General features: G+C 47.8%; 12 protein-coding genes and 1 pseudogene across 28 annotated transcripts; 5 read left to right on the top strand and 8 right to left on the bottom strand.

The window, feature by feature from the left end:
- Positions 1-98,055: 98,055 nt before the first annotated feature.
- Positions 98,056-104,910, bottom strand: LOC134410869 (immunoglobulin lambda-1 light chain-like; annotated as a pseudogene).
- Positions 104,911-122,469: 17,559 nt separating this feature from the next.
- Positions 122,470-176,380, top strand: LIMK2 (LIM domain kinase 2). 2 transcript variants are annotated; one of them, XM_063144135.1, is made up of 16 exons: positions 122,470-122,553; positions 130,566-130,665; positions 151,291-151,426; positions 155,829-155,938; positions 156,391-156,579; positions 157,203-157,308; positions 157,962-158,158; positions 159,932-160,118; positions 168,034-168,120; positions 169,156-169,287; positions 170,036-170,092; positions 171,066-171,131; positions 172,685-172,859; positions 173,580-173,635; positions 174,558-174,715; positions 176,188-176,380. In XM_063144135.1, exons 1-16 carry the CDS (start codon positions 122,514-122,516, stop codon positions 176,342-176,344), a joined length of 1,953 nt encoding a protein of 650 aa, XP_063000205.1. In that variant the 5' UTR covers positions 122,470-122,513; the 3' UTR covers positions 176,345-176,380. The 2 variants fall into 2 exon arrangements, with proteins under 2 accessions (XP_063000205.1, XP_063000206.1); XM_063144136.1 differs by lacking the exons at positions 122,470-122,553; positions 130,566-130,665 and adding an exon at positions 143,879-144,235.
- A 2,445-nt stretch (positions 176,381-178,825) lies between these two features.
- PIK3IP1 (phosphoinositide-3-kinase interacting protein 1) lies at positions 178,826-184,878 on the bottom strand. The gene is made up of 4 exons (XM_063144137.1): positions 184,635-184,878; positions 183,148-183,333; positions 182,461-182,539; positions 178,826-180,341 (listed from the first exon to the last, which is right to left on the bottom strand). Exons 1-4 carry the CDS (start codon positions 184,699-184,701, stop codon positions 180,134-180,136), a joined length of 540 nt encoding a protein of 179 aa, XP_063000207.1. The 5' UTR covers positions 184,702-184,878; the 3' UTR covers positions 178,826-180,133.
- Positions 184,879-194,988: 10,110 nt separating this feature from the next.
- On the bottom strand, positions 194,989-228,519 carry PATZ1 (POZ/BTB and AT hook containing zinc finger 1). 4 transcript variants are annotated; one of them, XM_063144131.1, is made up of 6 exons: positions 227,101-228,511; positions 220,907-220,970; positions 212,408-212,479; positions 207,513-207,684; positions 200,413-200,550; positions 194,989-196,695 (listed from the first exon to the last, which is right to left on the bottom strand). In XM_063144131.1, the coding sequence occupies exons 1-6, from the start codon at positions 228,438-228,440 to the stop codon at positions 196,277-196,279; spliced, it is 2,205 nt and encodes a 734-aa protein (XP_063000201.1). In that variant the 5' UTR covers positions 228,441-228,511; the 3' UTR covers positions 194,989-196,276. The 4 variants fall into 4 exon arrangements, with proteins under 4 accessions (XP_063000201.1, XP_063000202.1, XP_063000203.1 ...); XM_063144132.1 differs by having other exon boundaries at positions 212,408-212,476; XM_063144133.1 differs by lacking the exon at positions 212,408-212,479 and having other exon boundaries at positions 227,101-228,509.
- Positions 228,517-229,851, bottom strand: LOC134410868 (uncharacterized). Its single transcript, XM_063144378.1, has 2 exons — positions 229,664-229,851; positions 228,517-228,907 (listed from the first exon to the last, which is right to left on the bottom strand). Exons 1-2 carry the CDS (start codon positions 229,849-229,851, stop codon positions 228,517-228,519), a joined length of 579 nt encoding a protein of 192 aa, XP_063000448.1.
- Positions 229,852-237,870: 8,019 nt separating this feature from the next.
- On the top strand, positions 237,871-246,096 carry DRG1 (developmentally regulated GTP binding protein 1). Its single transcript, XM_063143774.1, has 9 exons — positions 237,871-237,982; positions 239,371-239,494; positions 241,649-241,824; positions 242,618-242,687; positions 242,990-243,159; positions 243,938-244,068; positions 244,564-244,731; positions 245,060-245,182; positions 245,831-246,096. The coding sequence occupies exons 1-9, from the start codon at positions 237,941-237,943 to the stop codon at positions 245,928-245,930; spliced, it is 1,104 nt and encodes a 367-aa protein (XP_062999844.1). The 5' UTR covers positions 237,871-237,940; the 3' UTR covers positions 245,931-246,096.
- Positions 246,097-248,146: 2,050 nt separating this feature from the next.
- EIF4ENIF1 (eukaryotic translation initiation factor 4E nuclear import factor 1) lies at positions 248,147-287,235 on the bottom strand. 5 transcript variants are annotated; one of them, XM_063144003.1, is made up of 19 exons: positions 287,148-287,235; positions 285,598-285,713; positions 284,181-284,254; positions 280,020-280,147; positions 279,336-279,631; positions 278,343-278,544; positions 276,433-276,605; positions 270,500-270,635; positions 270,065-270,244; positions 267,455-267,681; positions 263,785-263,856; positions 259,995-260,184; positions 259,383-259,462; positions 254,078-254,217; positions 253,755-253,845; positions 253,235-253,364; positions 252,014-252,358; positions 250,431-250,595; positions 248,147-249,649 (listed from the first exon to the last, which is right to left on the bottom strand). In XM_063144003.1, exons 2-19 carry the CDS (start codon positions 285,694-285,696, stop codon positions 249,423-249,425), a joined length of 2,955 nt encoding a protein of 984 aa, XP_063000073.1. In that variant the 5' UTR covers positions 285,697-285,713; positions 287,148-287,235; the 3' UTR covers positions 248,147-249,422. The 5 variants fall into 5 exon arrangements, with proteins under 5 accessions (XP_063000073.1, XP_063000074.1, XP_063000071.1 ...); XM_063144004.1 differs by lacking the exon at positions 287,148-287,235 and adding an exon at positions 286,866-286,948; XM_063144001.1 differs by lacking the exon at positions 287,148-287,235 and having other exon boundaries at positions 285,598-285,773.
- Positions 286,924-366,776, top strand: SFI1 (SFI1 centrin binding protein). Of its 2 annotated transcripts, XM_063143996.1 has the most exons (33): positions 286,924-287,011; positions 300,940-301,045; positions 304,330-304,509; positions 307,025-307,096; positions 315,832-315,942; positions 317,123-317,217; positions 317,797-317,914; positions 318,882-318,984; positions 323,830-323,986; positions 326,299-326,460; positions 330,942-331,012; positions 331,474-331,566; positions 332,093-332,190; positions 338,054-338,120; positions 339,022-339,152; positions 339,570-339,651; positions 340,968-341,146; positions 341,405-341,480; positions 342,752-342,847; positions 343,325-343,401; positions 343,599-343,701; positions 344,027-344,123; positions 346,272-346,432; positions 346,735-346,809; positions 347,124-347,198; positions 347,979-348,155; positions 360,288-360,547; positions 361,805-361,900; positions 362,235-362,493; positions 362,922-363,078; positions 364,001-364,130; positions 365,022-365,124; positions 366,243-366,776. In XM_063143996.1, exons 2-33 carry the CDS (start codon positions 301,023-301,025, stop codon positions 366,348-366,350), a joined length of 3,792 nt encoding a protein of 1,263 aa, XP_063000066.1. In that variant the 5' UTR covers positions 286,924-287,011; positions 300,940-301,022; the 3' UTR covers positions 366,351-366,776. The 2 variants fall into 2 exon arrangements, with proteins under 2 accessions (XP_063000066.1, XP_063000067.1); XM_063143997.1 differs by lacking the exon at positions 331,474-331,566.
- A 1,157-nt stretch (positions 366,777-367,933) lies between these two features.
- On the bottom strand, positions 367,934-432,502 carry PISD (phosphatidylserine decarboxylase). 7 transcript variants are annotated; one of them, XM_063144012.1, is made up of 8 exons: positions 432,398-432,502; positions 423,933-424,030; positions 413,371-413,546; positions 381,017-381,253; positions 380,089-380,227; positions 379,140-379,286; positions 369,403-369,563; positions 367,934-369,084 (listed from the first exon to the last, which is right to left on the bottom strand). In XM_063144012.1, exons 1-8 carry the CDS (start codon positions 432,466-432,468, stop codon positions 368,860-368,862), a joined length of 1,254 nt encoding a protein of 417 aa, XP_063000082.1. In that variant the 5' UTR covers positions 432,469-432,502; the 3' UTR covers positions 367,934-368,859. The 7 variants fall into 7 exon arrangements, with proteins under 7 accessions (XP_063000082.1, XP_063000083.1, XP_063000088.1 ...); XM_063144013.1 differs by lacking the exons at positions 423,933-424,030; positions 432,398-432,502 and adding exons at positions 391,790-391,955; positions 394,059-395,237 and having other exon boundaries at positions 413,371-413,443; XM_063144018.1 differs by lacking the exons at positions 423,933-424,030; positions 432,398-432,502 and adding exons at positions 391,790-391,955; positions 394,059-394,314 and having other exon boundaries at positions 413,371-413,423.
- Positions 432,503-436,666: 4,164 nt separating this feature from the next.
- On the top strand, positions 436,667-475,796 carry LOC134410667 (serotransferrin-1-like). Its single transcript, XM_063144063.1, has 17 exons — positions 436,667-436,771; positions 437,467-437,630; positions 439,019-439,118; positions 442,859-443,035; positions 443,797-443,959; positions 444,047-444,111; positions 444,301-444,458; positions 446,445-446,628; positions 446,751-446,899; positions 458,009-458,099; positions 458,998-459,057; positions 459,699-459,884; positions 460,802-460,958; positions 463,452-463,534; positions 471,456-471,640; positions 473,474-473,651; positions 475,506-475,796. The coding sequence occupies exons 1-17, from the start codon at positions 436,714-436,716 to the stop codon at positions 475,556-475,558; spliced, it is 2,211 nt and encodes a 736-aa protein (XP_063000133.1). The 5' UTR covers positions 436,667-436,713; the 3' UTR covers positions 475,559-475,796.
- A 38-nt stretch (positions 475,797-475,834) lies between these two features.
- LOC134410668 (protein PRR14L-like) lies at positions 475,835-488,948 on the bottom strand. The gene is made up of 6 exons (XM_063144064.1): positions 487,361-488,948; positions 484,935-485,003; positions 483,876-484,041; positions 483,208-483,314; positions 480,004-480,075; positions 475,835-479,215 (listed from the first exon to the last, which is right to left on the bottom strand). The coding sequence occupies exons 1-6, from the start codon at positions 488,512-488,514 to the stop codon at positions 478,939-478,941; spliced, it is 1,845 nt and encodes a 614-aa protein (XP_063000134.1). The 5' UTR covers positions 488,515-488,948; the 3' UTR covers positions 475,835-478,938.
- On the bottom strand, positions 488,586-501,699 carry LOC134410867 (uncharacterized). The gene is made up of 5 exons (XM_063144377.1): positions 501,655-501,699; positions 499,216-499,734; positions 496,976-497,057; positions 488,734-492,905; positions 488,586-488,642 (listed from the first exon to the last, which is right to left on the bottom strand). The coding sequence occupies exons 2-5, from the start codon at positions 499,711-499,713 to the stop codon at positions 488,586-488,588; spliced, it is 4,809 nt and encodes a 1,602-aa protein (XP_063000447.1). The 5' UTR covers positions 499,714-499,734; positions 501,655-501,699.
- A 73-nt stretch (positions 501,700-501,772) lies between these two features.
- On the top strand, positions 501,773-560,699 carry DEPDC5 (DEP domain containing 5, GATOR1 subcomplex subunit). 2 transcript variants are annotated; one of them, XM_063144062.1, is made up of 42 exons: positions 501,773-501,829; positions 504,643-504,767; positions 507,268-507,355; positions 508,267-508,313; positions 509,187-509,272; positions 509,803-509,886; positions 510,431-510,480; positions 512,690-512,759; positions 513,693-513,771; positions 515,396-515,457; positions 516,967-517,036; positions 517,675-517,747; positions 518,434-518,537; positions 519,645-519,719; positions 521,295-521,429; positions 522,508-522,569; positions 523,296-523,369; positions 524,250-524,319; positions 524,704-524,737; positions 526,616-526,736; positions 527,842-528,062; positions 529,503-529,709; positions 531,760-531,895; positions 533,293-533,390; positions 534,081-534,146; positions 539,062-539,218; positions 540,008-540,168; positions 540,851-540,968; positions 541,301-541,468; positions 543,772-543,991; positions 544,788-544,924; positions 547,500-547,608; positions 552,785-552,936; positions 553,362-553,439; positions 553,729-553,861; positions 554,468-554,576; positions 555,224-555,445; positions 556,588-556,757; positions 557,023-557,194; positions 558,394-558,454; positions 558,821-558,903; positions 560,038-560,699. In XM_063144062.1, the coding sequence occupies exons 2-42, from the start codon at positions 504,710-504,712 to the stop codon at positions 560,328-560,330; spliced, it is 4,713 nt and encodes a 1,570-aa protein (XP_063000132.1). In that variant the 5' UTR covers positions 501,773-501,829; positions 504,643-504,709; the 3' UTR covers positions 560,331-560,699. The 2 variants fall into 2 exon arrangements, with proteins under 2 accessions (XP_063000132.1, XP_063000131.1); XM_063144061.1 differs by having other exon boundaries at positions 501,806-501,849; positions 527,839-528,062; positions 539,035-539,218.
- The last annotated feature ends 10,978 nt before the right edge of the window (positions 560,700-571,677 follow it).

The following is a 571,677-nucleotide window of genomic DNA, read 5'->3' as shown; positions in this document are numbered from 1 at the left end:
GTAGCAGGGAGAGTCAATACCATTGGTTCAAAGGTATCTTCACATTTTGTCTCTTAGGGGGCACGCTTAGAAACATAGAAGCATGAATGCGAAACAAAGGTGTTTGAGAAACATGCATATGCAGAAACACTTAAGTGTAGAGCGGTACTTAGCGGAACTTGGGAGGGACCGTAGCTCAGAGGTAGAGGTAGAGCCTGTGCTTTGCATGCAGAAGGTCGCAGGTTCAATCCCCGCATCTCCAGGTAGGGCAAGGAAAGAATCCTGCCTGAAACTTTGGATAGCAGCTGCTGCCAGTCAGTGTCTACAATACTGGCCTAGATGGATCTAGTGTCTGAAGCAATACAAGGCAGCTCCGTGTATTCTTGTTTTTCCAGGCACAGACTATCATTCTCAAAAGTGTGAATTCGCCGTTATCCACTGTATTGACTGGGATTAGAGGTCAACTTGTGAAACTAACAAGAGTTTTGTCTAGGGTGACGATACAGAAAGGAGGACAGGCCACCGGTATCTTTAACAGTTTTATAGACAAGGGAATTTCAGCAGCTGTCATTTGTATGCATGCAGCACCTGGTGAAATTCCCTCTTCATCACCACAGTGAAAGCTGCAGGAGCTATACTAGAGTGACCAGATACAAAAGAGGGCAGGGCTCCTGCAGCTCTAACTGTGGTGATGAAGAGGGAATTTCACCAGGTGCTGCATGTCTACAAATGACACCTGCTGAAATTCCCTTTTCAATACAACTGTTAAAGATCCAGGAGCCCGGTCCTCCTTTCCATATGGTCACCTACTTTTGTCAATGGCCAGGGAGAGAAAACTGTGCAAGACATCCCTCCATGCCTGGTAATAGCGACCAAGAAGTCCCTTCTGTCAAGGGAGGAAAGGTTAAAATAGGGGCAGGAGGAGCCCATCTGCTACCAGACCAGGTTTTATTTATTTATTATTTTATTTTATTTATTACATTTTTATACTGCCCAATAGCTGAAGCTCTCTGGGCAGTTTTGGTACTAGTCTATATAGCCTTGAGCAACTTTGGATCAAGTAACTCGAGGATATGCCTTCTCCCTTTTCATCCTGCCTGGTCATTGAAGTTTTCTGAAGAGATACTCCTGGTGGTCTCACTTGGATCAGAGATTCATTTGGAAACCATGAGTAGAGGATTTAGTGTATTGGCTCTGCCCTATGGAATGCCCTTCGAACTGAGATCCATCGTGCACTATGCTACATTTTTTCGCAATTGACGTAGACTTTTCTTTTCAGGCAAGCGTTTCCTGACTAATGACTAAATTCCAGCCACTGTTTGATTCATGGTTCTGCTTCTGTTGTAAAACCTTTGTACTGTATATTTTAATTTGTTGTACACCACTCTGATTGATTGATTGATTGATTGAGAGCCTCGTGTGGCGCAGAGCGGTAAAGCAGCAGTTTCTGCAGCCGAAACACTCCCCACAGCCTGTTCAATCCCAGCAGAAGCTGGTTTCAGGCAGCTGGCTCGGGTCGACTCAGCTTTCCATCCTCCTGAGGTTGGTAAAATGAGTACCCAGTTAGCTGGGGGGAAAGGTAATAACAGCCAGGGAAGGCAACGGCAAACCACCCCGCTATAAGGCCTGCCAAGAAAACGTCAGCGAAAGCTGGCGTCCCTCCAAGAGTCAGTAATGACTCAGTGCTGGCACGAGAAGTTCCCTATTTATTTATTACATTTTTATACCGCCCAATAGCCAAAGCTCTCTGGGTGGTTCACAAAAATTAAAACTATAATAAAACAACCAACAGTCTGAAAACACAAATACAAAATACAGTATAAAAAGCACAACCAGGATAAAAACATGCAGCAAAAATTGATATAAGATTAAAATACAGAGTTAGAACAGTAAAATTTAAATTTAAGTTAAAATTAAGTGTTAAAATACTGAGAGAATCAAAAGGTCTTCAGCTAGTGACGAAAGGAGTACAGTGTAGGCGCCAGGCGGACCTCTCTGGGGAGCTCATTCCACAGCCGGGGTGCCACAGCGTAGAAGGCCCTCCTCCTATACGCTGCCTTTCAGGGTACAAATTCTACCTTTTTTAAAAAAAAAAAAAAAACCCTCATGCAACTAGCAATTGTGTGAATGGCATTGTATCCACGGTATCCCTGAGTGACGCAAATTCAGTGCGCACTACGGAAATAGATATTCGACACCAAATGTCTTGAGGATCTTAATTTTCGTTTTGAAAACCCCCAAGTTTCTAGCCTTTAAAACTAGAAGGAAGTTGAGGGCATCATAGTGAGTGAAAACCTTAAGGGGTTAAGGTATTCTATTTACAGGGGGGGAAATCCTATCACTTTCTATGCACAATGTCTCATTTTAATTTCAGCAAACTCCGGCTAGGTATCATTTCTCACTGTGCAAGCACCATCTCATTACAGACATCCTTAAGTGCAAATTCTCTGCTGGCTCCGTGGTGCTCACAGTGTGCTAAAGACATTTATTCCTGGGCACTTACCAGGGATGCAAAGCAAGCATCTGAAAAAAAAAATGAAACTAACAAGAAGACTCATCCAGTCTCTAACAGCCGGCTGGAATCTTATCAGCTTTCCTGAAAGAAACATGCTAGCCGAAAGCATAAAGTATGTGTTTAGGAGATGTTGGGCAGTGCAGGGCTAGCTTGACTGTCAAAATGGCTATTACCCGTTCCCAACTCTCATTAGCAATGGGAAGATGTCCATTCCATTTGGTTTCTGTTGGTTCCAAAATGAATAGCATGAATAATGATTGGATTTCAAATAGGTTTGTTAGTCGTATTCGTACCCATATATCACTCATGGGGGCAGGAGAACACCGAATCATAGAACGTTTGTGCTGGAAGGTATCTTAGAGGTCATCTAGTCCAACCCCCTGTTTAGTGTAGAAATCTGGCAACTTCAGCATCCCTGACAGTTCAGGCTCTGCTTCGAGGATGATAATGATGATGATGATTTTAAAAAATATTTCTTACCGGCCTCTCCATTTTGATCCAGGCAGGAAACAACAATAAACGATAAAATACATAATGCTCAATTGAAACATAATATACATTGTTAAAAACATCCTAAAAACATTTTAAAAGCATCTTAAAATTCCACTGGATAAGCCTGCTGGAAGAGATCAATCTTTATAGCTTTCTTGAATGCTAGTAGACTGTTAAGTTGATGAGTCTCCTCCGGCAGGCCATTCCACAGTCTGGGAGCAGCAGAAGATAATGTCCTCTGGATAGCAGTTGTTCATCTAGTTTTTGTTAACTGAAGTAGATTTTTCCCAGAGGACCTGAGTGTGTGGGGCGGATTGTACGGGAGAAGGCCATCCCACAGGTAGCCTGGACCCAAACCATGTAGGGCTTTTAAGGTGATAACCAACATTTTATACTTTGCCCGGAAACTAATTGGCAACCAGTGAAGAGATTTTAAGACTGGTGTAATGTGGTCACCCCTAGGTGTACCGGTGACCAACCTGGCTGCCATATTTTGAACTAGTTGAAGTTTCCAGACTAGGCACACAGGTAGCCCTATGTAGAGCGCATTGCAGAAGTTGAGCCTTGAAGTTACCAGCACGTGCACTACCGTCTTTAGGTCTTCTAACTCTAGGAAGGGGCGCAGCAGGCAAAGCAGGGTCCACCCCCCCCCCCAAGGTAGTTTATTCCACGTAGCATCTGTTCCTGGTGGCCACTATTTTATTGACCAAGAATGCCATTGGTGCTGATGTTTTTTTCTTCTACACTTTGGGAAGCAGACGAAAACCTTTCTTAATTTTGGGGTGGCAGCCACTCTTGACTGCCACCGAAAAAGTGACCCAGAACAACACAATGCAACGTTCTGGGAAAATCAGATGGTGGCCAGCAATAACAGCCACCAACATTTCAGGTAAATTCCCCACCTATCCCTAGGAGTTACAAAATGAGAAGGAGGGAAATTGATCATACATCTCGATTACCAACCTTCACAAATGCCGTGGTCTTATCATCAAAAGGTTCTCAGAATCGCTACTGGAGATTGAACGTGAGGTCTTCTGTGAGCAAAGCACATGTTCTAGCACTGAGCTGTGTCCCAGCCTGGATCCTTGCAAAAACGAATGCGGTGCGCTTTTCTTATGCCAATCCAGGAAACCTGTTTTAAAGGCAGCTTGTAAGTCCCTTAGGTAAATCAAATACATAAATATCTCACGGGCAGATTTATGGCGGTCACTTTAGCATCGCTCAAAAATAGGAACTGCATCGCACCTCCCCCCAAAAAGGGAACATAGATTTGCATCACATTTGCATGTGCCCACTCATAACTCGAGATGGGAGATTTAGGAATAATGACTAGAATCGAAATAGAAATGCAAAACAGATCTCACCGTTGTACAGAAGACTGGGACCAGGTGTGCCTGCTCCATCTGCAGTCCAGGTTCTCCTAACCTGTTGATAGACCACATCAAGGCCCAACTCTCCTTTCGTATGGTTCTTTATCATTAAACCATACTTGGTCAAATAAAGGATGCCTTCAAATAGCAGACATTTTCCAGACAGTCCTTCAGATACAGGGCTGTCCTCTATAAAGTAGGACACATCCCCTTCCATTCCTGACGTTGCCCCAGGGCTAAATCTGGATTAATTCCCTGGATGGCTGGGTACCTAATTCTTAAAATCCATGCTGGAAATGAATCTGGGAGTAAGTGGAACCTGTCCATCCCAGAATGGACAGGTTAAGCAAAACAAAACAAAAAAGGGGAAGAAAATACAAGCCTTGCTTGTTACGGAACACTGTAGTGTGTCAAACAATGCTATTTATTTATGTATTTATTTTCTTTGATGGTTTTATCGCTTGTTTCATCACTGCTGCTTTGATGCTGGCTTTATGGCTCTGTTTTTGATGAATTGAGTTCTCTTTCTGGGAAGCTGCTTTGAGCTTTGTGTACTGTGATGGGCACTGCAGGACCAAGGGACCAGGGATCACAGACCGATTCACTGCTTCCCACTCTGGAGGCACGGGCTATTTAACCATTGTCAATCGTTAAGGGTGAAGAAGATGACGCTGCTTATGAAAATTAGTGAAATTCTCCCAACACTCAAAGAACGCAGACTGCAACCCGCAGGTCAGATTCATCGAGTCCATTGAGGATTTCTTCAACATCCCTACATGGTACAAAGGAAGGAGCTACTCAAAGTGAAATATGAGACAAAGATGACTTTAAGTAGTGTGTATGTGTGTGATCCTTTTTGAGAAATACAAAGTTTGCTGTTCCCAATTCTAAATTGAGCACATGGGTTTTAGCCCATCGCTAGAAAAAGAAACCTTCATTGTTGACTTTCAAGAGGCCATTAGGTGGGTGGTGGGTGGAGGAGGCTATTAAGAGGCTGGAATTAGTGGATGAAACTGTATATTGGCCGCCCTGAGGCCCAGCATTGGGCAAAAGGCGGGATAATGATAATAATAATAATAATAATAATAATAATAATAATAAGAGCGAAGAGCTCTGATGCCATGTTTCTCGCCTACCCAAGGGTCTCTGCTTCCCTTGCTCGGCTTCGTCCATTTTCTTCGGCTGCCCCTTACGCCTGGAACGCTCTTCCAGAACATTTGAGAACTACAAGTTCAATCGCAGCTTTTAAAGCTCAGCTAAAAACTTTTCTTTTTCCTAAAGCTTTTAAAACTTGATTTTGTTCTGACTTTTATACTGCCTGTTTGGTGCATTCTCTTCCCCTCCTTATTGTTTTATTATGATTTCATTAGAATGTAAGCCTTTGCGGCAGGGTCTTGGTATTTATTGTTTTACTCTGTACAGCACCATGTACATTGATGGTGCTATATAAATAATAATAATAATAATAATAATAATAATAATAATAATAATAATAATAATAGAGACAAACAGGAGTGTATGAATTGAAGAATTTAATGCTGAAATGGTCGCTCAGGTTCATTTCAAAGAACACCTGCTATGGACTACTATGAATCAGACCTACAAATTCCTAAGCAATCCAGCTATTTTTTCTTTGTTTTTCTGAAGATGCACAGATTCTGTTTATTTGAGGACCATATCCCTACTAGAGACTGGATGCTCTCTAGGACATTTTATGCAAAATTAAATGCTTTCAGATTATGAAATTAAGCCTTCAAATTATGATAGGTACAACTTCAAATCTAATCTAGAAATTAAGGGGAAGAACCTATGCGACACCTTTGTAACACCATGAATTTGAACTAGCATTTCAAATAAAGAATCTGAATTCTTTAGAGTGTTTAAAAATGAAAGCCTGGAATTTAGCGGCAGCTTAAATCTGGTTCTTCTTTGGATGCTTGCTTGCTGTTCTGGGTTTATCCTTTAGGGGGAAATGTTGGCCCATTTTTTTCCATCATTGGCTGATAGATAAACTCAGCATTTACTGCACCTGGGTGAAGTGAAGCTGAAGAATGTTCCGCATCCATGGGGACTTCCTCTGGGTCTTCCTCTTTGCTAATACCTACAGATCTTGTCTGGCTTTGCAGACAACCCCCCATGTCTCTCACTAGACTTTCAGGGCCTTCATCTTCTTTGCACATCTATGTGTTATGCAAGTGCAAACCCTTTAAGGCAAAAAGTCTGAGTTCATCTATATGCAACTTGATACTTGACGAATCCTGTGGCATGACGCAGTGGCTTCCAGATGTCCTCAGGAGCTGATTTAGACTTTCCAACATCATCCTCTGTTCTGCAGGATGAAGAAGGACAGAGTTGACATTTTTCACTGCAATTGCACTTAAGCTATGTTCTGGATTACTTCCTATTGTCATTTGGGTAAAGTTCTTGCATGTTTGGAACATAACTTTGATATATATACCAACTCTGGTTGGTGGCCCAGCTACGCCTCTATCTGGACAGGGATAACCTAGCTTCAGTTGTCCATATTCTGGTAGCCTCCAAATTAGATTACTGCAATGCCCTCTACGTGGGGCAGCCTTTGAAGATGCTTGTGCAATTTTTATTTATTTATTTATTTGTTTGTTACATTTATATACCGCCCCCATAGCCTAAGCTGGGCAGTTTACAAAAGTTCTCTGGGCAGTTTACAAAAGTGCAGGGGCCTGATTGATAACTGGAACAATGAGGTTTGAACATATAACACTGATTCTGGCCCGCTTGCATGGGCTGCCTACACACACGGCGACACGCTGCACCTCACCCTGGAACAACCAGGGCTGTAAGGAAAAGTTCATGGGTTGAGGTCTTGGGTGAGAACCAGAGGAAAAAAGGGCTCATTCCCCAACCCACCTATTTTCTCCTGCATGTTCATTTAGACCTAGGTGACCATTGTCCAGCTGTTCTCCATCAAGACTATTGTTACAAAGAGAAAATGGTCTCAATCTGTTGTGCCTGCTGCAATTTTCCCCGTCATGGACAAAGCAGGTATGGTTTTCACCTGGCTCTTTTTAATCCTCTTCATGCAAAAGTCATTTCTGGCCATTGGTTTGACTAGAACATCACATCTCATCAGGGGAGGTGGTCAATCTCCAGACAAGCCAATAAGCATGAACACATTTGCATGACTGATCAACCTTCAGTTCCAGATGAATTTAAGAATGGCAGATGATCCAGGCTAGATGTTCGTTTGCTTGAGAGAGTCAAACTCCTTCCAAGAGCTCACCATGGCCAGGACTCTGCTTTTTCTCACACTTCTCAGTTACTGTTCAGGTAAGCATACAAAGGACCGTCTTTACACACACACACCCCCAACAAGGACAGTGCTCAATCTCATGCTCCTGTTATACAAAAATAACTATGTTGTGATATTTGGAAGCACAGGAAATGCATCTTGTTTATTGTTGGTGCTTATTTGTTTTTTTAAAAGGTGTCAGTTCACAGCCAACATTGATTCAGCCGGCCACTGTGTCTGTGTCCCCGGGACAAACAGCTACAATATCCTGCGCCATCAGCAGTAACCCAACCTACACAGGCTGGTATCAACAGAAACCTGGCCAGGGTCCTCGCTATCTGCATGCTGATGGTGGATACGGCAGGGGAGAAGGGATCCCGGATCGGTTCACTGCTTCCCGCTCTGGGAACACGGCCTCTTTAACCATCACCGGCACTCAGGCTGAAGATGAAGCGAATTATTACTGTGCAATGAGTTACAGCAGCTCGTTCCACAGTGATAAATTCTAATGGGGAACTGAGACAAAAACCTTCACCCTTCCTAACATGTGAATTTCTTCTCTGAACTGAACGCTATGATATTTCATACCAAATCAAATATTTTCATGTTACGACATGAAGCCCCAAATGATCAGAGGTCAAATTGCACAGGCAAACTAAAATTTTGCAAAGGGAATATGCAATGCCATGAATCCAAATTAGTGTTACAAATAATAATAAAAAATACTTTAAGTTGATGAATATAAAACTCATTTAGCTTTAGTAAAAAGCTTAATTATGTACCTGCCCAGACCTTAAGATCATCTACAGGGGCCCTTCTCCGTGAGCCCCTGCCATAGGAAGTGAGGCAGGTGGCTACTAGGAGGAGGGCCTTCTCCGCTGTGGCACCCCGGTTGTGGAATGAGCTCCCCAGAGAGGTCCGCCTGGCGCCTACACTGTACTCCTTTCGTCGCCAGTTGAAGACCTTTTTATTTTCTCAGTATTTTAACACTTAATTTTAACTTAAATTTAAATTTTACTGTTTTAACTCTGTATTTTAATTTTATATCAATTTTGCTGTGTGGTTTTTATTCTGGTTGTGCTTTTTATATTTTATTTTGTATTTGTGCTTTTAACCTTTTGGTTGTCTTACTATGGTTTTAATTTTTGGGAACCGCCCAGAGAGCTTCGGCTATTGGGCGGTATAGAAATGTAATAAATAAATAAATAAATAAATAAAAATACCCTCTAGGTGAAGATGTTGCTTCATTTATCCTCTGTATTTAGTAAAATTAGAGCTGCGATTTGAAATGCAGCAGGGAAACGTTTAGACTTGTGAAGCTATTCAGAGGTTTTGGCAAATAGTATTTAAAGAGATAAATGATATAATGGGATGGAAGGTAAAGATAGGGCCAAGGACAGCATTGTTATCAATATAGGAAGGGGTTAAATATACACAAAATAGTAAAGAATTAATAAACATTTCATTAACTGCAGCTAGATTAATAATTGCCAGGAATGGGAAGGAACAAAGGGATTATCAAATAGAAGAATGGTATAAAGAAGTCTGGGATATAGCTATTAACGACAGACTCATCAGTAGTATTAAAGTTAAGAGAGGGTTATTGAAACGAAATGACTTTGATAAGGTCTGGAGTCCATTCGTTAAATTTGTACTAGAAAAAGGGAAAGGGAGTAAACTGTCGCAGGATACATTACAATTTTGGAAAGGAGAATAAGGGTCCCGGGGGTGGGGTGCATGAGACAGTATTATGTTATTTCAATTCGTTTTAATTTCATTATTGTGGTATATTAAGTTGATGCAACGTGATTATTGTATGTGTTCTAAAATTCAAATAAAAATTATAAAAACATTAAAAAACAAACAAACAAGGTTGTTTCCTCTGGGATGTCCTGTTCACTCATGCTCAGAGATCAAGCCTTTGTTCACAGGCCATCCTCCTATTCCTTACTAGGTCTTAAGGTCTGTATTCTCCTTTAAACAGCTATGTGTTATGTTTCAAAGTGCACATGCACATTCAAAGGAGGAATCAATGAAGGGCAGCATGTGATGTCATGACTGAGCCTGTGTTCCCAATTTTTTAAAAAATAATAATAATTGAACCACAGTTCCTTTCAGTTACAGCCTCGTTGAACGTAGTCGAGTTTACAAAGGCATCAAATAGACACTGATTCAGGCAGGCAGGACTAGGCCAGTCCAATCCTCAGCATCTGCAGGTAGGAAGGGGAAAAACCATGCCTGAAACCATGAAGAGCTGCTGCCAGTCAGTGTCAACAATACTAGGTGGACCAATGGTCTGACTCTCAGTATGAGGCTAGTGCATGTGTCCCTAACCTACCCCTCCCACAACGTCACTACTGGTGGCATCTGTTCCTCCTCCTCCATCTCTCTGCTGTTGCCTGCAGATGATGACATCAAGATGTGTTTTATCATATTTTATCCTGAAACAATCATTATGTGTTCTTTCAGGTTTATTTGAAAGAAAATGTACAGCCCTGAAGGGTAAAACACCCCTCTTCACTGTTGTACTTTCTAAAAAGTACACTTTTTACACTTCAAAATCCAATATAAACTTCTCCTGTTGACCTACAAAGCTTTTCACTGTCTAACTCCTTCCTATCTTTCCTCTCTCATCTCACACTATTGCCCCGCTCGTGCTCTTCGCTCCTCTGATGCCATGTTTCTCGCCTGCCCAAGGGTCTCTCCTTCCCTTGCTCGGCTTCGTCCATTTTCTTCGGCTGCCCCTTATGCCTGGAACGCTCTTCCAGAACATTTGAGAACTACAAGTTCAATCGCAGCTTTTAAAGCTCAGCTAAAAACTTTTCTTTTTCCTAAAGCTTTTAAAACTCGATCTTGTTCTGACTTTTATACTGCTAGTTTTACTCTACCCTGTGCCTGTTTGCATTCTCTTCCCCTCCTTATTTTTTTATTATGATTTTATTAGAATGTAAGCCTATGCGACAGAGTCTTGCTATTTACTGTTTTACTCTGTACAGCACCATGTACATTGATGGTGCTATATAAATAAATAATAATATTATTAATAATAATAATAATGTAAGTTAAAATATAGAATTAAAACAGCAAAGTATAAATTTAAGTTAAATGAGGTGTTAAAATACTGAGAAAGTAAAATGGTCTTCAGCTGGTGATGGAGGGAGTACAGTGAATCTCTCTGGGGAGCTCGTTCCATAGCCAGGGTGCCACAGCCGAGAAGGCCCTCCTCCAAGTAGCCACCTGCCTCACTTCTTTTGGCAGGGGCTCACGGAGTTTTTGCTGTTGTCAATTCCAAGGAAGGAAGTGGTGGTGCAACACGTCCTCCCAGTGGGGACACGTTCCTGTGAGAAGCTGTTGGAGGAATTCTCTTCCCCTTCACTATACTTCATCTGAGAGGCAGTTTGAGAGGCAATTTGTGTCCACCACCTCTAGTTTTGAGATAGAGATGTTTTTGCTCAATCACAGCTAATTTTCTATTGATTTCTATGGGCAGCATCAGGCTAGGCCCGGAATTCGATTTGAAGTTAACGTGGGAGTCCCTTGTCCAGAAGGTGTGTCACTCCTCAGTTTTCCTATCTTCATGGCCGAAATGTCCATCATAGCTGTTTCTTCATTCCTTGGCGAAAACCATGGGAGCGGGATCTTTTCTCCCAAAATGAAAATGGGCACTGGATGACAAGGCTAGAATCTGAGTAAGCCTCTCCATGTGGAAACCCAACTCTTTCTCTGAGAAACGTTATCTGAGAAATGGAACCTCTTAGTGGGCTGCCATTTTGCACAAAAATGGTGGCTCAGAGCTTTCCCGGAAAGCAATCTTACATAAATGGTGGCTGTAAAGGGTCCGTTTGTGCAACAAAACAACCCTGTAAACCTGCTAAGCCACCATTTTTTATGAAAAATGGTGGAACTCTAGGAGGATAGGCATTTTGGGGTGGGTCCATGAAAACCTTGTGGCAGGGTCCAGGGGTCCGAGTGCAGGGGGTGGCGATTGGACTCCACCCCTCCCCACAAGGACTCCTTTGACGTCCCTATAAAAGCTGGAATGCCTGTCCAAAACACCTGGAAGGCTCAAGGTTGAGGAAGGCTGTCCAAGGAAATGAGGCTAGAGGGTTTGCAGTCCTTCCCAACAGCTGGCATTGAGGCTGTGAATAAGCTTGCCTAAGAGGAAGGAAACACAGGGAAGAAGAGCTCCATAGGGACATTTTCAGGGATGGAATGTTTTCAGCATTGCCTATCCTGTGTCCTGATTTGCCAACACAGAAGGCAGCTGCGTGCCAAGGTACCACCCAGTTCCCCACTGAGTTCACGCTCAGCTACTACTACTTCATCAGAGACAAACCCTCAAGTCTTCCCCCTTCCTTTTAAATTGTCCCCTTCAGGCACATGTCTTCTTCAGTCTTTGGCCTGACATGGAGATCAGCTCTTCTTGGAGGAGGAGCTCTGCTTCTGGCAAAGCCAATGGGAGTGCAGACATTTACATGAGACCTCCTCCTCCTGCTCCTGGGACATTTAAGAGAGAAGTAGGGAGGTTTCCGCCAGTTGCCTCCTTGCTTTCCAGAGTCCAACTCCTTGAAGGAGCTCACCATGGCCTGGGCTGTATATTTCATGGTACTTCTCAGTTACTGCTCAGGTATGGAGACAACTTGCTTTACGCAGCCTTATAACAGGGACACTCTTCAAATGTGTATTTATCTGAGTGGCAGCCTGATATCTGTGAGCACATTTAATTAAGGAAGCTCTCTTTTCCCCTTCTCCTTCTCTTGTTTCTCTTTATGTTCTTGTGAAGGTGTCATCTCACAGCCAACGTTGACTCAACCTGCCTCCCAGTCCGTACCCCAGGGACAAACCCTCAAAATCTCTTGCACTGCCAGCAGTAGCGTGAGCTATGTTTACTGGTACCAACAGAAACCTGGACAGAGCCCTCGCTTTGTGCACTGTGATGCTTGCAGCAGCAGGGGATCTGGCATCCCAGATCGGTTCACTGCATCCCGCTCTGGGACCACAGGATATTTAACCATCACCGGCACTGAAACTGAAGACGCCGCCGATTACTACTGCGGTGCCTGGTTTGGCAACTTGCACAGTGGTAAACTCTTATGGGGAACTGAGACAAAAACCTGCATTCTTCCTCCCTCAGAGCAGAGCGTTGAGATTTCCTCGAGAGAGTAAGTTGTTCTGTGCCTGAGGTAATTTGAGTCATAGAGCTAGAAGGGCCTGAAAAGACAGCTGATGCCAATCTCTTACCTAGGACCAAATCACCCACCCCACACCTATGCACAGGTCAACACACACTGCAAGTTGCTGAAAGCAGAATGCAAGTTCTTTAAAGGGGCAGAAGTTCCTGGTGAAATGGCTGCTCCCGTATGTACCTCCCTATCTATTCCTTAAGTTCATCTACACATGCACCCTCCATGTCTACCTCCAATCCAATGTTTGGAGGGTGTCCATCAGGTAGAGCGCTAACTCAATGATGTTTCTCCAAAGGAAGTATCCACTATATTGTGCTTTTGACACCATTCTCCTTCTTACAGGCTTTTAGATAATCTGTGATCAAAATCCAGTCTTCTAAAGATGTCACTTCATAGGTCTCTTGGGCTCAGCCTGCCCCCATCTCTGTGTCCCTGGGAGGAACCACTCAGATCTCCTGTAGTTTCAGATCAAATCTGGATACCTTTTCATGGCTTCAGCAGAAACCTGGACTGACCCCTCGTGTTCTGGTGCATAGCAACATAGAATCATAGAACAGCAGAGTTGGAAGGGCCTACAAGGCCATCGAGTCCAACCCCCTGCTCAATGCAGGAATCCACATTAAAGCATCCCTGACAGATGGTTGTCCAGCTGCTTCTTGAAGGCCTCTAGTGTGGGAGAGCCCACCACCTCCCTAGGTAACTGGTTCCATTGTCATACTGCTCTAACGGTCAGGAAGTTTTTCCTGATATCCAGACGGAATCTGGCCTCCTGTAACTTGAGCCCATTATTCCTTGTCCTGCACTCTGGGAGGATCGAGAAGCGATCCTGGCCCTCCTCTGTGGAAACCAGGGATCCCAGATCGGTTCACTGCATCTCCCTCTGGAAACATTGGCTATTTAACCATCACTAGCATCCATGTTGAAGATGAGGCAGATTATTTTTGTTCAGTGTGGCAGAGCATTGGTAAACTGTTTCACTGTAGTGCGTTCTCATGGGGAACTGCGACAAAAACCCACCCCAGAGAAGGAATCCAGAACTGTTTGAGAGTTTACCTTAATATTTTCCTGATTCTCCTCACTCATTGCTCGGTTGGGTGGAGATGGGTTTAACTGCTTTGTACAGATGGTTCCTGCCTTCAGGGTGCAATCATGTAGCTTGTTCCGGCATCACCACCATGGCTTTCTGGGAACTGATGTGGGGGCTGGTAATGTTGAACTTCTATTAGCAGTGTGCTCAGACAGCCATCAACCCCCCTTTTCATGTAACCCACTCAAACCTTTTGACCAGCTGTCAGAAGTACAAGTTGCACGAACCCAAGAGAAGGTTCAATTTGGCAAATTTTCAGTACCATGGACAGTTCAGTGAGATGGAAGTCATTTGACTAGGGGTATCCTTCCTTTGCAAATCCAGCCCTTTTGGCATTGGGGCTGGGGGGGGGTGGTAAATCTGGTTCTTCTGTTCTTTTTCAAAAATACAAAGTTGTACAAATTGCAGGTGCAATTTGCCTAATTTGTGAAAAATCCAGCCAGAATCTGTGCAAATTATGCAAAGCACCTTTTCTCAAATGTACACATGCTGTCAAACACGTTCTGGGGCTGGTCTGTGAATCATATTGCAGGTTCTGAGCTGTAGGGACTTTTGACTCTAATAATAAACTAAAAGGTGTGAACCAGGCCAATCCTGATCAAAAACCAATTGAAACAAATCTCTCATAGATTCTGGATCCTATACCATATTCACTAGGGATGTGCTCCGCTTCTCCTCGAACCGGAGAAGCAGGAGCGGAGCGGGGGGCTTCGCCTGCCCTTAAGGCGCACGGGCGGCGACGGCGGCAGGGCCCGGTAACCCCACCCCCACCCTCCTCTCCCGGCCTTACCTGGCACCACTCCCCTCCACTGCGGAGCTCCGATTCGGAGCCGTAGCTCCGCGGTGAAGAGGAGCGGAGTATAGGCGGAGCGGCGCGGAGCGGCGCGGAGCGGCGCGGAGCGGCGCGGAGCGGGGGGTCCGTGCACACCCCTAATATTCACAGGCAAAAAAATCACCAAGGATTCTGAGAGGTTACAATATTTCTAGCAGTGGCAAAGAAGTTTTCTTTTGCTGTTGTTATTTTAATAGAAGACTCTGAGATAAACTCTGAGTTAAAATCTTCTTGTACGGTGCTGATGTGATGCTTGCTATCTTGCCTTTAGAGGGAGAGATTGGTCTAATTTCGCTAGGGCTGTGCTCCGCTTCGCTTCGGAGCATAGAAGCGATAGCGAGGCAGCCTGATTCGCCTCCGGAAAAGGTGGAGAAGTGAGTTGGGGGGCTGAGGATTGAGGCGAAGAGGATCGCCTCGATCCGGAGCTCCGAACACAGGTAAGTGGGGGGGAGGGAGACTCATCTGGTGCTGGCGCTGCCACAGTCCCTGCAGTGACAGTGATGGAGCCTGGTAAGGAGGCAGGGAGGAGGGAGGCTTACCTGCGTCCGTCACGGTCCATCATGGGCTTCAATTGAGGCCCCGGTTGAAGCCGAGGCCTCTTCAATGCACGGGTCCCAGCTCCTCGCGAAGAACCACAAGGAACTGGGACAAACCGCAACACCCAGCCATACATTCCACGGTCTCAGGCTCAGCCTGGGACCACAGAAAAACTGGGCTCAAAGGGTCATATGAACGCACAGGGAAGATCACTGGGATTACCCCAGGATATTGTCCCATCTAGCTAAGCCCTCAGAAATGAACTGCCAATATACATTTCCCCCCTTTGTGCTAGGGCTCTGGGCTGGTGTACACTAGTGCACATTGAACTCTGTGTCTTGCTGAAGAGTGCGATCCTGACTCCTACCTTGCAAAGGAAAATGGACTAATATTTCTTCAACTTCGGCTAGCACAGAGCTTTGGCTATTGGGCTGTATAAAAATGTAATAAATAAATAAAAATAAATAAACTCCCCTGATTCTTATTTATTTTAATATTCCACATGCAAATTTCTTCTCTAGCAATTCGCCTGGCTAGGACATCCCATCCCATCAGGAAATGCACACCAGTTCTAGCAGAGCCAATGGGCATGAGTATATTTGCATGATGGATCACTCTCCTGTTCCACTGGGATTTAAGAGAGGAGGCAGGAGGTCCCAGGTAGATAGTAGTTTGCTTTAGAAAGCCAAACACCTTTCTAGAGCTCACCATGGCCTAGTCTCTGTTTGTCCTTACATTTCTCAGTTACTGCTCAGGTAAGTGCATGGATCACTTCCTTTACAACAATAGCAACAATAGCAACACAGAACAATATGCATCTATCACAGAAACATAACACATTTTTGATATTTGGGAGCACTGTGAATCAAATCATTGTTGCTTCTTCTTCTGTTTCTCTTTGTAAAGGTGTCGGTTCACAGCCAACATTGACTCAGTCTGCCTCCAAGTCTGTGTCCCCGGGAGAGATGGCTAAACTCTCCTGCAATGCCAACAGTAACCCCAGCAATGTTTACTGGTATCAACAGAAGTCTGGACAGGCCCCTCGCTTTGTGCACTGTGATGGGCACTGCAGGACCAAGGGACCAGGAATCGCAGACCGATTCACTACTTCCTGCTCTGGAAGGCTATTTAACCATTGTCAATGTCCAGGGTGAAGATGACGCTGCTTATGAAAATTAGTGAAATTCTCCCAACACTCAAAGAACGCAGACTGCAACCCACAGGTCAGATTCATCGAGTCCATTGAGGATTTCTTCAACCTCCCTACATGGTACAAAGGAAGGAGCTACTCAAAGTGAAATATGAGACAAAGATGACTTTAAGTAGTGTGTATGTGTGTGATCCTTTTTGAGAAATACAAAGTTTGCTGTTCCCAATTCTAAATTGAGCACATGGGTTTTAGCCCATCGCTAGAAAAAGAAACCTTCATTGTTGACTTCCAAGAGGCCATTAGGTGGGTGGTGGGTGGAGGAGGCTATTAAGGGCTGGAATTAGTGGATGAAACTGTATATTGCCCAGCAATTTCCAAAGCAATCTCTCTCCTGTGGGGGACATCAGCTGGTGAGAAACATTCTAGAGATGGACAAGGAACCCATGGGAAGAATGCTTTGCCTGCATATCAATTCGCTCTCAGAAATTCTGTTCTCAGATTACATTTCCCCCCAGTAAGCATGTTTTTGCTGAGGTATCATGTGCTTCCACCCTTTATTTATTGTCTCCCTTTGCAAACCATCCTGCAGATGTGTCCTGTTCGTTCATCTCCTCCTTGCAAATTCCTTCTCCGTTCATTGGCCTGGCTCAAACAGGAAGTCATTTCAAGCAAAGGAAATGGGCATGAATTACGGTGACTAAACGTCCGGACACGCCCGGGAAACGGGGGGGGGGGAATCTGCGTCCGGCTGGAAATACCTTCCCCCCCCTTTTGTCCGGCCCCAACGGAAGCCAGGGGAGCCTTAACAAACCCTAACTTACCAGGCCTAAATTTCCCTATTGAGTGGTGGCGGCCATCTTGAATCTCGCCTGAAATCACGCGAGATCTCGGCAGCTGGCTGGGAACTCAGCGAGACCCAGCCAGCAGCCGAGATCTCACGTGAGTTTGGGCGAGATTCAAGATGGCCGCCGCGTGGGGTGGGTAGTGAGTGCTTGGGGGCTGCGTGCAGGAACTTCCAGCAACGCAGCCTCCACCCCCACCCCACCCCAGTGCAGAAGCAGCAGCAAGCAGGAGCAGCAACAGGAGGAGGTAAGAGACTGAAGTTTGTGTGTTTGTGTGAGAGTGCATGGGGTCTTTGAGTGAATGCATGTATGCATGTTTTTTGAGTGAGTGATGCCGAGTGTGTGTGTGCATGCACGCACGTGTGCTGGCAGTGTGAGTGTATTGATGTCTGAATGGGATGCCTGGTTGTTTGACTGAATGAATGCATGTGCATATTTGCAGTGGGGGTGGCTGTAGTTTTCTGTGAGTTGGGGGGATGATTTGGAGGTGAAGTTCCTATGAAATAATGCATTTTAGACCCATAGACCTTCCTTTCCAATTTGTTTACTATAATTGGCATGACGTATATTTTGTAACAGTGGCTGACAATTGTTCATCCTTCTTAAAGAAACTTTTAAAAAATTAACAGGGTTGCTATTATCATCATCACCACCACCACCATCCATCATCATCATCATCATCTATCTATCTCTCTTTTCTTGCTTGTGGTGGTTTTTCTAGATGAACATGATGGGCTTTGCCAAGTCATGTTGTCTTTTGCTGATTCAGAATAGGTATTGCAATTTCAATGTAGGTGTGTTTTTCTTGGTTGTTTTTGACTGTTATGTCTGGTTGAAGTTGAAACAAGCTAAGACCAGCTTTAATCCAATTTGTTCCATAGCTAACATTTGCAGGCTGTTACGTGATGCGTTCTCATTAGACCCGTGTACAAAAAAGTCCGTCCTGCTCACAGGAGCTGCCTTGTAACCACTCCCCCCATTGATGACAAACCAATCTTATTGGTGGCATCTTCACAACAATTATACAGGTTGGAACTGGAGACTTATTTCACTGGCCTAGAATCATAGTCACTACTCTTTCTAATTAGACTTTATAGCCAATTAGAATTTATCCTTAAAACAGGATACAGTATTGCAAAAACATGTTCATGCTGAAAACACAAAAGTGATAATCTGGCAATACACAATACTACTGACAGTATAAAAACTGTGGCACTTAAACATATTCTTTCTGAGGTGGGGGAACACATTTTACCTCAAACCTGAATTAAATTTAAAAATTAACCTACTTTTCTCTGTAATCTATTAAGAGAGGCCTTCAAGAGGCCGCTGGACAACCATCTGTCAGGGATGCTTTAGGGTGGATTCCTGCATTGAGCAGGGGGTTGGACTAGATGGCCTTGTAGGCCCCTTCCAACTCTGCTATTCTATGATTCTAAATAATCTCAAAATGCAGCCACCAGAGAGTAGACAAAAATTACATGCATTGGGTAGTCCCTTGTAAGGCACAAGGAGAGCCCCTCCAAGAACCAAGGCCTTGCAAAACAATTCTAGCAATTCTAACTTTTGCAGTTCTAAAAAGCAGTTTCTAAAATCACAGTTCTAGCAAACATTTAGGCTAAGCAAAACATTTTGCATGCAATATTACTTCAAACACATTGGTGTTACCCAGCACTGGAAACAGAATACAAGAAAGAATTCATACAGTGAACCTCTATGCTAACGTGTGTATGAACAGACACGTGTCTGCCCACATTCTCCACCAGATCTGTTACGTGATGTGCTCTCATTAGACCCGTGTACAAACTTGCACACGTTCTAATGAGACTTACACCCACTTCTAAGGAATCTTTTGACATTGGCAATAGAGCGTCTGTGGCGAAGTAAGGCGATTCTAACTCAAGAAACTTACAGCACTGAAGGGGATAACGCCACAATGGCACATTTGTTGAGGTTGAAACAAATACAAAGGCTCAAGCTAGTTTTGGGGAAAGGCTTAGAAGCAGTTTCAAGATTGAAAAATAGACCTTTTGAGACTTAAGAGCATACACACAGAGACAGCAGGGGAAAGAGTAGAGGGAATCTAATAATAATAATAATAATAATAATATACCTCTCCTTGGGCTGCAGCCCTTTCTTGTAGAGCAGAACTGTGGAGCATTGCAACTCTTGGACTTCGGTGAAGAGGAAAGGAATTAGCGAGGGAAAGCATGGCAGCTCGCTCTCCCAAGCTGAAATCTGTAGTAAACTCAAAAAGAAGAAACTAGCCTCTCTTCCCCTCCCCCTTTAGGGGGTCTTGGTATGATCTTGTTTAAAGATCTACTTGCTATGGGAACAAAAGAGGGTGATTTGGGATGATGGCTGCATCCTTCTTGAATTGTGAAGCCCAGAACTGGACGCAATACTCTAGATGAGGCCTAACCAGGGCCGAATAGAGAGGAACCAGTACCTCACGTGATTTGGAAGCTATACTTCTATTAATGCAGCCCAAAATAGCATTTGCCTTTCTTGCAGCCATATCACACTGTTGGCTCATATTCAGCTTGTGATCTACAACAATTCCAAGATCCTTCTCGTTTGTAGTATTGCTGAGCCAAGTGTCCCCCATCTTGTAACTGTGCATTTGGTTTCTATTCCCTAAATGTAGAACTTGGCATTTATCCCTATTAAATTTCATTCTGTTGTTTTCAGCCCAGTACTCCAGCCTATCAAGAATGTTTGGTTGTTGTATACTTGTCAACTGCTTCATTTGTTCAGTGGTAGCAGTATGCAGTAAGGTGATGGGGAAACAGTGTTCAATGTTAGGAAAGGTTAGACTATGGTCATCCAGTGAAGGATTTGCAGTCAGAAAAGATATTTGAGGGAAGGGGAGACTGTATCACACAGAGGGCTCATCTACACCAAGCAGGATATTTCACTCTGCAAGCGGTATAGAAAATCCAGGCGCCACACTACTGCTTTATAGCAGTATTGAAGTGTACTGACAACTGTTGGGGCCCATGACACATACCATATACCACTTTCATAACACTTTCATAGTGTTATATCCTGCTTGGTGTAGATGTGTCATGGGCCCCAACAGTTGTCAGTGCTCTTCAGCACCACTATAAAGCAGTAGTGTAGCTCGTGCAGTGCAGTTGAATACCTCTATAAAGTAATAGTGTGGCTCCTGACTTTTATATACCGCTTTCATAGTGGAATACCCTTCTTGGTGTAGCTGAGCACACAGTATAGCAAAAGCTTCAACGTACAGCAAAAGCTACAGAAGTAGGAATGAGTGAACTTAATTTCAGATACATTGAATGTCTCACTTATACTTTATTCCAGTGATTTATTCCAGGCACAGTTACAAAATGGGGGATACTTGGCTCAGCAATACTACAAACGAGAAGGATCTTGAAATTGTTGTAGATCACAAGCTGAATATGAGCCAACAGTGCGATATGGCTGCAAGAAAGGCAAATACTATTTTGGGCTGCATTAATAGAAGTCTAGCTTCCAAATCACGTGAGGTACTGGTTCCTCTCCATTCAGCCCTGGTTAGGCCTCATCTAAAGTATTGTGTCCAGTTCTGGGCTCCACAATTCAAGAAGGATGCAGACAAGCTGGAGCGTGTTCAGAGGAGGGCAACTAGGATGATCAGGGGTCTGGAAACAAAGCCCTATGAAGAGAGACTGAAAGAACTGGGCATGTTTAACCTGGAGAAGAGAAGATTGAGGGGAGACATGATAGCACCCTTCAAATACTTAAAAGGTTGTCACACAGTGGAGGGCCAGGATCTCTTCTCGATCCTCCCAGAGTGCAGGACACAGAATAATGGGCTCAAGTTAAAGGAAGCTAGATTCCATCTGAACATCAGGAAAAACTTTCTGACTGTTAGAGCAGTACGACAATGGAATCAGTTGCCTGGTGAGGTTGTGGGCTCTCTCACACTAGAGGCCTTCAAGAGGCAGCTGGACAACCAGCTGTTGCTTCCTGATAAGCAACCTGTTCATACCAGAAAAACTTCAAAAATAGAGCCTCCAACGGCAAGAAGAGTCTACCTCAAACCTGAATTAAATTTAAAAATTAACCTAGTTTTCTCTGTAATCTATTAAGAGAGGCATTCAAGAGGCAGCTGGACAACCATCTGTCAGGGATGCTTTAGGGTGGATTCCTGCATTGAGCAGGGGGTTGGACTAGATGGCCTTGTGGGCCCCTTCCAACTCTGCTATTCTATGATTCCAAATAGTCTCAAAGTGCAGCCACCAGAGAGTAGACAAAAATTACACGCATTGGGTAGTCCCTTGTAAGGCACAAAGATAGCCCCTTCAAGACACCAAGGCCTTGCAAAACAATTCTAGCAATTCTAATTTTTGCAGTTCTAAAAAGCAGTTTTTAAAATCACAGTTCTAGCAAAAATTTAGGCTAAGCAAAACATTTTGCATGCAATCTTACTTCAAACACATTGGTGTTACCCAGCACAGGAAACAGGAAACAAAGCATTCATACAGTGAACCTCTATGCTAACGTGTGTATGAACAGACACGTGTCTGCCCACATTCTCCACCAGATCTGTTACGTGATGTGCTCTCATTAGACCCGTGTAGAAACTTGCACACGTTCTAATGAGACTTACACCCACTTCTAAGGAATCTTTTGACATTGGCAATAGAGCGTCTGTGGCGAAGTAAGGCGATTCTAACTCAAGAAACTTACAGCACTGAAGGGGATAACGCCACAATGGCACATTTATTGAGGTTGAAACAAATACAAAGGCACAAGCTAGTTTTGGGGAAATTAGCTGAGCATGTAAAGGCTTAGAAGCAGTTTCAAGATTGAAAAATAGACCTTTTGAGACTTAAGAGCATACACAGAGACAGCAGGGGAAAGAGTAGAGGGAATCTAATAATAATAATATACCTCTCCTTGGGCTGCAGCCCTTTCTTGTAGAGCAGAATTGTGGAGCATTGCAACTCTTGGTCTTAGGTGAAGAGGAAAGAAAAGCATGGCAGCTTGTTCTCACAAGCTGGAATCTGTAGTAAACTCAAAAAGAAGCTAGCCTCTGTTTCCCCTCCCCCTTTAGGGGATCTTGGTATGATCTTGTTTAAAGGTCTGCTTGCTATGGGAACAAAAGAGGGTGATTTGCGGATGATGGCTGTACTTGATGCAGCTTGGAGTTCAGCAACAGGGCTACATTAGCATGTGTATGACCAGGTAAAACTCTTGCCATCCAGCAGTCATATTCTGCTTGGTTTCCCCCCAGCTTTGTCTCTGGGGAAGGCATTTGAAGACGTCTATCAGGAAATGGTTACTGCTCGCAGTCTATAGGTGGGGTTTTGGGTCACTTCAAAATGGAGTCAGTACTGCTCACAGAAGCTACCTTGTAACAAGGCTAATTGTAGTTTATTTATTTATTTATTTATTTATTTTATTTATTATTACATTTTTATACCGCCCAATAGCCGAAGCTCTCTGGGCGGTTCACAAAAATTAAAACCACAGTAAAACACCCAACAGTTTAAAACACAATTACGAAATACAGTATAAAAAGCGCAACCAGGATAAAACCACACAGCAAAGTTGATATAGGATTAAAATACAGAGTTAAAACAGTAAAATTTAAATTTAAGTTAAAATTAAGTGTTAAAATACTGTGCAGGACACAGAATAATGGGCTCAAGTTAAAGGAAGCTAGATTCCATCTGGACATCAGGAAAAACTTTCTGACTGTTAGAGCAGTATGACAATGGAATCAGTTGCCTGGTGAGGTTGTGGGCTCTCTCACACTAGAGGCCTTCAAGAGGCAGCTGCACAACCATCTGTTAGACAAGTTCTTAGCCCTCGAGGACGAGATCCAATTCAGCCCTCAAGAACGACACCACACTTACAGCGACAGAGGGTCCAAAGCGCTTTATTGATTATAATCAAGATCTGATAGTTTTGAAAGCAACAGTCAGACAAAGAATTGGGAATTCAGCAGGGCTTTTCAAGCCTGAAAGGGGCAGTGCCCCACAGCAATATTAACCAATTAGAATGTAACACCAGAGAGAGCCCCCTTATCTTTTGCAAAACATTTCTTCTGTAACTGAGCCCCCTTATCTCCTTGTAACAGTACATTCCGCCCGGGGACATGAAGCTATTGTTTTAAGATAGATAGGATAGTTACATGAGAAACATCCTTGAAGACATTCTTAGTACGTGACTCCTCGCTTGGTGTATAATGGATACTATATAGCTTCCTTTAGAAAATGGAGGTGGTTGTGCTAACATTTCCCTCCTTTAAAGCAATTTAAAAGCCAAGCTTGCTAACTTCTAGGTCATCCATGGCTAGAGCTTCATAATGCAAATACATTTGCTGGTGGATTACGGATTTTGCAAGGTTTCTCAAAAGAGACAGAATACAGGGGAGACAAAAAGCAAGGATTAGCAAAATCATTAAAATGAGACAAAATGTAAGAAACCCTTCTTTCAACCACCCCAGGTTGGGTAACCAACCAGTAAGCCATCCAAATAGATCATAAGTGGGTGGTTGTCCTGTTCTATGGAAAACTTGTACTGCTTCTTTGATCTTCTTCACATCAGTCTCAATTTTACTTTGTTCATTTACATAAAAACAACATGATTGGTTAAGCACAGCGCATACACCATTTTGCTGAGCTAATAACAAATCCAAAGCCATTCTATTTTGCACAACAACGTTGCTGAGAGAAGTAACTTCAGTTTGTAAGCTTTCTATTGCATCCAGTGTACTATTAAAAGCTTTTTCTAACTCCAGTGAGATGTTTTTGACAGTTTTCTCTATCTCAGATACTCCTAACCAAGGAAATAGCCATCGTATGGTAGCATGAAATCCAGTGTTTCTTCTAGCTAAAGGGTTATCAGATCTTTGTACAATTCTGTGTGCAAAACTACCAAAATTAGTCATCTGATCAGAAGTAAGGTTCTTAACAATTTGTAAATGTGGCACAGCAAATGACACAGTGCATCTTCCTCTCCATTTAGGAGGGAGGGTTTTATATAGATTTTCTCCACACAAGAAGTACATCCCTTGCTCAACAAGAGTGAGAGAAAGGATATTACCTTTTGCAGTAGTTATTTTGCTGTCTTTTCTAAACTTTATTACCATAGTTACACCATCAATGTAGTGGTATGTGCATCTGTCATAGTGGTTAGTACTCTTGTGCCATTGTTTAATTCGTTCTTCCCATCCTGTGGTATGTTTAAATCCACAAAAGATGGAGGTAGCCAGGACCTCTAAAAGGCTGACTGGAACAACATCAGGTGAAGCTCCATCTGCTTTTGGATTGGAGCTATTGAGTAAAGCTTTGACAACTGCTCCGTTTTCACTGAAAAAGAATACAGAGTTATTTAATAGGGCTTTTGATTCATTTTTCCAAACGACATCTGTGAAATTCAAGCTATGGAGTGTAGGATTGGTAAGACTATAATTGGGCATGTCAGTGAAATTGTAAACACCACTGCAAGTAGACTCTTCTTTGTTAACTTTCATTTCATCATTCACATAGGGTTCTAAAAGTCCTTGAATAGAATCGAACCATAATATATGTGCACAATTTTGACTCTTTAACCATCCTACATCTTGACCAGTTGAGTTCTCTGATTCTATACATATTGAATGTTTTATCTCATTTGGTGTTACTTGGTAGGCTATGAGTCCTCTGGAGCGTGAATTTCGCACCCATAAGCCTTTGGCAGAATGTGTGTAATTTAAGATCCAGTCCGCTAACCACCCAGTTTTTATCTTTGAGGTCCAATAGGTCAGGGGTATAGGGACTGGAAGTAATTTATTACCTGCATCTTTCTTCCCTAGTTGCTCACAAACCCAACAGTTCTTAGCTTGTGTGGTGGTCACAAGTTTTTGTAGGGCAGGAAGATGAGGGTGATTATGAGGGTTTGCCAGGAACGTTTCACAATTGCAGTATAAAGTTAGGTAACTTATAAGTAGTGTAAGGCACAGATATAAGCAAAAGACTTTTGCCATGACGCTCAGGATAGAACCTGGAACCACCAAAGTAAGAAACCTGTGAGCAAGACAAGAATTATCAGAATTAAAGCTACACAATCTTCACATGAATGTAAACTCATGGGCTCCGCTTGTAAAGTCTAACTCTTGTGCCCCCTAAGTGTTGAGCTGAGTACTCTGGCTGCTCCTCGCTGGTCTCTTCGCCTGTGTTGCTGGTGGCTTCCGGTGCACCAGAAGGCAGATGATCGTTGCCTGTGTCCTCTGAGCTCCGGCTGCTCAGGGGAGGCAGAGGTTGATGAAAGTGTTTTATTCTAGAACAATGTGTCCATTTATGTGTCCCCAACAGCTTCACAGCTGAATGACTTACAAGTACAACACAGTAAGGTCCTTCCCACTTTTCTCCCAATTTTTCAGGATTCCACCTTTTCAGCAGGACTTTATCACCAGGCTGGAACGGATGGATAGGTCCTTCAAGTGGCAATCTCTGGAAAGGTACAGCGTAGCGGTGTAGCTGTAAAAGAGCAGACTTGAGGGCAGTTACGTATTCCCTAAGAAAGTCATTCCCCAGTTCCCAGTTAATCTCTTCCCGCTCCCCCACCAAAACCCGAGGAGGAAAACCAAACATTAGTTCAAAAGGAGACAATTTAAGACCCTTTCTGGGGGTCTTTCTGACTTTTGACAATGCAATTGGAAGTGCATCCACCCATTTCAAGGAAGTTTCTAATTGAATTTTCGCTAGGGTTTCTTTCAGAGTTCTGTTCATTCTCTCTACCTGTCCACTAGATTGGGGCCTCCATGGGGTATGAAGGTGCCAATCTATTTGTAGGGCTTTTGCCAAGTTCTGCACTACCTGAGAAGTAAAGTGGCCTCCTTGATCAGATTCTATAGTCTCGGGCAGAGAGAAACGAGGCACCACTTCCTGTAAGAGCTTTTGCACTACAGTTTTAGCTTGACAGTTACGACAGGGAAAAGCCTCCACCCAACCAGTCAATTGATCGACAAGAACAAGCAAGTATTTAAAGCCTTTGTATAGGGGCATTTCAGCAAAGTCAATCTGGATTCTTTGAAAAGGATAACAAGCCCATGGTCTCCCTCCCATGGCTGCTGGTGCTTTTCTTGATGCATTCACTTTCTGGCAGATGAGGCAAGTAGAGGCAATTCGTTGAGCATCCATCCATATTCCTTGACTGATCATAGTTCTTAAAAGTCCTTCAACCATTGAAGAGGCTGATGAGTGTCCATCTTGGGAGTGTAGATCTTTGAGAAGAGTAGTCATGATGGTTCTTGGCACAACAAATCGACCATCAGGGGTGATAAACCATCCTTCTGAGTTCTTTGAGGCTTTAAGTTCTTGAGCCAACTTCAAATCTTCTTTTTCATAATGTGGGTTTAGATGCTGAGAGATGGGTTGCACTAGGTAGATTCGGCTGGCTCCACTCATGGCAGCCTGTTTAGCCAATTTGTCTACGTAGGCGTTCCCTTGCCGAAGGCGAAGGTCTGATTCTCCTCCATGCGCTCTGACATGGACAACTGCAACTTCTTTTGGCAACATCAAGGCTTCCAGCAAATCAATTATTAATTTCCCATGGGCCACTGGTTGCCCACTGGCAGTCACAAATCCTCTTTCTTTCCAAATCTGTCCATGCGCATGAATTACAGAATATGCATATTTTGAATCGGTAAACAAATTTAGTCTTTTGCCTGAGGCCAATTTCAGAGCCTCTGTGCATGCTACAAGTTCGGCTGCTTGTGCAGAAAAGCTGTTAGGGAGCTTCAGTTGTAGTTGGACTCCATTTTCATGTCCATCAGTTACTGCCATTCCTGTGTATCTTTTTCCATTTTGCACATAGCTGGATCCATCTGTAAACAACTCTAAGTCCACATCTGTCAGGGCTTCATCATACAGGTCTGGTCGTGGTTTGGTGTCAAATTGCAGGGCTTCAAGGCAATCATGCTCTGGAGCTTCTTCACTTCCTTGAGGTTCAGGCAGCAAAGTGGCAGGGTTCAATGAAGCTATGGCTTTGAAGGTGAGTCTTGGGTCCATGAGGAGACTGATCTCATATCTGGACTGGCGGGCGGGGTTCAGGTGTCGGTTTCCTCCGCCACTTCCCAATATCTGTGGGACTCCATGAGGCACCAGTACTTCCATGTCACCTCCCATCACCAATTTGTCTGTATCAGTAACTAAGAGTGCCGTAGCTGCCACAGCGCGTAGACAAGCTGGCCAGCCTTTGGCAACAGAGTCCAGGACTTTTGAGTAGTACCCCACTGGCCTCCATGTGGGGCCTGACTTTTGGCACAGCACACCTGAGGCTATTCCTTTTCTCTCATGGACGTACAGTCTGTAAGGTTTTCTTCCATCAGGTAAAGCCAAAGCAGGTGGTGAGGTGAGGGCAAGCTTGAGGTTTTCAAATGCTTTATCCATTTCACGAGTCCACCTCCATTTTTGGAGTCCTTCACTGGTCAAGGAGTTATACAAGGGTTGAGCTTTTCCTCCATAATCAGGTATCCAAAGTCTGCAAAAGCCAGTTAGGCCTAGGAAAGCTCGTAGGGCCCTTGGGCAAGACGGGGTAGGAAAAGTCTGAATGGCAGTCACCCTCTCATTGCCCAGGCATCTTTTCCCTTGTGACAGGTGGTATCCGAGGAAGGTTACATCTTGCTTGACAATCTGGGCCTTCTTTCTTGATACTTTGTATCCACAGGCTCCTAAGTGGTGCAGGAGCGAGACAGTTGCTTCACGACAGGCCTCTGCTGAAGATGCTGAAAGAATCAGGTCATCACAATACTGCAGAACCTTAACATCAGGGTTTTTCTCTTTCCAAGGCAGCAAATCTTGTTGCAATTGCGCCTGGAAGACACAGGGGGCGCAATTCAGTCCTTGAGGCATTACAACCCAGGTGTACTGGCAGACCTCTTCTGTATGTGGGTTAGTCCAGGTAAAAGCAAACAGTGGCTGAGTGTCCTCATGTAAAGGAATGGAGAAAAAGGCATCCTTCAGGTCTAATACAGAGAACCACCCATGTGACCCTTCAAGCTGTGTCAGAAGGGTATGGGGGTTAGGGACCACCGGATGTGGGGGTATTATTTGACTGTTCACCATTCTTAAGTCCTGAACAGCTCTCTATTGGGGTACCTGGCCAGGTGGGGTAGGCTTAGGCACCGCTATCAGGGGTGTGTTGTAGGGAGAAAAGTAGTCTTCTTTATTGTGTAGCTTTAATTCTGATAATTCTTGTCTTGCTCACACATCTGTCAGGGATGCTTTAGGGTGGATTCCTGCATTGAGCAGGGGGTTGGATTCGATGGCCTTGTAGGCCCCTTCCAACTCTGCTATTCTATGATTTTAACATTAAGATGTAATGTAGAACAGGTCTGTCTTAATTGTGTGCTGTGAAATTAGACCTGTGACCAAGGCCATGTTTGGGTGGGCACGCCCCCTTGGGGGCTGGGCATGTTTGGGTGGGCACGCCCCCTTGGGGGCTGGACATGTTGGTGGGCACACCCCCATGGGGCGGCCATGTTGTCCTCCTTTTTGGTTTCCAAAATATGGTCACCCTATTCAACATTATTTGCCACTTCTTTAACTCTGTATCCGATATTCTAATTGGCAACATTCTAAATAAAAAATTAATTTTAGGTAATATCTTCATTTTAATATCTTCCCCCGTATGATTATAAATCTTCCCTTTTCATCTTTTTTTATCTCTATATCATGAAGACCACATTTCTTTGATATTATAACAGCTACCCCTCTAGACTTTGACGTTCCATATGCTTTCTCATAAATATTCGCCTACCTTAACTTAAGCTCATTAATCCCTTCTTTAATTTGAAGTGTTTCTTGCAGGAATACAATATCAGCCTTGTCTCTATTCAGTAGTGTTTCTATTCTTTTCCGTTTAATTGTTGTCCCTAGCCCTTTAACATTCAGTGATGTAACTTCCTGACCCCCCTCCCCCACCTCCCCCCCACACCATCCATACTCCTCTCCCCCTCTCTCCTCCCCGAGGTGGTTAGCCTCGTTCATAGATCAATCAGATCCACAGGGGGGGGGAGAAGCTTCTCCGAATTCCCCAGCAGCAGCCATCTTCTTCTCCCGGTCAATATGTCTCTCATCCCCTAAAGTTATTGTCTTTAATATGTGTCTTCTACTCCTTATTTCCTCTATCTGCTCCCTGTGTTTCTTCCTCCGGTTCCAGTAATCCCAGCTTCCGTAGTAGTTGTATTCCTTGTTCCAGCGACGTAATTCTGTGTTGTTGTCTTTTCCATTGAAATGTTAGAAAAACTGGGTATCCCCAAGTATATTTCACTCCATTTTCCATCAAAACCACCACACATGGTTTCACACTTTTCCTCCAGTTAATTGTCTCAGGACACAAATCATTATATATTTGTACTGGGTTGGATTGGTACATCAGTTGACCCGAACTTTGTCTAGCTGCCTTCATCAAGAGTTCTTTTTTATAATAATTTGCAAATTTAATAATAATGTCTCTGGGCATCTCTCCCCTTTTAGGGCCACTCCTATGCAGTAACACTTCAAATTAAAGAAGGGATTAATGAGCTTAAGTTAAGGTGGGCGAATATTTATGAGAAAGCATATGGAACGTCAAAGTCTAGAGGGGTAGCTGTTATAATATCAAAGAAATGTGGTCTTCATGATATAGAGATAAAAAAAGATGAAAAGGGAAGATTTATAATCATACAGGGGAAGATAGCAGATGAATATTATACACTGGTGAATGTTTACGCCCCAAATGAAAACCAAGCAACCTTTTATTGTAGAGTGTTTAAAGAAATGGAAAATATACAAAAGGGTCATATAATAATGGCGGGGGATTTCAACATGGTAATGGATAAAAATAAGGATAAATCGAACCCCACCATAGAAGAAAGGGGTAAAAATATAACAAGTTTGAATAAATGGATGAAAAGGAAAGAAATGGTAGATGTTTGGAGAGAGATTAAGGGGGAGGAGAGAAGATACACATTTTACTCATCGGTACATAAGACCTACTCTAGGATAGACTACCTTTTTATATCAAAGAGCTTATTATCAAAAGTAATAGATACAGTGATAGGGGTCATTAAAGTGACGGACCATGCACTGATTAATATGGATATAAAAATTAAAAAAGAGTATAAAGTAGTTAAAAGATGGAGATTAGACACTAGGATTTTTAAATCTCAGCAAACAATAGGGAAAATTGAGAAAGAAATGCAAGATATATGGGAAATTAATATTAAAGGGCAATCGACCCATGCAATAGTTTGGGACACTATGAAGGCGGTGATGAGAGGGATCGGTATCAGGGAGTCATCTAAATTAAAAAGACAACAGGAAGAGGCTAGGAAAAATTTAGAGGCGAATATTATAGAGTTAGAAGGAAAATATATAAAAAAGAAGGATAAATACATTGGAGCACAGTTACAGGCAAAAAAGAAGGAATTGGAGAGTTTAGAAATAGGGAAAGTGCAGATGAATCTGATTTATTTAAAAAGAGAATATTTTGAATGCAGTAATAAAAATTCTAAAATGTTGGCCAGATCCACACAATCAAAAAAAATTAAGAACCAAATTGGGGCAATAAAAGACAACACAGGTAAAATGCATAATTTAATGAGAGAGAAATTACAAGTCTTCCAAAAATTTTACCAAAAGTTATATACATCAAATAAGAGGCCTTTAAAGGAGATCAAAGATTATATTGAGAAAAATTGGAAAATAAAGATACAGGATACAGATAGAGAGGTTATGGAACAGCCGGTTACAGAAAACGAAATAGAGGGAATAATTGATGATTTAAAAGTAGGGAAATCACCTGGAACGGATGGATTGGGTCCAGAATATTATAAAATATTTTAAAAAATGTTGATACCAAAATTGAAGATGTTCTATAATCAAATAATAAACGGAGAAAAGGCCCCACCATCATGGGAACAGTCTATAATCATTTTAATTCCAAAACCGGATAAAGATTTAACAGACCCGGGATCTTATAGACCTATATCCTTATTAAATCCAGATGCTAAAATATTGAGAGCAATAATGGCAAGAAGGTTGAATAAATTTATGTTTAAATATATTAAAAAGGATCAATGTGGATTTGTATCAGGAAGACAGATGTCAGATTTAAGTGGTAGAGTATTGAATACAATAAATAACATAAAGAAAAATAATTTGCAGGCGGGTATAATAGCCTTGGATATTTTTAAGGCCTTTGATTGCGTGGAATGGCCAGCACTAAAAATGTTAATAGATACTATAGGATTTGGAGAGAAATTTAAGGGATTAAGGGATTATGTTAAGAATGATTATGTTGTAGTATGATAATGTATAGGTAATACTTATTCAACATATATGTACTCAACATTTATTCAATATGTATGTAGCAGTTGTTTGATATTTCTTTTTTTATTATTATTATTATTGTAATGTTGTATGTTTATATAGTGTAGAAAACAAATAAAAATTATTAAAAAAAAAAGAAATTTAAGGGATTGATAAATCAGTTATATTCGCAAAATATAGCAGAAGTAATAGTGAATGATGGTATTACAGAACAAATTTCCTTAGCCCGAGGCACTAGACAGGGGTGTCCCCTTTCCCCAATATTATTCGCAATGGTTATAGAAGTACTAGCAAATGCAATAAGAGAGGATGAAAGTATAAAAGGGATAGGGATAAGAGAAGAAATTAAGATCAGTTTGTTTGCAGACGATACCTTATTAACGATTCAAAAGCCGCTGGAGAAAATGGAGAAAGTACAAAAGCATTTGAAGGAGTTTGGGGAACTGACAGGGTTACAAATAAATTGGTCCAAATCAGAGCTGATGTTGTTTAATTATAAAGAGGAGGGAGAACAGGAATTAGTTAGGAAGAAATGGAATATGAAAGTTAAAAATAAAATAAAATACCTAGGGATATATATAACAGGGGATGCAGGAAAGTTAGAAGAAGAAAACTATAATAGATTAAGGCAGGATATTAAAATAAAATTAGAGGAGTATCAGAAAATAAGACCGTCATGGTTTGGTAGGATAGCATTAATTAAAATGAAGATATTACCTAAAATTAATTTTTTATTTAGAATGTTGCCAATTAGAATATCGGATACAGAGTTAAAGAAGTGGCAAATAATGTTGAATAGGGTGACCATATTTTGGAAACCAAAAAGGAGGACAACATGGCCGCCCCATGGGGGTGTGCCCACCAACATGTCCAGCCCCCAAGGGGGCGTGCCCACCAACATGTCCAGCCCCCAGGGGGGCGTGCCCACCAACATGCCCAGCCCCCAAGGGGGCGTGCCCACCCAAACATGGCCTTGGTCACAGGTCTAATTTCACAGCACACAATTAAGACAGACCTGTTCTACATTACATCTTAATGTTAAAATCATAGAATAGCAGAGTTGGAAGGGGCCTACAAGGCCATCGAATCCAACCCCCTGCTCAATGCAGGAATCCACCCTAAAGCATCCCTGACAGATGGTTGTCCAGCGGCCTCTTGAAGGCCTCTCTTAATAGATTACAGAGAAAGCTAGGTTAATTTTTAAATTTAATTCAGGTTTGAGGTAGACTCTTCTTGCCGTTGGAGGCTCTATTTTTGAAGTTTTTCTGGTATGAACAGGATGCTTATCAGGAAGCAACAGCTGGTTTGCAAACACAATGTGAGGTGCCGGACGACTGGAGGAGGGCTAACGTTGTCCCTATCTTCAAAAAGGGCAAAAAGGAGGAACCTGGGAACTACAGACCAGTCAGTCTGACATCCATCCCTGGGAAAATTCTGGAGCAGATTATAAAGAAGTCAATCTGTAAACACCTTGAAATCAATGCAGTGATTACTAGAAGCCAACATGGATTTGTCAGGAACAAATCCTGTCAGACTAATTTGATCTCATTTTTTGATAGGATAACCTCCCTTGTGGACTGTGGGAATGCTGTGGATGTCATATATCTTGACTTCAGCAAAGCTTTTGACAAAGTACCACATGACATTCTGATTAACAAACTAGCTAAAAGTGGGCTATTAGGTGGATCCACAGTTGGCTACAGAATCGGACTCAAAGAGTACTTATCAATGGAACCTTCTCAAACTGGGGAGAGGCAACGAGTGGAGTGCCGCAGGGCTCAGTCCTGGGCCCAGTGCTCTTCAACATTTTTATTAATGATTTGGACGAGGAGGTGCAGGGAACGCTGATCAAATTTGCAGATGACACAAAATTGGGTGGGATAGCTAATACCCTGGAAGACAGAAACAAACTTCAAAGTGATCTTGATAGGCTGGAGTGCTGGGCTGAAAACAACAGAATGAAATTTAATAGGGATAAATGCCAAGTTCTACATTTAGGGAATAGAAACCAAATGCACAATTACAAGATGGGGGACACTTGGCTCAGCAATACTACAAACGAGAAAGATCTTGGAATTGTTGTAGATCACAAGCTGAATATGAGCCAACAGTGCGATATGGCTGCAAGAAAGGCAAATGCTATTTTGGGCTGCATTAATAGAAGTATAGCTTCCAAATCACGTGAGGTACTGGTTCCTCTCTATTCGGCCCTGGTTAGGCCTCATCTAGAGTATTGCGTCCAGTTCTGGGCTCCACAATTCAAGAAGGACGCAGACAAGCTGGAGCGTGTTCAGAAGAGGGCAACCAGGATGATCAGAGGTCTAGAAACAAAGCCCTATGAAGAGAGACTGAAAGAACTGGGCATGTTTAGCCTGGAGAAGAGAAGATGGAGGGGAGACATGATAGCACTCTTCAAATACTTAAAAGGTTGTCACACAGAGGAGGGCCAGGATCTCTTCTCGATCCTCCCAGAGTGCAGGACACGGAATAACGGGCTCAAGTTAAAGGAAGCCAGATTGCGGCTGGACTTAGGAAAAACTTCCTGACTGTTAGAGCAGTGCGACGGTGGAATCAGCTACCTAGGGAGGTTGTGGGCTCTCCCACACTAGAGGCATTCAAGAGGCAGCTGGACAACCGTCTGTCAGGGATGCTTTAGGGTGGATTCCTGCATTGAGCAGGGGGTTGGACTCGATGGCCTTGTAGGCCCCTTCCAACTCTGCTATTCTATGATTCTATGATTCTATGTTTTCTTTATTAGACTTTGCTACTATTTATTTACTGTGTACTCTGTACAGCATCATGTACAGTGATGGTGCTATATAAATAATAATAATAATAATAATAATAATAATAATAATAATAATAATAATAGTTCCGATTTATGTTGTTTTATGTAGCATTCTTTAACATGCTTTATATTTTTAATTTCTATTTCTGAGCATGCCATAGAAGTTTCTTTACAACTTGGCATGGCAGAAACATTAAATTGGGTTTTCTCTTGAACTGGAGCAGGCAGGCACCATCACAGCCTACTTCTTCCCTCCCCATACACTTTTCCTTGTGTGTCATGTCTTTTTTTTAGAATGTAAGCCTGAGGGTAGGGACTGTCTTTATTGATACATTGTAAGCCGCTCCGAGAGCCTTTTGGCTGAAGGGCGGGATAAAAATACTCTAAATAAATAAATAAATAAAATAAATGCAGACTCTCCCTAAAACCTTAGCTACAGAGAGAAGCAATACTGTAACTGCCCCCAAAAACTCTCCTAAGCAATCTCTTGCTGTGTCTAGTGCACTGCTAGAGAAACTGAAGCTTCACTTAAAGAGCCAAGTAAGCCCATAGAACAACCAGTTTTAAAAGCTCCCCCAATTCAATCTCAAGTTCAAGAGAAAACCCAATTTAATGTTTCTGCCATGCCAAGTTGTAAAGAAACTCCTATGGCATGCTCAGAAATAGAAATTAAAAATATAAAGCATGTTAAAGAATGCTACATAAAACAACATAAATCTGAACTATTATTATTATTATTACTATTATTTATATAGCACCATCACTGTACATGGTGCTGTACAGAGTACACAGTAAATAACTAGTAGCAAAGTGTAATAAAGAAAACATTGTGTTTACAAACCAGCTGTTGCTTCCTGATAAGCAACCTGTTCATACCAGAAAAACTTCAAAAATAGAGCCTCCAACATCAAGAAGAGTCTACCTCAAACCTGAATTAAATTTAAAAATTAACCTAGTTTTCTCTCTAATCTATTAAATAGTCTCAAAGTGCAGCCACCTGAGAGTAGACAAAAATTACACGCATTGGGTAGTCCCTTGTAAGGCACAAGGAGAGCCCCTCCAAGAACCAAGGCCTTGCAAAACAATTCTAGCAATTCTTGGAGGGGCTCTCCTTGTGCCTTACAAGGGACTACCCAATGCGTGTAATTTTTGTCTACTCTCTGGTGGCTGCACTTTGAGACTATTTAGAATCATAGAATAGCAGAGTTGGAAGGGGCCTACAAGGCCATCTAGTCCAACCCCCTGCTCAATGCAGGAATCCACCCTAAAGCATCCCTGACAGATGGTTGTCCAGTGGCCTCTTGAAGGCCTCTCTTAATAGATTACAGAGAAAACTAGGTTAATTTTTAAATTTAATTCAGGTTTGAGGTAGACTCTTCTTGACGTTGGAGGCTCTATTTTTGAAGTTTTTCTGGTATGAACAGGATGCTTATCAGAGTAATTGCTTTAGTTTTCTTTATTCTAGCCAGCCATGCAAGTATGTTTAAAGAATAAGAAATGCTGCCACCCCCAAAGCCCTCTGATTGAAAGTTTCACTCAGCTTTAACTAGCCCTTGGCAGCCTAGCCGGACTTTATACAGTTAGTTTTACCCTACCTTGTGCCTGTTTGCATTCTCTTCCCCTCCTTATTGTTTTACTATGATTTTATTAAAACATAAGCCTATGCGGCAGGGTCTTGCTATTTACTGTTTTACTCTGTACAGCACCATGTACATTGATGGTGCTTTATAAATTGATGATGATAATAATAATAATAATAATAATAATAATAATAATAATAGCCAAGAACATGTGCAGAGTAAAAATTTAGCCTCTAAATCTTAAGGAGAAAAAAAAAGATGCAGATTCATATACATAGTTATTGTTTTGTTTTTGCTCTTCATCCAGCGATCCACGCCTCTTTGTAGTTAATATCCTATGCAGGTTTTTGCAAACACCATCATAACCCTAAAGAGATGCAAGAAGTCTTCTCAGAAAAGTAATAATGAAAGATGGAATCCTGATGAACTGCAGTACAGAAGACCAGAGTCCAGATGACACCAGTTGCAAGAAAACTTGCTTTTGAAGAAGCTCTAGAAATTTCAGTCCCATCAAGAACTGATATCTCAGCTGAATAAAAATAGAACTTTGAGTGAAATTGTTTTACTCCTGTATAAAGAAAGATGTGCTCTCTTCCAATTGTTGTTTTCCCAAAACATTTATAGTGTTAATATTGTGAAGTTTACCCCATGCTTCCCTCCTTAATAGCAAGTTTCTTTGTCTATCCTAGTACATTCAACTCTTCTTCCATTCCCTCCACCAGCTAATCACCATACATAGGCAGTCACACATAAGCAATAAGCAAGAATGAAAGAATCATATAAAATGTGTTCCCCCACCTCAGAAAGAATATGTTTAAGTGCCACAGTTTTTATACTGTCAGTAGTATTGTGTATTGCCAGATTATCACTTTTGTGTTTTCAGCATGAACATGTTTTTGCAATACTGTATCCTGTTTTAAGGATAAATTCTAATTGGCTATAAAGTCTAATTAGAAAGAGTAGTGACTATGATTCTAGGCCAGTGAAATAAGTCTCCAGTTCCAACCTGTATAATTGTTGTGAAGATGCCACCAATAAGATTGGTTTGTCATCAATGGGGGGAGTGGTTACAAGGCAGCTCCTGTGAGCAGGACGGACTTTTTTGTACACGGGTCTAATGAGAACGCATCACGTAACAGCCTGCAAATGTTAGCTATGGAACAAATTGGATTAAAGCTGGTCTTAGCTTGTTTCAACTTCAACCAGACATAACAGTCAAAAACAACCAAGAAAAACACACCTACATTGAAATTGCAATACCTCTTCTGAATCAGCAAAAGACAACATGACTTGGCAAAGCCCATCATGTTCATCTAGAAAAACCACCACAAGCAAGAAAAGAGAGATAGATAGATGATGATGATGATGATGGATGGTGGTGGTGGTGGTGATGATGATAATAGCAACCCTGTTAATTTTTTAAAAGTTTCTTTAAGAAGGATGAACAATTGTCAGCCACTGTTACAAAATATACGTCATGCCAATTATAGTAAACAAATTGGAAAGGAAGGTCTATGGGTCTAAAATGCATTATTTCATAGGAACTTCACCTCCAAATCATCCCCCCAACTCACAGAAAACTACAGCCACCCCCACTGCAAATATGCACATGCATTCATTCAGTCAAACAACCAGGCATCCCATTCAGACATCAATACACTCACACTGCCAGCACACGTGCGTGCATGCACACACACACTCGGCATCACTCACTCAAAAAACATGCATACATGCATTCACTCAAAGACCCCATGCACTCTCACACAAACACACAAACTTCAGTCTCTTACCTCCTCCTGTTGCTGCTCCTGCTTGCTGCTGCTTCTGCACCGGGGTGGGGTGGGGGTGGAGGCTGCGTTGCTGGAAGTTCCTGCACGCAGCCCCCAAGCACTCACTACCCACCCCACGCGGCGGCCATCTTGAATCTCGCCCAAACTCACGTGAGATCTCGGCTGCTGGCTGGGTCTCGCTGAGTTCCCAGCCAGCTGCCGAGATCTCGCGTGATTTCAGGCGAGATTCAAGATGGCCGCCACCACTCAATAGGGAAATTTAGGCCTGGTAAGTTAGGGTTTGTTAAGGCTCCCCTGGCTTCCGTTGGGGCCGGACAAAAGGGGGGGGAAGGTATTTCCAGCCGGACGCAGATTCCCCCCCCCCGTTTCCCGGGCGTGTCCGGACGTTTAGTCACCGTAATTCATGCCCATTTCCTTTGCTTGAAATGACTTCCTGTTTGAGCCAGGCCAATGAACTGAGAAGGAATTTGCAAGGAGGAGATGAACGAACAGGACACATCTGCAGGATGGTTTGCAAAGGGAGACAATAAATAAAGGGTGGAAGCACATGATACCTCAGCAAAAACATGCTTACTGGGGGGAAATGTAATCTGAGAACAGAATTTCTGAGAGCGAATTGATATGCAGGCAAAGCATTCTTCCCATGGGTTCCTTGTCCATCTCTAGAATGTTTCTCACCAGCTGATGTCCCCCACAGGAGAGAGATTGCTTTGGAAATTGCTGGGCAATATACAGTTTCATCCACTAATTCCAGCCCTTAATAGCCTCCTCCACCCACCACCCACCTAATGGCCTCTTGGAAGTCAACAATGAAGGTTTCTTTTTCTAGCGATGGGCTAAAACCCATGTGCTCAATTTAGAATTGGGAACAGCAAACTTTGTATTTCTCAAAAAGGATCACACACATACACACTACTTAAAGTCATCTTTGTCTCATATTTCACTTTGAGTAGCTCCTTCCTTTGTACCATGTAGGGAGGTTGAAGAAATCCTCAATGGACTCGATGAATCTGACCTGTGGGTTGCAGTCTGCGTTCTTTGAGTGTTGGGAGAATTTCACTAATTTTCATAAGCAGCGTCATCTTCACCCTGGACATTGACAATGGTTAAATAGCCTTCCAGAGCAGGAAGTAGTGAATCGGTCTGCGATTCCTGGTCCCTTGGTCCTGCAGTGCCCATCACAGTGCACAAAGCGAGGGGCCTGTCCAGACTTCTGTTGATACCAGTAAACATTGCTGGGGTTACTGTTTTGTTACTGCATTGCAGGAGAGTTTAGCCATCTCTCCTGGGGACACAGACTTGGAGGCAGACTGAGTCAATGTTGGCTGTGAACCGACACCTTTACAAAGAGAAACAGAAGAAGCAACAATGATTTGATTCACAGTGCTCCCAAATATCAAAAATGTGTTATGTTTCTGTGATAGATGCATATTGTTCTGTGTTGCTATTGTTGCTATTGTTGTAAAGGAAGTGATCCATGCACTTACCTGAGCAGTAACTGAGAAATGTAAGGACAAACAGAGACTAGGCCATGGTGAGCTCTAGAAAGGTGTTTGGCTTTCTAAAACAAACTACTATCTACCTGGTACCTCCTGCAAAGTTGAACAAATTGCAGGTGCAATTTGCCTAATTTGTGAAAATTCCAGCCAGAATCTGTGCAAATTATGCAAAGCACCTTTTCTCAAATGTACACATGCTGTCAAACACGTTCTGGGGCTGGTCTGTGAATCATATTGCATGTTCTGAGCTGTAGGGACTTTTGACTCTAATAATCAACTTTGTATTTTTGAAAAAGAACAGAAGAACCAGATTTACCACCACCCTCCCACCCCCACTGCCAAAAGGGCTGGATTTGCAAAGGAAGGATACCCCTAGTCAAATGACTTCCATCTCACTGAACTGTCCATGGTACTGAAAATTTGCCAAATTGAACCTTCTCTTGGGTTCGTGCAACTTGTACTTCTGACAGCTGGTCAAAAGGTTTGAGTGGGTTACATGAAAAGGGGGGTTGATGGCTGTCTGAGCACACTGCTAATAGAAGTTCAACATTACCAGCCCCCACATCAGTTCCCAGAAAGCCATGGTGATGATGCCGGAACAAGCTACATGATTGCACCCTGAAGGCAGGAACCATCTGTACAAAGCAGTTAAACCCATCTCCACCCAACCGAGCAATGAGTGAGGAGAATCAGGAAAATATTAAGGTAAACTCTCAAACAGTTCAGGATTCCTTCTCTGGGGTGCGTTTTTGTCGCAGTTCCCCATGAGAACGCACTACAGTGAAACAGTTTACCAATGCTCTGCCACACTGAACAATAATACTCTGCCTCATCTTCAACATGGATGTTAGTGATGGTTAAATAGCCAATGTTTCCAGAGGGAGATGCAGTGAACCGATCTGGGATCCCTGGTTTCCACAGAGGAGGGCCAGGATCTCTTCTCGATCCTCCCAGAGTGCAGGACACGGAATAAGGGGCTCAAGTTACAGGAGGCCAGATTCCGGCAGGACATCAGGAAAAACTTCCTGACCGTTAGAGCAGTATGACAGTGGAACCAGTTACCTAGGGAGGTGGTGGGCTCTCCCACACTAGAGGCATTCAAGAGGCAGCTGGACAACCATCTGTCAGGGATGCTTTAAGGTGGATTCCTGCATTGAGCAGGGGGTTGGACTCGATGGCCTTGTAGGCCCTTCCAACTCTGCTGTTCTATGATTCTATGATTCTATGTTGCTATGCACCAGAACACGAGGGGTCAGTCCAGGTTTCTGCTGAAGCCATGAAAAGGTATCCAGATTTGATCTGAAACTACAGGAGATCTGAGTGGTTCCTCCCAGGGACACAGAGATGGGGGCAGGCTGAGCCCAAGAGACCTATGAAGTGACATCTTTAGAAGACTGGATTTTGATCACAGATTATCTAAAAGGCTGTAAGAAGGAGAATGGTGTCAAAAGCACAATATAGTGGATACTTCCTTTGGAGAAACATCATTGAGTTAGCGCTCTACCTGATGGACACCCTCCAAACATTGGATTGGAGGTAGACATGGAGGGTGCATGTGTAGATGAACTTAAGGAATAGATAGGGAGGTACATACGGGAGCAGCCATTTCACCAGGAACTTCTGCCCCTTTAAAGAACTTGCATTCTGCTTTCAGCAACTTGCAGTGTGTGTTGACCTGTACATAGGTGTGGGGTGGGTGATTTGGTCCTAGGTAAGAGATTGGCATCAGCTGTCTTTTCAGGCCCTTCTAGCTCTATGACTCAAATTACCTCAGGCACAGAACAACTTACTCTCTCGAGGAAATCTCAACGCTCTGCTCTGAGGGAGGAAGAATGCAGGTTTTTGTCTCAGTTCCCCATAAGAGTTTATCACTGTGCAAGTTGCCAAACCAGGCACCGCAGTAGTAATCGGCGGCGTCTTCAGTTTCAGTGCCGGTGATGGTTAAATATCCTGTGGTCCCAGAGCGGGTTGCAGTGAACCGATCTGGGATGCCAGATCCCCTGCTGCAAGCATCACAGTGCACAAAGCGAGGGCTCTGTCCAGGTTTCTGTTGCTACCAGTAAACAGTGCCCACGCTACTGCTGGCAGTGCAGGAGATTTTGAGGGTTTGTCCCTGGGGTACTGACAGGGAGGCAGGTTGAGTCAACGTTGACTGTGAGATGACACCTTCACAAAGACATAAAGAGAAAAAAGAGAAGGAGAAGGGGAAAAGAGAGCTTCCTTAATTAAATGTGCTCACAGATATCAGGCTGCCACTCAGATAGATTCACATTTGAAGAGTGTCCTTGTTATAAGGCTGCGTAAAGCAAGTTGTCTCCATACCTGAACAGTAACTGAGAAGTACCATGAAATATACAGCCCAGGCCATGGTGAGCTCCTTCAAGGAGTTGGACTCTGGAAAGCAAGGAGGCAACTGGCGGAAACCTCCCTACTTCTCTCTTAAATGTCCCAGGAGCAGGAGGAGGAGGTCTCATGTAAATGTCTGCACTCCCATTGGCTTTGCCAGAAGCGGAGCTCCTCCTCCAAGAAGAGCTGATCTCCATGTCAGGCCAAAGACTGAAGAAGACATGTGCCTGAAGGGGACAATTTAAAAGGAAGGGGGAAGACTTGAGGGTTTGTCTCTGATGAAGTAGTAGTAGCTGAGCGTGAACTCAGTGGGGAACTGGGTGGTACCTTGGCACGCAGCTGCCTTCTGTGTTGGCAAATCAGGACACAGGATAGGCAATGCTGAAAACATTCCATCCCTGAAAATGTCCCTATGGAGCTCTTCTGCCCTGTGTTTCCTTCCTCTTAGGCAAGCTTATTCACAGCCTCAATGCCAGCTGTTGGGAAGGACGGTAAACCCTCTAGCCTCATTTCCTTGGACAGCCTTCCTCAACCTTGAGCCTTCCAGGTGTTTTGGACAGGCATTCCAGCTTTTATAGGGACGTCAAAGGAGTCCTTGTGGGGAGGGGTGGAGTCCAATTGCCACCCCCTGCACTCGGACCCCTGGACCCGGCCACAAGGTTTTCATGGACCCACCCCAAAATGCCTATCCTCCTAGAATTCCACCATTTTTCATAAAAAATGGTGGCTTAGCAGGTTTACAGGGTTGTTTTGTTGCACAAACGGACCCTTTACAGCCACCATTTATGTAAGATTGCTTTCCGGGAAAGCTCCGAGCCACCATTTTTGTGCAAAATGGCAGCCCACTAAGAGGTTCCATTTCTCAGATAACGCTTCTCAGAGAAAGAGTTGGGTTTCCACATGGAGAGGCTTACTCAGATTCTAGCCTTGTCATCCAGTGCCCATTTTCATTTTGGGAGAAAAGATCCCGCTCCCATGGTTTTAGCCAAGGAATGAAGAAACAGCTATGATGGACATTTCGGCCATGAAGATAGGAAAACTGAGGAGTGACACACCTTCTGGACAAGGGACTCCCACGTTAACTTCAAATCGAATTCCGGGCCTAGCCTGATGCTGCCCATAGAAATCAATAGAAAATTAGCTGTGATTGAGCAAAAACATCTCTATCTCAAAACTAGAGGTGGTGGACACAAATTGCCTCTCAAACTGCCTCTCAGATGAAGTATAGTGAAGGGGAGGAGAATTCCTCCAACAGCTTCTCACAGGAACGTGTCACCACTGGGAGGACGTGTTGCACCACCACTTCCTTCCTTGGAATTGACAACAGCAAAAACTCCGTGAGCCCCTGCCAAAAGAAGTGAGGCAGGTGGCTACTTGGAGGAGGGCCTTCTCGGCTGTGGCACCCTGGCTATGGAACGAGCTCCCCAGAGAGATTCACTGTACTCCCTCCATCACCAGCTGAAGACCATTTTACTTTCTCAGTATTTTAACACCTCATTTAACTTAAATTTATACTTTGCTGTTTTAATTCTATATTTTAACTTACATTATTATTATTATTATTATTATTATTATTATTATTATTACTTATTTATTTATTTATTTATATAGCACCATCAATGTACATGGTGCTGTACAGAGTAAAACAGTAAATAGCAAGACTCTGCCGCATGGGCTTACATTCTAATAAAATCATAATAAAAAAATAAGGAGGGAAGAGAATGCAAACAGGCACAGGGTAGAGTAAAACTAGCAGTATAAAAGTCAGAACAAGATCGAGTTTTAAAAGCTTTAGGAAAAAGAAAAGTTTTTAGCTGAGCTTTAAAAGCTGCGATTGAACTTGTAGTTCTCAAATGTTCTGGAAGAGCGTTCCAGGCGTAAGGGGCAGCCGAAGAAAATGGACGAAGCCGAGCAAGGGAAGGAGAGACCCTTGGGCAGGCGAGAAACATGGCATCAGAGGAGCGAAGAGCACGAGCGGGGCAATAGTGTGAGATGAGAGAGGAAAGATAGGAAGGAGTTAGACAGTGAAAAGCTTTGTAGGTCAACAGGAGAAGTTTATATTGGATTCTGAAGTGTAAAAAGTGTACTTTTTAGAAAGTACAACAGTGAAGAGGGGTGTTTTACCCTTCAGGGCTGTACATTTTCTTTCAAATAAACCTGAAAGAACACATAATGATTGTTTCAGGATAAAATATGATAAAACACATCTTGATGTCACCATCTGCAGGCAACAGCAGAGAGATGGAGGAGGAGGAACAGATGCCACCAGTAGTGATGTTGTGGGAGGGGTAGGTTAGGGACACATGCACTAGCCTCATACTGAGAGTCAGACCATTGGTCCAACTAGTATTGTTGACACTGACTGGCAGCAGCTCTTCATGGTTTCAGGCATGGTTTTTCCCCTTCCTACCTGCAGATGCTGAGGATTGGACTGGCCTAGTCCTGCCTGCCTGAATCAGTGTCTATTTGATGCCTTTGTAAACTCGACTACGTTCAACGAGGCTGTAACTGAAAGGAACTGTGGTTCAATTATTATTATTTTTAAAAAAATTGGGAACACAGGCTCAGTCATGACATCACATGCTGCCCTTCATTGATTCCTCCTTTGAATGTGCATGTGCACTTTGAAACATAACACATAGCTGTTTAAAGGAGAATACAGACCTTAAGGCCTAGTAAGGAATAGGAGGATGGCCTGTGAACAAAGGCTTGATCTCTGAGCATGAGTGAACAGGACATTCCAGAGGAAACAACCTTGTTTGTTTGTTTTTTAATGTTTTTATAATTTTTATTTGAATTTTAGAACACATACAATAATCACGTTGCATCAACTTAATATACCACAATAATGAAATTAAAACGAATTGAAATAACATAATACTGTCTCATGCACCCCACCCCCGGGACCCTTATTCTCCTTTCCAAAATTGTAATGTATCCTGCGACAGTTTACTCCCTTTCCCTTTTTCTAGTACAAATTTAACGAATGGACTCCAGACCTTATCAAAGTCATTTCGTTTCAATAACCCTCTCTTAACTTTAATACTACTGATGAGTCTGTCGTTAATAGCTATATCCCAGACTTCTTTATACCATTCTTCTATTTGATAATCCCTTTGTTCCTTCCCATTCCTGGCAATTATTAATCTAGCTGCAGTTAATGAAATGTTTATTAATTCTTTACTATTTTGTGTATATTTAACCCCTTCCTATATTGATAACAATGCTGTCCTTGGCCCTATCTTTACCTTCCATCCCATTATATCATTTATCTCTTTAAATACTATTTGCCAAAACCTCTGAATAGCTTCACAAGTCTAAACGTTTCCCTGCTGCATTTCAAATCGCAGCTCTAATTTTACTAAATACAGAGGATAAATGAAGCAACATCTTCACCTAGAGGGTATTTTTATTTATTTATTTATTTATTTATTTATTTATTTATTACATTTCTATACCGCCCAATAGCCGAAGCTCTCTGGGCGGTTCACAAAAATTAAAACCATAGTAAGACAACCAAAAGGTTAAAAGCACAAATACAAAATAAAATATAAAAAGCACAACCAGAATAAAAACCACGCAGCAAAATTGATATAAAATTAAAATACAGAATTAAAACAGTAAAATTTAAATTTAAGTTAAAATTAAGTGTTAAAATACTGAGAAAATAAAAAGGTCTTCAACTGGCGACGAAAGAAGTACAGTGTAGGCGCCAGGCGGACCTCTCTTGGGAGCTCATTCCACAACCGGGGTGCCACAGTGGAGAAGGCCCTCCTCCTAGTAGCCACCTGCCTCACTTCCTATGGCAGGGGCTCACGGAGAAGGGCCCCTGTGGATGATCTTAAGGTCTGGGCAGGTACATAATTAAGCTTTTTACTAAAGCTAAATGAGTTTTATATTCATCAACTTAAAGTATTTTTTATTATTATTTGTAACACTAATTTGGATTCATGGCATTGCATATTCCCTTTGCAAAATTTTAGTTTGCCTGTGCAATTTGACCTCTGATCATTTTGGGCTTCATGTCGTAACATGAAAATATTTGATTTGGTATGAAATATCATAGCGTTCAGTTCAGAGAAGAAATTTACATGTTAGGAAGGGTGAAGGTTTTTGTCTCAGTTCCCCATTAGAATTTATCACTGTGGAACGAGCTGCTGTAACTCATTGCACAGTAATAATTCGCTTCATCTTCAGCCTGAGTGCCGGTGATGGTTAAAGAGGCCGTGTTCCCAGAGCGGGAAGCAGTGAATCGATCCGGGATCCCTTCTCCCCTGCCGTATCCACCATCAGCATGCACATAGCGAGGACCCTGGCCAGGTTTCTGTTGATACCAGCCTGTGGTATATGGGTTACTGCTGATGGCGCAGGATATTGTAGCTGTTTGTCCCGGGGACACAGACACAGTGGCCGGCTGAGTCAATGTTGGCTGTGAACTGACACCTTTAAGAAAATGAATAAGCACCAACAATAAAGAGATGCATTTCCTGTGCTTCCAAATATCACAACATAGTTATTTTTATATAACAGGAGCATGAGATTGAGCACTGTCCTTGTTGGGTGTGTGTGTAAAGACGGTCCTTTGTATGCTTACCTGAACAGTAACTGAGAAGTGTGAGAAAAAGCAGAGTCCTGGCCATGGTGAGCTCTTGGAAGGAGTTTGACTCTCTCAAGCAAACAAACATCTAGCCTGGATCGTCTGCCGGTCTTAAATTCATCTGGAACTGAGGGTTGATCAGTCATGCAAATGTGTTCTTGCTTATTGGCTTGTCTGGAGATTGTCCACCTCCCCTGATGAGATGTGACGTTCTAGTCAAACCACTGGCCAGAAATGACTTTTGCATGAAGAGGATTAAAAAGAGCCAGGTGAAAACCATCCCTGCTTTGTCCATGACGGGGGAAATTGCGGAGGCACAACAGATTGAGACCATTTTCTCTTTATAACAATATCCTTTGTTGGAGAACAGCTGGACAATGGTCACCTAGGTCTAAATGAACATGCAGGAGAAAATAGGTGGGATGGGGAATGAGCCCTTCTTTCCTCTGGTTCTCACCCAAGACCTCAACCCATGGACATTTCCTTACAGCCCTGGTTGTTCCAGGGTGAGGTGCAGAGTGTAGCCGTGTGTGTAGGCAGCCCATGCAAGCGGGCCAGAATCAGTGTTATATGTTCAAACCTCATTGTTCCAGTTATCAATCAGGCCGCTGCACTTTTGTAAACTGCCCAGAGAACTTTTGTAAACTGCCCAGCTCAGGCTATGGGGCGGTATATAAATGTAACAAACAAATAAATAAATAAATAAAAATTGCACAAGCATCTTCAAAGGCTGCCCCACTTGTTGCTTGCTTTATGAACTGATCCCTGCATGGAAATATTGTACGGACTTTCTTTCCATTCAAACTTTTTCATGCAAGCCCCATCAGGCACAGATAAGCTTAAGCTCCTCACTGATTCTCTGTCCTTCCTCTGCGGGGAGGAAGAGTGAAGGTTTTTGTCTCAGTTCCCCATTAGAATTTATCACTGTGAAACATGCTACCTCTTCTATACCACATTGCACAGTAATAATCAGCTTCATCTTCAGCCTGGATGTTGGTGATGGTTAAATAGCCCATGTTCCCAGAGCGGGAACCAGTGAATCGGTCTGGGATTCCTGGTCCTCTGCTGCTGCAACCATCACAGTGTAGAAAGCGAGGCGCTCGTCCAGATTTCTGCTGATACCAGTGAATGAAGTTTTGGTCACTGCTGATGGTGACGGGGAGATTTGCTGTTTGTCCCAGGGACACAAACTGGGAGCCAGGCTGGGCCAAAGTTGGTTGCGAATGGACACCTTTAAGAAAATGAAAACAGCACCAGGAATACATGGATTAACCTTTTGTGCTCCAAAATATTTCCATAACATGACCAAATTATAGAGGCACAATATTGTGCATTCCGTGGTTGTGGCTTGTAAAAAGTTCTCTACATGCTTACCTGAGAAGTAACTGAGAAATGTCAGGAGAAACAGAAGCCGGGCCATGGTGAGCGCTTGAAAGATGTTTGACTTTCCAAAGCAAAAGAAAACCTACCCGGTGTCTTCTGGCTTCTTTCTTAAATCCACCAGGAATTGTGAGTCCTCAGATATGCAAATTCTTTCACAGCCATTGGTTATGCTAGAAATTGCTCCCAAACCGGGGAAAGCTCTCTTTCGCTTAGGGCTTGGTGGTCTGCCTTAAAATTTTGGATGGAAGTTAGTCTTTTTGGGAGGGGCTCAGGTCTGCTTTCATGTTTGGCTCAGGACAACTATGTTAGGGTGACCCTATGAAAAGGAGGACAGGGCTCCTGTATCTTTAACTGCAATGTAGCAAAGGGAATTTCAGCAGGTGTCAATTGAAGAGGGTGAAATTCTCTCTTCATCAACACAGTTAAAGCTGCAGAAGCCCTGCCCTCTTTTGTATCTGGCCACTCTACTATAGCTACTGTAGCTTTAACTGTTGTGATGAAGAGGGAATTTCACCCACTTCAATTGACACCTGTTGCAATTCTCTTTTCTACGTTACTGTTAAAGATACAGGAGTCCTGTCCTCCTTTTCATATGGTCACCCTAAACTATGTGAATAGCTGGTCCAAGCTTCTTGCCAGGAAGGCAGCTTCAATCGGTCTCTCCTCATCCCTCCTCCTTAATCTGGGCTTGAATTTTGCTTTTAAATCTGTCAAACAAAGATTGTGGGATATAGCCTTCTGTGACTTACGTACTCGCTCTTATGTTTCTTGCTCTCCCAGTGCATTGCATGTTCATTACGTTGGGCCTCTTCAGCTGGCTGACTATCTAAAGAACCTGTCAGTGGCTAAATAATATCGTATTGTTTTCTCCAAGGCCAGATGCAATGTTTATTCTATTGAATTACTTCAGGGCAGATATGCTGGTGTCCCTTATCAGGAACGACGGTGCCCCTGTAGGGATATGGAAGTGGAGACGATGGAGCCTATCCTTCTGTCCTGTAGCTTTTATAATCAGGCCCGCCATCTTATGATCACCCCATTGTTGAGTAAACTGTCCAGAAGTCCAGACAAATTTTATGTTAAGTTTCTGTTGGAAGACAAGTCCTCAAGAGTAACTTTGGCTGTTGCTAAATTTCTTACAGTGACGGCCAGGATTAGAAGCTCTCTGTGTATTAGATGAAAGTTGATAATAGCTCTAACTGTATGATTTCATGTTTGATTCTTGTTTTCTCATGGATCTATAGATCGCAATAAAGTAGTATGGTATGGAAATTGCTCCCCTCCCCTTGATGAGACATATTATTCTAAGCAGGCTGAAGGCCAGAGAAGACATTTGCATGAAGAGGATTAAAAAGGGCAGAGGGAAACATCTATGGGGGATGGGGGGAAAGGTGCAGAAGACACTTCAATCTCATCAGAGACACCTTTTGGAGACACATCTTGGCTTCATAGTCTGTTTTTTCAGTCTTATAACACAGGGTGTTTTCAAGGCACTGACCACGTTTCCTTGGCTTTACACAGCATTGGGATCAGGAAGTTCATCTGTTTCTCCACAAACACACACAACCTGCCCAACGTGTTTCACAATATGATCCTTTGCTTGTCTGTGCAGAAAGAAATCCCATTGGATTCGATGGGATTTTCTCCCAGAAGCAGTGTCTAGCATTGTACCTTTGCAGCCATAAATGATTGCACAGTGGATCAATTTACTCCAAAACATTTTCAGATTACAACCTAATCAGGATATACCCTTTGCTGGATCATGTCCTCTATGAATATATATTATATATACATATTACATTTATATACCACCCCATAGCCAAAGTTCTCTGGGCAGTTTACAAAAGTTAAAAACAGTGAACATTAAAAAGTATACAAAATTTAAAACCATCAAAACAACAGTATAAAAACAACAGTATCCATTTAAAAACAACAGTTCTGGGGGTCCATTAAAAAACAAACTGAGTGTTGATAAATGGTGTTAAATGCCTGGGAGAAGAGAAAAGTCTTGACTTGGCGCCCGAAAGATAACAGTGTTGGTGCCAGGCGAGCCTCATCGGGGAGATCATTCCACAATCCGGGGGCCACCACCGAAAAGGCCCTCTCCCTTGTTGCCATCCTCCGAGCTTCCCTCGGAGTAGGCATTCAGAGGAGGACCTTAGATGTTGAGCGCAGTGTATGGGTAGGTTCATGTCAGGAGAGGCGTTCCATCAGGTATTGCGGTCTCAAGCCATGTAGGCATTTATAGGTTAAAACCAGCGCCTTGAATTGGTCTCGGAAACATATAGGCAGCCAATGCAAGTGGCCCAGAATCAGTGTTATATGTACAAGCCTCATTGTTCCAGTTATCAATCAGGCCGCTGCACTTTTGTAAACTGCCCAAAGAACTTTTGTAAACTGCCCAGCTCAGGCTATGGGGCGGTATATAAATGTAACAAACAAATAAATAAATAAATAAAAATTGCACAAGCATCTTCAAAGGCTGCCCCACGTAGAGGGCATTGGAGTAATCTAATTTGGGGGCTACCAGAATATGGACAACTGAAGCTAGGTTATCCCTGTCCAGATAGAGGCGTAGCTGGGCCAACAACCAGAGTTGGTATATATATATCAAAGTTATGTTCCAAACATGCAAGAACTTTACCCAAATGACAATAGGAAGTAATCCAGAACATAGCTTAAGAGCAATTGCAGTGAAAAATGTCAACTCTGTCCTTTTTCATCTTGCAGAACAGAGGATGATGTTGGAAAGTCTAAATCAGCTCCTGAGGACATATGGAAGCCACTGCGTCATGCCACAGGATTCGTCAAGTAGCAAGTTGCATATAGAGGAACGCAGACTTTTTGCCTTAAAGGGTTTGCACTTGCATAACACATAGATGTGCAAAGAAGATGAAGGCCCTGAAAGTCTAGTGAGAGACATGGGGGGTTGTCTGCAAAGCCAGACAAGATCTGTAGGTATGAGCAAAGAGGAAGACCCAGAGGAAGTCCCCATGGATGCGGAACATTCTTCAGCTTCACTTCACCCAGGTGCAGTAAATGCTGAGTTCATCTATCAGCCAATGATGGAAAAAAATGGGCCAACATTTCCCCCTAAAGGATAAACCCAGAACAGCAAGCAAGCATCCAAAGAAGAACCAGATTTAAGCTGCCGCTAAATTCCAGGCTTTCATTTTTAAACACTCTAAAGAATTCAGATTCTTTATTTGAAATGCTAGTTCAAATTCATGGTGTTACAAAAGTGTCACATAGGTTCTTCCCCTTAATTTCTAGATTAGATTTGAAGTTGTACCTATCATAATTTGAAGGCTTAATTTCATAATCTGAAAGCATTTAATTTTGCATAAAATGTCCTAGAGAGCATCCAGTCTCAAGTAGGGATATGGTCCTCAAATAAACAGAATCTGTGCATCTTCAGAAAAACAAAGAAAAAATAGCTGGATTGCTTAGGAATTTGTAGGTCTGATTCATAGCAGTCCATAGCAGGTGTTCTTTGAAATGAACCTGAGCGACCATTTCAGCACTGAATTCTTCATTTCATACACTCCTGTTTGTCTCTTTTAGAAAGTACAGCAGTGAAGAAGGGTGTTTTACCAATGAACCTGAAAGAACACATGATGGTCGTGTAAGGATATAATATGTGCATGATGCTGCCCTGCAGACGGACTTCTGGACACATTTACAAAGCCCTTTTTAAGACCTTTGAGCTCAATGTGCCAAGATATATCATCATCATCATCGTCGTCGTCATCGTCATCAGATAGAAACCAGATGATCCAAGTTAAAGGAAGCCGGATTCCAGCTGGACATCAGGAAAAACTTCCTGACTGTTAGAGCAGTACGACAATGGAATCAGTTACCTAGGGAGGTTGTGGGCTCTCCCACCCTAGAGGCATTCAAGAGGCAGCTGGACAAGCATCTGTCAGGGATGCTTTAGGGTGGATTCCTACATTGAGCAGGGGGTTGGACTCGATGGCCTTGTAGGCCCCTTCCAACTCTGCTATTCTATGATTCTATGATCCATGCATTGGGGAGGGGGGCAGAATTAATTGCATATTTCATTGCGTATAATGAATTACTCTTACTACTAATGGACCATTTTGTCCCTTTATTGGCAGGGGCATGTAACCTGGTGCCCTCCAGATGTTTTGGATTTCAACTCCCACAACCCCCTGCAATAGTCAGGGTCAAAGTTGGTTGCAAATGGACACCTTTAAGAAAATGAAAACAGCACCAGGAATACATGGATTAACCTTTTGTGCTCCAAAATATTTCAATAACATGACCAAATTATAGAGGCACAATATTGTGCATTTCGTGGTTGTGGCTTGTAAAAAGTTCTCTACATGCTTACCTGAGAAGTAACTGAGAAATGTCAGGAGAAACAGAAGCCGGGCCATGGTGAGCGCTTGAAAGATGTTTGATTTTCCAAAGCAAAAGAAAACCTACCCGGTGTCTTCTGGCTTCTTTCTTAAATCCACCAGGAATTGTGAGTCCTAAGATATGCAAATTCTTTCACAGCCATTGGTTATGCTAGAAATTGCTCCCCTTCCCTTGATGAGACATATTATTCTAAGCAGGCTGAAGGCCAGAGAAGACATTTGCATGAAGAGGATTAAAAAGGGCAGAGGGAAACATCTATGGGGGATGGGGGGAAAGGTGCAGAAGACACTTCAATCTCATCAGAGACACCTTTTGGAGACACATCTTGGCTTCATAGTCTGTTTTTTCAGTCTTATAACACAGGGTGTTTTCAAGGCACTGACCACGTTTCCTTGGCTTTACACAGCATTGGGATCAGGAAGTTCATCTGTTTCTCCACAAACACACACAACCTGCCCAACGTGTTTCACAATATGATCCTTTGCTTGTCTGTGCAGAAAGAAATCCCCTTGGATTCGATGGGATTTTCTCCCAGAAGCAGTGTCTAGCCTTGTACCCTTGCAGCCATAAATGATTGCACAGTGGATCAATTTACTCCAAAACATTTTCAGATTACAACCTAATCAGGATATACCCTTTGCTGGATCATGTCCTCTATGAATATATATTATATATACATATTACATTTATATACCACCCCATAGCCAAAGCTCTCTGGGCAGTTTACAAAAGTTAAAAACAGTGAACATTAAAAAGTATACAAAATTTAAAACCATCAAAACAACAGTATAAAAACAACAGTATCCATTTAAAAACAACAGTTCTGGGGGTCCATTAAAAAACAAACTGAATGTTGTTAAATGGTGTTAAATGCCTAGGAGAAGAGAAAAGTCTTGACTTGGCGCCCGAAAGATAACAGTGTTGGTGCCAGGCGAGCCTCATCGGGGAGATCATTCCACAATCCGGGGGCCACCACCGAAAAGGCCCTCTCCCTTGTTGCCATCCTCCGAGCTTCCCTCCGAGTAGGAATTCAGAGGAGGACCTAAGATGTTGAGCGCAGTGTATGGGTAGGTTCATGTCAGGAGAGGCGTTCCATCAGGTATTGCGGTCTCAAGCCATGTAGGCATTTATAGGTTAAAACCAGCGCCTTGAATTGGTCTCGGAAACATATAGGCAGCCAATGCAAGTGGCCCAGAATCGGTGTTATATGTACAAACCTCATTGTTCCAGTTATTAATCTGGCCGCTGCACTTTTGTAAACTGCCCAGAGAACTTTTGTAAACCGCCCAGAGAGCTTAGGCTATGGGGCAGAATTTAGATGTAATAAATAAATAAATAAATAAATAAATTTGCACAAGCTGCAGCTTCTGAACCATCCTCAAAGGCTGCCCCACGTAGAGGGCATTGCAGTAATCTAATTTGGAGGCTACCAGGATATGGACAACCAAAGCTAGGTTATCCCTGTCCAGATAGGGGCGTAGCTGGGCCACCAACCAGAGTTGGTATATGTATCAAAGTTATGTTCAAAACATGCAAGAACTTTACCCAAACGACGATAGGGACATAGCTTAAGTGCAATTGCAGTGAAAAATGTCAACTCTGTCCTTCTTCATCCTGCGGAACAGAGGATGATGTTGGAGAGTCTAAATCAGCTCCTGAGGACATATGGAAGCCACTGCGTCATGCCACAGGATTCGTCAAGTAGCAAGTTGCATATAGAGGAACTCAGACTTTTTGCCTTAAAGTGTTGCACTTGCATAACACATAGATGTGCAAAGAAGATGAAGGCCCTGAAAGTCTAGTGAGAGACATGGGGGGTTGTCTGCAAAGCCAGACAAGATCTGTAGGTATGAGCAAAGAGGAAGACCCAGAGGAAGTCCCCATGGATGCGGAACATTCTTCAGCTTCACTTCACCCAGGTGCAGTAAGCTCTGAGTTCATCTATCAGCCAATGATGGAAAAAAATGGGCCAACATTTCCCCCTAAAGGATAAACCCAGAACAGCAAGCAAGCATCCAAAGAAGAACCAGATTTAAGCTGCCGCTAAATTCCAGGCTTTCATTTTTAAACACTCTAAAGAATTCAGATTCTTTATTTGAAATGCTAGTTCAAATTCATGGTGTTACAAAGGTGTCGCATAGGTTCTTCTCCTTAATTTCTAGATTAGATTTGAAGTTGTACCTATCATAATTTGAAGGCTTAATTTCATAATCTGAAAGCATTTAATTTTGCATAAAATGTCCTAGAGAGCATCCAGTCTCTAGTAGGGATATGGTCCTCAAATAAACAGAATCTGTGCATCTTCAGAAAAACAAAGAAAAAATAGCTGGATTGCTTAGGAATTTGTAGGTCTGATTCATAGCAGTCCATAGCAGGTGTTCTTTGAAATGAACCTGAGCGACCATTTCAGCATTGAATTCTTCCGTTCATACACTCCTGTTTGTCTCTATTATTATTATTATTATTATTATTATTATTATTATTATTATTATTATTATTATTTATATAGCACCATCAATGTACATGGTGCTGTACAGAGTAAAACAATAAATGCCAAGACCCTGCCCCAAAGGCTTACATTCTAATGAAATCATAATAAAACAATAAGGAGGGGAAGAGAATGCACCAAACAGGCAGTATAAAAGTCAGAACAAAATCAAGTTTTAAAAGCTTTAGGAAAAAGAAAAGTTTTTAGCTGAGCTTTAAAAGCTGCGATTGAACTTGTAGTTCTCAAATGTTCTGGAAGAGCGTTCCAGGCGTAAGGGGCAGCCGAAGAAAATGGACGAAGCCGAGCAAGGGAAGCAGAGACCCTTGGGCAGGCGAGAAACATGGCATCAGAGCTCTTCGCTCTTATTATTATTTATTATTATTATTATTATTATTATTATTATTATTATTATTATTATTATCATTATCCCGCCTTTTGCCCAATGCTGGGCCTCAGGGCGGCCAATATACAGTTTCATCCACTAATTCCAGCCTCTTAATAGCCTCCTCCACCCACCACCCACCTAATGGCCTCTTGAAAGTCAACAATGAAGGTTTCTTTTTCTAGCGATGGGCTAAAACCCATGTGCTCAATTTAGAATTGGGAACAGCAAACTTTGTATTTCTCAAAAAGGATCACACACATACACACTACTTAAAGTCATCTTTGTCTCATATTTCACTTTGAGTAGCTCCTTCCTTTGTACCATGTAGGGATGTTGAAGAAATCCTCAATGGACTCGATGAATCTGACCTGCGGGTTGCAGTCTGCGTTCTTTGAGTGTTGGGAGAATTTCACTAATTTTCATAAGCAGCGTCATCTTCTTCACCCTTAACGATTGACAATGGTTAAATAGCCCGTGCCTCCAGAGTGGGAAGCAGTGAATCGGTCTGTGATCCCTGGTCCCTTGGTCCTGCAGTGCCCATCACAGTACACAAAGCTCAAAGCAGCTTCCCAGAAAGAGAACTCAATTCATCAAAAACAGAGCCATAAAGCCAGCATCAAAGCAGCAGTGATGAAACAAGCGATAAAACCATCAAAGAAAATAAATACATAAATAAATAGCATTGTTTGACACACTACAGTGTTCCGTAACAAGCAAGGCTTGTATTTTCTTCCCCTTTTTTGTTTTGTTTTGCTTAACCTGTCCATTCTGGGATGGACAGGTTCCACTTACTCCCAGATTCATTTCCAGCATGGATTTTAAGAATTAGGTACCCAGCCATCCAGGGAATTAATCCAGATTTAGCCCTGGGGCAACGTCAGGAATGGAAGGGGATGTGTCCTACTTTATAGAGGACAGCCCTGTATCTGAAGGACTGTCTGGAAAATGTCTGCTATTTGAAGGCATCCTTTATTTGACCAAGTATGGTTTAATGATAAAGAACCATACGAAAGGAGAGTTGGGCCTTGATGTGGTCTATCAACAGGTTAGGAGAACCTGGACTGCAGATGGAGCAGGCACACCTGGTCCCAGTCTTCTGTACAACGGTGAGATCTGTTTTGCATTTCTATTTCGATTCTAGTCATTATTCCTAAATCTCCCATCTCGAGTTATGAGTGGGCACATGCAAATGTGATGCAAATCTATGTTCCCTTTTTGGGGGGAGGTGCGATGCAGTTCCTATTTTTGAGCGATGCTAAAGTGACCGCCATAAATCTGCCCGTGAGATATTTATGTATTTTATTTACCTAAGGGACTTACAAGCTGCCTTTAAAACAGGTTTCCTGGATTGGCATAAGAAAAGCGCACCGCATTCGTTTTTGCAAGGATCCAGGCTGGGACACAGCTCAGTGCTAGAACATGTGCTTTGCTCACAGAAGACCTCACGTTCAATCTCCAGTAGCGATTCTGAGAACCTTTTGATGATAAGACCACGGCATTTGTGAAGGTTGGTAATCGAGATGTATGATCAATTTCCCTCCTTCTCATTTTGTAACTCCTAGGGATAGGTGGGGAATTTACCTGAAATGTTGGTGGCTGTTATTGCTGGCCACCATCTGATTTTCCCAGAACGTTGCATTGTGTTGTTCTGGGTCACTTTTTCGGTGGCAGTCAAGAGTGGCTGCCACCCCAAAATTAAGAAAGGTTTTCGTCTGCTTCCCAAAGTGTAGAAGAAAAAAACATCAGCACCAATGGCATTCTTGGTCAATAAAATAGTGGCCACCAGGAACAGATGCTACGTGGAATAAACTACCTTGGGGGGGGTGGACCCTGCTTTGCCTGCTGCGCCCCTTCCTAGAGTTAGAAGACCTAAAGACGGTAGTGCACGTGCTGGTAACTTCAACTAGTTCAAAATATGGCAGCCAGGTTGGTCACCGGTACACCTAGGGGTGACCACATTACACCAGTCTTAAAATCTCTTCACTGGTTGCCAATTAGTTTCCGGGCAAAGTAAAAAATTGAGCATTATGTATTTTATCGTTTATTGTTGTTTCCTGCCTGGATCAAAATGGAGAGGCCGGTAAGAAATATTTTTTAAAATCATCATCATCATTATCATCCTCGAAGCAGAGCCTGAACTGTCAGGGATGCTGAAGTTGCCAGATTTCTACACTAAACAGGGGGTTGGACTAGATGACCTCTAAGATACCTTCCAGCACAAACGTTCTATGATTCGGTGTTCTCCTGCCCCCATGAGTGATATATGGGTACGAATACGACTAACAAACCTATTTGAAATCCAATCATTATTCATGCTATTCATTTTGGAACCAACAGAAACCAAATGGAATGGACATCTTCCCATTGCTAATGAGAGTTGGGAACGGGTAATAGCCATTTTGACAGTCAAGCTAGCCCTGCACTGCCCAACATCTCCTAAACACATACTTTATGCTTTCGGCTAGCATGTTTCTTTCAGGAAAGCTGATAAGATTCCAGCCGGCTGTTAGAGACTGGATGAGTCTTCTTGTTAGTTTCATTTTTTTTTTTCAGATGCTTGCTTTGCATCCCTGGTAAGTGCCCAGGAATAAATGTCTTTAGCACACTGTGAGCACCACGGAGCCAGCAGAGAATTTGCACTTAAGGATGTCTGTAATGAGATGGTGCTTGAACAGTGAGAAATGATACCTAGCCGGAGTTTGCTGAAATTAAAATGAGACATTGTGCATAGAAAGTGATAGGATTTCCCCCCCTGTAAATAGAATACCTTAACCCCTTAAGGTTTTCACTCACTATGATGCCCTCAACTTCCTTCTAGTTTTAAGGGCTAGAAACTTGGGGGTTTTCAAAACGAAAATTAAGATCCTCAAGACATTTGGTGTCGAATATCTATTTCCGTAGTGCGCACTGAATTTGTGTCACTCAGGGATACCGTGGATACAATGCCATTCACACAATTGCTAGTTGCATGAGGGGTTTTTTTTTTTAAAAAAAGGTAGAATTTGTACCCTGAAAGGCAGCGTATAGGAGGAGGGCCTTCTACGCTGTGGCACCCCGGCTGTGGAATGAGCTCCCCAGAGAGGTCCGCCTGGCGCCTACACTGTACTCCTTTCGTCACTAGCTGAAGACCTTTTGATTCTCTCAGTATTTTAACACTTAATTTTAACTTAAATTTAAATTTTACTGTTCTAACTCTGTATTTTAATCTTATATCAATTTTTGCTGCGTGTTTTTATCCTGGTTGTGCTTTTTATACTGTATTTTGTGTTTGTGTTTTCAGACTGTTGGTTGTTTTATTATAGTTTTAATTTTTGTGAACCGCCCAGAGAGCTTTGGCTATTGGGCGGTATAAAAATGTAATAAATAAATAGGGAACTTCTCGTGCCAGCACTGAGTCATTACTGACTCTTGGAGGGACGCCAGCTTTCGCTGACGTTTTCTTGGCAGGCCTTATAGCGGGGTGGTTTGCCGTTGCCTTCCCTGGCTGTTATTACCTTTCCCCCCAGCTAACTGGGTACTCATTTTACCAACCTCAGGAGGATGGAAAGCTGAGTCGACCCGAGCCAGCTGCCTGAAACCAGCTTCTGCTGGGATTGAACAGGCTGTGGGGAGTGTTTCGGCTGCAGAAACTGCTGCTTTACCGCTCTGCGCCACACGAGGCTCTCAATCAATCAATCAATCAATCAGAGTGGTGTACAACAAATTAAAATATACAGTACAAAGGTTTTACAACAGAAGCAGAACCATGAATCAAACAGTGGCTGGAATTTAGTCATTAGTCAGGAAACGCTTGCCTGAAAAGAAAAGTCTACGTCAATTGCGAAAAAATGTAGCATAGTGCACGATGGATCTCAGTTCGAAGGGCATTCCATAGGGCAGAGCCAATACACTAAATCCTCTACTCATGGTTTCCAAATGAATCTCTGATCCAAGTGAGACCACCAGGAGTATCTCTTCAGAAAACTTCAATGACCAGGCAGGATGAAAAGGGAGAAGGCATATCCTCGAGTTACTTGATCCAAAGTTGCTCAAGGCTATATAGACTAGTACCAAAACTGCCCAGAGAGCTTCAGCTATTGGGCAGTATAAAAATGTAATAAATAAAATAAAATAATAAATAAATAAAACCTGGTCTGGTAGCAGATGGGCTCCTCCTGCCCCTATTTTAACCTTTCCTCCCTTGACAGAAGGGACTTCTTGGTCGCTATTACCAGGCATGGAGGGATGTCTTGCACAGTTTTCTCTCCCTGGCCATTGACAAAAGTAGGTGACCATATGGAAAGGAGGACCGGGCTCCTGGATCTTTAACAGTTGTATTGAAAAGGGAATTTCAGCAGGTGTCATTTGTAGACATGCAGCACCTGGTGAAATTCCCTCTTCATCACCACAGTTAGAGCTGCAGGAGCCTTGCCCTCTTTTGTATCTGGTCACTCTAGTATAGCTCCTGCAGCTTTCACTGTGGTGATGAAGAGGGAATTTCACCAGGTGCTGCATGCATACAAATGACAGCTGCTGAAATTCCCTTGTCTATAAAACTGTTAAAGATACCGGTGGCCTGTCCTCCTTTCTGTATCGTCACCCTAGACAAAACTCTTGTTAGTTTCACAAGTTGACCTCTAATCCCAGTCAATACAGTGGATAACGGCGAATTCACACTTTTGAGAATGATAGTCTGTGCCTGGAAAAACAAGAATACACGGGGCTGCCTTGTATTGCTTCAGACACTAGATCCATCTAGGCCAGTATTGTAGACACTGACTGGCAGCAGCTGCTATCCAAAGTTTCAGGCAGGATTCTTTCCTTGCCCTACCTGGAGATGCGGGGATTGAACCTGCGACCTTCTGCATGCAAAGCACAGGCTCTACCTCTACCTCTGAGCTACGGTCCCTCCCAAGTTCCGCTAAGTACCGCTCTACACTTAAGTGTTTCTGCATATGCATGTTTCTCAAACACCTTTGTTTCGCATTCATGCTTCTATGTTTCTAAGCGTGCCCCCTAAGAGACAAAATGTGAAGATACCTTTGAACCAATGGTATTGACTCTCCCTGCTACCTCTAACAACCTGCCACTCTTTCAGAATTCCCGGGGAATGCTGGGGGCTTCGTTTTAATTTTTAAATAAGCCACCCTCTTCTGCAGATTAGATGCTGGTTAGTTCCCTCTTCATGCTAATTTCTGCTTATTGGGAAATCGCGTCAGATCAAGTCAATTACACTCAGTTTCTCCCACCCCGCGCCGCCTTACTGACGAAATGCCAGAGAAAGCCACCAGTACACGGGTCCAGATAGAATTAGGGTCAACTGTTACATTAATTGCATAGTGTGCAGCTGAGAATAGTTTTTTGGATTTTTTTTTACTCTAGAGTAAATATGTGCAGCTTCAGTTTGGATTGCACCACGGGTGTGTCCCCTTTGCAGGGTAAAAAAAAGGAAAAGAGAAGAGATTATTCTCAGCTACATGCTATGCAATAAACATAACATGTGGTTTCCTTCTTATGAAAAGAAACACAGGCACCTTTAATCTTTTTTAGCTGTCGTCATCTTTTTTTTTACTCCCCCCTAAGCTAGTTAAACAGAATCTAAAACAACTAGATGTTCTTTCCATTTTTTAAAAAAAAAAATGCCCAGAAACATGACGTTTAATTCCATGTAGAGTCAGACCATATTTATCTTCAGCATAACCCTGTATAATAGGACCACCAATATTTCCATTTTAAAGATGGGTAACTGAGGTTTTATATAGGAACCTGCCTTATCCTATGTCAGACTCTGGGCTCATCTACACCAAGCAGGATATTCCACTCTGAAAGCAGTATGAAAATGGTATATAAAAGGCAGGAGCCACACTACTGCTTTACAGTGGTAATGAAGTGCACTGACAACTGTTGGGGCCCATTTACACATCTACACCAAGCAGGATATAATACTATGAAAGTGGTATGAAATCAGTATATGGTATGTGTCATGGGTCCCAACAGTTGTCAGTGCACTTCAATACTGCTATCAAGCAGTCGTGTGGCTCCTGCCTTTTTCATACCACTTTCATACCACTTTCATAGTGGAATATCTGCTTGGTGTAGGTGAGCCCTTTGTGTTCCAACTAGCCCAGTATTGTCTGTTCTTACAACAGTCAGGTCTCAGATAGAAGGTTTTTTCCACCCCATCAACAGCTACTTTACCCACTAAACATGTGGGTAATTACATCCTAATTACCCACATGTTTAGTTTTTAATCGGTTTTTAATGCTTTATGTGTGTATGTTCTGTGTTTTAGAGTTTTAAATTTTGTATACTTGTTTTTACCTCAATTTTAGAATTTCTGTAAACCGCCCAGAGAGCCCTGGCTATGGGAGCGGTATATAAGTGTAATTAATTAATTAATTAATTAATTTTTAATAAGAGAAGCTAGGTGTCAGGCCTGACAGCAGTCTGATGTGAGCCAGGAACTGGGAACCATGGGATAGTATCCAACGGCACTCCTACATGGAGTAGACCCATTAAAGTGAACAGGCCTAGTCTACATAGGACCCCCATTTTATACTGCCCCAGGAGCTATGGTTTCTGGTCAAAGCCAAGTAGCAAAGTAGGACCAAATGACAAACCAAAAGGCTGGATCATGGAGCAATCAAGAGTACAAGAACACGATAGAAATCAGTGAGACCTTGTTTCTCAAGCAAAGCTCAACGCGGACAATAAGGCCTCTTATGCCGTTTCCCATGCAGAAGGACCCAATGGCCAACTTGTGTGGGTGGAGGGGCCTTCACCAAGAAGGCTGCCATCTGCAGGTCAGCAGCTCTCCACAGGGGGCAGCAGTCCAGAGATCTGTGTGCTTTCTAACACCCACGATGCTTCCAGAGACGAAGGGCTCCTAGTCCTAACGACGAGCAGGCGTGACACAGATATCCCATCTATCTTTCCTTAACCGAGTACTTTTTTTCATGGTAAGAAAAAAGATGAAAGAAGCAGTGGGTGAACATAGGAGGGTTACAAATAGAAGATGACGAAATCCCCCTTTCTCCTGTTAAAATTCCATGAATGAGATGGGGACAATTTCACAACAAAAGCTTCATCTGTAAGCACCCCAAGGGCTGAACAAAGGTCCTACTGCATAGTCATGTTTTCCCCCCTATTCTAGATTTCTTAAAGGTCTCATAGACTAAGTGGCCGATCCAATGCATGTTTAGACAGAAAAAAAGGCCTACAACTCCCAGCATCCCCCATCCAGATGCAGAATCCTGGGAGTTGTAGGACCTTTCCCCCACGGTCTTAACATGCATAGGATTGCACCTTTCCTCTCTCTAGGCCAGGGGTGCAGAACGGCAGGCCGGGGGGGGGTCAACTTTAGCCCTCCAGGGTTGCTCAACTGACCCCTCTGCCTAGCCCCTCCCCCTTGATTCCCTGATTGTTTGGTGGCTTCCTGTTTACGTGTCCTACAACCACCACCATTCAAAAAGGTTGACATGCATCTCATAAACCTTAGATATTCATAGTAAGAGCTCTAAGCTAAAATATACTGGTATTTTTAGTGTTTTGGGGGCCCACTCCATTTGCTTCTTGTCTTCACCCCACTGACGTGTTTCTCAGAAAACTCCTGCTTTCGATGGTAGGCAAATGACGAGGCTTGCTAAGTAATCCACAAAGCTTTTATTAAGCAACAAAGTCTCTTCTACCTGAAGAGAGTCTAATCTCTTGGAAACTTTCCCCTACTCAAAACTTTGCAAACTAAGCAAGAAAATTGTCTGCTCAAGAAGAATAGGAAGCTACTTCCCAAAGGCCCATTACTTCAGAAAGCCTGGTGCAGGTTCTGGTGCAATCCTAGTCGGACCGACTTTCTCACGCCTTCCTTCCGCTCCATGCGTTTGAGCTTCCGGCAGACCCTAGCATCAGCTAGCTTGTTGGGATGCTCACCTCAGGAAGAAAGCTCACTTCCCACTGAGTGTGTAGGATTTGGCCTTGAGGAGATAAGCTCTGGAGAGGGCTGACTCCCAGCTGGGGAATCGCCCATGAAAGCTTCTTTTCCCATAGGTACAGCCTGGCTGGTGTCTGGCGCCACCGCCTCTATTTCTGAATCTGATTCTGATTGATTTCCTGAAATACCTTCTCCCAAAACAGGGGCAGTAGGGTTAGACATGACACCCCCAAGAGATTCTGAAATGGATTTCAGACCTCGGGTTGAAAGAGGTTGTACACCCCTGCTGGTACAAATTCAGACAAATTAAAATATAATCAAATCTGCAAGCAATTTTTTTAAAACAGCAGCAACAACAACTACCCAACAGCACCATAATACACACCATAGATTCCAAAAAAAAACCACCCTCTTCCAAAATCAGACAGAATTCAAACCACTGGGACTAAAATGAAGACCTTAAAAAGCCAGGCAGCACTATTGCTATGGTTGGTAGCCATCAGTATTACTAGGGTGACCCTATGAAAAGGAGGACAGGGCTCCTGTATCTTTAACAGTTGCACAGAAAAGGGAATTTCAGCAGGTGTCATTTGTATATATGGAGAACTTGGTGAAATTCCCTCTTCATCACAGCAGTTAAAGCTGCAGGAGCTATCCTAGAGTGCAGGGCCCGTGCAGCTTTAACTGTGGTGATGAAGAGGAAATTTCACCAGGTTCTCCATATATACAAACAACACCTACAGAAATTCCCTTGTCAATACAACTGTTAAAGGTACAGGAGCCCTGTCCTCCTTTTCATAGGGTCACCCTAATCAGTATGTTCCACACCCTCCTCAGTCACAGTATTTGAACTCTCATCTCCCAATACCCAACCCCTCGATGACAACAGGCATAAACTCTGAATGTATTTAAACGTGTGAATTCGTTTTAAAAAAGAAGATCTAACTGGTATCCATTCTAGGCAGATTGTAATATCCAAGGCCAAAACACTCAAAAACCCATCAGACAAAGAGAACTGATTACGCCATTGCAAAATGACTGGGTTGATCCAATAAGCCACTGAAAAGAGAGAAGGTCTATAGGCATTTCCTACAAACCTCTGGGGAAGCCTGGGAAATGTAGGCTTTGGAACATGCATTTGCTGAGCGCTCAGGGAGCTCTCTCTAGGAAGCACATTATTATTAATCAGCAGCAGCATCTCATTCACTACATTTCTATGCCACCCAATAGCCGAAGCTCTCTGGGCTTTTTGCAAACAATCCATAAGAGAGTAAAATACAGCCGTGGGGCCACCACCAAAAAAGCTGCAGCGATGTGCCCAATCTTACCTACCCTGACAGGGCAGAGGAGATCCAAACTTCATCTGAAAAAGAGCGGGAGGGCCTTGGGCACCGCCCGAAATATGCAAGACAAAGCGGAGCAACCATTTTTAGATAGCACTCCCTGTTCTTCACTTCACAGGCAAATTCTGCCACCGCCTAGTCCCTGGATATCTGAAACGCAACAATTTCATTTCACAGCAGCCAACAACAACCATCCTCACACCAGCCGCTCACTGCCCGACGTCAACAGCTTCCGACACTGGCTGTGTGTGGCCATGCCTGTCAATCGACTGGGAGGCTGCATCCCTTGCCTCCCAGGAAGAACAGCACGGTAAGAACATAAGAACATAAGAAGAGCCCTGTTGGATCAGACCAAGGGTCCATCTAGTCCTGCACTCTGTTCACACAGTGGCCAAGCAGCCATCAGCCAGGGATGAACACGCAGGACACGGTGCAACAGCACCCTCCCACCCATGTTCCCCAGAAACAGGAAGACCAACCCAGCCCCATTCATCAGGCAGAGAAGGAGGAGATGCAGGGAGCTGGCTTCACCCTTCCCAGCCAGAAAGACCATTTCGATACATCTGCCTGTTGCCTGGGTCTACAGAGCACACTCTGGCCTCTGCCATCGGCCAGGGGACGGAAGGCTTCCATGTTTTCCAGGAAGAACATCACAGCCTGGCCCACTCCCATCAGCCAAAGAAGATGCACTCCAGGAAGCTGGCTACACCCCACCCCCCAGTGCCTTCCAGAGAGAAACCTTAGAACATCTTTGCAACTGAGAACAAGTGCCTGAATAAGGATGTGGGAGGACTACCAGGGAAAGAAGGAATTTTATTTTATGGTTTGGTGGTTTTGGTGGTGGTGAAGAATTCTAAGCAGTGACATCAAAAGGAAATTAAATGAAGAAAGTACTGAGATAGGCGATCACATTACTGACAGTGGTCATTCACAGTGCTGTTGTTGCTGCTACTGCAAATACCCTGGCGCTAGGTAAGCCAATTAACACATGCAGTATGATAAAAATCCTTTATCCTGATTCAAGCCTCTGGTGCTAGAATTAAACCTGTTGATGCATTCCAACTCAGCAGTCCTTCGCTCTAATCTCCCTTTGAAGTTCTTTGCTCCGCGATGGCCACTTTAAGGTCAGTGACAAAGTGTCTTGGGAGGCTCAAGCGTTCTCCTACTGGTTTTTGAACGCTGCCATTTCTGATGTCGGATCTGTGTCCGTTCAGTCTTTGAATGCATTCTGCATTCTTGGGGGAAGCTTTGTTAATCTGAATGAATGAATGAAATTGATTTGTCCATACGAAATATAGCAATACAAAAAATAATAATAAAAGATGTAGCAATACAGAATACCAATAAAAGCAACCAGACAGTATCACATCTTTGCAAAAGGTCTATAACAATTATCTCCTTTACAATCCACTGCAGACATCTTTTAAAAATTGTGACATGTTTTCTAAGAACATAAGAAGAGCAATGGTGGATCAGACCAAGGATCCATCTAGTCCAGCACTCTGTTCACACAGACCCTGTCCAGATGACATGCTAAGCCACAGTGGTTAAGCATTTTGAGGGAAACGCTATGGCTCAGCGTGTTGTGTGAACCATTCCTAACTATGGTGGCCACATAACCACGGTTCAAATACGCTCATCTGAACAGGCCACAGTGGCCAACCAGCTGCCAACCAGGAACCCACAACCAGGATCCGGTGCAACACCACCCTCCCACCCATGTCCCCCTGCAACTGGTGCATATAGGTTTCATAGAATCATAGAATAGCAGAGTTGGAAGGGGCCTACAAGGCCATCGAGTCCAACCCCCTGCTCAATGCAGGAATCCACCCTAAAGCATCCCTGACAGATGGTTGTCCAGCTGCCTCTTGAATGACTCTAGTGTGGGAGAGCCCACAACCTCCCTAGGTAACTGGTTCCATTGTCGTACTGCTCTAACAGTCAGGAAGTTTTTCCTGATGTCCAGCTGGAATCTGGCTTCCGGCACCTCACCCGTCTTCCATGATTTTGCAAAGATAATAGACAAAGGTTCTGAGAGTTCTTCCGCTAGCTCCTTCACTACTCTAGGATGCAGTTCATCGGGCCCTGGAGATTTGAACTCATTCAAGGAAATTAGGGTGTTCTTTGACCATTTATTTACCAATCTCAAACTGCGATCCTGCCCCCTCAACTTCTGCTTCACTTTTTCCAGGGGGGTCATAGACCCGCTTTTGGGAGAAGACAGAGGCAAAGTAGGAATTTCCTGCCTCTGAAGCTGGATTCTGTGTTGCTACTATTGGTTCATCATTACAAATTTCCCTCCTTAGCTCTCTGCCCGTCAAGCAAGCCAGCGGTGGCAATGATGAGAAAGGGAATGCGGAGCAATTGCAGGTGGTGACAATGGAAGCGAAAAGGTAGGTTTACTGAGGAAAGAGGCTCAGCGAGGGCACCCTGCCCAAGGTCCCTCAAAACCCTGCAGCCGGCACTGGGTGTTGGGAGAATATTGGGAAGAGGCGGATGTATGTCTGGGTGTTTGTTGATGCTTTTTTCAATTAAAATGTAATTGACAAGGTTAGTGAAAAATTACGACTATGGCCACTGGGTTTCTGCTGGGAGACGGGGAAGATGTCAGGCAGTACATTTTAATTGGGTATCCTTGAATTAAGAGTTGTTTTTAAATTCACATTCACCCATACCCTCCCCTCTCCGTTGCCTCCGTGTCATTACAATCGATTCTACTCCCACGGTAAGTTCCATTGTCCCTACTTGGCTTCTTTGTCAGAAAACTGTACTCGCTCCCAATGTAAAAATCACAGCTGTTTGTTTCTGCCTGCTTAAGAGGCACACTCCCTCCTTAACATCCCCCCTCCCCCTACACACTTTTAGGGAGTTAAAATCCCCCTCGCAAAAGCGGACTCCGAAGTCCCTGGGGTTCTATAGAAATGGAGCTTCAATACACAACGCTCCCCTGCCGGCTGAGCCAACCTGAGCCTTTTCAGCACCGGAGGGGGGGAAAGCTAAGTCAACCCCCCTCTCCACCCACAATCCCAGACTGGCCACATCAGCAGCCACCTTAGAATCATAGAATCACAGAATAGTAGAGTTGGAAGGGGCCTATAAGGCCATCGAGTCCAACCCCCTGCTCAATGCAGGAATCCACCCTAAAGCATCCCTGACAGATGCTTGTCCAGCTGCCTCTTGAAGGCCTCTAGTGTGGGAGAGACCACAAACTCCCTAGGGAACTGGTTCCATTGTCATACTGCTCTAACAGTCAGAAAGTTTTTCCTAAGTCCAGCTGCAATCTGGCTTCCTGTAACTTCAGCCCGTTATTCCGTGTCCTGCACTCTGGGAGGATCGAGAAGAGATCCTGGACCTCCTCTGTGTAACAACCTTTTAAGGATTTGAAGAGAGCTATCATGTCTCCCCTCAGCCTTCTCTTCCCCAGTCTAAACATGCCCAGTTGTTTCAGTCTCTCTTCATAGGGCTTTGTTTCCAGACCCCTGATCATCCTGGTTGCCCTCCTCTGAACACACTCCAGCTTGTCTGCGTCTTTCTTGAATTGTGGAGCCCAGAATTGGAAGCAATACTCTAGATGAGGCCTAACCAGGGCTGAATGGAGAGGAACCAGTACCTCACGTGATTTGGAAGCTATACTTCTATTAATGCAGCCCAAAACGGCATTTGCCTTTCTTGCAGCCATATCGCACTGTTGGCTCATATTCAGCACTAGTAGGAAACACCAGAAGGCTGAAGTCTCCCTAGCATCCTAGAAGTGATGGACACATGACCCTTACTCCATCTGTTGCAGAGGCGGAGAGCCAGTGTGGTCTGTAGCAGTTAGTCTTGGACTGGGACTCAGGAGATCAGGGTTCTAGTCCCCACTGGGCCATGACATTCACTGCTTCAAAACCAGAGGATTACCAATCACAGAAACATAGAGTTAGACGGGTCCACTGAGTCTATTGAGTCCAATCCCCTGCCCAGTGCAGGAATCTAGTTTGAACATCCCTGACAGATGGCTGCTCAGTCTTTGCTGGAATACCTGTAGCAATGGAAAGCCCACCACCTCCCAAGGCAGTTGGTTACATTGTCTGACTGCTCTGAGCGTTACGGTGTTTTCCTGATGTTCAACCAAAATCTGCATTCCTGTAACTTAAGCCCGTTATTTCATGTCTTACTCAATGACAGAGATCAGGTTACAGCCCTCTTCTGAGAACCACCCACCCTGTACTTGAAAAACACTATCATATCCCCTCTCAGTCTTCTCAAAGCTCCTTCAATCTTCCCTAAAAGGACTTAGTTTCTAGTCACCTGATCATCTTTGTTGTCCTTTTCTGAACTCGCTCCAATTAATTTTAAAGTGTGGTGTCCAGAACTGGACAAAGTCTTTGAAGTGACATTTGACCAGTTCAGAGTGGAGTGGAGCTGTTACTTCTTGCGTATATCTATTGAAAAATATATCAGTATCTTTTCTAATCAAAAGGCATTGTGCAGTTATTCTGCCTTTTCCTCTTATGGTAGGGGGAAAAAGATGGAAAAAGCAGTGGAAGAACATGGGAGGGTTATAACTGGAAGAGAATGACCCTGTTCAGACAACACACTAAGCCAGGGTGGTTAAGCATTTTGAGGTAAACATCACGGTTTAGCGTGTTGTGTGAACCATGAATTAGCATGTTGTGTGAACCATTCCTAACCATGGTGGCTGCATAATCATGTTTTAAATATGCTCACTAATCCTTTGCTGCAAAAGGATTAGCAGCCTAGCCATGGCTTCGCGTGTTGTCTGAACAGGCCTAATGTCTCCCCCACCGCCAACCAATTCTAGAGGCATCCTAAGGTATTTTCCACATCATGGGACAATCCAGCATTCAGTCCTGAATTAGATCTCAAACGGGGATCCATTCTAGCAACAGTCTAGATCTAGTGCTGTCTAGATCTGAAGACATGAGTTCAAATCCTTCATCACTTGTGGAGGCATATGATGTCAGCATGTCCCAGGGTGGCATCATTTTGCTTGGAAGTTATTGCTGGTATAAATTACGCTCTTGAAAAATCTGTGAAAATAGTGGATGTACACACGCTTTTGAATGACATCCCTCTGATGTGGGGATTTAGAGATGGAGAGCAAACATGGACACTGAGAGTCCTTGCAGCTGCAAAGAGACTTATACTCCAAGCTTGGGACGGGAACACACCCACCACCAGTCACTCCAAGGACTGCTTTTGCTAGATTTGAGTGTATCTGCTACAACCATCAATATCGTATGGATGCTTATTTAGATATATGGACCACTTATATTAATATATATATTTGCAATGGAAGCGTTAAATCTCCTCTCCCCCCCACTTTATGTTTCTCTCTCTCTCTCCCCGCCCCCGTCCCCCATATGAAGGGAGATGTTAATGATTACTGTATATTGATACATTTTATGACATCATTTCTCCATTCCTTCCCCCCCCCTTTTTTTTTTTTTTTTGCTTTTTTGTTGCTGAAGTTCTTGTTGTTGTTGTTATTGTTCCGTTGCAAATAAAATGATTATTTAAAAAAAAACAGTTCCACAACAGCCATGGGTGCAAGTGAATGGGACACGCAAAGAGGAGCCCTGTCAAGTTCAGAACACCTGAACATATACGGTAAAGAACATATACAGTAGCCTGTCTGGCAGCTCACCTTCCACTACCTTCCACTAGGGAATGTCAGAGAAATCTGGGGTGGGGTTTTTTTGCGGGGGGTTTGAGTTTTATTAGACATGCCCCCCTGGATGTCATTTGGGTTCCTGCTGCATTTTGTGGATTTTCCAGGAATTCTACGTATTTGAGGGTGGGGAACTCTGGAAATTTGTGCAAATTTCTGAGCAGTTTGCACAAATTATGCCCCAATTTGCACAAACAGTGGCCAAATTTGTGCAAGTTGCTCAGAAATTTGCACAACTCCAAGGAAACCCCCTCTAAATGTATATGAAAAAATAGTTTCTAGAGTTTGGGGAACTGCCCCCAGCTCGGCTCACAGATGCAAAGTGAGTCGTACACACCACGGAACTCAGTCGAGCCAAAACAGAACCGGATTTTCCAGCGACGGACATCTCTACCCTTCACCAAGAGAGGGCCGCCTCCCACCATCCTTTAATGTACCCCTACCTAGGGTGACCCTGTCTCTTTATTTATTTATTTAAAACATTTATATCCCGCCCTGTATCATTACGACCTCAGGGCGGGGTACAGAGTTGTATAGGAAAGGGAATTTCAGCAGCTGTCATTGTTATGCAATGCAGCACCTGGTGACATTCCCGCTTCATCACAACAGTTAAAGCTGCAAGAGCCCTGCCCTCTTTTTGTATCTGGTCACTCTAGTATAGCGCCTGCAACTTTAACTGTTATGATGAAAGGGGGAATTTCACCAGGTGCTGCATGCAAAGGAACTGACACCTGCTGAAATCCCCTTTTCTATGCAACTGTTAAAGATACAGGAGCCCTGTCCTCCTTTCCATAGGGTCACCCTGCTATCACATTATGCCTTATTTGACTCTCACACCCATCACGCCTGCCAGGAAGTTAGACTGCAATCCTATGCTCCTTCCATCCCAGGGGGAAACTCTCAGCTGCAGCCAGTGTCCTTTCTGGCTGGGAGAGAGGGAGGGAGGAGAAACGAGCCCGTTTCAAGTGCTCCTTCTCTGGCTGATGGATGGGCCATGTTGGCCTCCCCCTTGGCACTGCTGCCTGCTGAGAGCCTGAGAGCTCACTCAGGAGGTGTTGTTCCCCTTCTGGTTGTTGAAAAGGACTTTGAACAGCAATAAAATGGGCTCTAGGGCCCAGTCGTCACATTTTCCAACCAGAAGAGGAAAAACAAGGAAGAGAGAAAAAGCCACTCTGTGGTCTGTGCTCTTGGGCTTTGATCTCTGGATGCTACCTGTGGACCATGGACTATAACACATGATACGGAGCTCAGAGAACCATGGTGAGATGTCACTTTGTTGGCTTTGAGAATTTATGAAGCTATTATTTACTGAGTTAGAATTCAAAATGTACGTTGAAGCCAGCCTCATGCTCACTGACATCCTCCAAATTCCACAATAAGGCAACAAAAAGAGCAAAAAGAACCAACAAAAGAAACAGCAATAATAATAATAATAATAATAATAATAATAATAATAATAATAATAATAATCAGCAGACACAATCATCATATCGGGCGAAGGCTAGAGCAAAAGCATCCGTTTCCAAAGACTTCTGAAAAGCCTGTGATGATGGAACATGGAGCACTGCAGATGGCAACTCATTCCAGAGATGTGGGGCCACTGCAGAGATGGCCCTCTCACATGTGGTCACCCAACTAAGTCCTCTTCCAGGTGGGCAAAGGAGAAGGCCTCTCTTGCTGATCAAAACATGTGAGCAGCTTGATAAGAATGAAGGCAGTGTTTTAAGTAATCTCATAAGCATGACATGGGCACCAGCCCTAGAGACAACAGGAACGATAAAGCAAGTGAATTCACTCAAGAAAGATTATGTACGGAACGGAATAGTGATATTTATTTTCGGCTTGATGCTTGATGATAGTTTGGAAGGACTGAAAGAAACTAGGAGGCAGGAGTACAAAGACAGAGTCTTGTTGCAGCCAATAATATTATTAAGAGGTCCTAAATGTAAAACCTCTAAGGAAGCAGTTATACATTTAATCCCATAATAGTCAGGTTAGTGCCATCAGCCACATGGCCATCTCCCCTGCAAGGAAGGCACCCAGGCTGCTCCTTGGCTGGTTGGACGGTTTCACTTGGTGAAGCTCCCTCAGAGCCCATGCATTCAGCAGTCTGCAGGGCAACCCATCTTCTTGGAAGAGAGGGACAGGACTTGGGTGGCCAAAAAACAGACCTGGCTAAGGAGGCTGACCAAATACGGGGCACCCTTGTGAAATCATAGGCCATACCCTCAAAAAACCCAGTACTGAGAGGACCAATGCCCATGGCTGAGCAAGGTTGCTAAGTAACCATGGCATGTCTTCCATTGTGACACGGCCCCCAGCTGGAAGGCCTTCAGGAGGCCTCTGGGGGAAGCGGTCTTTGTGGGTTGTGAGGAGATAGAGAGAGAGAGGGAGTTAGTGAGTTAGAGGGAGTTGGAGAATTGGAGAGAGCTAGTGGAGAGTTTTGTTATTATTTTCATTATTTATTTATTTATATTTATTTATATTTATTCATATTTATTTATTTATTTATATTTATTTATATTATTTATATATTTATTGTTTATTATATATTTATTTATATTATTACATTTAATATTATATTTTTTCATATTTATTTATTTATATTATTTATTTATTATTTATTTATATTATTTATATATTTATTGTTTATTATATATTTATTTATATTATTACATTTAATATTATATTTCTTCATATTTATTTATTTATTTATTTATTATTTATTTATATTATTAGAGTTAGTTAGTGGGAGGGACAGTGAGGGTGTCCAAAGAAACATTGAATCCATAAAGATGTGAGTAACATTTTTTATATTCTGCTTCTCGTACTAAATGTGATGGTTCAGAAACCTAGGGGGACTCTCACTTTTCTTTCATTGCCAGGTTAAGATTATAGAGATAGATAGATAGATAGATAGATAGATAGATAGATAGATAGATAGAGGGGCTTTCCTTGGCTCTGTTTCAGGACTCCTGCGGCTGATGCAGGATGGTGCTGGGATTCTATTTATGACTAACCAGTACGATGTAATGATTGGAGTGTTGGACTGGGTTCAAGTCCCCACTCAGATATGAAACACATTGGGTGACTTTGGCCAGTCACTGACTCAAAACCAATCATGTTAAAGAAATCTTTATTTCCAGGAAGCAATAGAGATTGCTTCTTACATGGTCATAGAATCATAGAGTAGTAGAGTTGGAAGGGGCCTATAAGGCTATCGAGTCCAACCCCCTGCTCAATGCAGGAATCTTCCCTAAAGCATCCCTGAGAGATAGCTGTCCCGCTGCCTCTTGAAAGCCTCTAGGGTGGGAGAGGCCACGACCTCCCTAGGGAACTGGATGCATTGTCGTACTGCTCTAACGGTCAGGACGTTTTTCCTGATGACCAGCCGGAATCCGGCTTCCTGTAAATTGAGCCCATTCGTCTGTGTCCTGCACTCTGGGGTGATTGAGAAGAGATCCTAGCTTTCAGGTATTCGAAGAGTGCTCCTAACCCCCCTAAAAAGCCCAGGCAAGGAGCTTGGAAGAGGCAGAAACTAGCTGCAAAGCTCAGGGGGCATGCCCTCAAGGGACCTCTGCCCCCTCCATACTGTAGACTGAAACCAAAAAGCTATTTGAAAAGGTTTTCAAGTAAGAGGTGCCCAGATGTCAGAAACCTCCTTCCCCAAACACACACAGCTGTTTGCTCAGGTTTTAGCACGCTACTTGCCCGCTGTTTAAGCTTGCAGTCAACACTGGCCCAAAGTCACCCAGTGCATTTCTTGGCTGAGTGGAGACTCGAACCCAGATCTCCTGAGTCCCAGTCCAACACTCTAACCATTACATCACACTGATTTGTCATAACTAGTCAAATTGATTTCAATGGGTATACACTAAGTATGACAGAGTCTGGCTCCAGCCAATAATGAACCTCAAATAAAACTTTTTTGAAAAAAGTCTTAGAAACCTCATGAAAGAGAGAAAATATAATGGAAAATTCTTTCTGAAGTAGTTATACATGTTGAGCTCCCCTCCCGTATTCATGGCCCTCGGTGGGCTAACTTGGCTGTGGTGGTAGCAGTGGGCGGCTGAGACTATCCACCCTTTCAACGTCCCACAATTCCTCCGAGGAACATGAGCTCGCAAAGGATTGGGATTAGGGATTTGAGGCAGGGGTAGGAAAAAAGAACTCCAGATATTTGGGACTTCAACTCTAAGCATTCTTGACCATTAGCTGTGCTGGCAGGGGCTTCTGGGAGTTAAAGTTCAAAATACCTGGACTTCTGCCATCTGTCTGGGCCACTTGTCTTACAGTGAAGCTGCTTGGGGAATACGGTCTGCAGGAGAGGCCCTTTCGGAGGGTGGCATTAACCACAGAGGCCCGTGTGCCGGCCACACGTGGAAATGTTTTCTCCAGCACTGTGGCCTCAGCTGACTGCATTGTATGGAGCGAGAAGGAACTGCATGCCCCCTTCCTCACTTTCCCCCTTCTCTCTTTTAGGCTGCGGAAGCTGCGAGCTGCCTTCTGGCCTGCCAAGGTCCAGCCAGCCAAGGCAGAGGGGAGCAGGTCCGCCAGGGGGTGTGCATCACCTGCAGCACCCCCAAGGCCCTGCTGGTGGCGCTGCTGCCGGAAGTCCAGTGTCCATCCGCTGGGGCTGAAACCTCTGGAGCAGAGGAAGGCCCTGGACCTGAGCTCCCTGCTCCGGAGGCTGGAGGCCCTGGCGGTGGACCAGAAGGCCGCATCAGAGGGTTCAGGTGAGGTGACGCCCACAGCTCAGGGGAAGGGCTGGTGGAAGGAGGAGGCAGGTCTGTGCTCCAAAGGCCTGAGCGGGAGGCAGCAGCCTGCCTTTTGAAGAGGGAAGGACTCACTCATTCCTCCTGCCATCTGCCCTGACTTCTCCCTCTATTATATCCACAGTCGCAATGGATTCAACCACCTGTTTGCCTGCTGCCGTAACAGACGAAGAACTGGCCAAACGGCATGATATCGTAAAACGTTTCGTAGAAGATGTTCAGGCTGGAGAAAAGGTACAGCTACCCCCTTCCTCGCCACCCTTAACACAAAACCCTGGGTTTCCAGATCCTTCTGCACAGGTGCCGCCCACCTTGAGCCTAGGACCAGGCCCACTACTCTTTGCTGCAGGGGGAATCCAGAAAGGCAGTTCCTGGGTTCTCGGAGAGCTTCTCCTACACATGGCAGCATGGAGGAGCTGCTTTTCCCCAAGGTCCAAGAAAGGGCTCTTTGTTGCAGGGATCTGGGCGGTTTCTGTAAACCGCCCAGAGAGCCCTGGCTATGGGAGCGGTAGATAAGTGTAATAAATAAATAAATAAATAATAAATCTACGCTCAACAGCTTTCGGAGCTAATTGGGGGATTTCCGACTCTCCTTCTGTTTCTCTATAAACCGATTTCAGCACAACTGAGCAAATACCTATCACCAAAACCTGAATTGGGGCTTTTGTTTTCTGCCCTGACATGAAGGCCCAGAATTGTCTTTCCATAATTAACAGCCTGATTCTTCCAATTTTCTAGAAGTTTGATAGCCTGGAGAAGGTGACCTTTCTCCAGGCCTTCATCGCCACTTCATTGGCCACCTGGAGGAGCAGGGGCTGGGAGCTGGAGCTGCCCTGCTCCAAAGACGACTTAACAAAGGCAATAGCGGTGAGTGAGATGCAGCCCCTGCAATCCAGTGTGAAGGGTGGGTGAGGAGCCCTGAATCTCCAACCTGGGGCTTGAGAAGGCTTTGACTGTAATCTTTTCCCCTTTTCCCTTTTCTCTGTTGCCCTCTCCCAGGTGGCCATGGAGACCCAGCCTGGGGCAACTCTCCCATCCAACATCCTTGTTAGCGCCCTGAAGGCGATCTACTGTCTGAGGTATTACAGTGGCTTACAGGATCTGTTCTGGCTGGGGAATGGTGGGAGGTTTAGGCCTTTTCTCTTCCCCACCTTCCCTATTCTCTTTCGAGGTTGCTCTTGCTTACAAACTGGAGCCAAGGCAGAGATTTCCAGGTTGGATCGCTGGGAAAGTCCCGTGATCCAATCTCCTCCTTCCAGAGGAGGAAATCCACATTGCATGGTGACCAGATATGGCCCTGAACACCTGCCCTTCCCTCCCTCACTAGAACTGATTACTTTCCCTTTTCTCCTACCAGCCAAACTGGACCTGCGTTTGCCAGGGACCTGGAGTCCGAGATCTTACGGTTGGCTCTCCACGAGCTCTTCAGCAACTCCAGGAGTGGAGCAGCCCCTCAGCATCAGGTAAATCCTAGCCAGATGCATTGGTCTTGGAGCAAAGACCATGTTCTGGGCCTGTGGTGCGTGATCCCTTCTCGCACTGCCGTTGCAGAGATCAGCTTTGTGATCTGGGGGGGGGGGGCAGATGTCTGTGCCTCAGGGAAGGAGGGAAAGGGCTGAGTCTTTCCTCCCTTGCCCCTTCTTTGACCTAAATAAAGAGGGGGAGAGGGGTGGATGGCCAAAACATGGTTGGGCTGGAGGGAGGCGACCTTCTTGCTCCAGGGATCTTTTATGTGGGCACCTGTGCATCCATGGGTGCACATTGCTGACTCCTGCCAGAGCCTAATTTGCTACCTTGGCAGGGGAGAGCCTACAGTGACTACACCCTGGTCTAATGCTCTCTTTCTCTCTTTCCTTTCAGCACCTCTGCTTGCGATATTGCTACGAGACCGCAGAATTTATGCTGAGGGGTTTGCTCAGTGGAGAGCCAACCATGGGCCATGTAATATTTTTATTGGAGGTGAGTGGGGATGCAGGAGAATTTTAGTTTTGCTCACATGTGAGGACACCCAATCGGGAGCCCCAAGTGTGAGTGGGAAGATCCTGCATGGATTCTGAGCTGCTGCTTCCCTCCACAGAACATGCACTACTGGATAAGGTCCAGGGACGTTTTGGAGAGGTGGAGGGCCCTCATTGCAGTGACGGACCTCCTCGGGTTTGCCCTCCACCTCCGTGAATTGGCCGTGAGTATCCCCACCTGCTGAAATGGCAGCAGCCCTGAACTGGGACTGTAGAAGATTCCACAGAAGTGGACCCAAGCTGCTCTTGGAGGGAAAGGGAGCTCTTTTCTCCATATAATGAGCAGGGGTGGGGAAGAACCTGAATCAGGGCCACCGTCAGGGGGGCAAATTGTTACAGCCCTTCCCTCCCAATGCCAGGGTCCCATGGGAGTCCCCCTGAGGGCCTGTCGTACATGCAGTTTTCCAGGATGGAGGCCCATTGAGGGATGAGAGAGAGATCTATCTTGTTTTCTTTCCCTCTAGATGCCTGGAGAGCACCCAGTCCTTCTCCGGCTTGTGGAGGAAGTGAAGGAGCTCCTCCTTGATGGCAGGGAGGAGCTCCGGAAGCAAGCTGAAGAGGCCCTTCCCCTGTATGAGGAGCTGCTCCGTCTCCAGAGGGGTAAGTTGGCTGGAAAGAGTGAAGATGGGGAAGAATGCAGAGGAAGCACAGCCTTCCCTGCCCCAAGAGAATTCAGGAATGTCTGCCCCAGCACCCTGAATCCTTCAGTTTTGGGGTCAGATATTCCCCAATAAGACCAAACGACCTCTTTCACTAATCCCACTAGTACATCATTACTAAAAACACCCCCAATTAGTGCAGCTTTTAAATGTGACCTCTACAGTGGCCCCTGCCTTCATGTTTTAAAGCTACTCTCACTTTTCTGCTTTTCCATCCAGATGCCGTTATAATTGAGGACCTGGATTAAGATCTCTTTCCAGGTCCTCAATTACACTGATACCACGAAGAAAGCCAACACTACGGCCAGGCAAGACAGAAAGGAGAAGGGGGAATGCACTTCCGGGTGAACGCGTAGCAGCGGAATCTGTAAGCTCCGGTCTCAAATAAACTTTGGAAAGCTATTAATCTCACCCAAAGCAAGATAAAGTGAGTATAAAGAGGGATTCTTGTATTGAAAAGCCTACAGCAGCTGAAAGTGGAGAAAAAACTGACTGTTGATAAACAATTTAGCTATAATAAGCTACTTTCACTTTCCGAGCTTCGGGAGTTGTTGGGTAAATAAGGGCGGAAAACAACAACAAACTCTCCCTGCATGGATAAGAGGCAAACCACAAGATAAACCCTCGGATTGTATAACAGCCAGACTTGGCAGGATTGACTTGGAGTTGGAAAGTGGAAACGCTAAAAATAATAATAATACCGAGGACTCACAAACAGCTGGGAAGGGGAAAGAAGGTGGGGCCAGCCTGCTTGGAACAGCAAATAGATCTAAAAAGCAAGAGGAGGAAATGCAGATGGAGCAGATGCTGGTGAGCATCAAAGAAATGATGCAAGATAATAATGAGATTCTCAAAAAACAAATTGTGTCTGAGATATCGATTGAAATGAAAAGAACCATCTCTGAATTTCAAAAACAGTTGAAAGAAGTGAGTGGTAAAGTGGGAGAGATGGAGAAAAGTATATCAGCAAATGAAAAATCTATACAGGAACAAAATCTTAAGTTCCAGCAATAGGAACTAAAGCTGATGGATTTGGAAAACCAAGGTAGACGATCAAATCTACGACTTCGTGCCTTTGCAGAAACTTCCGGCGAGAATCCCAAAATATTGAGAGACCAAATTATGCAATGGATTGTAGTTATAGCACCAGATGTCACATGGGAGGATTCGGATATAGAAAGACTGCATAGGAGTGGCCCTAAAAGGGGAGAGATGCCCAGAGACATTATTATTAAATTTGCAAATTATTATAAAAAAGACCTCTTGATGAAGGCAGCTAGACAAAGTTCGGGTCAACTGATGTACCAATCCAACCCAGTACAAATATATAATGATTTGTGTCCTGAGACAATTAACTGGAGGAAAAGTGTGAAACCATGTGTGGTGGTTTTGATGGAAAATGGAGTGAAATATACTTGGGGATACCCAGTTTTTCTAAAATTTCAATGGAAAAGACAACAACACAGAATTACGTCGCTGGAACAAGGAATACAACTACTACGGAAGCTGGGATTACTGGAACCGGAGGAAGAAACACAGGGAGCAGATAGAGGAAATAAGGAGTAGAAGACACATATTAAAGACAATAACTTTAGGGGATGAGAGACATATTGACCGGGAGAAGAAGATGGCTGCTGCTGGGGAATTCGGAGAAGCTTCTCCCCCCCCCCTGTGGATCTGATTGATCTATGAACGAGGCTAACCACCTCGGGGAGGAGAGAGGGGGAGAGGAGTATGGATGGTGTGGGGGGGAGGTGGGGGAGGGGGGTCAGGAAGTTACATCACTGAATGTTAAAGGGCTAGGGACAACAATTAAACGGAAAAGAATAGAAACACTACTGAATAGAGACAAGGCTGATATTGTATTCCTGCAAGAAACACTTCAAAAAGAAGGGATTAATGAGCTTAAGTTAAGGTGGGCGAATATTTATGAGAAAGCATATGGAACGTCAAAGTCTAGAGGGGTAGCTGTTATAATATCAAAGAAATGTGGTCTTCATGATATAGAGATAAAAAAGGATGAAAAGGGAAGATTTATAATCATACGGGGGAAGATAGCAGATGAATATTATACACTGGTGAATGTTTACGCCCCAAATGAAAACCAAGCAACCTTTTATTGTAGAGTGTTTAAAGAAATGGAAAATATACAAAAGGGTCATATAATAATGGCGGGGGATTTCAACATGGTAATGGATAAAAATAAGGATAAATCGAACCCCACCATAGAAGAAAGGGGTAAAAATATAACAAGTTTGAATAAATGGATGACAAGGAAAGAAATGGTAGATGTTTGGAGAGAGATTAAGGGGGAGGAGAGAAGATACACATTTTACTCATCGGTACATAAGACCTACTCTAGGATAGACTACCTTTTTATATCAAAGAGCTTATTATCAAAAGTAATAGATACAGTGATAGGGGTCATTAAAGTGACGGACCATGCACTGATTAATATGGATATAAAAATTAAAAAAGAGTATAAAGTAGTTAAAAGATGGAGATTAGACACTAGGATTTTTAAATCTCAGCAAACAATAGGGAAAATTGAGAAAAATGCAAGATATATGGGAAATTAATATTAAAGGGCAATCGACCCATGCAATAGTTTGGGACACTATGAAGGCGGTGATGAGAGGGATCGGTATCAGGGAGTCATCTAAATTAAAAAGACAACAGGAAGAGGCTAGGAAAAATTTAGAGGCGAATATTATAGAGTTAGAAGGAAAATATATAAAAAAGAAGGATAAATACATTGGAGCACAGTTACAGGCAAAAAAGAAGGAATTGGAGAGTTTAGAAATAGGGAAAGTGCAGAGGAATCTGATTTATTTAAAAAGAGAATATTTTGAATGCAGTACTAAAAATTCTAAAATGTTGGCCAGATCCACACAATCAAAAAAAATTAAGAACCAAATTGGGGCAATAAAAGACAATACAGGTAAAATGCATAATTTAATGAGAGAGAAATTACAAGTCTTCCAAAATTTTTACCAAAAGTTATATACATCAAATAAGAGGCCTTTAAAGGAGATCAAAGATTATATTGAGAAAAATTGGAAAATAAAGATACAGGATACAGATAGAGAGGTTATGGAACAGCCGGTTACAGAAAACGAAATAGAGGGAATAATTGATGATTTAAAAGTAGGGAAATCACCTGGAACGGATGGATTGGGTCCAGAATATTATAAAATATTTTAAAAAATGTTGATACCAAAATTGAAGATGTTCTATAATCAAATAATAAACGGAGAAAAGGCCCCACCATCATGGGAACAGTCTATAATCATTTTAATTCCAAAACCGGATAAAGATTTAACAGACCCGGGATCTTATAGACCTATATCCTTATTAAATCCAGATGCTAAAATATTGAGAGCAATAATGGCAAGAAGGTTGAATAAATTTATGTTTAAATATATTAAAAAGGATCAATGTGGATTTGTATCAGGAAGACAGATGTCAGATTTAAGTGGTAGAGTATTGAATACAATAAATAACATAAAGAAAAATAATTTGCAGGCGGGTATAATAGCCTTGGATATTTTTAAGGCCTTTGATTGCGTGGAATGGCCAGCACTAAAAATGTTAATAGATACTATAGGATTTGGAGAGAAATTTAAGGGATTAAGGGATTATGTTAAGAATGATTATGTTGTAGTATGATAATGTATAGGTAATACTTATTCAACATATATGTACTCAACATTTATTCAATATGTATGTAGCAGTTGTTTGATGTTTCTTTTTTATTATTATTATTATTATTGTAATGTTGTATGTTTATATAGTGTAGAAAACAAATAAAAATTATTAAAAAAAAAGAAATTTAAGGGATTGTTAAATCAGTTATATTCGCAAAATATAGCAGAAGTAATAGTGAATGATGGTATTACAGAACAAATTTCCTTAGCCCGAGGCACTAGACAGGGGTGTCCCCTTTCCCCAATATTATTCGCAATGGTTATAGAAGTACTAGCAAATGCAATAAGAGAGGATGAAAGTATAAAAGGGATAGGGATAAGAGAAGAAATTAAGATCAGTTTGTTTGCAGACGATACCTTATTAACGATTCAAAAGCCGCTGGAGAAAATGGAGAAAGTACAAAAGCATTTGAAGGAGTTTGGGGAACTGACAGGGTTACAAATAAATTGGTCCAAATCAGAGCTGATGTTGTTTAATTATAAAGAGGAGGGAGAACAGGAATTAGTTAGGAAGAAATGGAATATGAAAGTTAAAAATAAAATAAAATACCTAGGGATATATATAACAGGGGATGCAGGAAAGTTAGAAGAAGAAAACTATAATAGATTAAGGCAGGATATTAAAATAAAATTAGAGGAGTATCGGAAAATAAGACCGTCATGGTTTGGTAGGATAGCATTAATTAAAATGAAGATATTACCTAAAATTAATTTTTTATTTAGAATGTTGCCAATTAGAATATCGGATACAGAGTTAAAGAAGTGGCAAATAATGTTGAATAGGGTGACCATATTTTGGAAACCAAAAAGGAGGACAACATGGCCGCCCCATGGGGGTGTGCCCACCAACATGTCCAGCCCCCAAGGGGGCGTGCCCACCAACATGTCCAGCCCCCAAGGGGGCGTGCCCACCCAAACATGGCCTTGGTCACAGGTCTAATTTCACAGCACACAATTAAGACAGACCTGTTCTACATTACATCTTAATGTTAAAATCATAGAATAGCAGAGTTGGAAGGGGCCTACAAGGCCATCGAATCCAACCCCCTGCTCAATGCAGGAATCCACCCTAAAGCATCCCTGACAGATGGTTGTGCAGCTGCCTCTTGAAGGCCTCTAGTGTGAGAGAGCCCACAACCTCACCAGGCAACTGATTCCATTGTCGTACTGCTCTAACAGTCAGAAAGTTTTTCCTGATGTCCAGATGGAATCTAGCTTCCTTTAACTTGAGCCCATTATTCTGTGTCCTGCACTCTGGGAGGATCGAGAAGAGATCCTGGCCCTCCACTGTGTGACAACCTTTTAAGTATTTGAAGGGTGCTATCATGTCTCCCCTCAATCTTCTCTTCTCCAGGTTAAACATGCCCAGTTCTTTCAGTCTCTCTTCATAGGGCTTTGTTTCCAGACCCCTGATCATCCTAGTTGCCCTCCTCTGAACACGCTCCAGCTTGTCTGCATCCTTCTTGAATTGTGGAGCCCAGAACTGGACACAATACTCTAGATGAGGCCTAACCAGGGCTGAACGGAGAGGAACCAGTACCTCACGTGATTTGGAAGCTAGACTTCTATTAATGCAGCCCAAAATAGTATTTGCCTTTCTTGCAGCCATATCGCACTGTTGGCTCATATTCAGCTTGTGATCTACAACAATTTCAAGATCCTTCTCGTTTGTAGTATTGCTGAGCCAAGTATCCCCCATTTTGTAACTGTGCCTGGAATATATCACTGGAATAAAGTATAAGTGAGACATTCAATGTATCTGAAATTAAGTTCACTCATTCCTACTTCTGTAGCTTTTGCTGTACGTTGAAGCTTTTGCTATACTGTGTGCTCAGCTACACCAAGAAGGGTATTCCACTATGAAAGCGGTATATAAAAGTCAGGAGCCACACTGTTACTTTATAGAGGTATTCAACTGCACTGCACGAGCTACACTACTGCTTTATAGTGGTGCTGAAGAGCACTGACAACTGTTGGGGCCCATGACACATCTACACCAAGCAGGATATAACACTATGAAAGTGTTATGAAAGTGGTATATGGTATGTGTCATGGGCCCCAACAGTTGTCAGTACACTTCAATACTGCTATAAAGCAGTAGTGTGGCGCCTGGATTTTCTATACCGCTTTCAGAGTGGAATATCCTGCTTGGTGTAGATGAGCCCTCTGTGTGATACAGTCTCCCCTTCCCTCAAATATCTTTTCTGACTGCAAATCCTTCACTGGATGACCATAGTCTAACCTTTCCTAACATTGAACACTGTTCCCCCATCACCTTACTGCATACTGCTACCACTGAACAAATGAAGCAGTTGACAAGTATACAACAACCAAACATTCTTGATAGGCTGGAGTGCTGGGCTGAAAACAACAGAATGAAATTTAATAGGGATAAATGCCAAGTTCTACATTTAGGGAATAGAAACCAAATGCACAGTTACAAGATGGGGGACACTTGGCTCAGCAATACTACAAACGAGAAGGATCTTGGAATTGTTGTAGATCACAAGCTGAATATGAGCCAACAGTGCGATATGGCTGCAAGAAAGGCAAATGCTATTTTGGGCTGCATTAATAGAAGTATAGCTTCCAAATCACGTGAGGTACTGGTTCCTCTCTATTCGGCCCTGGTTAGGCCTCATCTAGAGTATTGCGTCCAGTTCTGGGCTTCACAATTCAAGAAGGACGCAGACAAGCTGGAGCGTGTTCAGAAGAGGGCAACCAGGATGATCAGAGGTCTAGAAACAAAGCCCTATGAAGAGAGACTGAAAGAACTGGGCATGTTTAGCCTGGAGAAGAGAAGATGGAGGGGAGACATGATAGCACTCTTCAAATCCTTAAAAGGTTGTCACACAGAGGAGGGCTAGGATCTCTTCTCGATCCTCCCAGAGTGCAGGACACGGAATAACGGGCTCAAGTTAAAGGAAGCCACATTCCGGCTGGACTGCAGGAAAAACTTCCTGACAGTTAGACCAGTGTGACGGTGGAATCCGCTACCTAGGGAGGTTGTGGGCTCTCCCACACTAGAGGCATTCAAGAGGCAGCTGGACAACCATCTGTCAGGGATGCTTTAGGGTGGATTCCTGCATTGAGCAGGGGGTTGGACTCGATGGCCTTGTAGGCCCCTTCCAACTCTGCTATTCTATGATTCAATGATTCAGAAAGAGCATAAACTACAATTAGCCTTGTTACAAGGTAGCTTCTGTGAGCAGTACTGACTCCATTTTGAAGTGACCCAAAACCCCACCTATAGACTGCGAGCAGTAACCATTTCCTGATAGACATCTTCAAATGCCTTCCCCAGAGACATAGCTGGGGGGAAACCAAGCAGAATATGACTGCTGGATGGCAAGAGTTTTACCTGGTCATACACATGCTAATGTAGCCCTGTTGCTGAACTCTAGGCTGCATCAAGTATAGCCATCATCCCAAATCACCCTCTTTTGCTCCCATAGCAAGTAGATCTTTAAACAAGATAATACCAAGACCCCCTAAAGGGGGAGGGGAAACAGAGGCTAGTTTCTTCTTTTTGAGTTTACTACAGATTTCAGCTTGGGAGAGCGAGCTGCCATGCTTTCCCTCGCTAATTCCTTTCCTCTTCACCGAAGTCCAAGAGTTGCAATGCTCCACAGTTCTGCTCTACAAGAAAGGGCTGCAGCCCAAGGAGAGGTATATTATTATTATTATTAGATTCCCTCTACTCTTTCCCCTGCTGTCTCTGTGTGTATGCTCTTAAGTCTCAAAAGGTCTATTTTTCAATCTTGAAACTGCTTCTAAGCCTTTCCCCAAAACTAGCTTGTGCCTTTGTATTTGTTTCAACCTCAATAAATGTGCCATTGTGGCGTTATCCCCTTCAGTGCTGTAAGTTTCTTGAGTTAGAATCGCCTTACTTCGCCACAGACGCTCTATTGCCAATGTCAAAAGATTCCTTAGAAGTGGGTGTAAGTCTCATTAGAACGTGTGCAAGTTTGTACACGGGTCTAATGAGAGCACATCACGTAACAGATCTGGTGGAGAATGTGGGCAGACACGTGTCTGTTCATACACACGTTAGCATAAAGGTTCACTGTATGAATTCTTTCTTGTATTCTGTTTCCAGTGCTGGTTAACACCAATGTGTTTGAAGTAATATTGCATGCAAAATGTTTTGCTTAGCCTAAATGTTTGCTAGAACTGTGATTTCAGAAACTGCTTTTTAGAACTGCAAAAGTTAGAATTGCTAGAATTGTTTTGCAAGGCCTTGGTTCTTGGAGGGGCTCTCCTTGTGCCTTACAAGGGACTACCCAATGCGTGTAATTTTTGTCTACTCTCTGATGGTTGCACTTTGAGACTATTTAGAATCATAGACTTGCAGAGTTGGAAGGGGCCTACAAGGCCATCTAGTCCAACCCCCTGCTCAATGCAGGAATCCACCCTAAAGCATCCCTGACAGATGGTTGTCCAGCGGCCTCTTGAAGGCCTCTCTTAATAGATTACAGAGAAAACTAGGTTAATTTCTAAATTTAATTCAGGTTTGAGGTAGACTCTTCTTGCCGTTGGAGGCTCTATTTTTGAAGTTTTTCTGGTATGAACAGGATGCTTATGAGGAAGCAACAGCTGGTTTGCAAACACAATGTGAGGTGCCGGACGACTGGAGGAGGGCTAACGTTGTCCCTATATTCAAAAAGGGCAAAAAGGAGGAACCTGGGAACTACAGACCAGTCAGTCTGACATCCATCCCTGGGAAAATTCTGGAGCAGATTATAAAGAAGTCAATCTGTAAACACCTTGAAATCAATGCAGTGATTACTAGAAGCCAAATCCTGTCAGACTAATTTGATCTCATTTTTTGATAGGATAACCTCCCTTGTGGACTGTGGGAATGCTGTGGATGTCATATATCTTGACTTCAGCAAAGCAGAAGATGCAGATTCATATACATAGTTATTGTTTTGTTTTTGCTCTTCATCCAGCGATCCACGCCTCTTTGTAGTTAATATCCTATGCAGGTTTTTGCAAACACCATCATAACCCTAAAGAGATGCAAGAAGTCTTCTCAGAAAAGTAATAATGAAAGATGGAATCCTGATGAACTGCAGTACAGAAGACCAGAGTCCAGATGACACCAGTTGCAAGAAAACTTGCTTTTGAAGAAGCTCTAGAAATTTCAGTCCCATCAAGAACTGATATCTCAGCTGAATAAAAATAGAACTTTGAGTGAAATTGTTTTACTCCTGTATAAAGAAAGATGTGCTCTCTTCCAATTGTTGTTTTCCCAAAACATTTATAGTGTTAATATTGTGAAGTTTACCCCATGCTTCCCTCCTTAATAGCAAGTTTCTTTGTCTATCCTAGTACATTCAACTCTTCTTCCATTCCCTCCACCAGCTAATCACCATACATAGGCAGTCACACATAAGCAATAAGCAAGAATGAAAGAATCATATAAAATGTGTTCCCCCACCTCAGAAAGAATATGTTTAAGTGCCACAGTTTTTATACTGTCAGTAGTATTGTGTATTGCCAGATTATCACTTTTGTGTTTTCAGCATGAACATGTTTTTGCAATACTGTATCCTGTTTTAAGGATAAATTCTAATTGGCTATAAAGTCTAATTAGAAAGAGTAGTGACTATGATTCTAGGCCAGTGAAATAAGTCTCCAGTTCCAACCTGTATAATTGTTGTGAAGATGCCACCAATAAGATTGGTTTGTCATCAATGGGGGGAGTGGTTACAAGGCAGCTCCTGTGAGCAGGACGGACTTTTTTGTACACGGGTCTAATGAGAACGCATCACGTAACAGCCTGCAAATGTTAGCTATGGAACAAATTGGATTAAAGCTGGTCTTAGCTTGTTTCAACTTCAACCAGACATAACAGTCAAAAACAACCAAGAAAAACACACCTACATTGAAATTGCAATACCTCTTCTGAATCAGCAAAAGACAACATGACTTGGCAAAGCCCATCATGTTCATCTAGAAAAACCACCACAAGCAAGAAAAGAGAGATAGATAGATGATGATGATGATGATGGATGGTGGTGGTGGTGGTGATGATGATAATAGCAACCCTGTTAATTTTTTAAAAGTTTCTTTAAGAAGGATGAACAATTGTCAGCCACTGTTACAAAATATACGTCATGCCAATTATAGTAAACAAATTGGAAAGGAAGGTCTATGGGTCTAAAATGCATTATTTCATAGGAACTTCACCTCCAAATCATCCCCCCAACTCACAGAATCCCATTCAGACATCAATACACTCACACTGCCAGCACACGTGCGTGCATGCACACACACACTCGGCATCACTCACTCAAAAAACATGCATACATGCATTCACTCAAAGACCCCATGCACTCTCACACAAACACACAAACTTCAGTCTCTTACCTCCTCCTGTTGCTGCTCCTGCTTGCTGCTGCTTCTGCACCGGGGTGGGGTGGAGGCTGCGTTGCTGGAAGTTCCTGCACGCAGCCCCCAAGCACTCACTACCCACCCCACGCGGCGGCCATCTTGAATCTCGCCCAAACTCACGTGAGATCTCGGCTGCTGGCTGGGTCTCGCTGAGTTCCCAGCCAGCTGCCGAGATCTCGCGTGATTTCAGGCGAGATTCAAGATGGCCGCCACCACTCAATAGGGAAATTTAGGCCTGGTAAGTTAGGGTTTGTTAAGGCTCCCCTGGCTTCCGTTGGGGCCGGACAAAAGGGGGGGGAAGGTATTTCCAGCCGGACGCAGATTCCCCACCACCACCGTTTCCCGGGCGTGTCCGGACGTTTAGTCACCGTAATTCATGCCCATTTCCTTTGCTTGAAATGACTTCCTGTTTGAGCCAGGCCAATGAACGGAGAAGGAATTTGCAAGGAGGAGATGAACGAACAGGACACATCTGCAGGATGGTTTGCAAAGGGAGACAATAAATAAAGGGTGGAAGCACATGATACCTCAGCAAAAACATGCTTACTGGGGGGAAATGTAATCTGAGAACAGAATTTCTGAGAGCGAATTGATATGCAGGCAAAGCATTCTTCCCATGGGTTCCTTGTCCATCTCTAGAATGTTTCTCACCAGCTGATGTCCCCCACAGGAGAGAGATTGCTTTGGAAATTGCTGGGCAATATACAGTTTCATCCACTAATTCCAGCCCTTAATAGCCTCCTCCACCCACCACCCACCTAATGGCCTCTTGGAAGTCAACAATGAAGGTTTCTTTTTCTAGCGATGGGCTAAAACCCATGTGCTCAATTTAGAATTGGGAACAGCAAACTTTGTATTTCTCAAAAAGGATCACACACATACACACTACTTAAAGTCATCTTTGTCTCATATTTCACTTTGAGTAGCTCCTTCCTTTGTACCATGTAGGGAGGTTGAAGAAATCCTCAATGGACTCGATGAATCTGACCTGTGGGTTGCAGTCTGCGTTCTTTGAGTGTTGGGAGAATTTCACTAATTTTCATAAGCAGCGTCATCTTCACCCTGGACATTGACAATGGTTAAATAGCCTTCCAGAGCAGGAAGTAGTGAATCGGTCTGCGATTCCTGGTCCCTTGGTCCTGCAGTGCCCATCACAGTGCACAAAGCGAGGGGCCTGTCCAGACTTCTGTTAATACCAGTAAACATTGCTGGGGTTACTGTTGGCATTGCAGGAGAGTTTAGCCATCTCTCCCGGGGACACAGACTTGGAGGCAGACTGAGTCAATGTTGGCTGTGAACCGACACCTTTACAAAGAGAAACAGAAGAAGAAGCAACAATGATTTGATTCACAGTGCTCCCAAATATCAAAAATGTGTTATGTTTCTGTGATAGATGCATATTGTTCTGTGTTGCTATTGTTGCTATTGTTGTAAAGGAAGTGATCCATGCACTTACCTGAGCAGTAACTGAGAAATGTAAGGACAAACAGAGACTAGGCCATGGTGAGCTCTAGAAAGGTGTTTGGCTTTCTAAAGCAAACTACTATCTACCTGGGACCTCCTGCCTCCTCTCTTAAATCCCAGTGGAACAGGAGAGTGATCCATCATGCAAATATACTCATGCCCATTGGCTCTGCTAGAACTGGTGTGCATTTCCTGATGGGATGGGATGTCCTAGCCAGGCGAATTGCTAGAGAAGAAATTTGCATGTGGAATATTAAAATAAATAAGAATCAGGGGAGTTTATTTATTTTTATTTATTTATTACATTTTTATACAGCCCAATAGCCAAAGCTCTGTGCTAGCCGAAGTTGAAGAAATATTAGTCCATTTTCCTTTGCAAGGTAGGAGTCAGGATCGCACTCTTCAGCAAGACACAGAGTTCAATGTGCACTAGTGTACACCAGCCCAGAGCCCTAGCACAAAGGGGGGAAATGTATATTGGCAGTTCATTTCTGAGGGCTTAGCTAGATGGGACAAAATCCTGGGGTAATCCCAGTGATCTTCCCTGTGCGTTCATATGACCCTTTGAGCCCAGTTTTTCTGTGGTCCCAGGCTGAGCCTGAGACCGTGGAATGTATGGCTGGGTGTTGCGGTTTGTCCCAGTTCCTTGTGGTTCTTCGCGAGGAGCTGGGACCCGTGAATTGAAGAGGCCTCGGCTTCAACCGGGGCCTCAATTGAAGCCCATGATGGACCGTGACGGACGCAGGTAAGCCTCCCTCCTCCCTGCCTCCTTACCAGGCTCCATCACTGTCACTGCAGGGACTGTGGCAGCGCCAGCACCAGATGAGTCTCCCTCCCCCCCACTTACCTGTGTTCGGAGCTCCGGATCGAGGCGATCCTCTTCGCCTCAATCCTCAGCCCCCCAACTCACTTCTCCACCTTTTCCGGAGGCGAATCAGGCTGCCTCGCTATCGCTTCTATGCTCCGAAGCGAAGCGGAGCACAGCCCTAGCGAAATTAGAACAATTCCTCCCTCTAAAGGCAAGACAGCAAGCATCACATCAGCACCGTACAAGAAGATTTTAACTCAGAGTTTATCTCAGAGTCTTCTATTAAAATAACAACAGCAAAAGAAAACTTCTTTGCCACTGCTAGAAATATTGTAACCTCTCAGAATCCTTGGTGATTTTTTTGCCTGTGAATATTAGGGGTGTGCACGGACCCCCCGCTCCGCGCCGCTCCGCCTATACTCCGCTCCTCTTCACCGCGGAGCTACGGCTCCGAATCGGAGCTCCGCAGTGGAGGGGAGTGGTGCCAGGTAAGGCCGGGAGAGGAGGGTGGGGGTGGGGTTACCGGGCCCTGCCGCCGTCACCGCCCGTGCGCCTTAAGGGCAGGCGAAGCCCCCCGCTCCGCTCCTGCTTCTCCGGTTCGAGGAGAAGCGGAGCACATCCCTAGTGAATATGGTATAGGATCCAGAATCTATGAGAGATTTGTTTCAATTGGTTTTTGATCAGGATTGGCCTGGTTCACACCTTTTAGTTTATTATTAGAGTCAAAAGTCCCTACAGCTCAGAACCTGCAATATGATTCACAGACCAGCCCCAGAACGTGTTTGACAGCATGTGTACATTTGAGAAAAGGTGCTTTGCATGATTTGCACAGATTCTGGCTGGAATTTTCACAAATTAGGCAAATTGCACCTGCAATTTGTACAACTTTGTATTTTTGAAAAAGAACAGAAGAACCAGATTTACCACCACCCTCCCACCCCCACTGCCAAAAGGGCTGGATTTGCAAAGGAAGGATACCCCTAGTCAAATGACTTCCATCTCACTGAACTGTCCATGGTACTGAAAATTTGCCAAATTGAACCTTCTCTTGGGTTCGTGCAACTTGTACTTCTGACAGCTGGTCAAAAGCTTTGAGTGGGTTACCTGAAAAGGGGGGTTGATGGCTGTCTGAGCACACTGCTAATAGAAGTTCAACATTACCAGCCCCCACATCAGTTCCCAGAAAGCCATGGTGGTGATGCCGGAACAAGCTACATGATTGCACCCTGAAGGCGGGAACCATCTGTACAAAGCAGTTAAACCCATCTCCACCCAACCGAGCAATGAGTGAGGAGAATCAGGAAAATATTAAGGTAAACTCTCAAACAGTTCTGGATTCCTTCTCTGGGGTGGGTTTTTGTCGCAGTTCCCCATGAGAACGCACTACAGTGAAACAGTTTACCAATGCTCTGCCACACTGAACAATAATAATCTGCCTCATCTTCAACATGGATGCTAGTGATGGTTAAATAGCCAATGTTTCCAGAGGGAGATGCAGTGAACCGATCTGGGATCCCTGGTTTCCACAGAGGAGGGCCAGGATCTCTTCTCGATCCTCCCAGAGTGCAGGACACGGAATAACGGGCTCAAGTTACAGGAGGCCAGATTCCGGCAGGACATCAGGAAAAACTTCCTGACCGTTAGAGCAGTACGACAGTGGAACCAGTTACCTAGGGAGGTGGTGGGCTCTCCCACACTAGAGGCCTTCAAGAGGCAGCTGGACAACCATCTGTCAGGGATGCTTTAATGTGGATTCCTGCATTGAGCAGGGGGTTGGACTCGATGGCCTTGTAGGCCCTTCCAACTCTGCTGTTCTATGATTCTATGTTGCTATGCACCAGAACACGAGGGGTCAGTCCAGGTTTCAGCTGAAGCCATGAAAAGGTATCCAGATTTGATCCAAAACTACAGGAGATCTGAGTGGTTCCTTCCAGGGACACAGAGATGGGGGCAGGCTGAGCCCAAGAGACCTGTGAAGTGACATCTTCAGAAGAATGGATTTTGATCACAGATTATCTAAAAGCCTGTAAGAAGGAGAATGGTGTCAAAAGCACAATATAGTGGATACTTCCTTTGGAGAAACATCATTGAGTTAGCCCTCTACCTGGTGGACACCCTCCAAACACTGGATTGGAGGTAGACATGGAGGGTGCATGTGTAAATGAATTTAAGGAATAGATAGGGAGGTACATACGGGAGGAGCCATTTCACCAGGAACTTCTGCCCCTTTAAAGAACTTGCATTCTGCTTTCAGCAACTTGCAGTGTGTGTTGACCTGTGCATAGGTGTGGGGTGGGTGATTTGGTCCTAGGTAAGAGATTGGCATCAGCTGTCTTTTCAGGCCCTTCTAGCTCTATGACTCAAATTACCTCAGGCACAGAACAACTTACTCTCTCGAGGAAATCTCAACGCTCTGCTCTGAGGGAGGAAGAATGCAGGTTTTTGTCTCAGTTCCCCATAAGAGTTTACCACTGTGCAAGTTGCCAAACCAGGCACCGCAGTAGTAATCGGCGGCGTCTTCAGTTTCAGTGCCGGTGATGGTTAAATATCCTGTGGTCCCAGAGCGGGTTGCAGTGAACCGATCTGGGATGCCAGATCCCCTGCTGCTGCAAGCATCACAGTGCACAAAGCGAGGGCTCTGTCCAGGTTTCTGTTGCTACCAGTAAACAGTGCCCACGCTACTGCTGGCAGTGCAGGAGATTTTGAGGGTTTGTCCCTGGGGTACTGACAGGGAGGCAGGTTGAGTCAACGTTGACTGTGAGATGACACCTTCACAAGAACATAAAGAGAAACAAGAGAAGGAGAAGGGGAAAAGAGAGCTTCCTTAATTAAATGTGCTCACAGATATCAGGCTGCCACTCAGATAAATTCACATTTGAAGAGTGTCCTTGCTATAAGGCTGCGTAAAGCAAGTTGTCTCCATACCTGAGCAGTAACTGAGAAGTACCATGAAATATACAGCCCAGGCCATGGTGAGCTCCTTCAAGGAGTTGGACTCTGGAAAGCAAGGAGGCAACTGGCGGAAACCTCCCTACTTCTCTCTTAAATGACCCAGGAGCAGGAGGAGGAGGTCACATGTAAATGTCTGCACTCCCATTGGCTTTGCCAGAAGCGGAGCTCCTCCTCCAAGAAGAGCTGATCTCCATGTCAGGCCAAAGACTGAAGAAGACATGTGCCTGAAGGGGACAATTTAAAAGGAAGGGGGAAGACTTGAGGGTTTGTCTCTGATGAAGTAGTAGTAGCTGAGCGTGAACTCAGTGGGGAACTGGGTGGTACCTTGGCACGCAGCTGCCTTCTGTATTGGCAAATCAGGACACAGGATAGGCAATGCTGAAAACATTCCATCCCTGAAAATGTCCCTATGGAGCTCTTCTGCCCTGTGTTTCCTTCCTCTTAGGCAAGCTTATTCACAGCCTCAATGCCAGCTGTTGGGAAGGACGGTAAACCCTCTAGCCTCATTTCCTTGGACAGCCTTCCTCAACCTTGAGCCTTCCAGGTGTTTTGGACAGGCATTCCAGCTTTTATAGGGACGTCAAAGGAGTCCTTGTGGGGAGGGCTGGAGTCCAATCGCCACCCCCTGCACTCAGACCCCTGGACCCTGCCACAAGGTTTTCATGGACCCACCCCAAAATGCCTATCCTCCTAGAATTCCACCATTTTTCATAAAAAATGGTGGCTTAGCAGGTTTACAGGGTTGTTTTGTTGCACAAACGGACCCTTTACAGCCACCATTTATGTAAGATTGCTTTCCGGGAAAGCTCTGAGCCACCATTTTTGTGCAAAATGGCAGCCCACTAGGAGGTTCCATTTCTCAGATAACGTTTCTCAGAGAAAGAGTTGGGTTTCCACATGGAGAGGCTTACTCAGATTGTAGCCTTGTCATCCAGTGCCCATTTTCATTTTGGGAGAAAAGATCCCGCTCCCATGGTTTTAGCCAAGGAATGAAGAAACAGCTATGATGGACATTTCGGACATGACTGCCAGCCATGAAGATAGGAAAACTGAGGAGTGACACACCTTCTGGACAAGGGACTCCCACGTTAACTTCAAATCGAATTCCGGGCCTAGCCTGATGCTGCCCATAGAAATCAATAGAAAATTAGCTGTGATTGAGCAAAAACATCTCTATCTCAAAACTAGAGGTGGTGGACACAAATTGCCTCTCAAACTGCCTCTCAGATGAAGTATAGTGAAGGGGAGGAGAATTCCTCCAACAGCTTCTCACAGGAACGTGTCACCACTGGGAGGACGTGTTGCACCACCACTTCCTTCCTTGGAATTGACAACAGCAAAAACTCCGTGAGCCCCTGCCAAAAGAAGTGAGGCAGGTGGCTACTTGGAGGAGGGCCTTCTCGGCTGTGGCACCCTGGCTATGGAACGAGCTCCCCAGAGAGATTCACTGTACTCCCTCCATCACCAGCTGAAGACCATTTTACTTTCTCAGTATTTTAACACCTCATTTAACTTAAATTTATACTTTGCTGTTTTAATTCTATATTTTAACTTACATTATTAATATTATTAATAATAATATTATTATTTATTTATATAGCACCATCAATGTACATGGTGCTGTACAGAGTAAAACAGTAAATAGCAAGACTCTGCCGCATAGGCTTACATTCTAATAAAATCATAATAAAAAAATAAGGAGGGGAAGAGAATGCAAACAGGCACAGGGTAGAGTAAAACTAGCAGTATAAAAGTCAGAACAAGATCGAGTTTTAAAAGCTTTAGGAAAAAGAAAAGTTTTTAGCTGAGCTTTAAAAGCTGCGATTGAACTTGTAGTTCTCAAATGTAGGTATGAGCAAAGCGGAAGACCCAGAGGAAGTCCCCATGGATGCGGAACATTCTTCAGCTTCACTTCACCCAGGTGCAGTAAATGCTGAGTTCATCTATCAGCCAACGATGGAAAAAATGGGCCAACATTTTCCCCTAAAGGATAAACCCAGAACAGCAAGCAAGCATCCAAAGAAGAACTAGATTTAAGCTGCCGCTAAATTCCAGGCTTTCATTTTTAAACACTCTAAAGAATTCAGATTTTTTATTTGAAATGCTAGTTCAAATTCATGGTGTTACAAAGGTGTCGCATAGGTTCTTCCCCTTAATTTCTAGATTAGATTTGAAGTTGTACCTATCATAATTTGAAGGCTTAATTTCATAATCTGAAAGCATTTAATTTTGCATAAAATGTCCTAGAGAGCATCCAGTCTCAAGGAGGGATATGGTCCTCAAATAAACAGAATCTGTGCATCTTCAAAAAAACAAAGAAAAAAAAGCTGGATTGCTTAGGAATTTGTAGGTCTGATTCATAGCAGTCCATAGCAGGTGTTCTTTGAAATGAACCTGAGCGACCATTTCAGCATTGAATTCTTCAATTCATACACTCCTGTTTGTCTCTATTATTATTATTATTATTATTATTATTATTATTATTATTATTATTATTATTATTATTTATATAGCACCATCAATGTACATGGTGCTGTACAGAGTAAAACAATAAATACCAAGACCCTGCCGCAAAGGCTTACATTCTAATGAAATCATAATAAAACAATAAGGAGGGGAAGAGAATGCACCAAACAGGCAGTATAAAAGTCAGAACAAAATCAAGTTTTAAAAGCTTTAGGAAAAAGAAAAGTTTTTAGCTGAGCTTTAAAAGCTGCGATTGAACTTGTAGTTCTCAAATGTTCTGGAAGAGCGTTCCAGGCGTAAGGGGCAGCCGAAGAAAATGGACGAAGCCGAGCAAGGGAAGGAGAGACCCTTGGGCAGGCGAGAAACATGGCATCAGAGGAGCGAAGAGCACGAGCGGGGCAATAGTGTGAGATGAGAGAGGAAAGATAGGAAGGAGCTAGACAGTGAAAAGCTTTGTAGGTCTACAGGAGAAGTTTATATTGGATTCTGAAGTGTAAAAAGTGTACTTTTTAGAAAGTACAACAGTGAAGAGGGGTGTTTTACCCTTCTGGGCTGTACATTTTCTTTCAAATAAACCTGAAAGAACACATAATGGTTGTGTAAGGATATAATATGTACGTACATGATGCTGCCCTGTAGATGGACTTCTGGACACATTTACAAAGGCCTTTTTTTAGACCTTTGAGTTCTATGTGCCAAGGTATATCATCATCATATAAATATCATGAGCTATAAATAAAGCCTCTGCATCTCGATCGGTCTGGAGTCGTTCCTTCCCTACTGGGTTTGGGAAATTTCCCTAACAGCTCAAGGACAGGCGAAGGTCAACACGCCTCTCCAAAGAGTGTCAACATCAGTGTGAACATGAAGTCATGAAGCTGACTATAATAATCAGATTCATGCATAAAAACATTAGAATGAATTGCAGTGCTATTTGACATTTGTCCCTTTGTGGCAGGGGTAAGTAAATTGGTGCCATACAAATATTTCTGACTATAACTTCTGAAAATGCAAGCCACCATGGACAACGGGCAGGGATTCATAGAATCATAGAACAGCAGAGTTGGAAGGGGCCTACAAGGCCATCGAGTCCAACCCCCTGCTCAATGCAGGAATCAATGTACATGGGGTTCCCAGGTAGTCACCCTTCCAGAAACTGACCAGGCCTAGACCCGGTTAGCTTCATCAAGATCGCAGCATCCCATGCCATCACACATTGTCAGCCCCAACCTGGAGGAATTCAGAGGGTGAATGCGCATGTGCAGACTGCCTGTCTTTGAGAAAGGAATAACAACTGCTAAACACACATGCCTAGAAATGGGGGCACGTTCTTCCAGGCACTGGATGACTTGCTCCGAGCAGATCTGAGCCCCAAGGATGCTCTCGGAAGAGAAGGAATTGGGGGCTCACAAATCCCTCCCTCCCTCTGACCATCTTCACCTCCACTGCTCTGAACTAACAAGGGAATTCTCTTGCTCTGTTTCCCAGCCCTGTCCCAACACAGCCTGCCCCACAGCAATTCCACAGGTTCCCCCTTTGCTAGGAAAAGGTTCAAGCTGTGCTGGGGCTGCAGGCACAGGTGTGCTCTGGCCTCCAGGTGCAAAGAGCATTCTCCGAGGCCATGAACTTCTGCCCCAAGGAGACTTAGGCCATAGCTAGACCTAAGGTTTATCTCTGGATCGTCCAGGGGTCAAACCTGTTCATCTAGGTGACACACAGGGGATCCTGTGCTCAGGCAGGGGCGAACCTTGGACGATCCCAGGATAAACCTTAGGTCTAGCTGTGGCCTTAGACTCTGCAGCATTTTAAATCATGCAAAGTCAATGTGCATACATCTGTTTGTGCTGTGAATTTCCTTTTCCAATGTGAAATCCGGTGGATTCATCCACCTCTTTCAGACCCGGAGACTCTCCTCCTTATCCCAGGAGACCCTCCCTGCTCGAGTCCTGAAGGCCAGTTCACAGATGCTGGCCTTCGAGGTCCCACTTCGCCATCTCAGTTGGGCCTGGTCCATGGCACTGTCACAATGGCCGCCTTCTAGCTTCCATGATGACGGAGAGTTCCAAAAGACGCTTCAGGAGACCGTTGGCCTGGCGCGGAATCTCCACGTTCATAGCAAGCAAGGATGTCCAGGCAGCAGCAGTACTGGCCGGTAAGGAGGGGCCCATGCCCAGTGAGGGTGGAGGGAGGAGGCCAGAGCGAGGAGAGGGGGGAGATCAGGGACTGGAGGGGTGGTCCCTGGGTTTGGAGGGCTGAGGGGAATGGGAGGAACGTAGGACGCCCCCTTGCTAAGAGTGCCCCTTGCTGAGGCCCTCCAGGCCAAAGTCTGCCCCCCTCCCTAAGGCAGGCAGGAGGGTGGGGTGCAGGGGACGGCTGGGGCCCTCCAATTAATGGCACACCTTTCTCTTTCTCATCCTAGGAGCCAATGGACACCTCTCCCCCACCCTCCCTCCGTCCTTCCCTCATCCTACCCGCCACCTTCTTCCCTCCCTGGTCTTCCCCCCCTCAGGTAAGGAAATGTTGACCCTGCCTCCACTCTCCCTGGACAGGCAGGGCCTTAAGGGGTGCGGGATTGAGGGCTGCAGAGGTCACCTGCTGCCCTCCCATTAATTGCTCATTTTTTTCTTTTTCGTCCTAGGTCCCCATGGATACCTCCCCTGCACCCTCCCTCCGACCTTCCCGGATCCGACCCGCCACCTTTCTTTTTTCGTCTTCCCCCCTTCAAGTAAGGAAGAATTCAACCTGGCTCAGCTCTGCCTCAACAGGCAGGGCTGCAGCTCCGTAGGGCATGTGGGGCTGTGGGGGGTACAGGGATCGTCTGGGTCCCTGCCATTAACTGTACGTTTCTCTCCTTGTCATCTTAGGAACCAATGGACACATCGCCAGCCCCCTCCTTTCCTCTCCCTGCCTATCCTTCCCCCATCGTCCCGGTAAGTAAAGGTTTGGGCTCTCTCAGCCCTCCCCCCTTCACAGGCAGGGCTGCACCCCTCCTTGAGGCAGGTGGGACGGTGGGGCACAGAGAACTTCCGGTGCTCTGCCACTGACGCCCCCTTTTCTCTGCTTTTCCCCCTAGGAGCCCATGGTCTTCTGAGGAAGAAAAGGTAAGGAGAAGGTAAGGAGCACCTCTCCATTGACGGGGGCCACGCTGCGGATACCAGCGGCATCCAGGCGTCCACCCTGCAGCCGTGGCAGCCGCTTGGCCAGTAGAGCTTGGGTGGGGGGTGAAGAGGTGGGAAGAACAGCGCAGCCTTCCGAATCCTGGGGCTCGTCGACATGGGCGCTTTTGCTGCTCTTGCAGCTGGGCCATCTCCTTCGTCTCATTGTCGTTTATGGAGATAGCGCCATCATTGCACACGGTGCTGTACATAGTAAAACAATAAAACAGCAATTCCCTGCCACCTCGGCTTACATGCTGATAAAATCACAAGAAAACAACAAGAAAGGGAAAGGAATGCACCAAACCTGCACAGGGGACACGAAAGGCAACAAGACCTTAGATGTTGAGCGCAGTGTATGGGTAGGTTCATGTCGGGAGAGGCGTTCCATCCGGTATTGCGGTCCCAAGCCATGTAGGGATTTATAGGTTAAAACCAGCGCCTTGAATTGGTCTCGGAAACGTATGGGCAGCCAATGCAAGCGGACCAGAATCAGTGTTATATGTTGTAAGCCTATGCGGCAGGGTCTTGCTATTTACTGTGTAATCTGTACAGCACCATGTACATTGATGGTGCTATATAAATAAATAAATAAATAATAATAATAATAATAATAATAATAATAATAATAATAATAATAATACAAACCTCATTGTTCCAGTTATCAATCTGGCTGCTGCACTTTTGTAAACCGCCCAGAGAACTTTTGTAAACCGCCCAGAGAGCTTAGGCTATGGGGCGGTATATAAATGTAATAAATAAATAAATAATTTTTTTGTTTTTTGCACAAGCTGCAGCTTCTGAACCATCCTCAAAGGCTGCCCCACGTAGAGGGCATTGCAGTAATCTAATTTGGAGGCTACCAGAATATGGACAACCAAAGCTAGGTTATCCCTGTCCAGATAGAGGCATAACTGGGCCAACAACCAGAGTTGGTATATGTATCAAAGTTATGTTCAAAACATGCAAGAACTTTACCCAAACGACGATAGGGAGTAATCCAGAACATAGCTTAAGTGCAATTGCAGTGAAAAATGTCAACTCTGTCCTTCTTCATCCTGCAGAACAGAAGATGATGTTGGAGAGTCTAAATCAGCTCCTGAGGACATCTGGAAGCCACTGGGTCATGCCACAGGATTCGTCAAGTAGCAAGTTGCATATAGAGGAGCTCAGACTTTTTGCCTTAAAGGGTTGCACTTGCATAACACATAGATGTGCAAAGAAGATGAAGGGCCTGAAAGTCTAGTGAGAGACATGGGGGGTTGTCTGCAAAGCCAGACAAGATCTGTAGGTATGAGCAAAGAGGAAGACCCAGAGGAAGTCCCCATGGATGCGGAACATTCTTCAGCTTCACTTCACCCAGGTGCAGTAAGTGCTGAGTTCATCTATGAGCCAACGATGGAAAAAATGGGCCAACATTTTCCCCTAAAGGATAAACCCAGAACAGCAAGCAAAGAAGAACCAGATTTAAGCTGCTGCTAAATTCCAGGCTTTCATTTTTAAACACTCTAAAGAATTCAGATTCTTTATTTGAAATGCTAGTTCAAATTCATGGTGTTACAAAGGTGTCACATAGGTTCCTCCCCTTAATTTCTAGATTAGATTGAAAGTTGTACCTATCATAATTTGAAGGGTTAATTTCATAAGTTAAGCATTTAATTTTGCATAAAATGTCCTAGAGAGAATCCAGTCTCAAGTAGGGGTATGGTCCTCAAATAAACAGAATCTGTGCATCTTCAAAAAAACAAAGAAAAAAAGCTGGATTGCTAGGAGTTTTTAGGTCTGATTCATAGCAGTCCATAGCAGGTGTTCTTTGAAATGAACCTGAGCGACCATTTCAGCATTGAATTCTTCAATTCATACACACCTGTTTGTCTCTTTTAGAAAGTACAGCAGTGAAGAAGGGTGTTTTACCCTTCAGGGCTGTACATTTTCTTTCAAATAAACCTGAAAGAACACATAATGATCGTTTAAGGATAAAATATGTCCATGATGCTGCCTTGCAGGTGGACTTCTGGACACACTTACAAAGCCCTTTTTTTAGACCTTTGAGCTCTATGTGCCAAGGTATATCATCATCATATAAATATCATGAGCTATAAATAAAGCCTCTGCATCTCGATCGGTCTGGAGTCGTTCCTTCCCTACTGGGTTTGGGAAATTTCCCTAACAGCTCAAGGACAGGCGAAGGTCAACACGCCTCTCCAAAGAGTGTCAACATCAGTGTGAACATGAAGTCATGAAGCTGACTATAATAATCAGATTCATGCATAAAAACATTAGAATGAATTGCAGTGCTATTTGACATTTGTCCCTTTGTGGCAGGGGTAAGTAAATTGGTGCCATACAAATATTTTTGACTATAACTTCTGAAAATGCAAGCCACCATGGACAATGGGCAGGGATTATGGGAGTTGTAGTCCACACCATGTGGAGATCAGCAGGATAACAAATCCTGCAAGTACAGCTAATCTTCCTCGGCTTTGGGTTTCCTGCATTGTGGATTGATCCACTCATCCACTCAATGCTCGGAATAACTGTCCATATTGAGTTTGACTGGTGCAGATGAGTGGGGATGTATTTCAAGCGAATCTTTGATAGCAATATTCAAACATACAAAATGTTCCCGATAGCCAGGTGAGAAACAACTTATGAGAGGAGGAGGAGGAGGAGGAGGAGGAGGAGGAGGAGGAGGAGGAGGAGGAGGAGGAGGAGGAGGAGGAGGAGGAGGAGAAGAAGAAGAAGAAGAAGAAGAAGAAGAAGAAGAAGAAGAAGAAGAAGAAGAAGAAGAAGAAGAGTAACTGATAGATGGCCATGGCTGCCTGCATTATGGAATGATCCTGGGGTTGGAAAGATTGCATAGTCTTTCTGTCCACGGCAGTTTTTAATTCCAACTCTTGCAAACACCAACAGGCACAGATCAGCTTAAACTCTTGAATATTAACTTCTGAGCCCCTATTCTGGGGAGGAAGGGTGAAAGGTTTTGTCTCCGTTCCCCATTAGAATTTACCACTGTGAAACATGCTAGCACTGGTGGACCACATAGCACAGTAATAATGTGCCTCATCTTCAGCTCGAATGCAGGTGATGGCTAAAGAGGCCATGTTTCCAGAGCGGGAAGCAGTGAATCGGTCTGGGATCCCTTCTCCCCTATTGTTTCCATCACCATGCACATAGTGGGGGCCTTGTCCAGGTTTCTGCTGAAGCCAGCCTGTGTAGTATGAATTACTGCTGATGGTGCAGGAGAGTTTAGCTGTTTCTCCCGGGGACACAGACAGCGTGGCCGGCTGAGTCAACGTTGGCTGTGAAATGACACCTTTAAGGAAATGAATAAGCACCAACAGTAAATAGAAAGAAAGAAAGAGAGAAAGAAAGAAAGAAAGAAAGAAAGAAAGAAAGAAAGAAAGAAAGAAAGATGCATTCCCCATGCTTGCAAATGTCACAAAACTATACAAGAGGAGCATGAGATTTGACACTGTTGTTCTTTGGTTTGAAAGACAGTCCTTCAAATGCTTACCTGAGCAGTAACTGAGAATGATAAGGAAAACCAGAGCCCTGGCCATAGTGAGGACTTGGAAGGAGTTTGACCCTCTCAAGCAAAGGAACCTCTAGGCAGGATTGTCTGCCATCTTTCTTAAATTCATCTGGAACTGTAGAATGATCAGTCATGCAAATGTGTTCATGTGTTGGCTTTGTTGATAAAATATGACAATCGAAGCAGGCCAATGGCCACAAATTAGATTTGCATGACGAGGTTTAAAAAGAACACTATGCAATCTATTCCCCCCCCGCCGCCCTTTTTTTGGATCATTGCAGGAGGCAATGACCTTGCAGTGTTAAAAAGCGACAGGGAACTGGGTGCATTTTTGTTTGTTTGACCCAATGTCCTTGGTGGATGAGAGTAACCACGTTGTAAAGCGAACATGTAGGAGAAACTTGGTGGGTCTATGAGCATGTTTTGCCTTCCACTGGTTCTTGCCAAAAAAACCAACCCAGGGACTTTCCTGCAAAGGAATGTCTAGAGTGCAGGGTTGCTGTTGTTGTTTTTAGCTACCTCCCATCCACTGATTCTCCCCTGCTCCACTTAAAGGCCATGGAAATTAAGATTTCCATATCACAAAACTTGTTGGGTACATGAGCAGGCCTTCGGTTCTACAGGTTCTCACCCAAAACCTCAACCCAAGGACTTTTCCTTACATCTCAGGAGGTTGCAGAGGAATGTGTAGAGTGAAGGGGTGTTTCCCCCCCAGCAACCTCCCATCCACTGATTCTCCCCTGCAAACAGTTCCTGCCCCTAAATTAATATTAAAGGCAAAGACACATTTGGGAAACACATCTTGATGTCACCATCTGCAGGCAACAGCAGAGAGATGGAGGAGGAGGAACAGATGCCACCAGTAGTGACGTTGTGGGAGGGGTAGGTTAGGGACACATGCACTAGCCTCATACTGAGAGTCAGACCATTGGTCCACCTAGTATTGTTGACACTGACTGGCAGCAGCTCTTCATGGTTTCAGGCATGGTTTTTCCCCTTCCTACCTGCAGATGCTGAGGATTGGACTGGCCTAGTCCTGCCTGCCTGAATCAGTGTCTATTTGATGCCTTTGTAAACTCGACTACGTTCAACGAGGCTGTAACTGAAAGGAACTGTGGTTCAATTATTATTATTATTTAAAAAATTGGGAACACAGGCTCAGTCATGACATCACATGCTGCCCTTCATTGATTCCTTCTTTGAATGTGCATGTGCACTTTGAAACATAACACCTAGCTGTTTAAAGGAGAATACAGACCTTAAGACCTAGTAAGGAATAGGAGGATGGCCTGTGAACAAAGGCTTGATCTCTGAGCATGAGTGAACAGGACATCCCAGAGGAAACAACCTTGTTTGTTTGTTTTTTAATTTTTTAATATTTTTTATTTGAATTTTATAACACATACAATAATCACGTTGCATCAACTTAATATACCACAATAATGAAATTAAAATGAATTGAAATAACATAATACTGTCTCATGCACCCCACCCCCGGGACCCTTATTCTCCTTTCCAAAATTGTAATGTATCCTGCGACAGTTTACTCCCTTTCCCTTTTTCTAGTACAAATTTAACAAATGGACTCCAGACCTCATCAAAGTCATTTCGTTTCAATAACCCTCTCTTAACTGTAATACTACTGATGAGTCTATCGTTAATAGCTATATCCCAGACTTCTTTATACCATTCTTCTATTTGATAATCCCTTTGTTCCTTCCAATTCCTGGCAATTATTAATCTAGCTGCAGTTAATGAAATGTTTATTAATTCTTTACTATTTTGTGTATATTTAACCCCTTCCTATATTGATAACAATGCTGTCCTTGGCCCTATCTTTACCTTCCATCCCATTATATCATTTATCTCTTTAAATACTATTTGCCAAAACCTCTGAATAGCTTCACAAGTCTAAACGTTTCCCTGCTGCATTTCAAATCGCAGCTCTAATTTTACTAAATACAGAGGATAAATGACGCAACATCTTCACCTAGAGGGTTTGTTTATTTATTTATTTATTTATTTATTACATTTCTATACCGCCCAATAGCCGAAGCTCTCTGGGCAGCTCACAAAAATTAAAACCATAGTAAGACAACCAACAGGTTAAAAGCACAATTGCAAAATACAGTATAAAAAGCACAACCAGAATAAAAACCACGCAGCAAAATTGATATAAGATTAAAATACAGAGTTAGAACAGTAAAATTTAAATTTAAGTTAAAATTAAGTTTTAAAATACCGAGAGAATAAAAAGGTCTTCAGCTGGCGACGAAAGGAGTACAGTGTAGGCGCCAGGCGGACCTCTCTGGGGAGCTCATTCCACAGCCGGGGTGCCACAGTGGAGAAAGCCCTCCTCCTAGTAGCCACCTGCCTCACTTCTTTTGGCAGGGGCTCACGGAGAAGGGCCCCTGTGGATGATCTTAAGGTCCGGGCAGGTACATAATTAAGATTTTAACTAAAGCTAAATGAGTTTTATATTCATCACCTTAAAGTATTTTTTATTATTATTTGTAACACCAATTTGGATTCATGGCATTGCATATTCCCTTTGTAAAATTTTAGTTTAGATGTGCAATTTGACCTCTGATCATTTTGGGCTTCATGTCGTAACATGAAAATATTTGATTTGGTATGAAATATCATAGCGTTCAGTTCAGAGAAGAAATTCACATGTTAGGAAGGGTGAAGGTTTTTGTCTCAGTTCCCCATTAGAATTTATCACTGTGGAACGAGCTGCTGTAATTCATTGCACAGTAATAATTCGCTTCATCTTCAGCCTGAGTGCCAGAGATGGTTAAAGAGGCCATGTTCCCAGAGCGGGAAGCAGTGAATCGATCCGGGATCCCTTCTCCCCTGCCGTATCCACCATCAGCATGCACATAGCGAGGACCCTGGCCAGGTTTCTGTTGATACCAGCCTGTGGTATATGGGTTACTGCTGATGGTGCAGGATATTGTAGCTGTTTGTCCCGGGGACACAGACAGAGTGGCCGGCTGAGTCAATGTTGGCTGTGAACTGACACCTTTAAGAAAATGAATAAGCACCAACAATAAAAAGATGCATTTCCTGTGCTTCCAAATATCACAACATAGTTATTTTGAGATTGAGTACTGTTGTTGTTGGGTGTGTGTGTGTGTGAAGATGGTCCTTTGTACACTTACCTGAACAGTAACTGAGAAGTGTGAGGAAAAGCAGAGTCCTGGCCATGGTGAGCTCTTGGAAGGAGTTTGACTCTCTCTCAAGCAAATGAACATCTAGCCTGGATCATCTGCCATTCTTAAATTCATCTGGAACTGAAGGTTGATCAGTCATGCAAATGTGTTCATGCTTATTGGCTTGTCTGGAGATTGTCCACCTCCCCTGATGAGATGTGACGTTCTAGTCAAACCAATGGCCAGAAATGACTTTTGCATGAAGAGGATTAAAAAGAGCCAGGTGAAAACCATCCCTGCTTTGTCCATGACGGGGGAAATTGCAGCAGGCACAACAGATTGAGACCATTTTCTCTTTATAACAATAGTCTTGATGGAGAACAGCTGGACAATGGTCACCTAGGTCTAAATGAACATGCAGGAGAAAATAGGTGGGTTGGGGAATGAGCCCTTTTTTCCTCTGGTTCTCACCCAAAACCTCAACCCATGGAATTTTCCTTACAGCACTGGTTGTTCCAGGGTGAGGTGCAGCGTGTCGCCGTGTGTGTAGGCAGCCAATGCAAGCGGGCCAGAATCAGTGTTATATGTTCAAACCTCATTGTTCCAGTTATCAATCAGGCCCCTGCACTTTTGTAAACTGCCCAGAGAACTTTTGTAAACTGCCCAGCTTAGGCTATGGGGCGGTATATAAATGTAACAAACAAATAAATAAATAAATAAAAATTGCACAAGCATCTTCAAAGGCTGCCCCACGTAGAGGGCATTGCAGTAATCTAATTTGGAGGCTACCAGAATATGGACAACTGAAGCTAGGTTATCCCTGTCCAGATAGAGGCGTAGCTGGGCCACCAACCAGAGTTGGTATATATATCAAAGTTATGTTCAAAACTTGCAAGAACTTTACCCAAATGACAATAGGAAGTAATCCAGAACATAGCTTAAGTGCAATTGCAGTGAAAAATGTCAACTCTGTCCTTCTTCATCCTGCAGAACAGAGGATGATGTTGGAAAGTCTAAATCAGCTCCTGAGGACATATGGAAGCCACTGCGTCATGCCACAGGATTCGTCAAGTAGCAAGTTGCATATAGAGGAACGCAGACTTTTTGCCTTAAAGGGTTTGCACTTGCATAACACATAGATGTGCAAAGAAGATGAAGGGCCTGAAAGTCTAGTGAGAGACATGGGGGGTTGTCTGCAAAGCCAGACAAGATCTGTAGGTATTAGCAAAGAGGAACACCCAGAGGAAGTCCCCATGGATGCGGAACATTCTTCAGCTTCACTTCACCCAGGTGCAGTAAATGCTGAGTTCATCTATCAGCCAATGATGGAAAAAAATGGGCCAACATTTCCCCCTAAAGGATAAACCCAGAACAGCAAGCAAGCATCCAAAGAAGAACTAGATTTAAGCTGCCGCTAAATTCCAGGCTTTCATTTTTAAACACTCTAAAGAATTCAGATTTTTTATTTGAAATGCTAGTTCAAATTCATGGTGTTACAAAGGTGTCGCATAGGTTCTTCCCCTTAATTTCTAGATTAGATTTGAAGTTGTACCTATCTTAATTTGAAGGCTTAATTTCATAATCTGAAAGCATTTAATTTTGCATAAAATGTCCTAGAGAGCATCCAGTCTCAAGGAGGGATATGGTCCTCAAATAAACAGAATCTGTGCATCTTCAAAAAAACAAAGAAAAAAAAGCTGGATTGCTTAGGAATTTGTAGGTCTGATTCATAGCAGTCCATAGCAGGTGTTCTTTGAAATGAACCTGAGCGACCATTTCAGCATTGAATTCTTCAATTCATACACTCCTGTTTGTCTCTATTATTATTATTATTATTATTATTATTATTTATATAGCACCATCAATGTACATGGTGCTGTACAGAGTAAAACAATAAATACCAAGACCCTGCCGCAAAGGCTTACATTCTAATGAAATCATAATAAAACAATAAGGAGGGGAAGAGAATGCACCAAACAGGCAGTATAAAAGTCAGAACAAAATCAAGTTTTAAAAGCTTTAGGAAAAAGAAAAGTTTTTAGCTGAGCTTTAAAAGCTGCGATTGAACTTGTAGTTCTCAAATGTTCTGGAAGAGCGTTCCAGGCGTAAGGGGCGGCCGAAGAAAATGGACGAAGCCGAGCAAGGGAAGCAGAGACCCTTGGGCAGGCGAGAAACATGGCATCAGAGCTCTTCGCTCTTATTATTATTCGTTATTATTATTATTATTATTATTATTATTATTATTATTATTATTATCCCGCCTTTTGCCCAATGCTGGGCCTCAGGGCGGCCAATATACAGTTTCATCCACTAATTCCAGCCTCTTAATAGCCTCCTCCACCCACCACCCACCTAATGGCCTCTTGAAAGTCAACAATGAAGGTTTCTTTTTCTAGCGATGGGCTAAAACCCATGTGCTCAATTTAGAATTGGGAACAGCAAACTTTGTATTTCTCAAAAAGGATCACACCCATACACACTACTTAAAGTCATCTTTGTCTCATATTTCACTTTGAGTAGCTCCTTCCTTTGTACCATGTAGGGAGGTTGAAGAAATCCTCAATGGACTCGATGAATCTGACCTGTTGGTTGCAGTCTGCGTTCTTTGAGTGTTGGGAGAATTTCACTAATTTTCATAAGCAGCGTCATCTTCTTCACCCTTAACGATTGACAATGGTTAAATAGCCCGTGCCTCCAGAGTGGGAAGCAGTGAATCGGTCTGTGATCCCTGGTCCCTTGGTCCTGCAGTGCCCATCACAGTACACAAAGCTCAAAGCAGCTTCCCAGAAAGAGAACTCAATTCATCAAAAACAGAGCCATAAAGCCAGCATCAAAGCAGCAGTGATGAAACAAGCGATAAAACCATCAAAGAAAATAAATACATAAATAAATAGCATTGTTTGACACACTACAGTGTTCCGTAACAAGCAAGGCTTGTATTTTCTTCCCCTTTTTTGTTTTGTTTTGCTTAACCTGTCCATTCTGGGATGGACAGGTTCCACTTACTCCCAGATTCATTTCCAGCATGGATTTTAAGAATTAGGTACCCAGCCATCCAGGGAATTAATCCAGATTTAGCCCTGGGGCAACGTCAGGAATGGAAGGGGATGTGTCCTACTTTATAGAGGACAGCCCTGTATCTGAAGGACTGTCTAGAAAATGTCTGCTATTTGAAGGCATCCTTTATTTGACCAAGTATGGTTTAATGATAAAGAACCATACGAAAGGAGAGTTGGGCCTTGATGTGGTCTATCAACAGGTTAGGAGAACCTGGACTGCAGATGGAGCAGGCACACCTGGTCCCAGTCTTCTGTACAACGGTTAGATCTGTTTTGCATTTCTATTTCGATTCTAGTCATTATTTCTAAATCTCCCATCTCGAGTTATGAGTGGGCACATGCAAATGTGATGCAAATCTATGTTCCCTTTTTGGGGGGAGGTGCGATGCAGTTCCTATTTTTGAGCGATGCTAAAGTGACCGCCATAAATCTGCCCGTGAGATATTTATGTATTTTATTTACCTAAGGGACTTACAAGCTGCCTTTAAAACAGGTTTCCTGGATTGGCATAAGAAAAGCGCACCGCATTCGTTTTTGCAAGGATCCAGGCTGGGACACAGCTCAGTGCTAGAACATGTGCTTTGCTCACAGAAGACCTCACGTTCAATCTCCAGTAGCGATTCTGAGAACGTTTTGATGATAAGACCACGGCATTTGTGAAGGTTGGTAATCGAGATGTATGATCAATTTCCCTCCTTCTCATTTTGTAACTCCTAGGGATAGGTGGGGAATTTACCTGAAATGTTGGTGGCTGTTATTGCTGGCCACCATCTGATTTTCCCAGAACGTTGCATTGTGTTGTTCTGGGTCACTTTTTCGGTGGCAGTCAAGAGTGGCTGCCACCCCAAAATTAAGAAAGGTTTTTGTCTGCTTCCCAGAGTGTAGAAGAAAAAAACATCAGCACCAATGGCATTCTTGGTCAATAAAATAGTGGCCACCAGGAACAGATGCTACGTGGAATAAACTACCTTGGGGGGGGGTGGACCCTGCTTTGCCTGCTGCGCCCCTTGCTAGAGTTAGAAGACCTAAAGACGGTAGTGCACGTGCTGGTAACTTCAAGGCTCAACTTCTGCAATGCGCTCTACATAGGGCTACCTGTGTGCCTAGTCTGGAAACTTCAACTAGTTCAAAATATGGCAGCCAGGTTGGTCACCGGTACACCTAGGGGTGACCACATTACACCAGTCTTAAAATCTCTTCACTGGTTGCCAATTAGTTTCCGGGCAAAGTATAAAATGTTGGTTATCACCTTAAAAGCCCTACATGGTTTGGGTCCAGGCTACCTGTGGGATGGCCTTCTCCCGTACAATCCGCCCCACACACTCAGGTCCTCTGGGAAAAATCTACTTCAGTTAACAAAAACTAGATGAACAACTGCTATCCAGAGGACATTATCTTCTGCTGCTCCCAGACTGTGGAATGGCCTGCCGGAGGAGACTCATCAACTTAACAGTCTACTAGCATTCAAGAAAGCTATAAAGATTGATCTCTTCCAGCAGGCTTATCCAGTGGAATTTTAAGATGCTTTTAAAATGTTTTTAGGATGTTTTTAACAATGTATGTTTCAATTGAGCATTATGTATTTTATCGTTTATTGTTGTTTCCTGCCTGGATCAAAATGGAGAGGCCGGTAAGAAATATTTTTTAAAATCATCATCATCATTATCATCCTCGAAGCAGAGCCTGAACTGTCAGGGATGCTGAAGTTGCCAGATTTCTACACTAAACAGGGGGTTGGACTAGATGACCTCTAAGATACCTTCCAGCACAAACGTTCTATGATTCGGTGTTCTCCTGCCCCCATGAGTGATATATGGGTACGAATACGACTAACAAACCTATTTGAAATCCAATCATTATTCATGCTATTCATTTTGGAACCAACAGAAACCAAATGGAATGGACATCTTCCCATTGCTAATGAGAGTTGGGAACGGGTAATAGCCATTTTGACAGTCAAGCTAGCCCTGCACTGCCCAACATCTCCTAAACACATACTTTATGCTTTCGGCTAGCATGTTTCTTTCAGGAAAGCTGATAAGATTCCAGCCGGCTGTTAGAGACTGGATGAGTCTTCTTGTTAGTTTCATTTTTTTTTTCAGATGCTTGCTTTGCATCCCTGGTAAGTGCCCAGGAATAAATGTCTTTAGCACACTGTGAGCACCACGGAGCCAGCAGAGAATTTGCACTTAAGGATGTCTGTAATGAGATGGTGCTTGCACAGTGAGAAATGATACCTAGCCGGAGTTTGCTGAAATTAAAATGAGACATTGTGCATAGAAAGTGATAGGATTTCCCCCCCTGTAAATAGAATACCTTAACCCCTTAAGGTTTTCACTCACTATGATGCCCTCAACTTCCTTCTAGTTTTAAGGGCTAGAAACTTGGGGGTTTTCAAAACGAAAATTAAGATCCTCAAGACATTTGGTGTCGAATATCTATTTCCGTAGTGCGCACTGAATTTGCGTCACTCAGGGATACCGTGGATACAATGCCATTCACACAATTGCTAGTTGCATGAGGTGTTGTTGTTTTTTTTAAAAAAAGGTAGAATTTGTACCCTGAAAGGCAGCGTATAGGAGGAGGGCCTTCTACGCTGTGGCACCCCAGCTGTGGAATGAGCTCCCCAGAGAGGTCCGCCTGGCGCCTACACTGTACTCCTTTCGTCACTAGCTGAAGACCTTTTGATTCTCTCAGTATTTTAACACTTAATTTTAACTTAAATTTAAATTTTACTGTTCTAACTCTGTATTTTAATCTTATATCAATTTTTGCTGCGTGTTTTTATCCTGGTTGTGCTTTTTATACTGTATTTTGTATTTGTGTTTTCAGACTGTTGGTTGTTTTATTATAGTTTTAATTTTTGTGAACCGCCCAGAGAGCTTTGGCTATTGGGCGGTATAAAAATGTAATAAATAAATAGGGAACTTCTCGTGCCAGCACTGAGTCATTACTGACTCTTGGAGGGACGCCAGCTTTCGCTGACGTTTTCTTGGCAGGCCTTATAGCGGGGTGGTTTGCCGTTGCCTTCCCTGGCTGTTATTACCTTTCCCCCCAGCTAACTGGGTACTCATTTTACCAACCTCAGGAGGATGGAAAGCTGAGTCGACCCGAGCCAGCTGCCTGAAACCAGCTTCTGCTGGGATTGAACAGGCTGTGGGGAGTGTTTCGGCTGCAGAAACTGCTGCTTTACCGCTCTGCGCCACACGAGGCTCTCAATCAATCAATCAATCAATCTAAATAATTGCAATAAGTAAATAAATAGCAGGCATGCCATCTCCTTCTCAAGGCCATCTCCAGCAGTACTCTTGGATCCATTAACTTCTTCTGTCCATCCCCTTTGCTCTAAAGGTTCTGGAGACTCTGAATATTGATGCTCACCAGTTGAACCCCAAATGTGACATCTGGTGCTATAACTACAATCCATTGCATAATTTGGTCTCTCAATATTTTGGGATTCTCGCCGGAAGTTTCTGCAAAGGCACGAAGTCGTAGATTTGATCGTCTACCTCGGTTTTCCAAATCCATCAGCTTTAGTTCCCATTGCTGGAACTTAAGATTTTGTTCCTGTATAGATTTTTCATTTGCTGATATACTTTTCTCCATCTCTCCCACTTTACCACTCACTTCTTTCAACTGTTTTTGAAATTCAGAGATGGTTCTTTTCATTTCAATCGATATCTCAGACACAATTTGTTTTTTGAGAATCTCATTATTATCTTGCATCATTTCTTTGATGCTCACCAGCATCTGCTCCATCTGCATTTCCTCCTCTTGCTTTTTAGATCTATTTGCTGTTCCAAGCAGGCTGGCCCCACCTTCTTTCCCCTTCCCAGCTGTTTGTGAGTCCTCGGTATTATTATTATTTTTAGCGTTTCCACTTTCCAACTCCAAGTCAATCCTGCCAAGTCTGGCTGTTATACAATCCGAGGGTTTATCTTGTGGTTTGCCTCTTATCCATGCAGGGAGAGTTTGTTGTTGTTTTCCGCCCTTATTTACCCAACAACTCCCGAAGCTCGGAAAGTGAAAGTAGCTTATTATAGCTAAATTGTTTATCAACAGTCAGTTTTTTCTCCACTTTCAGCTGCTGTAGGCTTTCCAATACAAGAATCCCTCTTTATACTCACTTTATCTTGCTTTGGGTGAGATTAATAGCTTTCCAAAGTTTATTTGAGACCGGAGCTTACAGATTCCGCTGCTACGCGTTCACCCGGAAGTGCATTCCCCCTTCTCCTTTCTGTCTTGCCTGGCCGTAGTGTTGGCTTTCTTCGTGGTATCAGTGTAATTGAGGACCTGGAAAGAGATCTTAATCCAGGTCCTCAATTATAACGGCATCTGGATGGAAAAGCAGAAAAGTGAGAGTAGCTTTAAAACATGAAGGCAGGGGCCACTGTAGAGGTCACATTTAAAAGCTGCACTAATTGGGGGTGTTTTTAGTAATGATGTACTAGTGGGATTAGTGAAAGAGGTCGTTTGGTCTTATTGGGGAATATCTGACCCCAAAACTGAAGGATTCAGGGTGCTGGGGCAGACATTCCTGAATTCTCTTGGGGCAGGGAAGGCTGTGCTTCCTCTGCATTCTTCCCCATCTTCACTCTTTCCAGCCAACTTACCCCTCTGGAGACGGAGCAGCTCCTCATACAGGGGAAGGGCCTCTTCAGCTTGCTTCCGGAGCTCCTCCCTGCCATCAAGGAGGAGCTCCTTCACTTCCTCCACAAGCCGGAGAAGGACTGGGTGCTCTCCAGGCATCTAGAGGGAAAGAAAACAAGATAGATCTCTCTCTCATCCCTCAATGGGCCTCCATCCTGGAAAACTGCATGTACGACAGGCCCTCAGGGGGACTCCCATGGGACCCTGGCATTGGGAGGGAAGGGCTGTAACCCTTTGCCCCCCTGACGGTGGCCCTGATTCAGGTTCTTCCCCACCCCTGCTCATTATATGGAGAAAAGAGCTCCCTTTCCCTCCAAGAGCAGCTTGGGTCCACTTCTGTGGAATCTTCTACAGTCCCAGTTCAGGGCTGCTGCCATTTCAGCAGGTGGGGATACTCACGGCCAATTCACGGAGGTGGAGGGCAAACCCGAGGAGGTCCGTCACTGCAATGAGGGCCCTCCACCTCTCCAAAACGTCCCTGGACCTTATCCAGTAGTGCATGTTCTGTGGAGGGAAGCAGCAGCTCAGAATCCATGCAGGATCTTCCCACTCACACTTGGGGCTCCCGATTGGGTGTCCTCACATGTGAGCAAAACTAAAATTCTCCTGCATCCCCACTCACCTCCAATAAAAATATTACATGGCCCATGGTTGGCTCTCCACTGAGCAAACCCCTCAGCATAAATTCTGCGGTCTCGTAGCAATATCGCAAGCAGAGGTGCTGAAAGGAAAGAGAGAAAGAGAGCATTAGACCAGGGTGTAGTCACTGTAGGCTCTCCCCTGCCAAGGTAGCAAATTAGGCTCTGGCAGGAGTCAGCAATGTGCACCCATGGATGCACAGGTGCCCACATAAAAGATCCCTGGAGCAAGAAGGTCGCCTCCCTCCAGCCCAACCATGTTTTTTGGCCATCCACCCCTCTCCCCCTCTTTATTTAGGTCAAAGAAGGGGCAAGGGAGGAAAGACTCAGCCCTTTCCCTCCTTCCCTGAGGCACAGACATCTGCCCCCCCCCCCCAGATCACAAAGCTGATCTCTGCAACGGCAGTGCGAGAAGGGATCACGCACCACAGGCCCAGAACATGGTCTTTGCTCCAAGACCAATGCATCTGGCCAGGATTTACCTGATGCTGAGGGGCTGCTCCACTCCTGGAGTTGCTGAAGAGCTCGTGGAGAGCCAACCGTAAGATCTCAGACTCCAGGTCCCTGGCAAACGCAGGTCCAGTTTGGCTGGTAGGAGAAAAGGGAAAGTAATCAGTTCTAGTGAGGGAGGGAAGGGCAGGTGTTCAGGGCCATATCTGGTCACCATGCAATGTGGATTTCCTCCTCTGGAAGGAGGAGATTGGATCACGGGACTTTCCCAGCGATCCAACCTGGAAATCTCTGCCTTGGCTCCAGTTTGTAAGCAAGAGCAACCTCGAAAGAGAATAGGGAAGGTGGGGAAGAGAAAAGGCCTAAACCTCCCACCATTCCCCAGCCAGAACAGATCCTGTAAGCCACTGTAATACCTCAGACAGTAGATCGCCTTCAGGGCGCTAACAAGGATGTTGGATGGGAGAGTTGCCCCAGGCTGGGTCTCCATGGCCACCTGGGAGAGGGCAACAGAGAAAAGGGAAAAGGGAAAAGATTACAGTCAAAGCCTTCTCAAGCCCCAGGTTGGAGATTCAGGGCTCCTCACCCACCCTTCACACTGGATTGCAGGGGCTGCATCTCACTCACCGCTATTGCCTTTGTTAAGTCGTCTTTGGAGCAGGGCAGCTCCAGCTCCCAGCCCCTGCTCCTCCAGGTGGCCAATGAAGTGGCGATGAAGGCCTGGAGAAAGGTCACCTTCTCCAGGCTATCAAACTTCTAGAAAATTGGAAGAATCAGGCTGTTAATTATGGAAAGACAATTCTGGGCCTTCATGTCAGGGCAGAAAACAAAAGCCCCAATTCAGGTTTTGGTGATAGGTATTTGCTCAGTTGTGCTGAAATCGGTTTATAGAGAAACAGAAGGAGAGTCGGAAATCCCCCAATTAGCTCCGAAAGCTGTTGAGCGGAGATTTATTATTTATTTATTTATTTATTACACTTATCTACCGCTCCCATAGCCAGGGCTCTCTGGGCGGTTTACAGAAACCGCCCAGATCCCTGCAACAAAGAGCCCTTTCTTGGACCTTGGGGAAAAGCAGCTCCTCCATGCTGCCATGTGTAGGAGAAGCTCTCCGAGAACCCAGGAACTGCCTTTCTGGATTCCCCCTGCAGCAAAGAGTAGTGGGCCTGGTCCTAGGCTCAAGGTGGGCGGCACCTGTGCAGAAGGATCTGGAAACCCAGGGTTTTGTGTTAAGGGTGGCGAGGAAGGGGGTAGCTGTACCTTTTCTCCAGCCTGAACATCTTCTACGAAACGTTTTACGATATCATGCCGTTTGGCCAGTTCTTCGTCTGTTACGGCAGCAGGCAAACAGGTGGTTGAATCCATTGCGACTGTGGATATAATAGAGGGAGAAGTCAGGGCAGATGGCAGGAGGAATGAGTGAGTCCTTCCCTCTTCAAAAGGCAGGCTGCTGCCTCCCGCTCAGGCCTTTGGAGCACAGACCTGCCTCCTCCTTCCACCAGCCCTTCCCCTGAGCTGTGGGCGTCACCTCACCTGAACCCTCTGATGCGGCCTTCTGGTCCACCGCCAGGGCCTCCAGCCTCCGGAGCAGGGAGCTCAGGTCCAGGGCCTTCCTCTGCTCCAGAGGTTTCAGCCCCAGCGGATGGACGCTGGACTTCCGGCAGCAGCGCCACCAGCAGGGCCTTGGGGGTGCTGCAGGTGATGCACACCCCCTGGCGGACCTGCTCCCCTCTGCCTTGGCTGGCTGGACCTTGGCAGGCCAGAAGGCAGCTCGCAGCTTCCGCAGCCTAAAAGAGAGAAGGGGGAAAGTGAGGAAGGGGGCATGCAGTTCCTTCTCGCTCCATACAATGCAGTCAGCTGAGGCCACTGAAAATCTCCGTAACTGACCTGTATTTGGTGGCACAAGCATCTTGGGGAGAGAGGTTTTGACCGTTTAGAATGATGGCCGTTTTGCATCTAGGGCTCCCTCTCTCCCAGGGGAAGTTCTTCCTCCCACCCAGCTTGACTCACAAAACACTAAACCAGAGCCGTATCTACACTACAGCTTTACAACAGTTTATAATGGTTTTGACAGCTGTTCGGGCCCAGGACACACTACATATCCTGTTTTCAAAACGTTTTCAAATTGTTATATCCTGCTTGGTGTAGGTTTCTAGTCCCATAACTAAACGTTGATTCTTCCCTGCAAGTAATGCTGCTCATTCTCTTTCATGTGTTGGGTGTCTTTTGTTCATCTTTTGTCCTGTTTCCAAGCTGTTGATTCTTAGAAGTATGCCAGTATTTTTGCCCTTACCAAGGCCCAGGGAGCAGGGGCCAATAGAGTTCTTGAGAGAACCCATTCCTTGAGGCGGGAACAGTGCAGGAGAAAACATTTCCACATGTGGCCGGCACACGGGCCTCTGTGGTTAATGCCACCCTCCGAAAGGGCCTCTCCTGCAGACCGTATTCCCCAAGCAGCTTCACTGTAAGACAAGTGGCCCAGACAGATGGCAGAAGTCCAGGTATTTTGAACTTTAACTCCCAGAAGCCCCTGCCAGCACAGCTAATGGTCAAGAATGCTTAGAGTTGAAGTCCCAAATATCTGGAGTTCTTTTTTCCTACCCCTGCCTCAAATCCCTAATCCCAATCCTTTGCGAGCTCATGTTCCTCGGAGGAATTGTGGGACGTTGAAAGGGTGGATAGTCTCAGCCGCCCACTGCTACCACCACAGCCAAGTTAGCCCACCAAGGGCCATGAATACGGGAGGGGAGCTCAACATGTATAACTACTTCAGAAAGAATTTTCCATTATATTTTCTCTCTTTCATGAGGTTTCTAAGACTTTTTTCAAAAAAGTTTTATTTGAGGTTCATTATTGGCTGGAGCCAGACTCTGTCATACTTAGTGTATACCCATTGAAATCAATTTGACTAGTTATGACAAATCAGTGTGATGTAATGGTTAGTGTGTTGGACTGGGACTCAGGAGATCTGGGTTCGAGTCTCCACTCAGCCAAGAAATGCACTGGGTGACTTTGGGCCAGTGTTGACTGCAAGCTTAAACAGCGGGCAAGTAGCGTGCTAAAACCTGAGCAAACAGCTGTGTGTGTTTGGGGAAGGAGGTTTCTGACATCTGGGCACCTCTTACTTGAAAACCTTTTCAAATAGCTTTTTGGTTTCAGTCTACAGTATGGAGGGGGCAGAGGTCCCTTGAGGGCATGCCCCCTGAGCTTTGCAGCTAGTTTCTGCCTCTTCCAAGCTCCTTGCCTGGGCTTTTTAGGGGGGTTAGGAGCACTCTTCGAATACCTGAAAGCTAGGATCTCTTCTCAATCACCCCAGAGTGCAGGACACAGACGAATGGGCTCAATTTACAGGAAGCCGGATTCCGGCTGGTCATCAGGAAAAACGTCCTGACCGTTAGAGCAGTACGACAATGCATCCAGTTCCCTAGGGAGGTCGTGGCCTCTCCCACCCTAGAGGCTTTCAAGAGGCAGCGGGACAGCTATCTCTCAGGGATGCTTTAGGGAAGATTCCTGCATTGAGCAGGGGGTTGGACTCGATAGCCTTATAGGCCCCTTCCAACTCTACTACTCTATGATTCTATGACCATGTAAGAAGCAATCTCTATTGCTGCCTGGAAATAAAGATTTCTTTAACATGATTGGTTTTGAGTCAGTGACTGGCCAAAGTCACCCAATGTGTTTCATATCTGAGTGGGGACTTGAACCCAGTCCAACACTCCAATCATTACATCGTACTGGTTAGTCATAAATAGAATCCCAGCACCATCCTGCATCAGCCGCAGGAGTCCTGAAACAGAGCCAAGGAAAGCCCCTCTATCTATCTATCTATCTATCTATCTATCTCTATAATCTTAACCTGGCAATGAAAGAAAAGTGAGAGTCCCCCTAGGTTTCTGAACCATCACATTTAGTACGAGAAGCAGAATATAAAAAATGTTACTCACATCTTTATGGATTCAATATTTCTTTAGACACCCTCACTGTCCCTCCCACTAACTAACTCTAATAATATAAATAAATAATAAATAAATAATATAAATAAATAAATATGAATAAATAAATAAATAAATATGAAGAAATATAATATTAAATGTAATAATATAAATAAATATATAATAAACAATAAATATATAAATAATATAAATAAATAATAAATAAATAATATAAATAAATAAATATGAATAAATAAATAAATAAATATGAAAAAATATAATATTAAATGTAATAATATAAATAAATATATAATAAACAATAAATATATAAATAATATAAATAAATAATAAATAAATAATATAAATAAATAAATATGAATAAATAAATAAATAAATAAATATGAATAAATATAATATTAAATGTAATAATATAAATAAATATATAATAAACAATAAATATATAAATAATATAAATAAATATAAATAAATAAATATGAATAAATATAAATAAATATAAATAAATAAATAATGAAAATAATAACAAAACTCTCCACTAGCTCTCTCCAATTCTCCAACTCCCTCTAACTCACTAACTCCCTCTCTCTCTCTATCTCCTCACAACCCACAAAGACCGCTTCCCCCAGAGGCCTCCTGAAGGCCTTCCAGCTGGGGGCCGTGTCACAATGGAAGACATGCCATGGTTACTTAGCAACCTTGCTCAGCCATGGGCATTGGTCCTCTCAGTACTGGGTTTTTTGAGGGTATGGCCTATGATTTCACAAGGGTGCCCCGTATTTGGTCAGCCTCCTTAGCCAGGTCTGTTTTTTGGCCACCCAAGTCCTGTCCCTCTCTTCCAAGAAGATGGGTTGCCCTGCAGACTGCTGAATGCATGGGCTCTGAGGGAGCTTCACCAAGTGAAACCGTCCAACCAGCCAAGGAGCAGCCTGGGTGCCTTCCTTGCAGGGGAGATGGCCATGTGGCTGATGGCACTAACCTGACTATTATGGGATTAAATGTATAACTGCTTCCTTAGAGGTTTTACATTTAGGACCTCTTAATAATATTATTGGCTGCAACAAGACTCTGTCTTTGTACTCCTGCCTCCTAGTTTCTTTCAGTCCTTCCAAACTATCATCAAGCATCAAGCCGAAAATAAATATCACTATTCCGTTCCGTACATAATCTTTCTTGAGTGAATTCACTTGCTTTATCGTTCCTGTTGTCTCTAGGGCTGGTGCCCATGTCATGCTTATGAGATTACTTAAAACACTGCCTTCATTCTTATCAAGCTGCTCACATGTTTTGATCAGCAAGAGAGGCCTTCTCCTTTGCCCACCTGGAAGAGGACTTAGTTGGGTGACCACATGTGAGAGGGCCATCTCTGCAGTGGCCCCACATCTCTGGAATGAGTTGCCATCTGCAGTGCTCCATGTTCCATCATCACAGGCTTTTAAGAAGTCTTTGGAAACGGATGCTTTTGCTCTAGCCTTCGCCTGATATGATGATCGTGTCTGCTGTTTTTATTATTATTAATAATAATTAATAATATGAATTATGCTTGACTCTGCAGAGACCTGCCCAGACAATTGCTCCTGGGCAATTGCTTGTGCCCTTGGCTATTATATGCAACAAGATCCTGAAAAGGGGAAGAGCAGGTGCACTGACTGATCACATATCAAATATCAGAGGACTTCTTAATCTTTCTTCCTCCAAGGTGGCACAGACCCACTATCTTGCTGGGAAACACAAGTGGGGGTGTTGGCAAGGGTTTGAGTGAGCAGCAGTGTCTGAAATTGACAAGGGCCGGCCCTACCACGAAGCAGCCTGATGCAGGCGCATCAGGTGGCGGAATATGGGAAGAGCGGCGAATGCACCCGCTCTCCACCTCCAAAGAGCCCACTGCTTCTTGGTCCTGCCAGCTGGACCAGGACACAGCTGCTCGTTCACTTACTTGCCTCCCACCAGCTTGCGGTTAGAGTGTTGGACTGTGAGTCGGGCTCTAGTCCCCACTTGGCCATGGAAACCCACTGGGTGACTCTGGGCCAGTCACAGACTCTCAGCCCAACCTACCTCACAGGGCTGTTGTGAGGATAAAATGGAGACTATGTAAGCTACCTTGGGTTCCTTGGAGGAAAAAAGGCGGGATATAAATGTAATGAATGAATGAATGAATGAATAAATAAATAAATAAATAAATAATCAGCTTAGTCCTAGATGAAGAAAAAAATGTGGAGATAAGCAGTGATGGTGGCAATTTTAGAAGCTGCCTTATATAAAATCAGACCATGGGCCCATCTAGCTCAGTGTTGTCGTTATGTGGTCTGGCTGCAGCTCTCAGGGTTTCAGACAGGACTCTTCCCTGGGACTGAACCTGGGGCCCTCTGCATGCAAAAGCAGACGGGACTCTGCCCCAGAGCTGCAGTTCTTCTCTTAAAGCTGGAGCTACATCTTTTGCACACCTTTGTCTGCTTGCCCTTCCTTTAAAGCAGGCATCCCTAACCTGACACCCTCCAGATGTGCTGGCCTACAATTCCCGTCATCCCCAGGCAGCACAACTGTGGTTCCTCTACATTCTAGGTAGGCCCCACAGTCTGACCCCAGGAGGTTTTCCCCAGGCAACTTCTTCCACCGAGGAAGCCATCATGCGCCTTTTGTGGCTCCCAGTTGTGGGAATGGAGATTGGACGCTCCTCATTACAGGTTCCTGTCGCCTTGCAAAACGCAAGTGTACGGCCAGGGATTGGATGGAGGGCTGCACCATCCTGGCTTCCCCCTGCTTCAGAGGGAGGCCCTGCTCTGTCCCACCCACCCCCTTCAGACACAGCACAGGTGAGTATGCAGGGCAGTCTTCTTGGGTAGGGCACCTCACCTGGAGCATGGAACTCCGTGCTCCGTGGCCTGGAGAACATCAGACGATTATGAGACCAAGACCCACCCCACTGAGTCTAGGATCCTGTTTCTTGCAAGGACTGACCTAAGGCCAAGGGGAATGCCCAAGTGAAGCAGGGAGGCAGCAGCAGTGTCCTCTCCCTTGTCCGGCCCTTTTCTGAAGGACCTGCTTCCTGCCTCCCCCTGCTTTCACCTGCAACTAGTTTTGTTGCTGATCAGTTCCGGCCTGATTCTCTTCGTTATTGCTTTAATACAGGGTTGGGCAACTTGTAGGCCAAAACCCGTACCCGATCCTCTACATCTAAGGCCCTCCTCTAGGTGCTTCTGCTGAGGGAAGCTCAGAGGGCAGCAACCACCACTGAGAAGCAACAAGGGGCTTCTCAGTGGTGGCCCCCCACTTGGGGAATGATCTCTGTGACGAGGCCCGCCTTCGCCAACATAATAATAATAATAATAATAATAATAATAATAATAATAATAATATTTATTTCTAACCTGCCTCTCCCTTTGGATCGAGGCGGGGAACAACATTAGAACAGGAATCAATACATCTTAAAAATTCATGATTTAACATTGATCTGGATAGGCCTGCCGGAAAAGGCTAGTCTTTAAAGCTGCCTTAAAATCACACAGAGAGTTACGAATCTCCTCCGGCAGGCCATTCCACAATCTGGGAATTGTGACAGAAGAAAAGGTCCTCTGGGAAACTGATGTCAGCCTAGTTTTAGCTGACTGAAGTAAGTTCACCCCAGAGGACCTGAGTGTGCGGGGTGGACTGTATGGGAGAAGGCGATCCCGCAGGTAGCCTGGACCCAAACCATGTAGGGCTTTTAATGACCAACACTTTGTACTTTGCCCGGAAACTAATTGGCAGCCAGTGGAGTGATTTTAATGTTGGGGTAATATGCTCACCCCTAGATGTACCGGTGACCAACCTGGCTGCCATATTTTGAACTACCGTAGTTGAAGTTTCTGAACTAGGTACAATGGTAGCCCTATGTAGAGCGCATTGCAGAAGTCAAGCCTTGAGGTTACCAGCGCGTGCAGGACCGTCTTTAGGTCTTCTGACTCTTATCTTTTTGGTGCTAAGTTAAAACTGCCTCTTCTCTCGTTGGCAGTTTAAATTAGTTCTTGATCATCTTCTTGGCTGATGGTTTATCAAATTGTTTTTAGATATATGTTATCTGTAGTTTTATGTAAATGACCTTTTTGTATTTTGTATAATGCATTTTAAATGGTTTTTAATTTTTGTAAACTGCTCAGAGAGCTTCAGCTACGGGGCAGTATAAAAATGCAATAACTGGGATGAAAAGCTGGAGATCCACGACTCCCCTCAGCCCTGGCCAGTGAATCCAATGGCGATGCCAAAACACCCCGAGGGCCACAAGTTGCCCACCCCTATTTTAATGTTTCACCTATATAAGTTGCTTTTTTATAGCCGCCTTATCCAATCTGGCGCCTTCTACCTATGTTAGATTACAACTCCCACCATACTCAGCCATAAGGAGAGATGGGAGTTGTAGTCCAACACCACTGGAGGGCGCCAGGTTGGGGAGGATGGAGAACCATAACAATAGCTACTGAAAACATAGCCCCGCCCCTTGCCTCCCCGCCGCGCAGCCCAGAGGTGAGGTCATCGCGCGGATTCTCTTCCACGTGCAGCGGCTGAATGAGCAGGAGCGGAAAGCTCTGATTGGTTCCCCGGCGGAGAGAGGGAGGGCGAGAACGTTCGGAAGGAACATAGCAGTGAGAACGAGAGTCAGTCAAAGCGAAGGAGGCGGGGGAATAGTGGCCGAACCTGCTGCTCTATTGGTTGGAAATGACGGTCGGGGGCGGGGCAGCGTGCTGAGCAGGCAGCGGAGCGGTGATTGGTCGCTGGCAGGAGGAGAGGCGGGGCTAGTTTCGCCGAGGAGGGCGGGGTGCAGGTGCGGCGACGTCGTCGTCGTCGGTGTGCTCCGTGCTGCAGAGGGGGAGATGTGTCCCACCCTGCGTTCCGTAGAGGCCGGGTGACGTCGCGCGCGAGGGGCTTCGCTGAGCAGAAAGTTGGCGGCGTCCGGCAGGCGCGATGGACGGCGGAGTCGCCGCGGTTTCGGCCCCGCCGGCTGGTAAGACGGGCTCGCGGCCGAGATTTCCTTTCCGTGCCGGTTCTTTCCGCCACCTGCCACGGGAGCCGGGCCGGGCAGGCGTCGCCAGGCAACCGGGGAGGGGAGGACAGCCCGGCTGCCCCGCCCCCCGCCGCCCAGTATCCTGTTTCCAGCCCCGGACGGTCTTGCCTGATGCTTCTGGAAAGCTCTCGGGCAGGGCAGGGGCAGGGCAGTGATGGCCGCCCCTTCCCTCCAGCCTGGCGTTCACGCTGCCGGCTTCCCTCCCTCGATGACTTGGCCCTCCTGAGGAAGAGCCAGCCGGCTTGATCGCGCTGCTTGCGGCTCAGACCTTTGGGGTTAATGAGTCTCGAAACGGAGACTAAATAACGCGGTTTAGTTCATCCTTCCCTGGATTACAAGGCCCATCGTCCACAGCCAGCATGGTGCTGGGGAGGGTGGAGCGTGTACTCCAAGCCTCCCGCCCATCTAGAAGGGGCAGGTGAAGGCAGGCAGGTTTAAATGGGCGGCTGTGCTTGTTCCGCTTGGCCGTTTTTATAACTTCCTTTTGGCCGTGAGGATCTCCAGGGCAGAGGTGCCGTTAACCCTGAGGGGTAGCCAGCCAGATGTTCCTGGCTACTCGCAAGCAGGGCGCGGAGGTCCCCAGCATCTTGTACAAGGGCACTGACTGGCCTGGGAAGTTCTTGCTTAGCCGCTGCCTGCCTCACTCAGACATGTGGGTACTTTAAAGAGTTTTCAGCCAATGGAGGGGGGAGCGCTCTGCACATGCTCAGAGGTGCTCCATTCTGAATTGCCTTTCTGTGCCAGGCCTCAGCCCACGTGGCTTGTGAGATGAGAAGGAGCTCTAAAGAACTTCCCCTAAAGCTGGCGCTGAACTTAACCTCCTCAGAGGCGGCAGGCAGGTTTTGGCTCCAGCATTTTGCCATCTCCACAAGAGGCCCCTAATCCCCTCCCAGCAGTGAAGGTGCTTACAGGGTGTCTTTCTCATTCCGTCAGCTTGGGGGCATAACAGGGCTGGGTGGCTAGTGGTGGCCCTCTCTTGGCCATTCTCAAGCCGCAGGTGGCTTCTGATTTAGTTAGTGGGGGTGGGAGAGCACCCATGCGTGGCATATTACGCTGGGCTCAGCATGGGTGCTGTCATCTAAGCAGTCTTGCTCACTTGTGCCTGACTTGCATCTGTGTAAATCTGCTGGACTACTGGTGTTTGAGTGGCTACTCTACTAAAATCAAAGGCAGAGACCCCATTGATTTTAATAGGCGTTGGCTGGGCACTGTCTTGCTCCAATTCAACTGGCTTAGGCCAAGCGGGCTCGCTTATTGTGACTTTAAGGCCCGGAAATGCAGACTCTTTCCAGGGCTGGCCCTGCAGGGTGAGGCGTCCGCATCAGGTGGAGGCGTGGATGGAGCAGGTGCTCTGGGAAACCCCGCTGGCGGCTCTCCTACCATGGTGTTTGCTGCAGGGAGAGAGCAGCCGGCGAGGCTCTCCAGAGAATTGCCTGCCCTCTTCTTGCCCCTGTTGTTCCAGCCATGCGGCTCCCTGCGTGGCAATGCAAATAGGAGGCAGGCGACGGTGGCAACGATTAGGGTGGGTGGGTGGGTGCAGGGTGTGAATGGTGGGATGACAGTGGGGGTGGTGTGGCGTGATGCGGCTACACCTGCTCTCTCCCACCTGGGGCGGGGGTGGGGGAGTTTGCCCCGGGGCTCCATCTCTCTCCCTGTCTGTGGCTGGGGGTGGCTGGAGCTCAGGTTTTGTGTCTTTGGATCCATGCCTGCTGCAACTCTTCTCTCTTACTTATTTATTTGTTATTTATTTATTAAGATGTTTGTATCCCGCCCTATATCACAAGGATCTCAGGGCGCTGTCCTTCCACACACACCCCCTCCTGTCACCCTGACCCAGTTATCTTACAGGGCTGCATTTGTTGACATGACTGAAATTGAGTTTTTGAAGGAAGCTGGTAAACTTTTTGTATTGTTCTGGCAGTGAGCGTGTGAGAGCTGTGTGTGTGCTTATCTCCGGAATGTAGGTTATCTGCAGCCCTGGGTGGTGCTACTTATGTTAGGTGAATTTATCAGATGTGGTATCGGTGCCAGCAGTCATGATGAAGCTGTTGCTTATGGCATTGAAAAGTCTTTTTTTGCCTTAGCCCAGAGACTTGCAAGCTATGAGCCTGGGCATCCGGAGAGGCTTATCAACGGTTCCTCAGTAAGGTCCTTGGTCGTGGTGAATAGGGTCCCCGAAAGACACCCTCTGTCATTGCTATTCCCATGTAGAGGCTGTGTTAGCAAAGGGTTGTTAACGCTTTCTAGGGCAGAGGTGGGGAACCTCTGGCCCTCCAGATGTTGCTGGATTACAGCTGCCATCATCCCTGACCATTGGCCATGCTGGCTGTACTAATGGGGGTTCTAGTCCAAGAACATGGTTTCACACCCCTATTATGGAGTCTGCATTTGGGTTGCACAGGGTGACAGGTCCCATAGATCTCCCTGGTAGTGCTCCAGGAGGGCTAAAGTACTTCACATCCCAGAATCCTTGGTAAAGGGCAGACACATTGCTGTGAAATGGGTTCTCCCACCATTATTTTGTGAGAGACATCTGGAATGGAATGAATTCAATGAATTCTTGTGAAGATGGGCTTATTTTGGGAGAGCCCAGTTGTGGCCACATATTGACTGACGCTAGGTGCGTCTGCAAAGTCAAATTTGAAACTAAGGACTTTCCTGCTGTGCTACATAGATCTGAAGACTCTCTTAATGCCTAGTTGACCTGTGGTGACTTCTGCTGGGTGACATCCCTGTGTAGCAGGAATGGGCATCATCCCAACTTTGACGTTGGAGTCAATGTCATTGCCTGGATTTCTTTTTCTTCTCTGTGTTCTGCGACTTCACAGCTGTAACAAGAGTTGCTGTAGAAAGTGGGAGGACCAGGACAAACCTTCAACCCTATATGAAACCAATGTGGAAGGAGGAGGAAGTGATCCTTAAAAACTGGAACTGGGAGAGGGACAGCCAGGAATTCAAGGCCACTGCATTCCGAGCACTGACCCTTGCTGTGTTTCCCGCAACGGAGGCTGTGTTAGCACTTAAATCTCGAGCTCCTTCAGGGTATATTTAGAGAGACCCACCTGCGTGGGAGTCTCACTATCTAGTGTTAGACTTGTTGTTCCATAGATGGTTTTGTTAAACAAGTAGCACGCTTGAATAACTGCTGTCTGGAGGCTTTGTTCCTGTTCAAGAGTGTGAGATAAGGTATTTTGTAATATGGAAATCTCAGCAGGGTGATGGCAGATTCCTGCATTTAAAACACTTTGCCTCTATGAAAAGGGATTCTCTTCCCAGAGGGAGCTCTTTCCCATGTCTGAGCCATAGGTGGGGTTACCAAGGCTGTAAGGACTCTTAGTGTTCTCTAGGAGAATCCGCTTTCCTCATTTAGGCGATCAGTAATGGCAACCCACCTCCCCTGAAAAACAGCTGTCCTGCTGCTGCTGCCCCTAGTCTTTCCCTCCAGTGTGCTGCTGCAGGAGGATCTTGGTGCATTCTGAGGCGAATTCTAAGTTCATGCAGGGCAGAGATGAAACCCAACAGCCAGGACAGATAAAAGGAAGGACTTTGACATTCAGCAAATAGTGAAATTATGGAATTTACTACCACAAGATGTAGTGACGGCCACCAGCTTGAATGGTTTTAAAAGGGGATTAGACAGATCTGTAGAAGATAAGGCTTCCGGCTGGGTCCCCCCCATTGTCAGTACTTGGCACTGTGCCTGAGCCCATATGGGGTTCTTCCAACCCTGCTCAGTTGCATGGCTGTGCTTCCCAGGACATGCACATCCCATCCCTGGTTGGGGTGGGGCACCGCGATCGTTGCAAGGATTGATGTTACATTTTAAGATGTCCTGATCGTTATTTTAATATTGTATCGGCTTTATATGCTCCTTTAATCAGTATTATGCATTTGATTTATTGTATTGTTGTAGTTAATGTTGTTCCTGCCTTGATCCAAAGGGAGAGGTGGGTAAGAAGTAAAATAATAATAATAACAATTATTATATCGGGGCGGGGGGGAAAGGATTTCTCCCGTGGCTGGACAGGTGACGCCAAGCTGTGGGAGAAATCCTTCCACCTCCCTGCGCCAATATCCACAAATGGGCTTCGGAACAGAAGCTCATTTGTGGATATTGGGGCGGGGAGGTGGAAGGATTTCTCCTGTGGCTTGGTGTTGCATGTCCAGCCACGGGAGAAATCCTTCCACTGCCCCCACCTATGGCTGGCAGGTGCACGTCCCAGGAAGCATGTGGGGAGCCACCGATTGAGGTGCCCCACCCCGGGATGGGCTCATCCCGGGAAGCTGACAGATGTCTGTGGACACAATAATCAACATTTGTGCAAATACTCAACTCTGTACACCATTGGTTATTTGCGTTGGTTATTTTGGGGAACTAACCAACCGTGATGTGGCAAAGGCTTGTCAGATGACACCAATAGTCAACAATTGACTTTTTAAGCAACAGTTCGCTACTTAATCAACCATTGACAATCGTGTCATCCAAACCCAGTCACAGACTGTTCTGTAACATGCAGGCTCTTGGGCTTGTGACTTGATTAAGAGCATTTGAAAACCATTGTGAGGTCCTGGTTCCTCTCTACTCAGCCCTGGTTAGGCCTCATCTAGAGTATTGCATCCAGTTCTGGGCTCCACAATTCAAGAAGGACGCAGACAAGCTGGAGCGTGTTCAGAGGAGGGCAACCAGGATGATCAGGGGTCTGGAAACAAAGCCCTATGAAGAGAGACTGGAAGAACTGGGCATGTTTAGCCTGGAGAAGAGAAGATTGAGGGGAGACATGATAGCACTCTTCAAATACTTAAAAGGTTGTTGTGGCGTTACACCTCACAAGTCAATTCCAAATGTATGTCTGCAGTTTGTAAGTCTGTGGTTTGTAGAATGTTGGCCTGAGTGGGCGGAGTTAGAATGTCTTGGGAGGGGGGAGGAGTCATATATAAGGGAAGGACGGGGGGGGGGGGATTGAGAGTTCTTGTTCTTGTTCTTTTCAGGAAAACTTTTCAGGGAGACTTGTTAGGTACTCTTAGAGTCTGTAGTGCTCTCAGTATTTATGGTACTTAAGTTCTGGGAAATTTGAGAGTCAGTGTAGTGAGTGGTGTCTTTAGAGTGTGGTGTGCACGTAGTGGAAGTATATTAATCAATACTGATAATAAAGAAAGTTCAAGAGTGATTGGGTGAGAAAAAGGAAAGCGCGAATGTGAGAGTGACAGGATTGTATGGAAGGTTTCAAAAAGGTTTTTAAATGTTGTTATTTGAAACAAAGCTTATGAACTTTTAAAAATAAATTTTGATTGTTTGTTTTAAAACTACCATAAAAATCCCACGTGTCTGTTTGGCGTTTATCATCTTAAGTTTACACATTCAGCACCCACTCTGACAATCATTCACCTAAGCAGATATAACTCACAGCACATTATTATATATATTAAAATCCATTCTCCATTTTAAACCCCTTTCTCCACATAGTTTGGAGGAAGGTGGGCTTTATCCCTTGCCTCAGACGTACCAAGTGGTGGTGCTTGGCTTGAGCAGGGAGTAGCCTCGGCCGGGTCTGGTGTTCAGAGCCTGTGTCGTGGCAGTTGTCACGCAGAGGAGGGCCAGGATCTCTCCTCGATCCTCCCAGAGTGCAGGACACGGAATAACGGGCTCAAGTTAAAGGAAGCCAGATTCCGGCTGGACATCAGGAAAAACTTCCTGACTGTTAGAGCAGTATGACAATGGAACCAGTTACCTAGGGAGGTTGTGGGCTCTCCCACACTAGAGGCCTTCAAGAGGCAGCTGGACAACCATCTGTCGGGGATGCTTTAGGGTGGATTCCTGCATTGAGCAGGGGGTTGGACTCAATGGCCTTGTAGGCCCCTTCCAACTCTGCTATTCTATGATTCTATGAAAAGACACCGTGGCCTCTTTGCTAGATGCAAAGAAAGGGATGGTGATTATATTTTTTAAACTACCACCTAGCTTTAGTCTAAGGCTCGTATGGCTACGCAAAAGTCTTTGGAAGGTAGTCCAGTGTTGACTGCAGTTTCTGCTTTCCCCGTAGGACATTTCCATGCCCAGTAAACTCCACCCCGCCCTATCCTGACTTGTACAGCAGAGTCAGCACAACGGTCTGACCCTGAGCAGATGCAGCCTCCCCTTTCCATGAGCGTTTGGCCAGATCCTGCCTTAGGCCCCTTCCTGAGGGTTCCCAGGCCGGAAATCAAATTAGTGGTGTGAATCCTTCATGTTTGTGTCCCCCCTTCTGTCTTGGTACATGAAGCCTCCATGGTTGGTGGACAAATAGGTTTTTGTGAGAAATAATACTGCATTGCATCTATATCACAGCTGAGAGTATGAATAATCCCGTATTATTTTCCTCATCTTGCATATTGGGAGAGCTCAGAGATCATGGCTTGCCTATGTCCATGTAATGCAACCATCCCTGACCTGGTGCCCACCAGATCTGTGGGACTGCAACTCCCAGCACCCCCAGCCAGCATTGGCCAGGAATGATAAGAGCTGTAGTCCAACGTTTCCAGGGGGCACCAGGTTGATCTAATAAGTTCATTGCAGAGACAAGTTTTAGATTGGGGTTTCCAGCCTTTGAAGCTCTGCCTCTTTTGTCATTGCACTAAAGTGTGCAAGTACCCAATCCTTTGGACAGGGTGGGCAGTGGCTGCTGGAGGCATTGATGGTTGAAAGACTTCTCTAAGTAGCGCTCTGCTGCAGAATCACCATGAGCTCACTGGGCTTGTGTGCTTGGAGTTCATGAGGGAGGGAGCACACCTTGAGCTGGTGTTATGCGATGGCAAGAGAGAAATCCGGGCTCAAAGCATAGCTTAGGCAAAGTGGTCAAGCCAAGTCCTCCTCTGCAGGATTGTTGGGCTCAAATGCTATACTGAACTGCTGCTTCCCTTTAAAGCCTGTGTAACACTGAGAACACTTTTCCCCACCTGTAAAGTGCTCAACATTTCCCACCTACCCAGGAGATCCCCAGGATTTAAGCAGTTGTCCCCATCCTTGGGGATGCTCTCCTCACAATTCACCTCTTCCCGATTGGGCAGCAACTCTTTTTCATAGAAAAGTGTGTGCCAACCCCTTTTGCGCTCCCATGCACAGTGACTGCATCTAGCTTGACAACTGTCAAACTAGATGCAGTTACTGCGATTGAGAGTGAAAAGGGGTGTGTGTGAGGTGTTTTTTTTTATGAAAACAGTTGCTGGGGACTTGGGCAAGTGGGGATTCTTAGCAGGTGACCCCAAGGTTCAAGGCAACACTCTGAACCCTGGGGATAACTTTGCTAAGGGGCGATCGATACCCTGTTCGATACCCTAAGGGGCGATCGATACACTTGTCAACTGACAAAGGCTGGCAAACCAGCCTATATGCCGTCTAGTCTTGCCTGCTACCTTGTATGTTTCACAACTCAAATGCACACCGCTCCAGACAAGGCTAGCCTGAGTCATGCATTTTAATGCCTTGTGCACACTTGCTTGGGGCTGGAAAATGTGGGAAAATATTACTTTCCTGTTCTGCACAAATAAAAGAAAAGAACATTTTTTAAAAGGCTCCGACCTTGACTGGGACGGTGCTTGGAGTGGGGGCAGGGGGCTTAGGGGGAGCTTGTGACAGCCCCTCCAAAGTGTGTTTGGGGCACAGCAGTGGGCGCTGCTGCGCCTGGCAAGGTTGTGGGCTTCCCGGAGGAAGCAGAAGCTGGCCTCGATGGGCCTTTGGGGCGTTTCTTCTCACATTCTAGCCAACAATTCCATCACAGTGGGACTTGGTTGCAGGTTCAGACACTTGTACTGCTTTGCATCCTGTGACTGGTGAAAGGCCACATTGAGGGATTCCAGCTGCTGCTGCTGCTGCAGCAGCAGCACCTGTTTTTACTTGACCTATTGAGGAGTGAAGGGAATGCTCTTCCTGTTCCAGGGCAGCTGCTGAAGTGACAAATCCTTGTGCTTGTGTACAGGTGAAGAAGAATGGAAGTGCTTGGGCTGTGGGGACAGCATTGCCGCTAATCAGCGCCTCTACAGAACGGTGAATGAAGCTTGGCACATCTCCTGCTTCCGGTAGGTGGATCTAATCCTGTGGCCTTGTCCTTCTTGGTTACCGAAGCCGACCCTCTCAGCATGGGGGACTCCAGAAATGCAGAGCAGGCGGCCAGCTAGGCCTGCTCATGGAAGGGCCTGGGCGGCCCACCCTCTGATTTTCACCATCAGTGTGACTTTTTTCTTTGGAAGCTTGCTTTTAATATGTCATCTCTGGTGTTATGTAGATTGAATCTGCTCGCAATAAGGTGATGGCTTGTTCTCCACTCCTGTCCTTATGGTTCTGTAGCACCTCTAGCAACCTTCTGCAATTCTATTTGCTGTTGCAAGTGTCCTGTGATGGAGATGAGAGGAGCTACAGCTTCTGCTTCAGCTTGTAGCTGTGAAGTGGGGAGGTAATGGGAAATTAACTTCAGTTCATTTTTGTCCAGAAATTGCACAATTTGCTGCTCGCAGAACACAAACACAATCTGTGGCCCAGCTCCATATATTTCTGAGCCTGCGATGCAATTCATGGAGCAAAAAATATGTTTAAAAATTGCATACACTTGAAAAATGCATATTAAAAATGAACACTTTTGAAAAATGAGCACAAACATGCTTTAATTTATGGGAGAAAATAGTGTACATTTCCAAAATGTGCACAGTTGATCTGTGCCTTTGGGAAAATACGCATGAATTTTCATGCGCAAAGAAGGAACCCAAGCTCTCCATCTGACGCGGACACAAGTCTAGCACGATAGGCTTCTGTCACCGCTTCTGTCCAGCTCAGCCTGAGCCAGGGGCCTCTCGGACCAAACAGGACATCCCAAAGGCTCATGAAACAAGGGCCCAAGCCGACCCCCTCTGTTTCAAGGCCTGAAACTTTAAACAGGAGCAATAACTGAAAGGAAAACTGTTGACTTCGTACCAAGGCCAATTGAAATAAAGCACATAAGGCAGGCAAATATGATAGGTTTAAGTTTATGTATAAAAAGGGGGGAAGGGAACAGCATGGAAAAGAGCCAGACCAATCAATGTTGGGAAACAACACTTACAAGGCAAAACAACAAAACTGGCTAAACCTGTCTAGATGTACCAGCTGCGCGGGTCTTCAGCTGAAGCACAAAAAGTGTGCCGATGCAATTCGAAGGACAGCCCACTGAATTTACTCCCAGGTAAGTGTATATAGCAAGGCCAGCAACCCAGCCTGCCACTGTTGCCACCAGCTGCCTCCCCCTGCCTCAGCGCCGATTTCTCCTCCACTGCCTTAATGAGGAAGGAAGAAGCAGATGGAGGTGAGAACGGGGGTGAGAGGAAGGTGGAGGTGGGGGAGGAAATCCAGCAGCAGGGCAGAATTCAACCATAGGGGTGGGGGAAGAGAAACCCGAAAATAAATGCTTGTGGGCTCAAGTGATTATGAGCCAAAAAGATAACAAATGTGCTTGCAGGGCCAAAAAGGTTGCTGGCCCCTGGCCTATCTGGTTGCATGCTGTTACCTGGGAGTAACTCTCACTGAACACATTGTGACCTGTTTTGAAGACTGAATTAAGCAGAGCTCTTCTGGGTGGTAAGAGGCCTACTATGAGGGGTTTGCTAGACACTTTGCAGACAAAGTCGCTACTGATGCAGGGTCTGTGGGTCCATCTTCAGCATCTGTTTGACTGCTGCGGCAGCCACTTCCCCAGGGTTGCCCATCTCTGTTTTAGATCATCTCATTAGCCTGACAAGAAGATTCAGATTTTGGAAGCTCCTACAGGACCACCAGCATTCCAGATAATTTCCACAATCTCTTGCTATGAGGACTTCTGGAAATTTACCTCCTGGGTGCTGGTGATGCATTGTGTTTATTTCCAGCCCTGACAACTGTGTGGTGGTTGCTAGGATCACCTTTCCTCCTGCCTCCTGCCCTTTAGAACAGCCTTTCCCAACTTGGTGCCCTTCGGAGGTGTTCCCAGCATCCCCCTTCCAACACATCTGGCGGTGCCCCAGTTTGGCGAAGGCAGCCTAGGAACTAAGCCAGTGGGCTTAACTTCCTCCTCCTTGGGCCAGCGGTTGAAATGAGCCTTTTCTGTAGTCGTATTTATTCATTCTGAAGCACCTTGAAAACCAGCTGCTGTAAGATGGCTGTATTGAAAAGGAAATCCCTGCCCACAAAGCTGATGCTAGCAACTCGACTGGCCATATAGCAGGGCAATGTTTTTCTGGTAGTCAACTTGGGCTCCGCACGTTCAAAATGGCCTCTTTCTGTCCAACTCTCTGAGCCACTGTGATGTGCATGCCACTTCCAGGTGAGTTGCAGGCGCTGCAGCAGCTGGCTGTGAACAGGGTGTACTCCTTGGTCACTTGAGTGGAAGTGACTCAATTCTTCCCCTCGTTGGCTTAACTGTAAGGTGCTAGCATCAACGTCTGTGTGTGTTGATGCGGTCTGCAAACGGCCAGATTTGGATGTGTCGGCAAAAACTAAACGGCCAGCACTTGTGCCCTGTACTTAGACGCATATGAGGGAGGCATTCTGTGCCTCCCTGATTGTTCTGTGTCCAGGATTCAGGTCAACATGTTGTTTGTATTAGAAGCTGCAATAGAGGAAACGATCCCTTCCTCCAGCAAGCCCCCTTTTCCTTGTTCCAGGATGGCTGCGTGTTTCCAAACCACTTGGTCTTGCGTTCCCTTCTCTGCTGCTGGCCTGCATGCTTGTTTCTTGCCTTAATTCTCCCGTGCCAAAGTTTTAAGAGGCTGCCGGTGGCGGAAAGCCTTTGGCAGCTTGCAGCGGTGAGTTCCGGCGACTCCTGTGAAGGCTGTTGACAGGCTTCCTGTGGATTAGCTGACTTCTTGGCCTGGTGCGTAATCATTCTAATGTGTTGTTGGCCCTGCTTCTAGGCTGGTTTAACTCTGTTCAGAGCCAGCCCAGCACATCACGCAGGGCAATACCGGCCGCATGCGAGTCTCTCTGAAGATCCAACCTTTTCTGCCTTTTTTGCTCCCAGCAGTCCTGGGGCAGCTCCAGGAGAAACCGGACACCTTCACTTCACCTGCCAGGGCCTTGTTTGAATGTCTGCAGAGACCCGTCCTCCCTCATTCCATCTCAAGATTGCGGTCATGCAGGCACCACAACTTTAACATCAAGGCAGCCTATTACCCTCTCTCTCTCCTTCCCCCAATCTGCTTTTTGTAACATCTTGCCTGATGAAGAGAGTGGAGATCTCAAAAGCTGGTTGACCTACTAAAATTATTACACTAATAGGGATTTTGGGATTTTTGTTATGGGCTCAAGTGGCAGGCAGCCAGATTCCAGCTGGACATCAGGAAAAACGTCTTGATGGTTAGAGCAGTACGGCAATGGAACCCATGACCTAGGGAGGTGGTGGGCTCTCCCACACTGGAGGCCTTCAAGGGGCAGCTGCGCAGCCCTCTGTCAGGTGTGTTTTAGGGTGCATTCACTCTACTATTCTATGATACTGCGGCCTCCTTGTGGGCCTTGTGTTTCTTCCCTGCCAGCCCTGCGGGTCTTCGGTGCCGTGTAGCCAGCTGGTGAGGTTGCACAGAGCCTTCCCCACTTGCAGTAGTGCTGCTCCTTTCCCATCAAGCTGGCTGGCAAAGTGGGCAGAGTGAGGCTGAATCTGCCCGTGCTGCTCCGACTCCCCACTGCTCTTCTGGGAGGGCAGCAGTGAAGCCCACCAGGGCATGTCGCTTGGGAGCTGGCTGGGGGCAGTGGGTTGGGGAAGAGTTAATTTGGCAAAGCGTCGGGCTGAACATAACAGAATCATGGTTAGATAGCCCAGGAGAGGAGCAGCTTCTGCTTTTTTATTTTCATTTTCCTGCCATTCCTTTAAGGAATTCAGAAGGATGTTTTAGTCCAGCCTTCTGCAACCCGGTGCCCTCCAGATCTGTTGGACTGCAGCACCCATAGTTCCCAGCCAGCATGGCTGTGCAGGCTGAGATGGATGGCCACTGCAACCCTAATGAGCTGGAGGCTGTCAGGTTATTTGTTTCTTTCACACCCCTGTGAGGTCAGTTTGGCTGTATGAGAGTAGTTCACTCCAGGCCACCATGAGGGCTGCTTTAGCTGGAACCTGGTTTCCTAGCTAGGGCTGATGGGAGTTGCAATCCAACAAAATCTGGAGGGCCATAAGTTGCCCACCCCTGTCGTCTGGCCACAGAGGCTGGCCCGGCAATCTGGCTGTGCTGTGGGACTCATGAACAGCCTGTGACTGGGCTGAGCCTTGGAGTGAGTCCAAGGTAGCTGAAGAAAACCTTGCTTCTCCTATCTTTCCTCCTGCTGCTTCTGGGAGTTACGTGCTGTGCCTCAGGGGAACATCGGAACTTCTACCTCTTGATCTGTTGGGGTGTACCTCCTAGGAATGGTTGCCAAGTGGTAGCGCCTCTGTGTCCCCATGAGCCATGAACAACGAGACGTTTGCAGGTGGAGGTGTGCTTTGCGGAACAGTTCAGAGCCAAGCTGCATGTAATCTGGGCGGGCCCAGGTGTCAAGATCAGAGGGCCGCTGCATCTCTCCTGCAGCCTTCCCCAACCTGGAGCCCTTCAGATGCAACTCCCATCAGCTGGAAATTATGGGACGTGAAATCCAACACATACTCTAGAGTATGGGGGGGGGGGAATCGTAGAGTGCAGTGGGGGGTGGGTGAGAGTGAGAGTTGAACTTTGCCCCTGCTTCCGCTGCTATGCTTGGCAGCAGTTTTTCTTCTGATGGGGCTCCATGACCAGAACTCAGTTCTGTTGGGAGACCAGTGGCTTTAGCAAAAGCAGGATGGAGGGGGGAACACAAGTGGGAGAAGGATCCCCCACCACCACCACAGCACCATCACACATACTCCACATTTTAAAACCTTTCTGGATTGGTTCAGCACCACCCAGGTTAGAATCATAGAAGAGTAGAGTTGGAAGGGGGCTGTAAGGCCATCGAGTCCAACCCCCTGCTCAATGCAGGAATCCACCCTAAAGCATCCCTGACAGATGGTTGTCCAGCTGCCTCTTGAAGGCCTCTACTGTGGGAGAGCCCACAACCTCCCTAGGTAACTGGCTCCATTGTCGTACTGCTCTAACAGTCAGGAAGTTTTTCCTGATGTCCAACTGGAATCTGGCTGCCTGTCACTTGAGCCCATTCTTCCGTGTCCTGCACTCTGGGATGATTGAGAACAGATCCTGGCCCTCCTCTGTGTGACAACCTTTCAAGTATTTGAAGAGTGCTCTCATGTCTCCCCTCAATCTTCTCTTCTCCAGGCTAAACAGGCCCAGTTCTTTCATTCTCTCCTCATAGGGCTTTGTTTCCAGACCCCTGATCATCCTGGTTGCCCTCCTCTGAACATGCTCCAGCTTGTCTGAGTCCTTCTTGAAGTGTGGCGCCCAGAACTGGATGCAATAAGGTTGAGGCCTAACCAGTGCTGAATAGAGGGGAACAAGTACCTTGCATTATTTGGAAGCTATACTTCTATTAAAGCAGCCCAAAATAGCATTTGCCTTTTTTGCAGCCACGTCACACTGTTTGGTCATATTCAGCTTGTGATCTACAACAATTCCAAGATCCTTCTCGCTTGCAGTATTGCTGAGCCAAGTATCCCCCATCTTGTAGTTGTGCATTTGGTTTCTTTCTCCTAGGTGTAGAACTTGGCATTTATCACTATTAAATTTCATTTTCGTTGTTTTCAGCCCGGTGCTCCAGCCTGTCAAGATCACTTTGAAGTTTGTTTCTGTCTTGCAGGGTATTAGCTATCCCACCCAATTTTGTGTCATCTGCAAATATGATAAGCATTCCCTGCACCTCCTCGTACAAATCATTAATAAAAATGTTTTATTTATTTATTTATTTATTTATTTATTACATTTCTATACCGCTCAATAGCCGGAGCTCTCTGGGCAGTTCACAAAAATTAAAAACATTCAGTGTATAAAACAACAGTATAAAACCATAATATAAAATACAATATAAAAGCTCAACCAGATAAAAACAGCAGCAATGCAAAATTACACATTTAAAACACCAAGTTAAAATTATAGATTGTTAAAATGCTGGGAGAATAAAAAGGTCTTCACCTGGCGTCTAAAAGCATATAATGTAGGTGCCAAGCGAACCTTCTTAGGGAGCTCATTCCAAAATGTTGAAGAGCACTGGGCCCGGGACTGAGCCCTGCAGTACCCCACACATTACCTCCTCCCAATTTAAGAACATACCATTGATAAGCACTCTTGAGTCCTCCTCTGTAGTCAACTGTGAATCCACCAAATAGTTGTTCCATCTAGCCCACTTTTAGCTAGTTTGTTAATCAGAATGTCATGTGGTACTTTGTCAAAAGCTTTGCTGAAGACAAGATATATGACGTCCACAGCGTTCCCACGGTCCACAAGGGAGGTTGTGCTGTGTGACGTCTATGTTCTAGCCATGGTTTTCTGGGCTGGGGGCTGTGTCGTTTGGCTGTCATTTTCAGGTTAGACCTGGGTGTTGCATCTGAGATGCTTCCAGTTCTTCCCCTGGGGAAGGGCTGTCATGTTGAGATGTTTTCATAATCGTGGTAATTGACCATAATCACTTACTTCAGAAGCGAAACTTCTTGGCACATAAATCCTTTTCTTTCATCGTGTAACATGCGGGCTGGTTATCCTGTGGTGGCTGGGCCCTTGCTGTGCTTTCTCCTGTATTTGGGCTTCCCCTCATAGCTGACAGGCCGAGCGCTGGGCCTGCTCCCATCCTGGGTGCATCAGGAACGGCACAACTGCCAGGCAGGTCTTCCTCCTTGGGCAATGGACGGAGCTATCGTGGGGGGGGGGCAGTCTGCTGGTTTCCCTCCGCTATTCCGTACCGTCACTCTTGCCACATCAGAGTTCCATTTTTTCCCTTTTTGCCAAGCTTACTGCAGTAGAGGGGCTCATACTGGAAAAGATCTCTGCCTAGGAAATCTGAACCAGTGCCCCTTTTGTCTCTCACAGCCCTCCGCTTGAATTAAGTGGGACACACATCCACATTGGGTAGGAACTTAATTCCATGCTGTTTCCCTGGACATTGTTGCGGTTTCCTTTTATAGGTTTGGACAGGAAAGCATCTGTAGCTTGAATAGTAGGAGGTGGCCTTTTACTAAGCAATGATTAATGCATTTTACTTTAACATTAAATTTGGGTGTGTGTGGGTGTGTCCAGGAAAAATGAAAGCATTAGACTCTGCAGGAGAGATTTTTCTAAATGAGTAGAAGCCAGTTTGGCTTCAAAGGGACTTATTTTGAGCCAGGTCTTGTTGCCATCTTACATGAAAGGTTTGGACTTGCTGATGCTTCATTTGGAGTCAAGCTAGACCTGGCGCTGGCCCTTGCGTGTCTGTGTAATGGCTGCAGTGCGCTGGTGAAGAGAGCTGAGCCCTCCCCACACTTCATTGGTTTAGGATTTTATTTTCCTGCAAACTTGCTCTGTTATTTTAAATGACCTGGGCTGGACAGAGAAGTGGGGGTGGTTCATCAGTTTCCCCTCTTACTCTGTGTACCTTCAATAGAGAAGTTCCCCCACTTCACTGGGTGTGAAAGGGGCAGAACATATAAATAAAAAGCAACTGTGGGTGTTCCCTCATTCATAACAGATGACAAAGAAAAGACTGAAGTGCTCAATTCCTACTTTGGCTCAGTCTTCTCCCAAAAGCGGGTCTGTGACACACACACACACCCCCGGGAAAAAGTGGAGCAGAAGTTGAGGGGGCAGGATTGCAGTTTGATAAACAAATGGTCAAAGAACACCTAATTTCCTTGAATGAGTTCAAATCCCCAGGGCCCGATGAACTGCATCCTAGAGTAATGAAGGAGCTAGCGGAAGAACTCTCAGACTCTTTGTCTATTATCTTTGCAAAATCATGGAAGACGGGTGAGGTGCCGGACGACTGGAGGAGGGCTAACGTTGTCCCTATCTGCAAAAAGGAGGAACCTGGGAACTACAGACCAGTCAATCTGACATCCATCCCTGGGAAAATGCTGGAGCAGATTATAAAGAAGTCAATCTGTAAACACCTTGAAATCAATGCGGTGATCCCTAGAAGCCAACATGGATTTGTCAGGAACAGATCCTGTCAGACTAATTTGATCTCATTTTTTGATCAGGTAACCTCCCTTGTGGACTGTGGGAATGCTGTGGACGTCATATATCTTATTATTATTATTATTATTATTTATTTATATAGCACCATCAGTGTACATGGTGCTGTACAGAGTAAAACAGTAAATAGCAAGACCCTGCCGCATAGGCTTACAATCTTGACTTCAGCAAAGCTTTTGACAAAGTGCCCCATGATATTCTGATTAACAAACTAGCTAAAAGTGGGCTAGATGGAACAACTATTTGGTGGATTCACAGTTGGCTACAGAATCGGACTCAAAGAGTACTTATCAATGGAACCTTCTCAAACTGGGGGAAGGTAACGAGTGGGGTGCCGCAGGGCTCAGTCCTGGGCCCAGTGCTCTTCAACATTTCTATTAATGATTTGGACAAGGAGGTGCAGGGAACGCTTATCAAATTTGCAGATGACACAAAATTGGGTGGGATAGCTAATACCCTGGAAGACAGAAACAAACTTCAAAGTGATCTTGATAGGCTGGAGTGCTGGGCTGAAAACAACAGGATGAAATTTAATAGGGATAAATGCCAAATTCTACATTTAGGGAATAGAAACCAAATGCATAGTTACAAGATGGGGGATACTTGGCTCAGCAATACTACAAACGAGAAGGATCTTGGAATTGTTGTAGATCGCAAGCTGAATATGAGCCAACAGTGCGATATGGCTGCAAGAAAGGCAAATGCTATTTTGGGCTGCATTAATAGAAGTATAGCTTCCAAATCATGTGAGGTACTGGTTCCTCTCTATTCGGCCCTGGTTAGGCCTCATCTAGAGTACTGTGTCCAGTTCTGGGCTCCACACTTCAAGAAGGATGAGCAGTACGACAATGGAACCAGTTACCTAGGGAGGCTGTGGGCTCTCCCACACTGGAGGCATCCAAGAGGCAGCTGGACAACCATCAACCATCTGTCAAGTATGCTGTAGGATGGATTCCTGCATTGAGCAGGGCGTTGGACTCGGCCTTTTAGGCCCCTTCCAACTCTACTATTCTATGATTCTATGATTAATAAGAAAATGAATGTTTGGGGTACGTACTCCTGCCTGGAGTTGGGCAGTAGGAGAGTGTCAAGCCTGAAATATTCTCAGGTGTGGCATGATAGAGAGGCCCACGCAGCACTCGTGTAGCCGTTCCTGACCCCAGCAGTTGCAAGAGCAGTGTTTGCATTTCCTAGGGGAAGGGTTGTGTCACTGTCGGAGTGCTGAGGTGGCGCATATATTCCAGCAACAGAAGCAGGGGGATGATTGCGCAGAATCAAGGTACGCTGGCTGTATTCCAAACCAGCCATGAGGAAAGCAAAAATATAGGGTCTTGTGCAAATAAGAAGTGTATTCTGCAGGTCCACAGTCCACAGAAGGTGTGCCTTCTGTGGACTGGAGATGCTCTTCCCTTATGAATTGGTGGGTGAACTTTTGCTGGTTGGTGTGCGGATTTACATGTTCTTGAGTTGCACATGGTCTCAGACAAAGCTGAATGGAAGCGTTCTGTTCCTCGAAAAGGAGCCATGTGGAACTTTTTTACGCTTTCTGGCAAAGGTAGAGATGACCCTTCACATTCTTGACTTCCAGGACTGACAATGTATTCAGAATGATTCTAGGTGTCTTGTCCTTGCGGACACATATAAAAGTGAGTTTACTCATCTAAATGCTAATTTTAGTGTGGAAGTGTTCTGGAAGTGGCTCAGACTTGGAAGTTCTGCCCTAAACCAATCCATGTCTCTTCCAGGGTAAGTTTTAATAACAGCTGCAGTGTTTATTTTTGACTGATGTAGTTTTATTTTCCTGAATTGCCTGCTGTGCATACAATTCATGTGGGAAGGATGATTTTTCACTGTTTGCTTTCCAGGACTTGCTACAGAAGTAGAGTTAGACTTGATAAGATATTTTCTGTTCAGAGAAGCTTCTGGATTTGTGGCCCTTGGCTTGAAGAGAGAGCTCCAAACGGAACCCTTTAGTAGGAGTTTAGCTGTCTGGGAGGCTTACATTCTTCAAGCTAAAGGATTGCTGACAGCTTCATCGCATCAGAGGATGGCAACAAATCTCATTCTTGAGAATTAGCTGTGTGGGGGTTGTTTTAGATAAATTGGGGGCAGTTTTGCCACGTGTGACATCAATGCGCAATTGCATGTTGTGGATGACAATGCAACGCAGAAAGCATTTGTCAGCTCTTTTGTTCATATTAATGCCAAACGGGCTGGGGTGGGGGGTGGCGGCGGCGTGGAAGAACGGAGTGCATTCCTAGACACGCACTCAGCAGATGGCTGCGTCTGCTGCTCCGGCTGCTTCCAGTGCAGCTGTGTAAATGGTCAGGAGGAATGAATCCCCCTTCCTGAAACAGAGGGGCTGCAACAGGATTTATTACAGGGTCTGGCTTGGATTTGCACTTTACAGCAGGCTTAAAAGCCCAGCTAAGTGTAAAGTCCTGGTAATTTGAGACGGCTCTTCTTCTTCCCTCAATAGGACTAGCTGTTTGGGCATGTGTCAGTGGCGGCAGGGGGAGACATGAGATATAACTACAAGTTTTGGGGAGACTTTAGCCCAGCCTTCTCCAGCTTGGTGGCCTCTGCAGGTGTTGCACCAAAACTCGCATCATTCCCAGTCAGCAAGGCCATTGACTGGGAATCATGGGAGTTGCTGTCCAGCACATCTGGAGGGCACCGGACTAGGTAAGGCTACTCTAGCCACAGGTGTCAGCCCTATGCGGGGAGTGCTTCTGCTTTCCACTGCCAAGGTGCTCTTATCCTCAAAGGAAACGGACACATCTGTGATAATAGGTTTTACATTCACAATCTGGATCCGTCTCAACCAGCTTAGCATCAGTTTTTGGGTACCAGAATGGGGCAGAGAGATGTAAGCCTTGGGGCACCGTGTGCTTTAAAGGTCTTCTGTGCCAGCTCCATTGAAACGAATGAAGGGTTCGAGGCGCAATAGTGCTCTTGTCCAACTCCCATTTTAGTGGGACGTGTGCAGGTGAACGTCCTCCTGTGATGAGGAGAGGGCTGTTTGCTTTTTCCTTCTTGGGCACCAAAGTGTTGCCTTCTTGCAGGGGTGGGGAACCTCCAGGCGGGATTCAGCCCACCTGGCCTAACTATTCTGGCCTGCCGTGTCTGCCCCTCAGTCTCCACCCACCCCACCGCACCCAACGCACACAGCAATTCGGCTTTTTTAAAAGCTTCCATTAGCACACATGGAGGCTTTTTGAAAAAAAGAAGGAAGGAAACTGAATTGCTGCAGACTTGGGATTTGCAGCTGGGAAGGGAAGGTTTCCCCACATGCGTTGCCCCTGAAATCCTCCCCTCGATGTGTCAATTAGGCCTTTAAATGAGTGGAGGGAGGAGAGGGGGAGGGTGTCTGTGTGTGTCTGTGTGGGGGATGGGTGGCTCTGGCATTCGTGGCATGCGCACCCCCCACGCCCATTTCCCTGGGGACAATGCAGCCCTCGGGTAGGGGGCGGCTCCCGCTCCTGCCTTTACTGAATGCAAAGGACGGCAGGATAAAAGCAGGTCTTGAGTCAGGGCAGCAGCCTGTAATCCCCAGCTGGTCAATGCATTGTTTAGAGCTCTGCCTTTGCCCTGTCCCAAGGGCTGGAGGGATGTTGCAGCACATCCCTTTTGTCCTTGCATTGCACCTGAGGCCAGGGGTGAGGCTGAGAGCGGCTGAGTGACCCAGGAGCTCCATGGCAGAGTTTGAAACAGGGGCGCCACCTGTGCCTCCAGTGACAAAGATGGACTGTGAGCATTCCCCAGGTGACAGGCCCGATCTTTAGAGCACAGAGGAGGAATGTGTGGCCCGCAATGGATGCTGGGCTGCAACTCCTACCGTCCCTGACCATTGGTCATTGGCTGATGGCAGTTGCAGACCAACCACATCTGGGAGGCTGTGCATTGCCCACTCCTGATTCCAGGGGGTTACAACCCCTTCTGGAACACCTTGGATACCACTTACCTGATCAGGCAAACTATTAAACCTGTCTTGTCTGGCTTGAGCTTCAGTTTATTGGCCCATATCTGACCATTTACCAACTCCAGGCACAGATTTAGCATTCAAACCTGCATTAGATAAAAAGGTATCCACATACTGATGACATCTTACTCCAAATCTCCAGATGACCTCAGCAGTTTCACATAGATATTGTAAAGCCTAGGCGACAAAAGAGAACCCAGTGGGACCTCAAAGCATAAATTGATGGAGTTGAGAGGAAGCCTTCAGCAGCACCATCTGGGGTTGGCTATCCAGATAGAAATGGAATAGCTAAAAAATAATTCCCCCAACCCCTGGCACATACAACCTGTCCAGAAGGATACAGTGGTTGATGGTATCAAAAGCCACTGAAGAGTCGAAGAGAATCAACAAGGCCACATTCCACCCATCTGTTTCCTGGCAAAGATCATCCTACAGGGCAACCAAGGCAGTGTCTGTGTCAAAACCAGACATGACCCCCAACTGGAATGGCTCTAGAAAAAAACCCAGTTTCATTGAAGAATCCTGGCAGGCACCTGCTCAGGGTGGCAAATCTTGCCTAGGAAGGGAATGCTAGCCACCAGCTGACAGTTGATCACATCTTCTGGAACTGTGGTGGGCCTCTTCAGTAGCTGCAGTACCACAGTAGTTGGAACTTCCCCTTTCCCAAAAGTGCATTTACCCCCTTGACAGCCAGACCCTCCATCCCTGCTAGATGTAATAAAGGCCTGGCTGGACGTGGCCAAGCATCTTGCCCACATCCTCAGGCCTTAAGAACTGAAATTCACCCAACAGAACTGTACCAGATGATGCCCTGAACACTTCCCTTGCCTAACCTGCATGAACTGTGGTATCCGGATGGTGAGGTCCACCAGAAGCTTTTATCGTCCCAGGGCCTGACAAGCCTGTGCTGCCATTGCGCTACCGAGGGCTGCTTCATGCCTCCTGCTGGGAGCAAAATCTCTGCTTTGCCGCCATCGCTGCCACAGCGGATGAGGCACAACCTGAGCCTGGTTCTGCATCTTTTGACTCCCACACGGGCTCCCTTTTTTGAAAGAGGTTTGTGCCTTCCAGGCTTCTGTGGCTGTGGACGCCGCCCTTTGTAAATCAGCGATTCTGCTCCTGCTAATCATCTTAATCATCCACCTCCCTTCTGAACAGAGCTCCTCCTCTTTCTCCACCCTTGGGGTAGAACCTGCAAAGGAAGGAGGAAGAAACCTGACAACTGCTCAGCCAGTCTCAAAGCTTTGGGGAGCATGACAGTCCTGCCCCATAGTTCATAGTTCCATGGGTTGCTGAGAAGCAGCTCCTTGCGACAATGAGAACGAAGAAACGTCAACCGAGGAGCAGTTGGTCTTGGGTCTGGCGCTCCTGCGCGAGCAGCAAGGCTCCCGAATCAGCAGGAGGTGAAGCCAGGCCCTGCCATGGCCATGTCGGCTGAGTAGAAGCAGTCAGACAGGTTTGCAGCTGAGCTGGTTTAGCCGGTGCTCCAGAGATGGGAAACTACTTGCCTGCCCCAACGTACCCCGTCCGGAAGGGGCCCTTTCGGTAAGTCCCTCCCCACTCCATGTGTTTGCATCCAAAAGCCACGAGGGAGGGCGGTAGCAGGCTTTGCATGCCAGACCGGCTGGACCCTTCGTGCTAGAGTACTGACAGAGCACCTTGAATTCTGCCTTTGCCACATGTAAAGAGGAGGAGAGGCATGGCAGCTGCAGGCTGCCTTTGCTGGTTCATCCTGGGGTTCACTTTTCATCCTGCAGCAGTTTTGGTGAAGTTAATCCCATAATGCTGATGTTGTGTCTTTTCCCAATGAAATGATGGGCATGTAAAATGGAGACCTCTTGGCATGGAGCTTGTTGGGTGTCTTCAGGCCAGTTTCCCTGGAGGGAGAGGAAGAAATGGGGTAATCCTGTATATATTCTCATATACAAATGTAATAGATCAGCTTTGTCCAGCCTGTGGTCTTGAACTGCAACTTCCAGCATCCCCCAGCCAGCATAGCTGGGAGCTGTAGTCCGACACATCTGGAGGGTATTTATCTATCTAACATTGTTTCTAGGTGCCTAGATTGGAATAGATAATAGCTTAGGAGCACACATGAGAAGTGGAAAGTGAGACTAATGAGATCTTGTTAAAGAGGGGGAGGTTATGATGTAATATGAGATTGGGAAGTCACAATGATTTCAGAATGTGTTGCTTTTGTACTGATGGCATATACCACTTCATAAGCAGCTGTTGAAGCTAAAGGCAGCAGAAAATGCCGCTGTTTTCTTTGGCATAGGCATCCCTCTTAAGATGGTACCTAAACATTGGAATCTGGGACTAAAGCTTATACCTGATCCCTTGTCAGCACTGTGTAGATTTCAGGGACTTGCCATTGCCTGAGTTTTCTTTAGCAAGAGTGCCTTATTTGAAAATGAAAAATAAATAATGGGCCTTTAAGTGTAATGAGAAAGAAATAGTGTGGTGCACCATCAAGAGGGGGCCTGGATGTGGTACATGCACCATCTCTTCTCAAGGGCCAACTCTGGAAGCTGCAGGCTGAACTCCTAGAGTAAACTGAGCCATGTGGATCTACAGGGTGTATGAGCTCATCTACTACAGGTGGTCTTACTATTAATCATTGGGAGGTGCCCTGGGAACTTTCTGTGGTTGAAGAGTGAGGTGAAAATGCAATCAATCAATCAATAACTGAAAAGGTCTGTCTCTGTTCCACATAAACATGATGTTTTGTCCTTAGAACAAAGCATCTTTTGGAGGGTTTACACATGGGGGGACCTGGGTTCCAAACTCTGTTCAATCATGAAGCTTAGTTGGTAGGTGGACACACACACACACAGACACTTGGGAATTTGTATCATTGAGCCCATTGTGTAAAATGCTTTTATAATTGATTTATTATTGACATTCATATAACATCTGGTCTGCTAAAAAGCCATCAAAGTGGTATAAAACAATTTAAACAGTAAACCCCTGCAATAATTATAACAGGAACATTAAAAACTACACATTTTTAAAGGCTAAATTGAAAATCAGTTTGTGTCTTCACAATAAACCTGTAAAATAGGATTCTCCTGCGGCCGAGACAGACTTGCCAAAGGTCACCTGCTGAGCACAGTTTGGTCCCTGGTCCACATCTGTTACCAACAGGGCCAGCTGTCCTCTTCATGAATGCAGAGCTTTTCAGAATAACACATTCTGCAATAGACATCCGATCCCACACTTGAGTCATTCCTCAGTTGCAGTGTGAACAAGTTGTGCATTGCTTTTTGTTCATGTGTCCGTCAGCATACCTGATGGATGAAGACCTCACTCTGCTGTCAAGCACGTCTCCCGTTCCAGATCTGTTTCTCTCCTCGATGTGCTTGGTTTTTGGAGAGGAGGCAGCCACTAGCTAAGATGCTTGCTCCTCTGGAGTGCTTTGTCCCTGCTAGGAAGTGAATGAAAGTTGCTGCTAAAATGGCATTGTGGTGCGTTGATGGTCTTCAAACCTTCTCGGTGTTCAGGGGACAGAGGTTTGTGCCCCAAATTGTTAAGAAATACTGCAGCAAGGTAGCTTTTGTGACTTGTCTCCATTTGTTGCTCTGTGTGTGTGTGTGTGTGTGTGTGTGTGTGTGTGTGTGTGTGTGATACTTTCTCATACATGTCCTTGCCACAAGAGTTCTCCAGTGTCTTTTAGAAATCTCCACTCTTCTGCATGCCTGTTCTCTTCACCTCCATGAAATTGCAGCTGCTTCAGGAATGTGCTGTTAAAACAGAACAGGCTCAAAGCTTTTCCCATTACAGCCACGTTTTCCCAAATACATGTCTTGGTTCAGGGGTAAGCATCATCATTGTTTTAATGGAGTCCTTCACTTTGTATATTGCATGGAGGAAACTGCTTGCTCTCCTGCTCACACTCTTTCTAATTGTTACTGCATTGTTGCATTCTAAGCTGAAGAGATAAGTAAATCTCTTGTAGAAAATACCTTGCAGGTCTCACATTAAAGTCAAGCAACATTAAAAGGTGAGATTAGCAGCACATGTTAACATCTTAAAGTAGCCTCATAGTGGGAGGTTGGGAGGTGAATGTACCTTGCTGTGCATGAGACTTGGCTCTGTGATGGACATGGCGGCCTTACCTCTTTGCTCTAGGACTGGGAATTGGATTCCTTCTGCAGTCCGCAGCCACCTTCAAGGATGGAGGAAAGAAGGGAGGATAACAAATTTGGGAGGCCTCGAATGTCTGCAGAAAGAGTTCTAACACTTGGGAAGGTGTTGGGCAATTAATCATCTTCTACTAAACAGGGCAGCCCGTTTACTAACAGGGACTGGCCAGCGAGACCACATCGCGCCAGTCCTTTTACAACTTCATTGGCTGCCAGTCCAGGTCCGGGCCCGATTCAAAGTGCTGGTACTAACATTCAAAGCTGTAAACAGCTTGGGGCCAGGCTATCTGAAGGAACGTCTCCTCCCATATGTACCTGCCTGGACCCTAAGGTCATCCTCAGGGGTCCTTCTCCGTGAGCCCCTGCCAAAGGAAGTGAGGCAGGTGGCTACCAGGAGGAGGGCCTTCTCCGTTGTGGCACCCCGGCTGTGGAATGAGCTCCCCAGAGAGATTTGCCTGGCGCCTACAGTGTACTCCTTCCATCACCAGCTGAAGACCTTTTTATTTTCTCAGTATTTTAACACCTAATTTAAATTTAAACTTTGCTGTTTTAATTCCGTATTTTAATCTATATCGATTTTTGCTGTCTGGTTTTATTCTGGTTGTGCTTTCTATATTGTATTTTGTATTTGTGTTTTTAGACTGTTGGTCGTTTTATTATGCTTTTCATGGTTTTAATTTTTGTGAACCGCCCAGAGAGCTTTGGCTATTGGGCGGTATAAAAATGTAATAAATAAATCTTCTGGGCACATTTTGGGGGGGGGGGGTGCCTCCCTTCTTGTACTTTAAGAAACTATTCAAATGTATCAGTCTATCTTCTGTGGTGTTTTCCCATTAATGGATAAAAATGAGGGCACAAATTACCTTCACTTAGAAAACTAGTTTCTTGCCTGTCACTTGAATGAACTACTCTGGCCTCAGCTCAGAAAGAGATGGGTTGCTGGGTGGTGGTGGTGGTGATGGTCATGGGTGCTGAGAACATCTCACTCTTCTGACTTCTGAAACCAAGTTGGTTTATAATTTCCCAAGTCTCACTGTGAAGCCAGGTGGTGAATTTGAATTCCATTGAAGTAGGAGGCAGGCAGGCCTGGCCTGGCCTATGGAGAGAAACTCGCGATGGGCATTCTCCTGTGTGACCCCAACAGGAGGGGCTTCCTTCCTACAGCAAGTAATTGTTCCACTTACTCTGCCTGGATCGTATAGTCAGTTGTGCTCTGCATGATAAATTGACACACCTCTTGCCTTTTCTTGGCCTACAGGCCCTCCTGGGCAAAGTGCTTGTTTTCTCTCTGTATTGGGCCTACGGCATGCTTACCAATTTAGGAAAGCGCTTCACGCATCTGGCAAAGTGGGCTCTGCGCCATAAAAGCTTATGCCACAATACATTTTTGGGTCTTCGAGGTGCCACGGGACTTGCTGTGGAGTGTAGACTGCCTTCCCTCTGGCAGGGCCTGCTGGGGGCTGTCATGCAGCGTACACATTTTAGAAATAAATACATGCATGCAGGCTGCAAGCTGGCAGAGCCTTGATTTAAAACTACTCCTTTGGGGGGGGTTGGGGTTGGGCAAGGGCAAGCCAGCCATTACCTTTAAGCCCCTTCCCCTCCCTGTCTGTAATATAGCCGGTCTTGGCATGGTGGCTGCAGCAATCATGAAACTCCTGCAATGTGCTCCAAACACTAACAGCATCTGCTGCATGCAGTGCATGAGTGTGTGCGAACATGGAGTGCGTGTTAATTCTGTGTAGGCATCTCTGTCACGTTTTGGAGCAGCCGAGGGAATGTGAGCAGCTTTCCTACAAGTTTGGGCGGGACCCCGTTGCTGAGCCCGTCCTGCCTGGATTTGTTTAATGATGTCGCAAAGGACGGTTGGCTCACCCAGTTCAGCCCCTCACCTTTTCTCCAGGACGTGTCCCAACAGCCGTCTTTCGGCTCATCAACTGGCTAGAATTTATAAGGTGTGACTCCAATAGAGTTCAAGAATTCCACTGGGGAAGCAGCTCTGGAAATTCTCAATTCTTTCGCCAGTGCCTGGAATTACCTTGCTGCTCTTCAGCTAAGGCCAAGTCAAGTTTATTGTATTTAGCAACCAGCCATTATACAGTTTCATATAGATGTGTTACATTCATTCATTCATTCATTCCCTTGGCCTTTGTGCGCAAGAGCAGGACCAGCACAAGAAATTTAGCTGTTCTAAAAGTTACATATTGATTAAAATCGAGATTTGGCACTTCCAGGCACATGCATGCATGCTGTTGAGGTGAACTAGAGGAGCTTCCGTACCGTTGCAGCTCGGCCTTCTTCGTAAAAGCTGAGCAGGGCCTGCTGGCATGTGCACCAAAAGACATTGTAACAGATAAGTTTAGGGGAGGCTGCGTTGGCGTGTGGTTGGCGCTAGAAGAGTCCAGCCATCATTTAGGGTCCTCTCTGGAACACGGCTCTAAGAAGCCAGCTCCATTAGGCTTTCTTTCTCCTCCAAATGTCACCTGGCAGCAGCCGTTCCATCAAGCTGCAGTGAGGGAGAGAAGGGAAGCAGGGTCGCTTCATCAGCACTGCTGAGAGACCTAAGCTCTACTGCCTGGGTTTGCGTTTTTCCTCCTCCCTCCCCATTCCTTTTCCTTTTATGTTGTATCCTTTAAGTCCTAAATCATAAGTAGGCACTGTGATTATTGATAATTGTAATCCACTCTGGGAGCCTTTTCCACTTGAAGAGGAAGGTAAAAATGCTTCAAATAAATATTGGAACACATGGATGGGAGCTCAAGGAAATGCTGAATAGCCTTGTCCCACAACAGATGACAATGAACGTGGTCATCAGAAGGCCTTGCCAGGCGGCCCCTGAGAAGGAGTATGTCCTCAAGAGAGCAGTGGAACCTCCTCAGGGCACAGCCACTTTCAGGCCGTTCATCCAAAATAAGTAACTCTCTTGTCTTGCTTCTGTATGAAGCAGAACAAAAAAACTGTCTCCCCACTCCTGCTTCACAGAAGCAGCATGTGTTGGATGCCGTTGAAGGCAAGGGCGACAGTGTCCCTAGTAGTCTGACTGTCTAAATAGGCCTCCCCAACCCAGTGCCCTCCAGATGTTTTGGAGCAGCTGCCCTCCCAGAGTGGATTACAATTATCAGTGGCATCTGTGTGGCAGTGCCCTGAGGGTATTGATAGTCACATGCTCCTGGGCCCCCTGGAGCCCACGCTTGCCCCATCCTGGCTGCTGAATTTCCTTAGGCCACTGTGTGTGAGAGTATCCAAAGGAAGCATGGCATTCAGGCGGGAGCACGTGGCATCTCTGGAGCAGGTGACTTGGCTTCGGCTTTCCTGCTTCAGAGCAATGATACATCCCAGAGCCCTCAAAGCCCTAATCTTTCTAGACTGATGCTCATAAATCACTTCTGCGTCCGGTGGTTGGCAAAGCCATACTGCAGGGATGGTCCAGCCCTGGATTTTCTGGCTGGAATGTCTGATACCCGGGTAGAGGCTCAGCCTGTCTCCATGGCCATGGTTTGTGATGCCAGACTGCAGGGGAGTGGCTGGCATTGAAACAAGCGGTGGTACTGCTGCCCGAGTGTTCTTCATCAGTGGGACGTGGTGGAAGGTAGAGCCTGGTGATGTGGCCCTCGCCAGGGCATCTGGCTTACCAAAATCTTTGCGGATCGCTGGACAGATCATTGTCCTCTCACCTGGACTGAAATCCTTCCCCCGTGGGCTTGCTAGGTGGGCTTGGTTCTGTGTCAGACTTGCCAAAGTAGCTGTTGTGGGAGGGACCGGAGCCTGACCGCCTTCTCAGTGGGGCTTCCTCCTTTGACCTTTGCTTCCTTGCAGGCCTCCAAAGGCACTGTCCCTTCTACTTACCCACCCATCCTCAGGGTGTTTTTTTTTAAAAAAAAAAAATCAATGGCCACTATAGCAGGTTGTAGGATAGAAGAGGTGGGTATTTATTTTATACAATAGAATATATCATTCAAAGTCAGGAATTAGTCCATCATCCCTTTTTGTCTGCCTTCCCATTGACCAATTCTCATGAAACACACTTCATTGGAAAGCTCTTGACACGCAGATTCCACAAATAACAGTTTTCATTATAATTCAAAGTTAGGAGTTTATTTATGTCCATAAAGGGTTTTTTTTTTAATTCCATCTTCTATAATAATATACTAAAAGTTTTATTTTTAATATCAAAAAATGTCAAGGATAAATAAACAAACAAAATTAATTGCAAATTGGATCCAAATGAAATATGAACACACAAAAAAGTCTCTATACCCAGGTATATACCCAGGTGCAGGCCAAAGTACAATGATATGCCAGTAACATATGGCCTGTTAACAAACCATGAAGGGATTAAGAGACACCTACAGTTAAAAGTAACCCAGTCAAAGTTTAGGTAAACCTGTCATTAGCATTGATTTTTCTCTGTGAACTGTGCTCGTGGGTAATCAACGGATTTATTTTATTTCCTAGCTGCTCTGAATGCCAGGACGTCCTCACAAACTGGTACTATGAAAAGGATGGGAAGCTCTACTGCCATAAAGACTACTGGAGGAAGTTTGGAGAATTATGCCATGGCTGCTCTCTGCTGATGACAGGGCCTGTGATGGTAAGGCGGTGCCATTTGTCCTTCCTGCTCACTTGGGTGTCCCAGGGCCGAGGGGAAGTTCCAGGCTTCTTGCACTGCTGCGTGTCTCAATTTCCAGAAGGTTGTTTGGGGGGTTTAAGTCTGCTTCTGCCAACCTGGTACCCTCCAAATGTGTTGGACTGTAGCTATGCTGCCTGGGGGATGCCGGGAGTTGTAGTCCAACATATCTGGAGGGCACCAGGCTGGGGAGGCTGGTTTAAGCAATTTAGCAAGATTACAGTTCGGAGCCTTCCTGATGACATCAGATTTTGTTTTCCCTGAAAGTTTGCCTGACTAACGTGCCTTCTGGAAAGTGGGTGGCCATGCCAGGGAGCGGCAGCTTTGTTCTGCAACGGTTGGGAAGGAGTTTCAAGCAAAAACATTTCCAGTTGGGCCTCCAAACTGCTCCTGCCTGCCTGCTTCAGTGCCTGGGACTTTTCTGCTTCCGTACAGCCCCACGTTTCCTTTCCTCTCTGGCCTGCCAGCACTCAGGTTGCATTCACCTCAGCCAAGAATGGCCTGCCTTTGGGGTCTTGTCTTCACACGCAGTGGAGAACAGAGCAGCCCTCAGGGGTACAGAAGCTGGCGATCCCTGCGCTAGAGGCAGCGAGATGCTGGCAGGAACGTTTGGGCTTCTGACACTTTGGCATTGCTCACACCAGTCTAGGACAGCTGTGGACAGGTCCAGTCCATCTTAGCACTGCTCTGTTCTCCAGAGCGTGGTGTCAGGGCCAAGAAATGTGTGTGTGGCCTCACGAACCGATTCCCTCACGAGTGCTCAGTTTGTGCATTGACAGGGGTGCACTCTGCCAAGATACACTCCCCAGGTGAGCCCTTCATCCACCTGGCCCGGCCATCTGCTCTGGCTGGCAGAAGCTCCCCAGGGTCCTCCCAGCCCCTGCTGGCCAAGAGACTTTTTTCAAAAGTGGACATGTTGCCAGGGGTGATGTTTGGGGCCTTCTGCTTGTGCTGGGCCACTGAGCCCCGGGCCCCTGCCAGTCATGGAGCACGTGTGCCCAACACAGGGTCGCTTGGAAAATCAGTGCACTTGAGTGTTGCATCTCTCTCTGATTCTCTTTCTAACACTTAAAGAGTGAAACCCTTTAGGCAAATGCATTTTACTGCTGATGAATAGAACTATGGGCAAAGGTCTCTCCATACCCGGATTTAAACCTTGGGAGCTCATTGGGCTAGAGAAAACGTTTTCCAGGTCTGACCGGCCTTCCCCAACTCGGTGCCTTCCAGAAGTGTTGGAGTGCAATTCCCATGCTGGGAGTTGTAGTTCAATGCATCTAGAGGGCACCAGGTTGGGGTGGCTGGTCGGATCCATGGCTGCCTGCTTTAGGGAAGCTGCAGGTCAGCATAACTTCTGGCAAAATAGGGGCCTGGAACTAGACTCCCTTCCAGCAATTGCCCGGTCTTGTTCATGGGATTTTGGGGGTGGGGGTGGGGATCGCCTTCCATTTGTAACCCTCCCATGTCATCCACCCCTTCTTCCACCTTTATTCCCTTACAGAAAATCGGGGGGGGGGCAAGACGGGACAGCGGCAAAAGCACAGTCTCTTTGGACTGGTTGTTCTTGGGTCTGTCTGCCTGTAAACATTGCTACGATCACAGGCATTGCTTTCTGAGACTCCTAGTGGTCTCTAGAAGAAGCTCAGTCCCAACAAACTTTCCAGAGGGAAAACCATGCTAGTCTGTTTCACCAAAACCAGCAAAGAGCCTTGTGGCACCTTAAAGACTAATGAATTGCTAAAAACTGCTAAGATGTGACCTCGGTGACCCCCTCCGACCGTCCTGGGGCAGCAGTGAGCCTTCCCCTTCCACAGGCCTTGGCTAGACGGCCTGTCCTTGCTTACAGAAAGCGGCCCGGCACCAACCTTCCCCAACCTGGTGCCCCCTAGTTGCATTGGATTGCAACTCCCATCATTCCCAGCAGCACATCTGAAGGGGGAGCTGCTGTAAGCCTTTGCAGACCACAGTCCACTTCATCAGCTATATCAAGAGTTCCCCTCAACCGGCAGGTGTACCGGTGCCTGATGGGAGGTGGGGGTGGGGGTTATTGTATTGATGGGAGGTGGGGGTGGGGGTTATTGGAACTGAAGTGCAGGTAATGACCTTATGAACACCAGCATTCACACGGCAGTCGTTGGACAGAAATGCAGCCGTACTTGCAGTGGAGAGTGGATTATGAGCTCCGTCGTTAGGTCCATGTAATGGTTTTGCCAGAGTAGACACAGCCTGGGCCTGCTGCTGGGGGGTGGGGGCCTGGGGCCTGGGCCTCTGCCGTGTGGCCAGTTGTTGCTGCCAGGCCGCTTTCTGTAAGCAAGGACGGGCTGACCAGCTGAGGCCTGTGGAAGGGAAGGCTCACTGCTGCCCCAGGACAGTCGGAGGGGGTCACCGAGGTCACATCTTAGCAGTTTTTAGTAGGGAACTGTTGGGGACTGTTCTCGTGTTTTCTCTTCTGGGTCTGTCCTGCAGTAGATTATTCCTGGGCACTAGTCTGGCCCTGTTAATACGTTTTCTTTGTCACTTTGTTTGGTGGGTATCACAGACTTAGAAAAGCCTGATTTAGATCCTTAAATCGTGAGTCACTATCTGATGGGTCTGAACAGATGTGGTTGTATTGTAGAGCTTAGCCAGAGATAATGAATTTTGGGGGCGGGGGTGTTCTCGATGGGAGGTTAGGGTCATGTAAACATGTGGAGCAGTCAGGCTGCTCCTGATATATATCCATTGTGTAGTTGCACAATCATGTCCAGAAGGTGAACCTCTTGCACGGACTGGTCTAAGCTCATGTTGATAGTGGGGGGAAAGGTTTTGAAGTCCTGCTGGAATTGCGCCTGGGCTTCTTATCTGTGATTCTGGATAACAGAAGATGCGTCTTGGGTAGGGAAAGTGGCTTTCGGGGACAGGAGTTGGGAAAGCAGCATGCTAAAACAGCCACAAAAATGTTGGCATCCTGTGGGGCCAGGCGAGTCCTCCCTGCAGCAGTGCCATGGGTCGGAAGACATGCGTCCTGCCCCAAGCTGGAGTAACTGTGTGGGACACTGCGCCAAAGGAGCCTTCCCCAAGCTGGTGCCCTCCAGATGTGTTGAACTCCTCCTCCTCTACGTCTTCACCATTATGGCCTCAATGGAGTTGCAGTCTGGAGGGCACCAGGTTGGGGAAGGCCTCAAGACCCATGGTACCTAGGGTAGTGATTTCTGTGAAAGTGTCAATGGATTGTAGTTTCCTCAGGAAGCCAGTGTTTCTTTGTAAATGATGAATTGTGTTCACTTCCTTACACGCACACACTCACATGCCTCATACATGCTCTCTGCCGGCATTCTCAGGTCTTTCATTTGATTCAGCCCTTTACATGCCATGGCTGCTTCAAGAGCCGCTTCAATACCAAACTACGGCTGGCATTCAGGCACCAGCTTTGTTCATGAGCACTCCTATTAGGCCTCAGTAGGATCGGGCTCTTGGCCAGCAGGTTTTGACTCCAGGGGAGCTGTTCGCCTGTCCAAGTGGTGCAGAAGCTTGTGTATGATCCAGAGCAGCAAACAAGGACCAGGCCAAGCATGCTGTCAAACACAGAGGCTAGGGAAAGGGAGCTGGAGTTACATAGGGTCCCCATGCTAGGAAAAGGTGGCTGAGATTGAGCAGCCGGTTCGGAAGCCCAGGATTGATAGATCCTTGAGGGTCACCTGGCTGGAGGTTCAGGCAGGCTGGTGTTGCAGCCTAGGGAGCACTCCTGAAGGGGAGGAGAGGAGGGCCAGGATCTCCTCTCGATCCTCCCAGATTGCAAGACACGGAATCATGGGCTCAAGTGACAGGAAGCCAGATTCCGGCTGGCCAACAGGAAAAATATTCTGACAATTAGAGCGGTACAACAACGGAACCTACAACAAGCCTAGGGAGGTTGTGGGCTCTTCCACTGTAGAGGCCTTCAAGAGGCAGCTGGACAACCATCTCTCAGGGATGCTTTAGGGTGGATTCCTGCATTGAGCAGGGGGTTGGATGGCCTTATAGGCCCCTTCTAACTCTACTATTCTATGATTCTAAATCCAGAGCTGACAGTAGGATCAGAGGTCTGGTGCTGCTGCTGCAGGAGGTAAAGCACCAGAGCCTGACTGCTGGAAGGCCCAGTTTGAGAGGCGCTCACACCCCAGGGCCTTAAAGCTCCCTCCTCTTTTAATGAACTACTTCTGCCTTTGCAGAATCAGTTTAAGTTTACATCCGAACCACGGCACAATCCTATTTTGGAGGGATGATATAGTCCATTTTCAGGAAAGAGGCAATGGCTTAAAACTCGGTTGGGATTTAATTTAATTTGGGGGTCCTTAAAGCAACCCAGCTTTCATTCTGTGCCCTTGGCTGAAACCTCATTTTTCTGCAGGTGGCTGGTGAATACAAGTACCACCCAGAATGCTTTGCGTGTATGAGCTGCAAGGTGATAATTGAAGATGGTGATACCTACGCGTTGGTGCAACACTCCGCCCTCTACTGGTAAGACAGGGCTGCCTGCGCCTCGCGGCGTGCTCAGTTCTGGGGAGCAGGGCAGGCGTCTCTCGTACGGCGCCGGAATGAGCCAAGCTAGCCCTTTGACCTGCTGCCACAGGGGCCTTGACCTGTCTGGTGCAGCTGGTGCTCATAGTTTCAAGGATCTTATCCTGGCCGCCATGTTTGTTTATGAGAATGCACATGGGCTCATAAGCATCTGAGGAATTTGGGTGGTGGATTGCTGGACAATGTTTTGGGCAGCAGGAAACATCTGCGCCAGCGTGTGGGATGTCAAAGCCATCGCAGCCATTTCAGGCAGGGGTAGAGGTGTTCGGAGAGGCTCGCTTGGACCGCTCTAGGTTGGTCGTTGAGGAGCTGTAGCGCAGTGTCCTCCGTTTTTTTGACGTACAGCAGGGTAGGAATCTCACTAAAATGGCTGCCTCTGCTGTCTTCTTTAGTGGGAAATGTCATAACCAGATTGTGCTGACGCCCATGGTAGAAAGGCTTTCTACAGAGTCCCTGTGTGAACAGCTGCCCTACACACTGACTCTCCTCTCCATGCCTGCAGCCACGGATGGCAAGCGAGGGTTCACGGTGGCCGTTGAAAGTGGCCGTTCAACCTACGCCACTAGTGTCCAAGTGAAAGAGTGAGTATAAAGCTCTTGTGGCATTACAAAATCTCCTGCTTCTGAGCTCTGAAACTCCATGCCTGCGTTTATGCTACAAACCGTACATCTGGGAACCCCAATTCATGGACATTTGGCTTTGTATCACAATATCTGGCAGATTCCACACACGCACCCGCCCTCTCCTTACATATTCAGCCCTTTTCTTACAAATAAAAAGAGGAGAGACCCCCTGGCACTTGGGGAAGGAGCAGAGGAAGGTGGTGGTGGTGGTGGTGGTAGCAAAGTCCGTTCCTCTTGTGGATTTTTGCGTATTCACTTGGAAGCACAAGCATGGAGACGATGGCCTGCCTATCTTGGCATGTCAGGAATGCTTGTTGTGATATTGCGTCATTCAGAGGAGAACTAGCTCAGCCTTCCCCAACACTGTGCTCTCCAGATGTTTCGGACTACAGCTCCCAGTAATCCTGGCCATTGAGCATACTTGCCGGGGCTGATAGGAGTTAAAGTCCAAAACATTTGGAGGGCACCAAATTGGGGGAGGCTGCTTTAGCTCTTCCTCTCCTCCCTTGGCCGTGTGTTGTCACTCACTGGGGACTCGGCAAGTGTCCTTCTGATCCGGACCCCCTGTCCCCTTTATTTAGAGTCAGCCGAATGCACATTAGTCCTGATGTGCAAAATGCCCTTCACCCTGGAGACAGGATCCTGGAGATAAACGGGACCCCAGTTCGCACACTACAAACGGAAGAGGTATGTTCTTACCTGAGGGCTCCTGGAGTCTCTCCTTCTCCCTTTCAGCTCCTTGTGACTTGAGGAGCCAAACAGGGCGCCTTTTAGGGGGAGAGCGGCAGCTCAGAGCACCTGCTTGGCATGCCAGCACAGCCCTGTCCCCAGCATCTGTAGGCCGGCGTGGATGATCCCTGCCTGAAGGTCAGCGTAGACAGTGCGGACTAGATGGACCATAAGCGGTGTGGGCGCATCACCTGTGTAGGATCTGCGCCTGTGCGGGGCCTCGATTTGGGAAATACCCTGTAGCTGAGGAAGTTTGGGGGCCTTCAAAGTCTCTAGGGAGACTCTGAATCTCTCCTCAAGGCACCAGCTCCAGACAAAAGTGAGTTTTCATGCTCGTCAGCTGTCTTTCCAGTGCTGAGTGCCAAATTTTGTATTCGGGGCAATTGAACAGGGCCCCTGGCTGAGGTATAGGCTGATGCAACTAGTTAAGTAACCTCATAGTGCCTTAACTGTGTGTTGCCTGTTTTGGGTCTGTTTATTCTTTGAACAGCCTCTTTCTGTGCTCCCGTGTAATCAAGCGGGTAATGCCAAGCTTCATCTTTCCTTGATGTGGGAGGAAAACTGTAGCAGCCCCTATGGAAATTTCCCCCCAGCTTTGCTTTGTTCCTCAGGTAGAGGACCTGATCCGCAAGACGAGCCAGACTCTTCAGCTGCTGATTGAGCATGACCCTGTTTCTCAGCGCCTGGACCGGCTGCGCCTGGACTCCCGCTTGCCAGGGCGCGTGAAAAAGCCCTCCTCTCCCTGCCCCATTTCTGCCCTGGACCTTAAGGAGAATCTGGAAGGAACGCTGCGACGGCGCTCCCTCAGGTACCCAGTCGAGATTAAACTGCCGTAAACCTGACTGCGGGTCTCCAACTGCCTTTTACTGTGGCTATATGGATTTGGTGGGGAATAGACAAGGCAACTAGAATATGCGCCAACAGTGTGATGTGGCTGCAAAAAAAGCAACTGCTATTTTGGGCTGCATTAATAGAAGTATAGCTTCCAAATCGTGTCAGGTACTGGTTCCTCTCTATTCAGTCCTGGTTAGGCCTCATCTTGAGTATTGCATCCAGTTCTGGGCTCCACAATTCAAGAAGGACGCAGACAAGCTGGAGCGTGTTCAGAGGAGGGCAACAAGGATGATCAGGGGTTTGGAAACAAAGCCCTATTAGGAGAGACTGAAAGAACTGGGCATGTTTAGCCTGGATAAGAGAAGACTGAGAGGAGAGATGATAGCACTCTTCAAATACTTGAAAGGTTGTCATGCAGAGGAGGGCCATGATCTCTTCTCGATCTTTCCAGAGTGCAGGACACGAAATCATGGGCTCAAGTGACAGGAAGCAAGATTCAGGAAAAACTTCCTGACTGTTAGAGCAGTACAACAATGGAACCAATTGCCTAGGGAGGTCGTGGGCTCTCCCACACTAGAGGCCTTCAAAAGGCAGCAGGACAACCACCTGTCAGGGATGTTTTCAGGTGGATTCCTGCATTGAGTGGGGGGTTGGACTCGATGGCCTTATAGACCCCTTCCAACTCTACGATTCTATGATTCTATGATCTGCTTTGTATAATGGGCTGATCATTGATGATAGGGTGCATTCCTCCAAAGGGATGGTGGGCTGTTCAGGTTCACTACTTTGAATGTACAATTAACGTACATGAGGAAAGGGCAAAAATGGCTCCTTGCTGAACCATAGAACAATACATCTGCATGTGCGACACAAGAAACAGAAAGGGGGGGTGCGGATTTCAAGCCTTCTGAAAATTTGTTTGTACCCTGGCTAGTAATTGATTCTGTTTTATTTTTTTTATTACTCTTCCTGTAAGTTGCTAATTGTTTCTTACTTTATACTGTACTTCTGATTCTATAGTAATATGCTATGAAATCACAACAAAAATGCATTATACAATATAACATAGTAACCAATAAACTGCTTATAGCGTTTATAAACCTTTTAGAGGTTTTATTATATTAAGCAGTCTATAAGTGTTGCAAATGAATAGAACCAGAGAACAGGTCATCAACAGTCTGATTTGTTCTTTTGAGGCATAAGAAACTGTTGGTGAAAAATACAGCCCATTTTTTCCATTTTGTTAATTCTGATTACAGTGCTTTTGTGTGTGTGTTTTTAAAAATGCATTTTTAAATATTTTACAAAATATAAAACATATAAACCTCCTGGGGGCTGTTCACACATCAGTCACCAAAGGCTGCCAGGCACATGCAGCCACTGCGTGTCGTGCAAACCAGGCAAGTGTGGATTATGTGAGAGTTGAACAACCCTTGCAATAACTCGTGGTCTGTTTTAGGGTTATGCAAGGGTTGTTTAACCCTCCCATAACACCCGCTCGCCAGGTTCGCATGGCACAGCAACCCCCAGGTTGAGGGTACATATACAACCTCGCCCCTGTGGCCCCTGCAGTTTGTCGTGGGGTCAATAACCCATGCCGCATCCTGGCCCGGTGTCTAGGCCTGGCCCCTGTTTTGTTCCGGAGGGCAATCCGGCTGGCCGTGGTGTGTCCTGTCCCTCCCTCCCTGGCCTCCCTCCAACGCCGAGGCTCTGGCAGGGGCCCTGACCTTGGTGTCTTGTACTTCAGGCGAAGCAACAGCACTTCCAAGTCCCCCGGGCCCAGCTCCCCGAAGGAGCCGCTCATCCTTGGCCGGGACATCAGCCGTTCCGAATCACTCCGCTCCTCGACCAGCTACTCCCAGCAGATCTTCCGCCCCTGTGATCTGATCCATGGGGAAGTATTGGGGAAAGGATTCTTTGGCCAAGCTATCAAGGTGAGGAAACCATTTTGGCTGCACCCTCCAGCAGCGCAGACAATCCAAGAACAAAGGGACAGGTTTTTAACTGCTTCTCACGTTGATGTCACAGCCCCTCCCCACCCAGCCAGCCAAACTCCCAGGGCCCTCTTGCTGCCCCAGTTGCATTCTGTGCGCTCCTCTGGCTCCTCCTAGCAGTCAGAATTCGCTACCACAAGATGGCCGCCAACTTGGCTGGCTTTAAAGGGGGATTAGACCACTTCATGGAGGAGAAGGCGATCAGTGGCTGCTAGTCCCGATGGCTGTGTGCTCACTCCTGCCTCGGAGGCAGGGAGCCTATGCGCACCAGCTGCTGGGAGACACGAGCGGGAGAGCGCCGCCGCCCCCATGTCCTAATTGCGGGCGCCCAATTAGGTTGCTTGTTGTGGGAACCGAATGCTGGCCGAGAGAGGGGCCTTTGGTCTGACTCAGCAGGGCTCTTCTTGGGCTCTTCGGTTTTGGTGGTTCACTAGTCCTTGTACTGCCCTTGAAATAGGTGCAGCAGACATTTATTGTACAACTTACGTTTGCCGCCCCAACTACATCCTGCTTGCAGTACTCAGTCTAGTTCCGTGGGTTGGATGTGAGATCCTGACTAGCCGTACTCCAGCTTGTGCTTCAGCACTGAGAGGTTCATGATGATTTGAGGCTGAAGCACTGCAGCTCCCGCATATTGCGTTTGCAAACCATGAATGTGTCCTGCTTTCAGAATCCCTGCTTGAGCCAAATCTGCCATTGATGGACGAAAACGCTGTCCTTGGTCCACAGGCGGCTTATTCTAAAGCAGCCTTCTCCAACCTGGTGCCCTCCAGATGTGCTGGGCTGCAACTCCCATCATTCCCAGCTGGCGTTGGCTGTGTAGGCTTGGAATGATGGGGGTTGCAGTGCTCTCACTGCCCTCAAAATCTGGCCCTGGCCCTGGCTTCATGCTTGCAAGTGGACGGGCTGCAGGTCCTGCATTTGGGCCGGGGTTTCTCAAGGGCCACTCTCTCCCATTCAAACCCCTGAGGGTCTTCAGCGGAGGCCCAGCTTGGCGCTCCGGCCTTCTAAAGTGAGGTTGGTGGCAACCGAAGACAGGGCCGCCTCGATCACGGGCTTCCTTTGCTCAGCGTCTTCCTTTGAGCCCCCGTTGAAAGCTCTGCCGTCTCTTCAAGCTTTTACTGGAATCTAGGACCATTTTAGGAGTGTGAGGCCTGATGTACTTTAAGCTTGGGACGCATGCTGCTGCTGTTCTGTTTTTTAAAGGTATCTTTGCTCCTGCTGCTGCTGCTTTTGTTATTTTTATTGTTGCTTTAGTTTTATTTCTTGTGTGGGGTTTTAAACTCTGTAAGCCCGTCTCGGAAATGAATGTTGAGAGGCAGAATATAGTAATTGTAGAGGAGGGGGGCGAGTTCTTAAAAGCTGTTTTAAATCTAGTTGAAGCTTGCCTGGTTTTCCCTTCACTGGGGGGGAGGGTGTGTTCTCCCTACAGTCCTCGGTCCTCTGCTCAGGGTGGGCTAAATTGCTCTTTCGTATAAGGGAAACTTCTATGAAAGCCACGAGGGCACGAAGAGCTGGAAATCAAGAGGGACATGTGTGCCTGCGGCTTGCTGCCTCCTCTCGTTCCGGCCTCCCCTTGGATGGTTTCCACTGGGTGTTCGCAGTGCTGCTCCGCTCCTCTTGCCAGGTGGGGGTTTCTGGGTCGCCTTGGAATTTGCTGAGCTACCATGAGCCGATCACTGGCTCTCCACATCTGCTGTCCATCTTAATGCAGGACTGGAACAGTAACCTAGGAGAGACGAGAGCACGTTGGAAGAGGTGATCTAACTGAAAGTCAGTAAAAGTCCGTTCTTCAGCAATAGTGAAACGTTCAAACACACCCGGGTTGTTGGGTAGCCCAAAGGCAACGTAAGCCTTGGTGCTTAGAGCAATTATGGTCATGAAACTAATGAATGCTAGGAGCCTTGTAATTCGAATAAGGGGCCTCTGCATTGCTCTCTGACCTGCATTGGAAGGCCGCCTGTGTAAGGGTTGCATCTCTCCAAGGGGGAAGGAGACGGTGTTCAAATGCATCACTTCCATCCACTGTGGTCCGGCTCTGCTGATGAACACTGTTCATGTATTAATACTGAAGGAGGTCTGCAGGCTGGTGGGTTCCCCCCCCCCCACAATTGGCAGTTGTGATGGTGGCCATGGAGAGTATCTTGACCCTCAGAATGGCACCTTTAAGGTTGAATGGCTGGCCTGTGTAGGCAGATCCATTTTTTGGAAAAAGAAAAAAAAGGGAAAACACCAATGTGCTCTACTAATACAGCACAGCCTTCCTCAACTTAGTGCCCTTCAGACATGTTGGAATACAAGTACCATCATCCCTAGGCAGTATGACCCTTGATGGGAGTTGTCATCCAACATATCTGGAGTAGGGTCATTTGTATCCATGTCACACCTGGTGAAATTCCCTCTTCATCACAACAGTTAAAGGTGCAGGAGCTATACTAGAGTGACCAGATTTAAAAGAGGACAGGGCACCTGCAGCTTTAACTGTTATGATGAAGAGGAAATTTTATCAAGTTCCCCATATATACAAATGACACCTGCTGAAATTTCCTTTTCAATACAACTGTTAAAGATACAGGAGCCCAGTCCTCCTTTTCATATGGTCACCCTAATCTGGAGGGCAGTAGGCTGGGAAAGGCTGATACAGCCCAGGGTTTAGATTTCTGCAGGAAGAAAAACCCATGTTTCAAGTGGGAAGAAACTTACCAATCACGGAATTTTATTTCATTTTCTTTTAAAGGTTTTAGTTTAGGTTCCCTCCCACCCACCCGAGCAGCAACATAATAAAACCGTCTGATGTGGGCATTGGGGTTGGAAGATAGAAGGCCGGGCTGTGAGATTTCATGAGCTGGTGAATTCTTGCCAGGGCGCATTCAGCACTGGGCTTGCTGGGTCTCTCCTCTGGGACCCTGTTGCTGGCTTCTCTATCTCTCGATCTCCATGGTCAGGGGAGCTGGCAGCAACCAACTGAGCGGCCCCAGCGCTTGCTCTGAGCAGCTTTCCTCAGCCTGGTGCCCTCCAGATGCGTTGGACTGCGACTCCCATCATTCCCAGCCAGCACCAGGGCCAGAGGGCACCAGGTTGGGGGAGGGTGCCCGGCTTTATGCCACCCCCTTGGTCATGAGTCTCATTCTGGCTTCAGTTACCTTTTCGGTCTAATGAGCACGATTTCCTTCCTCCTCCTCCTCCTCCTCCTCCTCCTCTTTTCCTGTGGGTAGGCAAATAGCAAGCCCAGGTAAGTCGAACGTTCTCTCTGCAGCATGCCTCGTTCCTCCAACTCGGTTGAGAGTCCTCTGACTAATTGCAGCCGCCTGTTTGTGCATGCCCTGAGGGTGCGTCCCCATGCTTTAAGGCTGTCCTGGGGCTAGGGGTGGGAGTGTATGCGCGGGTCTCACCTCACTGCGTCCTTCTCTGCACGGCTTTCCTCGAAGAAGGTGCCATAGCAACCCAGCAGCAGCACCCCTGCTGCTCTCCTTGGCTGGGCGTTCATTTTGGAGAAGAGCAGTGGAAGGCTGCTGGGTTGCTGCTTTCCTCGTCGCCTGATTTTCTCGGCCTTCTGCAGACCTCGAGGCTGCAGTGTGGCTTAAGGCTTGACTGCTTGGCTGCTTGAAGAGTGAGTTTGCGTCTGGCTCCCGGCAGTGCACTGCAAACCAAATTGCCCCATTGGACCCCAGTGATCTTCAGAGCGGAGCACCCAGGCTTGTGTAGTCAAAACAACATCAGTAACGCACAAGAGGGAGGTATTGGCTGGCCCAGGGGAACCCTAGGGGTTCCAGAAGTACAAAAAAGGGGGGAAACTAAAGTGGGGGGACCCCAAAACTCACTGTGTGCTCAGTCGGCACTCAGTCGGCAATGCAGGACTATTGTGGGGAGAGACAGAAGTCTGGGTGGGAGGGGAAATGAGCAGAAGCACGCCACACACTGCAACATTTTGTTGCAGATCTCGCTCACTTGTAACACTTAACTGTGCTCTGTGCTAACCTTGGTGAGTTGTGCCAAATATACAGTGAAACCGTGGTTTAGATCATTGAACCAGGTCCTGCTCCAGGAGGACGTACATAGAGCGGCGGGTCAAGGAAGCCGCCTTTGCCGGGGCTGCTGGCTATGTCCCTTCACATCCTGTTTAGAAGCCAGCCCTTAACCCGCCGTGCCAGATCCAGTGTCACGGTCAATTCTATTACGACGTAGCAGTCAGTAATAATACACCAAATGCTAATACTAACAGGAATGTGCAATAGCACTTTGGGCGAAAACTATACTAATGAGGTTTGACATGTGTCCCTTGAAGGCCTTGCATGCAACTGGAGGGCTAACACGCTAAATATTTATTTGGCTGTTCTAAATATTTATTAACATGAATGAGGGGAAGATATACCTTACTCTAAGATCATGATAAATACTGCATTCAAGGACAAAATGAGTAACCTCTTCAGTGCATAAAGAATTGCAAAAACAAATTTTGTCCTCCTAAGGGATACCCTTGAGACATCCTTCCCAATCTATGAAGGGAAAGAAGGGCATTTAACACGTCCAGGAAAAGGTAATTCTCATTTTGGTATTAGATAAATCAACCAAATGCTTTGGAAATACAGGATACTACAACTTACTAGATCCACAGCTGGGGCGTGCCTTTATTAGGGCCAGACAAAATGCCACCAAAGCAGGCAAGTTTTCAAGTTCTCCAGAACTCTTCATTGGGGCAGGTATTACAAAACGCAAAACGGGGGATTGGGGAAGAGACAGAGGAGTCCAGAGGCTTGGCCAGGTGTGGCGGCTGTGAGATCCGATGTTTAAGACCCAGTCTCAGAATGGAGACTTGCAGACTAAATGAATCGTTGGTTGTGTAGCGGATGGCAAATGCTGTTCGATTTTGTTGACTTATTAGATTTATTTTATTTATTTATTTATTTATTTATTTATTTATTTATTTATTACATTTATATACTGCCCCATAGCCGAAGCTCTCTGGGTGGTTTACAATAGTTAAAAATGGTAAACATTAAAAAGTATACAAAATTTAAAAAACCATCAGAAACATAAAATCAACAGTATGAAAAACAGCAGTATCCATTTACACTGTGCGATCTCAGCTATTTGAGATTGCGTCTCTGGATCCCTCTGCCATTGCAGCAGTACAAAGTTGGTTCTGTCACAGCTCAGGGACAGTAAGAAGGCTGCAGGAAGCCCCACATTCAAAATAGTCAGGAGGGCTTTTTGATTGCATCCAGCGTAAATTCAGATGCCTATTGGAAAATAATCGTTGACTGAAAAGCAAGGCTAATTCGAGAGCCTCAGCCTTCCTTGTCATTACATCTAATTCAGCACAAATTGTTTCCCATTTAATAGAAGCTGGAACTAGAAGGAGGCTGCGTTGAAATGTACATTGAAAGGAGGCTAAATTAGCTACAGCCCACATAGGAGCTCCGTAAAGTAACAGTGGCAGAAACCAACGTAGTTCTAAAATTGGTTGCCCCACATTACCCCCTTTTACACGATAGAAACACAACGTCTGTCCGTCGGGCGAACTCTGTCAGCTAACAAAATACTCGCTTGTCCTTGAGAAGGCCGTGCATCTGGTCCCCAGAAACCAATCCCAAGGTAATTAAAAGAAGAAACTTATTCTAAGATGTTCCCATCCATTTTCCAGTTATGGACTTCTTCAGATCTACCAAATGCCATTATTTTAGTAACTCAGTTGTGATTTTAGAGGTTCAGGTATGCTGCTCAGCCATGGCTAAACAACATGCATGCATAAGGCTTCTAAGCAGGTGAAAAGTTGTGTGTTTAAAAACCAACCTGGAGTATCCCTGAGAGAGCTTAAAAGGGCATTGTGGTTTCAGGAAAGTCCTCCCCCGATGCTTTTTATGCGTGTTTCGGGTGGGTGGTCTCATTGTGGGTGCTGTTGTGTGTTGCCACGGTTGGCTTGTAAGCTGCTGGGATGCCTGTTAATGCACGGGCAGGGTTTGAATGCCTGCAGATTTGGTGCGCATGATGCACGTTTGTGGTTTCAGCAAAGTCTCATACAATGTGTAACTCATGCCAACTTCCTACAGCAGTGCTTTTCTGTCTGCCATTTCCTGGTCCCAAAAGGCTCAGGGTCATTTCTAAGAATTGCTGTAGTTTTAGCAGCAAAGAGGCTGAGTAACAGAAAACCCTAAATCAAATCCACCCATTTGCCACATGATCACCAGCTGCAGGGGGGTGGGAGTGGGGAACCCTGACCTACCTTATCATCTGGACTACTCTGAGAATGTGAGTAGAATATTTTGAGCTCTCTAACATGCTTTATTGCCTTTCCCCCAACCTGGTGCCCTCCAGAACTGTTGGTCTGCAACTCCCATGTTCTCTAACCAGCCCAGACAAGATTGCCATAAGGCTATTGGGGCTGTAAGAGTTCCACAGCTTCTGCACAGATTCTGGGTAGCTTTTTCTGACCAACCCCATCTTGGAGGCACGTAGCAACATTTCTGGAATACCATGATGGAAAAGTTCACTTGAATAGTCCTGTGTTGATCAGCTGCTGGGAACCTGTTTTGCTAAACTGACTTCTGCAAAACACTCAGGCTAGTTTTTGATCAACCAGTCAGAGCCAGTGAATGCACCCAGTGCAGAGGCCCCTCCTTTTGCAGGATTGATGCAGGAGGCGCTTGGCAGTGAACCTTTTGCTCGTGGCAATCGTGAGAGAAACCTCCGTTGCCGTGTTTCCCTTAAAACTGATGGCAGAGGCTGGATTCAGTGCTGCAGGAGAGAAACACAGAGCAGATAGGGTCCCACATGAATCTTGAACTTCTACAGTGACTTTCACCAACTTGGTGCCCTCCAGATGTGTTGGACTGCAACTCCCATGCTGGCTGGGAATGGTGGGACTTGCCATCTAGCACATCTGGCGGATGCCAGATTGGGGAAGGCTGTCGTAGAGAGATCTCCGTTAGGGTCCTGATGGAGTCCTCGGCCCCACTGGGACCCCTTCGTGTACATCCACGGCTGCCCCGACAGGAGGAGAGCAGCGTTTGGGTGGGAAGGAGTCCGGGTCCCTGCCTTCCGCTACGCATCGCAGAGAAGCAACTCCCACGCCCGAGAGAAGGGCACCATCGGCTGAAAGGTCTTGGGCAAAGCAGGAGTGAAAAGATGCCTCTCGCAAGCCTTCCTGTGTGCTCGACAGCTTTACCAGACAGGCCTCAGCTGTGTTCGTGCGGGGTCAGAGCCTACCCCTGCCGTGGCCGGAGTCATGGGGGGGCGGTCTGTGTCCGTGGCGAAATGTATGCAGTGGCCGCTTGCTGCTGAAGGCACCGTCTTTCCCTGTGCTTTGCTTTTCCGTTTGGGTCATCGGAGCTGCTGTTTACACAGTTGGGGCAGCTAATTATCTAGTTGTCTAGCCTGGAATAAACTCTCCAGAGCAGTGAGCTCCCGCTGGGCTTTCCTGACTCCAGCCTGGCTCTGGTGACTGTGCAGAATTCCTCCTCTTCGCCACAAGCTTTGACTGTGTAACCATTCCCTGCTTCATGGAGGGCTCCAGTGGCACAGTGCAAGCTGGGAGGATCCCGCTGTAAACACACTGGCTGCATTCAGGCAATCCTCCAAACCTTGATTTTGACGGGCTGGGAACAAGCCGCCCTGTGCTCATGCGCTCCTCCTCCTCCTCCTCCTCCTCCTCCTCCTCCTCGGGGGCGTGTCTTCAGGCCTCAGTGGTTCAATCCAACCAGGAAGTAATGCCTTCAGAGGGGAGGGGGAGCAGGCGAGCCCAGGGCTCCTTCCCAGTCCTCCCAGTGCCCCCGCTGCTGGCATCATCCAGGCCCTGCCTCGTAAGATGGTGAAAGAGCCCCGGCATCAGTGCCTGCTAACTCTGACTCTTGTTAAGGTGACTCACAAAGCAACAGGGAAGGTGATGGTGATGAAGGAGCTGATCCGTTGCGATGAAGAAACCCAGAAGACCTTTTTGACGGAGGTAGGCGGGCCCTTTCCGTAGCGTCCCTGGATGGCTGTGCGGGCCGCGTACGGCACGTCCGTGTCATGCTTCAGCAGCCAGACTGGGAAACGGGGGCTCGGCCACTTGCCCAGCATTGCCGGCCAGCGCTCCTGTGTCCCACTGTAAGGGAATGAAAGCCGTTCGGCCACGCCCACCTTGTCCCATCGCCCAGCGTTTCATGTGGCCGCTTGGCCCAGAGAGCCAGGGCCAAGCCGAGGGAGTGCTGTGGAGGCTCCCCTCCTTCTGTTCAACGGCCAGCGCTTTAGGGTGGGAAAGCAGAGGTGGCCAGGCTCCCGCACTCGTGGCCAGGGCTCAGGGACGATGGGCTCTGTAGAGTCTGTAGGCCCCTGGCTGGCCACACGTCCCCATCCCTGCCCCAAGCCGGCCACAATTCCTGCTGGAAGCAGGTTGCGTCACCTTCCTGCCTGGCAGGGCTCCGTGCCGAGTCCCGGCTTTGGGCAGCCAAAAGTCCTGGTGTGCAGTGGGGGGGGTGGGCAATCTCAGATGGTTGGAGGACTACCTTGCCCCCCATGGAACCCTCTGAGTGCTGCCCTCCCCCAGCTACCAGAATCCCAGAGATTCTGCTGGGAAGCAAAGGTGCACAAGGAGTCTGCACCTTGTTTCCTGGCAGAATCGGGCTCCCCGCAGCGGAACTGCAGGCTGTGGGGAGGAGGGCCTGTTCTGCGTGGGGGTCACAGAGCAGCCTGTTGTTCTGCAGGGGCCGCTTGGCGCACCCACCGTGTTCCCCAGCAGTCGTGTTCTCCCCTGCGAGGGGGCACGGATGGCCTCCCACCTAGAGGGGCAAACCCCTCTCCTCTGAGGCCAACGCCCCAGGGCAGCCGTGTGGAGGCGGTGTGGCTCCCATCAGCCCCTTGGAGGGGGGGGAGTCCCATGGAAGACTCCCAGCTTAGGAGCGCGTTGGTATTGTTGTAATTTTCCGGTTGAAAAGAGCGGGCGGGGGAGAAGCAGGCCACGCAGACAGCCAACCTCTTCGGGCGCCGTCTGTCGTCTCAGGTGAAGGTGATGCGCAGCTTGGATCATCCCAACGTCCTGAAATTCATTGGCGTGCTGTACAAGGACAAGAGGCTGAATCTCCTCACAGAGTACATTGAAGGAGGGACTCTGAAGGACTTCCTCCGGAACGTGGTGAGTCGAGGGTCAGCGGGTGGCCCCCCTTCTGCCTGTGGAACACGGGGCGGGAGAGGGGAGGGGCTTCCCCAAAGCGCCAAGGGCTGCTGGCTTCCAAAGCGGCCTTCCCCCGCCTGGTGCTCTCCAGATGGGTTGAACTGCGACTGGCTCGGGGGATAACGGGAGTTGTAATCCAACAGGTGGGAGCAGGTTGCCCTGGCAGCCAGGGGATCGTGCATCAGCCAAAATGGGTGACTGTAAGACCTGTAATGCCTGTTGAGGGCATCCGGCTGGGGAAAGCGGCTTCTCCAATATCCCCGAGGATGTTCAAGGAGCTAAACTTCCCTCCCTAGAGAGAAGGGTGGCGCTCCGTAGCTGGATGATCCAGCAGCCTCCACCCACCTGGCTGGGGGTTTGGGACATTGTAGTCCCACACATCTGGAGGATGCCAGGCTGGAGACGTCTGCACGATAGTCGTATTTGGCACTGAGCCAGGGGCTTGGCGGGAGGGGGAGGGGGAGGGGGTGCTCTGCGGAGAGCTGCAGCAGCGCCAGCGGAAGACGCCTTGGTCTCTGCACAACACTTGAGCCGCGACGGGTGCGTTTTTGCTGGCCTCCTTCCCCCGCCCCATCTCGGTTCAGCCGTGGGCTTTCAAGGGTAGTCCCGGGACAGCCCGAGCCCCTGCGGACGCGGCACTCTGCAGTGCCTCTGCCACTGAACCGTCGCTTCTTCCTGCATTAAGGGACGAGTTTCTTTTCTTTTGCAGGATCCGTTTCCCTGGGAGCAGAAGGTCAGCTTTGCCAAAGGCATTGCATCGGGAATGGTGAGCCTCCCGGAACCTGGTCAGGGCTGCGTCGTCACCTGCCTCAGCCTCGGAGCCTGGGGAGAGTGAGCTGCTGACCAGAGAGGGGGATGTGGGGGGAGGGGGGACACAGAAGGTCCCAGGCCGGGCGAGGAAAGGGAGTCCTCCTGCAGCCCTGGGGAGCCCAGGCTGCCTGCCGGTCAGTGCCAGCGGTGCTGGGCGAGGGGGGCCCAGGGTCTGGCTCCGCCTACGGCAGCTTCCCAGGCTCCTATGAGATCGCAGTGCCTGTGGCCCTGAGAAGCGTCTCCAGGCATCCCTACTGGCCCCTTGCACTAACCCTTTGCCAAAGCGGCCTTAAGGGCACCTGGAAGTTCCGGGTGGGTCCACCCCGCCTGGGCACAGCCTTCTACAACCTGGTGCCCTCCAGGTCCCTTGGACTGCAATGCCCATCACCCCCAGCCTGCATGCTCAACAGCCCTGGGAGTTGCAGTCCGGCACATCTGGAGGGCACAAGGGTGGGGAAGGGTCTCCTAGCCTCTTGCGCGCTTTCCGAAGCCCACACCGGCCTCCAAGCAGAGCCCGCTCAGGGCTGCCCCGTGGGGGACGGCTTTGCAGCCAGGCGCTCCCCCAACCCCCCCCCCCCGCTCTCGCGGTTAACCGAGGAACGCTGCCGCGGGGCGGGGCCTTTGCACAAGCCGTGGCCCAGTCCAGCGCTCGTGGTGGCCTTCACCTCGCCCTCCCGAGCGTAATAGAGCAGCGTGCAGAATTCTGGGCTGGGCCAGTCCAGCTGTGGCCCATCTCCGCCACACCCCGGGCGCTGGATTGGCGGCGGCACCCAGCTGAGGAGGGCTCCGTGGTTGGAGCAGCTGAGGAGGCCGGTGGGGACCTCAGGGCTGCTTCCGGCCCCAACGCCGGCGTTGCAGACGAGCCAGGCTGAACCCTTTGCTTCCGGCTCCACGCGGCTGCATCGCTGCCCTGCTTCTCCCTCCTGCAGGCGTATCTGCACTCCATGTGCATCATTCACCGAGACCTGAACTCCCACAACTGCCTGATCAAACTGGTGAGCGCCCGTCCCTCCCCCCTCCCCTCCCCTCCCCTCCTTTCTCGGGTGTTTCCTCCATTTGGGCAGCTCCCCGGCAGGTGCCCTTGCGGCTTGTGAGCGGCCCGAGCTCCCTTTGCGCTGCTGCAGAGTCCAGCGGGCGGAGAGCCCTGGCGCCACCTCTGCTGGTCCTCAGCCGGCACCGTCCGGCTCCTCTCACTCAGAGCAGCAGCTGCCTCTGCTTCACGCCCAGGGGTGTGCTCCAGGAGCTGCCCACCCCCCGCTGCTTGGCAGGAAACGTCCACACAGGGCCTGTCTGGTTTTGGTTTTGCCTTGGTCCAGGCTGGGGCAGAGGTCAGAGCACAGACGTTTATTTATTTATTTTATTTATTTATTTATTACATTTCTATACCGCCCAATAGCCGGAGCTCTCTGGGCGGTTCACAAAAATTAAAACCATTCAAAGTATAAAACAACAGTATAAAACCATAATATAAAAATACAATATAAAAGCTCAACCAGATAAAAACAGCAGCAATGCAAAATTACAAATTTAAAACCATGTTATTTAAAATTTATAGATTGTTAAAATGTTGGGAGAATAAACATTGCCCCTCTGAGGTCCCTGTTTGGCACCCCCAGTTTTTTCAATGTTTTGTAAACAAAATTTTAAAGTGCTTTCAGTAGATTTTAATGTAGAGGTGATGCAGGTTTCGGGCGGGGGCGCTGTGCTGCTGACTGTCAGAGTTGACCAGCTGTGCTCAATTCTGTGTGACCGGCGTCGGCAGCCACCTTTGGCTCTGCAGGCACATTTGGCCACTTGAGAAGCTGTCCTGGGCCCCACCACAAAATGTCTGCCATGGGGAGCGTGGCAAAGGACGCGTGGCGTGCCCAAAAGCCTGAGTCCCAGGCAGAGGTGGGGGCTGAGCCCCAGCAAATGCAACCGATTCCATGGAAGCCAGTTTTCAGCCCCAACAGAGCCCTCTTTCGCAGCAGTCCTGGCTGCCAGGGAGAACGTGTGTTTATTTAGACCCCAAAAGTGGGAGGGGCAGGGGGGCACCTTGGTGGGTGCCAGGGGGGGTTGCCCCACCTCGGCCGTGTACGGCGGCTTCGGAGGTCCCACATGTTCGTGTCGCGAAGATCCTGGAGCCCAAAGGGATGCCCGGTGGCTCAGCCCTCCGATTCCTTTAAGTCTGGCCTCATTGGTGTCCTGCGGACAACGTTGCTGGCCCAGGACTGGAAGCAAGGTGCGCCTGGCCACAGAGGCCGTGTTTGGCCGTCCTTGGGAGTCCGGGTTCCCCCCTTTGCTAGCCCACCTTCACAAGCACGTGGCGCATATTTGACAACTGAAGCCAAAGACCAGGGCCGGCCAACAGCTGCGCCACGGCTCTTCCAGCGCAGATGTGTGGCGCTCCAAAGTGCTCCCGCCCCTCTTCCGAAGGCCGTAAAGCCCTCAGAGGGCCTCGCGGCACTGCTCTGCGCAAGCCCTGCTGGCGGCGTCTGCTGGAGCCCCGAGGGGGCCTGGGCCGGAAGCGCTCCGGGTGCGACCTGCCCACTCTGTGCTTGGGCTGCAGGACAAGACGGTGGTGGTGGCGGACTTTGGCTTGTCCCGGCTGATTGTGGAGGAGAGGAGGAGGCCCCCTGGGGAAAAGGCGTCCGCCAAGAAGCGCACCTTGCGCAAGGGTGGCCGGAAGAAGCGCTACACGGTGGTCGGGAACCCCTACTGGATGGCGCCGGAGATGCTCAACGGTGAGAGGCCTCTCAGGCGCCCGAGGGCGGCGCCTCGCTCCCTCCTGCTTCTCCCGGGGCTGCTTGGCTCTGCGCGCAGCTCTTGGCCGGGCTCGCTGTACAGGGACGCCCCTGGGCCTCTGCGCCGGTGCAGAGCCTCGCTTGGGGCTCGCAGGGCTTCGGCCGAAGAGGTTTGAGCTGCCCCCGCCCCCCCCTCCCTGCCTTGCCACCGGTCCTTCTCCAAGTGCCGCAACGCAAGCAGCGAGTGGCGCCTCCTCTCGGGGTCTGTGTTCCCAGGCGAGGGAGGCCTGACCTCCTCTCCCCCCCCCCCGCCCCCCAAACCGCCCCCTTGGTTGCTTGCCTTATTCCACGCTGTCCACGCGCCTGGTTTTGCACAGGTGCCGCCCCAGGAGACGGGGGCTTCGCTTAGCACGCTCCCGCTTCCTTGCTGCGGAGCGGTTCTGCATGGAACCAGCGCCTGTTCAGCCCTTGGCGCTAGGCCAGTCCCCGTCTCCCCACCGTCTCGTGACCATTGCCCTGAGTTCTCCGGCAGGCAGGCAGGCAGGCGGGAGGGAGGGAGGGAGGGAAGAAAGCCGGCGTTGTGCCAGGAAGCGCCCGTTCTTCCACCGGCAGGGGAAGCCCTCAGGAGCCCGCCTCCTTCGCTGCACTCTCTCAGGCCTCGGCGTGGCCACCGTTTTGACCAGCCCCTTCTTCCTCTTCCTCTTCCTCTTCTTCTTCCAGGACAGAGCTATGACGAGACCGTGGACATCTTTTCCTTTGGGATTGTGCTTTGTGAGGCAAGTCTGAGGCCATTGCTGGAAGCCGCAGTCGGGGGCATCCGTCCTGCCCTCCTTGGTCATGCCACACTGCCCCGGGGTCTCCGCTTCTGCCACCAGGATCCTCAGGGCTGCTCCCGGGGCCACTCTGGGCAAAGCCGTTGTGTAGGCCAGGGCCAATACCAACGTGGCCAACCCCTGTGTTGTGTGTGGCTACCGGAGCCCTGGCTTTGACTCGGGGAGTGACAGGGAAACCGAGGGGCCGGGAGTGGAGGGCGAGGCGCGCTCTGCTTTGGCCTCCTGTGTTTCACACTGGGCCGCTGGGGAAGTTGCGTCGTTTCCCTCCAGGCCTTCCGTAGCGCCGAGAGTCTCCAGTTCATCCCTTGGCATCGAAGCCCTGACCAGGTGTCCTAATTGCTTGAAAGCAGACCAGCACACCTGGTGCCCTCCAGATGTTGGCTGGGGGACACTGGGAGTTGTAGTCCACCACATCTGGAGGACACCAACTTGGGGAAGGCTGCTTCAGTCGAAACGCCAGCGAGCAGGTGGCCGCGGCACTTCCCTTGGTCTCCTCTGTTCGGAACAAAGTGGGCGGAATGTCTCGCCGGCGCGTCTCCCCCCCCCCCCCGCCCCGCCCCCCGGGCACATGGGAAGGAAAGGGCGGCTAGCTCTTGAGAGCCCCACTGGGCAGGACCTGAGGACTGGTGCGGGCGGAGGACCCAGGAGATGTGGCGCAGGCTGCTTGCGGCGCGCTCGAGGCGTGGAGGGGAGCTGCTCCTGCCGGCCGGCCGGCCGTGCGCCTTGCACCGCTCGATGGTGCTCCAGCAAGCGCCTCACATTTGCTCCATGCAAGTTTGCAGCAGATCCAACGGGCCATGCGCCCCTGCCGAGCGCTGTGCCCGCCGCCTGGCGTGACCGCTCCGTCCTCCGTGCTCCATTCCAGATCATAGGACAAGTGTATGCGGATCCGGACTGCCTGCCCCGCACCCTGGATTTTGGCCTCAATGTGAAGCTCTTCTGGGAGAAGTTTGTCCCCGTGGACTGCCCTCCAGCTTTCTTCCCCCTGGCCACCATCTGCTGCAGGCTGGAGCCGGAGAGCAGGTGAGGCTGCGGCCGGACCCCTTCGTGTTGAAGGCAGGTGGGCAGCCTGGGTCCTCTTGCGCCCCTGGGCGCCTGCCTGCCTGCCTGGGCCTAGGAGGGGCACCCTGTAGGGCAGAGAGTGGCAGCCCTTGCCTTGACCACGCTGCCCTTTGCCCAGCACTTTGGTGGCCATCGAGCAGATTCACAGCCACACCCAGAGGGTGCAGCAGAGACTCTCTCCTGGGACTTGGGCGCTTCAGGGTTTTTTATCAGTGACCGACTTAGATGAAGGTTTTCCTTATCAAAACAGGATGAAGCAGGATCAAGAACACTTTGGAAGACTGGGTGAAATTCCAAATGACCTTATCATAGAATCATAGAATAGCAGAGTTGGAAGGGGCCTACAAGGCCATCGAGTCCAACCCCCTGCTCAATGCAGGAATCCACCTAAAGCCACCTTGGTAGAATGGAAGTAGAAAATTGGGCTGAAACTAACAAAACACATTCAGCAGAGAAATGCAAATTTCTGTGATTAGGCCAGAAAATAAAATGCAAATCTGGTGCACAAGTATAGTATTGGGGTGGCGGTTAGGGGGTGGGGGGTAGTGCAGCACCTGGCTTGGCAGTAGCACACGTGAAAAGCAGTGGAATACACGCTGCGCATGAGTCAGTGGTATGATGTGGCTGCCAAAAAGACTGCTGAGATTTTAGGCTGCCTTAACAGAATCATATTTTGCAAATATTCTGCACCCGTCAGACCTAATCTGGAATACTTTGTCCAGTTCTGGGGGCCACACTTTGAGAAGGATAAAGACGGACTGGAAAGGGTTCAGAGGCAGGCAAGGAAGACGGTTGTCAGCAGACTGACAGGGTGGAGGTGGGGGACAGGAAAGCCGCCTTCAGAGCGCTGAAGGGCTCCGGGTTTGTTCTCTGCTGTCCCAGAGGTCACAGCCAGCTCCAAAGGGCTGAAATGCTAGAAGAGGGCTGCATGTCAGGAAACGTCTTGCGGGGAAGAGCAGCTCAACAATGGAGCTGGCTACCTCTGGGGTGGTGGGCCCAGCGCTTCAAGCAGAAGCTTAACACCCTGCATGGAGCGGGGCAGGGGCCACCTAGACGGCCGCCAAGGCCCCCTCCAACTCTAGGGTCCTGTTCCAGCATGTCTTCTGCCTGCAATTGAGACCACGAGATGCAGCGTTGAGCTTCAATGGTTTGGAGTCCTGGGATTTTGGTGGTAGCTGGATGACAATAAATCGGAGTCCACAGTACTTAACAAGACCCCTCTGTGCACGGGTCTGCGCGCACACATGCGCACGGACGCATATCCTGTGCTATGGTTTTTTTTTAAAAAAAAAAACTTGTTTTACAAACCGTCCCTTTCCGGCTGGAGAAAATTCTTCTCCTCCTGCACCGCTGGCTCCTTACAAGTCTGCTTGTTCCAGATCTCTAGAGCCTCTGCATGAACTTGGTGCTTTCTCTTTCTCCTCTCTTCCTAGACCCCCATTTTCAAAACTGGAGGATTCCTTTGAAGCGCTTTCCCTTTACCTGGGAGAACTGGGAATCCCTCTTCCCTCAGAACTGGAGGAACTGGACCACGATGTCGGCATGCAGCACGGGCTGCTCCGGGACAAGCTAGCTGGCCGCCTCACTTAGTCCTGCAGGCAGGCGCTCTCCCTGGATTACGAGGGAGACCCGCCGCCGTCATCTCCCACCCTGCGCAGAGCGGGTTGGGTCGCCTGCAGCCTCCTCCGCCTGGGCTTGTGGCACTCCTTCAGCCTCCTCCGCCTGGGCTTGTGGCACGTTCTGGAGGGGGAACCCTTCCCCTGTGGGTGACTTCTCGCTTTGGAAGCACAATTCTCAAGGCCCTCGAGGGGGGGGGGCTTAGGACTCGAGAGACTTGCAAGGGCTGAAGAATCCCGGCCACTTTGCCCTCGTGAAGCCCAGCACTGGGGCTGGGAAGCAGCACTCTGGGTTGCCCTCGACCCAGGTTTCCTGAGCTGTTGGAGCACCCATGAGCCCAGGCCCTGGGAAGGAAGGTGTGGGGAAGGCCCCTCCTCTCCCTCTGGGGCTCTTTGAAGGGGGGCGCTCCTCTCCCAGGACAGCCCAGCACGTCACCCCTGGGGTGCAATCTCCCGCTGCTGCGCCTGGGGTCGCTCCCAAGGAAAAGCTGGAAACGCCGGCCCAGCCAGCCACCGAGGGGGACTGGAGCTCCGCTAAGCCGCCCTGTTGGGGAAAGCAGCTGTGGCGGTGACAGGGACTGCTCAGGAGTTGCTCACCGCACTGTACACTGTGGGATGGGGAAAGAGGTGCCTGCATCCCAGTGGGGATATGCCCCCGGCCAGTCTCCGTGGCACTGGGGCAGGAGCAACACGACTTGTAGCCGACCGGGAAGGAGGCCGTTTCCTTCTTTGGGGACCATTGTCTGGAGGCCTCCCACGACACAACAGTCACTACCTCTGTCCTCCATTTCAGGCCTTCAGACGAAGGCGCCATCAGCCTCCGGCACCATCTCCGCACGCACGCACGCTTCTCCCTCGCTCTGCCTCCCCCAAACTAGGCTAAAGGAAGCCCAAGCGGGTGGAGGACTCGAGAGCCAGGCCTGCCTCTGGTTCCCTTTCCACCCGCGTCCTCATTGCCCCTTCCTGCGCCGTCCTCACATCTCCCGGTGAGCTGGGCCTCCCAGGGCCAAACTTTCCGGTTCAGAGCAATTGAAAGGACACGACTTGTAGCCAAGCCATTTAGCATACAAGCGTGTGCTTTTCCTGGGGGTCAGTTACAAAACACTAGTCCTTTGCAGGTGGTGGGCCAGTGGGGGGAGGCGTGTGCCCAAGCCCCAGTGCACATAGGTCACATTTTGCTCGGTCTTCTTAGAAGTTGTGGGGGAGGTGGGCTCTGTGCCCCAGAGGAGGAGAAGCGTGCAGGGACCTGGTCTTCAGGGGACTCCTGATTGCACAGCAGAATGGTTGACTAAATTAAAAGCAATAAACATCACCCTACGAAAGCAAGCCGCACTCTCTGGTGTTTGGATGGAAGAGTAAATGGCAACGTGTTCTGAGCGGAGGCATACTTGTTGCTGGCTTTAGTACTTTGGGAGCTGGTGGCCCCAGCTCATAGACCCACATCGGGCAGGAGCCCAGGGAATACCCAGAGGCAGCAGGAGGCCTTGCCCGGTGGGCTCCTCTTGGTTGAGGGCCTCTGCCCCCCAGGCAGGGAGGGCACTTGGGGGCGCCCACCCTCAGCAGTAGATCTGCAGGGCTGCTTCGCAGCTGATGAATCCTGGCTACGCAGGTGCACTTTGCACCTTTATTGGGAGTATGGAATGGCACCTGGGGGGGGGGGGGGCACGAAGGCTCCTCTTCTGGCAGAGCTTCCAGCACCTGTCCGTTCTGAGCTTTAGTACTTTGGGACCCGCTCCAACGCAGTTTGAAAGTGCAAGTAGCCCTGAGCAGGGAACGAAGTTGAGTTGTTGCTGCTGCTGCCGCCTTCACAGCTGGCTCAGGGGCAAAGTACCAAGCAGCAGCAAATTCGCCACTTTGGGGGAACTTGCATGTGCCGGAACTTCGTGAATTCCCAAGCAAGCCCCATGTAGTTGTAGGCCGCGGTGGCGACGGGCCGGGAGGACACCGTCTTGGGTGAGCTGGGAAGTGGAAGCAAGCCGCTCTCGTCAGCCATGATGTGCCCCTGGTGAGCCATGGTGTGGGGGGAGCCAGAGGTCAGACCACCTCCCTGACAGGCCAGGTGACATCAGGGAGAGGGGCCCTGCCAAGGCACCCACCAGAGTGCTCCAGTCGGAAACACACGGCTTTGCTCCTCCGCCGACTGTGAAGATGCCAAGAGGAGCCAAGCGCACCCGGGCGGTGTTTCCAGGCGCCCGCGGCACGGTGGACCGCCCAGCCGCTATCCTGCCCCCTGGCGCCTCAGTGAGGGGAGAGGCCTGACCCTGGGCCGGCCTGGTGGGGCCCCGTGGCTGCCCTAGGGGACCTGGCAAGAGAAGGCACAGAGCAACGGGGACGCTTGGCTTGGCTGCCCTAAACAAGCGAGGTGGCCGAGCCAATCGCCTCTGGGATGGGGGCAGGGGGAGGAGGAGATGTGAGGGCCAGCACGGAGGAGGATGCCGTCCAACAGGCGACTCAGTACAACCTGAATCGTTTTATTTCATAGTCATGAGGTATTTAAAACACTTACAAAGAAATGGTATCCAAAGGCATTTAAAACACGTGTTGGTTTTTTTTTTAAATTCTCTTCTCTAACTTGCATAAACATGCCTTGCAAGAACTCTCCACTCTTGGCAGCTGGAGTCCTGCGAAAGTTGTTGGCCTGTTTTATGGCTGGAATGCGTCCTTGTGGGCAGGCTAGGCGTGTGCGTCTCTGTAGCCCTACAAAAAGCCCCTTCTGGCTGGGGTCCCGGAAAGGCCCGAGAACTGCCCAGCCCACCACCAGTGAACAGCACTGACCCTGCAGGGCAGCCGCCTGCCTCAGCCCCAGCCCCAGCCCCAGCCCCAGCCCCAGCCCCCTCCTCTTTCCAAGGCCACGCTTTTGGGTTAGGATAAACCTGCCCTTCGCCTCAGCCCTTGAGTCTTCTGGGAACGCACCTCCGTGGAAAGCCTCAAAAAGGAGGTCAGAAATGACTCTGCTCCCTCCAGGCTGCATTTCTCCCATCCTGCTAAACCCTGGCGCGGTTTCTGGGCTGCAAGGCGGGGCGGAGTAGCCCCCACCCCCTTCAATATGCCTCCACTCTTAGGCGCTATCCTAGACCGGCACCTTCAGAGATCCAGAGCAGATTGCAGAATGCCAAGGACGACAATTTTTGTCGGCATGTAAGAATTCATCCCTGGCCTCAAAGGGCCGAGATTGTGCAAACAGCCCCCAGAGGAAGACGCCTCTTTGCAGAGGGCTCGTCTCCCACGCCCTGTGCCAGAAAAGCCAGCCCTGGAGCACTTGGGGAGCTTTTCCCAGACCATTTCTGAAAAGGAAACTCCTTCCTTGGGAATGAGAGAGCTGCTCAAGCCACAGCAGTCAACTTGTGCATAAAATAAAATCTACATTCAACTGTTCGAATGCTGACTCTCTTTTTTAAAAAGCTCATGCCCACCACACGGCCCCCCTCCCCATTTAAAGGCCTTGCAGGCACCAGGCATGGTGAAAACCACCCACCCTTGAGGCGGCAACAGATCCTCAACGGCGCAAGTCCACAGCAGGAGACCAATGGTGCAGCTTCTCTGGGGATGGACATCCTCCCACCGGGACCCCACCCCCACCAACAGCTGGCCACAGGTGAGGTGGTTCTTCGGCATCTTGCCTGTCTCCAGGTGTCTGATTCCTCCTCAAACAGAAAAACAAAACACAAATGAAGTCTCCCCTTGGGCAGGGAGGAGCGAGCGGGGCCTTTGCCTCGGGAGGCGCACGCGGGCCGTGTCTCTCGGCGGTGCCTCCTCCTCCTCCTCAGGCTCCCGGCGTGCCCGCCTGGCCCATCAAGGGCGCGTCGCCCTCGTGCGTTTCCTCCTCAGGGCTCTGGTTGGTGTGCACCACTATCGTGGTCTCGTCCAGGAGCTCGCAGGCCGGGTTGGTGAAAGCGGAGCGTGGCAATGTGATGCGCTGCATTTCTCGCTCGTAAACCTTCTGCTCGTGCTCGGCCTTCAGATCTCTACCCCTGATACGAGAGAGAAGGGGGTCAGCCAAGGGGGCTGTGCCCAAACAGGAGGAGTGTTCCTTTTCCAAAGCCCCAGTGTAACGAAACTTATCGTTGGCTTACGGGCCTCACCATTACAAGATGCGGCAACGGCCCCTTCGCTTTGGTCTTCGAAAGCGTTAGGCCGAGCCATGAACGTGTGTCTGTCTGTCTTTCAACCATCCTTAGTCCTGATTGCTAAACGCCATTTCCCTGTGTCGGGGGGGGGGGGGGAGCACACCTGGTGGGAGTGCTGGTTCCTGGGCCCAGCTAGACAAAAGGCGAGGGCAGCTGCTGTCAGAGACCCAATGCTGGATTACATGAGAACCTTGGTATGGTCCAGCAAAGTTGGTCTTGGCTTGACTGTGAAGCCTGTGTGTTCCTTGGCCTTGACCATGCCGGCTGGGCATGATGGCAGTTGCAGTCCAACAAGTCTGAAAGGCCCCAGACCGGGGAAGACTGCTGCATCGCCATACACATTCCTCCCCTGCAACGATGGCTGGTCCTAGTCTCCCTTTTGTCTCCCTCCCTCATGGCTGACGTTTCTATTGTAAGCATCTTGGGGCAAGGGCCTCGCATTCCGTCTGTGGAACATTATTTGCCTCTCAGTTATCTAAAGGGTAGCAGAGCGGCTTGCTTTGCTACCACGTACTGCAGCTGCCTGCTCTTTGAGACCTCACCTTTTGTGTTGCACTGCCCAGAACAGAAGGTCCTTTTCTTGAGGCAATTTGAAGGTATGAAGGAAAAAGCAGACCCCCCGCCCCCAGGGGGAATAAGAGGGACTGCTCTGGGGACTGTGGGCAAACAAATTAGCCCGTAAGCTGCTGCCACCAACCCTTAACGTCCAACCCAGCCTGAGCCAGGGGATGCTCAGACCTTTCAGGACACTCCTGGGGCACAGGAATAAGGGCTCAAGCTGACGCCCTCCATTTCACACCCCAAGCTGAGAATCCTAAACAGTAACAGGACCAAGGCAGAAGGCTCTGGATTTAGTACTGAGGCTTCAGTGGATTAAAGCACGCACCATCTTTGAAATAGATGTGAAGCTTATTAATAAGGAAGGGGGAAAGAGCAGTACAATTTCACAGGCAATTGAGAAACCCAGACCAACAGAGAAACCCTGTAAAACACTGCTGCAGGCAAAACAAGAAAGTGCTACTTATACTATCCTATCCTTTACTTATTTATTTATTGCATTTATATCCTGCCTTTTTTCCTCCAAGGAACCCAAAGTGGCATACATGATCCTCCCCTTCTCCATGTTACGCTCACAACAACAACCCTGTGAAGTAGGTTGGGCTGGGAGTCTGTGACTGGCCCAAAGTCACCCAGTGGGTTTTCATGGCCGAGTGGGGACTAGAACCCGGATCTCCCGACTCCCAGTCCGACACTCTTAACCACTACACCACACTGAAGTAAAGAGTCTTCCAATAGGTCAAGCTCCAAATTTCCCAGTCCTAAAAGCCAGCTGGCAGACTGAAGCGCGAAACCTGGACCGGATTGAAGACCAGATTCACAGATGGAGACCTGAGTCGAGATCCGGGGAAGACCAAATGGCACCAGTAGCCCCCACTAGCTTCCCCCGGGCCCTCGAGCCGTGTGAGGTGAGCTTCCCTTGCCAATCACTGTCAGGCTGGATGACGACCTCGCTTCCAGGAGGGGAGCAGGGTGTGGAAGGCGCTCGCTCTAACCCAGCTGGAATTGGCATGTCTCATTTTGGCAGGACTCCAGCTCTGACCTTGAAGGCCTGGAGACTTACGCGATCGTACACACAGGTGGCTTTAGTGAGTGTGTGCCGGAGCTTGATACCAGCAGCTAAATTTCCCCCAAATGGACCTGGGCTCTTCACAGAAGGCATCTATCATACTTAGCATTTCTGTAGAACTTCTAAATATTCAAAGCATACCTTCTGTCTTAGCAATTGTGGCCTAGAAGGTAAGACCCTACTGAGAGAATTGCGGTTTGCATTCGGCCCAAGGCAAGATCTCAACTGGGCGGGTGGGAGCTTCGTGCTTCACAGCTCAGTGCCTTGAGTCTCCTCGGAGATCGTCTCCATGTGGGAAATGGCTCTCTACGCACCCCGCCCCTGCCCCACACTTACCTCTTGTAGACATAGCCCACGACAATCCCTGCTCCAATGCCAATGATGATGACGACCATGAGGACCCCCAGCACGTAGCCTGCAGGGGGAAGACGACAGAAGCGGCACCTTGTCAGCACGGAGAGGCGTTTGCGTCCAGCCCCACTGTGTGCGCTCTGGACAACTCCCCACCTGCCAATGGTACATGTGTGTACCTGGGGCTGTTGCAGGGAAAGCAGATACTGGACGCATGTGGAAGCCAAGGGCTACAACCATCCCACCCTCCGTTTTTAAAAGATGGCAGGAGGGCCCATATCAGAAGCAGCCAGTGGGACAGGAGTGGGTGGGGCTCTCAAGCGGTGTTTGCCCAATGGCTAGGAAAGGCTGGCCCGTTCGGAGTTCTCCGCCCCCCTTGCCTTCCAGATGTGTTGGGCTGCAGCTCTCATGGCCTCCGGCCAGGCTGGCTGGGCGTGATGTGAGTCCAACACCGCTGGAGAGCCTCTGGTTGAGCAAGACTGCTTCAAAATGGCAGCTGAGATGTTCAGGGTGCTTCACACACCCAGCTCCGTTTCCCCGCTTCTTTTCCACGGAGGTGATTGGACCAGGCTTCATTTGAAAGGGAACCAGCCACCCAATCCCTTTCCCCTCCAGCCCAGGCAAGTGTCTCGCAGGAGCCCCTCTGAGCTGGCCCAAGGGGAGGGTTCTCACCCAGCGTGCCCAGGTCCTTCTTGTCACTGGATCGCGCCTTGACTCGCTGGCTGATCCCGACGACCGGCTGGACCGCGGCGGACTCGCTCCGGGAGGGCAGGCTCTGGGCCGGCTCAAACACCTGCTCCGTGCCTCCCACAGCCGCAGTCCGGACCGTCAGCGCTGGAGGCGCGGTGGAGGCGGCGTCTGGCGGGCAGGAGAAGGGCCGTCAGCATCGCAGCCCCACGCCCACATTCAGCGCCACGAGGGGCCCGGGCAGCCCCGCCACGCTCCAGGCTGCTGCCACGCGGCTGCTGTTGCCCACGCCGGCCCCCTGCGCGCCTGCCTCGCGCCTCCCCGAACCCCCCCTAGCCACGGGGCCTGGCCAGCGCCACCAGAGCAGCCATCTTTGGGCCCCACGTATTGAAGCAGAGGTGGGCAGATGTTGGACTGCAACTCCCATCACCCTGCACCGTGGGCTGGGCGGGCTGGGGCTCGTGGCGGCGGCTGTCCTCCCCCCCCCCCGGAGCTGCTCTCCCCCTGCCTGCCTGCCAGGCCCGCGGGGCAGCGCCGGCCTCTCTCTCGGCCTCTCCCGCAGCCCCGGGCGCGGCCTGCCCGGGTGGCGCCGGTCACAGGCGTTCCTGCGCGGCGGCGGCGGCGGCGTCCAACGGGTGCCTTTGCCGCCGGGGCTGCGGGAGACGGGGGCGCGGTCCGGCGGCCTCTTCCTCGGGCGGCAGGCAGGCAGGCAGGCAGGCAGGCTCCGTGGCAGGGCGGCGGCCAAGCGCCCTCGCCCGCCCGGCCCGAAGGGGCCCCGCTTTCGGCCCCGGCTCACGCGCCGCGCACCGACGGCGGCGTCTCTCCACGAGCGTCGCCCCGACTGGCTAGGGAGGATGGGCGTTGCCGCGCCGCGCCGCGGAGGGCGCCTGCGGGACGCTCCTCGCAAGCGTTGCTGTCGCCGCTGCCGCCGCCGCCGCCAGGCTGCACTCCCGGGCCCCGCCCCTTTAGGGGGATCAAATCGCCACGCGGGCCACGCCCCTCGAGCGGCGGGAAGGCGGGGCCAAGTTGTTTATACCGCTGAACGATGACATCACCCCCAAGAAGCTGACCAATAGAGGGAGCTTGGATACAGCGCGGGCCAATCGCGAGGCGGGCGGAGGGAGGGGGAGGAGACGTCATCGCCCCCCGCCCTGCACCACGCAAGGGGGAGGGGCATGTGTCCAGGACAGCACCCCCCTCTTTCCAAGGGAGGGGGCCCCACGCGTAGACCTCCGCTGCCTCTGAGCGCGTGCAGAGTGCACCCGCGTCACCATCGCCCGCGGGCCTGCCTGGGCGGGGATGATGGGGCTTGAAGCCCTTCCAGCGCACGCGACACCGCGGGAGGGAGCCCGCCTGCTCCGCCCGTGCGGCCGCCTCTCGGGCCCCCCCGCCCCGGGCGCCGCGCTCCTGCCCAGCGCAGCCGCAGCCCCCCGCCCGCCCGCCCCGGGCGCCCTCCGCCCTGCGGCGCTCACCCTCCGCCGCGGACACGGAGCCCAGCAGCAGCAGCAGGCACCCGCCGTGCAGCAGCCCAGCCTCCATCGCGGGGCGCGGGCGGGGGGGCCCTGCCTGCAGCGCGAGGAGGGCCGGGGTCTTCGCTCCAGCCGCGGCGCCCTCCGTCTCCTGCAGCCGCCGCGTCTCTCTGGTAAACAGGCGGCTTCCTTCGCCCAGACCCGCCGCCGCAGCTCCGCCTCCGCGGCCGCAGACGCGCCAGCTGGGTCCTAAGGCGGGGAGGGCCACGCGCGCGCGCGCGCGGACGGGAAGCTGGGGGGCGCTGGGGCGCTGCGTGGCGCCGCCCTCCAGCTCCCGACTACAGCGCCTGTCGTCCCCAGCCAGCCGGGGGGGGGGGGTTGTACTCCAACGCAACCGGAGCGGGGCAGGCTGTGGAAAGCTGGTGGATCCAGGCACGCGCGCGCGCGCGCACGAGCGCCCTCCGCCGCCCCCGCCATCGCGCTAAAGCAGCGGCGCCTGCAGCGTAGCGCCCCGTCTACGAAGCCCGGCAGAGGGCAGCGCAGGGGTTAACGTGCTCGACTCGCAGGGAGGGAGGGGGCGCAGCCAGTCCGCGGGCAGCCGGAGGCCACCAGCACGGAGCCCCGTCCCGCCGCGGCTGGAAGAGCCCCGGCGGCGGCGGCGGCGGCGGCCCTCGCGCGCCTTGGCGCCCCCAGCCCCGAGACGGGCAGGATTCCTGGCCTTGGGGCCGGGCGGGCTCAGGGGCCGCTCAGGAAGGCGCCCGTGGCTGTCCCCAAGGCAAACGTCAAGCTGCGCAGGACGGGGCAGCGAGCGGGCTGCCTCTCGCCCTTTCTTCGCGTCTTAAGCCTGGCATTGAGCTTCTGCCATTTGAAGCCTGAAACTTGTCATTTACTTTTTGTCGTTGCCTTTACTTTTCCTGTGCAAGGGCACAGAAATGAACTGCAGCGTGACCTGTTATGTAAGTTCTGCGTGTTGCATTTGCTCAGAAAAACACTCAGATCCGCGTTCCGCACCCTGGTATCTTTCGGATGTCTGACTCCAATTCCTATGATCCGTTGGCCACTCTGGCTGCGGCTGAAGGGAATTGTAGTCCACCACATGGGGGGGGGGCGCACCAGGTTGGAGAAGCCTGACGAAGATGGAACCGTCTCTCCCCAGCTGCTCCTGGCGCATCGCGGGCGTGGGAGGGCATGTGTGCGGAGCGCTGCCGGGTTTCCCAGCCAGGACTTGCGGGAGGAACATGTCAGGGCAGGGTGGCTATGGGGCTGCTCGTCTGGAAAACCAGCCTTGGCTGCCAGAACTCCTGGAGGCGTCGCTCCCTCTCTTTGCCTGCAATTCCTGGAAGAACTTTTCCTCCAGCACCCTGGGATCAAAGAAAGTCACCTGCTGCTAAAAGGCAGATAGGAAGCCGGGCGCTGACCTCCAGTTAAAGGGGGTGGCCCTTGTTTTTACTTAGAATGTGTCGCACGTTATCATTTCTAATATATACCAAATAGCAAGCTTCAAAGGTACTTGTTGGTACTAGATCTGCAGTCTTCTGTCTCTAGTTCAAGAATAAAACACTTTCCTAGAATCCATATTTTGTGATTAAATGCAAACACATATGCTTGTTATGATGCACTGAGAAAGATATTTATCATTGCATTTATATCCTGCCTTTTTTCTTTCAAGGAACCCAAGGCGGTGTACATAATCCTCCTTCATTCCATTTTATCTTCACAACAACAACCCTGTGAGGTAGGTTGGGCTGAGGTAGAGTGTGTGATTGGCCCAAAATTACCCAGTGGGGACGAGAACCTCGATCTCCTGACTCCCAGTCCAACACTTTAGCCACTATACCACACTGGCTTCTCAATTGTGGTAAAAGACCAGGTGGGAGATGGAGGGATGCACAAGCCCACGGACCTCAACAGAGGCTGCACAAGAGAATGTACAAGGTTGGATACTTGCATTGAGCAGGGGGTTGGACTCGATGGCCTTGTAGGCCCCTTCCAACTCTGCTATTCTATGATTCTATGATCAAAAGGGTAGAGAGGAGAATGCGCTTCTGGCATCTGGGCCAAGAGAAAATGACCACTCTAGTTGCAAGGAGATCTCCAGATCTCCAGGCTGTTGCTCTTATTTTTAAAACCTTGTGACCCTTCCCTCCCCCGCTAAATTCCTCATGGGTGGGTGTGTGGGTGTGGCTTGCCTTACCCTGTAAGCAATTGTGTATGCTGGTGGCGTGATTAGATAGAGAGGCACTACTTTTGTCAGGTAGGCGGCTAAAAGATGACCTCATTCTGGATAGGAGAAGGTCTTTGCCAATGCCAGAAGTTGGTCTTGTGGTTAAGGCACGAAGCCACGGATAGAGAAAGAGCTGCTATTTCTGGCTGTTCAGCCAGAATGACCTGGGCCAAGGTGGTTATTTTTTCCTTTGCTTCAAAGGGCAGGATGGCTGTTCCTTTCATCTCCAAAGTGTGCGTGTGACCAGCTTACAGTCACCCAGTATGCAATTTCTGGACCTCTGACAGGGTCAAAATTAATGTATCCAAGCATTTTCATTGTGCATTAAGTGACAGATATGAACCCTGCTCCTAAAATGACTGACTTGGGAGCAGAGAGCCCCTTCAACTAGACACTGTTTTTGTTCTTTGAAGAAGTAGATCTCTGTTTTTAAGCTCTAATGGGAAATACATTCTTTAAGGAGGTGGTATTGTTAAAATAGCTGAGAATGAGATCATCCTGAGAAGGCACAGCCAGGTAACTTCTGGGTAAGTTGTTGGGGAAATACTTACAATGTTATCCTAGGGTTATAAGCACTCACCAGGGCCAGAGAATATCACCTGGAGATGACAGTCGAGGACAACTTAATCTTAATGGCACCCCTCTTTCCTACAGTGCAGCTCCGGGCATTTGCCCGTCTTTTGAAGTTTTGGGGGCCGAGCGAATGAAATGAATGAGCCGCTGGGAGGGGGGCATTCTGTGCTTCCGCGCCATTGTTTCAGGGGGACCTTGACCCTGAAGCGTGAGGGAAGCCGTGGCTTCAAGACCCTGGACTTCAGGCACCACCAAGGGAGGCAGCGCTGACCCCCCCTCAGGCAGCAGAGCCCTCCAGGGCAGACGTGCCCAACCTGGCACCCTCCAGATGCATTGGACTACAACTGCCATGGCCATGCTGGCTGGGAATGATGGGAGTTGCAGTCCATCACATCTGGGTCTTGCTGCACGAATGGAAAGCTTTAATCCGAGTGGGGCTTCTTCAGAAGAACGTCCATTTTGCCTGTGCATCATTTCATCCGTGTGGGGGCAGGGGGGCAGCGGTCACTTTCCATCCCAGGCGTCGCACTGCTTTGGACACAAACAACCGTCACATGGCTTGTTCCCCGACAAGAAAAAAGGTCTCACCTGTGCCAAATGTGAAAGCTTTTTACAGCTATACGTTCTACCACAGGTGCCAAATGCTTTGGGCTAATCGGCGGCAGATCAATGCAATGCTTAAGTGCTTTAGAGCAGCCCCTGCTGCTGCCACCGCTGCCACCACCACATCTGCCTTTACCAGTAGAGGAAGAAATCGGAAAACAAAACCGACCCTGGTGGTGGCAGCGTATCACGGGTAAAGGAGAGAACTCTTCACATGTGCTTTCCTGCCAAGAGTGCCGGCAGTGTTCGCACACAGGCCAGCCAGAAGACGTCTTTGAATGGACAGTCTCTGGCGCTGCAAGGCAAAGTGTTCCCAGGGCGATGGGCCAGAAGCAGAGGCGGCAGCTGCCGCTGGCACTTGGAGCCCCCAGGGAAGCTCGCTTTCCTTCTGCCCGTGCCTGAACGCTGGAGGTGTGCGTAGTGCTGGGTTGCTTATCTTCTAGGATCACGTGACCAGGATTAGTCAGCAGGTGGCCCCTTCAGCCAGGTGGGACGGATTGGGGTGCAATTCTCTCCCAGGCCACAATTTCTTCTAATTTTGACCATTTCCCCATCATCTTTCCAAACGTTTGCAGCAATTTAATTTTAGTTGCATCGACGCCTTAAAAAAATGTTTTAAAGCAGCAGGGAGATAAACCTGGCAGTAGCTGTGACCCCGGAGGTGGTGAAATCACTGGTGCAGCCCTGGGCCAAAACAACGCGCGCACCCCAACACCACCTAGAGGGAAAGGGTGTGGGAACATTAGACACAACTCTGTGCAGTCAGGCTGTGGGTCTGTATTGAGTCAGTCTTTTCTCTATGTGATTTGGCAGCAGCTCCAGGCAGCCCTACCTGGAGATGTTAAGACTCGAAACCAGGACCTTGTGCATGTGAGGAATGTGACCTTCTACCAAGCTGGCAAGTTCAGGCCTTGCCCCGGCCTCTGACACTCAGGTAAACCTAGCTGGTGCCCAGGGTTGTTGAAGCCCAGTGTGTGTCTTCACATGCACTGCGAACACCTTGATGGTCTGACACTGCAACCACATCAGAGCGTGCAGTAGATGTTCTCATGTGGCTCAGCCGCAGCCTCAGGATCACCAAAATGGGTCTCAGAAAGTGGGCAGAGTCTTGAACATGCACCTCTTTAGCATTTCAGGGTGTCCTGTCAAAACTGCCCTTCTTCCATCTCATGCAGGACAGCAGCCGCCTCCCCCAACCTGGTGGCCCACAGATGTGTTGGACTGCAACTCCCATCATCCCCAGCCAATTGTGTTGGAGGCAGTCAGGACTGAGCAGCTGTTGAAGCTCTGTGACTCTGATGCACTCAGTGGCACAGCCTGGCCTGAGCTGCACAGAGGAAATGAAGGAAATGTGGTTTCCTCTTCATACTGCTCCAAGTTAGCTCATATAAATCGTTCCCTTTAACAGGAAACACGATGGCAAAAATACGCTGCTTGAAGAAAAGGGACCAGTAGCAAAACCAAACCAGAGAACAGCCCCATAGAGGGTTGTACACATGGCCAAAGCCACACGCAAGGCAACAGGAGGGCACCCCTGACAGTGCTGAAGTTACAGTGTGTGTGTGTGTGTGTGTGTGTGTGTGTGTGTGTGTGTGTGTGTGTGTATTGGAGGGGGGTGACGGTGGGGGGAAAGGGAGGATTTAGCTCAGTGGATAATGAGGGGGGAAATGAACTCTGCCAGATGGCATGGCAGGGTGGGCAAAAGCAAAACCCCGTTGGACCGCTCAGGCTTCACGCTGCCTCCACTGCCCGACCCCTGATGGGACTCTAGCTCATCCCTTCCAGCAAAGCACCTGCCTTGGCACAAGAAGCCAGATCTAACCACGGCGGTGGGGGCAGGCAGGAATGGCTTCTGTTGGGGTGGGGGAGCAAGCAAAAAGGGAGTTCTCCGCAAAAGCCGAAAGACGCATTGATGACTCATCCTTAGCCCAATATCATCCGAGCTTCCTCCTCCACCCAGCAGCCACCCAAAGAACTTTTCTGTACATTTACCCAACTAGAGAGCTAGTATATTGGACAGGCATAATTGCAGCTCTAAAACAAAACATCTGGAGGATTATATAAAAATATATAAATTTATTTTTAGTCTGGTTCATGGACCGTACCTAAAGAATTGCTCTTTGATGGCGGGAAGGAAGTGAAAAGTCAGGCCTGTCTTGAGCCCAGGGTTTGTAAATGACTTGGATATAAGAACAGAGGGGGAATTCATGAGATTTGCAGATGACATCAAACAGAGAGGGGCAGCTAATTTCCTAAAAGACAGAAACAGAATTCAAGACGATCTTGACAGAATGGAGAACTGGCCTAAAAACATGTGGCTTCTGGAGACCTAGAGGTAGAGTTCTAGGTAGGAACAATCTGATGCAGACATACGAGTGGGGTGGCACACCTGTCTTGAGAGCAGCACACCTGTGAAAAAGGCCAAGGGGGCTTAGTAGACACAAGCTATGCATGGGTCAGCATGGAGATGCAGTGGCTAAAGAAACTCCTAGGCTGTCCAGATTATGAGACATAATGGTACTGCTCTATAGAATCATTGAATCATAGAATAGCAGAGTTGGAAGGGGCCTACAAGGCCATCGAGTCCAACCCCCAGGAATCCACCCTAAAGCATCCCTGACAGATGGCTGTCCAGCTGCCTCTTGAAGGCCTCTCGTGTGGGAGAGCCCACAACCTCCCTAAGTAACTGATTCCATTGTCGTACTGCTCTAACAGTCAGGAAGTTTTTTCCTGATGTCCAGCCGGAATCTGGCTTCCTTTAACTTGAGCCTGTTATTCCGTGTCCTGCACTCTGGGAGGATCGAGAAGAGATCCTGGCCCTCCTCTGTGTGACAACCTTTTAAGTCTTTGAAGAGTGCTATCATGTCTCCCCTCAATCTTCTCTTCTCCAGGCTAAACATGCCCAGTTCTTTCAGTCTCTCTTCATAGGGCTTTGTTTCCAGACCCCTGATCATCCTGGTTGCCCTCCTCTGAACACGCTCCAGCTTGTCTGCGTCCTTCTTGAATTGTGGAGCCCAGAACTGGACGCAATACTCTAGATGAGGCCTAACCAGGGCCGAATAGAGAGGAACCAGTACCTTGCACGATTTGGAAGCTATACTTCTATTAATGCAGCCCAAAATAGCATTTGCCTTTCTTGCAGCCATATCGCACTGTTGGCTAATTCAGTTTGTGATCTACAAGCTGAATATTGGTCAGACCTCACCTGGAGTATTAGGTTCAGTTCTGGGCACCACACTTTAAGGAGGAGATTGATGAAGTGGACTGTGCCCAGTGGAGAGCAATGAAGACGGTGAGAGGTCTGGGCACCAAGCCCTTGGGGGGGTTGGAGATGGGGCATGCTCAGCCTGGAGAAGAGCTGCTGAAAAGCTGATCGGATAGCTGTCTTTCTATATTTGAAGGGGCGCCACATAGACGATTGAGCAAGTGTGTTGGATGGATAGTTCCCTTTGGGATGGCTGTAGCAGCGGAGGTCCTGCATCAGTTGGTCGACAGGACCTTTGAGAGGGCACCTTCTGCTTTCCCTCCACCTAATGTGGACCAAATCTTCCAGGCCATGCTCCTGCACAACCCTGCTGAAATGAACTGTGGCTTTGCAGAGCTCCCTTTAGTTCCAACCCAGCTTGTGCAGGAGAGCTTCCCAGGGGATTGTGCCTTATGCATCCTCTCTCTCTCTCTGCTCAGCTGATGAAGCTTGCCACGTGACAGGGGAGGCTCTAAACCAGGGCTCAAGGGGAGAGAAGGGATCATGTGGGAAGGGGGTGGCTGCAAGACCACTGGCCCTTCAGGGATCCATTGTTCTAAGGACGCATTTGCAATTATGTCGAGAAGCCTAAAATGCAAGTCTCCCCCCCTGGGTCTTATTATCAAGAACTTAGGGAGAGCCTGGCTGGGCCCAGCCAGCTTGATTTTCTTGCGTAAGGAGCCTTGCCCGTCAGGGTTTGAGACTGGGAGGGAGCAATGTGCAGAGAGGGGTGGTTGGAGCTGGGGAAGAGGACGGGAAAGGGAGGAGAGAGACGGTTCAACAGCAGGAGAGAGAAACGTGTAGCCAGGAAGGAAGTTCAAGAAAAAGCAGCCGCTCTGCAGTGGGGAGGAGAAAGAGGCAGATCAAGCAGCCCCCAGTCCGAGAGGGGGAGGAGGAGGAGGAGGGAACTGCCACAATGGAAGCTGGCAGCCAAGGCTTAAGGCATGGGCCCACGCGGCTGGGGCCGGCCCTGCCAGGAGCCAGAGAGAAGCAGCCACCTTGGGGTGTCCTGGAAGGGCAGGACGCAGCTGGCTCTTTCACTGGTTTTACTACCAGTTAAGGGGAGAAGTGCTAGCGGCGTTGTTTTTTACTTCAGCTGCCAAAGTAATTTTACTACCATCAGGTACTCTGCATCTTAACGTGGTGGTGGGGTATTTTCTGTTCTGCCTCAGGTAGCAAAAGTTCCTGGGCTGCCCTGCTACTCTAATGCTGAGCTTGGAAGTGAACTGTGGCTTCTAGCTAGCGCTGTTCACATTTGGCTTCTATAGCTCAATTTCTCATTTCACGAATATTGTTATTTACCGGAAATTCTCAATTTAAGGAAATATTGGTAGCTATTTAGCCGCGATTGTGAACTGCCCCTCCGCATCCTAATGGCAGCAACCAGAGGCACGGCCCGAGCCCTGCGTCCACATGACCTCCCACAGCAGCCTGCGTTGCCTCCCCTCTGGCAAGCCCCCAAGCGGGCCACGGTGGCAGCAGCCGTGGATCTCGAGCCACAAGCTTTCAAGCGGGATTCAGATTACTTTCATCTGGACACAGAGGATCCATTGTGAAAATAGTTCTTGACAGTCTTCTCCTCCTCCATGTTTGTCAAATCCAGTCTCAGGGACACGTAAAACCAGGGGCCATCACAACTTGCATTTTTATTTTAAAAAAAAACATTTCCACTGTATTATCTATTTTAAACTGTCTGGATGGCATCTTGGTCTTTTAGCTGTTTATAACCCTCCCCCAGAGCCCCTGGCAAATTGGCTGCTGGGATTGGAGGTGTGGCAGCGTGAGAAGGGGGGGGAAGGCAGCTGCCAAAGATCCCCTTTTAAAGGGTCAAGCGGAGGAAGGGGCCATTTTGCCTCTAAAAGAACCCCTTTCTGCTGCTGCCACCTCGCCACTCAATTTTCACAGCAAACTGCCCCAGAGCCAGTGGTACTATTTGGGGCAGACATCCAGGACCCAACCCAGTAGAATGAGAGCGGGGGGTGGGGTGGGGGTCACTCAGCCAGGCAGGCTGGCGTGTCGCCCTTTGAAGGAAGCGAAATAACGTACGTGGCCATCTTAAGGCGCTCCCTCCTCCCCAGCTCCTAATCACACAATTAAATCCAGAGTCTACAATTACCTAACTGCACTGCTGGATGGAGTCCAAATAGCAGCTCTGAGCACCTTACGTAAGTCCTTGGGACTTGTTCGCGCCCGCCTGTGTGAGGCAATACCGCGGCAGGGGACCCACTGGGCACACTCACATCCTTCTCCTGTGCCGTTCCTTGTGCACTCATACGGAAGCGAGGGCCGAGCATCTTGCTACTATGAAGGAACAGTTCAGGGAAGAGAAGGGCTTTTCCTACCAACATCTCTAGCCTGATTGCATGAATGATGAAAGGAGACGCCCCACGGCGGCCTGACCCATCCTCTGCCTCTCTGCTCCTTATTTGTAAAACAGAAACCCACACGTGCCTCCCATTCAGAAATACATTATTTGTATCATAAGTTGGGAGCACTTACCCTTAGGGTTTATTTTTACTGTACCCCCAATTAGGAATATTGGATTGTGGTCTAGACCAGAGTTGAGCAACATGAGACCTTCCGGATGTCTTGACCTACAACTCCCATAATTCCCCACCATTGGCTATGCCAGCTAAGGCTGATGGGAATTGTAGGCCAAAACCTCTGGAGGGCCGCAAGTGGACCACCCCAGTCTATTCAGGGCCTGTTCAATGGGTTTTAAAAGTGCTTAACTTGGGTTGAGGCGTGAACCCATCGGAACAGCTGCGTGGGCTCCTGCACCTGGTGTTTGCCCTGGCAATGATTTCGATACCTCAGAGAAGCAGTGGAATTCTGTTTTAAGGTTAAGACCTTTACACACCTCATCAGAATACGTCCACATAAAACAACGATCTCTATGTAGGGCTGGGCAACTTGCGGCCCTCGAGATATTTTGGATTACAGATCCCATTAGCCCTCTTCGCTGGCTCTGCCCGGCTGGGGCGAGCTGCAGACCAAAACACCTGGCGGGCCAAGCAGACCATCCACCGCAACAGACAACCTGGGGCTCTTTTCTGTTTTGTCCGTCTTTGTAGTCTTCTCCAACTTGCTGATCTCCAGATGTGTTGAGCTATGACACATTAGTGAGGGGGGCTGGGAATGATGGGAGTTGCAGTCCAGCACATCTGGAGGGCACCAGGCAGGCTTACATGTTTTGTCAGGCCCAAGGCTGGGGGCAAACAAGGACCCCGACCGTCACGACAGGGTCCCCAGTCCCTGAGGCTGTCCCTAGCAGACGCCAGGCTCGAGGGCACAGCTGCTACCCTCATTCAGGCCTCCGCTGGGCCCAGGACGCCCTGGCCCAACCCAGCGGTGCCATGTCCTGATCTCTAAACCTCTGGGCTCACACAGCTCTTCTGCTCCCTCGGCAGCGGTGGTCGTAGTGCAACATTATATGTGCACCAATTTGGCTTACCAGTTTCACTTTGAAGAGCGGGTTGAGGCTGGTTTGCAAACCATGGTTAAGCCAAACCATGCTTGTTCTCAGCGAATGCAAATGGTGGCTAGTGCTGACATGAAAAGGAGATTTCTAGTATGATTAAGAGACTATGAAATGTCATGCCTGCAATAGTGCAACATCTCTTGCTGAATAACGACAAGGCATTATAAAAAACAGAGACCCACACCCACACCCAAGAAATTAAAATAAAATAAAAAGACAAAAGGAAGGGGTAATAAAGTAACATTCTAACTTCTTTAATGCAGTCCAATCCAATTATTATTTTCTTGCTTGAAATCATTCTGTAAATTCTATATTTATTTGCACTAAGCAGGTTGGTGGTACAGAAAAACGTAGCATCTCACTGAAAAAATTAATCTTCCAGGGTCTTTATGCATCAACCAACCAAGAGTGCACTGCTGTTATTTTTTTTATTTTTAAACCACTTCTTTCCTCCCCCCACCCCTTTCTTCCATTTTGCATAACTATATTATCCCATAGACTTAAAAACAATCAACTAGCCAAGTTATTAATTATGATACATCTAAAAAAATTAATACTAACCCTAACATGACTGCTGCTTTAAGAGCTCTCTGTATAATTGCCTCGGAAGGGCTTCTCAGTAGCAAATCACTACAACAGGTCCTAAAATCATAAATGCAATAATAATGATCATAATCATAAGAGAGAGAGAGACAGAAAACCAAGAGCAAGTTTTTGAAGATTCAAAAAATAAGCAAGTAGCACAACTGAGCAGGATGGTCTCCCGGCCAAGCCCCGGTCTGCAACTTGGGGGGGGGGGGGCTGCTGCTTGCGGAAGTGGGGGTTCGCGCAGGAGAACGGGGGCTCGATTGCACCACAACTGGCTTTGAATTTGGTGGCACCAGAGGGTGGCGGCAGCGTTTCCCCACAACACCTTGACGCTTGCAAAGTGTTTTTGCTTCTTTAAAAACAAAAATGTTATTTATTTAAGAAATTAAAAAATTACTTCTTCTTTTGAATGAAAATGGCTCCTCTACGTACTAGATTCCACAGGGCGTGTTTTATGATGCTAATATGCAAATCCTAGAAAAGGGTCGTGAGGCAGAAAGAAAGGAGAAAGGACACAAAGACATCTAAGTTCTCTGCCAGATCAAAAGAAGGGCTGCTTAAAATGCCCAGGCCAGCATCTCTGGTGTTTCTTTCTGTTGTGGGCTTCCGAGCCGTGTCATCGAAAGACCGGCTGGTCGCCGGGCAAAATTCTGCCCGCACTGCAGCCCCAAAGATCACCCATCCATCCATTCATTGCCATGCAGGTAGCTCACAGCTCGTCAGCTGATAAACAATCTCTGTCCAGGGACGTTTTAGGGGAGGGGAGAACGGGGAAGGGCGAGAACCTATAAGGAATTCAAACAAACATCTTCCCACTACAAAACTGGATTTCTCTTAGCTCCCCCACATCATTCACAGCCATCTGGTAGTTTTACATTAAAAAAACCCCAATAAACCCCAGACTGCTGCTTTGTTAAAAGTTAAAGCTGGCCTCATTTTCCATCTGGCCCCATCGGTTGCTGGTCGACCTCTGGATCCACTAGAGAGGATGCAAATGCAGACTGAACAATCTGAAACCCAAACGATTCCAGCAGAGACATGTTCTGTTGGGGGGAAAAGGGGGACCCCAGCGCAGGGCCCAAGTCCCCTAATGGGGCTCCCAGGGAGCGGACATGGACTTTCTGTATGTGTTTGTTGAGATAGGACTTGGATCTGAAAAAGCTGCCACAATCAGGACAGGGGTACTTCTTATCTCCCTCAGACTCCAATTTATTTTTGGCGACCGCCATGTCGCAGGAGAAGGAGCCGTTGGCATTCTGTTTCTCGGGAGTCTTGAGGTCGCTGGCATCGGAGAGATCTCCGTAGGAATCCGAACTCTCAATCTGGTCCGAATGTGAGCATTTCTGGCCTTCTAAGGAGAGAAAGAAAAGGCACGTTTTTAAGAGCCGGGGGAACCCTTGGCCTGCATAAGATCACCCTCCGTTTCCCCAATATGACCCTTCTGCGCTCTCTCTTGCATGCAACTGGTGTATCTCGTCATTCAGCAAATCCAGTCACCAAAGTTATGACTGGCCCACAAACACTTTCAGGAGTCTGCTTGCCCTGACATATTTTACATGAGTCGCAAAGCCGACTCTTGGAGAGCGCCCCTCCCTAGTCAACCTGAAGACAATGCTAATGTGCTCCAGGTGACCAGGCAAAGGACTAGGTTCAAGCCCGGGCTCAGCTAGATCCAGTTAACATATCTTGGGATTCTGCTTTTGGCCTAAAGAACTGCAGTGACACGGGGGAGCTCTAGAAAATGCCTTCAGCATGCACAAAAGGCCCTCATAGATGTAAATCCCAGACTCACTGAGCACTACAAAAAGCCTCTCATTACTGTGGATTCATATACGGAAGCCGCTTCCCCAGCACTGAAGTGCAGCTATCATCGCTGTGCGCAAGAACTGTATGAAAATGCAAGACACAACAAGGGCACAAACCAGTTTACAAGAGAGGAGCAGCAGTCCAGCAAGCTTCAGCCAGGGGAGCAAGGACAGGCCTGTTTGCCTCCGTCTGGCACGGCCTAATGCCGCTTTCCTCAGCCTGGTGCCCACCGGACGCACTGGACTGCAAGGTGGCCGTCGGCCGTGCTCGCTGGGAATGCTGGGAGTTGCAGTCCAACACATGTGGAGGGTACCAGGTTCGGAAGACTGGGCTAATGCAAGGGTGATGCTCCAACCTGGCATCAGAATGCAAAGCTGTTTGGAAAAGCGGTGTGCGATACCCTTCCTGGAATCCTGTTGCAATCTCCGGATGGGGTGCCACATACAGAGAGTGCCACAGACCCTTCATTACCAAGCTATATATATTCTCTGGCTCAAGAGGAAGAGTCACAGAGAGATCCGACTGCATCTCAATCCTCCAGGTTCCACTCACTCAGGTCAAATTCACATCTCTGCAATCGTTTGAACATAAAGGAAGCTGGATTCCATTTCCCACCGAAAGCTAAATGTTGCCCTGCTTGGAAAGGCACAGTCAAGAACTCTCGTGATCCCCAAAGCCACACAGAACGTAGCAATTGTCTCCCACTCTTATCACACGAACTCGAACCCAGAAGCTGCTCTCCTTCTGTCTCAGCGCCCTCCCGGGGAAGCCCCATTGGCAGCAGCAGCACAACCGCCAGCCAAGGGTATGAAGATCACTGGAGGACAGAGGAGCCCTCAATCCCTCCAGAACACCCACAGCTTCCCCTTGGGATTGGCAGTTCCCCGGGGTGTAACCAGGGACCTCGTTCCCACTGGCGCAAGGATTCTACCACTGGTGGGAAACCTGCTCTCATTGTTGCGCAAGGGTCAAGCCCAGTACTTGGATTCTGCTTGCCCAAGCTGTTGCGGAACGCTTTGCATGGGCCGTAGCGCTAGTCTTGGTGCTTGCACTAGTACTGCTAACAGAACAACACCAACTCTTGCAATTTTTGCGCTAGCATAATCTCTGGATATAACCCAGAATCAGCACAACTAGCGCAAGCCACGCCTACCCAAATGGAGTCCTCATGAGTTGTGCAAGGTGTCGTGCAATGGTTTGCAGAAGTGGTTGCACAACACACTGTGCAACAGCCTGTGCAACGGACAGCACCAGCAGAACCGAAGTACTGGATCTGACACTTGCACAAGGACTGAAAGAGGTTTCTGCAAGCAGTGGAGGCTTTGTGCTAGCAGAATGAGACCACGGGGTACAACCTCAGGGGGACTCATGCAGCTGAGGGCTTGCAGTGGAGAGTCCAAATGAAACTTGAGAACTTTCCCTTATCAAATGTACTCATTATATGTCAATTACTTTGACCCAACCAGAACAAAGACAGTAAGGACAAAAGAACTGGGGGTGGGCAGCAAGACTCTTTCCCTAAGTGGAAAATCCGAATTGTATCCCCTCCTCCTCAAATGCACTGATTAATCTGAAGATGCAATGAATTGGGAAGATCTCCTAGGAAGGTCACATGGAAACGGGAGGGGAATTTGGTTGGGGGGCAGGCGCTGTCCAGGGGAGCTTCCCCAGAGACCAGCTGTGTTGGACACTCACTCTGCCGGCCTTGATGGCATGCAAGACCTGCCAGGACCACCTCCACATGTGTGTAAAGTTAGGGGGAGTAGGAAGCCAGCGTTGCTTTAGCCAACACCTTCCGAGCCAGAATTAAAACCAGCAGCAGCAAGACTGAAATATTTAGGCAGTCATGACATCCATTACGTGATGTTTCCCTCAATCTTTCCCTAGTAAAATCAGAAACTGGGACCCAGTTCTCACGGAAGGAATCAAGGTGTGTCTGGGCTGGCCTTCCCCGACTTGGTACCCTCCAGATGTGTTGGACTACAATTCCCATAAGCCCCCAGCCAGCATAGCTGCCATAGGCCAACACATTTTATTTATTTATTTATTTATTTGTTGCATTTCTATAGCACCCAATAGCCGAAGCTCTCTTGGGGGCACCAGGTTGGGGAAGGCTGATCTGGTCTGTAACCCTTCAGACTGCTGGCTGGGGATTGCACGGCCGACAGCAGCCTTCCACCCTCACCCCACCCCTCCACACTCAGAAACTGGAGGTTTTCCACGTGGAGATAATCCTGGGTATGGAAACTGCTTCCTCAACTCCCATCATGCCATCCTCTGCCTGCAGTCTGGCACAGCCCAGATGTGTATGGACCACCTCAGTGGGGAGGAGGCCTGCTAAAGTTGTGAGCCTCCATCACTCACAGCCATTTTTAGCAGGAATCAATGTCTAAGCTTCTGAATTCAAGACCGTGCCCAAGACGTCAAAAGTATGAAGAGATAAAGTGGGCGAACGGAGAGCTTCTCCACAGCATCTAGAAAGTCTAAGGCTTGAGTGGAAGGGGTTATTCCCCTTCTTCCTCAAATAAGGCATCCAGGGGCTTCTTTGACCAAAGTTATGGAAACGGAACTCTGCAAGTCTTTTTCAACATTTCCTCAGGACCAAGTTTTCACATTCAGCAAAATGGAGCCATGACGTCTGCCCTGGACAGGCCTCTTCAGGTCAGAGGCCTGGCGTTGTGTTCCTAGAGGCTCTCTCGCTGGGAAATTTAAAAAGCTCATTGCATGGAGGGGGGTGGGGTGGAAAGCCCGAACATTTCGGGGGGGGGGGATTTCATCCTGAAAAATTCCCTCTTCACACACTGTATGACTAACCTATGGAAAACTGTGGTTAACAAACGATAGTTTGTTGCCATGGCTGGATGTGGGTTGTCGTATTGTGTGAACCCAGTCACAGCTGCAGGGGGCAGTTATCACACTCATGCTCTTGTGGATTTCCCAGGGCTATTTGGGGAAAGCCCTGGGTTCTGGAGGACTTTGCCTGATCTAGCAGGGCTTTGCTATGTTTCAGATGCTAGTCCTTTCCATGCAGTGAGGGCTTTGGGGGTGGGGGTTGCCCACGAAAGCGCATTCAGACACGCAACCCTCTGCTTGCAGCCTGAAGTGGGAAGAAGCAGGGGCAACGCAGCTGCTGTTTACAGCGGAACTTGGACTCCCCTTTGCCCCCACCCATCCCCGCTCGCCCACCTTCTCACACCCAGCACCCAACACCACAAAGTCCTACGCCAAGAGACGGAAAGTGCAGAGCAGGGGGGTCGCTTGCCTTTGATGCCATAGGTCCTGACGCTGTGGAACGCTGCTCCCCCATTCGGGATGGGCTCCGGGTGCCTGGAGACCTGGGGAAGGGGAACACCGTGGTGGGTTTTAACATGGACCTTTAAGTAGGAGGCAGAGGAGAAACCTAAACAAGATAAAAGGAGATGAGATCCTGCCACCAGCACAGACGCGCCTCTGCCTTTCCCCAGGTTCCTGTCAGTTGCTTCCAGATCCTCTCGGGTCCTCTGAAAGAACTTGCGGACACGCCAAAATAAGATCCGGACACCGCCATACTTCTGACAGAGGCATCAAAACGTGGGCACCAAACCCGGAAATTGCAGGCGGGGGGGGGGGGGGGCGGGGAGAATGCCCTTGCATGGGAGTGCCCCGGGCTGAGGAGACATGTTACAGTGGAGGAGAAAGGCTGCAGAACTCACATTAGACTGACAAGACTTCTTGTCTCTTGCAGAAATCACATGCTAATGAGGTTTTCATATTATTAAGTCACCTGACCAGCTCCTAAAATAGCCCATAACCTACTCAATCTAGCTTGCAGAACTGGGCAGGGCTGAAACAGGTCCAGAGAGCTTTCAGTATGTCAATACTGGTTTGGCAGCCTGGACATTTAGAACCTGATTCAACTGTGCTGAGAACATGCTGCCTATTCTGGTGCAATGGGGGGCGCTGGAAACGAGGAGCAGGGCAGAAACACTCTTGGACAGGGGAGTGGAGATTTCCAGAGGAGAAAGCCCAGCAGATACAGAAAGGACGCACCAGACTTTATACCACATTCTTCAAAGAATGCTTCTGAACTTAGTCCAGAATTGCTAGATTCCTCCATCATCGGAAAGGCCTCTCCCCTTCACTACAGAACAGCCCCCACACGTACAGACACACACAAGCTGATGCCATTGCCTGCTGTTTGCCATTAATGCATTTTTTGTTTGAACAAAAGTGCCAAGGATTATAAGATCCTTTATAACTGTTGTAGAACTGGAAAAGGTGCAGAAAAGGGCAATTAAAATGATCAAGAGGCTGGAGCAATTGCCCTATGAAGAAAGGTTACAGTGTTTATGGTTTTTTAGCTTAGAAAAAAGGCAAGTAAGTGCATGTAAGATGTGTATATATTCATGGAGGGTGGGGAGAAAGTGGATAGAGAGACATTTTTACTCATCTCTCATAATACTAGAACCCAAAGGAGCCACCCCATGACGCTGAATGGTGGGAGATTCAGGTGAAACAGAAGAAAATACTTGTTCACACAGTGCAGAGTTAAACTACGGAATTCACTCCCACAAGATGTCATGATGGCCAAAGTGACTGGCTTTAAAAGGGGATTAGACCAATTCACGGAGGAGAAGGCTAGTCATGAAGCTACCTCAACTATCCATGTACGCTGGGGGTGGGGAACACAAGCACTCCTGACCTGACTGTGGGCTTCCAAATTGGGGCATCTGGTTGTCCACTATGTGAACAGAATGCTAGACCTTGCAGGCCTTTGGTCCTATCCAGCACGGCTCTTCTTACGGTCTTAGGGCCAGCCCAAAAAAAGTTCCTCTCCTTTTCTACAGAGAGAAAGCCACTCCAAAATAATGTTACTCGTCCAACATTCTTATTTCAAATGCATCTGAAATGAATGGTACGGAATCAATTAATTTCTGTTTCTGCAGTCAAAGCCCCAAAGCTGTGCGTTTCAAAAACCTTGACTAAGGCAGAATCCCAAGACAAAAGCAACACTGGGGGTTCCTAATTGTTGCTGTTCTGAAATGTTTAGATCGTGTTGACAAGTCTCCGCAAAGCTGCAGCCCTTGTGGGTGGGGCGTTGCCCGTGCACGTGGGCTTGTGCAGGTGCAGGCAAAACCTCGCCCGTAGCCACATGGCATCCTTTTGGTTTTGGAAATTTATAGGCACTGATGTGGATTTTTTAAAATGTAATTTACTTATTTGTTATACATATTTATGCCTTGTTTTTCCCCATTTAAATGTTGAAGTGGCATAGGACAGCCTTTCCCAAACCTGTATCCCCCAGATGTGTTGGACTACAACTCCAAGCAGGGGGATCCTGGGTGTTGTAGTTCAACACATTTGGAGGGCACCAGGTTGGAGAAGGCTGGCCTAGGGTAGTAAGAAAACAAAGGCAGGCAGGAGCTGACCGATTTCTCTACAGCTAGTTGTAACTTGTTAAAAGTCATGCTTTGCTTTTATGCTGTTGGGGCGTTTTCCCTATCCGGCCAGCCAGCCCTTCCTGCTCTCGGTCTTCATCACCGACCTCCTGCACCAACCCCCTGTGGCGTTCCGGAACACTTTAGCTACCCGACTGTCAAATAATATGGAGAAACAGCATCAGAAGTTGGCCTGTACAACAAAAGTGTTATATGCAGAACTAAGCACTAAGGATGGAGTTCTTGGTTTAAAAAACAACAAAGGAAAAGGAAACATGCAAAGAGCTGGGCAATACTGCCATTTCAGCCGCCACCAACTCACGTGTTGCCTTTTACTCCTGTGCCATGTTGGGTTTTAACGGGTTGGTCTTATTCTCAGGAATGTTTATTGTAATATCTGTGGTTTACTGTGGTGTTCAGCTTTCTCTCTGTTTTACTCCGACCAACTGTTTTAGTACTGCTTTATAGTATAGAATGTATTTTATTATTTTAAATGGTTTTAAAATTGTTTTTCTTATATCCTGTACATTGCCCCGAGAAAGTCAGCCTACTAAATATAGGGAGTAAGTAAATAAACACATAAAACAGATGTTTTCCACACTGTCTGGCAGCCTTCCCTGACCTGGTACTCTCCAGATGTTTTGAAATACAACTCCCAGAATTCCTGGCCACTGGCTGTGTTGGCTGTTGGGAGCTGAAGTTCAAAACAACTGCAGGATGCCTGGTTGGGGAAATGCTGCTGCACGGTAAATCTCTGTAACGTTTTCTCCTAACACCTCTTCATCTTCACACAAAAAAGAAAAGAAAAGTGGACTTCATGCTTAAGCCAGTGGTGTGCAACCTGTGCCCTGCCCTGCCCAGGGCTTTTGCTACAGCCTCCCATGGATGCCCTAGCCCCTCCGTGCAGCCAATGGCCCCACTGCTCGTACTCTCCACTCCCTCCTCCAGGGACCTTCCTCCAGACCACTATTTCCCCTCCATGGCTAGCAGCGAGAAAAAAGCCATCCGAGACAAGAGGCGTGCTGGGCTGTGTGCGTGAGCTCGTGTCACCGGGGCCCTCCAGGCTAATCCCCCCTCCACCAAGCCAACCGCATCTCAGAGTGAGCCCGGTGCTGCAAAAGCTCCACTGTGCATTTCTGTTTGAACATTCTCACGTGCCGCCGCCGCCGCCGCTGCCACCACACCAGCAGCCAGGCCAGGCCAAGAGCGCTCTCCCCAGATTGCAGGGCCTCGGTGGGGGCTGAGAATGTGCGCTTGGCTAAGGGCACCTGATGAACTCGTGACAGTGGTGAGACAGGGACTGAGGCTTCCTGCTCCACAACATCAGGCTGCTGCAGCTCTCTGACGAGAGGATTTTGGCAGCATGTAAAACTCTGCACATGCAAGATTGGGAGGGGGGAGGAAGGATGTGGCAGGTAGATGGGGTGGGTGGGAGAAAGGCTGATGAAAAAGGAACATAAAGGAAGCTGCGTTCAACCTGCTCTCTGATTTCTAATTATATAGTTATACAATTAGACAGTTATAACTGTGGTTTTATAGGCAACAGCCAAAGGGAAGAGACTTCCTCTGTGACATGCCAATCGCACACATTCCCTTTAATCGTTGCCAGCAGGCCGTATTTGCAAAAAAGGCTCCGGGTCTCCCCATTTTCCTTTTGCCAAAGCTGGTGCTTCTATTATGTCAAAGGGCAGAAAACACATTTTTTTTAAAGTAACAAGAGAGGGAAGAAAATAAAAATAAAATTGCTGCATAATCTAAACCCTGAAGTCTGATCATGCCCAATAGCTACATCAAGCTAAAAATAAAAACTCGAGAGAGAAGAACATTTCTTAAGGACTAGCCAAGTCACACTTGGAAAACAGAAGAATGCCAGATTAAAGCCCCGCCCACCCACACAGACACTTCACTACCTTCCCCAACCTAGTGCCCTCCAGATGTTTTAGACTACAACTCTCAGCATCCCCAGCTATGTCCTTTGACCCCAAGATCTGTGGTGCCAGCTTGGTCCCCCGTCTGGGCTCCAGGTTGCCTCCTCTGCCCTAGGTAGCGACAGCCTCTCCGGTCCTTGGGGTTGAACCCTGCCAGCCCAAGAAAGGGGGCCCGGATAGGGGGCTTGGCTGGCCTACAGAGCAGTCTTATAGGGACACAGGGACAGATCCCCTCTGCTCAAGGGCCAAAGCCAACAACCCCGTGGCAGCACATTGTTTGATCCACCTGAAAGGTTTTGCCCTTCAGAGATGCTTTTTGCTCCCATTGCTTTGGAGACCCACTTGTTTTGAAAATTCCTGTTAAATGAATGCCTTGCAGCAGGGTTGGCTGACTTCCCCCTTGCAGGCCATCTTTTGGGGGCCGCATGTCCTTGGTGGTTGGGCTCTCCCCCTCTCTCTTTCTGCCACCTCTTCCTCCTTCCCACGCAGCAGGCAGCCAGGGCAGGAGCAGTTCTCTCTTGCCAGCGGTCTCAACTGACGGCATGCAGGAGGTTTTGCAAGCGAGGCGGAGGGCCACAGGCTGCCAATTCCTGCCTACAGGCCCCCTTAGCGTTAGCAAGAATTTAGGTGGCGCAATTGACGGAGCGCTGCCAAAGGGTCTCCTAACCGTACGACAGCAAGCGTCTCCTCCGCCAAGCTCTCTCTTCCAAGCGCTGCTTTATCCAACAGGCATCTTTCCCCACATAGAATTGTTTGGTTCAGCCGGCTAATTAAACCCAGCCTGCAATTTAAGCTCAAAACATTACAATTTGTATGCAGCAGGAAACCTTGGAAGAGATCTCTCTGTGCACAAGAGGACGGAATCCAAAACGTATCCTGACCAGCCTCCCTCCCTCCCAGGCAAGATGGACTGAAGAAGCAGGCAGAGAGGAAAATGGGGGGTGGGGAGCCACAGTGGCCTTATCTGGCGGCTGGTGATGTCCCTCTTCATGGCAACCCTTCTGAGAAGCAGGGGGTGGGGGTGCGGGTGGGGGTGTCTCCGTTGGTGAATACGCAGAATCCAAACTTTGAAAAACCTAAGATGTGCCAAAGTTTACTTCCCCCTTCCCCACAGATGTCCTATTCAATTTGAAGACGTATAGAAAACCAACCTCCATGGACAATACAACCCACAATTGACTTAAAATGCAAGAGGGATGGCTTCTGAGAATGTGCAGAATGCACATTCCGGCATGAATGTGCAGGTACGTCCTGGCGACCATCATAAAAGACTGAGGCAGCAATTCTGTGCATATTTACTTAAGAGTAAGCATCATTGAAACTAATAGGAAGTATTTCTGAGAAAAGACACCCAAGATTGGGCTGTGAGCAAAAGTTCCGTCAATAAGTCCTGGCTACTTCTTACAATTTGTCAAAATTTCCCCTTATTCTCTATCTTTACCAACATTCCCCATTATTTTCAGCCCTTTTTGTTTGCAGCAGGAATACGCATGAAGTAGATCTGTTCGGCAGAAGTGCAAGAGAAGCCCTTGACTTTGGAACAGCCAGTTGGATGATCAGGCCATGTTTCCCCAAGTCAATCAGCGATGAACAGAACCGCTTAAAATGTTCAGCCAGATCCCAATAGGGCTACAAGAGTGGAGCAGCGCAAGGGGGCTTAAGTGCAAGCAGGAAAGCTGTCAGGCTGCAACGTGGTGCTTTGGGTGCACAGCTGCAGGCTGCTTGTCCTCCCTGCAGCGTCCAAACTTGAGAGGTTCCTGCCTCCTTCTCCTTGTTCCAGCGAGCCCTGGTCTATGTAGCGCAGGACTGTCTACTTTGGCAAAGGCTCTCCTGGGCCGCAGGTGGAGGCTCAGCCCCAGCGAAGCAGGAGCCTTTCCCGGCTGGAGATACCAGGGCCCTTCCCCAAGGACCTTCTACCTGCAAGTCAGGTGCGCTGCCCACGGAGCAGAGCCACCCTTTTTCCTCGCCCTCCCCACCACCCATCTTTCGGCCCTGCCCCCCACCCCACCCGCAGTTCATACACAAATAAGAGCCCGATTCCCACACACAAGAGTCGGAAACCCCTTCTCGAGACCCAAAGATCTGTTTCCCACTGCTCTCATGCACAGCTCTTACTTGCTATTTGAGCTCGGGGTCTTTACTGCAAGGTCTCCTTAAAAACGTTTCTTTGTGCTTAAGACTGCAATCTTAAGCACACGTACTAAGGAATCCAATTGAACTCTGTGGGACTTACTACCAAGTAGACATGCTCAGGGGATCACACTGCATGCTAATGATCCTAAGCCCACTTTCTGAAAGGGGCTTCCACTGAAATCAAGTCACAGGTTTGGGACTGGGGAGTTGCCTTGGGGCAGTTTCCCATTCTACCTCTGGTAGAATGAAATAGACCCACATCTTCAAGGGCGAAGGGCAGGCACAGGTAGTACCAAACAACCCCAGCCCCTTCAAAAGCCGCTTTGCTTCGCTCACTCTCGTCCTCCTCTTTTGCCACTCTGGAACAGCTGCCCCCATCCTGTCTCTCAGATTGGAAATCCCTAAATCTGAGGAACAGGATGAAGCACCGTTCCAAAATGGAGAGGAACTGGCTGCCAATTCCAAGGGTCTCCCAGATGCTCCGTTTTTTATACTTGAAGGAACAAGCGCCAGTTTCTAGCTATGCGCTGGGCCATGCGTGCGCCGGCATTGCGCCCTTCCCCATGTGACCACGCAACCTTTGATGACTGGCAGCTGGACCTGCCAATGGTTTCCACAGAGAAGTGTTGCGGACGAAATGACAGGAGAGTTCATGCTGTGGTGACTGATCTGGGACGGTCCATTTTGTGCACAGGTAATTTCATCACTGGGCCAGCAAGAGATGGGCGAGTGCCCGGAAACCAGCCCTAAGTGGTACATTGTTTGCCACCAAAGCCAATAGCAAGAAAGAGCAACATCTGCTTCTGTGTTTCTTCTTCGTGGAGAAGGCATTTGTCAGCTCGAGTCAATCCCCCCAGCCCACTACAAGCAGGTGTATTCATTACCTCTGTTGCAGATGGTACAGAAGTTGCTGGGCCCTTCGCTGTGTTTCTTCAAGTGATCGGCCATGTATGCTGCCCGCAAGTACTTCCCGCAGACCTGGCACGGAACTTTGTCTTCATGGCACGCAAGGTGTGAGCGCAGCCGGTCACGGGTGGCAAAGGAAGCGTTGCAAGTCTGTGGACGGCAGCAGAGCTGTGTTAACCCCACACTCACACCTATCAAGGTTCATTAGCGCTGGGTGAGCCCCAGTATAACAGCTCCGCACACAGCAGATAGGCACAAATGACACTGGAATTAATTCTGTCAGAGGAACGAGAGGAGGAAAACAAACAGCTCCCTGGACAAGCAGAGGAGGCTGCTCCTAACAGAAAAGCATCGGGACTTGATCCAGCTGGTCCTGGAGGGACCCCCGTCATGTCCAGTTAAGCTCTCTTGTTCATTTAGCCAATGCCACCCACCACGCCAGAGCCACTGGCCAAGCAGGCAAGCTTTTCCCCATTTCAGGCCACAGCTGGAGGATTCAAGCAAACAAGCAGGGAAGCCAACAGGACTGTGACCTTGTAACCGCTGAAGACTGATTTACAAGGCCACAGAATCATCTGCATCCATTGCGCATAGCCGCCCCAGCTGCTACTGGGATTATCCCAGTGTTCCCAGCTAAATTCATGGCTGCAATGCAAAGCTTGCAGAGAACTGCAAACGTTGAAATGAACGGGGAAGTTCTCCGCGTGCTGTTGGGTGTCCCAAAGCCACTGGGTTGGGTGGAATAACTGCACAATGCTCTGTGCCTATCCCAAAGTAGGAGAGATGGCGAGGAGAGGAGGCGCTCTTTGAATCCGCAGGTGTGCAGAAAAGCCAGAGGAGCAGACCAGAAGAAGCCCTGAACGGCCACCAGGACTCAGCACAGGAGTCAGAAATGTAAGGAATTCCAAGAATGAGGAGCGGCAGCAACAGACATCCCCCCCATTCCCTGATGCAGTGCATGTGGGAATCTTCTCCTCTCTGGCTGCACGTATGATAGACCTATCATGTGTTGTTAACTTATGGAATTCACCCAGCAGTGAGACCAGCATTGGCGTAGAGCCCCGGGTGAAGGTAGGGCTGGGGTGGGTGGCAGTGCCCCTCACCTGCTCCTCCCTACCCCATGGCGGAGGTGAGGTTGGGACCAGGTAGATGAAACTTTCTTTTGGTGGGAATCCAGCAGGGGCTGGATCCATGCTTAGAGTAGACCCACTGAAATTAGTGGGATTTCAGAGAGTCATGACTAACTTAAGCTCCATTGATCTAAATGGGTTTACTCCAAGTGTGACAAAATCTGGATCCACACACAGATCTAGGAGGCACCTCCTCACCCTCTTTCCCACCTTCTTTGCTTGGACTCCTCTGTGTCCTTAAAGCCAAGAGGGGCGCATGGGTGGGGGGCTGCACGGGCCAGGGGCTGCTCCTTCTCCCCACAAGGCTGAGGGCAACACATGGAGGCTCCAGGCCCTCTGCAAGCTCCTTTACAAACTCCATCTCCCAACTCTGGAGCCTTTCCTAAAGCTGAACGCCCTCGTGCCTCGGACAAGGCATGTTGAGATCCGTGCAACTCTGGGGCCGCACACTTCACTACAGGAGAGGCCGGCAGCGGGGATGCACAGCCTTATTTTCCTGGGGTGATGCAGAGCTGCCTGCTATTTGTTGGTAAGTGGGAGGCACGAACCATTGTTGAAATGCCACGTCATTTCCAAGGCTGCTCACAAGTACGGAAGAGGTGCCAGTCCACAGCCCTCCTGTGTCCATGCAGTTGCCTCTAGACCAGGCGTGTTGAACCTCAAACCCGTGGGCCTAAGGCACCAATCCAGCCTCCCGGGGTCCCCCAGCTGGCCACACCCACTTTCTCCCAACCACCAATCATTGTGTGGTTTCCTGGCGTTTGGGGCAGGTTTTATCGCATTCTGAAATGCTGAGATGCCTCTCTCAAGGCTCACTCATTGGAGGCTAGAGCTTTAAGCTGAAATGTGTCTGTATTTCTGGGTCCACCCCTTCTACCTTCAGCCCCGCCCACTAGTGGGATGTGGCCCCTGCGGGCTTCCTCTGAAACTGAATTGGGCCCTCTGGCAGAGCAAGGTTCAGCACCCCTGGCCTGGACTGCTGCCATTCAACCTAGTCCATCAGCGTGATGCACACCCGGGGCCTCCAGTGCATTCCCGCGGGTGGGGCTTCAGCACCTAGCAGGGCTGCCCTGCGTTCTACATAGCGGTCTCTTCTCTAGAATGAATGGAGAAGCATCCTTAGGGGCAAAAACTCCACGTATACGCCAGAGCATCTGCAGAGCTCCAGAGAGGAACGGTGAGGGCGAGAAGGAAAAAAAGCTAGCCAACGTGACAGCCATTAAAAAGCTGACAGTACAATTCTGAGTACTGTCTGAAATGGATTTGCTGGAATGGATTTGCTGGAATTTGAGACACCAACAACACTGCAAGAAAACAGTGCTGCATTTCTTAAGCTGATATGCATTCATGTCAGCTCCCACCAACTCCATGCCAGCCAATGAGTCCAACACATCTGGAAGGCACCAACTTGGGAAACGCTGATACAACGCAATTCCTTGTTTGTAAGAAGTCAGAGTCTTTTACCCTTCCCACTACCCAGAACAAAATGCTAGAAGAAAGGCCAATCCTGGCAGGGGGTTTATGATCTAAGTTCCTTGGAACAAGATGAAGAGGAGGGAAGGGGAGAAAGCCTCCAAACGGGACAGGACAGGAAGCAGGAGCTGGGAGCAAGCAGGGCAGGAAAGAGAAGGTACGCTTTTGAGGCGAGAAAGGAAGGTGGACTTAGGCAAGTAGATGGCCATGAACAGAGAGCTGAACACGAAGCAGAGCAGACGGGAGAGAGGGGGAAGGGGCAGCCAAGATTGTGTGGAGGAAAGAAGACTACAAAGGGTGGGAGCAGAGGGAGGGCTGCACAGGGACGTAGAAAAGATCCAGGCTGAAGCATTGTGCACAAAACCCAAGTTCCTGCCCTTTAAGAGAGGGAGCCAATTTTCTAGCCCTCACAGCTATAAAGGTGTGCTTGCAAGGGCCAGCGAGAGGATGAGGTGGTGGGCGAGGGCGGGGCTTCCATTTCCCTGCAGATCTCTTCCCCAGGACTAGCAGCTGCACAATCACCCGTGCAAATTTGTTATAAATGAGAGATTAGAAATTGGTTTCTTTTACATATTTTAGACAGGCTTCAAAATTCTGGGAGCAGCTTTTTACTCACTTTAATCCTGAACACATGCAGCCCCAACCCTAGCAGATTTAGAAGCAGAAATAACTATAGGGCAAAGGGCAAAACTGGGCCTTGCACATGTGAGATACTGGCTCAGCATGCAAGTCAGTCTGGAGGGGAGCAGCCCCCCACTCCTGGTTCCACATCCTGCTCCACCCAGCCACCCACCCCCTGGCAAAGGGTCTGGGCATTCACACTGCTTGCTAGACTGCGGCTGCCCTAGCTGTGCCCAAATGTTTCTTCGCTGGACCAGAGGGCAACCCTGAAACGTTCAGATAACACACTCCACTACAGGAGTATCCCCACCCTCTCTCCTTTTCTTTCTCCATCAGGTATTCTCTTATCTCTTTGGAATTCTAAAGGTCTTGCTTGCGCACTTAATTCTGCAGCTACGGAAGTTTGAGTTGAAATGATGCAGAATGGCAATAGTTTATATGTTACTGTGTAATAGTCTGGGGGTGGGGGAAACCTGTTAAAAAGGAAAGATGGCATGGTTTCTCTTTGTTATAGCAGATTTGGGAACAGGTCCACCAGGGTGTATACAGGGTGCTAAGCAGAACATTCTGCCTCCTCCTGCAGGATCCAGACCAGAACGTCATGATAAAAAACAAAATTATTGTAATCCGTATAACAAATTGACTTCACCAGGTATTGACTCTGGAATTACAAAAGATGAAAGTCAAAAGCAGATGTAAATTTCAAATACAACCTCTTGGGACATAGCGCTGAGCAAAATAGGTGCAGCTTTCATTTAGCAAAAACACTGTCTGGAATATGAGACTTTAGAAAAGGTTCTGATATAAGATATACCAGCTATAATTTTAAAAGACATTTTTTGCATAATCAACAGACAAGATGAATGAAATCCATCTACAACCAGGAAAGAGTTGCCAATGGAAAATGTACAACAGTTTCAATGATCCAGACTGAAATATAGAAATCTTCCAGCTGTTAGAAATAGCACCAGCTGCAGTTTCAAAACTAAATAGTCATATTCAGAACCGTGAAAGGGGAAAAAACAACCCTCCGGCAAGCGTACCTATGGAAGGGATTCCCAAATTATGAACTTAAGCACAAACCACAGGGAAGTTCTCCTGCACAAGCCCCAGGGAAAGGAAGGGAAGCTGCACAAGAGTTGCTCTTGTTCCTTTCTATGAGGCCCCTGTGCATCACCCAGTGGGTGGAGCCTGCTTTGTAAATTGTATAACCCCACAACTCACTGAAAAAAATAGGTATGAAATAATAACACTCTTTGTTGCTGTGCTTAATTTACTTATTTCTCTTGATGCCAGGTTATTCTCAATTAAAGTCAGTTATTGAATGGATAAGCAAAAATAATATTTTAAAGAAGGTGACAGAAATAAAGAGTCCAGAAAGCAAAAACTTTAGCAAGAACCAAAAACAAAACAAAGAGACACACAATCAGGTTCAAAGTAAATGAAAACATTTCAGTTTTTAAGATGTTAATGCCTTTAAAAATACAGTAAAATGTTATCAGAGAGTGTGGTCGTTAACTAATTATTAATAATAGTAAGAACAATAATGGAATACTCCAGTACTTTCCTATCAAACATTGCAAAGGCAGATAAATATACTAGAAGTAGAGAAGGTTTTTTTAAAAAAATAAACAGTGTTTAAGAAATACCTCTTGAAGTTTCAACTGCTCTATGGATGTAGATGTCTCTGAGCTTATTCCATGGAGGCTGGCAATTTCCTGCTAACAGGCAGGAAGTAAGAGAGATTAGAAAAGGAAGAGACTCATTCTGCATTGACATCAGTTGGGAAAAGAACGGGAGTGGCTGAATGCAGACTTTTAACTTTTATTTTTCAGGCAGTACAAGTTTAGTTTGTTTGAGGAATCAGATTATGGCTCCTAACACTTCATATAGGCAGATGTTACCTAAACGTGTCTGGTAAAAGGGGGTCACCCACAATGATAATGAAAACAACAACAAGAAAGCTCATTTCTTCTTCGCTGTTCCAACCAACACTGCAAACTTTAAGGACTGGCCACACAGCAGCACGGGCTGAGCACTGAGGATGAGGATTTGCTTTTGTGTGTCAGGGACAGAGTGCTTTGCAAGTGCAACATCAAGAGCAATGCATTCCCGCCCCCCGCCCCGGTTGTGTGTCATCGTTCATGCACGTGACTGTGCCCACGCAATTGCCTGTGGAATGCACAGAGCTTCGGGGGGGGGGGGGGCTCAGCTGTATTATTATTTTAAAGTATTTCTTGGCTGCCTTTCAGCGCAGAAGCCTGTACAAGCCAGGCCTCCAGAACTGCACAAATCACGGACAGCTTCCATAGGGAGGGACCAGTTGGTGCAAGCCACAGCTCTCTGGAAGTGAGTCCCGGGAGCTGCTGAGATAGGGGGCCACTGGGGAGATCAGCCTTCCCCAAGCTTGAGATGTGCTGGACTACTGGGATGATGGGAGTTGTAGTGAAACACATCTGGAGGTTGGAGAAGGCTGGAGTGTATAAACCAGGCCCAACTTAACCCCTTTGCCCAGGACTGCCCCACCCCAGGGTCCTCTAGTGCAGAGGGAGCAGCAGCTATGTCGGCCTCAAGGACAAAACTGGCCGCACCACAGAGTTTCCTTCCACGGTGGAGCTTTTGAATAACCAGGCGCTAACAAAGCAAAACAGGCAGAAACCCTGGCCCAGCAATGTTGCCTTTGCCCACCCCCCCATGCCCACCCCCCACCCCCCAAGCCCCTCTCCTGCCCCCCCCCGCTCTCACACACAACGGACTGGACTAAATGAGCTGCTAATTTCCATCCGCTTATCAGCACCAAGGTCCGCTCTCGAGTGGGTCGTCACTGTGCAGAACCCGAATGCGCTCTATGTGAAGTTAAAGGGAGACAAAGACAGAGAGAGGCACCAACACTTGCAGGGGCTGGAACTGTTGCTGGACGTGGAGAAAGGCTTGCAGAGCCACTAGTGGCATGACGCGAAGGGGCTCCAGGTAGCCTATTCAGGTGTAACTCACAGAAAACACTGTGAATCGTTTTAGGGATCTGAGCAGAAGAGAGCTGCTAGGTCCTCTGTTCTGGCAAAACAGCGATTCTCAGGGTCTTTCAATTCAGGTGTCCTTGAAACCTCACTCTGCTCTCTCTGAGGCCCTGAGCCCACCCGTGGCTCTCCTCAGCAGGCAAGTGCACAGAGGCCCCCTGGTGCAGCTCCTCGGTGGATCGGAGCATCACTAAGCCATCACTGGCACGGGAAAAGAACCCAAAGGGGCATCTCAGGCTCCCTGCTCAAACCAGCCTGTGGGGGGAAGCGGCCAGGGCCTGGGAAAGCTCCCACACGGCCCCGGCCCCGGCCCCTCGGGGGCTGCCGCGGACGGTTCTGAGGGTTGCACCGCCAGGTGGCTGCTGCTGTTGCAGAGGGATGCACCATGGCCTCTGACCTCCCCACTGAAATAGGATGGGGACTTTTTTCTAACTTTCCGCATCAAGCTGTCCGCCATGGACCCTGCTACCCCGCCCCATGTATTGCAGACAATTCTGGAGCATGTTGCAGGGTGCACGCTTAGTTCATCAGGACCCAGGACAGCTGTGCTTCATCACTGCTCTGGATGAACTGGGAATGTGACTGAGTACACAGACATGCCTGTGCCTTGGCGCTGCATCCTTCAGGGGAAGATGGGCGGGGGGGAGACATCTTGTCCACCACCAATACGTTCTCATTGAGGAGCCACTGATAAGTTTCTGAACACCCCAAGAATGCTCTGAAACATGGTTCAAACCGCTGCTGGGCTATGGACAGCAGGCGATTCCTTGAAGAATTAGCAAACAAGGAAATGTGCCCCCCTTTCAAAAAAAAATTAGCAACGGAGAGAACTATAGTTTCACAGCTATAATACTCAGAATCAACGTGACTGGTACACAAGAGAGGTGCAAACGGCCTCCAATGGAAGCTGGGAGGAGCTAAATCCAGCTTCCTGCAGTGGCTCTCCCAGTGCAGCCTCCCTCCGGCCCTCCGGCCTTGTGCCCTCCAGCTTGTTGGACTACAGCTCCTATCAGGAAAAGTTGTCCTAGTGACATCCACGTCAGATGGGATGTGGAAAAAAACATTGGGCCTTAATAAAGCTACATTTGCTTCCTGGGGTGTGAAACATGGAAAACTAAAAAAATAACTTGACAGTAAAGGTAGGGTGGCCACATGAAAAGGAAGACACAGACCCTGTATGTTTAACAGCTGTATAGAAAAGGGAATTTCAGCAGGTGTCCTTTCTATGCATGCAGCATCTGGTGAAATTCCCTCTTCATCACAACAGCTGAAGATGCAGGAGCCCTGCCCTCTTTTCTATCTGGTCACTCTTAGTATAGCTCCTGCAGCCTTAACTGTTGTGATGAAGAGGGAATTTTACCAGGTGCTGCATGCATACAGATGACACCTGCTGAAATTCCCTTTCCTATACAGCTGTTAAGCATACAGGACCCCTGTCCTCTTTTTCATACATGGTCATCCTACCTTTACATTAAAAAGGTAATTTAAAATTGAATGTGCCCAAAGCTATTACAGACTGTTCGGAGGAAAAGCAATATTAAACTATTGTTTCTTTTCCCCAACAGTGAATTCATAAAAAGAAAACACAAACACAAATTGAAGTCACCGGCCTGCCGATTAAAAATGCCTCATACCAATTAATCAACTTGTGACAACTTGGAGGGCCATTTGTGGTCTTCCAGATGTTTTGGCCTACAAGCCCCATCATACCTCAGCATTGGCTACGCTGTCTAGGGCTGATGGGAACTGTAGGCCAAAACAACAGGAGGGCCACCAGCAGCCTTAAGGCAAAATCCACTGAAAAGTCTTCCATTGCGATCAGGGTTTGTACAGGAGAATCCCCTTCTGGCTCTGGGCCCCTACGGATTAATTGACTGATTAAAAGAAGACCGAAGACCCAAGCCAGCCTTCCCCAGCATAGCGCCCTCCCAATCTGCTGGACTGCAATACCCATCATTCCCAGCCGGCATGATGGGAATTGTAATCCAACACATCTGGCGGACACTGGGCTGGGAAAGGCTGCCTAAGTGACCACAGAGCTGCTCTCCCTCTTTCCTTTTACATGTTGCCTTTTTTCCAGGCTTGTAAATCACCACTTTCCCCCAGATGACCAAGCCAGGAAGCTTTACAAAAGTTGTGGAGCTTGTTTTCCCCCTTTAAGGCTCAGATGAGCAGCAGGAAGCCTAGAAGTAGGGGTGATGGAGGCCAGTGCGCCCGTGTCTGTGGGGGATGTGTCTGTCTTTTAGGAACTCAAGGGTAGCGAGCAGTTGTGCAGGTCCTGCTTCTCCTTCTCCTGGCAAGATGGCCACAAAATTTCTCTCTGGGCTCCTGGCAGTGAGCCAAACTGCCAGGGGGATGATGGGGGGGGGGGGAGTGGGTTGCTAGATCACTGCCACACCGAAGCAGGAGAAGCAGCACCTGAGTGGATTCTCTTGAAAGAACAGGAGTCAGGTAGTGTGGACCAGCACGTCATGGTGGAAAGCGAAACTTCTGGACTGAGCAGGGCTGTTGGCCGACTCCCAGCCAGCGGCAGGTTTGAGGGCAAGGGGCCTTCCATGGGCCCCGTTCAAGGCTGGCTGGCTGACCCCTGCGGCCACTGGTGGGTGATGTGTTCCAACTGCACTACTCTGGCCTCCCCCGTGGCACCTTTAGGGGCTCCCCCACCCCCCAGCACTGACCAGGGAGCAGCGCAGGGTAGTGCAGGTGCCAGCAGATTTTGTTCCTTCCCCTCCACCTCTGGACTGGACAGGGAGAGGGCTGCGGTTGCACTGCCATCGTTTTCCCCAATGCCTCTGGGCCAGGCTAGCAGTTCACGCTGGGGGATCATCCCAGAGTATTGGAGAAGAGGAGGAGGAGGAGGAGAACGGCTGTGGCAGCACCTGCAGCAATTTTTAAAGAGCAGGTGGGTCCCAGCATTTTCCCCAGCATGCTAAGTGCCATCTCTGGGCTTAGGTAGCTTGCATGGTTTTGATAAATTCAATAATGAAATCAGCTGATCAATGGAAATCTTGGCTTTTGATAGTGCTGGAGACAGTCTTGTGCCCGCAAAAACAACAGTTGCCAACTGATCAAAAACCTGGCTTGGCACATGCAGCTTCAACAGTGGCTTGATCTGCAAAAGTCAGCCGGTGAAGTTTTTCACAGCATAGAGATAAGCTTTGTCTCCTGCTAGTGTTTGCGCATCAAACCAATGTTAAAAGACACAGCTACAGAGGCTGGTTAAAAAGCTGGCAATCCTAATGAATACCAATAAAATCTGTAGGTATCATTTAGTCCTAAATGTTTTTAGGACTGAGGATTAAGGGGCAAATTCAGAATTTTCTAGTACCTTGCTAGATACTTTTTATTTCCAATGAGACTGGAGAAAATAATATTTTTCTGATGCCAACTGTTAAGAGTTCATCTTAAGCAACTTCACCCAATGGGAGGCTTGAGGCAGGTTTAAGCTGCATAATCAGCCTCAAGGTCAAGATGGTGAGCTCTTCACAACTTCTACGGGGTTTGGGGTGGGGGCTGCCTGCTGATATTTAGGGTCACAAAGACCACTCAATCTCTTCCCAACAATTTAGGGCACCAACCCCAGAGCTGGCTAAGGGAAAAGTTCCAAGATGTAATTAGTTGTCTTGATTATCTTTTGACAAAAGGGAAAACCTTCATCCAATCAGCAAACCTTGCTGCTGCTGCAGCTGCTCCTGACCCCACACCCACGCCCACGCCCCTTCACAGGGGGCTCTCTCTGCCTTTGTCAACCCTGTATCTACAAACAAACAGGCTGAATCGTGCCAAAATGGCTGTGCCCAGGTCTCGCATCCGTGTCTTTCCCACCTCCCAACAGAGATTTGCTTCTGCTGAATTCTGGCGGATGGTCATTTAAAAAAAAGGTTTAGAGAATTCACAGAGTAAAATATCACTGCATGAAAAAAGAACCCCAAAAAGAGTTTAAAAAACCCAGGAGAGCAATAAACTTCGCAAGTGTGTGATTTCCTTTTGTACCATTCAGAATGGCAAATGGTAGCAGAAGGAAAGAAAATGGAAGTCACAAGATCAGATGAGCCCATCAGGGCTGCAGCAACCCCTGGAAAAAGCAAAGCGCTTAGCCCAAATGCCCATCTCCATACGTTGGTGTGGTTTTAAGGCTCAACTGGGAGCATCTGCTGCAACTTGAAATTTGCAAATACCACCATCCGTACTGTCCACAAAGATTTTTATGGCACAGTTCACAGGTAGGGAAGTATGGCAACCCCACACCTACGCTTGGATCTCCAACATGGCGCCCACTGTCATCTCTCTTGACACTCACCAACTATCTGTCTCTCCTAATTTTTATTTTATACTTAAGGTTTTGGTTTTTTTGTTTTAAATTGGAGGTTGCCGTGCTGCAAAGCAAAATGTTGTCCTCCAAAACCATCTTTATTTGGGTTTAAAAGAGTGGTTTTGTGTTTTGGAGCTCAGATCCGACCTCTGCCTTATCCTTATGTTCTTGGGCAAGCTGCTTTCTCACCAGTTTGCCTTCTGGGAAATGAGTTTTTGACTGGCTGTGCCCACCATGTCAGCCATTTTATGAATGAGCAAGGCCTGCCCATGTCAGCCATTTTGTGGGACTGCCCACGACACTGTCAACATTCCAAGGTTGGGGACACCTGCATGATGTCCAGGCCTACACAGCCACAATAATCCATGACCCCAGTGTCACTTAGGGCAGGAGGGAGATGGGTCTTAATAGACTGAGGCCTTAGCTAGACCTAAGGTTTATCCCGGGGTCATCCCTGCCTGCTCCCGGAATCCCCTGTGTGTCATTTACATGAACAGGGATGACCTCGGCACGATCCCGGGATAAACCTTAGGTCTAGCTAAGGCCTCAATGTATCCCACTACCCTCTTCTGCCCCAGTATGCATTCCCCATGTCTGTGACTGGTGTAATCGCATATAACTCAGCAATGGCCAGTGCGAAACTCACACAGTACAGATTCATTCAAAAGAGAACTGTATAAAAGAAATTGCTTCACAAACCACTGACCATTCAAGTTTGAAATGGGAGAGCGGCAGCCTCAACTAGCACTTCCTAAATTGTGCTGCAAACACAACACATCAAACACACCCTTGGGAAACATTCAGAAGCTGCCGGTAGAGCTCCACGTGGCCACTCCCTCCCAGGCAGGGGCAAAGCAGCAGGGCCGCATAATGCAAGCTTGTGTGGCTGGCAAGAGCTAGCCATCAGCTACTCGGCCAAATTCAAGTCATTCCTTCTTTGAAGTCCGACATGGCCTGCGCCCAACAGCCCCTCCCTATATGACCCTACACCTCTTTGGAGGTTTGTATGGGGGGCAGGCTTTGTGTTTCTACCCCTCCCACCAAGTGAAATCAGCAGGGCCTTCACAGCAATAGACTCGGTCCTTGCAAGTTCCACCCAAACGAAGCTGGCCAGCATTCAGCATATTTAGACTGGGCAGGTCTAAATATCTTTTTAAATATAGATTATCCTTCCAGATAACATTTTTAACCCATTAAAGTATGTTTTAAAGCTTACTGGTTGTTTTTCAATTGATTGTGACTTTAAGCTTTCTTTTTCCACTTTTGGAGCCTGTGCCACCATCCGGGGTTAAGGGACTGGAAGGCAACCACAAGAACCCAGCCTCCCCGCTCCCCCCTCCTGTGTACAAATCAAATTCCCTTCACTCAGCGGTGATTCCAGAGGACATTTCCTTGGGTCAGGACCATCCCGGGGCCCACGGCCCCAATTTTAGCTCTGCCCAAGGAAGCTAGAGGCTACTTAAGATAGGGTGGCCACATGAAAAGAGGACAGGGCTCCTGTATCCCATACTAGAGGCATTCAAGAGGCAGCCGGACAGCCATCTGTCAGGGATGCTTTAGGGTGGATTCCTGCAATGAGCAGGGGGTTGGACTCGATGGCCCTGTAGGCCCCTTCCAACTCTGCTATTCTATGATTTTATGATGATTCATATAGAAAAGGGAATTTCAGCAGGTGTCCTTTGTATGCATGCAGCACCTGGTGAAATTCCCTCTCCATCACAACAGTGAAAGATACAGTAGCCCTGCCCTCTTTTGCATCTGGTCACTCTAGTATAGCTCCTGCAGCTTTAACTGTTGTGATGAGGAGGGAATTTCACCAGGTGCTGCATACATGCAAAGGACACCTGCTGAAATTCTCCTTTCTATACAACTGTTAAAGATACAGGAACCCTGTCCTCTTTTTCATACATGGTCACCCTAGTTAAGAGAATCCTGTTTGCTGGCTCTGCCTCTTCTGAGCCCACTGAGGCAGCCTTGTTTTGGAGGCCCTAATCCTGGAACTGCTCCCACTCCTCTATCCTAGTTTGACATTACATGTAACTGTTATTAACATTGGCTGAAATGATCCCAAAGATTCCTCCCAAACTTCCTTCTCACAAGAGCTTCAGTGTTTGTAAGCTGCCTTGATTTTAATTCAAAAGACAGGTGTGGGGGGGTTTAATAAAAAAGAAGAAGATCCCATTAATACATAAGAATAATCAATAGAGAGCTCTCTCTACAGTTTAACTAAAAATATCTAATCTTATTGTTCTTCATACTCAAGTATAAACATGCATGTAACAGGGAAAGAAAGAAGAAACCTATACAAGCTAGCCATGTTACAGTTGAGCCGGAGCCATCATACGTCTCCTCTCTGCTAGGAAAAATGGGGAAAGCTTCCGATTTTGCTCAGTGCAATGTTCTGAGGGCTGTTCAACGAGGAACCCACAAGAGAATGTTCAATTGCTAACTAGAATGTCCCTAAAAACCAAGGCAGGACCGCAAGCCACCTGAAAAGGGAAAACCATCAGTAACGCTGATTGCACAGAGACAAAGCTACAAAGAGAGGGATTCATCAGAGGGCGGGGAAGCAGGAAGAAACATCTGGGAAGGGGGAGGGGATGTGGAAGAGACAGAGAAGCAAGCCATGACATCAGGAAGAGGGCAGGGAGGAAAGAGAGCGAGAGAGAGCGTGAAGCAAAGGGGCAGGCAGTCTCTGGAACATGTATGCAAAGAATGGGCATCTCAACGATCATATATTAAAGTGGCTCCACATCCTTCAAGTGCGCATGTCTTATTTTATGATGATGATTCACCCTCCTTCATCCCACAGTTCCTACCTGACATTTGTGAGGTCTCTCTGACGTGTGCACCTGTTTGATGTGCCCATTCAAGTGGTCAGGCCTTTAAAAAGAAACAGGCATAAGTGTGAGTTAAATATGCAACGACAGTTTTATCCAAACCAACCACAATTTTCAGCCGACCCACAGCTAAACTGCAATTATTCACTTGCTAAACTGGTTAGGTTTTCCCCAGAAGTCTAGGAGGGTCAGCACATTTCAGAGCTCTATATCAACTGCCCTATTTTCACTGCCACCATAAGTTGCCCTTGAGAACAAGGAAGCCATCCTATGCACGGGCAGGCAACAGAAATCACAGCCTGCATGCGGAATCCCCACTACACATCCTATTTCCCAGTGTGTTGACTAAACTAGGACCAATGTGTCCCCAACTGGACTGGTCTTCTGTAAATACTTCATGTCTGGAAGAATTCTGGTTCTCTCTGAATTGAGAGATCTAGAAATGACATGGAAATGATAAGCAAATTTTAGCCATGTAATATGACTTTGTGCTCCATTTTTGCTCACACCCTAAGAACATCAGAAGTGGCTTCTGTGGTCCAGCTAGCTCAGTATTGTCTATAACAACTTTCCTCAACCTGATGCCCTCCAGATGTTTTGGACTATAACACCCAGCATTCCTGGCCGGAATGGCTGAGGGTGATGGGAGTTGCAGCCCAACACTTCTGGAGTGCCCCAATTTGGGGAAGGCTGGTCTGCATTGACTGTCCACAGCTCCTCAGGGGCTTCAGCTGAGAAAAGCCTTTCCCAGTGCTACCTTGCGATGTCGCTGAGGATGGGGCTCCTTCTGCGGGCAGAGCGGGTGCTCAGCCACTAGTCACTGCCCTTCTTCGCATGTCCAGATTATACAGATATTGACATACCTCTTAGAATATTCCTAACATATACTTGCCTGTTAAGAATACCACAACAACAACAAATAAGAAAAGCTGCAAGACGTATCCAGTTTAAAAAAAACTTTGACTGACTAAAAAGCTGCTTCAATTACACATGCAGCTGTTTTTTTAAAAAAAAAAATTGTTATGTTTAAAACACGGTATTTATAAAAACTGCAGAGGGTGAGAATGATCTTAAAAGATCATTTGCACAATTTTTGGTGTCCTTTTGGTTGGCCTAATAAAGGTATTGCAGTAATATGGATTTTGGAATTGTTCTTAGGGCAAACACTGCTACCTTGTTTTTTTGTGCATCTTAAAGGAGATGCCCCCATCCCACCTCTCTCTCTCACACTCGCACACACACACAGGAATACCCCTTCACCTCATCTAAAAACAAAGCGTGTCTGCTTCCTGTTTTTAAAATTCATGTTCAAATTTATGCAATTTTATCAAGCAACTAAGATTTCTATCATCAGTAAAATACCTTTGTGCCTTCAAACATCAATGATGAAATTGAAGGGTTATTTTTAATGTAAATATGTTTAACTAAAAGTAAGTCTTAAAGTTTTTATTTTCAGCCTTTCCTTCGCTGCCTGAGTGCCCTTGTCTAGAAAGTGGGTTTGAATGACAGAAAACACTTTTGGTGGGTGCAGCTTGCTCCAGGATTACTCACAAGGCGCCATATAGCACAGCCTTCCCCAACCGGGTGCCCTCCAGAGGTGGTTGAGGAAAACTCCCAGCCAATATGGCTGGCTGGGGATGCTGGGAGTTGTAGTCCAACACCTCTGGAGGGCACCGAGTTGGGGAAGGCTGATCTTGCAGGACAGGGCCTGAGGGCACCTGATGTAGACAGCAGGTCTGTGCCTGGATGGAAGTCCAGCCGGGACATAAATGTGCTAAATAAATAAATAGCAAAAAATGGTTGTGGTCACTGAAATAAGTGTGATTCCGTTTTGCCATGAGGAAGGTTGCAAACTCTGCACGGATACTGGAGAGAATGTCCCGTTCGACTGGCTGGGGCTTCCATGTGGGCCTGGGTGCCCAACCCGTTTTATTTCCATTCAGCGGTCTTTTTGTGGGATGGTTCACCCGCTGATTTCAAGTGGACACACTCCCAGGGAAGAGCACACGGGAGTGTAGCCTGAACTATAAACAACCCCCACCCGCGTTACCAAGTGCAAATGAAATGGACAATTATTGTGGCATTGGTCCTGTTTTTTCGAGGCTTGCCAAAGCCTTTTTGAACAAGGGGACCCTGAAAAGGCGCTGATTTTCTTGGTGAGAGTCCCCCCCCCCCCCGGTGGGAAGAAAGCCTCGCATTGTCTGAGACCCAGAAGCTGCTTGGAAACAAGATTATCCCCCCTCCCGCCCCAGCGTTTCTGACCTCAGCCAATTACATGCAGCTCAGTGGAATTCACCCTCCGGAGAGATAGCAGGCAGAAGGAGCCCTCCATTAAGCTGTTAAACCTGACAACGCAGGGGAGGGCAGGTGGGCTGCTGCTGCTGCCGGACTCTGGAGGCTGGTTGGGGCCTTGGAGCCACCCCGATGTCCGAATGGCAATGGCAGCCACCCCCATCTCTCCCTCTCTAATCTTGGGGGCTGGCAAAAATGCAAAAACAGACATTTGGACCCTCTCTCACAGAACACTTAGGCTGCACTCCTTTGTGAATAGGGGATACTTACTCCTGAGCAGAACGCATTAGCTCGCAGCTGATTAAAGAAATCCTAGTCCATTGCCCTTAAGAATTTTAGGCTGTAATCCGATGCCCTTTACCTGGGGATAAGTCCCACTGAACTCAGTGGGACTTACTGCCGAGTAGACTTGTATAGGATTGTGCAGTTAGCGTACTGGTTCTATTTGCATATTTATTTGTTTATGGCATTTTTATACCACCCATTGACAAAGTATTCTGAGCAGGCTATGAACTGATAAAATACAAACATAGAATAAGATCAACACAAATATTAAAAACAATTATTCATAATATTAATATGCATAACGCTGTCCCTAAAGAAAAAGAGCAAGGGATCAGGCTACTCAGAAACAAGTTCAACAGATGTCTTGAGCATTTTGCCAAGGAAAGCCGCAGGATCTGCAGAATTTTGCCCCGCTGCAATGTGGGGCAGGCTAGTCATCTTTCCCCCTCTAAGATGGAAGGCAAGGGCTAGCCAAGGTGCCACATGCGAGGGAGCTCAGAGCCTCTATCTAAAATGGCACGACATAGAAGATGGGCGCGGGGGGGGGGGGGGAGGCCGATCCTTTTCTAGGATGGTGCACAATCAAAGCGAGGGCGGGGGGGGGGCTTTTAAAATTGTTGGGAAGGACATGAACTTGATTAACTCGTTTATGTAATCCAGACTTCCCCAAACTGGCACTCTCTGTGTTAGATGATTACCATGACTGACTGGGGGATGCTGGGAGTTTTAGTCCAGCACATTTGGAGGGCCCCAGGTTGGGAAAGTCTGGCTGAATTGATTAAACTTGGCAGACTAATTGCTAATTCAATAATTCCTAACAATGCTTAAATCAGATATGGCATTGTTTTTATAAGGAGCCCTAAGGATATGCCTCTCTCATATGTCGTCAACTGACTAGGAAAAACTCAGCCTGGTCTACTCTTGTGTCTTTAACTGCATCTTGATGTTGTAGAGAAATCAGCAGATAAAGCTTTACACAGCATGGAGATAAGCTGGATTACCTGCTAAATTCTACACACACCAGTAAAAAAAGTTGAAATGCAACTTTCTTAAGTCACCACAAACTTTGACTGCAATCCTAAACCTACTGAACTCAATGGGACTAACTTCAGAGTAGACATGTATACAATTGTATTGTAGGAACATAATCTCTCAAGATGTGCTCTTGCACAAGCAGGCCACATTCATTGTAACAGAGCTTTTTCAAGAGAAGGGATTGCATCAAAGGATCCTATCCAGTCTGCCTTTGGAAAAAGCCTCTTAAGGAGATATGAGGTCACAAAGGCTGAAGGCAGAGGGAGACTCTGCAGGGAGTGATCATGGACGCACATCTCCATCCTGTGCTCCCCTGGGCAATTCCAAAAGGCTATAAGGAGCCCCCGGCTGAGCTTCTGGCACCTCCAGTTTCAAAAAGGTTGCCAGGAAGTGTGTGATCGGAAAGGCCCCTCTCCACTTGAAAGCCACTGCCAAGCTTGAAGAGATGATACTGAGCTAAAGAGACCCAGGTGGTGCCCTCCAAATGTGTTGGACTGCAACTCCCAGCTTTCCCAGCCAGCCTGGCCACCAGCAGGCCAATGGATGGTTTGTTATAAGGCAGCTTGTACAAAGCAAGAAGAAAGTAACAACAGCTATCATGAAGCAGAGGAAATTAGCATTTCAGAAAAAGCCGATTAACATTTTGCCATTCAGGGGCATCTTCATGACTAGAAGTCTTCACCCAAATCCAGATCTGTGAAAGTGAAGAGCTGCTTAACTCACTCATGCAAGACAGAGGTTTTAAGGGTGGCTGTGTGCCAGTGCTGTCATGACACTTCTGAGACAGGTGAGCCTTGCACCTGCTGCCGGTGTTCCAGGCGCCATCTTTCCTTTAGCACAGGCAGGTCAGGTTCATAAGGAAACGCAGCCCCTGGGACTGGCAGACCCCAGAGGAGAGCAGGGAGGGCTGTTTGGGCACCCGCAACAGAGCAGGGTCACTGTGGGATGGTCTTTTGCAGCCCAATCCTACACATCAGGATGGGTAACTTGAGGCCCCTCCCAAACGCTTTGGCCAACAATTCCTATCAGCTCTAGCCACCATAGCCAATGATGAGGGATGAAGTGGCCTACATGTGGAGGGCCACAGGTCGCCCACCCCTGCTACGTATCTATGCTCAGAATTCTCACTAAGTTCAATGGAGCTGGCCTACTCTCAAGTATGTGAAGACAGGCCTGCAGCCTTAGTTGCAGGACTTTAGAATTGACGGTGATCTATCAGGACTGGAGCTTAATGTAGAGCAAAACAAGTTACCCACAAATCGAGGAAGTGAAGAGGGGAAATTAAGGGTGGGTTACGACCAGCATGGTTCTCTCAGTACGATTCTCCGTTACCAGGTTTTGTGAACCACAAGAATTTGGTCCCACCAAGTTGTCAGCACCCCCTCAGTAAACCAGATAGCCTGGAGCTCCCTGAATCGCTGCTAGCTGGGGAAGACAGGCAGGAGACCTACTTCCATCTGGATGTCACTCATTTAAGACTGACAGGGCATATCACCCTATGGTGCAAACCTGTCGGTCCTGTGAACCCACCTCCAGCCAATAGAGCCATCATGTTCAAGGTCATCTCACGCAGGCTGATTCCATTCCAGATTCTCTCGTGTTTTTCAGAAGGATTAGAATTGGCACCCTAAAGCCAATCGACAGCGCTGGAGAACAAACTCAGGCCTCGCTCAACAATACCCACATCTACGCACTGCAATTCAAGAAAGGATTCTATCTCCGCCAAGAGATCCTCACAAGCACCACTGCCACAGCAGCAGCAGCAGCAGCGTGAATATTGAGAAAACAAAGCACTGCACTCAGGACCAGCGGCTGGAGACTCCGAAGATCAAAGCACTCTCCCTGGGAAAAGACCTATGGATGAGAGCAGGGCTTCCATGGCCCAGCCAAGCGGCAGATGCTGCTGCTCCAGGAAAAAGCCCAGAAGAGGGCCCAGGTTCTGGGCTTCCGGTGTGCCTCTTCTGACACCCCTCTTCCACCCTAGACAGAGGGAAGAGGCACATGACCCCTCATGGCTCCTCCTGCAATCCTGAGGGCGCGCTCAGAAATAAGTCCCGCCCAGTTACTTTCTCATAAGCCTTAGGCTGCAGTCCTGTGCACTCTTAAACAAAGAGTGAGCACTCCTGAACACAGTGTAAACATGCAGAGGATTGAGCTGTTAAGAGCCATTTTACCCAGCAGTCAGGGTACACTGCCATTTGCCACAGTGATATGTGATGAGGAGATCATTTCCAAGCAAACAACACAGCAGGGACACTCCAGGGAGCAAGCATGGATTGCATTTCCCCAGCACACGTCCCCAAGTGTTTCAGGACATGCCCCTTTGCCGTTTACCACAGAACACTGGCATACCTGGACTGTGGCGCAAAGCTGGAGGTGGCTCTTATCTGCTGCCTGGGAAAAGTAAATTCCTTCAGGCTACTACAATCCATCCCACATTCCCCCTCAAACTTTCTAGCTCATCTTGGTGGGAGGGGGCTGCACCTATTCTGCCACCCACCAGCTGCTGGATGTCCCTTGATTTCATGATCCTTGGCTCCAGCAGCAATTGACCCTCTTACCTAGAGAACCCTTTTCCGCAGCTCTGACAAATGTAAGGCTTCCCCACAGAGCCGTCATGGGAGCGAACATGATAGGACATTCTGTCTTTCCTCTTGAAGCGCAGCCCGCACACCGGGCATGAGTACGGCTTCTCGCCAGAATGCGACAGCTTGTGTCGGTTCAGGTGATAAACGTCCCGAAATATCTTCCCACAGATCTCACAAGCCACTTGCTTCCTCGTCCGGCTCCGCTTGCGGGGGGCCTGTGGGTCATCTAGACCCGGCACCCCGTTTTCGCCGAGCCTTGGGGGTGGGAGGTCTATGTAACCTAGCTGCAGGCTGGTCACACCATGCTGTGCTTCATGCTGCCGGAGGCGGTTGGCGTCGGTGAACACTTTCCCACAGAGGCCGCACGGAAGGATGCCTGCGTCTCTCAGCCCCCCTGGAGCGCTGAACATCATGGAGTCCAACAGGTTGGCTTTGCGGGGGCGCCCTCTCCCCCTTTTGCTGCTTAGCGAGGGGGCGGTGGGACCCACGTTCTGGAAGGGCGAAGCCAGCAAGGGCGGCGAGAGCGGTCCCGCCACCATGGGCAGGCGGTCCACCCCCTGCAGCACGGGCAGGGAAGACTGGGCGGCCGCGGAGAGCGCTGCCCGCGTGGCCTCGTCTTCGGGCATGCCAGCGATGCCGTTGCCATTGGGCGCCAGGCCGGTGCCATTGGTCATGTCGAGCGGGAAGCCGAGGTCAGCGGTGGCTGAGCCGGGGCGGAAAAGCATGATGTCTGGCCGAGCGGCTGGCGGGACCAGAATCTGCACGTTGGACTGCTTGATGACTTCCTGGCAGATGTCGATGACAGAGCGCATGAGGAGGAACTTGGCGGCTGTCATGAGCTCGGGAAAGCTCTCCAGGCGCACCACGATGCGCGAGGTGTAGGCAAAGTCCAGGATGTCCCCGAAGACCTTGGAGCTGATGGTGTGCATCTCGAGCTCCCGGGCCACCCCTCCGCTGGCGGCCGCGGCTGCCCCGGCAGTCTCAGCAGCGCCCCCGTCAGGCGCCCCGGGCCCAGCGCCGCCTCCTGCCGCCGCCGCGGCTCCCTCGGCCCCGCCGCTCAGCCCTTGCGCGCTGAAGACCGACTCGAAGTACTCGCTGCAGGCGGCCAGCACCGCCCGGTGCGCCGGGAAGCTCTCGTCGCCCACGCGCAGCAGCACGTCGCAGAAGCGTCCGCCGTTCTTGCGCTGCTGGTTGAGGCTGTGAAGCAGGTCGGCGCTGTGGCGGCTCACCTGGTACGTGTAGCAGCCGGGCGGGGACGGGCCGCAGGCGTTGGCATTGGCGGCCGCCGCCGCCGCCTCGTTGACCCGCTCCATCGGGGCTGGCGAGCGGCCTTACCTGGCTGTTTGCGTTGCCCAGCGGCGGCCGGCAGGGGGCGCGCTCCCTCCGCGCTCAGCCGCTCCGTCGAAGGTACTGGGGCGGGTGCGCGCCGCCGTCAACCGAGGGAGAGAGGGGAAAGGAATGGCGCACGCGCCCAGAAAACCCCCGGGCCTCGACGGCGCTGTGCGCGAGCGCGCGAAGGCTGCCCGTGCCCGGCGAGGAGGAGGAGGCGGCGGCGGCGGCGGCGGCAAAGGCGAGAGGCAAGAAGGGAGGAACAAAAGGCTCAGGCGGCGGCGGGGGGGCGCGCGCCGCACGGGCCCGCGATGGCAGCAGCCAGGAGGCCCTGGCGGGTGGCTTCGAGCCCGGCCAGCTCTTGGCGGCCGCCACGAGGAGCTGCAGCGGGGCCGGCGCGGAGGAAGCCGGAGGCAGCGGCAGCCGAGGGTCTCTTTCTTCGCCGTCTGGGCTGGGAGGTTTCGGGGGGGGGGTGCCGGCGCGCTCTGTCCGTCCGTCCGTCCCCCTCCCTCGGTGTGTGTGTGTGTGTGTGTATTTGGAGAGGAGGAAAGATGGCAGCGGCTGCACTTCCTCTTGCACTTTCACCCCTGGGGGGGAGGAAGAGAAGGAGGGGGGGCTAGCAGTCCCCCACCCCCCCGCTGCAAAACGCAGGCCGGCCTCCGGCTCCGGGGGGACTCGGCTCGACGCTCCCGCCGCGGCCTGGGCTGCTGGGCGCCCGGGCGGTGCTGCGCTGCAAACTTTACGGGGTCTTCTTCGGCTTCGGCGCCCCCCACCCGCTGCATAGAGGACCCCCCCCGCGCCCGCCTGCCTGCCTTTCTCCAGCCACTGAAGCTCTTCCCCCCTCCCTCGCTTCCTGCCCCCCTCCCTCCCCGCATCCGCCAATGCAAAAGCAGCCAGAGGCGGCAGGCCGGCCCCCACCCCCACGCCACCACCAACCCCCCTTCCTGGCCACGGGGGCCGGGGGCTGCTGCTGCAGTCGCCCTCCCCCTCCCCAGCACAGATCCGCCAATGCCGAGCCAGCAGCGGCAAGGGCCCCCGCCCCAGGCTGAGCAAGGACGGGCTGGCTGAGTTAGCCCCCCCCCCCCGATCCAGCCTGAAACGGGGGTGGGGGCTGCAGTCTAAACCTCCCCCATTGCTAAATGCAGATGGTGCAATTCAACCCCCTCCCCCCCCACTGCAGAGAAAGCCCGCACCCTTTTCTCCCCACTGGAGGAGCCGATCCCTGGAGAGCCGGCAGGAAATCAGGCCAGGCCTGGCTGTGGAAGGGGGCCCGTCGTGCTCGCTGAGGGGCGAGCGCACGGGCTGCTCCCTCGAGGAGCGGGCGGGGTCCGCAGACGGCTGCGGGGTCTCCGCCGCCCCTGACGGGCCCTCGTTGATGTTGAGGGAATGCTCCATTGCGGCACCGCTGCTGCCTATGGCAAGGAAGAGGCCCCCGGAGCCAGCCTTCTCCAACCCGGCGCCCTCCAGATGTGTTGTACTACAACACCCATCACCGCAACCAATATACCCATTCCTGGCTGGGTGTTATGAGTTGTAATCCAACACACCTGGAGGGCGCTGGGTTGGGGAAGGCTGCCATGGTGCACCTGGAGTCTGCGAAAGAGGCCCAGGCACTTCATCCAAGGAGGGACTCCTTGTTCAGCAGCCAAAGTGGCCTCCGTGGGCAAAGAGGTTTCCCTCCGGCTTTGCCACCACGGCAGATACGGCTGCAGCTTCTTTGCAGTTGCCGAAGTTTCCACATGCTTTTTTGATCCCACCTGCTGGCTTTATTTGCCAGCTTGCAGTGGGGGAAAATATTTTATGCACTGTGCTTCTGCGCTGATGTGTCAGTGTTTGGCCTTGCAGAAGGCGGCCCTGGTCATCTCCCCTCCTCACTGTCATTAGTCTGGAGTAGCACAAACAGAGAAGCAACCGCTCAACCTCTCTGCCTCCCCTTTCCACATCCCTGCCCCATAGAATAGTGGGTGTTCCTTATTTCCGAGAGAAAATTATTTTACTTTTTTGTCACGTTTTGATCAGATGGCCTCAAATCGTATGCTAACCAGTTTCCACTTTCCTTCACTTTTTCAGTAAGAAATAAAATGCCGGCTCTGTACGCTCTTGGGGGTATTAATATGCAAATGAGCATATCGTTCCTGCCACTTCTCCAGTGTCTTCTCAGCCCAGCCTTCCCCAACCTGATGCCCTCCAGATGTGTTGAAGTAACCCACCCACCCCAGTGAGCATGGACACTGCTGGCTGGGGAGATGGAAGTTGTATTGCAACAGCACCAGGTTGGGGAAGGTTGTCGTATCCGAAGATCTGCTTAAGCCCTCCCCTGCCCCCAATACCTTCCGTCCATGTGCGCAGGTCTCTCACAGTGCCCAGCAGGGAGCCTCTCCTGCATCTGCCGTTGTTACCGATAGCATCCGGTTTGCATGTGCAGTAATGATGGCTGCTTTGTCAAGCCCTTTGGTTACAGTAATTCTAACTGTAACAAACCTGTGCTGAATCCGCAGCTTCACCAGCATTGTCCTTTAAATCTACTTTCTTTTTGCAGGAAGCAATTACTGTCAAGAAATAAAAATTTACTCAGTTATAGTAAAAGTGTTATTCATATTTAAACAGGTGGTATTTCATATAGATCTTAGAGTGAAATGATTTTGGGGGGGGCACATCTTCTAAACAGAGTTCATATTCCTTTCATTCTCTCTCCATGGTCCCTTCCCTGTATAGCACCTTATTTTTGCTTGCCTGACACAATTATTCTCCCTGTTTTGACTCCTTCCTCTTCTCCATCTTTCCTTTTCAAGGGTGATGTTTCTTATTTTAAACATCTGTTACCATGGTACCTCTTTTTCCAACCTCTCCACTGTAACAGAGAGGAGTCAGTCCTCCACATGCTGCTAATGTACAGGTAACCTATCTAACAGCTAGATACCCTGGCATATTCATTGGTTAGTTAACCATCTGTCAGGGATGCTTTAGGGTGGATTCCTGTATTGAGCAGGGGGTTGGACTCGATGGCCTTGTAGGCCCCTTCCAACTCTGCTATTATATGATTCTATGACTGGTTTTAGTTCCTCCCTGCTCCCTTCCTGTGATCAATCTCAGTTTACACCTGTGATGATTCATTTGGGGTTTTATCCATACTTGGCAATTCCTTTAGATGCACCAAGCAATTGTATGGATTTCCACTGCCAGCATTCTTTTTACACTGGTGGTATTATTTAGCTGGTATCCTAAACTATTCAGCACAAAAGTTGAGAAGGGGGAAAAACTTTAAAAAGCACAGAATGGAACATCCCCACCAGCCATGCCCACTTCACCCCATCCATGGCAGCAGCACCAATTCTCACTAGTTGTGATGCCCTCATGAGAGACAGCCACAGAAGAAGGCAAATCTATCCATGGCACTGGAGTGATGCCCCTATAGTGTTCTACACCAATGGTCTTCAATTAGTCCATACCTGAGACCCACCTTGGAGTCCCAACCTACAATGCGGGACCCACTTCCACAATTTTCTCCATGCCCCAACATGGTGGCAACAGCTTTGCTGTGACCCATCTGGACTGATCTCACGACCCACTTTTGGGGAGCGACCCACCAGTTGAAGACCACTGTTCTACACAACCTGCCAGGCATGTCACTGGAGTGCCAACTGCAGCAGTTATTGACCTACAGGCAGGAGCTGAACCTTCAGAAACATGAGACTGGAATTCCCTTACATACCTTTCATATACCTTTTTTTGACCACACAATGAAAGGGAAAGGACAGCTATTATAACACAGCAGTTATAGCTTCCTTGAGTGGAGGCCTGCTGAGAGTACATAACAAACCTCCGTGGGAACAAGGGTTCAAGAACCACTGAGGGGGTGAAGGAGCCTTCTGCTAGGTGGAGAAAGGGAAGTACTATGGCAGAAAAGGGAAGCCACAACCACTCCCATAGAAGACAAGAAGGTTAGGAAATGGGAGCTGTGAGTTCATGCTTACCATGGAGAAGGAGAGGAGCGAGGCCCCACTCACCCTTTGCAATTCTGGCAGTCAACAGTCATGTTGGAGGAAAAGGTGGGGGAGATGGCAGGACTTGAACTCGCACTGCATATTCCACAGAGTAGCTCCTAATCCACTCAGCCACATAGAGCAGGGCCATATGCCCTAGTAGTACATTGGCTCCATGAGGACACTCCTAGCCCTCAGGTTTCACATGAAGGAGGTCTCAGGATCTGGAGAAGGCTGGCAATACGGCCTGTCTTATGGATTCACCTGAGAGTGAGATACCTCAGCCAATTGGGAGACTGTGACATGCAGTGGTGGTGGTGGTTGTTGTTGTTGTTGTTATTTATACCACCTTTGAAATGGGCATAATTGGTGTTGGGTGTATGAGAGATGGAAATAGATATTTTATTTGTTTAGCTATAAGCCATTACTAACATGAAAGCTCGCAATTTCCTGGCTATCAGAGCAAATAAAAAGCACATGTAATATAATTGTTCTTGTCTAATAATGAAAAGCATACTAGGTGTAATAATTTTTCCCAATGACTAAACTTGGGGGGGGGGGGGTGTTGTGTGGATCATTATGTAGGGAACACTGGGTAATATAGTGTAGTGGCTAAGGCGTTGGACTAGGAGTCGGGAGATCCGGGTTCTAGTCCCAACTCGGCCATGGAAACCCACTGGGTGACTTTGGGCCAGTCACAGCCTCTCAGCCCAACCTACCTCACAGGGTTGTTGATGTGAGGATAACATGGAGAGGAGGAGGATTATGTATGCCGCCTTGGGTTCCTTGGAGGAAAGAAGACAGGATATAAATGTAATAAATAAATATAAATAAATATAGTGGACAATGTCCTCAATAGCTATTTTATAGAGCACACAGAAATTTCTTAAAACAACCACCTAGAAAGGCAAAAGGCATAATGTTAAACCTTAGTTCTATAAAGGCAATTCTGCTTGGAGCTAAGGTAATTGCCTTCAAATAATTAGCTTTCTAATTATCTGTTTTTAATACATGGATGCAATCTAGAAAATCTTGACGAATGGGTGATTCATATAATAGTCAAAGAAGCTTTCCTATCCTGTACAAATGGAGCTTTAACTGCAATTTAGACACTGACTGGATCAAAATCAGCTCACAATCAAGATCTCTAGCAAGTGCATATAAAGCACCAACTTGCTTTTGAGAATTTAAAGATGAGCCATAGGCCAAAGAGAAGATGGCGAAGTTGACATTCCATTATGAAGATTTAAGAGCCAAAATAGAATTCTTGCTTGGACGGCAGGGCAGTCCAATTCTGCATGGACATACACAACAAGGGTACCAACAGGTAGAGCCAATACTTTTAGAATTTTGAACCTTCTTGAATTCCTGTACTAGTAGATGGCTGAAATCCCAAAGTTCTATACCATATAATACGGAAGAAACAACCTTAGCCTGATTTTTTAAAGGGGTGGAACAACCAATTGCCACCCTTTGTATAAAAATCCTTCAGGATAACTCCTATGAGATGTCTTACTTTAATAAGAATAATCTCTTGGTGGATCTTCCAAGAATATGTTGGATGCGGGATTGGGGTTGAAGTGACTATAGGATTTGGTGAATGTCTGATCCTCCCCATTGCCTTCATATCTCTGTCCCTCCACATCTCTGGTAAAGTTGTGCCAGTGGTGCACATGCTCCTGTGTGGTTTTTCACCATTCTATATGCAGTTACATCGGTGGATCTCTTAGCAGAGATGTGTTTGGAGAAACACCAGCAACAGATCCTAAAGCACCCCCACCTTTTGTATTTATTTATCCATATTGTAGGATTGCAGCCTGAATCACTCTTCAGTGTAGGCCTGAATTCTCATTAGCTAGACAAAGACCTGCCTGCAGCCCAAGATCGCTGGATATCTGACATGACTATGTGACCATTACCTTTCCTCGCCTGCCTGGCCCCAGACCATGTGCACCTCGCTTCTCTGCCCATCCTCTCTCTCTGTTCCCCCCTTCCCCTTATTCTTCAGGACCTCTTCCTCTTCCTGCTTGTCCTTTCCTAGGCCACTGCTTCTTTTGGCCCAAGACACTCTGATCACAAGAACATCGGAAGGGAGGGCTGGCCTTTGTATGTCTTTCTCCCAAATGGAGGGCGTAAAGAGTCTGCTGAATGGCTAAACTACCACACTAGTAGAGTGCGGGAAGTGGGTACACTTATTTATAAATCCAATATTTATAAGTCACACACACACATACATGAGTGTGTGTGTGTGTGTGTGTGTGTGTTAAAATTTAAACCTCCTATGGTGGCTGGTATACATAAACAGTTGTTACAATAGACATAAACAGCAGAAAATAAAATCGCTAGATAAAACCAGTTTGTTGTCATGCAGGAAGTTCTGGATAAAAAAGGAAAACTCTGCTCCAGAAAGATGTCAAATTTAGTTTCAGGCAAGGTTCCCTGGGGCTGGAATTCCACATATGGGTGCCACCACAAGTAAGAATGTCCTCTCTTTAGCCACCACTTGCCTCACCTCAGATGATAAACTTAACATCTGCGCAGGCTTGTGTGGAAGATACAAGCTATTCTTTGATTCTATACCCAGGTCATGAGCTGTTAATGCTACAATTTGGCTTGTTATTCCCAATCCAATTCCCAAAGGGAGACACCTGTATACCTCTCCCTCAAAATGGGGGACTCAAGATATACCAAGATGGTTGTGGTCCTTCCACATAAACTTGACATTTGAAGTAAACATAGTCCAAGCCCCCTGCTCTCGATTATTAGATCAGTGTAAAAATGGGGCATTTTCCCACCAGTCAAAGAGTATGAGGTGAAGTTTACCTCAAAAGAGCGAGGACAGAGCTTCACCTAAGATGGGGCAGGATGTTGCACTGTGGAGTTCACACACACACACAGTCAGTACTGGCCCCAGGTTTGGCAGAGGCCTAGCAGGCAAGCACAGGAGCCCCTCTGCTCCTTGCCTTCACTGCTCAATCTCACCCACTTGGGATCTTACTCAGTGGTCTGGCGAGTGCCCGAAGATGCCAGGCCCTGATGCCAACAACTGTGCTTGACCTAGAGCTGCTTGGGGATGGGGCACTTCCACTAGAAGCCAGCCTTGTGGCTCTCTGCGTACAGATGGTAAGCAAATGTTCTGTTATTTGGCACTCCTTGACTGGACTGCACAAATGGTTAAGATGCTGTTCCATGAGCAAGAAACAGGCATCAGCGTTACTAGAAACGGCTGAAAGTGGAGCATTTATACATCTCTGGCCCAATCTTAGGGATTTAAAATAGTCTGGAAGCGGGCATGGGTACATTGCTCCCTCAGACGTAGGGTGGCCACTTACACACCACCAAAAAAGAGGACATACATAGTCAAAAAATGGACAAAAGGTGGTGTGGATTTGCATAAAATGTGCATATGCTAAGAGCCAGTGCAGTGTAGCAGCTAAAGTGTCACATTGGGAGTCGGGAGATCCGGGTTCTAGTCCTCACTCAGCCATGGAAACCCACTGGGTGGCTTTGGGCCAGTCACAGACTCTCAGCCCAACCTATCTCACCGGGTTGTTGTTATGAGGATAAAATGGAGGATTATGTACGCCGCCTTGGGTTCCTTGGAGGAAAAAAGGCGGGATATAAATGTAATAATAAATAAATAAATAAATAAATAAATATGCTAATGTAAAGTTTGAAAAGAATTATTATAATTTAAATAGAAGTAGATCTCACTGTAAAGGAGAAGACACTGGCCACGTGATTTGTGGGCCTACTGTTCAGTCCATTGTTCAGGTGCTGCTGAAGGGCAACTGCTGCTTTCCCTTATTAGGGTTTTTTTTTAACCTTTAAAATTATTTATTTATTTATTTAATTTATATACCGCCCCATAGCCGAAGCTCTCTGGGTGGTTTACAAAAGTTTAAAACAGTGAACATTATTATTATTATTATTATTATTATTATTATTATTATTATTATTTATATAGCACCATCAATGTACATGGTGCTGTACAGAGTAAAACAGTAAATAGCAAGACCCTGCCGCATAGGCTTACATTCTAATAAAATCATAATAAAACAATAAGGAGGGGAAGAGAATGCACCAAACAGACACAGGGTAGGGTAAAACTAGCAGTATAAAGTCAGAACAAAATCAAGTTTTAAAAGCTTTAGGAAAAAGAAAAGTTTTTAGCTGAGCTTTAAAAGCTGCGGTTGAACTTGTAGTTCTCAAATGTTCTGGAAGAGCGTTCCAGGCGTAAGGGGCAGCCGAAGAAAATGGACGAAGCCTAGCAAGGGAAGTAGAGACCCTTGGGCAGGCAAGAAACATTAAACTGGGCTTGGGCCAGGCAGACCTTCAAACAGAGCACTGTCTTCTGATTACCCTTCATACTGAGGGCTGTCTTCTGTAAAGGAGGACAAATAGCCTGAAGGGAGTGGGACACAAATGTTACCTCACAGCAGAGGGCAGCTTTGCAGTACAAAGGAAGAAAAGCCACTGGAAAGTTGGGCAGTTTGAGTCCCCTCATGCCCTTGAATCAACCATGGGGAGATTTCCAGTAGCAGCCAGTTTCCATACACCTAATTAATAAAGAGCCAGGAATGCTGGCTGGACCAGCCAGGGTTGGGCAACTTGTGGCTCTCCAAACGTTTTGGCCTACAACTCCCGGGATAGCTCACCATTGGCACAGACTAGGGTTGATGGGAGTTCTAGGCCAAAACATCTGTAGGGCCACAAACCCTGCTCTAAACAGCCACTTGTTCTGATGAAGTGAAGTTCTTATTAACTTCTCAAGGCTGGGAAGGAGGCAACCCATAGTGCGCAATACTATGCCTCTGATGTTCTGCAAGGAGGGAAAGGGCAGTAAGGGGACAAAAGTACCCAGAAGGGGGCTGAAAATGGAGTAACATGCCATCATTGCAACTGTATGTCCTTAGGCTGTTACCATTCACATAGGCTGAGTTCGGACAACACGCTAATCAATGGATGTTTCCCATTCTGTTTCCATTACCCAGCCACCCACTCCAATTTATTAGCATGTCGTCCGAACTCAGCCATAGAGTAGGGCAGCCAGGTGCCTTCCTGTTGTGTTGGCCTATAACTCCCATCATCCTTAAGGGCATCAGGCTGCGGAAGGCTAGAGCGGGACATGAGGACATAATGGAGGCCCAGGGCCGAGAAAAAGAGTGGCCTCCGTCCTGTAAGTCCCTCTCTGGGACACAAGGGGGAGTCGTTCAGGCGGCACAGGAGGACGAATCTTTGGTGGTTGGGTTCCGCTCTGCCTCCTTCCTCTATGGTTCCCTTCCCTCGCCTCTAGGGCCGCGAGGCGAGCGGGGGGAGCGCGCGGAGAAGGCGGGGCTGTCCTGACTCTCCTCTTCCCTCCCCCCGCCGGGCTTTTGTTGGAAATCGCGCGAGAGTTGCGTCTCGCGCATGCCCGGCCGCAGGCTTGAGGAGAGTGAGCCGCGAAGTGCCGCCGCCGCCGCCGCCGCCGCCGCTTCCTCCTCCGCCGCCTCATCGCCATCATGAGCACGACGTTGGCCAAGATCGCCGAGATAGAGGCTGAGGCAAGAGGCAACGGAGGGGCGCGGAGCCACGGCCCGTGTCCCAACTGGGCTGCGGGAAGGAGCTCAGTGGAGCCTCCATGCACGGCAGCAGTGTACCTCGGGAGCTGGGCTGAGGCGAGCCGAGCCGAGGGGTCCGAGCGAGGCCCCAGGCCCAGCAGCGGCTCGCCCCTGTAGCTGAGGGAGGCTGGTGGGGAAAGGAGGATGAGGACCTGACGTCGTGAGCTGGTGGAACACCCCTCCACGGGCCGGGATGGCAAATGGAGACGTGGGAGCAAGACAGGACAGCTCAGGCCAGGCCAGGCCAGGCTCGGCTCTCGCAGCTGCAGGCCGCGACCCCAACATGGAGCCTCCGTGGCTGGATGCTGGGCGCAGAGGAAGGAGGGCCGTCGCCTTCGTGTGCTCCCAGGGGCTTGATCTGGGGCATTGCAGCAAGTGGGGAGGCTGGGTTGGGGATTTAACTACTTAGAAAAGAAAAGCGTGGCCAAATATTGTCCAAATAATAATTGAGGGTCAAGAATTTTTGAACGTTAACAGAGCAACACAAGAGATCTTCAGCAGGTTTGATACTTGAGTTAATTACAGAAAAAGAAGTTGCTGTTTCAAAACGAAGACACTTAACTTAAAACACTTAGCGTATGACTTCATTCGTTTATTGTACTGCATTTTTATTCTGCCAAGGATATCACAACAAACCTGTGAAGTAGGCTAGGAGTCACCTAGGGAGCTTTATAGGTAAGGGAGGGTTTGAATCTAAATCTCTCTGGTTCTGGTCCAACAAACACTGTAGCGATTTAGTGGTGGCCTTTGCCACAGATAACTGCTGGTGTCCATGCTTGGACTGTTGCAATGCTGTCATGTTTGTCCCAGGCCACTGCAGGGCTGGAGAGCAAGCAGACTTCAAGCCCTTGCTAACAAATGACACAAAAGCATTGAATATTAATGTTTTTAAAACCCAGAAACAAATGGGAGGCTGCCATCCACAGAGTGGCATTCTTGGACTATTTAGTTATAATCAAATAATAGGCAATTGTTTGATAATATTTGACCAATCAGTTGACTGATATGCTAAATTAAGCGTTTAGAACTCCTAGCTCTTTCCCCCCTTTTCTTTCCAGACAATGAGTTTTGTAGGAAGGAGAAACTACTATCTCCCCATCGGACAGATATTCCTCTTCTCTCCCCAGAGTCTCTCCATGGAACATATGCATAACTCTTCATGTGAATAAAGCTCTTTCCCACTAAGAGAGAGAGATCTGCATTCTTCTGTAGATATATGAGGGGCCATAGTACAAGGCTGGCACCACCACCTTTTCCCCAAAAAGTCATGTCTGGTACTTTGATTTTGTGCAGATCTGTAACCTCCCTGATTGTTGATTTCTCTGCTCCAGATGGCCCGGACGCAAAAGAATAAGGCCACAGCACACCATCTGGGGCTGTTGAAGGCTCGCCTGGCCAAACTGCGTAGAGAGCTCATCACACCAAAAGGAGGTGGAGGAGGTGGTCCAGGAGAAGGTCAGCAGTCCTTACAGAAGGATGACAAAATCACATAGCTAAGAAGTGATTTCCTATCAGTAGTAGAAATCGTAATAAATTATGCAAAATATACCAATATACACACTTGTTTAATTTGCCTAATTTATATAAATAGAAATGCAGAATGTTAGATTATTTAAGGTATTGACTATACATTCCCCCATCTGCTTCAGCAGGAGTGTCCTTTCAATTGAAACTCGTGTGTGTGTGTGTGTGTGTGTGTGTGTGTGTGTGTGTGTGTGTGTATATCTACCTATCTGTTATTGAAATTATCACTTGGATAACCATGATCTGAAAGTCTGAAGAAAGGATTAAGGAACATGTGGAGCAGCATTTCTCAGAAGTCTGTAATATTGTCCAAACCCAGAAGTATCTTTTTTTAATTTATTATACAGTCTTGAGAGATGAGGCGGCCTCAGCATGATCTAAAACCCTGTCTGGGCGAACAGATGCTTCCTGTCTTGTTACTCTGCCCTTTGTACAAAGCAAGGCAACCCCCGATGTCCTGAGATACTTTGAAAGCCCACACAGGGCTGTCGAGTTGCAGAGCGTGCAGCATGCGCCCCTCCTCTTAGAAACGAATGGGAGAGATTGGCATAGGGGAACCTTTGTGAAGTTCCATACGAAAGCAGGTTCACCCTGTGAGAGCGGTGTGCTTCGCATGTAAGCCTTGGGCTCGTGTGCTCCCTTCTTCTCCAGTGCAACCACAAGAGGAGATTGGAAGCTTTCTCTTCTGTTTCCAATTAACTGCAGTTGGGCATCATGTCTGAACCCTAAACTATGGTTACTCTTAGCTTTAGCTTATTGAACTACAGTTTGAAGTTGGCTTGTTTCAGCAAACCATAGTCAAGATTGATCACAAATTCTCCCAGTTTGGAGGTAAGTTAAAAATAAAAGCCAAAGCTTCCATTCTCCTCCTTGTGTAAGTCTCTGTTTGGTGCGTGTGAAGTGCCAGAGCTTGAGATTTGCTCATGTAACGAGGCTTACATCACAGAAGAAGCAAGACTTTAGGCTTGGGATACCTGAAAGTGATATGCTTAATAAAATATACTGTGATTTTTTATAACAGACCTAAAAAAATTTAAGCTGGCAAATATTAATAAAACATACTAGAAGATTCAAATACTTTGGTAGTAAGGTAGCTAAACTTTCTCATGCCCCAAGTTGATCCAAAGGGGAAAGGCCTGTCCTGGTCATGATGGTATGTAGGCAGAGAGGCATCCCTTTTGGGGCAATCTCTTGAGGTCAGCTCCCCCTCTTTTTATTATGATTGTTACTACTACTACTACCACTGCTGCTGCTACATTTATATCCCACCTTCTTTCCTCTTTTTTATTATTATTATTATTATTATTATTTATTTATTTATTTATATAGCACCATCAATGTACATGGTGCTGTACAGAGTAAAACAGTAAATAGCAAGACTCTGCCGCATAGGCTTACAATCTAATAAAATCCTAGTAAAACAATAAGGAGGGGAAGAGAATGCAAACAGGTACAGGGTAGGGTAAACAGGCACAGGGTAGGGTAAAACTAACAGTATAAAGTCTGCACAACATCAAGTTTTAAAGAAAAGTTTTTAGTTGAGCTTTAAAAGCTGCGATTGAACTTGTAGTTCTCAAATGTTCTGGAAGAGCGTTCCAGGCGTAAGGGGCAGCAGAAGAAAATGGACGGAGCCGAGCAAGGGAAGTAGAGGCCCTTGGGCAGGCGAGAAACATGGCATCAGAGGAGTGAAGAGCACGAGCGGGGCAATAGTGTGAGATGAGAGAGGAGAGATAGGAAGGAGCTAGACCGTGAAAAGCTTTGAAGGTTAACAGGAGAAGTTTATAGTGGATTCTGAAGTGAATTGGAAGCCAATGAAGGCAGCTTACGTGAGCCTCCTCCTGTCTATTTTATCCTTACAACAACCCTGTGAGGTAGCTTAAAGTGAGAGTTAATGAGTGGCCTAAAGTCACCCGGGGGGCTTCATGGCTGAGTGGGGGCTAGAACCCAGATCCCCCAAGTCCCAGTCTAACATTCTAATCACTACACAGCACTGGTTCTTCTTGCTTCAGGTGCCTGGGAGAGGCAGGGTTGAGCTCAACTCTTTTGCGGCTTGACAGTGACTTAGAATTAATTACCACATTGTAGGTTTTGATGTTGCCAAGACCGGAGATGCCCGGATCGGTTTTGTGGGCTTCCCATCAGTGGGGAAATCCACTTTGCTTAGCAACCTTGCTGGCGTGTACTCTGAAGTGGCAGCCTATGAGTTCACCACATTGACCACTGTACCCGGGGTGATTCGATACAAAGGAGCAAAAATACAGGTGAGCACTTTGAAGGGGGGCAGTATGCAAGTGTGTGCTCCTCAGGAGTACGCATGCAAGTATTGAGATGCATAGGAAGGGCTCCTTTGACTTGAATTAACCAATTTTGCTAGTACCTCCCTGGTTGAGATAGGCTGGTTTCTCCACTTGCTTAAGCATTCCTGTACATATATATAGATCGCTAGATGTCTTGACCATAGGAAGCTGCCTTTTACCAAGAACGGCCATTGGTCCACGTAGCTCCGCATTGTCTAATGGCAGCAGCTCTCCCGGGTCCCTGATGGGGCTCTTCCCCACTCCTACCAGGAGATACCCGGGATTAAACCTGGGATCTTGGGCGTGCAGGATGTTGCCGCTCACCACTGAGCAATGGTGACAGAGCCAAAGTCATCCAGTGAGCTTCATGAACCCGGTCTCCCTCATCTGTGAAAGGAAGGTTCTGCTCAAAGGGTGGCAAAAGACTGGACTTCATGGGAGGACCAAAGCTAAATGGAAGAACACCTGTTTAGCTTCAAGAAGATCCCTGGTTTAGTTTGTGGCATCTTCACTTAAAAGGGGTCTTGAATAGCAGGGCCAGGAAAGACCTCTCTTTGCGTGAGACTTTGGAGAGCTTCTGCCAATCGGAGAAAGCAAAACTGAGCTAGATGGGCCAATGGTCTGACCCTGCACAAGGCAGCTTTGTATGTTCATGTGCCAAGGGAGAATAGAAGTCATCAGATTTCTCCACTCCCAGTAGGTTCTGACTTCCTAATGTTGTATAATGGATTCCCTTCATTTTCCTTAAATCCCACAGCTCCTTGATCTTCCAGGAATCATTGAAGGTGCAAAAGATGGGAAGGGTAGAGGTCGCCAGGTCATTGCAGGTGAGCTGGCAGTTCAAAGGCCAGGAATCTTTCCTCAATTTACCAGTGGGTAGGGTGGAGGTTTTAGTGTGTTGACTACGTAAAGAGAAAATGGGTTTCTTAGCCAATGACAGCAAGTTTTTTAATATTTTGGGAATGTTTATCTTTATAGAAAGCAGTGGCATAGGTTTCCTCCCCTGCTTCCTTTGTTTATGTCTGATTAAAGATAATTTGCTATGTCATATAAATCATCATGCATGACCAAGAAGTTATCTTGTTGGCTTTCCAATTACTTAGTTCCAGCCTCTTTGCTTTTTTCCCAGTTGCTCGAACCTGCAACCTTATTCTGATAGTTCTGGATGTACTGAAGCCTCTGGGACATAAGAAGATAATTGAGAATGAGTTGGAGGGCTTCGGGATACGCTTGAATAGCAAACCTCCCAACATTGGCTTTAAGAAAAAGGATAAAGGAGGCATCAACCTCACAGCCACCGTAAGCATGGACAGGCATCGTGTGCTTCCTGCCTTGCCACAATGACAAGAGGAGGGCTCTCCACTTCTTGGTGGTGGAGAGTCTGTGCTTGATGCCTCTTCTGCTGGACCTGAGTGCTTGTGGAAGCGAACTCCGGTGATGATCCTTGGTGACCTGAACAAGGATCCCATTCCTTTGAATGAGGCCTTGCTTTGACATTCAGAATACGTATAGCAATTAAGATGAGACCAGTACTTGGGGCAGCAGAACAGGAAGTAGGTCTTGCCTACAGCAGATGCTTCCTGGGTCTGTACAGCAAGGAGTTACATATCTGTTGGTTGCCCTAAGTAAGTGAGGGAGACTTATTGGACTAGCCCTCACAGACCACGCACACCCGGCCTTTAATCTGAAATGCTTTTGATTTCTTTCTTTGGGGGACTAAGACAGAGAGGGACGTCTTTGGTGAGATAGTTGCGCTAGGACAAAGGTTCACTAGGCTCTCCGTCTCCTTGTCCTGTGCTCACCATGCCTTTGCCTCATCTCAGTCGCTTCCTTGGTGGCATCTGTACTCATTGCATGAAACAGATCTATCAGCCATTGCAGGGCTGTAGGGCTCCATCTGAAATACCCCAGGTTGGACTCATGTGACCCTTCCCATAAAGCCACTCAAGACATCAAGTGCCAGTCTCCCAGTGTTGCATAGGTTATGTTAACATAGATTCTGTGATGAGGGTATGCAGTGTTCTGAGCGGTTATTAAACTGTTAAGTAGCTCATCTGCTCTTGTTTTCTTCAATCAGTGTCCACAGAGTGAGCTAGATACTGAAACTGTGAAGAGCATCTTGGCAGAGTATAAAATTCACAATGCTGATGTCACACTACGGAGCGATGTCACTGCAGATGACCTCATTGATGTGGTTGAAGGAAACAGGTAGTGTACGCAGGCTTGAAAACCAGGCTGGTTGACAAAGATCATTAGGTTTAGAGGGCTGTCATCAACTCCTGTCAAATTCTTCCAGGAAACCCAAATCCAATGTACTTAATACATTATGCAAATCCAACATAATCCTGAATCCGGGATGTTCTGGGGCGCGAGATTCACATGGTGTATTTTCCCTTCAGCAGATTCTCACACAGGAGGGTTTACAATGCGGGGAGAGGCTTCCCATGCTCCCAATCAAGACTGGTAGCAAAGAGCCTAGTAATTGCTAAAAAGTGTAGAAGATCTCCTCTGGGGCTAGGAGTGCAGGGTCCTTTGTCTTTGGCAAGTGCAAAACCAGCTTCTTTTTGTGGACCCAGTAGTTCAGGTGTATATAATTGCAGGACTCATTCCAGACTCTGCCTTTCTCCTTAGACCCCGCCCTTCAGGAGGGCAGTAAGGAATAATTAATGTTTTTTGTCTATAATCACTTCTTCACTCTTGCAGAGTTTACATCCCATGCATTTATGTATTGAACAAAATTGACCAGATCTCCATTGAGGAGCTAGACATAATTTACAAAGTGCCCCACTGCGTTCCAATCTCTGCTCACCACCGGTGGAACTTTGATGACCTGTTGGAGAAAATCTGGGACTACCTGAAACTTGTGCGAATGTGAGTCCATTTCTACATTGTCAGAGCTGAAAGTATCTCTGGGTGCTGTTCGCTTTAAATTCTACTGTTGTGTGCCTTTATGCCACTGCATAGTTGGCCTGGAAGTCCCAGCTCAGCCTTTGCAGTTGCTGTTCTGATCCTCGCTTCCGGTAGTAATCATCCTGTACCTGATGGTACATCACGTTGTCCCCCAAGTGGCCCAGGCAGTTCTCACTAAAGCCTTTGAACATATTGGAATCATTTTGTTCTATGAGGGGGTTGTAAGGGCAGCATGCATGATGCCTCCAGCGACCAGAATTGGATTAACGGTTCTAACTTGAAATTGCAGATACACGAAACCCAAAGGTCAGCTACCAGATTACACTTCTCCAGTGGTGTTGCCTTACTCTCGGACCACCGTGGAGGATTTCTGTATGAAGATTCACAAAAACCTCATTAAAGAGTTTAAGTAGTAAGTATGGCCTGTTCATCGGTTCTTGTTACTGCCTGCTGCAATCCATCCTTGAGCTTTTTCACTCCCAAATTTTGTGTTCATGTCTCTAACCTATGTAATTTTCCTTCAAATATAAAATGATCCGACTGCCTCTAGCAGGATCCAGGTTTCTTCTGGGTGGAATTACTGTAGTCTTGCCTTCTATCAGATTGACTTTCTGTTCTCTCTGTAATCTAAATATTAGGTGGTCGAGTCCCTCCCACTTTCCCCACAAAAAACATGATAAAGCGTTTGAAGCATGCGTCTCATACTACTGTGATAGAAATTGTACTTCGTAATTGGAGAAAAGCAAATTAAGTGGGAAAATGGTAGAATGACGGGAAGAAAAATATCTTTAGGGTAGAGGAGGGGGTAGTATTAGCAGTGGGGTGGGAACATACGAATAAGTTTCTCTGAAGAGAATTGGCCAAAGAAGGCTCACTTTGAGTGAAGGTGCTGTGATTTGTGGAGCATGTGGTAATGATGGGTGTGTGTGTCTTGCTGCTGCTCTGTATAAATGATAAAACATAAGACGGAAGCCTCTCCCTCAGCAGTGCAGAACAGCAGACTGAGGGCCAGAGCTGCCCCACCCCCCATGGAACTAACCCACCATCCATTCTTTTTCAGTGCACTTGTGTGGGGATCATCTGTCAAGCACAACCCACAGAAAGTTGGAAAAGATCATACTATGGAAGATGAAGATGTCATTCAGATTGTGAAAAAATAGAAAGCTCTTCTGGCAAGCCCTGAGTCCTCTGCAATGGCCTCTCACCAGGAAGGCTACGTTGTAAAGGGCCCTGTACTTGTGAAATGGCTGTCTGTGTAGACGCTCGTCTGACCTTGGACATGGGGATGATTAAAATCCATTTTCCCTGCAGATGGGATCACTGTGATGAGGTCTTGGTCTGTATTTACTGTTTGACAGATTACACATTCTTGCTCCTAGGAAAGCTTAAACCCATGTATAAAGTAACGTAAGTAGCCTGTGTGCAATTAGCATACTTTAGATTGCTCATTCAAGTAAGAGTGAAAATTTACAGCCTTCTCCTTATTATACACCTTGTGTAAATTATGTATGCACATGGAAGCCAGGATACAGTAGAGTGGGCAGTCGTTCTGGGCCCAAGGGCCACGTGCAGCACCAGAGGCATACGTGTGCTCAGTCATACTCCTCTCCTTCACCCATCTCAGCACGCAACGATTCAAACGGCTCTGCCCGCCGAGATCAGGGGATGGGATCACGGGGAGGGGTGAGTTTAAAGCCTCCCTAGCAATCCTGATCCTCGGGTGGCAGTTACTCCGCTGCTAATAACAGCAGGGAAACTGTGGTCTGTTCCCAGTCCTCCAGCCAGCGGCTGATCCGCTGGACAGCGAGAAGTGGCCGGGACATTCTGGGCTGCACGTGGCCTGCCCATCGGCTACGGTGCTAGAAGGGGGAGGGGTGCTTAGGAGAGGTCTAGCCTGCACATCTGAATAGAATTGCCATTTTCTCTCCAACCCCCACACTTTACTAACGTGTAGATTGAAAATAAAGCAATGAGCAGCTATCATTGTTTGAATTGTTTTAAAGTTTTGCCAAAATTGACACTAATTTTGTAACTGCAGCTTTTGAAGCAGCGTTCAAATAAGGGTGCAATGGAAGACAGCCTTAAAAATTGGTAATTGGTCTTAAAATGTCGTTGGCACGGGTCTTGTTCCTGGTGGAGTTTTCAAGTGGTTTAAAGGTTGTTGCCTACATTGCTGAGCTGGACCATAACCTCATTTAGTTTCCAGCTGTGTGTTCATGTTAAATATACTGACCATATAAAACTGTCTTAAGAGTTGGGAATTAAAGGAGACATATTGTGAGGGGTGCAAATTAAAGCTACGTTTTGGTCACAAGTGAGTCTTAGACCTACATTACATTTCACAGTGCAAATAAAACCAACATGTTTACAAACTCAAGCTGCTTTGAGCAGTTGCTGCTCTCCGTCAATAGCTGCCTTTATGTAACTTGCAAAATGACCTTTAAACCAGGATTGGGCAGAATATAGCTGAGGATCTATTGGTAGATCTACAGGAGGCCAAATTTATTGATAACATTGGATTCAGAATAGTTAAAACAAAAGTGGACATTATCAGAAGGATATGTAATCCAGGAGAAGGGCTATTAAAATGGCAAATGCAGTCCAATGTAAGCAAACATAGGGCTGCACATTGAAACAAACTTCTAACTTCATGTATATGCTGATGGAGTCTCAGCTGGCAGTGACAGACCAGGAAAGGGAGTTGGATTTTTTGGCTACCTCGGTGAAAAAGCCAGTGTCTGGCGTTTACAACACAAGGAATGGCAAGCAGGAAAGGGAAACAAAGATTGCTGACCTTCCCAGATGGCTTGGAGAAAAGCAGAATACTTACAAGGTTACTCTTATTACTTTCAGGCCTGAATTTAACCTTCATGTATGAAATCACTGGCTTATGGCCGATAGTCAAGAAGTGTACACTTGCTATGTTAGCTTCCTCCATGTGATTCTGTATCACAGGGATGCAGAAACATCCACTCCAGTGGCCACGTTCAATTTTGAAGGAAGGTTTTGGGGGCCATATTCCAGCGGCAGGCAGGGCTGAAGGCAAAGAAGAGTGGGACCAAAATATCAGGACAGAAACCAGGTAACCATCAAATGATGGGTGGTTCTGGGGGGAGATCCCAGGCCTGAGGTGTTGCAACCCTGCTGTATCAACACACCTGGCAGAAGGTCTAAATGTGGAACCAAACAATTAGGCCCCATTGTGGTTGTTGGCTCTGCTTATAGCCTGAGATAATGGTCATTTCAAGCATCACCTTTCAGGTGATGCAAGTGCTTTTTCATGTTTACCCAATTTGAAATTACCGTTTAAGGTTTACACCTTAGCTGCAAGAAGATGTCAAGTCACTTTAATATCCCTTACACAGTGAGACAGAAAGCTCATAGAATTGACTTTATTTACAGAATGAGTTTTGGGGAAATTGCCATTTTAAAAAAGTTATGAAACAATCTTACAGGGAAGAGACTGTGACCACAAGTTGTACTCAACTAGTTCGCTTTTTTCTTTTTTTACAAAATAGTCAAGTGTTCTGTCATTGATGGCCATATATATATATTCCAGCCACCTTATTTCTCAACACTATTCTGGGTCATCTAGCCACAGCATTCTGTCAAGCTGCAAAAGTTCACCATTGTGTTTGGTTTTGGGCTGAAGACAGAGCATAATCATGTGGTTTCAGGCCATCATTTCACAGCTGGGGCAGGTGGGGAGGTTTCTATAGCTACTGGTAATGAAGAACCAGTGATGGTGGGCCATTGGGAGAAGCTCTGTCTGACCTTTGCTAGTGGAAGGCAATTTTAAAGATGCACTACACTGCAGCAAGAACAATCCGGTGTAAGGACTGTTGTACCTAAATTTGTCTAAGGTAGATAGTTATCAAGAACAGTGTACAGCAGCCCACTTTCCACATGCTCAAATACTGACGATTCCAACTTCAATGAAGCTCATACATTCCACTTTGCTTGGAGAAGGGCAAGATGTACACAGTGGCTCTTTTTCCACTTCAGCTGTCACATTACATATGACAGAGGAAGCAATGAAGAAGGACTTGGAAACGGCAAGAGGCAAAGCAACTTCACCCTGTTCACTCACACTTGACGTCTGCGGCACCTTTAATCTTAAACAAGTCCCACATGTACAGTGAAAAGATCCAAACCAGAGGCACACAAACTAAAGCTTAACTTTTTACTAGCTACTCTTATGTACAGCTGTATAGGTTCAAAAAAGCTGTCCTGTGGATATATACAAAAAAAGATGTTTATACATTGGTCTGTACACAAGGGTCTATACATATAATTTCCTGTGGTGAACCCTCAGCTGCTTCCTCTACCCCAAGAGGACATCAGCACTTCATCCACATATTTTACAAAAAAGCGAAACAAAAAAGGTAGATGCTTCCAGAATTAAATTGATACCAGCTTGCATCCGAGTTTCTTCAGGGTTCACTGTTCAGTCTATAATAGATTCTTTCATCTTGATGTAGATGAGGAAGCTGGGACAGGTGCCACGTGCTTTTAGTCATTCAAAAAAGAATTTTGCACAAAGTGCTAAAACCAAAGCGCCCCAAAACAAATACCAGTGAAGCACATCGAAGGCAGCTGCCCGAGGACATCCGTGTCTAGTCAGGAACTGCACAGGCACCTGCTTCCCAATCTCACTGCCGATACTCCAGCTCATCTACACTGATTACTTTAGACGGCATGGAAGGGAGAGGCTGCTGTAAGACGTCGGAGCCAAACCATTTTGCAAGGCCGACAGGGGAGCCGCTTCGCTGGCCAGCACGACGGTCAAGCTGCGGGTGCACATGAGGCAGTCCAGCCCGAGGTGGCACGTTCGGAGCAGCAGTTTGTACACCGACAGCAGATCCCTGTGCGCTTGAGCCTGGAGAGGGGGAGAGAAAGTGCAACCCATGACTTGGGCAACCCTAGACCACCACCACCACTGATCTGTGGGGGGAGGGGAGGGGGGAACAACATACATATGTTTGGCCTCGGGTCAAAAGTTCTTATTTACCCTTGCTGACATCTGCAGGGGGGGATGGCAAGATCAAGGCTCGCTCTGTCACGGAATACTAGAAACCATTCCTTTTGGAGTACAGCTGACCAAGCTGCAGGGCAGGTGCTAGCTAGAGCCACGGGCTTTTCAGCCAGATAGTTCTGTTTGGTGCAGAAATGCTCAAGGCACAGCAGCAGCAGCAGCAGCAGCGCAACTGGCGGAATCAAGCATCAGATACCTTCCCTAGAGCTCAAGCACCCCTTCCACATACTGATTATGTCACAACCCACTATCTGGGATCTTCTAGTGCAGGAATCCTTGTGGACTGTCAGTGTGTTTGAAACTTGGAAAGAAAGTGTGCATACAGAATCTCTCAACAGATTAGTTACGCCTTAAGTGTTAAAAGACTCAGAATATGAATGAACCCTAACAAAAGTAAAGTCCTGATGGATCTACCTAGATCTCTCTAGCCCACCAATCTCTGCTAGAATCCTAACAGTCAGCAGGCACAAGGTGGTCCACCAAAGGTTTGTGGTCTGCTTTCTGCCTAATCCTGTTCCACCGGAGGCAATCTCAATGCACCTTCAATTAGGCAATAGGGAAGTTTCCAGTTGCTGCTGTAGAGACTTTTTCAATGAGAATTCAGTTATTTTGACTCCAACATTACCTGATCTCTGTAGCTGTTGTTGCATCATTGCCAGCTGCAAAGATGTCCCAGAACGAGGGTTCAAGAGAGGATGGCTAGCTGTTGGTAGTTGGTAGCAAGGCTGACCAAGGATGGGAGCAGATACTCCCTGTAAATGAGCCAGGTCTACCCCAGAAGGAATCATACCTGTTGAGCCAAAATACAATTCATGTTTAAGTGACCCACATGTTTGGATACATTAGTTTGCATCTCTCCAAGGATTCTGGGCAAGTAATAGCAAATTAATAATAATAATAATAATAATAATAATAATAATAATAATAATAATGATGATGATATTTCTTATCCGCCTCTCCATTTGCATTGAGGCAGGGAACAACATTCGTACAATACAATATAAATCTAATACATAAAATTAATTTAAAAGTATATAAAACCAATACAATATCAACAAAACCAATCAAGACATCTTTAAATTATTGGTTTAAAATTAATCTGGGTAGGCCTGCTGGAAGAGGCTAGTCTTTATAGCTGTCTTAAACTCGGAGAGAGGGATAGGTTGATGAATTTCCTCTGGCAGGCCATTCCACAGTCTGGGTAACAGCTGTCAGCCTAGTCTTGGCTGACTGAAGTAAGTTCTTCCCAGAGGACCTGAGTGTGCAGGGTGGATTGTATAGGAGAAGGCGGTCATGCAGGTAACCTGGACCCAAACCATGTGGGGCTTTAAAGGTAATGACCAACACTAATTGGCAGCCAGTGGAGTGATTTTAATGTTGGGGTAATATGCTCACCCCTAGGTGTACCGGTGACCAACCTGGCTGCCATATTTTGAACTAACTGAAGTTTCAAAACTAGGTACAATGGTAGCCCTATGTAGAGCGCATTTCAGAAGTCTTGAAACAATAGCTTGTGGTTTGAGACAGGCAAAGTTCTGAACTGCTGGCTTCTCCATAGCCATCAAGTGTCAATCAATAACGGTTGTGTTTTTAAAAAACTTTTCCAGAACATACTCACTCAGGCTTTTAAGTCACAAGATGTTGCACCATAATTGTGGTGCAGTCACTGTGCTCAGGATTCCAGAGGTTCCAAAGGAAAACCTGCACCTTCAACTGTACCTAAAGGCTACTGAATGCCAGTGCTGACCCTGCAAGGCTATTGTATCATCTTAACATCTCTATCGGGAGGCATGACACATCTATTTTAGATTCTTAAAAGAAATTCCACAGAAGTCAACATTAAGGAATCTGGCATCTGAAAATCAACATCTTGGTTGTCTCACCAGATGGAAATAATGCTCAATTAGAAACACACACACTCTGGCTAGGTTCCAGATATAAGATAATTAATTTGATAAGGCAAGCATTATTGCTACCCTTGAGAAAGTGAGTTCCATTTAAGTATTTTTGCAGTCTTGCAATTATATGTTTGTCTGTATTTGTTTTCACTTTTAAACTACCCAACAAGTGTTGGTCTGTCAATTTTTTCCTGTGACAGGCTTTCCTTTAAGTAGATACTGGGCAGACATCCGCTCCAGCTCTAGATTTCCTGCAATGACCAGGGGCTGGGCTAGGTATTCTACAACTGGAAATCAAAATGAAGCTCACCTGCTTGCAATAGTGACGGAAGATGCTGTGGATGAATACCTTGTGCAAGCATCCTCTGGACTAATCCTGGGGGCAGCTGATGAGCGGGCCGTACCATTGGTACATGAGGAACCAGGGGGACCTGGTGGACAGGGCGGAGAAAAGTAGTCCCTGGAACTGGGGAAGCCATAGTAGGGGTCTTTCTCCCAGTGGACTTCGGCCTGTAGTCTTGCTCTTTGGTGCAACGATTTGTTTGAGAAAGTGGTGTTGAACATGCAGAACGTTGCAGTGATGATAATTTGGTACCTACAGAGGGTGAATTCTCTTGATCTACGTGCTCTATGGACCTAGATGGCAGCAGGCTCTCTGTGGCAGAACACAAAAGCAATCATCTGAGCGGTTTTAAGTACAAAATCTAAGCTCACTCTTAATTACAAGCCAACACAGCCAAACGTCTCAACATTACACATTTGTATCAAGCTGGCTTACCACATACTCTCCTCACGCTCACCCAGTGGGTGGGGTAGGTTTGGCTAGGCTCACTTTCCCCTAGTGGTCTACTGACTCCCAAAGGCTAAGCCAGGCAAGGTAGGGTGGGGCAGTGGAGAGAGACTAGCTCCTGGTCCGTAGCTTCATGGCTGAAATAGCTGGACACATTCCATTGCACCACACCTCAAAGCTCTGGCACAAGCCCTGGAGAGCTAGAAGCAGGGCATGTGGCCCACTGGGCGGGACTTCCAGTGGAGCTTCCACCATGCTCAAACGCCCTGCTCTTCCACACGGCCTTCTCTCCACCATCCATTATGCCACCCTCCATGCTTGGTTTTCTCTTCTACGGATGCAAAGCAAACTGCATCATGCACATGTGCCAAGCTTGCCTAATTTAGGTTTGATGAGGAAGTATGGCTTGCCTTGCTCCTATGCCAAAGGCAATTTATGGCTACCAATGCACTGTATGAAGCTTGATGATTTTAAAATGTTGGTGGATGGGCCCAGGTAGTTTGTCTGGCCTTTCCATGACCCCCATGGATCACCGAGGCCACTGCCATGTCTGTCCGCTACTCCCCTACCACCTAAAAAGCCTCCTTAAAAGATGCTCCTCCTTTCTGATGTTAGGAAGATATTTACAGACAGTTTGGCAAATGTGTGAGGACACCACCTTGAACTTACACTGTGGTACCTCATCAATTCAACCAGCTTTTAGACTCTTATTTCTCCTTTTACAGACATGACAAACTATACCTTCATTTGTTCTCAGACCTTCATCTCTCTCACTGGATTTCAGCTTTGCAGGATTTGGATCATCTTTACTTTTGTCTTTGCTTTCATACATCTTGCGTATCACTGAGGTAGGAGTAAAGGAAGGAGACAGCTGCCAAAAAAAACAACCCCACCCAACATGCAAAATTAGTATCCAACGTATCAGGCAAGAAACAAAACAATAAAAATCCAGTTGGGTCAATTCCATAGGGCTCCACAGATGCAAGGCAGCATCTGGGAAGCCCAAGGAGTTTGTGTTCAGTAGAGGTTTTAGAAGGAGAGCTGGAAGGGAAAGTGCAACTCTTATGAAGTGTCAAGTTCATGAATTGGAATACATCCCACTCAAGTCCAACTGGTACCTCAATACCTCCATTTGTTGAAACACTGAAATAGGATTTTCCTACTTTAAATTCCTTCCATTCATCTTGAATTTTTTCATACAAGGGTTACAAGCTAAAAAAGTTAGCTCCCAAGCATTCACTAGGCATTTGTTAGCACTAACCATGCTAGTGACAGAAGCAGCAGGGGCTGGAGGAGAAGAGGCATTTCCTCTGTGGCCCAGGGGTGCAGGCGATTTAGTCATGCGCTGTTGCCTATGAAAGAGAGAGAGAAAGAGAGAGAGAGAGACATGTTAGCGGGCACCTTCTTTTCTCCCTGACTGGCTAGGAAGCAAGGGAAATCTTGCCTCTACTGGACTGCCCTAGCAGAGTAGACAAGACCCCCTATGACAATTTACTTTGAAGGCAGGAAAAATTAAGGTAGGAAGGTAGCACGGAATTTGTCTGGCATTTGCTTTCCAGCTATCATTCTGAAGTTTAGACTCACCTGTTCCTGAAGCCATCTCTGTTTTTGTCCATTTGTAGTTTGCCAAAACCTGACTGGTAGAAATTTGACACTTGCATGGTTAAGTCATGTGATAGAGAGAGTCCTTCTAGTGCAGCTTGCTGGAACTCAAGAGGACTCATCTGAAAACAAGAAGGTTTTCGTTAAAGAATAATTCAAAAGCCAAGGCTTTTAAGATCATATTCTAATACTGCAATTAACTGCAGGTGCAAACACCTCCAGTTAGGTGTTAAAGGGACTATCAGAAGTTTGTACCACATGGCAATATTCTCCTATTACACAGTAGCTTCACCATTTCATGCATATTTTTTTAAAAAATGAGATATTACAATAAGTACAACACCGAACAAGAAAACCAATAAAGTATAATGAAGAATAAATACAATTTGATACCGAGTGCAGTCACATGCAATTTGCAATAAAGTTACTTCATCTCATGCTTGTTGTTTACTCATTCATTGAATTCTTTGCTCCCCACTTAGGGAACAAGTAACCTTCAAAAGGAGGAGACTGCTGTGAGTGGTCTAGAAGTGTGTGAAGGTGGTGCTGTCATACCAAATAAAAGGGTACCAGGTCTCTATAAAGTCATGGGATTTTTGTTTGGTTTTTAAATGAGACCCAGTCAAAAATCTAGATTAGAAGGTCTGACTTACTGTGGTGTTCTGGCCAGTGAGCTGTGAAGCAGAATGAAAGGGAAGAACAGCTCTCACTTTAGTAGAAGACAGGGCAGGTGTATAAAAGTTGTGCCCCACAGGAAGGGGCGGAACTCACAAAAGGAAGGGGCAGAACCCCCCTCTCAGTCAGAAGAGCTTCAAGACTGTAACACTTCAAAAGAACTACTAGAACAAAATTAACCATTGTAACTTAGATAGACCATCATAGAGGGTTAGGGGTCCTGCACAACTTGAAAGCAGAACAAACACACACACCCATAACAAGAGAAATGTGTATGCGTGACACAGTGAGGGATTCCCTGCTCCACATCAAGCTGACTAGAACACCACTTCACAGTAAGTCCAACTTTCTGTTCATAGTCAGTGTGGGACTGGAGCAGGGAAGAAAGGGATATGCAAGAGCCATGTCCCAAGTAGGGTGGGTCATAATGATCAGATGTGTTGTAGGACTCAATGTCCTGACAGAAGCAAACTTGTCAATTTTAGAGCAGTGTATGAACGTGGAAAGTGAAGGCCAGGTAGCTGCCTTATAAATGTCCTCCAACAGCGCACTGGTCTGTAGTGCAGCTGTGGATGATGCTTCTGACTGCGTGTGCTGCAATACCTACTGGAAGTTTCCAACACGGTGATGAGTAGGCCAGTCCTAGGCATTCCCTTCCCCATCTGATGGTGGAAGGTGGCTTCCTTCCCTGTGGCTCCTGGCCTATAAGCGACAAAAAGCACCTGCATACATCATGGCTCCACAGTGCCTCAGAGCCCTGCACACCTCTAGCTTATGCCGAATCTTTTCCTTCAGAGGAGAAGGGTTTGGGCAGAAGTCAGGCAGGACGATTCCCTGAATGCAATGAAACATGCAGTTCACCTTGGGCATGAATCTTGGGTCAGGTCTCAAAGTACCCCGCACTGCAAGAAAAAACACGAAGGTCCTTGCGCACAGTTCCCCTATCCATCCAGCCGAAGTTAATGCTACCAAGAAGGTCCCCTTCCAAGTAACAATGTGTGGAGGGATCTTGCAGACAGGTTCGAAAGGGGTGCCCATCAAGGTCTTAAGGGCCTTTGCCAGCTCCCAGGAGGGGAACCAATTAGCCACTGGTGGAGAACTGAGGATTGCTCCTTGCAGGAAGTGTTTTGAGCGTCGGCCTTCTAGGCGAAGCACCATGCCCAGTGCTGCCTCTTGAGCATATCTGGTTCCAGAATGTTCTCCAAACCCTCCTGAAGGAAACTGAGGACCTCTGCAAGGGAGGGTCTCACCAGAGTCAGCCTAAATCACTTGTACCTCCAATAGATACCACACCTTCCAGGTCAGCTCATATATCTTAGATGTTGAAGAGTTTCACAATGCAGGGATAATATCCACCACTTCCCAAAGACCATCATTTAGGAGTTGCTCCCTCTCACGTTTCATGTGTAGAGTTGAAACCACTCAACATCCAGATTAAGGATCGGTCCCTAAAAGAACAGATCTGGTTGTTCTGGCAGTCTCCAAGGAGGGAGATGCTGAGGCTCACCAGGTCCAAGAACCGGGGCCTCCTGGGCCAGTGCAGAATGTTCTCAGTAGCCAAATTTTGCATAGTGTTCTTGTAATCACAAGAAATGGTGGGAAAGGAGGTAGGAGATCCATTGGCCAATCTGTCCATCATGACAGCATAATGATCCTGATAGCGGATGGAAATCATTTTACCTTTGCATTTTTCCTTGTGGCAAATAGGCCCATGATTGGGAGAGCCCAGTGTTGAATTAGGAGCAGAAATACTTTAAGATGCAGAGCCCAGTCTCTCTGGTCCACTTTTTCTCTGCTCAGTCAGTCTGCTTGAATCTTGAATGTCCCCTGTATGTACTCTGCTGTGATTGAGGCCAAATTATTTTTTGCCTAGGAGAGAAGTAATACAGCCTACTTCTGCAAGTTGCTGAATCTCGCCCTCAGCTCAGCCAGTCGATGGGATGTGCTTTCTCCTCCTGCGACCGGGAGCCCTGTGTGTGAACTGTGTGAGGTAGTTCCCCAACTCATCAAGCTGGCATCTGGGGTGGTTTCTTTAGATGATTGCTTTGAGACAAGTTCTTCCAGTGTGACCACCAAGAGGGGGAGCTGGAGACCTCTGGTGGCAGCAAGAGACTCATATGCTTTCTCAACATTTGGTCCTGAAATTTCAGAAGAAACCATTGTAAAGGCTCCTAGAGTAGAACTTTGTCCAGGGCACTGGACCGATGGCTGCGATCATCAAGCCCTGGAGGCATGCCAGGCTCATGATGGTGGGGCTGCTTGATGCTCTCATGGAGGCCAGCATCCAAAATGTTTGTCATCCAATCCTGCAGTAGGATTTTTTTCTTCTGTTGGGTGTTCAAAATCACACCTAAGTGTTGAAGATGTTGTGTTTGTTGACAGGTGACTCTTGTACATATTCACTATGAAACCATAGTCTGAGAGACAGGTCAAAGTTTTCCTTAGACCTTCCAGGGAATTAGCAACCTGATGACAGTAAATACGAATTGCCTGGACCCTGATATGCACCACCATGATTTTCATGAATCCCCGGAGAGCAGAGAAAAAAAAACAAAGGGAAGAGGCCTTTGCTGACATTGTTTAGTATTGTACTGGAAATGTAGATATCACCTGTGAACTAGCCTGATTGGCACATACAGATATACCTCCATCAGGTCAAAGGATGTTAACAAGTCTCCAGGCTGCATTGTTTCTATGATGGTTGAATTTTTTAACTGTCAAAAAAGGTCTAAAATTGCTCTTCAGTCTGTTTTTTGTTTTGTTTTTGCACAACGGAAAGTATTGAGAAAAAGCCTAAGGAGCTTTCGGAAGAAGGCTCAGGTTCTATGGCACCCACGTTGGATCACAGTGATGGCCCTTCTGTGTTTTATTGGGTTGAGGGAGCAAGGATAATCCTGAAAAAACACGCGTCCCCTCTCTCTCCACAGCTTTTTTTTATTGAGGTATCTGAGGTTGAAAAGAGAGAGAGAGAGAGAGGGAAAGAATCTTTCACTTATCCCCAAATGGGAGCCCAACCCAGAATATAAGAAAAAAGGCTCCCAAAGAATATCCCTAATCTTCTGTAGGAAGCAATCCAAGACTGAGCGGGCAGTGAGGGAAGGTGTCTTTCCCTCCTGTGGGACACAACTTCAATGAATGGGCCCTGCTTTCTATCATAGTAGGAGTTTTCTCTTTCCTTTCCTCTCTGCACCACTCCTTCACTGACCAAGACCAGGCTGTTAATTGCCAGATACTCTCAAACAAATTCCTCAAAGTGAGGCCAGCACTTGCTTTTGAGCACCCAGTGATGATTAGACATGCTGCTGAAAGGAGCAGTGCACATCTTGAACTGCTTGAAGGGCAGAGATCGCTTGCTCATTAGCCATCCCAGAGAGCATCTCCCAATATTTTTTGCCAGAATCTTGGTAGCTTAGCACAGCTCCACCGCCTGTGAAGGAATGTTCTTCCGGCATTGCATCCTCTCTGGCAACAGGACAATGACAGAATGATGTACCTTGGCTTTAATGAAGTATAGTACCTATGAAAAGTTAATTTTAACATGAAGTCCTGCTTCTCGTTAAAATAGTATGGATGCTGAAGATCTGGAAAGGGGTGGGGAGCGAGTTCCCTTTAAAAAAAAATTATTTTTTGGCAACAATTGAGTCTGCATGTGTTGGAAATAGTTCACCCTTCAGCTTTGCTCAATCTAGGCATCTGTCAGAGGACAACCCTATCAATATAGATCCCTTCATCTATATAAACTCTCTCATTCCCAAACTCTGGACTCTCCCTTTTTATCCAGGCTTTTAAACTGCAGATGTTCTAAAAATGGGAGGAAGAGAAGGATACTAAGGGATGCTTTAAGGTAGATTCCTGTATTGAGCAGGGGGTTGGACTTGTTGGCCTTATGGGTCCCTTCCAACTCTTATTATTCTATAATTCCATGATTCAACCAGTCAGAGTAAGCTGCTGAATTACAAGTGTTTTAAAGTTCGTTGCCTCTTCTGTTTCCAATGCCCCTGTTCTAACTGTTCTGTGACACCTTATATGTCAGTCCCATATTCAGCTATTAAAAAATCTTATTGGAGGAGAATCAAAATATACCAGTTAAACCAAGCAAAAAGCCATTTCTTACCTGTTTACAGGGCATAAACAGACAAATCAAGTTGATCACGTGAGTTTCCTATGAGAGGAGCTTTACATGCTGGGCACTAAAAAAGTATCATCTTGGAAAGCAGACTTTTCTCTCATTACTCACCCTCCAGCTTCTTGGATGCTATTAAGTTAGATTTCCATTACCAACATCTCCTAAATCTTGTTGAGCCACTGGCATGTTGAGGAGCGAGTTACTGTTGTTTTTCTATTTCCAGTTACCATGCATCCCAACATTTACTAAAAGTACTTGCCTCATAGGCCACTCTCACTATAAGTAGTAGTAGTAGTGCCAATTAGTCTACAGTTTTCAGCATGGGATGTAATTCTGTATGTAGCTTATGAGGAATGAAAATACAATAATTTCATTCACAGTTCGAAAGAGCTGTTGCATCTAGCAGTGACCCAGTGTTCCATGTTTGTTTAGTACTTCATGCTTCTAGCGACCCTGGAAGGTAGGAAGAGCTGTTCTTATTCTCACCTGTGCAGCAGCTGGGCTCATGGACTTCCGCATCCCCTGAAATGGATCACCAAGCAACTGCTGAGAACCTGGTCCAAAGCCTATAAATACAGGGTACAGTTTCAACATGATGCTCTCCAACAGCCTTATAGCCCTAAAGAACTGAGGTTTTTCCTTAGTCATTTTGAAGACAAGTGTCACACACGGTAGCAGATCAGAAGCATAACCCTGACTTGCAGAAAAAAGAGCTACTGACTGTAGAGAAGGCAGAAGAGGAGAAGCCCAGGCCAGGAAGCTGCTGCCATCTGCTCCTGAAGGGGCCCTCATTTAGCTTGAGAAAACTCTGATTTTTCCATGACATTTATTTTAGAGTTTTAAAATAGTAATCTGCCTAGGCAGAAATGTGGTATATGAACGCTTCAAATAAATAACCAGCAGACAAGAAATTACTCTGCAAGTTAATTTAAATCTATGGTATTGTTCAGGACATCAGCCTGACTTATCTTGGTGGGAAACTTTCAAATATAATAGATATGTGTGTGTGAAAAAGTGAACATCACTGGACTACTGTTACATAAGTACTGAAGGTACCAAGGCGAGCTGAAGGGGAATATTTCTAGAACCTGGTCTTACCAACTGGGGAGGGAATGTGATGTCTCAGGTAATCAGCAGAAGCAGCCCGAGTAGGAAACATCTGAGAGATGGGAGGCTGTGGTGGAGAGGGTGCTCTTTGGCCAAGGAGGGATGACACAGGTTCCAAGCCACTCATCAAGGTGCTGAGGACATTAGATGGAGGTCTGCCAGTGGGCGGCCCAAGGATCTCCTTTGAGGAAACACAGCTCTTTTAGAACCTACACACAGTTATGACCACCTGAAGACAAAACTAGTGTGAAGTTCTTCCCTGTAGCACATATCAGAAATCAAGGGAAGATTTATTTATTTATTTATTTATTTATTACATTTTTATACCGCCCAATAGCCGAAGCTCTCTGGGCGGTTCACAAAAATTAAAATCATCATAAAACAACCAACAAGTTAAAAATACAAATACAAAATACAATATAAAAAGCACAACCAGGATAAAACCACGCAGCAAAATTGATATAAGGTTAAAATACAGAGTTAAAACAGTATAATTTAAATTTAAGTTAAAATTAAGTGTTAAAATACTGAGTGAATAAAAAGGTCTTCAGCTGGCGACGAAAGGAGTACAGTGTAGGCGCCAGGCGGACCTCTCTGGGGAGCTCATTCCACAACCGGGGTGCCACAACGGAGAAAGCCCTCCTCCTAGTAGCCACCTGCCTCACTTCCTTTGGCAGGGGCTCACGGAGAAGGGCCCCTGTAGATGATCTTAAGGTCCGGGTAGGTACATATGGGAGGAGGCGTTCCTTCAAATAACCTGGCCCCAAACCGTTTAGGGCTTTAAATGTCAATACCAGCACTTTGAATCGGGCCCGGACCTGGACTGGCAGCCAATGAAGTTGTAAAAGGACTGGCGTAATGTGATCTCGCCAGCCAGTCCCTGTTAGTAAACGGGCTGCCCTGTTTTGTACCAGCTGAAGCTTCTGGACCGTTTTCAAAGGCAGCCCCACGTATAACGCATTGCAGTAATCCAAACGAGAGGTTATCAGAGCATGGATAACTGTAGCTAGGCTATCACTGTCCAGATAAGGGCGCAGTTGGTATATCAGCCTAAGCTGATAAAAGGTGCTCTTTGCCACTGAGTTCACCTGTGCCTCAAGTGACAGTTCTGGATCGAAGAGCACCCCCAAACTACGGACCCGATCCTTTAGGGAGAGTGCAACCCCGTCCAGGACAGGGCAAACATCACCTCGCCGGACAAATGAACCACCCGCTAACAGTACCTCCGTCTTGTCTGGATTGAGTCTCAGTGTTAGCCCTCATCCAGTCCATTACCGTGCCCAGGCACTGGTTCAGAACAGTCACTGCCTCACCTGGGTTTGATGAAAAGGAAAGGTAGAGCTGGGTGTCATCCGCATATTGATGACACCTCAGTCCACATCTCCGGATAACCTCCCCCAGCGGCTTCATGTATATGTTAAACAGCATAGGGGATAAAATAGAGCCCTGCGGAACCCCATGGCTTAGGAGCCACGGCACAGAGCAATAATCCCCCAGCACCACCTTCTGGAATCGGCCATCCAAGTAGGAGCGGAACCACTGCAACGCAGTACCTCCAACTCCCAGTTCAGACAACCTATCCAGAAGGATACCATGGTCGATGGTATCGAAGGCCGCTGAGAGGTCCAGGAGAACCAACAGGGTAGCACTCCCCCTGTCTCTCTCCCAACAGAGGTCATCCCACAGGGCGACCAAGGCAGTTTCCGTTCCAAAACCAGGCCTGAAACCCGATTGAAATGGATCTAGATAATCCGTTTCATTCAAGAGTGCCTGGAGTTGTCCTGCAACCACCCGCTCAAGCACCTTGCCCAGGAAAGGGATATTAGCCACCGGCCTGTAGTTGTTAACATCTTCCGGGTCCAGATTAGGCTTCTTCAGGAGTGGTCTAATTACCGCCTCTTTTAAAGAGGCCGGCACCACTCCCTCTCTCAAGGAGGCATTTACAACCTCCTGGACCCAGCCGGCGATCCCCTCCTTATTTGATGTAATGAGCCAAGAGGGGCAAGGGTCAAGCACACAGGTGGTCGACCGGACTTGGCCAAGCACCTTGTCCACATCCTCGGGCCTCAATAACTGAAACTCATCCAATAACACTGAGCCGGACGGCGCTCTGAACGCCTCTACTAGTGGTGCTGCATTAAGTGTGGTGTCCAATTCATGATGAATCTGAGCGACTTTATCTTCAAAGTGCCGTGCAAACTCGTCACAGCGTGCTACCGAGGGTTCAACTATCTCACGCCCTGGCCCAGAGTGTAACAGACCACGAACCACTCGGAAAAGCTCCGCCGGACGACACCGAGAAGACGCAATGCTGGTGGAAAAGAACTGCCTCTTTGCCACCCTCACCGCCACAGAGTAGGCTCGATAGTGAGCTCTAGCCCGTGTTCGATCAGACCCAGCACGAGTTTTCCTCCACCTGCGTTCTAGCCGTCTCCCCTCTTGCTTCATCGCCCTCAGCTCAGATGTATACCAAGGAGCTGACCGGGCTCTGCTCAGAGGGAGAGGACGCTTGGGCGCGATCGTGTCAACCGCCCGAGTCATCTCTGCATTCCACAGAGCGACCTGGGCTTCGACAGGAGCACCGGCCATATCAGCAGGAAAATCCCCCAGAGCCCTCTGGAATCCATCGGAGTCCATTAGCCTCCGGGGGCGGACCATTTTAATAGGCCCCCCACCCTTGCAGAGGGGAAAGGCCGCCGAGAGTCTAAACCTCAGTAGGAAGTGATCCGACCATGACAAGGGGGTAGATGTTAGTTCCCCCACTTCCAGATCACCATCCTCCTGTCCAGTCGAGAAAACCAGATCAAGTGTGTGTCCCTTTGCATGTGTTGGGCCGATGACATGTTGAGACAGCCCCATGGTTGTCATGGCAGCCATGAAGTCCTGAGCCGCTCCGGATACAGCAGCCTCGGCATGGAAGTTGAGATCCCCCAGAACCACCATCCTGGGGGTCCTCAACACCAGGTCCGAGACAACCTCCGTCAGCTCAGGCAGGGAGACTGTTGGGCAGCGGGGTGGACGGTACACCAGCAGAATCCCTAATCTGTCTCGAGTACCCAACACACAGTACAAACACTCCAGACCAGCACTCGACTGAACAGGAAGCCTAGAGAGGGAGATTGTATTCCTATAGACCACGGCAACCCCCCCTCCCCGGCCCTCGAGTCTGTGCTGGTGCTGCACCGAGTACCCAGGAGGACAGAGCTGGGTGAGAGCAACCCCACCCAGTTCACCCACCCAGGTCTCAGTGATGCATACCAGGTCAGCCCCCTCATCCACAATCAAATCATGGATGAGGGAGATTTTATTCTGGACTGACCTGGCGTTCAGCAGCAGCACCACCAGACCCGAGAGCAAGCTGATATGGCCACCAGGAACTATCCGGTTGGGGTAGGAACCAGAAGAGGGAATAGCTGTAAGGAATCTATCCCCTCTCCAAGATTGGGGATTGCAAGTCTGGTGCAGGCATTCTAGCGGCCTCCAGGCAACCAGAATGGAAGCTTTTGTCAACCGTTTTCTTTCAGAGGACATCAGTGGGGTTAGATTATTAACACACAGGGAGAGTATAGGTTTTATGGAAGAAAGGCTGACCTACAACACAACTCCATCCATGCAGTCAGACTGATTAAAGCCAGTCACCAAAATCTGTGCTCATGAATTTACAAATATCAGTATCATTGTAGAGCTGTATATTATTAACTGTAATAGTTAGAAATGCCTTTAGCCAAAAAATGCACCCCCTCCGCAAGGCTGCTCTCAATAAAGTAGAACTTCACACTACCTGCAAGATATTCTTTGTGGCCGACTGGCCTGGCACCTCAGGAGGCGGTATCAAGTGGCTTTCAAGGGTTTGCTGCAAAGAAGGTTACATGTAGTTTACATACCTCTATATAAGCATTCACCACCTACCCCATCCCTTGTGGAGCCCACCACCTCATGCAGATGTTAGACCCAATAGACCATGACATGTGTTAACAGATGTGTCAATTTTACAAGCTCTGCAAGGCTGTGAAGAGGCTAGGGTTAGCCTGCCAATTTTAAGACTGAAGTGGGAGAACACGCATGGCTGGCCTCATGCACCGCAGCCCCTACTGCCATCACCAGTAAACTGGCATTGGTAAAATGAAAGCGTTTGGGGAAAGTGTTGGAGTGCTTGACAAAGAGCACTGAAGTTTTGTTTGCAAATGCAGCAAAAGGCACAGTCAAAGAACAGGTCAGTGGATTTAATCAGTTAGTACGTCACAGCACTTTCAACTCAAAGTATCATCAACTATAAGGGAAATACAATGGTGGAGTACAGCAGTCTCCTCCAAATTTGTCTTGAGGGACAAAAATTCAGATTAATCATTACAGGCTTCAGTCCCTCCTGATCTTGTGATTAATTTCTCAAAGATATCATTGTTCTTGTGTGATCAAAGCCTTTGATCACATAGCAGTAGTTAACACTGTTAGCCTTTTATTTGATCTGGTTATTTTAAAATGTTACTGTAAAATGGAGACAATTGCATTGCCATCTCAGAAGCAAATTTATTACCAACTGTGTGTTTTTTTTTAGTTAAGCTGTAAACCCAGGTTAAGATCAACCTTTATTTCCAGGCTGGCTTGGTTCACTAACAGTAGGCAGAAATCAGAACTAGCTAGTGACCATCCCCTCCAACCTCCTTCATGAGCCTTATGAGGAAAACCTGTAGCTCTTTCCACAAAGTGCAAGCTGATCCAATACCCTCTAGACAAATTTATATAACATCTAGCCTCTTTTCAGATTCGGCCTCTTTTCAGATTCGGCCTCTTTTCAGCAGTTTCAGTAAAGAACAGTTAACAGTTCCTCCTTTGACAAACTATAGAAAAAGTATCTATCCGACTGAACTTCACATTTTAAAAATAACCACCTTCCATTACCAGAGGCAGGTGCCATTAGAGTAACAAGGACTTCTGTAACACCACAGTAGTCAGGCTAGAACCTGCTCTTCTGGTTGTTCCCAAACTGCCAGTCGACACACCTGAATGTTCAAGGCAGCCTTTGCTAAGCAGCATGGGAGGAAGGGACAAAGCCATTGCAGCAAGTTCACCAAGCAAGCTTCTAGTCCAAAAGCTGCTAAAGTATAGAAATATTGTTTATCTCTGCTCCAACTTCTTAAATAAAAGTGGGCATGACACAATCAGAGCCAGCAGCATACTACAGAACCTGTAGTAGTTATTACTGCAGGCGGTTAAACTCCTGGAAGGTGCATCAGTTCCAGACAGGGAATGTAAAAACCTCCATTCTCTAACCAGTCCTGCTTCCTCTTGATCAGCCAGAGAGCATTGGAGGTATGGGAAGGTTTTATTTATTTTTCAGCCCAAATATTTTATTTATTCATTACATTTCTATACCGCCCCATAGATGAAGCTCTCTGGGCAGTTTACAAAAATTAAAAGGAGCCCCACCATGACTTATAGTTAAAACTTGCAAGAATTTAAAAAGTTTGAAAACAGCAGAGCAGGAGAGAATCCTAAAAACCAAGTGCGGAGCTAAGAGATCCTCAGGATGAAACTCAACCATCAAAACTGGGCAATTTAATACCCAATCACCACCCCAGAGCCTGCTCTCAATATGGAGTCCAAGTCAGATATAAGGGCCAACCAAGAGATAGCAAGAAAGGGGACTAAGCAGTGACAAGCTCTTTACATAACAGAAACAGGAACCATCTAACAGCTCAGGGCACTTCTTTGCAAGCCCTAATGTACAGAATGCTACCTGTTCTTCCAAACACACAAGTGTTATAAACAATTCATCCTCCACAGCCTGTACAAAGCGGAGCAATGAGGGAATCAGTGTTAACTCAAGGTGTTGCTACCTAGATCCAGTACTGCAGCATCCCTATTTAGCAATGGATTTTCAAGAACATGCCACTGAAGTTGTAACTACAGGCATGCAACACAATACAATTCTGCTTTCAAGCCATAGTCCAGAAAGGAAGCAAAATGCTCCAGGTTCAATCACCGACTCAAGCAAGAAACTTCTTTCTGTGCCGTTTCAGAAGCAATAACTAGTTATAAGCTGCCTGCCATTTCAGATGCAGCAGTTCCAGGACAGTTTGAGGAACAGTTCCCACAGGGACAATACAGATAAAAGCGCATACATGAAGATGGGTTACTCATGCATCCCATAAGCTCATTTTAGCAATGAATACCCCGCACCCCGAGTAACATCCTTGAGCCATCCCATGTCTGGGAAATGTTGTACTGGAAGCTTGCTCTTACTTGCAGGGAAAATCTAAACACTCGTTTCTCTGTGGCAGTTGCATTTATTATTATTATTATTATTATTATTTATTTATATAGCACCATCAATGTACATGTATTTATTTATATAGCACCATCATTATTTATATAGCACCATCAATGTACATGGTGCTGTACAGAGTAAAACAGTAAATAGCAAGACCCTGCCGCATAGGCTTACAATCTAATAAAATCATAGTAAAACAATAAGGAGGGGAAGAGAATGCAAACAGACACAGGGTAGGGTAAGCAGGCACAGGGTAGGGTAAAACTAACAGTATAGAGTTATATATTTACTTGCCACTGCCAGAATGAGCATCAGTCCAAATGAAAGTCAGTATCTTTACCTGAAGAACTACCTACTCCCATATGAGCCTGACTGGGAATTAAGGTACTCATCTACAGTACTTTCAAAATGCCCCTTGCCTTCAGAGCCAAGACAAGTAGTAACTGGGGAAACACCCTTTTCAGTGGTTGTGTTCTGTTTACAGCAGCCTATGTGGTGCTATATAAATAAATAATAATAATAATAATAATGTCTTTATACACTTTCGTGCTCTATATATTTTTGTAAATATGTCTTGAATACCTAGCTTTTACAATCTAGTCATGGACTACAATAAACAGATTAGGATTTAGTTTACAGCCGTCTCCCCCAATTTAGGCCCTCCAGATGTTTTGGACCATTGGCCATGTTGGCTTGAGCCTATGGGAGTTGGTCCAAAACATCTGGAAGGTGCAAGGTAGGGGCAGACCAGTTTATAGAATGCCCTCCCCAGAGTCTGTCTGGTGCTTTGACTGTTAAGCTTTTAATGCTATTATTGATTGATTGATTGATTGCATTTTTATACCACCCCATAGCCGAAGCTCCCTTGGTGGTTTACAAAGATTAAATGCTAGACGAACACCATTTGACCAAGTACTATTAATAGCATTGTTTTTATCTTTCAATAGTTTTATCTTCTGCTGAAGTGGCTGTTTTAGTACCGGAGCAATATTTGCTATGTTGTACACAGATCTGAAAGTGATGTGTGCTGAAAAGCAGGTTACAAATCTGGGAAATAACATATTTCTTATAAAAACCAGGCAAGCTGTACATGTTTGTATATGGAAGCGGTTTAGTTCATACCAAGACCTGTTGCAGTTGAAGTTTAAAATATCTCGTCACTATCAGACACATTACTTACATTGACTTTTGGTTGTGAAGGTAGAGTCCCACTTGCCTTCATAGTACTGACTAGTTTGTTGAAGGCAGACATATCACCATCCTTAAGGTGCCGGGAGTCAGCCATGTTTAGGGACTCTTCCATCTGCTCTGCCATTAAGGGGGCAGCCGTTTTCCCTTCCTGGTCCACTTTCAGGCCTTTCAGCCCAGCTTCTACTTCTTCCACTGAAAGTACAACTCCTGAATGTGCTAAAGAAGTGGGGAGGGAAATAATTAAGAACTAGATGCTCAGTTTATGGAGTAGATTCAGGGACTACAGATTGTCAGAAAGCAATGCACAAGGATCTGAAACTAATTCCATCTTTGCTCAGGGCCACTATTAAAATATTAGTAATTCCAAGGCCATGCAAGTATTTAAGCATATTGATATTCAAGCTGGAGCTAAATCAGATCCCAGACTTTCAAGTAGCAAAGAGGAATAAAACAAGGGGAAAGATCATTTGGATACTTAATGGATTCTTAACAATCAGTATGTCAGTGATACATCTGAGTCTGATGTGGGAGTTAAAAGCCAGCTCACACATTTGCAGTTTAGTTAAGATTGAAGGGAAACAAGAAACAAATAGTCACACATTTTTATAGTATAAGCACTATTAGGACTATGGGCACAACTCAGCAGGAAGCCCCTTTGTGTAAGCCCCACTGGAACAAGAGCTGTTCAACAAGAGCTTCCCAATGGATTGCACCCTAAGGCAACAAGGGATAGCATGTGATCTGCAAGCTAAGCAAGACACTTTGAAATGATCACAATAATTTCTTCCAAGAGGTTCTGAATGGAAAGATCTCTTGGGCTTCTAATTTATAGTGCCTCATACAATTCCAGTGATTTACTTGGAGGCCTTAAAGCAGTACCAGGACTCCTCTTCACACCAGATGATTATAAAGCCTACAGAATACACCTCTTCGCTTCTATGCAGGTAAGCAGAAGCTGGAATCTAAAAGCAGGTAGTCTGCTGCATTGTTTATCAATCCATCTGCCATGTTACCAAAGAATGCTGAGCCACAGGCATGGCTGACCTATACCAGTACTCCCAGCCTATTTACTTTTAAAGAGAGCTTTTCTATTCACAAGACCATTCATATGGTTTCCTCATTACAATTTGGTGGGATTTGAGATCTCAACTGAATCAATTAAAGTTTAGGTCTTCTGACAGCAGCTATTGCCATCTCACAGTAGCTGCTATTCAAATTACCATCAGCTTAACAATGGCTGATTAGCAAACTGGAATGGCATTCTGACATTTCCTTTTCCGGGAGCTTTATGGACCATAAATTGCCCACCTCAACCATGGGCACTAGTCAGAGATGTAGAATACATTGTTTGTTGCACCGGAATGGCTTTAAAAACTTGAGATACATATTATGTAAGATCCAAAAAAGTACATCACTAAGAAATTAACGCTCTGTGCACCAACGGCCATCCATCCATCCAGGCAAGACATTTCCAGTCAAGGAACCGATGACAGAACACAGAAGCATCATGAAGTAGAATGTAGTCTCAGGCAGGAGCTAACAGAAACCTAAAAGAATCTGTGCAAGCATTTCCATAGCAGGAGCTGCATTTTTCTGTATGTACTGCAGAACAAACCTGGCACTTAAGACTGCGATTCAGATGCTACAGCATTTATGCAAATAGAGGCAAGGGCCCAATTCACTTATGTCCTCATTTCAAACATTCAGCAAGCTGTAGTGGAAAGAGCAAAGTCTGAGCATAGGGTAAAAGCTCTCACGGCAGGGATCTCCCAGCATGCATATTAGTTAAGCTTTTCCTGGACAAATAATGAAAATTTGACATCCGCTCCTCCCAATCATTAGGACACGCAAAGCAAAGATGCAAACCGTTAAGGTGGCTCAGCATATTTTCATGCCAGTATCTCCTGTCAGCAACAATTTTAAACTGGAAACCAAGGGTATGCAGCACATGCAGTGGAGTCTCTTGAACATGCACAAGCCACATGCATGCAGCTTCTGATCATCCATGCAAGTCTTCTGCTATACATGCAATTTAAAACGTTGGGCCCCAATCACCAATAGGAATGACCCGATGAGATTCCAGCAGGAGAAATCATTGTTAAAGTATTCCTTCCCTGTCATTTTTCCTCATTACTATGGCTGCCATTTCATGTACAGCCAAATTTTTTTCTTTTCAGTTATCCTGTTCTATAGGACATGCCCTGAAAAGCCACAGATTCCCTAGCCAAGATATTAGTTGCTGAAAGCTTTGCTTATGCTATTGAGGCAACAGATGATGTGGTGCAAACTTGGGAAGCATATATAGCTGGAGCGGCTCAAGTGGCAAGCTTCGCAACGCTCTGGATTTCACCACTATCTTCCAATTTGGAAATTGGTTCAGACACCATGAAGGATCGATATGGGAACTTCATTTACATCGAGAGTTAATCCTGCTGTCATCCTATGGACAAGGGTCAGGCAATACCAAGGCAATGCAGATATCCACGGGATCCCTGAAGTAAAACTTAGCATTTCCTGGCTGAGAACCAAAGCTTGGCACTTGAACATGTTTTTGCCCAAGGCACTGAAAGGCATCACAACAGCAGAAGGGAAGACTTACTGCTCTCTCTAAGCTTCTCCTTGTTGGCTGAGAGACTTGAGAGGAGGGGTTTTAAGTCCACTTTGGCTTTCTGTAGCATCTCTAGGATGTCCACTTTGTTTTCAGAATGATCTTCCAAAGGAATGGGAGCAAAGTAGTTTCCAGAATGCTGACCAGGGGATAGAATGCCTTGCTCTAGACCTGAAACAGTAAAAATCAGGACGACTGCCTTGTAAGTTTTTTTGCTAAGCATTTTCAAGGGGGATACAGCAAGACGTTCATACTCTTGAGAGGAGAACACGTTCCACACACTCCTACCCACAGAATTATGAGTTTAGCTCCAGAAGCTGAAGCATCAGAACAAAGAAGCAAGCAACGGCCAGTGTGGAAGAGCTCACAATCCTACAGCTCTCTAGAAGAAACAGAATGGTGGCTGTAAGGACAAGATGAGATTACCTGCTAATCTTTCCAACTCTTCGTGGGGTGTAGATCTAAGACTACTCGAGCGGCTTCCAGACCGGCTAGGATTAGAAAACCAGCGGCTGAACCTGCTGGCTGACACAGTGCCTTCCCCAAGCACATCTTCTATCATCTATATTATGAGGGGAAAGGAATAATATTTCAGACAATCACAACTTAGAACAGAAGTCTGAGAGTTTAATGTAAGATATGGCACTTACTGTTGTACGCTGCAAAATTTCCTTGGCAGTTGCTTCCAGCGTGTATGATGTGGAAATGCCTTAAGCCACCACTGCATTTCCTTCCGGAAGCTTATCTAACCACCCATACAAAAAATGGATACCTACGTAAGGTCTCTTTTCTAAAGCTGTGTGTTTTAAGGGTGGGATTTTTCTTTCTTGATCCTGAAGGCTAGTTCCAGAACCACTTCCGTGTGCAGCTGGCCCTGACAGAAACGGGCCACTGCAATAGTGTCCATGAAGGTGGCTCACTTTAGTGTACTCGTCTTAAAGGTCTAGATTGTCCTCAACCAGTGACAAGATGGTGGTGACTGACCATGCAATCCTATACTTAAAATCCTATTGCATTCAAAGAACTTAATCCCTAGTTATGTGGGTTTATGATTATAGCATAGTTCTACTTTTGTTAAACAAGTCAGCTTCCAGTAAGATGTGCATGGGATTTGTATTTGCAAGACCTTGAACGTCTGCATTACCATTTTTGCATACCATAGCCAATGTTTGGGCACCATATGGGGCTAAGAAGCATGATATAAATATTTTAGATGAAATAATTCTGTCCCAAGCATGATATGCACTAAATGGTACATTTACTGAAGACAAGATGCTTCCCATGGTATCTCACTGGTTCAACTGTATGTATAATAGGACAAGAACTGCAGAGTTCCTCAGACAGAAATTCTCTTCGTAGAACTTTCAAGACCCTAGGTGCCCACAGTTACTTGTTAAAGTATTACCTAAACACAGTGATGGCTCAATTTCAGACATCTAGCAACTGGGGGTCATTTTATTCAACCAGCACTACTGTTTCTACTTGGTGCATACATCCAAGGGTTGAAGTTTTAACAAGCCACTTATGAAGGCCTTTGCTTTTAAAAGGAAAAGTAGAAGTCACTAGTTTATCTTTCAGATGAGGTATGAAACATAGAAACCACACGCACACACAAGTGAGGCCTAAGTTGTGCAAGCCTAGGCATGATCATAGCTGCTACTCCCTTGAATCCAACGCAGGCAGTCCACCCAGCCTGGTATTCCATGTGCAGCTTGGGTTCCTTTTGCTTAATATAAAATGTAGGTGTCAAAAATGTCCCATTTCAGGATTTACTAAGTAATTAGTTTTTGATTACTATGTGCAACATTTCAGCTTTCATTGGTCTGGATGTATCTTACCTAATTTGGGGGTATAGGTGTTAATGTTCAATTTCCTAATAATCAAGGTGCCCAAATACAAGCATACTGAATTTTAGGTTTCATATCCCCCACCAACCCAGCCATAGTGAACTAGACAGGACTGAGAGTGTACATGCACATGTGCGTGTGTGTGTATATAGTGCATCCTCAAGGTCTTGGCTTGGACTAGAGATCTCCTGTGGCAAATTAGTCACTGTGTTCAGTTAGTGGAGTAATATAGCTAAGTAGCATAATATTTCTACCCTAATATGCACATCTTGGAATAATGCTGGGTGGGTCAATTTGAATCAAGTTCCCCATTTTTTTTTAAAAAAATCATCTGTTTCCAGAACATACTGTTGCTGCTACAATACATGGGAGCATAATCTAAGATGCAGCCCATATGTCTTTTCACACTGCAGGTTTTTATCTTTGAAGAAACATGAGAAAATAATCTGCTTAATTCTGTACAAATGCAAGGACCAACTGAAATTCTGTGCACACTTATTTGGAGGCAAATACCATTGAAATGTGTCATAGACATGCATAGGATTGATCTGCGAGTGTCTAGAACTATCCATAAGCAAAGGCTTAGTCATTATAGGGCAAATTAGCATTTCTTCATGTAATGGAATGTGTATGTTTGGTTAGAGTTATAAAAATCATAGTTGGAAAACTGAACCTATTTCAGAGCTCATGGAATTGGAGGGTTATAGTAGTAAAATACCCATATGGGCTACATGGATGATGCTGGTGACCCACAGGAAGCCAACTCCTTCATTCTGGCACCTGATGATTGATGATGAAGTCCCAGGGCACTTTAGCAAGCCCACCATCATACCTACTGTGCACAGTGTTTTTATACACAGAAAAGCAGCTTTTAACTCAATATGTTGATTGTTGTCATGGTTCAGTTTCATAATGTATTGTTTTATACTGTATGCTTTTATCTGAGATCTTAAAGATATAGGGCAGGATACAAATCTTTCAAATAAATAAACAAATAATTTCATGGTTCAGTTTCATAATTTCTAGAGTTTATGTTTAGTGTGTTTACAGTAAATTCATATATCTTTTTAAACCAGCTTAGAGACTTTCAGTAAGATAAATAACTGAGCTAACCTGGAATAAGATTGCTTCAGCACACAGGATTGCCACGAAGCTTTCAATTACCAATTTAAAAAAACAGTAAACAGATTTCTCACATGACAGGTGGGGAGCACCAGAATAAGACTAGCATCCCATCACAGCTTCAGATACTCAGCCAAGTGATTAAAATCACCTCAACAAGGAGTGTTTCCTTTCAAAGTAGCACATGCTGGTGAACACAGATACAGGCAATTCATTCAAAATTAACGTAACTCCAACTTTGCTACTGTAGCTCTGCATTGATAGTGGTATTAAGCAAGCACTTAATACTTAAAAAGACTAGGCAAAGTATCTGGATACCCTCAACATGAAATGGATAGCCCTGAGCATGCTTGATTTTTCTCTGCCCCCACCCCACTCCACCCAAGGGAGAGCTTTTTCCCCCAAAGGACAGTTTTGCCACATCAACTTTGAACCCAGACTCAAGTGTGGTTGACAACTCATCTTCTGTGACTTCTTAGCAAATCTATACCTGGACATTTAAGCATATACTGAAATCTAGTCTTTTAATATGTTCTGTATTTACATTTACATAGCTGAAAAAGTATATTCTCCTAAGGAAATCAATTACTTGTCTGTTCAAGCCAACTTTGTTAAGTGGCAACATGGAAGTGGTTTTCCTTTCCCTTAGCACAAGAACTAGAGGTACAGATAGGGCAACAGAGTTGGGAGGGAATATGGAGACAAAGAGTGTTGAGAAACATGTCGGTGAGAATTAAAGAAAATTATTATAAAATTATATGGAGGTGGTATCTAACCCCAGTGAGATTAAATAAAATAAATAAGCTGTATTCAGCAAATTGTTGGAGAGGTTGTGGGAAAAAAGGAACGTATTTACATATGTGGTGGGAATGCAAATATGTACAAAAATTGTGGAAAATAGTGTTTAATGAGATAAAAGAAATTGTTGGAATGGAGATTGAAGAGACACCTAGTGTGGCATTACTATCATTATATGGAGATTTAAAGTGTAATAAAGAAATTAAAGAATTTATAACAAATTTTCTGACAGCAGCGAGATTAATTATATCTAGGAACTGGAAGGTTCAAGGAGATTATCGTATTGAAGAATGGTATAAGGAAATTTGGGATATTGCCATTCATGATAAATTGACATGTAATATAAAAGTAAGAAGAGGCATAACAAATACGAATGAATTTGAGGGAATTTGGAAACAGTTCCTGGTATATGTGTTCGCTAAGGGAAGTGGAAAACCACCACCAGAAGAAGTAATGAGATTTTGGAAGCAGGAATAGATCCCAAAGGGTGAAGGGGAGCAATTGTATTGTTGGATTATGAATAATGATAAATTACAAATGTTAACAGTTGAGCAAATTTATGTAATATTTTTTCTTTTTTTTCTCTTTGATTAATTGTTTTAATGTGATGTTGATGTATTTTAATTGTGTTAATAAAAAATTATATATATTAAAAAAAACCACAAGAACTAGAGGCTTTGGCTACATAAGGAACATGAACCCTCTTACCTGAACAGACAGACATGTCTTATACAACATAAGACTCAGATACTATGAAGCAAGACTACCCCAAGCCTTCAGGATATGGTGGGTGCTAGATTTGAAGCTTAGCCTGCTAAAGATGAAATTATGGTGGGCTAATTAAATTGTAACTTTGCTGCCAGCAAAATAACAGCATTCCATGACAAAAGCCCTCCTCATGTAACGACTTCACCTTAAATGCCAGCTCCAATCAGAGTTTACAAGTAATACAATTAGGCTTTGGACTATCTAAATATCTAGAAGCAGAAGTTACATTGAAATGCTGGCGAGGCAGTAACCACCAAGGAAGATTTCCCCACAAATCCAAGGCACTTTTTTGCCCCATATAAACAAATGGTAATCTCTTCGGGGGCGTGGGTTCGAATCCCACCACTGCCACCACTTGTGATGTCCTGCCCACCTGTGTCGTCTCACCTTCACCTGAGACACCCACAAGCTACCTGACAGGACTATCCACGCCACTAGCAACCAGGACCACAATCCCCCCTGTGAATCTCGCTGCTCAACCCTTACACTTGCCCCTTACCAGGCAACAACTGACATCACTGTTAATAATGATTCTTGTTAGACGCCACACTAGATTTGATGGCAGTATTAGCCTAGGGCTGCTTCCAGTCAGAGGGGTCCTAGTGCCAACAATCCAAAAGCATTATGCTGCTATTCCAGTGTTGGACTGGGAGTCGGGAGATCTGGATTCTAGTCCCCACTTGGCCATGGAAATCCACTGGGTAACTTTGGGCCAGTCACAGACTGTCAGCCCAACCTACCTCACAGGGTTGTTGTTGTGAGGATAACATGGAGAGGAGGGGGATTATGTATGCCGCTTTGGGTTCCTTGGAGAAAAAAAGACGGGATATAAATGTAATAAATAAATAACATCCAATCTGTGGAACACTTTCCCCATGGAGGTGTGATTGGTGCCAGCCAATCATTTCAATTCCAGGTCAAAAAGGTTGTTTGCCCAGGCATTTTAAGCTGGTCAGTCAGTTTTATGGTTTTAATGCCTTTTATTGTTTTTATTACATATTTATTGTCCACCGCCCTGATATCATTTGATGAACAGGTTATAAATATCTGAATAAATAAATTACTAAAATAAAATCCCCACTGGGCAGGGACTTAAACTCTTCTCTCTCCCATTCTGTTTTTATTTTTTCAACTGTCAATTCTACAGTGAGACTACTGAGCATGCTCAATCCTCATTGGGCCACTTTTGGGGCATCCCCACTTTAAAATATTTTGTTCTGCAAACTTCAGCATATGAATACGTCTTTCTTGTTTCTCAGTAGGCCTGTTTTGCGTAGAATCCTAGTGTCACTCACCACCTGAATTCACTATTAGAAGGATCCTAGTACTTTCCATGATCCTGTATTAGCTAAACATATTCCAAGGAAAAGCTAACTCTGTCCTTACACTCAGCTATGTGTTTCGAAATACCCCAGAGACAAGATCAGAAGTGAACGTCTATAACTCTTTTCTAAAACTAAACTGGATATTTATAGACTATTTGAGTATAGCTCTTTTTCTTCAGCAGTCAGCCGAAGACATGTTATTTAAGATATTTATATCCTACCTTTCCATACAAGAGGACTTGCAAGATTGTCCCACATAGTTCAGTGTCTGTGCAACCTTCACCAGAATAGTGAGGAATAGTGAGGAAATGAAGTGATTTGTCATTATTTCTGAAGATGGCATGCCGACGATCCATGTTAAGTCAGAGAAGTGGTGTTTTAGCAAATTGAACTTTCACTTCAGCCAACAGGCTTGTCCAAGTCTTCTACCCTTTGCCAGAGAAGGCATACACTATTTCAAAACATCACCCACTGGAGGAGGGATTTGTTTAACACTCACCGAAGCCAAACCTGGAACACTCTTATCCAGGTTGAAGAACTCATTGAAATCAAACTCTCCTGGAGCTGGTTCTGGAAGTGCCATTTCCCTTGGGACTTCTTGATCTGCTGATGTCTCCTGGCCAAGAACAGTCTGTAGCTCTTCTTCTGCTACTCCACCATTGCATTCTATTCCTTGGAAGAATAAAGCCAAAATCAACCCAACCATGATCATTTCCAGAAATAGCTGAAGCCAATTGTTTAACACCAAGTATTCAACTCCTTATTTTGAGTGCTGAAGTTATAATTCAGAGAAAGCTTCCTAAACTTATATTTAATATGTGTTACTACAAGACCTGCTCCAGAAAACATTCAAAACACCAGAACAATGTCAATTAGAGGCAATGGTTTCAGATGGTTCAAGAACTGTATTTCAGAAGAAGGACCGAGGGGACAGGAGCAGGCAGAAGTAACATCGGGGCCTGCTCCTGCTGGACTCTTCCCCCCCCCCCACAGGACAAACTGCCATCTTGGCCCTGTGGGGAAGAAGAAGGACCGAGGGGACAGGAGCAGGCAGAAGTAACATCGGGGCCTGCTCCTCTTGGACTCTTCCCCCCCCCCACAGGGCAAACTGCCATCTTGGCCCTGTGGGGAAGAAGAAGGACCGAGGGGACAGGAGCAGGCAGAAGTAACATCGGGGCCTGCTCCTGCTGGACTCTTCCCCCCCACCCCACAGGGCAAACTGCCATCTTGGCCCTGTGGGGAAGAAGGACCGAGGGGACAGGAGCAGGCAGAAGTAACATCGGGGCCTGCTCCTGCTGGACTCTCTCTCTCTCTCCCTCTCTCTCTCTCTCTCTTTCTCTCTCCTCCCTCCCTCCCTCCTTGACTCCTTTTCCTTGTGTGTCATGTCTTTATTAGATTGTAAGCCTGAGGGCAGGGACTGTCTTTTGTGCTAAGTGTAAGCCGCTCCGAGAGCCTTTTTTGGCTGAGGAACGGGGTATAAGTATGATAAATAAATAAATAATAATAAATAATATTGCTAAACTACTTTTCCAGTGGTGCATTAAGTCTCAAGACTATCAACACATGACTGCCAATTCTATTAACAACTCTATTCCTATTGAAAGGGCTAATATGGACAATTTAGTTCACTGTGTGTAGAACATACTGAGTAAGGAGCAAAGGCCTTTATGTAGATTCTCTCCTCCCAATACCAAATTAAGATATTCTCCTTCAGGAAGGCTGCAAAGGGACTCTGCTTTTGCCATGGTGCTGATGAAGATTAAGGTCTTCAGTCCACGAGGTGGAAGCAATCTGTCATGAGTCACAACTCTGTCACACCTCTTACCTTGCTCACCATCTTCCTGCCACTCTTACCTAAATATTTTTACCCCACCTTTTGGCCCAGCTAAGCACCCGAAGTGGCTGGCACTCATTTAATAAATAAAACCCAGGATACAAAAAATATACAGCTAAAATCAGAACCAGCTCTATAGCACAGCTGAGGGACATAATTATCCTATGCCCTCTCTCTCTCACACACACACACATCACTCCAGAGAAACAAGCCAAGATATATTTTATATCTGGATCTCCAAAATAGAATACTACCCTATTTCTTCGATTCTAAGATGCACTTTTTTTCCCATATAAACATCTCTAAAAATGGGGGGTGTCTTAGAATCACGGGTGTGTCTTAGGTTTTTTTTTTCTGTTGGTAGTACTGAAATTAGTGTGCGTCTTATAATTGAAGAAATACGGTATTTAAAAGCAGAGGCATTTAGTCCAGTCTCACTTCCAGCAACCTTGCATCATTACTTAACATTAAACGGCCAATGTTAGATACAGACAGAGACAGACAATAACGGACTGCTTATACCAGACATATAGAAGATTCCCATCAGCATCCAAGACCCCAGACTTCAGAGTTACCTTCCTTCAGAGAGGTTGTGCGCCGCCTTGTTCGCTTTCGTCCTTTATGTTCTTCCTCTAGTATTTTATCATCAAATCCAATAAGTTCAATGGTTTCCGATTGACTTGTGGGGCCTGCAGAGAACCATTCCGGCTCCTCCTCTGTATAGGAGTCATTCCTTCGACGTTCTCCAAAGACACGCTTGCTGTCCCCATATTCTCTCTGAGGTTTTAAAGGATGACATGGGTGTGTGTGTGATTTTGGAGTTATAACAAGCATTAGCTTCTTACCCAATCTTTTGGGAAAACTTTATAGAAAGCTTTTTTGTGGGGCGGGGAGATGCATTCTCTAAGAGGCAGAGTATCATTTAACCATATCTGAAACTTTCACATCTTTTCCATTAATAACAGAGAGCAATATTCAACAGCAACATTCATATAGCACAACTGAAACAAGTTCACAAAGTCTATGCTGGATCTGGGCAGTGATACATCTAATCCAACTCTGTGCCTCCAACAGTGCTCAACCAAAGCTCCTTCAGGAGCTTATAAGTAGAGCAAGATGGAACTTTTGTTTCTAAGAGAATCCTAGACTATTCCTTTACTTTGACACAAGTTTCTATGCCTAACGCAACTCACAAATTCAAGCTTTTAAATTAAGTTGCTTTGCAAATGTCATCTGTCTTCATCCGTGTGATCATAATCCAAAATGCAGAAGATGCCTTTTTATTCCTATTTAACACAACTTGGTACAATGCAAGATGGGATCTGTCTTGAGAACTTTAGTTCCTAAAGCTACATGCAAATTTCATTCAATCCAACTTTGCTGACTAACAGTGTTCATACCCCACATGATCCATCTCACCTGAGGCCACAGTCTACAAGTGTTTGAAACATTCTCAAACCTTCACTGTAATCTGTAGTTTGCCATTTGTGCATCAAGAAAATCTACCAAAGCTAAAATGTAGACGCCCAACTCACAGCTGCATTCTTGCTTCAGTTTTAAGTACTAACCCTGAAACGCTTGTCTTTGTACTCCCTGTCACGGTCTCTGTCCCTTCCATCTCTCGAGTCCCGTGAATCCTTTTCACCACCTCGGTGGTCTTTATCGAAGTTACGTGCAGAGATTATTCTCCCACTGCCAATCCTACGTCCACCAATGACACGGACACAGTCATTTTCTTTCTCTAGTGGGCTCCCTGCTCGACGGGCACCTACAGCGGCAGTGACATGGCAGCCCCCTCCAAAGCTTCGTCTCTGTGGACTTAGCACCACATCCAAGTCATCTTCTTTTACCCGTTCCTTAGGATCTATAGGTTTAAAAATATTTTAGTCGCATGCTGAGAATGGATTGAATTCAAGAAAGAACTACTTGCTGTGTGTCTCATTTCTTTAGACACATGAAATAGCTTAGTAGATCTCCACTTTAAGGAGTCAAGATGTGTTGTACCTTGCATTAAAATGGAATCAGAAATAAGGTTTGTCATTTAAAGTAGACTTCACTACATATTAACTCTAAGCAATATTAAGTGAAAACCAAATAAGCTCCTTCCTTGTTATATCCTGTTTTTTGAAGCAAATATTTACAGTAGTTTAAAATTTGAACTCCCTGAAGCAATCCCCGAATAAGTAACCTAAAGCATGAATGGATCTCTACATCCTAGATTCGTAATTTAAGTACCTATGCGATACACTCACCTACTATCCTGCGCATGAGGGAAGTCCGATCTGAGTCCAAGTCCTTCTTGAGCACTTCCACCGGTGAAGTCCTTCCAGAATTTGGATAGAGTGATGCATGCCATTTTTCTGGGTCCCAAACTCCATCACTGCAATGTTGCAGAAGTCACATTACATTTGCCATACTGCTATACTTTTGTAACTAATGACAGGCAGAAAGAAAGCGATTATCTGCACCTGGTGATGAGATCTCTTTATAAGATCTGTTCTAGTAAACTCTGTTCAGTTTTAGAGAAACTCAGTGTTTCCAGTTCAAAAGCTAAACAATATAGTAACTATTGGCTGGCTATCCAAAGCAAGTCTCATACTGCCTGATGTACCTTGGTATATGGGCGTTCAAGTCTGTCAAACACAGAACAGGATATTTAGAATTCATTGCAAAAGTTCCCTCTTCTAAGAAAGAGCAGGATATGGAGATGGGGAACTCTTCCTGCCCACCACTGGGGGCACAACTGGTAGAGGCTTAAAACTTCTACAAGGTGGTTGAAGAGCAACCACCACCCTCTACAACTTGGAAGCAGAGCTGCCACCCTCATCATCAGGCAGAGCAAAATACCCCAGCTAAAAACAAGGGTGAAAAATAAAAATGCAACTGCCATAGACATAGAATGTAATCTAGAAGGTCGACAGGAAAAGAGCCAGAAACTATGCAGTTTTCCCTTAATATTAGAGCATTTGAAAGGGCAGTCAGCCTAAAATACAATTCTCCATCTACCTTCAAAGATCATTGATGGATTTTCTGCATGAAGCCAGCATGATCTATCACTTCACGATCATATCCTGAATTTGACTGTTTAAACCATTCAGTTCCAAAGCCATTTTTGGTCCCAATAAAAAATAGTCCCCAAAATAAGAAATCTGGAAAGATACCAGGGACCTATAAACTCCAAAATTGCAAACATTTTGAAAACCTTGGATACCTCAGCTAGAATAGTGCAATGAATCTCAAGTCTGTGGCTTTTGACAACTCTTCCGATGTGCATCGTATATTAGAAATAAAAAATGAACAAAAGGAATATAGCACCCATTGGATTGCCAAGCACTAGTGAGAACACTTGCGTTCTTCGCCAGAAGTTTACCAGAACCTCCTCATCTTGGAGGTTGGATGAAGACAGAAAGAAGTCTATCTGGAGCTTTCACACAAACCTGAATATGGTTTCACTGAATTTACTAACTTAATAAACTTAAACTCTGTGAAAACCACTGAAAACACATGGCAAACTTTGGAAAGGCACCTTTAAATTAATCTTTACTTATAGGGAACACTCAATGAATGTGCATAAACTCACCATATGACACTGAAAGGGAATTGACCACCTGTGATTGATAATTGTTTGTTTATGAACTGTTTGTTATGTTATTGTAATGAGTATTACTATAGAACTTCGTATTAATAAAATCCTCCACTCAGAGCGATTCCCATTTCTTGGCTATTACACAAGAGAATCTAGGATGAAGGCTTCACTATTCAGATCTACCTGACGAAAAGTGAACTAGTCTGCTTGCAACTTCTGAACTCCCTGAAGATGCTTAGCAGAAATGGGGAGAAAAAGACCAGTAGACTAGAAGGGACATTTCAGATGACAAGAACCTGTTAACTGACAAGAAACTAGGCTATAACATTGTCCAACTGCACTAAGATAGGGTTTTGTGTTTAATCCAGATTTTACCATTACCTGCTTTGAGTTCCATTTTTGGCCACAAAGGTGAGATAGAACAATGGAAGTCAGTGGGAAAACTAGACAGCTCTCAACCCTAGGAGGCTCGTTGTGAGTTAGGCATGTCTGACCAGCACCTGTGTTCTGACCCCACCCATTCAGTGGATCCTGCATCCATTATTACACAATAACTGACCTTCAGCTGGGCCCCCCTGAGAAAGATGTGGAGCCAAAATCCAGAGATCTCTGGACTGTTGGGGGTATCCCATTCTTCTTGTGTAGCTTTGCTATAATGTGGCACTGGAAATGTTGAACATGACCTTCAGGTAGGAAATCTGCTGAGTCTGCAGCTGTAGCCTGGGAAGGGCTATGGCTAACAGGTCCAAGCTGTGGCTGCCAAGAAGTACTGCTGCTGCAGACTGGGAAGTGCTGCAAGGCAGTATCACTTCTGCTGGCTGTTAAGGGACAGGGAGAGGCAGTGCCCAAGCAGACAGATTATTGGATAGGAACTCTGGTTTTTACCACCTGCTTGTGCGTGCGGTCAGTCAGGAAGAAAGGGGCTCTGGCTCCTCTCTAAAAAACTCTGTCATTAGGTTCTGTTTCATGCCTGCAATGCTTGCTAGAAAGCAGTGCAGCATTTCTTTTAAATCTTCAAGCCCCAACATATCAAGCCAATAAGGGAAAACAGTACGATTTGGGGTGTGTGTTTTTTAAAAAAAGTTACGTAAGGCTGCTTCCAAGACATGCATAGGATTGTGCTGCAGACTTGAAGAGGCGTGAAAATGGCAATGTCTCCTACTGTGGATATTTCTAAAAGTCTCAAAAAGTCCTGGTCTTAACTGGTAGATAAGAGGAGTTGCAGATCTTTCTGCATCTTCTGCTCTGCCAAAGAGAAACTTACATCTTGAGATTGTTGCCAACTTCTGATACATTTCATTGAACTTCTGTTCTGGTACAGGTAGCCTCTAACATGCAAACAGAAGTTAATATCCTTCTCACTGGTGTAATGTTTAGAGTTGGTCTTAAGAGTCTCAACCTAGTCTTTCATAAAATCATTTAAAAGCACTAAAACGGGAATAATCCTGTAAAATATTGATACTTGCCCATTAAGAAATCTGCTCAAGACACATGAAAAGTTCTTGTTTTGGATAGTATCCAATGCTGTCATAGTGTCACTGATGGTGCATTAGTGTAACCAGCCCTAGTGCAATGCCACTGACATTTGCTAGGCAAAAGTGAAAAATGGCAATTTGCTGCTGAAATTTGGCCTCAAAGTGAGCTATCAAAATTCAGTGGCAAATCACTCCTTTTCCCCTTTGCTTAGAAAGCACACTACAGATGTCACCCTAGCAATGATTTATGATATTCTAACATAATTAGCACTGTGACAGCATTGGATACTGCCCTATGGTTTCAGATATTTCCCTCAATAAGCCAGCAGTAGATACAATGCAAAAAATTGGGTGTGTCTCCTCAATCGTGTCTCACCCCATTATGTTGCAGTTGAGGTACTCAGGCTAAGTTTAATAAACAGTTCTTCTTGCAACACTGAAAGATGGTCAACTGAATTTGAACCAATTCTATTAATGTGGTTGTAGCTTCTACTGCTAAGGCAGTTGTCAAGTTGGAAGACCAATGTTTCTGGCAAAGGATGCTTATTTATTAAATGATTTCATTTCTAAACACATCTCAGTACCACAAATTTAGATTACACAGGGTTCTATACAGCGTTATTCTAAATGAAGCCCCATTCATTTCAACAATTTTACTTCAAATAGGACTAACGCTGGATACAATTCATATGCTAGTAGTAACTGTCTTCATGACAGTTACTTAAACTTTTTTATCACAAGCAAACCTCGGCGGGAAGTTTAACAAGCTTCATTCAGCATAACTTTATTTATTTATTTATTTATTTATTTATTTATTTATTACATTTTTATACCGCCCAATAGCCGGAGCTCTCTGGGCGGTTCACAAAAACTTCTAAGTGCGGGGGTGTAAAGTTAGAGTAATAGACACCTCCAGGCAGTTGCATTTACATAAAGCCTTTTTGGTCATAACATTTATGAATTAATCAACCATTTAAGGCAGGAACAAATGTCTGGTCTCTATGCTGTCTTCTCCCCCTCCCCGTACCTCCCTCCATTCATGTGCCAACTTTGGCACTTTGCTTCCATTCTGTTGAAACTCAGCTCCCTGTTACACCTAGAACAGGGAGATGTCTAATATTGGTTTACTGAGCAAGACTGATCCTAGTTAGTAAGCCAATATTAAACGATGGTCCCTGTTCTGGATGTAATTGGAAACGGCAGTTTAAACAGACCGGGATTTACGCGCCAAAGCTAGTGTCAAAATGAGCAGCACATGCGTCCAACACATATTTCCAGCTTAGTAAACTATGGTTTATTAACTCAGAAATCTTACAGACAAGCAAGCCATACTGTTGGCTTAATAGAAATACCTGTCATATTTTTCGGACAGACATGATGGTCTCTGTTTTGAGTGGGGACGCTCTTTAATGTCCAGGAGTTCTTCCTAGAGAAAGGAAAATGATAGCATTCTTACACCAAATGATGCACAGCAGGAAATATTGCAGACTGGACTTCATGCAACATAACTAGCAAGAAGGTTTTCCTAATGTTGTTTGTTTTAAGCTGACTAGAAAGGAATATTTAAGAAATAGAAATCACTCCTTTAGCTACCTGTTAGGAAGGATTATATCCCTTGCTGAGAATTAAAGTATTTAGAATAATGACAGAAATACTTTGTTCACAAGTGAATTGAAAATAGATCTCCCTGCAACTAAAAATCTCAAATGCTTTTTGAAAGACCTCTATGGACATGAGAGATTGTCTTGTGCAAGAAAGATCCGTGTAATGGAAAGCTCCACCAAATGCTACTGGGTTGCACAACTGGCCTGTTGAAAGTCAACTGACTTTTAGGGGATTATACATTGGCCAGTTAACAGTTACATATCCTTGAAATACTATCGAAGGCCTTCCATGTTATTTTATATGTATTTTATTGACCAGCCACATTGTATTGTGGTCTAAATGTATGGGCATCCCACCCGAATGCTGAGTGCAGCTAGAGCACAGAGCTAAACAGGACTCCCCCAAGAAAGAATCATTCACAGGGCAAAATTAGGGGTACAATAGTTGCGTTCCTAGCACATACTGTGAAAAGCTAGCTGCTAATGCTCACCACAATATTTATTTATTTAATTAATTACATTTATATACCGCCCCACAGCCGAAGCTCTCTGGGCGGTTTACAACAAATATCCAATAGTACGAAACTTACTGCAAGGAGCAACATACACCCAAGTCAATTAAACTCCCTACTATTTTGATTTATTTCACTTTCAGATAGCATTCAGCACTATGAGTTTGATCGACTTGCTACTATTTATTATATATTACATTTCTATACCATCCACTAGCCAAAACTCTTGATGCCCTTGTCTGCATTAGGAGTACAATTTTTGGCTGGTATGCATTTAAACTGAAGAATTAGATGTTTACCATAAAAATACAGTTAACTACATAATAACAGCAGAGCCAGCTAAACATTCAAATGTTTACATCATACGTTTGCATGATGACAGGTTGAAGCTCTCTATATAAGGTTGTCTGGCACATTTGCTCCTAAAAATGGGTTTCAGTTAACTGGACATCTCATTAAACTTTACTACAGAAGTAGTATTTGGCATAAAATCCAAAAGAAGAAGAAATTTAGAGCAGCTACCAAAAGTTAATTCTATATTTGCATGAATATAAGATTTTTTGCAGACTGTCAGCAACCATATTAACAGCTTCATTTACACCACTTTAGAAAGCTTCCAATTCAAAATTTAAACAAGAGGTCTAACAGCTTACTTTTGTGTAGCGATGAGGGAATTTCATTGCACTGAGTCTGTTAATGTCAAGCAATGTATCACCATTCACGGCTTCTGTCAACACCCCCCTTTTATCCATAATTGCTTGAACCACACCTGATAGAGAACAGAAACAAAATGTGACACTTAACATCTTACAGTTCAGACAGAACTGTGCAACAAAGTTTCACTTCAAATATTGCTTGCCATGTTTCTGTACTATAGCTAAAGGGAACTTTTTCAAATGGGGAAACATTACATGAACCTCGAACATTTGATGGCAGCCCCTAGTTCTTCGAACTGCTTGCAGGCCTTTTTCATATGACAGGGACTCTTTCAGCTCTAACACTAGTTCTTCACAAAGCTCTTTTGCACATCATAACCACTGGGATACATTACAATGATGCTTCTTTCAACTTGAGAGTCTGACAGAACAAAAGAACATTGCCCCAAACTCTTCACCTGTTTTAGTACAGTTGAGAATCATGGTACCCACTTTCAATTTTGTGGTGTCTCTCACACACACAGAGATAAAAACAAGTTTCCATTCCCTTGCAGCTTACTCACACTTTAATCACATATATAAGAGCAAGTCTGCATAAAAGGCGATAGGCTCCCTTATCACTGGGCAGAAGTAAATGGGGAACGCCACACATCATGGAGGGAGGGGCACGTGGAGGAGAATACCATGCCCCTCAAAGGGCAGCCTGCTCCCCATTCAACAGGGGGATGAACTCTGGCATCACAAGTTAGAAAGTGGTGGGTAAAGGCCCTTCTCTGACCAAGCCCTTGGACAGCATTATTAGTCAGAGTAAGCAACACTGGGCTAGATGAATGGTCTGAGATGAGCACACCATATACGTTCAAAGGGCTGGACGAGCAGCAATAACGTTTGGCAGAAGATAAGGATTCGCCTCACCTTCCAATTTAGATAAAACACACACACACACACTCTAGCAGGACTCAACCTGCCTTCAATCCCAGCTGGTGTCAAGAGCAGCCATTCCAGGAGAGTGTCCGTTGCAAGAACTCCTCCGACCCTCCTCACGTGGTGACCACCCCAAAAGTCAGGCGGCGGCTACGCCACCCTCAGCCCCCCCCCCTCAGCCACGGGCGCCTCCTGCTCCGACACCCCGCCCCCGCCGCGGTCTCCGGATAGGCAATGGCTACAAGGGCGTGCGAAGAGACGGGACAAAAGCGGCGGCGGCGGGAGGCCTTCCAGGAAGCCCCGCTTCGCAACTGCTCGGTCTCCGCGGGAGCTCTGCCTACCTCGCAGCAGGAGTACCGGCCTGCCTAGCAGGGCTGTTGTGAGGCTAACCGGCGCGTTCTGGAGACCGAGGCAGAGGCAGCCGAAGCGGTGATGACACGGCCCGCCTGGTCCAGGAGAACGGGGGTCCGGGCGGCCGCTCTCCAAGGTGGGCGCGACACCGGCGCAGGGCAGGAGGAGGAGCGGGAGGGGGGAGAAAGAAAGGCTGACAGCGACCCCCCCTCCGGGCCACCTGTGCGGGGCGGGGCCCCCGCCCTCGGCAGGTGACGCAGCGGATCTCTCACCTGGCCCAGGCCGCGGGCCGCCGCCGCCGCCGCGCCACTTCCGCCGGGGGCTCGATCCACGCCCTGGCTGGGAGGCGGTTCCCGCTGCCGCAGCGCGCGCTCCCTTGCTCGCCCGCCGGCCCAGTTGCCTGCCTGCCTGCCTGCCTGCCTGCCTGCCCGCCCCCTCTCAGCCCCAGGGACGGCGGCGGCGGCGTTTGCTGCTGCTGCTGCTGCTGCTGCTGTCGCCGCTCTCCCTGCCTTCCCTCAGCGTTGCTGCTATTGTCGTTGCTGCCGCCGCTTTCCGCTCACGGCCTGGCCCGGCCTTTCCTCAGATCCGCGCCGCCGCCGCCGCCGCCGCCTCTTCCTCGCCTCGGCCGCCGTAACCGGGGCCTTCGTTATCCACCCCTCCCCCTTTAATAGCCACGGCACATGCGCGAGGCGCGAGGCACGCGCCGCCTCCTTCTCCTTCTCCTCCTCCTCCTCCCTGCGCGCGCGCAGCACCCGGGCAAAGGGGTTTTGCCTGCCGCGGTTGCCTGACAGAAAAAGGCCGACGTTCGCGCGCCCCCGCCCGCCTCCTCTCCTCTCGCAAGAGGACGCCGCGTGTGTGTGTGTGTGTGAGTGGGGGTGCCTACGCGGGCGGCGGGGCGAGGGGTCCTTCAGGCGTCTGAGCAGGACAGCCCCGCCGGGGCCGCCTGCTGCCTCGCGATCTGCGCCGCCTGCTGAGGGGAAGCCGGGAGCCCAGGCGGTGAGTGCGCGCAGGGCTGCCGCCCGCCATCCCCCAGGCGGGCTCCTCCGCTGCCTGCGCCGCCAGGAGCTACTGCGACCCCCAGAGGGCGAGCAGCTTGCCCCAGCTCGCATCCCTCCAACTCCCGCCGCCCCCGGCCAGCATGATGGGAGTTGTAGTCCGACCCATCTGGAGAGCCCCAGATGGGCTGAGGGAGGCTGCGGCGGAGAGCCGCGCGCCTCTTCAGCTCCGGGATGGGGGGGCGGCGGGGGGCGTCAGTTATCCAAAGCGGGTGAGCCGCTCCGTGGGAAGAAGGCGCCGCGGCGGGCGGGCGGGCGGGCGGGGGGCTTGTTTCCTTTCTTGGATTTAATGTCCATCCCGCTCAAGGCGGCTGACAGTAAAGTGCAGGTTAAAAACAAAATTCTCACGAAAATACGTCATAAAAACGACTAAACAATCTACACAAACCGCCCTGGATCTCCTTGCGCCGCCACGGGAGAGTCGGTCGATGTGAGGACACAAACGCACCGATCGCCTCCTGCCCGCTTCCCTTGCTCTGTCGCTGCCTCCACTTGGGTCCGCAAAATGCCTCCGCTGGCGCCGATCAAGGCGCCCACTTCGTCCAGAAGCGGGGGTGGGGGTGGGGGTGGGAAGCCTCCGCACCTCAGTTCTCCGCTCCGACTACCTCGAGCCATGTGGTGAAGGGGTTTTATTTATTTATTACATTTTTATACCGCCCAATAGCCGAAGCTCTCTGGGCGGATCACAAAAATTAAATCCATGAAGAGCATAAAAACAACCAACAATCTAAAAACATAAATACAAAATACAAAATGCAATTAATTTGTTGTAACCAATTCCTAGAACAGTTCTAATCACTATCTTGCAATCCTTACTAGAGACTAGCCCTATTGAACACAATGGGACTCACTGCAGGGCAGACAATGCTCAGGCTTGTACTGTTGGGCTCTGAGAAAATCAAGGCACTTTTCCGTGCAATCTGGGTTTTTCCTTGAAAATCTGTTTCGGACTGTAATGACTGGTTCTTCCTTGTAAGGTGCCATGATGATATTACTGGATTCCCTCCCACCCCACCCCTTCCGAGTGTGTTTTTGTGGAAGGAATGGGAATCCTAACCCTTATTAAATATTGCATGGAACTGAAGGGTGGGTGTTATCCTGCGTTAACCCTGCAGGCATATGTATTTTGCAGCCAGTGCACCAAACACTACGACCAGGCCAAGACTCTCCTGATGAAGATTATAGGTCTGATTCAGATTCTGTGGTGTCAGTAGCTCTGTCCATGCCGTCTCCCGACGACATTGTAAATACACAAGAACCAGTTTCTACATCGGAGGACATGGGAAATTTTACCGACCATGTACGACGGATGGCACAAACTTTGGGTCTTGATGTTGATCAACCGACAAGTTGATGATGACCCAATCTACGATGTTATGCGAACAGAAATTAGTTCAGCTATCGCTATTCCGTTCCCTCCTACCCTGTGGAGAACAGCACAAACCTCTTGGAAGACTCCTTGTGCAGCTCAACCAACATCTAAAAGATTAGAGTCGATGTATAAGGTCAAAGAAAATGATGTGGACTTTCTTTTTCAACACCCTAAACCGAATTTGATAATTGTTGAATCTGCCCAGGGAAGATCTCAAAAAATACACTCAGCCCCTATTGATAGAGAGGGCAGGAAATTGGACTATCTTGGCAGAAGGGTGTACGCATCCTCATCTTTAGGAATACAAACCGCGGCGTATGAGGCTACAATGGCCAGGTATCAGATATTCTTATTAGAGAAGTTAAACTCCCTCTGTGATCACCTACCTGAGGAGAAAAAAGAATTAGCAAAAAAATTTCAGACGGAAGCTACGGCAATAACTCGTCTCCAGCTAAATTCTGCTAAACACCAGACGGATTCCCATTCAAAATCAATGATGGGAGCTATAGCCCTTCGCCGTCATGCTTGGTTAAGATCAGCCAACCTGACAAACGAAACTAAAACCAGAATAGAAAGTCTACCCTTTGACGGAGAAGGACTATTTAATAATAAGACTGATGAGTCCTTAGATTCGATATATAAGGCTCGCACAAGTGCTAAGAAAATGGGTTTTTCACAACCCCAACCTCAATTTAGGCAAAAGCGCTGGACGAGGCAACCATATCAGCAGTTCCAGCAGCGCCCTCAATACGACAAACAGCCAGCAAAACAGCAACAACAACTACAAAGAAAGAGGCCTTATCAGGGCCGGTATCAGCAAAACAGACACCAGCCTGATTTCTCCAAGAGGCAGCGTCTTTGACTTCTCTGCCCCAGGCCTACTATCGTTTACCGACCATCTAGCACCCGAGTACCATCAGTGGGAGTCCATAACATCCGACTCCTGGGTGCTCACTATCATCAAGACAGGTTACGCCATCGAATTCGATACCCTTCCTCCCTCTTCGGGAGTGAAAGTAACAGCGCCATCCCCTCCTCTGCTGCTCGAGGTACAAACCCTACTAGTGAAGGGAGCCATCTCGCCTGTACCCGCAGAGGAGATCAACCAGGGGTTCTTTTCGCGCTACTTCACGGTCCCGAAGAAGGATGGAGGGCTTCGACCGATCATGGACCTAAGACAACTGAACAAGTACATCACCCCAAGGAAGTTTCGTATGACAATGGTCTCCTCTATTCTCCAGCTGTTGCATACAGGGGTTTGGTTTGCGGTAGTAGACTTGAAGGATGCGTACTTCCACATATCCATCAGGAAGTCGTATCGAACTTACCTACGCTTCTCCATCGGCGCCGAGCAGTTCCAGTTCACCGTGCTCCCCTTCGGACTCGCTACAGCACCGAGGGTCTTCACGAAAGTGATGGCTGTTGTATGCGCCCATCTACGACAAAAAGAAATCCACATTTATCCGTACATAGACGACTGGCTCCTGGTGGTGGAGGACAGCTACACGCTCCAGGAGAACATAGTCACGACTCTCAATCTCCTAGACTTTCTAGGACTCTGGGTCAATCAGGAAAAATCCATACTCACTCCTCAGAGAACAGTAGACTTCATAGGAGTGACTCTATCGTCTCGGTATGGAAGAGCGTACCTCCCGATAGCAAGAGCAAGGACACTTCGAGACTTTATTCTCGACGTCGAAACCCAAATAAGACCCTCGGCATGGACAATCCAGAGATTGCTGGGCTTGATGGCGGCGACCACCGCTGTCATCAGATTCGCAAGGCTGCGAATGAGGGTCCTTCAAGGGTGGTTTTTAAGGACTTTCGACCTTCGTCGCAACGCTCGCAAAACTTACCTTTCGATGCCGACAAAGGTATGAGTGTCGTTGAAATGGTGGCTCTCAATGGGGAACCTCTTGGAGGGAATCCCTTTCCAGCAAAGAGCACCATCGGTTACCATCACAACAGATGCTTCCCTCAGTGGATGGGGAGCTCATTGCAACTCGCTCACCGTCCAGGATCAATGGCCTCCTCGACAGAAAGAGGAACATATCAATCACCTGGAACTTCTGGCGGTGGAGAATGCCTTAAAAGCTTTTACCCAGATCATCGAGGGCAAAGACGTTCTGATCGCAACAGACAACACCACCGTCGTCTGTTACATAAACAGGCAAGGGGGAACAAGGTCACACCCTCTGACCCGCTCTGCACTCAGAATTTGGAACTGGTGCATAAAGAAAAGGACTTACCTGACTGCGATCCACGTAGCAGGCAAGGAAAACATCGTAGCGGACTCCTTAAGCAGATCCTTCCACGTCGACCACGAATGGGAGCTCGATACCAAAGTAAGAAACGACCTCTTTCGGTATTGGGGCTATCCTGCTGTCGATGTCTTTGCCACTGCAGAAAACGCAGTCTGTACCAAATTCTGCAGCAGAGCAGGAGGCGGAAGGAACTCGCTAGGAGACGCCTTCACAAGAACGTGGACAGAGGGACTACTCTACATCTTTCCCCCGTTTCCGCTCCTGACAAAGGTCGTGGCCAAGATACGGACGGACAGTGCAGACTGTATTCTGATTGCGCCATGGTGGCCTCGGCAACCATGGTTTCCTCACGCTCTTCGACTGTCGGGAGGGGACTACATCAAACTACCATTGATACCGAACCTTCTGTCTCGACACCAGGGCAAGGTTCGACACCCAGACCTCTCGACGCTCAAGATGACAGCGTGGAGGATGATGCCACAACCTCCCACACCATTCAACTGACTGTGCAAACCATTCTAACTGCATCACGAAAACCTTCGACAAGGAAGTCCTATGCGGCGAAGTGGCAAAGGTTTTCTAAATTTGCACTAGAAATGAATCACGCGGCTAAGACTTGTCCCATCTTGGTGATTCTAGAATACCTCTTTTCACTGTACCGAGGAGGATTAGGACTTTCGTCGATCAAAGTCCATTTGGCTGCCATCACTGCCTTTCATGAAGGTGTGGAAGGCTTCTCGCCCTTTACTCACCCAACTTCGAAGGAGTTTCTGAAGGGACTTAAAAATACTATTCCAACAACTAGGAACATCGTACCTTCATGGAGCTTGTCAGTCGTGCTCCATGCATTAATAAGAAAGCCTTTTGAGCCTATGGCTACAACAGACTTGAGACTCTTGACCCTCAAGACTGTGTTCCTGGTTGCCATAACTTCGGCAAGGCGCGCAAGTGAGCTTAGAGCTCTAAGGATAGATGCGCCCTATACAGTTTTTCATAATGACAGGGTCGTTTTGCGAACAGACCCATCCTTTTTGCCCAAGGTGGTGACACCTTTTCACTTGGCTCAGGACATTGTCTTGCCAGCCTTCTTTCCTAACCCTACAATGCCTGCGGACACTGCTCTCCACATGCTGGACGTTAGAAGGGTTCTTTCCTTTTATAGAGCTAGAACCGAGGGGTTTAGGAAATCCAAGCAACTATTTCTGTGTTATGGTGAGCCTTGTAAGGGACTCCCAGTTTCATCTCACCCAGCTCTGCCCTCCTGGGTACTCAGTGCAGCACCAGCACAGACTCGAGGGCCGGGGAGGGGGCGTTGCCGTGGTCTATAGGAATACAATCTCCCTCTCTAGGCTTCCTGTTCAGTCGAGTGCTGATCTTGAGTGTCTGTACTGTGTGTTGGGTACTCGAGACAGATTAGGGATTCTGCTGGTGTACCGTCCACCCCGCTGCCCCACAGTCTCCCTGCCTGAGCTGACGGAGGTTGTCTTGGACCTGGTGTTGAGAATCCCCAGGATGGTGGTTCTGGGGGATCTCAACTTCCATGCCGAGGCTGCTGTCTCTGAAGCGGCTCAGGACTTCATGGCTGCCATGACAACCATGGGGCTGTCTCAACATGTCATCGGCCCAACACATGCAAAGGGACACACGCTTGATCTGGTTTTCTTGACTGGGCAGGAGGATGGTGATCTGGAAGTGGGGAAACTAACATCTACCCCCTTGTCATGGTCAGATCACTTCCTACTGAGGTTTAGACTCTCGGCAGCCTTTCCCCTCTGCAAGGGTGGGGGGCCTATTAAAATGGTCCGCCTCCGGAGGCTAATGGACTCCGATGGATTCCAGAGGGCTCTGGGGGATTTTCCTGCTGATATGGCTGGTGCTCCTGTCGAAGCCCAGGTTGCTCTGTGGAATGCAGAGATGACTCGGGCGGTTGACACGATCGCGCCCAAGCGTCCTCTCCCTCTGAGCAGAGCCCGGTCAGCTCCTTGGTATACACCTGGGCTGAGGGCGATGAAGCAAGAGGGGAGACGGCTAGAACACAGGTGGAGGAAGACTCGTGCTGGGTCTGATCGAACACGGGTTAGAGCTCACTATCGAGCCTACTCTGTGGCGGTGAGGGTGGCAAAGAGGCAGTTCTTTTCCACCAGCATTGCATCTTCTCAGTGTCGTCCGGCGGAGCTTTTCCGGGTGGTTCGCGGCCTGTTACACTCTGGGCCAGGGCGAGAGATGGTGGAACCCTCGGTAGCACGCTGTGACAAATTTGCACGGCACTTTGAAGATAAAGTCGCTCAGATTCGTCATGAATTGGACACCACACTTAATGCAGCTCCACTAGTAGAGGTGTTCAGAGCGCCGTCCAGTTCAGTTTTATTGGATGAGTTTCAGTTAGTGAGGCCCGAGGATGTGGACAAGGTGCTTGGCCAAGTCCGGTCGACCACCTGTGTGCTTGACCCTTGCCCCTCATGGCTCATTACATCAAATAAGGAGGGGATCGCCGGCCGGGTCCAGGAGGTTGTAAATGCCTCCTTGAGAGAGGGAGTGGTGCCGGCCTCTTTAAAAGAGGCGGTAATTAGACCACTCCTGAAGAAGCCTAATCTGGACCCGGAGGATGTTAACAACTACAGGCCGGTGGCTAATATCCCTTTCCTGGGCAAGGTGCTTGAGCGGGTAGTTGCAGGACAACTCCAGGCACTCTTGAATGAAACGGATTATCTAGATCCATTTCAATCGGGTTTCAGGCCTGGTTTTGGAACGGAAACTGCCTTGGTCGCCCTGTGGGATGACCTCTGTCGGGAGAGAGACAGGGGGAGTGCGACCCTGTTGGTTCTCCTGGACCTCTCAGCGGCCTTCGATACCATCGACCATGGTATCCTTCTGGATAGGTTGTCTGAGCTGGGAGTTGGAGGTACTGCGTTGCAGTGGTTCCGCTCCTACTTGGATGGCCGATTCCAGAAGGTGGTGCTGGGGGATTATTGCTCTGTGCCGTGGCACCTAAGCCATGGGGTTCCACAGGGCTCTATCTTATCCCCTATGCTGTTTAACATATACATGAAGCCGCTGGGGGAGGTTATCCGGAGATGTGGACTGAGGTGTCATCAATATGCGGATGATACCCAGCTCTACCTTTCCTTTTCATCAAACCCAGGTGAGGCAGTGGCTGTTCTGAACCAGTGCCTGGGCACGGTAATGGACTGGATGAGGGCTAATAAACTGAAACTCAATCCAGACAAGACGGAGGTACTGTTAGCGGGTGGTTCTTCTTCGTGGTCTCTATGCATCACACATATGGGCTTTGCGCCTGCGCAGAGACCAGACCGGAACTTACTATAGCTGAGTGGAACGTTTTTGGCGGGAACCCCTCCCCCACGCTACCGCGCATGTCCATGGGGTTCCCGCCCTTACCTCAGTTCTTCGTCGTCCGCCATTGTGCATAGGCCATAGAACCAACCTGCTTAGCGTTTCTCTATTTAAAATACCTTTCTTTCTTCATTCTTTCCTCTTTTCGCTCGCTTCTCACTTCAACTCCCTCTTTCGTCTCTATTCTATCCTAAAAAAAAAAAAAAAAAAATTGTAGTTAGATTTCTTCCTCAGCGACTTCTGTCGCGTGAGGCCTTTATGGCACTCAAAGCACCGTTTAGAAAGTGCGTTAAGTGTGGAGCGAAACTCCCTCCGTCTGACGGGCATTCCCTGTGCATTGTTTGTTTGGGCGAAGGACATGTGGTAGAGACCTGCCACCACTGTATGTCTTTTACCAAACAGACCAGAAAGAACCGAGCAGACCGACTCCGTTCGATACTGTGGGAGAAGGCTCTCAAGGCCACGGAGGCCCCTACGATGGAAAAGACGGCGGTTCATAAGTCCGTTGCCCACAAAACGGCAGTTACCAACACCGTTCCAGATAAACCGTCAGACCATAGCACTGAAGTGCAGGCCAGAGCAAATAGGGCTGAGATACCCCTCACGCCTGGTCGGTCTTTATCGAGTTCAATGGCTAAAAAGACTTCTAAGAAAGCCAGAACTCTGATACCTTCTTCCGAACTGGAGAAGAAGAAGAAGAAGAAGAAAAAGAGGGACGCGGAGAAATCCACCTTAGCGTCACCTCGGCCGCGGGAATCGGCCAGGAGCCAGTCCACCCCTCCTGCCGCGCCTACCACTTCGATACCGAGATCTCCTTCGGTATCGAGATCTTTGTCGGTACCGATGGCCACGGTACCGACGTGTCCTCCAAGTTTATCTGAGGGCAAAATCCGGGATTCTGTGTCGGTAGCTTCCGCTCGACAACCTATGAGGCCTCAGGAACTCGTGCAGCCCTCGCCAAGACGGACACCAAGAAATGAATGGGACAGAGCATCTCAGTACTCTGATCCCCAATCTAGGTATGGCTATTACGAGTGGGATCGTTACCGACCACAGCAGTTTTTTCAAGGCGACCAAGAGCATTACCAGCCTGAGGGCTACTATTCGCATCCTCCACCAACATCGAGGGTATGCCAGTTACCCGTGCCTCCGCCTCCAAATCAAATCTCGACGGTATCGACTCCTCGACACCGTGAACATCACGCAATACCTGCCGCTACGTCTGTTACAGACTTGCAAGTCGTAACTTTATCTTCACCAGAAGAAAACTACCCGTCCGACTCCGACTCGGTACAATCTTTAGTTCCGACCGCTCCTTCGCCGGACGATGCTGTTGATGATGTGGATCCTTCTTCACCATCTGATGATATGGTCCGATTTTCGGATCATATGCTCAGAATGGCCAGCGCATTACATCTCGACGTTCAGCCAGCAGATGAATCGGTCGTCGACCCAATTTATGACGTTTTTCAAACAACAACAAATCAACGTCTAGCCATCCCAATACCTCACGCCCTAAAACAAGCAGCTCAGTTGTCTTGGAAAACTCCAGCAGTGGCTCAAACAACTTCAAAAAGATTAGAATCACTATACCGTGTTAAAGAGGATGATACACAATTTTTGGTTCAACATCCTAAACCGAATTCAATAGTGGTGGAGTCTGCACAGGGCCAGTCACAGAAAGCCCATTCTGCGCCCGTAGATAGAGAGGGGAGAAAGTTAGATCAAACTGGAAGAAGGGTTTACTCATCCTCCACCCTAGGAATCAAGGCGTCAGCGTACGAGGCAACGATGGCGAGGTACCAGCTCTTTCTCTGGGAGAAGATGGGATCTTTGTGTGAACACCTCCCAGAGGACAAGAAAGAGCTCGCAAGGGTCTTTCAAAACGAGGCATCAGCCATAGCAAGGCAGCAATTGTCCACTGCTAGACACCAGGTGGACTGCCACTCAAAGTCCATGATGGGGGCCATTTCTTTGAGGAGGCATGCCTGGCTCAGATCGGCTAACCTCACGCAAGAAACCAAATGGAGAATTGAGAATATGCCATTCGATGGTGAAGGTCTATTTAATACCAAGACCGATGAGACTCTAGACTCCATCTATAAGGCAAGAACAACAGCCAAAAAGATGGGGTTTACTGCTCCTCCTCAAACTCAGTACCGACCAAGAAGATGGACAAGACCTCCGATGCAACAACAGCATCGACCCCAATACCAGCCTCAACCTCGACAGCAACAACAGCAGCTTCAGAGGAAGAGGCCTTACCAAGGCAGGTACCAACAGGATAAGAGGCAGCCCGACTTCGCCAAGAAGCAGCGGGTTTGACTCTTCGGACCCAGATCCACCTCCCTTTGCGAACCGCCTAGCACCCCATTACCATCAATGGGAGTCAATAACAACAGACTCCTGGGTGCTCACTATCATCAACTCGGGCTATGCCATCGAGCTCGATGCCCTTCCTCCTTTTTCGGGTGTGAAAGCAACGGCGCCATCCCCTCCTCTGCTTCTCGAGGTACAGACCTTGCTGTCGAAGGGAGCCATCTCTCCCGTACCCGCAGGGGAACTCAATCGGGGATTTTTCTCCCGATACTTCACGGTCCCGAAAAAAGATAGAGGTCTTCGACCGATCATGGACTTAAGACAATTGAACAAGTTCATCACCCCGAGGAAGTTCCGTATGACAACGGTTACTTCAATTTTGCAGCTCCTACAAAAAGGAGTTTGGTTCGCAGTGGTGGATCTGAAGGATGCGTACTTCCATATCTCCATCAGGAAGTCGCATCAAGCTTACCTTCGGTTTTCGATCGGTGCATCCCAGTACCAGTTCACCGTTCTTCCGTTCGGATTGGCCACCGCACCGAGAGTCTTCACCAAGGTCATGGCGGTGGTATGCGCCCACCTAAGGCAGAAAGGCATTTATGTTTATCCATGCCTGGACGATTGGCTCCTCGTAGCAGACAGCAGCGACTCCACAACAGAGACTGGACTTCATAGGGGTAACCCTATCCTCTCGAGACGGGACAGCATACTTACCGTCAACCAGGGCGAACACCTTACAGCAGTTAGCCGTCGATACCGAGAGCCGCCGAAAAGTTTCGGCATGTACAGTTCAGAGATTATTAGGCTTGATGGCGGCTACTACGGCAGTCATCAGATTTGCAAGACTCAGAATGAGGGTATTGCAAGCCTGGTTTTTGAGAACTTTCGATCTCAGGCACAATGCTCGACGAACTTACCTTTCGATACCGAAGCAAGTGAGGGCATCTCTGAAATGGTGGTTCTCGATGTCGACGCTTCTGGAGGGCGTTCCATTCCAACAGCAGGCGCCCTCGGTAACGATCACAACGGATGCATCCCTAGAAGGATGGGGAGCTCATTGCAACTCCCTTACCGCTCAAGGTCGTTGGCCTCGATCAAAGAGTAAAACCTGTGACAGCTCATTCAGCCAGGGCGATGTCTACATCTGTAGCCTTTAGCAGGGGTGTTCCACTTCGGGACGTTTGCAAAGCTGCGACCTGGTCCACCCCTTCCACATTTGTCAAGCATTATAGCTTGGACACTCGATCCAGACATGACTGTTCATTTGGAAGGGCGGTGCTCTCGGAAGTGTTGAAATAATACACCAACCCACCTCCAAGGTATGTGAGCTTGCTACTCGCCCATATGTGTGATGCATAGAGACCACGATGAAGAAATGCAGGTTGCTTACCTGTAACTGTAGTTCTTCGAGTGGTCATCTATGCATTCACACAACCCACCCACCATCCCCTCTTGGTGGTGTGATTTTTAATAAGGACATAATTGACTATAGATTTATTTTATCTTCTTTATTGAATACACTCATGTTTATGGGGGCACAATGTCGGACTCCTGTAAACTGAGGGAAGGGCGGGAACCCCGTGGACATGCGCGGTAGCGTGGGGGAGGGGTTCCCGCCCAAAAACGTTTCCCTAAGCTATTGGAGATTCCAGTCTGGTCTCTGCGCAGGCGCAAAGCCCATATGTGTGAATGCATAGATGACCACTTGAAGAACTACAGTTACAGGTAAGCAACCTGCATTTTCTTGCTCTGCTTCAGCCTCCCCCAACCTGCAGCTCCCATGCAATAAGGACATGGTAGAACCCTCTGAGGCCTGCTGCAATGAATTTGCTAGGCACTTCCAGAAAAAAATCTTTGGCATCCCCCAGGACTTAGACTCCAGTGTTATAGCAAGTGAATCTAGTGAGGTATCCAGAGCACAGCCTTGTCCAGTTTTCTTGGATGAGTTTCAGTTGGTACAACTCAAGGATGTTGACAAGGTGCTTGGACAGGTTCTTGCCCCTCTTGGCTAATTAAAGCTAGCAGGGATGGAACAGCCGGCTGGGCCAGGGAAGTGATTAATGCCTCTTTGCGGGAGGGAGTGGTCCCAGGCCGTCTGAAAAAGGCGGTAGTGAGACCACTCCTGAAGAAAGTTTCCTTGGACCCAGAAAATCTTAATAACTACAGGCCGGTGGCAGACGTTCCATTCCTGGGCAAGGTCCTTGAGCGGGTGGTTGTGGGCCAGCTCCAGACACTCTTGGATGAGACTGATTATCTGGATCCATTTCAGTCATGTTTCAGGCCTGGTTTAGCACGGAAACAGCCTTGGTCACCTTGTATGATGACCTATGTCGGGAGAAAGACAGGGGAAGTGTCCCTATCTGGACAGGGATAACCTAGCTTCAGTTGGCCATGCCCTGGTAACCTCCAAATTAGATTACTGCAACGCGCTCTACGTGGGGATGCCTTTGAAGATGGTTTGGAAGCTGCAGCTTGTGCAAAATGCAGCAGCCAGATTGATAACTGGAACCAGAAGGTTTGAGCATATAAGACTGACTTTGTCCCGCTTGCATTGGCTGCCTGTATGTTTCCGAGCCCAATTCAAGGTGTTGGTTTTAACCTATAAAGCCTTACACAGCTTGAGACCACAATACTTGCCTCTCCCGACATGAACCTACCTGTACACTACGCTCAACATCTAAGGTCCTCCTCCGAGTGCCTGCCCCAAGGGAAGCTTGGAGAATGGCAACCAGGGAGAGAGGGCCTTTTCAGTGTTGGCCCCTCAATTATGGAATGATCTCCCTGACGAGGCTCGCCTGGCGCCGACATTGTCATCTTTTCAGCGCCAGGCCAAGACTTTTCTATTCTTCCAGGCGTTTAATAGTTTTTTAACTGACCCCAGAATAGTTGTTTTTAAATGGGTATTGTCTGTTTTTGTTGGTGTTTTATGCTTTTTATGGTTTTAAATTTTGTATATATTTTTTTTAATGTTCACTGTTTTTAACTTTTGTAAACTGCCCAGAGAGCTTCAGCTATGAGGCGGTATATAAATGTAATAAATAAATTATTAATAATAATAAATAAATAAATGATGGCTGGGGGATCATGGAAGTTGTAATGCAACACATTTGGAGGGCTGCTGGGATGGGCAAGGCTGGTTTACTATCTCGGTTATTTTGCTACAGATGGTTCTGAGGATGGTGTCCTATAGAATCATAGGTCTAAAAGGCCCAGCCTGTTATGGAGGCTCTCCACATCTACCACAGCTCACCCCATTCGGCAGGGTCTCCTGAGACCACGTTTGCATTTTCAGGGGGCTGATCTGGGAAGGGGAGGCAGGGGAAGTCCAGGTCCATCCGTAAGCAGTGGGAAAGCACAGCAGGGCTACAAATGGACGATGAGAGCGCTTGGACCTCCCATAAAATTCTGTGAATTGCACAATAAAAGTGCCTCTTGTCTGAAAGTACCCCAAGTTTGACAGGTCCTTATGCCGAGGGGCTTACAATATAAATGCAGACACAGGGAAGCGAGAGGAGGGGAGTGTTAATGGAGGCAGGCAAGAGCAGCAGAATATTGGGATATTACGTACCTCTGGATGCCTCTCTTGTGTTTGCAGCTGTGGGTCCAGTGCATGGATCATACTTTGATGGGATGGGATGGGATGCTGTTGTGAATGTTTAATGGATTTTTTTTAAAAATAACCCTTCTGTCTTGATAAAAGCTTTTGCGCCTGCTGCCGCATGAGTCTCTGCCAGAAAACACTGGTTTGCATTGTACAGCAGAGGACATTACACTGTTTATGTGATGGAGAAAAAGGCCAGAGACAGGTGAGAAATGCCAGCAGATAAATCCACACCAACAGTTTACCTGTGTTGTTGTTGTTCTAATATTTCCTGATAGTCTTTTTTTGAGCAAGGCATGCTGGGGATGCAGAAACTGCTGCTTGTGGAAGCTGCTGCCGCCAAACTAGCAGGCATAATATAATGAAAGAACCAAATACATGACTTCTGTCTGTGCTACGGATTCCTAGATAGCAGACCTTCACTCACTCTTTCCTGTGCTGTCTGTTTCACACTTAAAATCCGTGTAGCACAAACCTTTTCCTGCACAATTGGGGTCTGTTTTCTGTGGAGTCTAACTATTCTGGGCTTCCGGTCACACACTGGTGCCCGCCAGATGTGTTGGCCTGCAGTTCCCAGAATCCCCCAGCCAGGTCTCTGTAGTCAACACATCTGAAGGGGGAAGGCTGCACTAGGGTGTGACCAAGAGCCCAGGATAAGGCTATACAGAAACTATTGCCAAGGTCTTTCATTAAGTGGTGTAGAATGAAGCAATCGACAAAACTGCCAGTGTGGTGTAGTGCTTAGAGTGTTGGGCTGGGACTTGGGAGGCCCGGGTTCTAGTTCCCACTAGGCCACGAAGCTCACTGATTGACATTTGAGCTGACTCTTGGTTTAACCCACCTCACAGGGGTGTTGTGAGGATAAAATGGAAGAGTGGGGGAAGGATCATGTGTTCCACCTTGGGCTCCTTGGAGGAAAGGTGGGATTATACATATAACAAATGATGATGATGATGACGACGACGACGACTGTAGGGAGAGGAGCAAAATCTCTTCCATCCCAGAAATTTGGTGACCAGAGGCATGGCGTAAGGTTAGCCCCCTCCCCAATAGTGGCCCCTGGAAATACCCTTCTACTTTCTCCTATATAAAGTGAATCGCTTCCATTTCCTAAAGAAAAAGTCAGGCATTTGGGGGACATAAGTACAGTGGGGGCAGAACCTGTCATCTGATCCCAGGTGGCCTGGCCCTCACTGACGATTGTGGCCAGGTTGCATTGTGTGTGTCATTTGTCATGCTATTTGGGTAATAAATATTTAGCAGTCAACATAAAAAAGCACAAGCATTTGTGAGGTGGAAAACTTCCGTGACCCATTTCTGATAAAACAGGTTTTGCAAGTTTTGAAACAATACAAAACCTTGCAAAGCGTGTATTGCAGAAGTGAAAGAGGCATGGGCAGGCACACAAGAAGCGAATCCCCTCTTACCACCATTACCATCTTTCTTAGGGTTAGCACTTGGGTTAGTTGACCAGTCAGATCTGGTCAGTTGTCCATCTATGATTTCACTGCAGTCAAATATTCCAATGAAGCCATGATGTTGCTGATGCCTGGAGATTTAACCTGCAGCATACATTACACAGCTATCCTTAACTGCTACTATTGGTTTGCTTTATTTCTGTTTAACTCTTTTTTAAAAACAATCAACTAAAACCCCAAGAGAAAAAGAGTTCTGTGAACTGACGGGCTGGAACCGTGAACAGGAGCCCTCCTCATGGCAATGTTTTGGTTTTGGTTTCAGTTTAATTGGCTTGAACGCTAACTTTCCTTCCACAAATGGAACAGCATTCATGATTGTGAACAAGGGGCTTTCCTGCCTTCCTCTTTCCTCTGCAGCCTTTAATGCCTCCCCTCAAAATCTGCTGCTGTGGGTTAAAGTATTTATTTATTTATTTATTTATTTATTACATTTTTATACCGCCCAATAGCCGAAGCTCTCTGGGCGGTTCACAAAAATTAAAATCATCATAAAACAACCAACAAGTTAAAAATACAAATACAAAATACAATATAAAAAGCACAACCAGGATAAAACCACGCAGCAAAATTGATATAAGGTTAAAATACAGAGTTAAAACAGTATAATTTAAATTTAAGTTAAAATTAAGTGTTAAAATACTGAGTGAATAAAAAGGTCTTCAGCTGGCGACGAAAGGAGTACAGTGTAGGCGCCAGGCGGACCTCTCTGGGGAGCTCATTCCACAACCGGGGTGCCACAGCGGAGAAAGCCCTCCTCCTAGTAGCCACCTGCCTCACTTCCTTTGGCAGGGGCTCACGGAGAAGGGCCCCTGTAGATGATCTTAAGGTCCGGGTAGGTACATATGGGAGGAGGCGTTCCTTCAAATAACCTGGCCCCAAACCGTTTAGGGCTTTAAATGTCAATACCAGCACTTTGAATCGGGCCCGGACCTGGACTGGCAGCCAATGAAGTTGTAAAAGGACTGGCGTAATGTGATCTCGCCAGCCAGTCCCTGTTAGTAAACGGGCTGCCCTGTTTTGTACCAGCTGAAGCTTCCGGACCGTTTTCAAAGGCAGCCCCACGTATAACGCATTGCAGTAATCCAAACGAGAGGTTATCAGAGCATGGATAACTGTAGCTAGGCTATCACTGTCCAGATAAGGGCGCAGTTGGTATATCAGCCTAAGCTGATAAGTAGTGTGGCCATATGGAAAGGTGGACAGGGCTCCTGTAACTTTAACAGTTGTATAGAAAAGGGAATTTCAGCAGGTGTCCTTTGTATGCATGCAGAACCTGGTGAAACCCTCTTCATCACAATAGTTAAAGCTGCAGGAGCCCTGCCCTCTTTTGTATCTGGTCAGGAGGGCAGGGCTCCTGCAGCCCTTGGGAATGGTGTGGGGAGGGAGGCGTCAGGCGGAAGAGAAAGCTGGCAGAAAGCACCCCCAATGATCTAAGTCATTGTTTCACAGTAATAGTTAACTAATTTGTTTTTATTCAAACCTGTAAATAAGTATCATTTTTTGTTATGCTAATCTTTAAAAAGATTACTGTTTTGATCATATTTGATCAAGTCAATTGACTAAATCTTTTCTGACCAGTCAGATACCCACTCCTAGTCCAGCTCTAGGCTTGGAAACTTTGCAGTAGTGTTTCTTTCTATATTCATTTTAACATGAACTTTAATACCAAGACAAATGAAGGATATTTGTAGCTCCTCAGACCCCTTACTTCTAAAGATCTCCCTTGTACCATATTCCTTAAATGTTCCACAGAGCCAACAATTCAAATAGGCTGGTTCAAGAAGGCCTCCCTTTTGTACTCTCTGTACACCCACACACATTCAAAGGAAGTTGATCAAGCAGCATCCTCTATAAATTAAGCCAGGATAAAAAGTCTGCTTGATCAAGCCTCTCTGTTGTCATATAATTCTGTCACTGTTTTTTGTTTTGTGAAAGTCTCATAATCGGTTTATATCTGCTTAACTGCGAATCCAATGGCAAAAGTGGTGATCTGCTTTATTTTCCTTTCAAGTTTAAAGATTCCAAAGACACAGAAATTACATGGTTTTAAAGAAGGTGCAGTTGGGCAGCTTGTTTCTCGGCTTGTTCCTCGGCTTCCTGGAAATCGGGGAAAGGGTGGGAGTCACAGGGTCTTCTATCGTGCTACTTACACTTGGAACCGAGGTGGGAGATTAAAAGAACTCCGAATCAGGTAACAGTCAAATCTATGTTTGCATAGTCTCTGTAGGGTTTATTAACCTCTTATAGAAAGGGGCTGTCTCTATTAGTTAGATTTTTAAATGTTTATTTATTTAAAATATTTCTCTTGTATTACCAGCCAAATCAAGCTTATTATTATTATTTATTAAGTTTATGCATTGTTTCCTATCGCAAAAAGCAGGCTCGAAGCAACTTACATACTCAATACAGAAATCCATGATTTCTATAACAAGGGGGTGGGGAGATCAGTATAAGCCATATTCAGCATAACAATACAAGCATAATCTAAAAACAATACAATATGGAAGTCTTCATCCACAAATGCAGAAAATCTGCCATCAGTCACAGCCTAGAATGAACATCACAAAAGCAGCCCACAACAAATGCCTAGGGTCCAAATTGGGCCATAACTAGCGTCCAAATTTTATTTTCATTATTTTCTCTTCACAATAAGGGTTTGCAGGTGTGTCAGTCAGTACTGGATGGAGTTACAGTCCCCCTGAAAGGCGGAGTTTGCAGCTTGGGGGTGCTGCTAGATCCGTCGCTCCAAAAGACAGCCCAAATAGATGCGATGGCCAGGAGTGCCTACTATCAGCTTCAGCTGCGCCCCTTCCTAGAGTTCGAAGACCTAAAAATGGTGGTGTGTGTGCTGGTAACTTCGAGGCTCGACTTCTGCAATGCACTGTACATAGTCCAGAAACTTCAACCTTTGTGCCTAGTCCAGAAACTTCAATTAGTTCAAAATATGGCAGCCAAGTTGTATACCTGGGGTGACCATATTACACCAACTTTAAAATCACTTCACTGGCTGCCAATGAGTTTCCAGGCAAAGTATAAAGTGTTGGTTATTACTTTTAAAGCCCTACATGGTTTGTGTCCAGGTTACCTGCGGGATCACCTTCTCCTGTACAATTCGCCTTGCATACTCAGGACCTCTGGGAAGGGTTTACTCCACTCAGCCACAACTAGGCTGACAACTGTTACCCAGAGGACCTTTTCTTCTGCCGCCCCAGCCTGTGGAATGACCTGCCGGAGGAAATTCATGGGCTTAATACTCTCTGAGTTTAAGACAGCCATAAAGACTAGTCTCTTCTGGCAGGCCTTCCCAGAAGAATTTTAAACCTAAGAATTTTAATATATTGTGATTGTTATTTTAATATTGTATTGGTTTTATATGCTCTTTTAACTCGTTTTATGTATTATATTGTATTTAATGTTGTTCCCCACCTTGATCCAGAGTGAGAGGTGGATAATAAATAAATAAATAAATATATTATTATTTTTTATTTTATTATAAAAATATAAAAGCCTTGGATGTGGAGTCTGGGTCCCTAATTCTACCCACATTTGGGAAGTCGGTGAGTTGCAACTTCAGTACGTGTTTGAAGCATTCATAAGACCAGTCATTGCACCAAGACTGTTGAACTGGTTGTTGTCATACTACCAGATAGTAATAGTATTATGAATCACCCTATATCAGTAGAGAGGTTTATTTTATTTATTTTTATCCCACTCTCTTTTCAAGGAACTCCCAAGTCCGTCCTACCTCTTTTATCCTAACAACAACCTCTGTGTTAGATTAGGCAGAGAAAAGGTGACTGGCTGTTTTTCACCTTGTGAGTGTTATGGCAGAGCAAGAATATGAATCCATTGCACTACATTCATTACACCCATGAATGCTTCCCAGTTAAATCAAAACATTTGCTATGTAGCATCGTTGCTGTTGGGTAAATACTCTCTGAGCAACGCTTTTGGGTTTCCTGTGGGCAGCTTGTTGGCCACTGTGTGAACAGAATGCTGGACTAGCTGGACCCTTGGTCTGATCCAGCAGGGGGCTCATCTTATTTCCTCTTATTAAGACCTTTGCGTTTATATAAATGTTGGTGCTGAATAATGATTGAAGCTTCAAAGATATGAGAGCTACTGTGTTGTAGTGAGAAGAGTGGGGAGTTGTATCACGGAAAATGGGGTTCTAATCTCCACTTAGCCATGCAGTTCTTGGGGTGACATTTGCCTCATGTTTAGGTGGGTGCTAGTTTTATCTTCCCTCTTTGTATTTTTAATGTCTTATTTTGTCATATGTTGTAATTTTGTGGGTTTATTGCTTAGCCACCTTGGGCATTTGGCATAAAATGCCAGAATATGCATCTTTAATCTTTACACTCAGCCAGTAATAAACTCACCTGACAGAATATGTGTGCATTAAGGAAATAGGATAATCCCTGAGCTTCTTCAATCAGCCTTTTCCAAACTGGTGCTCTCCAGATGTGTTGGGCTGCAATTCCAAGCATCACCTAGCCATAATGACGGGGATGCTGGGAGTTGTAGTCTAACATATCTGGAATGTGCTTTAGAGGAAGGGTAAAAATATTACACCATAGAATATGTTTGAAGTGGTGGGCCGGGAGGAGTGGAATAGAATTTATGGATGATGTTTGGCTGAAAGTTTGTAGAGAGCAAACACAAGCTGCAAAACACTGAAATCTTTTTTTCCACTTGTTTTTCAGACACTTGGCCAGGAAATTCCTTTACTTGTGGATGAAGAAAGCATTTGGGAGAGTCCTCCCGTCCAGTGCCAGGTAAACAAAGCAGGGTTTTTTCCTTTCAAGAGGTTTGGATTTTTGTTTGAATGTGCAAAAAGTAAGCTTGTCACTCAAACCAGCCTGCTAGGAGTGGCTCAGCTGGTCGTTCAGACTATTATTTGTATGGTTGTTGTTGTTTTTTAATATTTCGCTGTTACACACATGTTCTATGCAGAACACAAATCTGGGAAAGAATCAATTGCTGAATCTCAGACTTTTATTCCAACCCCCATGGAGGGCCGGTCAGGTCCTGACATTGTAGATACTGGTCTCTAGTGGGATTCAACTAAAGCGACATTTAGTTGAATCCCAACTAAATGTCTCTTTATTATTTAAAATTTTATTAACACATTTAGGCTGCAATCCTGTATGTGTGTGAACTCAAGAGGACTTACTTCTGAGTAGTCATGTATAGGATTGTGCTGAGGTATACTGCTCTTTCATACTAATTTCAAAAGGGATTTATAAACAAATAGCAATAAAAAGTAATACAATCTAATTAAATCAAACAACAAAAACAGAAAACAAGAAGGAAACTTCAACAGAATTAAACAAAACAATAATAAAAACAATGACTAGGATCTCTTCTCGATCATCCCAGAGTGCAGGACATGGAATAATGGGCTTTTAAAGCTAAAGGACATTTGTTAAAACATGGCTTTTTAACAAAGCCTTTGATAGTTAAACTCACTGGCACATTGTTTTAACTGTTTTAACTGTATCTATTGCTTTTAAATTATATATTGTTTTAACTTGGATCATGGTTTAATTTATTTTTAACTGTGTATGTTTATTGTTTTATACTGTATGTTTTTATCTGTATGCCGCCCTGAGATATTAATGATATAGGGCGGGATATAAATGTTTTAAAGAAAGAACGAAAGAAAGAAAGAAAGAGGAAGGAAGGAGCTTACTGAAGATGCTTATTTGGTAAACAAGGATTGAGTTGGTGAGGTTTTTGTAACTGATACTTCAACACGTTCTAAAGGAGTGGCGATTTTAATCTATAAAACACTGTCCTTTTCTCTGGAACAGGTGATTATGGATGATGATGATGATGATGATGATATATTTATTTATTTCTTACCCGCCTCTCCCTTTGGATCAAGGCGGGCAACAACATTAGTACAGAATCAATACATCTTTAAAATTCTTGATTTTACATTGATCTGGATAGGCCTGCCGGAAAAGGCTAGTCTTTAAAGCTGCCTTAAAATCACACAGAGAGTTAATTTTACGAATCTCCTCCAGCAGGCCATTCCACAATCTGGGGGCGACAGAAGAAAAGGTCCTCTGGGAAACTGATGTCAGCCTAGTTTTAGCTGACTGAATCCTGTATCCTAACAGTGGTTTTTTTTTTACTTTGGTTGGGAAATATATGGATAAAATAATTGCAATGATAAATGTATATGGTTCCAAACACAGATTCTCCTGCTATGTTTTAGTGATTTAGGTTTGATTGACGTTTGGAGACTGTTACATCCTGATGATGGAGAGTATATTTTCATTTCAACAGTACATCATAATTGTTTTCGGTTAGATTATTTCTTGGTTTCTACTCCTTTATTGCAGTATGTAAAGGTTTGTAGGATTGATACACTGATAATTTCAGACCACACCCCAGTATTCCTGGAGCTCCAACTTTCAGATTTGCCAAGACCTTCTGGACTTTGGCATTTTAATGTTTCTCTTTTAAATGATGAGAAGTTCAAATTTCAGATTACTGCTCAATTGTCTGAATATTTTGATATAAATGAGGGTACTGCGAATTCTTGTGTTATGGAATGGGAGGCCAGCACAGCATTTATCCGGGGTCAAATTATTGCTTATGCTGCATTCAAAAAAAGACATAGAATAGCGCAACAGGTGCTTTTAGATAAGAAGTTGAAATCTCTTATAACTCAGTTTGCTAGTTCCCCATCAGTACAACTGTACCAGGAGTTACAAAAAGTTAAATGTGAATTAAACAATATTTTTTTCTCAGCAAGCGGAATTTGCTTTAACTTGTCTGTGACAAGTGCGACAAGTATACTGGGAAAATGGGGAACGTCCTGGTAAAATTCTGGCACATCGCCTTAAACACCAAAAGCATCGAAATGTAATTTCTGCTGTTAAAGATGTGAACAATACAATTTATACTTCTCCTGCAGATACAAATTTACAATTTTTATAGTTTTATACAGAGTTGTACAGTAAGGGCAGTGAGATATTGGAGCAGGAAATTAATACTTTCCTTGCCCAGATCAAGCTCCCTTGTTTAGATTCCTTACAAAGGCAATACCTTATGGCTCCTATAGGCTGGAAGAGATAACAAAAGTAATTATGAGTATGAAAAATGAAAATCTCCAGGTCCAGATGGGTTTCCAATTGAGTGGTATAAGACCTTTTCTACCTTTCTAGCTCCAAAACTTTACTAATTTTATAAATATATATTTGATATGGGCTTGCTTTCCTCATCATTAAATGATGCTTATATTACAGTCATCCCTAAGCCTGGTAAGGACCACGCTGACTGTGGTAATTATCTACCAATTTCATTAATAAATGTTGATATTAAAATATTAATGGCAATTTTAGCAGATAGATTGCAACAGGTTATTGCTACATTGGTTTGTCCAGATCAAGTAGGATTTATTAAACACAGACAGGGGGGCTGATAACTTGAGATTAGTTGTAGATCTGATAGCTTTAAATAGAGAAAGAAGGGATCAGGCGGCTATTGTCTCCTTAGATGCTGAGAAGGCCTTTGACAAAATACACTGGAAATTTATGCTTGTTACATTGAGTCATTTTGGCTTTCCACTAGAATTTTTGAAGTGGGTTAGAATTTTATATTCGACCCCAAGAACAAGAGTTATGACAAATGGCTGGTTGTTGGCATTTTTCACGCTTGAGCGAGGTATTAGACAAGGATGTCCACTTTCCCCATTGATATTTGATCTATGCTTGGAACCCCTGGCTTGTGCAATTAGACAGAATAGTAGTATCCACGGGTTTGTACATGCTGACTTAGAATTCAAAATTATCCTTTATGCTGGTGATCTTTTGTTGTTTATTTCTATACTCCAGGCATCTATCCCTGCTTTGATGAAATTGATTAACACTTTTGGCTATCTTTTCAGCTACTCAATTAATTGGTCAAAGTCAGAGATGATGCCGATTGGAGATAGTACATTTCAGAGTGTGTTGGCTAATGGCCAATTTCGGTGGTGCCCAGATCATATTACCTATCTGGGAATACTTATTCCAAGAGATGTATCTCAATTGATCAAAATAAATTTTAAAAAACTGACTAGTGAGATTACACGAGATATAGATAGATGGGCACCATTAAAGTTGAGCTTGTGGGGTAAAATCAGCACACTTAAGATGAATCTTATACCTCAAATTCTTTGTTATGTGTGGGATTCCTTTACTTATACCTGGCAAATATTTTCAACAATTTAATGCTTTGCTTCGTAAATTTTTGGGGGATTTGTCTCCACCTCGTATATCTCTGAAACAGATGCAGCTTCTAGTTAAAGAGGGTGGGTTTGGTTTTCCAGACCTAGCTTTGTACCATTGGGCCTACTTAGTGTCTTTTACTAAGTTCTGGTTATCTTCTGTTCCCCCAGAAATGCCACCATGGTCAGTTTTGGAAGCCTTATGGTTAGGATGGACAGCACTTGGTTCTCGCTATATTAGATTAAGTAACCCTCATCCTACAATTTTGGCTGCTAGAGAGACATGGTGTATAATATCATGTCAACTACAGTTTGATCCATTCTCTCATGCTAAATTGACTATACTGGGAAACCCAGATTTAAAAATTGGAAAGAAAACATTTCTATGGAGGACATGGACAGATAAGATTATTTTTACTTTGGATCAATTAATAGGCCCAGATGACGAGTTTTTGTCCTTTTCAGATTTGTGTATTAAATACAATCTGCCTGCTACGGCTCAGTGGCAATACTTGCAATTGCAACATTTGCTGGAATCTAGGTTTGGCCCAGCTGCTTTTACAGCTTCAGAGCCTCCAGCATTGTTAGAAACACTTTCAGCAGCTGAACTAATACATAGATCCACAACTCACATATACAAATATCTAATAGCAGCAAGTAAATATGATACCCATAGTTTAAGACTAGATTGGAATAGGGAATTGGAGTGTCCTATTTTGCCTAACCAATGGACAGTTGCTTTAGCATCTGTTTCTGAAGCTACTATGGATCTTAGGCTATGTCTTATTCAGCAAAAAGTTTTGTTTCGGGTTTATTGGACTCCACAATGTCTTTTCAATAAGGGTTTGTCTAACTTGCATAATTGCTGGAGATGCAATACATCTAATGCTTCTTTAAGTCATATGCTTTGGCAATGCCCAGTAGTTTCCCCCTTTTGGGAGGAGGTGATAATAAGGATGAACTTTGTACTGAAACAATCTATAATATGGAAGAACGTGCAGGTCCGTCTCAGTTATCTACCGGTTTCCTGGAAGTTAACGCATGGTCAGCGCAGATGGATCTTCAGAGCCCTTATGACAGCCAAAAGACTTATATTATCCCATTGGAAGGACAAATTTACACTTCCTATAATGCAATGGATCGAGGACCTAATAACATTATCAAGTTTTGAACGAGTGTTATATAGACGCAATTTGCAAGAGGATAAATATACGGATATTTGGTCAGCTTTTCTTGAAACCTTTGTATAACTCTCTCCCTTTTTTCTCTCTTCTCCAGTTTATATGATGGAAATTATGATAATTCTACATACACAATCTATGGTGTTCTCCTCCCTGTTTTTCACGATGTATTTCTGTCTTGTTTGTTGATATTCACAATTTAAAAAAAGAAAAAAAGAAAAGAAAACCCAACGGGCTCAAGTTACAGGAAGCCAGATTCCGAGTGGACATCAGAAAAAACTTCCTGACTGTTAGAGCAGTACAACAATGGAACCAGTTACCTAAGGAGGTTGTGGGCTCTCCCACACTAGAGGCCTTCAAGAGGCAGCTGGACAACCATCTGTCAGGGATGCTTTAGGGTGGATTCCTGCATTGAGCAGGGAGTTGGACTTGATCGCCTTGTAGGCCCCTTCCGGGTCTGCTATTCTATGATTCTATAGAGCAGTACCATTACGTTTCATAATCTGGACACCACATACAGCCTGTAATCAAACAGTGATCCTAAATTTAATCATTGAAATAAAATGTCTTTTCGAGATAGTTTACTGCCCTGTTTTTGGACATTTCAGGGAATATTTGCAGAATTGTGTAATCAAGAGTTTGGCCTACTCTCAAGCTAGAAATCCTTTCTAAAATGACAGTTGATTGGTCTCCAAATTTTTATTGTCTTAACATTTTATTGTCTTAACAAATGCAATATTTTCTGTAGTAAGAGAACTCGATCTGGTGTTTTTTCATACAGATTTTTACTGGGACTGTCAGTTGCCAGAGTTTATCAAGAGTTATGAATCCTGATAATTTGAGGTGCTTATTCTGATTTCCTTTTCATTCCCATATTTTACTTCTGATGGTGTTATTGTTCTGGGTTGTTGTATTTTTCGCTTGTAAAGAGAGAGGAATAAATAAATGAGTTTAATGAGATGTTGAGTTAACACTCTGGTAAACTATATGTGAAGGTACTTTCTTAAGTGTCCGAAGATATACTGGCGCTTTCTGGAGCATAGAAACGGTCAGGCAAATTGATGGTGATTCTTTAGACTTAGATGTGTGCATTGTGGTGGCTATAGTTCCTGAATGTGCTGTGAGTAACAAATAGACTAAGCTGTTCAAGGATCTGAGGAACCCAAAGGACCCAACCCACCCACAGAGAGAAGCACTGAATTGCAAACGGCACCTGCAACAAAATTGCAGCTTCGTGTGCACTATTCCTGATTCCCTTCTCTCCATCTGGTCTGTGGGAGGGTCTGTGGCGCAGTGGTAAAGCGCATGGTTTACATGCAGAAGGTCTCTGGTTCAATCATCTGCAGGGAGGGCTAAGAAAAAAACCCTGCCTGAGATCCTGGAGACCCTTTGCTGCCAGTCAGTGTCAACAATACTGTGCTGGATGGGCCCAGGGTCTGACTCCGTATAAGGCAGCTTCCCGGGGTCCTATGTCTCTCTCTCCCCTCTCCTCCCCACACTTCAAATCAGCCAGCAATTAGTAGCCATTGAGCATGCTCAGTCTTCATTGGGCTCTTTTTATTTAAAGGTATTTTAGTCCTTCTGCAACCTTTTGGGTTGCCCCAAGGCTGCTGGTGCCTGGCTCTCACACACGGATGGTGCTGTTTTAGCTACATAAGCAAGCAACAGTGCTCATGGCCTGACAATTTGAAACAGGCGGAATGATTTCATCACTCCTGATGCAGAACCACAGAAGAGTGATCCACCCTCGGAGGCTGCCTGTTCATTGAATCTTTCGGATCAGGAGATATACTCAATCAAAAGCACAGGTGGAAGGCTCCAACATGTATTTTTCACTCTTGCGTGTGCTAAAAGTAAATTAACTTAAGTAAATTAACTTATGTGTAAGTAGAGTGGCTTCCAGTTTTAATTTAGAAATAAAAACTTACCCGTGCCTCATCTGTTAGAAGTGTGGGAATCATTATGATCTCTAAAAGTTCCCCCAGCCTTTCCAATGAGAGAAACTCAAATTTGTACAAAAAGTGCAATTGTCCGTCTGGCTGCTGTAAACTAGGGGCTCAATTGCTGTGCTACGTAAGTCTCCTTACATAGCTCTCATTCATTTCAGTAGGGCCTGTATTGGAGATCTACCCAGTGGATTGGGCCCACAGTTCTTTATTCAGGTGGTGTACATTGCAGGAGGCCATCATAGTAGAATCATAGAATAGTAGAGTTGGAAGGGGCCATCAAGGGTCCATAAGGCCATCAAGTCCAACCCCCTGCTCAATGCAGGAATCCACCCTAAAGCATCCCTGACAGATGGTTGTCCAGCTGCCTCTTGAATGCCTCTAGTGTGGGAGAGCCCACAACCTCCCTAGGTAACCTCCCTATGTAACTGATTCCATTGTCGTACTGCTCTAACAGTCAGGAAGTTTTTCCTGATGTCCAGCCGGAATCTGACTTCCTGTAACTTGAGCCCGTTATTTCGTGTCCTGCACTCTGGGAGAATTGAGAAGAGATCCTGGCCCTCCTCTGTGTGACAACCTTTTAAGTCTTTGAAGAGTGCTATCATGTCTTCCCTCAATCTTCTCTTCTCCAAGCTAAACATGCCCAGTTGTTTCAGTCTCTCCTCATAGGGCTTTGTTTCCAGACCCCTGATCATCCTGGTTGCCCTCCTCTGAACACACTCCAGCATGTCTGCGTCCTTCTTGAAGTGTGGTGCCCAGACCTACTCTAGATGAGGCCTAACCAGGGCCGAATAGAGAGGAACCAGTACCTCACGCGATTTGGAAGCTATGCTTCTATTAATGCAGCCCAAAATAGCATTTGCTTTTCTTGCAGCCATATCGCACTGTTGGCTCGTATTCAGCTTGTGATCTACAACAATTCCAAGATCCTTCTCGTTTGTAGTATTGCTGAGCCAAGTATCCACCATCTTGTAACTGTGCATTCGGTTTCTATTTCCTAGATGTAGAACTCGGCATTTATCCCTATTAAATTTCATTCTGTTGTTATGTAAGTTATGTTCTATACATTGGTGAAGTTCCAAATCACATTCCTGTGTCCTTTCTGTGGAGTTTGCACCTGGAATACTTCATAGTAATAAAACCATAGGTGACAGTTCTGAGAAATATTTAGGTATCACTCCAGGTTGGTTGCAAGTGTACTCTTTAAGTGGCTAATGTGCAATTATTTTAAAAACTGTAGATCTCAACCACAGGAAAATGTGGTTTGAGAATAAAAGATAAAACTGGCAACTGTAGTTTAGACTCTAAACCAAGATTCAAGTTCCAGTCACTGTGATTTCTTCTTCCACCTTCATGAAAAACCCCAGATGCTTTCTCAAACAGTGGCCTCCAAGGGCAAACAGTGGTGTATCAGTTCAACTGTGTAACATCAAACCGCATTTGCCCAAGCTATGGTTTGCAAATGAGCTTCAGTTTGTGATCCTGGTGTGCTGGCAACTTGTAAACCATAGTTTGACATTGTGTCTGAACCATCACTTAGTAATCAGCCTGCTGCTAAATAGTTGAATCATAAGGATGTTGAAATCTACACATACTTTAATTCTTAGCTATGTCGTATGCTTTACTGTGTGATTTTTAGGAGAGTTGCAAACCCACCTCAGTTTTGTTTTTGCAAATTCATAAGGAATGAAAGCACACACAAGAGTTAATCAGATGAGAGTTAATTGCCTTAAGAAATATTTGCATGTTCAGAGATCAAGGTTGTGATCCAACTCACAGTTAAGCATGCTTATATCTTGTTGGTAGCACCAGAACCTGAGCAGACTGGCTTTTGACTAAAATGCCATTCACTGGGCTTGTTCAGACAACATGCTAAGCCATGGTTTCACCACTAACACTTTTGCAGCAAAAGATTGGTGAGCATGTAGAAACCATGGTTATGTAGCCACCATGGTAAGGAATGGTTCACACAACATGCTAAGTCATGGTTTACATGACACGCTATGCCATAATGTTTAGCTCAAAATGTTTTACCACCATGGCTTAGTGAACAGGGTCACTATGAAAAGGAGTTTAAAAAGTTTTTTTAGGAAAATGGATTTCATGTCATCAAAGGTATGTGGCTGTCGTCCTCAATGTTTTACATTCTCTGCATGTTTTAGGCACTACTATGAACAGAAGACATTGCAGAAAACCTTTGGAGAGTGGAAGGAAGAATGGTGGGCTGTCTGCAGAGAATGGAAGCTCACCGTCAGGGCTGACTGCCATTACAGGTCTGTCAAATGGACTTCCTAAGGCTTACAGTAAGACACGGGGAGAAGTGTGCTAAGAAGCAGGCTGTGCCACCTTAAGCAACAAACTCCCAGTCCTCATGCCCTTTCAGCAATCTTTCATTTCCTACAACTTATTACCCAAGCACACATTTCCCTTCCTGGGTCCTAACTAAAAAGGAAATGGCTCAATTCAGACATCACACCAAACCATGGCTTCCACTATGCATAGTTTAGAAGCCAAGCCATGATTTGAGCTTCCAAGCATACAGGCAAACCTTGATTTAGAGCTGCTTGTCTCTTTTCATAGGATCATAGAATAGTAGAGTTGGAAGGGGCCTATAAGGCCATCGAGTCCAACCCCCTGCTCAATGCAGGAATCCACCCTAAAGCATCCCTGACAGATGGTTGTCCAGCTGCCTCTTGAAGGCCTCTTATGTGGGAGAGCCCACAACCTCCCTAGGTAACTGGTTCCATTGTCGTACTGCTCTAACAGTCAGGAAGTTTTTCCTGATGTCCAGCCAGAATCTGGTTTCCTGTAACTTGAGCCCGTTATTCCGTGTCCTAAACTCTGGGATGATTGAGAAGAGATCCTGGCCCTCCTCTGTGTGACAACCTTTCAAGTATTGGAAGAGTGCTATCATGTCTCCCCTCAATCTTCTCTTCTCCAGGCTAAACATGCCCAGTTCTTTCAGTCTTTCCTCATAGGGCTTTGTTTCCAGACCCCCTGATCACCCTCGTTGCCCTCCTCTGCATCCTTCTTGAAGTGTGGTGCCCAGAACTGGGCACAATTCTCAAGATGAGGTCTAACCAGTGCACCAAAGCTGCTTGCCCACAAACATTTTTCCCAGCCCTGACGTATATCTGGGCTCAATCCTTTTTGACCTAAAGAGGAACGAAGCTTCCCTGCCTGGAGGGGATTCTGAACTTGCCACAGGCCATTAAGCAAGTGGCCCTGGCAAGCCTGCTTTGTTGCCCATGAGAATAAGCACCCATCTTTTCTGTGATGAGAAGCTTACGATACCAAAGTATTCTCCCAAAGCAGCTCAGAATGAAACCTCTGTATAGCAGAGGCTGATGGGAGCTGTAGTCCAAGACATCTGCAGGGGCCCAGTTGAGGAAGGCTGGTAGAGTACATGGCTGAGCTGGATTTGGCAAAGTATTTTTTTCTTTTGTTGGTCAGATATTTCCTGTACAACGTGATCTTTCAGGCCTGGAGGTCCTATGTGCTCCAACAGCAAGAGAAGAAGAAGACCAATTGTGTCGCAGAGGCACATGGTGAGAAATTGGAATGCAACAGTGGCAGGCAGTGGCAGGGGCCACAAGCGGAAGTCTCTTGTGGAAGCAGGTAGAAGGCAGGTCGGCGGAGGCGCTTTTTGGAGTCCGGGGCCCACGATCCCCGTGAGTGAGCCCTCAGGGCCACGTTGTTGTAGTGGGCTGGGCTGGAGGCAACAGGGGCCTCAGGAACATTCTCACACACCACAGTGCTTTTTTTAGAAGTCAAAGGGCTGAACTTTCAGGCTCTCCTTCATTGTTTCTTTGTGATCAGGTGGGCAGTGGGGGATTGTGGGGCGGTTTAGACCCTCCCTTCTCTTCCCTTGAGCTTCCCGCCACCAAGAACCGCCCTGCTGGTTGTGAAACAGCTGTGGGGAGGCAATGAGGGAGCTGCTGTGGCAGGATCCGCCACCTCACGCCACTCCAGGCACCTTGTTCTCATTACTCCAGTGACTAGGCCAGGCCTTGGTGTGCCATACTGGGAGGAGAGTTGAAAAGTTAAGCATTTGTCTGAGAAGAGGAAGGGCTTTTAGAATACTTATAGACATTGTTAAAACCATGTATCGATTTGGGTTTTCTCAGCAGCTAAAGTGAAGACCCTTTGGACGTGGTGCCATTGGCTGAGCTATGTGGAATTGCGCCGGATGAAGCACAGGATGGATCTGGAAGCGCTCAGGTTCAGGGAGCAGAGCACCCTGCGGTGAGAACCGATTCGGTCAACGATTGGTTAATGGTGCACACGTGGCTCCTGTTCTTTGACCCCTCCTCCATCCTTCTAGTCATCCAACTCTGATCACGTTTCTGGGAAATTAGGTCCCTTAATCCTTGTGGCTTGAAGTGTAAAACTTGCTTCCCCTCCATGTATGTTAAAGAACCATAGAAATCCAGTAGGTCAGGGGCTGCCAAACCTCCTCCTGTTGTGGAAACTTTTCCTCATTGATCCATCTGCTGAGGAAGCCCTGGATGCCTGCCATGGATGTCTGGGACATGGACAGAAGGTTGATTACTGCATCCTTTGCAGTAGAATCACCCAAGAATTTCTGACTTCCAGACAGTAGCAACAATAAAAGGGTATTTATTTATTTATTTATTTACAAGAAGTTATTATAAATACAGCCTCAGGGCTCTTCTTGTGCTCTCATGTTAACATTGTCTGAGTCCAGGTTAGATTCCCCCCCCCCCCCAGGAATGGCCTAATTACCACCTCTTTTAAAGAGGCCAATACCAGCCCCTCTCTTGAGGAGGAATTTACAACTTCCTGGACTCCGCCTCCCTGTTATATGCAAGAAGCCATGACAGGCCAGAGTCAAGCACACAGGTGGTCGGCCGGACTTGGCCAAGCATCTTGTCTGCAGCCTCAGGCCCTCAGCAACTGAAACTCATCCAGCATTTGGTTCCCGTGGCACGTTTACCTCTTGCCAGAGGGTAAGAAGGGGCCCAGAAACCTCAAGGCAGCCTTGCCCAATCTGGTGTCTCCCAAATGTGTTGGACTGCGGCTCCCGTCATTTGCCAGCCACTATGACTGTTTCCTATGCTGTCTGGGAATGGATCTGGCTCTCTGGTTCCCCAGGACAGATATTTGTGGAACCTTTTGGTTTTATCATTCACTTCTCTAAGTGGCAGAGTGAAATTCTGAAGTATGTCCTCAATCTGTTGTTTTTTGGCAGTCTGTCTTGGAGATTGTGGAGAAAGAGATGGTGCCAGAATCAAGTTCACTATGAAATGGATGGACAGGCTCTACGGCATTGGACACAAGGCTTGCAGTTTCATGTGAGCCCTCGAAATATCAGTCCTTTAAACCTCATATTCTTCTTCGTGGTCTCGGTGCATTCACACCTATGGGCTCCGCGCCTGCGCGAGCTGAATTCGGGAACTTTCCAAGCTTATGGTAATTTTAGGTGGGAACCCTCCCCCACCGCTGTAGTGCACATGTCTATCGGGTTCCCACCCATTCTTCCAGTTTTTCTTCGACCGCCATTGTGGCTGCTTGTTCTCCAGGACCTCCTTAGAACTATCTTCTATTCTTAGCTTTTACCTAAATGTTTTTTTAAAAATTGTTAATATACGGTAGTTAGCGTTAGTGTTATTGTTAATATTTAGATTGCATTAAGGTTTTTTTGTGCGATTTTCACGCTGCTGGTCAGGCGCGTATGGCCTTAAGGCCCCTTTTAGAAAGTGTGTGAAGTGTGGAGCCAAACTCCCCCCTACTGATGGCCACTCCCTGTGTTTAATCTGTTTGGGAGAGGGGCACATAGTTGAATCATGTCATCATTGTATGGCCTTTACTAGACAAACTAGATGACATCGCGCTGACCGCCTCCGTGCTGTTCTGTGGGAAAAGACTTTATTAGCAGTGGACGATCGTCGCCTCTCTAAAGTAATGCAAGACAAAAGAGATCAAAGCCTGACCCCACAAGAACAGGATTTGACTCCCCAACTTCAACTCTCCCCCTCTCGGTTGTGACTGCTAAGAAAATCTCTAAGAAAGCACGAACGCCAAAACATGGAGAAACACACAAAAAGAAGAGAGCTGCAGAGGAGACAGTCATGTCTGCTCCTCCAAAGAAGTGGCCGATGCTACCACCCCCTCCGCCATTATTGAACTCACCAATCCCTATCCATACCAAGCATCCAGCTCCGCCTTTAAGTGAAGCTTCAGTACCGTCAGTGGTGGCAGGACATGCGCTATCGATGTCGGAAGGCGAGATACGGGATTCCACCCCGTCGGCGCACATCAAGCAAATATGTGTGGCCGAGGACTCAGGCAATAGATTTATTTATTTATTTATTTATTACATTTCTATACCGCCCAGTAGCCGGAGCTCTCTGGGCGGTTCACAAAAATTAAAAACATTCAAAGTAGAAAACAACAGTATACAACCATAATATAAAATACAATATAAAAGCTCAACCAGATAAAAACAGCAGCAATGCAAAATCACAAATTTAAAACACCAAGTTAAAATTGATTTATAGACTGTTAAAATGCTGGGAGAATAAAAAGCCCATGACCCTCCCCCTAACTCCGTCATCGTAAAGTCCTCACAGGGTAGATCGCAGAAGATCCATTCTTCTACGGTTGATAAAAAGGGCCGCAGACTCGACCTATTGGGCGGACGTTTATACCCATCCACCGCCCTAGGACTCTGGGTTGCAAATTATCAGGCTGTAAGGGCCAGATATCAATTGTTCCTGTGGGAAAAAATGGGATCATTATCTGACCACCTTCCAGAGGAACAACGGGAGCTTGCTCGTGTCTTCCAGGCGGAGGCACAGAGAATGGCGCGGCAGCAAATCAACACCACCCGCCATCAAATGGACTATAATTCAAACGCTATGGTGGGAGCAATAGCTCTTAGGCGACATGCCTGGCTGCGTTCTGTGGGCAGAACACAAGAGGCTCGATCAAGAATTAAGGACCTTCCTTTTGACGGGGAGGGTCTTTTCAATAGCAAAATTGACAACACCATGGATGTCATACAAAAAGCAAAAAACACTGCACATAAAATGGGATTGTCTCAACCCCAGACAAATTTCAAACAACGTAAATGGTACAGGAGCCCACCATCTCAACAGTTCCGTCGCTCAACAGACCATACCGATCAACAGCAATCGAACTGGCAACAGCGTCGTTTCACACAAGGCTTTTCGAGATACCAAACATCCCGTAAGAGAGAGATTCCAATAAGAAACAGCGGCTTTGATTGCCTCCCTGCCTACCATGGCCCTTACCTGGAAGGACATTTTTTCCGCTCCCTCCTATGCCTCCACTACCATGTCTGGGAGTCCATCACCACAGACACTTGGGTGCTTGCCATCGTCAAACAAGGCTATCGTATCGAATTCGAGGACCTCCCTCCTTTTTCAGGACTGAACATCACAACTCCTTCAGCAACACTATTCAAGGAAGTACGGACCTTACTTCTCAAAGGTGCTATCTGCCCGGTCACCAAGGAGGAAACCCACAAGGGTTTTTACTCTCGCTATTTCACAGTCCCGAAAAAGGATGGAGGCCTCAGACCGATACTAGACCTCAGAGGGGTGAACTCCTACATAACATCACAAAAGTTCAGAATGACAATACTTACATCAATACTATCTCTGCTCCAATGGGGAGACTGGTTTGCAGCAATATACTACTTAAACAAACAGGGCGGAACACGATTCCTGAGACTACTCAAACTGACCATGTCAATTCTGGACTGGTGTACTGCACGGGGCATAGAAATTATAGCAATACACATCTCAGGCAAGGACAATACCATTGCTGACATGCTCAGCCGATCCTACACTCCCTCTCACAAATGGGAACTGGACGACTTGATCCTACAACAGATCTTCAGGACATGGGGCACACCAGAGATAGATGTGTTCGCTACACCGACAAATGCAAAATGCCTTCGTTTTTGCAGTCGAGCAGGAAAAGGACCGAGATCCCTTGGCGACGCATTCGCTTTCAGATGGACAAGGATAATGCTTTATCTCTTCCCTCCTTTTCCCCTTCTAACAAAAGTGATTGCAAAAATACTGTCGGTTAAGGCGTACGGGATTGTCATAACCCCATGGTGGCGGAGGCAATCATAGTTCTCAACTCTCCTTCGACAATCCTCGGGACATTTCTTCTGCCTCTCTTTGGTGCCGAACCTTCTGACACGAGAACACAGAGTGTTCCAGACCTTGCCACTCTGTAATTAACAGCCTGGAAGATAGGCAGAACACACAATCAGCTTTATCTGCTGCCGTGCAAGCAATAGTTGACGCATCATGCAAACCAACAACTTGCAAATCTTATGCCTCAAAATGGATTTGTTTTCAATCCTTCGCAAGAACACAGGGTTTTACTCCACAGACAGCATCCATTCCACAAGTCCTCGAATTCCTCCTCTCTCTGCACCAGAGAGGACTGAAGGCAACATCGATCCGTGTATATTTAGCCGCTATTTCTGCCTTGATAACATTGAATGCCTCATCTTCCCTATTCTCACACACTGGTGTGGAGATTTTTCAAGGGGCTAAAGAACATTGCTCCCCCTATTCACAATCTGTTACCTCAGTGGAGTTTATCAGTTGTTTTACATGCATTGACTAAGGCACCGTTCAAGCCCTTAGCCACAGTCGATCTAAGGCTTCTCACGTTCAAAGTTGCATTTCTGGTGGCTGCTACTTCTGCTCATCGTGTGGGTGAGTTATGTGTTCTCCGAGTGGACCATCCTTACCTAGTTTTCCACAGGGATAAGGTGGTGCTGCATACCGATCCAGCCTTTTTACCCAAAGTAGTTACTGACTTCCATGTTAATCAACCAATTACACTTTTCCAAACCCTACTTCTCAAATTGAAAGGTCACTTCACTCCCTGGATGTGCGTAGAGCGCTGGCTTTTTAAAAAGCTAGGACTGAACCCATCAGATAATCACAGCCCCTATTTATTTGTTACGGAGGACCTAAACATGGTGACCCAGTATCATCTCAAAGGCTAGCTTCATGGGTGGTCCAAACTATTCGGCTGGCATATGAGGTATCCCATATTGACCTCCCACTCAACTCGAGCCGTTGCTACATCAGTTGCTTTCTCCAGAGGAGTATCTCTTTCCGACCTCTGCAAAACAGCAATCTGGTCGACACCATCGACGTTCAACCGTCACTACAGATTGGACATCAGAGCCAGACAAGATTGCTCTTTTGGTTGACTCATACTCTCAGAAGTACTACATTAGAACACCGACCCGCCACCTGGTGAGTAAGCTTGTTATTCGCCCATAGGTGTGATGCACAGAGACCACGAAGAAGAAAGTCAGGTTACTTACCTGTAACTGGAGTTCTTCGAGTGGTCATCTGTGCAGTCACACAACCCTCCCACCAGCCCTGCTCTGGTGTTATTTCCCCCTTTTTATTCATGGGGCCACAATTTTGGTCTCAAAGGTTTTAACTGAAGGAATGGGCGGGAACACTACTGCGGTGGGGGGGGGGGGGAGGGTTCCCGCCTAAAATTACCATAAGCTTGGAAAGTTCCCAAATTGCGCTCACGCAGGCGTGGACCCCATAGGTGTGAATGCACAGATGACCACTCAAAGAACTCCAGTTACAGGTAAGCAACCTGACTTTCCCTGGACTGCTACAAAAAATATCCTAGCAAACCCTTTTTTAAAAAATGAGCTGCTGCTGCTGCCGCTGCTGCTGGTATTAATGGGTGCCCTGCTTGCTAATCATAGGGAGGCCAGGTCTGCCTTGCTAGAGGAGACCAAATTCCTGTTTGCAGCAGCGCCCAGCCAGATGCTGCTGGGGAGCTCGCCAGTAACGCATGAAAGGGAGGAGGGTGGTTGCTCATTACTTGCTGCAACACCTGTTGCTTGGGAGCACACTGCCTCCTTCGTTTCGTAAACAAGATCGTATGTTTGAGAAGAGAAGAGAGGTTGACCACTGCAAATAAATATTTTGCATGTGTTTGTGGGGTCTGCATTAGAACACAAACCTAAGCAGAGAGGAAAGTATGGTTGATATTTCTCCCCTTTTCAGTCTGGGATGCGTATTTTCTTTCTCCTTTGCTCTGCCCTCTTTTCTCTTCTTTCGCTGTCTTGGACTTGGCTCTTTATCCTTCCTGTTAATCCTCATTGTCAGGCCTGGCTCCAATGGAAGGAGCGCCAAACATACATCCAGAATGAGAAGAAGGAGGAAGTCAGGGCAGTGAGGCATGACAGACACAGGGAGATGAGGAAATCCATGCGATCCTGGCACATCCATGTGCAGCTCCGGAGGATAAAGAAGCGCCAGGGCGGTGAGTTGGATGTGATGATCTGGGACAACAGGGAGTGCTGTGTTACAGAGCACGGTATTTTTTTCAGACTGAAATGCTTTTGATTCTGGGTTGTGCTAGTTTGAGGTGATATGGGCCAGAATTGCTGAACATCTGCTGTCAAGGACTGTGTTAGACCACACCAAAGCCTCTACAGAGGGGTAAAACACAACTGAGTATTGTCTTTCACAGGGGATATGACTTTACTGGCAAGCATTAATTATAGTAAAATGAAAACAAACGCACACACATAAAGCCAGGCCCCTTTGAAAGCCAAACGTGCGTGTGTGCCAAACAATACTCTGGTCAGAATTTTCCTGTGTCTTGCTAAGTTATTCAGCAGAGGCAACTCCATTGGGACAGGGGAGTTAAATTGGTTGTGAGGACAGCAACAACCTGATATTAGTTGCCCAAACTGTGCAGCCGTGCAGCCTTGGACATTCAGCTTTCATTTCTTTCTTTTTTCTTTCTTTTTTTAAATAAGGGTGATTATTGCAGAGAGAAGCTTGGGAAGAAGTGGGAAAGCTAAAGCAGATGTTCAGGACCTCTGCTACTCCTACACTTGCCCCAAATCCAAAATCCTTTAAGAACTATGTGCTGCCAGTAGAATGCAGCCTTCTGTGCATCCATCTCAGAGCAAGCTTCAGGTAGCTTTGGCACAGGATGTATAGAACCCCCATTGTTTGTGCTTTAATTAGTGGTGCAACATCTTATGTGTGTTTCCTCCTGAAGGGGTTCCTTTCTTTACAAGGAGAATGAATGTATTAACTGTCACCTTGAGACTAACTTTTTAGAAGCTTTTTTTTAATTGTAAAATGGCATAAGCTTTCCTAGGCAACAACCTTCTTTATCAGATGCTGAGTTGGAAATGGGAAAAGTAAGGCAGAAAAAAGAGCCGAAAGTTGACGAACATTCTGAAGTTCTTAAAGGGACTGTAGTAATAACATAAGTTATGTAGAAGCTTTATAGTGTGCAAAGAACCCATAGTCTCTGTTAAGCCCTCAATTTATACAGTCAAACATAGATATGAATTCCTGCTCTCTATGCAATTGGACCTTCCCAGGGCCAATAACTGAGGACTGCTGTGTCCAAAGAGATTAAAATTACCACTCACTAGTTTCTTTGTGTTCTTGCTCTTTTTATCTGATAGTGGACCACCTCCGTCTTTGCCTCCGTCTTGGCCAATGTAAACTGCTGTCAGACATTTAACATGTGAAAAGAGTTACACCGCATTGGTCGACATACAGGTATAAGTGCTATGGGTGTCGACCACTAGGTACACACGCAGTGTTAATGATGTGTTTCCAGGCCCTCCTGCTGCCGTGCGAGACAAGAGGCCTGCCAAGTAATCCACAAAACTTTCTTCAGCAAATAAACCTGAAGAGAGTTTGAACACTAGGAACTTTCCTCTAGGCTAAAACTTGGCTTAGTAAGCTAGACAACTGTCCTTTCAACAAAAGGGAAGGTCTTTTCCCTGGGTCCTTTAACTTCAGGGAGGATTCCTCTGAAGAGGCCTTTGGCGAGAAGCTAGCCGAGCTGATTGCCTCTCGCCTTCTTTTAGCTGCTCCCATTTGAATCTGCGGCGAACTCTGGAATTGGTCAACTCTGAAGTCCCTTCCCCCTCTTGAAGACTGCTGAGTTCCTGCAGACTCTGAGTTGTTAATGTTTTCCCTGATAAAGTCCGGTGAAGATTCATCCCTGGCTGGTGAAGAGCCTGGGGATCTCCTCTCCTGCTTCCTGTGTAGGCTGGTACATTTCTAGTCCTGTTCCTTCTGGTTCAGAATCTGATTCCGATTGATAGCCTGAAACTCCTTTCCCCCACATTAAGGGGAACGGGCCAGATCATGAGAGTTACTTGCATTGATTAGAGGGCACCATTGACCTTTAGGTCTGTTACAAGATCTTGCGCCTTGTCATAAATTGATTGAGATGTTCTTGCCACTGGTAAATAGTAGTTCCAGGTGATTGTCCATGTGTCAGCAGCAGTCTGACTCTTGTGGCTTCTTCGTGATCTGCATCATTCTCTAGTATAAGCTCTAGGCTATCACACATCATAACACTAACATGGCTTTCACATTATATAAATAAACTTTCTTTGCAAGGTTAACCGGTCACCACTGTCTAAATGCTAGTTTTCTTATCGTGATTCAGCACTTAAATACTGGAGATGGTTTCGTTTCTATCTCCTGTTTAACGTCAAAATGGTTACCACTTGCGTACTTAACGCTTGCCTGCCATCCCCCTCCCGTTATTAGCACAGGCGGGGGGGCAATGTTGTGCATCTTTTGTTCCAGAGCTGGCTTCGCAGCACCACCAGACCTGTGTGCTCCTTCAGTGTTTCTCTGTGTGGCGGCTGACTTGGGAACGCAGACAGCAGTTGCACCTGCACCAGGAGTGCCGAGTTCAGCTGGCAGCAAGGGCGGCTTTGCGAAGAGTTTTCATACGATGGAAGCACTGTATCCGTTCTTTCGATATCTCTTTGCAGGGGTGTGTGTGTGTGTGTGTGTGTGTGTGTGTGTGTGTGTGTAAAACGACACTTAAAAATACAGGCACATTTTGAACCTGAGCAGCCGCCCTGTAGTCGAGCAGGTTTCTTCCAGGTTCCAGCACTGGAGCCAAGACTGGGATGGGGCCTGCTGTTCAGTTTAGCCTACTGGTGGCTGTAAATGGGCCACAGTCTAGGTAACAGTCTTTAAGAACAAGTGGATGTAAAATAATGCCAGCATTAAGTGGGTGTGAGTGTGGGATGCTTTTTTGCTCCTTTGTAGTAGTAGTAGTAGTAATAATAACAATTTTATTTCTTACCCGCCTCTCCATTCTGATCAAGGCAGGGAACAACAATAACGATAAAATACATATTACTCAATTAAAACATAATATACATTGTTAAAAACATCCTAAAAACATCCTAGAAACATTAAAAACATTTTAAAATTCCACTGGATAGGCCTGCCAGAAGAGATCAGTCTTAAAAGAAACTTCTCACCCCCAGCTGCAACATCTTTGGGGGACTGGGAGCTTAAGAGGCAGGCTCCTTTGGGGGCGGGCTCGCCGCCGAAAGGGGGCCTCCAAAGGGGTTTGCCACTTTGGGGAAGCCACTCCGGGGCAGTACACAAGGGCGAGGGCCTGTCCCCTTGTTTGTTTTGTTTTGTTTCTTTTCTTCTCTTCTCCTCCCCCTACTTTCGGCCTGCTTCCGTTTAGTCGTGTGAGGGTCCTGATAGGCTGTCATGAACATCTGCTTTCCTGGGAGTGGAGGAGGTGATGGGAGTCCGGGAGCAGCCATCACAGTTATACAGGGCAGAGGGAGATACAGGGCGGGGAGACAGCTGCACTGTCATAAGAGAGAGTGCAATGACAGGGTGTTGGTTGTCCCCAAACTTCCCCCCAATTCAAATAATTTGGATGGCCCTGGCAACAGACCTCCTGGGTTGAAATTGCTGCTGGTGAACGCCAGGTCGGTTAATGGGAAAACAACTGCTATCCAGGACTTGATCCTGGATGAGCATGCCGACCTGGCCTGTATCACAGAGACCTGGTTGGATGAAGCTGGGGGAGTTAATCTCTCTCAGCTTTGCCCACCAGGGTTCTCTGTCCAGCAGCAAGCAAGGCCTGGAGGGCGGGGAGGTGGAGTTGCAGTGGTCTATCGGGATTCCATCCCCCTGACCAGGTGCCCTGTCCCACAGTCTGCAGGGTTCGAATGTGTGTATCTGAAGGTGGGTGCCCGGGAAAGAATAAGGATTCTGTTGGTGTACCGTCCACCCCGCTGTTCTACAGTCTCCCTTCCTGAGCTAGCCGGGATAGTCTCGGATTTGGTGTTGGAGTCCCCACGGCTTGTTGTTCTGGGGGATTTCAATATCCATGCTGAGGCTGCCCTTTCGGGAGCGGCTCAGGACTTCATGCCCGCCATGACAACTGTGGGTCTGTCCCAAGTAGTATCTGGCCCCACCCATGTTGCTGGGCACACTTTGGACCTTGTTTTCTGTGCTGGATGGGGTGACAGGGATCTGAGAGTGGAGGAACTTTATATAGTTCCGTTGTCATGGACAGATCACTACCTGGTGGGGTTTAGACTTGCTGGCACTCAGAACCTCTGCAGGGGTGGAGGACCGATTAAGATGGTCCGCCCCGGGAGGCTGATGGATCCGAATGGTTTCCTGATGGCTCTTGGGGATTTTCCTGTTGCCTCGGCAGGTGATTCTGTCGATGCCCTGGCTGATCTCTGGAATGCAGAGATGGCCAGGGCAGTGGACACGATTGCTCCTGAGCGCCCTCTCTCACGTTGTGGAGCCACACCAGCCCCCTGGTTTTCCAGTGAGCTGGCAGCAATGAAACGAGTGAGACGGAGGCTAGAGCGACGTTGGCGGAAAACTCGGAGTGAATCTGATCCAACGCAGGCTAGAGCCTATTTGAAGGCCTACTCTGTGGCAATTCGGGCAGCGAAAAACCATTTTTTCTCTGCCACTATTGTGTCTGCAAAGAGCCGTCCAGCAGAGCTGTTTCGGGTGGTCAGGGGCCTTCTACACTCTGGCCCCCAAAAAGTGATTTCAGACCTTTCAACAGCCTGTTGTGACCAATTTGCCCAGCACTTTGCAGACAAAATCGCTCGGATCCGCTCTGACTTGGATGCTATTGTTGATGCAGATCCAGTGGATGTAACTTTGGCACCTGCTTGTCCAGCATTATTGGATACCTTTCAATTTGCACAGTCCGATGATGTGGACAGGGTCCTTGGATTGGTGAGAGCCACCACGTGAATACTAGATCCTTGCCCTTCCTGGCTTATAAAAGCTGCCAGAGGGGGACTGGCTGAGTGGGTAAGTGGAGTGGTCAATGCCTCCCTTCGCCAGGGAAGGGTCCCAGCCTGTTTGAAGGAGGCAGTGGTAAGACCCACACTGGAAAAGCCCTCCTTGGCCCCCACTGTATTGGATAACTACCGGCCAGTCTCCAACATCCCATTTTTGGGCAAGGTATTGGAGCGTGTGGTGGCCTCCCAACTCCAGGGATTCCTGGATGAGACGGATTATCTAGATCCATTTCAATCTGGCTTCAGGCCTGGTTATGGGACAGAAACAGCTTTGGTCGCCTTGGTGGATGATCTTTGCCGGGAACTGGACAGGGGGAGTGTGTCCCTGCTGGTTCTGCCAGCGGCGTTCGATACCATCGACCATGGTATCCTTCTGGGCCGCCTTGCTGGGATGGGTCTTGGAGGCACTGTTTTACAGTGGCTCCATTCCTTCCTGGATGGACGGACCCAGAAGGTGGTACTGGGGGACTCCTGTTCGACTCCTTGGCCATTGGCCTGTGGAGTCCCTCAGGGCTCTGTTTTGTCTCCCATGCTATTTAACATATACATGAAACCATTGGGAGAGGTTATCCGGAGTTGTGGGGTGCGGTGCCACCAGTACGCTGATGACACCCAACTCTACTACTCCTTTCCACCCAATTCCAAGGAAGCAGTTTCTGTGCTAAACTGCTGTTTGTTGGCAGTAATGGATTGGATGAGGGTGAACAAATTGAAGCTTAATCCAGATAAGACAGAGGTGCTCCTGGTCAGTCGAAAGGCAGATCAGGGAATAGGGATTCCGCTTGTGTTGGATGGGGTTACACACCCCCTGAAGACGCAGGTCCGCAGCTTGGATGTACTTCTGGATTCAGCCCTGAGCCTGGATACCCAGGTTTCGGCGGTGGCCAGGAGTTCATTTGCACAGTTAAAGCTAGTGCGCCAGCTGCGCCCGTTCCTAGAGATGTCGGACCTGGCCACGGTGACACATGCCTTAGTTACATCCCGATTGGATTACTGTAACGCGCTCTACGTGGGGCTGCCTTTGAAGAGTGTTCAGAAACTCCAGCTGGTTCAAAGAGCTGCAGCCAGATTGTTGACCGGGGCTGGTTACAGGGAGCAGACAACTCCCCTGTTAAAACAGCTCCACTGGCTTCCAGTCTGTTTCCGGGCACAATTCAAAGTGCTGGTTATGACCTATAAAGCTCTATATGGTTCGGGTCCAGGTTATTTGAAAGAACGTATTCTCCCTTATGAGCCTGCCTGTGCTTTGAGATCTTCTGGAGAGGCCCTTCTTTCAGTCCCACCTTCTTCACAGGCACGCTTGGTGGGAACATGGGAGAGGGCCTTCTCGGTGGCTGCTCCGGTGCTCTGGAACTCTCTTCCTGGGGAAGCTAGGCTGGCTCCCTCCTTGATGGGCTTTCGGAAGCAGGATAAAACTTTTTTGTTCAAGCAGGCCTTTGGAGAATAATCCAGCCCTCCGTCTATGTTAATGTCTTATAATTTTGTTGTGTATTTTTTTTATTGTTTATGGTTTTGTTTCCCTCCCCCCCATGTATATTTTAAACTTTGTAAGGCCGCTTTGAGGCCCAGCATTGGGCAAAAGGCGGGATACAAATAATAATAATAATAATAATAATAATAATAATAATAATAATAATAATAATAGGCTTTCTTAAATGTTGGTAGACTGTTATGTTGACGAGTCTCCTCCAGCAGGCCATTCCACAGTCTGGGAGCAGCAGAAGAGAAGGTCCTCTGGGTAACAGTTGTTAATCTAGTTTTTGCTAGCTGAAGTGGATTCTTCCCAGAGGACCTGAGTGTGCGGGGCGGATTGTACGGGAGAAGGCGATCCCGCAGGTAGCCTGGACCCAAACCATGGAGGGCTCTAAGGGTTATAACCAACACTTTATACTTTGCGCGGAAACAAATTAGCAGCCAGTGTGGAGCTTTTAAAACTGGTGTAGCAGACATCTGGTCGGAACGTGCCATTAAACACAGAAAAGAATGTTCAAATAAAGTGAATTCACTTAGTGAAACTCACTGACAGAGGATGGTGATTCCTCCTCACTAGTTCTAACCGTTTCATTGTCAAGTTACCGAGACTTGATCTAGTCTAGCCGGTCGATCAGACCTTTTTCTTAGCTTGGATAACAGATGTGGCCTTGTGTGCTGAAGCAGCTAAGCAAGATGAGCTCGCGGAACACCACTACAGACACCACCTGTTGGTAAGAGGATTGATGTCTCTCTGGCGGGAGAAGGCCTGGCTCCTCCGGAATGCGTTCTGACCAGGAAGAGCGGTTTCCAGTCTTCGGATCCTCACATAGGCCACCTGCCCGCCACTGATGCGTACAAACAGCAGGAAGCCACGGGCAATGTCCTTGGCCTGTAGCCTGCCTGCACAAGGTGCAAAGCTGGAGATGTATCTGTGCCACAATTTCACGGTTGTTGCTCTGATGCAGTTCCTGTGAATGGGGTTGTGTTGGAGTATTTTCCAGCCGGTAACGCTCAGTCCGTCTCCCATTTATTGTGACCCAAGGAGGCTGTCCTCTCGCCTCGCTTCATCATTGCAGATGACACACCACAAGGGCTGCAAAGACACCGCTTTGTCTGTATGCGAAGGGCAGCTTGTCTAGCGTGCTGTAGGATTCAGGCTGCCGGATTCAGGCTGCCCTTTTGCCTTTCACAGTACTGTGGGCTCAGTGCCTTCCGAAGGAACGCTGTGGATGCTTCTGTCAAGAAACTGAGAAGGAATTTGGCTCGTCAGCAGCACCAAGTCGTGGTGAGCCTGGCCTTGTCACATTTTTGCTCACCCTTCCTCCCAGCCCTTCCTTCCTGTCTTCTTTGTCACATTGGCAAGAGAAGTATCACCAGCTTGTGCTACTGAGTTGATCCTATGCTGTGCCAGAAAACATTTAGTGTTAGGTTTAGATGATGTTCCTTAGGTTTTGAGAGGTTGAGAGGGGTGTACCCGGGCTCAGACTGGGCAGGATGACAATGAGGATGAGGATATTTTTTAAAAATGCTAGGGATATGGAAGATACACATGGTAACTCTGGGCAATCAGATAACCCAAAGTCAGTTAACGTGTGTCTGCTGTAAAGCGTTTGAGGATACATGTCCGTGTAGCTGCTGAAATAGATTGCAGCACATCCATCACATTTTACCATTTGTTTTTGAGAGCTTATATCCCTTTGTTGCTGTTATTGCTGTTCTTTCGCTTTCTTAAGGCCCCGCCCCACGCTCTGCATTTAAGGGTCCCTGACTGTATCACGGCTCATGCTCTGTTGCTTTTGGTTTTGTTCCAGCTCCTGCACACGTTCTGGAATTGTTGGAAGTCTCGTTTGGAACAGAAGGAGGAAGAGCAGCATCGGTCTCTGACACTGGCAGCTCATTCTTGCTACAGGTACTGCAGGGTGAACAACTATATAGAGCAGCCTTCCCCAACCAGGGCCCGATCTACACCAAGCAGGAGATGACACTTTGAAAACACTTTGAAAACTGTACCCGGAGTGTGTCTTGGGCCCCAACTGTTGTTGTTGTTGTTGTTGTTGTTGTTATTATTATTTTTATTATTATTATTATTATTTACATTTTTGGACTGCCCAATAGCCGAAGCTCTCTGGGTGGCTCACAAAAATTAAAACCATGAAGGGAATAAAAACAAGCAATAATCTAAAAACACAAATACAAAATACAATATAAAAAGAACAACCAGGATAAAACCACACAGCAAAAATTGATATAGGTTAAAATATGGAATTTAAATAGCAAAGTTTAAATTTAAGTTAAATTAGGTGTTAAAATACTGAGAGAATAAAAAGGTCTTCAGCTGGCGACGAAAGGAGTACAGTGTAGGCGCCAGGCAGACCTTTCTGGGGAGCTCATTCCACAACCGGGGTGCCACGGCGGAGAAAGCCCTCCTCCTGGTAGCCACCTCCCTCACTTCCTTTGGCAGGGGCTTACCCCTGTGGATGATCTTAAGGTCCAGGCAGGTACATACGGGAGTAGGCGTTCCTTCAGACAGCCTGGCCCCAAGCCGTTTAGGGCTTTAAATGTCAATACCAGCACTTTGAATTGGACCTGGACCTGGACTGGCAGCCAATGAAGCTGGAAAAGGACTGGCGTAATGTGGACTCGTCAGCCAGTCCCTGTTAGTAAGTGAGCTGCCCTGTTTTGTACCAGTTGAAGTTTCCGGACTGTTTTCAAAGGCAGCCCCATGCATAACGCATTGCAGTAATCCAAACGAGAGGTTATCAGAGCATGGATCACTGTAGCTAGGCTATCTCTGTCCAGATAAGGGCGCAGCTGGTATATCAGCCTAAGCTGGTAAAAGGTGCTCTTTGCCACTGAGTTCACCTGTGCCTCAAGTGACAGTTCTGGATCCAAGAGCACCCCCAGACTACGGACCCGATCCTTTAGGGAGAGTGCAACCCCGTCCAGGACAGGGCAAACATCACCTCGCTGGACAGATGAACCACCCACTAACAGTGCCTCCATCTTCTCAAGATTGAGTCTCAGTTTATTAGCCCTCATCCAGTCCATTACCGTGCCCAGGCACTGGTTCAGAACAGCCACTGCCTCACCTGGGTTTGATGAAAAGGAAAGGTAGAGCTGGGTATCATTCGCATATTGATGACACCTCAGTCCACCTCTCCGGATAACCTCCCCCAGCGGCTTCATGTATATGTTGAACAGCATAGGGGATAAAACACAGCCCTGTGGAACCCCATGGCTTAGGCGCCACGGCACAGAGCAATAATCCCCCAGCACCACCTTCTGAAAACGGCCATCCAAGTAGAAGCGGAACCTACTTTTAAAGCAGTAGTGCAGATCCTGCCCTGGTGCTCTCCAGGTATTTGGGGCTGCAACTCCCTTCAACCCAGCCAGTGTGACCAATGATCAGGAATTCTGGGAGTTGTAGTCCTAAACCTCTTTTGGGCACCAGGTTGAGGAAGGCCAGTAGATGCAGCTATAGAGCTAAAACTCTGCAACTAAGCAGCTGTTCTTTTGATGCCTGCAGTGTTCCCCTCATTGACATTTTTTGAACTACTTTCTTAGAAATGAGTTTGGGCTTGATTCTACCTATTCTCTGTTTCTTCTTCTTTTTTTAAATATCACTATCTTAGCTTCCCACCTTGGCGCTCCCAGTGATAGACTGAGCTCCTGGGAAGCCTCCTGTTGAAGGCCTGGCCTGGCCCAGGCCTACCTAGTTTCAGAGATGGAACGATGTCGAGTGCCTTCAGGCCATTCTCTGGGCCATGAGAATGGGGCAGGGCAGGGCAGGGGAATCCAGTGCTGGGTAGCTTTACCTCTAAATGAACCACTTGAGAATCACTCATGTCTGGAGTAGGTAGGTAGGTTTGCCACGGAATGACCGAGGCTTGCGAAGGGTCTGCTCACACCAGCCTTTTTCAAACAGTTCTGTAGTTTGCCCTTTTTATCCGTGCAGTGGCGCTTTAGGTCCGCTTTACCGTTTAGCAAGCAAGCAGTAGATCGGGCTCTGCTGGTTGTTCTGTGGGTGATTTGCAGTAGGGTCAGCAAGAGTTTCTGACTCCCAAGCATTTCAACATAGCAAAAGCATGAAAGGCCTCCCCCTCACCCCAGGCTGCTGAAATCAAGAGACCTCCAGAGGGAAGTACGAGTAGATTTGGGAATCAAAGGACTTGTGAGCCGCTTCAGTGCAGGCACCAAGGACCCATTCCTGGGTTCAGCAGGGGCTCGGAGGTACCTTGTTCTGCAATTCAGTCTCTGCTTTTGTGAGCCACTTTTGCACCTGGCTCCAATTGGTAGTCTTTGGGCATCTAGTGAAAAACAAAATAGATCCCATAAGCCACATCCACCCTTGCTTTAGCTGGTCAAAGCGCATAGAAGCAGCACAAAGGAATCCTGACCAGGCGACTTCATTCTAGCAAGTTGTCTAAAAGTCATGCAGATGTCATTGCTTCTACCTGTTTGCATGAGTGTCCCGTTCACTTAAGCCTTGAAAGCAGGGGGGCGGGGGCAGGGGCGGGGGGGCCCCTGCGGGTTTCTGTTATATTTATTTATTTATTTATTTATTTATTTATTACATTTCTATACCGCCCAATAGCCGGAGCTCTCTGGGCGGTTCACAAAAATTAAAACCATTCATAATATAAAACAGTATAAAACCATAATATAAAATACAATAAAAAAGCTCAACAAGATAAAAACAGCAGCAATGCAAAATTACAAATTTAAAACACCATGTTAAAATGTATTTATAGATTGTTAAAATGTTGGGAGAATAAAAAGGTCTTCACCTGGCGTCTAAAAGCATATAATGTAGGTGCCAAGCGAACCTCCTTAGGGAGCTCATTCCACAGCCGGGGTGCCACAGCAGAGAAGGCCCTCCTCCTGGTAGCCACCTCCCTCACTTCCTTAGGTAGGGGCTCACGGAGAAGGACCCCTGAAGATGACCTTAGGGTCCGGGTAGGTACATATGGGAGGAGGCGTTCCTTCAGATAACCTGGCCCCAAGCCATTTAGGGCTTTAAATGTTAATACCAGCACGTTGAATCGGGCCCGGGCCTGGACTGGCAGCCAATGAAGCTGGAAAAGGACTGGTCTCATCGGCCAGTCCCTGTTAGTAAGCGTTCTGCCCTGTTTTGTACCAGTTGAAGTTTCCGGACCGTTTTCAAAGGCAGCCCCACATCTAACGCATTGATGTAATCCAAACGAGAGGTTATCAGAGCATGGATAACTGTAGCTAGGCTATCTTTGTCCAGATAAGGGCGCAGCTGGTATATCAGCCTAAGCTGGTAAAAGGTGCTCTTTGCCACTGAGTTCACCTGTGCCTCAAGTGACAGTTCTGGATCCAAGAGCACCCCCAAACTACGGACCCAATCCCTTAGGGGGAGTGCAGCCCCGTCCAGGACAGGGCAAACATCACCTCGCCGGACAGATGAACCACCCGCTAACAGTACCTCCGTCTTGTCTGGATTGAGTTTCAGTTTATTAGCCCTCATCCAGTCCATTACCATGCCCAGGCACTGGTTCAGAACAGCCACTGCCTCACCTGGGTTTGATGAAAAGGAAAGGTAGAGCTGGGTATCATCCGCATATTGATGACACCTCAGTCCACATCTCCGGATAACCTCCCCCAGCGGCTTCATGTATATGTTAAACAGCATAGGGGATACAATAGAGCCCTGTGGAACCCCATGGCTTAGGAGCCACGGCACAGAGCAATAATCCCCCAGCACCACCTTCTGAATTGGCCATCCAAGTAGGAGCGGAACCACTGCAACGCAGCACCTCCAATTCCCAGCTCAGACAACCTATCCAGAAGGATACCATGGTCGATGGTATCGAAGGCCGCTGAAAGGTGCAGGAGAACCAACAGGGTCGCACTCCCCCTGTCTCTCTCCCAGCAGAGGTCATCCCACAGGGCAACCAAGGCAGTTTCCGTTCCAAAACCAGGCCTGAAACCCAATTGAAATGGATCTAGATAATCCGTTTCATTCAAGAGTGCCTGGAGTTGTCCTGCAACCACCCGCTCAAGCATTTTGCCCAGGAAGGAGGTATTAGCCACCAGCCTGTAGTTGTTAAAATCCTCCGGGTCCAGATTAGGCTTCTTCAGGAGTGGTCTAATTACCGCCTCTTTTAAAGAGGCCGGCACCACTCCCTCTCTCAAGGAGGCATTTACAACCTCCTGGACCCAGCCGGCGATCCCCTCCTTATTTGATGTAATGAGCCGAGAGGGGCAAGGGTCAAGCACACAGGTGGTCGACCGGACTTGGCCAAGCACCTTGTCCACATCCTCGGGCCTCACTAACTGAAACTCATTCAATAAAACTGAGCCTGACGGCGCTCTGAACGCCTCTACTAGTGGAGCTGCATTAAGTGTGGTGTCCAATTCATGACGACTCTGAGCGACTTTATCTTCAAAGTGCCGTGCAAACTCGTCACAGCGTGCTACCGAGGGTTCCACCATCTCTCGCCCTGGCCCAGAGTGTAACAGGCCACGAACCACACGGAAAAGCTCCGCCGGACGACACTGAGAAGATGCAATGCTGGTGGGAAAGAACTGCCTCTTTGCCACCCTCACCACCACAGAATAGGCTCGATAGTGAGCTCTAGCCCGTGTTCGATCAGACCCAGCACGAGTTTTCCTCCACCTGCGTTCTAGCCGTCTCCCCTCTTGCTTCATTGCCCTCAGCTCAGGTGTATACCAAGGAGCTGACCGAGCTCTGCTCAGAGGGAGAGGACGCTTGGGCGCGATCGTGTCAACCGCCCGAGTCATCTCTGCATTCCACAGAGCAACCTGGGCTTCGACAGGAGCACCGGCCATATCAGCAGGAAAATCCCCCAGAGCCCTCTGGAGTCCATCCCCCAGAGCCCTCTGGAGTCCATTAGCCTCCGGGGGCGGACCATTTTAATAGGCCCCCCACCCTTGCAGAGGGGAAAGGCCGCCGAGAGTCTAAACCTCAGTAGGAAGTGATCCGACCATGACAAGGGAGTAGATGTTAGTTCCCCCACTTCCAGATCACCATCCTCCTGCCCAGTCGAGAAAACCAAGCCAAGTGTGTGTCCCTTTGCATGTGTTGGGCCGATGACATGTTGAGACAGCCCCATGGTTGTCATGGCAGCCATGAAGTCCTGAGCCACTCCGGATACAGAAGCCTCAGCATGGAAGTTGAGATCCCCCAGAACCACCATCCTGGGGGTCCTCAACACCAGATCTGAGATAACCTCCGTCAGCTCAGGCAGGGAGACTGTTGGGCAGCGGGGTGGACGGAACACCAGCAGAATCCCTAATCTGTCTCGAGTACCCAACACACAGTACAAACACTCCAGACCAGCACTCGACTGAACAGGAAGCCTAGAGAGGGAGATTGTATTTCTATAGACCACGGCAACCCCCCCTCCCCGGCCCTCAAGTCGGTACTGGTGCTGCACCGAATACCCAGGAGGGCAAAGCTGGGTGAAAGTAATCCCTCCCAGTTCACCCACCCCGGTCTCTGTGATACATGCCAGGTCAGCCCCCTCATCCAAAATCAAATCATGGATGAGGGAGGTTTTATTTTGGACTGACCTGGCGTTCAGCAGAAGCACAACCAAACCCGAGGGCAAGCTGGTAAGGCTGCCAGGAACCATTTGGTTGGGGGGAAAACCAGAAGAGGGGATAGCTGTAAGAAATCTAGCCCCTCTTGGTCCTGTGGTGAGCTGTCCCTGGTCTTGAGCGCCAGGGAGCTGTGCACTAGGAGAGAAACATCCGTTTACTGATCTGCATACTTTGGATTTCAGCAAGGCCCTACTGCGTAAGTGTCTCAGGACCTGGTTACACCAGGCCAGCCTGGAAAAACACAGGAAGGTAAGGGAGCTCCATAGCTAAGGGGACTCTTCTTGGGACCTTCAAATGTCTCCCTGCCTATGTTTGCCTTTTCCTTTCCTCCCCTCTCGTTATGCTGCTCTCAGTCTTCGCTTCTCCCAGCCCTCCCCTTTTCTTCAGAAAGAATCACATGGTGGTCATCATCCCACCCATTTCTGGGTCACAACCCACCAGCTTTGCTGGAAGGGCTGTTTCTGCTCGGCAATGCAAAAGAGCCATTTTTAAAAAATTCCCAGGGCAGCCATTTCCAAAGTCAGGCCCTCTTTCCACCAGCCTTCCAACCTGATGGAATGCAACTCCTGTAATGCTAGCAGAGGGGTTCTGGGAGTGTCGACCAACGTATCTGTAGGGTGCCAGGTTGGGGAAGGTTGGTGTAGAGCAGGGCTGAGCAGTGGAGCACCTGTGGGCACCAGGGCACCCCCAGGCACCTCTCTTGGCACGTATTGCTCTACCCCCCCCCTCTCTCTCTCTCTCTCTCTCTCTCTCTCTCTCTCTCTGTATCTCACATTTTTCTCACTGGCAGCTAGGACGGTCTCTGTTGGGCAGCTCACTTGCCCTTTGCCGTGCCACCTCTGGCAGCCATTTTTTGTTGGTGCCTGGGGCAGTTTCTCAAATTGCTAAATGTGCTCACCGCTCAAACTGGTTGCCTGCCCTTAACGTCGCCCTTCGCACTGCAGGCAGTTGCTCTTTTTCTGAGCACGAGGCTAAGAAGTGAAGGCGACTCCCTGGCTAGATGCCTCACTCCCTTGGCATTACACGTCTGCACGTGCAGCCACGCGCATCTTTCAGGTGGCGCTGATCTTGCAAACTCCCCAGGCAGTGTGGGTGGGTGTGATTGTAGTTCTTGCTCTTAAGATCCTACTAAGGTGACCCTTTTCTCCAGCTGCAACATGCCAAAGCAGATCGGCACTATGCAAGAGCGGTCCTGCCTGCCACCTTCCAAGCCTGGAAGCGATTCAAGGATCACCAGCGCTGGTGGACAGAGATGAAAGGGGCGGCGCAGTGTTTTCACAGGTATATTGTGTGGTTCTTGTAGATGATGGGGAAGGAGGCGTGAGCAGAACGCACGCTTTGCACACACACAAGCTGCCTTGTGCAACTCCTGACATCTTCCTCTGTCAAGAGATCTCCATTTGCAAAGGATCTTTGCAGGCTCTGACTTCGTTTTAGGATCAGTTGATCCTCTTCCCCAGTTTGAAAAACCATAGTAGGCTAGGAATTCAAGTGTGGCAGCTTTTCAGTGTGCATTTGTTACACATGTAGTGGTTCTACCTTTATTTAGTACCTCTCTGTACCACCCAACAGCCAAAGTTCTCTGTGCAGTTCACAATAATCCTTATGCCATCGATAGGTACATAGGAATCTCAGGTTCCTCAGAATCTGGAGCTTTAAATACTTGCAAGGAGAGGTATCATTGGTTCTTCCTTGCAGGGAAATATGGACAAGACGAATCTTTGAAAGGTGGCAGCTGAGAGAGCATGAGCAGCAGCAGAACCGGATGGCGGAGAAAATGGTATTATTTTCTTCTTCTTCACCTCCTGAGCAACACCAGTAGGCATGTGATTTCTGCCATGTTTCTCATGATGATATGAGGGTGTTTCAGACAAGAAGGGTCATCTTCAAGATTAGCATTGACAGCTAATTAACTCTTCCATACTGTAACACTTTTGTTTATTGTACATGGGGTTCCAGTCCCCAGCCGTAGATCTTCACAAGTGTAGGTCAGTTGGAAAGAGGAAGGGGAAAGAAAGAAGCAGGGGATTTTCTGTGCCCACCTACCGTCACAGATTAATCATAGAATGGTAGAGTTGGAAGCGGCCTCTAAGGCCATGGAGTCCAATGCCCTGCTCAATGCAGGAATCCACCTCAAAGCATCCCTGACAGATGGTTGACTAGCTGCCTCTTGCATGCCCAGCACTCCAGCCTATCAAGATCACTTTGAAGTTTGTTTCTGTCTTCCAGGGTATTAGCTATCCCACCCAATTTTGTGTCATCTGCAAATTTGATCAGCGTTCCCTGCACCACCTCGTCCAAATCATTAATAAAAATGTTGAAGAGCACTGGGCCCAGGACTGAGCCCTGCGGTACCCCACTCGTTGCCTCTCCCCAGTTTGAGGAGGTTCCATTGATAAGTACTCTTTGAGTCCAATTCTGTAGCCAACTGTGAATCCACCTAATAGTTGTTCCATCTGGCCCAGTTTTAGCTAGTTTGCTAATCAGAATGTCATGTGGTACTTTGTCAAAAGCTTTGCTGAAGTCAAGATATATGACATCCACAGCATTCCCACAGTCCACAAGGGAGGTTATCCTATCAAAAAATGAGATCAGATTAGTCTGGCAGGATTTGTTCTTGACAATTCCATGTTGGCTTCTCATAATCACTGCATTGATTTCAAGGTGCTTACAGATTGCCTTCTTTATAATCTGCTTTAGCATTTTCCCAGGGATGGATGTCAGACTGACTGGTCTGTAGTTCCCAGTTTCCTCCTTTTTGCCCTTTTTGAAGATAGGGACAACGTTAGCCCTCCTCCAGTCGTCCGGCACCTCACCCGTCTTCCATGATTTTGCAAGTAGTCATGAAGGAAGCGAATGGTGTCCTTCATGACTGCTCTCCTTCGTGGCTCTCACTGTTCAAAACCTAGCCTCAATTTTGGGTGACAATGTTGATGGCTGTTTGGATGATTGGGAACAAGTATTATTATTATTATTAAGTCACTGATGAAATAATTCTCCTGCATGGGCAGCCAAGGGTCGTGTGTGGTGCAGTGTTGCCTCGCTGCCACTGCGCCATCTTTCTATTTCAGGGCTCTTTTCCTGTTCTTTTTACAGGCTGTTTTGCACTCTGAGCAGCAGCTGTTATCCCAGTTCTGGCGCTTCTGGCACTGGAGAACTGTGGCACATCTGGAAGAACAAGAGGGGCTGTCCTTGGCCAAAGAGCATCACAGCCACCAAGTCTTGCAGAGAATGTTCCAGCTCTGGAGGGAGAATGTTCAGGACATCAAGGCAGGGTAAGAGCCGAGAAGAGAGGCAGCCATATTGGCCAGGGCCGTTTCCGTAGGCGACACGTGAGGCTGGCCTTCCCCGACCTGGTGCCGTCCAGTTGTGTCGGACTGCAACTCCCAGCCAGCATCGCTCGGAGGGCAGACGTGTTACATGAGAGGAGGCAGCGGCAGGCTCTGCCTTCTGGCTCCCCGTTTAAGGGGGTAGCAAGGAAGGCCCCCGGCTGCTCTGGAGCGTGAGAGAGTGATGGTTGTGCTTCCCTTTAGGAGGATGAAGGAGGCCGGGGCTTCACGGCTCCACTCTGCCAAGCTCCTGCGACGCTCCTGGGGAAAGTGGCAGCAGGTGAGAGAGCAAGAGGGGCCCGTCAGGCCTCTCCCAGTGTAACCAGCATTCCTGGACTCTGCTTGTGAGCAGAGGTGCGTGCGTGCGCGCATCTGCGCATGCTCTGGGTACCTTGAAATGCTGCCTGACGAAAGCCCACGTTTTGTCGTTTAACAAGAATACCAAAAACTGGGCAGATCTGCTCTGTTGATGGACTCCACAATCCAGGATTCCAACGAATACTGAACATGTTGATAAGGAGAGAAAGACCAAACAGAGGAGCGGCTGTGGATGGCGAGGCGGCTGCGCTGGGCAACGGCAGAGCAGGGCGCCGCATGGGCCGCTGATGCCGCCCTCTCCCCTGAGCACTGGAAAGCGCGTTCCTGCTGCCCCCTGGACTTCAGCCGGGGGGGGGGGGAGTGTTCTTGGCAGGGCCCCTGCTCTCTAGGGCATAATCCGTCAACATAGCCAAATTGCTCTTGCCAGGCGGCCTGAACTGTCTCCACGCAGAGGGCTGTTGAAAGCAGGTCGAGGGCCACAGCTTGCCCAGCCCTGCTCAATGGCCGTGATGGTGACAATCCTGGTCTGTGTGTTTTTAACAGTTGTGAACGCTGAGGCTCCAAGAATGCCAGATTCTGTGCCGGCCATTAGATTCCACATGAGCTATATTTGAGGTTGTGAGAGAATGACCTTATCGGAAGGCATTCTGTAGGTGTGATGCTGTGAACCAAAACATCCCCATCGCAAAGTGGGAGGAGGAGGAGGAGGAGAGGGCAGAGCACTGAGGTCTGGCGGCAGCAGAGCACTGAGGTCTGGCGGCAGCAGAGCACTGAGGTCTGGCGGCAGCAGAGCACTGAGGTCTGGCGGCAGCAGAGCACTGAGGTCTGGCGGCAGCAGAGCACTGAGGTCTGGCGGCAGCAGAGCACTGAGGTCTGGCGGCAGCAGAGCACTGAGGTCTGGCGGCAGCAGAGCACTGAGGTCTGGCGGCAGCTGGGGCCGTTCGATGCAGAGGTGGGAGCAAGGCCTCTTCCCAGCTGGTGAGGAAGTGGCCAGCGTCTCCCAGGGCAACCCCTGGCTGGCGCCCTCTTCTTAAAACGGGCCTCCTCATTGGTAGGTGGAGAGTAGAATGCCGACAAGTAGGAAGCAGTTATCTCTGGTAGTGGGTTCAGTGGTGATAGCTGCTCCTTTGTGCTGCTACCCGTTGAATACAGCTTGACTCTGCTTTCCACTGCTTGGCTCTAGAAAGTCCTCTATCCTATAGGGTCATTTTCCGTTGCCCTTTTCCCTTGCAGTACTTGAGGCATCGATCTGGGAAGTGGCAGAAAGTGGTTCGAGCCGAGGTGCACCACCAGCGGGTTGCATTGGGCAGGGCCTTCTCAGCCTGGAAGGTACGAACGGGCTCTTTTTGGAGAAATCGCCAGGGCTTGACAGTGTGCAAGTCCAGCAGCTCCAAAGCGCCACTTTGTCTTTCTCTATCAATGCTCCTGGGTTTCCTATTTGTGCAGTACTAGTCGTGTGCAGAGGGCTTTGCAGTCCGTGTCTTGAGATAGTAGGAGGATGCATTTCCAACAGCACCGAATAAAAAATGCTGTATGCCTTCAACAGAAATGCTCACCTTGAGTCCACAAGACCAATGAGGCACAGCTGTGTCTTTATTGCTTGGGGGAAATATATAGACAGGTTCACAGTTATACCAGTATTCTAATTCCCAAAGAGGAGAAACGGGATGCGAATGTTGAATCCTATAGGCCAAATTCAGTTTTTAATACAGACTAAATGAATGTGGCTTCTGTGTTGATAAACGGATTACATCTAAAGAGATTAAAATCTGGGAGAACTCTGATTTCGTGGCTTTGCTCTTGCAGGAGTACCAAAATAATATCCAGCGCATTCTGTACCACGTGGCTAACAAGGAGAGGGAACAGAATCTGAAACTGTTACGGTAACCCTGTCCGACCTGCAGCTGTGCCTCCTCCACCCGGCCTGCTGGTGCTGGAGGACCCTCTCCTGCTCCCCCCCTCACGCTCACCTGCCCGGCCTCCCCATTCCTCCCATCCCAGCCTGCCCAAGAGGAAAGGAGGTGTTCTAGGGAAGAACTGCCCTGCATTTCGGGGTCTCCATGTCTACCTTTGTCCTCAGGCAGGTGCTGTGCACCTGGAAAGAACATGTAGCCAGTGCCAAGCACGAAGCCCAGCAAGTGGCTCTGGCGGAGCAGCACTACAGGAGAGCAGTTCTCTCAAAGGTAAGCGCCGTCATGGAAGACCCCGCATGGAAGACCGTTGAGCTGGGGGGCAGCCTTGCCCCCCCCCATGGCCTCGCCAGCTGTGCAACTGCGGTGGCTCCCCCCCCATCTTACTTGCCATCTTTTTGTGAAGCGCTCGCTTGCGTCACAGAACAGGGCGACTGGGGCACGGGCAACGGCCGAGGGTGTCACGGCGGGAGGAGACCGGGCGCTGGTGCTTCTCTGCCTGAGCCGGACGGACCCGGGCCTGATATGGGCCTTTCAACCCACCACCGGAGGAAGCGAGCGGGAAGCCCTTAACGCTGCTGCCCCTGCCTCTGCCTAGGTGGCGCTCCAGTGGAGGGACGCGGCCTCCTTGTGTGCCCACTGGCGGCAGCAGGAAGCGGCAGCTGTGGAGGATGCCAGGAAGCGCTTGCATGCAGGTGAGAGTAGAAAGCCCCCCCTCCCCCCCCCCAGAGTCGATCGTCGCAGCCTCCCCCGGCCTCCAGACGTTTCGGGATGCAGCTTCCCAACTGAAGAAGCTGAGTTGCCGTCCAGCGCGTCTGCGCGAGACTCCCTAACCTAAGCCTTCAGAAAAGCTGGAAGAGCTCTTGATGTCCTTTCTTCTCCTGCTCACCAGTTCAGCCCTTTGGGCTTAGAGAGGTGGGGGTGGGGGTGGGGGTGGGGTGGCTGTCAGTGGTGAGGCTCGGCTTTGGTGGCTAGAGGGGGCTTGGGGCTTCAGGCTCCTGCTCAGGGCCTGTCCCTCGGCAGCCCAGGTGCCTCGGCCAGTGCACGCTTGCCCAGGGCCCCTGTGTCTCCGTGGCGCCTCTCCCTCCCGGCTGCTTCTTGGAGAAGGCCCTTCTCCCCTGGCTGGGCCTTCCAACACTTCCGGGCTGAGGGGGTGGTGCTTGAGGAGATGCAGGCCAGGCTCACCCAGTTTGATTTGATTCCCTTGCTTGAAATTCCTCTTTCATCTGAGAGAGAGAGAATGGCATTTTGGGCCTCTTGGAGATGATGTGGCGGAACGGCCGGCCGGGGCAGCTCTCCTCCCTAGGAGGGCTGAGGAGGGCTCTACAACGTAGCCGGGCCAGCAGGCCCACAGGCGCCGCCGTCTTCCCGTTCTCCCCTCCATGACGTTTGCACAATGTCTGCGAAGCCACTACTGATTATGATTACTACTACTACATTTTTATACCGCCCCAGAGCCGAAGTTCTCTGGGCGGTTGACAAAGATGTCATGCCCTTGCTCTGCATGGCGCCTGTGCTGCCACCCCCTACCCGCCATGCTGCCCTGGGCCTCATTGAATGTGGGGTGGCACAGAGGGAGGGAGGGAACTGGACCGTGCCGCCCCCTCTGGCTGCCAGCGCGAGGGTCTCGTGACGGGCGTTTCCCGTGCGTCTCAGGCGCTCCGTTGCACGAAGGTTGCCTGTCCCTGCTCCGGCGAGTGGAGTGAACCCCAGCCGTCCTCACACCCACGGAGCTGCGGACATGAGCAACGAAAGGTCTTCTGCGCTATATAGCTGGTGCCCTGCGGAGGCACCCGGAGCCCCTTGGGCCCACCGAGGGAGCCGGGCAGAGCAGCCGGGGGTGGCTCCGGACCTCCACCCACAGGGAGGCAGTGCAAGGTCGGAGGCTGGACCCTGGTGCCCGCCGTGTCTGCCTGGGCGACCGGTGCCAGCCCAAAGCGGTGGGCCGCTGGCATTCTCCATTTTCCATCTTGTTTTAGCTGAGGTATATTTCCCGGTGGCCGTTCTTCCAGGGCAAGGAGGCTGCGCTCCCTCGCCTTGTGGGAACCTGTAGCCTTTGCAGGCCCTGCCTGCACCGGGGGAGGGGAGGAGTCGCCCCTCAGGCTCCACCCATGAAGAGTGCAGGGTTGTGGATCCAAGGGGTGCCGTCTACACCAGCCTTCCGCAAGTTGGTGGCCTCCTAAGGATTTGGACTACAACTCCTAGTGTTCCTAATCGTTGGCTCGGCTGCCTGGGGGTAATGGGAGTTGAAGTCCAAAACTTCTGGTGGGCTCCAGTTTGGGGAAGGTTGGGTGTCCACCACGCAGCAGCACCCCTGTGCTCCTCCCAGGTCCTGCGCCTCGTTCCGGCCGCCAGGCCTGAGGGGGTTTGCCGGCATCTCCGTCACGTCCCACCAGATGCAGAGGCCCAGCATGGCTCCAGGGACCGGTCAGGGGTGGGCTTTAATGTCATCTGGACGGTTTTAATGCTGTTCCTAACTGTGGCCTTCTGATTGCTTGTTGTTGTGCTTTATGGTTATTGTAAAACACCCTGAAAGTTTTAAGTGAAGGTCTATACAAAAATATTTTTTCTTCTTTTTGCTATTTTTTTTATTTCAGAATAAAATAAAATGTCACGATGGTTTTTTTCTTTTGTTTTTTTTCCAAAACTCCACGAAGTGACGCGGGGTGTGTGGGTGTGGGTGTGCTTGACAGCACAGGCCAGCGGCGTGGCTCTGTGGGCTCCCCAGCTGGGGATTGGCCTGTGGTGCGGTGCTCTGTCTTTGGGAGCCTCCCCTGACGTGTGGGGTTTGGGAGGCCGGGCCTCCCGCTGCTCCTTGAGTTTTTGCCTTCCCCTTTGAACAGTGAGGCTGCAGGCAACGTTTCTCCGCTGGAAAGAGTCTTCCCTGAGATCCTCGAGGCAGAGGGGCCTGCTTGGCAGAGCAGCGCAACACCACGGGAGGCAGCTGCTCAACAAGTGTGTGGCCGGGTGGAAGCGCCACCACCTCCGTGGCGTACGAGGCACGGTGAGAGTGCTTGCGGAGCCTCCCCTCGGGGGGGGGCGTGGCCGTTCCATCCCATTGCCTTCGCCTAGGCGCTCGCTCACTCTCCGCCGTCGCGTGGCCCATCTTCAGTATCGGGCGTTATTACCCAATTCTGCCCCGGGTTGTTTGGAAGGACTATCGAGACGTGCTCTGAGCCCCTTTCAGCCCGCGTCACTGCCGTGGCGGCGGCTGGACCTCCCTCTCTGGCTGTGCTTGAGTGAGGGTCATAGGCTGGGCTGGGCGGGAGCTGTCTGACGGCTGTGCTGCTTTCCCCCCCCCCCCAGCTCCTGCAGAGACAGGGGGATCAGCTGCTGTCCCGGAGGCTTCTCGCCACCTGCTTCTCACTGTGGAAGAGACAGGTGAGATCCGGCACATGGCGCCTTCCTCTGCCCGGTGGCCCCTTCTCAGGGCCGGGCTGGCAGAACGGGCACGGGGCCGCCATGGAAGTGGGCGTCAGCTGAAGCGCCCGTTGCCCTCCAGCAGCTCAGCTTGGGTGCCGAAGGGCAGAGGAACAGGAGCACGCCTGGGCAGGAGCCTCCGGAAGGAGGCCGGTTTGAGCCCTGGGCTGCGTAAGCGGGAGCCTTCTCCCTCGGGCTGGGATTTGGGGCTGCGAACGGCTCGGCTCCCTGACCTGGCCCACGTGGGCGCTCTTTCTTTCTTTCTGCACTGGCAGCTGGCACGCAGGCAGTGGGAGCGGCGGGAGACCGTGCGGGCGCTGTGGCACTGGTCCTGGACCCTGCAGGGGAAGGTCAGTGCTGGCGCGTGCATCAGCGCCCCTCTACTTCGCCCTGCGCTGCCGGGGAAGCAGGCTTGTGTTTCTCAAAAAGACCCCGCCCCCACCCTCACCCCCACCCCCCCCCCCCTGCTTTTTGAAAGAGGACCTTTCCAAAGCAGGGAAAGGCCAATTTCTCTTGGGCTTGCCTAAAGTAGTTCTTTGGAGCCCAGCCAAGGAGCTGGACCTCTGACTTCCTTCCTTCCCGCACAGTAAAGCGTCTGCTAGCAAATAGTCTCTGTCCCTCGTTGGCCACGAGCCTCTTGGGGGTTCCCTTCCTGCCCAGCACGTGCGCCTGACTGCCATTGGCCCAATCGCCCGCGATGATGTGCAGATCACTGTGGCGTCTGCACCTGGTGGGCTGTACCACGGAGCTGGCTTCTCATCCACGCTTACACCCATGGTTGTGGGGTGGGTAAGAAGCCACCCCTGCCCCACACTGTGCTGGGTTCGGATGCTGCTGCAACCCAGGGAATGACGCAAACAGCCATCGAGTGCATGGAGTGTGTGGGCAGGCGGAAGCAGCCACCTTGCGTGCGGCAGGCCTAGCGATACTGCTCTCGAGAAGACCGTGTATTCTAGGCTATTGCTATGTGCACCACCGCTGGCTTTCACTTAAGCTCCGGAGCATGTTGGCTTCCTTCACCCGGCACCTGCGTTTCAAAGGGCGCTTCTGCCATCCTGTTGCCAATTTCTTTGTAGCCCACGGGCTGCCAAAGCGAAGCGGCCACCATTGCGTGTGTGTCTTGACTGCAGGTCTTTGAGGCTTGGGCAGGCTTGGTCCTGGATCAGCGGCGGAAGAAAGGCCGAGTCGAGAGAGCTGTGGAGGTTTACCAGGCTGAGCTGCTGCGGGAGGGAGCGGCCCGCATCCTGAGGTATACGGCTGCGGCAAAGCAATTCCGAGGGCAGTTGCAAGCCCGGCACCAGGTGAAGGTAAAAGGACCGGCGCGCCTCCCGCGGCTGTCGTCCCTGGCTCCCATGGCCTTTCCACGTCGTCCCCCGTCCCCCCGTTTTTGCTTCCACGTGAGGCTTTCGTGGTGCCGTTGTCCCCTGCCTCTGTCACTGCATTTGAAGGGGGCGGAGCCAAGTGGGGCCCCTGATGCCGCCATCTTCCTCTTGCAGCTGCTTCCGGCTTCTTTCTTATCACAGAGAATCCATTCAGGAGAAGAAGACAGGACAGCTGCACCAGGCCTTTGGGTCGTTAGGGGCCGGGGCCTTCTCTCCAGGAGTAGCCTGGGCTTCCAGCTGCTGCAGACGCAGAGTTTTTGGCCGCTGTTTGTTCATTGGCTCCAGGCCACCTTTGACCCTTGGCTCCTTCCTTCCTTCCTTCCTTCCTTCCTTCCTTCCTTCCTTCTGTCCGTCCGTCCGTCCATTCTTCCTTCCTTTCTTGGCAGTACAGATCCTACAGCGAGGGATCCCTGCACAGAGACCGGCCGTTTCTGTCTTGCAGCTGCTGCAGGGATAGGCCAGGAAGGGCAGTCAGCTCTCCGAGGTGGGAGCGAGCCAGGGCAGGGCAGGCATTTTGGTCAGGCCAGCTTCTCAAGGCTCCGGGCAGCTCCAAGTCACCCTGACGGAGGAGCCTCAGCAAACAACGGCCTCTGCCAAGACAGAGAAACCAACAGGGACGGATCCTGCCTTCCCGTCACCACCACCAGCCCCGCCCCGATAGCTGCACTTTTCCGGGCCAGGTGGGATAGCATCATCCCCAAAGGACAGGAGAAGCTCTCCCAGGCCTGTGAAAGGTTTTGCCAGCTTCCAGGGGACGTGATCTGGACATGGTTTGGGGACGGATGAGGGCAAATGAGCCGAGGCTTAATCCAGGCAAGACGGAGGCACTGTGGCCGGGGAAGCAGGCCAGTCTGGGTAGAGGAGCACAGCTGGTCTTAGTGGGGCTGCCCTCTCCCTGACGGGCCCCGTGCGCAGGCTGGGTGTGCACTCGGGCGGTGGCGGGGGAGAGGGAGGCTTTTCACCAGCTCAGTTGCAGCCCTATCTGGAGAGGGAGGATTTTGCTTGGTCGTTCGTGCGCTGGTGACACCCAGGGTGGACTACTGAAAGGGCCCCTCTGCTGTAAAGACTGTCCTGAAGCTTCAGCTGGTGCAGAATGCAACGGACCCCTGCTATATTGGTGGGGTCTGAGCAGGCTGCTCACGTGACCCGGACACTGCGCCTGCTGCATTCGTTGCCAATGTGTCTCCAAGCCCAATTCTGAGGAGCTGGTTTTAACCTTTAAAGCTTTAAATTGCCAACAGAGGCCTTTCTCACATGCCCACCGCCAAGGGCACGTAGGCCACTGAGTACAAGGGGGAGAGCATTTTCAGTGTTGGCCCCACATCTCAGGAATCAGCTTCCATCAGGGGATCGTCGGGCCTCTTCAGTCGTTTTCACTGGCCTGTATTGGTGGTAGTATTATTATTATTATTATTTATTTATTTACTTATTTATTGAATTTTTATACCGCCCAATAGCCAAAGCTCCCTGGGCGGTTCACAAAAACTGAAACAATTCAAAGTGTAAAACAGTATAAAAACATGATATAAAATACACATTAAAACAAATGAAAACATACCATACATGATTAAAACATCCTGAAAACATTCTAAAATTTCACTGGATAGGCCTGCTGGAATAGATCAGTCTTTATTGCTTTTTTAAATTCTAAAAGACTGTCAAGTTGACAAATCTCCAGCAGGCCATTCCACAGGCTGGGAGCAGCAGAAGAGAAGGTCCTCTGGGTAACAGTTGTTAATCTAGTTTTTGCTAGCTGAAGTGGATCCTTCCCAGAGGACCTGAATGTGCGGGGTGGATTGTATAGGGGAAGGCGATCCCGCAGGTAGCCTGGACCCAAACCATGTAGGGCTTTAAAGGTGATAACCAACACTTTGTACTTCGCCCGGAAACTAATTGGCAGCCAGTGAAGAGATTTTAAAACTGGTGTAATGTGGTCACCCCTAGGTGTACCGGTGACCAGCCTGGCTGCCATATTTTGAACTAGTTGAAGTTTCCAGACTAGGCACAAAGGCAGCCCTATGTAGAGTGCATTGCAGAAGTTGAGCCTCGAAGTTACCAGTGCGTGCACGACTGTCTTTCGGTCTTCCGACTCTAGGAAGGGGCGCAGCTGGCAGCTGAAGCTGATAGTAGGCACTCCTGGCTGTCGCATCTATCTGGGCTGTCATTTGGAGCGACGGATCCAGAAGCACCCCCAAGCTGCGAACACAGTCTTTCAGGGGGAGTGGAACCCCATCCAGAACCGGTTGACACAGCGCCAAACCCAGGTTGCGGCCTTTGACAGCGAGCACCTCCGTCTTGTCTGGATTCAGCTTCAGTTTGTTTTTCCTCATCCAGCCCATTACAGCCTCCAAGCATTCATTCAGAGGAGACGGACTATCCTTAGCTGACGCTGTTATTGAAGGCATAGAGAAATGTATTTGGGTGTCATCAGCGTACTGATAGCGCCCCGCCCCATGCCTGTGTTTATATTGTTTTTACATTATTTTGTAGTATATTTGCTTATTGCTTATTTGCATTTGCATATTTTTGTACCATTTTCTTAATCTTGAGAGAGTTCAGCTCTTAAGGGCAGCCTAAAGAAATCATTTTGAATGACTGAGTGAGGACCTGGCCAGCCCCAGAACTGGACGCCCTTGTGGCCACTAAGGGTCTTGTACCATTTAAATGAGGTGGATTGACGCCCACGGACCAGCATGACCGGAGGGCCAAGTCTGCCTTAGGCAGAAGCTCCGGGCAGCGTTGGGGGCACTTAGGGCCGCCTCGAGAGCCTCAGTTTCTTCAGGCGCCTCATTCTCCTTGGCTAAACAAAATCCTAGCAGATGACTCCCCGGAGAAGAAGGCAAGAGACCCGTCCAGGGAAGCTTTGCCCTCGGCACCCTCCTAGCCGCTGGAACTCTGCCGCCCGAGGCCAGGCCCATGGACTCTGCTGCTGTGGTCAGCAGGAACCTCTGGCTGTGCTCTGGTCCAGTGGATGCCAGCCCAAGGCAGGCCTCGCCAGCGTTGTGCTCTCGGCAGAGGAAGAGAAGGAGAAGCCCGGCAGTGCTGGTGCTTTCCTCTCTCCGCATGCTCTGGATGTTTCCAACCCCCTGCTCAAAGCAGGAATCTGCACTGAAGCAGCCAAAGCACATTGAAGCATACCTTAATCCAGATGCCTCTCTTAGTGATGGAGAAGCCGGGAGATGGGGTGCAGAGGCAGGGCGTTTAGTGAATGAAAGATTCTGGAGAAAGCAACAACTTCCTGGAGTTCAGAGCATTCAAGGTGGTCTTTGTCATTTCACCCAGAAGTGGCAGAGACAACTCATCATGATCAGGATGGGCGGTATAAAAGCCAAGGCCTAAATCAACAGGCAAGAGGACACGAGCTCCTAAATTCTGCAGAAGGAGGCAGTTTCACTATTCTCCAGTGTGGAGACACGCCTACCATCCATCAAGCTGGAGCATCCTCAACCTAAACGGAGGTTGGGGTTTCCACCCCCCACCCCCCGAAAAACAGCAAATACCAAGGTGGGAGCAAAGATAGAAGATGACCTTAGAGAGCAATCCACCCTGACACACACACACACACACACACGCACGCACGCACCAGGAAGTTCCACAAGAAGTCATCATGATCACCCTAATACTATCAAAGCAACTGGTTCTTGGACCAGTTGAATGTATTAACATGGACCCTACTGGATCTTCTGAAGCCAGCTCCCTTCAGGCTGTGCAGGGTATTCCAAGTCACCTCCAAAATTGTTTCCAGATATCTGCCTACCAACAGGATGTCCTGTCTCAAATGGAGCAGTACATTTAGTTAGGGTCAGCAGAACAACAAGGAGCCTCTCTCAGCAGCCCAACAGAGGTATCTGAGCTCTTTTAGGGCAGCCTGACCAGTGACTTGAAGGGTGACACCCAATAGAGCCATGGTTCAGCCCTAACAAGTCTATTGGGTATTCCTAGATCCTGTTCTCTCGGTATCTGCCCACACACCCACAGGTTCTTCTTCGTGGTCTCTGTGCATCACACATATGGGCTCAGCACCTGCGCGAAGCCCCTCTTCGGGAATTTCCATAGCTAAAAGACATTTTGGGCAGGAAACCCTCCCCCTCCACTGCGCATGTGCAGGAGGGTTCCCACCCAGAATCTCCAGTTCTTCTTCGACCGTCTTGCAGACAGCCTCGTCGGGAACAACGCTCTTAAAAACGATAGCCAAGACTTACCTTTTTCTTGTTTCTGCATATATTTTTCCTCACCTTTTCATCTATTCTTCGTCGTTTCTATATTTCCTCCTAATTTTTTTTTGTAAAAATATATTACTTTCTCTTTACCTCTTTTTCATCTGCTTTAACTATAATTCTGACCGTATGGGCCCCAAGGCCCCATTTAAAAAGTGTGCCCACTGTGGGATGAAACTGCCCCCATCAGACGGCCGCAATTTTTGTGTTATCTTCTTGGGAGAAGGCCACAAGGTGGACACCTGTACCCATTGCCAAGCCTTTTCAAAGCTCACAAGGCAGATAAATTGCGGGCAGAGCTGTGGGAAAGGGCGCTTGCATCGGTTGATAAACCTGCAATGGCTTCTCAGCAACAGCCAGTAGCGCATCCAGCTCCTGTCGAGTCACCAAGGATTCAGGCCGACAGACCCTGCCAGGAAACCCCTGCAACGCCAGGGCGATCCCTGACTGCCTCAGTAGCAAAGAAGCTAGCAAAAAAGGCACGTACTCCGAAGTCCGTGGAGATTGTGAAGCAAAAGAAGGCCAAATCGGCCAAAAGCCACGATCACCATAAAAATCGGGCATCGACATCGACCGTACCATCGGTGGCTGCCCCTACTCCTCCTTCGATAACGGAGACGGCTTCGATCGCCGTACCTTCTTCGATATCGGCGACCGCCCCAATGCCGACGCCATCGTTATCGGAGGGCGAAATTAGAGACAGCGTATCGTGTCAAAGTAGAGAACCAGGATACCCTGCAAGGGGGTCAGTTAGAGGCTCACCTCAACGAAACTTACCGGCCAATATCCAACCTCAACACGAATATCGAAGATCGCCCACATCACTCGACTGTTGACCACAATATCGACGCTCACCGGATTCAGCCCATTCACTTGATGATCGATATCGGGAGGACAAACGTTACTTCTACGCTAAACGATACCGATCCAGATCTCCTGTAAGGGAATACGATACACAATCAGAGTACTCTCTCCCACCAAGACCGACCTGTTATTATAGGGACTGGCATGAGGAGTATGATCGATATCGACAAGAAAGCCGACTATCAACCCCTCGACGTCGACAACCACCTTCCGCTACGATATCGGCACCAGGACAAGCTACCGAAATACTACCAGCTCCACTACCCATTACGTTAGTCGAACCTACAGATCTGGATCGACAATCTACACTTTCTGTAGTAGAGCAAACCGGTGATATCCAAACTGTGCAAATAGCTTCCTCTCCCGAGGAACCCGATGACTATTGCTCAGATTCAGCCTCTGGTATTTCACCTACTCCATCAATACCATCGCCAGATTCGATAGTGGAGGCACAAGGATCAGTCTCACCATCTGAGGGACTTGCCCACTTTTCAGACCTCATTCAGAGGATGGCGCAAGCATTGGGCATAGAAACTCGACAAACATTGGAAAAGTTAGTCGATCCCGTTTTCGAGGCAATATATACTGAGGCAGCAACACCAATTGCTATACCCTTCCTACCAACTTTAACCAGGGCAGTCAAAGAATCCTGGAAGGACCCGGCAACATTACAACCATCATCAAAGCGGCTAGATAACATGTACAAAGTCCTGGATAAAGACGCCGAGTTTCTTTTTACACATCCTCAACCAAACTCGATCATCGTAGAGTCTGCACAGGGTTGATCTCAAAGAGTGCATACAGCACCGGTAGACAAGGAGGGTAGACGCCTCGATTTAATGGGGCGAAGATTTTACTCTACTGCAGCACTAAGCCTTAAGGTATCTAATTACCAGGCTACAATGTCCCGGTACTAGTTGTTCCTATGGGGAAAAATGATGTCTCTATGTGATAATCTAGGAGATGATCAAAGAGAACTAGCAAGAGTTTTCCATGCTGAAGCCACCAGGATGGTGAGACAACAAATAGCCACAGCTAAGCACCAAGCTGATTGTGGTGCAAAAACCATGGTCGGGGCAGTTGCCCTGAGAAGACATGCCTGGCTCAGATCCGCTGGTTTGTCTCAAGAGGCCAGGTCACGTATTGAAAGCCTTCCCTTTGATGGCACAGGTTTGTTCAATGCCACAACCGATGAGGCCATGGATAATGTTCAAAAGGTGAGAATAACAGCACGCAAAATGAGATAGGTCCATCCCAATATCAACAACAACACTTTAAGCCTAAAAGATGGTACAAGCAACCTGGATTCGCTACCACAAGATACCAACCTGAAAAACAGGCTTACAGACAACAATTCCAATCTCAGCAGGGAAAGAAACAGTTTCCACCCTCAAAACCCAGATTCCAGTGTCGTAAGCCCGATTACACGCAAAACCGACGTCTTGGACTTCGATATCCACACTACAACCACTCCCTTCGGCGACCGTGTCTCGACCTCCAGGAGGGCTTGGAATCGAATAACTACGGAAAAATGGGTACTTTCCATCATAGAGAACGGATACAAAATAGAATTCGATTCCTTGCCACCCTTGGGAGTCCTGAGATCAACTACACCATCGCCACCTCTCCTGCAAGAAGTCTGCTCACTCCTAGAGAAGGGAGCAATAACATCAGTACCAGAACATCAAATAAGGAAGGGATTCTATTCCAGATACTTCACTGTCCCGAAAGCCGATGGAGGCATCAGACCCATTTTAGACCTACGCAACGTAAACACTGTCATAACACCAAAAAGATTTCGTATGGTCTCAGTTCCGATGATCCTACCACTACTCACAAGAAAATCGTGGTTTGCTTCCATCGACCTCAAGGACGCTTATTTTCATATAGCCATCCACCGGGACAGCCAGCGATACCTACGCTTCGCCATAAACCAAACGGCTTTTCAATTCCGAGTCCTACCTTTCGGATTGTCAACAGCTCCCAGAGTATTCACAAAGTGCATCGCTGTAGTTTGTGCTCACCTAAAAAATCATGGAGTTCAAATCCACCCTTACATAGACGATTGGCTTCTAGTAGCGGACTCAAAACATGCCCTCCAGCAACACATAGCGTATGTTCGGGACCTGATGATGGAGCTAGGTCTATTAATAAATATCGAAAAGTCTACCCTCACACCTACCAAAACCATAAAGTTTATAGGTGCAATCTTGGCTTCGCACACCACCAAAGCATTCTTACCAATCGAAAGAGCCACTACTATCCAGAAACTAGCAAACGACCCCTCCAAACAAAAAACTACTACCGCATATACAATCCAAAGACTCCTGGGACTGATGGCTTCAACCACCATGGTCGTACCATTCGCAAAACTCAAAATGCGACGCTTGCAACTCTGGTTCACCAGAGTATTCAACCCATTACAGAACGCCAAGCGTACTTTTCTCTCCCTACCACCAACGGTAACCAAGTCCCTAAAGTGGTGGACGGACCATCACAACCTACTGAAGGGCGTATCGTTCCAACCGTCAATGCCAACGAAGTCGATCACAACAGATGCCTCAACAACGGGATGGGGAGCCCATCTCGACTCCCTAAGAGTACAGGGCACCTGGTCTGTGACAGAGAGAAGGGCGCACATCAACTACCTCGAGCTGCTAGCAGTTCAAAAGGCCCTCAAGGCATTCAAAGCCGTGATATACAACCACCACATTCAAGTGACATCAGACAACACAACAGTTGTCTTTTACATCAACAAACAAGGAGGCACAAAGTCCTTATCCCTAGCGAAACTCCCCATACACATATGGGAATGGTGCATTCGACGTCGACTGTTCCTGACTGCAGTTCATATAGCCGGTCTGTCCAATACGCTGGCAGACTATCTCAGCAGGCACGCGTCGATAGTCCACGAATGGTGCATTCATCCTCAGGTCATCAGGGAACTGTTTTACCTTTGGGGACAGCCAGACATAGATCTGTTTGCGACGGAGAACAACACAGTGTGTCACCAATTCTGCAGCAGAGCAGGAATACGAAGGAAATCATTAGGAGATGCATTCCTCCACAGGTGGAACACTCACCTCTTGTACCTATTCCCCCCATTCCCTCTGATAACGAGGATCCTCCCCAAGATTATTCACGACAATGCGGACTGCATAATTCTAACTCCCTGGTGGCCCAGACAGAACTGGTTTGCAACCCTTCTCAACAGGTCACGGGGTCACTTCCTACGTCTACCAATGAGACGAGACCTTCTATCCCAGGATCACGGCCGGATATGTCATCCAGACCTCGACACCCTTCACATGACAGCGTGGAGGCTGATCCCTCAGTAGAGGATAGAGGTTTGGCAGCTAAGATCCAAGAGGTTTTGGATGCAGCACTAAAACTGTCAACAAGGCAGAACTATAACAGAAAATGGTCTGCATTTACCACCTTTGCCTTTGAACATGGATTCTTACCCTCAAGCTGCTCTATTAATCACATCCTGTCCTTTTTATTAATGTTAATTGACAGGGGTTTAAAAGTTTCATCTTTAAAGGTGTACTTGGCATCTATATCCATGTTTCATGACCGTGTGGACGGTCTTACTGTTTTCTCCCATCCTACGGTTAAACGTTTCTTAAAAGGTTTGCTAAATCTAAATCCACCAGTAAGAACATTTTCACCTTCTTGGAGCCTATCAGTGGTCCTACATGCACTTTCAAATAAGCCATTTGAACCTTTGGCAACTACTGATCTGCGTCTCCTGACTTTGAAGGTGGTTTTCTTGGTGGCAATCACATCAGCAAGACGTGCCAGCGAACTATGTGCGTTAAGGATAGATGAACCTTACCTCATATTCCATCTTGACAAAGTAGTACTTCGTCCTGATGCTCAATTCCTACCTAAAGTTGTCTCCAGTTTTCATGTCAACCAAGACATTTTTTTACCAACTTTTTTCCCAGCACCTTCATCTGCATTGGAAAGAACCTTGCACTTATTAGATGTCAGAAGGGCCTTAGCCTTTTACAAAGATCGTCCTGCCTCTTTCCGCCAGTCACAACGCCTATTCGTATGTCATGGACAAAACAAGAAGGGCTTACCAGTATCAGCTCAGAGACTCTCTTCGTGGCTGGTGCAGTGCATCATCCTAGCTTACCAGTTGCAAAAGTTAGACCCCCCGACTTCAGTCAGAGGGCACTCTACTAGAGCTGTCTCTACATCCTCTGCTTTTCATCGTGGTGTCACGATCCCAGAAATATGCAAGGCAGCAACATGGGCAAGACCAATGACGTTTGTATCTCACTACAAACTGGACGTCAGGTCAAAGTCCAACTGCTCCTTTGGCAGAGCAGCATTGTCATCTGTCTTCACCTAAGGACACCAACCCTCCTCCGGTGAGTAAAGCTTGCTAATCGCCCATATGTGTGATGCACAGAGACCACGAAGAAGAAGGACAGGTTGCTTACCTGTAACTGTGGTTCTTCGAGTGGTCATCTGTGCAGTCACACAACCCACCCACCATACTCCCCACTTGGTGTCCAACATTTGTTACTAATGTTACTGTTAGTATTTTTTCAGATACACCTACAGGTGTCTAGATTCCTCAGACGAGGCTCTTAAGCCTCAGAAGAACTGGGGATTCTGGGCGGGAACCCTCCTGCACATGCGCAGTGGAGGGGGAGGGTTTCCCGCCCAAAATGTCTTTTAGCTATGGAAATTCTCGAAGCGGGGCTCCGCGCAGGCACCGAGCCCATATGTGTGACTGCACAGATGACCACTCGAAGGGCCACAGTTACAGGTAAGCAACCTGTCCTTTCTGCGGATGGCCCCTCTCCTCTGTCCGCAGTTGTGCATCAGTACCTGCCTGGAAACGCAGTGTGATTCCAAAGGCCTTCCCTAGGCCTCCCTGTGGGCTCCTGGCTGTAGTGACACCCAGAGTTCTGCCTCTGAAAGCCCTTTTCCTACTGGTGGTGATGTCCGCTGAGAAGGAACGGTGCATCTTTCACTGGGCTGAGGGAGTCTAGTGACTAAATCCAGCTTCCTTCAAACACATCCGTTCTATTTTTCATGATGCAGAGGCCCCCTGTCCTCCCTCCCTCCTTCTGACCCATTCCACATCACTCCTCAAAAGAGAACAGCAGACTTTGGAGGTATGCAGAGCTATCCAGTTCTCCATTGACCGGTCGAAGCCACATCATCAGCACAGCACACTCTTCTTCTCTTGGAAAGAGAGCATCATGAGCTCTCCAGCTTGATGGCTGAGGAAATGTCCTCATAATTCCCCAGGGCATTGTAGTTTGCTCCAGCCCGGCAGGCTTCCACTAACAGGAGCGTTCTGGCCAAGGGGCCCCCACTGGAAGAGAGGGAGCCCTTGGCTAGCTCCGAGCCTCCTGGTCGTTGGTGTATGCAGTAGACAGACCGGTGGTCTTTGGAGGTGTGTGCTCCACAGGTTCTTGTGGCCCTAGAGGGAGTCGGCTTCAGGGCTCCCGCCCTGAGATGCTGCCTTTGGGCGTCCCTGTCCAGCTGCCCTCCTCCCCCTGAGGGGAGGAATAGAATAGCTACCTGTGAATTCCTGTTCCTCTGGAGGGAAGGAGGGCCTCTTTGTGGCTGATGCTTTCTGTGAGTATTGGTTCAGAGTAAGAGTTTTCCCAGGAGGAAAACCATAGGTGTTGGGCTCCATCCCATATTCCACTTCCCTCAAAAGACTGGGTCCTGATTCTGTGTGAGCCCCTGTCCTACTATGGGATGGGGGGTATTTGGGGCAGAGAGAGGGGGTCAGCGTAAGGTGGCAAACACCCCCTGGCTGAATTCCATGGCATTGTGCCTCTGCTTGGGCCCTCTGATAATTTTTATGAGTTCTTCAATCCTTGTTTTGTCTCTTTTGACATGCTGAGTTGGACTGGAGTATCTGGGAACGTTGGGGGAGGTGGGGAGGCCCTCCCTCCCTCCCTCCTCTGGATTCAAGACCAGAGAGGGCCGCCTTGGCCTTGCGGGAGGAGCCTTTCCTTCAGCTAGCGGCCCTCTTTCCCTCACAAAGCACAGAAATGCACAGAAGGTACTTTTCTCCCTCTCCGCAGCAGTGCACTCTACGTTGGGCAACGCTCAAAGAGCATCTGGGAGCTTCCGTTGGTGCAAAATACTTGTCTCGGGGCCTGCCATCTTACACCTGCCTGGAAAGCCCGGCCAGTCGCTCCCTTGGCACAGGTCAAGGTGTTGGTCTTAACCTTTAACCTGCTCTAGGCAGCTTATGGCCTGGCTGTCTCAGGGGCCCCCTGCCTCATTACGAACCCGCTCGGTTATTAAATGACTTATGATGATGATGATGATTTTTTAAAATTTATATCCTGCCCCATAGCCGAAGCTTTCTGGGCGGTTTACAAAAATGCAGGACTCCCCTTCTTGAAGACCCCGCGGCCTGCAGAGGCGTGTTGGTTGGGGACGGGGGAAAGGGCCTTCTCCTGTGTGGCCCCCCAGCTGGAACATGCTCTTGTCACGGAGCAGCACCCTGAGCCCTCGTCCTCAGAGGGTTGCAAAGGCCCCTTTTCCTCAGGGAGGCTCCAGAGCTGCTTGCCGGGGCCCTTTTGTCAGGTACGACCGAAAGGCCTTTCTCCTGCGGGGCCCCCAAAGTGTGAAATGTGCCCTGTCGAGAACTACAATCGGCTTCCGCTTTGCTTTTAGAAAGGCTGCAAAGCCACTTTTTCATTTAGCCTTTTGCATTCTAGTTTTAAAGTTTTGTGGGGGGTTTATGTTTTGTTGTTGTTAGGGTGTTTATTGTTTAAAATGGTTGTATACCGCCTCGATGCCTGTTGAGCAAATAAGGTGGCATATCAATGTTAATCATGAATCATAAAACTGCAAAAGCACAATTGCCCTTCATTGGAGTTCCCCTCGTTCGCTCGCCGTCCGTCCGTCCGTCCGACTTTCCCTCCCAGCTGCCAGCTGCCAGCTGCCAACTGCTGCTGTTGCTGCTGCTGTTTTGCGTTTGCAGGTTGCCTGCCAGCACCAGCAGTCGGCCTCTCGCTGCGCCCTGCTCTGGAAGCAGAAGGCCCTTTGCCGGAAGGAGCACCTCTCCCAGGCCAGAGCCGCTCTCAAGAAGCGAGTGACGTTCGAGGGGCCCGGGCCAGGCGCAGCCTCCAGCACGGAGGGAGGACTGGGAGAGAGCGCGGCTCTGTCCTGTGGGCCGGGGCCTGCCCTGAGCGACCTTCTGCCCCTCTCCCAAGCCGCTGGAGACTCCGTCCTTACTGAGCTGTGAGTAAGAGCAAAGCTGCCACCTGCCCTGGGCTCTCACAAGCCCAGGAGCCAAACCTCTGCAGGAGAGGCACGGGGGGCGGGGAGATGGAATGGCTTGCTTGTGCCGAGTTCTCCCCCTCCTGACCTGGCCCTCATTACACCCCGTCTTTCCTGCTGCACACGACTGGCGGCTGCTTGCTGGGGCGGGATCATGACACGTCAGGAGACCGGGGTGGGTGGGTGGGTGGGTGGGTTGTGCCGTGGGTTGCAGGGGACGGGGGGGCAGCGCAGCACTCTGAATACCGCGCCCTAAGTGAGGGCTGCTTGAGCAAGCATCAGCCTTTCTTTGGAAAAGGCTGTGACAGCTAGAGCGGAGGCAGGGGGTGTGGGTGCGTTTGAACTCCGGCCCTTCCATCTCAGTTCCATCTAGCCCAGCACTGTCAACACTGACTGGCAGCAGCTCTCCAGGGTTTCAGGCGGAATAGGCAGAGACTCAAGTAGACGTACTCCGTCGCACTCTCCCTGGAATAAGATGGGAGGCTGGGGAGCTGCCTCGTATCGGTCAGAGGCTGTTCCTCCGCTGGCCCAGGGCGCTCTGCTCTGACTCCGTCGGGGGCCCTCCCCCCCACCGCCACGGCTGCCTCCTCCTCCTAGCTGGAGATGCCAGGGACATGCGGAGCGTCTGCACTACAGCCCCGTCCCTCAGGCGGCGTGAAGGGGAGCGTTGCCTGTCAGTCAGCACACCGGCGCTGGGGCGGGTGCAGGCAAGGGTTCGGCCAGGGGCAGCATAAACGTCAGCTTCTGCTCAGGGACATCCATGGTGGAGGGGCGGCAGGGCCGCTCGAGCAAGAGGGAGGGCTTCTGCAGCGGCGGGGATTTCGGTTTGCTCTGGTCACCCCGGTTGTTGCCTTTGCACCCTGGTGGTGTGCGGGAGAAGAGCAAAGCGCACCCTGAAACGCAACGCAGAATTCCACGAAAGCCCAAAGCACACCAAATACTAAAGACTTCTCCACAACGAGCCGCCGTTGCTCGCGAAACGTAACTTGTAGGCCGCACCTTGGAGATAGTTGATGGTTGCGCTTCCCCCCTCAGATAAGAGCCGTATCGGGGGAGTGTGCACAGTTCGCACCAGGGACGGTGAAGGCAGGGGCCGGTAGAGCAGCCGGGGCCGTCACAGGGCAGGATTGCTGGGCCTGGGTCACGGGGCTCCGATGTGCTGCTGCTGCTGCTGCTTCACTGCAGTGCCGCTAACCCTTCCTGCTCACCTGCCCCCAGGTACGCAGCCCGCCAGGTGAGGTTACAGCCGCGCAGACCCGATTTCCTGCTGCAATCTCTGGAGAGAACGGAGCGGCCTGGGCCTGCCTGGAAGGGGTACGTGGGAACATGCCGCTTTCAGAGGTGGCCCCAAGGGCTGCCACAGGCCCGTTGCCCCCTTGCTCCTGCAGGGCAATTCCGTGGGCCGGGCGGAGTGGTCACTTTCAGCCGGGACGCGGAATGAAGAGGAGCCAGGGTAGCAGTTTGGCCCTTGATGTATGCTTGAACTAGAATCAACGTGCTCGGCTGTTTACCTTCCTGACGATGAAATATGGGCTCCCGGCGCTTCCCTACTTGCTGCCCTTTTCGTGGCCAGATGACATCGCGGTTGTCCCGCACCAAAGGAAAAAACTGTAGACTAACAAGTCTGGCCTTCCGCTTTCTCTTCCAGCCTAGAAAGCCACCCTGGGGTTCTGCGGCAAACTCTTCTCGGCAAGCCGCCTGTGCCAGCGGGGGCCCTCCTGCTACCCACCTGGAGCCCCGGCCCTTCTCCACCCCAGCTCAGCGGCTCCAGTGGCGGCCCCCTCTCCCTTCCCCAGTCTGCTCCGCTGCCCTGTGTGACCCCTTGGCAAAGTAGCACCGGCTGCCCAAGGCCAGAGCTGTGGCCTCCCTCCTGCTTCACACCACGGAGGAGAGGGAGGGCAGAAATGGTGAGTTTTCGCGTGCTCAAGGCTGGCTGGCGCGTCCTCCTTCCGTGCATCATGGCGTCGGTTGCCGACCAGTCCCCTCAGTCAAGCCGAGCAGATGTGTCGGCTGCCCGTCAAGCTCTGCATTAGGGCCCCCCGATTCGAAAGGGGCACGCTTCCTGTCAGCCCTGCTTTATGGCATGGTGCTGCCACTGTGTGTTTTTTGGATTGGGATCCTTTATTTGTGCTTTCCCCCAACCAGGGGAGGCTCCACCTACGCTGGGAATCCTAGGAGTTGCAGTCACCCACACCTGGAGGGCACGGGATGGGGGGAGGCTGCTTCATGCCTATCGTCAAGCGGGCTCAGGGTGCCTTGCCATGCGCTGCAGGCCAAACCCAGAAGCCCCACGCTGCGGGGCGGGGCTCCCTCACGTCCTTGTTCTGCCTTTCAGGGGGCGCCTTTGGGCCTTCGGTCGGGGCAGCCGCCTGCAAGCCCTGCCGTTGCGGTCAGTGGCACCGAGAGGGAGGCAGCCGACCCGAGAGCAGCTTTACTCTTGCCTGAGGATCTTCAGTGGAGAGCGCGCCCTCCTCCCCGTTGGAGAACAGCAGGTGATTTTGCTGGCTCCATGTGTGCCTTTCCCTTTCCCAGAGGAAAAAGCCGTTTTCCTGTTGGCAAGTGCCAAATTCAGCGGGGAGACTATGGGCCTGTTCAGGCGACAAGCCAAGCCACCGTGGATCACTCAGAAACATGACGCACAATGGCTTGGCGTGCCATGTGGAGGGAGATTTCCCTCTCTACGATGGGCAGAGAACCCACGTCCGCTACCCATCTTCTGCAGGAGGGTTAGTGCACTGCCCATGTACTTCCTGTGTCGTCTGGCGGGAACTCTGTGGGATTTTGGCCTCATTTTTTAAATGGTGGCGGCCATAGAGTCGTCATCAAGAATGACTGCCACTTCCGCTGCCGCTTTTGCTGCCTGGACTTTCTTTGTGGTTGGCAGCCATTCCCCCCCCCCCCCAAAAAAAAATCCTTTTACTGGAGCAGCTGCCAGGCACCCATTTGGGACACGGAGGACGGGTGTGTGTGTGTGGTTAGACCATGTGGAAGAGTTACAGGTAACTATGGAGGGGTGAGTGGGTAGCAGAACCACACCACGGCACGTGGTTCCGTGTTAGTGTAACGTGCCTGCTTGTTGTGGTTTTGTTACCCCTCCGGCCTCTGTAGTTCCCCCACCCGCCATGCATGTCTGAACAGGCCCATTGGGTGCATCTCTGCTTCAAAAAGAGAGGGGGGCTGCTTGCTTTGTGAAAAGATGCCTTTGCAGGAGCCTCCAATTTGAGCTCCTTTTGAAGTGACAACAACTGGAGCAAGGGGAACATCTACCTTCTCTCTCTCTCTCTCTCTCTCCAGGTGAGCAATTCCTGGCATTAGCCTATTAGGAGACCCTGGAGGCCATTTTTAACGTGTTAGTATTGGGAAAGAGATCAGAAGTTTAAAAGATTCAACAACTTGGGTCTCCTTTGGTTCTAGGAAGCAGAGAACAAGAGCAGCAAGTGGAGAGTTCACTGCAGGAGGACGAAGTTCACAAACAGCTGGAAACTGAGCTCCAGTTTATTGGGCAGAAAATGCAACATTTCCATAAGAACCAACAGGAGCTGAAGTGTGTAGACAAATCTGCCTTTCCCACTGGGACTCAGGCTATTGGTTTCTGTATTGTAAGGAAGGGTCAGCTCAGGAAATCCTCGCTGGGAGGGGCCCCTGCCCGAGGGTGCTACGTGACGGGATCCCTCTCTGGCTGGGTGCCCCCTTCCCTGCCACCCTTAGTAGCTGCTGCCTCCTGTTCCTGCCGCGTGAGTCGCTCAGTGTCGTGGGCTGGGGCCCTTCCCACCCTAAGCCGTCCAGGAAAGGGAGGGCAGAAGCTATCCTGGCACTGCTGCTGAGCAAGAGCTTTAAAAAACAGCAGTTGCGGAGGAGAACACAGGACTGAAATGGGCGGGGCAGGAGCTGCCTCTCCAGCACCTGGTGGCTCCTGGGCGTCTTCCTCAGCCCTCGCTGCTGGTCGCTTCCCACTTAGCTTAATCTGCACAGGCTGCCTGGAAAAAGCAGGAGTCACTCCAGACACCCTCCTCCTTCGCATAGCCCTTAAGGCAGAATTAAAATTAAGGGCTATCCTTCGCATAGCCCTTAAGGCAGAATTAAGGGTTTAATAGTTAGCAAGTTGTTACGGTCCAATTTTCCCACTAAGCCACAATTACAAAATATTATCCATATTGGCTGCATGATTACATAGTTGTATAAATAATAGATACAAGTTTATAGGGGGACACAGAAGTGGTTAAGAGCCTACAGCAGCCTTCCCCAAATTGGGGCGCTCAAGATGTTTTGGGCTACAAATCCCAACTGTTGGCTATGCTGGCTCGAGCTGATGGCGGTTGGAAGTCCAAAACACATGGAGGGCGCCAGGAAGTTGGGGATCGGGCCCACAGCCTCCCTTTCCCTTTCTCAGATGCTGCTCCATCAGAATGGGAAACCTCTCGAATTGTTCTTTCAGATTGTGCCGGCGGCAAGAACGCCTCCTCTGCAAATGGCTGGAGATGAGAACAGGGGCCGAGGAGCAGGCCGATGTGCAACAGGTGCAAGACGAGCTGGATCAGGTACAAACGTGAGGCCCTCCCAATGTTACTGCAAGGAAGGGGGTTACATCTGCCAAGACTGATAGTGCAGGCCGGTCTTGCCCAACCTGCTTGGCCATGCTGTCTGGGAATGATGGGAGTTGTAGTCCAACACATCGGCAGGGCAGCAGGTCTGGGAAGGCTGGCAGGGCAGGCAGGCAGGCAAAAGTGAGCAGCTGCAGAAAAGAAAGTGACTCTTGTTCCCTAAAAGACCAGACGCCGCAGATGGCTTTTCGAGAAAGACCACCTGCATCCCCTCCCTGCTTCTGTGGTTGTGGGATTAGGCACAGAATTCGATCTTTTTATTTTTAAAATGAGTTCTAATCTTTAGAACTGTGTTGATAACGTTGAAACTGGGGTAGATGCAGGGGGAGCAATGTTGCCCTGTGAACCCTGAGAAATTAGGAGGCTTAGAGAAAAATGTGGTTGGATTTTTAAAGGATTTCCAAGTTGTAGCCATCTTAGAAGTGACTGAGCCTTGGGCTGCCCTGGACACTCTAGGAGTGCGCCTGCATCAGGGCTTCTGGTTCCTCCTTGTCTGGCATTTGCAAGTAGAAGAAAAATCATGATTTACTTACAAGCAGACATACCAGCTTAGCATTTTTACTGGTAAATAAAGTAAGTTCAGTCAGAAAAACTTCCTGACTGTTAGAGCAGTGCGACAATGGAATCAGCTACCTAGGGAGGTTGTGGGCTCTCCCACACTAGAGGCATTCAAGAGGCAGCTGGACAACCATCTGTCAGGGATGCTTTAGGGTGGATTCCTGCATTGAGCAGGGGGTTGGACTCGATGGCCTTGTAGGCCCCTTCCAACTCTGCTATTCTATGATTCTATGATTCTATGATTTCATCGCTACTTGTTGCAAGTCGCCCTTGCTTATCCTATCACTTTTTAAAGATCTGTTTCATTGGGGATTGGTTTAGCAGGTGGTACTATGTTATGCATCTTTCCTTTACTGTTGCTCAGTGCCAGATTTTAGGATGGGGGAGGCCAGAAATAATTTCACAAAGGTACCAACCGCCATCTCTTTCTGTAGCTGAGGTCTGAGCCAGGTGGCCCCTCGATTGCACAACTCTTGGCATTCCTGTCTTTTTTGCAGCTGACAAAAAAGATCCACGCCCTCGTCAACGTGCTGGGAGAAGAGCGACGACTGATGCAGACCTACTTCACCCGTGTCCAGGACATTCGAGCTGCTCTTAACATCTAGAATGTCTTGAATGCTTGTTTGCCTGATATGCAGCGAGATGGTGGGGCCTCTGTGCCTTTGCTGTTGGAAGTGACCGAGAAGCTGCCACCCTCCGAGTAGTTACACAAACACTGGGTGAAGGCTGCAATCTTATGCATGCCGTGGAGTAAGTCCCATTGAATGTGTGTGTGTGTGTGTGTTACTTCTGTACAGATGTGTATAGGATTGCTCTGCGCAAGTAATACATCTCTGTCCTGCAGTCAAATGCTTAAACTGTCTCTAAAAAGTCAGTCATGATAAGTCATTTGTTTTTATTTTAAAACATTTGCAATTAATGAGTTAATGTTCGTAAGTTGTACATTTTGACATACAAAAATACTGTGCTACTGATACAGTTGAAAAATTAAATGGATTCTCCATGCAGGAGAAATTCACAGCGTCACCCAACCCCCCCTCCCATTTGTTGAGGGTCAACGTGACCCCCTGTGGCTCAGCAGCCTTCTCCCACTGAGAAATCCCCACAGAGCCCCTGTGGCCCAGCAGCAGAGGTCCATCCAGGGCGAAGACTCTTGCACTGAACAAGCCACAGAACCTCCCGTAGGCAAGCAGAGAGAAATGAGGAAGGAAAGCTCAAAGTGGGGCTGGCAAGGCAGCCTCTGTGGAAGCAATTAATGAATTCCTCTGAATTGATGGAGCCCCAGGGCTGCCTGGCTGGGCACTGCTGTCTGTTGCATGTGCTTTGTACCATCCTGCTCATCAGGCAGTGTTGCCTTTCTGGATGTGTTAAGACAGGGGCTGTACGTTCCAGGCCTAGAAAGGGCAGGTTTTTTGGTTAAGAAATTCACCTTTAAACCTTGTAAAGGGAGAAAGGCTGGCTGAAACACAGGCCAGTTCTCCACCTTTCAGGAGTTATGGGCTGCTGTCATAAGAACACACGCCTCCAACTGCACACACAATCTAAGAGAGACTTGCTCTTTTGCTGTAGCAGCCATCCTAGGCATGGTGTGAACGTTACCTTGACTTCTCTTATGGCAACCATCTCCATCAAAAGGAAGCAGCAGCGTCCTCTTAACGGTGTGTGCACGTGTGCAGGCATGGGGCTATAGCAGGGAAAGCATAATTTAGGGTGAGGGGTGTAATTTAAAGCTAGACCCTCCCTCCTGAGCCTCATGCTTGCACACAACATGATTTCTTGAGTTTAATGAAAACCAAATTCATTAAAAACACATCTATTATAAATGAATGCATTTCTTCTCCCATGCCCCAGTCTTGGCACTAGTTACTCTGCATCCCCTTCCAGAAAAATAGCCCCTAGTAAGTGTAAGACTCTCACTCTTACTGGGCTGCACAGCCGTGCTTGCATTTTGCCACTGAACCCGTCTGAGCCTGAATGTGACACTTTGTGGGATGAGGCTTCGGAACAGAACTCTTGAGCCCATCGTTTGGCTTCATGGGCAAATTTGGCTTTCTGAAGTAAATTACAGGAGTAAATACGAGTAAAAAAAATTAATGCACATTAGTCGAAAAGGAGAATTACTCAGAAGTTCACAAATGGTTCTTTAATAGTCTGTCCTATTGCAATTTGAGTTCTGCATATTTGTAGGTTTTTGCTTTTTTCAAGAAGTCCAGGGCAGACCTGACCTTTCTCCCTTCCCCAGGTCATGGCAACATGGCAGTAGCTGCACAGGGAAGAGAAACCGACCCTCGGCATTTTCAGCAGCAAGAGACTTCCCACCGCCTTTGCACAGTGAAATTAACAGTGTGCATTTTTTCATGTCCCAAGCTTAACAAAGGCGCACAGAAAATATTAAGGCCCAGAATAGCAAAACAAAATTATAGGTTTGGAGTAAGCTGGAGCTACAAGTAAAACAGGCTTCCTAAAAGCAAAAAATAACCAAGAACAAGTCAAACATGGAATGTGGACACAGTGTTTGAGGTTTAAAATACAGTGCAAACTTCTACTTTAAAGGGAAACAACCAGATTTTAATAGGTATCCAAAACAACTGAATTTCCAACTGAACTTCATTTTGTATATTCACTCTGCCTAATCTGTCCTTGTTTTGACAGTGGTTTACTCAGGCTGGTGTGAAATATAACTCGAGAATATATGGAGGAAAAAGAAATGTAATTTGAAAAGCGAGCCAATCTGCTAGTATCCCTTGAAAGAAGAGAGTTTGCTGCTTTCCTCCCTCCCTTTGACTGCAAGGTTTACAGCATCTCAAGACAGACACACCTGCAGGCGTAGCGAGGAGAAACTGTTGTTACTGCAGGTGCCGGGGAAAAGGAAAGCCACCCTGGTGAACATTCTTAAAGGCCACGATCCCTGATACGTCCACAATTCTCATGGGGGAATGCTCTGGCACACCCATTTTAAGAAGAAGGGTGTTGTCTGGTTTTCCTCACTCAGGTCCTGCTGAGCAATACTCTACCTTAGAGAAACTTTTCCTCATACAAATTGAGTCCCTGTTGCATATAAAAGCCCCCACATCCCACCGGCAGTAAAGTCTCTCAAGAGATCCTAAGACCTCTCTAAAGAGATCCTAAGGCCTCTCCAAAGCGGATTTTCTGACCAGGCTTCACGTAGAAATTAAAGTCCTTTGGCGCCTCAAAGATCAGAACGATGGTTGAGCCTAGATTAAACTCTCCTAAATGTTCTCCCTTCCTCATAGAGATGCCTTCGTGGTTGTTGTTGCTTACGAAGCTGAAGTCATTGTAGGAGCCTTTGCTGTAGCGAGGGCTGTTTGTTCGTAAGTCCTGCACGCACGGAGAAGGAAAGGGCCGTTACTTGGGCATTCCAGAGGGAGGTCTCTTGTCCCTGTACGAGAGCTTGAGGCAGCACCACCAGGAGCCCAGGACCTTGGCTTACAAGATCACTGGCCGATTTAGCTATTTGTAGGTGAAGGGGGGATGAGGGGGTGGGGAAGAAGTCCAAACCATTTTTATGCCACTTCCCTGCCTGGTCTCCATGAGCAACCAGGACAGGGCTGCTTACAACACTAGCTCAAGGGCACAACTGATGCCTCCCCGCCACTGCCTACTTGTGAAGCAAGATTACAAAAAGCCCCAACTCACCTGGTCAAAATAGATGCGGATCGACCCCACGTTCTGGGCTCCTACCGCTGTGAGGGAGAAAAAGCCGTGCTTCCAGCAGCCTGAGAGGACAACACGTTCATTATGGCAAAAGAGTTCTTTGATCCAGCGAGCAACTCCCGGATTCACAGACATCAGTGAACCTGTGGGGAACAGGGGGGAAATGGGAAGAGCCTCGTTCAACTTTGTGGGACCGTACTGCTGCCTTCAGACACGGGAGGGCTTGGACTGGAGGGTGGAAATCGGCCAGAGAGAATATAACCCTTTATGAAAATCTCACAGCACCCTCAAATTGAAAAGGCTGGAATTATTTTAATGTACGGTAGTCGTAAATGCGGTCAGACTTCCAGGAGCAAAAAGTAAAGAAAGATGGTAAGGTGCAGTACAGTGGAGGGGAAAAAAACGATTACACTCTTGAGCATGATCACCACTACTTCCCATTTAAAAGAAGAATTTGAGAAGTGTTTAGAGATGGCATCACTTTTTAAAAAAAAGCAAATTCGTTCTTGCAGAAATTCTGCATTTACTGGTGAGTTTCTATTTTTCTCAGGAAAAGGGATAACGAGTACCAGGGCCAGAAGGCAGCGTCCTGTCCCCCTCAGCCCCCAAAGCGCTAAAGCAGAACTTCCATTAAGAGAGAAGAAGAGCATCAAGGAAAACTAGGATGTAGGTCAGTGAGAGGATGCAGAAGATGCACATCCAGGGAGTAAAACACAGCCTGTGGCTCAGAGGAGGGATGCAACCTATCATCATCATCATTTTTATACTGCTCCATAGCCAAAGCTCTCTGGGTGGTTTACATAAGATTAAAACAATTAAAAACAATATACAAAGTTTTAAACCACAAAAACATACAACATACACAGAAACATATCTAAAAACAATTATAAACTATAAAAACATCCAGAATCAATGAAGCTCGTCACATATTGCTAAATGCCTGGGCAAAGAGAAATTTTAACTTGGCACCAAAAAAATAGCCATGTTGGCGCCAGGCAGCCCTCACTGGGGAGATCATTCCACAATTGGGGAGCCACCACTGAGAAGGCCCTCTCCCTTGTTGCCATCCTCCAAGGTTCTCTTCAAATGCAGCCCCACGTAGAGCGCATTGCAGTAATCTAACTAGGTTACCAGAGCGTTTCTTTGATGAGTTTCAGTTGGTACAGGTTTGCACAACCACCTCTGTACTGGATCCTTGCCCCTCTTGGCTAATAAAAGCTAGCAGGGATGGAACAGCTGGCTGGGCCAAAGAAGTGATTAATGCCTCTCTGCGAGAGGGAGTGGTCCCAGGCCGTCTGAAAGAGGCAGTAGTGAGACCACACCTGAAGAAAACTTCCTTGGACCCGGAAAATCTTAGTAACTACAGGCCGGTGGCAAATGTTCCATTCCTGGGCAAGGTCCTTGAGTGGATGGTTGCGGGCCAGCTCCAAACACTCTTGGATGAGACTGATTATCTGGATCCATTTCAGGCCTGGTTTTGGCACAGAAACAGCCTTGGTCGCCCTGTATGATGACCTATGTCGGGAGAAAGACAGGGGGAGTGTGACTCTGTTGATTCTCCTTGATCTCTCAGCAGCTTTTGATACCATCAACCATGGTATCCTTCTGGAACATCTGGCTGAGTTGGGAGTGGGAGGCACTGCATTGCAATGGTTCCGCTCCTACTTGGTGGGTCGGCTCCAGAAGGTGGTGCTTGGGGAACATTGCTCTGCCCCGTGGACTCTCCAGTATGGGGTTCCGCAGGGGTCAGTCTTGTCTTGTCCCCCATGCTGTTTAACATGTACATGAAACCATTGGGTGCGGTCATCTGGAGTTTTGGAGTGCGTTGTCATCAGTACGCTGATCATAGAATCATAGAATAGCAGAGTTGGAAGGGGCCTACAAGGCCATCGAGTCCAACCCCCTACTCAATGCAGGAATCCACCCTAAAGCATCCCTGACAGATGGTTGTCCAGCTGCCTCTAGTGTGGGAGAGCCCACAACCTCCCTAGGTAACGGATTCCATTGTCGTACTGCTCTAACAGTCAGGAAGTGACACGCAGCTCTACTTCTCCTTTTCATCTTCATCAGGTGAGGCTGTGGATGTGCTGAGCCGGTGCCTGGCTGCGACAATGGACTGGTTGAGGGCTAATAAACTGAAACTCAATCCAGACAAGACTGAGATGCTGTTGGTGGGTGGTTCTTCTGACCGGATGGGGGGTGCTCAACTGGTTCTGGATGGGGTTGCACTCCCCCTGAAGGAGCAGGTTTGTAGCTTGGAGGTTCTCCTAGAACCATCTCTGTCACTTGAGGCTCAGGTGGCCTCAGTGGCACAGAGTGCTTTCTACCAACTCCGGTTGGTGGCCCAGCTACGTCCTTATCTGGACAGGGATAACCTAGCTTCAGTTGTCCATACTCTGGTAACCTACAAATTAAATTACTGCAATGCCCTCTACGTAGGGCAGCCTTTGAAGATGGTTCAGAAGCTGCAGCTTGTGCAAAATGCAGTGGCCAGATTGATAACTGGAACAAGGAGGTTTGAACATATAACACCAATTCTGGCCCGCTTGCATTGGCTGCCTGTAGGTTTCCGAGCCCAATTCAAGGTGCTGGTCTTAACCTATAAAGCTCTACATGGCTTGGGACCACAATACCTGATGGAACGCCTCTCCCGACATGAACCTACCCGTACACTGCGCTCAACATCTAAGGTCCTCCTCCGAGTGCCTACTCCAAGGGAAGCTCAGAGGATGGCAACAAGGGAGAGGGCCTTTTCGGTGGTGGCCCCCTGACTGGAATGATCTCCCCGATGAGGCTTGCCTGGCGCCAACACTGTTATCTTTCAGGCACCAGGTCAAGACTTTTCTCTTCTCCCAGGCGTTTAACACCATTTAACAACGCGAAGTTTGTTTTCTAACAGACCCCAGAACTGTTGTTTTTAAATGGATACTGTTGTTTTTATGTTTTTAAATTTTGTATACTTTTAATGTTTACTTTTTAAAAACTTTTGTAAACCACCCAGAGAGCTTCGGCTATGGGGCAGTATATAAATGTAATAAATAAATAAAATAAATAAACTAACTAACTAAATAAATAAATAGACAACTGAAGCCAGGTTATCCCTGTTCAGAGATTGGCATAGCTGGGCCACCAACTGAAGTTGGTAGAAAGCACTCCGTGCCACTGAGGCCACCTGAGTCTCAAGTGACAGAGACGGTTCTAGGAGAACCCCCAAGCTACAATCTTGCTCCTTCAGGGGGAGTGCAGCCCCATCCAGAACAGGTTGAGCACCCTCCATCTTTAGGGCATGAAGTAGAATTGGCCCTTGTTTGAGAAGGGCTGAACACATGGAAGAATGAGCAACCAAGAGGTTCACTAGATCAGAGACTGAGGGATATCACTACTGGCTGTTGCTCATGGATTGATCATAGCATTTGTATGCATGAGGAAGGCCAACATGCACAAAGGCTTCAAGCTCTCCTCCTCTTTGTCCTAGTAATCTTGCTCCAAATCTTTGTAACCAGGCCCAGAACTGGAGCTACAAATCAGACCTGCAATTTGTCAAACAATCCTTGGTTTGGGGACCCTCTGCTGGGCCCAGGTTCTGGCAACTGATTTAGTCAGCTTAAACACTGAAGACACCTTTCAGGGTCCCACCTTGATCATCTTCAGATAAGGCTTCCAGGAGAACAAAATTGTTGCTTCTTTCAGTCTGGTGCTTTCTTGATTGTTGATATATGCTTTGGTCAGTCTATCCTTTGCATTAAGGATAGAGTCCCTCTAACCTTAATGCAAAGCAGCACTAGCGTTACCACTCCAAGTTCCAGGAGGGTTCTATCTGCTTCTTCCAAGCTGACCTGAGATCCCAGGCCCACATGCCCTTGCAGTGGGCATCCCATCCACTCAGTCTGCCAGCTGTAATGATCACTGTCCAAGGTGGATCAGCTGTGCAGCTAAGACCCAGCGTTTGTGAGCATGGTGCACCAAAACTAAGGTTGCCATCATTTGTTGCTGGAACCCGAGTAGAAGCATCTCCAAGGCGGGGACCACCAATTCCCAGAACCCTGGCTAGCAATCAAAGGCGAGACCTAGGCTAAGCACCAAGCCAAAAGGTCAGGGCTCTGTTCAATGTCTGCCATTCTGGTGAAGACTCTTGTTGAGTGGAGGATTTGAAAATTCCTTCCAGATGAAGGTGGCATAGAGATGGACTCAGTGCTTCCCATTCAGTTAATTAGGAAGCTGTCCTTCTCGTAGAGTCATCAAGGCCAAGTTCATACCCTGTATGCATTTCTGCCCGGGCAGAGCTTAAATGTAGAGACCATCCAGGTATGTGTCAATATGTGTTCCTCCCAGACACGGGAGGGCACGGAAGTGGGATATGCACTCCCCACAGCCGAAACAGGAAAGGAATCTGCAGTGGCCCATCTTGACTGGGATATGGAAGTCAGCTTTGTTTAGCTGGCTGAAGTGGGACGATCTCATTTGAGGCCGGCCAGCCAGGACTGCACAGAAGATCTCCATCCTTGACTTGTGTCTGGCTGAAATCTGAGGTCCAGTATATTATTCATGTCTCTGTGTTGTATTCAGTATGGAAAACAATACAGAAAAAACCCTGCCCTCTCCCCCGCCCCTACCCCCCGGAGAGGAACTGATTCTATGGCATTGTCAGATGAGCCGTAGCTTTGATATCCTCTGGTATTTGGGTGTATTGGTAGAGACTGGAACAAACCCGTCTGCTGGATGTCTTTTCTATGCCGCCTGAGTTGGACAGGGCAAGTAGGGGGGCCCTGTTTTACTTGAGCCTGGGTCAGCCTTCCCTGCCCACGCCTTAAAGTTCGCCCAATGGTCAGAAGTGACAGGGCAGCTGCTTCCTTCTTCCACCCCAGGAGAGGGGTGGGATGGAAGAGCACATAAACGCCTCACACGCTTCATTGGGGTCTCCACATCTAGTTACCTCCCATACCCCAAAAAGGCAGATGTGTGAAGTGACGTTCTTCACAAGGCTGTTTTTATACCCTCTAACTAAATACGATTCCTGGGGAAGGTAATGGCAACCCACCCCAGTATTCTTGCCGTGAAAACTAAATGGATCAGTACAACCAGAGATATGTCGGTATACCATTGGAAGATGGGACCCCCAGGTCGGAAGGTGGTCAAAATGCTACTGGGGAGGAACAGAGGATAAGTTCAACTAGCCCCAGATGTGATTGTAGCTAGCTCAAAGCCGAAAGGATGGCTAGCGGCCGACAGTGCTGGTGGTGAACGACGAATCCGATGTTCTAAAGATCAACACACCATAGGAACCTGGAATGTAAGATCTATGAGCCAGGGCAAATTGGATGTGGTTATTGGTGAGAAGTCAAGATTAAATATAGATATATTGGGTGCCAGTGAACTGAAATGGACTGGAATGGGCCACTTCACATCAGATCACCACCAGATCTACTACTGTGGACAAGAGGGTCACAGAAGAAATGGAGTAGCCTTCATAATTAATAATAAAGTGGCTAAAGCAGTGCTTGGATACAATCCAAAAAATGATAGAATTATCTCAATTCGAATTCAGGCTAAGCCATTTAACATCACAGTGATCCAAATATATGCCCCAACCACAGATGCTGAAGAAGTAGAAGTAGATCAGTTCTATGAGGATCTGCAGCACCTACTGGATAATACACCAAAAAGAGATGTTATTTTCGTTACAGGAGACTGGAACGCCAAGGTGGGTAGTCAAATGACACCTGGAATTACAGGTAAGCATGGTCTAGGAGAAAAAAATGAAGCGGGACACAGGCTGATAGAATTTTGCCAGGACAACTCACTGTGCATAACAAACACTCTCTTCCAACAACCTAAAAGATGGCTTTATACATGGACTTCACCAGATGGCCGACACCGAAATCAGATTGACTACATCCTTTGCAGCCAAAGGTGGCGGACATCTATACAGACAGTAAAAACAAGACCTGGAGCTGACTGTAGCTCAGATCACAAACTTCTTATTGCACAATTTAGAACCAAACTAAAGAGAATAGGGAAGACCCACAGATCAGTTAGATATGAGCTCACTAATATTCCTAATGAATATGCAGTGGAAGTGAAGAATAGATTTAAGGGACTAGATTTAGTAGATAGGGTCCCGGAAGAACTATGGACAGAAGTTCGCAACATTGTCCAAGAGGTGGCAACAAAAAACGTCCCAAAGAAAAAGAAAACCAAGAAGGCAAGATGGCTGTCTGCTGAGACACTGGAAGTAGCCCAAGAAAGAAGGAAAGCAAAAGGCAACAGTGATAGGGGGAGATATGCCCAATTAAATGCAAAATTCCAGAGGTTAGCCAGAAGAGATAAGGAATTATTTTTAAACAAGCAATGTGCGGAAGTGGACGAAGACAATAGAATAGGAAGGACTTCTTCCAGAAAATTAGAAACATCGGAGGTAAATTCCAGGCAAAAATGGGTATGATCAAAAACAAAGATGGCAAGGACCTAACGGAAACAGAAGAGATCAAGAAAAGGTGGCAAGAAAATACGGAAGATCTGTATAGGAAGGATAATAATATTGGGGATAGCTCAGACGGTGTGGTCAGTGAGTTAGAGCCAGACATCCTGAAGAGTGAGGTTGAATGGGCCTTAAGAAGCATTGCTAATAACAAGGCATCAGGAGACGACGGTATCCCAGCTGAACTGTTTAAAATATTGCAAGATGATGCTGTCAAGGTGATGCATGCCATATGCCAGCAAATTTGGAAAACACAAGAATGGCCATCAGACTGGAAAAAATCAACTTATATCCCCATACCAAAAAAGGGAAACACTAAAGAATGTTCCAACTATCGGACAGTGGCACTTATTTCACATGCCAGCAAGGTAATGCTCAAGATCCTGCAAGGTAGACTCCAGCAATTCATGAAGCGAGAATTGCCAGATGTACAAGCTGGGTTTAGAAAAGGCAGAGGAACTAGAGACCAAATTGCCAATATCCGCCGGATAATGGAGAAAGCCAGGGAGTTCCAGAAAAACATCTATTTCTGTTTTATCGACTATTCTAAAGCCTTTGACTGTGTGGATCATAACAAACTGTGGCAAGTTCTTGGTGGTATGGGGATACCAAGTCATCTTGTCTGCCTCCTGAGGAATCTGTATAACGAACAAGTAGCAACGGTAAGAACAGACCACGGAACAACGGACTGGTTTAAGATTGGGAAAGGAGTACGGCAGGGTTGTATACTCTCACCTTACCTATTCAACTTGTATGCAGAACACATCATGCGACGTGCTGGGCTTGACGAATCCAAGGCTGGAGTTAAAATCGCAGGAAGAAACATTAACAATCTTAGATATGCAGATGACACCACTTTGATGGCTGAAAGCGAGGAGGAGCTGAGGAGCCTTATGACAATGGTGAAAGAAGAAAGTGCAAAAGCTGGGTTGCAGTTAAACCTCAAAAAACCCAAGATTATGGCAACCAGCTTGATTGATAACTGGCAAATAGAAGGAGAAAACGTGGAGGCAGTGACAGACTTTGTATTTCTGGGCGCAAAGATTACTGCAGACGCTGACTGCAGCCAGGAAATCAGAAGACGTTTACTTCCTGGGAGGAGAGCAATGACAAATCTTGATAAAATAGTTAAGAGCAGAGACACCACACTGACAACAAAGGTCCGCATAGTTAAAGCAATGGTATTCCCCGTAGTAACCTATGGCTGCGAGAGCTGGACCATAAGGAAGGCTGAATGAAGGAAGATAGATGCTTTTGAACTGTGGTGTTGGAGGTAAATCCTGAGAGTGCCTTGGACTGCAAGAAGATCCAACCAGTCCATACTCCAGGAAATAAAGCCAGACTGCTCACTTGAGGGAATGGTATTAAAGGCAAAACTGAAGTACTTTGGCCACATAATGAGAAGACAGGATACCCTGGAGAAGAGGCTGATGCTAGGAAGGGGCCGACCAAGGGCAAGATGGATGGACGATATTCTGGAGGTGACAGACTTGACCTTGGGGGAGCTGGGGGTGGTGACGGCCGACAGAAAGCTCTGGCATGGGCTGGTCCATGAAGTCACGAAGAGTCGGAAGCGACTGAACGAATCAACAACAACAACAACAACAACAATTGGCCAGGGTGCATCCCCACAGCCAGGCAGAGCCCAGCCAGGTCGCAGCTGTCCAAGGCTTTGGTGGAGCCAGGCGCATGGCAGGGAGGCTTCACGGTGGTGTCTGCCAAGTTGGAAAGGTTGTGGCAGGGAGGCCTCCCTCCTCCTTCGAACCAGGCAGTCTTGGGGGCTGCCTGGGCAAGGAGTTCACATCTGGAATTCCCCCCCCCCCCGGCTTGTGGATAGCTCTTTTTTTGTTTCACTTTTTTAAAGTAAACAGAACTCTCTGAAAATGGGAGCCTTGTAGGTACCTAACTAAATGCAAAGGAGGCAGGAAGTTGTCTGAGCACGTACGAGCATAAGAAGAGCCCTGATGCTGGATCAGACCAGGGGTCCGTCTTGCCCAGTATTCTGGTCACACAGGGGCCCGCCAGCTGTTGACCGGGAACCCACAAGCAGGACACGAGTACAACAGCACCCTCCCGCCCATGTTCCCTGGCAAATGGTGTAGAGGCATGTAGCCTCTGTAGCATACAGGATAAAAACATACTGCCCACACTCCAACTTGGATGGCTCCGTATCTTTGTATCCCTTCTTCTAACCTTCCTGAGGATTGGGGGGGGGGGGATGGGACAGGTCCACCGCCATGGATTCTGGAGCCTGGCCTGCAAGTCCCAGAGGCTTTTCCCACTGCTGGTTGTCCTCCTCCCTTCAAGGAGAAAGTAACCTTTCTTCTAAAATGTTCAGAATATTTTAAGTGAATCTGTACAGCTGTGGCATTTATTTTATTTATTCTGGGAAAGTAACTACTGCAAGAATAGAAGAAAACTTCTACTTGATGCACTACTCTCCTTTTTCTTGCATTTCTTGGAGGCTTAAGGATGGCAGATGTGATATCATTGATCGATAGCTGATATCCAGTCCAATATCTCCCGTTGTTGTGTTATCCCTCCTCTACCAGATTGTGAATTTAATGGAATGAAAAAGGCCTGGCTGGGTAATGCCACTTGGGATTTTCTCCAAGAAGTCGGAATCCAGCTACTACTTGACTTGAGTCTCCAAAGCTTCTGTGATAACAAGACACAATCCAACGGTAACCACCCCCTCACTCCTACGGCGGCTTCCTTTGTGCATTAACCCTCATTAACAAATGACACAATAGTCCCCGTTCATATTGACCACACTGTCCGCCTTGCAGCAAACCATGAGCAGAGAGCAGGACTGAACACAGTGCCCATGTCAAGCAAGAGTTCAGTTTAAAGGAGTTGAACAGAAGGTACAATTTATCCCGTACAGAACAAGGGAGCTGCACTAATAACAAGGAAGTGCAGCAAACCCAATGAATAATTCACACTTCCCCACAGTGGTGGTATGAAATCCAGTAATGGATCATGAAGGCACCACGTTGGGGAAGGGGGGGGCCAGTGATGCACCTCCATGTACATCACTAATTCTGCCCATGTGGTGCCTTCATACACATTTGCAGAGTAGTGTGACACTGTGGTTAAGTGTGAATTAGTGCTTGGAAATAACACAGTAACTAGTGAGTGACTAAATGTTACACTACCCCACTGACAGATATTATTAAAATGCAGAATGGATGAACAGCACACAGCTTGTGTAGCTCCCATCTCTGGAAACCAGGCCTACCTGGGAAGTGACGCCGGTGAGACACTTTCCAGTCGGTGGGTGAGTGGAAACAGTGGTAGTCTCCAGGTGCCAAGTAAATCACACAGTGATAGAGTTCGTTGCTGTCTTTTGTGACCAGCTGCTTTTGGAAAGAGTTGCGGCAGGAGGCTGGAAGACACCAACGGAACAAGCAAGCTTCAGAGGCTTCTGCATAACACACACAAGGTGGTAGGAGCATTGGAAGCTGCTTGGATCAAGTCAGACCCTGGATCTCCCTAGCTCAATATTACGGGCTGGCCAGCAGCGGCTCTCCCAGGAGGCTTCCCAGGCCCGCTGTGGCTTTGCGGCATTCTGCTCAGAACAGCCGTAAGCACGTGGTTTAAAAACATGACCCAGTTCCCAAATCCGGCACCAGTCCCACGGTTCCAAAAATACGAGTGAGAGAGGAAGTGTTCAGGGCTGGAATGTCTTAGATGCCAACATTTTCTACCACCTTTACATTAACAACGGGACTCCGGCACCTCTTCAGGTGAAGGCAATTCAGCCCTTCATTTCAACAGAAAAAACGGCTGCATCTTTTTCTACTGCCACCATCAGCAAGACGACTTCAGGCCACAATGGCAAAGTCTCCACAGTTCAAAACCTTGTTGTAAGCAAGGAATTGACCCATACAAGGAGGCGTTAGACCGCCTTCTTGTACGCTGCCTGGCAGAGGGGAGATGGGCTCTTACTTTAGTTATACTTCTCCCTCCCTGCTGCCAGGATGGGGACAGCGGCAGGCCTGTGCTTGAGTTCTGGGTGCCTTGCTTCCTCCATTTACCACTCTGCATAGCAACCACAGGGACGTAAGTGCTCCTCCCATGATTACCCGTCTACAATTGGAAGGCTCAGGAAGGAAAACAAAAGTCTTGATTAACAACCAGAATCAAGGACATGGCCCCAAAAGTCGAGCGTGGGTCGGGGGGCTTACCGGGCTTGCTTTTAGGGTTTTCTTTATTGGCATGAGGACCCAGGAAAGACTCCAGGGAGTAAGTGATGCCTTTCACTTGCTCCACCTCACAGTTCTTCACTTGTCCAAAACTGAGGATCTTGCCATCAGATGGGCTGATCTACAGGGACCAAGCAGCAAAAGAGAATTCTTGTTGTTTTATCCTGCTTTCTACAAATCCAGCCAAGGTATAAAACAATAGAACAATAAAAGTCAAACTAAAAATACAACAGTAAAAACAACAAGCAGCAGTAAAATAGCATAAAACAGACTAAAACCATACAAACACATGGAGTGTTTTTTCAAATGTTGTTTTTTAAATGTTTCCAAAACCCATTTAAAGGTGGGAATTTAATGATGGGTTTTACTACCACAAGATGCAGTGACGGCCACCAACATGGATGGCTTTAAAAGGGGATGTAAAATTTTATCCATTTTTATCCTCACAACGACAACAACCCTGTGAGGTAGGTTGGGCTGAGGGTCTGTGACTGGCCCAAAGCCATTCAGTGGGTTTCCATGGCTGAGTGGGGACTCAAACCCGGGTCTCCCGACTCCCAGTCCCACACTTTAGCCACTGCACCACACTGGCTCTTATGGAGGACGAGGCTGTCGATGGCTACTAGTCCTGATCGCCATACGCGACCTCCGGTCCCAGGGGCAGCACATGCCTGTGGGGAAGGCAAGTGGGAGGGCTCCACGGCGCTCATGTCCCGCTTGTGGGCATCCCAGAGGCAGCCGTTCGGCCGCGTTGTGAACAGAACGCTGGACCAGAGAGGCCTTTGGTCAGATAGAGCACGGCTCTTCTTGAGGTGGAGGGTACCGCTTTTCTGTTTGGACCCTTGGAGGCATGGTTAGAAGTGAAGCTTCTCCGAAGACACCACACAAACCGCTGGTCTCTGCAACGTACCACGCTGTGGATGCCACAGACAGGCCGGGCCTGCGGCTTCAGCTTCCGCCTGAAGAATTCACTAAGGTTTCTGTAGTGATGCAGGTCTTCCACAGCTGCCTCCTTCATGTTGACACCAAAAGTCCAGATGTACAAGCTGAGGACAGGCTTCCGGAGCCAGGTGGGCAACTCGACATTGTTGAGGCGTCCCCAGGCTCGGGAGAGCAGTCGCGTTGGCACTGATTTGTACAGGGAAACCTAGCGAGAGAGAGAGAGAGAGATGCAGCAGTGGAAAATGGGCCCTATTTTCACAACAGTCTTCATCTAATGCAACACCTGCCCACCCAATTTAAGATATCAAATACCCACACACACACACACACACACCACACACACCCAACCATCCTTGGCTTGACTCCTTAAAATGCAAGAGATCAAAGGTGGCAAGGACCTGGGTTGGGAGACAATGGCCCACCCTCTCCCTCCATTGACACAGAGAGGTGAGAAGGCTGGATATAAAGGCAAGCAAATTACAGGCTAATTAATATGATCACCTCAGCTTTTTGTGTCAACAACACTGAAAGGCCCCAAAACTCATTTCTCTGCTCACAAAATGAAAACCACTCCCCAAGAAAAAAGGCAGCGCAATGAGTAGCAGCACCACGCAAAAGCTCGTCTTTCTTACACAGAGAGTTCCCGTGGCCTTGACCGCCTGTGCCAGTTGCAGGGAGTTTCCCCAAAGGGATCACCACTCGCTCGTCCGTCTTTTGCAAAGCTCGTGGGAAACAAGCTGCTTGCTTGCATTTTAGGGCTGAGTGATGAACTTTGGGTGCTTCCAGGTGAGGCGTTTAGCGTGCAAATCGCCCTGTTTCTTTCACAGCATTGCCTGCTCCAAACCTCCCATATTTCCCCCACTGCTTCTGTGTGTGTTTTCTTCCCACAATAATCCATTAAGGAGGGCAAGATAAACAGCGGCACATTTTTTTAATTGATTGTGCCAGGAGCCCTTTCTCATCTGCTTCTCCCTTTGCAGGTGAACATCCCCTGTGTTCTTAGCATAACATAAAAAGCATTGTGCTGGAACAAGGCAAAGGCCTACGTGATCCAGCATTCTGTTCACCCCCAAACAAAGCCCATAAGTAGGGCACCCTCCCACTCATGTGCCCCAGCAACTGGGATTCAGAAGCATACTAGAGGTAACACACAGCCATCATGACTAGTAGCCACTGACAGCTTTATCCTCCATAAATCTGTCTAATTCCCTTTTAAAGCCATCCAAATCGGTGGCCATCACCACATCCTGTGGTAGCAGCGAATTCCATAGCTCCATATGGGAGGTATGTGCAGTGTGACGAGCCCTTTTTATCTGTCCGGAATCTCTTGCTGTTAAGATTCATGGGAGGACCCATCAAAAGGTTCCAGTATTATGAGGGAGAAAAAGTGTATACATGAAAACGGGACTTTTTGCCCCAACAAAATTTTGCCATTTTAATGCCCACTCTCCCAGCTGAGAGATCCTTTTGGAGTCTTCACAACCTTTTTTCATTTTAACATCCCTAAATGATTTGGTGTCATCAGCCAACATGGCCACCTCACTGCTCATTCTTAATTGAGCAATTCACAAGAACAATTTATGAGAGCATGTTTTAACACGCACACACACACACACCCCTGCCCCCCACCAAAGGAACTCAATAACGGGCTCAAGTTAAAGGAAGCCAGATTCCGGCTGGACATCAGGAAAAACTTCCTGACTGTTAGAGCAGTGCGACAGTGTAATCAGCTACCTAGGGAGGTTGTGGGCTCTCCCACACTAGAGGCATTCAAGAGGCAGCTGGACAACCATCTGTCAGGGATGCTTTAGGGTGGATTCCTGCATTGAGCAGGGGGTTGGACTCGATGGCCTTGTAGGCCCCTTCCAACTCTGCTATTCTATGATTCTATGATCTGAAAGCAGTGGGTAAAAATCATGAACCATTCAAATAAAATGTGTGTGTGTGGGCGCACAAGAGAGACAGAGAGAGTGAGAGCACCAACACAATATTCGGAGGCCGACTCCTCCTTGGAAAGTGAGAGGGCCACCCTACACCCGCTCAATACTTTTCTTTCCCCCTCACTGAATTATTCCTCCCAATAGGCAGGGCCATGAGCCTCCCTCCCTCGATTGGAAGGAGGCCATGCCCAGGCCCCATCCTGCCTGCTCCAAGCCACCGGAGGCTTCATGGAGGTTTGTTCCTCTCAGAGTACCAGGCCAGTTCTCCTGCCCTAACCTTAGATTAAGCTACTGCGGCTGGAGCAGAAGCTACTCGCAAACCTGCTTGCAAACTCTGGAAGGGTTTCTGGTGGCTTCGAGGCCCCTATCCACTAGGCCTTGCCATGAGCAGTTTCCCTCCTTTGAGGAAGACCGGCGAATTGTGTACCTTGGCATGGCCGGAGGCTGCGAGGTCATGTCCAAAGGCGACCATACTGCTCCTTGAGAGCTTCTTGCCTGACCCTCATAGACTAGAAGGGGAAAGAACAGGCGGACTCCTCTTCAACTCCTGCTTCCTCCTTTGGGGTGATCGTTCTCTGCTCTTGCTGTCCCAAAACTAGCCTGGGCCTCCTTTCATTTGAGGGGCCAGACCTGCCTGGTTTGCATGGCTCTGCCTGGCAGAATGAGTGAGAAGAGCCGCCCACTCAAGGACATCCTCCTCCTAAGCAGAATTAACTCCTCACAGTCAGCCCGCATTCCTGGCTCTCCCATGATCATTACCTGAGCCAAAGGAGGACGTTTGCAAACCATGTCTACGTGCTGCATTCAAAGGCCATTGACAGCCTGGCCCTATCCCTAGCTGGACAGTTTAGCCCCACTTGATACTACACGCAAGCGAATTCACACACACACCCCTTTGCTGCAGCTTAGGAAATGAGGCAGAACTTTGAGAAAGGGGCCAGGTGGTGGCCCTTCCATCCCCAAAGAGCTCTTTGGCTGAAGGCGTTTGCAGCAGCACGGCCAGCTCTGAGGCCAGCTGAATCCTAGAATCCTAGAACAGCAGAGTTGGAAGGGGCCCACAAGGCCACCGAGTCCAACCCCCTGCTCCATGCAGGAATCCACCCTGAAGCTTCCCCAACAGAGGGTTGTCCATCTGAGACCTGCTCCAGGGCAAGAGGACAAGGGCTACTCTTGCACAAGCGCCCAGAGCTTGGTTTGGGAATCCTCCGTTCAGCTGCAGCAGGATCAGCTTCTTAGCTATTTTTCTGATGGGACCATTTTGCATTAACTGCTCTGTCAGTGTCACCACAGCTGAGAGACTGGCAAGGGATGTGCTGCTCATGAAGTGTGAAGTAAGATGGGATGTATGTCAGAACTGGGTGGGAACAAGGTAAAGAATTTTGGGATAATCTGTAGTTAGTGAAGCCTAATGAAATTGCAGTAGCTAACCCTTTAAATCCCCAATGCCGTTCCTCTTTAAGAAGGTAAAGAAAATATCCATAGAATAAATGAGGGGAATGGCAGGGATTTTTTAAACAGCCATAAAATTGTCTGTAAAAAGACAAAAAAGAAAAAAGGGAGGGGGGAGGGACAGAGAGAGAACGAATAGCAGGGGCATCTCACACTAGCCAGAATTGATTTGCTAAGGACAGATTTTGGCAAGTGAATCTTATCCCCCTTTGATAAGAATCCTGCCTACTGGATCCATCCTAAAATCACACCCAACGCAATCCCAGGCTTAACGCCCGAAATGGGGCAAATCCAGGATAGCCGCCCCTTTCACGTTAGCCTGCCTGTGCCTGGAGCCCCCGCTTAGCCTCCCTCCCGTCGTGCCCCACAAACACACCAACGCTGCCTGGAAAAGGGCTTCCAAACGAGACTTGCATTGTGCGTGAATCACAGAATATTATGGGGCAGGTTAATCATGTCATTGTTTTAAATTGCTGTACATTGCCTAGATGGCTTTTTAGTGGATAGGGAGGTATATAAAAGTTAATAATAAATAAACTTCCACTCACAGGGCCCCCCCCCCATGTTTTCCCACCACTTCTTCCCATCTCTTTGCTTCCTATGGAAAATCTGCTAAGGGGAAAAGATGGAATTGCTGCACAACGTCTTCTGGATTGTTAGACCTCGGAGCCATCCGTCTGGAAACACCCACAGCAGGTGGGAACGTGCAGGGCGTCGTTTTCACCCATGGTTGCCTAAGTTGTGGAAAGCCCCTCCTGACAGAGGCCCACCTGCTCAATGTCCCCATAAGCAGCCATAACGTGGGTTTTAAGAAGGCGGCGCTGAGGGCTGAGTCATTCATTTGCCCCTCTCCCCAATATGGCAGTCTGGTTTTATTCTTGTCCTTGGCTGTGTTTGGATTTGTTTTATTACAATTGTTTTAGTAACAAAAGTTGTTGGCTGCCTTGAGGGCTTTCCATCCAAAATGCAGGAGAAAAATGTTTTCATAAATAAAATGCACTTCAGTCCTACGTTGATGGCATTCCACATAACAACCCAGAAGCAAGATCAGATTGAGAAAGTGTCATGCAGAGCAGTTCTTACATCTATCCTGTTGACGCAGAAGGAAGGAAGGAAGGTGGTGATCACCTGGTGGTGGTCCCAGCGCTGGAGCTGCTCAGCGTTTTTATTACTGGGGCTGGGCAGCACAAGAGACGCGCGCTTGAGCTTCTGCCAGCAGGCTGCACCCGCTGCCCTCCAGAAATCACCTCAGGCCCACGGGTGGGTGGAGGGAACAGATCGGCCCCCATCTATCAGCCAGAGAAGCAGCAGCTGCAGGAGGCTCCCTGCCAGAAAGAGCTCTCCGGTCCAACAGCCACCATGTCCTGGGACTGCAGACACAGCGAAGAAGAATGCTCCAGCCCTCCACGTCATCCAGAGGAATCCAAGGGCCCCAAACGCTTCTCAAGCACGAACGGCAGCGAGGGAAGAGCAGCTGGGCCCAAACTGAATACGGCCACCTGCTCCTCACTCATCGCTCCTCACACGGAACAGACGCCCCTCCTCTGCCTTTCCCCTCACCTCCTTCCCTTGCGTCTCCTGTCTTTTCAGTTTGTAAGCCTATGGGCAAGGCTTGCCGCTATGGAGGACAACTGTGTGAAAAGCAGGACAGAACACAGCAAATAAATAAATAAATCTGTGAGATGAATGAATAGCTGGGGAGGGTAAAATTCTAAAATTTCTTTTAGAATTTAAGATTAAGTATTTATATATTGTTACCCAGCCTTTACTCCCCCAAACTGATTTCTACACTATGTAATAAAAACACTTTTATAGAAAGACTAGAGATGTAAAACGTCTTGAAATAATGACGCCACGGGGGGAAATGTTTTTAATCCTCTCTGTAAGATTCCCAGTACAGCTATTATTTCATTCCCTAATAAAATTATTGATCTAAAGTATATTTTACAGATAGACTTTACGCTCAGTTTCTCAACATGTGAGTCAAGTCACCATTGTGTATTCTTGACAGTAAATGTGCATTCTTGACCGATTGGGATTTGTTGTATAGATTCCTGCATTCCTGATGCTGTTGCAGGCATTTAATGTAGTTCTCCTAATCTATTCATTAAAATATAATGACGTTATGAATATACTGATCTATCCATAGAAATAACTTTAGGAACAGAAAGGCTGTGTTGTGTTCTTTACGCAGCCCTCCCCAACCTGGTGCCTTCTGGATGTTTTGGACTACAGTGCCTAGCATTCCTGGCCATTGGCCATGCTGCCTGAGGCTGATGGGAGCTGAAGTCCAAAATATCTGGAGGGCACCAAGTTGGGGAAGGCTGTCTTAAAGCAACTAAGCGGCTTTAGTTCTGAAAAGGGCACTGAAAAAAATAAATATTGCTTATTCTTCAATATTCCCCTAAAATTCCATTCTCCACCCCACCCCCCAAAAAAAATCCAGAAAAAACCATTCCCCCCCCCACAGCTTTAAAATTTACAGAAATCTTACATCTCTAGTTCTCTGTGTAGTCCTAAATAGGAGGCATTGGTAGCCAATATACCTGGGAGCATTCTCAGGAAGATAAGCCTCTGGGGGATAACTGTCCAGTCAACGTCTTGCACATATATAACCAATATAACCAATGCAGAAGTAGCGTAAATGCCCTGACCACGCACCTGGTCAAAGGCCTTTCACACCAGCTAGAAAAGATTGTTCTGCTAGCTCAAAACTATAGTGAGTGTGGACATAAAGGTCAAACATCAACGAGGGCTGAACCTTCAACATTGAATCCCTGATAGAAGATGCAGGAACAAGACTTCTTTAAGAAAATGGCGTTCAATTGAAGATCCTGAAGAAGAGCGCTGCTGGGCAGGAAGAAACCGAGGTGGGCTTGGGTGGGCTTGGCTGTGAGATCATTCCTAGGAGAAACAGCTGTAGCCTGCATCTTCCTGACTCTCTCCAAAGTATCAATTCCGGGTCTGAGGAGGTCATGACCATCAAAGAGGTCTTGAGGTCAAGGGTATGACATGACAGCTCAACGATGAGTTAGGCCTGGGCTACACATGAAGCAGGATGGGGGTGATAAGTGGAAGAGGCCTGAAGTGTAGGTATGGGATCACAATTATGAACGCTCCCCTACCAGGAGGAGGGGGAAGAACCCATCTGCAATAAGAAAACTAACACAGCAGGAAGTGGGCCTGGGATAAAACATTTAACTCTTTGAGATAGTCGTGTACTTGCAGGAGAATAAAAATGGCAAACACCCCCTCCTTACTTTACCACCTCAAGATTCTATCACATCATTCTGCTGTATATGTAAGCCGGGTCCCGGGAGCCAAGTGATCCAATAAGGAGGATCAATGTTGTTATACATATTTACTAGTCAGAAGAACACAGGAAGCCTACATACACTTGGTCCATCTAATCCAGTATTGTTTGGTCCTGTCTGGCAAGAGTTTTCCAAGGGTTCAGACAAGTGTTTTTCTAGCCCTACCTGAAGATACCAGGAATCGAACCTGGGACCTTTTCTCCTCAAGGCAGGGGCTCTACCACCCTTCCCAATAACCAGGAAGTGGGTGTTATTGACAATGGTGGATCCCATGGATCCCTGCCCAACTGAAGGAAGATTGGCGATATAGGCAGGGTTCATATTCTTAAGGAACAGGTTGCTGCATGTCAAGTCTTAAATATTGGACCACTCTCTTAATTTGTTCAACAAGAGGCAGAAATCTTCATTTAGTGATGGAGGAGTTGGATCACTTACTAGGCAAGGCTTCCAAAGCCCCACTGGAGACTGCAAAACCTGAGGTTTCCTTCTCAAATAAAAAATTGGAGGCAGGATGGTTCATCACCCCAAAGGATAAGAGGAATGGGGGAACATTATACCATTGTACCATTATCAGATTGAACCAGCATGGCTCCATCAGAAGGAACAGTAACGGTGGGGAAGATGGTCTGTGCCAATGCTAAGTGGCACACGGCCCGAATTGGCATCAAATGTTGAGACCTAACTACAGCATGATGATTACATTTCTTTTCCTCCTTCACTTACTGATGAAGATCAGCAGGAGCCAATGGACCCTAAGGAAACTTGTGGTCCCAGTTCTTAAGACTCTTTGGAAAGCACCTTTGATTATTGCTGCTTCTGAACTCTCAGGATCAGGCACTGCACTAGAGTTGGGAGTGGGGAACAGAGCCACCAGAATAGCTGAGAATGCAACAAAGAAGGGTTCCATTTCTAAGCAAACATTGCACTAGGAAGGATTCATAGAATCATAGAACAGTAGAGTTGGAAGGGGCCTCTAAGGCCATCGAGTCCAACCCCCTGCTCAATGCAGGAATCCAGATGGCTGTCCAGATTGATGGTGGACTGGCAGAATGACGGTGGGGACTGCAGCCACTGAAAGAGCTGGTGCTGTGAGGGTCTCGCAGTGCTCACAAGTTTTAGAGTGACTGAGTCCAAACAGAAGTGTTCTTTAGCACTCACAGCCTGGGCCAGAGACCGTGGGGGAAAGTGTTGGGGCCATTGGGGAACCTAAAAATTTGTCCCCAATGTGGCAGAGACAAAACTGAAGAAACAACTGGACATGGGGAGGTGGCTAAAGTTATCTTCAAAGAGGACATTCCTTGAGGAGCTACCACTACTGCCCCATCCCTCAAGGTGCATGAGCCAAGAAATCTCCACACGGAGGGGATATCCAGAAGCACTAGTTCCTTCACTCTGTGCAAACACAGAACCCATTTGTGGGTCTGCTCAGAGTGCCCTAAAACAATTCCTTATGCACAAATGCAGGAAGGAGAGAGGGTAAGTGATCCCTGCAGCTGAAATGGATCTGTGTGGATCAGAAACAGCAGGCATGTCCATTCCCCCTCGGCTTCTAAGGGGAGGGGAGCTTCCACACAAGGCTTTTATCGTAAAAGCATCCTGCCTCATTCATGTAATCTTGCACTTATAACCCTCCTGTGCTTTCCCAAAGCTTCTTCCATCGTCAGGAGGGAAAGTTGGAATAGCTGCACAATGTATTTTGATTGGTAGCGCTAGGAGCTGTCCATTTGGAAGCACCCCAGGTCTGGATGTTCCTCCACATGACTAGGTAAGCTCACTGCCCATCCCTCAGCAGGTCTGAGTGGCTGACGTGTAAACCAGCCAGCCAGTCAGCAGCTGCTCCCAAAGAAGAAGAACCTGGTGGCACCTTGAAGTCTAACACACTTATCATGCCTAAGCTTTCGTGGGCTACAGCCCACACCACAAACTATTTCATTGACTTTTGCTGTAAGAGACTCACTACTCTCCTCCTCCTCCTGTTTTGTAAGTGTTTGGCTATTGGTGCAGCAATGTCAGGTGAGCCTCAGTTCCAGGAGGAGGAGGAGGAGGAGGAGGAGGAGGGTGTCCAGAGCCCCGCTTGCTCAGTGGGAGCTGCCTGGAAATGCCCTGTGATCAAGGCACAGAAATACCAGCCTCTTGGCACTGCCACTTATGCCCTGAGTACAATGCAGTCAGTTAACCTGGGCCATGTCGTTATGAGGATCATGACTTTAGGGATTTCCAGTGTCCTAATAAGAAGAGGGAAACGCTCACGTTCATCTTTAAAAGAGAAACTGCACATCATTTCTAACACTCATCAGGAAATCCAGAAAAAACAAATGCAGCATGTGCCTTAAAGGCTACAGGCCAACAGGCAGAGAAGAAAATGGCTTTTAACTTACGTCCTGATCTCTCAAACTGCATTACGATCGTGATGAGCCCAGCTCCTTTTCCGTACCTGCTGCCCCCCGCTCCCCTTTCTTTGCAGTTACGTTCCTGCTCTACCAGCTGGAAACAACAAACAGCAATTCTCTTATTTGACACAACCAACCCAGAACAGTGCAGAGCATGGAGGCTCTCCATCAAAATGGCTGCTGTGCTGCAAGGCAACAAACGGCTCTTTGTGACCAGATTCTGTTCTTCGAAGCCTGCCTGCCTGCCTTCCTGCCTGCTCCTTTCCATTCACAGTCCTGCTCCAGAGGTATGTTAACAGGCTCGCTTGCACTGGGAACGCGGACGTTCCGATGGGAGCGCTACCCTGAACGGAGTCACTGTGCTCAGCACGGACCATGCCTCCAGCACAACCCAGTGAGCGGCCGTCACCCTCCTCAGAAACGGAGGGAAGAGCAACAAGGACGATAAAACTGCATTGTCGGTATTAGTAGGGAAAGCTGAAGGGTCCAAACCTCACTCTCAAGAGGTCAAACTGGCGCCGTGGGTGCGGGGAAGCGGGAGAAATTCTCTCAGCCTGACCAACCTACCTCACAGGTTAGTTGTCAGGATAAAATCAGAAAACACCACAGACACTCCCCAGAGCTCCTTGAGGAGGTGGGGTTTAGGGCCATGACGAGTTGCTTCCTCTGTCTCTGTGGAGGGCAAAGGCTTCAGGATTGTGGAATCTCCTTTGCTTCTTACTCGAGCCCTGAGACCCACCAACCAGAGCCGGGTGAAAAAGACAGACACCTAGAAGGGAAGAATTCTGAACCCAGGAATCTGCGTTGGATGCCAGAACTGAGCAGAGCGCCCCATCCTTCCACACAGCACCCACCCACCCACACACACACACAAGGGTGGGGTGAGTCATTTCGTTGTTGCTGTGGTTAAACTACTTGGAGTCAGAAATCCTTGCTGGTCTACTGCAAATCTCCCAAACCTTCTGCTTACTCTTGTTTCTACCTCAAAATATTCCCTGTAACAACTTGAACTAGTTGCAAAATGAAGTCGGAAAACAGAGCAAGTGACCAACAGTCAGTGCGAAGACCAAGCTAATTATTTTTCTTAGCATCAGTAGTATAAATGGTTCATTAAAAAAATCCACACCACTGTTTTGCAAGTTGACTACATCCTTTCATGTAATCCACATCCACAGAAGTCTGACATTGTTGCGTCTGCAGGAAGGGATGCAAAGGGTGCCTGAAACATGCAGTCCAAAGCTTCCAAACGCCAAGGTGCCCGTCAAGGATTCTTGCCTCTCAGCAGCCGAATTCCAAGCAGCCATGAATAATGTGGGAACAAATCTCCTCCCCTCTTCACATTACAAGACATGTAGCTTGGCTTTCTGTAGCCCCAGCAGCATTCACTGAACCTACGCACCATTTCCACTCATGAGCAATCAGTTGCCAGGCTAGCATGAGCACAGCTAAAAGGAGAATCTCCTCAACCACAGCTTTGCACCAGACAGGACAAGGCCCAGGTGCTGTGGAAGCGGGAGAAATGCCCTCCTCTGCCGCCTTGACCCTCCACACACCAGCTCTTTCCACCTTTTCTCCCTTCAAACAGCCCACCACCACCACCTTCACAGTCAGGCATGACAACGCAGAGTACAAACCTGCAAGCACTTACCCTGCTCATAGGCCTCCATCTCACTCTGGTCAGGGGTTTAAGAGCACCAAAAGGCAGAAGGTAATAGAGAATAGTCAGAGGCCAAGAACGGAGTTTCAGAGCAGGCCTAGACATACAGCTCAGCTGCCCCAACCTCCGTCTCAGGGCCAGCTGGGGAAACTGCAACCTGTAGGATCACACACACACACAAGATGGTCAGCCAACCTGAGTCCAAGCATTGCTGCCCCTCAAAAGTCACCCAATGGGCCACCTCTGCAGACACGAGGGCTTGCTCACCCCTACTCCTCCCCAGAATAAAAGGCCAGCTCACATCAGAAACGAGCATGACCTAAGCATGAGCATGGCACCGCCGTCCCTTATGTTCTGGCACAGACCGTTGCTCTCAAAACTTAGCAAGACGGTGCAGCTAAGTTTAGGGTGCAGCTGACCAATCCAGTCCACATGGTACTTTTGAGAACAGCTCTATGAAGACTTCTCCCACAATACACAGGACAGCAAACAAGGATTGATTTGGAGAGACAACGAAACCCCTTCAAAATAGGAGAGGACTTGAGGAGAGGACCTGAAAATTGTCTGCAGTAAAAATGGATCTGGAATTGAAGGCGACTTAAGTCCAGATCACTGAAGATTTGTTACATTTCCACCTACACAGCTGCAGGATGAAGTCAACCTGGTCTCATCCTTTCTCCATGCTGTTCATTTGAGCACTAATATTCCCCATGGGCCTTTGCACATAATGACTCCCTAAATGCTACGAGGTTAAAGGAGGGCTTCGCACACAGGCGTGTACAGCATTCCCTTTTGGCGCCAAGAAAAGGAAATCTCATCAGGCAAATCCTAGTGAAGTTGCTAACACAGGAGGTGGTGACCAGACTACAGCATGTCCTGCACGGGACCAGGGATGGGTCCAGCAGCAGCCCTCAATGACACGAGCAGGTTTCATGCATCCACTTGCTCTCAACTGACAACATTCAAGTTGCTCTTTAACTTGACACCAATAATGGTGATCAGAAGATAAATGGTAGACATAGGCAACAACACTGCCTTAAACCAGGGAAACATTACAACCTGACCCATTCTTACAATTCAGAGAGACTAACAAACCTCTCCAGAAGCTGAATACATCTACAACTAAGCACCAAAGCACAGGGGTTGAGGCCAGATTAACCTCATACACATCAAAACAAAACAAAAATGCCGCCAGGAAATCACCCACCCAAGTGTTATGTTTTAATTCTCTTTGGGTGGGTGGTTTTCCTCTCTACTTCTGTCGTTTAAATCATTCACATTGCTGGAACCAGAACTCCCACTTGGCTGTGGACATGGCGCCCCAACCCCTTTGTGCCCAAGGTGTTCCTTGCCTCCGCACAACCCATGTCTGGCTGTGCCTATTCAAGGATCACCCGTATCGGAGGGCGGGGAGCACCTTCTTCCAAGGAAGGTGCAATGAAACTTATGGAAGGCTCTCCCAATGCCAGGATCTGGGCGAAGAGTTCCCAGGGCAGATAGGACTGCTTTGGGGTAAGCAAGAGACCCCTGAGAACTCAAGCAATTTCCTACCCCCCAAAGGGCAGCCATATTTCAGTAGGGCAAAGTTTGCCACTTATCTAGGGGAGGGGGTGTTAAAGGGACCTTCCGTGGGCTGCTCATCCTCTTCTCGCCTGCCAGACGCAAGAAGAGCTCAGAGGACCGGCTGGCCGACCGGCCGGCTCTTGCTTGCTTTCTCCATCTCCCCCCTTTCACTGCAGACAATCATGGGCCAATCCCTGCAGAGCTGCAGCCTGACAGCTAGGTGTAAAAAGCCTCCTTGCTTCCAGCTGCAGGGCCTTGTTTCTGAAGGCTTCCCACCCCGAGCCCCAGGCTGCATTTCCTTCTTGACCCGCTCCTCGGAACGGAACCCAGGCTACCAGCCAGCTCCCCCTCATTTGCCAATCAAGTGTGTAAAGAGCTTTGAAGTAATTAGGCCAAACAAAGGCTTTGCAGACAGCTGCCACTCTCCCTGCCCACGGTGCCCTCCCTCCCTCCCTCCCTCCCTCCTTCCAGCACTTTCTTGCAAAGCAATATACGTATATGCTAGACAGTACCTGAAACGGGTGCTCCTATTTGGGGTGCCCCCAGCTGGGCCTGGATTTTCCAGCTGTGGGTGCTGCTCCCCAGCACAGCTGCCGCTGCCACCGTTCCCTGAACGCAGCCTCCGGACATGAATTTTAACTTTGCGGAGGTTACAGCAAGAGGGAGGAGGGTTAGATAAAGCTTTGCAGCATCTCACCATTTCCCTGAGTGCAGCTCTGGTCCCTGCAGGGCGCTTGACTGACACATCGTTCGTTCGATGGCTGTAAGTCTCAGTCTCTCTCTCTCTCTCTCTCTTTCTCTCTCTCTCTCTCTCTCTCTTCTGGTCTGCCTCTCTTTCCCTCACTTCCTTCGGCAAAGGAGGCAAGATGCGTCGTCACAGCTCCCAATTTCCCCCGCCGATGGGCTGTTCCTCCGGCTTGCCCCTGCCTCTTGCCCTCTCAGGACGGTCTCAGCTATTGCAAACAAACAGGCATTGTGTCACAGTTCGACATCCTTCTGCAGGGACAAAGCAAGCGCTTCCCACACACAAGCCCCGCTCTGTGAGGCACTGCTTCAGCCAGGGGCTGCCATCGAGAGAGTGGTCCTCAGAAGATCCTGCAGCCGCCGGGTTCTGATGCACGGTTGTCAGGAGGGCAGCCTCTCAGCCCTGCACATCTCTCCCAGGCGGAATGGAAGCAAGGCTGGGAGGAGGAGGGGGGGGGGGGCGGTAATTCCCAGCTCCGACTCTGCACTGCAGCAGCTACGGCTCCATCAGTTCTGGGCTGCATGCAGCACTCGCGTTGCCAGAGCACCGTTTCCTTCCCCCATTACCCAGCTAATGACACACGAGGCTCTTAAGAAAGGAGGGAGCCCATTTCCCATCCCAGACAACAAGAATGCCCACCCCCGCCTCTCCCCCCACCCCCCGCTGTACAGCTAAGAACAAATGGAGGCCGTGGGATGGCTCTTCTCCACAAGGATTTCCCAGCAATGTAGTGAATCAGGCCAAGCAGCACCTTGAGCAATGGGCAGAGAAGGCAGAACCTGAATAGGATTTTAATATACCCATGAGCCACACATCCATGAAAGGCACAAATATTTCCCAAAGATTGCATCTCAAAGCCTTTGCTAAGGTAGTGTTCGAGTCCTTGTGTTGACTGGACCTGGGTGGCAGCGCAAGTTAAAGGGGCCGGAGCCACAGGTGTAGTCAAGGAACTATGCTTTATGAGGAAACTGTTGGTTTTATTACTGATCTCCCAACGCTCCCAACATGGTGTAACACTGAAGGGCTTTCACGTTTTAGAGAGGAAGGATGGGGCACAGTAAGCAGGTCTTGAAGGAGACACTTCTTGCTCCAGTAAAGTCAGCTGAGCTTTCCAATGGCCACATATATTCCCTGTTCCAGAAATTCAAGCAAAATGTATACTTGAACACATCCTACTGATTTCAGTGAATCTCACTTCCATATCAATATCATTAGCATCACATCCAAAGATGGTTTTTGCTGAACTTCTCATGCACAAGCCCCAGTGAAGTGAATGGGACTTGCCCAAGAACATTCATTTCGATGGGTCTTACGCAGGCTGTTTCCTACTAGATTACCCCCAAGCCTAAACCATTAATTAAAACTCTGTCTTTATTGCAGCTTCATATTTTAAAAGAGAGCAACACGATGGCGACTGCACTCTAGCATGCATTACAGCCGCATCGTTATGCGCTTGTGCATACCTCCCCCTCTTCCCCCACCAGCCTCCTGATCCTGACATCTGTTGCAAATGCAGCACCACATTTTTTTTGCACTGCCCAAAGTTCCTCTTTCGGCTGCTTCTAAGGCCTAAAGAAAGAAAGAAGAAACACAGAATACAAAGGATCCAGCAGGAAGAGTATCCACAAAGAGGGAACGAGGAGGCATACTTTTAAAATATTGTTAGGACTACAAATACAACAGGGTTTCTCAAAAGTGCAATTTTAGGGGCTCCACCCACAACTCAGGGGTCCCACACAGCACGAGGCTGATGCTCCTGCCTCCTCAGGCCCAGCAAGCCCCAGGCATGCCTGATAGACAAAGACCGTTGGGCACAGGCTTCTGCCACACACCAAATGGTGGCACTGCTGAGGGTGGCAAGAGCTGTAGCAATAGGCCTGGGGAGAAGGTGCCAGCCTTCCTGTCCAAGAGCTGTCGGAGCAGAGCCGGTGGGCCTATTTGCAGTAGCACAGGGCCTGACTGTACGAGAGCTGAGCAGTGCAGCCCCCTGAAGGCAGGGCACGGCCAGGCTTTGCTCAGGCTCACTCAGTGCCTGTGGTGATGGGGGTGAAGCACCAGCCAGTGCACTGGGAACATCCGTAGACATTTACCATGATCCTTCACTAAGTCAAGGAAGATGACAGCTTTCACCAAGGTCCCAAGAAACACAGGCCTGGGGGAAACAGGCGGACCAACAGAAGCTGGAGGGATGGTTGCAGGCCTGCTATCTCACCCTGACCTTCCAGGCATGCAGAGGCTCCCACACTCAAGGAATTTGCTCAGCACACTGCTGACAACTTTTTCCTCAGAGGGCACACCTCCACGTTTGCCTCACACGCAGCAGCGGCCACAGCACACACACACCCTGTTTCAAGTGGCACTTGCATGTTTTGCCTTGAACAGGGCAGTCTCGGGACTCTTCGTTCTGCCATGCCGGAAAGCACAAAGCATGAGGGTGGCTGGATTGCACAGGGCAGCCAAGGAAAGAACGTCTTCGGGCCTCACCGTTAAGTGTCCTCAAGCAGGATCAGCCGTGATATTTTGGGGCCCAAGGGGGCAATCCACCCCCATCCCCAAGGCCATTTATTAACACGGGCTACAATCCAGCAGAAAGTTCCCTGAGGAAGGGTGGGAAGACGGCCCTTACTCTTCTTCCAGACTCCTCCCAAGAGCTAGGAGGCCAGGCAGCCGATGCCTGACTCCTTCTCAAGAGGAGCCCATCTCCAACTTCCCCAGGCCCCACCTGCCTGGCAGCCGGGGAGCAGGGCGTCAGCCAGGCTGCCTGAAATCCAGCCAAAACAGGTCAGAGGCTTCGTAGTTTGTTGCGCTGTGTATTATTCTCTTCTGATTTTTATTATTCCCCTTTGACTGGGCCCCTCATGGGGATAAGGAAGTTCTCTCACCAGGCTACAGCCTTTGCAAGACCGGGGGCGGAGGATCAAAGTAAATCATCCCCAATTTTTTGTTTTACCTAGGGGGAACACGGTGCCTTCCTCTGCTCTGTGGCTGGCAACTCCAGCACCATCCCCTCAGGCAGGACGGGTGAGAAGACTCTCCAGCATCCTGTGTGGCTACCGCAGTACTTTTTTCCCTTGGGGAGGGCAAGTTTCTTTTCACCACATTGGGCAGCTGATCTGGCTGGTTGTTTTTTCCAACCATTATGAGGACTGGGGACCATCTGGGAAGGTTGGAGGCAGATCGTGCATCAGCATCCGTGCCTCCGAGCTTGTGGCACCTGTCATCCCGAAGAGCAAAGGGGCTGTCTTCCTGCCCTTCGCCTGGAACAAGGATTCATGGCTAGTGCAGAATACTGGTTCTCTCCTGCTCAAAGCATTGGCTCTTTTCCATGGGGCTTAAGCAGGAGCACTTCTTGATACTCTGTGCCTCCAGGGGATCAGATCTGCTGCACCCAAAATCCATCCACTTAAGCAGTTGACTCTAGTAGGGCTGCTTCTGTTTTGAAGCAAGGCAGAACTTTGGATGGAAATCAATAGCTTCATCTCTAGGGAGGGTCTATAGCAGCTGTTTTACACCCGGATTTTTCTTCTGTGCTCAAAGTCACTCTGCAGAATTGCCCTGGTTGGCTCTACTAACTACTACTATTTTTGTGAACTGCCCAGAGAGCTTCAGCTATTGGGCGGTATAAAAATGTAATAAATAAATAAATAAATAAATAAATAAATAAATAAATAAATAAATACTAGGGCATAATGGAGAGGCTGGAGTGTTTTCCTGAAGCCTACATTGAGCCCATCAAGAATTCAAGGTAAGGGAATAAATGGAACAGCAATTACCTGAAGTATAAGCTTTCAGAGGGGGAATTATTGTCTAATAACAGGCAGCTGTACTGTTAGAGCAGTACGAAATGGAACTAATGACCTAGGGAGGTCATGGGCTCTCCCACACTGGAGGCATTCAAGAAGCAGCTGGACAACCATGTCAGGGATGCTTTAGGGTAGATTCCTGCATTGAGCAGGGGGTTGGACTCGATGGCCTTAGAGGCCCCTTCCAACTCTACGATTCTATGATTCTAGCTAATTTGCTAGCAATGCGACTCCACCACACTCCCTCAGGTCATATAAGCATCAAGCTCAGTGACCCCATTTTATTATGCCTTTTCTCACTGTGGTCCCAAAGCCTTCCTCCAGGACTCTGGAAACACTAAGCCTGGAGATTTACAGGCATCAAAGACTAGGATTAACACTTAACTGTACTCTGAACTGAAGCAATAGGTTTGAAATCACGCGTCTCCATCAGTTTGAATGTTAGCTAAGGGGCTGCCTTCATGATGCTGAGTTGGCACCACTCTGCTGCCAAACTCCGCGGTATCACTGGTGCGGGGTGGCAGTGAGTAACGTAGATGAAGGGAGGCGGTGTGGGCTTCCCAGTGGCCATTAGGCTCACCGGGCCCGCCACCTGCCCAGGCGGATGGCGACCAAACAGGGCTTGGCATCCATCTGGCCATGCTTCCGCAGCGACTCCACAGCAAGGATAGACAGCTGATGCTCCGTACTCACCTCGCTCTGAAGGAAAAAGTCAGGTTAAGTCCCCAAATTTTTCTCCACAGCTTCACCGGAAAGCCCCAGGGTGGGTGCGTGGTGGGTGCTACGTCATATAACCATCACAGCGCCCCCACCCACCCCCACCACAGGGCTTTCCACGTGTTTAGACAACCCCTAGTACTCTCCATTCAAATGCAAGATAGAGGGTGAGCCAAATCAAGGACTAGTTTGAGCTATCAGAGGCTGCCCACTCATAGATGGTATCTTAAATCAAACACTTCGAAGATCTAGTCCCCACTCCGCCATGGAAACCCACTGAGTGACTTTGGGCCAGTCACAGACTGTCAGCTCAACCTACCTCCCAGGGTTGTTGCTGTGAGGATAAAATGGAGAGGAGGAGGAGGATTATGTACGCTGCCTTGGGTTCCTTGGAGGAAAAAAGGCAGGGTATGAATGTAAATAAATAATTTAAAATTATTTTTAAGCCTCCTTTAAGGGTAAACCCATCTCTATTAGGAGTGCGTCCATTTAACCGCAGGACTGGCTGCTACACCCAAAGATTGTATACAGACACTAAAATCAAAGAAAGAAATCTCTTAGATCCCAGTCTCATCACAGGCCACTCTTGGAACTGAATGATTTAAACTGATTTAAAGTGTGCATCTGAATGTGAGAAGCATGTTGGCTTGGCTAACCCAGCATCTAGTCCCATGACACCCACTTCATCTCTGCAACCACCCCACAAAAGACCATTGTTTTGTTTATACACAAAAGACTGTGGCAAAGGCCCCTGGTTAGCCATACCTCTTCTCACTTTCAACAAAACTTTAGATTAATATTAGATTAAAATGGCGTAAATTCAGGTGTTGGTCTTCAGGACAATTGTTCAACTGAACAGATTCTGATTACCCAAATAAGTGGACTCTGCCACCTACAAAAAAGGGTTAGTAGTTTTCAGGACCACTAATTAAAAAAAAAGAAGTTTCTGGGCAACTCTGCTTCAGACTGCAGGTGGAGAGTCACATAATGGAAAGCTTCTCTGTACTACCACTATTACAATATATCCCCTGCACATGGAAACCTAGCATATCAGGAAAAAGTCTACGCTACATCCATTCTTTACAACATACTGTGTTTCTTCATGCAGGGAATGCCTTCATATAAAGGAACATTCAATCATGTGAGGCCTCAACTGCAATTAGGGATAGGAGAAAAAATTGTTCAGTTGGAATTTTAATGGAATGATCTCCCAGATGAGGCTCGCCTGGCGCCAACACGGTTATCTTTCAGGCACCAGGTCAAGACTTTTCTCTTCTCCCAGGCATTTTAACAGCATTTAACAGCATTAAGTTTGTTTTTAACGGATCCCAGAACTGTTGTTTTTAAATGGATACTGTTGTTTTACACTGTTGTTTTTATGTTTTTGATGCTTTTAAATTTTGTATATTTTTAATGTTTACTGTTTTTAACTTTTGTAAACCGCCCAGAGAGCTTCAGCTATGGGGCGGTATATAAATGTAATAAATAAATAATTAATTTTCACTTTCAAACCAATTAGCAAACCAAAACAATTAGCCTTCAAAGTTCTCACTTTATTAGCCTTTAAAGGTCTCACTTCTTTGAATTTTGCAATGAAGTTCTCCAATCAAAAAATGCATACAAGAAAAAGTACACACACACATGTAAATATTAGTGAAAATGTGTATTAGGAAAGGTCTTGCAAAAATGTGTACGCTAGACAAAATTGCATATAAAATGTATGCCTTGGGAGAAATGCTCACAAAAATGTGCACAAATTTGCATGCAAATATTTTTGAGTAATTTTCAAAGTTTAGGCCGAGCCAAGCTTCAGACTGGAGAAATGCGGAACTGAGGCCTAAAATGGGAGATTCATCTGTCCCTACCTGCAGCATGAAGTGGTGGCCGCCTCATCTGCTGTTTGTGAGAATCAGACTGCCGTCTCCATGCAAGCACTCATTTAGCTCCTACCTCTGCCAATAGTTGGTCTTCTCCACCTCAGGATTTCCTTCTAGCCCCATGGGACCCGTCCTCAGCAGTTTACCGGAAACCTTCACATTCTAAGCCTCGCCTTACAAGAGGGACTGAAACCAAAGCTCTGACTGGCTGTTAGGGAAGTCGCGTGATTTTCAAGGCAGCAGTGCAATTCTACAAAGGTTTCTTAGTCAGATTTTGAGCTTTAGCGGGATGACACTCCTTGCATTTATGGAGTCATTCTAAGGCAGACTTCTTTCAGCTACATCTTTTTAAAATGTGGGAAGAGCGTGCAAGCATGAAAGCCATGGCCGGGGAAGAGCAGATGCTTTGCATGCAGAAGAAACCAGGTTCAGTCTCTGGCACTTCCAGTTAGAACAGCCTTTCCTAATGTGGTGTTCTCCAAATGTTTTAGACAACTCTAATTGGCCATGTTGGTTGGGGCTGTGGAGAGTTGTAGTTCAAAACATCTGGAGGGCACCACATCAGGAAAGACTAAGTTAGAAGGATCCTGTGGCAGAATCTGGGAAAGGCCCTCCTCTGCCCGAGACCCTGGAGAGCAGCTGCCAATCTGAGTCGGCAGTACTGGGCTCGATGAACAATTCGCCTGACCAAGTTACAAGGCGGCTTCTTGGCACTGCCACAGCTACACAAACTGAAATGCCAACTCAGGGTCCTCGGCCATTGTCATGTCTTCATTTCTATTACAATAAACTAAAATAAGTTATTCACACATGAAAACAATGGGAAACATTTTTAATAAACCCCAAACCATCAGTACCCGTTTACCCTCCTAAAAGCCCCCCACTCGTTTACCAAAATTACATTAATGAGCTATATATAAATATAAAAATGTACATGTTTAATTCTAGTCACATACTTCTCTGGGTAGTACGGTGGAAAGCTGCTTACACTATGTCTACTAAATGTTTCTGACAAACGAGTAAATTAAAGAATTTAAGGAAACCTCTCCCAGCTTAAAGCCAGCATAGAAGGCTGATACATCATGGCAGAATCACTGGATCAAAACTAAAGGTGCCTTACTCAAAATAGTCCTCATTGATTATAACTCTTCCAAGCTAGATACAAGCTACCGTTACAGAATAATACCTTATTACAGAACCAAATTTCTGAACCTAGCCCTTTCCTTCTCACCAACCCACCCCACCAACCCCACCCACCCCCAAGGTAAATCTCATATTTACACTCCAGAGCATGGAACAATTGAGAGAGAGAAAAACAGATACATCTCAGCAGGAAGACTGTCTTATCATAACTGATTAAATCCCCTTTACTCATCATGTAGATTTTTTTTTCACCTGAAGAGGAGGAGGAGGAGGAAGAGGAGGAGGATTTCTGTTGACCAAAATAAGCCTCAAAACAAGATCCGGAAGGGCACTCCTGAGGACCCCCAGTTCTTCGGCACACTGGCTCAGACCATTATTTTCCTTTAAGAAAGCAGCACAGAGCAGTAACTGCCCCTTTTAGCTCACGTTTCAGCTATTCAGAGTTCAGGATGAGAACTCTTAAGGACGTCCCATTGTCAAGAAATACAGAGCTGGCTTTCCCAGAAATGCCAGAATATACCATGTGCTTCTTTAAGAGAGGGCGGCAAGGCAGGAAAGACTGGGAGAGAATCAGGAGGGAGGGCCTATGAACCCCATGACAACACACTCCTGCGCCCGTCCACCAGGCCGCCTGCCAGCTCTGCCCAGCATGTGCAGATACCAGAGTCTGAGCAGGGGGCTGGGAAACGGCTGATGAATCACTCGTGACAGAGACAGACAGACAGACAGACAGACAGACACACACACACACACAGAGAGAGAAGGAACCGGCTTCCCCAAACATAATCTCAGGCTGCGGTTGTTTAGCAGGAACTTTCGGAAAGGAAGCCCTCTTAGTTTGTAGCTGCAATAATGACAGAAGCCCTGAACAGGCTTATAATCCAATTCATTTTCTATACATAACGGCTGAAAGAGCACCACACTTTGTGTCATCTTTCTAAACAGTGTAATCAGTTATCCTGAGTAAAGCTGTTTAGGACTTGGAAAGACGACACTAGGAAATGATTCTGAAGGCCACAACCCCATTAGAAAAGGAACTCTCAAACTACGTCACCCTTTTTATTATGCCATAAGACTACGGTCTTGAAAGGTGATATAATATAACCTAACATTTATCTCAACAAAATTTTATTCACAAGACAACTCTGGGTTCAAATCAGTCATGAAATAACAGTGTTCAATAGCAGCAATCAAAAGGGTCTACATTTTGACATATTTAGCTACCCGATCTCCAGAGGGCCCCCAGCGCTTTCGGAAGGGCAACGGTCTGGCACAGTAGGCTAAGACCTGCTGCTTCTCTCAGATCTTGGCTCTGGTCTCTGGTCCTAGAAGCCTGTGGCCAGCAGCTTCACTGGCTCCGCGGTGCTTTCCCTCAGGCACAGGGAGCTACGGAAGCGGCAAAACTCCTGCGCACCTTTCTCCAGACCCCTTTATAAGGCATCTGTGATGCAGGGAGGGGGAAGAAACAAACCCCTCCTCCCTTCCAGGAGGTGTCTTTGCTCAGAGCTTCCGAGTTTAGCCAACTGGAATCCTTCTCCAGCTCCAGGGAGCAACATGCCCACGTCCCAGATCTACCACGCAGAACTCGAACTCCTCCTCCTCCTCCTCCTCCTCCTCTGCTTAACCCTCTGCACTTCCAACAAATATTTTTAAACATCAGCTCACAGGTTTACAGGTCAAAAGATCAACTCCCCACAAACATTTGCACTTGCTATTGTATAAACTGACACCAGACACCAAATATACACTTCCTGTCCTGACAAGCACATGAAGTCCTTCAAGACAGATTGTGCAAGCTCTATAACTAGAAGAAGCCATACAACAGAAGAGGCTGCACCTTGCACAGGAAGGGCATTTTGCTATATTTGTACAGCAACTTTACACAGTTCTTTACACTGTTTACAGCTATACCTGTATTGCTTTGTACTGTTTTTACTATCTACTCATTTTTTGTATCTTTATTTCATTGCTATATTGTTTTTGTTTGATATTTCTAAGCCGCTTTCTATCTGCTGCTTTGCAGCTAAACTGTGATAATAAATTAATAAATAAATTGGGTTGAAATGATTAAAAGCACCGCCCAGAGAGCTCCGGCTATTGGGCGGTATAGAAATGTAATAAATAAATAAAATAAATTAAAATGACCAAATGTTTTTAGCATCCTCCAGTCTATTTTTGTGGACGTTTCTACCCAAGTCTGTCTCACATCTGTTGCTCTTTGTAACTTCTAGGGTTGAGGCTGCAATCCTCTATACCCCACTCATTTAACTCAAGTGGACTGACTGCTGGGTACAGAGGTACAGATTGGTGCTCTATGTGCCCTGAAGAGCAATAGAGAAGAATGCCACCCCTTACCTCCTGACAGGTACAGGCCAGCAGTCCTGCAGCAATTGCACTGGATGCCCACTAGCTACTGGGCAACTCAATTCAAGGACTGGCTACTTCCCTTTAAAGCCCTTCACAGCCTGAAACCTACATGCTTAAGAGAAACAAGGCTTGCAACTCCTGCACTGCCCTCATAACAATAATGCAGGGGAGGCATTTGCAGGGAAAAATGGCTGGAGAAAGATGGGTGCATGTTTTCATCATGTCTTTCCCCAGCCAGGTTCTATCTATCGAATGATTGATTAATCGATTGCATTTTTATACCACCCAACAGCCGAAGCTCCCTGGGCAGTTCACAAAAATTAAAACCATATTAAAACTAGAACTAATTCTGAGGGGCAGGTGGGGGTGGTGGAAAACAGCTGTTCTACAGTGGCTCCATTCCTTCCTGGATGGGCAGACCCAGAAGGTGGTACTGGGGGACTCCTGTTCGACTCCTTGGCCGTTGGCCTGTGGAGTCCCTCAGGGCTCTGTTTTGTCCCCCATGCTATTTAACATATACATGAAACCGTTGGAAGAGGTTATCCAGAGTTGTGGGGTGCGGTTCCACCAGTACGCTGATGACACCCAACTCTACTACTCCTATCCACCCAATTCCAAGGAAGCTGTTTCTATGCTAAACCAGTGTTTGTTGGCAGTAACGGATTGGATGAGGGCGAACAAATTGAAGCTTAATCCAGATAAGACAGAGGTGCTCCTGATCAGTCAGGGAATAGGGGTTACACTCCCCCTGAAGACGCTGGTCCGCAGCTTGGGTGTACTTCTGGATTCAACCCTGAACCTGGATGCCCAGGTTTCAGCAGTGGCCAGGAGTGCATTTGCACAGTTAAAGCTAGTGTGCCAGCTGTGCCCATTCCTAGAGATGTCGGACCTGGCCATGGTGGCACATGCCTTAGTTACAGTACATTCCAATTGGATTACTGTAATGTGCTCTATGTGGGGCTGCCTTTAAAGAGTGTTCAGAAACTCCAGATGGTTCAAAGAGCTGCAGCCAGATTGTTGACCAGGGCTGGTTACACGGAGCATACAACTCCCCTGTTAAAACAGCTCCACTGGCTTCCAATCTGTTTCTGGGCACAATTCAAAGTGCTGGTTATGACCTATAAAGCCCTATATGGCTTGAGTCCAGGTTATTTGAAAGAACATATTCTCCCTTATGAGCCTGCCCGTGCTTTGAGATCTTCTGGGGAAGCCCTTCTTTCAGTCCTACCAACTTCACAGGCATGCTTGGTGGGAACATGGGAGAGGGCCTTCTCGGTGGCTGCTCCAGTGCTTTGGAACTCTCTTCCCGGGGAAGCTAGACTGGCTCCCTCCTTGATGGGCTTTCGGAAGCAGGCAAAAACTTATTTGTTCCGGCAGGCCTTTGGAGAATAATCTGGTCCTCCATATATGTTAAGGACTTGTAAAATTGTCATGTATTTTAAACGTGAATGTTTTAATATTGTAAAAAAAAATTTTTTTAATTGTACATTTCTTTTCCTAGGTTGTAAGGCCGCCTTGAGACCCACTATTGGGCAAAAGACGGGATAATAATAATAATAATAATAATAATAATAATAATAATAATAATAATACAGCTAAAGAGGGAGAATTTTCTTGGGATCACTTGTCCCACCTGCTGATTCTCCCTTGTAAGTGTCCTATCCCCCTTCTGCATCATCTCAGCAAATGTGGGGTTGGCCATGTACTTAAACCCTATTCATTCTGGGGGCATTTTACTGGTGAAGTTTTGTTATTGAGGTAACTGCAGTGGCACAGTGGTACATAATCAGTGAAGGAGCAGTCCCTGTAGCCACACCTCCGAGGAGAGTCCATAAATGTAGGCAGCTTCATTGGGGTGGGGGTGTCTATATTAATTTGATATATCCACACACACATATCCACACACACACACCTTCAAAGAGCAGCAGTACATAGCATAATACCCAATTTATTAGGATGAATGAACAGTCATAGAATAGTGAGCTGGCAAAGGCCAATATAGTGATTAACATGTTGGACTCGGAGAGACCCAAGGTTGCTTGAGAAAGGGAAAAACAGGGCCACAGCAAATCCCCGAACAGTGTAAGACCACCACCTCAAGATTTCCCAGGAGTTCCTTTTCCTAGCACCAGGGAGATACATTTTATCTCAAAGTCAACAAATCCATTCTAGCAGCTTTCACCTCTATCAGGAGCAGCCCTTTTGGAAAGCTAATGGGTTTTAATTGCCCATTCAAGACACCTCCATTACTTTGCATTACAACAGGGATGGCTCACAACAACATATCACTGCTGGGAAAATCCATTTCCCTCCATCCTAGCTACTTTGAGGATTAAAGCTAAACTGAGAGAGAACAGGGAAGCCTGAAGGAGAGTGGAAGATCACATGCAGCAGATCAGAAAGCCCGGGCGCTTCGACCTCATGAGCGACACCACTGGATAACTGATTTTGTTGTTTTTATTTGAGTTTGTGATTATTATTATCATTATTATTATTATTATTATTATTATTATTATATTAGTGAGCTGTCTTTGAAAGGTGACATAAATGCTTTAAATACATAAATGGCAGATAGACAAATTATAAAATCTCCGAGTTTCTAGTTATCATTGTGAGAATTCTGCAGGTACCAACATGCAAATAACAAGATCTTCCCCAGCAATTTTAAAATAGCTTAATTTCAAAGTCTCTGAGGAGCTGACCTTTGGGGCTCTCCTCACTCTCAACCTGCCAAACAATTGTTTGCTCAAAAAATGACTCAGAAGGTACAGAGTCAAAGACCCGTGGCTCAGGTAGAATAACCGCAGCCAGAATTTCAATGAAGGTTTTCCATTTCAAACTATGATAATTTACTTATTATACATTTATAGCCTCCTCATCTACTCAAGCAATAAACAAATAATTCAATAGTGTATAGTTGCTAAAGGGACCTCACAAGCAATATTATTATATTTAAACTACATTAGTTAAAACTACATCAGCTGAAACAGCTGTACAAGTTATATTCCAAAACCTTAGATGAACCAGATAAAAGTATAGTGAAACCTATATTGTTATCCTACATTATGACTGAAATTAAAACCTCAAAAAAAGAGATAATTTTCAATTGCCTTAAAAACGGTCAGCTCTGGCATTACGGCGGCATATAACAACCAAGAAAATTAAGTTAATGACATTGTAGTAATAGAAATATGGATTAGCTACAGCCCTTCAGATCATAATGCATTTCCTTCTTCAATAATAATAATAATAATAATAATAATAATAATAATAATAATAATATTAATAATACTTTGTATAGGACTTTCAGTGTTCAAAACATACAGTCATAATCCCTACAACAACCCTGTAAGCTAAGCCAATATTGACGCTGTTCAGATGACACACTAAGCCACAGTGGTTGAACATTTTGAGCTAAGCATTATGGCTTAGCATGTCATGTAACCCATGACTTAGCGTGTCATGTGAACTATTCCTAACCATGGCAGCTACATAACCATGGCTTAAACACACTCAATAACCATTTGCTGCAAAAGGGTTAACAGCCTAACCATGGCTTAGTGTGTTGTCTGAACAGGTCCACAATCATCTCACGGGTTGCAGCTGGAGAGACTGAGGCCATCTTTCACTCATGCTCAGACAGCTGGGCTGAGGGTTAGATTTCATCCTACACAGGCAGCATACTCGGGCTTTGGGGTCACCCTCTGGTGTTTTCCATTGATTATTTTCTGTGCTAGATCTCCTATAGCAGAATGTAACTACACCACTACTGCCACTGAATGTACTACTACCCTCTGTGCCCTTTCAGCAGAGAATGCCATGTCATCAGAAAGGATCACTTGTCAACATATGCCACTCCCCTCAGCTGAGGACTGAACAGCCAATAAAGCCTATGAATCCAAAGCTGCTGAGGATTTTGTGTTTCTTCTCAGAGAGTTGTCAGGTGGCTAAATACAGCCTGGGATACTAGGTGTCCCTCCAGAGATGTAGAGGGCAAACCTAAACTAGTTGGACACCGCCTGTTCAGGATTAGATGTCACTATGAGCTGATACCAAAGAGCACCAAGTTCTCTTGGCAGTGAGCCACACCTCTTGCCCGGCTTTTTAGACAGTATTCCTGTCAGCTATTCTGAACCGTATTATGAATCATTATTTGCAGTCTACATTTAAGTCAAAATAAAATAGTGGGAGGAGGAACCAAGAGCAGTAGTGAATTTCCCCTCTTCATGGTTCTATCAGGGCCTGTACATGTGGAAAATCTAACACTATGCAAATAGGAGAGTCAAATTTCATGGCTCCACTAAAGCAGCTTTCCTGGTGACAACATGAGATGTCTTTTTGGTGCCCAGCACAGACCTTTTTACTTACCCTGCCATTTTAGATCTCTTGGTTTAATGCATCATTTGTTTAGCCACATGTTTCTCCTGCTGCTGATGTTTTATACTGTTTTTCTATGAATTTTTCGTTTGGATGTTGATTGTTTTAATTTTTTTACAGTAGGTGCTCTGAGAGGCAGTTGCCTGAACTAGCAGGATAATCCTCTTAGGAAGCAATCCTATGCGGGTCATAGGATTGTTCAGTTTATGGGCTCCAAGGTCAGAAACAGACCTCTGAGTTCAGAGACCCAGGGCAGATCACATAGGACTGTGCACTTAATTACTTCATTAAGGAGACTAACCTATTTGTTATATCTGTATCCCTCCTTTCCATCAAATGGTACTCAAAGCTTATATATATGTATGTGTGTGTGCATATGCAAAATCCTCAGGTTTGTTTCACGCAGACATGTTGACTGGGTTCAGACAATTGCAATGGCGAAAGAAGCCATTGTGGCTTCTTCCCCTGCCCCCAATGTGCAGCAGAGGTTGTAGAGTGGGTACGAACCCACCACCACCGCGCCGCACACCAGGTTCAGACAACATGCCAAACCATGCTACAGCACAGGGGACTATGCAAATGGTGGGCGCATGCGCAGGGGTGGGGAGAGAAGCTACGATGGCCTTTTTCACCATCACAATTGTCCAAACAGGTTCACAATGATTTACATTTCACACACACACCAAAAAAGTGGGGAGAGCATTCATACACACAAAGAGGGCTTCCAGATGAGCTTTTTATTGTGTGCAATTATACTGCCTCATTCACAGAATTTTATGGGTTGTCCAGACATTGTTCATCCTGTATTAAGCAGGGGGTTGGACTCGATGGCCTTGTAGGCCCCTTCCAACTCTGCTATTCTATGATTCTATGATCTTGAATTTGAAGCCCTCAGGATGATAAGCTGGAATAGCTGCACAAGGCTTTTTGTTTCTGAAGCCCTCCATCTGGCAGCACCCGAGCCGGATTCTAGAACACGGAGGGGGGGAGGGGAGAGGTTAAAAGACCCACACCTCCCCTTCCAAAAAGGCTCAAGCCAAGAAGACGCTCTGCTCACACCATGTGTACACAAGCACATTCTTTGGTCAAGGCTTCCTTACGTAAATCCATGTGGCAAGAATGTTGGCCTATCTGGAGGAAAGACTAAGGCTTCTTCCTTATCTCTAACCCTTTGGACTCAGTTGGTGGCCCTGATCAGGAAACTGTGCCGCCTGCCTGTAGGATAAATGTTTACCCACTGCAAGGGGAGGCACACGCTTTCATCTAATTAAATAGCCAAAAGTTAATTCCCTCTTGTATTCACAATGAGATCCAGCTACCGGCAAGTAACCATCTTCAAAAAAATTAGAAACAGAGCACCTAACCCTCTCTTTCCCCAGATGGTTTGTTTCCTTGGTGTTTTAAACTGAAAACCATCACGAAGACAACAATCCAGATACAAAGAACAGCGGACAAGGGGGCTACTTAACCCTTTCCCCTTTCCATCACCAGTCTGCTCGAAATCAGCCACAGGGGAAAACCAGCTAGAACCAGATAATTCTGAGCTGAAAACAACTGCAGGGAAAAGGGTTGTGCAGCTTCTGTCCCCCTCAGATCAGGCTGGTAAGACCTGCTACTATTAGTTAAAAGGTGAGGAGGGGGGGTAGTTCTGGGTTCCCCAACATAGTACCTGCAGCACCACTCACTGTGCCTACAGGCTACTCCCTTGTTGCAGGGTGGGGGGGTGGAGTGCTCATTGCTACGTTGGTGACAGGCACATGCTCTCCTCATCATTTTAATTCAATGTCATGAAAAATAATGCAAACTCTTAAGACTCCAGCTTCTAAGGAGAGGAACAATCAAAGCTATTAGATCATTTGAACCTCCCATTCTTGTAACCATCTGTTTGCAGAAAGAAGTAACAAAATATTTTCCTGCATCTACATTTAATTTGACAACCAGTCAAATTAGAAAAGATTTCTAACGGTGCTTAAGCCGTAAGCTGCCACCACTGCAATTTGGTGCCAACAACTGGGGTAAAATGTACTTGCCTTCCTTAAAGGATTGCTTATCTTGGAATAATTCTCAAATCAACCTCTCGCTATTAATCACGCTAAAGCACAGGCTCTCCACATGGGCGTGGGGGTGGAAGCAGTAGCTGCTACAGGGGACCTCAGGAATGACCCAGGCTGCCCCTCAAACCCCTCTGTGGGCTGATAATTGCCAAATTTCTGATAGCTGAGACACATTTCTTCTCTGAATTAAAACCAGAAGCATGCTTCATTCTTGCACTCCAAATGGATTACTTTTAGTAAGTAGGAGTAAGCACTTCCTCACAAGCATGGAGCAGGGGGTTGGACTCGATGGCCTTGTAGGCCCCTTCCAACTCTGCTATTCTATGATTCTATGAAGCACTAATCTAGGAGGCCCTTTTGACTGGAAGGAGGAGAAGGAGGAGGCAAGGCTCAGGCAGAGGTCAACAGGTAGCCTCTCCCAAGGGTGGGTCATTGTGCTTTGCCTGTGCATCGTGAGTGATGCTGAATAGGATGGATGTGCTTCTGTAGTGCTGGAGCTGGGCCATGCAAGGCAGTTAGGTAATGCAGAAAGACAATATAGCCGAGACAACTGAAAAATCCTGATTTTATTTTTTAAAATCAGACTTTGAAACACTTAATTCAGAATTTTTATTTTAAAAATGTGAATATTAAGTTTCTTTTAAATAATAACTAAATTAACATTAAATAATCTGGATCTAAGCATACTGTATCTAGCATATTCTAGATTATATCAGCCTTTAACATAAATCAATTCCCCTACCAGATAAAGTGAGTTAAAGGCGGCTTTAATATGGAAATGAAGATTCAATCTGATCATTCCTCAAATATGAATATTTACCCTTTACTTACCAAACAGGCATTTTCAACTGATGCAAACAAACTGTTCTAGTCTTCCCAGTAATTCTGGGCAAACCTGGTAGCCATGGGCATTTTGTTTTTGTTTGCTACTTTGCTTTTTATGAGGGCACAGCTGAGCCAAGACAGATTAAAGCAGAACAGAGCAAAAGTACAAAGAAAAAAAGAAGACACCATTGTCCAGGGTGCATCTTCCTGTATTCCCATACTTAATACTGCAATACTATAACCACATGCCCGGGAATAAGCTGCATTAAACTTAATGGAACTTATTTCTCCGTAGACGTGTGAAGAATTGCACTGTTAACCCCAAACTGTCATGGATGCTGGTCATAAAAAAGACACTATTGGGGAATTTTTAAAAGAGATTCCATCTACAAGTTAAACAAACAAAAAAGCATGCCAAATATATACAGTGGGACAAAGAGATGCAAAGCCTCCTTGTAATAATGAAACTGTTAAAACAGTTGTAAAGTGACATCAGCACCATTATTCAGGAAATAGATGAAAACGTTTCAATGGGAAACTTGATTTCTTTAAGCCTCCTCATCCCTACAATGCTGAGAAGTTGGTGGGGGTGGGGGGTGGAGAAGAGGGCGGGGCATGTATGCACATGTGCAACCCCCAGCCCAGCCCCCAACACTGCATGCAGCCCTCAGGACCCGAAACGTTCACCACCCCTGGGTTAGTCAATCTGAACGCCCTGGTTTGGGCCCTACCCTCTGGAGCAACACAAAACAAATTGGCTCCATACTCTAATGACAGTCTTTCAAATATTGGAAGCAGACTATCATATAACCTCTTAAACACCTCTTCTCCAAGCTACACAGATCCAACTCCTTCAAACTTTCATCATAGCACTTGGTCTCCAAGCCCCTCACGTCAGAAATTAAAAGTCACGAAGAGTCGGAAACGACTGAACGAATTAACAACAACCAAAAAGATAAAAAATAGAGCAGAGCAACATATCTCTGGTTAGACTCGTAGGCTCAGAAGCTGGTTACAAGGGCCATTCCACAGTAAACACGCAGGGTTAGAAGCAGCCTCATCCCAAGTCAGCCCCTTGGTCCATCTAGCTCAATACTGCCTACACAGGGTGACAGCAGCTTTCCAGGGTTTCCGACAGGGAACTATCAGGGGAACTATCAGGGGGTGACCCTGGGACCTTTTGCATACAGAGCATGTGGTCTACCACTGAGCTATGGCCCAGCCCCCATTATTACTATTACTATGACTGCTATGACTGCTCTTTCTACAGACTACTAGTCAATGCCTGCATTCAGGCTCTCCTCAGGGAGCAAGAGGTAGGCAAAAGAGCAGAACACATGTACATATATACTAGAAAACACGCCCGGCTTTGCACAAGCTGGGAAGAGTCCATAGTTGAGTTGCTGTGCCTGCCCCATCTGAGTGAAGCCATGCCCACTGGAACCCCTAGGTATGGCCTCTGCCATGGAGGCAACCTATGCGCTATATCTATAGTACTTTTCAGCCAGTTTCAGTTTTCGTTTACTAAGTGCTATTGATTTTATAGCGCTTTTTGTATAGTTAAAATTGTCTCACTGCAGTGCTGAATTGTCATGCGAAGTGTAATTGAAATCAAACAAACGGTATTGAAGCTGTAAATATTTAAAACATTTGATTGGCCACCATTTTGTTTCAAGATGGCGGTAGCAATTTTATGTGGTTAAAATCTGCTTGTTGCAGTGCTGAATGATGATGCAAAGTTGCCTAAAACCATCCCAGTAAAACAACTCCTGAAAGTTTCATAAGAATCGGACGTACGGTTTTCATGTCCATCAACAGCATACAAACACTTCCTTTTATATATATAAATAGATAACTTGCGTCCACCCCTTCATCCAAGGAATTCAGAGCAATACTTAAGCCTAACAACAACAACCCAGTGAAGTTGGTTGGACCAGCACACCTGCTCAAAGCCACCCAATGAGCGTCAGGGATGAGCATAGATCTCAACATGGGTTTTTCACATCCCAAACCCAATACTTCCACCACTACACTATTTGTTTCATCTTATATCTGGCTGTATGACACATAAGATTAAGGCATAAAAGCCTCCACAACTTACCTCCCAATCACTTGCAATTTTGGGGGGTGGTTCTACACCCAGTTTTTCAAGCTGCTTCTGCTTTTGCTTCTCATATTGCCTGTATCCTGCATATCCTCCACCTGTGGCCAGCAAAAGGTGCAGTGGACGTAGCCGTAATACACTCCTCACAGGTGCAGTGTGGAGTTTCCGCTGCCCTATAACAAAAAGAGCCAGCTCTTTAGGTAATAAAGCAGGCAGACAGCAAAATCAGAGAAAAGGAGGCCAAAGTGGTAGAGAACCTGTATCTCAAGGAGTGCACACACGGATGCCAAACTTGTAGCAGCATTGTTAGAAGGACTCTTGTTCTGATTCACACTAGGTGAGTTGGTCACTTCCTGGACAACTTGATTCCCAACTCAAAAACTTCTCAGAATTTCATTTCTCATTTCAGAAAAGAGGCCATATAAAAGTCAAACAGTTAGGGATGCAAAGGATTTAGTAACTTTTTCACTGCGATCAAGCATATATTTTGCATCCTGTCTAGTTAGAGATTAGATAGAGAAACCCGAACTGGTGTCCCCTTCATTCAGGGCAAGCGGCTCACCTGAGGCCCTCACTCAACATTTTTAGGGAGAGGTAAAAGCTGGCATTTTGGCTTCTCATGTTTCTGTTCTGCTGAAGTTGTTGCATTTAGATCTTGCATTGTTGTGTGGTAAGAGCGGGAACACCGCTCCTCCCTATGGAGGGAGTTCGATGTCCAGCCGAGATTCAATTTTGTGATGGACAAGCGGGTAAGAATTCCAACAATGCATTTATTGATGCAATTGCTTCAGACCCACACAGCAAGTTAGTATGAGCCCCGTTCTGTGGTTACAGCAGTTCTTTTATACACATTAAATCTTTCAAGGCTCCCTTTTTGTTACTATTGTTTTCAACACATGGATGTGTGCGCCAAATTTTCTCAATAGAAAATGATACTTCTAGCAGTTGCCTAGCAAGCAACAATTATTTCCCAGCAGTTATAGCTGGCTGATGTCTTTGAAATTGTTCTAGGGTAGGTAAATTTCCCACAATCTTCCCCCTTTTTGCTCCTTAACCCTACATAAAGGCTTTAGGAGCAATGATTTTCAGACCACTCTCTTCAGGTCATACGTCGAACAAACCCATTTTCATCCACACACTAAACTGCATAATCCCATCATTCATTGCACACAGCACAACAATCCAACTACAGCTACTATGAACACAACAACGCCAATCAAGAGCTTTTTAACCCTGATGCTTTCATACCTCTCTTATTTCTGAGCATTCCTTTTGGTAATTCGGGCACCAATCTGATTCCAGGTACAATTACGCCTGGATAACATAATCCAGAGGCTCCGGTGGGGAAATGAGAGTAAGCTTTGTGATCACATATCCAAACCACTCCTGTGTGGTCAGGATCCCATTTTTGAGTGTACAAATTCATAATTTGATTTCCTTTTATTGCATGTTTTGTTATCTGGCAATCTCCAGGTTTCATTAGGTAAGTGGCACCAACACTTTTCTAGTGATCTGACCCCCATCTATACGACAACGGGATTGCTCCTCATTAAATATAAACCCGAATTTTCATTGATTTGAAAATTGCAGTAGCAACAGCGATTTATCTCCTGAATTTTTTTATAGTGCAGTTATAAATGTGCACATGCGCATATACACATATACAATGCTATGGAGTAGAGACAATGGAAGCTATAAATTTTATATGCGGAGCTCCAAAGATTCATATAACAGACAAACCAGGAGTGGGGGGTGGGAGGAACGAGGCAGCAGAATCAGAGCAAACTAAAAATGGCGCAAAGGAACAAGGCAGCTGATAGGTGGGAAATCGGCCAATCTCTTTGTCCTACACTCAAAGCTCTGGCCACATGCCAAAAATTTTATTTATTTATTTGTATATTTATTTAAAGCGTTTTTATAGCGCCACCTCACCATTTCTGGCATCGAGGCGCTTTACAATAACATGTAAAGCAATTCCATTAAAACCCTCAACCCACATTAAGACAATTCCATTAAAACCCTCACCCTCAAACCATTAAAAGCCCTCAACCCAATTTAAACCACCCCCTCCCCAAACTCTTGTGAAAATAAAAATGCCTTACAAAGGCGTTTGAAGCAATTGAGAGTGGGAGCCTGTCTAATCTCCAGTGGCACATTATTCCATAACCGGGGGCCAGCCACTGAAAAAGCCCTGGCCCCCGCACATTCCAATTTGTAGCGGGGGACCATCAGGGCACCCTGCTCCTGAGAGCGAGTCTGCCAGTGGTGAGACACAGGAGAATGGCGAGTGCTCAGGTATCCAGGACCCAAGCAGTGCAGGGCTTTATACACGGTCAACAAGACCTTGTAGCGCACCCTAGCAGCCACCGGCAGCCAATGGAGCTCTTGAAGCACCAAAGTGATAGAAGACCACTTTGGGAGCCCCTTGACCAACCTGGCTGCTGCATTTTGTACAGCCTGTAGGCATTGATTTGCTTCAAGGAAAGTCCTGTATACTACAGGTTGCAATAGTCCAGTCTGGAAAGAACCAGTATTTAACTCCTCCAAAGACACATAACTATAATGCGGTGCAAACTTGGACGTGATCCAAAAGTCGCAGTAAATCACAAATGCGAATATGCGCATTATCACATTAAAAACCTGGTGCTATGGCAAATGGACGGCTGCGTCATGTGTCCTGAAACGCAAATATGTGCATTTAGATTGGGGTAAACAAGCCATATAGACAAGCTCCAGTTGCCTAGATTTTGGCAGAACTAGTGAGAATCCATTTGCCTGTCCTATAAGTGGTGAAGTCTCATTCAAACACGTTCAAGCAGTGGCTCACTCCTAGATTTAGTTTCTTTCCAGTTAGCTTTTGGCACACTGGGGCCTTGGGTTTCTCCACTCAACAAGAAATACCTAGAAGTATTGAAGTTTGTCAAATTCAGAGTAGCAGGGACATCTGTGGCTGATTCTCAGGAGAATACGATTCCCACAAGAGGCACTCTCTCCTTTATGGTGGGTGGGAGTGTATTGCACAGATATGCAGGTTGCTTACCTGTAACTGTAGTTGTTCGAGTGGTCATCTGTGCAGTCACACATATGGGCTCTGCGCCTGCACGATGCTACCATCGGGAACTTATATAGCTGAGATTCATTTGGCGGGAACCCTCCCCCAGTCCCTAGTGCGCATGTCTAGGAGGGTTCCCGCCTAACTCCTCAGTTTTCCTGAGACCAAATGGCCTCATAACCGAGGAATGTATCAATATTGATTAAGAACACCACACTGAAGCGGGGACGGTGGGTGGGTTGTGTGACTGCACAGATGACCACTTGAAGAACTACAGTTACAGGTAAGCAACCTGCATTTCTTCTTTGTGGTCTCTGTGCATAACACATATGGGCAACTAGCAAGCTGACTTACAGGAGCTGGGTAGGTGTCAGTGTAGGATCAAGGAGAGGACGGCCCGTCCGAAGGCGCAATCGACTCGGGACCGAGTGTCCAGTCTGTAGTGCCTGGTAAAAGTCGTATATTTTGACCAAGTGGCTGCCAGGCACAGTTCAGGTATTGAGACTCTCCTCTCGAATGCAGATGACGAAGCCACAGCTCTGGTCAAGTGTGCTTTGATGGATTTAGGGGTTTCCAACCCCACTAAGTTATACGCCAGAATTATTGTTTGGACTATCCAAGATTATAGTCTCTGCTTTGATACTGGAAGACCTTTCCTAATCCCTCCATAACAAATAAATAGGCGTTGAGACTGCCGAAGCGATTCTGTGCGAGATTTGTCAAACTCAAGAGCTCGGTGTACATCCAGCAGGGATTAAAACAGGCCAAGTGTACAGTCTGTTTTGGACAGGGTCAAACTCTCCTTGAAGAATCAGTTTGCAGCTTAGCAGTGCTGCTGAACCCAGCATTGCTCCTACATAGAATCATAGAATAGCAGAGTTGGAAGGGGCCTACAAGGCCATTGAGTCCAACCCCCTGCTCAATGCAGGAATCCACCCTAAAGCATCCCTGACAGATGGTTGTGCAGCTGCCTCTTGAAGGCCTCTAGTGTGGGAGAGCCCACAACCTCCCTAGGTAGCTGATTCCATTGTCGCACTGCTCTAACAGTCAGGAAGTTTTTCCTGATGTCCAGCTGGAATCTGGCTTCCTTTACATGGCCAGGAAGCAGCTCCAGGCATGAGCGCTCCAGCTGTGCCCTTTCCTGGAGAAGTTGGACTTGGCCTCTGTCATGCACAATTTAGCCACATCCAGATTGGACTTCTGCAGTGTGCTTTATGTAAGCCTGCCTTTGAAAAGAAACTGCAAATATCAACTGGTTCAAAACGCACCACAGAGAGTTCGGGGAGGCTAAGAAGGGAGATCGGAAAAAAGAACCCAAGTTCCTTATAGGAAGAGGTGAACCCCCCACCCCGGGCCTGGTCTAGATGAACTTCCCCCTCCCACACCCCCATGGCCATCTACCATTAACTGCCCTGTGGGAAGGTTTTCATGAAACAGAGTGAGGGAGAGGAAGGTAACACCCTTTGGGAAGGATCCTGATGATTTTTTGAAATGTTAACATTATTTATTGTGATTTTTTTTATTTTTAGGTTACTTATAAACAAACCATGTTCGTAGGACTTGTGTCCTGAAAAGTGGCATATAAATAATTGAAATAAATATGTAAGAGAACTATTTAGATCAGGGCAATTTGGGGGGATCCGGTGGGCAACTTTTGCCCCCCATGGTCTCCACACTGTGGGAGACCAGGGAAATCGGAGGTTTGCTGCCAAATTTCAATAAAAAGCCAATAAAAGGCGCACTAAAAGGGTCACATTTAGCTTGTTCTGAAGTTGAATTTGACCCTTTTAGAGCATTCGCCACTACTGTCACTGCACAAGCTTCATTGGCTTCGCCAGTTCACTTCGAAAACCAATTCAAAGTACTGGTTATCATCTCTAAAGCCCTAAAAGTTTGGGCCGACCCAACTAAATACATATCACTGGGGCAGGCTCGATGATGATGATGATGATGATGATGATGATGATGATATTTATATCCCGCCTTTTTTCTTCTGAGGAACCCAAGGCGGCATACATAATCCTCCTCCTCTCCATGTTATCCTCACAACAACAACCCTGTGAGGTAGGTTGGGCTGAGAGGCTGTGACTGGCCCAAAGTCACCCAGTGGGTTTCCATGGCCGAGTGGGGACTAGAACCCGGATCTCCCGGCTGCCAGTCCAATATTCTAACCACTACACCACACTGGCTCAGAGTTCCATAATAAATGCAAGTGTAGCTAGTGAGTATGGAGAATGGGGCCTTTTCAGTTGTGGTGCCCATGCTCTGAAACGCTTTTCTACTGAGCACCAGACGGCTCTTCTTGGGGCGGCATTTCTCCAGCCAGTAAAATGATATTATTTCATCATGCGTTTTGACAGACTAACATTTATGATGTTTTTAATGTTTTACTGTGCTGCTTGATAATATTGTTTAAATTGGACATTTTACTGTATCATTTTTATTGAAAAGTAATTATTTTTACATGTTTCAAACCACCTTGAAGATTCCTAATGGAATTAAAAGTGCCAGATAGAAATACTTTAATTAAATAAAGTATGTGACACACTCTACAATGTTACACACTGTGATGTTACACATATAAGTGTTAAATATTATTCCTATTTTATTTTGTTACTCTTGCAAGTCATCCTGGACAAAGATTTTTGCAAGGTATCTGATAAATTTTAAAAAGACCTATCTGTTGTTGTGTGTGTTTTTGTTGTCATTGTTGGCTTTCTGTTGAGTTATGTTTTACCTTGATTGGTTCTTAGAAACAATGATTTAAATTTTCTCTTGGCTCAATGTTTATTATTTATTACTGTTGTTTTTATACTGTTTTTATGTTTTTAAAAATTTTGTATACTTTTAATGTTTACTATTTTTAATTGTTGTAAACCACCCAGAGAGCTTCGGCTGTGGGGTGGTATATAAATGTAATTAAATAAATAAACAAATAAATTATTCATTGGCATCTATTAGTTTTATTGATTCTTGCTGATCTATTATTCTCTTGGGGTTGTAATAAATAAGCAGTCTTGAGAGGCTTGTACCATTAAAGGCAATGAACAAATATTTAAAAACAATTATTTTCTGTTTGGCCTTGTTAGCTATTTTGTTATATTTGTAATTTTTTATTACTTTTTCTGTTATTCTTTTGTTTTTGTAAGTGTAAAGTTGTACAAGAATAAAGTATTTTTTTTAAAAAAAAAGAAGAGTTAAAAACGTTTTGCCTTGGTTTTAAGTGTTATCACTCTTTCTTTTCCCAGTTGAAGATGATTACATTCCATGTTTAAATACCAGGGGTCTTAGCAACAGAACGGGGTGCTTAGAGAAAAGGAAAGCACATGTGTAAAAGGAGAGAGCACAAAGCTACCAAAGGAGGTCAGGGAATTCCTGGCAAAAAAGCTATGAAAAATAGATGAGATGATAACGTGATACGAAATTTAACATGCAGTAATTAACAAACAACGGGAGAAGGAATGAATAGAGACTGGGAGAGTCTGAGACAAAGAACAGGGAATTTTTTGCAGGGCTTGAAAAGTGTGTGCTGCCTCTCCTCATTTAGTTGCAGAACAGAAGGGGGAAGAAAGACCAGGAGCACAATTGTAAATCTTCCAGCCACTGTATTTTGCCAGAATAACTATATGAACTGACAGTGCAGCCTTATTTTAGATAAAAACCTTGGTGTAGAAGTAATGAAGCCTCCAAATCTTCTTAACAAGAATGGTTTCAGCTTGTATATAGAACAGTTCTCCCTTCACAGGTAGGCCAAGCATGCTTATAATCATAGGGAAATGAGACGGTATCCATCTGCATCTGACCTGGGCTTCAATATCTATGTTTACCTCAATCGGTAAATCCTGATGCTGGGCTAATGAAAAAGTGAGCCTGATAAAATGCCTTTGGAATGAAGGTACACTGCAGCAAATTCTTTAATTCTCTGCTTAAAATAGTGGGGTTCTTCACAATTACTATCCACAGCAGTTATTACACCTGGCACCATCTGCAGATAATATCCCCAGTACAGGTTATAAAAAAATAACCCTGCTAATTCAGTTTGCAAATCATTTCACGTTTAGCTAGTGGCTGTGGGCCGTTTAGGCGAAAGACAAAGGAGTTGCATCAACTAGATGCACAAAAGAATCCAACACTGCAGCAGTCTGGGAGATGTAATACCAAAGAGACTGCAAACAGTCAGAGACATAAATAAGGACTGGACTGACAATTCCTGTGTCAGCCAATGGCTGGGTCACTTTGACATTATTTTTTCTTCTTCAACAAGTAAAAATAAAAAACTGTGTGATGTGGAGGCAGCAGCAGCAGGTCATGCATGTCCTGTCATGCTCCCCTCTCCCCTTCTCTGCAAAAGCAGAAACAAAGATGACTTTTATTCATGCTCTTTCAAATGCCAGGGTCTTGTGTAGGAAAAAGTCAGGGGTTGGGGGTAGAGATAAAAAAATAAAAGATAAACATGTGCTGCAAATTCAAATATATTCCACAAGTGGGACCTGCAACATGATGTTGCAGCCTGGCGCGCTCTTGTTCAGCGTTCCATCCAAGATGGACCAGCCTTTGAAGAACTGAGATCACTCTTAGGTTTCGTGGGAAAGGGCTGAAGGGGTGAATGAATTACAAGCACTGCATGGCATGATCAGGACATATCGGAGTGGGGCTCAGGTTGATAGGTGTATGAAACTCTCTAATAAAGCCTCTATGGCATGGTGGGCAACCTCTGGCCCATGGGGGTAATTTGGCCTGCAGAGCTTCTCTGCAGAGCTTCTCTCTGTGTGGGCCTTCTCTAATAGGAGAAGCCCTGCGCACAGCGACGCAAGTTCTTGGCAGATGCATCAGGTGGAATATCCACCCAGCTCACTCTCTAGGAAGCAAATAATCTCGTGGGGCGTGCCCTTGTCCCTTTGATGTGCACGGGCATTGCCCCATCCCTTTAACGTCATTTGGCCTGCCCCTTCCCAATTTTAGTTGCCCACCCCTACCTTATGACTGTCACTTTCTCGCTTTTTATTGGTGAAATAAATCTCCAGCACAATATTATGCAGAACATGCATTATAAATATGTAGATAAGCGGTAGGACAATTACAATGTAATAGGATATACAAATATTTCAAGTGAATCGAACTCATTTTATTGACAGTCTCCAGGTCTGAATCAGCTGCAATCATCACAGAGTCCTGTTGAAAGCAAGCAGAACAGCAAAAGAGTCCACACACAACACACACTTCAGGTGGCAGCAAAGATCAATCTAATTAAATTGCCTTCTTAAATCCCCACTACCCCAAACTTAAAGCCAGCACTCGTCTGAATCCAGACACCCTTGTAAAGAGGCACATCATGCTTCTAATCTCCTAACAGTGAAAAATGGAGTTCCCAAATAAAAAAGAAAACTGGTGGAAGGAAGGAATATTATAGCACTCTAACCTCTCTCTCTCTCTCTCTCTCTCTCTCTTTCTATGCAAACAGCAGATACTGCCATTTCACATTTCTCCTTAAGGCATAAGAACCATCCTAAACTGCCCTGCTGCCACCTGCTGGACAGGAGGATAAATCTGGTATGGAACAGTCTCCCTTGAATTGTTTGTGGGAATAAAGTTTTCAATAAATGCAAGGCAGAGCTAGGATGGGGAGAGTCATACACAGTTCCAGCAGTGAGCCTGCTGAGGAAGTGCATACATACTTTAGACACATGTCTCATATTTCCCCCCAGATTGAGCTGGGAGGTGCCAGCTTTTACAACTTGCAGCAAGAGCTGGATTTGCACAGGTCTGATTGGCCAGACCTTGTGTCAGTCACAAAGCCATCGGCCATCCCTAAGAACAAGATAAAAAATATTTTCTGCCAACCACATTAGTCCATGCCAGAGACCAACACAACTAGAGACAGTATGGCAGATGCCACAACCATAGCTGCCTTGTGGATTTGTGAGGATATATTTGAAGAAATAAATGCAGTTTCTGTACATAGATCACTTCAAGCGATTTTATTTCTTTTTCTATACACCTCCCCTAGTAAACTGCCTGATCATTAAGATGCTCTTTAGTGGCTTCAGAAGTGACGTGGCTGACTACCAGGGAGAGGCCTTCTCTACTATGATGTGCTGTTCATTGTGCAAACTGTACCTATATCAGAAAAGGGTCTCTGCTTGCAGTTATAGCAACTACAGAAACGACACGGGGCCTTCTTCAGTTGAGAAAAGTATCAATCAAATAGGTTACAGGACAGCAATAAGTGTGTGCATTATTTACTAAATGGTTTTGTTAGCATTATATCAACATCAGGCCACAAAAAGATGCAAAGATGAAAATTTTGTTTCTTACGCCAAACATAGTATATGTATGAAAAGTTGTTACCTATGCAATATACTTTCCTTCACTATGCCATTGGACCATGGTCCATGTAGCAATACTAAATAACTCACGTCACAACGTAAATGGTAATTAACAATTCTGGCAGAATGGGCAACGAAAGTTTTAGATATCACAGTAATTACCTGAGCCTACATTAATACTAGAACACTCAGGCTAGAACACATCATGAGCATCTTTAGAATTGTGGTTCAGCAAGAGCTACAGGACTAACAGGTTTACATCTCGTCTTGTAGTCACAGACCAAGAATTTGCCAAGGATGGTTATGAAAAATTAATCATCAGAGAGCTGCAAGTCATGAAACAACATCATAATCATTACATAATATCAAACATCCCATTATCCCGTTTCAGGTAGTATCATATGAAGGTTGACTAGGGCTACAATCCTATGCCCACTTACCAGGGACTAAGCCCCACTCAACTCATTTACTTTTGAGTAGACATGCCTAGGATCGCTCTGTAAGAGCTTTCCTGCATTGAAGCTTACTATAGCGCCAACTGGACTGCTGGATCATAGAGTTGGTTCACTGGTTCTGTACCCCGAGCTTCACTGATCATTCTAGCTTTTAAAGTGCCACGTTATTTCAGTTCTGCGTATCAGGGTCTGCATATCTGCTAGCTCAAAATGGGTAGCTGAATGCTTTCTTGGTACAATTCTTTTCTTCCGCACTTCTCACGGAGTGATTGGATTGTTCAATCTCTGTCACTATCGTATTAGTTTTAAACATGTCCAAATGTTGAACATCACACACTTTGCAGATGCTCTTGTGTGTGTGTAAGAAAGAGAAAGAGTGTGGTGTGGAGATGATCTGGAAAGAAAGAACGTGTGGGGTAGTTATGACCCTGCCCACCACCTGCATGCAGTCCCCGACAGCTTACCCCGAAGGAAATGTGGCTCTTGACAGAAAAAAAAAACCCCAACCCCACACACTCTAAGCCATGACTGGGAGGCTCAGGAATGCACAGCAGCTTTTGTGCTCTTTCTTCTCTTGCAAGAAACTTCTCTCCCCCGTTTTCTGGCTTCCTTTAACCATACATTGATGTGACATCTGAATCAACCAACTATGGTTAGTGCTCTACCTCTAAATCATGATTTGTAATTAGAGGAACATTTAGATTAAAAATATATTAACATTCTCACCAGTAAGGAGGAACGGGGAAAGCGGCTGCTTCCAAAGTACCAACATCTTCTTCATGGGATGATTCTCATGCCCCAAGATATTACGGTTAAACAGGGTGCTGGTGTATATAAAACATAAAAATATAGATTAATACTGACACAAATATTATCCAATCGGAGAGGCAGGTAAGAAATTATTATTATTATTATTATTATTATTATTATTATTATTATTATTATCCCACCTTTCCCCCAAAACTGGGACTCAAGGCTGCATATTAAGCACATGCTTAATTTCCCATGGAAATCAACTGGACATAAAATACCTTGGAATGTGCAAAACATAAGGGCTAATTTTATCTACTTTAGAAGGCAGGTTTATAGCTGAATTTTGTTATTTTTAGTCTACTTTTCCTGCTTTTGCAGACTTTCCACAGTCTCTGTCACCTTTTCTCCCCTTTTATGAGGACAAGTTCAGCACTAAGGAAATGTAGGAAGGAGTCTCTGAAGCCCTAACCTTTATAGTCCCTTCAGCAGAGTTCATTTCCATTTTAAACTCATTGACCCTGATGTGAAGAGAAAACCTATGGCAGTGACAGGGAAGAAAAATGACTCAACACTCTCTCATTAAACCCTACTGGAATGATTTGCAGAGGGTGGGTGTACATAAAAACTCATTTCAAAGAGCCCACAAAAGGATATGTATGTAGGGAACAGATAGGTATACTATTTTATTAAACTTATAACTAAATAAATAAACCTGAATCATTATATAATTAAATCCACTTGAACGTCTTTACATATTTACATAATAAAAAGACCGAAAGTTATAGAATAGCATACTTCAGGCTTAAAAACTACAACAAAACCCCATAAATTAATCAGTGTGGCTTTCACAAAATTCAGAAATTGTACTAATACCGCATACGGTTACATAGTCCTGCACCTTCTAATTCAAATACTTAATAAAAAGTCAATTGTTCTATAAATTTATAATCAACTTGTCTACCTTCTCTAAAACATTATGTTAGATTAATCATATAGTTACACCTGGGATGAGCAACATCTGGCCTTCCAGATGTTTTGCCCTATCACTTCCATGATCCCTCAACCTTGGTTATGCTGGCTAGGGTTGATGGAAGTTGTGGGCCAAAACATCTGGAGGGCCACAAGCTGCCTTGCCCTGAGTTACCCAATGCCCCAGTTTCACAACCGCCATTTTTAAAACTGTTGGCAATATTCCCAAACCTCCAAACATTCTAGCTACTATAAGAAGATGAATCATCATTTCCTGCCTGTCCAATGGTACTACTGATCTCACATATCCAAACATCCAATTAGAGGATCTGACGCAAGATTATAATCACTGGCTTCCTGTATGTGAACAAGAGCTCATATCCAGGGGGGGGGGGGGGAAATTATGGCATGCCCACTGCATTGAATTATATCATCAACATGTATTGCTCACTCCTAGATATATTCTGTCTTAACGGGGTAAGAGGCCATCTAAATGCCAACTTATAAAAGTTTTATTTCAAATCATACTTAGTTCTTTGTGGCACTGAGTTCCACATCCATTTCCAAATGCTTACAGGAATATTTTTATGTAGGTCTCTTTCTCGATAACACTCCTCTTAGTAACATTTTGGACTTGTATCTATTTCTCAGACTACTATAAAGAACTTTGTTCTTGGAAATGAGGCAAAAATTTCAAAAGCTGCACATTCTCTTCAAGGACTATGTTTCCTTAATAATGTATTACCCATATGGCCATACCTGAAAATACTGAAACCGAGGCCACTGCCCTTTGCTCTGTTTTCCCTAATGATTCCAGATGCATTTCTCATTAACAGTTGAGATATTTGTAGTTCTTGGAATCCACTGAATTCCTTTTGGAAATGTTACTTGCTAATATTGGTTTACTGACACATGGGCAATCCAATTTAATGGAGAAGAATTCTATGGATAGCTACTAGTCAGGGTGGCTATGCAGAGCCTCCATGTTCAAAGGCAATCCAAAGGCTGTCAAATACCAGTTCCTGGGGATCAGGCCACAGCGGAAGGAGGGCGGTGGCCTCCATGTCCAGCTTGTGGGTTTCCCAGAGGCACCATTGGCTACAGTGGGAGGAAGATCACGGATATGACTAGCTGGGCTCTTTAGCAGGGCTCTTCTTACATTCTTAACAATCTCCTCGCCATTTCCTCTGTTTGCTGCTGGCGTAGCCATTTTCCTTCATAAATGTTGGGGGAATGTAGACAGGTGAATGGAGTTGTGCTTGTGAGTGCCCTGCATGTGCCCTAGCACCCTGGAGTCACTGAGGGCAGAAGATCATAGCCAGAATTCTGATCCGAATGACCCTCCCTCACATCATTTCCACTTATAACGCAGGGGTTGGACTCTGAATAGCATCACACACCACCACTATCATATATACACAATCAGGTCACTGGGAACTTCGGCTATTGGGCGGTATAAAAATGCAACAAATAATAATAATAATAATAATAATAATAATAATAATTATTATTATTATTATTCTACTGCCAAGCTATAAACAGTAGGCTTTCCCCTAAAGTACCTCCATTTAAAACCTCCACAGAAGGAGTTCAGAACGTTCCTATCACTAGTAGCAGTAACTTTCCCCTGCCAGAAACCCTTCTCCAGTTACAGGCCAGTTGAGATGGCAGCAGATCACGTATTTATTTATTAGAATAATAAATTAGAATAACCTTTCTACAGAAATAGCCCTCAAGGCAGCTCACAATTTATAAAACAGAAAATTACAAATATAAGCTAACAAGAAATTATTAAAGCAGCAGCAGCTGAGGACGCTACCAGAAGAGTCGGCCCCTGGAGCATGGAACTCCCAAGGCGTTGCCGGTTAGGCACCAGTCAATTTGTGCAGGTTTGAGGTACACAGGCAAGAGAGCCAGTGTGGTGTAGTGGATACAGTGTCAGACTGCGGGTCAGGAGATCCGGGTTCTAGTCCCCTCTCAGCCATGGAAACCCACTGGGTGACTTTGGGCCAGTCACAGACTCTCAGCCCAACCCACCTCACAGGGTTGTTGTTGTGAGGATAAAGCGGAGAGGAGGAGGAGGAGGAGGAGGATTATGTATGCCGCCTAGGGTTCCTTGCAGGAAAAAAGGTGGGATATAAATGCAATAATAAATAAAAGCGCTCTATTTGCTTTGCTTTTTATTGATTGTGTTTGTCAGCGGCCAGGGGAAGGGGGGCTGGCCTTCTCAGGGACCCCAGAGGCCTGGAGTTGGGCCCTGGGCTAAGATTCTGTGCCTCCCCACCCCCACCCAATAAACCTTCAGGCAATATTTATTTATTTATTACACTTATATACCACTCCCATAGCCAGGGCTCTCTGGGCGGTTTACAGAAATACTTTCAGGGGCCTAACGATGACAAACAAAAGCACAGCTTTGGCAAAGCAGAGCCTCTCAACCCTGTCCCAGCCAGGTGGCCCAGAAGGATGCCATGATAGCTTGGGAGATTGTCTGCTGTCATGTACAAGGACCTTGCCCTCAAAAGGTAGATTTGAGACAAGATGAGAATTGTTCAAATTGAGCAATATTGTAGTTTTTCAGAAGAGACTTCCTTAGTAGCTGCCAGAACCTCAATGAGGCATTTCTTACGTCTGAGACTTAAATCACCTATCTTTGTCCTGGCTAATTTAATAAGGTGGAAGTTTAAACTGGGATCTACCCCAGTCTCACAGCAAACAGCAAAACAGGCACACAATGTGAATATTCCACCCCACCCCTTCTCAATCTGTCAGCTCAGCCAAGTCCTGATACCAGAAGACAGTCCATCTGGGAGAAACATGCCTGGGGAAGCAGACTGCATGGAGACAAGCCAGGGGATGTTCAGTTCCCCTTACCTGCATACCCCTTTCTGCTCTTAAAAATAATACACCTTGAGGACGACCTGCTTTCAATATAACTGGTGCATCAACCTCTCCTGTCAAGTCTAAGCACAGCCCCACTCATTTCAGGATGATTCAGATATTATTTACCTGTTTGTTTAATGTTTTAGATAATTAAGTACCCTGCTTTCAACAAACTAAGTATTACAAAACACAGCACAGAGGACTTTTAAAGGATGCTTAATTTTAAAGGATGCTTAATGAATACCTCTTCCTCATTAAGTGACAGACAAATCACTTGTTGTGAAAAATAATCTTAAGAAAAGCCACACCTCAGCCACATAAACATGACAGAAGAGGCCAGAGTACCTGCCTGACCTGCTGCAATTTAATCAACCCTATTCAGAATTAATTCCCACTAAGTTCCATACAAGAATGCATTAGGATTGCAACCTTATATAGGTATTTTGTTATGCTTCTGTGGGGTCAAATATGTTAGATTGGTTCTGGGGTTCAGACTCTTCCTCTGCTTGTACTCAGTTTCTTGGCAGCCAATGTGACTAACCAAAGCCCCCATGGGAGCCATTGTGTGATGGTGCCCACAGCAAATTCTTAAATTTCCAAATGGGCCCATGGGCCCAAAAAGGTTGGATTACTTTATTTCAGCTTCAGTTTCCCTATTTAGCAGGATTGTTGGAAGGCCAAACAAAATTTTATCATTTTGGACTATAGTCTATGAAAGTTTATGCTGTAATAAATGCTAGTCTTTAAAATGCCACAAAACTCTTCATTGTCTTTTTTATATTGCTTTTCATAACAACCTATGCATTCACAGAAGACAGAGCACTAATTCTGCTTTAGGTGCAAGTGTGGTGCAGCTGACAAGGTGCATATTGGCCACGATCCTCACCCCTAGAGGTTCTACCTGAAGGTTGATGGAAAGAGGGAATAATTCAGTCACTTAAATGAGTTCATGAAGGTTGAAGAAGAGACACTAAGCACCCGATCCTCTCTGCTCCCAGCCTCCCAAGATAGGAACGTTTGTGGGGAGGGTGAGCAAGTGTAGCTTTTCTGTGCCCTCAATGACCCAGAGTTAGGATGACGAGAAAACATTCAGAGCCCAATTTTATCTATTCCCAGTGACCTGATTGTGTATATATGATAGTGGTGGTGTGTGATGCTATTCAGAGTCCAACCCCTGCGTTATAAGTGGAAATGATGTGAGGGAGGGTCATTCGGATCAGAATTCTGGCTATGATCTTCTGCCCTCAGTGACTCCAGGGTGCTAGGGCACATGCAGGGCACTCACAAGCACAACTCCATTCACCTGTCTACATTCCCCCAACATTTATGAAGGAAAATGGCTATGCCAGCAGCAAACAGAGGAAATGGCGAGGAGATTGTTAAGAATGTAAGAAGAGCCCTGCTAAAGAGCCCAGCTAGTCATATCCGTGATCTTCATAGAATCATAGAATAGCAGAGTTGGAAGGGGCCTACAAGGCCATCGAGTCCAACCCCCTGCTCAATGCAGGAATCCACCCTAAAGGATCCCTGACAGATGGTTGTCCAGCTGCCTCTTGAATGCCTCTAGTGTGGGAGAGCCCACAACCTCCCTAGGTAGCTGATTCCACCGTCGCACTGCTCTAACAGTCAGGAAGTTTTTCCTGATGTCCAGCCGGAATCTGGCTTCCTTTAACTTGAGCCCGTTATTCCGTGTCCTGCACTCTGGGAGGATCGAGAAGAGATCCTGGCCCTCCTCTGTGTGACAACCTTTTAAGTATTTGAAGAGTGCTATCCTGTCTCCCCTCAATCTTCTCTTCTCCAGGCTAAACATGCCCAGTTCTTTCAGTCTCTCTTCATAGGGCTTTGTTTCTAGACCTCTGATCATCCTGGTTGCCCTCTTCTGAACACGCTCCAGCTTGTCTGCATCCTTCTTGAATTGTGGAGCCCAGAACTGGACGCAATACTCTAGATGAGGCCTAACCAGGGCCGAATAGAGAGGAACCAGTACCTCACGTGATTTGGAAGCTATACTTCTATTAATGCAGCCCAAAATAGCATCTGCCTTTCTTGCAGACATATCGCACTGTTGGCTCATATTCAGCTTGTGATCTACAACAATTCCAAGATCTTTCTCATTTGTAGTATTGCTGAGCCAAGTGTCCCCCATCTTGTAACTGTGCATTTGGTTTCTATTCCCTAAATGTAGAACTTGGCATTTATCCCTATTAAATTTCATTCTGTTGTTTTCAGCCCAGCACTCCAGCCTATCAAGATCACTTTGAAGTTTGTTTCTGTCTTCCAGGGTATTAGCTATCCCACCCAATTTGGTGTCATCTGCAAATTTGATCAGCATTCCCTGCACCTCCTCATCCAAGTCATTAATAAAAATGTTGAAGAGCACTGGGCCCAGGACTGAGCCCTGCGGCACCCCACTTGTTGCCTCTCCCCAGTTTGAGAAGGTTCCATTGATAAGTACTCTTTGAGTCCGATTCTGTAGCCAACTGTGGATCCACCTAATAGTTGTTCCATCTAGCCCACTTTTAGCTAGTTTGTTAATCAGAATGTCATGTGGTACTTTGTCAAAAGCTTTGCTGAAGTCAAGATATATGACATCCACAGCATTCCCACAGTCCACAAGGGAGGTTATCCTATCAAAAAATGAGATCAAATTAGTCTGACAGGATTTGTTCCTGACAAATCCATGTTGGCTTCTAGTAATCACTGCATTGATTTCAAGGTGTTTACAGATTGACTTCTTTATAATCTGCTCCAGAATTTTCCCAGGGATGGATGTCAGACTGACTGGTCTGTAGTTCCCAGGTTCCTCCTTTTTGCCCTTTTTGAAGATAGGGACAACGTTAGCCCTCCTCCAGCGTCTGGCACCTCACCCGTCTTCCATGATTTTGCAAAGATAATAGACAAAGGAGTAGCTGTAGCCAATGGTGCCTCTGGGAAACCCACAAGCTGGACATGGAGGCCACCGCCCTCCTTCCGCTGTGGCCTGATCCCCAGGAACTGGTATTTGACAGCCTTTGGATTGCCTTTGAACATGGAGGCTCTGCATAGCCACCCTGACTAGTAGCTATCCATAGAATTCTTCTCCATTAAATTAAACAAGCCACACCAGGAAACTACTTCCATGAGATATTCAGAGATATTAAGAGTAACTTTAAAAATAGGCACATACACTTAAATCCAAACACTATATTCTTGCATCTTGGATATTATAATTGCATATTTTTTTGCTCTCACTCATACAATGTGGTTTTTCAACTTAGAAATAAAGCCCAATGAGTTGAATGGAGCTGACTAGTGCATGCATAATTCTGACCAGAATTTCACACTTACAGTGCTAGTCTAAGCATGTTTATTCAAATAATCCCCATTTAGTTCAATGCTTAGGATCACACCTTAAATCTGCAATCCAAATTAAATATGCATAGAATGGGATGGAGCTGCAAGACTCACACAAGCTATATTTAAGATTGAAGCCTTAACATATTCCCTTTCTCTCCTCCAGCACTTTTAAAATTCAGTTTGCACTAGCAAAACCAGAACCCAAAACGGAATAAGTAATAAATTATGGTGCCAACCAAGCATGCTCCCATTGGGAACACAATGATGATAAAGTAAACGCTAGACTCAGCTGTGAATCTTGTGGATACCCTTAGACAGCACCTGATTTCTTTGGGGGTGAAAGGACCAATCTCTCTCTATTTTTTTTAGACAACCCAGTCCTGAAGGGGAAAGGGGTTGTCAGGCTATTTTGACATAGGAGGGATAATTAAAAAAACACTTCCTCCCCTTTCTTTTCCATTCATGTTGGAGGGTGGGGGCGCCTTCCCAAAACTGGGCTGGGGCTCTTTTTATCACCCAACTCAGACATTTCCCCCTGTGGTTTCTCGCCTGTACCCTTTCGTTTTCTCTGAACTGTAAGCCCCTTGGGGCAGGGACCTCTCCTCTCATTCATGCCCATGGGACTGCGGGGGGGGGGGGGGCTGGAGACAAAGCTACGAAACAACAGCCCAGGCACTTAAGCACTCCCTGAGCCCATTTCCCGCCTCACCAGAGAAGCAGCCCGAGAACCCCCGCGTCCCTTCCTATAGTTATTGTTATTATCTTTATTCATACTGAGACTCAAGGAGGCTTTACAAATTACAACATGTACAGTAAAAACATATAAATTGAGATATACAAAAAAAAATTAAAAAAGAATTAAACATGCTACAATACTAAAACATTTAAAATACAAATATAATATTTATTTATTTATTTATTTATTTAAAAGCCGTGGCGGCTGGCGCCTGACTGGAAGCGCCAGCCGCCTCACTCGCCCACCTGCCCCGCCCCCAAAGGCTTCCCGATATGGCGCGCCGGGGGTGGGATTCCAGGCAGGCAGCGCGGCCAGCCGGCCGGCGGGCACCGGAGGCACCGGCGAGGTCCGCCTCGCCTCGGCCCTTCAGAAGGGCGCCGGGGACACGCTGCCCTCCGCGCCCCTCACTCGGGCTCCTCCCCGCCCCTTCTCGAGGGCAGGCCCGGCCCCTCTCCTGCCCACCGTCATCAACGGCACCTCATTGCCCCGGCTGACGGAAGGGCTGCCGTGGTACCTGCAGCTGCCGCCCGCCCTCGCCGCCACCTTCACGCGCAGCAGCCTCAGGCTCGCCGCCGCCGCCGCCATCTTCACGCTGCTGTCAGTCGGTCGGTCGGTCAGGTCACCCAGAGCTCCCGCTCGCTCGCTGCCGGCCTAACACCACGCCGCCGCCGCCGCCGCCTGGCCGTCCCCGAAAGCGGGAGGATCCAAGCCCAGGCAAAGAGGGAGGAGCGGGGCGGGCGCAGCTCACGGCGGGCCAGCAGCCTAGGCGGGCCTCCGGGCCGGCCGACCTGCCAGAGCGTCGCCGCCCACATCGCCCTCGCGCTGACGCCTCGCGGGTTTTGCTGCTTCGGCTTCCCCTCAGCGACGAATGCGGCTTGCTGCTTGGGGGAAACCCGAAGTGTTTCTCTTTCCCCTCACAAAATACAGGAGGGATATATTGAAACAGTTTTACCTCGTCTTCGTTCTTATTTTTGTTTATATGTATTGATTTGCCATGTTTTAAATCCCGCCTAATACCTCCAGTGAGGGCCCTACACCGTTATCCATTAGTTCCATACCTCCATTTTGATCCTACCCCATTTTATTTTCACAACAACCTGTGAGGTAGGTTAGGTGAGAGGTAGAGAATGGACTAAAACATGTTGCCTTCTAAATAGTGGGACTGCAACTCCCATTTCTCACCATTGGCTCTGTTAACTAGGTCTGATGAGAGTTTTGGCCAAAACATTTAGAGAATCACAAGTTGCCCATGTGTGATGTAGTTACACACCCAAGCTCTCTTCACGGGGGCAGACCTGTTGAATCCCCTGTTCCCCAATCTGCTGAGAACTTCACTCTAGTCTGATTGTGTTTAAATTTGGTTGCCCTCATTCAATCTATTACCAACATGAGACACTTGCACAGCTTCCTTGGATTTAAATGGAAAAGAGACATAGAGTCAAGTGTCACTTGCATACTAATGGCACTGAGCCCCAATATTCCACACAACGTCTCCCAACAGTTTCATGTATATGTTAAACAACATGGGGGATAAGATGGAACCCTGAACGACACCACAGGCAATCCCCCAGCACCACTTTCTAAAATTGTCCCTACAGGAAGGACCAGAACCACTGTAAAACAGTGCCTCCAAGCCCTGCTTCAGCCAGGTTATCTAGAAGGTCACCATGGTCTGGTAGGGGTAGGCAACATGGTGCCAGCAGGCACTAATGTGCGTCCAGAGATTCTGTAATGATCAGGGGTCTGGATATGAAAGCCCTATGAGGAGAGACTGAAAGAACTGGGCATGTTTAGCCTGGAGAAGAGAAGACTGAGGGGAGACAGGATAGCTCTCTTCTCGATCATCCCAGAGTGCAGGAAATGGAATAATGAGCTCAAGTGACAGGAAGCCAGATTCCAGCTGGACATTAGAAAAAAACTTCCTGACTGTTAGAGCAGTGCGACAATGGAGCCAGTGACCTAGGGAGGTTGTGGGCTCTCCCACACTAGAGGCATTCAAGAGGCAGCTGGACAACCATCTGTCAGGGATGCTTTAAGGTGGATTCCTGCATTCAGCAGGGGGTTGGACTTTATGGCCTTATAGGCCCCTTCCAACTCTTCTATGATAATCATCCCAATTTTTATATAAATACCTTTATATTTTCTTGCTAGCAGTTAGGATTGCTTCAAAGTGAAGCAAGAGCCTGTAGCTGCTGTCATCTTAATTTCCCATGAATGCTCTGGACTGGTTCCTTGTCCTTTCAGACTAGGCATACTCACCCATGGCAGCCATTTTATGGTTGTGCCCAGGATAGTTTCTCCAATGCGCCCACACAGGCCCCAATGGTTGCCTTCCCCTGGTCAATGGTATCAAAAGCTGCTCAGAGCTCCAACTGGAACACACTCTCACTATCCTGTTCCCCTCCGCCTGTTCAGTTTTATTTTTACTACTTTTTAATTATCAAACATACCAATAGTAATTTCAATCCTCTGAGTACATTCACTGTGTAGTAAACAAAATTGGCACCAACCACACAGAAGAGAGAGGTATCTGCAGGCTTGGGGGAAATCCAAGATTTGCAGAAGTACAAAAAAGCAGCCTTTGTTGCCATCAGCCATGGGTTCCTTCATGACTGCCTAGTGGGGCTGGGCCTTGGGTGTGTGTGTGCTGTTTTGAGGTGATTCCAGTCCTTTTTGTCAGGCCTTGTCCAGAAGATGGTGCTGAGGGATTATTGTTAGACTCCATGGCCATTGGTCTATCTATGGTGTCCCACAGGGTTCCGTCTTGTCCCTCACCTTGGTTAATACCTACACGGAACCACTGGGAGAGGTTGTTTTGAGCTTTGGAGTAAGGTGCCAGGTTTGATAAAAGGCTGGATGAGAAGGAACAAGCTGAGGTTAAACACAGGCAACTCTCTCTACTGAGAGAGCCTGACTTGGCTAGAGGAATTCAACCTGTTCTTGAAGGTGGCGTTGCGCTCCTCCTGAAGGACCAGGTGCCCAGCTTGGGCACGCTCCTTGATCCTGGATCCTGCACAATAATGGTGAGCCAGCTGTGACCTTTCCTGAGTTAGTCTGCCTTGACAACAGTTATGCCTGCCTGCGTTACATCATGTAGCTACTATAATGTGGGGCTACCCCTGAGGAGTGTCCAGAAGGTGCAATTGATACAAAATGGGGCAGCTAAGCTTCTAAGTGGTGCACGGTATCAGGACCACATTATGCCTCTCTTCAAAGATGTGCACCATGGAGGTTCATGGGCCCAGCTTTAAGATGTGTAAAATCAGACAAAGGGAGGAGGAAATACAAGTATTTGTTCCTCCCATTTATGAAATGTTCAAAATAATACCACCCAATGTTGATGTGGGAAGAATAATGTTGCTGGTGCAAAAAGTGTGGTCATCTATATAAGCTCACAGTCACTTGACGCATTCACTTCAAAACAAGAGGAAGCTGCAACAAAATGTTGCAACTTGGAGTGCTACTGTTCATGGCTGGGGTCCTGCCCCTATCAGGATACTCCATCCCCCTCCCCTCCAACAGTAATCAGCAACCCCTGGCCACTGGGCATGCTCAGCCCTCATTGGGCTGTTTTTAGGGCTTTTCCTCCATGAGGTATTTTTTTCCTAAATCTTTTTTGTACTTTGCCTTCTTTGAGAGATCACCTTTACTAGGGTGACCATATGAAAAGGAGGACAGGGCTCCTGTATCTTTAACAGTTGCATAGAAAAGGGAATTTCAGCAGGTGTCATTTGTATATATCTAATGAAATTTCCTCTTCATCACAGCAGTGACCAGATTTAAAAGAGGGCAGAGCACCTGCAGCTTTAATTGTTGTGATGAAGAGGAAATTTCACCAGGTTCTCCATATATACAAATGACACTTGCAGAAATTCCCTTTTCAATACAACTGTTAAAGATACAGGTGCCCTGTCCTCCTTTTCATAGGGTCTACCCTTCCTTTACAGGGCAGCGGGACAAGGACCAGACAGCTGGTCTTGGCAGCAGTTGGAGGCAGCACCTGCACACAGCCTAACCAGCACATGTTACGGCTTCTTTATAGGCTCTTAGGCCCAAGTGTGACCGTGGCATTCTAAGGGACACACAGCATATGAGCAACCAAGCCAGTTCCTTGGGTGCAAAGAGTCCCAGGTGATGTTAATGCAGTTGCATTGAATAAAGATTGTGATCGCATCTCAGCTGCTATCAATGGCGGCAGGTAGCATCACCCCACCTTCTGCCTGCTCTCTCTGCTATTGCTGCAATCTCATCTCTTCTTGTTGGGCAAAAGCCATTCCCAGGCTCCCAGCTGCAGTAAGATGTGGGGGTGGGGAATGTTACTGACCCACTGCAAAGATTTTTTTTCAATAACGCAGGTGAAGCACTACAAAACACTTTTAAAAGGAAGAAAAGGACTGAAGATGTGCAGGTGGGCTTTACCTGTTTTTCTTTCCAAAATCCATTGCTCACAATGCAAGTTTAAAAGGAAGATTTGAAATCCAATTTGAGGTTTTCTGTTGAGTGTAACATGAGGTTTTAAAGCTCAGCAGAGTTCTGTCTAATTACACAGATTGTGTAAGGAGAGAAGAAAGATCATGTCAAGGCCTTTCATTCTGTCTCTTCCAGAGAAACAGGCCAAGCCCTTGCAGTGACACAACACTCCTGATGCTTCCCATCTGTGTCCAAGGAAGGGGCCCCTTTCCCCGCCCATCACTCTGCCTGCCAGACGCTTCTCCACCTTTCCTTTGCTGTCTTCTCCCACCCATATTTTAAGGCTGGAGTGCCTGGTGTGAGGCAAGACGGAGGCTCCCACAGGGAGGCAAGCTGGGTTCGTACTGTGCATCTGCAGCCATGAAGGCATTTGCAGCTGCCCTGCTTGTCCTGGCTACCGCTGCTCTTCTGTCTACAGGTAAGGGTGGCACGCAAATAGACAAAAGGCAGCAGCCAGTGCTGCCCGTCAAATGAATCATGCAACCCAGAAGTTTCCTATTTTTGTTTTAAGGGTCAAACACCAGCAAGAAGAATATATTCCCCCCCCCCCGTCCTAATATCCATTGTGCCAGAAGTCTTCTGCTCGATTTAATTTTTTTTAATATTATGTCAATATTTGAGTGCTGTGCCCATCACCAGTGCTGGAGCACTCATTATAATGCTTTCTACCGTGTATACGGTGCTTTACAGCATTGGGGGGAAATCCAGCTCCCTGCTTCAGTGAACTTTTGGTCAACATTTCCACATGGTGGGAAGCCAGGAGGGGGAGGAGAAACAAAGGGAGCAAAACAATTGAGAGAGGGGAGGGAGGGAGGGAGAGGCCAGGGGAATGGGATGAACATGCACAGAGGCCCTTGCCCACACACAGCCCAGTTGTAGAGCAGGTAGGCTCCAAGCCCTGCAAGGAAGTTTAGGTTTACCCCTGGAGCTACGTGCATCTGGGATTGAAACCTTATGCTTTGTTACAGTGGGAATGAGAAAAGTGTGTGCCAAGGGCTTCACAAAAAGGTGAGCTTGGAGGAGGAATCCGAAAGAAAGAGAGGGAGAGGAGGCACCCTTGGCTTGAAACTGCTCTGTGCCACTGACCTGGCCCCCGGGCCCGTGTTTCCACAGGGAAAAAATTCCGATGGTGCACGCTTTCCGACCTGGAACAAAGGAAATGTTCAGAACTATCCAAAGTGCTTCTGACCGTGCTGCCTCCTGTGACAATCAATGCCTTTGCCAGGGTCTCCTGCATTCGGGCTCACAACACTTACGACTGCATTGACAAGATCAGAGTGAGTTCCTAGAGCTCTCGGGTTATGCAAACCACAAACCCTCTCCTGTTGTTCAGCATACCTTGCAGTGGGGGCAGGAGGGATGATTCCTTTGCTTTTTATAGAATTTGAGCTGGACCGCCTGATCAGTGGGCATCTGGCCCTCCTATGGCAGTCTGCAGTGGAAGATGGGAGGTTAAAGGATGTGCCAGGTCCTTCATCTCCCTGAGCTAGGTGGGCACAAGTTGCTGCTCAGGAGAGGATGGGATTTACATGCAGTAGATAGCATCCCTACCCCAGAATCCCCTGGTCCTCAAAGGATGGCCTCTGGCCCCATCAGGCTCTTGATTCGACGTCTGCCTTTTCCTCCATCTCGATTTTGCTTCCCACACCCAAAGGCAGCCCTGCTTGGGTGATGTGAGGCATCTGCTCAAAGTGGCGGATTCCCAGTATCGATAAGGGTGGCAGAGCAGAAGATGGACAGATCTGACCCACTAGCACAATCCTTGGAAAGCTCCTCTTTCTGACCACCACTGAAGTAAATAGGAGCTGTTATCGTCGTCGTCATCATCATCAGTAAAGCCAGAATTACTCTGCTGTTGATGTTCTCATCCCAAAAAAACTTGGAGTAGTCATTCCATTTCAAAAATGTTGAAGAGAAACGGAGCTCTGGGGGCAGCAGACATCAACACCAGCATATGAATAAATAAGACAAGTGGAGGTCATTTGCTTTGGAGAGATATAGAGCATGGGGTGTTGTTATTTTGCTTATTGTACCCATTCTGAAAATTGGAATTGCAACAAGGGCTTTTGATCACCATTAGGCCTTTAAACAACGTGACCAGATACCTATGACTACGGTTGAATCACAAATGTTGATGTCCTACATTTTTGTGTCCCTCTGATAGCCAGAGTGTCCATAATTGTTCAGTTTAGAGGAGGCAAATCAATGCCTCCCCTTGTGTTTGGAAAAGCGGAACATCACAGCAAGAAAGGTTCTGGTTGTTTTTTAATGTACACAAAGCTTATTTTAACTGTCACAGCATGCACTACTTCAGCAGCAACTTCCAGCAGCGGCAGCAGCAGCTATCACTCACTGAATGCTAGAGTGGCATTAGTCAAGCGATACTTGCATGGCTTTGCATCTGCTAAGGGCGGAAGTGGTGCAGTCCCCGGGGATGTACAGTAATTATCGCCGTGGGTGTTTGTGCCTCATTCATGAGGGATTATAGCCCATAAATTACTTGTTGAATTACTCCTTCTTCCTAACAGGATTAAATTATGCCATGATGAGAAGCAGGATGTCAGCCAGGAATTCCAGACAGTGTCAGAAGAGAACTACCTGACCAGAAGGGCTGGTATTGATCCAAACTGAAATTTTCTTCCTTTCTTCCTTCCTTCCTTTCTAGGTGAATAAAGCAGACGCTGCCTCCTTGGATGCTGGAGAAGTGTACTCTGCTGTAAAGCTTTATGGCTTGACTGTGGTGGCAAAGGAGATCTATGTGGAAGGTCAGTTCCCAGGGCTGGTGCACCTAGCAACTGATCAGGGCCAGTGGAAATGTAAGGAACCCAGCAAGCCAAACCTTGGGGCCAGCACAGTCCCTGATGTGCCCTCTGGCAGATGAGAGAACAGTGGGAGGGTGGATGAAGGAAGTGTCCCAAGTCATATGCTCTGGAGGAAGGCCAGGGGTGTTTCCAGATGAGGCTCATATTGGGCCGTTGCCCTACCTCGTTCATGGAATTTTACCAAAGGCCCAGATCAAGTATCGCTTGACTAATGTCACTCTAGCATTACACGGCTTGGGACCACAATACCTAATGGAACGCCTCTCCTGACATGAACCTACCTGTACACTGCGCTCAACATCTAAGGTCCTCCTCCAAGTGCCTACTCTGAGGGAAGCTCGGAGGATGGCAACAAGGGAAAGGGCCTTTTCAGTGGTGGCACCCCAATTATGGAATTATATCCCTGATGAGGCTCACCTGGCGCCAACATTGTTATCTTTTCAGCGCCAGGTCAAGACTTTTCTCTTCTCCCAGGCATTTAACAGCATTTAACAACACTAAGTTTGTTTGTTTTTTAACGGACCCCAGAACTGTTGTTTTTAAATGGATACCATTGTTTTTATACTGTTACGTTTTTGATGGTTTTAAATTTTGTACACTTTTTAATGTTCACTGTTTTTAACTTTTGTAAACCGCCCAGAGAGCTTCGGCTATGGGGCGGTATATAAACGTTATAAATCAAAATGCCTTTTGATAGCTAGTGCTAGGAGCCCTCCCTCCAGAAGCACCCCAGCGGGTCTCTTGTCCAGGAGGAGGAGGCACACTGCAGCCGTCATCCACAAAGCTGCACCTGTTCATTCCTACAGGAAGTTGCCTTAACCCACTATAATGTGAGGCCACAGATGGGCAACCTTTTTTGTGCCAAGGGGCCAGATGTTGGCGGTAGTTGGGGTCGAAGCCAGCAGTGGGCAGGGGCCAGAGCTAAATGTGACTGGGCCGCCCCTTTTCTCTTTCTGCCACCTCAGCAGGCTGCCAGGGAAGGGGCAAATTGGTCTTGCTGAAGTCTGTTTCTAAAATCAGGCACTAGGGGCACAGGCTGCCCACCCCTGCTTAGGGTTGCACTGGAAGCATAAATTGACTTCCAGTGCAATACTATGCTTGCCTCCTCAGAAGCAATTCCCACTGATTTCAGTGACACTTTCATCCAGATAAGTCTGTGTGGGATTGCAATTTGAAGCACCATTCCCTCTCCATGGGGAACCCTGGGACGTATAATAATAATAATAATAATAATAATAATAATAATAATAATAATAATAATAATTGTTACTTGCCTCTCCCTCTGGATCGAGGCAGGGTACAATGCAAATGCCATAAAATACATATAATTGATTAAAACATTTAAAACTAATACATTATTAAAAGCAGCACATTATTAAAAGGCATCTTAAAATTCAACTGGGTAGGCCTGCCGGAAGAGATCAATCTTTATAGCTTTCTTAAAATCTGGAAAACTGTTAAGTTGATCAATCTCTCCTGGCAGGTCATTCCATAATCTGGGAGAGGCAGAAGAAAAGGTCCTCTGGGTAATAGTTGTCAGCTTGTTTTTGTTGACTGGAGTAAATTCTTCCCAGAGGACCTGAGTGTGCGGGGCAGATTGTACGGTAGGGTGACCATATGAAAAGGAGGACAGGGCTCCTGTATCTTTAACAGTTGTATTGAAAAGGGAATTTCAGCAGGAGTCATTTGTATATATGGAGAACCTTGTGAAATTTCCTCTTTATCACCACAGTTAAAGCTGTAGGTGCCCTGCCCTCTTTTAAATCTGGTCACTCTAGAATAGCTCCTGCACCTTTAACTATTGTGATGAAGAGCGAATTTCACCAGGTTTTCCATATATACAAATGAAACCTGCTGAAATTTCCTTTTCTATGCAACTGTTAAAGATACAGGAGCCCTGTCCTCCTTTTCATATGGTCACCCTATTGTACGGGAGAAGGCAATCCTGCCGGTAGCCTGGACCCAAACCATGTAGGGCTTTAAAGGTGATAACCAACACTTTATACTTCACCCGGAAACTAATTGGCAGCCAGTGAAGAGATTTTAGGACTGATGTAATGTGGTCACCCCTAGGTGTACCGGTGACCAGCCTGGCTGCCATATTTTGAACTACTTGAAGTTTCCAGACTAGGCACAAAGGCAGCCCTATGTAGAGCGCATTGCAGAAGTCGAGCCTCTAAGTTACCAGCCCGCACACTACCATCTTTAGGTCTTCCGACTCTAGGAAGGGGCGCAGCTGGTGTATCAACCAAAGCTGATAGTAGGCACTCCTGGCCGTCGCATCTATCTGGACTGTCATTTGGAGCGACGGATCCAGGAGCACCCCCAAGCTGCAAACGCGGTCTTTCAGAGGGAGTGTAACCCCATCCAGAACTGGTTGACACACTTCCAAACCCAGGTTATGGCCTTTGGCAGCAAACACCTCTGTCTTGTCTGGATTCAGCTTCAGTTTGTTTTTCCTCATCTGGCCCATTACCGCCTCTAAGCATTCATTCAGAGGAGACACACTATCCTTAGCTGACGCTGTTGTTGAAGGCATAGAGAAATGTATTTGGGTGTCATCAGCATACTGATAGCGCCCCACCCCATGCCTGTTTATATTGTTTTTACAATATTTTACATTATTTTGTAGTATATTTGCTTATTGCTTATTTGCATTTGCATATTTTTGTACCATTTTCTACTTGCAGAGTTGCTGGATACTTCATTGTCAGCTTCTGTTATAATGACAGCATCAAAGCTGGCTCTTATCCGAGAGATTTTTATCTGTGAAATTATTGTTAAAGGCATCACAGTGAACTACCGAAGGCTCTAAAATTGGGTTCAGGGGGGAAGGTGTTTGAGTTAGACCCCTCACCACCTTGAAAAGTTCTGTTGGATGTGAATTCGCAGATGCAATGCGTGCAAAGAAGAAAGCTTTCTTCGCAGCACGTATTGCCACCTCATAGGAACGAAGATGTTCTCTATGTCATGTCTTGTTGGATATGAGTTGAGTTTTCCACCATCGGAGCTCTAGTTGTCCTTCCTGTTTCAGCTCCCTGAAATCTTCTGTATACCCAGGTGCCCGGTTAGAAGTGGGTCGGAGAGGACGTTTGGGAGCGATCATGTCAATAGCCCTAGTTAGGTCTTGATTCCATCTATTGACCAGGTCTTCAACAGGATTGTCGACAATACCAGCCATAGAACCCTCTAAGGCTATCTGGAATCCAAGAGGATCCATCAGGCTTCGAGGGCGGACCATCTTAATAGGTCCGCCACCCCTGCAGGGGCGGATAGTGGCCGTGATACTAACCCTAACCAGAAAATGTAGATCCATGTAGGAGCGCTTAGCCATCTGTACCAGAGATTTTTCAGCACCCTCACCAAACTACAGTTCCCAAGGTGAAGGGCGAGGGTGAAAAACGCTAGAACTGGTTTGTGGATGCTGATCTGCACAGCTGCCTGCCTGTCTGGACTCTCCTTGAGGGGGTGGATTGTGCCCATTTGCCACCACGCCACTGTGTCTGACAAATAAACAAAGTCTCCCTTTCTTCATGTTAAATAACAGGATTTGGATGTTGACAGGATATTTTCTTTGCCTGTTCCACTGCTTCCAAGATGCTTCTGTTCACATGGAGCTCTCTCAGTGTATTTACGAAAGGGGTTCCTGCATCTTCTCTTCCTTCCGCTGTCCTGCCTCACAGGCAATTGTGTGTTTGCCGTCGCCGTCGCCAGACGAGGAATACTGAATATCCAAAGCCTAAAAGGGACCCGTAGTTGCCATAACGGAGCCAGGTGGACCTCAGGCTGGAACCTCCCTGTGGGCTTCCTTCTGACGAGGAATGACCTGGGATGGGCGGAGGATCAGCCCCTCAGCCACGGTGAGTGAATAGTCGCAGACCCAGGGGGGCCCACCAGGCAGAGGAGGACCAGCCCAGGAGAGCCTGAGAAATGCGACACAAAGCCCACAGCCCGTGCCAAGGGCCCCCCCGCATGATGCGCTTTCTGTGTTCCACTGGTCTCAGTAGGAGAGTTGCAAGTACACGCCATGGAGACGAACAGGACACCGAGCTTTTAACGTTGGCCTATTATATTTTCGTACATTTCACAGAACACACGTTGCACAAACTCTTTGTGAGAATTTGACTTCCAAATTCTCATGATCATGAACGCCACCGGTAAACTCTTCTATTTCATAATTCCACAGGCGAGACAGATGTGTGTTAACACAAGATATATTATCTTGTGAGAAGCGATTGTAACTAAGACAGGTTTTCAGCTCCTGTTGTGCCTGAGGCTGTGGTCCTAGTCTACACACGCCTGGAGTAGTGGAGGCTGGTGGCTCTGATGTCAGTAGGGCAGTGAATCTGCTCCAGTTTTCAGTCAGAAACCCTAAAGGGGCACCTTGGATAGAAGCTCCTTTAGGATTCTGATTGGTTCTGACTGAAACCCCGAGCAGATTCATCGTCCCACTGACACTGGAGCCACCAGCCTCCACTGCGTGGAAGTAAGTCCCATTGAACCAAATGGGACAATTCCAAGGAAACGTGGGCAGGTGGCCTCTGTTCTTGCTCTGAATCCTCGGGGTATCAAGAGGCTCCCTGTCCTCACAGCCCTGCATCTCCTCTCCTTCTTTCTTAAGTGATCAGTGGTTATTTCAACGCCAGCTGCATTCCCGGCACGGGAGCCCCCTCCTCCCCGCTGTGCGCTCTCTGCCAAGGACAGAAATCATACGTCTGGGACAAGAACCACTTCTGTGAGACCAGCAGCAACGAACCCTTCTATGGCTCAGAGGGAGCCTTCAGGTGGCCTGGCCCTTGCACTTCAGGCGGGGGCGGGGGCGGGGGTGCAGGGCAGCCCTTTGTGCTCATGCCATTTTAATCTGCGTGCAGATGCTTGAGGAGCGGGGTGGCAGATGTGGCTTTCCTGGATCATCTCACGATCATGAACGCCACCGGTAAATGAACTCTTGATCGGGGACTTGGCCTTGACTTCTGCAGTGGGGGGAGACGGGCCTGACACTACCTGCTCCTCCTCTCTTCTGTCTGGTGGCTGGTTCCAGGGACACTGCCCTTGCCCAGGTGTGGTTTCCTTGGGAGCGCTCGCTCCAGCGTCTCTGAACTCCTGTCCTTCTTTTCTTGTTCAGAGTCAGAACAAGAAGACTATGAGCTGCTATGTCCCGATGGATCCACAGCACCCTTGTCTGCCTATGCTACCTGTAGCCTGGGCCGTGGGCCAGGACGGGCTGTTGTCACACGCCACAACTTCCAGAAGATTACCAGGAAGTTTCTCACCACCATCCAGGTACTTCTCAGCTAAGAAGGTTGTAGATGCTGAGCAGGATGATGGAGCTCGTGTTGGAGGCCAGGTGCTGTTGAGCTGGTAAAAGTTCTGCTCCTCTAAAGAAGGATCTCTGCACAGCCAAAATGAGAAGGCAGGGAGAAGCGTTCTCGCCAGCCCTTGTCACTGGCAAGGTGCTTCTGGTGTCTGAGCAGGGGACGTTTGACTGCTCAGTTTGGCCAGGAACAGTTTTACCACCTCGCTGTGTGAATGAGGCCCTGCATCCCCAATAGCTGGCTGTTTCCCATGGTGTGAGCATGTTCGTAGGGGATCTCCAGGAACGCTGGGACGACGCTCTCAGGCCCTCCTTCCTTGGTCACACCCAGGGCGTCGGTTGTACCATTCAACAGGTTTTGTCGGATGCTCTTACTGTTGCAATCACCTCCATGCCGAGGCGCCCGCTCCGCCCCTTGGGCAAAGGCAGCCTCTGTTTTTTGGGGCAAGGGCTCTGCTCCCAACTGTAGGTGTCAACTAAATCATGTTTGCCCCAAAAAAGTTGACGAAATCATCATGGTGTTTGGATGTAAATGATAATTAAGAAATATGGCTCTGGGTGGTGGTGTAAGAGGGAGTGAATCAGGGCAGATGATTAAAAACAAAGGCTTCTTTGAGATGACTCTGGAGCAAAAGATGTGTAACCGTGAGACTCTGCCAGTGGAGAGACCCACAAGGAATTGCAAAGGGAAGGGAAGTGAGGGGGTGGGGGAGGGCCCCCTCTCCTTCCCACCCCTCCAGCTCTTGCCCTCTGCTTCCCCCTCCTCCAGCTCTTGCCCTCTGCTTCCCCCTCCCTTCTCTCCTTCCCTCCTCCCCTGCCCAGCTACTGAAAGGTGTTGCTGACCAGCCTCCCTGGGTGGCCATCCATTTGCTCCCCCAGCCCAAAGGCAGGGAGGAACGTTGTGGCTCTCGCAGTTGTTTGAAGGCAGCGGATGCTGGGCTCCCCTTCGCTCTCAGAGCCACGGAGGGCATTTGCCTGGTGCTGCAGGGAGCTGGTGGGTAGGAGAGCGCTGAGGAGGTGGCTGCTGCCCCTTTCCAAGAGCCTCCTGCTCCTCCTCCGCTTGGCCCCTGCCGTTCCTCTGCAAGGAGAGCTTTGCAGGTGTGTGTGTGGGCTCTCTGGCTGACGCCCTGGCCAAGGCTGGGCACCTGTGTGCTGCCCTTCCCTGCAGAGGAGCGGCTGCTGCTGTAGCTTGAGGGGCGGCTGCGTGGGCAATGTGTCCCCAGCCCTTTGGATTCATAGTTCTGGCACAGGAATGGTTTAGGCAGCATGAATCCCAAGAATTTGGCTGTGACCACAGGATGCCAGGGGCATCATTCAGGTCTGTATTATGGAGCTGGTATTGTCCAGCAGCCTTGGTTTTAACATGTGAATTGAGACACCATTCAGAGCAGCACTGCTGGAATGTCAAGAAGCAGCGAAAACTCCTCAACAAATGCTTTGGCATTTGGAAGAGAGGCCTCTGCCACTGGGCGGGGGGGGGGTCGGGGGGCACAGCCACTGAGCCACAGAAGGGCCTGTTTCTTGTTTATATTTTGCCAATGCCAAGGCCAGGACCTGAAACGTATGAACCTGCAGAAAAGCACTTCTGAGCATGTGCAATGTTTTCTCCTCACCCTGAGTAACTCCAGTGGATCTGAGCTTAGGGAGCAACGTTTCCAGGGCCATCACTGAGGAGGCAGAGCGCGCTCTGGTGTCGATGGCTCCTGTGGCACCTGGCAGGCCCCTCCACCACCATTTCCCTTGGTGGCTCCTCCTTGGCGCACTGCCAACACGCAACTGCCCTGTAGATGCAGCCTGAGATGAGCACCTGGCAATACCTTGCCTAAGTCCCGTTCCTATCGAAGGGCAGGAGGACTCGGCAGCGGATCCCTGAAGATCTGCCTGAGGCTCTGTCTGTGGTGACCCCCTCTGCTGGGTAGTGCAGCCAGAGCTAAGCCTCTCTTTCTTGTGCTTAGCACCTCTTTGGAAAGAAGGGAAGGGAAAAGGCCCGGTTCGAGCTCTTTGCATCTGCACCCTTCCGAGGGAAGGACCTGCTCTTCCAGGACGCGACGCAACGCTTGCAGCTGATTGAGGAGGCCGAGATCAGCCGTGTCCTTGGCCTGGATTACGTCGCTCTCCTGCAGGGTTTGGGCCACGAAGGTGAGAATGTGCGCTCCCAAGAGGCCACGGGAGAGGGGGAAGGGCCCCGAGGAGCACCGCCCCCTCACGGGTGACGCAACTCGTCCTCCCTCCCGTGATGACTGCTTCTCCTGCTTCCTCAGGGAGCTCCCTCTCCAACCGCCTGGTACGCTGGTGTTGCATCAGCGACGCCGAACTCCACAAATGTGAGGAGTGGGCTCTGCATGTCAGCTCTGACCCGCTGGTCTGTGTCCAGGCAGACTCTATGGTCAGCTGCATTCAGCTCATCAAGGTGCGTGACCTGGGAAGGGGCCCTGGCGTCGCATGCGCGGCGCCTTAAGTGAACGACAACGACAAAAAAGAATGGAATTACTTCAGCCTGTCTCCAGAGTTGATGCTTCCTCCAAAACCTTGACCAAGTTCTGAGCCCCTTCAATTGTCTTAAATACTATTTACTTTTTAATTTTAACGAAAACATTAAATCAACATGTTTACTCAAGAAGGTAATCCCCAGCTATATGTTACAGATTTGGCCTTTGCGGAGTATTTTCAAACCACAGATCCAGTTTTGGTATTGTACTTACAAGGATTAGTAAGCAAAAAAAATTGATCCATTTTTAAAATTCGATTAGAAAAGTACTTGCAAATCACATCAAAACATGTATAAAATAAAATAAAATCATTTCTTGTTAAACACAGCATTTCTAAAGATCTCAATACCATAACAGGAAACAGGGTCTCTAATAGGATTGTTCTTAGACTTTTAGTTCTAATAGCTTAAAAAGAAGAGATCTCATAGTTCCCCATTCAGTACTGAATCAGGGCCCTGCCAGCTGTCAGGTACACAGGCCTGATAAGCTTCAGATAAGAAGCTCTCTCATTCTAAAATCTGCACATATTTATACCTTTTTGTGTGTATTACCTTGTAGCTAATATCTGTCAGGGATGCTTTAGGGTGGATTCCTGCATTGAGCAGGGGGTTGGACTCGATGGCCTTGTAGGTCCCTTTCCAACTCTACTATTCTATGATTCTATGATCTACATTCCCATAAATTAGGGTCCACAGTCCTGATTACCTTATTAGTATTAAACATTCCTGAAAAATGAAAACATACAAAAAAGGCTCACAAGTACACCTTTTAGGACACATAAGATCAGTTCTGAACCATAGCTTTGAGGTGATAAGTTGAGTGCCATTTTTGATAGAAAGGTTGGGTACAAATCAAATCAAATAAATAAATAATCCTTTCTCAAAATTTGCTAATTAAACCCGTCTATACATTTTTCTAGACATCTCTGTATCAAACCTTTTGATGTGTATAATTTATTTTTCTCTCATTAATTGATAAGCAAAAGCTTTCGGTACATTTTTGACCTGGAATAAGACAGTCTCACACTTGTTCATTCCTCAACTCTTTTTTTATTTATTTACTGCATTTTTATATTGCCCAATAGCCGAAACTCTCTGGGCAGTGTACAAAAACACTTTGGCCCAAGCGATCAGGCTTTAACTCTGCATTTTCTCTTGGGATATCATCCAGGCCTCTGGCTCCTGCACTTGCGTTCTTTCCTGGCATCTTCTCAGGAAGGAACGCAAGTGCAGACTTTCCGCCATAGCTGCCGCTGCACTGAGCACTGGGAGGGATGGGGGAGGAATGAGGCAGCCAGAGGAGGAGGAGGAGAGGGACGCCAGGCGCCCAAACCACCTCTCCTCCCTCTGACCTCCCTCTGGCTGCCCGTTCCTCCCCCCCCCCCCCGTTGTTGTTTTTAATTTACCATGGGGCTCTCCCGAGCCCCTGGAGGTCCGCCTCCGGAGTGCCATTGGCTGTGACATGCCTCCGCAGACAAAAAAGTTGGGGTAAGTGCCTGATTCTTTTTCAGCGGAGTTTCTGGGGTTTGCCCCTGGATGGCTTTGCAGTGGCGGCTGCGTCATGTAGATGACGTGCTGTTACCTCGAATCCACCCCAGGGAAAACCCTTCGTCTAGACAAGCCCTAGGTCATCTTGAGAACTATTTTTGATGCCAGTCACCCAGAATTTATTGTGAACCTGTTTGTGTCTTTGTATATCTTCACTTTAATTCAATTACTAGTTTTTACTAGTTTCAAATTCTTAATTATTTATCATTAAACATTTGCATTTCATAATAAGACATATGAGACTCGTCAGGCGAGTGTTTTATTGCACGCTCTTTACCAGCCACTCACATTTTTTTTGCGGGTCCTTTTCATGGCACTGTCTGCCTCCCGCACAGCTCCCATTCCTTCTGCTCATTTTTCTGTCACAAAAAAGACCCAGATATTTTTTTTTTTTGCTGGAACGGAACTTGCTGCCATTTCCTGCTGTGTGCAGAAGAAGCAGTGCAATAAAAACACCCACTGAATGGGCCACGTGGTCATTGCTTGCTTCCTTTTTCTTCCCCGTTTGAAGAAAGAGGAAGTTGCTCATCCCTTTTGTGGGACAGAACATAAGAACATCAGAAGTGCCCTGATGCTGGACTAGACCAAGGGTCCATATAGTCCAGCACTCTGTTCACACAGTGGCCAACCAGCCATCGGTCAGGGATGAACAAAGCAGGACATGGTGCAACTGCACCCTCCCACCCATGTTCCCCAGCAACTGGTGCACACAGGCTTACTGCCTCAAATACTGGAGATAGCACACAACCATCAGGGCTAGTACCCACTGATAGCCTTCTCCTCCAGGAATTTATCTAACCCCCTTTTAAAGCCATCCAAATTGGTGGCCATCATTACCTCTTGTGGTAGTGAATTCCATAATTTAATTATGCGCTGTGTGAAGAAGTCCTTCCATTTATCTGTCCTGGATCTCCCACCAATCAGCTTCATGGGATGACCCCACTGGGTTCTAGTATTTTGAGAGAGGGAGAAAAATGTCTCCCTATCCACATTCTCCACACTGTGCATAATTTTGTACACCTCCATCGTGTCTACCCTTAGCCTCCTTTTTTCCAAGCTAAACAATCCCAGTTGATGTAACCTTCCCTCATAGGGGAGATGCTCCAGCCCCTTGATCATTTTTTTTCTTCTTTTTTTTACAACATTACAATAATAATGATAATAAAAAAAAAAACATCAAACAACTGCTACATACATATTGAATAAATGTTGAGTACATATATGTTGAATATGTATTACCTATACATTATCATACTACAACATAATCATTCTTAACATAAAAGTGCACCCCCCACCTCGGGATCTATTCCTGAATCCAAAATCTTATCATTTCTTCTGCTGGCGGTTTCCCACTTCCCTTAGTAAACACAAATATTAGGAACTGTTTCCAGATTCCTTCAAACTCATTTATTTTAGTTACGCCTTTTCTCCACTTAATATTACATGTCAATTTATCATTAATGGCTATATCCCATACTTCTTTATACCATTCTTCAATAGAATATTCCCCTTGAATCTTCCAGTTCCTGGCTACCATCAATCGTGCTGCAACCAGCAAACTCGATATCAACTCTATAGTTTCTTTTCCACACTTTATATCTTCAAATAGTGACAGTAATGCAATCTTTGGTGTTTGTTCTATTTTCATTCCCACTATTTCTTCAATTTCTAAAAACACCATCTTCCATAATCTTTGTACATATTTGCATTCCCACCACATATGTAAATTATTATTATTATTATTATTATTATTATTATTATTTATCATATTTATACCCCGCTCCTCAGCCAAAAAAGGCTCTCAGAGCGGCTTACACTTAGCAAAAAAGACAGTCCCTGCCCTCAGGCTTACAGTCTAATAAAGACATGACACACAAGGACAGGAGTTCAGGAGGGAGGGAGGGGGGAGGAGAGAGAGAGAGTCCAACAGGAGCAGGCCATGATGTTTCTTCTGCTTGCTCCTGTCCCCTTGTTCTTTCTTCTTCCCCACAGGGCCAAGTTGACAGTTTGCCCTGTGGGGGTGGGGGAAGAGTCCAACAGGAGCAGGCCATGATGTTTCTTCTGCCTGCTCCTGTCCCCTCAGTCCTCCTTCTTCCCCACAGGGCCAAGATGGCAGTTTGCCCTATGGGGGTGGGGGAAGAGTCCAACAGGGGCAGGCCGTGATATTTCTTCTGCCTGCTCCTGTCCCCTTGTTCTTTCTTCTTCCCCACAGGGCCAAGTTGACAGTTTGCCCTGTGGGGGTGGGGGAAGAGTCCAACAGGAGCAGGCCATGATGTTTCTTCTGCCTGCTCCTGTCCCCTCAGTCCTCCTTCTTCCCCACAGGGCCAAGATGGCAGTTTGCCCTATGGGGGTGGGGGAAGAGTCCAACAGGGGCAGGCCGTGATATTTCTTCTGCCTGCTCCTGTCCCCTTGTTCTTTCTTCTTCCCCACAGGGCCAAGATGACAGTTTGCCCTGTGGGGGTGGGGGAAGAGTCCAACAGGAGCAGGCCATGATGTTTCTTCTGCCTGCTCCTGTCCCCTTGCTCTTTCTTCTTCCCCACAGGGCCAAGATGGCAGTTTGCCCTGTGGGGGTGGGGGAAGAGTCCAACAGGGGCAGGCCGTGATGTTTCTTCTGCCTGCTCCTGTCCCCTTGTTCTTTCTTCTTCCCACAGGGCCAAGATGACAGTTTGCCCTATGGGGGTGGGGGAAGAGTCCAACAGGAGCAGGCCATGATGTTTCTTCTGCCTGCTCCTGTCCCCTTGTTCTTTCTTCTTCTAAATACGTTCCTTTTTCCCCACAACCTCTCCAACAATTTGCTGAATGCTGATCATTTATCTTATTCAATCTAATCGGGGTTAGGTACCACCTCCACAAAATTTTAAAATAGTTCTCCTTTATTCTCACTGACAAACTTCTCAACACTCTTTGTTTCCATAGTCCCTCCCATCTCTGTCGCCCTATTTGTACCTTCAAATCTGACTCCCATACCATTTTCTCTGAGTTCTCTCTAAACTCCTTTTCTAACAATATTTTATATATTTCACTCATTAACCCTTTTAAAACTATACTACCTCCTTTACCTTTTTCCTTATTTACTATTAACTCTTCAAACTTCGTCATCTTTCTGCAAACTCTATTATCTTTAATCCACTTTTTATTCCATTGTTCTAATTGCCCATATTCTAACCAGGATAATTTTTTCTCCTTTAACAATTTTTCCATATCTTCTCTTGTTTTTATATCTCTTAACCAATCCTTTAGTTTCATTTTACTTTTCTCTTTTAATATTTTACATAATCTACCCTTCAGATCCTCTGGGAAATTCTTTAACATTATTAAATGTTAAAGTTGCTCGGAAGCAACTTCCCTTTAAATTTACTCCAAATTTCCCATTGAGTCCTCAGGAGTGGATTATCTATACTTCCAACCCACTTTCTCCCTCCATCTTTAAAAAAGACATTATCCAAACTCATCTCTACATTATTTATAGTTTTTTCTTCCATCCAATGTAAATCTCCTACTCCTATAATTGCTTCTACAATATGTCTTAATCTATTTGCTGCGTAGTATAATTTTATATTTGGGAGACCCAATCCACCCTTTTTTTGGCTTAGATACCAATTATTTTTATTCACCCTTACTCTCTTTTCTCCATTACAATATTTATTAATAATATTTTGCCAACTTTTTATCTCGGTTTCTGATATTTTTATTGGTAACATCCTAAACACAAAATTAATTTTAGCTAAAATCTTCATTTTTATTAAAGCTATTCTTCCAAACCAAGATAAATTTAGTCTTTTATATTTCTCCAATTTCTCTAATACCTCTTTCTTTAACCTCATTAAATTTTCCTTTTCAAGATTCTCTAAATTTTTTGTAATTTTGATTCCCAAATATTTAATCTCCTCCTTAACTCTCATTTCTATTCCCTTATGTTCCCATTCCTTTTTTTCCTTCTTAGTATAATTAAACAGCATCATCTCTGATTTAGACCAATTTATTCTTAACCCTGTAATTTCTTCAAATTCCCTCAACTGATATTTGATTTTTTCTATTTTTCTTATTGGGTTCTTAATGGTCAATAAGGTGTCATCCGCAAACATATTTAACTTTATTTCCCTTACCTTTCCAATTCCTTCTAACTCTTCATCCTCCCTTAGTGCCTTCACCAATACTTCCATAACCATTACAAACAGGACCGGCGAGAGCGGACATCCTTGTCTTGTACCTCTGGCTAGTCGTATCTTTTCAGTGAGTCCATCGTTTACCACCACTACAGCTGTATTTTGGGAATATAACTGTTCTATTATATTTTTAAATTTATTTCCAAATCCCAATTTATCTACAATAATCTTTAATGCCTGCCAGCTCACACAATCAAAGGCCTTAAAAATATCCAATGCCATAATTCCTGCCTTAATATTTGATTTTTTTATTACATTTATTACGTTTAAAACTCTTCCCACTAAATTATGCATCTGCCTTCCTGCCACAAATCCACATTGATCTTCTCCTATGTATTCTGATATACATTTATTTAATCGTTTAGCCATAATAGATGAGAAAATTTTGGCATCTTGATTTATTAACGAGATAGGTCTGTAAGAATCAGGACTAGTCAGGTCTTTATCTGGTTTTGGAATTAAAATTATCAATGAGTGTTCCCATGATTCAGGTATCTTCTCTCCTAATAATATCATATTATAAAGTTTCAGTAATTTTGGAACTAAAAATTCTTTGAAAACTTTATAATATTCTGGTCCCAAACCATCTGCTCCCGGTGATTTACCAACTTTCAAATTATCAATTACATCTTCAACTTCTCTTTGAGTTATTACCTTCTCCATTTGCTCTTTATGTACTGTTTTTATTCTCTTCCTTATAAACCTTCCAATATATTCCTCCACCTTTTCTTGTTGAATTTCTTTACCTTTATATAGTTCCTGATAAAATTCCTGGAAAATTTTTATTTTATCTTTCATTATGTGACAATAATTCCCTCGATTATCCTTCAATACTTCCATCCCATTCCTCCCTTTTTCTTTTTGTGTGAGTCTGGCCAGCAACCTAGAATTCTTATTACTGTTTTCGAAATATTCCCTTTTCATATATATTAAATTCTTTTGAACCTCCTCTAAATTTAAATTTTCTAATTGTTTCTTCTTAGCTTATATTTCTACTAATTTATATTTATTTTTACCTTGCCAATATTCTTCCTCCAAATTTCTAATTTCTATTTCTAACTTTTCCTGCTCTGCACATTGTTGTCTTTTTAAGCTACACATCTCTCTAATACAAATTCCTCTTACTACAGCCTTCATGGTGTCCCAAACGACTGACCCAGCTGTTCCTCCCTTTTCATTAATTTCCCATGACTCCGACAATTCCTTCTGGATTTTCTCTACCACTTTATTATATTTCAGTATTTTTGTATTCAACTTCCATCTATATGCCTCTTTATAGTTCTTCTTGACTGCAAATTCTAAACTTAACAAGGCATGATCAGTTACTTTTATTACCCCCATTTCCATTTTACAAATCTTCGTTGCAAAATCTTTTGAGACAAATATATAATCTATCCTGGAGTATGTATGCTGAACTGGGGAAAAATATGAAAACCCAGGCTTAATCCCATTGAGTAAACGCCAAGAATCTGAATAATCATTTTCTTTTACTAATTTATTCAATATAGTTATATTATTCCTCTTTTCAACATTAGTGGGATTCGACCTGTCCCATCTATTATCCATAACCATATTAAAGTCCCCAGCTAATATAACATACCCCTCCTTGAATTCTTCTATTTCTTTAAATAACTTTATAAAAAACTCTCTATGTCTCTCATTTGGGGCATACACATTAATTAGCGTATATACCTTTCCTTCAATTTTACCTTTTAACATAAGATATCTGCCCCTATCGTCCTTTTTTGTTTCTTCTAATATAAACCCACTTTTTTTTTAGATCAAAGTGGCCACTCCATTTTTTTTTTGACGTCCCTAATGACTTTTCATAATAAGCTAACCACTTTAATTTTATCATATTCACATTCTCGGAGCCTTGGTGTGTTTCTTGCACCATTATAATATCCGAACCTTCTTTATTAAACATTTGTTCTATTCTCCTCCTTTTCACGACTGCCCCCAAACCTTTAACATTGAGTGTTGATACTTTTATCTTTTTATCCATATTCACCCTTTTGAAGTCTCTTCCGATCCCTTGTGCTCTGCAACTCAAATTTACTTACATAAAAACACAAACTCCATACAACTACCCCCCACCCCCTTACCCCAACCCCTTCCCTCCTACCTTCCCCCCCTCCCCATCCCCCCACTCTGTTCCCCCCCCCACATCCCTGTGAGTCTAATACTCCAGCCATTAACTTTAAAGGGAGGGGGGTTGGCAGTGCTGCGCCTGGCCGGCAAGGTTTCTATGTTTAACATTTCTGTCTACAATTATCTCATAATATGATTAACAGTTCTATTACACCCCAGATGTCCCAGCCTCATTCCCCCCCCACCCGTTCCAGTCCCACTTTCTTCCCCATACAGACCCAGCCTCTTCAGCAACTCTTTGCCTTGATCCAGTGAGGTTACTCTGTGTTCCCCCCCACTGTGTGTAAATCTTAGAAAAACAGGATAACCCCACGAATATGGAATTTTGTTCTTCACCAGTATTTCAGTTATTGGTTTAATACTGCGTCTCCAATTTAATGTGTGCTGAGAAAGATCATTATAAATTTGCACTGCTTTGCCTTTATACTGCAACTGGGCCATAGATCTCAATTCTTTCATAACTTGCTCTTTTTTATAATAATTACCAAATTTCACCAAAATGTCTCTAGTCCCTTTGTAGTTTTGCCCCCCCACACGGTGAACTCGATCTATATCCGATCCATCTATTTGTAGGTCAGGCATCAGCTCTTTGAACCAATTCAGAATGATTTCTCTTAGATCTTCTCCTTGTGTTTGCTTTAGCTGTTTTATTCGAATTGATGATCGACGAGATTGATCCTCCAAGGCTATCAGTCTTAATTCATAATCTTTAAATTGAATATTTGTTGATTTTTCAAAAGCCTCTTGCTTCTTCTGGTTCAAATCAGCTTTTGTCTCAAGATCCTTAATGGCGTTTGAGTTCTCCGCCGTCTTATCCGCCAGCACACGCATTTGCTGTCTAAAAATATCCATTTGCTGATCCATTTTTTAAAAAATGACTGTGTTGTTCTCTGCAATTGCAGCTTTAATTTCCACTAAAGAGGGTGGCTGACTGCCAGTTGTTTTTCCCCCTTCAGCCATGTTTTTTTTTTTTTTTGGCTCTGTGTCTAAAAAAACTGGGTCTGTGTCTTCGTCTTCCTGCTCTCCTTCAGAGACTGGAATTCCCAAATGGGAGAGGTTATGGTTGCTTGGTCGCTTTTTCTGTATATTTAACCTTTTCCACTCTTTCTTAAATCTTTTTTTGATGTTAGACATAGGGTATAAATCTTTAGCTTCGGCTCTCTTTGTTAACAGTTCATATCTATTAGCTTGTTTTCTGCATATTAGTCACTCTTTCTTCTCGGGGGGGGGGAAATTGACCTCCAATATCAAAACAGCATTCACTAGAGGGGGCCTCAACAAGTCATCAACAATCCGCAGATCGTAAACAGTTCACCCCCTCACTGAACGCTGCTGACACACTTCCGTTGCCCCCCCCTTCACTCACTGCCAATGTTAACTACAACAAGCTTCATCTGCGTTACTTTCCTCTTTATAGAGCCAATTCTACAGTCTTTCCACTTTGTATTAGAAGATAAGAAGTGAGACTCACTATAAATCAAGTCCGCGTCTAACAAAAACAAACCTTTCACTGCTTTAACTATCGTCGCAACAGCCAAATACAGCAGTCAGGTTTCACTTTCACAGCTGCGTAAAAACCTTCCAACCGGCCTCACCTTATCTCTTCCAGCTTTTTCCAACATCAGCAAATTAATCAGTTAACATTCATGGTCCTTTTCCGTCGTGTTGTTTAAAGATTTATACCCTTTAATAAGGAGATAATTGTTCTTTTCCGGCAAGACTGGTTAGAGAATCAGAAAACGCCCGCCGCCTCCATGGCTGCCAAGCTCCGCCCCCCCTTGATCATTTTAGTTGCCCTTTTGTGCACTTTTTCCAGCTCTATGATATCCTTTTTTAGGTGTGGTGACCAGAACTGTACACAGTATTCTAAGTGTGGTCGCACCATAGATTTGTATAAAGGCAGTATGATATTGGCAGTTTTATTCTCAAATCCTTTTCTTATAATGCCTAACATGGAGTTTGCCTTCTTTACAGCAGTTGGACACTAGGTTGACATTTTCATCGAGCTGTCCACCTCAGTCCCAAGATCTCTTTCTTGTTCGGTCACCGCCAGCTCAGATCCCATCAGGTTATACTTGAAGCTGGGTTTCCACCCACCCACCCACCCCAACATGCATCACCTTACACTTGCTTACATTAAACCGCTTCTGCCATTTGGACGCCCACTCTCCCAGCTTGGAGAGATCCCTTTGGAGCTCTTCACAATCCCTTTGTGTTTTAACAACCTTAAATAATTTGATGTCTTTGGCAAACTTGGCCACCACTGCTCACTCCTAATTCCAGATCGTTTATGAACAAGTTGAAAAGAATTGGTCCCAATCCCGATCCCTGTGGGACCCCACTATTTACTTCCCTCCATCTGGAGAATTGACCATTTATTCCCATTCTCTGTTTTCTGTTCTTTAACCAGTTACTGATCCATAAGAGGACCTCTCCTCTTATTCCATGACTGCTAAGTTTGTTCAGGAGTCTCTGGTGGGGGACTTCCATCAAAAGACTTTTGGAAGTCCAAGTAAACAATGTCCACCGGATCACATTGATGGTGCTATATAAATAAATAATAATAATAATAATAATAATAATAACCCCTGTCTGCATGTTTGTTGAGACTCTCAAAGAACTCTAGTAGATTAGTAAGACAGGAGACAAAATGATGGCAGGGAAACGTGATTTCCTCCACTCCCATCTGATTATGCTCATATTGTTTATGAGAGATAGGTTAGCATTTTCTTAATAGCCTTCCCATCAAGTCCAGTAAAGCAAAATTAGCTAGTTCCTAAAAATCTAGAGGACATGTAACAAGTATTTTTTTGTCATTTCTGTTAAACATGGACATTTTCTTCTTTTAGCTAATGTTTCCAGATTTATGTCATTTAAAACCAATACTTCATTGCTGGCAATTATTAATTCATTACTTCTCAAAATATTAGTTAAAATGGCTTCTTTAATCCTTAAAGTCAAAAAGGTCATGAAAAACTACAGGTGATAGAACTAAACTTCTTAATGTGAGCTTAAAGATCACCCCGTTCCACCCTGTTCCTACCCCAGTATGATGATGCGCCCTCCCCTCAAAAAAGGGCAGGAACTCCACAATGGGCAGGAGAGCTTGGCTTTCTTAGACAGGCAGGCATCAAGCTGTTAACTGGGCACTTTTTCTATGTGGCAGAACAACGAGGCAGATGCTGTTACGCTGGACGCCACACACGCCTTCTTCGCAGAGACCTGTGCGCTAGTTCCTGTTGCTGCAGAATGTTACAGTGAGATTTCTTTCTTTCCTTCCTTCCTTCCTTGTCTCTTACCTGATAAGAGGAAGAGACATAAGAGTTACAATAAAAATGTAAAATCATCATCATCATTAATCCCACACTAGAGGCCTTCAAGAGGCAGCTGGACAACCATCTGTCAGGGATGCCTTAGGGTGGATTCCTGCATTGAGTGGGGGGTTGGACTCGATGGCCTTATAGGCCCCTTCCAACTCTACTGTTCTATGATTCTGTGGTGTCTGACCTAGGATTGCTCATTTACGAGTGCAAGGCCTCAACAGATGTTGCAGCTGCTGAGTGACCAGCAGGCGTGGAGGAAGAAAGAGCTTGGAACTTTGTTTAAAATGTCTGTCTTTGTTATGACTTTGGTTCTTCTAGTGCAACTTTCCCCAGTTGAGCACCCTCCAGATGTGTTGGACTACACTCCCATTTCCCCCAGCAAGGGTGGCTGTGGGTTATGGGCATTGTAGTCTAGCCCATCTGGAGGGTGCTGAGTTGGGGAAGGCTGTTCTAGTTGCTGCATGTCCCTAGAGGTCACAGTTCACTTGTAATGGACCAAGTGGATGTGGAGAGCTGCCCTGAAGTCTCCCTCCTGTGGTCAGGTTTCCCACCTGCCATCCCTCCAAGAGGCCTCTCACCCAGAGCATCACGAGATCCTGGCTCCTAGAGGAATCCCACCCTCAGAAAAGGGAGCTGGGAGCTCTTGCATGTGATCTAGAAGGGCGCTTCCATTTCTGGCAAACTTATAACTTGATGCCATTAGGCCATCTTCTTTCCCTGGTTTAAAAGTGAGGCTCAGTAATGAGCACCCAGTGAGTAACTTATTCACCAGTCCTCCTCTGTTCCTGCTTTCAGTATTCAAATGTCACTTCTTTATGTTTCTTTTGCACAGCGGAAGAATGCGCTCCAACCAAAAGAGAAGAGGGAGCAGAGAATCAGCCCCCCGTTGCCAGTAAGTGGGCGTTCCCTTCTGAGGAGGGTCAAAATGATCATAGAACTGTAGTTTTCTCAGTAAGAGGAAGCCAGACATTTCCAGGGTCAGCTGCAGAACATCTGCCCTCCCGCTCATTAACAAGGTTGTGCAAGACACTGGGCAGTTCATGGACTTGTGCAAGCCCTCGTGAGGGAGGGGTGGGGCTGTTTGGTCATGGCGCCCGATTTCCAGCACCCATTCCTAGTGCTCTCTCGGCGGGGAGGCCCACACTGCCGCCCACACAATTTGGCTTCAGGCAACCCCTCCTGCTAGTTTTCCTGGCTTTAAAAAAGCCTCTTAGGTCTGAGATTTTTTTTTTAAATGCTGCTTGTAAGTGTTCTTTTCTATTGTATTTTTTTATTATTATTGTATTTCTGTACTTGCGTGCCCTTCATAAAACATTCAGTCAATGGAAGCTGCACCAGAGTTGTGCTGTTCCCTGCAAGGAGGAGGTCTCTGCAGATTGTGTCCCTGTGGGCCTGATCCGCCTGTCTCCCACCCTGCTGCCTTTAGTGGCACCCTCAGCTCTGCCCCGGGGCAGCAATAGCTCTGATCCCTGCGCACCCAGAGGCCGTTCCGGTGTCTCTTGCTGCCCCATTCTGACGTCCTGCTCTTGGCAGCAGCGCTCCCTCTGCTCTACGCAGTGGCCCTGGTGAAGAAGGCGGCCAAGCACATAAGCCTCTACAACCTGGCGGGAAGGCGCTCCTGCCACAGCCATGCGTACAGCCCAGGGGGATGGCTGCTCCTTTCCCAGTACACAGTAGGAGCTCTGGAGAATGGAACCACCTACTGTAACCTCAGCTCTGGTAAGAATTACAGCAGAAGCTACTCAACACCTGGGAACAGCTCAATTCAAGAGGAGAGGCACGTGCATGCGTGTGGTGCTGGGTCCTGATTGGGATCTGGCCCTCTTCTCTTTCCAGTGAGTCCCCCAATTTCAGGATTTTAGGAACAGGATTTTATGTACTTTACTGATAGTCTTTCAAGGTTAAGATGCAACGAGTTCGCAACAACGCAGCACGGTAACAGAAGTTCAAGGAAGCCGCACGTGCCTTTTCTCTGGGGCTCTCTCTACTACGTGGGTAGGTAGCAATGATGCCATTGGTGTCTGAAAATCTAGGGCCCACTGGGACACAAGTGTATCCAATTTGTGACATGTGAGTGTATTTTGAGGCAAGCTCCCTTGCCCCAGGAAAAGGTCTCCTGCTTGTAATTTAAACAGAAAATGCAGTGAGCTTCTGTGCCAATTTTGCAGGTGTACAGTCTGCCTTCCTCAGGCGCTCAGAAAGGTAGCTGCTCTCTTGCTGGTTGGCCGTGTCTCTGGAATTGCAGAAACTGACTTGAACCTTTTAAAACAGGCATTTGTAGAACAATATTGCTTTTTGTGAACCGCCCAGAGAGCTTCGGCTATTGGGCGATAAAAAATGTAATAAATACTTAAAAATAAATAAATAAATATTAAGCAATTCATTCAGCCAGAAATTCCAAGTCTGCACATGGGACCTTTAGCTAAAATAATCCTTACTGCAGACTGTGGGTTCTCAGGGTGGCTTATTTGGGGGAAATAACCCACCATGGTGGGACATAAAAACCTCCCACAGACAATGCGCTAACCCATCATGGGTTGTTCCAGAAAACCATCATGAGTTAACATGTTGTGTGAAGCCAATCAACAGGCTGTCGTGCTAGTGGGTAACAACTGGTCCTTCTTCCTTCCTCAAAGCTTACCAGGATTACTTTTGGAAGGGCTGCATGCCAGGAGCTGATGGGAATCTTTGCAAAGTCTGCATCGGACAAGAGGAGATGGAGGGAGAAAAGGGATCATCCAGGTGTGCAGCCAATCATAATGAACGCTACTATGGCAACCTGGGTGCCCTCAGGTGAGTCAGATTGTTTTGAGAGAAAGGGTTCCCGTCATGTGTGGGTGGTAACTTTCTCCTACAGAAAGTGGAGGAAGGAACTACAGGATCGGCAATCCTTGACTTGATACTGGCCAATAGGGATGACTTAGTGGATAAAATGACAGTTACGGGAACTCTGGGGGAAAGGAACAGCGTCATACTTGAACTTTTGATTTTAAAGGAAGCAAAAGCTGAGTGTAGCCATACATGTACTCTAGATTTTAGGAAAGCTGATTTTAATAAACTCAGAACTATGATAAGTAAGGTCCCATGGCAAGTGGCCCTGATGAGAAAAGGAGTCCAAGATGGGTGGGAATTTTTTAAAAAGGAAATTTTAAAGGCTCGATTACAAATAATTCCAACAACAAAAGAAGATAGAAGACAACAGAAAAAAATCAATGTAGTTCCACAAAATGCTTAGAGATGACCTGAAAACAAGAAAGGACACATATAGGAAGTGGAAGGAAGGCCAGGCTACAAAAGAAGAGTACAGACAGCACAAAAGTGCTGAAATGGCGTCAGGAAGGCTAAAGCTGAGAATGAGCTGAGATTAGCGAGAGATGCTAAAAGCAATAAAAAGGCTTTCTTCAGGTATGTGCATCGTAGAAGACAGAGGAAAGAAATGGTGGTTCAACTACTCAATGAGGATGGCAAATCGATAACAGATGATAAAGAAAAGGCCGAAGTGCTCAATTCTTACTTTGGCTCAGTCTTCTTCCAAAAGTTGGTCTGTGACACACACACACCCTGGAAAAAGTGAAGTACAAGCTGAAGGGGAAGGATTACAGGATTACAGTTTGAGATTGATAAACAATGGTCAAGGAACAGCTGATTTCTTTGAACGAGTTCAAATCTCCAGGGCTCGATGAACTGCACCCTAGAGTAATAAAGGAGCTGGAGGAAGAACTCTCAGAACCACTGTCTATTAGCTTTGCAAAATCATCGAAGATGGGTGAAGTGCCAACTAACTAGAGGAGGGCTAATGTCCCTATCTTCAAAAAGGGGGAAAAGGAGGAACCAGGGGACTATAGACCAGTCAGTCTGACATCCATCCCTGGGAACATTTTGGAGGAGATTATAATGAAGTCAATCTGTAGGACACCTTGAAAACAATGCAGTGATTACTAGAAGCCAGCATGGATTTGTCAAGAACAAATCTTGCCAGATTAATTTGATCTCATTTTTTGATCAGATAACCTCCCTTGTGGACTGTGGACATAATATATCTTGTCTTCAACAAAGCCTTTGACAAAGTGCCCCATGATATTCTGATCAGCAAATTAGCTAAAAGTGGGCTAGATGGAACAACTACCACAGTTCTCTACAGAATCAGACTCAAAGAGTGCTTATCAACGGAACCTTCTCAAACTGGGGGGTAATAACGAGTGGGGTACCAGAGGGCTTAGTCCTGGGCCCAGTGCTCTTCAACATTTTTATTAATGATTTGGATGAGGCGATGCAGGGAACGCTGATCAAATTTGCAGATGACACAAAATTGGGTGGAATAGCTAATACCCTGGAAGACAGAAACAAACTTCCAAGTGGTCTTGATAAGCTGGAGCGCTGGGCTGAAAACAACAGAATGAAATTTAATAGGGATAAATGCCAAGTTCTAACATCTAGGAAAAAGAAACCAAATGCACAGTTACAAGATGGGGGATACTTGGCTCAGCAACACTACAAGTGAGAAGGATCTTGGAATTGTTGTAGGTTACAAGCTGAATATGAGCCAACAGTGTCATATGGCTGCAAAAAAAAGCAAATGTTATTTTGGGAAGCAGTAATAGAAGTATAGCTTCCAAATCGCATGAGGTATTGTTTCCCTTCTATTCAGCACTGGTTAGGCCTCATTTTGAGTATTGCGTCCAGTTCTGGGCTCCATAATTCAATAAGGACGCAGACTAGCTGGAGCATGTTCAGAGGAGGGCAACCAGGATGATCAGGGGTCTGGAAACAAAGCCCTATGAAGAGAGACTGAAAGAACTGGACATGTTTAGCCTGGAGAAGAGAAGACTGAGGGGAGACAGGATAGCACTCTTCTCGATCATCCCAGAGTCCAGGACACCCTGGGGCACCTTGGCAGGCACAAAATAAGGTGCCCATGAGCGCCACGCTGCCTCTCTGTGTTACAGTGAATGGTCAAGTTTTGGTGAGAGCCAAGACCTCTGAGCTCAGCTTAAGGTCAAGTCACTCTAGTGCCCAGTTGTTTCACTGAATGATGCGTGATTGATGTGGACATGCTGTTGTTTTTATACTGTTGTTTTTATGTTTTTGATGCTTTTAAATTTTGTATATTTTTAATGTTTACTGTTTTTAACTTTTGTAAACCGCCCAGAGAGCTTCAGTTATGGGGCAGTATATAAATGTAATAAATAAATAAATAAATCATGCTGGCTCCAGTTCAGCTGACTAAATTGATTTCATTGGGACTTGAACTAACTTTTGCTGGATTTGGACCACTCTTCCTTCTAGATGTCTCTCGGGTGACCCCAGTGGAAGAAGTTTTGGGGATGTGGCTTTCTTGGAACATCATAACCTGCTCCAGAATATTAAGCGTAAGATGTCTCTTACCCATATTTTAAGTTTCTACTAAAGCGCCAGAGATATTTTTCAGATCAATTTCTCCCCAGACATTATCACTGCTTAAGCAGATGCCCTCACCTCTCTGTGTAAGCTGAGCACAGGGCTCTTGGTGCTTGGAGAGGACTCAGTTGCTCTTTTTTGTGAACCGCCCAGAGAGCTTCGGCTATTGGGCGGTATAAAGATGTAATAAATAAATAAATTTGAAAAGCAGCCCCTAAAGTGCCAGAGATGGTGCCTCTTCCTCAGTTCCCATTTGCCAAACAAAGGCCCTATGCATTTCCCAGCCCTGGGATCCCTGCAAGAGCACCGTCCTGTGCCTCTCCGTGTCACTGCAGAATAATTGCATGGCTTGAGACTGGTTCTGAAGTGTGCCGGTGAGTCTGAGTTTTCACTGCCCTTCAATTATGTGTGTGCAAGTTTGGTTAAAGTGAGATAAAAGCTAACTTGTGCATTTTAAAATATTTGCTTTGTATTAGGATGCTAAATATGCCCCAAGGTCAGATTTCCTGCACCAGTGTCTCTCTTAAGAAATATAAATCTCCCTTTACTATCTTTACAAATATCTTCTACTTTAAAGTCATGAGAGCCAGTGTGGAATAGTAGCCAGAGTGTTTTACTGGGATTCAGGAGATCTGGGTTGTAGTCTCCACTAACTGGGTGAAGCTCACTGGGTGACTTTGGGCCAGTCATGACTCTCAGCTAATCTACCTCACAGGGTTGCTGTAAGGATAAGATTGAGAGGAGGAGGAGGACTTTGTAAGCTACCTTAGGTCCCTTGCAAGAGGAAAAAAGCTGGGATATAAATGTACTACTACTACTACTACTAATATTATTATTATTATTATTATTATTATTTATTTATATAGCACCATCAATATACATGGTGCTGTACAGAGTAAAACAGTAAATAGCAAGACCCTGCCGCATAGGCTTATTATAGCAACCCTTCTCACATTAGATGATTTTTTTTTTGCAGTTTAAGTCTCTCCTATACCAGGAAAGTAAATAGTTCATCTGAGTCATTCTTATGATGGGTCTATTGAAGAAAAATAATATTTGGTTTAGTTTGGATAATCATTTTTTGGAGCCTTCTCTGTTTTCTAGTAGGATCCTAAGCCCTTTATATAAACTGCCATTCAACCATTATAATTCACCATAGACCTATTTTTCCTTTCTTCATTTCCCCCCCGTCCTGGGATTCCCATGTGGTGTTTAACTAATAACTGTTATACAGGAACATGGGAAAGTCAAACCTTTGGGCCTGGCTTATCAGGGTCCCAAAAGACTGTGAGGCTTTCCTGCTTGAAACTCTGGGAAGCCATTGGTGCCAGTCATGTTGAAGGCAGCCTCCAACATGCCTGTTAATAGCTAAATCCAGATTGTATTCTGGATAAACTGTGCCATGTGAATAAGCAGACTATTGCTAGAAGAAATGCAGAGCTGAGCTATCATTTATGGTGAGTGCATTCAAAGGGACTGAGAACAAATATTGCACCATGGGCTACAATCTCTCCCCAAACACACACACACACACCCTCGGGCCTTATCAAATGCTTTTACATCTTAAATATTGACTAAAGTACCTAAAATGAAGGAGAACTTAACAGTCTCCTTATGGGGTCAGCAGCTCAGTTGCAGCTGGCATTCCAATGGAAAAGCCCCAGACTGCCATCATTTAGTTTGTGGCTTGAGGAAAAGTGTTCCCAACCCAACCTGCAGAGGCGACTTCCTGAAGAGGTGGGCTCTTAGATTACTTGTGTCGACTCAGCAATAACTCTACAGAGACAACCGTTAAGGTTACGTTCCATCTTTTAGAAAGAGATGTCACCACTGAGAGCGGAGGGAATTTATAATTGATTGAGACTGTGTGTTCCATTCTGAAGTAGGCTGCTTTGGTGGCGATGTTGGTGTGTTTATTTCAGAATGACTTACCAGACTCTCTTCATGCTCTGTAAACAAACAAAATTGATGGGCATTTTGTTTTTATTTGGCTTTATGAACATCTTAAAAAGTAACCAATGATTGGGTATTGGATAGCTGGCTCCTATTCACAACATGGATTGATCAACAGACCCAGTCTGAACAATACTCGCATTGTTCTTCTTCGTGGTCTCTGTGCATCACACATATGGGCTCTGCGCCTGCGCAGGGCCAGCTTCAGAAACTTCTCTAGCTGAAAGTCTTTTAGGTGGGAACCCCTCCCCCACCGTCCACTGAGCATGCTCAGGGGTTCCCGCCTAATCCCCTCAGTTCTCTTCAACCGCCTGTAGGGTCAACAGCGTTTAGAGACTTCTCGTGTGTGGTATACTTTACCTCAGCTGAAAATATTCTATTTTCCTTCTTGTCTTTTCTCTCCAGTTTTTCTAACCTTTTCTATTTAGTTATTAAAAAAAAAAAGGATTTGTTTGTTGTTACTTAGCCTTGTGGCTTATGGCACATCAAGGCCTCTTCAAGAAGTGCCCCGTTTGCGGGCTGAAGATCACGCAAACCGACGGACACTCACTTTGTTTGCTCTGCTTGGGGGAAACACACATTGTGGAATCTTATGTGTTTGTTTAAGTTCTCGAGGCAAACGAGAGAGAACCGCTCAGACCGCCTTCGGGCGATACTCTGGGATAAGGCGTTGGAGGCAGTTGAGAAACCGAGACCATCTTGACGCTCCAAATGTCCTATCTTAATGGAGTCTATGCCCCAACTTCCTCCAGCACGGAGTGAGCCTTACCGGTTCCCCCCTCCTCCTCCTCTCAGTCCGCATCCGCAAGGGCGGCAAAAGATTTTCTAAGAGAGCGAGAGAGTGTTCTGAGGCACACGACCCTCAGAGGAATAAGAGCAAAACTCAAGAATATAAATGCGAGGAAAAAGTCATCGATACTGATTCGTCGATACCGAGGAGCCCGGTACCGAGGCATGCGGAAGGGCATAGGAGCCCTATGTCGAGCCTTTCACTGCAAAGGTCTCTGCCGCTACCGATAAGCCCGATACCGAGGCTATCGCTTTTGCTACCAATAAGCCAATACCGAGGCTATCGCTTTCCCTACCTATAAGCCTGGTACCGAGGCTATTGCTTCCGAGACCATACTCGATACCGAGACGGGCGACTCCATCCTCGCCCTGAACCCTCTGCAGCAAACAGAGCGTATTGCTGACTCGCCGGCACCGTCTCCATTACGGATCATCACGGTACTGGCTGACGACCCTACCATAAGGGCATCGGTCTTGGAAGGCGAAATTAGAGGTTCGTCCATGGATAATACCTCGGCTGATCAGGGCCCTTTTCCCCCTCGATACCGAGAAGAGCCACAACCCATCGATACCGACGGATGTCGGTACCGATAAATGCCACAGCAACCGTCAGTCGATACCGAAGGTTATCGATACCGACACTCGTCGCCATATGGTTAAGCCCGGGACCATTCACTGGCTTTAACTCATTCAGGTCGCCAGTATGCCACCCATGGCGAACGACCTATGTCCCCTCCAAGAATGCGGGATTATTACACTGATTGGCAACCTCCCCAGTATCCTCTGTATTATTACGAGGATTGGAGACATAGAAGGCACCTAGATTACTATTATCAGTACCCACAACCACTCTCCGACGATCTCCCGTCCACCTCTCCCAGAGGATGTCATGGCCATGCCACCGCCGCCTCTACCATTGGTACCGAGGCGCGCTCCGCAACTGACGCAAACCACAGTACCAACCGCTCGGTACTGTCGCAAACATTGCAGACGTTGCCTACATCAGACATGGGACTGGATGTTCCATCGGAGGAGGATTACCAATCGGACTCCTCACAAGATACATCACCACCAGATGACCTCGTGGTCACTGCAGACGTGGTGTCCCCTTCAGATGACTTAGCAAACTTTACTGATCAGGTACAAAGAATGGCAACGTCCCTAGGGACTCAAATATCCCAACCTATAGAGAAATTTAATGACCCAGTTTACGATGATGTATACTGTGGGTCATCAACTCCAGTGGCTATTCCATATTTGCCTGTGCTGCTGCGCACAGCGCAACAATCATGGAAGCTGCCCTCCTCTATGCCACAACGTCGAGGAGGCTAGACAACATATTTATAAGATGCAGGACTAAATTGTCCCGTTCCTATTTACACACCCAAAACCTAACTCAGTAATACTCAAATAATGCACCAGTGGACAAAAAAGGCCATAGGTTGCACGCCTGGGGAGAAGAGTATACTCTTCTACAGCTTTATCCTTTCGTGTGCATAATTACCAAGCCACAATGGCAAAACATAAGCTCTCTTTATGGGAGGAGATTACATCTGTCTCCGGATTCTTGCCAGATGACCAAAGGGAACTGGCAGATGTTTTTGTACTGAGGCTATGAGGCTTTCTCGACAATAGCTTAATACAGCACGCCACGCTACGGACTGCGCCTCAAAGCCATGGTAGTTTCCATTGCGCTACGAAGGCATGCGTAGCTAAGGTCCGCAGGGCTGTCCCAGCAGGCACGCACACGCATAGAGGACCTGCCATTCGATGGAAGCCAGATCTAACCACTACTGTTAGAGTCCCCATGGCTGGCCTCCTCGGTAGCAATAATAACTAGCTTCTTCAGTACACTGAAACTCTCGATACTGAGACTTGCGACAATATAACTAGCTTCTTCAGTGCCTAGCCTGAAACCTCTTGGTACCGAGACTGCTCTCAATGCCGAGACTGGCAACAATATAGCTTCTTCGGTACAGACTGGAAGCCTCGATACCAAGAGTGGCAATTACATAACTAGCATCTTCAATACAGACGCTGGAATTCTTAATGCTGAGACTGGCAATAACATAACTGGTTTTTTTTGGTACCAAGACTTCTTTGGTACCAAGACTAGAATTTTTGGTACTGAAAATGACAATAACATAACTGGTTTTTTTCGGTACCAAGGCTGGAACCCTTGATACCGAGATTGGCAATAACATTAATAGCTTCTTTGGTACAAACGCTGAGACTCTTGATACCAAGAGGGCATCTTGCATGCAGCTTCAATGTCAGAGGGTGAGATGTAATATCTCTCCCCTCCAAAGCCAATGGACATCTGTCCACCACATCAGGCAGTGTATACCTTGCAGGCTAACCACCAATTGCAAGCTCCCCATTACAGAGTCTCTACTCTCTGAGTGCTTTGCTTTCAATGGAGAGCGTTTTATTTCCATGATGTCTGATGTCATCATTTTTGGGGGGGGGGGGCTCCCTTGGAAGAGGAGGGGACACAATGTTAAATGGGCCACATCTCCTGAGAATACCATACAAGCATGGATACTGGCTTCAGTACCATGATGGGGATACGTACAACCGAGATCACTGTCATTGCGACCGATACACAGGTTACAGCCACAATGTGTCAGCACAATTACTTAGCTCTTCCCCATTCCACCCCCATTCCATGGGACATCAGGAGATCAACTTGGGGAAGATCAGTTAGAGCATAAGAATAGACCTGATTCCCTTCAATCCTTTGAGGACTATCAGTCGGTCTCAACATTGCTCTCTTCTGCATCACCCACACAGGGCAGAACCTCCTTTGGAGGACTTATACCACTTCCCGGTCATTGAGGATGACCAGGCTTGGAATTGAGACACATAACTAGGTAAATAAAGTGCAGGATTTTGTATCTCATGCTGTATGTACTGAGAAGCCAACTCCAGTGTCGATATTTTTCCTCCCAACACTGCTTCTGACAGTTAAAAATTCCTGGAAGGGCCCTTCTTGATGGCCCTGACATTGGAAAGTGCAGAATCTTTGCATAAGGTCCAGTAATGGACATGGGGTTTTTTTTCTTTATGCACCCGTGTTCCAATTCTATATTAGTTCAGTTAGCCTCAAGGGGAGTTTTCAGAACATATTCATCTGCTTTGGGCCCCAGAGTCATACACTATCTAGTTATGACGTCCAGATAACAACTCTTCCTCTTGTCAGCAACTTTACATGACCCGTCACTTCACTGTGAGTTGAGAGCGATGGTGCGCGCTCTGGCGCTTCGCATGCACACCTATGATTAGCAGGTCTCACTCCGTGAACTAGATTGAGGACCTCCCATCTGATGGTGAAGAATTGTTCAATCTCATTCCTCGTTTCCTGCATCAGAACCAGCAAATTACGGATGACACACTGTCCTTCTTAATGCTGCTTCTCAGAAGGGAGTATGTTTTGCCCCATACACATAAGTATGCATACTTCCATATAGCCATTCAGAACACTCGCCAGAGGTACCTTGGGGTTATCATAGGTACCGATATGTCCCAGTTTGGGTGTGTCTATTGGACCTAAGCACAGCCCACCGAATGTTTGCAAAATATATGGCAGTTCATTTGCCTACACAGGGTGAAAGTCTACCTATATTTAGACAACTGGCTTCTCATGGCATCTTAGAAGAGGATGCTATCGAAGGCAATGGGAGTAATCCTCAATTTATTGAGCTCTCTGGACCTCATAGTAGAAACCACAATGTTAGACTGTCAATCCTTACCCCCTGATATATGAGACATAGTTCTAGCAGCTAAGAAACAAGTGACTAGAAAGTCATATGCTACCAAATGGGAAGCTCACTTCTCCTTTGCACTAAGCAGGAATGAGAAACCCCTTTCAGAGCCTATTTCCACCATCCTCACTTTCCTTTTTTCTTGTTAAAAGAGGCCTTAAGTTTCCTCACTTAGAGTTTATCTGGCAGCGATTTCTGCCTCACATTTATGGATTCAGGGCTGTTCGGTCTTCACTCATCCACTGGTTAAGCGCTTTATGAAAGGGATGAAATATACAGTTCCACCCTTCGTTCCTTTGTTCCGCAATAGAGCCTTTCCGTGGTGCTCAAAGCACTGTCTGCCAAGCCTTTCGAACCGTTGGCAAAGACAGATTTGCTTTTACCGACTTTAAGGTGGTATTCCTTGTTGCCATAACGTCTGCTAGACATGCATCAGAGTTAGCGGCACTCCGTATGGACTCACCTTATACGGGTTTTCATGCTGACAAAGTGGTCCTTAGACCGGACCCAGCTTTCTTCCAAAGGTTGTTTCTCTTTTCACCTTGGGCAGGATTTTACTCTGCCAAGCTTTTTCCTTGCACCGACAACTCTTCTTGAGTCGACACTACATACGCTGGACAGAACAGTGACTCTCCGGAGATCCCTAAGATTTTTTGTTTGTTATGGGTCAAACAAAAGGGACTCCAAGCATCTCTGCAGAGAATATCTGCTTGGGTTTTTCAGTCTATTAAATTAGCCTATGAACTTGCTGGCCCCCCGCTGGAGGGGAAAGTGCGCTCTCACTCCACCAGAGGAGGGGCCACTGCTTCAGCTTTTGAAAGAGGTATTGCCATACCGGACCTCTGCAAAGCGGATACCTGGTCGACACCTCTGACTTTTGCCAGTCACTACCGTCTGGACATCAGAGCGCGTAGAGACTGTGCCTTTGGGCGTGCCGTCTTATCGGCAATCCGTGGAATTTTTCATCCATCACCTGACACCACCCACCTCCGGGTAGTCAGCTTGTTATTCGCCCATATGTGTGGTGCACAGAGACCACGAAGAAGAAAGACAGGTTGCTTACCTGTAACTGTAGTTCTTCGAGTGGTCATCTGTGCAGTCACACAACCCTCCCACCGTCCCCACTATGGTGTCATTTTTTTATTACCTGGTGGTTCACCTCAGTGAGACTGTTTGGGCGGTTTCAAGAACTGAGGGGATTAGGCGGGAACCCCTGAGCATGCTCAGTGGACGGTGGGGGAGGGGTTCCCGCCTAAAAGACTTTCGGCTAGAGAAGTTTCCGAAGCTGGCCCTGCACAGGCGCAGAGCCCATATGTGTGACTGCACAGATGACCACTCGAAGAACTACAGTTACAGGTAAGCAACCTGTCTTTCCCTTCCTTTGTAGATCTGGATAGCTCAGGCTGGGTGACAGGATCTGTCCCGGGGGACTTCGAACTCCTGTGCCTAGATGGGAGCCGAGCGGCAGTGTCCGACTGGAGAGCCTGCAACCTGGGCCATGTGCCTCCCAATGTAGTTGTGACGCGCCCTGTGACCGTAGCCAAGGTCCATGACTTTCTGATGAAGTCCCAGGTAAGATTGGAAATGTAGGATTGAAGCAGTTTAAGTGTTATTTATCATGAAGCATGAGTCTGAATCTATGAGACCCAATGAGAGCATGAGTCTATGGCGCAGTTCAGACAACACGTTAGTCAGCACAGTGTGAAAACTCCACTCAGTGGTTGATTTTTTAAGGGGTAGTCCCCCCAGAACATGTTCTAACTCCACCATCGTGTGACTGTGGGCTACCGCGGAGTTGAGTAAAATCCATGGTAACGTTTGATTGACAGTTCCTCCACCCTCTTTCCTCTCTCAGCCCTCCTGATAGCGTGTTCAGAGGAGGGCAATGAGGATGATCAGGGATCTGGAAACAAAGCCCTATGAGGAGAGACTGAAAGAACTGAGCATCTTTAGCCTCGAGAAGAGAAGGCTGAGGGGAGACAGGATAGCACTCTTCAAATACTTGAAAGGTTGTCACACAGAGGAGGGCCAGGATGTCTTCTCGATCATCCCAGAGCGCAGGACACAGAATAATGGGCTCAAGTGACAGGAAGCCAGATTCCGGCTGGACATCAGGAAAAATGTCCTGACTGTTAGAGCAGTGCGACAATGGAACCAATGACCTAGGCTCTTCCACCCTAGAGGCCTTCAAGAGGCAGCTGGAAAGCCACCAGTCAGGGATGCTTTAAGGTGGATTCCTGCATGGAGCAGGGGGTTGGACTCAATGGCCTTATAGGTCCCTTCCAACTCTACTATTCTGTGAGTATCCCATCAGCCATTGCTGCAAAAAAACAATCCTGGCAGCTCTTCTAGAGCGCCACTTGCTCCTTTCGCTGCTCTTGCCAGGGAACTCTGTAGCCAGTGGGAAAAGTCAACGCAGTGCAACAGAAAACTCCACGGAGCCCTCTACTCAACATGCAACACAATGGTTGTGCAGGAACTCTCCTCTGCACAGTGTGGATATTCTGCGTGGAGTGTTTTCCACAAAAAAAGAGTCCACCTTGGGGTGGAGTTTTCCTGCCAGACAACACATTTCTCAATGGTGTGTAAAAACTCCACCATGGAGTTCTAAAACCACCATTGGGAAATGTGTTGTCTGAACTGAGCCAGTGCCTCTTATCAGCTTCAGCTAGCAAACCAACTGTGACCCACCTGGACAGAGATGACTTGGGATGGCCACAGTGATCCATGCCCTGCTGATCTCCCACTTGCAAGGTTGTTAACTAGGACTGGACCGTTTGGCCACATGATGCCTGCGCATTGTCATCTGCACTGGTTTCCCGTCCATTTCTGGGCCCACTTGAAAGTGCTTGCTTTAACCCTTAAAGCCCCAAATGGCTTGGGGCTAAGCTACCTGACGGGCCGCCGCCTGCCAGGACCTGCCAGGATTGCTACCAAGACCTTGACCTGCCTTGGAGGCCCTTCTGCAAGTGCCACAGCCCAGGCAGAGCTGGTCCTAGGGAGAGGACCTTCCCTTTCCTTTGTGGAAAGACCTCCCCAGAGAGGCTCCCTGGGGCCCTGCTTTGTCTTTTTGCTGGTCCCAGGCAAATAAGTTGTTTGTTCTTCCAGGCTTCTTAGTGGCCCTCAGGATTTTAAGGTTCCCTGAGCTTCTAGCTCATTGAAATATTACGACCTGTCTGTGCTTGATTTATCTTTGCTGTGGTGTGTTTTATAGTGTAATTGTATTTTTATTGTTTTGAATCCTATTTGCAAGACCTGAATGTGCACTGCCCAGAGAACTTTAGCTATAGGGCAGCAGCATAGAAAGACAGCAAGCAAGCAAGCAAGCAAATCAGTAAGAGTGGTGAGCTCTGGCGAGTCCTGTCTTGTGGTCACTGATCCATGGCTCTGTCCACTGCCTTTTAGGAAGCCAGCGTGGCATCTACCTTTCAGCTCTTTCAGTCCCAGAAATACGGAGAAAGTGACCTGCTCTTTAAAGATGCCACCCAGCATCTCAGCCCGGCAAGCCACCTGGGCTACAAGGCCATTGTCGGGGAGACCTTCCTCCAGCTTGCGGAATCTGTCTTTAGCTGCACGCCTGCAGGTGAGCTGAGCTCCTGTGAAGGAGACGCAAGGCAGGCTGGGCCTCCTGTAAGCTCCCATGTCGTCTGCAGCTTTATCTGTTTGCCACATTCAGAAGCACGGCCAAGGGAAGGGACGTGGGGACTTTAGGAATCCCCGCTGGAACCAGGCAACGGTATGCTTGTGCAGTGACGGCATATTGAACCAGCCGCCCAACAGCCCCGCATAGATTGGGCCACTATGTTCCATAACACATCCTTCCCCAACCTGATGCCCTCCAGATGTGTGGACTACAACTCCCATAATCCCCAGCCAGCAGGGCCATTGGATTGTGGGAATGATGGGACTTGCAGTCCAACACATCTGGAGGGCACCAGGTTGGGGGATGCTTCCCTAATCAAACAACTAAGAGCTGGTGGAGCACAGCATGGGCTATGAGCTAGAGGCCCTGGGTTCGAACCTTACCTCACTCATGACCTCCTCAGGGAAGTCTCAGGCCCCACTGGAAATATCATTGCTCCTTCTCATAGCGAACTCAGGTGGTCGAACTCTGGTCCGTTTGAAAGCAAAATGTAGTCATGTAAGAATAAGGGAATGGTCTCTGAATACTCAGGGGATTCCCAAGTATGCAGATGTATTTATGTCTCTAAATTAAAAGGGATTAAACACACACACACACACACCCTTAAAGAGCCTGACAAGGAAATGTGGCCTTCCAGGATGTATGGCATTGTGAACAAAGAAGTGAACTGGTTGTGGGGCCCAGCAGGGGCTATTAACAGCCTATAGTAAAGTAATCTGGAGGGAAGGGCTGTGTGCAGCACGTGCTTCTGTTGTTGTTTTTAAAAAAAGAATTGCCCTCTGTATTCAAAGGAAGACATGAACGCCACCTTCGCCCTTCTCCAGGGCCAGCTCCTTACCAGTTTATATCCAATGGTGCAGGAGGGGAAAGGCCCCACGGGGTGAGGAAGGAAAATTGGTGCCCTTTCCCCAGCTCCACTCTAGGCCTAAAACCGCACCGCAGGGCTTCCATTCCAGGCTGCCTGGGCTGGCTATGTAACGTCTCAGGTTTCTGTGACTGGGATGAGGAGGGGCAGATGGCTGTCCCCCCAGAGAACAAACCCAAAAAATATTTAACAGAATTTATTTTGCTTAAGAAGGTTTAGAGAATAACCTGAAGAAAAACACAACTATGAATCAACTATTTTTAACCCGCAGTGTTAGGTTCACTGGTCCAACAGCAGTTGTTTATCCCAGTTATCTAGTTCCCTGGTTGCTTGTCTCTCTGTCTGGAGGTGTTCTCTTCACTACACTGCAGGCTGCCGCTTCCTCCTCTTCGTGACTTCTCTTTCCCTCCTTCTGCCTCCTCTCTTTTCAGTTCCCGCTTTCTCTTCAACTCCTCTCTCCAAGTTTTTCTCCCTCCTCACTCCATTCCTTGCCCCTCCCACTTTACTCTAGAGACAGGCATTACAGGTATACACAGCAATGTTTTGCTGTGGATGTGGGAATAAGAATACTGACATACCTGACTAGATCTTTTAAGAATTAGAGATATAATTTGTGTAGGTGGTTCTTTAGGCACTCAAAATGTGCTATGTAACTACAAAGCATCAGCAGAGTACAAACTCTATACTCAAATCAGTAAGTAAAATGCTGCACCCAGGCAACCTGGATTCTGTATTGGGTATAAACTGTGGAAATGTGCATGGTTTCTTGCGTTTTGCATAGTCACTGAATTAGAGAAGTGTGAGATTCAGAGGAAGCTCCCTTCCAAGCCTTTTGGCATTCCCAGGAAATTGCAGGCCCTGGGTGCGCACAGACACGGGCAAGCCTGAGCATTGTTCACTTGTTAAATGCATCCTCTCTTGGTTTTCAGGCATCCTGGACTTCTGCAAACAGGATAGTTGTGCCTATTCAGCAGAGCAGTGATGTTATGTCCAGAGAAACCCCAAGATGATATAGTGTCTGTGATTTGCACAGGACCATCCGATGCAGATCTGCTGAGGGGTCAGTGAGGCTTCATCACAGCTAAGTGCGTCTACGATTGGGGCTGAAGTTTACCTCATAGTTTTGCCTACATCCGCTGGATCTTAGTTAATATTTTGTGGTTCAGTCTCCTCTTCTCTAAATTATATTCTTTTCCTTGTACTTTTTTGTTGTTGAAATTTTAAATATAGTTTTTAAAAAGAAGAAATTCCCTTGGTGCACACTTGAAATGTTATTTTTTTATTTCCATAATTTAAATACAGGAAAAGAAAAGTGAAATTTAAAATTCGGGGACTACCAGAATTAAAAAACAAAACATGATGCCATGAGAGCGGCCACTGGTACGAAAGTGTGCAAATGTCCCATTCAGGTATTTTTATTAACACGAAAGGCTTAAAAACACGCACTCTTGCAAGTGGTTTGTGACCACTGACCAGAAAGTGGCTGAAGCTTCATCACAGAGCTCTGACTCCAGCAGCGGCCCAAATGCCCGGCTGCCCAGCCAAACATAGCCACTGGCAGAGTTCAGGTGCGCCAGCACGGCCATCGGCCCCTGCTCAGGAGAACCCCGGCAAGCCCCGTTCCACGGGCAGTGGCAGAAGGGTTTAAATAATTTAAAGAATGGTACTCTGACTGCATTCAGACAGAGCCCTCCCAAACCAGACGTTATAACATGTTCTGTTCAAATCCCCAGAGAACTAGATCCTAGGGTTGCCTCAGCTCTTACCTAAGAGGGGAAATTCTTTTGAGCGTCCTGGGTAGAATATTTTCTATGATTGTACAGAAAACAAAGAAAGCAAAGGAATCCAGCCCAACTCAGAATGGCTCCCTCTGAAGGCAGGCCTTCCTAGGGACCTGCCTTCAAAGTCTTTCTCTGAGGTATGGGGCAGGGGGCACTTTCACCAGCAGCAACTACCACCAATCCTTGCTGTGTTGGGTCCTAAAAAAAGGAGTGGTTTTTTTTGCAGGAACTTGCATACCTAAAACCAGAGGGCTTAAAAGCTAGAAAAGTCCAGGCATAGAAGAAACCCTTTCAACGCAATAATGGTGAAGTACCACCATCGCTGGGATCGCCACAGATCCCAAGCCATGTCAGGGAAATGGCAACATTGTTTTCTAGGAAGCTACAAGAAAACAATGCCGAGAATAATCCTTGCATCCCCCCGTTTGCAGACCTGTAATTTTAAAAAGGAAGCGAACACACACGCACGCACAAAACACACACCAACAGATATTTTAGAATTCACTGTAGCTGGCACTAACAACATCATCTCAGCAATGGAATCAGAAATTTCCATATTAGAGTCTGCACTGGTACGTTTGCCATAAAATCCCACTATGGGACAAAAGGGCTTTAAAATCGAACGATGATTCAACTCCACATACCCAAAATATCGAGGCTGGACATGTTCAGGTATCTCCAACCATGAGAAAGGACTTGTTGGATAGCCTTGGTCAGCCTCCCCAGCCTGGGGCCCTCCAGATGTGTTGGACTACATACCCCATAGCCCTCTGTGGTCAAGATAGCTGGGGGTGATGCAATGCGTAGTCTAAGACATCTGAGTGGCGCCAGATTGGGGAAGGCTGAGCTTGGGGGTCCACTGATTTTTGCATGCAAAATGAAGCATGCCACACAATCACATTCAAAGTGGCTGTGATGCCAAGATGGTTACAAACGACTCCCAAGTCTTATCTTTATCACTTTGGGAAAAGTCTGAACTAGCCCATCCTGAGGTGGAGGGAGCAGGAATCCATCTGTTGTCTCAGGCACACGCGTGGCAATTGCCCTTCCACGTCTCCAGCTTTAAGGCCCAGGGTTCCACAGACTCTGGCAGCTTTCGACATCTTGCCTTGCTCAAGTCATAGGAATGGCAGAGAGCGAGAGAGAGCACACAGCTGCCACCCCTGGGCTTGCCCGGGCTACCATCACTGGCTATTTATTGAATGCAGGAGTTATGCTCATTCTGGAGGTAACGAGAAAGTATCCATAGGGGTATAAAAAGTGCAAGTTTTAGACCAGATTGAGTGGGAGGCGCCCTTTGAGCATTTCAGCCATTAAACCTGGCCCAGATTATAGGCACTACAGACAGCTAGCAGCTGCTGTTCACCATGTGAAATGTTCCACTAAAAGAAAGACCTAACAGAATATCCCAGAGTGTGGCAGCCTTCCCGGGAGGGGAGGGGAGGGGAGGAGGGAAGGCTAAGATTTCCTGAGTGTGGCTACAAGCAGTTACTTGCCGCTCCCCAGTTTCCACATGCCAGGATCCAGTAGTGTGTGGCTAGCTATGCTATATAGACCAGTTTATTATTAATTTGTTCAACTAAGCCTACTAGGCAATGCTTGGCCCCAAACATACCATTTTCAAGTCAAAAACAGAGAAGGAATATAGGAGATGTGGGCGAGAGCTGGATGGTGGCAGTGGGAGATGTCACACAATCAAATCTGGTGGCCTGTGGAGGGCAGGTCCCATCGGCGTTCCTGTCTTAAATAAGAATTAGAATCTCTTGCACTGAAATTCACTGGGGCCAACACCAAGATTCAAACCAAGGAAAGGAGCACAGTGGGGGAGCGGTCAGAAAGAGGCTGGGCTGGCCGCTGCTGCTGACACCCCTTCTTTGCCTCCAGCCCCAGGGGGGAAATAGAAAAGGTTAAAGCCATTCCCTACCAAGCCTCACCTCCAGACAGCTGCCCCACAATGCACATGCTGCATCTTACACGGGCCCCTCATGCAGCAAACAAAATACAAAGCACAACGTGTTCTGCTCCAGTCTCAAGGGCAGGGCTCCCGCTGTCTGACCTAATTGGGGACAAAAGAACTGCAAAAGGCTCTTGCTGGTTACAGAGGACGGAAATGCCACACACGGTTGCTTGATCTTGTTTCAACAAGAGGTCCTCACAAATAAATGGCTCCCTACTCTCCACTTATACAAGCTTACCATTTCTAGTTCACTACATCTTGGTCGCAACATCTGCAGGGGCCACTAAAGAGAAGAGCAGCAGAGGCAAATCAAAGGACAACATCTGGAAGTCCTTGAAATCCTATTATCTTTGAAGGTGCACTACTTTAGCCTTTTATCTGCCCCACTCACTTTCCCAGGGATTCCCCCCGCCCCAGATATTAAATAATCTCCAGTGATGCACTGGAGGAGGAAGACAGGCCCTTAAAGGAAATTAGCAGTTATCCTCCAGTGTTGAAGAAAACATCTCTATGACCACATCAGACAGGTCCGTACACAAGAGCTGATCAAAGCTGAGTGGTCGCTGTGGGAAAACGAAGACGCCCTTCCTGGAGCACTCAAGGCCCTGGGGGGGGGGGCCAACCTCAACTGCCTGACGCTTGCTCCTGCTCCTCCTCCTTGGCAAAGAACATTTCGAGGTCCGTCAGTTTCTGAAGCAGAAGGACATCCAGTTCTCTCCCCTCCATGGCAGCCTTTTGGGCCCGGGTGAAGCTGCCCATCACTTTGACTCTGTTGCGAGCTTTCCTCTTCCGGGGAACGGTGAAGTCCTGAAACTCCAAAATCCGCTTTCTCTTCTGCTGGCTAACTGAGATCAAAGATCCGTTTTTCTCCTTTGGTTCTTCAAAGATGGTTTCCAGACACCTGGGAATAAACAGAGAATATCACTATTGCAATGACATCTCATGGATTAAGGAAATGCAAAAAGAAAAAAAGAAAAGAAAAAAGTCCCGCAGTGAGAGAGAAGATGACATGACAAAACACGGACCACTCTGATTCTGAGCACGTGTTTGTGTGGCAGAGATCTGAGGAGACTTAAGAACTCTGCCACACACCCACACCCACACACCCTGTGCCTCAACATTTCTAACCACAAGCAATTCCACGTAAGAAGTTATTTTCATCTTCACCCAGTTGACAGGACACCTCCTGAATGTTTCTTCATTAGCATAAATGCACCCGGGGGAATGACTTTAGTGCCACTTGCTTTAGTCCACAAGCGCAGCGCAGGGATCCATAGGCCGAGCATCAGGTGCATTAGAACCGGGGAGAAAAGGGGGTGGGAGGAAGAAGCAAACACTGAGTCTAACGCAGCTTCCTGGGACCGGGTGGGAAGCTGAATTTGTCTGCAGCCTGCCCTAATCTCACCGTAAATTTAAAAAGAGCTGCTTGGTTTCAACATGATAATGAATCCAAATGCACATTTAATGAATGGGTACAAGTAAAAACTGAATGTGACAAATTTAGCAAGTCCTCAGAACAAACATCTATGACCACCCTCAACCATGTGAAAGCTATTCAAACAATGGATCGCAAATTCTCTTTGTACCACCAATTAACATCGCACCACCTCCATTCCGGAGCTGTGCTGTCTATACCAAGAGCTCGGGGATGGAGCCCTGCCACCCCTTCTGCTGGTGAGTGTAACCCACCTGGTCGTAGGGGGAGATTTGTAGTTCTTGTTGGTGTATATTTCTTCCAAACTGAATTCTGTCTTCTTTAACCTGGAAGAATGAGAAGAGATTTAGGGTCATCCATACCTATTATTATTATTATTTATTTATTTATATAGCACCATCAATGTACATGGTGCTGTACAGAGTAAAACAGTAAATAGCAAGACCCTGCCGCATAGGCTTACATTCTAATAAAATCATAATAAAACAAAAGGAGGGGAAGAGAATGCACCAAACAGGCACAGGGTAGGGTGAAGCTAACAGTATAGAGTCAGAGCAAAATCAAGTTTTAAAAGCTTTAGGAAAGAGAAAGGTTTTTAGCTGAGCTTTAAAAGCTGCAATTGAACTTGTAGTTCTCAAATGTTCTGGAAGAGCGTTCCAGGCATAAGGGGCAGCGGAAGAAAATGGACGAAGCCAAGCAAGGGAAGTAGAGACCCTTGGGCAGGTGAGAAACATGGCATCAGAGGAGCAAAGAGCACAAGTGGGGCAATAGTGTGAGATGAGAGAGGAGAGATAGGAAGGAGCTAGACAGTGAAAAGCTTTGTAGGTCAACAGGAGAAGTTTATATTGGATTCTGAAGTGAATTGGAAGCCAATGAAGAGATTTCAGAAGTGGAGTAACATGGTCAGAGCGGCGAGCCAAGAAGATGATCTTAGCAGCAGAGTGGTGAACAGAAACCAACGGACTGATGTGAGAAGAAGGAAGGCCAGTGAGAAGAAGGTTGCAGTAGTCCAACCGTGAAATAACCAGCGCATGAACAAGAGTCTTGGCAGAAGAGACAGACAAAAATGGTCGAATCCTGGCAATATTATACAGGAAAAAATGACAGGATTTAGCTACTGTCTCAATATGAGGGATAAAGGAGAGCAAGGAATCAAATATAAAGCCAAGACTACGAGCTTCCTTGACTGGAGTAAGCGTAACATCATTGACAGTAAGAGAGAATGAGAGATGAGGAGAAGGTTTAGGAGGAAAAACAAGCAATTCAGTCTTTGCCATATTAAGTTTCAAACGACAATGAAGCAACCAAGCTGAGATATCTGAAAGACATGTTGAGATACGATCGTGAACATCAGGAGAAAGATCCGGAGATGAAAGATATAATTGTGTATCATCGGCATACAGATGATATTGGAGGCCATGAGATTGAATAAGATCACCCAAGGGCAACATGTATAAAGAAAACAACAACGGGCCAAGCACCGAGCCTTGCGGAACCCCTACTGAAAGGGGAAAGGAGGAAGACGAGCTGCCATTAGCCAGCACGCTGAAAGAGCGACCCGCTAGATAGGAGGCAAACCAGTTATAGACAGAGCCACAAAATCCGAGGTCATGAAGGGAATCTAAAAGAAGATCGTGATCAACCGTGTCAAAGGCTGCAGTTAATGAAGTCTGCTGTGCAGGTTGGGCACTCCTGCCTCGGGCGGAGCAGCCACTGATGGGCGACTCCTCCATTCCTCCTGAGGTGGCCAGGCAGAGGGAGGCTGGAAACGTCTGGTGCTGCTGCTGCTGCCCCCTCTGGGTTTTTGTCCTGCTTCCACAGAGGTCGCTCCAGTCTTCCCTTGTTTGGGCCCCGCAGGCTCTTTTTAGCAACGAGGAAGGTGCAACGCGCCCTCCAGGCTCCGTCTTCATGGGACTGAAGGCAGCAGGTGCCCAGGCGGCTTCCTTCAAAGAGGGCAGCATAGAGAAGTAGGGGGGCCTTTGGGAGCCTTAAAGTAGGTGGATGGTGGGCTGCATGATTCCAGCTTACTTGGCCTGGGTGTGGGTGTGTGTCTGGCTGCCTTCTGGGATTCCTGCTCCCTCCTTTGTATTATTTTTTTATTTATTTATATAGCACCATCAATGTACATGGTGCTGTACAGAGTAAAACAGTAAATAGCAAGACCCTGCCGCATAGGCTTACATTCTAATGGAGGAGGAGCTGCTGCTGCAGCCCTTTTCTTCACCAGTGGCAAATGTGTCACGTGTCTCTTGGGCAACAGGCAGCCACCGTGCCTGTGTGAGGGCTTTATTTATTGATTGCATTTATATCCTGCCTTTTTTCCTCTTAAGGAACCCAAGGTGGCATACAGAATCCACCTCCTCCTCCTCTTCCTCTCCATTTTATCCTCACAACAACAACCCTGTGAGGTAGGTTGGGCTGAAAGTCTGTGACTGGCCCAAAGTCACTCAGTGGGTTTCCATGGCCGAGTGGGGGCTCGAACCCGGATCTCCTGACTCCCAGTCCGCCACTACATTGCACTGGCCTCAGTCGGAGGCCTCCTTTGGGCAGAGGGCCGTGCAAGGACTGCTGCTGTTGGAGAAATGCAGTCCAGTCCCACATGGTGGGATTCGATTCCTGCTCCTGAATGTCCTAGCACTGGGTGCCCAAATACTGACACTTTTGAGAAGGCCCTTTCTTTTGAGACCCAGCAGGACATGGAAGTCCACCCTGGCTGGGCTCTGCTTTTTCTGTGGCAGGTGAGTCCTAGGCGTGCTAGAACCACTTACCCTCCTCTCCTCCTGTGCTTGACCATGCTACGATGTCTGCACCAGATGCTTTTGGAAGCTAGCGCACTTGTTTTTTTAGTCATCGTTCCTTGGAAGTCATGCTTCCAAAACTGAAGGTGAGTCTCCCCCCAGCACAAGTCCTGCCTCCACAAGCGGATGGGAGATATCACTGGGAGCCCTGCTCCATGCCAGGAGCAGAAGCCCTGATTTGCACATGCAGGGTTCTCTTCTCAGGGAGAGCGCTCTTCCGACGGAGAAGTAGGGGAAACGGGTTAATATCAGCTGTCTGTGCTGAAATGCAGGGTTTTCTTCCCAGTTAAGAGTAAAACACAAGACTGGCTAGGAAATGAGAGATGAAGGCAGCCTACCCAAGCTGGCACCATCCAGATGTGTAACTGCAACTTCCATCATCCCTATTATGGACTAGCTGTCCAGCACCAGTGTGTGGAAGGCTGGATTAAGGCTATGACACTGACCCCCAACACTCCCCACCCAAACCACGCCTGGCGCCTCTTCCATGAACTGCCACCACCACCCACAGACTTACACGGCACCTAAAACACAGCAAGTGCTCCTCCGTGGCATCCTTGTCGTGTGAGGCCCGGTCAGGCCCTCCAGGCCGCTCCCGCGTCCCGCAGAGCACCCCGCACAGCAACAGCAGCGGTTCACAATACAAGTCAATATCTCTACCTTTTTGGCCTGGGAAGCCCCATGGGAGTGAGATTAGGGTCTGGCTTGGGAACGGTCTTCCGGATCCGGATCTGGGACACTTTCTTTGGCCTCTTCTCCAATTCAGCCTGTGTGGAAAAGAGGAATGTGCTACGATGACATGAGCTAAGAAACAGGGGAGGCTTCCAGTATTATCTGCATCCTGCCAGGACAAACACTGATGGGCGAATCCCAGTTTATCCTAACAGCAACCCTATGAGAACCCGGTGAGGCAGAGCGAGAAAGCAAGGGCACACCTGACTTGGCCACAGTCAAATCCCAGGGGGCCAGGCCTGGAGTGCCAGGGCTGGCTTAACAGCGCCTGCCACGGGCCCTTCCCATACGCAGAAGGAGGGCAGGGTTTCATAGAGGTGGTTCCCTCCGTAAGCCCCAGAAACAGCCCTGTAAAGGTAGGGCGGGCAGCAGGATCCCCGTGGCAGGATGGAGGCTGAAAGACGTGGATTCATCTCGGGCAGCTCCTCAGCCCCTTCCCCCCCCCCACGGCTCAAGAGCGCTCATGAGGTGCAGCTTGTGCATTGCGCTCCCAGTTTCCCCACTAAGACACCTCCTCCTCCGCGACGGAAAGCAACATTCAGGATCTTTTTCCCGCTCTTTGGCTACCCAGCTCCTTCCATGAGAGCCCAACTCACTTTTCCAAGCCGAGCGCCAGCCTTCGGCACGGCAGGCACAGAAACATCCAGTTCATCCAGTGGATGGACCTGAAATCCAGGCACTGGAAATCCAAGAGCAGGAGATGGTGCTGGCTCTGGAACTGAGCAAGACATCGGCAGCGGCGCAGCAAAGGAAGGTTTCAGCCTAGGGGAATGACAGAGAGGGGCCGGGGCCGGGGTGGAGAAAAACCTGCTGTTAAAGGCCAGGGATCGAGACCGCCACCACATGGGAGGCAGCAGCGAGGCTGGTCCTAGCGTGGGACAAGGAAGAGGACAGAAGAGGGTGTGGCGCTGGAGCCTGTGGCAAACGCCGTGGTCCCCTGTCCCGCCAGGAGAGGGGCGAGGAGCAGAGGCCAAGCAGGGAGGAGGCAGGGGCTGGGCAGGCTGGGCGGTGAAGGAGCCGGCCTCTCTGCCCAGATCACCCCTCTCGGAGGGCTGGGGCACCTGTCTAAGAGCGGCGTTGGCTCACCACTCCTGCAGAAAGAATCCGCAGAGAAAGCTGCCTGCACCTGAACAGGACCCGGAAAGGTTGCCTTCAAGACATGGAGGGGCTTTTCAAGCCACAGGTCCCTAGTCGGGCCCACTCGCTCAGAACTGCCCGGAGAGCTTCGGCTATGGAGCGGCATATAAATGCAATAAATAAATAAAAATAAAAAGGCGCACGAAGGCCGTGTTCAGTGTCCTGTGAGGTAGGACTAAGAACAACAACAGGCTTCTGGCTCCAGGGCTAAAGGCTCTGGAGTGGGCAAGAGGCCCCCAGGCCCAAGGGCCCCAAGCTGAGGCACCGCCCTTCTGTCCCTCACGTGGCATTTGCAGGACTCCGCCTTCGGGGAGCAGGAGGGGACACCTTTTCTGCTGTTTTTGCAGAAATGCAAGTTTCAGGCAGGAAGCCCCAAACCTCTTTTGCCAAAGACAGACATGAGGAGAAATGTGAGGCGAGAGCCTCAGGCAACTCCTCCACCCCAACCCCCCGCCCACCCTGGGTGAACGCAGGCCAAACTGGTGGGAATGGGGTGGGGGGCAAGCAGGCACACTCACCTCATGGCATCATCCACAGCCCTGGAAGCTTCCATAAACGGGTCACGTACCAGGGATAATGGGGCAGAGCTGTTTCAAAGAGGGGGGGGGAACCACAGAAAACAGAAAGCAGAACATTAGAGCTACAGACCCCTTGGAGGGGATGACACCGTACGGCCGACATTTCAAGAAGCAGCAAGCGGAGCTCACTGGGGCCTCTCTTGGCTATCCAAGGCTGCAAGATTCAGTGACCGCTAGACCAGGAGGGAAGAGGGCCTGCTTGGAGGCCAAGGCCAAGGCAACACAACACGGGATGAAGCTCATTCTCAGCTGGAAGGCATTGCGAGAAGCTCTTGCGCATTTCATAACACCTTCTGAGAAGAGGGTGAGTTCAGAAACAGTCGGGAGTTCAGCAGCCCAAGGAAGGCCTTGCCTGCCATCGGGTTAATACTGTGAACTCCCCACCTGCCCCCCAAATCTCTCCAGAGGATTTCAGGACCACCATTTCTGCAGTTTTTAAAGAGCAAGGGCCATTCTGATGGACCCTTGAGTGTATGCCAGGGTCCCTAAGGCCAGAAACCTTTGGAGAGTTGGACTGTGGAGTTCAGGGCAGAGCACTTGTTCCAAGGGAGCTTCTTATCAAAAGGTGGAAGAGAGCCCTGGACGATGGCCATTGCAGCCTCACACGATCACCTAGAAATAAGCCTCTGAGGCGGAATTCCCCACGGTCCATTAGGAGAGGCCTGGGGCTGACCCATCCTGCCTCAGCCCCCCTTGTGGCTGATACACTGCCTTAACCATTCCTGCAGAGTGGGGGCAGGGGGCTCCTTGAGGCTTAGAATGGCCCAGACGTGTAAAAACGTACAAAACAGGCCACTGTGACTTGGGCAGTTTTTAAAAACTTAAATGTCAGGGCTGGAATACTTTCCTCCAAAGGAGTCCTTGGCGGCAGAAGCCCCGCCCCGCCCCGCCCTTCGGCCAAGCTCCATCGAAGCTTCTGCCGGAGCCCTGGCAGGGCAGTGAGGAGCTCCCTTTGGGAATGTGCTCACTGCACACGGGACACCAGCACGGCTTCTTTAGCAAAGTGTTGCACAGCGGACCGCCACAGGTGTCACCACGGGGCAGATCATGGGGGAGGCGGAGGCAGCCCGCCCTCGCCCTCAGAAGGGATACTTTCCCCAATCCACCATTAAGACGGCCTCACAGCGATCTAACATTTTGGAAGTTGTGGGGTGGGTGGGATTAAGCCACAGAAGGACCGCCTGACTTCCGGAGTCCAGCCCACATGTATATTTCTTCAGGATATTAAAGTGACTTGATTTTAAAACAAGGGCGTTAACAGGCACAATGTACTTTTTAAGTTTATGCCTTAAGTTTGCTTTTTAAGTGCAGAACGTTGTCAAGTCCGATGCTGTGTGGGGCTAAGCAGCTATTAGGGGGCCCGTAGCGCACAGGGCTTTGCCATGAAGGGAGCCCCGGGGGCGGAGCCTCCTGTGCCTTCTGCAACAGGCTGGGGTGGGGTTTTTTGCCAAGCTCCCGACCAGCCACTGCGCCCGAGCCTCCTCCCCCCACCTCGGTCGAAGGCAGGTTCAGCTGTGCAGCGAAACCCCATTGGGAAAGTGCTCACGGAAGGGGAAACAAAACCGTTTTAGAGCTTTGTCAGTCCTTAAAAGGTTTGCTTTCTTTGGGGACCAAGAGGTAACTGGAATTGGGTGACAGCAACGCCGTGTGCAACCAACCCCCCACTTTCTCTCAGAAGAGCAGCAGAAGAGATCCGTCAAACAGACCTGCCGGATGCTTCCCTTCCTTGGCAGAGGGGTAGTAAAAAGGGCCCTGAAGGGTGAAAGGGGAACACCTGGGATTTTGATCGAGGAGTGAGGTCAAAACCCAGCCTGTCGCTTAGATTGCCCCATGGCTGTAGAATCCGAAGGCATGGGGGGGGGAGGGGGGGAGGGAGGGAGCGGTGGCACAGGAGTGTTCTCAAGGGGGCCTGACCCAGAACCCTCCCTGTTCAAAAGCAGAGCCTGGAGGACCCATTTGGCAATGGCAAGGGGCATGCCCTGGCGAGGCGCCTCCGGCCTCCAGAACCTCTCCTACCTCCAACGTCCAGGAGCTCTACAGCCAGGTTCTGAAAAGCATGAGTGAGGGAGCTCACCTTTCCGCAATACATGTTCTGGCGCGTGGGGTGTTGTGTGTGGCCAGGAGGGAGAAAAACAGAGTTAGTGGTCTGTCAGAAAATGCACCCACAAAGCCTGGCTCTGCTTCAGCGGACGGGCCGGGGCTGTGCAGGGGGGCCACCGGAGTGTGCACGGTGAGCCGGCAAGAAGCAGACACGCGCACACGAGCGAAGGCTGGAGCTGGAGCCCTCCCCTCTCCCCTCTCCCCCCTCCCGAGCTACACACAGCGGCACAGGTGGGTTCTCCGAAAGAAGGGGGGTGGAGGGTTACCTGTTCCTGAGGCTCCGCCTGGTGGATGGCTGCCACTTGCAGCGATTGGAATGGAGAGGAGTGAATTCGGAGGGACAGGTGGAAGGGCCGTGCTGGCTCCATGGGCACAGTCCCCTGCCCAGGGAGGAGGGCAAGAGAGGGAAGAGGTCAGCTGAGACAGGTGTGGGGCATTTTAACCCCTTCACGCCCCGGGGCAACTGCAGCAGCGTCAGCTTCTGGGCAGCCGGGAGTCGACTGCTGAGATTCCTTTTTCTTGTCCAGACGCGATAGCAGCCAGGGGAAAACAGAGCTAATGCCGTTTGGAGGCCACGCGTGGGGCAGCTGGGAGCCACCGCCGCCGCCTCTCTTCCCCTCTCCTTTGCTGCACTCAGAGACTGGGCAGACGGGGTGTATGACTCAGCAGGAATCCAGGCCTCATTCTGGATTGGTGCGGTGCTCAGGCAGCGCTGAGGCAGGAGGAAAGAGAAGGTCCATTTTGGAGATTGCACAGTGCGTGCCTCTCCCAAAGCCAAACTACTAGGGATACTGTGCAGGGGCGTAACCCCTGAGAGGGTCCGTCCAGGCCGGGAATCCATTTTTACATGAAAGGAAACTGGGAAGACCGGAGCACTGAAGGCAAGGGGAGTTCTGTTGCTCAGCTCAAAGAAGCACAGGCTGGCCGATGCTATGGGGTAAAGTGCTGTGGGCTGGGAGCTGAACACCTCGAAGCGGCAGCAGCAGCGGCCGCCATTAACCCACGCAGCGCTTAACTTCATCTTGGTGCAGGAGACCATTTCCTGGAGCTTCTTGATTCTAAGCTGGCTGTGCGTCGCGGTCACCGGGAGAAGCTGGGTGGAGTGCAAGCGCGGCTTGAGCGCCTGTGGATCTCTCCGAGGTGCCAGCAGGGAATCCGCTAAGGCCGAGAGCCTCCTGAAGAGCACTGCCGGTTCTTTGGCACGGCTGCGAAGCCTGGAGGAACCCAGCGAACTGCTTCGGCTGCCACTTTGCTTTGGCGGTTGGGCCCAGGAGGCCACAGTTCCGTGGCTACTCAGGCCTGCTGGCCTCGCGGGAAGAGACACAGCGCCAAGAAGCTGGAATCTGTGCCTGGCAGCAATCTGGGAGGGGCTCTTTGGGGAAGTAGAGCTTGGCAGGAGGCGACCTTCCCTGGCCCCCATGAACTGGCCTGCCGCAGGCACCTTGCCCCAGCAGCCCTTTCCCGGCCGCCTCCTGAGCAGAAGAGGGCCTCTCACGTGGCGTGCCAGGCCACAGGCACCGTGGCTTCCCTCGGGGCGAGAGCCAGCAGCTGGCGGCAGTGTGCAAAAGGCTGCAGCGGGCGTCTCCCTGCGGGCTGGCTGCCAGCTCCGGTCCCTGAAGCAAAGGCTGGGGCTTCCGGCCGGCCGATACGCTGCTGCCCCAGTCAAAGCCTTGGCCTCTGGGGGCCTTTCCGGCTCCCAGAAAGTGCTGCAACTGCTTCTGCCCCCACAGCCCTCGCCGCCGCCGCCGCTCCCCCCCGCAAGGCTCCGCAGTGCCAGATCCACACGCTTCCCAGCCGCCTCTCGGGAAGAGCTGCCGGCCGGGTGCTGGGCCGCCCCCCTTCTCCGCTTCAAGCGGCGTTGGGCTCTCCTCTCCTCCTCCTCCTCCGCTCGGTCCTCTCGCCTAGCTGCGGCGCAGGAAGCTGCAGCTGGGGCTGCGCTTGGCTCGGCCCTCCTGCCTGGTGCAGCAGCTCCCTCCGTCTCGATGGGCGCCGCCACGCTGCAGCTGGCCCACTGACCCTGCAGAGGCGGCCTTTGGTCCCCGGCCAGCTCCTGCTTGCTCTCTAGACCCACCCGACGTCTTCTTTTGCTACGGAGGCATCTTGGGAAGCTTTCTGATACGCTGCCGCCTAGAGAAGCCCAAGACCTCGTGTGCCAAAGGGTTTCCAGAGACCATCTCGTGGGCACGGAGTGTTGTGCTTGCAAAGTATTTTGCTTGTCCCTTGAATGCCATTTCACAACTGCTGCTTTCGAGGGACCTTTCGCTTTCCTCAAGCCAAGTTCTGAGGTGTGAGCAGGTAAGTGGGCAAGAGAAGGCCTGATGTGTATTTCAACGTAGAATGGGAAAGCGGTTTCTTTCCCTGCAACAGCAAACTTCAAGGCTTGCAAGAGAGCTGCTGAAGAATTCTTTGGGTGAGAACGAGAGGAAACTGGTAGTAACCCCATTGTTTCATCTGTCCGACCACTCTCGCTCTGGTCTTCTTCTAAAGAGTGTTTCATCTCCTTCGAGGAATCAGGGCTGTGAAATATGACAGAGATCACTTCTCTCACTCCGCCTGCCCCTCGCTTGCTCCCTCCTGTGCTTACAGGTATTTCCTCGTTATCCAGAGGAGAATCCACATGTGTACCCTCTCCAGCAAGGCAGCTTGCTTTTTCATTCTCTAAAGTGAACTGATGGATAGGATGACCAGCTTCTCCCTCCAAAGGCATGGCTCCAGCAGGGTGCCCTTTAGCCAGAGGAGACCAGAGACCTTTCAAAGGTGGTTCATATTTTTGAGATATGCAGATTCCTGGATTCTGAACAGAGTGTGCAGCTGAACACATACAAGTCAAACAAGGTATTCCTTTGTTCCCGAATGACTTTGAATACTCTCCCTCCGCACTTGTTTGACCATCTGATGTGGTAAAAGTTAGAGGGTCTTGCTGAAAAAATGCTGGACTAGGAGTTGAAGCAGGCTTACTGTTAAACTTTAGAAACGGATTCTCGTCTAGCACATCTGAAGGGTTCCTACTGCTTGTTTCGGAGGCAGAATGGAATTCATCAGTTTTTGTTTGTTGAGCCTGACCCTTATCAATGCCATTCAACTTCAGTAATTTGGGAGCACATTCCAAGGATCTTAAGCATGGTTTAAGGCTTTTTAACTCTATAGTTTCTTCTTTGAATGGATTGTCGATTAATTCTGACACCATTTTATTGAATGCGCCATCGCCTGCTAGACTTCGCTGAAGTGTTTCTTGAACTCCATTTTCTATTACAAGCACTGGAGCTGGTGGAGTCAGGCCTTGGCCTCTCTCTGGAAATGGCAACGGGTTTTGATTACACTTGACAGTCCTTTGCATCTCTTCAGTGGAAAGGGTCACGGAACGATCTGCTTCTTGCTTCTTAGACAACATCAAGGCAGGCTGTTGACATTCTGCAACATCTATTTCTGGGACTTCATTTTTCTGATTAAACAAGTCTAGACTATTAAAATCATTCTGATACACAACGGACTGCATTTTATTCTGACAAACGGTTTCCCTTGGCTGACCTGGATCTTTACTGCACAGGATGAAAGAACAGCGCTGCTGCTCTGCATGGCCTGGGGAACCAGAGGTCTGGTCGTTCTTCAACCTGGAGAGATCCGGTGTGGCGGCGGCGGCGGAGGGGCGGTGGCAGGGGTGAACTTGGTACCTCTCTTGCTCTTTCTTGCTTTGATCTTTTACAAGTATGCCAATTTCAAGAGGATGGGTGGTTTGTTCCAAACCTCGATCACATGTTAGCTTCCCACTTAGTCCAGTTCTCTGGCTGCCTCCATATATTTTTACACTGGGATGGAAAACACTGGCATTAGCATTCGGAACATCTTCTGAATTTACAGAACTATTGTCACCATCAGCCCTCTGGCTTTCAGCTTCTGCATCTGACTCCAAAGTTTCAGCCTTCACGCTTTCTGCTCCATCCAAGCCGCTCCAGTTATTTCCACAGGGATGGCCGTTCCACACCTTGCCACTGCCACACTTCTGGGGATGGAGAGCTTCCCTGTCAAATACAGAGGTGTGGTGCATTTCCAGTCCATCAGAATCTTCAGTGGTTGTTTCAGTTCTCACTTTAATATCATCAACATCATCATCATCATCATCATCATCAGAGATACTTCCTGACATGGTGGAACAAGTCTCAACGGCAGAGCAGAGATCATCACGAGGAGTGCACACTTTGCTTTGTACTGTTTCCATGTCAGACGCCCTATTTTCTGCATCCTTCAGCACAAGTGCTGTCCAATTCTGGGACTCTTCGCTCAGGACCTGTGCAAAGTTGGAGAGAGAGAGCTTCTTGCCTCTTGCCCAACTACCACTGTTTTGACCTCTGGAAGCCAACTCTTTCTTGTTAGGACGCAAGAAGCTCTCTCTCCCCAACTTTGCACAGGTCCCAGGGAGGCGTTCTCTGTGCAGGGTGTCTAGGAAGAGGCTGCTACCTAGAGTCAGATCAGCCTGCTGGGTAAACAGAAGCTCATTACAGAGTTGAGTTGTTTGGGGGTGTTCTTCGTCAGTAGCTAAGCTAACATCTACTGTGCTGGAAGAGTTGGTAGCATGCAGATGCATAACAGCTGAAACAATCTTTGGGATTTCTGCCCTTGGATCACTGTTGGATTCCATTTGCACTGAGCTCTTGTCACTTAATTCAGTGTCAGCACCCAGAGCATCATGACAGGCGGGATGTGAATTCATGCTCACATTGCAGCTGTTCTGAAAGCACCCAAAGTTATTCGCTTCCTCCAAGGGAATAAGGGTATTGTCAGTTCCTGAATAGCTGGGTCTGAAGCCATCTTCTGGATGCCCTTTAGGTGATGGAGGGAGGGGACGCATGTTGTTTTCTGGATGCATGGTTTTGGCCACTGCAAACTGTTCTGTAGGAACCGCAAAGGTGCCATTCTCCAACTGGGACTTTTCTTGAATTGCTTTCCAGCGCCGCTGCACAGCAGCTCCTTTCTGGATTTCAACAACTCTCTCGTAGGCACAGCTGTAAGAGTGATCGTTGCAACTGTCCATTTCTTGTTCATTATCGCTGTCACTGGGCAGTTCTTCACCACTCCATGTTTGTGATGGGGTCTCGCCCACGTGCTGTCCAGAAGCCCATTCTTCTACAAGCTCCTCGGTTTGTTCACTAGTGTTGCTCTTCAAGCTTTCCTCCCTGGTAACGGAGCAGCCCCCCTCCTGCATTTCACAGATGACTTCAAAGAGATCTGTGTTCTGTTCCCACAGTGCATTTCCAAATTCCAAGCTACCTTCAAACAGAAGACCTGAGGTTTCGGAACTTGTGTTTGATGCTTGAATATCAACGGTAATGCTGCTTTCCAATACTAGAGCAGAGCTATTGTTTTCATGCAAACTCATCTTGTCCTGCAGGGCAGGTGGACAATTGTCAAGGATTGCATTAACTTCTTCATCTTGATTAGGGAACTTTTCTCCTCCAGCATCTGAACTAGAAAGGGCATCTCCAACTGCTGATAAAGTGACACAGGCTGCCAGACCTTTACCATCACCACCACCTTCTTCTTCTTCTTGCAGCTGTTCTTTTGTTGAGACATTGTCCATAAGAATTACAGGCTCTAGGGAGACTAAGGTGTCAGTTCCTGAAACAGCAACTTTGCCCATGACTGTGTCTACATCTGAGCATTCACTGCTCTGAGGTGGAACACCTGTACTCACTCTGGCACTGGGTTCTCCTGCTTTACTAAACAGCCTAGTCCCATCAGCCTTCATACCTGGTGCTTCTTTCATGGGGTCTGACAGATTTTCAGGTGTCACCTGCACTTTTGCTTGGTTTTCGTCTATGCAAAAGAGAGAAAGAAATAAAAGAAATAATTAGTATGGCAAATGCCTTATTCCTCTTTTCCCCATAGTAGATAAAAATTGGATTTTGTTGTTATTGCTGGGCTCACAACCAGCCACCTGGGGGACGGGGAGAGAGAATACCAATTTAAGGTAATCTCTTTGATAAATGTTCATGTAGCCAACATTTAATCTCAGATTCTTGCAAATGAAGAGGTTGTGGCGGGGGTGGGTGGGAGCACATGTCGACTGGGCAAGAAAAAATGCTTCATACACCGGCAAGTCAGAGAAGGAGCTCCAGGTGGTCCAGATTTTCCAGTAAAACCTGCACAGGCACTTTAATTGGCTTTGTCTTCATGCAATATCTGTAAGTACACATTTAATTTTAAAGGTGGCCTGACAGAAAACAAGGCAACTAAAATGCTCGTGGCACTTAAATTAGTGCCTGCACCACTCAGTCCCATGTGTGCTGTACAGCTTCTCAGGGGCCCAGGACTTTTCTAAACACACTGCATAAAGTCCTCCTCTCAGAGATCCACCAGCACCACCAGAACAGTGAATGATGACTCTATGACCCATATGGCTTCATGTGCTCAGGAGACAGAAGTAATGGGAGAAGGTGCATTCAACAACCCAGAAGAAATGAAGTTACCAGTTAGTAAGAAAATTGTAACTAAAGATGTGAAGGCCTGGGGGGAAAGCCAGAAAAAAGGGAGAAAACCCATCAAAATTTTCCAAAAACCCCATGGGATTTTTCTTTCTTTTTGCATTCCCCCTAGTTTCCCTCCCCAGGCCTTCACATCTCAATTTGTGACTGCTTTTTCTCTACTAGTCAACTGCTGCCTAACCGGTTTCTACAGAAAGGACCAGGGAGCGATCTCACAGCAGGCCCCTGTGTTAACTCCAAAGCGTTCCGATATGCCCAGTGTTATTCCGACAGCAGGCCAGGAGCTCCGGTCCGCAGGGCCGTCCACAGAGAAAGGCCTGGGACTAGCAGGGCAGCATCAGGATCAGCACCCGCCAGGGAACTTCCACCGGGCCCCAGAACTGTGACCGGCACCACCTCATTTGTGGCGAGGCGGCGGCAGAACATCCCAGCTCTTGCTCCCCTGGTGTGAACCAGCTCCGCTTCCTCACTGAAACAAGCAGGGACCAGTCACAAAATACATCAGAGCTTATAACTTTAAACAGGGGCCTTTAAGCCCCTTCTGCCACCCAAGCTCCCAGTTTGCCTTCAGCATACTGCTTCTGAAAACAGAAACTCCCCTCCTGAAGAAAAGGGTACATTAAAGCTTTAGCTCAGGGGAAAGTCCACACTATTTCTGTTTTAATCACTTAAAACAACTAAAAGGGCAATTAAGATGAAAATCTGGCTTCCAAGTAACCTGTCTTTGGCAGAGACAAGCAACCCACGTCTGTGATAGGGGACTGGGAGAGAGCATTTTATTCTGCAATTCCAATAAAAAGTAGGGAGAAGCCTTGACAGTTACAGAGCTGTGCTTTCAGTCGGGACCATTCCTTCTCCAAAAAATCCTGAGCTGCAGCCGTCCCACAAAGCCCTTCGCCTTGCGGACTCTGCGATTTTTGTGCACGCACACGATTACCTGCCTTGTCCCCTACACCAATGCGTTGAACACAGAACACCTCCCCTGAACACCCACCACACTGCCGAGGACCGATCCTGAAAATGCCATCGTCCACTGGCTTCCTGGCAGGCGGCAGAGATGCTTTTGCCATTCCTTCTCCAGAGCTTCAAGTATACCTTGTTGGCCGGGGTGGGGGTGGGGAGGAGAAGGTGGGGTGGGGGGATCTGCCAGACCTAGGAACCAGGCTTGGACAGCTTTGCAAGGCAGAGGACTGGCTCCTTGCCTTCCTCCTGAGCCTAAAGAACGGCCGGCCCTTTCATTGCCCTTGTGGTTAACTGCCCTAGAGAGCATGGCGGACGTGCACCTGCTTGTGCTGTCACGTTTCCATAACAGCAGGCCAGCAAACCCAAGCTGTTCCCTTCCTGCTGGTTTTAGGGGGATTTTGCCTCCTGTGTCAAGTGGAAGTGTCATACCTCTGCACACCTTGGGGGCTGCCTCAGTGGGCAGAAACTTCTGCCTTGTTTTGCTTCCAAATCAGTTAGCACAGAGCCACCTGTACTGCTATTAGATGGAATGTTTTCCTGCTTTTTAGAGAAGAAAAATTATATTTCAATTTAAAAATAGGAATGAAAAACCACATCCAAAGGAAGTAGAAATGTGTGTTTTTTATAACGTGGAGAAATGACCAGCTCCTCCATATGAGGCCCAGTATTGGGCAAAAGGCGGGATACAAATAAATATAATATAATAATATGATGATGGCCAATTGCCAGTGTTAAAACGTCTGCAGGCGTTTTAGTTTGAGATCGCTTTGAGTGCACTGTGGCTGCATTTAGCATCATCCCAGGACTGGGGAAAGGATGATCAGCCCAGAAGGCAAAAAAATTGTTGGCTTTTAGTGACCGCTCCACTTTTCAGTGGAGTAATCTTACAGACTGAATATATGTATTTTCAATCGTTGTCTCTTTAGTCTTTTGGATGAATCCATTCATCCATCCATTTCTCTATTTTCAGTTGGGGAACTGAGGATTATTTATTTCTCAAAATTACATACCACTTTCCATAGTTATCAAAGTGGTATACAGAGAAGCGTATCTTGCCAGGCTCCGCAAAACGTCATAGAAGAGCCTTCAGCGTGGTGGCGTCCCTCCTATGGAATCCCCTGTCACTGGAGGTCAGGTAGGCTCCAACCTTGTACTCCTTTCGGCCCCTCTTGAAGACATCTTTATTCCAGGAAGCCTTTCTTTAATATGCAGCCTTGAATCTCTGTATTTGCTTCTTTTAAAATTTGTTTTAACTGTTTTATTCTGTTTTTATTTTCATTTTATCTTGTACACCACTCCGAAATTTTTCAATGGGGAGCGGTATATAAATATTCTAAATAAATAAACAAATAAATAAATAAAAAACTCCCACCGGCACCTGGAGATGATCAGGGCGGTGGACACACTAACGGGAATCAGCTGTGGGAAAAAGAGGGGGCTCGGCCCCTCTGGGAGGGGGGTGGGCTATAGCCCAGGAAGGGCACTGGTTGGTCTACTCAGGTCATGGGACCGGGGGTCCCAAAAAGAGATAAAAAGCGCTATGTAGAAGATCCTCCATCTTCCTTGGAGATGCGTGCGAATGTCAAGTGGGAAGGTCAGGTCCGTGGCAACCACGGAGGTTGCCCGGAGTTAGAAAGGTTTTTTATGTTTTAACGTGTGTGGCTATTCTGGAGAAGGCCAGCCGGATTTCAGCTGGGTGTGGGGTCGTATGAATGCGTCTTGGGGTAATGGCTAAGTATTAGAGCTTTTCCTCACCTTCTTTCCTCACTCCCCCTTTTCCACATTCCCTCTTCCTCCCCCCTCCCCTATTCTCCCCCTTCCTATTTTAAAAGGGGCTGTTTTACGACCAAGTGTTAGTTTTAGTGATTGCAATAAAGTTGCTTTGGTCCCTAAATGTGTGTCTGTGGTTTATTCCCGTAAACATCTGGCTCGTCCCGGTTGTGGACAGGGCAGGGAGGTGGGTTACTTGGGAGTTCAGGATGTTTGGTCCAGTTGTCAGGTGAACCCTGACTTCCTTTACAATTATAACTTTCCTTCAGTTTAGACAGGGAGAGAGAGAGAGAGAGAGAGAGAGAGAGAGAGAGAGAGAGAGAGAGAGAGAGAGAGAGAAACAAAGTAAATGGAAGCAACTCCCATTGACAATTTCAAAAGGTGAATGAATCGCCCAAATCTTGATTGTCTCAGTAAGTCCCACAAATCAAATGATTTGGGGCCGATTCTCAGGATCACTTAACACAGATTTGTCAGGCTACAACACACATTAAGATATTTTTGGGCATGCAATCATGGCACAATAAAAGTTGGTAAGGAGTGGATTTTCCCCAGCCTTTCAGTGCCCCTTTGTGCATAGAGTGGCAATTTCAGTTCACCTCAATGCTTGCCAACATGTCATCATGGTCCTGTCCCAGAGAAAATGCCTGACCAAACACACTTGCGTACCTAGACTCTGAGGCAAGCCTGCTGTTTCAATGCAGGGAGAACTTGAAAGAAATCCTCTTCCCTCCTGGATTAGCTGGGACTCCTTCTGGGATAAAAATATACAGTTCAGGTCATCAAAGCAACAGTAGCAGCACCCAAGAGACAAACATAATTATAACCTTCCCAAATCCTTCCCAGGCAGAGCAGGTGCAGTCAGTGGAGTGAGTCAAACCTCTGAATCCATTAAATATGTTGGGGAATTACTAAAACCTTCCTCCTCAGCTGATCCATGCACATGTGTTAAGGAGGAGGATTTCGTCTTCTCTCAGCTTTTCCCTCCACAGTGTGGAGCTAAGAACTTTTTCCTTCTTAGCACTGAGAGGCTGCCTTTCTCAGTGCTGAGTACAGAAAAATACTTTTCTCCTACCAGCTGCTGTCTGCAGATAAGAGCTTCTCACTGCCTGAAGAGAGTAGGCGGGGCCTGGGGAAGAAGCTGGTAGGATGGTTGGAGAACCCCCGCAGGCCATATTTGGCCCATGGGCTGGAGGTTCTCCACGCCTGCTAAAAGGAATTATTCCCCACATTTATTTTGTGCTTTCAAAGAACAAGGTATCAAAACTTAACTTGTGATGGGTGTTCTTGCTTTAGCTTTTATTTTACTAGCGTTCATATTATTAGAAATCAGTATCTGATTTTTATTTCAGTTTCAAGAATAATAGTTGTGTTAATCTGCTGCAGTAAAAAAAGAAGAGTTTTTGTGGCTCTTTGAAGACTAACAGATTTATTACAGCACATGTTTTCATGGACTGAATGCATGAAGTTATATCCATTCTCAGCTGTGAATGCAAACACAGAGGTGTAGAGGAAAAACTGTCAAAGGTAGGATTGAGCATTAACGAAATGCAAGAAATTGAGTCTCTGATGATTTCAATTAAGTTTAAATGTATGCAAAATCAGCACAGAGACTGTTCGCACAAGCAATAATGGGCACTTCACACAGTCGTCTTAGCATGGCTGAGTCAATTAATGCATGCAATAGGACTATTGCTATTAGTTTAAATTCAGCTGCAGTCTCCTGTTGAAATTCCTCTGCTGGGCACTGGCAACTGCCAGATGAACAGCAGAGTATCTGGGAATACTGAAATGTTCTCTTATTGACTTCTGAGTGCTGCCCTTTCTTATTTCAGATTTATGACCATCGGTTCTTTTGCATAGATACTGAGTGGCCTGTCCTATGTAGAATGCAGAAAGGCAGAGCTCACAGACAATGACACCTATCACAGTGGAAGATGAGCAGGTGGGATGAACTACTGATGTTGTGGAAGGCATGACTGAGTCTTGTAATAGTATTGCTTAAGATATTGGGACCTGGGTTTGTTGCCGGGTCCAGTCCCTATGTGGGTCTCTCTGAAATGGGGGCTTTCTGTAAGGAAGGAGAGATCTAGCACCGAGGGCCTGTGAGAGGGAAATGACATCCACCACTTGGATAAGCATGATAGCGGAAAAGAGCAAATAACAATCTTTCCCAGCAAGCACATAATCCCAAGCAACTGTCTGCTCCGCTGGAGGAAGGATCAGATCCAAACTGCACATTACACAGGAGATGAAACCTGAGATACAGCTGTGGGAGAAGCGGAGATTTCCTTCAGAGAAGTGCCGCGCGTGCCCCCGAATCAAAACCCTCCTGTTCCTCAAACTGCAGATCTACAGCATTTGAGTTCATATAAAGAGTCAAGAGGCAACACACTCACTCGATCCTGCATGTTCATGGCTAACTATGGTTAAAACAACTCAGTAGTATGTGCGAACAGGGTCAATATATTTAATTATACCCATCTAGTAATTCTCAATTATGTGGGCATCTCCATATCTGTATTGCTCCTCCAATATTTGAAACAACTCCATTTATAAATCTTCTATTTCTTATCAGGGGTTGATATAATAATACAATTGATATAAAAAGTTTTTCTTAAATATTGACACAAGAGGAAGCAGCTGGGATTAAAGTGAACTGGCTTTCTGCTTTCCATAAGATAACTAAGTTCCCCAATTTTCCCCTATCTTAAATTAAACCAATTCCCCACAGAACTCTTCAGCAAAAACAATAGGAAGAATCTTGCGGCACCTTAAAGATTAAGAAAGTAACAATCCCATGCAGGTGTAGACAGAAAAAGTCCTACAACTCCCAGCATGCCTCAACTGCATAGGACTGCACCTTTATTATGGCATTCTAACCAATTCCAAGTTGCCCCAATTTTTACCTCTTTTGACCAACAGGTTTCTTTCGAGGTTAGAGGATGCTGCGCAAGGCCTTCCTTAGCAATATCCCCCATGTCCTTTGCCATTCTTGCATCTTTACTCAGACATCCTTGAAGATAATCCAATTCCATTATACTCTTGTTTTGTATCTCATCATTCTCAACAAGACGTCCCGTTCCTGAAGGATCTTCAGAAAGGAGATCCATCAGTTCAGGGCAAGACACTTTTCCTGTACAATCCAGCTTTTCCACAGAATCCTGGGGACAGATTTTCAACCCATGAGTTCTTTGGTGTTCAGATGGCAAACTACTGCATGATAGTACAAATGTTGATGTTCCAGGTTTTGCACCTAGGACGACAGTTGGATCAGACAAAGCAGTAAGTTCAGTGGAGAGGTTGGCTGGCAGACCGGTGTAGAGTTCTTGCACCACAGCAGACATCGAGGAATGGAAAGTGCTAAAATGTATTTTCTCCAACGATGCCACATCAGCAGAAAGCATCAGGACAGTTGGGTTCACCACCTTTTAGAATTAAAAAGGACAATCATAGAATCATACAATAATTGTGGAGTTGGAACAGACCACAAGGATCCAACCCTCTGCAATGTGCAGGAAAACCAATTAAACCACCCCTGAGAGGTGGCCTCTTCTTAAGCACCCACACCAAAGATGGAGAACCCACAACCTCCGTAGGTAGACTGCTCCACTGTTGTATAGATCTTACCATCAAGAAGTTTTTCCTTATATTTAATTGGAATCTAGGTAGCTGTAACTTATACCCATTATTCCGGGTCCTAATTTCTGTGGCCACGGAAATAGTTCTTGATCACCTTCCCTGTGGACAATACTTGGCCACTGTGCACAACTACAAGACAAGGACAACAAGCCCCTGAGTCTTCCAATGTCTGCTTTTCTAGGCTACTGGTAACCAAAGCTTTAATTAGGTCACTTTCCCCCTCTACCACTCATCTTTTCTTCTGTGCACCCAATGCTGCACCCATCATCTAGGGTTTACTTCTTGCTGACATTTTCCTCCAATTTCTGGCTCACTTCACCCGCACAGGAATTTGCCTGGTGGAGGGCAGAGAAAGGCTTGGATAGAAAGGTTAGGGCTCTGCTCTCAAGAGCTTCTCAAGAGCTTTAGGGTGCATGGAATCCCCCCATTCGCTTCAACACTGGGGGCAGCTGATCAGGATTTGATTTGGGAGGGCCTCCCCCCCCCAATACTGACTCCGAGATAAAGGCAGCCTTGGGCAAGTCACACTCTCGTCAGTATAACATACCTCATAGGATTGGTGTGAGGATAAATGTGATAACCTCCACGTACAGCACCACCCTGAATTCTTTGAAGAAACGGTAAAGTGGAAATATGAAAATGAGAAAGGGTACTGGGAAATGTACACAGAACACCCACAGCTACCAAAGGGAGCAGTAAAGCCCACGTGGAAGCGGCGGGTGGGTTGGAAGTAGGTACATGGTGCCCTCAGCCTGCAGGCCTCTCCACCTGCTCCCAAAGGACATATCCCGTGGTCAAAACATCATGCGTCCCGGGCCCAGACAGACATCAAGCCTTGTTTAGGAGAGCCACCCGCAGACTTGCCCCACCCCTCTTATTTTACACACCAGCCAAGACAACTGGTCTACTTTGGCTCCCCACGACTGTGGTGAGCAGGGTCTCCTCAAGAGACGCCAGCCAGCCCGCCAGCCCCAATATTGTCCCTTGCTGTCGGAAGCCCCCCTTGCCTACTCTCTTTCTCTCTCTCTCTCTCTCTCTCTCTCTGTCTGTCTGCTACCTCCCAGGCAACAGCCTAGGCTCAGCACCCCAGGGGACCTCTCCGCAGGCCTCCACGCCCACGCTGTGCCAATGACAAGCAGGAGTGCTCTCTGAAGGATGCCGCCCAGGAAGCCCCTCAAGCTGCCCGCAGAAAGGCAGCCCCAGCAGCGGGCTTGCAAACGCTCTTGCTGCCCTCCGGGGAGGGGGAGGGGGAGGGAGGGGGCTCGCCAGAGCCTGAGCGACTACCGGAAGGGTCCTCAGAAGTGGGCTTCGGGCGAGGAGTAGGTGGAATAAGCAACATAAGGTAACCGCCCTCAACGGGTTGGACTACAGCTCCCATCATTCCCAGCCAAAAGGGCCAATGGCCGAACTGACAGGGGATGATGGGAGTTGTAGTCCACCCCATCGGGCGGGGGCCACGTTAGAGGAGGCTGGCATGAGGTGACTCATCACAGCGCCCGTCGGGGGCGGGCAGAAGTCCAATTAGCTATTTAGTTGCCTAATTCATTAACTGATGAGGGGCTCAGATCTCCGGAATGTCCGCGCCCGAACCCTGAGGCGAGGTCGGGGGAGCCCCACTGGGGGTCCGCCAACCCCCTCCCCCTTCTTGAGGCTCGGAGAAGGCGGGGGGGTCTCCTCGCTTCCCCCCACCCTTCTGCCTTTCTTACCTGAGCGGGCCGCCGCCAGCTCCGCTCCCACCGACATCACGCCGCTCTTTCCCCCTCCTCCCTCTCCTCTCTATGGCCGCGCCACTTCCTCATCCGGGGACCATCTGGAAACCATAGAGAAAAAGGAGCGGCTCTTCCCTCGCGCTGTGGTGCCCGGATGAGGAAGAGCCCGAGGGTGAGCCTGGCCGCCAGCGGGTGAGTGAGCGACAGCGCCGGTCCTGCCCCGCCCCGCCCCGCCCCCTGCTCTCGTTGCTGCCGCCGCCGCCGCCGGGAGTCGGGCCCGGGCGGTGCCGGTGCCCGTTCGCTTCCTCGCCCCGCCCGGTCCAGGTTTTGGTTGTTTGGAGAGGGGGCGTGGGCCTGGCCTGGCCTTTCCACGGGGGAGACAGAGGCGGCGGATCCTGCGCTGCCTCACGTTGCGGGGCCCCGTTTTGAGCATACGTTAAAATAAAACCAACACCCTCCCTGCAGGCAGAAAACTAGCACAGCAGGGAGCCTTTCCCGAACATGGTGACTTTCCACTTGTAGGCGCCCTCCTCCCCCACCAGTCTTTTTTTGGAAAACACATGTGAACGTCGGGGGGCTTTCGCAACCGAGTCATCCCCGCCTCGCAGCTGAAGGGGTGCGCGCGCGCGCGCTGGATGGTGCGCAGGATTTTAGTAACGTTGAGCTCTGAAAGGGGAGAAGAGCGTCCTGTCCCGCCCCGGGACTGCGCTACCTCGTACCTGCTTCCTTCTGCTACAAGAGTAGGCCGGTCTGCTCACTCGACACGTGCCCACGCTCTTGCTCTGGAGCGGAAATGAGATGCCCCTGAGCAGGTACAGAGTCCACCTCTTGTGCCATTGCAATACACAATTCACTTGATGGGATTTGTAACTGTGAGGGCTGGTGATGGCCGGTGGCCTTGGATGGCTTTAAAACGGGGGTTAGATAGAGTCCCTGAGGAGGGGTTGGCTGGTGGCTGCCTCCATGATCGCGGCGGCGGCGGCGGCGGCGGCTCTCTTTGTCTTTCCAGAGGCATCTCGTTGGCCATTGAGAGGAACAGGATTTCCTCTCTTCCATTTGTGCCGACCTATCAAGGATCAGGCAGAATGGTTTCCAGACTTGAGTCTGGTTTCAAACTTGAGCCTCAGCATCTCCTTATCTATCTGATTAGGTTTCCTGAAACAATTTAATGGCTGCCCCAGTCTCTTATTTGCCCTCATTAGTGTGGGTCAAAATCAGAAAAGCAATTCATGGAGTCTTAAAGATGAATAGATGTCGATACCAGTCAATGGACTCTTTGCTGTTTTGTATTGTTTGTCTTTGGCTCTAGCAGGCTTAACGGAGACGGTCTTTCAGCAACATTTCATTCATAAACTTGCATTGAGCAGGTGAAAGGAACCTGCCCCTCTTGCCACTCTGCTTGTGAGTGGGAAAAGGTGGTCAAGAATAATGAATCCATGTTCAGGAATCTTGAGTTCAGGAATCTTCCTGCAAGAAGCTGGAGGATGTGTAAATATCCTTGCAATAACTCTGAGCAACAAAGCCATCTGTTGGGGGTTTGAACCCAGCGCTCCTTGGTCCATCTCAAAAGTACCACCTGCTGCATCACTGATACAGAAGAAATGCGGCGCCTCACAAGGTGGCTCGCAATATCAGTTAAAACTGCCTCCCCCAACCTGACTTGGGTACCAGGTTGGGAAACGCTGAATTAAAACTGTCTACGATCTACAAAACAATCTCCCGACATGAACCTACCTTTACACTAAGCTCGGAGGATGGCAATGAGGGAAAGGGCCTTTTCAGTGGTAGCCCCCCAATTATAGAATGATCTCCCCAACGAGGCTTGCCTAGCACCAACATTGTTATCTTTTTGGCGCCAGGTCAAGACTTTTCTCCCAGGCATTTAACAGCATATGTTGAGTTTTTAACTGACTCAGAATAGTCAGTTGCATTGATCAGGTGAAAGGAACAAATAGATAGTAGCTAATCTGTTTTTATGCTTTTAAATTTTGTATATTGGTTTTTAATGTTCAGTGTTTTAATCTTTGTAAATCGTCTAGAGAGCTTCAGCTATAGGGTGGTATAAAAATGTATTAAATCATCATCAAAAACCTGAACTGCAACTGCAGAAGTGGCGATGGTGGTGGTGTGGAAACCAGTGTAGATTGAGCAATATCAGAGTTATATGCTCCGAAAGCTATGCTCTAGACCAGGGGCAGGCGATATACTCTCCAAATGTTTTAGATTACAACTCCTATCAGCCCCAGCCAGCATGACTAATGGAAAGGGATAGTGGGAGTTGTAGTTCAAACATCTGAAGGACACTAGTTGCCTAACCCAGCTTGAGGCATAACCCTGGGTACCTTTTGCACCAACTGAAGCTTCTAGGCCCTTTTCAGTGCAGTTTCCAGACATGTAAAACGCGTATTGTGATCCATCCTGGATGTGGCCAAGGCGGGCAGGGGTAGTGCGGCACATCTGCCTTTTCAAGGGAAGGCTGCAGTTGGCCTACCGGCTAAAGCTATACCAAAGCATCATCTGGCCACAGCCCCCCCTCCCCCACTTGTCTCGGAGCAAAGCTGGGTGCAGGGACAACCCCAGACTGCACCTGGCCCTTCAAGGGGAGCGCAGCAGCAGCCAGAGCAAGCTTTGCTCCTGACCCTGTTGCCTGCACATCTTGAGCATCACAAGCGATCGACCCTATGTTCCATAGCTCAAGGTTATTGGATTGGAAGGGTGGGCAGAAGAGGGATCTGCAGCTTCTCTTCTTTGCACGACAAGCTGCACCAGGCAACACTGCTTCTCCAGCTTGGCCAAAGGCGAGGTACACGTGACGTGTGGAACGGGAGCAATGTGTAAAAGGAGCTAGAAGTGCTCGATGCGGTCGTGCTATATGGAGCAATTGCCACCCGTGACTTCCTGTTAGGTTGGGCTTAGGTTGTCTTCCTTGTAACGTAAAATGGGAGCTGAACGGCTTTGATGGTTTTACTTGCCTGGATTTTGCAGAGCAGCAAGATGTTGACGAAGCCCCTGCTTTCTGCCAACTGAGAAGAGCAAGGACGCCGCGTTCAAGATGAGAACCAACAAGGTCTACAAGCTTGTCATACACAAGAAGGGCTTTGGAAGCAGCGGTCAGTAGCCTTGCTGGAGGTGGCCGAGGGTGGGCAGGGCTGGCTGCTCTGAAGGTGCCCTAGCCTGAATATCCTCGTGGAGGGGGAGGGACACCCAGCCTCCGTGCCGCTTCTGGCCCACCCCAAAGCCTGTGGGGCAGCCCTCCCAGGTTCCTGGGGTGGCTCATGAATGCTGGGTGTTTGTGAAGCACAATTCGGGTGATTAACTGCAGTGCCGCCCTGTGCATGCTTCACTTTAAGGGAAGTCCTGCTGGGTTCAGTGGGGTTTCCTCTCCAGCACGTTGCAGCGTCAGGCATCCTTACAATTGGTGGATCTTATTACCCCCGTATAGCAGGTGGGTGTGGCGTGTGGCAGTAAGACTGAGACATGGAGGCCTGCCAGGTTCGTTTATTTATTTCTATTTTATTTATTTATTACATTTTTATACTGCCCATCAGCTGAAGCTCCCTGGGCAGAGCACAATTAAAAACTATACAATACCATATAATAAATTTTAAACATTAAAAGTTCAAAAGGCAATGTAAAACTAGCTGCATTAAAAACCAGCGAAAGCCTGCGTAAAAAGGTATGTCTTCAGGAGATGTTTAAAAGATATTATGTTTTCCTCCTCCCGAACCACACGAGGGAGGGTCCTCCAGAGGGTGGGTGCAGCCACTGAGGCTCTTCATGGTGGCATTCTGTTCATTTCGGAATGGCCAGCAGGGCCTCCTCTGAGGAACGTAGTTGTCGTCTGGGTGTGTATAAGGGGAGGCGGTCTGCTTGGTATCCTGGTCCCAAGTTGTTTAGGGCTTTGTAAGATAACAATCATAGAATAGTAGAGTTGGAAGGGGCCCATAAGGCCATCGAGTCCAATCCCCTGCCCAATGCTAAAGATGTAAAATTTCTGGAAATTTTGAAGCCATGGAAAAAAACCAGTTTTTTTTCCTGGGAAAAACAGAAATTTTAGGAAAAATTGAAATAATGCAATATTAGCAGTTTTTACAGATTGAAAGTCACTTCGTTACTTTAGGAACATAAAATGTAATTATGTCAAAGTTGGTTTGGCATAAAATTATTACATTTGGTATATTAAAAGTAGTGTACTCAAACAATTATTACAAATTTAATTTACTTTTTTTACTTTTTTTGGTAACAAATGGAGCTACAAGCTCCTGAACTGTTAGGAACACCTGAACTGTAAGGAACCTCTTTGGTTCTTTTGCAAAAAACAATTTTAAAAAACAACAACTGAAGAAACCACCACCATTAGTAGCAAAGAAAATTATTTATGTCTCCGCTAGTCCTCCAGTGTCAAGACATCAAGCCCCCATTCCCATAAAAAGAACTGAGAAAAATGGGGGGGGGGGGGGCACCAAGATTCAATGAATCTGCATGAAATTTAGTCAGACTTATTTTCTGACCTATAGCTATCACTATTAGTTTCAGTCTCTGCTTCCGTGGCAGTGCTGCCCCCTAGAGGCAGAAATGCATCTTCCTCTTGCATTTGCAGTTGTAGTCTCAGTTTGCAACCTAGGACTTGCTTGTCCTTGGTGCACAGACATTGTAATAATCTGATACTGTACAGTTTTTAGAAATCATTTGGAGAAGTAAACATCTGAACACCTTGTCTTAAACACTGTATTCATCATGCTAAAATAAAACATCCCGTAATCCATTTTTTCTTCATTTTTTTCAATTTTTCAGAAAAAACCAATAAAGGAAAAAAACCAGTTGCCCTCCGAATTTTTCCATTTTTTTCCGGGCCTTCACATCTCTACTCAATGCAGGAGTCCACCTTAAAGCACCCCTGACAGATGGTTCAAGAGGTGGAAAACATACATAACCTTGTATGTGGCTCAATAGCTAACAGGCAGCCAGTGCAGTTCTTTTAACACAGATTTTATATGAGCAGAGCTATGAGTCCTGGTGAGCACCCTCGCTGCTGTGTTCTGCACTAGCTGCAGCTTCCGAACCACACACATGGGTAGCCCCACAAAGACAGCATTACAGTAGTCTAATCATGAGGTTTGCTGAGGCAAGATTTGAACCCGGGCTCAAAGCTGACACTCTCAGCTGCTCCACTACAACAGTTCTTTTAAAAGCTCTCTTGATCCTTGCAGTAGTGTTGCCTTTTTCCTTGGCGGGCACATTGAGGCCTCTTCTGGCTTCTGAGCCTTTAGGGGCAATGGCCAACCCACTTTGACCCTGTTCAGATGACCTGCTAAGCCATGGTGGTTATGCATTTTCTGAACCATGACTTCGTGCCTCGTGTGAACCATTCATAACCATGGTGGCTAAATAACCATGGTTTAAAAACGTCACCCATTTGCTGCAAAAGGGCTGGTGGCTTGGCATGTTCGAACAGGCCCTTTCTCTAGCTTAGCACCAGCACCAGCTGGAGACGGTGCTTTTATTGAAATAAATTCTTGGCTATCCGAAAGTGCTGTGGGGAGTGCCCTAAATAGCAGTTCACATAGGACTTTTATCCTACTGATTTACCCTTTATTGGTTTCCTTTCAGATGATGAGCTTGTGGTGAACCCCAAAGTATTTCTTCAGATCAAGCTGGGAGACATTGTGGAAATTGCACACCCCAACGATGAGTACAGGTGAATCCCATAGTGATTCTGCACATAACAACTTGGGGACAAGGTGAACGATGAAGGGCCATCTTTGCAAATTCCACTAAATAGTTAGTAGCTCTGGTGTGTGTTGGGTAAAGGCCTCCAGCTGAACAAAGTAGCAGTTTGTGAAGAAGGGCTGGTTTTTGTTTTTGTTCAAGGTCTTGGCTATTATCCTTTGCTCTTTTTGGCATTGGAGCAGGAGATTCCAGCACCGCTCAGTAGGGTGGCGTGTTTGCTTTGAGCATGGGTGGCAGAGAGATGTCTGCTGCTCTGAGGTTGCTGGACTGCATTCAGGCTGGGCTGCTTAACTAAACAGTACAAGTTAAGCTCTGCTTTGACACTTCCATTGGGCGGGTGGGGTGGAGGATAATCAGGGGTCTGGAAACAAAGCCCTATGAAGAGAGACCGAAAGAACTGGGCATGTTTAGCCTGGAGAAGAGAAGATTGAGGGGAGACATGAGAGCACTCTTCAAATACTTAAAATACTCTTGTAACACAGAGGAGGGCCAGGATGTCTTCTCGATCCTCACAGAGTGCAGGACATGGAATAACGAGCTCAAGTTAAAGGAAGCCAGATTCCAGCTGGACATCAGGAAAAACTTCCTGACTGTTAGAGCAGTACGACAATGGAACCAGTTACCTAGGGAGGTTGTGGGCTCTCTCACACTAGAGGCCTTCAAGAGGCAGCTGGACAACCATCTGTCAGGGATGCTTTAGGGTGGATTCGTGCATTGAGCAGGGGGTTGGACTCGATGGCCTTGTAGGCCCCTTTCAACTCTGCTATTCTGTGATTCTATGAGGTGTTTAGGGTTTTTTTAGCACCTCCTGAGCTGAAACATTTAAGCTCCTTAAGCGTAGGCCCACTGATGTGACGTTTTGTGTCTCTTCTGTTCCAGCCCTCTGCTGTTACAAGTAAAGTCACTCAAGGAAGACTTACAGAAAGGTAGGATTCCAGTTATTGGAGCTCTAGGAAAGGTGGTGCGCTTAACAGAAATAAACAGTTTTAGGTATTCTAGCTTAAGGATGATATTTTGATTAGCCTTGCATTCACGCTGAATATATTTGATCAAATATTGTCTGGCTTTGTGTATATTAAAATATAAATGATCTGTTATTTCATTATATTGTCATAAACAAATACAAGTGCTGGTATTGAACCATGGGCCTCCTATCTGGAAGCATGGGGTCTCTTGTTGGGCCGGTTTGCATGGAATTGCTGTGAATTCTGGCTTTTTGTTACGTGCAACGTGCGAATGCACACTGTCTCATTGCTCCCACTTGGCTCCCCTGGCCACAGGTTCACCTGGCACCTACGTTATACTCTTTTCGACGCCAGGTGACAACCTTTTTATTTTCCCATTATTTTAACAATTTATCCTCTTCATTCTTTAACTTTGCTATTTTAAATCTGTATTAATCGCTGCATTGCTGCTCATTTTTATCCTAGTTGTACTTTTATATTGTACTTTTATACTGTGTTTTTATACTGTTTTCTATTTTATACTTTAATTGTCTTCATGGGGAATGAGCAAAGCGTGTTGCGCACTCGGCTGCTGCTTTCAGAAACTCTGAGGGAGGTTTGGCTTATGGTATGGGTCTATTAAGCATATTTTTAATTGACTTCCTGCTCTCTTTTTTAATGCTGCATGTTGCTTTGGGTACTTCTTCTTAATAAGTGCAGTCCCTCTGGCCAGCGGTGAGAGAGTGAACATCTCCTCTTATAACTTTTCCAGAGCTCCACCATAAAATCTGTGCTGGGGTAACTCCACTGGAAATGGTCTTCTGCCTCTGATCCAGTGTTTCCTTCCTTTCGCAGAAACCATAAGTGTAGATCAAACTGTCGCTCAGGTGTTCCGACTGAGACCCTACCAGGATGTCCACGTGAATGTTGTCGACCCAAAGGTATTTGTGACACTACAGGCTTCAGTCTGAGCCATTCCCGCCTGGTCTGTTGCTAAGCACGTGGGGGCCTTCTCCATGTCCAGTTTGCAAAAGCGGTTCCATGAGTGTTCTGAAAACACGAAGCCCTTTTGCAAAGGTGCCTTCACCTTGGGGGCAGCTCTTGTAGCAGAAGAACAGTCTCCTACACCTTGCCATGGGGCAGCCCCCATGAACGTGAGTGCCCTTGGCCAGTTCGGCATGCTTCAGAAGCTAGACGGAGTCCTCCTGCCCCTGCCAGCAAGTGTCCCTTGGGTGTGTATCTGCCACCACATGAGGCCATGTGTGTTCCTGCTTGCCCCCTATAGAAGGATTGGCGCACAGGGGGCACGCCAGGGCTGTGCAAGAGAGGGGTGGGGAGCATCTTCTTCCTGGCAAAAATCCACAGGGATGCACTGAGGGCCCCTCCCCTCCGGAGCGGGACGTGGCTGCTCTGGGCCCAGAGGCAGCGGCGTCCGCCTTCATCCCTTCTCCCCCGTCATGCTGTCTTTTAGGAGGTGTCCCTCGACTTGGTGGAGCTCACATTCAAGGATCAGTACATCGGGCGAGGGGATATGTGGCGGCTGAAGAAGAGTCTGGTGAGGACGTTGCTTCTAACGCTCAGTCGTTCCTATGGTTGGGGTAGCTGAGGTCTTGGCGTGGGGGTCTGACCTGCAGCTCTGCGCAAAGACCCCAGCTGAGCAGGCTAGGTGTGGATGCTGGCATTGAGAGGTGTCCTCGCATGGCTGGAACTTTGGCATGGGTACACAACGGGGCGGGCGGGTTTGCGTAGAAGTTGGAATTTGGGGGCCGGCCTGGGGCGTAAAGGGAACTGGGCTGAGAGGGGGCTTCGTTGGGGAGAGAGGGTGGGCAGGCGGAGGCTGCAGTGAAGCGGGAGAGAGGCCTCTGGGTGGACCCGCAAGCCTTCAGAACCCCAGGCTCCTGGGCCTTGTGCAAAAGCGGCCTGAATATTTTAAAATTTGGTCACTAGTACTAGGAGTGGGCTTGCTCTCTGAATTGTTCAGGGCAGGCGGATTGAAGGACTGTTCCGTCCCCTGTGAATTCTAACCATCTTGAGTACTAATCACTCTGCATATCCTTCCTCTCCCCCCTTCCTCTCTTTTTAAACCAAACGCCTCTTAGGTTGGTACATGTGCTTATATCACTCAGAAGGTGGAATTTGCTGGTATTCGGTGAGTATCCAGTTCACATCCCTCTTTCCCCTTCCACCTACCCCATCTTTCCACATCTTTTTCTCTTAAAATCATGCTTAGGGCAGCTGTCTGGCCACTAAAAGAATTATGGTTGCCCTTGAGTAATAACATCTGACCAGGAGTGCACAGTTACTGTAATACGCTCTACGTGGGGCAGCCTTTGAAGACGGTTTGGAAGCTGCAGCTTGTGCAAAATGCAGCGGCCAGATTGATAATCGGAACCAGAAGGTTTGATCATATAAAACCGACTCTGGCCCGCTTGCATTGGCTGCCTGTATGTTTCCGAGCCCAATTCACAGTGCTGGTTTTATCCTATAAAGCCTAACATGGCTTGGGACCGCAATACCTGATGGAACACCTCTCCCAACATGAACCTACCTGTACACTGCACTCAACATCTAAGGTCCTCCTCCAAGTGCCTACTTCAAGAGAAGCTCGGAGGATGGCAATAAGGGAAAGGGCCTTTTCAGTGGTGGCCCCTCAATTATGGACTGATCTCCCTGACGAGGCTCGTCTGGCGCCAACATTGTTATCTTTTCGGCGCCAGGTCAAGACTTTTCTCTTCTCCCAGGCATTTAACAACATGTGCTGAGTTTGTTTGTTTTTAACTGACCCCAGAATAGTTGTTTTAAAAGGATATTGTTGTTTTTATGCTTTTAAAGCTTTATGCTTTAAATTTTGTATATTTGTTTTTAATGTCCACTGTTTTAAACTTTTGTAATCTGCTCGGAGAGCTTCGGCTATGGGGCAGCATATAAATGTAATCAATAAATACATTTTGGCTGGCCTTGGTTGCCAAGCCAAAAGGTACATTCGCTAGGACCTTGCCCCTTCCTTCAGTGCAATCCGTACTCCGAAACGGATCTCATTCTAGCCGAGGGGATTCACTCCCAGCTCTGTGTGCTTAGGGTTGCAGCCCTTATGCAGGAGGTCTGGTGTATTGACCCCACTCCACCCGCTCCAGCTCCAGCTCCAGCTAGTTGCAGCTTGGAGAGGGAAAAGCTGGGGCTTGTTTTGGACGCCTGCGAGCCAGGGTCCCGGTGACCAGAAAGTCTGGCCTGGCTACCAAGGCTAATCTCCCCAGGTGTTGCTGTGACTATGGCCCTGCTCATCTCATAGCAGCCGTAAGGAGAGTGGATCTCTGAGGACCTAAGTGAGTGGAAACTTTTGTGAAAGTTTAGGAATCCTTTAGGGGAATCCACTGCTCAAAAAGGGCTATTTTGGAGGTGTTGCGGTTTGGATCATTAGCATGTGGTGCAAGATGTCTCGCTGCCTGAGGTGGGAGGATGCCCCGCTCTGAGACCCTTCCCCGTGTTTTTTTGTGGGCTTGCTGCTGCTGCTGCTGTTGTAGCAGTGACAGCAGTCCAGGTGCTCTCCTCCATCAATGCCTTGCTCTGAGGAAGGATCCCTCAGAGTGGGGCATTGTTTGGGTTTTGTGTACAGTCTGGAGAGCTGCACTGGGTGTGTTCCTCCTGGGGCATTTGCCCCAACAAGAAAGCAACCAGCGGGGCTTTCTGGAGCCCCTGCCCGATACCTGCCTCTGAGGAAGGTCTCCTCGGAGCGAGTCGTGGGGCCCGCTGGATGCCCTGAAGTGCTGCACCAACCGCTTCCCTGCCGCAGCCATTGCTGTAACGGGAAAGCAGCTGGCAGATTCCCCCCGGAGTGCCGAGACACCCAATGCCTTTGTCCTGTGGAGCTCTTCTTCCTTCGGCCGGGCTGCTGGTAGCAGTGCTCTGAGGCAGGTGTCAGCGGCAGCAGTTCCACCAGCCCCAAAATGCCTGGGAGGTGATAGGTGGCCCTCTTGGTGGTGGGTGGGTGAGGCGGATCCGTGGATGGCTGGTGGATCTGCCACTGTTTCGTGGGAGGGCCTAATCAGCTGCCCTCATCATCAGCACGTTCATTGATTAATTAGGCACCATGTCTAAGTGACAGGTCGATTAATCAGGCACATGGTTGGTCAACTAAAAAGTTCGGGTGGCCGCCCTGAATTGCTTGCCCAACTGCCCTTGGAGCGGCATTAAGACGGAGAGGAACGTGAACGCCCTCTTTCTTTATCCAAAGCCTTTGGACGTGGGTCAGATCTGTTCCTGCTCTCTCCCAGCCTGGCCAGTAGCACTCTAGCTGGCAGGCCCACCCTAAGTAGCAAAGTTTTCTGTGTGTCGTATTATTTTCCTTGGTTTGTTTTCAGAGCTCAGGCCGGTGAACTGTGGGTGAAAAGTGAGAAGGTTACATGCGGCTACATCAGTGAGGACACCCGGGTAGGATTCTTTCTTTTTTTAATGAAGTGTTCTCTTTCAAGCATTGATTTTGGGCCTCTGAGTTGCTATCAGTCTACAACTAGAACAGCTAGACTTGTGGTTGTTTTAAAGCTTTCTAACTTCAGGGAACCCTTTCCATGTTACATTCTCTGCCAAGAAACAGGTGCATGCCTGCATGTTGCACAGAATTCTGGGAGGAGGGGAATGATGCTGGGGGCACACCTGGTTCTGATGGACAGCTGCTCAGGCCTGCTGGGCCTCTCTGTCACCTTGTGTGACCTGAGAGTCACACCGCCCTAGAGTGCACCCCTATGGCTGTTTCAGCCTGACTGATATCCTAGGGTTGTTGCTCCTTCCTTTCTAGAGTATATCATGCCCATTCCGTCCTGCTTTTTGTGGATTCCTGCAGCCACCAGGTTTGAGCCACTGGTGCCATTGTGCCACACCTAGTGAAGATAGCCTATAATCTGCAAGAGTAAGCCTCCTAGTTGCATAGTCCAGTGCTCAAGCTGGATGCAGAAGTGTCTTTAAGTATCGTGGTGTGTTGTCAGGTCCTGTCTGAACTCTCAGTGCATGGAGGCCAACTTTGGCTGTTGGTGGTGGTGCCTCTGTAGTTCCCTCCTTTGGCAAGAGCCAGGGACTGACATCCAGGCAGAATACCCTCCTCAGATCCCACAGGTCACTAGCGAAAGGGCCTGCTGTGGTCTCAGTGCTTGGCAAATCAGTATCTCAGGCAAGTAGACCTGAGCAGGCTCAATGCAAGGATGCAGTGACCCTGAGGGTTAATGGAAAAGAGAGGGCCAGAGGACTGCTCTGAGGCTCCCTTCCCCATGTAAACAGGAGTAGGTGAGCCAGAATAACATCCCTGAATTGATAGATCAGCCCATATCGTCCTCTTGGTTGAGCTAAGAGCTCTATGTGTGTGTCTTGCAGGTGGTGTTCCGCTCAACCTCTGCCATGGTTTATATCTTCATCCAGATGAGCTGTGAAATGTGGGATTTTGACATCTATGGTATGTATGTATGTATGTATGTATGTATAAATAAGGGCCTTCCCAGAGAAATGCCCCACACCTTTTTTTTCAGCACTAGGCTTTATGATAGCTAATCCAGCCCCGAGTGAGCACTATTCTGCTCCCACATAATGGGGGAAGAGGGCAGGTGCAACATCAGTTGTTCTCATTTTTCATTCGCTTTTTAAAAAATGTGGGATTGGTATGCTGAAGCTCAGGAGGAGGAAGAAATTATGTATACAGTTTGTACCTGTTTTTCTACATTAACAGGGATTCAGAACGTTTTACAAGTTTTCTTTCAGAAAAAGTAAACAGTAGGACGGGGAACTATAATTTCATAGACCTGGGATGAGAATATTAGGAAGGAATGTAAGAAGCTGCCCTCCTGCTGCATCTGACCCCTGGGTCCACCTGGCTCAGTGTGGTTGACACCCATGGGCGGCAGCAGCAGCAGCAGCAGCAGCACCTGCCACCCCCAGGTTTTCCAGCCCCACCTGCAGATGCCCGGGTGGAATCTGGGACCTTCTCCATCTAAAGCAAGTGTCATGTCATTGAGGGACTATTTGCTTATTTGTTTTGATGGTTTATACTGTCTCAGCCATAAGAACACCCCCTCCCCGCCCATTGGCTTACAATGAAGATGAAAAGCATATAGAATAAAATCAGAGTAATCTAACAGTAAAATACAAAAGAGCTGAGAGTTACCAGAGTAGCAATAGGCCAGTTGTAGCCATGGGTTGCATAGTTCTAGCAATCCAAAAGCCAGGCAAAATAACCACATCTTGACCATTCGCCTAAAGGCTACGAGGGAGGGAGCCAAGAAAGCCTGTTCTGCAGCCCGGGCTCTGCCCCAGCCAGCCCCACCTCTGAGGACAAAGGGGCTCATAACAGACAGCAGCCAGACCCAGCTACTCCGAACCCCCTGACCATTGGCCAGGCTGGCTGGGGCTGATGAGGGTTGTCGTCTAAACGCCTGGAGGCCTCCAAGTTGCCGGTCTCTGCTCAATAGCTTCATAGTTTCATCTCTGTTGTATAACCTACTAACAAGCCTCTTGGCTGATAGTTTCTCAGAGGGCAAGCTCTACTGCACGATGCACTTTCATTTCAGCACTGCTCTGCTGAAGACTGTAAATCGTGATGCAGCAAACATGTGAAGCAGCCTTACGTCAAGCCAGGCCCCTGGTCCGCCTAGCCCAGTACAGTCTCCTTCTCTCCCAACTGGCAGTGCCTCTCTGAGGCCTCCATCATGGGCCGCTCGCTGCCCACATTGCTGCCTGAGATCCTTCTAAATTGGAGACTAAACCTGCGAGAGCATTTGCTCCAGCTCTTAACTCGGGCCCTGCCCATGTAGAAGAGACACCTTGGAAGTTGGCACAGTAGAAAACAGAAATCAGTTTTTGTCTCTTTTTCATAGAATCATAGTGTTGGATGGGTCCTTTGAGGTCATCTAGTCCAATCAGTGCAGGAATCATGCAGTTGCCATATCCCTGGCAGATCTGCCCAACTTCTGCTTAAATGTCTCTAGTGAAGGAGAACCTGCCACCTCCTGCGGCGGTCTGTTTCACTAACGCACAGCTCATACCATCATGAAGCTTCTAACGTTTCATTGTTCCTCCCTTCGCAGGGGACCTATACTTTGAGAAAGCTGTGAACGGCTTCCTTGCTGATCTTTTCACGAAGTGGAAGGTAACTCTGTGCCTTTGGCCCTACAGCAGAAAAGAGGGCAGGCCCCTTTTTTGGACCATGGTGCATTGCAACTTTAGCTCATATACAGGCCTGCTTGTAACTGGCATCCTTTGGAGCACTTCCGGGAGAGCCACGGCTTCTCAGCCTTTGTCACAATCAGTGACCCAAACTGAGCTCAATCTGCTGAGGTACAAATCAAATGTCAGCAAGGGTAGGAGATTTCTGTTGAGATTTCTGTTGGCTTTAAAAGCTGATTAGTTATGGCACAGACTGGGATTCTGGCACATAACCTTTTGTGTTAAGTCTCTGTCTGGGCCTTCCAGAGACTAGCAGAGGTTGCAGCAGTTCTCAGCCAAGTCAGCAAAGATGTGAATTAAGACAGAGATTCATGTAGGTTAAAATAAACCTTTTACTGGCAAATAAATATATAATTTAGTTATGGCAGTACAGATACAAATACTTACAAACGGTCAGTCAATACAGCTCACATCAAGTTGGGTACTAAATAAGGGTACTAAATAAACAACTAAATAAGGGACAGGGAAGTATTGAACATGAAAATACATTTACTTTTATAGACAACCTGTACAATGATGCAACTCCTTGCAACCCTTAATTGAAGACAATCAGTTAGACAATTATTCAATTATGACACTCAATGTCCAGGTGTAGAGTTGACCTTTAAGTTTCTGCTGAGTCTTCTGTTCCTCCAGATCCTCAGCAAATAACAAAGCAATGGAAAACATAACCAGGATCCATTCCAGGATCCAACAATTTCTCGGTAGCACCTGCTGTCTCTGGCCGAGGGATTGGTGGCTCCCAAGAACGGAGAGGAACAGGAGCCCGTCAGGTGCGCAAGGGTCCTGGGAGGTGAATTAGACTAAAGCAAGAGTCGGCGGCCTGCTCATGTAAAAGCATTTCATTTTTTAACCAGGGAATTATAGCAGCCTTGAGAAAGGGCTTCGGATGGAGGATAGAGATGAAATAAGTAGCTTTCAGGTATACAGAGAACCATACAGGATTCTGAATAGAGTTGAGTTTCCCCGTGTGCATGTTCATTACTTGACTCTCACAACTAAATAAATATTAAGCACTTGGTGGCTGCGATGTTTTCCCATTCTGTATCGTTCATTCATGACTCCGTTCCCCGCTTTTTCTCCGTAAGACCAGAGGAAGGCGCCGGGGGCGGTTCCTCCATTTGGCTTTCTAGAGGAGAAGCCATTCTTGTTGCCTTGGTGGCCAGAGCTGTGCTGGTTGGGGATGGAGAAGGCTTTGCTTGGGTAACGTTGTCATGAACAAGGGATTCAGGAGGTGGCTGATCCCAGCCAGAAGTGCTAAATTCCTCTAAAGAGGAGCACCTGTCCCTGGGCCCTCTTCGCTGTGATGTCTTCTCCCGTTGAGAGGAGACGCTAAAGAGCATTCCGCTTGGTTGAAACGACTGTTTGCGCGCGTGCCGTGTACTAAGGAATCCCATGAGAGCCTTCATCAGCTTCCTTTCCTGTCGGACAGGAGAAGAACTGCAGCCATGAAGTGACAGTAATCCTCTTTTCTAGAACATTCTATGATGCCAAGTCGTTAAGTAAGTAGTTGCAATAAATGTTCCTCTTCCTACTTTCCCTCGTGTGTGTGTTAGGGTGCTGGCCCCTTTCCCTTGCTATTTGGGATCATTAGAAGATGAAGGCTGAAATCCTATGCATGCTTACTTGGGAGCAAGTCCTACTGAACTCTCCTTCTGAGTAGACATGTATAGGAAAACCCCTTTTGCCAAGCAAGGAAACAGCAGGAGCTGGATACGAAGTAAGGCCAGCCACGCCAGGGCAGCAGCAACCTCCAGGGTAGGACATGGGGTTGGGAGGCAGGAGGCAGGAGCTTGAGCCCCACCGGGGGGTGGGGGTGGGGTGGGGAATGCCCCCGCTCAGCATCTGCCCCAAACCAGCAATGTCGGGGGCAGATCAGCCACAGCAGCAGACAGGAAAAAGACAACACAGGGTTCATTTCCTCATTCACTACTCATTAGAGCTGGGAGGGACAGTGGCTCCGGGCTCCTGGATGAGGGTTTTCAGCGATCTCTGTCTTAAGCACACTTGGAGATTGCTGGTCTGCGAGGGAGGGAGGGAGGGAGGGTGTTGCTTCCTCCTCTGGGATGTACAGTCTTTGGCTCGGCAGTCTTTGCAGTTCCATGGGAGTTGCGTATCATCTTGCTTCTGTCTGTCTTAGATGAATTTCCAGAGACACAGCGTTCCTCGATTCAGCAGGATCACGAAGGGAGATCCTATGAAGACTTTTACAAGTAGGTTTCCATGCAGTCTTTCCATTTTCTGTGGAATATCTGTATCCCATCCCATTGGTTGTATTGGCTGGGGATGATGGTAATTGCAGACCATCACATCTGGAGGGGACCGAGTTGAGGAAGCCTGGCCCAATTCTGTACAAGGAATAAACTGTTCTGTCTTCCTCCAAGATACCCCAGAAATTTTGTAAGCATGCTAAGAAACCTAGATTCTGGACTGGCATATAAGAAATTTATTTTGGATATTTCACACTAGTTGCAAAATGTGTATTTTTGTAAAATTTTGGAGTACTGAGGGGGAGTGGTTCATTGAATAATTGCGTACCTGCGGGGAGGTCTATGAGGGAGGGCAGAAGTTCTTTGATGGAAGAACTCCCAGTTTCTGAAGCTAGAAACTGCTGATCCCGTGTCAGTTTTTATTCTTCAGAAGCCTGAGGGCTTGAAACTTGCTGCTCTTTTTGGAAAAAATAACCAGATTCCCTCCCCTTCTTGTAAAATGTTAAATTCATGTTTGTGAAAGTCTTAAGATTTGTGTTGAATGTTCGGCCTTTTAGCTGTGAAGCAGCTTTTGGATAAACGATTTCTGCCTATAAATCCTCATCTCTTTATGATGTGAAGCTTACATAACCTATAAAGCTCTGTGCTGGTTTAATTTCTGTGTTCCCCAATCCCAATGCTTCTTACAGGGTGGTGGTTCAGAATGAAAGGCGAGAGGAATGGACGTCGTTGCTTGTAACCATTAAAAAACTCTTCATCCAGTACCCTGTCCTGGTGCGATTAGAGCAGGCAGGTACGGTACTATTTTGATGTATTTTCGCTTATGCTTATTACTGGAATTGTAGAAAGCATCGTATTCTAGATCTAGCATTGCTTAGCATTGGTGCAGCTCCCTCCTTGTGTTGCTGATGAAAAGGTTCTTGAGTTTTTCACTATAAGGTGTGCAAAGGGTAAAGGCTTTTGTGGCCGGGCGCGTGGCCGGATGTGTCCGCAACAGGTGCAGAAGGGGCAGAGGCAGCGCAAAGCTTGTCAAAAGGAAATGGTTCCGCTCGGGCTGCGGGGCGGGTTCTCACCTGCTAGCCTGTCTTGTTTCGTCAGAGGCAGGGCCTAGCTGAGGGAAGATGTAGCACCTCCCAGCCTCACAAACAAAATTCAGCGTCGGCAAAATGATACCATTTATTGGCTGAATTTAAGGCTGGTGTTTAAAAAGTAGGCTCCCACATTTCGAGAAGTTGGTCTGGCAGTCGTTTGTTCTCTACTTTCCCAAGTAAGGTTTGCAGCTGAGAGGTGCGAAAGGTCGGCCTGCGGCCCTGGGTGTCTGTGGGTGTGTTTGCCCTGGAAGGGATGCAATGCCCCCAGAGCTCATTGACCCGCAGGCCTGGGCTTCATTACTCCGTTTGCAAGGGCCTCCAGGAAAGCGTAGGACTCCGGTGGAGGCGTGGCCATTGCCCAGCCTCATGCCTTCCAAGCCTATTTGAAGTGGCTTTGAATCAAGACCTTTCCCTCCTCCCTTATGAAAGGAATCTTCAGGAGGGCTTTTCTGGGTATCCCCACCTTCGAAGGTCAGGGCTACCTGTGGAACGCTCTCGCCAGGGAGGCTCAGCTGGTGCTATTTGGGTGCCAAGCAAAGGCCATCTTGTTTTCCCTGGTTTTTAAGGCCTCGGTTGCTCTTGTTTTCATGCTTTTATTTTTGTGTTTTATTATTGATCCTTGATTATTTCATTTCATTGTTTTTAATTGTGCTGATCCTCAGCAGAGGTGCTCAAGGGGTGGGGTGGGGTGGAGTGGGAATACTTCCAGTAGATAATACAGTTGGTCTTCTGACATTGTAGCTAAAACATGACGACCTCTCTCTCTCTCTCTCTCTCTCTCTCTCTCTTTCTTTGTAATTAACATCTAGAGGGATTTCCTCCTGGGTGCAATTCTACTTCTGCGCAAGGAAATTATTTGGAGGCCATAAACCTTTCATTTAATGGTGAGTCTGGGCAGTTCTTACGCTCAGCTGCCTGGGACTCTTTTCTCCATGGCACAATCCTGCACTACTTTGGTAACATGTTTGAAGGGTAAATGGTTTGTAAAGTCAGACGAGGAGACCGATGAGTCATATGAAATCCTAGGGGGAAAAGCTTCCCTCACACCAGGGCTGGAATCAAACAGTCATGTGAACCTGTCCTACGTTTTAAAGGGCCTGGATTACTGCAACATGTTCTACGTCTTGTTGCTTTTGAAGTGTGTTTGGCACCTTCAGTTGCTCTACAGTGCTCTGAGCAAAGCTGGTTATTGGGAGCATCTGGGTGTCATGACAAGGCCTGTTCCCCTTGGTGTGGGGGAAAGAGTTTCAGGCAATCAGTCAGAATCCGATTCGGAAGCTGAAGAAACAGGACTAGAAACATCCCAGCTTACACAGGAAGTGGGGGAGGTGATTCTCCCAGGCTCTTCACTAGCCAGGGATGAATCTTCACCAGACCTTATCAGTGAAAACATTAACAACTCACAGTCTGTGGGAACTCAGGAATCCTCCGACAGGGAGGGGACTTCAGAGCTGGCCGATCCCAGGGTCTGCCGTAGGCTCAAACGGGCGGAGCTAAAGGTAGGCAAGAGGCGGTCAGCTCGACTAGCCTCTCACCAAAGGCTTCTTCCAAGAAATCCTCCTTGAAGTGAAAGGGCCTCAGGGGAAAGACCGTCTTCCCTTTTCTTGAAAGGACAATTGCCTTGCTTTGTTTAGCCAAGTGTGAGTCTAGAGGAAAGTTCCTAGGCTTTAAACTCTCTTGAGGTGCAGAAAGATGTTTATTTTCTGAATAAAGCTTTGCGGACAGGTCTTTATTGTCTCGCATTTTGGCGGGAGGGCGAGGAAACACGACACTGACCAACCTGTGACAAGAGTTCTGCTGGGCACTTGTTTCTTTCTGGGCACATGTCAAGTGCTGGTGATGACCGCTAACGCTGTACAGGGCAGGAGAGGAGGCCCTTCTCTGTGTTCCACCTCTTGCAAGTGAAATGCCCTTGATCGGGGGGGGGGGGGGGATGAGTGAAAGGACTTGCCTTCTCCGAGGCTGCGCCCGCCCTTGGGAGCTCCCTTCCTAGTGGGGGTGGCTTGAGCTGGCTCCCTGATAGCTTTCCACTGCCAGCAGGATACTTCTCTGTTGTCCAGACGGGGATTTGACCTGCTGAATTGATTTCTTCTGCTGCTACTGACTGTCAGGTTTATCTGTCCTTGTTTGCTCTTTAGACTGGTTTTGATATGAGTATTTTTATTTTAACTATGCATTATTGTTCTTAGGTGCTTAATGCAGAAAAGTGGGATAACTGTTTAAATAAGAAATAAACAGGAAATAATTGTTGAGGGCATAAATGGGAAAAATCATCCAGAGAGAATGCTTCAGTAGTCCGTTAACTCGAAAAGACGGACTATGTGCAAGCCTGTGTCATGAGCTGAACTTCGTTGTGCAGGGATTTTATTTTAGGTAGTTGTCATTGTTGAGAGCTAATGAAAGCCATGTTCTTTGCAAAACATTGGGCGTTCTTTTGATCCTGGCTTTTATCTATTTAGTGTTCGACAAGCATTACATCAATCGAAACTTTGACCGTACGGGCCAGATGTCAGTGGTTATCACGCCTGGGGTGGGGGTCTTCGAAGTGGACCGGCTGCTCATGATCCTGACCAAACAGCGCATGATAGATAATGGTAAGATGGTTTTCGTTACGATCTGTAGTTTCTCAGTGTGTTCAAGAGCCGGCTAAGTTCTCACATTGTCCTTCCCGTTACCTCCACGTGAGCCAGGCTGGACATAGGGTAGGGTGAGCTGTTTCCCCGGCTCCCACAATTGTGGAGGTGATTGTATCAGCCTGGTCCATGTGGAGGGTGTTTCTGAAGATCCTATAGGTGGGAGGGATTACAGGTGTGAACCATCTCCCGATTCTGCTCAAGTGGCTTCACCCTGGGCAGTTCAAAAGGCATCTGCACAGAAGTATGCTCCTAGGGAAGAGTGCTTCTTTCCAACTCAGGGCACCTCCCAAAAGCAGCAGCGGCCTCCTTTTCAGATAGGCGGAAGAACATGGATCAGACCAAAGGCCTCTGGGAGCCCACAAGCAGGACAGGGGCGCAATGTGCCACAGCCGCCTCCTGCTTGAGTTGCGCAGCAACTGGGGTTCGGAGCCATGCTGCTTGGAATTCTGGAAGTGGCATGTAGTCACCATGTTGGCTAGCCATGGGGTGGTCTTGTCCTCCGCACATTGAGAGTCAGGTCTTAAAATCCAGATTTTGTGAGTGACATTTTATATTGTCTGCAAAACCAAGCAGGAGAACTCTTCGTTTTAGTTGAGGAATGGCATGCTTGAATTCTCCCATACATACAGACAACAACACCCCCACACCCCCACAAATAATCCTCCAATTCTTGTTGTACAGTCTACTTCCTAGTGGGTGTAATGAAGAGTTTTACGTGTATGTTGGCATGAAGAAGAGTTTTCTCTAAATTGAAAAAGTTTATTTTCACAAATCAGGCTTAACTTGGGTTCTAATGTGAATGCAGGACCCCACATTGGCTGTAGGAGCCCTTTGAATACCCTTCTGAACGCTGTCCCACATAAACAGAGTTAGACGTGATGCAAACTTGATATCACAAATGAAAACACCTTAAACCAGTAGGAATTTGAACAGATTCCTTCGCAACCAGAGCATAGGTGGCTCTCAACGCCTCTCTCCTCTCCTCTCCTCCCCTCCAATCCCCCACCCCCTGCCCCGGATTTGCTTCTCTTCGTAGGGATTGGGGTAGATCTGGTGTGCCTGGGAGAGCAGCCGCTCCATGCAGTGCCGCTCTTTAAGGTAAGGCCCTGTTTTGTGTGGTTTCCTTCCTCACTCTTCACCCCTACGTCACCAGCCAGTGCCTAGCGCCAGGCTTTGCATCCTGGGCAACTGCCTTCTCCAATTTCTGTGCCAGAATAAATCCTCCTAATGCCTCCCACACTAGAGGCCTTCAAGAGGCAGCTGGACAGCCACCTGTCAGGGCTGCTTTAGGGTGGATTCCTGCATGGAGCAGGGGGTTGGACTCGATGGCCTCGTAGGCCCCTTCCAACTCTGCTATTCTATGATTCTATGAAGAAGAGTCAAACGTTTGTATAATTCAACCTCCACAATACACAATTTCCAAATAACTGGTAATGTAGTGATGGAGAAGTAGCAGAGCGGAGTGAAAGGCAAGATAGGCCTGGAGATGGTGGGGGTGGGGGGTGGGGGGCTGCTCAGCCCTGGGGGCAGGATGGAGTAGCCAGGGGAGAGAATGGGGCACTGACCTGCACCTGTGTATCTGCCTAACTGCCAGACACCAGGCTTGTTTCCGGGATGCCCATTCACTTCTGAACTTCCTCCAAAATACTGAGGCCTAGGAATGGGGTTTTCTGCTAAATGAAGACTGCCAACCTCTGGGCTGCCAACCTTTGTGTGCGCTGCCAGATCCCTTGCTTGCAGGACATACCTCTGAGTTCCCTCAGTGCAACACACCCTCCCTGAACAGGGATTGATGCTCCTTGTGCCCTTTTTGTCTTCTTGTAGCTGCACAATCGCTGCAGTCCTGGAGATTCTTGCTTGGGCGATGATTACAACATTCCACACTGGATAAATCACAGGTACAGGCCTGAAGTTCGGGCTGGAGCCTTGCAGCGGTGGCCTTTGCCTGGCGCGCTCCACCGTGGGCTCTTCTCCCTCTCCAGCTCTGGTGCTTCAGTACAAACCCAGAGAGCAGTATGGCTCTCCACACACCCTCCCTCCCTGAAACACCCGCCCTGGGCGCGCCGCTGCCTCCCCTCAGCCTCCACAGCCCCATTCTGCATTTGCTGTATGGTTCTGCTGCTGCAGAGGTCTGCAGGCCTTTCCCGCGCCATGTCTCTGCCTAACAAACGGAAAGAGAAGGGTTCCTGACTGTGCTTGGAAAGGGCGCTCTGCAGCCCCGCCCTCTGCGCAGCCGTGCCCCACAGGTGCTCCTGAGGCTCCAGTGCCAGTGGAAGCCCAGCTGGCTTCTAGCCCCAGTATGGTCAAGAATTCGTACTGGTGGACTAGCTGCCCTTTGGCCCTCTTTCTGCAGCTAGGAGCAGAGGCTGCCAAGGGAATGCTCGGGGGGGCGTGGCTCAGTGGTAGAGCCCCCACTTTGCATTCAGAAGGTCCCGGGTTCGATCCTCCAGGTAGGGCTAGGTAAGGATTCTGCCTGGAGAGCTGCTGCCAGTCAGTGCTGGACTAGATGGGTCCCTAGTTTGACTTGGCACAAGGCAGCTTCTTACATTCCTATGGAGTTCTTGATCATCAAAGATGAGTTTATTTTAGACGGACCCTACAAGGGGAAGCCTAAAATGGAGCACAGCAGGGGGCTGCACAGTCCATCTGGGTGCCGCCCGTTGGTTCCTTCCTTCTTCTTCTTCTTCTTCTGGTCCTGTCTCATCTGTTCTCAGTCCCCAACTGTGAAAACCCCCTGGCCTTAAACATGGTCTTTCCACTGTCCTCTTCTTTTTTCAGTTTCTACACCTCCAAAAACCAGCTCCAGTGTAACAGCTTCACTCCACGGATCAAACTGGCAGCCCGGAAAGTAAGCAGCCTGCTAAAGCACCTTTCCCTTGGCTCTCCTTCCCTCCCCCCCCACCCCCCCCACCCCCCAGTCCTAAAGGACAGCTGCACTAGTTCGGTTTTGGGACAGGGGCGCCTCAGCCAGCAGGATTCATCTCTGCTTGCCTACTTCGATTGATGCATGGAATTGGGAGTTGCTTCTCTATAAAAAAAAATACACTCATTGAAACATACACATGAAAACATCATCCAGTCATCCTCTTCTGCATGCCAGATGAATTGTCAAAATATTGTTTGTGAGTTCCTTCTCCAGAGCAGTGCGGGAACAGTTCTGCTGCCCAAACTAACTTGTGTGTTTCTGACGCTTCCCCCTCCTTTGCTGTGTTTTTGTGGACTTGGATTCCAGCTGCAGAGTGAAAAAGGAAAAAGCAGGGATTCTTGTGAGTAATCCTTCCGCATTATTTTAATTGTTTGTTTGAGGGGACAACTTTCACAGTTGCTGTACTGAAAGAAATTAATCGTTGTGCAAAGAGTTCAGGAGATGTACAACCAGGAGGAGGAATAAACCAGAATCCAGTTTCACCTTAGCAGATTATTTATTTATTTATATAGTACCAACAATGTACTTGGTGCTGTACAAAATATACAAATAAAACAGCGATACCCTCCCTAGAGGCTTACAACCTTAAAATCACATTAAAACGTATGAAGGGGGAAAGGGGTTCACAAAACAGAAATAAGAGAATAATCATAGTAATAAGAACAGTAAATCAAGCTAAAATACCAAAAGCTGTTGAAAACAAATGAGTTTTCAAATGTGTTTTAAAATCTACAATGGAACTCGTGGTACGTAGTTGCTCTGGAAGAGCATTCCAAGCAAACGGGGCAGCCAGAGAGAACGGGCGAAGCCGGGCAAGAGAGAGAGAGACTCTTGGGTGGGAGAGCGACGTAACGGTTGAAGAACGGAGGGTACGAGGGGGATGGTAGAGTGAAATGAGAGAAGAAAGATAAGGAGGTGCAAGAGCATGACACGCTTTGAATGTCAGCAAAAGAAGCTTATACTGAATTCTATATGGGATCAGAAGCCAATGAAGAGATTTCATCAAAGGAGAAACATGGTCAAAACGACGAGCCAAGAAAATAATCTTGGCTGCAGAATGGTGAAGAGAGACCAAAGAGGAGAGATGAGCAGAAGGAAGACCAGTCAAAAGAAGATTACAAAAGTCCAAACGGGAGATAACCAAAGCATGGACAAGGGTCTTAGCAGAAGATTCAGATAAGAACGGATGGATCCTAGCAATGTTATATAGGAAAAATCGGCAGGACTTGGCTACAGCCTCGATATGTGAGGAGAAAGAAAGTGAAGAACCAAAAATGAAGCCAAGACTATGAGCTTCTTCCACCGGATAAAGTGTGACATTATTAACAGTAACAAAGAATGAAGAGCGAGGGGACGGTTTGGGAGGGAAGACAAGCAAAACTGTTTTTGCCGTGTTTAGTTTTAAGCGACGCTGAAGCATCCAGGCTGAGATATCAGACAAACAGGCTGAGATCCTAGCCTGAACATCAGAAGAAAGTTCGGGAGACGAGAAATACAATTGTGTATCGTCTGCATACAGGTGATATTGGAGGCCACGAGAATGAAGATTCTGGGTTTGTCATTAGGTGTGAACCAGGAGTCATGATTTCAAAGGGAACCTAGTTGATTGCTAAAACAACCACCAACCACGAGTTGTTTTGCTGGCTTCTTAAACACCCACTGCCACTGCCGCCGCCACTGGGTCTGCATGTGTCTCTGGTGCTAGCTTTTGTCTCTCACAGGCAGGCTGCAGCCTGGCCATGTGGCCCATCATAGCATGAGGAGCATTAGAAAAGCCCTGTGGCTGGATCAGACCAAGGGCCTGTCTGGTCCAGCATTCTGTTCGCACAGTGGCCACCCAGCTGCCTGTGAGAAGACCCCTGCGGTAGCACCCTCCTGCTGGTCTACCCTGGCAACAGATGCACCCAGGCCTACTGCCTCTGATACTGGAGGCAGCAGGTAACCATCACGGCTAATAGCCATCGATAGCCTTATCCTCCAATCCCCTTTTAAAGCCAACCAAGTCGGTGGCCGTCGCTACCTCCTTTGGTAGCAAATTCCGTAACTTAACCGTGAGCTCTTAGATAGAAATTCTTCATCCTGTTACTGCTGCCTGAGCTTCCTTTGGAGCCAGTGCCTGCTTGTCCCTGGTCAGAGCTGGAACTGCTAATTTGCCCAGAGGCTTGGACCCAGTGCTTGAATGATGCTTCAGAAATTGCACTGTGCTGTTGTGTTTCAGCTTTGGCAGCACCTAAAGAAACCGAGAATGCTCTCCCCATTCAAGTGGATTACGATGGGTACGATGCCCAAGTTTTCCGTCTGCCTGGACCATCCAGAGCCCAGCGTTGTATCACCTTCAGGTAAACAAGTTTGCATTGGAAGTGAGACAGGTGTAAAGACACACAGGTTGACTTGGGATAAACATAAAATCACTTCTGCAAAGTAGCGAGTATTTTGCGCGTGCCCACGTCTTCCTCCTGCTGATACCCCATTTTCTCCCACTCCGTGCCCCCCTCTCTTTCCTGACCTCTGCACCATCCCCTTCCCACCCACCCCTGGTTGCTCATTTCTTGGTCCTCGTCGCTTCCCCCCCCCTTTCCCACTCCATCTCCATACCTGTGTGGGTAAACGTTGGGCAGTGCTTTTGGGGGTTTCTAGCGGCCGCTGTCCGAGGACGGGAGCTGAACGGCTCCCATACGAAAGTACCACTGCTCATTCGGGTGAGGACATCTGGGCAGGTGAAGGGGCGGCGAGAACCTCGCAGGCATTGGGGGCAGCATGAGCCCCGGTGGTCCTCAGCCTGCAGGCTCCTTCTCCTTCTCCACAGGCAGCGGATGAGGGTGGGAGCTGCCACTCTCGGCCTCAGGACAAGTCACGTGTCCCTGTTACATCTGAGCTGGGAGAGCTCTGGTGGGTTCTAATCAAAGCTAGTTTAAAAAACAACAACGCGGGACCAAAACTCCCTGATTATTGGCAAATAACTGGTTAGAACCAATGAAATTTGGGTTTGTTGTCAAAAGAACATAGAAGCTTTCACTGTTTTTTCACATGTGCAGGAGGGAATGTGGGTTGTGTGATTTGTGTGACCTGGGCCATTGAGTTGCCATGTCTTAAAACTTCTATAATTATTCCAGTAAAAATAATTTCCAAGTAAAGCTTTGACTTTGTTGGAGTCAGATTTAAACCATATTGTATAAGTAGGCTTTATTGATTTCCCTCCTCAATCAAATATAAGTTCAAGTAGATTTGGCTGCTGGAGAAACTTCTTAGAAGTACTCAAATAAAAACCCCACCATCTTACCCTCCTGGAGATTTTGTTTTAGTCTCTTGTAAAAGGGTTATTCGCCAGCGGAATGTACCTGCCTGCGTGGTGAGCAGCCCCAGCCCTTCCTAGCATGCGGCGTTTGCAGCAGCTGGGTCTTTCTGCCCTGACGGAGCCGCTTCCTGTGCCCCCCCCCCCAGCAGGTCTGTTCGAGAAAGAGACGGCAGCCGCCCCCGGAAAAGCTCCAGCTCCTACGACGTCTCCTGCAGCCCTTCCCTGCCGGGCCGCCCTCTGCCCCCTGAGGAGGTGAGGAGCCAGGCTTCGGACGACAGCTCCCTGGGCAAGATCTCCAATATCCTGATGATCCCGCGCCCACACCTGCACTACGAAGTCAGCAGCTCATTGGGCTACACCAGCACCCGAGGTCAGCAGAGGCGCTGGGGAGTGAAGGGGGCTTGGGTGTGTTGTTCTTTTGCCGGGAAGGCGGGGGGCGGGGAGGATAGCTCACACTTTACCAACGATTATTATTACACCTCCCCCAGCTCCCTTTCTCAGGTAAGACAAAATAACTGCAGATAACGGGGCATTCCATCTAAAAGGATGCTGAGAGCGCCTCCTCCCTCTGCTTGGCCGTCACGCACACTATAAATGACTGTGCCCCCCCCCCTCCAACAGGGGACAAGGCCCCAATGCCATCTCAGCGGTCTTAGAACCGGCCTTGCGCATTACTTTCACTCATCCAGAGATGTCACTGGGTTTGGACACAGGTGGACCGTCTTCTTATGGGGTTGGGGGAGGCTGCTCCTGCCTCCGGAGGCAAGGGAGGGGGCCGTTGGTTTCCTGTGTTCTCCTCCCCACCCCCACCGGGCCTTTGCTGCTGCCGCCGCCTCTGCCTTCCGCTCCTCCTGCCCTGCGGAGATTTCGCTGCCTTCTTAAGCCAAGCTCCCGTCACAGCCTTGCCCCTCGGCTCCTGCCCCTTCACAGTTTCTCCTTCAGACGCCGCCGTCACCTTGGCTCATTACAGCCTTTCCTTAATCCCCCACTCGCCTTGGGGTGTCCTTGCTCTCGTTCTGTCTCCTGCAAGTATCAGCAGGTGCAGCTGATGCCCTCCTTCTCTGCCCTCCTTACTAGATTCTGTAACGGGATCGGCTCAGTCCCTTGGGAGCCCCACAGATACGCCAAGGAAAATTTCCGGCCTCCTTCCCCGGTGGCCTTGCAGTCTTACAAGAGCTTTTTTTGGGTTCTTCTTTTAACAATGTCCCCTTGAAGCCCAGAGCGCTCCACTATTAGGTAAGGAGTTGCACCTTGATACGGAGAGATTTGGGTTCATTTTGATCTCTGCTAGGTGACCCTGAGCAGGTAATCCTCTCCCAGCATCAGGTACCACAGACCCCACAGGATGGCAAAGCACTGAAGGTCATAAAGTCCTTAAGCAGTATGTCAACGTCCTCATTAGTAACAACAGTAACTGCGGTGCTGCACTAGAACTCTCCTGGGTCCCATGAGCCTAAATTTCTAGCCCCAAACTTCAGCGCTTGGCAGACCACCCTTTTCCTCGCTCTGCTGTGATGGCAGGGCAAAGGCAGTTGGGGTGTCTGAGTCCAAAAACCCAGCTAGCAGGTGTGTGTGCGTGTGTGTGTGTGTGTGTGTGTGTCCCCCGCTTAACGGGGCGCAGTCTGCTGGGGAGTTGCTCTGCGCAAGCCTTGTTGGCCGGGACGGGCGCTGCGCCAAAGCCACACCCGGGGCTCAGGGAGTTCTCCCATTCTGGCACCCCAGATCTCGAGACTGAGGCTACTGCTCCACCCTGCCTCACAGTAGGGCCGGCACGGTGAATTCCTCTTGACGCAAAGCTTTTGCTTCACAGATGCCCTTGAGAACATGTTGGAGTCTCAGCAGCGCGACTCCAGTGCGCCCGGAAGATTCCATGTCGGCAGCGCTGAGTCGATGCTGCATATCCGTTCCGCGGGGGGGTACACGCCCCAGCGAGCGCTCATCAACCCTTTCGCTCCCTCCCGGATGCCCATGAAGCTCACATCCAACCGGAGGCGCTGGATGCACACTTTCCCCGTGGGTGAGCAGCCCCCTCCCCTCCCCTCCCCCTCGTTCGGTCTTGGCTCGGCTTATTGTTGCCCTTCTCTTGTCGCTGGGTGACGTCTTTAACTTCAGGTCCTCGTTTCTCCTTTCCCGTGTTGGTGCTTCTGCCATCCCTAGATGCTGGCTCAGCTCAGGCCACACATTAGTCAACGCAGTGTGAAAACTCCACTCAACGGCTGAGTTCTTAGGAGGCAAGTCCTCCCCACACAGCATGTTCTAACTCCACCGCTACGTGAACGTGGGCTACCGTGGAGTTGAGAACAATCCGTCGCAACGTTTGACAGCTCCTCCACCCTCTCTTCTCCCCCAGGCCTCCCGATGGTATCCCATCAGCCACTGCGGCTCTCCTGGAGGGGCACTCGCTCCTTTCGCCGCTCTTGCCAGGGAACTTTGTAGCCAGTGGGAACAGTCAACTCACCGGAAAACGCCACGGAGCCCTCACACAACAGAACACACGCAACGGTTGTGCAGGAACTCTCCTCTGCACAGCGTGGATGTTCTGCGTGGAGTGTTTTCCAAAAAAACCTCCACCGTTGTATGGAGCTTTCCTGCCAGGCAACACATTTCTCAGCAGTGGTGTAAAAACTTCACCGTGGAGTTCTAAAACCACCACTGAGAAACATGTCTGAACTGAGTGCGTGTGCGTGTGCGTGTGCGTGCGAGACCAATGAAACTTGAGTGTGGGTTTGCTTTTGAGCTTCTTTTGCACCTGTTGCTCTCTGGGACCTATAACTCAGGTGAGCCCAACAAGGCTCCTCAAGCACATGGTCCCAGGTTGAGTCCCTAAAGGGGTCTTGTGTTGTTGGGCCAGAGGAGACTTCTCTCTCCCTCTCTCTCTCTCTCTCTCTCTCTCTCTCTCTCTCTCTGCCTTGGAGAGCAGCTTCCAGTTGGAGCTGACCATACTAGGAAGGGCGGGCTGAGGGCCTGGTGCGAGGCACGTCGGATGCTGTCCTTCCTCCCATGGGGAAGGACTCACGCCGTGAATTGACCTGCTGAGCCCACAGCAGGCCAAACTGCTGCTGGCTGCCGTGTGTTTTCAGTCGTCTCAGGACTCATTTTCACCAGTTCACTTCTCTCTTCATGGCTCAGCAGCCTCTTGAGGCAGAGCGATGGACCTGACAGTGCATCGTGAATCGCCTGTGAATTCAGGACATGTGACGAGCCACAGCGGGCACAAAACGTGGTTTGGAAACCAGCTTCGAACTGGGGTTCCGTCCTGGATCAGGCCAGAGGCCTGTCCGGTCCATCATTTTGTTCCCGCAGCGGCCCTCCAGCTGCCTATGGGAAGCACCCAGGCAGGCCAGGAGCGAACTTTGGCCTTCTCCCAGCCATCCTTCCTAGTAGCCGTTGCTAGCTGTATTCTCCATGAATTTGCCTAATGCCGAGTTTAGGCGGCGCAACCCCCCCCCCCCCACTTGCAAAGGACCCTTGAGACGGGATTGGGAAGCCACCTAGTCATCTTCTGCTTACAGAAGTCGGAAGCAGGCCATGCCAGATGCGATGGTGCAACAGAAGCCTTTTTGGAAATAGGGTTTCAATAAGGAAGGATGGGAAAAGGTTAGGCCTGGCTGTGTGACCCTCCAGATTCAGTATGGGGCCTCTGAGGGGCGTTTGCTGGGGGTGGGGGGCTTTGCCTTCGTGCCCTGCTGCTTGTGGGCTTCCCAGGAGGATCCGGTTGGCTGCTCTAGGAGACGGGGGGCTGGATTGGATGGATTCTTGGTCTGATCTGGCATGTTTAGTCCACACCAGTATTGCAAAAGTTTGTTCCCCTCTAATGAGGTACGGACTTTTGTGTAGCCCCCACCCCACCGCGACTGTTGAACAGGAACAAGGGGTGGCAGATCGGGGAGTGCTGTGCCACTTGTGCCCGCTCCTTGCCCACTTCCAATGGCAGATGGTGAGGGAGAGCGCTGGCCTGCGGGCCCCCCCCCCCACATGGCACGAAGGGTCTTTGCAGCGAGTGGGGAACGATGAGGAGAAATGCCCAGGGCAGAGCAAGTGATCACGAAACGCCTGTGATTGGACAGGTCCTTCTGGGGAAGCCATCCAGATCCACCACCAGACGCGTCAGAACATGGCGGAGATGCAGGGCAGCGGGCAGCGGGACGGGACTCACTCCTCGGCTGAACTGCTGGAGCTCGCCTACCACGAAGCGGCGGGCAGGTGAGGCTGTCCAGAGGCCCCCGCGGAGGCGGCTCTCGTCACGGAAGAGAAGGGGGCAGTGAAGGCGCTCGCAAGCACCTCTTCCACACCACCGCTAAACTGGGATCCCGGCCAAACCTGAGAGACCCTTTTCACAACCCGGGGCTTAGAATGTGTTGACGAGCGCGATCTGAGGCGGTCGTGCATTTGCAGGCTCCCTGGGCAGCCGGCTGCCTTCCCAGGCGCTTTAGATTTGGCCGCTTACTCAGGGGGGTTCTTGTTACTTTGTGCGTGCACAGTCAGTCCTCGGAGTGGGGCCGTTTAGGGTCCTGACCCAGCAGTGAGCAAATCTTGGGAGTGAGGCTGCTCTGAGCCTGCAGGCCGGGCTCAGGTCTGCGCTTTGAGGAACAGATGCGTGGCTGCCCTTTGCATTCTCTCCATTTTCTCTTCCGCTCACTCCCAACTGCCCCTGGGTGCTGAACGTTATGGGGCGGGGAATGAGTCAAATAATTGTGCTGCTGGGAGTCTTAAGTCCCTGCCCACAGAGGGGACTGGCTGTTGCCTCTCTGCAAGAGTCACTGCTTTGGGCTGGCTCCTTCCATACCTTGAAGAGTGTCCCATGCAGAGACACACGGTAGATGGGGGCTCTTCTGAGGGCGGATTATTTTCACTTGTGCAAACTCTCATAAATAATAATAATAATAATAATGCAAAACCCTTTTTGGAGGTGGCAGCCTTCATTCAGCCAGCTTGTGTGCCTCCAGAGTTTTGGAAACGTGGTGCTAATGCATGCTCCGTTTTTAACATAGTCGTCTCTTCACTGTGTTCTTTCTACTCTAATTCTGATGGGCTTCCAAAGACATCAATGTTGTGCACTTTCCTCCTGCACTCGCCACTTGTAACTCACTGTCCTTTACGCCCAGATTGCTGCCTTGTCTTGTCTAATATTTGTCTAGCTACATCTTATTCTTCCTGGAAAATGTTTCTGTAGACTCACTATTTCCCCCCCACACTCTTGATTTTTGATTTCCTGCTATTTCCTTCCCCAGCCCCCCTCCCATTTTGGATCTGCCTTACTTCGGTTGTCTGCCTGTGCAGAGGGTGTGCTTCTGTTTTCATTTTCTGTTCAGTGCCTACTAGGGTTTTTAGGAAGTTTAGAAATACGCAATTATTAACAATAATAAAATAATGGAATTCATTTGAATGGAGAAGCTTTTAAACTGTGATGCTGGAACACGCAACCTTTGACCAGCAGTGGCTCCTTTTTTCTTCCACTAACTTTCTGCCAGCTGAGTTAAGACCCCAAGCCTTTGCCCCCCAGGTACTGGGGTGGGGTAAGGAGACGGGGGGTGAGGGGAGCGCAGCCACCGCCTGCTTTCCCACCGCTAGTGAGTAAAGCCCTCTTGTCTCCCCGCCAGGCACGGCGTTTCTCGGCACCCTGATGACAGCGCTTCCTACTTGAGCTTCAGCGGAATGGAGGATCGCCCTCGCCTGCCGGTTGGCAGCCGCAGCACGGGTGAGAACGGGAGGCCTTTATGAGGGTTGTAAGTGACGGTGGGCCTCTGCCTTCCCCTCCACGAACTGGCATGGCTTCGGATGCTTTTAGCTAGCCTGGTAGAGGAGGTTCCACGGACCTTTGGGCATTATACCCGCTCTTAGGGTTTCCTGGGCATCCCAAATAGAATGGCAGGTGGCACCGGCATGGTCAGTAGCAAAATGGAGGCAGCTCTCCTTGCTGCTTCCAGACTCCTCTTACATCACCACTGCCAGTTCCTTAAAGATGGCCCTTTTGCCTCTTACCTGCGTGGTTGGGGAATGCTCTGTGCGTCTCTCATCCATTCAGAGAGACTTCTGCAAGAGAAATTTGTGTCTTCAGTTTTATTTAGAAATGTCTAACCCACTTTTTTGATCGGGATCCTCATACCACTTAAAAACCACGCCTGTTTCAATGTTCTGCGTCCCTGTGGATTGTGTTAGTGGAGGGGTTCTGTTACCCCCCCTCCCTTTTGGGTCTCCTGCCCCAAGCACCACCAAAATGCCCCCGGTGCTGCCCTCCTCACGCCAGTCTCGGGCCTTAGCTGGCCTGTGGATGCAGGGACTAAAGCTTCTCACCTGGGCTCTGAGGTCTTCCTGTCGCTCAGGCAGTGGGTGCTGCTCACGGAAGCGCTCCGTACTTACAGCAGAGGTTTGTCTCCTCTTCTTGCAGGAGTGAACGTCCGAATCCAAAGCAAGGACTCCTTGGAAAGCCCAGTTTCTAACTCCCTGGACCCGAGTAAGCGCAGTGGTGACGGGGTGGGGAGGAGGTTAGTGTGTGCAGCTGAGGGCCGGAGTGAGAGTGGCTTCCAGGGCTTCCGCTCCTCCAGCGCCCTTTTCTCTCCCTTTGAAGTGGTAAGTTCTCACGTGGGATCCTGCTTTCCTAGGAGCTCTGAGGGGAGGCTGTCACACGCACGGGCGCGTGCTTATCCGGCCACAGGGCTGTCCAGAGCATCCAGGAACGTTGGTCTGGGAATGAGCCACCCTGGCTGGGCTGAAAGCTGTGGGCTCCCTGCGTTGTGCAGCACTTGGGCCTCTGAGTCACACAGGGCTCGAATGTGCTGTGGGGCTCCAACCCCCAGCCTCCTCCCCCCCCCCCCCCCGATTTGAGAGCTTATGCAAATGATGGGCCTGACTCCATCCCATTCCGCTGTCCTCCCGCTGCTAAAAAGGTGCCCGTGAAGAGCCAGGGTGGACGTGTGCCTGGCTCTGTACTTGGGACAGTTCCGTTCCAAGATTAGAGAGGGGGACAGGAAAGCCGAAAGGGGGAGAGGGTGGAACGCGTCGTGTGCATCAGGGCAGTTCGTAAAATGGCTTTTTATAAATACTGCCTGCAGTTGAGACGGTGTCAAAAGAAACTCGCTGTTGCTTGAGGCTTAGGGGGAAGGCTGGAGTGGGCTGGCTTGGAGCAGGCCGTTCGGAGTGGGGAGTGTCGACCTGAGAGAAATGAAATGTATTATCCAGGTTGCTTGATCTCCATATACAGAACTGTAGTATATGCAGTAGGGTTGGAACGTTCTGTTGATTCACCTTTGCCTCAGCTTCAAAAGTTGTCCCAGATTAATCAGAACATGCAATTTTTAAAGTCCTTATTTAAGAAAAAGCCTGCAGGGGGCCGGCTCCATTTCACAGACGGCACCTTCCACCTCCTCCTCTCTCAGGCCTCTTCTACGGTGCTGGTGCCTGCTCTGACCTGTGCCTGCTTCACCTGTATTTAAGTGGGTGGCTGCTCTGGGAAGCATCCTTACGCGTCAGCTTTTAAAATGAAAGTCAAGCTTCTGGCCTTCATGATTACGGAGAGTGTTGGACTGGGAGGCGGGAGATCCAGGTTCTAGTCCCTGCTCGGCCTTGGAAACCCACTGGGTGACTTTGGGCCAGTCACAGCCTCTCAGCCCAACCTACCTCACAGGGTTGTTGTTGTGAGGATAAAATGGAGAAGAGGAGGAGGATTATGTATGAGTTCCTTAAGAGGAAAAAAGGTGGGATATAAATGCAACAACAACAACAACAACAATAATAATAATAATAATAATAATAATAATAGTCTGCAGAAAGGTAAGAAAGCAAAAAGTATGTAAACAGTGCCTTCCTTGAGTCAAATGTGAAGATGAATGCATTCTCTAAACTTTCTGATCCTCTCTCAGATGTTCTCCCAAGACTGTTTACTAACCACAAAAGAAAATGATATAATAAAGTACTACATTAAAACCACATTAAAATTCCATAAAATCTAATAAGTAGAAGAGCAGAATAAAACAAGACATGAGCCTAAAGCCAATGATAGAAATGTAATCAAGTGCAATAACTAAACCAAACCATAAGCAGAGTGAAACAAAATGTATGTGGGCCTCACTCAGAAACGGACATGTTTCAATATGCGCACTGACCATTTGCTGCAAGCGGCTTAGCAGCCTAACCGTGGCTTAGTGTGTTGTCTGAACAGGCCCTAACTGTACCAACTAGCGGGGCCTCTGAAGCTGACCTGAGGGCGTGGGCGGGCTCGTTGGGCTACAAGCGGTCCATCAAATAACCCGGCCCCAAACTATGTCGTACTTTAAAAGTTAAAACTTGCACTTTGAATTGGGCCCGGGAGTGTGTGGGCCGCCATGGCCGTTCGCCATAGTGTGGGAGTGACATGCGCTGAGCAGCTGAATGTGACGCTAGTTCGAGCAAGGGAGCGAGTGCAGCAGCCCAGCTGTGATGAGAGCTAGGCAAAGGCAACTGGAGCCGCGGGCCACCAGCCCAAGACAGAGCTGCAGCTGATCGATTGGCCTCCATGGGTGAAAGCCCCCCCCCCCCCGCCCCGGCTCCTTCGGCCTCCTGCGCTTCGACAGAGAGAGCCACAGGCCCAGGAGCCCGTGGGCCCTTCACTTCTTACTTAATTTAGTCCCACTGTCTGTGTAAATGGCCGTTGTTTGGAAATTAATTTTAAGGCCTCTAAAATCCAGTTTTACTATGCCCTCTAGCGAACCGTAACATGCACAGAATTCCATGTGGATAGATTAGGATACTGTTGTTTTTAAATGGATATTGTCTGTTCTTGTATGTGTTTTATGGTTTAAAATTTTGTAGATTTCTTTTTAATGTCCACTGTTTTTAACTTTTGTAAACCGCCCAGAGAGCTTCGGCTATGGGGTGGTATATAAATGTGAATAATAATAATAATAATAACAACAACAACAACAACAACAACAACAATAATTCCCTCCATGGTGTGAAAACTCTGTGGTTATTCCCACCCCCTGGGTCCTTCTGTTCAATAAGTTGCCAACCCATAGTAAAGCCCCCACCCTGTTCTCCTAGGGGTTCTAAACTTACTTAGGAGTTTTGATGAGGGACTTTTTGTCCAAGAGTTTTTGAAAAATCTAAGTATATATGGTGTCTGTCAGATTATCCCCAGCTACGTGTTGATAATTCCAAAGGATCCTAAAAGGTGGGTGAGGGAGGACCCTTTGCGGAAGCCTGCAGTTCCTGCCTTCGCAAGGCTTTTTCCTTCCTCTCGTTCTTGCTTTAATAGCGCTTTCCACCTGGGGCAGAAGTTAAGCTAATGGGCTGCAATTTCCTAGTTCTCCCTGTCGCTTGCTCCCCTCTCCCAATTTTGTTTTAAAAACTAATGTTGCCTTCTGGTCCTGTGGCAAAGTTGCATGTTCATGTTAGGGAATCGGCCACTTCATGTTTGAGTTCCTTAAGAATTCTTGGGCGTCTGTCATCCAGACTTCGTTCCTTGTTAATGTTTAGTTTGGCCATTAGTGTCAGAACTCTACTTTCCTCGCTTCCGTTTGACTACGTTCCTCAGCTGCCCTCTCTGCATGGAGATGAGCTTATCGTTCGTAGTTTGGAAAGACAGAGAAGTAGGGTACCCCGCCCCCGCCCCCCTCGCCTCCCCCTTTGGCACAGGCTGCATGTAGCACTGGAGTGTTGCTCTTGCCGTGTGACGAGGGCACTTCCAAAGGCAACGCCTTGCTCTCTGCCGGCTCCTTGGAGCAGCACGCCTCACCTGCTCCTGGGATTGTAAAAGGAGGCCTCTCCCTTCTGCCTGGACGTGCCCTCTTTGCTAAGCCCCCTGCAGCGATCAAGGGCGGAGGCACTTGTGGTTAGAGCACGCGCCGAGAGCGCCTGATGGGGCCCTGCCTTGGGACCAGACTGCAGGCCGTGCTTATGGCTCTGCGGTGACGGCCAGGAGTCTCAAGCCAGCCTGCCTGCCTTTTAGAAGATGGTCTTTCTTCCCGTAATTGGGTTTCCATGTCCACCTGGAACAAGCAGGCGGCCGCCTTCTGTGCTGCTCAAGATATCCCTCCAAGCTAAAAATCCGTTTTGGAAGCCAGTGTTGGGCCCCAGGGCTTAAGCTGAAGCAGGGATCTGCTCTCGTGGGGCTTAACCTTGGAACAGGTGGCGAACTGATAAAGGGGAGTGTGTCTTTGAGCATGTGATGCGTGCCTTCCGACAGTAGTGGGAGGGCAGCCCACCCACGGACAGCTTGACAATTGGTCAGGTGTAGTTCCAAGACGCCATGCAACATACAGATGGCAAGAGTTGAGCCCCAGCACCTTTTGCAAGAGGTCAGGGGACGCCCTCCATGGGTTGCTTGCTGCTTTGCCAAGAGGAAACAAAGGGTGTCCGCCCACCCCGCTTTCTGGCAAGCTTGGAGCCTTGAAAATTCCTTTTCTTTTACAGCAGTGGGGCAACGGGTCTTGTGGATTGCCTTCTCCTGCCTGTGCCAACTAGCTAGCCTGAAAGGGGCAGACTGCCTCCCCGCCCCTCTCTCTCTCACACACACTCACTCACTCACTCACTCACTCGTGTTGGGAAGAGGGCCTACAGCTGGGAGGGAGGGAGGGAGTGGTCTTGATCCCACGCCAAATGGAGCCTCTGCGCCTCTTGCCGTGCAAAGGAGCTGCCCTCTGCTCTGATATAGGGAGCTCCTTTTGGGGAGTCCGGCTCCTGTCACCCCAGCAAGACCCCTCCCCTCTCCCCCTTATTACCCCCCTTCCCCTCCCCCCGCGTTTCACCCCCTTTCTTTCTCTTTACAACCCTGACAATGTCCGCCTTTCCGTCTCGCTGCTGCTGGTGGTGCTGGTGGTGCGCGCTCTCCTGCTCCACACGGGCCGGTCTCTTCCGCTGTTCCTGCCCCCTCCCCTGCTTCTCTGCCACTCCTGCAGGAGGAGGGCCGGACTTAATTCTCTGGCCTGGGCTTGAAATACAGGTGTCGTCCTTGTTAATCTCCGTGCGCTTTATAATGGTGTTAATTCCCAAGCTGTATTGGCTTAAATCAACAGGCAATAGAACCGTATTAACTTTTTAAATCCCAGTTGCATGATGGGAGAGTGAGTTGGCATGGGCACTGCGTTGTTTAACAAACTCTGTCTTTCTTTCCCCCCTCCCTCCTTCTCCTCTTCCCCCCTCCCTTACTTTCCCATCCTTGGCTCTTCGTTCCCCCACTCCCGCCCCACACGCCTCTTCCTTCCACCTCTTTCCCGTCGGCATCTTCCATGGCCCCTTCCTCCTGCTCCTCCTCCTGCTCCTGCTTTGTCTTCTCTCCCTCCCACCCTCCTTCTTTGCTCCTGGTCCATCCCCACCCTCGCCCCCACCCCTTGGATTGCCTTCCGCCCTATGATGAAACGAGGCAGTTCTGACGCTGTCTGCTCCCCCCGTAGTGCCAGGCTTCTGTTGTACAGTTGGGGTGGACTGGAAGTCTCTCACCACTCCGGCATGCCTCCCCCTCACCACGGATTACTTCCCGGATCGCCAGAGCCTGCAGAATGACTACACCGAAGGTTGCTATGATCTGCTTCCGGAAGCTGATCTGGACAGGTGTGTGTGTGTGCGCGCCTCCCTCCCCCCCTCCCTCCCCCCCCTCCCTCACGCATGTAGGCAGCCCCGCAGTCGGGAGGAAAGCTGTTACGAGCGGCCAGGTGCTCTGGGCCTGGCTCCCACCAGGGAGCAGGAGACCTCTGGGCAGCTGAGAGCCGTCGAGCGGAAGGAGTGTCCAGGAGCTGGGTCAGAGGGGGGAGCTAGGTACAGGGTGAGGGGGCCGGGGAGTTTTCCAGGACACTTGGGCACAGGGCTGGCATCGCTGGTCAGCATGGTAGGGCACCTGCCGAGGGGCCAGACCGCAGTGGCTCCTCCTCTTCACCTCAGCCCCCTGCTTGTTCACCTGCCTGCCATTCTGGCCCAGGCCATGATGGTGGTGGTGAGGAGGAGGAGGAGGAGCCCCAGATGACTCACTGAGGGAGGGGGCCCATTGAGGATCTCTTCCCAAAGCCCCCCCCCCAAAAAAAAGCCCTTGGAGCCAGCCTTCCGCTGGCAGGGTGGGGTGGAATTACAAGGGCGCCCTGGCTTCCCTGTGCTGCACTGAACTCTTCCTCCGGTGGCCGGAGCCCACCCTGGAGCGTCCCGGTAGAGCAGGGCGCAGGCACCCCGGCCCAGACGTTCACAGCATGGCATCGCAGAGGTGCCAGCCCACCTTGCTCCTCCCTGGGCATGGTGTGGTGAACTCGGGCCTCCTCTTGCCTGGTCTTCCTGGCACCTCCCTTTGGAGCGGTGGGGGTGAGCGGAGGGTGTGTGGGGCTGCCCGTGGTGACTCCCCCTCCCCCTCCCCAGGAGGGACGAGGAGGGCGTGCAGATGACGGCCCAGCAGGTGTTTGAGGAGTTCATCTGCCAGCGCCTCATGCAGGGCTACCAGCTCATTGTGCAGAGCAAGCCGCAGAAGCCGGCAGCAGCCGCCCAGCCCCCTCTCAGCAGCAGCCCCTTGTACAGCCGAGGTGAGCAGCCCAGACCCTCCCTTTCTGCCTCTCCAGGGCCCTGGGAAGGGGAGCTGGGGGGGCCCTCCCGTCCCCTTTTGCCATTGCTTTTAGACATGGTTGTTAGTTTTGCCTTTGCCATTTTATGTAGCCATATTATATTACGGGGAGAGAGCAGGACTGGAATCTTTATCCCTGACGTGCTAGATTTCTTCTTGCAGGCATGGTTTTATTTATTTGTTTATTTGTTTTTAACATGGGAAGCACCAACATTGGTCTCCCTCGACTGCAGTCTGGAGTGGTACAGTCTATCCAGCTCCCTCATTCGACTGCATGTGTATGCCAGTCCCGCCCCTTTTGGTGCGAAGTCCCGCCTGCTTCACACATCCAGGTGATGGGTAGGGTGATCTAGGGAGGAACCCTGTGCCCCCCACCCCCACCCCCCCAATGCTCTTGTGAGGCTCCCATCTTTTCATGCGTCTTGGTGGAGCCTGCCTGCCTGCCTGCCGCTTGAGGCCGCCGCCGCCTCTTGCTCAAGATATGGAGTGGAAATGAAGGGTCTTGCCGACAACTGTACAGAAGATGCTTGGAGGGCAGTTCATGGATTGAAATCCAGGCCCTTCTCGGCACTTCGGGCGTGGTTTGGTGATGCCGTGGGCCTCCTTCCTTGGGCAAGCATTGTCGATGTGTGTTCTGTCACTAGGTCTTGTGTCACGAAATCGACCCGAGGAGGAAGATCAGCACTGGCTGAGCATGGGACGGACCTTCCATAAAGTGGTTTTGAAGGACAAAATCATTACCGTCACTCGGTATTTGCCTAAGTGAGTATCTTTCCCGAGCGCTAAATGGACTCGTTCTGGGCACTTGTGAACTGCTTCTCCTTCCTGCGGGGCGCTGGGTTTCATATCCCAGGTGGAACCAGCAGGCCCTATGTGGCTGAGAGTAGCCTGGTGTGCAAAACATTGCGTTTTTCCTTCTCTTGTACATGCGGAGAGTGAGGACGCTGGGAGGTAGACAGGGGTGGGCAGGCTGCCTGCGTAGCCAGTGGCGGGGTGGGCCTCACACGCATGCGCGCTTGCACACTCATTTGGGCCCTATATGGACTAGCCACTTCACTTTATTTTTTTAAGCGTATGGCTCTGATTATGTTTAGGTACCCATATGAATCTGCGCAGATCAACTACACCTACAGTCTGTGCCCGTCCCACTCTGACTCGGAGTTTTTCTCTTGCTGGGTAGAGTTCTCCCACGAGAGGTTAGAGGAATATAAGTGGAATTACCTGGACCAGTATATCTGTTCTGCGGGTTCGGAAGACTTCAGGTAAGCAGGGAGTCCCAGCGCTCTCTTCTTGCCCTGCGGCCTGGCGCTTTTCCACGTTGGCCTGTAGAGGCTCCAGGACGCCGCTGGAGATGTTCCAAGAGCTCGTAGCTCTTTAAAAGGCAACGCCTGCAAAGGGCCCGAGAGGCACGTCGACCAGTCACGTTAGGGAAGGGCTGGGGGAACCACCTGGCATCTCCCATAATCACCCGGAGACGGCATCTGCTATTTAAAATATTGGGATAGCTAAAGGAAGACATGGTTTCCTGTTTTTATCTTTAGAAATAGCCAATAAATTATGCAAAGAATTCAAAACCATGAACAATCAGACTTTTGTTAGCAATGCACTTGATCAGTTAAGCCAAGGAGAATGATTTCTTTTCAAGCTGCCATGCAAAAGGATGTCAGAGATCTGCAGTTTTATTTGTGGGGGGCTTAAGCACAGTCCAAGCCAGAACAGTCAAAGGAGAATTGCATGACTTTCGGATGCGCCACTTTTTTGGACACGGTCAGATGTGAAGTTCTCGGCCATCAGAGAATTAACATCCGTTGAATGTTTACTTAAACTTGCACTTGTTAGCTCAAAGGGCCCTGCTTTCCCAAATGTGTCGTGATCACCTCCATTGGAGCAATGTCTTTGTCACACACGAAGGGAAGGACCGCCGCTCACTGGCGAATGGCCGCCGCTTCTGAGCGTGCTGCAGATGTCAGCTTCCGAGCCTGGAGGCATTGCCAGGGGGCGAGTGATCGGAAAGGCCCTTCTCTGCTCTTGGCCCTGGAGGGCGACCTGCAAGTTGGGCTGGGCAGTTCTGGGGTCAGCGGGCAGATAGTTCCACCCGGCAGAAGGCTGCTTTCTGCGTTTCTGTGAACATGAAGGCCTGGGAAGAAGCTGGGGGAGGAGCCATTAGAAGAGCCCCTGAGGATGTTCTGTGGACTGATGCTTTGTGGCCAACTATCGATGTCTGAAATGCAACCTAAATTAACTGTTTACATGCAACCTCCGTTAGGGTGCTCAGAATGAGCAGAAGATACATTGCAGGAAAAGTGTGGGCAACTCAGAACTTTTTTTTCATGTCTTATGGAAATGGGCCACTGTGCAAAAATTCTGGGACTTGATTATATATAAATGTGGTGAAATCTTGAATTTCTTTTTGCATCCTTCTAAGGTTCTTGCATTTCACTTGCAGAGATTGCATGGGCAGAAAAATGGAAGTAGTTCTAACTCCCATCATAATTAGGATTGGATAAAATAACTTGGGAGGTTATGATCCTAGTTAAACTAACTTGTTGGAGATCTGAAAACGACAGGCTTTTGTAATGGCTTGAGTTTCTGTTTTCCTCCTATATTGATTCTTCAAAAGAATGTGATGAGCTCATTGTGTGTGTTTTTAACACACTTCATTGCTGAGATGGACGTCATTTAAGTTATGTCTGGAACTGCAACGGATGTTTTGCAATCATTATTGGGGTAATTTTTTCTCTCTGGTCCCTGCAATACACTTTGCTTTTGTATAATGCCCATAAACAAATCATTTTTTGTGCTGATTAACTTTTTTTGTGTTATGTATGACATTCCTCTTCTGTATCTGGGTGTCGTAGGGCCGGCCTGTCCTTGGCCCCCAGAGGTACCTGATGCCGGCCCTACGACACCCAGGCCTGGCTAGGGAAAGAGAGGCGTCAGTGACGGCTCTCCTGTGCAGGCAGGGAGTGGGGAAGAGCGGCTGTGAGTGCTGTGGCACAGGCTTGTCAGCAGCCCACTTACCTATGGCGAGTAGAGCATCCTCTCCAGGCAGCCAGGCTGGGGGAGTTCCACCAGAGTTTGGCTGGCTCCTCTCCTAGGGCACCAACGACTGGCGCAGGTACACGTGGGCAGGAGGAAGCGGGGAGAGGTGTGGACGTGTTTGCGGCATTGGTGAACTCTGCTTACTGTGGGCCGTATCCAACTCGCCTGCTGTGCTAGAAGGAACGGCCTGCCAGAGCAACGGGAAGCAGGCGCAGCCCGGGAAATGGGCTGGAACAGCCGCTTCTGGAACGTCGCTCGCAGAAGGGAGACTGACTCGTTCGGGCTCATTTCCTGCGTTGCGCTGACTTCTCGTTCCGCTAGCGGTTGTTCCTGCTTAGTGCCACATGTTTAAGCGCTGGTGGATTGACAGCATTGGGCACTGCCCTGAAACTGAGCTGCGTCAGAGAAGTTGGCATGAGATGAATATTTGCGTGACTATTCAACAGGGAGTAAAAATTTCCTCTTGGCTCTTCCCCCCCTTTTCCCTTGCCTTCCCCCCCCCCCCACGTCCCCCACTGTGCAGCCTCATTGAGTCGCTAAAATTCTGGCGGACGCGTTTCCTGCTGCTGCCAGCCTGCATCAGTGCCACAAAGCGCATCATGGAGGGCGAAGCGCACTGTGACGTGTACGGGGGCAAGGCGCGCTCGGATGAGGAGGAATGGCAGCTCCTGGATGGCTTCATCCGCTTTGTGGAGGGGCTGAACCGCATCCGCAGGCGACACCGATCCGACCGGATGATCCGGGTGAGCCGCTCCCCTGGCGCAACGCTCTGAGTTTGTGGGCGTGTCCTCACACTGCGTAGGACAACCCTGGGTTTGCAACCCAGGGCAGACTAGACACGAGCTGCTGCCCGTCCTGGCTTCCTCATGAGTGCACCTGTGCAATGCCTGGGTCTGTGCCGCTCACACTTCATAGGTCTACAGCTTTTAAAAAAACACCATGGGAAGAGCCACGAATGAAGAGTGTGGCCCCATAAATATAGCGAACAGCAATTCATGTGGAACTAGGGAAGAAAACATTATTTACAGCCACATTCAACCAATATGATTCCGCTGCTGAAGCTAGAGGTGGGGTCTGTGGCGCAGAATGGTGTCTGGATGGAAGAGCAACTGGAGCCACGTATCAGCTGCTCTTAAGTCCCTCGGAAGAAGAACGGGGTGGGGTGAGAATAAATGCCAATGCCTTGCAAGCTAAAATTGCTCTTTGTCAGGGATATAGCTGGAATATCCACCTACAGGAAAGTGATGCATACACCTCAATCAGGGAACATTCAAAGGGTGCATCTGCACTGTCATTCCCTCCTCTTGAATTATCCTGAGAATGGTAGTTCTTGGGTGGATGGGTGCTGAGTGTCCCTAAGAGTGAACTCAGCGCCCTTAATCTGTAATTCCCAGGCTCCCTTGGGAGAAGCCATGACAGCTAAATCGGTATGAAGCCAATTTGCAGTATAGGTGGGCCCAAGTGAGAGTTTCTCGCATCGTCTTTCTCCTCCTGGTGAAAGGCCGCTGACGCTTCCCTTTCCTTCCTTTTCCTGTCTAGAAAGGATCTGCTATGAAAGGCTTGCAGATGGCGGGCCCGCTCTCGGCTCACGCTTTGGAGCCATCCGGGCCTCCCCCTCTTGGCAAGAAGGGGACCTCTGCACTTTCGGCTCTGTTGGAGATGGAAGCCAGTCAAAAGTGAGTTGGAACTGGGGGCCCATCTGGGAGGCCACCTGCAGGGACACCAGGCGTGTGGCGGCGTCTGTCTTTGTGTCATGCGTGTTCTTTTAACAAGGGGACTGGCTCCTCCCAAGGCAAAGCTCTCTATTTCTGGCCCTCCATGGTCCTGGATTTGGGGAGGGGGCAGCCAGGATACAATGAATTGCCTCTTCCATTCCCTGGTTTGTGGCTTTGTGGCCATCTGCCCTCTCACCTAACGGAGGCTAAGAGGTGGGGAGCAGCAGGGCCACGGGCTCCTTGTGCGCCCTCTCCCGCCCTCCTTCCCTTTGTCAGTATTAACCGTGCTGCACGTCACACCTGCACCAAGCCTGCAGCAGTTCGTTTTGAGCCTGGGACTGAAACTGGTTTTCAAGCCCTGCTGAAAGCTAGGTATGGTCAGAGGTAACCTTGATGCAGGCCTGCTACTGTGCTATAAAGAGGAAGAGGAGGGCTGTAAGGCGGGAGCAGGGAGCAGTGGGGCCCACCCCCACGCTTCTGGGCCACGGTTCAGAGGTTGGGAACGTTGCGCTTGTGCTGTGTTGAGGCCACGCCCTGCCGTCCAGTGCAGTTCTGGGCCATTGGAAGTTCCCTTGCAGGCACCAGCTGCTGGGTCCAGTAAGATCTCTGTCTTGGTCTGCTTTTATGCTTTTTATGGTTTAAAATTTTGTATATTGGTTTTTAAATGTTCAATGTTTTTAATCTTTGTAAATCGCCCAGAGAGCTTCAGCTATGGGGTTGTATATACTACTACTACTACTACTACTACTACTACTAATAATAATAATAATAATAATAATAATAATGTAAATAAATTTGTGTTTATTTACTGGCTCCTTTTTATGTCCTGGCATTCTGGTCAGCACCCACGACCAGCCAGGGCAGCATTGCTAGTACTGAGGCCAGGGATTTTGTTGCAACTGAATGCAGAGAGAGGGAGGGGGGGGCTTCCTGGGGTTGGGGTTGGGGATGCTCCTATGCGATGGATTTGTGCTTGCCTAGGAATTGTATGATGTGGGATTTCTGTATTTAGCTAGATCATGGATCAGGTGGTGGGTGACATGTCCCCCATGTCATTTCCCAAGAACAGCAAGTCACCACTAATATTGTAGGTTTACAAAATTCCTGGTTTTAACACAGAGCTTTTAGTTTGAGGACTCTTAAGATTAGGCATGTGTTTTTATCTTTTGCTTCAAAATCTTATGCAGTTTTTACATGATTCAGAATTGATATAAGAGCATTGAATATACCAAACACAAAAGTGGTTGGAGCATAACACATCTCAAAAAGCTTTCTAAGAATCATTTCAGGAGCGTATCTCTTTCAGTATCTTACCAAATTACATTTCTGAACTTGTAGCAAAAAGGAGCAAAGTCACTGTCTTCTCATGAGGACAGATGTGTCCGGAAATGCTTGTGTTTTGCTTTTCATATTTAAATGATTTCCTATGAACTTCTTATGTATCTTTCACAACAAAGAGCGTTTTCTCATAACAATGAGTTATTTTTCCCCAAGTTCCCAGCTTATGATTTTGGAAGTAATATATCTTTGGAAGCAACATATTTACTCTACATGGGCTTCTTATCAAATTTACGGATGACACAAAACTGGGCTTCATTAGAAGAAGCATTGCATCAAAGACGTGGGAAGTCCTGATTCCTCCCTACTCAGCACTAGTGAGGCCACACCTGGAGGGTGGTGTACGATTCTGGGCACCACATTTCCAGAAGGATGTGGGCAGGATGCAGGGACTTGAGGACAGGTGGAAGGAAGTTGGGATGTTCGGTCTGAAGAAAAGGAGACTGTGGGGAGACACGTGAGCAGCGTTCAGGCCCATGAAAGGCTGCCACAGGGAAGATGATCGAGAACTATTTTTCATGGTCACAGAAGTGAAGACCTGAAATAATGGGTATAAGTTACCTAGAAATATAAGGAAAAACTTCCTGGTGGTAAGATCTGTACAACAGTGGCGCAGTCTACCAGCAGAGGTTGTATGTTCTCCATCTCTGGAGGTTTTCAAGAAGAGGCTGGACAGCCACCTCCCATGGATGGTTTAATGTTTAATGCCTCCCAGGCATTGAACAGCATTGAACAACATATGCTAAGTTCGTTTGTTTTTTAATGGACCCCGGATACTGTTGTTTTATACTATTTTTATATTTTTGATGCTTTAAAACTTTGTATACTTTTTAATGTTCACTATTTTTAACTTTGTAAACCGCCCAGAGAGCTTCGGCTATGGGGCGGTATATAAATTTAATAAATAAATAAGTAAATTAGGCTCAGGTTAGTGAAAAGTTATATCGCATCAACGCAAAGCCTTTTGTTAGAATGCCTTGCTAGAATCAAACTAATTCAGACTTAATGTAGGAATACATTTTAATATATCTTTTTTTAAATGAAAGTTATTATGAGAAAAGTAAGCTTATGAGAAATGTGAGGAAGATGACATAGCTACTTATTCAGGATGATTAATTCAGGTAGGCTATTATGCAGATTGGTGCCGGGGCCTTGCAGAGACTTCTGGAGCAAATATTTGCCGCACTTTGTTTCCTAGGTCCCTGGGCGAGGTGCAAGCAGCAGCGCTTGCCGGGAAGAGCTCCGTCCAGTCAGCTGAGAGCAGCAGCGTTGCCATGACGCCCACCTATGTGGACAGCCCACGCAAGGTAAAGACCTCCTGGGCTCTTCTTCAGAGAAATAGACTGAGAGGGTCAAGCACATCAGCACGTGCCTGCATGTGGCTCGCATGGACCATTGGCGAATCGTTGCACGTGAACCCTGGCCTCACTTGGTTCCCGCCAGGCACACTGGTCAGTTGTACTTGCATGGGAAGATCTGGTACAGACCGTGACAACTTGGGTACTGCCTGTTGTGTGTGTGTGTTGTCTTTGGCTCGGGCTTCTTCACAGGTTAACAAAATGACATCTTTTGGGGGGGAGGGACAGCTGGGAGAGCTGCACCCTTGAGTGGTGAGAGGGAGGAGGATGAAACAAGGAGCCCGGAGGGCAAAGAGAAGCGCACGGAGCCTTTCAAAATGCTGAAGATGCTGAAGGGCCTTTGTGTTGGTGGCCCATTGTGACCTTGCCGGCCGCCAACATCTCTGCTTTGAGCGATGGGATAATTAACCAGAGCAACCTTTTAGGCTAGGGCATCCAGTATTTTAAGCTGTTGTGAACATGTAGTCACAATAACTGTTTGCTTGTAATTGCAACATAACACTTCAGAATTTTCAAAGTGCTTCACGTACATTCTCTCAGTGACCCTATGACATAGGTCAGTTTTATTATCGTGGTATTCCAGATACCACAAACACAGAGGAGGGCCAGGAACTCTTCTCGATCATCCCAGAGTGCAGGACATGGAAAAATGGGTTCAAGTTACGGGAAGCCAGATTCTGGCTAGACATCAGAAAAAACTTGCTGACTGTTAGAGCAGTATGACAGTGGAACCAATGAGCTAGAGAGGTTGTGGGCTCTCCCACACGAGATGCATTCAAGAGGCAGCTGGAGAGCCATCTGTCAGGGATGCTTTAGGGTGGATTCCTGCATTGAGCAGGGGGTTGGACTCGATGGCCTTAGAGGCCCCTTCCAACTCTACTATTCTATGATACGGGCTGAGGCTAAAAGGAGCATCACTTGCTTGAGGCTAACTTGCAGGTTGATTACAGATTGGAGACCATGAATGGCCACCAATTGGGATGTCTTTAAAAGGGGATTAGACAAAGTCATGGAGGATCAAGCGATCAATGAGTCCTAGTCAGGGTGTCTTTATTATTATATTGCCTCCAGTATCAGGGGCCGTATCTCTCTGTATGGCATTTGCTGGGGAATACGAGCGAGAGGGTGCTATTGCTCTCCTGTCCTGCTTGTGGGCTTCTTCCAGGCAGCTGGTTGTCCCTGTGGGAACAGAATTCTGGGCTAGAGAGGCCTTTGGTCTGATCCCGCAGGGCCCTTACGCTCTTCTGACATCACGGCACGTGCTCTGTTTTCCCACTGAAAGCGTGGGGCAAGAGAGAGGCTTGATACGTGTGTGCACGAGTGGATTGCTTCAGAACTCAAAGGGGACACAGGCTGGCTGGGAGTTGTCTCTCGTCGTCGTCGTCTCCCCATCTGTAAAATGGACACGAGAGTGACCTGCCTCATGTAAGGTGGCTGTGAAGGGAAATAGGGCCTACGAAGGCGCATGGCATAGCAGAAGGGCCGTAGATCTGTACGAAGGCGGCGGGCGCGTGTGCGTGTGTCTCTCTCTTATTGCAGCTGCTCTTAATATCTTGGCAACAGTACCGTCGAGCAGCCCTTGCAGCTCCTGATTGTGCTTTGGAACAGCTGACACGCTTGCAGGAACAAGGAGGCTGTTCTTTGGGGCCTTTTGCAGGCCTTTCTATTGCTACGCAACCTTTCTAGTTCCTGAAATTAAGATCCCCTCTTGCTTATCCCGGGGTGTGTCCTTTGCATCGTGCTGCAGCATCCCCCGTCCCTTGGTTGCCAGGGTGCGGATCCACGACCCGTCTCTTTAGTGGGATTCTGCCCCCCGTCCCCCCGGTCCCTGCTCCAGGCCGCTCCCTCTTGCACCCTCTTGAGCGGAGGCGTCTGCGCCAGGCTTGCTGCCCCCCTTCGGCTCCTCCCGTAGGTGGTGACCGATCTGCACAATTGTGTGTCTTTCCCCCTCTCGTTCCTGCTGCTGCTGTTTCCTCTGATGCCTCCAGGACGGGACCTTCTTTATGGAGTTTGTTCGAAGCCCACGTGCTGCATCTGTCTTCCAGGCACAGGTCAGTTTGGGCCAGGCCACCGTTTCCCTGGCAACACCACAAAACGCATCGGGGGATTCCTGCGTGGGGACGGGCGACTCTCCGTTGCTTAGGGGAGGGGAAAGGGGAGGACGCAGCCCCTGCGTCTTCCGAGATCTGCTTTGCCCCATCAGAGCAGCCAGCCCAACTTCCAGACACAGGCTTTGGGGACTCGTGTTCTTTCCAGAAGGTTCTTTATCGTTCCTTCCCTGACTTCCCTGTTTTCACTGAAAAGACAAAAAAATCCCCAAGTCTCTCTTGCAGAAATAGATGGAAAATCTGTGCCGGCAGCTCCCCCCTCCCCCATTGCTCTTCTCTTCTGGATTCTCCCGGCCAGTTGGTACAAAGATCCTGGGGTAATTGACCACGCCTTGGCACTCTGTTAGAATTATTGAATAGCTAGCTTTGATTCTGCCACACAAGCAGGCATGTTTTGCTTGGGCACAGTATTCGGCATTTCGAAGGAGCCATGTTCCAAAGGATTGCAGCAATCTCCCCACCCAGCCCGGCTTGACTTTGGTCCTGGGTCCTAGAGCACAACCAGCAGGCCTGCCTTGCTGGTATTGCCACCATTTTACAGATGGGGGAACTGAGGGAGAGAAGCGACTTCACAAGGCCACCTGCTGAACCACTGAGTTGGGATTTACACCTCAGGTCTCTGGTCCGTGGTTAATGCCTTCTTTGCTGGGCAGGTTTAGCCTGGGGAAGAGAAGTTTGAGGGGAGACAGAATAGCACTCTTCAAAGACTTGAAAGGTTGTCACACAGAGGAGGGCCAGGATCTCTTCTCGATCCTCCCAGAGTGCAGGACACGGAATAACGGGCTCAAGTTAAAGGAAGCCAGATTCCGGCTGGGCATCAGGTAAAACTTCCTGACTGTTAGAGCAGTACGACAATGGACCCAGTGACCTAGGGAGGTTGTGGGCTCTCCCACACTGGAGGCCTTCAAGAGGCAGCTGGAGAGCCCTCTGTCAGGGATGCTATAGGGTGGATTCCTGCATTGAGCAGGGGGTTGGACTAGATGGCCTTGTAGGCCCCTTCCAACTCTGCTATTCTGTGATTCTATGCTGCACCTCGTGGGTTTTCCATCCTGAGGTAGGCTGAGCAGACCCTCATCAGTGTGTGTGGCCTACTAGGGTTTGTTTTTCTTTTAAGAGCAAAGGATTCTGGAATTGCAAAAGGGGAGGCGGCAGCGGCAGCTGTCAGAACATACAGTACCAGTTAATATCATTAGAGCTATTTGTTCCTCTTTGGCGAAGGCTGCGTGTGAAGGGGGAGAGCTGGAGGGGATCCAGAATTCCGTGGAACCAGATAGAGCATCTGTTCTTCTTGCCTGTTGTTAGGGGCTGGGGGGGGGGCCTTCAGGGGACCCTTGGTTCCTGGTTGGGGGGCGGAGGGGGAGGCATGGCGCAGGCAGGAGCCCTTGGGGTCAGTTCTCTTCCCCCTGGTTCTGCTGCTGCCTGATAAAACAGCAGAGAGTAAATGAAACAAAACACTACAGATCGTGGAGTTGCTTTATTTGCGAGAAGACAATGTAGGATTAATTATGAGTAACTTGACTGTGGTATGAATTGAAGCACCTTCTGACTGATAACACACACAACCCAAACAGTTTTACACAAATTTAGAATTGCTGTGGAGGGTTTGGAAAGTTGTTGTGATAATAAAATTACTGCTCCTAATTCCTGAAAGTTATGATAAGAATTAATGATTTCTAATTAAAATAAGTAAACTTTACTCAGTATTGGAACTGAGTTTGATGTTGCTCAATCATCTTTGAAAGAGTTGTAGCCTTCAGACGGTGCGGTGGTCTCCTCTCCCCCCACCCCTGCTGCCCACCTGCCACCGCCGCCTCTGCTCCTTCCCCACGCCCCCCCCCCCCCCCGTGCCGGCTAGAGGGACGTTTTCACCCACTGCAGCCTTTCCCAGCCTGCTGTGCTCCAGGTGTGCTGGAGCGGAGGCCGGCTGGCCGGCCGCCTTGTCAGTGGCAGGCGGAAGGCGGCGGCAGCAGCAGCGGGGGGTGGGTTGTCTCCTTCCACACGGAGGCTTTGGGGTCTCATGTTCTCCCAGAAGGCTCTGCCTTGTTCGTTCTGCTAGAACTCATCCCACCATCTACTCCTGCAGGAGAAAAATGTTTTGCAGTATTTCACTCAAGAGCACGGGGCAGCTCCTAGGTGCTTCCCTGCAACCACCACAGTGGAGCGGTTGGCGTGACTTAGTCATCCTGCTTTGACAAACTGGTGAACGCGCACGCAGGCTCCTCACTCATTCACAGGGGCACCGGCTGGCCTGCCGGAATAAGATGACTGGAGCTGCCCCAGATCGGTCCACCTCCCATGTTGCTGCTGCTCTCCGACTCCATTGGCCTTGCTTGGCCTCCTGGCAGGATTGTGGCTTTGGAGTGAGAGGGAGGAGGCAGGGCAGCAGAGCATTGGAGGAAGGCCCTTTGTCACGGCACAATCCCTCTGCTCTGCTCTGCTCTGCTCTGCTGGTCATGGGGCGGCAGCACCCACTCTCCTCAGGGTATCCTGACCTGGGGCTCTCTGGATGTCTTGGACTATAACTCTCCGCATCCCCAGCAACCCATGCAGGCTGTGGGATACTGAGAGTTGTAGTCTCTCCCATCAGGAGGACACTAGGTTGCGGAAGGCTGGGGCACTCCAGGGCCAGTGCTGGAAACGTGCTGTGTGGGCCAGGGCCAGGCCCAGGGGCAGAGCCTCTTCCTCAGGGGATCCTGGGAACTGCCGTCCCGTGCGAAGGGTCGGGATCTGCCTGAGAGCGCTCTGAGCACCCTCAAAGAAGCTGAAGCTACCACTCTCTGTGTCTTGGTAGAAGTCTTAATGGCTCAGGCCGTCCGGGTGTGAGAGAGGACCTGTGGCCACTGTCAAGTGAGGCCTGCATTATGTTGCTCACCTGGGCCGCAGGCTGGCGTGAGCGTTCCCGAGCCCAAACGTAAGCGCCCAGGCGTGTATCCATCCAGGCTTGGGTCGCATGCGGTGCCGCGCTGTTCCATTGGTAGCGGACTGCATTGTGGTGTTGGTGTCTCGCACCCCTCAAGGTCTCCATCGACCAGACCGCACCCATGGGCCTGGAAGCCAGCGCGGCCATCAACACGGGCCAGTCCACCGACCGGAGCAGCACGCCAGCCTTGGCCAGCTCCCAGAATGTCAGCGACGCAGCCTCCGCCGCATCTGGCTCCAGTGAGAACAGGTGAGTGCGGAGTGGATTCAGGTGGGCAACTCTCTCTGCCCAGGTGAGGACACCCGTGGGCCTGTCTGGGGGCAGAGACGGATGGGCAGTTCCCGTGAACGGCAGGGCTGGAGTCCCCGGCCATTGGGCTGGCTGGGCACCCTTAGGGCACGGAGATCTGTAGGCGATGGCTGTGGTGCTCCTCTCTTGCGTGGGCGAGAAAGACACCCGCCCTCCCACCCACCCACCCTTCCCTAATCCGGTGTCCTTCAGACACATGAAGCTACAACTTCTGTCATTCCCTGCCAGCATGGCCATTAGCTGGGAATCATGGGAGCTGTGGTCCGACACATCTGGAGGGCACCAGGTTGGGGAAAGGCTACTCTACATGAGCCATCATCAAATTGGCAGCTGGGCATTTTTGGTGTGTGTTTTAAACCTTGCAGTTTGCAGCCTTGCTCCACCAGCTCCCTGACGTCCTCCTCTACTTTGATGGAGATCCTCGAAGCCATGAAACACCCCACGTAAGTACAGTACACTTCCCTCTCCCTCACCCCCACCCCCACCCCGTCTCCTGGGCAGCCCATAGTCTTAAAATCCATTCCCAGAATGCCGGGTGGCAAATTCAGCTGTCTTGGGAGCATGTCAGAGCCCCCAGAATCCAGCCATTTCCCTCCCAAGGAAGGTGCAGGAACAGCAATTCAGGTTCACCTGTGGCCCCCAATTAGTTGGGAGCCGGCAGAAGGTGTCAGGGGTGGGGGGAACCGTTGTGTCCCTCTTGACCAACGTGTCCTTTTCCCTGCTGGGCTTCAGCACTGGGATCCAGCTGCTCTCGGAACAGAAGGGACTCTCCCCGACCTGCTTCATCAGCGCGGAGGTGGTCCACTGGCTGGTGAACGTGGTGGAGGGGGTGCAGACCCAGGCCATGGCCATTGACATTCTGCAGGTGAGAAGAGCCCTGAAGCCGCTCTGGCTCCATTCGGCTTGCTAGAACAGGCACCGCAAGCCTGCCGTAGCAACAACGGCTGCATTTCAACCCCAACCAGCAGCGGGGGGCTTTAGGCAGAGGGAGGCCCCCTCCCCCAGCAGGCTAGGCGAGGGCTGGGCCTGCCGCTGTCGGAGGCCAGGGTTAGCCCTCGCTGAAAGGGAGACTCTACACTTTTCCGGATGAAGGTCGATAGCCCCCATTCAGTTATATGGGGGGGGGAATACACAACTGCACTTGGGGTGGCACTCAGCCTGCTCCCCGCCCCAGGAGATACAGGCAGACACACACAGAGTGCCATGGGGGCTCTAATGCTGCTTCTAGCTGCACAGTCCTGCCCTGAGTTTTGTTCCTTGGTCACACCATAATGTTAGGAACTGACTTCTCGAAAGACGGGAGGCAGCCCAAACAGCTCTTCAGAGGCCGCTGACGCCACCCCTGTGAAGCCGTGCGCAAGGGTTGTGCTGTGTGGCCTCCCCGTGCGCTTCCCCAGACCTGCAGAGTGACTCTGCAAAGCCGTCTGCAGCTGTTCCCCCCCCTTCATTCTTTCTCTTCCTTAAATTTTAGAAAATGCTGGACGAGCTGCTGATCACGCACGCCTCCGGAGAGGCCCTGCGCACCTTCATCTACGGGTTTTACTTCTACAAGATCGCTGAAGACAAGGAGCAGGAGCGAGGTCAGGCTCTGAGGGGCGGTGAGAGAGGTGCCCTGTGGCCCCGCGTGGGCCCTTGGCTCCAGGGCCCTTCCTCAGGGGGGCTCTTCAGAAGATTATTATTGATCGGTTAAGTTACATATTTATACCCTTTCTCACACAAAGGACATCCAGGGTGGCTTAACAGCCATTTCATAAGACCCAGTTAAAATGCCGAATGGAAGGAAGGAAGGAAGGAATCTCTATTCTAATAACAAACCAAACCGGAAGAAGGAGAAGTGGGGGATCCCTCTTTGGGTGGGGAGCAGCGCTGTGTCCGCCCCACTTCTCTGCCACCCCCCAGTTGCAGAACTGCCTGCTTTAAATTGCCCAGTTGGCGTCTGTGATCTCTTCCGACCCGCAGATCTGGCCTGTGAGGCATAATCCACCCCGATGTTTATTTGCACAAGCTCCACTCAAAGAAGACACGGAAGGGCTGTGCTGGAGAACGTTCTGGTGGATCGGGCCCCAGGTTCGTCTGCCAGGGAGCAGGAGACGGTGTCCTTGAGCTGTCTTGGCTGGGCGGCTGTAGCCCTCTCCTGCCCGTCGGCGGAGGTGCGTCTAGGCGTACCGGAACAGTGGCAGAGGTCCGCTCGGGGTTTCCAAGGACCCTGTGGTTTGTGTCTCTGCAGTGGGAATACAGCCGGCCATGTGGCACACGGCAGCAAAGGACGATTTTTCTGCCTTCCAGCGGAAGTGGTTTGAGGTGGCCTTTGTCGCTGAGGAGCTGCTGCACTCCGAAATCCCGGCCTTCCTTCTGCCTTGGCTGCCCAGCCGCCCAGCCTCCTACGCCAGCAGGCACAGCTCCTTCAGCCGCAGCTTTGGAGGACGGAGCCAGGCCGCTGCGCTGTTAGGTAACCAGGCCGTGCGGGTGGAGGGAGGGGCTGGCAACTCTGGCGAGGACCACAGCCAAGCCTGCCAAAAACGCCACGGAGCTTGTGCATGAAAGAGGTGACTGAAAAGGATGTCGTTAAGCAACCTGGCAACTCTGCCCAGTGCAGTCTAGAGGATTTTGTTCACTCATGGATTGTGCCAGGGGTTATAATTTGGGGGAAGGCTCCCGGAGAATCACCACTGTGTGTGCCCAAAAGTCATGACTTTAAATTGTGTGCGTCTTATACGTTTTGGATTCAGCCTAGAACAGGTGTGTTGCTCCTCAGTCCCACCTGAAAAGAAAGCATCCTTTGTTTAGCATTCCAGAGATCACATAGAATCATAGTAGAGTGGGAAGGGTCCTCTAAAGCCATCGAGTCCAACCCCCCTGCTCAATGCAGGAATCTGCCCTAAAGCATCCCTGACAGATGGTTGTCCAGCTGCCTCTTGAAGGCCTCTAGTGTGGGAGAGCCCACAACCTCCCTAGGTAACTGGTTCCATTGTCGCACTGCTCTAACAGTCAGGAAGTTTTTCCTGATGTCCAGCCGGAATCTGGCTTCCTTTAACTTGAGCCCATTATTCCGTGTCCTGCACTCTGGGAGGATTGAGAAGAGAACCTGGCCCTCCTCTGTGTGACAACACACTTCCATGCAGGGAAAGACTTCTAGGGTGTGTGTTTTTTTTAAAAAAGTGGTCTGAGCATTGACTGTACCACCTAGAAGAGAGATGCTGCCACCACCATCCTGAAGACCAACTCACCTCTTACAGCTTGAACCTGAGTGCCTTGAGGCAGCCTTCCCCAACCTGGGGCCCTCTAGTCATGTTGGGCTACAACTCTCATCATCCACTGTAGACTCTTGGGACTTGTAATCCTTCACATCTGGTGGGTGCCATGTTGGGGGAAGGCCCCCCCTTAGGTGGTTTTAACACTGAGGGAAAGAACCAGAACAGGAGTCTTGAGCTCAGCTGCAAGCAGTAGGGCGACGGAGCCCATTTCTGGGCCAGCCATCATTGCCTTGGCCCCAGGTGGGGCCAGCAGGCTGCTGAGTAGCTCTCCTCTCACCCGGGCGCTTCACCTTCTCCTCCTCTCTCCCTTTTGTTCTGGTTTCCCATCTCCCGGCAGCTGCTACCGTGCCGGAACAGCGGACGGTGACGCTGGACGTGGACATCAACAACCGCACGGGCCGCCTCGAGTGGTGCAGCTGCTACTACCACGGCAGCTTCTCTCTCAATGCCGCCTTTGAGATCAAGCTGCACTGGATGGCTGCGACCGCGGCGGTGCTCTTTGAGATGGTGAGAGCCGTTGGGACGGGCGCGGATCGGGCAGAAGCACTCCTTTCCCTCTGTGCCCAGAGAGGGCCTCTTGCTGGGCTTAGGAGAAAATGCTGTCTGTGGAGTTGTACAGAATTCTATTCTCCTGATGAGGAATTTGGTGTAAATCAAAAGCTTGCCGTGTCACTGTGCAAATGGTTCCACTCCAGTTGCTCTGCTGGGCCCCACAGGCTCTTCCTTCCTCGTCCCTGAGCGTGGCCCCACTTCTCTTTTTCTTCTCTCCCAGGTTCAAGGCTGGCATCGCAAGGCCACATCCTGTGGGTTCCTGCTGGTTCCAGTCCTAGAAGGTCCGTTTGCACTGCCCAGTTATTTGTACGGGGACCCACTCCGAGCCCAGCTGTTCATCCCCCTCAATATCAGCTGCTTGCTGAAAGAGGGCAGCGAGCATCTCTTTGATGGTAAGGGGTGGGGTGGGGTGGGGTAGGGTGGGGGGAAGCCTCTGTCCTTCGCATAGCCCTTCCTGGCTGGGGAAGCTGGGAGGTGCAGCTGTGCTGGCTCTCTGGCCTGCCCGTGGGGTCTGAAACGGGAGGCCTGGCAGGGTGGGCAAGGAGGCCCCTTTGGGAAGGTGCACTCCAGGGTCTGCTCGAAAGAGCTCAGTTTCAAAACGCCAGTCCAGGAGGGGGAGTCAGGCTCCCGCCCCCACCCCCCCACCCCGCCCCCTCTCTCGGCGTGGCCCAAGTAAGCCAGCCCTTTCCCAGACACCTGCCAGCTGAGAGTCTGCTGCTGCTGCTTCTTTCCTGCATTCAGCTCAGAGGCCCCGAGGTCACTCTCACACCCCAGGAGGGTTGCTCCTCAGGCATGCAAGAGAGGATTTCGTGCTGTTCTGAGTGGGAGTGAGCAAGCCCCGTGCTGCAGTGCAGTGACACCCCCCTCTTCGGAGGGAGGGAGGGAGGGGCGTTCTGCCATGCCCACCTCTCCCGCATTGGCTGGGGCTGGATGAGGCCGGCACCGTCCGCGCAGGACCGCCTTGTCCCAGCCAGGGACTCACCGGGATCTGGCAAAGCCAGAGCAGCGCCCCTGCTGCCTCTCCCGATGTGCCCTCTGGGCTCGCTGGAGCCGGTCATGTGGCCCGTTTGAGGAGTGACTGCAGAGCAGCGGCCCTCTTGCCGTTCAGTGACATGCCAAGAGCCCTCCCAGGGCCCCTCTTGCCTGGACGGTGGTGGCACGGGGGATGCTTCTGCCATTGCCATGGTTGCACACTTGCTCGGGAGATGGAAGGACCGAATTTGCTGTCCTTCCACGGAAGGCTCTTCTCCCTTTGCAAGGGAGGCCGCTGGGGTAGGCTCAGCTCAGTCGACTTCCTCCTAGTGAGCAAAGGGGGGAATAAAAAGAAGAGTTGGCCTAGAAATGGAGGGCGCAGTTCCGTCGTGGAAACGGTTCCTTTGGGTCTGGCTCTTTGCCCTTGAGCTGGGCAACTTTGCTCCTGAATATCACTAAATATTGCATGGTGGCCAGCAGAAAGAGCCATGGCCTCTCCCGTGGCACACGCCGGGACTGGTGTAGCCACTCGCCACCTGCCTGGGCACGCAGTAGTGCTTCAGTGGCTTTGAGATCCCACCCTGCTGGCAGCTTGACCTTCCGGATTGTTGTCTTTCAGCCTTTGAACCAGAAACCTACTGGGATCGTATGCATCTCCTCCAGGAGGTGATTGCACACAGGTAAATTATGTGCTTGTTAATTGATTGGTACCTCGCCTCTCCACCAAGAAAATGGCGCTCAAGAGCATCCAGTCACTCTGCACGAGGCAGTTGGCGTGCTCACACCTCAAGGAGGAGGAGGAGGAGCAAATTGGGGGTGGGGGTGGGCCAGCAGAGCCTGCAGGCGATGCCTGAGCAACTCCTAGCATCTCTCTGGCTTCCTCCTCCTCGGAGCATTGTCCCTGGACTGGGCAGTTCCTGGCCTACGAGGGGTGGCCAGTCCTCGGAGGAGTCACGCTTGGACCTGCCAGGCGCTGATGGGCTGCTCCCTCTGCCTGGTCCTCTTGGGGCTGCCTCGGTCCTTCTGCAACGCTTTCTTCTCTTCAGGTTTGGATTTGTGCAGGATAAATATTCAGCCTCTGCATTCAACTTCCCTTCAGAAAATAAGCCCCAGTACATCCATGTCACAGGTGAGTCACATTGTTCCTGGGGCGGGTGGGGGGACCCATCAGCACCTGCCAGCCAGCTGGAGCGGCATCGTGCAATGAGGGCCGGGCTCCGCAGGCAGGCAAGAATCCTTTTGCCCTCCCAGGGAAGCATTTATGAGCCCCAGCCCATCCCTTTGGGGCAGCCTTCTCCAACCTGGTGCCCTCCAGTTGCGTTGGATCACAACTCCCAACAGCTGGTGGCCACACTGGATGGGAATGATGGGAATTACAGTCCAGCACATCTGAAGAGCACTAGGTTGGAGAAAGCTGCCTCAGTTGTCACGGAGCTCATCAGAGGGATAGAAAACAGCCAGTCGGTAGCTAGAAATGATCCTGTCAGCGGCCAGCAGGAACATGATGCCTTTGCCACAAGATCCAGGGTGCGGGGAGCGCCCTGCCCAGACTCATCCCAGCTTTTCAGTGAGCTCGGAGGCTGGCAGGTGCTGCTCCCCGGGGCTCAGGCGTCTGTTGCTGTGGGGAGGGCTAGGGGAGGCCTAACCAGGGCCGAATAGCGGGAGACCAGGACCTCGCACAATTTGGAAGCTATGCGTCTGTCAATGCAGCCCAAAATAGCATTTGCGTTGCTTCAGTAATTTACATAAATTGGGTGGTTTTCTGAACGTGATGCATGGTGGGGAATTAATGGCTTCCATTAAATGAGCACAGTGGGATAGAATAGGGTAAACGATCTCTCATAGCCCGGCGGTGATTGCGGGGCAGCAGAACGGTTGCCTGCAACAAATGGGAGCGCACTGATACGGCGGTGGCTTGGTTGTTTCTGATGCTGCTGCTGCATCTGGCCTGGCAGCACCGCTCCGGTATGTTCTCCTTCCCCTTTGCTGCCACCTTCCAGTTTGCTTTTCGTACAGGGCCTGTTTCATCCAAAGCACTTCCAAGTTGTGTTACTCTTTTGAGTTACTTTAATCAACGTTATTAGCATTGCAAGAGCTGCTTAGCTGGTTCAGCTTCACAATAGTCAACCTCCGCTTCAGGATTACAGGTTCCGTTGCACGTTGACCGGGGCTCCAGGGAGGCACCACACTGACAAGGGTTCATAGCTCAATACTTGCAATATGAGAGGGGCCACTTGTTAAAAACCCATTCCTCTTGACTCAGGGACCGTGTTTCTTCAGCTTCCGTACTCCAAGCGGAAGTTCTCTGGGCAGCAGCGACGGCGTCGCAACTCCACTAGCTCCACCAATCAGAACGTCTTCTGTGAAGAGCGCATTGGCTACAACTGGGCCTACAACACCATGCTCACCAAAACGTGGCGGTCCAGTGCCACAGGGGATGAGAAGTTCGCTGACCGGCTGCTGAAGGATTTCACAGACTTCTGTTGGAATAAAGACAAGCGGCTTGTCGCCTTCTGGACCAGCTGCCTAGAGAAGATGCACGCTAGCGCCCCCTGAAGGAGAAGTTCTTGCAAGCCGTGGAAGCCGCACGTCATTGGAATGGGCTTGCCGAAAAAGTGGGTGTGGAAAGCATCTTGGGAAGTTCTGCTTTGGCTGTTGGAAAGAAAAGATCTTGGATGCAGCAGGTTGGCCAAGTTGGCGGTTGTCACGGATACGTGTGAACCGTCTCCCTCTGGGCAGTTCCCATCAGCAACAGGCTGGAGTGGAAGAAAATTAGAAGCCACTCATGAACAAGGAGCTACAGCCTTTTGATCCTTCAGGGATGCTCATGTTTTCTGTTTATATGTAAGATACTATATATAGATATGTACATTCACATGGTATGAAAGTGTAGGAAATAAAAAATAACACACTGCTGTCCCCTTACTGGTTTTATGGATATGGTGCCTAGAAAAAGGATAAAAAGCAAGGCTCGAGCTGCAGGCTTACAATCAAAAGAGATGGGCAGTAAGGAAAACAGGGGAAAACGCCAAGACTGGAAACAGCAAGGGAAGGGATGGATTGCTTAAACACTGGGAGAGAGGGAGCCCCCCCCCCCCCCCCATGAAAGAGGAGAAGGAGACCAGGCACAAACCGTTAAGCGCTCAAGACACTAGGACAGAGAGGTCCAGGAGGCAGGGGAGGGAAGGAATTGCAACAGAAGCAAAAGATTAAAGGGAGCATGCTGAGAAAATCAAAACTGGCAGAGGGTGAATGAAAGCTACAACACACTCAAAGGGTGGAGCAGAAGAGAGAAGGAGCTCCATGACACCTACTTTTTAAATATTTATTTATTACATTTATATACCGCACAATAACCAAAGCTCTCTGGGCGGTTCACAAAAATTAAAACCATTAGGAACATAATAAAACATCCCACAAGCTAAAAACCCAAATACAAAATACAATATAAAAAGCACAACCAGGATAAAACCACACAGCAGAAATTGATATAGGATTAAAATACAGAATCAAAACAGCAAAGTTAAAATTTAGATGTTAAAATACTGAGAAAAGAAAAAGGTCTTCAGCTGGCTACAAAAAGAATACAGTGTAGGCACCAGGCAGACCTCTCTGGGGAGCTTGTTCCACAGCAGAGAAAGCCCTCCTCCTCCTTTGGCAGGGGCTCACGGAGAAGGACCCCTGTGGATGATCTTAAGGTCCGGGCAGGCACATATGCGAGGAGGCGTTCCTTCAGATAACCTGGCCCCAAACCGTTTAGGGCTTTGTATGTTAGTACCAGCACGTTAAATTGGGCCCAGACCTTGACTGGCCGCCAATGACGTAAAAGGACTGGCGTGATGTGATCTCACCGGCCAGTCCCTCTTAGTAAACGGGCTGCCCTGTTTTGTACCAACTGAAGTTTCCGGACCGTTTTCAAAGGCAGCCCCACATTTAATGCATTGCAGTAATCCAAACAAGAGGTGTCAGAGCATGGATAACTCTAGCTAGGCTATCTCTGTCCAGATAAGGGCGTAGTTGGTATATCAGCCTAAGCTGATAAAAGGTGTTCTTTGCCACTGAGTTTAAATCCAGTTTTCATCCGGGGTTTCCCCCTCCATTTCCGTAGCAAGTCCAGCACTGGGCACTTTCACGTCTTTGCGTTGTTGCACTATTTCAGCTCATGTATCTTTTCACCTGGAGCGCTACTATGCCAGCGAAATCCCCTGCCCTGCCCCCTACATTCACCTTTCCCCTGCAGTTAATTTTATATTTTAAAAAAATTCTTTGTACAGCAGCCTGAAGCTGCGCAATTATGGTAAAACAATACACTATCCTTTCCCCTAAGATCATATTTAAACAAACTCCATGGAGAGAAGGAAGGGAGGCCATTTGTAGGAAACAGGAGGGAGTGCCTGGGCCGAGACTGTTGCTGCCCCTTGGCTTGGGAAAGGTTTACAGGGGAGGAGGAGCGAAGATTTGTTTTACTCGTTTCAAAGGGTGGGCAGACAAACAACCATTTTAATTAATTTCTTTGGTAAAGATGGTCAGGTCTCCAAGGTAACAAAAATGCTTGCATTTGCGTAATTTTTAAAGATAAAGAGATCAAATTTGGCACAGTGATAGCTCTTAAGGAGGGCTTTAGCCATGCTAAGTTTGAATCAGATCCATTTGTGCTTTGAGTTTTAGGATTTTTTAATCCTCCCCTCAAACCACTCCCAATACTCCTCCAATACAAAATTCCACCTGTTTGCATTTGTGGAGGATCTGTTTTCCTTTACTTTGATAATACACAGCTGTGCATCTCCAGTTCATAAAAATAGAGATCTGCTGGGGTCCTCAGGGACATGGGCTCCTTCCTCATCACTCTGGCTTTGTTCTCTACTGATTTAACTCTTTTTCTGTGGGCAATGAGGGTGGAGTTGGACTAATAAAAAGTCAATTTAACCTACTAAGCTCAGGAGGAGGAGAACCACCCCGCCCTCCCCTTTCATCAGCAAGACTCCATTCAAAGCACACTCCCCACAACAAAGGAAAAAGTGTGAGAACAGCACTTCACAGAGGCTTAAGGCGCATTAAATCCACTTGGGAGAAATAATCTAGACTTTCCCCATACTAAAATAACACGCAAAATTGAGGAAAAGAGGCGAGGTGGTGCAATTAAGCTGTTGGTGTAATAAAGCTCAAGTTGAGCAAGAAACTGGGGTGGGTGGGTGTGCCTTGGGATAGCTCAAGGCTTTCGTTGCTGACTGGGCTGCTTTTGGTGACTCTTCAAATACTCCTGCTCCGCATCCACCAACTGAGCTTGTGTAGCAGCTGGTAGCTAAAGGTTGCTGACGTTAGGAGGGAAAGAAGGCCCTGAGAGTTGTCCTTCCGAAAGTACTGAACCTGTATGAACTGATCCTAAATCCATTGGAAACAATTCCAGTGGATTTGTTTACTGGAAACATTTCTATAAATGACAGAAAGCTCCATCACACCAGGGGTTAACACGCTCCCTACCGTCACTTCTCCACCGGAGTTTTCATTCTTTCTTTCGTTAAGAGGAAGTACAGAACGAGCACAAGGCCCATTGAGTCTGCTGTTCCAATGGCGCTGTTCCTCCTGCACACAGCAGGAAAGAGCAGTGATTCTGAATTTAAAAAAACATCGGACTTAATGGGGGGGGGGGGGCAAGGAAGGCCAGAAGGGGCGGAAGGCAGGCAACGTCATGTGAGGGATCTGATCAAATTCCGTGAGTGCCCAGGAATGAGCGTGCAATAAAACGCCCGTCGGATGGAGCTCTAAGAGAACCGACGCACCATCTCATAACAGTGAAAAGAATCTGACAGAAGATACCAGCAGCTTAGGGATCCAAAGCTAAAGTCTTGCCACTGAGCTACAACCCACACCCGTCTCAGTGGTGTCCAAAACTGGCTTCAGCCTTATTCCCAATATCAGACGTTTTCCTATCTGGGGAGAAACTCTTGCCCGGATTAAGCCTTGCTGTGTTTGCCCCCATCCAGCCCATTACTAACCTGATGTACGGAATCAGAATTTCAACATCCCTGGAATACGTCTGAAAGGAGATTTCAGTGCAAAGCCCTGGTTCTGTGCAGCCTCACTAGCCTTAACAAATATAAAAGAAAGGTTTGCAATCCCATTCTCATCCTTGACCGTCAAGGAAGCCCACTTGGCTGGTGGCAGCTGCATCTGTCGGGCGCCCCTGATGTATCCTGGAGTCTGTTGAACCGATTCAGTTTATTGATAGAGCTATAGACAACTCCTTGGAAGGGCTCTTAATGCCAGCCTGCAGCAGGGCTTCTCTCCTAGGCCAAGGGAAGAGGAGGGTGGAGCACACAGTCCATTTTCTGTGCCTGAGCACCATGCGTGTTGATCATACAGCACTTGCGCACGCACACACAGCCCCCCTGCCCGCCCCCAGGCCAGATTAACCATCGGGTTGAGAGTACAGCCCCAGCCCACCATCTCAGCCAGCCCAGAACTGCTACCACTTTTCAGTGGATTTAACCAATGAGTTAAGTCACAGCTATGATTGACATTTGACTCGCAAGACATTTAGTGCACCATTTTGTTTTTGTCTATCCTTGTGGGACAGTGATTCCTGCCCATAAAAAAGCATCGAGACCTGCAGAATATTAATGCAGCGTTGATTGGGTAGGAAGACATCCAGCCCAAGGCAGCTACGTGTGTGTGTGTGTATATGGTTTCTGTTTTACTCGTGGTTTTTGTATTCATTGCTGCATTGAGCATAATTTGGTGGGAAGGTGGGGGTACACATTTAACAAATAAAATAAAGTCAGACAGTTAGATCCCTGATTGAATGAGTATTTAGATCCCCAATCTAAAACCAGCACACCACACTGGCTCTCACAGTGATGGTGTGTAATGGAGGAGGTGTTCTCTGAAGCTATTTTGAGGAAATGGTTCTCAAGAGTCAGGTGGCCACTAGGCGGAGGGCTTTCTCTGCTGTGGCACCCCGGCTGTGGAATGAGCTCCCCAGAGAGGTCCGCCTGGCACCTACACTATACTCCTTTCGTCGCCAGCTAAAGACCTTTTTATTTTCTCAGTATTTTAACACCTAAATTTTAACTTTGCTCTTTTAATTCTGTATTTTAATTCTATATCAATATCTGCTGTGTGGTTTTATCCTGGTTGTGCTTTTTATATTGTATTTTGTATTTGGGTTTTTAGATTGTTGGATGTTTTATTATGTTCTTAATGGTTTTAATTTTTGTGAACTGCCCAGAGAGCTTCGGCTATTGGACGGTATAAAAACGTAATAAATAAATAAATATTAATAAAGTATTGTGAATTTATGATCATGCAGAAGATGGAGGTATATTTAAGAAACAAGAGGACGCTTTTCTAATTTTGAAAATTTAATATGAGTTGTAAGAATTGGTGTCAGTCTTCAGGCTCCCTCCCTAGGATAAATTTTCAAAGGGGGCACCGGATGCTTCTTGCCTTTCGTGTCTGTATGTTGAAGTGTGCAAATAATATGCAACATGCAGAGACCAGTTGGCCATTTTATATGCTAGGAAGGCTTATTTTTGAACTGTTAATATCATTAAGCTAATGATATTTTTCTAATAGCTATTTTTATTTTATGTGTTGTGTTTATGTTCTGCCGTTCCTCCAGGAGCTAAAGGTCTCCCCGGTTTTTTTATTCTCGCAACTAGTGAAGACACCAAAGCTCCTGAGGCCCCATTGTGGGCTCCAAAGGGCCTCACCTGCCACCTCCTCCATGCTGCTGCTGGAGTGAGCGAGCAGCCAGTGACAGTGGCACAACAGGCCTGGTCTTCTTCAGCTAACAGCCTTCCCCAACCTGGTGTCCTCCAGATGTGTCGGACTGCAACTCCCATCATTCCCAGCCAGTGTAGCCAGGGCCAGGCAAAGCTGGTCATAGGCCCGGGCCAGATGGGAAATGTAGGCCCCATTTCAAACTGCTCATTAAGTATTTTTTAATCAGTTCTAAATACATATGAACTAGAACGATTTATTAAAAAGCTAATGGCAAGCACTTTTATTCAAGATGTACATAAGACATGACTTCTTCCAGGGCCGGTGCTACCATAGAGGCCGCCTAGAGCGCCAAGGTAAGGGGGGCCGCCGAGCGCCGCACCCGGAAGCCACTCTCCCACAGCAGCTCTGAGAGGGCGGCTTCCGGGCACGCCGTTCTGAAGCTGCCCGCCCCAGCGTCCTGGCTTCGCTTTGGCGGGGTGGGCGCTGAAGTGAAGCCAGAACATTGGGGTAGGGGGGCAGTTGGTTTCGGAATGGCGCGCTCGGAAGTCGCTCTCCCAGAGCGGCTTCTGGCCAGGCACACCGTTCTGAAGCTGCCCGCCTGCCGGCCCCCCCACCCCAGTGTCCTGGCTACGCTTCGGCTGGGCGCCCACCCAGCCGAAGTAAAGCCACGTACGCCTGCCCCCACCCCCCAGTGTCCTGGCTTCGCTTTGGCTGGGTGGGTGAGATGGTGCCCTGTGCCCAGGTACGCTGGAGTGGGTGTGGGTGGGTGAAAGCAGCTCACCTGCCTAGGGCGCAAAATAGTCTGGCACCGGCCCTGACTTCTTCACATTCAGAAATGCTTTACCTGCTTTTCTTTGGGCAAATTCATCATCAGCAACAGAAAAACCAAACCACTTTGCCTTGTCAGTGTTAGTACTGCTCACTCACAGGAGAGCTACTTTGTAACAAATCTTTACCAAAGGGTCCCCCTTTGCCTCTACCAGGGGACTCAGAGTAGGGCAGCTTGTGGGAGGCTGGCTTGACTGAAGGAGGGAAGCGCCTGAATGGCCTGCTCGCATTGCGGGTGCGGGAAGCCGGCAGCACCAAGCCCGGGTATGGTATCCGTTTCCGAACACGCGTTTGGTCTCATTCACACATTACGCATTTGGCCCTGGCGTTCAAGTGCCAGGCGCGCGCAGCTAAGAGATGTAAAGAGTCGTCCTCAGAAAGAAGCGGCCCTCCGCGGTGGGCAGCTGGCGGGGGCTCCAAGGTGGCGCCCCCGGGGCCGCGGCGAGCGCGGAGGGTCGGCTCGGGGCACGTGCGCGGCCTGGGCGGGGCGGGGCTGGCCTCGGCAGGCCCCCCGCTGTGCGGCGCCATCGGGGCTTGGCGGTCCAGGCCGAGCGGGCGGGCGGGCAGGCAGGCAGGCAGGCAGCCAGGAGGGCGCAGCTCCGGGCGCGGGGCGCAGCGCAGGCCTTGCAGGGCGGACGGATCGCGAACCCCTTCAGCAAAGGCCCGCGGGGGTTGCATCAAGTAATGGCATCACCTCAAAAGAATGTCACGTTTCAAACCTGGGCACTGAAAATGGAACATTAGAGCTACAAAGGTTAATCTAGCCAATGGGATTGGCGTTCAAGAAAAAGAAAAGGGAGATGTTCTGATGTACAATTTTAAAACTTCCTTTACGATTGGTAAATGATTAGGCTGCAATCCTGTTCCTATTTCCCTGGAAATAAGCCTCATTGAACTCAGTGGGACTTCCTTCTCAATAGACATGTGTAGGATTGTGTGGTTAAAAAAAACACAATCTTGCAAACTAGGCATGGACATTTACAACCAATAGAAGTATCTAGTAAACTAAATATAGTCCTTGGGACAATTCTTTTAAGAGTTTAAAAGTGGGTTGGTTGGGTGTTTGTTTGATTTTTGAAGGTTTGCAGAATTAATGTGCTTTTATGTACCTTGTCATAAATTAACAATAGAGCATGTGGATTGTAGAAAATGGGGCCTGGTGTGTAGCTGTATTTCATGCCCATTAATTTATTTTGAGATTACTTTCCCCAAGTTTTAACTAATTTTCATTTGCATGTAATTGAACTCAAATGAACCCAAATAACGGCAGTTAACATAAGTAGTAGCTGAAATTCAGAATACCCATCAATAATTGAATGATCTGCAACATCCCTACTCTGTTCCTAAATGCATTTTGAAGAAGAGGCAGCACTGAATTCTTCCTGCGTGGCATTTACCTGGGTAGAGCTCCACTGGGCTGAAGAAATCTTAGTCCATTAATTGTATGAATTTTTGCCTACAAATCAGTCCAATCTGCATAAATGGGTATACATAAAATGAACTGCCCCAAAGGAAACACACATGTTTTCTGGATCAGACCGTTTCGTTTAGAAGATGTGCCGGAGAATTTTATCGGCTGGTAACATTTTAAGGTTTCCCATCTGAGAGTTGAATCAGTTGCACACAACTCTCTCCTTGCGCAGGGCAACCATAGAATGAAACACTCCTTGGCCAGGTCCATAAGCGTGCGCAGCGCATTTCTTTAGGGTGGGCACCCAGGGATTATTTTTTAAAGGCAAACATTCATTAGATATCAGTCATAAAGGACATTGTTTTTATTCATTTATTTATTAAACGCCATAGGCACTGATGTCCTACTCTGCAGCCAGAGGGCAGTTGGAGGGCCGTTCCCGCTGTGTCTGGATCTCCCGATGGATCGCTATTCAATGGCCCCCTCCACTCGCCACTTACTGCTTGAGACATTAAGGTGTGCCTGGCCACACCCAGCACATGCCTTGCGCACACCTATGGGCAGGTCACATGATCCCTCCCAGGGAAGATGGGTGCGAAGGAAAGCCCGTGCCACAGGGGATGGACCACTTCAGAATGAATGCTGGGTTCATCTCCCCTCAGCAAACTCACAGGAGCGTTGGGCCACTTTCTCTCCATCGCTAGATCGCCACTGTGACTTCCGCCTGCTTCCTTGGAAGGCAGCCCCATAGCGCTCGATAGGCTGTGCCCCCAGTGAAGCGGGCAGGAGGAGGGGTTGCAGCCTTCACCCCTTTGGTGAAATAGGAGGAGGAAGCGCAGTGGCTGACCTGGCAGATTGGCCTGTGAGAGGGACGGACGAAGCACTTTGCTCAGGCAGCAGGGCGGCGGAAAGCAGCGTCTCCTGGGAAGCCCCCCTCAGCGAGGGTCGAGGACCCACACGGCCTCCCCCAAAGGCCAGCGTGGCCCTAGGGGAGGGAGGGCTGCCCTGAACTGGCCGAAGCCCCACTCCCGGATGGGTTCTCCCACCTATCTCCCACCTTATCTGGATGGTGCCTTCGGGCTCCCTGGTGGCCCTTTGGCCCCAGCAAAGAGGCCCAGTGGATGGATTGCTGCCCCTGGTTCTGCATGAATGGATCCCCTGCCCGGCCCGTTGCCCAGGCCAATCCTCTAACCCAAGGGGGATGAACCTGTGCCCCTTCAGGTGTCATTGGACTACAACTCCCATTATCCCTTCTCTAACCCTTCCCTTTCTTTTCTTTTCTTTTTTTGACAGCAGGCTTCGCTTTCCCTCTCCCTTCAGTGGCTTCTCCTGAGCCATTCTGGTGGGAGCCACGGTGGGTAGCCGGCCTTTCTTTGGCTCAACCAGCCTCCCCACGATGGTATGTGCCAGATGAGTTTGACTGCAACTCCCATCACTCCCAGTTGGCATGGCAAGGGTGGCCCCTTTGGGACATCCAATTGGTGGCTCCTCCTTTGGACAAAGTAAAGGAGGATACCCTACAGGCTCCAGGAGCTGGCTGGCTGGGTGTCCCACTGACCTTGGAGGAAGGGAGGTGGCCGGCCGGCCAGCCAGCGGAGACTCCTCTTGTGTCACCTCCAGCCTCCTTGGGGATGGCAGCATTGTGAGGCCCGGTCCAGCTCAGCTCCTCCCACTTCATGTTGGGTTCTGGAGACTTCTGGAGCCGCCCAGCAAGCTGAGCTCAGTTTGGACCAGCGTCTCCTATAACTGAAACTTGGTGGGACGGCTCCCATGACTGGAATTCAGCAACTGAAGAATATAACTTGTTCAAAAAGAACAGAAGAGGGAGGCGGAGTTGCACTATATGTTAAAAATACCTATCCCTGCACAGAGATACAGGAGGATGAGACTGGGAGCCCCGTCGAGAGCGTCTGGATTAAAATAAATGGGGCTAGGAATAAAAAGAATATGATAATTGGAGTCTACTACCGACCACCCAATCAAGGAGAAGACGAGGATGAAACTTTTGAGAAACAAATTGCCAATGTTTCAAGGAAGTCTGATGTAGTACTGATGGAGGACTGCAATTACCCTGTTATCTGTTGGGAGACAAATTCTTCCAAGAAATTCCTGACATGTGTGGGTGATAACTTTCTCCTACAAAAAGTGAAGGAAGGAAGTAGAGGATCGGCAATCCTTGACTTGATATTGACCAATAGGGATGACTTAGTGGATAAAGTGGCAGTTACGGGAACTCTGGGGGAAAGTGACCATGTCATACTTGAATTCTTGATTTTAAAGTAAGCAAAAGCTGATTGTAGCCATACACGTACTCTGGATTTCAGGAAAGCTGATTTTAATGAACTCAGAACTATGATAAGTAAGGTCCCACGGCAAGTGACCCTAATAAGAAAAGGAGTTCAAGATGGGTGGGAGTATTTAAAAAAGGAAATTTTAGAGACACAATTACAAACAATTCCAACTAGGAAAAAAGATCGAAGACAACAGAAGAAACCAATGTGGCTCCACAAAAAGCTTAGAGATGACTTGAAAAAAAAAAAAAAAGGACACATATAGGAAGTGGAAGGAAGGCCAGGCCAGAGTACAGACAGGTAGCAAAGAAGTGCCAAAATGGCGTCAGGAAGGCTAAAGCTGAGAATGAGCTGAGATTAGCGAGGGATGCTAAAAGCAACAAAAAGGCTTTCTTCAGATATGTGAATAGTAAAAGACAGAGGAAAGAAATGGTGGTTCAACTGCTCATCTAGAGTATTGCATCCAGTTCTGGGCTCCACAAGTCAAGAAGGACGCAGACAAGCTGGAGCGTGTTCAGAGGAGGGCAACAAGGATGATCAGGGGTCTGGAAACAAAACCCTATGAAGAGAGACTGAAAGAACTGGGCATGTTTAGCCTGGAGAAGAGGAGGGGAGACATGATAGCACTCTTCAAAGACTTAAAAGGTTGTCACACAGAGGAGGGCCAGGATCTCTTCTCGATCCTCCCAGAGTGCAGGACACAGAATAACGGGCTCAAGTTACAGGAAGCCAGATTCTGGCTGGACATCAGGAAAAACCTCCTGACTGTTAGAGCAGTGCGACAATGGAATCAGTTACCTAGGGAGGTTGTGGGCTCTCCCACACTAGAGGCCTTCAAGAGGCAGCTGGACAAGCATCTGTCAGGGATGCTTTAGGGTGGATTCCTGAATTGAGCAGGGGGTTGGACTTGATGGCCTTGTAGGCCCCTTCCAACTCTGCTTTTCTATGATTCTATGCTTAATGAGGATGGCAGATTGATAACAGATGACAAAGAAAAGGCCCAAGTACTCAATTCCTACTTTGGCTCAGTCTTCTCCCAAAAGCAGGTCTGAGACCCCCCTGGAAAAAGTGAAGTACAAGCTGAAGGGGCAGGATTGAAGCTTGAGATTGATAAACAAATGGTCAAGGGACAGCTAATTTCTTTGAATGAGTTCAAATCTCCAGGGCCCGATGAAAAGGAGCTGGCAGAAGAACTCTCAGAACCACTGTCTATTATCTTTGCAAATCATGGAAGATGGGTGAAGTGCTAGACAACTGGAGGAGGGCTAACATCCCTATCTTGAAAAAGGGGGGAAAGGAGGAACCTTAGAACTACAGACCAGTCAGTCTGACATCCATTTATTTTTATTTATTTATTTATTTATCCATCCATCCATCCATCCCTGGGAAATTTTTGGAGCAGATTATAAAGACGTTAATCAGTCAGTGCCTTGAAAATGATACGGTGATTACTAGAAGTCAGCATGGATTTGACAAGAACAACTCCTGTCAGACTAATCTGATCTCATTTTTTGATCGGGTGGACTGTGGGCTTGTGGACTGTGGGAATGCTGTGGACGTCATATATCTTGACTTCAGCAAAGCTTTTAGCAAAGTGCCCCATGATATTCTGATTAACAAACTAGCTAAAAGTGGGCTAGATGGAACA

The sequence above is a fragment of the Elgaria multicarinata genome, chromosome 18 (genome assembly GCF_023053635.1).
Source record: "Elgaria multicarinata webbii isolate HBS135686 ecotype San Diego chromosome 18, rElgMul1.1.pri, whole genome shotgun sequence".
NCBI classification, from domain to species: domain Eukaryota; kingdom Metazoa; phylum Chordata; class Lepidosauria; order Squamata; family Anguidae; genus Elgaria; species Elgaria multicarinata.
The sequence above is the reverse complement of the archived record's forward strand: the minus strand, read 5'-3'. Positions and strand labels throughout refer to the sequence as shown.

Bases quoted from the DNA above. Each gene is read 5' to 3' on its own strand.
- PISD (XM_063144011.1), bottom strand. From the start codon at position 394,061: ATGGTGAGATGCTGCAAAGCTTTATCTAACCCTCCTCCCTCTTGCTGT. The intron at 391,956-393,873 runs GTACTGTCTAGC...GTGATCCTACAG, and splicing joins AATAGGAGCACCCGTTTCAG to GTTGCAGTTTCCCCAGCTGG. The intron at 381,254-391,789 runs GTAAGTGCTTGC...CTCTCTCGCTAG, and splicing joins GATGGAGGCCTATGAGCAGG to GTTTCCCTGTACAAATCAGT.
- DEPDC5 (XM_063144061.1), top strand. From the start codon at position 504,710: ATGAGAACCAACAAGGTCTACAAGCTTGTCATACACAAGAAGGGCTTT. The intron at 554,577-555,223 runs GTCAGGCTCTGA...GTGTCTCTGCAG, and splicing joins AGACAAGGAGCAGGAGCGAG to TGGGAATACAGCCGGCCATG. The intron at 557,195-558,393 runs GTAAGGGGTGGG...GTTGTCTTTCAG, and splicing joins CAGCGAGCATCTCTTTGATG to CCTTTGAACCAGAAACCTAC.
- SFI1 (XM_063143996.1), top strand. From the start codon at position 301,023: ATGGAGAAAAAGGCCAGAGACAG. The intron at 342,848-343,324 runs GTACGAACGGGC...TTGCTCTTGCAG, and splicing joins GGGCCTTCTCAGCCTGGAAG to GAGTACCAAAATAATATCCA. The intron at 363,079-364,000 runs GTGATTTTGCTG...CTTTGGTTCTAG, and splicing joins TCCCCGTTGGAGAACAGCAG to GAAGCAGAGAACAAGAGCAG.
- LIMK2 (XM_063144135.1), top strand. From the start codon at position 122,514: ATGGACGGCGGAGTCGCCGCGGTTTCGGCCCCGCCGGCTG. The intron at 156,580-157,202 runs GTGAGTATAAAG...CCCTTTATTTAG, and splicing joins ACTAGTGTCCAAGTGAAAGA to AGTCAGCCGAATGCACATTA. The intron at 169,288-170,035 runs GTGAGTCGAGGG...TTTCTTTTGCAG, and splicing joins AGGACTTCCTCCGGAACGTG to GATCCGTTTCCCTGGGAGCA.
- LOC134410668 (XM_063144064.1), bottom strand. From the start codon at position 488,514: ATGGGGGCCAGGGAAGGTCGCCTCCTGCCAAGCTCTACTTCCCCAAAG. The intron at 483,315-483,875 runs GTGAGTTGGGCT...TTTTCCACACAG, and splicing joins CTGGCGCTCGGCTTGGAAAA to GCTGAATTGGAGAAGAGGCC. The intron at 480,076-483,207 runs GTAGAGATATTG...TCATTCTTCCAG, and splicing joins GGGCTTCCCAGGCCAAAAAG to GTTAAAGAAGACAGAATTCA.
- LOC134410667 (XM_063144063.1), top strand. From the start codon at position 436,714: ATGAAGGCATTTGCAGCTGCCCTGCTTGTCCTGGCTACCGCTGCTCTT. The intron at 444,112-444,300 runs GTAAATGAACTC...TTTCTTGTTCAG, and splicing joins CACGATCATGAACGCCACCG to AGTCAGAACAAGAAGACTAT. The intron at 471,641-473,473 runs GTAAGATTGGAA...ACTGCCTTTTAG, and splicing joins ACTTTCTGATGAAGTCCCAG to GAAGCCAGCGTGGCATCTAC.
- PATZ1 (XM_063144131.1), bottom strand. From the start codon at position 228,440: ATGGAGCGGGTCAACGAGGCGGCGGCGGCGGCCGCCAATGCCAACGCC. The intron at 207,685-212,407 runs GTATTTCTTAAA...TGCCGTCCACAG, and splicing joins AGCAGTTGAAACTTCAAGAG to ACTTGCAACGCTTCCTTTGC. The intron at 200,551-207,512 runs GTAATGAATACA...TATCTTGTTTAG, and splicing joins CTGTACCATCTGCAACAGAG to GTTTCTCCTCTGCCTCCTAC.
- EIF4ENIF1 (XM_063144001.1), bottom strand. From the start codon at position 285,750: ATGTTAAGTGTCACATTTTGTTTCTGTTCTCTATCAGGTGTGGTTCAA. The intron at 284,255-285,597 runs GTAAGCTGTTAG...TCCTTTCTCTAG, and splicing joins TCCCTCATCGCTACACAAAA to GAAGAACTCCTGGACATTAA. The intron at 279,632-280,019 runs GTGAGTGTATCG...TTAAACCTATAG, and splicing joins CCTCATGCGCAGGATAGTAG to ATCCTAAGGAACGGGTAAAA.
- LOC134410867 (XM_063144377.1), bottom strand. From the start codon at position 499,713: ATGCTTTCTGCTGATGTGGCATCGTTGGAGAAAATACATTTTAGCACT. The intron at 492,906-496,975 runs GTACGCAAGTGT...TCTTTTGCATAG, and splicing joins AGGCTTGCCTCAGAGTCTAG to ACGAAAACCAAGCAAAAGTG. The intron at 488,643-488,733 runs GCCGGAAGCCCC...CACTGCCGCCAG, and splicing joins GGGCAGCAGCGTATCGGCCG to CTGCTGGCTCTCGCCCCGAG.
- DRG1 (XM_063143774.1), top strand. From the start codon at position 237,941: ATGAGCACGACGTTGGCCAAGATCGCCGAGATAGAGGCTGAG. The intron at 241,825-242,617 runs GTGAGCACTTTG...TAAATCCCACAG, and splicing joins ACAAAGGAGCAAAAATACAG to CTCCTTGATCTTCCAGGAAT. The intron at 243,160-243,937 runs GTAAGCATGGAC...TTCTTCAATCAG, and splicing joins GCATCAACCTCACAGCCACC to TGTCCACAGAGTGAGCTAGA.
- PIK3IP1 (XM_063144137.1), bottom strand. From the start codon at position 184,701: ATGGAGGCTGGGCTGCTGCACGGCGGGTGCCTGCTGCTGCTGCTGGGC. The intron at 183,334-184,634 runs GTGAGCGCCGCA...CCTGCCCGCCAG, and splicing joins CTCCGTGTCCGCGGCGGAGG to ACGCCGCCTCCACCGCGCCT. The intron at 180,342-182,460 runs GTAAGTGTGGGG...CTCTCGTATCAG, and splicing joins GTGGGCTATGTCTACAAGAG to GGGTAGAGATCTGAAGGCCG.
- LOC134410868 (XM_063144378.1), bottom strand. From the start codon at position 229,851: ATGGAGCATTCCCTCAACATCAACGAGGGCCCGTCAGGGGCGGCGGAG. The intron at 228,908-229,663 runs GTGGGGAGAAAA...GAAACCTCCCAG, and splicing joins TCCAGGGATCGGCTCCTCCA to CCCAGACGGCGAAGAAAGAG.